General features: G+C 43.7%; 1 protein-coding gene across 7 annotated transcripts; it reads left to right on the top strand.

Annotated features, from left to right (window-relative positions):
* Positions 1-44,842: 44,842 nt before the first annotated feature.
* Positions 44,843-456,193, top strand: MSRB3 (methionine sulfoxide reductase B3). Of its 7 annotated transcripts, none has more exons than XR_013215776.1 (8): positions 44,846-45,150; positions 171,749-171,876; positions 281,837-281,945; positions 353,438-353,515; positions 405,399-405,427; positions 452,759-452,856; positions 453,934-455,474; positions 455,913-456,193. XR_013215776.1 is itself a non-coding variant. In XM_077265193.1 (8 exons), exons 3-8 carry the CDS (start codon positions 171,801-171,803, stop codon positions 454,087-454,089), a joined length of 546 nt encoding a protein of 181 aa, XP_077121308.1. In that variant the 5' UTR covers positions 45,014-45,150; positions 142,313-142,476; positions 171,749-171,800; the 3' UTR covers positions 454,090-456,193. The 7 variants fall into 7 exon arrangements, 5 of the variants coding, with proteins under 5 accessions (XP_077121310.1, XP_077121308.1, XP_077121307.1 ...); XM_077265193.1 differs by adding an exon at positions 142,313-142,476 and having other exon boundaries at positions 45,014-45,150; positions 453,934-456,193; XM_077265192.1 differs by adding an exon at positions 58,471-58,504 and having other exon boundaries at positions 45,017-45,150; positions 453,934-456,193.
* The last annotated feature ends 20,295 nt before the right edge of the window (positions 456,194-476,488 follow it).

The following is a 476,488-nucleotide window of genomic DNA, read 5'->3' as shown; positions in this document are numbered from 1 at the left end:
CCTGCCCCCCATACACTGGGCAGTCAATAGCTCTGACATACCGCCAGGACCTGCCTCTTAAGGGGGGGGGGGGGGGTGTGTGTGTGTGTGTAAAAGAGCTCTTTTACTGTTAATGCCACTGTCAGAGATTGACAACGGCATATAACACCACACCAGCATGGGGTCGCACCATTCGTGTGACCTCCGAGGCACTGATGGGTTACAGGCAGCCAGGGGTCCACTGAAGACCTCCATACTGGTCGTCATGGAGCTACTTTGAACCCTGGCCTGTGGGATTATTGCTATATACAGTACAAGCAGTCAGAACTTGAACCTGCAATCATCTAAGGGGACTCATAAATACAAGTGTGAAACCTTGTTCCCCCCCCCCCAATCAAAATACACGTCCATAAAAGTCTGAGCTATTAGACCCAATTTTTTCGGATTAGAAGACTCCCTTTTTTTCCCTAAAAAACTTGGAAAATGGGTATATCTTATAATTGAAATGTAGCTTGCTGTGGTATAGCTGGGTTACAAAAGGCAGCTTCACTGACAGGAGTGGGGTGATGAGAGCCCTGGGCAGGGAGGAGGAAGTGTCCCTGGCACTGCAGGTCCTGGGCTGTTGGAAAATGTCGAGAGGGAGCGGATTTCCAGCACTTCACATCCTTTCCACTGTCGTGGACTTTGGGGGGAAAATGGCTGCTGTGGGCAGCATGTGCACAGATTGACGTCTCTGCTCCCGAGATCTCAATCTGCGCATGCGCTGCCTCCCATGGCCATTTTCTGCAGGGAAATCAATGGAAAGTATGGGGATGCAGCTCATTGTCGACATTTTCTGACAGCCCAGGACCTGCAGTGCCAGGGCTCGCAGCATTGCCCCACTCCTGCTGCCGCCAGCTTTCTCCATCAGCGACCTGGCCTCCTGCCCCTCCCTCCACCCCCCAATAAGCTTCTGTAAAATCTGACTAGAAGACTCGCCACCATTTCAGTCTATAAAAATAATCTCATTGGTAAAACTAAAATTGTAGGGTTTTTGTCATTGTAACACCGCATTTTGGGAAAGATGAGACATTTTGCTCCCTCCTTAAGCACTTTTTCCAGGACGTCCCCCTGACAGCATATTGGAGGACGTCCTCCTCCTTGCAGGGACAGGAAATACAACACGAGAGGTTAAAAGGTCCCACTCCGCCCGACTCACCTGTCCGGAGGGCTCGGAGGATCGTGCGGCTAGGCCAATATCCTTCCCCTGCAGTATTAAGCCCCAGGCAGAAACTTCCCGGTGGGGAGTCCCTCTGCCCAGAGACCAGTCGAGCGGACGGGCTCCTGGGTTGAACCGCTTCCTCCCGGGGGTCTCGGTTCGGGGGCCAGGAGAAGAGGCGCCGCATGGAAAAGAATCCAGCGCCAGCATCAGGCGCAGCGTGCGTTCCAGAGTGTGGAACGTGGGGATAAGATCCATATACCGGACAGTGCTTCCGGTATCAGCGCAGGTAAGGTGACGTCATATCCGGGGGGCGGCATCTCGGCGTGCGTTCCACCTGGTGGAACGCGGAAGTAAGCGTCCTTAAAGGCGCAAAGGCACAGAGCGCCTGCAGAGCTTCATCCAGCGCTCCTTCCGGTGTAAGGAAGCGCCAGATTTGAATCCCTGGAAAGCATTTTGAGCACAGTATTTCGTGGGGTCTGTGCTAGCCAGGCTGCTGCAAATGCCGGAGACTAAGGGTGAGTGCAGCAGAAGCTGCTATATCCCTCATTTTGTTTGAGATCACATATTTATACTGGGCATCTCTCAACAGAAAATGTGGAGGACAGAAATGAGGAGACGGGGGTAAGTGCGCAGAGTACATACATACGCCCGCACGCACACTGAGCCGTTCTTATTCTTATTTTTAGGATAAAGAGGCCACTCAGACTCCCCTCCCTCAGATTTTGATAACACTTTTCCAGACTTTTTTGTCTAAGAGGTGCTCCATATGTAATGTGAAGCTTTCACAAGCATACAAGAAAGCTCTCTGCAGTTCTTGTATTACTAAGGTTGTCAGAGATGAACAACCAGCAATGCTATCTGAGATGAGGAGTCTAATCCGAGAGGAGGTCCAAAATTCTTTGGCCTCAATGTCTCAACGGGATATGTACAGTCCGAGTCCGGCTCGTAAGAGACCAAGAAGGAATCCAGAACAGGAAGACCAGGATGGTTCTTCAGAAGCTGAATCTGAATACAGAGATTTTGACCAGGAAGAAGAATTACCATTGGAAGAACAAGAGCAGGGAAGAAGGTATTACTTTCCTGTAGAAGACACAGAAGAGCTGGTTCAAGCGGTCAGAAGTACTGTGCAGATAAAGGAAGATCCACGTCCAAGATCTAGACAAGATCAGATGTTTGGAGGTCTCACATATCAGGAACGGACAGTGTTCCCAGTGAGCGATCATATTCGTCAAATGATATCACAGGAATGGAAAGATGTGGAACTTAGATTGGTGATGTCTAGAGAGTTTAAAAACCGTCTTCCATTCGATCCAGAAGAGATCAAGACGTGGGAAGAAATTCCTAAAGTAGATGTCCAGATAGCCAAGGTGGCAAAGAAGACATCCATACCTTTTGAGGATTCATCTAGCCTCAAGGATGCAATGGACCGCAAGGCGGATATCCTTTTACGTCGAGCCTTGGAGACCTCAGCAGCTTTAATAAAGACTTAACATCGCAGCCACGTCAGTAGCAAGATTCATGTTCCTGTGGATGGAACAATTGGAAGAACATTTAATTAATAAAACCCCACGGGCTGATATAATTTCTTCCCTACCTATCATAAAGTCAGCCACAGCCTTCATGGCAGACACTTCGGCTGAATCCGTTAGATTTGCGGCTAGAAATAGCTCTTTGTCAAATGCAACCCGAAGGGTTGGCTTAGATCTTGGTCGGGGGATAATGCATCCAAAAATAAATTGTGTGCCATTCCATTCACAGGCTCTAGAATATTTGGTCAGGCTTTAGATGACATTCTAGAATCAGCAGCTGACAGTAAAAAAGGGTTCCCCGAGGATAAACCTAGGAGATTTCAGCCCTTTCGGAGAAGACCACTCCCCCTCACCCCACCCCCCTCCCCCCCGCAGACAACTGGAGTATAGAGAACAGTGGAGATCAGGCAGAGGAACCTTCAAGGGTTCTTACGCCCAGATCAGAAGGGGAAGATCTTCCCTTTTTGGTTCAAGCTATAGACCAAGGAAACAATGACGCCATAGGTATAGGCGGGAGACTAAGCTTCTTTTTAAGTCACTGGAGCCAGATCTCAGTCAACAGTTATGTTCTCAAAATAATCTCAGACGGTTACAAAATAGAGCTGATTTCCCGCGTACCACAAAGGTGTATTGCACCAACAGTGGTAGCTACAAATTCCCCTATGTTCTCAGACCTGCAAAATCTGTTCAACTCCCGGGTCATAGTTCGGGTTCCCTCTCCGGAATTAGGCACAGGTCACTATTCCTCTCTATTTTCAATTCCAAAAGCGTCGGGAGAATCCCGTACAATAATAAATTTGAAACGTCTGAATGTATACGTCAGGTACAAAAGATTCAGAATGGAATCAATCAGGTCAACTATTCACCTTATAAACAAGGATTCGGTAATGTGCACTCTCGATCTGAAGAGTGCGTATTATCAGGTTCCGATACACCCCTCATCTCGGGAGCTACTGAGATTCTCGGACCAAACCTGCCACTTCCAATTTCAATGCCTCCCATTCAGTCTAGCATCTGCTCCAAGAATTTTCACGAAATTGGTAGCCGAAGTGGTGGCATTCCTAAGAAACCAAGAAATAACAATAATTCCGTACTTGGACGATTTCCTCATTGTAGCACAAACAAAGGGCATTCTGCTGCAACACAGAGATCGGGTTATAGCAGTATTGGAACAACTAGGATGGGTGGTAAACCGAAAAAAGTCTCATCTAAGGCCAGAAACCCGGAAAATCTTTCTGGGAGTACTCTTGGATTCCACAACCAGACAAACCTTCTTGCCAAGGGACAAACGAATCTCAATAAAGATGATTCTACAGTTCCAAAAAAGTCCAGTTACGATAAGAATGGCCATGGAAGTCTTGGGGAAGATGACAGCTTGCATCCCTTGTGTCAGATGGGCTCAGGCTCACTCAAGACCATTACAAGAACAAGTACTCATGGTATGGGATCGTTCCCGTGCATCATTAGACAGGAAGATACACCTATCAATGAAAGTAAGAAGATCACTACGATGGTGGACCCAGGACTACAATCTAAGAATGGGCGTCCCTTGGATATCATCCCCTTGTGTGGTAATCACCACGAACGCAAGTCAGTGGGGATGGGGAGCACACTTGGGAGGAAGATTCTTTCAGGGCAAGTGGCCCGAAGAGATCAGTCAGATGTCGTCAAATTACAGAGGGCTGTACGCAGCTTGGGAAGCTCTCAGAAGAAACTATTCATGCCTAAAGGACAAACACGTAAAGATCCTATCAGACAACGTGACAGCAGTATCCTTTTTGAGACATCAAGGAGGTTCCAGACACAGGGCGCTTCAAATTCTAGCCTCAAAGAATATTTGCCTGGGCAGAGAACGTGGTCCTATCAATAACAGCAGTGCATCTAGAAGGATCCCAAAACATGCTAGCCGACTATCTAAGCAGAAAGAAAGTTTGTCCAACCGAATGGGAATTAAATCAAGAAATGTTTCAAATACTATGCCACCGTTGGGGAACTCCCAGGATAGATTTATTCGCCACAAGAAAAAATTCAAAGGTGTCCAGATTTTATTCCCTCAACCCTTCAGACATGCCGGAAGCAGTCGACGCCTTAAGTCAAACATGGAACGAACCTCTGTCTTACGCGTTCTCCCCAATAGCACTTATTCCAGTAGTGCTCAGGAAGATTCAAGAGGACCAGGCAACAGTGCTGACGATTGTACCATTTTGGCCAAAGAGAAGTTGGTTCTCATTGTTGGGAGCCATGACAGTGGAAGATCCTATCAAACTCCCGTTATCATTCATCAAGGGCCGGTTTTACACCAGGACCCGGAGAGATTACATCTATCAGCATGGATCCTGAAAGGGACATCTTGAAATCCAGAGGTCTTTCGGATGAAGTAATTACAACCATCCAGGCTAGTAGGAAGCCTGTGACCACAGCCATCTACCACAAGATCTGGAGGAAATTTTGTTTGGAAAGTGGCAGGTCGGCCGTGATACCGGGGGCCTTGGATGTTCCTAGAGTCTTAAATTTTTTACAGACTGGCTTTAACTTGGGGCTCAGGCCGAGTACAATTAAAGTCCAGATCTCGGCCCTCAGTACCTTCTTGGATTATCCGTTGGCCTCCCACCCCTGGATAATTAGATTTGTTAAGGCTATCCAGAGATTACGGCCTACCTTAAGACAACTAGCTCCTACTTGGGACTTAAATCTGGTCCTCAGGGCTCTATGTAAAAATCCTTATACTCTAGAGGAGGACATGCCCATTTCAATACGTACCTGGAAAACGGCCTTTTTAGTAGCGATTACAACTACTAAACGCGTAGGTGAAATTCAGGCTCTATCAATCAAAGATCCATACCTCCAGGTTCGAGAGGACCATATAATTCTAAAATTAGGTCCGGCTTTTATCCCTAAAATAGCCTCAGTTAAAAACCGAGACCAGGAGATAAATTTACCTTCCTTTTGTGAGAACCCTTCTAACGAAAAAGAACAGGCTTAAGGGTATGTGCACACGTCCGGATTTCTTGCAGAAATTTCCTGAAGAAAACCGGAAATTTTCTGCAAGAAATCCGCATTTTTTTTTTTTGCGCTTTTTTTCGCTTTTTTTTAGCATTCTGCAAACGTAATTAGCTTGCAGAATGCTAGTTTTCCAAGCGATCTGTAGCATCGCTTGGAAAACTGACTGACAGGTTGGTCACACTTGTCAAACATACTGTTTGACAAGTGTGACCAACTTTTTACTATAGATGCTGCTTATGCAGCATCTATAGTAAAAGATAGAATGTTTAAAAATAATAATGATCAAAAAAAAAAAAAAGCTTATACTCACCTGCAGACCTCAGCGGCGTCCGTTCCGTATAGATGGTGTGTGTGCGCAGGACCTTCCATGACGTCGCGGTCACGTGAGCGGTCACATGACCGGTCTCGACCAATCACAGGACCGTGACGTCATCGCAGGTACTTCACCGCACACCAGCTACAGGAACCGAAGCGGCAGCATGCAACTGAGAGGCGGGAAGACATCAAAGGTGAGTATATGACTATTTTTTATTTTAATTCTTTTTTTTTTTACCACTTATATGGTGCCCAGTCCGTGGAGGAGAGTCTCCTCTCCTCCACCCTGGGTACCAACCGCACATAATCTGCTTACTTCCCGCATGGTGTGCACAGCCCCGTGCGGGAAGTAAGCAGATCAATGGACTCCTAGGTGTGTGGAATCCCCGCAATTCCGCATTTTTAATGAACATGTTGCTTTTTTCTCCGCGATGCGATTTTTTCGCGGAAAAAATCGCAACATTTGCACTAAAAATGCGGAATACACTGTAAATAATAGGAGGCATAGGTTAGCGTTTTTTTCGCGTTTTTATCACGTTTTTATAGCGAAAAACGCGAAAAATCCTGAACGTGTGGACATGGCCTTACACTCCCTTGATGTTAGGCGGGCGGTATTAAACTATCTAGAGGCCACTAGCTCCTGGAGAAAAGATCCTAATCTTTTTATTCTTTTTGGGGGTAAGAATAAGGGTAAGAAAGCTTCCAAGGCTTCAATAGCTAGATGGATCACGACTATAATTTCAAAAGCCTACTCATCAGAAGGGATAGCTTGCCCAACAGGGATTAAAGCTCACTCTACTAGGGCTGTTTCAGCATCATGGGCTGAGCGAGCAGGAGCGTCCCTAGATCAGATTTGCAAGGCCGCAACTTGGGCCAGGGTAAACGCATTTTGTAAACATTATAAATTAGATGTAATGGCAGCCCAGCAAACGTCATATGGGAGAAAAGTTCTCCAAGCAGTTGTCCCACCCTAAAGGAGGTTTTCTTTGGTATTCTTCAATGTGCTGTCAGGGGGACGTCCTGGAAAATGGGTATTATACCTACCGATAATTCGGTTTCCAGGAGTCCATCCTGACAGCACCGTTATTTCCCCCCCTATGCATACCAGTTCATATGCTGTAATATGTTTGGTTAATAAAGTTTTCAAAGTATATCTATCCATGGCGTGGTACTTGTCAAAACACTGAGGGAAAGGGGGCGGAGTGGGACCTTTTAACCTCTCGTGTTGTATTTCCTGTCCCTGCAAGGAGGAGGACGTCGTCCTCCAATGTGCTGTCAGGATGGACTCCTGGAAACTGAATTATCGGTAGGTATAATACCCATTATTGTGATCAATAAAAACACTGCCTCGCAAAAAGTTTTTTCAGTTCAGTTGGCTGGAAAAAAAAATGGGGCTTGGAAAATAACGACTTTTTTTTTTTTATTACAAATTTAATTTTTCCTCCTCCCCACCGCTAAAATAATTTGGGCATTGTCCTAATCATACTGATCATATTACCAGATCATTTTATCCACACAATGCATGTTAAAATGTACCGTAATTGATTTTTAGTGCACTTGGAGTTGTTTTCCAAGACTGTACATCAGTGGTAAAATTACTGTAATGGTATAATTCAAAAGTACAACACTCCTTGCAAAGAAAAGCTCCAACTCTAATATGTGAAAAAACAAAAAAATGCAAAAACTGAAATTGGCCATGTCTATAAGGGGTTAAGTCAAAGATTTAACCTCCAATAAGAGAAAAAAGGATGCATGAGTACCTCCCTTTTACACAGATGGAAATTGATGCGACTGTATCCTAACGATAGTCACACATCCTTGTTTTATTTTTTTAGCCAGGAAAAAGAAGCTAAAGGAAGTTTTTGAATGATGACTGCCTATGAAATGAGATCAAGCTGTCTGACAGTAATGTGCTAGACAGACAATCTACAAATCGCTTTAATTTAAGTGTTTTTCTTTGTGCTGTTCTGCACTGTGATTGGTCACCAGCAGCAGTGTCACTGACTGATTTATAGCAAGTGGGGATTGGTCTGTGCTTCCCCACTCTCAACTGAATACTTTGTGAATGTTGGGATGTGAGGAAATAGGTGCTGAAACGGTCATTGCTGGTAGAATGTTAAAGCACCCACTTAAAAAAAAAAAAATCAGTTTTTGCTATTTAAATGGAACCTGTCAGCAGGATTGTGCACGGTAACCTACAGTGTCAGGTTGGTGCCGTTGTACTGATTACAATGATACCTGGTAATGAAATCCATCTTGTGGTTGTTGTTTAATCGTAATTTTCAGTTAATGATCTGCTCGTGCTTTGGGGCGGCCTGTGGGGGGGTGGGGTCTTTGTGGTGGTCTGATTCATAATGAGGATTGCTGAAAGGTCATACTGCTCCCTCAGTGACCAGATATATACTGTATTTACTGAGTGTGTTGGGGAATACTCGCTTGGCACGGGATTCAGTAACACAGGCACGGGTTTCTCACACACAGTCCATGCAGTTTATTTTATGCAGCATAAACCAGGTCATGTACAGTTCATAATAAACGGCTTCAACTCGGTCACTAAACATGCCGGACTTCTCGCTTGCCATGAGTCCAGTTACCATGGGTAACCGGACTACGCCAAACAGTTCATCAATGTCCATGGAACACAACAAGCACCAACAGTCTGTTCCACTGGCAGATACTTCTCTGCTGTTATGATAGCCCCCTTCCCGGGTGTTACCTTTCTGGAGCTCCTGCTCCACACGCTGACCTCCTAATTGCTGTGGTTTTTTTTTGTTTGTTTTTTTGTTCATTCGGCCTCCACAAAAATCAGAATAGAGAGCGATCAAAAAGTCATGTGCCTGAAAATGGTACCAATAAAGTCAACTTGTCCTGCAAAAAAACAAGCCCTCGCATGACTGTCAGCCGAAATATGGAAAAATTATAGCTCTCAAAATATGGTGCTGCAAAAACTTCTTGCAAAAAAGCGTTTTTTAGTGTGACAGCAGCCAAACATAAAAAAATATAAATCTGGTATTGCTTTAATCGCACAGACCCAAAGAATAAAGTTGCCTAATCACTTATACTGCACGAGGAATGATGTAAAAAATAAAACCAATTCATCACCTGCTGTGGATTTGTTCATTCTGCCTCCCAAATATCGCAGTAATGCTCGACGCACATTTTATCCTGTGCTCTACACTGAGGGCTAACACCGGGGTTTCCATGTACACCTCTGAAATATGTGATTCAGACAGAACTGCCGGCAGAAGATTCCCTATGAGGCAGATGGAGGCACTGTGGATGCTGTCTGACCTGTGATCTGGCAGTGTCTAAATTTTTAGGCGTGCATAAAAATGCCGTCCACCATCGTTTTGTGCACCTCTGGCCTCTGTTCAGAATTGTCCTTCCTTTCAGACGGAGTCCAGAGTAACGCTGCTGCCTGATTATAGTGACTGGATCCCTCTGGGGTTTCATCTGTCACATCACTTGGAGATTTAGATATAAACCCCAAAGTAAGTGCTCAGGATAAAAGCTTCAACTCGATCCACTAAAAAAGTCCCACTCGGATATGTCACCTGCTAACAGAAATATAGGGGGCTTCCACATTACTGATGGCACAAAGGCTCTGGAAAAGGGAAAATGGCTTATTACCCCCAAAAAGAATGTGAATTATGCGCTCCCAAATTCAAATGCCCACATCCCTTCTGAGCCCCAGTGTGCATAAACCACCTTTAGCATTCACATTTGGCAGGGGTATAATTTCCAAAATGGGATCACTTGAGGGGGGATTTTGCTCAGTCTCTACCAAGACTCTCGAATGGCCAAGCAATACTGCACAGCCACCTATGGGGTATTTTTATATTCAGCAGAAATTGTGGAACAAATTCTGATGCCAATTTTACCCACTACTTTGTGTGAAAATATAAAATCTGGGGCTAAAACAAAATTTTTGTGGTTAAAACTGTTTTCTTCACTGCCCAATGGTATGAAATTCTGTAACCCAACGATGGTGTCAAAATGATCACTGCACGCCTAGATTAATTAAAGAGGTGTATTTTGTAAAATAGGGTCACTTAGGAGTCCTGCTGTTCTGGCACCTTAGGGGCTCTCCCAGTGGGTCATGGCACCCTCAAACCATAATAGTTAAATCTGCACTATAATATGGCACTCCTTCCCTTTTGAGCTTTGCACTGTGCCTCAAAAGTAGTTTTTACCCACACATGGGGTTTCGGCATACTCAATTTTTGGGGTCCATTTTCTCCTGCAACCTTTAATTAAAATAAAAAATTTCATGGTAAAAAATGTGTTTTGTGGAAACAAATTTGATTTTATATTTTTATTTTCAGGGCTCTACATTATGAAGTTACGTGAAGCACTTGGGGGTTCAGGGTGCTCAAGACACATCTAGATATGTCCCTTTAGGGGTCTAGTTTCCAAAATGGGGTCACTTGTGGGTGCTTTCCATTGTTCATGCACATCAGGGGCTCTCCAAACGCGACATGGCATCCTCTCTCGATTCCAGCGAATTTTACATTCAAAACCTCAAATGGTGCTCCTTCCCTTCCGAGCCTTGCTGTGCACCTAAAGAATGGTCTTCTTCCACACATGGGTTACCAGCATACTCAAGAGAAATTTTACAACAAATATTGTGGTTCATTTTCTCCTGAAACCCTTAAGAAAATAAAATAAATTGTGTCTGAAGTAAAAATTTTGTGAAGGGGGAAAAAAAGTTCATGTTTTTTCCTTCCACATTGCTTCAGTTCTTTGTGAAGCACCTGAAGGGTTAATAAACTTCTTTAATGTGGTTTTGAACTCATTGAGGGGTGCAATTTTTAGACTCACTTTTTGGTATTTTCTGTTATAGTCCCCCAAAGTCACTACAAATGTGAGGTGGTTCTTACAAAACTTTTTTTTTTTTTTTTTTTTAAATTTTGTTGGAAAAATTAGAAATCGCTGGTCAACTTTTAACCCTTATAACTTCCTAACAAAAGAATTGTTTCCAAAATTGTGCTGATGTAGACGTGGGAAGTAGCTTTCGGACTATAAGATGCCCCCCAAATTTGGGGTGAAAATTGTAGAAACATTTTTTTTATAAGATGGGGGTCCGTCTTGTCCGAATTTACAGTATCTTACCTGAGGGCTGGCGGTGGCAGAGCAGGGTTACAGGAGGCATGGTGTCGGCAGAGGTGGGGTGTTGCGGTACGGCGTGCACCTGGGCAGGGTCCCTTCCTGCTTAGGTGGGTGACGCCACGACTTGGTGTCTATGGGAGGGTTGCAGCAGTGGTGTGGTGACGGCAGAGGTGCGGGGATAATGAGCGGTATGGTGTGAGCAGGGTCCCTTCCACAGGTGAGGTGATGTAGCGAGCCGGGTTAATACAGGCTTAACGGCAGAGGTGCGGGGATGGAGGCGGCTCAGTGAGCGGTATGGCATGAGCGGGGTCCCTTTCATAGGTGAGGTGATGCTGCAGCCCGGTAAGCAGCAGAGCCGGGTGAATCATGTTATCGGTGGTGGCGGCGGCCATCTTCCTGAGGCCGCACGTGCGCAGATGGAGTGCTCTGCTTCCCGGGGCTTCAGGAAAATGGCCACGGGAGGCCGCGCGTGCGCAGATGGAGATCGCGGCGGCCATTTTCCTGAAGCCAAGATCTAAATCTGCAAACTCTGCTTCAGGAAAATGGCCACCGCGATCTCAATCTGCGCACGCGCGGCCTCCTGCGGCTATTTTCCTGAAGCCCGGGAAGCGGAGCCCTCCATTTGCGCACGCACGGCCTCAGGAAGATGGCCACCACCACCGATAACATGATTTACCCGGCTCTGCTGCTTACTGGGCTGCTGCATCACCTCTCCTACGAAAAGGACCCCTCTCACGCCATACCGCTCACTGCGCCGCCTCCATCCCCGCACCTCTGCTGCTGCCGCCACCCCACTGTGGGTAAGCCTGCATTACGAGTATTAGACGCACCCCCTATTTTCCCCCCTTTTTTTGGGGGGGAAAAGTGCGTCTTGTAGTCCAAAAAATACTTTTTTGTGTAACTTAATTTTTATGCCCCTAAATCAAAGCGTTAAGTTTGAAAAATGTGAAATTCTCAATTTTTGCCAAATTTATTTTTTTTTCCCCCTCACAAATAACGCAAGTCCTCTCTAGCAAATTTTACCACTAACCCAATACAATGTTTTGAAAAAACAATCTCAATCACCGGGATCCGTTGAAGTGTTAGTTATAACCACATAAAGTGATAGTGGTCAGATTGTAGATTAATGACAAAGCCTTAATTTTGAAAAGTGGCTTGGTCCTTAAGGAGTTATATGTATATGTATATGTATATACACTCTGCTCCAAAAAATAAAGGGAACAATATAATCCCACATCCTAGATATCACTGAATGAAACATTCCAGTTGTAAATATTCATTACATAGTGGAATGTGTTGAGAACAATAAAACCTAAAAATGATCAACATAAATCACAACTAATATCCCACAAAGGTCTAGACTTGGAATGATGCTCAAAATCAAAGTGGAAAATGAAATTACAGGCTGATCCAACTTCAGTGGAAATGCCTCAAGACAAGAAAATGATGTTCAGTAGTGTGTGTGGCCTCCATGTGCCTGTATAATCTCCCTACAATGCTTGGGCATGCTCCTGAGGCGGCGGATGGTCTCCTGAGGGATCTCCTCCCAGACCTGGACTAAAACATCCGCCAACTCCTGGACAATCTGTGGTGCAACGTGACATTGGTGGATGGTGCGAAACATGATGTGCCAGATGTGTTCAATAGAATTCAGGTCTGGGGAACGGGTGGGCCAGTCCATAGCTTCAATGCCTTCATCTTGCAGGAACTGCTGACACACTCCAGCAACGAGGTCTGGCATTGTACTGCATTAGGAGGAACCCAGGTCCAACCGCACCAGCATAAGGTCTCACAAGGGTTCTGAGGATCTCATCTCGGTACCTAATGGCAGTTAGGCTACCTCTGGCGAGCACATGGAGAGCTATGCAGCCCTCCAAAGAAATGCTATCCCACACCATTACTGACCCACTGCCAAACCGGTCCTGCTGAAGGATGTTGCAGGCAGAAGATCGCTCTCCACGGTGTCTCCAGACTCTCACATGTGCTCCGTGTGAACCTGCTTTCATCTGTGAAGAGCACAAGACGCCAGTGGCGAATTAGCCAATCCTGGTGTTCTGTGGCAAATGCCAAGCATCCTGCACGGTGTTGGGCTGTGAACACAACCCCCATCTGTGGACATCGGGCACTCAGACCATCCTCATGGAGTCGGTTTCTAACCGTTTGTGCAGACACATGCATATTTGTGGCCTGCTGGAGGTCATTTTGCAGGGCTCTGGCAGTGCTCCTCCTGTTCCTTCTTGCACAATAGCTGAGGTAGCTGTCTTGCTGCTGGGTTGTTGCCCTCCTACGGCCCCCTCCACGTGTACTGGCCTGTCTCCTGGTAGTGCCTCCAGCCTCTGGACACTACGCTGACAGACACAGCAAACCTTCTTGCCACAGCTCGCACTGATGTGCCATCCTGGATGAGCTGCACTACCTGAGCCACTTGTGTGGGTTGTAGAGTCCATCTCGTGCTACCACAAGTGTGAAAGCACAACCAACATTCAAAAGTGAAAAAACATCAGCCAGAAAGCATTGGTACTGACACGTGGTTTATGGTACCCACCTGCAGAACCACTCCTTTGTGTCTTGATAATTGCCAATTATTTCCATCTGTTGTCTATTCCATTTGCACAACAGCATGTGAAAATGATTGTCAAACAGTGTTGCTTTCAAGTGGACAGTTTGATTTCACAGAAGTTTGATTTACTTGGAGTTATATTCTGTTGTTTAAGTGTTCCCTTTATTTTTTTTTTGAGCAGTATATATGTTTTATCTAAAATACAAAGTAAATGTGTCATACTTAAGTTTAGGTCTTTTAGAGATCATTTAATATTCAATTTGTTTAACTGTTCACAATAATAGTAATTTTAACCAGGGGTACCGAAACGTTTAAATGCCAATGTATGTTGCCAACAAGGTTTTAACACAATTCATAAAAAAGTCCCCACTAAGGTCCGTCATCTGTCAAATGGAAAAATCATTAACCCCTTCATGACCCAGCCTATTTTGGCCTTAATGACCTTGCCGTTTTTTGCAATTCTGACCAGTGTCCCTTTATGAGGTAATAACTCAGGAACGCTTCAACGGATCCTAGCGATTCTGAGATTTTTTCGTGACATATTGGGCTTCATGTTAGTGGTAAATTTAGGTCGATAATTTCTGAGTTTATTTGTGGAAAAAAAACTGAAATTTGGCGAAAATTTTGAAAATTTCGCAATTTTCACATTTTGAATTTTTATTCTGTTAAACCAGAGAGTTATGTGACACAAAATAGTTAATAAATAACATTTCCCACATGTCTACTTTACATCAGCACAATTTTGGAAACACATTTTTTTTTTTTGCTAGGAAGTTAAGGGTTAAAATTTGACCAGTGATTTCTCATTTTTACAACAAAATTTACAAAACCATTTTTTTTTTAGGGACCACCTCACATTTGAAGTCAGTTTGAGGGTTCTATATGGCTGAAAATACCCACAAGTGACACCATTCTAAAAACTGCACCCCTCAAGGTGCTCAAAACCACATTCAAGAAGTTTATTAACCCTTCAGGTGTTTCACAGCAGCAGAAGCAACATGGAAGTAAAAAATGAACATTTAACTTTTTAGTCACAAAAATGATCTTTTAGCAACAATTTTTTTATTTTTCCAAGGGTAAAAGGAGAAACTAGACCACGAACGTTATTGTCCAATTTGTCCTGAGTACGCTGATACCTCATATGTGGGGGTAAACCACTGTTTGGGCGCACGGCAGGGCTCGGAAGGGAAGGAGCGCCATTTGACTTTTTGAATGAAAAATTGGCTCCAATCTTTAGCGGACACCATGTCGCGTTTGGAGAGCCCCCGTGTGCCTAAACATTGGAGCTCCCCCACAAGTGACCCCAATTTGGAAACTAGACCCCCCCCAAGGAACTTATCTAGAAGCATAGTGAGCACTTTAAACCCCCAGGTGCTTCACAAATTGACCCGTAAAAATGAAACAGTACTTTTTTTTTCACAAAAAAATTATTTTAGCCTCAATTTTTTCATTTTGACATGGGCAACAGGATAAAATGGATCCTAAAATTCGTTGGACAATTTCTCCTGAGTACACCGATACCTCACATGTGGGGGTAAACCACTGTTTGGGCACATGGTAAGGCTCGGAAGGGAAGGAGCGCCATTTGACTTTTTGAATGAAAATATCTCCATCGCTAGAGGACACCATGTCACGTTTGGAGAGCCCCTGTGTGCCTAAACATTGGAGCTCCCCCACAAGTGACCCCATTTTGGAAACTAGACCTCCCAAGGAACTAATCTAGATGTGTGGTGAGCACTTTCAACCCCCAAGTGCTTCACAGAAATTTATAACGCAGAGCCATGAAAATAAAAAATAATTTTTCTTTTCTCAAAAATGATTTTTTAGCCCACAATTTTTTATTTTCCCAAGGGTAACAGGAGAAATTGGACCCCAAAAGTTGTTGTCCAGTTTCTCCTGAGTACGCTGATACCCCATATGTGGGGGTAAACCACTGTTTTGGCACACGTCAGGGCTCGGAAGGGAAGTAGTGACATTTGAAATGCAGACTTTGATGGAATGGTCTGCGGGCGTCACGTTGCATTTGCAGAGCCCCTGATGTGCCTAAACAGTAGAAACACCCCACAAGTGACCCCATTTTGGAAACTAGACCCCCCAAGGAACTTATCTAGATGTGTGGTGAGCACTTTCAACCCCCAAGTGCTTCACAGAAGTTTATAACGCAGAGCCGTGAAAATAAAAAATTACTTGCTAAAAAATAATTTTTGAGGAAAGAACAATTATTTTTTATTTTTGCAAGGGTAACAGGAGAAATTGGACCCCAACAGTTGTTGCCCAGTTTGTCCTGAGTACGCTGGTACCCCATATGTGGGGGTAAACCACTGTTTGGGCGCACGTCGGGGCTTGGAAGGGAGGGAGCACCATTTGACTTTTTGAACGCAAGATTGGCTGGAATCAATGGTGGCGCCATGTTGCGTTTGGAGACCCCTGATGTGCCTAAACAGTGGAAACCCCTCAATTCTAACTTCAACACTAACCCCAACACACCCCTAATCCTAATCCCAACTGTAGCCATAACCCTAATCACAACCCTAACCCCAACACACCCCTAACCACAACCCTAACCCCAACACACCCGTAACCCTAATTCCAACCCTAATCCTAAACCCAACCCTAACCCTAATCCCAACCCTAACCACAACTGTAACCCCAACACACCCCTAACCCTATCCGTAACCCTAACCACAAGCCTAATCTTAACCCTATTTCCAACCCTAGCCCTAATTCCAACCCTAACCCTAAGGCTATGTGCCCATGTTGCGGATTCGTGTGAGACTTTTCCGCACGATTTTTGAAAAATCTGCAGGTAAAAGGCACTGCGTTTTACCTGCGGATTTACAGCGGATTTACAGTGTTTTTTTGTGCGGATTTCACCTGTGGATTCCTATTGAGGAACAGGTGTAAAACGCTGCGGAATCCGCACAAAGAATTGACATGCTGCGGAAAATACAACGCAGCGTTTCTGCACGGAATTTTCCGCACCATGGGCACAGCGGATTTGGTTTTCCATAGGTGTACATGGTACTGTAAACCTGATGGAAAACTGCTACGAATTCACAGCGGCCAATCCGCTGCGGATCCGCCCTGTGTGCACATGCCATAACCCTACCCCTAGTTCTAACCCTAGTTCTAACCCGAACCCAGGTGGAAAAAGAAAAAAAAATATTTTCTTTATTTTATTATTGTCCCTACCTATGGGGGTGATAAAGGAGGGGGTTTATTTATTATTTTTTTATTTTGATCGCTGTGATAGGTTCTATCACAGCGATAAAAATGTACTTGTAACGAATCTGCCGGCCGGCAGATTCGGCGGGCGCACTGCGCATGCGCCCGCCATTTTGGAAGATGGCGGCGCCCATGGAGAAGACGGAAAGACACTGGGAGCCTCGGTAAGTATAAGGGGGTGGAGATCGGGGCACGGGGGGGGGGGGGGCGTCGGAGCACGGGGGGTGGCATAGGAGCACGGGGGAGCGGACAGGAGGACGGGGGAGCGGAGCACAAGACGGAGGGGAGCGAAGCACAGATCGGTGGCTTGGGGGGGCGATCGGTGGGGGGGGGGGGTCACAAGTGTTTCCAGCCATGGCCGATGATATTGCAGCATCGGCCATGGCTGGATTGTAATATTTCACCAGTTTTTTAGGTGAAATATTACAAATCGCTCTGATTGGCTGTTTCACTTTCAACAGCCAATCAGAGCGATCGTAGCCACGGGGGGGTGAAGCCACCCCCCCTGGGCTGAAGTACCACTCCCCCTGTCCCTGCAGATCGGGTGAAATTGGAGTTAACCCTTTCACCCGATCTGCAGGGACGCGATCATTCTGTGACACAGCATATGCGTCACAGGTCGGATTGGCACCGACTTTCATGACGCATACGCTGTGTCACAGGTCGGGAAGGGGTTAAGGAAGGTGAAGAGTTCTTTGAATTTCTTCTCTTTCTGTAACATGAAGAGAATTCTACTCTAAGTGCACCTGAAGAAATAGAGGAATGGAAGCATGTGACCCAGAGAAGCAGGAGGATCAAGAGGCAGTCAGCACCCACACTGCTCAGGAACCAGTACCGGGTTCTTACACAGGAGAACGACGAAGAAATACATGAAGATAATATTTTGCCCACGAAGAACAACCTTGGACGTCCTCAGAGTCCTCCTGGATGGAGAAAGAAAAAAAAATGTTGTGAAGAAGAAACGGAGAATTGTGGTCATGGGGGATTCCCTGTTGAGAGTAAGGGTATGTGCACACGTCCGGAAAGTATGCAGAAATTTCCTGAGAAAATCCCGAGGTTTTCCTCAGGAATTCTCCATGCATTTTTGTCACGTTTTTATTGCGTGTTTTGTGCGAATTTTTCGCGTTTTTTTCCGGAGGTTCCCAATGCAATAATATAGTGGGAAATCTGCTTAAAATCCGCAAAATGAATGAACATGCTGCGTATTTTTCCGCATGTGTTTTTTTTTTTGCGGAAAAATACGCAACATGTGCACAAAAATTGCGGAAACCATTATAAATGATGGGATGCATATGTATGCGTTTTTTAAGCGTTTTGGTTGCGAAAAAACGCGAAAAATCTGGAACGTGTGCACACAGCATAACAGAGGCTGCAATCTGCAGACTGGATATAACCTCAAAAGAAATGTGCTGTCTTCCTGGTGCAAAATTAAAGATGTGTCTGACAGGATATCAGGACTCTTCAGACCTACAGATGACTACCCATTCCTGCTAATACATGTGGGGACAAATGACACAGCAAGAAACAACCTGGAAACTATCTGCAAACTGAAAACTTAGGTAAGAAAGTGAAAGAACTGGGAGCGCAGGTGATCTTCTCTTCCATCTTTCCAGTGGATGGTGATGGAACAAGGAGGTGGAATAAGATTCTGCAGGTGAACAACTGGCTACTTCGATGGGCCGTTAGCAAGGATTTGGATTTCTGGATCACGGAGTGAATTACCTATACGATGGGCTACTTGCTAGAGATGGGGTGCACCTTACGAAGACTGGAAAACATGTACCGTATATACTCGAGTATAAGCCGACCCCCCTAATTTTGCCACAAAAAAATGGGAAAACGTATTGACTCGAGTATAAGCCTAGGGGGGGAAATGCAGCAGCTACCGGTAAATGTCAAAAGTAATAATAGATACCAATAAAAGTAAAATTAATTGAGACATCAGTAGGTTAAGTGTCTTTGAATATCCATATTGAATCAGGAGCCCCATATAATGCTCCATACTGTTCATTATGGCCCCATAAGATGTTCCATATTAAAATATGCCCCATATAATCCTGCATAAAGGTTAATAAAGGCCCCATAAGATGCTCCATAGACACATTTGCCCAATATAATGCTGCACAAATGCTGATTATGGCCCCATAAGATGCTCTATAATATTTGCCCCTTGTAGTGCTGCACAAATGTTATGGCCCTATAAGATGCTCCATACAGACACTTGCCCCATATGCCGTAGTGCCCTACAAACGTTAATTATGGCCCCATACAGACACTTGCCCCATATAGTGCTGCACAAACATGCCCTTATATAGTGCTGCAGAAACGTTATGGCCCCATATAGTGCTGCACAAACATTATGGCCCCATATAGTGCTGCAGAAACGTTATGACCCCATATAGTGCTGCAGGAATGTTATGGCCCCATATAGTGCTGCAGGAATGTTATGGCCCCATATAGTGCTGCAGGAATGTTATGGCCCCATATAGTGCTGCAGGAACGTTATGGCCCCATATAGTGCTGCAGGAACGTTATGGCCCCCATATAGTGCTGCAGGAATGTTATGGCCCCATATAGTGCTGCAGGAATGTTATGGCCCCATATAGTGCTGCAGGAATGTTATGGCCCCATATAGTGCTGCAGGAATGTTATGGCACCCATATAGTGCTGCAGGAATGTTATGGCCCCATATAGTGCTCCAGGAACGTTATGGCCCCATATAGTGCTGCAGGAACGTTATGGCCCCATAGATGCTCCATACAGACACTTGCCCCATTTGCTGCGATAAAAAAAATAAATCACATACTCACCTCTCCGTCGCTCAGGCCCCCGGCACTTTCAATAGCCACCTGCTCCTCGTTCCGGCGCCGATCTGTCTCCAGCACTGACGTTCAGCAGAGGGCGCGCACTGACCACGTCACCGCGCCCTCTGACCTGAGCGTCACTGCTGGAGACAGATCGGCGCCCGGAACGAGGAGCAGGTGACTATCTGGCAGCGCTGCGCTCCCCTCCCCGTATACTCACCTGGTCCTGCCGCTGTGTAGATCCTGCTTCCCCCGACGCCGCAGCGCTTCATCCTGTACTCAGCGGTCACATGGTCCCGCTGATTACAGTAATGAATAGGCGGCTCCACCCCTATGGGAGGTGGAGCCGAATATTCATTTACTGTAATGAGCGGGACCATGTGACCGCTGAGTACAGGAAGAAGCTAAAGCTGCCGGCGCCGGGGAAGCAGGGACCGCGCCTGGACTAGGTGAGTATTTTTAGACAGCTCCCCCTCCCCTGCCGACCCCCGGTATGACTCGAGTATAAGCCGAGAGGGGCAATTTCAGCCCAAAAAAGTGGGCTGAAAATCTCGGCTTATACTCCAGTATATACGGTATTTGGAAGTCGCCTTGCTACACTCATCAGGAGAGCTTTAAATTAGAACAATAGATACCAGTAAAATTAATTGAGACATCAGTAGGTAAAGTGTTTTTGAATATCCATATTGAATCAGGAGCCCCATATAATGCTCCATACAGTTCATGATGGGCCTCATAAGATGCTCTATATTAAAATATGCCCCATGTAATGCTGCACAAAGGTTAATAATGGCCCCATAAGATGCTCCATAGATACATTTGCCCCAAACAATGCTGTATAAAGGTTGATAGGCCCCATAAAATTCTCCATAGATTATGCCCCATAAAATGCTCCATAGATTATGCCCCATATGCTGCGATTAAAATAAAAAAAAAATCACATGCCTCTTGTCGCTCACGCCCCTGGCACTTGCGATATCTTATAAAATTCTCCATGGATAATGCCCCATAAAATGCTCCATAGATTATGCCCCGTATGCTGCGATTAAAATAAAAAAAAAAAAAAATCACATACCTCTTGTTGCTCACGCCCCCGCCACTTGTGATATTCACCTTCCCCATTCCACCGCTGCGCGCCGCTCTGTCTTCCGGCTCTCTGACCGTTCAGGCAGAGGGTGCACACTAAACACGTCATCGTACCCTCTGATATGAACAGTCACAGGCAGAGGACGCGGAAGACGGAGCGGCGCTCGGCGGTGGAATGGGGTCAGGTGAATATCGCGCAATGCTCACCCTCCCCCGTTATACTCACCTGCTCCCGGCGCAGTCCCTGGCAGCTTCTCACTGTCATATGGTCTCCGGGATCTTCTTCCCATGTTCAGCGGTCATTACTTTAATGAGCGGTACCACGTGACCGCTGAACACAGGAAGAGCTGCCCGGAGACCATCGGACATGCAGGGACCATGCCAGGATCAGGCGAGTATGTGACAGTCACCGCTCCCCCGCTGACCCCCCATGGGACAATGACTCGAGTATAAGCCGAGAGGGGCACTTTCAGCCTAAAAAAAAAAAGGGCTGAAAAATCTCGGCTTATACTCGAGTATATACGGTAAAACACATATAAGTTGATTTAAAAAATAGCCATGAGGTGAAGCAATGGTCAGTCCTAAAGTAATCTTTATATGCACAAAATTGTTGAAAAATAACAATTTCATGGCTGCAAGTCCATCTCCATAGATCTTTATATTCCTTTGTCCACGGTGCACAACATAAACAAAAAGTTTACAACCCATGGAACTGTAGCTAATGTCCATGGACGCAACAAAAATTCGTTATCCCACTATCTCATAGAATGTAAATCCGCAAGTACAGGGTCCTCTCCCCTCTGTACCAGTCTGTCACTGTAAACGTGTTTACTGTAAACTATATCTGTAACTCTGTATGTAACCCCTTTCTCATGTACAGCACCATGGAACTAGTGGTGCTATATAAATTAATAATAATAATAAAAGGTTGCAACGGAGGATAGTCCAGATGGTGAATAAACAGCCCCAATTAAGTTCCAAAGAAATTCAAGCTGTCCTGCAGCTTAGGGTGCATCAGTGTCAGCGTACACTATACTTCAACATTTAAATGAAATGAAACGCTACAGCAGGAGACCCATGAGGACCCTACTGCTGACAGAGACATAAAAAAGCTAGACTCCAGTTTTCCAAAATGTACTTGAGTAAGCCAAAATCATTGTGGGAAAGCGTCTTGTAGACAGATGAGACAAAGCTTTTTGGAACAGCACATCATTCTACTGTTTACTGAAAATGGAATGAAGCCTAAAAAGAACATAATACCTACAGTTAAATATGGTGGGGCTTCAACTATGTATTGGGGTTGTTTTACTACCTCTGGCACTGGGTGTATAGACTGTTCAAGGCATCATGAAATCTGAAGATAACCAACAGATATTGGGTTGCAATGTAGTGCCCAGTGTCAGACAGCTGGGTTTGCATCCTAGGTCATGGGTCTTCCAGGAGGAAAATGACCCCAAACATACTTCAAGAAGCACCCAAAAATGGATAGAAGTGCTGGAGAGTTCTGAAATGGTCAGCAATGAGTCTGGATCTAAATCCCATTAAATACCTGTGGAAAGATCTTAAAATTGCTGTTGGGACAAGGAAATCTTCCAATGTGAGAGAACTGGAACAGTTTACAAAAGAACAGTGGTCCATAATTCCAGTTGAGAGGTGTAAGAAGCTTATTGATGGTTATAGGGACAGATTGACTGCAGTTATTTATTCTACGGAGTGTGCAACAAAATATTAAGGCTCATACTTATGTGAGAAAAAAACTGAAGCTGTGAGAACAGCTTCAGTGAATAGAGGTGATGTCACTGATCCTGTGCTCCTTCACAGCCTGACCCACACTGAACTCTTGAGCATGGGAAAATCAGCTGGCAGGCTGTGAGGGAGCGACATCAGCGCTAGTCACTGAAGCTGTGCCGACAGCATTTCATTCATTCCCCAGTAGTTTACAGCCGGGATGGTCACATTAGTACTGCTCCCAGTTGTAAACTGTATATACCCCAGATATGGATTTCGGCGTGGGACTGACTGAATGTCGGACAGGTATGGTATATAGTAATGAGCGAATATACTAGTTACTCGAGATTTCCCGAGCACGCTCGAGTGTCCTTCGAGTATTTTTTAGTGCTCCTAGATTTAGTTTTCATCGCCTCAGCTGAATGATTTACAGCTATTAGCCAGGCTAAGTACATGTGGGGGTTGCCTGGTTGCTAGGAAATCCCCACATGTAATCAAGCTGGCTAGTAGCTGTAAATCATCCAGCTGCGGCGAAAAAACAAAATCTCCGAGCACTAAAAAATTCTCTGAGGACACCTGAGCGTGCTCTGGAAATCTCGAGTAACGAGTATATTCGCTCATCACTAATGGTATATTGTTGGCTTTTTCTTTTTTACAGGAGATCGAGGGCGTCGCATGGATTAGCAGTAACAGTAAAATGGTCAAACTGTGTTTACTGTTTTATTTTATTAAAAGTCTTTTTCTGGCTGTGTCTTTTTAACCCATTAACAACTATAGGATTAGTAATGGATAGGTGTTGACACCTCTCCATTACTAAGCTGGCTTGATGTCACCTTACAATACAAAGGTGACATCAGCCCCACTACTATTACCCCACTTGCCACCGCTACAGGTCAAGTGGGAAGAGCGAGGCTAAGTGACGGAATTGGCGCATCTTACAGATGCGTCTTTTCTAGGGTGGCTGAGTGCAGATGTTTTTAGCCAGGGGGGGCCAATATCCATGGTCCCTTTCTAGGCTATTATTATCAGCCCGCAGCTGTCTGCATAGCCTTTGCTGGTTATTAATTATGGGGGAACCCCACGTCATTTTTTTGGGGGGTCCCCCATTTTAATAGCCAGTAAATGCTAAGTATACAGCTGTGAGCTGATATAAATAGCCTGGGAAGCTGCATGGGTATTACCTCCTGCCCAGGCTATAAACATCTGCCCCCAGTCGCTAGCTTTCCCTCTGCTGGTTTTGAAAATTGCGCGGGAGCCCACGCCATTTTTTTCGTAAAATATTTTATTAATTACATATCCCCTAAGTTGCACAAACTGCATAAATTGTATTTGTCACTGACATCTATATATCTACCTATTCTATATGTATTTACAGTATGTAATCCATCTCTTCTATCCCATCTCTTCAGCTCCTGCAGTGAATTTACAGAATCCAGCAAATTAATTACCGGCTATTCTTCTATCTCTCTATGTAATATAAATACAGATATATGTGTGTTACTGACGTGTGTGTATGTGTATATATATATATATATATATATATATATATATATATATATATATATATATATATATATATATATATATATATATATATATATATATATTTATTTTTTTTTCTATATATAATGTATATATCTATTCTATCTTTTCTATTATAACCTCTCAGTGTGATTTATACAGTAGCCGCATATGAATTGACGACTTTTCAAAGGACACCGATGCGTAAATGGTGCGAGTGCTGTGTTTTTTTTCTCGCATCCATTGACTTGCATTGGCGAGTCTCGTCCGAGATACGCAACATGCTGCAATTTTTTTTTTCAGTCCGATTTCAGCTGAGAAAAAAAATCGCAGATGAGATATCACCCATTGAATTATATTATATCGTAATAATATTGTATATGAGCTGCGGCCACCGGCATCAGGGGCTTATCTACAGCATTCTGTAATGCTGTAGATAAGCCCCCGATGTATCCTGAAAGATGAGAAATAAAGGTTATATTATAATCACCCAGGGGCGGTCCCGCTGCGATTCGGGTCCGATGGGCTTAGCGGCCTCCTATCTTCATCAGATGACGTCCTCGTCTTGTTGCGGCTTCGGCGTACTTTGCCTTGTTGAGGGCAGAACAAAGTACTGCAGTCTGCAGGCGCCGGGATAGGTCAGAGAGGCCCGACGCCTGCGCACTGCAATACTTTGCTCTGCCCTCAACAGGGCAAAGTATGCCTGCGCCGGAGCCGCGACAGGAAGAGGACGTCATCGTATGAAGATAGGAGGCGCCGGACCACAGCGGGACCGCCCCAGGGTGAGTATAATATCATCTGTTTTTCTTATCTTTCAGGTTGCATCGGGGGCTTATCTACAGCATTCTGTAATGCTGTAGATAAGCCCCAGAAGGGGTGGCCGAAGCTTATATACGATTTTGGGGTGACAGATTCCCTTTAAGTTGATGGTGGCAACAATTTTGTCCGGCTCATTTTTGGCGCTTAATGTGATATCATGTCAAATTTGCCTTTTTTCTCTGTTTTTTTTATTGTGTTACTCCAAGACACACAAAGGAAATAAACATTTGCATCACAAAACATGTGTAATTGCAATAATTTTCTGGGAGAAATGCTTCATTTCCTGGAACAATTTCAAGGATGCCAACACTTTCGGCAATGAATGTCTGTGTGTGTGTGTATGTATGTATGTATGTATGTATGTGTGTGTGTATATGTATATATATATATATATATATATATATATATATATATATATATATATATATATATACACACACACACCGTATTTTCTGGTGTATAAGACGACCCCCAAGTTTTCCATATAAAATATGGAATTTGGGATATGCCCGCCGTATAAGATGGGGGTCATCTTATACGCCCAGTCATCTTATACGGCGTGTGGTTCCCAGGGTCTGGAGGAGAGGAAACTCTCCTTCAGGCCCTGGGATCCATATTCATGTAAAAAATAAAGAATAAAAATAAAAAATATGGATATACTCACCCTTGGACGGCCCCTGGACCTCACCGCTGCAAGCGTCTGCCTCCGTTCCTAAGAATGCAGTGAGTGTAGGACTTGCGATGACGTCGCGGCTTGTGATTGGTCGCGTGAGCGGTCATGCGACCAATCACAAGCCGCGACGTCATGGAAGGTCCTTCACTCTCTGCATTCTTAGGAACGGAGGCAGACGCTTGCAGCGGTGAGGTCCAGGGGCCGTCGGAGGGGTGAATATATCCATATTTTTTATTCTTTATTTTTTACATGAATATGGATCCCAGGGCCTGAAGGAGAGTCTCCTCTCCTTCAGACCCTGGGAACATCCAGGATCGCTCCCTGCACACGCTGTACCCAGGTGTATAAGACGACCCTCGACTTTTGGGACAATTTTTAGGGGTTAAAAAGTCGTCATACGCCGGAAAATACGGTATATACAGGGTGGAGCGCGGTAATTTGCTTTTTTGCACTGCATGCTGTGGCGGCACTGTCGGTCGAAGAGAGGGGAGAGTGGGTGTGGCTTACAGTGGCTGATGGGAGATTTGTATTCCTCCGCCTTTCAGTTGCCATCATGCAGTGGACACGTGAGGAGAGGTCATTTTGTGTTGAAGCGTATTTTTCAAATGCCCACTCGATCATTGCAGTGCAGCGTGCTTTTCGTTTACAATTCGCTGTTCCTCCACGCGGACGTGTTCCTGGACTGCAATCAATTGTAAATTGGGTGAATGCATTCAGAACAGCAGGGAATGTGTCATGTGTACGAAGGGGACCTGAGAGAAGGATTACAACACCACAAAACATCGAGAGAGTTAGAGCAGCAGTACTGCAATCTCCGAAACGCTCTGCTCGGAAGCAATCATTTGCTCTTGGCATTTCAAGACGTTCTCTCCACCGGATTCTTCATGATGAACTGAATTTTCACCCGTATAAAATGTGCGTGGTCCAACAATTGTCAGCACGGGACTATTTGACACGGCGGACCTCTTGTGAAGACATGTTAGCAACGATACCCCGTGACGCAATTGTGTTTTTTTCTGATGAGGCACATTTTCACCTCAGTGGGTGTGTAAACAAACAAAATATGCGTTACTGGAGTGAAACAAACCCCAGAGAAGTTCACGAGAGACCTCTGCATTCGGACCGCGTCACTGTGTGGTGCGCCATATCACGAGTAGGCATCATTGGTCTTTACTTTTTTCAGGATAACGGTCGTGCCATAACTGTGAACTCCGAACGGTACTTGTCTGTGATACAGGATTATTTTCAGCCGGCTCTTGAGGCAATGGAACTAGAGGATACATGGTTCCAACAGGATGGTGCCACTGCACACACAGCGAGGGTTACCATGAATTGTTTGAGGCAAATGTTTCCTGGACGGCTTATCTCTTTGAGGGGAGATGTGAACTGGCCAGCACGCTCACCAGATTTAGCCCCATGCGATTTTTTCCTTTGGGGTTACCTGAAGTCTAAGGTGTATATCAACCGTCCCAACACCTTGGAAGACCGAAGGAACAATACTGAAGCTGAAATTGGCAGAATACCAGTGGACATGCTTGTTAGAGTTCATGAAAACTTCAGAAAACGTATGCAGCAGTGTGTGGATAGCGAAGGTCGACATTTGCCAGATACACTATTTAAAACCATGTAATTTAAAAATTCCATTACTGTTCAGTATAAATAAAATATAAAATACATTTTTCTAATGATCATAATTTTTTTATTTCATTCCCAAATCAGCAAATTACCGCGCTCCACCCTGTATATTTTTTTTCCATTTGTTTTAACATACTTTAATTTTAACATTTCATACACTTAAATAATCAAAATAAAATAAGTAAATACATATTAACATTTCATCAGTATATCATCAGTAGACAAATCACACTATGCACATTTTCAAAACATTAATTTTATTTGTATATATTTACTTCCTAATAAAGTATAATTTCTTTTAATTCATGACACATTATTCATTAGATAAAGATTTGTACATTGTACAATCAATAATTCTCTCCATGCAGATGTGCTGTATTGGATCCATTTCCTTTGAATCCAAGGAAATATTTTGATCGGCAGGCTGTTAGGCTATATAACAGGCATGTCAAACACGCGTCACCCGGGCCGCATGCGGCCCTTTACAGGCATATCTGCGGCCCGCACAAAAGTCTCAAACTTTGTCTAAACACAAATAGGCTGAGCCGCAGATGCTCAAAACTTCACGATCAGCACTTCCGGCTCTTCATTCATTGGCCCATATCCCTGCATATGACTTGTTTACGTGATCAGCTGCTGAGAGGCGCTGGCCGCCGCTGGCACTTCCGTATCAGGGAAGCGCCAGCAGCGGCTGACGTCACTGAGCGTGTGACAGGCTGCTTCAGTTCATTCGTCGTCACTCACGGTCGTTGCGCCGCAGCGACGGTGACTCGTCGTCACTGTCTCACTCGCACTCGCTGTGTGTTCAGTTTGTGGTTGGAGAGTCCAGGTGACGTCGTCGGTGCCGGTGGTAAGTGGCGTGCTCCAGACCGCGGCCACGGGGACCGGGTGGAGCTGAAGTCTGACTCTGAAACCTGCCTGCTGCATAGGGGGAGGGTGTGTAGGACTGGAGGAGCAGATCCTTGTACTATGGGGGTGTCTGTGTCAGACTGGAGGAGCAGATCCTCTTGTATTATGGGGGTCCCTATATTTCTGGAGGTGGAAGTACCAGGATCTGATCCTCCACCTCCAGAAATATAGGGACCCCCATAATACAAGAGGATCTGCTCCTCCAGTCTGACAGACACCCCCATAGTACCAGGATCTGATCCATGGGGCCCTGTGACAATGGAAAAGCAGAGCCTTGTATTATAGGGGTCCTGTGTATGCGGAGAAGTAGATCCCTGTATTATGGGGGTCCTTGTGTCTCTGGAGGATCAGATCCTTATGGGGATTATTGTTTTTCTGGAGGACAAGATCCTTACATCATGGGGGTCTCTGGAAGAGCAAACCCGTATATGAGGGTCCTGATCTTTGGAGAGCAGATTCTTGTATTATAGGGGTCCGCAATCTCTGGAGGAACAGATCTTGGTATTATGTGGTCCCCTGCATCTCTGGTGGAGCATATGACTATATTATGGGGGTCTTGTATATCTGGAAGAGAGAGCGGATCCTTGTATTAGGGGGGCCCTGGGTCTTTGGAGGAGCAGATCCTTATATTTTCGGGATCCACTGTGTCTGGATGACGGCATGACTGCTGTTACAATACGTGTGTGACATTAGCTGCTGTGTGCGGCCCTCGCAACAACCTCTTGTTACTCATGTGGCCCTCGGGGTACCCTGAGTTTGACATGCCTGCTATATAAGGTAACCATTGTTAAAGGGATTGTCCAGCCTAAGGGTATTTGCACACGCTGCTGATCCGCAGCGTTTCCACAGCTGCAGGTCCGCAGCAGTTTCCCATGAGTTTATAGTTCAATGTAAACCTATGGGAAACAAAAAACGCTGTGCACATGCTGCGGAAAAAAACGCGAGGAAACGCAGCGGTTTACATTCCGCAGCATGTCACTTCTTTCTGCGGATTCCGCAGCTGCTCCAATAGAAAACTGCAGTTGTGAAATCCGCAGAAAAACTGCTGTAAATCTGCAATAAATCCGCAGTGGTTTTGCACTGCGGATTTATCAAATCCGCTGCGGAAAAATCCGCAGTGGACCAGAATAGGTGTGCACATAGAGTGACTGCACACTTGTAGTTTTAGGCTATGTGATGTGGGCCGGGAGAGGAGGGTGTGTGATCGCATTTGCAATTTGCATAAATGTTGTTACAATGAGCAAGGCCTGATACAGTCCAGTCAGTATGTAAGTGTATTGAACAAGGCCAGATATAGACTGCAGATCTGTAGTTTTAGACTAGACAACCCCTTTAACCCATTATCTACTAATGTCCTTTTTTTGGGACGCCTAATCTTTAGCTTCTAGCAGCTAAGATTTTATAATTAGGTCCAATTTTTTGTGTTGTGTTAGTAAAATGAATGTTTTCAAAATAGGAAATCATGTCATTGTCATTTTTAATTGAATATTGGGACGCCCTTTTCTGAAAAATCCGTATTTGAAAAAAATTTGCAAATTATGTTTCTGATTCATTAGGGTATGTGTCCACGTTCAGGATTGCATCAGGATTTGGCCAGGATTTTCCATCAGTATTTGTAAGCCAAAACCAGGAGTGGAACAATTAGAGGAAAAGTATAATAGAAACGTATGCACCACTTCTGCATTTATCACCCACTCCTGGTTTTGGCTTACAAATACTGATGGAAAATCCTGACCAAATCCTGATGCAATCCTGAACGTGGACACATACCCTTAGGACCCAAATCATTAACAATCTGTCATTAAAAAAAAAATAATAATGAAAATTGCTAATTTGACAAGTAATGGGTTAAGCAGTAGCTAGACCCTGAGGAAGAAGTACGCATTCTTAAAAACGTGTTGGCTTTTTGGCTTTTACAGGATACTGTGCTCAGCAGCCAGTGATGTCACACGCCTGCTCATGATCTGCTCATGTGGTTACAAGAATGCTACCGACTGGAGCGCCCTTGTTTTAATCACCAATGCCACACAGAGGCTATCAGAGGATTTAGTTACTGTGCATAGGACACCGTGGATCCCCTCACATTGGACCTTTCTGTACTGACAGGATTGCTTTACACCTCAGTTACAGGACATTATTCCTAGTAATTGAACCCTTCTGTGGCCCTTTACTAAAGACATTAATATGCAATCTAAAATCAGCGTGACACCATCGCATTGTATGGTTTCTTAGGCTACTTTCACACTAGCATTTTTTTTAATCCGTCGCAATCTGACATTTTGGGCAAAAAACGGATCCTGCAAATGTGCCCGCAGGATGCGTTTTTTGCCCATAGACTTGTATTAGCGACAGATTGCGACGGATGGCCACACGTCATGTCCGTCGTGCAACGGATCCATTGTGTTTTGGCGGACCGTCGGCACGAAAAAAACGTTCAAGTGAACGTTTTTTGTCCGTTGCGTCCGCCATTTTCTACTGCGCATGCGCGGCCGAAACTCCGCCCCCTTCTCCCCGGACTGCAGAATGGGCAGCGGATGCGTTGAAAAAACTGCATCCGCTGCCCACGTCTGCACAAATTTCACAACGTACGTCGGCCCGACTCATTTCGACGGACCCGTACTGACGCAATTGTGAAAGTAGCCTTATGTGTTCTACTAATTAAGCCATCATTTTGTATGTTAAGCACTGCAGTACCGCACACATTGTTCTGTATTTGAAATCAGGGTTTGGTCTGCCAGCAGCTGTTGTAGTGTTTCATCAATCTCTGACTCAGTGGTCGCTAAAGTCTCTGCAAAGAAGACTTATAATTCATATTTTAACCCCTTACCAACATCTACCGCACATATACGGCGTAAGTTGGTAGATGGTGTATGCAAGGCCAGATCCAGGTTTTCGTGGGCTCCAGGTGAGAGTCTCAGTGGGCCCCTTTAACACATACCACAATTCATGATGCACAGATAAGAAATATAGGTATAGTACAATGCCAAAGATTTCACTTACTTCTTAGATTATATGAGTGATATCTATTGTAAATTCTACAGTAGTCCAGAATCATTGCAGCGCACAGTGCTTACCCTGGGGGATTCAGTTTTCATTTTAGACCAGACAGTATAGTTTTCATTACAGTATTATGGGCACCACATAGTCCTCCATACAGTATTATGAGCACCACATAGTCCTCCATACACTATAATGAGCCCCATATATTGCTCCATACAGTATAATGGGCCTCATATAATGCTCCATGCAGAATAATGGGCCTCATATAATGCTCCATTGGGAATAATGAACCCCATATCATTATGCTCCATACAGAATAATGGACCCCATTTAATGCTTCATACAGAATAATGGACCTCATATAATGCTCCATATAGAATAATGGACACCATATAATGCTCCATATAGAATAATGGACACCATATAATGCTCCATACAGTATAAGTGACTCCATACAATGCTCCATACAGAACAATGGGCCCCATATATTGCTCCATCTACTATATAATTGTCTAAGGGTCACTTCCGTCCTTCTGTCTGTCTGTCACGTATATTCATTGGTCGCGGCCTCTGTCTGTCATGGGATCCAAGTCGCTGATTGGTCGTGGCAAAACGCCCACGACCATTGCCACGACCAATCAGCGACGGCCACAGTTCGGTGGCAATATGGCCGCTCTTTCCTCCCCGCAGTCAGTGCTCGCTCCATACTCCCATCCAATCAGCCCTCACACAGGGTTAATGCCAGCATTACCGGAGCGCGGTGTAACGCACTCCGGTTACGCAGCTATTAACCCTGTGTGACCAAGTTTTTACTATTGATGCTGTGTATGCTGCATCAATAGTAAAACGATCTAATGTTACAAATAATAATAATAAAAAAAAACACCTTATTCTCACCCTCCGACGTCGCGTCCTGTCCGCCGGCAGGTTCCGGTGCTAAGGGAGAAGGACCTGCCATGAAGTCACGGTCATGTGACTGCGACGTCATCACAGGTACTGCGCGCCTGTGCGAGAAGGACCTGCCATGACGTCACGGTCATGTGACCGCGACGCGACGTCATCACAGGTCCTGCGCTCATATTCATACCAACCCTGGGACCGGAAGCTGCCGAGTGCACCGTACACAGGAGCCAGGACTAAGGTGAGTATATGTTTATTTTTTATTTTATGTCACTGGCCAATATACTACATTACTGGGCAATATACTACGTGGCTGACCAATATACTACATACTACGTGGCTGGGCAATATACTACATACTACTTGGCTAACCAATATACTACATACTACGTGGCTGGGCAATATACTACGTGGCTGGGCAATATACTACGTGGCTGACCAATATACTACATACTACGTGGCTGTGCAACATACTACGTGGCTGTGCAATATACTACGTGGCTGGGCAATATACTACGTAGCTGACCAATATACTATGTAACTGGGCAATATACGTGGCTGACCAATATACTACATACTACGTGGCTGTGCAATATACTACGTTGCTGGGCAATATACTACGTTGCTGGGCAATATACTACGTGGCTGACCAATATACTACGTAACTGGGCAATATACTACGTGGCTGACCAATATACTACATACTACGTGGCTGTGCAATATACTACGTGGCTGACCAATATACTACGTAACTGGGCAATATACTATGTAACTGACCAATATACTACCTGGCTGTGCAATATATTACGTGGCTGGGAAATATACTACGTAACTGGGCAATATACTACGTGGCTGGGCAAATACTACATGGCTGGGCAATATACTACGTGGCTGGGCAATATATTATGTCACTGGGCAATATACTACGTTGATGGGCAATATACTACATTGCTGGGCAATATGCTACGTGGCTGGGCAATATACTACGGTACTGGGCAATATACTATGTGGGCTGTGCTATATACTACGTGAACATGCATATTCTAGAATACCCGATGTGTTAGAATCGGGCCACCATCTAGTATAGAATAATGGGCCCTGTTATGATGACCTGGTGGTTAGGAGCACTAGGAATGACCTGATGAGCAAACTAGTAATACAGGACAAGCTCTGGGAAGTGGGAGCTCTGCTGACCGCAACCCCTAATCCTATCACAACAACTAGAAATAGCCGTGGAGCGTACCTGACTCTGCCTAGACGCCTCTTCACAGCCTAAGAGCTAACTACCCCTAAAGATAGAAAATAAAGCCTACCTTGCCTCAGAGAAACTCCCCAAAGAAAAAGGCAGCCCCCCACACATACTGACTGTGAGTTAAGATGGAAGTCACAAACACAGGAATGAAATAGGTTTCAGCAAAGGAGGCCAGACTTAACTAAACAGACTGAAGATAGAAAAGGTATCTTTGCGGTCAGCATAAAAACTACCAAAAAACCACGCAGAGTGTGCAAAAGAGACCCCGCACCGACTCACGGCGCGGAGGTGCCACTCTGCATCCCAGAGCTTCCAGCTAGCAAGGCAAAATCATGATAGCAAGCTGGACAAGAAAACAGTGGTAAACAAAAAAGCTAGCAGGGACTTAGCTTTTGCTGGAGTAGACAGGTCATCTGAAAGATCCAAAAGAGAACTGAACCAGTACTAGGACATTGACAGCTGGCATCAAGTAACGATCTGAGTGGAGTTAAATAGAGCAGCCAGCCTGGGACTAAACGAGGTCAGCTCAGGAAGGAACCTCAGAACCAGCAGCTCCACTCACAGCCTCCAGAGGGAGTCCATGGACAGAACTCACCGAAGTACCATTCATCACCACAGGAGGGAGTTCGAGAACAGAATTCACAACAGTACCCCCCCCTGAGGAGGGGTCACCGAACCCTCACCAGAGCCCCCAGGCCGATCAGGACGAGCCAAATGAAAGGCACGAACAAGATCGGCAGCATGAACATCAGAGGCAACCACCCAGGAATTATCCTCCTGACCATAACCTTTCCACTTGACTAGGTACTGAAGTTTCCGTCTCGAAATACGAGAATCTAAAATCTTCTCCACCACATACTCCAACTCCCCCTCAACCAACACCGGGGCAGGAGGGTCAACGGAGGGAACCATAGGAGCCACATATCTCCGCAATAACGACCTATGGAACACATTATGGATGGCGAAAGAAGCTGGAAGGTCCAAACGAAATGACACAGGATTAAGAATTTCAGAAATCTTATAAGGACCAATGAAACGAGGCTTAAACTTAGGAGACGAAACCTTCATAGGAACATAACGAGACGACAACCAAACCATATCCCCAACACAAAGTCAGGGACCAACACAGCGACGGCGGTTAGCGAAACGTTGAGCCTTCTCCTGGGACAATGTCAAATTGTCCACCACGTGAGTCCAAATTTGTTGCAACCTGTCCACCACAGAATCCACACCAGGACAGTCAGAAGGCTCAACCTGCCCTGAAGAAAAACGAGGGTGGAAACCAGAATTACTGAAAAAAGGCGAAACCAAAGTGGCCGAGCTGGCCCGATTATTAAGGGCGAACTCAGCCAAAGGCAAGAAGGACACCCAATCATCCTGATCAGCAGAAACAAAGCATCTCAGATATGTTTCCAAAGTCTGATTGGTTCGTTCGGTTTGGCCATTTGTCTGAGGATGGAAAGGTGAAGAAAAAGACAAATCAATGCCCATCTTAGCACAAAAGGACCGCCAAAACCTTGAAACAAACTGGGAACCTCTGTCCGACACGATGTTCTCCGGAATGCCATGTAAACGAACCATGTGCTGGAAAAATAATGGAACCAAATCAGAGGAGGAAGGCAATTTAGGCAAAGGTACCAAATGGACCATCTTAGAGAAGCGATCACAAACCACCCAGATAACTGACATCCTTTGAGAGACCGGGAGATCTGAAATAAAATCCATGGAAATATGCGTCCAGGGCCTTTTCAGGACCGGCAAGGGCAAAAGCAACCCACTGGCACGAGAACAGCAGGGCTTAGCCTGAGCACAAGTCCCACAGGACTGCACAAAAGAACGCACATCCCGTGACAAGGAAGGCCACCAAAAGGATCTAGCCACCGAATCTCTGGTACCAAAGATTCCAGGATGACCAGCCAACACCGAACAATGAACCTCAGAGATAACTCTACTAGTCCATCTATCAGGGACAAACAGACCTGACCGTTGCCCAGCAGAGAAACTATCAGCCTGAAACTCCTGCAGCACCCGCCGCAAATCAGGGGAGATGGCAGACAAAATTACCCCCTCTTTGAGAATACCAGCCGGCTCAGGAACTCCCGGAGAATCAGGCACAAAACTCCTTGAAAGGGCATCAGCCTTCACATTCTTAGAACCCGGAAGATACGAAACCACAAAATCGAAGCGGGAGAAAAACAGCGACCATCGAGCCTGTCTAGGATTCAACCGCTTGGCAGACTCGAGATAAGTCAGATTCTTGTGATCAGTCAAGACCACCACGCGATGCTTGGCTCCTTCAAGCCAATGTCGCCACTCCTCGAACGCCCACTTCATAGCCAACAACTCTCGATTGCCCACATCATAATTGCGCTCAGCAGGCGAAAACTTTCTAGAAAAGAAAGCACATGGTTTCATCACCGAGCCATCAGAACTTCTTTGAGATAGAACAGCCCCTGCTCCAATCTCAGAAGCATCCACCTCGACCTGAAACGGGAGCGAAACATCTGGCTGACACAACACAGGGGCAGAAGAAAAACGACGCTTCAACTCCTGAAAAGCCTCAACGGCCGCAGAGGACCAATTGACCACATCCGCACCTTTCTTGGTTAAATCAGTCAATGGTTTAACAACACTAGAAAAATTAGCAATGAAGCGACGGTAAAAATTAGCAAAGCCCAGGAATTTCTGAAGGCTCTTCACAGAAGTAGGCTGAGTCCAATCATAAATAGCCTGAACTTTAACAGGGTCCATCTCGATAGTAGAAGGGGAAAAAATGAAGCCCAAAAATGAAACCTTCTGAACTCCAAAGAGACATTTAGACCCCTTCACAAACAAGGAATTAGCACGAAGGACCTGGAACACCATTGTGACCTGCTTCACATGAGACTCCCAATCGTCCGAAAAGACCAAAATATCATCCAAATATACAATCATGAATCTATCCAGGTACTTTCGGAAGATGTCATGCATAAAGGACTGAAACACAGATGGAGCATTAGAAAGCCCGAATGGCATCACCAGGTACTCAAAATGGCCCTCGGGCGTATTAAATGCTGTTTTCCATTCGTCGCCCTGTTTAATACGCACAAGATTATACGCCCCTCGAAGATCTATCTTGGTGAACCAGCTAGCCGCCTTAATCCGAGCAAACAAATCAGACAGTAGCGGCAAAGGGTACTGAAATTTGACGGTGATTTCATTGAGAAGGCGGTAATCTATACAAGGTCTCATGGAACCATCCTTCTTGGCCACAAAAAAGAACCCTGCTCCCAACGGTGACGACGACGGGCGAATATGCCCTTTCTCCAAGGACTCCTTTATATAACTCCGCATAGCGGCGTGTTCTGGCACAGATAAATTGAACAGTCGGCCCTTCGGAAACTTACTACCAGGAATCAAATTAATAGCACAATCGCAATCCCTATGAGGAGGTAGGGCACTGGATTTGGGCTCATCAAATACATCCCGGTAATCCGACAAGAACTCAGGGACTTCAGAAGGATGGGGAGACGAAATTGACAACAATGGGACATCTTCATGTACCCCTTGACAACCCCAACCGGATACAGACATTGATTTCCAATCCAATACTGGATTATGGACCTGTAGCCATGGCAAACCCAAAACGACCACATCAAGCAGATTATGCAACACCAAAAAGCGAATATCTTCCTGATGTGCAGGAGCCATGCACATGGTCAATTGAGTCCAGTACTGAGGCTTATTCTTGGCCAAAGGCGTAGCATCAATTTCTCTCAATGGAATAGGATACTGTAAGGGCTCCAAGAAAAAAACACAGCGCCTGGCAAACTCCAAGTCCATCAAATTCAGGGCAGCGCCTGAATCCACAAATGCCATAACAGAATAGGACGACAAAGAGCAAATCAGAGTAACGGACAAAAGAAATTTTGGCTGTACAGTACCAATGGTGGCAGACCTAGCGAACCGCTTGGTGCGCTTAGGACAATCAGAGATAGCATGAGTGGAGTCACCACAGTAAAAACACAGCCCATTCTGACGTCTGTATTCTTGCCGTTCAGCTCTGGTCAAGGTCCTATCACATTGCATAGGCTCAGGCCTCTGCTCAGAAGATACCGCCAAATGGTGCACAGTTTTGCGCTCACGTAAGCGTCGATCGATCTGAATGGCCAAGGACATAGACTCATTCAGACCAGCAGGCGTGGGGAATCCCACCATAACATCCTTAAGGGCTTCAGAAAGACCCTTTCTGAAAATTGCCGCTAGGGCACACTCATTCCACTGAGTAAGCACAGACCACTTTCTAAACTTCTGACAATATACCTCCGCTTCATCCTGACCCTGACACAAAGCCAGCAAGATTTTCTCTGCCTGATCCACTGAATCTGGTTCATCATAAAGCAATCCAAGCGCCAGAAAAAACGCATCTACATTACGCAATGCAGGATCTCCTGGCGCAAGGGAAAATGCCCAGTCTTGAGGGTCGCTACGTAGCAAAGAAATAATGATTTTTACGTGCTGAATGGGGTCACCAGAGGAGCGGGGTTTCAAAGCCAAAAAACAGTCTACAATTATTTTTGAAATTCAGGAACTTAGATCTATTTCCAGAAAACAAATCAGGAATTGGAATTCTGGGTTCTAACATCGGGTTCTGAACTACATAATCTTGAATGCTTTGTACCCTTGCAGTGAGTTGATCCACACAAGAGGACAGACCTTGAATGTTCATATCTACACCTGTGTCCTGAACCACCCAGAGATTTAGGGGAAAAGAAAAACAAAACACGCTGCAGAGGAAAAAAAAAATGGTCTCAGAACTTCTCTTATCCCTCTATTGAGATGCATTAACACTTTACGGGCCAGCTGTACTGTTATGATGACCTGGTGGTTAGGAGCACTAGGAATGACCTGATGAGCAAACTAGTAATACAGGACAAGCTCTGGGAAGTGGGAGCTCTGCTGACTGCAACCCCTAATCCTATCACAACAACTAGAAATAGCCGTGGAGCGTACCTGACTCTGCCTAGACGCCTCTTCACAGCCTAAGAGCTAACTACCACTAAAGATAGAAAATAAAGCCTACCTTGCCTCAGAGAAATTCCCCAAAGAAAAAGGCAGCCCCCCACACATATTGACTGTGAGTTAAGATGGAAGTCACAAACACAGGAATGAAATAGGTTTCAGCAAAGGAGGCCAGACTTAACTAAACAGACTGAAGATAGAAAAGGTATCTTTGCGGTCAGCATAAAAACTACCAAAAAACCACGCAGAGTGTGCAAAAGAGACCCCGCACCGACTCACGGCGCGGAGGTGCCACTCTGCATCCCAGAGCTTCCAGCTAGCAAGGCAAAATCATGATAGCAAGCTGGACAAGAAAACAGTGGTAAACAAAAAAGCTAGCAGGGACTTAGCTTTTGCTGGAGTAGACAGGTCATCTGAAAGATCCAAAAGAGAACTGAACCAGTACTAGGACATTGACAGCTGGCATCAAGTAACGATCTGAGTGGAGTTAAATAGAGCAGCCAGCCTAGGACTAAACGAGGTCAGCTGAGGAAGGAACCTCAGAACCAGCAGCTCCACTCACAGCCACCAGAGGGAGTCCATGGACAGAACTCGCCGAAGTACCATTCATCACCACAGGAGGGAGTTCGAGAACAGAATTCACAACAGGGCCCCATGTATTGCTCCATACAGAACACTGGGTCCCATTTAATGCTCCACACAGTATAATGGGCCCCATATATTGCTCCATACATAATGGGCCCCATATAATGCTCCATACATAATGGGTCCCATATAATGCTCCATACAGTAAATAGGTCTCATATACTTCTCCATACTGTATGGGCCACATATATTACTCCACACATAAAAAAAATAATAAAAACACACCTCTTCGCTGGCTGTAGTTCCGAACTCCTCAGCGTCGCCATCTTCCGGCTCTCTGCACTGTGACCGCTCAGAGCAGAGGGCGCACAGTAGTGACATCATTGCGCCCTCTGCCCTGAGACGTCACAGTCAGCAACCGCAGAAGACACCGGAGCTGTGGAGGAACAGGGAGAGGCAAGTATTAGAGGTGCCACCTGAGGAAGCGAGAGGCCCACTTGCGGGCGCTGGCACTTGGCTCCCGACTCGCAGGCGCCATAGCGTGCTGGACCTCGGCACTTGCCTGCGTGGCTCAGCTGGTGATGCCGGCCTTGGTTAAGCTCGCCCCGTACCCGGCAGGTAAAGGCTGTGTTGTGGCTCATTCTGCCTTCAGTTTTTTCACGAACAAGAGTTTCATCAGTGATTTCCGTGAGAGATTTCTCAGAGTGTGGTCCAACTAGCATCAGTCTTTCTCGTAAGTGAAAAAGTAAAAGTTTCTCCACCTCCTAAGGGTATGTGTCCACGTTCAGGAAACGCTGCGTTTTTGACGCAGCGCTGAGCCGCAGCGTCAAAAACGCAGCGTCCAGATGTTACAGCATAGTGGAGAGGATTTAATGAAATCCCGTCTCCACTGTGCAGTAAAAAACGCATGCGTTTTTCCCGCGAAAACGCACATGCGGTGCGTTTTTTCAGAACGCAGCATGTTGCTACAATGAGCAAAACACGCAGGTGACCTGCCGGTGACCTCAGGTGCATTTTTGGTCAGGATTTTACCTGCATAAAATCCTGACCAAAGCCTGAAGCAAACCTGAACGTGGACACATACCCTAAGGGTATGTGTCCACGGTCAGTAAACGCTGCTTGTTTGACGCTGCGCAGAGCTGCAGCGTCAAACACGCAGCGTCCAGATGTTCCAGCATAGTGGAGGGGATTTTATGAAATCCCGTGTCCACTATGCGTGGAAACACGCATTCGACTTCCCTGCGACTCCGGACATGCTGTGCGTCTTTTCAGATCGCAGCATGTCCGTGCTACCTGCGGCGACGCAGTAATATCACAGGGCGCTATGCGAGGGTGCGATGATCCCGGATGTGTACAGTTAACACATCCGGCATCATCGCGTCCCAGAAAGGGGGCGGGGCTTAGCCGCTCCGGCGATACCGCCGGCCATCCTGACCGTGGACACATACCCTAACAGTCCAGGAAAATTGGACAATAGCTGGATGGCATCCGAGTGCAGTGTGATTTTTTCACAGACCCATAGACGTGCATTGCTGATTTTGATCTGACACTTGGATCAATAGCAGACAGGGGCGTAACTACCGCGGTCGCAGGGGTCGCAATTGCGACGGGGCCCGCAGTGCTTAGGGGCCCACCCAGTCCAGCAGACTGGGCGGGCTCCTAAGAACTCTAAGCTACAAAATGGGCCGACGGCCCTTTAAATAATTCTTCCTTACAGGCCCTGCTGCGCGTGCACTCGCGATCACGGGTGGGACTGCACTTGACCCGCAGCAGAGCCCCTCCACCGCAGAGAGCCGCACACCACTACTATAGCTGCCACTGCTCTGTGCGCACAGGACCTGTGATGAGGTCACAGGAGGGGAGGAGTTGGAGTCACATGATCAAGGGCTTCCGTGTAGTGCAGGACAGTAGTGCAGTGCTGTTTGTCATCATGCCGGAGGAGGGTAAGCTTTTGTGTGAGGTCAGGAGGGGTTTGGGTGGATGTAGCAGAGCAGTGTGTGTATGAGGTGTACAGAGCGGAGCCGTGTGTGTATGAGGTGTACGGAGCGGAGCCGGGTGTGTATGAGGTGTACGGAGCGGAGCTGGGTGTGCATGAGGTGTACGGAGCAGAGCTGGGTGTGCATGAGGTGTACGGAGCGGAGCCGGGTGTGTATGAGGTGTACGGAGCGGAGCCGGGTGTGTATGAGGTGTACGGAGCGGAGCCGGGTGTGTATGAGGTGTACGGAGCAGAGCCGGGTGTGTATGAGGTGTACGGAGCAGAGCCGGGTGTGTATGAGGTGTACGGAGCAGAGCCGGGTGTGTATGAGGTGTACGGAGCAGAGCCGGGTGTGCATGAGGTGTACGGAGCAGAGCCGGGTGTGCATGAGGTGTACGGAGCAGAGCCGGGTGTGCATGAGGTGTACGGAGCAGAGCCGGGTGTGCATGAGGTGTACGGAGCAGAGCCGGGTGTGTATGAGGTGTACGGAGCAGAGCCGGGTGTGCATGAGGTGTACGGAGCAGAGCCGGGTGTGCACGAGGTGTACGGAGCAGAGCCGGGTGTGCACGAGGTGTACGGAGCGGAGCCGGGTGTGCACGAGGTGTACGGAGCGGAGCCGGGTGTGCACGAGGTGTACGGAGCGGAGCCGGGTGTGCACGAGGTGTACGGAGCGGAGCCGGGTGTGCACGAGGTGTACGGAGCGGAGCCGGGTGTGTACGAGGTGTACGGAGCGGAGCCGGGTGTGTACGAGGTGTACGGAGCGGAGCCGGGTGTGTACGAGGTGTACGGAGCGGAGCCGGGTGTGTACGAGGTGTACGGAGCGGAGCCGGGTGTGTACGAGGTGTACGGAGCGGAGCCGGGTGTGTACGAGGTGTACGGAGCGGAGCCGGGTGTGTACGAGGTGTACGGAGCGGAGCCGTGTGTGTACGAGGTGTACGGAGCGGAGCCGTGTGTGTACGAGGTGTACGGAGCGGAGCCGTGTGTGTACGAGGTGTACGGAGCGGAGCCGTGTGTGTACGAGGTGTACGGAGCGGAGCCGTGTGTGTACGAGGTGTACGGAGCGGAGCCGTGTGTGTACGAGGTGTACGGAGCGGAGCCGTGTGTGTACGAGGTGTACGGAGCGGAGCCGTGTGTGTACGAGGTGTCGCATCTCTGCTTCAGGAAAATGGCCGCCGCGATCTCCATCTGGGCACGCGCGGCATCCTGCGGCCATTTTCCTGAAGCCGCGGCCAGCAGAGCGCCGCTTCTGCGCACGCGCGGCCAAAGGAAGATGGCCGCCCCACCGATCACCAATGAAATGTCGCACATCACGCTATTTTCACACCCCTGTGCAGTGGATTCTGGACTTGAGCATGCGCACACCACTACGCCACCAACGGAAAACTAAGCAAGATCTGGGGGAAGACACCACGCCCATCTGACCAGACCAGCCTGATTGACAGGCGAAAACGACTACTTTGGTAACGTATTTCGGCAGCATAGGTGGGGAATCGGGGTCCACAAAATACACTATTGCAATGCACAGCTCAGGCCCTATTTAACAGTATTTTTATCTCATACGGAAAAAACGGGGTGACAGGTTCCCTTTAAGAGAAAGCCAAAATAACCCCGGGACAGAAGGCGAGAGCAGGGGGGAGGTGCGGGACAGAGCCGCTTTAGGCTAGTTTCACACTAGCGTTAACTGCAATACGTCGCAAATGCGTCGTTTTGCCGAAAATACGCATTCCAGCAAAAGTTCTTGCTGGATACGTTTTTTCGTCATAGACTAACATTAGCGATGCATTTGCGACGCATTGCCAAACGTCGCGTCCGTTTTGCGACGCTTGGGCGTGTGGTAGTGGACCGTCGGGAGAAAAAAACCTTACATGTAACGTTTTTTGCTCCCGACGGTCCACTTTTTCCGACCGCGCATGCGCGGCCGGAACTCCGCCCCCACCTCCCCGCACTTCCCCGCACCTCACAATGGGGCAGCGGATGCGTGGGAAAAATGCATCCGCTGCCCCCGTTGTGCGGCGGAGACCACACTAGCGTCGGGAACGTCGGCCCGACGCACAGCGACGGGTTGTTCCCGACGCTAGTGTGAAACTAGCCTTAGTCAGGAGAAGCTGAGGAGCTGCAGCCGGTTTACATCAGCCACCCCTGTACCAGAGAGGAGATTGTGAGTTGTGTATATGAGCTGGTATCTCTGGTGTGTGTGTGTGATATCTGTAGTATGATGTGTGTGTGTGTGATATCTGTAGTGTGTGTGTGTGTGTGTGTGTGTGTGTGTGTGTGTGTGTGTGTGTGATATCTGTAGTGTGTGTGTGTGTGTGTTATCTGTAGTGTGTGTGTGTGTGTGTTATCTGTAGTGTGTGTGTGTGTGTGTGTGTGTGTGATATCTGTAGTATGATGTGTGTGTGTGTGATATCTGTAGTATGTCTGTGTGTGTGATATCTGTAGTGTGTGTGTGTGATAACTGTAGTATGTGTGTGATATCTGTAATATGATGTGTGTGTGATATCTGTAGTGTGTGTAATAACTGATGTGTGTGTGTGTGATATCTGTAGTATGATGTGTGTGTGTGATATCTGTAGTGTGTGTGTGATATCTGTAGTATGTGTGTGTGTGAGGCAGCGGCGTAACTACTACGGTCGCAGCTGCAAGCGGCTCTGGCAGGTCAGGGGGCCGTGAGTCCCCTTGAGCCTGTCTCCCTTATGCTTGTGTCCCCATGTGCCAGTCTCCCTTGCCCATTAGTCCCTGTGTGTCCCCATGTGCCTGTCTCCCTTGTCCTCTTATGCTTGTGTCCCTTGTCCCCGTGTGCCAGTCTCCCTTGCCCATTAGTCCCTGTGTGTCCCCTTGAGCCTGTCTCCCTTATGCTTGTGTCCCCGTGTGCCAGTCTCCCTTGCCCATTAGTCCCTGTGTGTCCCCATGTGCCTGTCTCCTATGTCCCCTTGTGCTTCTGTCAGTCTCCTTTGTCCCCTTGTGCTTGTGTCAGTCTCCTTTGCCCACTAGTCCCTGTGTGTCAGTCTCCCTTTCCCACTTGTCCCTGTGTGTCCCCTTGTGCTTGTATCCCTTGTCCCCTTGTGTCAGTCTCTTGCTCACTAGTCCCTATGTGTCCCCTTGTGCCTGTCTCCCTTGTCCCCTTGTGCTTGTCCCTTGTCCCCGTGTGTCAGTCTCCATTGCCCACTAGTCCCCTTGTATCAGTCTCCCTTGCCCACTATTCCCCGTGTGTCAGTCTCCCTTGCCCACTAGTCCGTGTCCCCGTGTGCCAGTCTCTCTTGTCCACTAGTCCCCGTGTGCCCTTTGTGTCAGTCTCCCTTGCCCACTTGTGTCAGTCTCCCTTGCCCACTAGACCCCTTGTATCCTTCTCCCCTGCCTCCTAGCCCCCATGTGTCCCCTAGTGCCTGTCTTCCTTGCCCCCTTGTTCCCTCTCCTCTGCCCCCTCGTCACCATTTGCTCGTGTCTTTGTCACTGCCCCTGTATGGAGGGGCTGCATTATACTATGAGGGGGGCTGCATTGTATTCTATGGGGCTTACATTGAATTTTATGGCGGGGGGGGCCCCATTTGGAAGTTCGCACCGGGGCCCATAACTTTGTAGTTACGCCACTGATAGCAGACATGTTTCTGCGATTGAGCACGGACCACTCGTCTGCGGAAAATCACCGACATCTGACTGACCCCATTCACTGTAATAGATAGCAATGCTATGTGGGTAAACACGCATGTGTAAATGCGGCCTAACAGCCAGGGCCTACATCTACCCGCACAACACTGCTCCTTTGATGAAAAATAAAAAAGTTATGTCTTTTTTTTATTTTTTAACAAAGTTGATTTTTTTTTAAGATACTAAAACAGTAAAAACCGCACAGTATGCAAGTTTGGTATCGAGTTTTCCAGGTCCATTCATCCCTCATTGGAGGGGTCTAACCGTTAGCCCCCCACAGATCCCAAAGGCAGGGTGGCAGGACCCCCATCCCTGGGCTAGTCCTCCTTAGTGAAGCTGCCCCTTCTCTGTCCTCCACGCACTGTCATCGCACCGTCCGCCCCATTCTCCTGTGCTGGCAATGGAAGAGGTGGGCACCGGCCAAAAATGAAAAGCCCCAGTGTTGCCGCTTCCAAGCTTCATTCCATGCTCATATTTGGTGCTGGCTGCACTGGAATTTCCCGGCATCCCCCACACGCATGTCTGTCACCCTGGCTTGACATTAGAGACAGCACAAGGGGAGGGGAGAGGCAGCAAAGTAAAGGTGGAGGAGCCCGATACTTCACAGCTCTCCCGGGAGACAGCGAGGTGCTGCCGGCCGGTATCCGACACCCATGCGCCTCCCGCTCTGCGTCCTCCTCGCTGTCTGTATAGCAGGTAAGCATCATCCTATGGCCGCTCTCCAGCATATGCGCGTCCTGTGTGGTGACTCAGCTCCCGTCTGCACTGAGGGCCTGGACGTGGATGCCGTGTATGTGGAGTGCAGGTGCCTGCAGTGAAGTTGTGCAGGGCATCAGTCAGCCATGACACGTTATGTGGAGAAGTTGTGCAGCCTGGGCACCAGTCAGCCATGGCACATTATGTGGAGAAGTTGTGCTGGGCACCAGTCAGACATGACACATTATGTGGAGAAGTTGTGCTGGGCACCAGTCAGCCATGACACATTATGTGAAGAAGTTGTGCTGGGCACCAGTCAGACATGACACATTATGTGAAGAAGTTGTGCTGGGCACCAGTCAGACATGACACATTATGTGGAGAAGTTGTGCAGCCTGGGCACCAGTCAGCCATGACACATTATGTGGAGAAGCTGTGCTGGGCACCAGTCAGCCATGACACATTATTTGAAGAAGTTGTGCTGGGCACCAGTCAGCCATGACACATTATGTGGAGAAGTTGTGCTGGGCACCAGTCAGCCATGACACATTATGTGGAGAAGTTGTGCTGGGCACCAGTCAGCCATGACACATTATGTGAAGAAGTTGTGCTGGGCACCAGTCAGCCATGACACATTATGTGGAGAAGTTGTGCTGGGCACCAGTCAGTCATGACACATTATGTGGAGAAGCTGTGCTGGGCACCAGTCAGCCATGACACATTATTATTATTATTATTATTATTTATTGTTATAGCGCCATTTATTCCATGGCGCTTTACAAGTGAATATGTGGAGAAGTTGTGCTGGGGACCAGTCAGCCATGACACATTACGTGAAGAAGTTGTGCAGGGCACCAGTCAGCCATGACACATTACGTGAAGAAGTTGTGCAGGGCACCAGTCAGCCGTGACACATTATGTGGAGAGGTTGTACTGGGCACCAGTTAGCCATGACACGTTATGTGGAGAAGTTGTGCAGGACACCAGTCAGCCATGACACATTATGTGGAGAAGTTGTGCTGGGGACCAGTCAGCCATGACACATTACGTGAAGAAGTTGTGCAGGGCACCAGTCAACCATGACACATTATGTGGAGAGGTTGTACTGGGCACCAGTCAGCCGTGACACATTATGTGGAGAAGCTGTGCTGGGCACCAGTCAGCCATGACACATTATGTGCAGAAGTTGTGCTGGGCACCAGTCAGCCATGACACATGTGCAGAAGTTGTGCTGGGCACCAGTCAGCCATGACACATTATGTGCAGAAGTTGTGCTGGGCACCAGTCAGCCATGACACATTATGTGGAGAATTTGCACCTGCACCACTCAGCCATGACACATTATGTGCAGAAGATGTGCTGGGCACCAGTTAGCCATGACACATTATGTGAAGAAGTTGTGCTGGGTACCAGTCAGCCATGACACATTATGTGGGGAGGTTGTACTGGGCACCAGTCAGCCATGACACATTATATAAAGAAGTTGTGCTGGGCACCAGTCAGACATGACACATTATGTGGAGAAGTTGTACTGGGCACCTGTCAGACATGACACATTATGTGAAGAAGTTGTGTTAGGTTGAACAATTAATAAATGTTCACTCGTTGCCTACTCCTGGCCTAATGGACATTGATCAGGTGCGCACCAAAGAAATAAACATATGACAACACACAGTCAGATGTAAACTCTCCTTGATCAATCTATGGCTCAGCTCCAAGGCCTTTATTCAGTCAGGACACAAGTTTATATATCCCCTGTAAGGGGGGCTCGGTTAGCTTTAAAATGGGAGTGATCGAATGCATTCCATTGGTTAGTGGGTTGGGCAATGAGCAAGTCCATGGGCGGATCCATGAGGTCATCAGGGTGGGTTGGTCCATGAGGTCATCAAGGTGGGCGTCACTGTGGGTGGATCCATGAGGTCATCAGGGTGGGCGTTATCTTGGATATCAGCACATGGCCTGCTGATACAGGAAATGGCAGCCATCTTTAGGGTCTCACTTTGATCTGAGAAAGCTTAAGTAAGGTTAAACAATACATGTTATGGGTCACTTCTCTCAACCTCTTATGTCTTGAGGTTAATTAAGTATTTGATCTTATGGCTCTCCTCAACAGTCCCCCCTAAATACTTTAATAACCCTTTTTCTTTTCTTGATCCCACCGTGGTTCCCTAACCCACCAGTGTTAAGTGTCACTATGACATCAGAGGCTTCATGACAATTCGGATGCTATAGAGACCAGAGAATGTGTGACCAATTATGGGTATACCGAGGAGGTATATCGGAGCGTGTTACCCATGTCCTTGGGACTTTCCTACCTGCTGGATCTATTACTCTCCAATCTCCCATCTCCATGGTTACATAAAATACACATGTGACTCACACTGATGTACACATCCTAGATCTGACCGTCTCGCCCGGGAAGGGGGAATTGGCGTTTTCACCAGTTTGAGACAAGTTTTCCCTTGTGGAAAGCCTCCCTTTGTAGCTGGACTTTGACAAGCAGGTCAGATCCTACTCTGTCCCTAACTGTCTAACAAGTTTATAATGTGAGAGATGGATCCAGGAGGCGATCAGCAACCCTGACCGAAGTAGGAGTAGTCAGGAGCAGTTGGTAGGGACCCTCAAATCTCAACTCCAGGGAGGTCTTTCTGATGAACTTCTTTACGAGCACGTAGTCACCAGGTTGGAAAGTATGGGTACCTTCACTGGAATCTGGATCTGGAATGGATGATAAAACTTGTACATGTGTTACTGACAGTTCTTTAGTAAGGACAATTACATAATTTACAAGAGTATCACTTTCTAAGGCTAGCTGTTGTGGAAAATATTGACCCAACCTTGGAGGCCCCTCAAAAAGAATCTCGAATGGTGTGAGTTTAGTGGAACCCCTTGGAGTGTTTCTGACTGAGCATAAGGCAACGGGCAAAATGTCTGTCCAAGTTTGACCTCCTAACTGGCTTTCAGTATTTTATTTTTGAAGGTGCCATTCAGTGTTTCTACTTTCCCACTGCTCTGTGGGTGATATGGAGTATGTAAACCCAAATCAGCTCCCACCAATGTCCATAGTTCCTTAGTCAGTGCTGCAATGAATGCGGGTACTTGGTCACTCTCAATTACCTCTGGGACCCCATATCTGCATACTACTTCAGTCATCAGTCTCTTAACAGTCACTCTGGCAGTCATGTTGGTTACTGGATAGGCTTCGGACCATCCTGAGAACATGTCAGTCACTACCAGTACATTTTTGTACTTCCCTACTTTTGGCATTTGAATGTGATCAATCTGAATCCTCTGAAAGGGATAGAGTGGTTTAGCCAAATGTTTCTGAGTAACATTCTGAGGCGGTGCTGGATTGCATGCTGCACACACAAGGCAGGACTTGAAATATTTTTGGGTGACAGTAGAGATCCCAGGTGCCATGTAAGTCTTCCAAATCAGGTCATTCATCCGATTCTTGCCTCTGTGGGTGATACCGTCTGCCGATTCTGTCACCGAGGGGTACAGATTACGGGGTAGACAGAGCTTTTTGTTCACCCTCCAGACTCCATCTTCATCCTTTTTTAGCTCCTCCTTCTTGCCATGACTTCTTTTCATCATCTGATGTCTTGATGTAGATGGATAATCTTCATAAGAGAGCCTTTAGTCCCTTCAGTGTCTTGTGACACGTACACCGCTGCTTTCTCTTTCCCAAATGGATCCGCAGCATAGGTTTTTGCTGTTTTGTCAGCAAAGAAGTTCCCCCTTGCTTCTGGAGAATCCAATCTCCCGTGAGCTTTGATCTTGATCACTGCAACCTCCAAAGGTAGATCTAGAGCGGCTTGAACAGTAAAAAATATGTTTCAGCTCACCCCCATCAGCAAATCCATGAGAGTCCACAGGAACATCCGAGCAAGGAAAACGCCACCGCCCAACGTCCTCTGCTGAGTAAGTAAGAAAAAAAAAAAAATCCAGCTCCGGAGTAAAAGTCATCAATTTTATTTCCACATATTTAAAATTCGGAAAAAGCTGCTTGCAAGTAACTGCACAACTATTTCAGAAAAGAAGCCATAAGTTAGCTGAATGCATTTCGAGCACGCATGGTGCTCTTTGTCCACAGCATAAGCTTGAATAGCCCAACAAGACATATAAAAACAAATTTGACAGGTGAATAGCCATGAGAATAATTAACTCCACCCCGACAAATCCCATTGGACATCCAGAACACACAGTCATTAGGACAAGTACAAAAAAAAAACAAGAATCATTAAGCACATATTATATACACATACCACAAATACTGCACAGCCAGGTGTGATTATCCCCCTAAAAAATAAAGAGAAAAAAAACCAAAACACAATAATAACATGTTAATAGTGTAACATCATCTCTTTTCTGAGGTTTAACCCTGTGGGCACTCTGGTGTTCAATAGATAAATCCAAAAAGCCTCTCTATCGCGTAATTTACTTTCTCTATCACCGCCTCGTATATTTTTGTAAATTTGTTCTATCGCATAAACCTTTAAGTGATTTGTGTGTCTGTCATGTTTATTAATGAAATGGCTTGATGCATTTGACACATGACGTAATGTTGGTTGAACAATATCCAATAAATGTTCCCTAAATCTGTCTTTTAGTTTCCTTATTGTTGATCCAACATATAGGAGTCTGCATTCCAGACATTCAATAATGTAAACTACATAGTCCGAATTGCAGTTTAACCCCTTAACGACCGCCGATACGCCTTTTAATGGCGGCCGCTAAGGGTACTTAAACCACAGCGCCGTTAATTAACGGCGCTGTGGAAAAAGTGAATAGCGCCCCCCAGAGTCGGATTTTCTCTGGGGTCTCGGTTGCCGAGGGTAGCCGAGACCCCAGAGAACATGATTCGGGGTTTTTTTACCAACCCCCGAGTTGCGATCGCCGGTAATTAACCGTTTACCGGCGGTCGCAACAAAAAAAAAAAAACGCGATTTGCCATTTAATTTCTCTGTCCTCCGATGTGATCGCACATCGGAGGACAGAGAAATGTGGTCCCCGATAGCCCCCGATAGCCCCCCAATACTCACCTACCTCCCCCGGTGCTCCTCGTGGCTCCTGATGGGCGCCGCCATCTTTTTCCGGGGAAATAATGGCGGGCGCATGCGCAGTGCGCCCGCCGCCCGGCACCCGGATGTTCTTTGGGGTCTCGGCTGCCGGGGGTAGCCAAGACCCCAAAGAACATGATCGGGGTCGGTTTTTACCGACCCCTGTTTTGCGATCGCCGGTAATTCACTGTTTACCGGCGACCGCAAAAAAAAAAAAAAAAAAAAGCGATGTCATTCTCTGTCCTCTGATGTGATCGCACATCAGAGGACAGAGAAATAGGGGGATTCGGGGACCCTGTTATACTTACCGGTGTCCCTGGGTCCTCCTGCTTCTTCTGCTGGCCGCCGGCTTCTTGCTCCGGTAAGAAAATGGCGGGCGCATGCGCAGTGCGCCCGCCATGATGTGCCGGCCGGCAGAAGAAAATTCTTCCTCTTTTTTTATTTTGGTCACTGTGAGATCCTATCACAGTGATCAAAATAAAAAAAATAGTAAATAACCCTACCCTTTATCACCCCCTTAGTAAGAAAAAAATAATAAAATAAAAAAAAGTATGAATTTCTATTTTCCAAATAGGGGTAGGGGTAGGGTTAGGGGTAGGGTTAGGATATGTGCACACATAGAATGGTTCTCTGCGGATTTTTCCGCAGCGGATTTGATAAATCTGCAGGACCAAAACGCTGCGTTTTTCCTGCGGATTTATCGCGGATGTACCGCGGTTTTTGTGCGGATTCCACTGCGGTTTTACACCTGCGGTTTTCTATTATGGAGCAGGTGTAAAACCGCTGCGGAATCAGCAGAAAGAATTGACATGCTGCGGAATGTAAACCGCTGCGTTTCCATGTGGTTTTTTCCGCAGCATGGGCACAGCGTTTTATGTTTCCCATAGGTTTACATTGTACTGTAAACTCATGGGAAACTGCTGCGGACCCACAGCTGCGGAAACGCTGCGGATCCGCAGCAAAATCCGCAACATAATCCGCAATATGTGCACATAGCCTTAGGGTTAGGGCTTGGGTTAGGGTTAGAGCTAGGATTAGGGTTAGAGCTAGGGTTAGGGCTAGGGTTGGGGCTAAAGTTAGGGTTAGGGTTGGGGCTAGGTTTAGGGCTAAAGTTAGGGTTTGGGCTAAAGTTAGGGTTAGGGCTAGGGTTGGGGCTAAAGTTAGGGTTAGAGTTGGGATTAGGATTTGGATTAGGGTTGGCATTAGGGTTACATTTGGGATTAGGGTTAGGTTTGGGATTAGGGTTAAGGCTAGGGTTGGGATTAAGGATAGGGGTGTATTGGGATTAGGGTTAGGTTTTGAGGTTAGGGTTGAGATTAGGATTAGGGGGGTGTTGGGTTTAGGGTTTTGATTAGGGTTATGGTTAGCTTTGGGATTAGGGTTAGGGGTGTTTTGGGGGTTAGGGTTGTGATTAGGATTATGGATCGGGTTGGGATTAGGGTTAGGGGTGTGTTGGGGTTAGGGTTGAAGTTAGAATTGGGGGGTTTCCACTGTTTAGGTACATCAGGGGGTCTCTAAACGCCACAGCCAATTTTGTGCTCAAAAAGTAAAATGGTGCTCCCTACCTTCTGAGCTCTGCCGTGCGCCCAAACAGTGGTTTACCCCCACATATGGGGCATCAGCGTACTCGGGATAAATTTGACAACAACTTTTGGGGTCCAATTTCTCCTGATACTCTTGTGAAAATAAAGAGTGGGGGCTAAAAAATCTTTTTTTGTGGAAAAAAAAAATATTTTTTATTTTCACGACTCTGCATTATAAACTTCTGTGAAGCACTTGGGCATTCAAAGTTCTCACCACACATCTAGATAAGTTCCTTGGGGGGTCTAGTTTCCAAAATGAGGTCACTTGTGGGGGGTTTCTACTGTTTAGGTACATCGGGGGCTCTGCAAACGCAACATAATGCCTGCAGACCATTCTATCAAAGTCTGCATTCCAAAACGGCACTCCTTCCCTTCCGAGCTCAGCCATGCGCCCAAACAGTGGTCCCCCCCACACATGGGGTATCAGTGTACTCAGGACAAATTGGACAACAACTTTTGGGGTCCAATTTCTCTTGTTACCCTTGTGAAAATAAAAATTGGGGGGCTAAAAAAATCTTTTTTGTGAAAAAAATATTTTTTTTTGTTTTCACGACTGCATTATAAACTTCTGTGAAGCACTTGGGCATTCAAAGTTCTCACAACACATCTAGATAAGTTCCTTGGGGGGTCTAGTTTCCAAAATGAGGTCACTTGTGGGGGGTTTCTACTGTTTAGGTACATCGGGGGCTCTGCAAACGCAACATAATGCCTGCAGACCATTCTATCAAAGTCTGCATTCCAAAACGGCGCTCCTTCCCTTCCAAGCTCTGCCATGCGCCCAAACAGTGGTTTATCCCCCACATATGGGGTATCAGCCTACTCAGCATAAATTGCACAATAAATTTTGGGGTCCAATTTCTCCTGTTACCCTTGTGAAAGTAAAAATTTGGGGGTGAAAAGATCATTTTTGTGGAAAAAATACGATTTTTTTTTATTTTCATGGCTCTACATTATAAACTTCTGGGAAGCAGTTGGGGGTTCCGAGTGCTCACCACACATCTAGATAAGCTCTTTGGGGGGTCTAGTTTCCAAAATGGAGTCACTTGTGGGGGGTTTCTACTGTTTAGGTACATCAGGATCTCTGCAAATGCAACATGACACCTGCAGACCATCCCATCAAAGTCTGCATTCCAAGCGGCGCTCCTTCCCTTCCGAGCCCTGATGGGTGCCCAAACAGTGCCCTCCCCCCACATATGGGGTATCAGCATACTCAGGACAAACTGGTCAACAGATTTTGTGGTCCAATGTCTCCTGTTACCCTTGATAAAATAAAAAATTGCAGGCTAAAAAATCATTTTTGAGTGAAAAAAAAGGATTTTTTATTTTCACGGCTCTACGTTATAAACTTCCGTGAAGCACCTGGGGGTTTAAAGTGCTCACCACACATCTAGATAAGTTCCTTAAGGGGTCTAGTTTCCAAAATGGTGTCATTTGTGGGGGGTTTCCACTGTTTAGGCACATCAGGGGCTCTCCAAACGCGACATGGCATCCGATCTCAATTCCAGCCAATTCTACATTGAAAAAGTAAAACGGCACTCCTTCTCTTCCAAGCTCTGCAGTGCGCCCAAACAGTGGTTTACCCCCACATATGGGGTATCGACGTACTCAGGAGAGGTTGCACAACAACATTTGTTGTCTAATTTCTCCTGTTACCCTTGTGAAAATAAAAATTTGGGGGCAAAAAGATCATTTTTGTAGAAAAAATGTGATTTTTTATTTTCACGGCTCTACGTTATAAACTTCCGTGAAGCACCTGGGGGATCAAAGTGCTCACCACACATCTAGTTAAGTTCCTTATGGGGTCTAGTTTCCAAAATGGTGTCACTTGTGGGGGGTTTCCACTGTTTAGGCACATCAGGGGCGTCCGATCTCAATTCCAGCCAATTCTACATTGAAAAAGTAAAACGGCACTCCTTCTCTTCCAAGTTCTGCGGTGCGCCCAAACAGTGGTTTACCCCCACATATGGGGTATTGACGTACTCAGGAGAAATTGCACAACAACTTTTGTGGTCTAATTTCTCCTGTTACCCTTGTGAAAATAAGAATTTGTGGGCGAAAATATCATTTTTGTGTAAACAAATGCGATTTTTTATTTTCACGGCTGTACGTTATAAACTTCTGTGAAGCACTTGGGGGCTCAAAGTGCTCACCACACATCTAGTTAAGTTCCTTATGGGGTCTAGTTTCCAAAATGGTGTCACTTGTGGGGGGTTTCCACTGTTTAGGCACATCAGGGGCTCTCCAAACGTGACATGGCGTCCGATCTCAATTCCAGCTAATTCTGCATTGAAAAAGTCAAACGGCGCTCCTTCTCTTCCAAGCTCTGCGGTGCGCCCAAACAGTGGTTTACCCCCACATATGGGGTATCAGCCTATTCAGGAGAAATTGCACAACAAAATGTATGGTTAAATTTCTCTTTTTACACTTGTGAAAATAAAAAAATATGGTTCTGAATTAAAGTGTTTGCAAAAAAAGTTAAATGTTCATTTTTTCCTTCCACATTGTTTGAGTTCCTGTGAAGCACATAAAGGGTTAATAAACTTCTTGAATGTGGTTTTAAGTACCTTGAGGGGTGCAGTTTTTAGAATGGTGTCACACTTGGTTATTTTGTATCATATAGACCCCTCAAAATGACTTCAAATGTGATGTGGTCCCTAAAAAAAATGGTGTTGTAAAAATGAGAAATTGCTGGTCAAATTTTAACCCTTATAACTCCCTAACAAAAAAAAATTTTGTTTCCAAAATTGTGCTGATGTAAAGTAGACATGTCGGAAATGTTATTTATTAACTATTTTGTGTGACATATCTCTCTGATTTAAGGGCATAAAAATACAAAATTTGAAAATTGCAAAATTTTAAAAATTTTCACCATATTTCCATTTTTTTCATAAATAATCGCAAGTAATATCGAAGAATTGTTACCACTAGCATGAAGTACAACATGTCACGAAAAAACAATCTCAGAATCAAAAGGATCCGTTAAAGCGTTCCAGAGTTATAACCTCATAAAATGACAGTGGTCAGAATTGTAAAAATTGGCTCGGTCATTAAGTACCAAATTGGCTCTGTCACTAAGGGGTTAAGAAACTTTTTATCGGAAAATTTTTTTGATTACTAGAACAATGAAAACCTACAGTTTTTTTGGTATACGAGCAAGTCTTACATGGGTGTGAACCACATCTGAAAAAACCTTTTGTTGATAGCCAGTGGGTGGGAGTTTTTGGTTTAGTTTGATTCAGAAAACTGGGCAATCACAAGTGCAATCTTGGTGGGTTCCCATATCCTCACTCATGGAGTCCTTAATAGATCCCTCAAGAAGGGAACGTGCAGCATTGGTCTTTCAGTCAACTAATAGAAGAATTACCTAATGTGGGTGCGCGTCTAGAGACTATTTTGATACCATTCTGTAAGATTATGTCCATGGTTTGATCATCTCTCAGCAAATTTAAATTCCGCAGTACAATTTCTGAGATGGATTTGAAATGTGTGCTATATGTGAGTATTAACACTGGCTGTTCAACAGGCAATTCTGATTTTTTATGTTCATCATGGACATTAGTAGTTTATATAAGATCTGATCTTGTTTTGTTATCTGCAATAGAAAAGGCACGATCTATAGTCCAATTAGGGTATGCTCTATTGTTGAGACGTTTTTTAATAATGTTTTTTTCCCGGGTGAAAGCTGGTTCATTATTACAGTTTCTTTTGGCTCGTAATACCTCTCCTACTGGAATTGAATGAATGGTGTGGGGAGGATGAAAACTACGTGCGTGTAATATAGTATTGCCAGCAGTTTGCTTGCGATATGTTTTACTTTGAATGATGGTATCAGGGAAGCCCTGAAGACATAAATCCAAAAAATTTATAGTGAATTTATCAAACATATCAGTGAATTTTAAATTGAATGGATTGTTATTTATATAAAAAATAAATTGCTCCAAGCAGTTCTGATTGCCCTTCCAAACCATTAATAAATCATCAATATATCTTAAATACCTTTCAATGTCCTGAAAAAAAGGGTTATTATCACTGAAAATGTACATTTCCTCCCACCAAGCCATTACTAGATTTGCTACTGAGGGTGAGAATTTAGCCCCCATGGAAACTCCCTTACTTTGAATGAAAAATGTATTATCAAATAGGAAATAATTATGAGATAATAAAAAAGATAAAACTGTTCCAATGAATATTTGTAAGTCATAGGTTAAATTACTGTACTTATTTAGATGAAATTGTACAGCCACTAAAGCAATTCTGTGCGGGATGGATGTATAAAGTGCAACTACATCGCAGGTGAGCCATGTCCAGTGTGAATTCCAGATTACATTATCTAGCATACTTAGAACATCTCTGGAGTCTTTCAGATATCCTGGGACTCTTTGTGCTAGTGGTTGGAAAATGGTATCCAACCACTCCCCTAAACGCTTACTATAAGAGCCAATACCCGAAATTATGGGGCGCATGGGAGGTGGATAAACATCTTTATGCGTTGTTGGTAAAGCATGCATGAATGGTATTTTTGGACTAACGACGTACAAAAATTCAGCCTGTCCTTTAGAAAAAAAACCCTGTTGTAAACCATCCTCTATGATACTTTTACATTGTGACAAAAACTCAGCAGTGGGATCAGAATCCAATTGAATATAAGTGTCATTTTCAGAAAGCATTTTGTGAATAGATTCAAAATAGTCAGATCTATTGATAACGACAACAGATTCCCCTTTGTCCGACATTTTTATGACTAGATCATTTTTATTTTTCATCTCTTCCAAAGTGTCTCGTTCTTTTCTAGTTAGGTTGAGTTTAGGGGAACTGGTGGAAGAGTTCGGGAGGAGATTGCGAATATCCCTTTCCACATTATCTTGGAAGCGATCCATAGATTCTGTTCTGGTGTGAACTGGATAAAAAGAAGGATTTTTGGTTTTAAAGGAAGAAATCATATTAATGTCCTGTGATAATGTGTTTTCCGTATCTAAGTCCATAAGGCATAGAAGTCCATTTTGTTCAGAAAAATTTTTATTCATGAATTTATTAGTATGGACTAGTACTGGCAGAGGTGGCGTGTCTTTTTCCATGAAAAAATGTTTTTTTACTGTCAAGTTTCTGACAAATTTATTTATGTCTTTCAAGGTAGAGAAAACATCCAAGTTGGTATTGGTGGGCACAAAGTTTAATCCTCGAGATAATAATTTTCTTTCACTGTCCGTGAGAGTATGGGAGGATAAATTTATAACATCTAACGAAACATCCTGTTGTAGCTCCTCAATCGATTCCGAAATACCGAGGGAGCATTTGTGATGTTTTCTGCCGCTCCTTCTGGTACGTTTTTTGAAACGTTTTTTGATTGTCCTGAAACATTTCTTTTAGATTTACGGTAATAACTAGACTGATTGGTAGTTACTTGTTGTGTGGTGTTGTCTTGACTGCACGATTCCACAGAAACATCAGACGACTCTGGATCAGACGATGAAAAAGTCACCTGATTGCGATTGAACGGAGTGCGATTTCGTTTTTTCAGGATGGATCTGGGTGTAGCTGGAAATCTCTCCCATCTCCCCCACTCATAGACCTGATTATTAGTGAAATCAAATACATCCCTGTTAAATTTACGTTTTTTTAAGGTGATGATAGAATCTTCCAGGGCATGTAATTTAGATTTCAGGTCTTTTTGGAAGTCCTCAAAATCATTGTTATTCACTGCAGACTTGAGTAAAGTAAAATTTTTATCCAAGTCGGTCTTAATAGCAGATAATTCTTCACTCTCATATTTTACAATAAGCTGCATAAGGTGTTTAGAACAGGTAGAAAGTATAGAGTTCCATTCATTTACAAATTCGTCATTATAGACTGTTGTGGGAACTTTTTTTTATACGTAATCCTCGAGGGATAATATCCTGTTCCAAATAATGTTCCAATGTGGTTTGATCCCACCAAATTCGCGTCTCATTTAAGGAAGATTTTTCTATTACTTCCATAATATTCAAAATATCTGGTGAAGTGTCTGCAATTCTTCTATTAGTTGACTGAAAGACCAATGCTGCACGTTCCCTTCTTGAGGGATCTATTAAGGACTCCATGAGTGAGGATATGGGAACCCACCAAGATTGCACTTGTGATTGCCCAGTTTTCTGAATCAAACTAAACCAAAACTCCCACCCACTGGCTATCAACAAAAGTTTTTTTCAGATGTGGTTCACACCCATGTAAGACTTGCTCGTATACCAAAAAAACTGTAGATTTTCATTGTTCTAGTAATCAAAAAAAATTTCCGATAATAAGTTTCTTAAACTGCAATTCGGACTATGTAGTTTACATTATTGAATGTCTGGAATGCAGACTCCTATATGTTGGATCGACAATAAGGAAACTAAAAGACAGATTTAGGGAACGTTTATTGGATATTGTTCAACCAACATTACGTCATGTGTCAAATGCATCAAGCCATTTCATTAATAAACATGACAGACACACAAATCACTTAAAGGTTTATGCGATAGAACAAATTTACAAAAATATACGAGGCGGTGATAAAGTAAATTACGCGATAGAGAGGCTTTTTGGATTTATCTATTGAACACCAGAGTGCCCACAGGGTTAAACCTCAGAAAAGAGATGATGTTACACTATTAACATGTTATTATTGTGTTTTGTTTTTTTTTCTCTTTATTTTTTAGGGGGATAATCACACCTGGCTGTGCAGTATTTGTGGTATGTGTATATAATATGTGCTTAATGATTCTTGGGTTTTTTTGTACCTGTCCTAATGACTGTGTGTTCTGGATGTCCAATGGGATTTGTCGGGGTGGAGTTAATTATTCTCATGGCTATTCACCTGTCAAATTTGTTTTTATATGTCTTGTTGGGCTATTCAAGCTTATGCTGTGGACAAAGAGCACCATGCGTGCTCGAAATGCGTTCAGCTAACTTATGGCTTCTTTTCTGAAATAGTTGTGCAGTTACTTGCAAGCAGCTTTTTACGAATTTTAAATATGTGGAAATAAAATTGATGACTTTTACTCCGGAGCTGGATTTTTTTTCTTCTTACTTAGATCTAGAGCGGCCACAAGTTCTTGTATGGTAGCAGCATGTTTTACAGGAGTTCCACTGGATGTTAGGTATCCTCTGGCTGCCCAGATACTGCCGAAGTCATGAGCCACTCCGAAAGCGTATATTGAATCCGTGTAGATGTTGACCACCTTCTCCGTTGCTTCCAGACAAGCCAACGTCAAAGCTTTAAGTTCCGCTTCTTGTGCAGACATGTGCGGTGGTAGTGATCCAGCAGAGATGACCTGGTCATGTGTAACCACGGCATATCCTGTATGGAACCTTCCTGTTTCATCTACAAATCTGGAACCATCAGTGAAGAACGTCAGGTCAGCATGTGGGAATGGGTCTTCAGACACGTTTTTCTTGGAGGCTGCTTCATCCTGCATTTGTTCGAGACAGTCATGATCCTCTGAGCGTGTAGAGGCATCTTCACCGAGACCATCAGCATCATCATCCACATCCCCCCTGGAAAGAGGAAGCAGCGTGGATGGGTTAAGGATGGTGCAGTGGACAAGAGTGACATTATCCGGACCAAGAGGGAACATTGGAGTCTCACATGACACTGTAGCGACAGGTGTTTAGGTTGAGTCTGGGCTAGAATAGCTTTTATGTCGTGTGGAGGCATTAGGAGAACTGGATGTCTTAAGATGATATCAGAATTTGGGAATTGGGATTCCAAGAGCTGCTGCAGACTGTATGGCCGGTTTGAGAGCGTAGAAAGCTTCCACGGATTTGGTACATAGTGGAAATGCTGACATCTTGAGGTCATCGTACAATGGCTGCATTAGCTTGGAGGCATCTGGAATCCATTGGCGACAATATGTGATAGGTCAGCCAACTCATCAGAGGCCCATGTCTTAAGTTGTTCGCAGAACTGAACACCAGAGTCCCATGTAGTGTCACTGGCAAGCGAGGCATCATTGAAAGCGATCTCCATAATAGGCCAATATGCATCGCCTGCTTTAAGATTTGCCAGGGAAATTAGATCTTGCCACGTGGCTGGGTAAGTACTTTGGATTTGAAGCATGCTTCTGTAGAAAGGCATCGGCTGTTTTTCTGGATCTAGAACTTCGTTCAACAGAGTAGCAGCTTGCTGGGGTGTAAACTTGACATAGAGGGTAGGCTCCTCAGACATGAGCATTGGCACTGTTAGTGGTGACACCTGAGGCGGGAGTAGAGATGGCACCGGGAGTACAGATGTAATCCCTTGTGTATGAGGAGCAGGAGGAGGTAACAGTCCTGGAATGAGGGGCTCTATTTGGGCAGCTCCAGTATCATGGTGTGGGGTCCAGGTGACGCAGGCAGTCTTAAAAGCTTTAACAGTCCTGTCCTCATTACTAATTAACCTGATTTCAGAGTGGCAGCAAATGCTTGGGGGGCTACATTTGTTTATTATAATTCCAACGATTTCCCTTGTACATGCATGAACAGGGAAACCGAAAATGCCAACACCAATGGCAGGAATTGTCAAGGTCTTAATCTGCTCACTAATATTCGCATACTCCAAAATGCGAGTTATTGCTGCATGAAGTTGTTGAGCACTAACGTCTGGATGAATAGGGTCAAAAGTAGGGGTCACAGTGTGAATGATGATTCTACACGGAAGATTGCCAGATTAAGTCACCGCTATGTCCCCAACAGCTATCTGACCACGTGACTCAACAATGATTTGACTGTCGGCTTGAATAGTCCCCCCTCCTGATTCCACTATAGCTCTAGCTACACCTCCATTGTGCTCTAACCGAGAATTGGCAGCATTAACAATTATCGTCCGTTTCCATTGTTGTTATGTCACCCTTTCCCACCACTAACAAGGGCCCCTCAGGAAGTTCTTTTTCAAAAATAGGTTGCCAACATTCCCTCCCCTTTGTGCTTCCTGTGCTATTGGTATCCCTTTCCCAGATTGAGCCCCCCCCTTGTTACAGTTGCCACCGTCCCATACAGGTGTGCGCTTGGCTGCGAGAGAGCCTGTGAGGTACCGGGTATAGGGTTAGGTAGACTGCGTGAGAGTGCTGTTGTAGTGGAAGCGTTGGGAGGAGAGGCCGTTGCTTGGAGCATCTCGTGTGGGTGTGCGGCTAAATTGGTAGTGGAAGTGACAGTAGAAAGGGTCGGTGCCGGGGACGATCCAGGTGGGAGTATTGCTGGATTCACGACAGGAATGATAGGGGAAAGGGTCGGTGCCCCATTGGAAACCACTGAGACAGGAAACATGGGTAAAGCCTGTTCACTTCCTGAAGGAATATAGTATTGGCCGTTAGTGGTCATTACTGGGTAACAAGGATTTAGTGATGTGGTGTGTAGCCTTAGTCTGAGATGTTCACCACCTGGAGCAGCATATTTGCCATCCACAAAACGGCCGCCGCCAGAATTACATTTGCCATCCACAAAATGGCCGCCGTCAGAATTAACACATGGCCCATCAAAAAAATGGCCGCCGTCAGAGCTAGCACTTTTGCCATCCACAAAATGGCTGCTGCCAGAATTACATTTGCCATCCACAAAATGGCCGCCGTCAGAATTAACACATGGCCCATCCACAAAATGGCTGCCGTTAGAATTAACACTTTTGCCATCCACAAAATAGCTGCTGCCATCAGAATAAGCACATGACCCATCCACAAAATGGCTGCTGCCAGCATTAACACATTTGCCATCCACAAAATGGCTGCTGCCATCAGAATAAGCACATGGCCCATCCACAAAATGGCTGCTGCCAGCATTAACACATTTGTCATCCACAAAATGGCTACCATTAGAATTAGCACATTCGCCATCCACAAAATGGCTGCTACCAGAATTACATTTGCCATCCACAAAATGGCTGCTATTAGAATTAGCACTTTTGCCATCCACAAAATGGCTGTTTTTAGAATTAGCACTTTTGCCATCCACAAAATGGCTGCTGCCAGAATTACATTTGCCATCCACAAAATAGCTGCTAGTAGAATTAGCACTTTTGCCATCCACAAAATGGCCGCCGTCAGAATTAACATATTTACCATCCACAGAATGGCTGCTGCCATCAGCATAAGCACATGGTCCATTCACAAAATGGCTGCTGTCAGCATTAACACATTTGCCATCCACAAAATGGCTGTTATTAAAATTAGCACTTTTGCCATCCACAAAATGGCTGCCGCCAGAATTACATTTGCCATCCACAGAATGGCTGCTATTAGAATTAACACAGTTGACATCCACAAAATGGCTGCTATTAGAATTAGCACTTTTGCCATCCACAAAATGGCTGTTATTAAAATTAGCACTTTTGCCATCCACAAAATGGCTGCCGCCAGAATTACATTTGCCATCCACAGAATGGCTGCTATTAGAATTAGCACTTTTGCCATCCACAAAATGGCTACTATTAGAATTAGCACTTTTGCCATCCACAAAATGGCTGCCGCCAGAATTACATTTGCCATCCACAAAATAGCTGCTATTAGAATTAGCACTTTTGCCATCCACAAAATGGCCGCCGTCAGAATTAACACATTTGCCATCCACAAAATGGCTGCTGCCATCAGCATAAGCACATTGACCAACCACAAAATGGCTGCTGCCAGAATTAACACATTTGCGATCCACAAAATGGCTGCTGCCAGCATTAACACATTTGCCAACCACAAAATGGCTGCTGCTATCAGAATAAGCACATGGTTCTGGGCCACCATTATACGGTGGTGTCCGCTCACAGGATATATTTTTATAATACACATAACTCAAAACTCTACCCTTTTTATTCCTTTTCTCTTCTACCCAATTCTCTGTATACAAACTTTCAGAGACTCTTTCCCATGCCCTAGCAGTAGACAACAATCCATTATCTTCTAGGATACCTTTTCTTTCTTTCAAGACAATCTTCCACTCCAGGGGCTGTAACCTCCCCCCTTCTGGCATTCCACATAACTTCATAAGCTTTTTACATTGTTTAACATGACTCTTCCCTTCACGAGTCGCTACTAATGTACACGGGTCTAACTTGCCATCTGAATTTGGCTTAGTGCCAATACGGCAGAACTGCATTAATGTCTCCATCTTTCTATAGATATACAGTATATATATCTATCAAGATAACAAACACCAAACAAACAATTAGACGGGGGAGATGACTCAAACCTGAGATTCTAAAGAGAACTGAGTCTGCAGCACTCAGTTCCTATTCTTCTTGTCATGTTGTCCCTGTCTGACTTCCGTGTTCCGTACTTTACAAACCAATTATTCCCTACTTAATCAAATTGCTCCCTAAATTACCAGGCCCCATGCTGAGTCAATTCACTCGAAGTCACAAGGCAAAACTAAATTTAATTGGCTCGAACTGAGTCATCTCACTCGAAGTTTAACGGGCCGCTACACAATTTATTAGGCGCTGAACTGAGTCATCTCACTCCAAGTTAACGGGCCCCTCCTAGGCTGAGTCAATTCACTCCAGGTCCTAGTCTCTCCTATACAGAACTGAAAATCGTATCACAGGCGACAACCGTGTACTGTAACACAGACAAAATTTTTATATTTTTTTTAAATGCTGAAAAATCCGCTTGCTCTCTTAACTACCAGTCATCTCCCCTCTTCACAACACGTAACAGGCAGTAGGCAACTAAAACATGACGGTTCTTGCAATTAAATGACCAGCAGCGGAGAGACCCTTCTGCCATCTTACAGATACCAAGAAAACCGGACACGGTCAGGCAATCTGCACAGGATACCCCGAAGGACACAGGTAAAGACTACAGATTATAAAAATCAGCAGACTTACCGTGTTCTGATAAGGAGGTGATCAGTCTCCAGGTTCGGGGTATTCAGCGCGTCCTGCTGTTCCACTCACCGGTCCTCAGGGTTCAGGGCTCTTCCTATGCTGGCCCCAGTTTGGGCAGCCAAATATGTTAGGTTGAACAATTAATAAATGTTCACTCGTTGCCTACTCCTGGCCTAATGGACATTGATCAGGTGTGCACCAAAGAAATAAACATATGACAACACACAGTCAGATGTAAACTCTCCTTGATCAATCTATGGCTCAGCTCCAAGGCCTTTATTCAGTCAGGACACAAGTTTATATATCCCCTGTAAGGGGGGCTCGGTTAGCTTTAAAATGGGAGTGATCGGATGCATTCCATTGGTTAGTGGGTTGGGCAATTAGCAAGTCCATGGGCGGATCCATGAGGTCAGGGTGGGTTGGTCCATGAGGTCATCAAGGTGGGCGTCACTGTGGGTGGATCCATGAGGTCATCAGGGTGGACGTTATCTTGGATATCAGCACATGGTCTGCTGATACAGGAAATGGCAACCATCTTTAGGGTCTCACTTTGATCTGAGAAAGCTTAACCCCTTCCCGACCTTTGACGCCACGTAGGCGTCATGAAAACCCGTGCCAATCCGACCCATGACGCCTATGTGGCGTCATGGAATGATCGCGTCCCTGCAGATCGGGTGAAAGGGATAACTCCAATTTCACCCGATCTGCAGGGACAGGGGGAGTGGTACTTCAGCCCAGGGGGGTGGCTTCACCCCCCCGTGGCTACGATCGCTCTGATTGGCAGTTTCACTTTCAACAGCCAATCGGAGCGATTTGTAATATTTCACCTAAAAAACTGGTGAAATATTACAATCCAGCCATGGCCGATGCTGCAATATCATCGACCATGGCTGGAAACACTGATGTGAGCCCCCCCACCCCACCGATCGCCCCCCCAAGCCACCGATCTGTGGTCCGCTCCCCTCCGTCTTGTGCTCCGCTCCCCCGTCCTCCTGTCCGCTCCCCCCGTGCTCCTATGCCACCCCCCCGTGCTCCGACGCCCCCCCCCCCGTGCCCCGATCTCCACCCCCTTGTACTTACCGAGGCTCCCGGTGTCCATCCGTCTTCTCCATGGGCGCCGGCATCTTCCAAAATGGCGGGCGCATGCGCAGTGCGCCCGCCGAATCTGCCGGCAGATTCGTTCCAGATATAATTTGGTCACTGTGATAAAACCTATCACAGTGATCAAAATAAAAAAAATAGTAAATGACCCCCCCTTTATCACCCCCATAGGTAGGGACAATAATAAAAAAAAGAAAATATTTTTTTTTCTTTTTCCACTAGGGTTAGGGTTAGAACTAGGGTTAGAACTAGGGGTAGGGTTAGGGGTAGGGTTAGGGTTAGGGCATGTGCATACAGTGCGGATTTGGCTGCGGATCCGCAGCGGATTGGCCACGGATCCGCAGCGGATTGGCCGCGGATCCGCAGCGGATTGGCCGCGGATCCGCAGTGGATTGGCCGCGGATCCGCAGCGGATTGGCCGCTGCGAATTCGTAGCAGTTTTCCATCAGGTTTACAGTACCATGTACACCTATGGAAAACCAAATCCGCTGTGCCCATGGTGCGGAAAATTCCGTGCGGAAATGCTGCGTTGTATTTTCCGCAGCATGTCAATTCTTTGTGCGGATTCCGCAGCGTTTTACACCTGTTCCTCAATAGGAATCCGCAGGTGAAATCCGCACAAAAAAACACTGGAAATCCGCTGTAAATCTGCAGGTAAAACGCAGTGCCTTTTACCTGCAGATTTTTCAAAAATCGTGCGGAAAAATCTCACACGAATCCGCAACGTGGGCACATAGCCTTAGGGTTAGGGTTGGAATTAGAGTTAGGGTTGGAATTAGGGCTAGGGTTGGAAATAGGGTTAAGATTAGGCTTGTGGTTAGGGTTACGGATAGGGTTAGGAGTGTGTTGGGGTTACAGTTGTGGTTAGGGTTGGGATTAGGGTTAGTGTTGGGATTAGGGTTAGGATTAGGGTTAGGGTTGGGATTAGGGTTACGGGTGTGTTGGGGTTAGGGGTGTGTTGGGGTTAGGGTTGTGATTAGGGTTAGGGCTACAGTTGGGATTAGGGTTAGGAGTGTGTTGGGGTTAGTGTTGAAGTTAGAATTGAGGGGTTTCCACTGTTTGGGCACATCAGGGGTCTCCAAACGCAACATGGCACCACCATTGATTCCAGCCAATCTTGCGTTCAAAAAGTCAAATGGTGCTCCCTCCCTTCCAAGCCCCAACGTGCGCCCAAACAGTGGTTTACCCCCACATATGGGGTACCAGCGTACTCAGGACAAACTGGGCAACAACTGTTGGGGTCCAATTTCCCCTGTTACCCTTGCAAAAATAAAAAATTACTTGCTAAAACATAATTTTTGAGGAAAGAACAATTATTTTTTATTTTCACGGCTCTGCGTTATAAACTGCTGTGAAGCACTTGGGGGTTCAAAGTGCTCACCACACTTCTAGATAAGTTCCTTGGGGGGTCTAGTTTCCAAAATGGGGTCAGTTGTTGGGTGTTTCTACTGTTTAGGCACATCAGGGGCTCTGCAAATGCAACGTGATGCCCGCAGACCATTCCATCAAAGTCTGCATTTCAAATGTCACTACTTCCCTTCTGAGCCCTGACGTGCGCCCAAACAGTGGTTTACCCCCACATATGGGGTACCAGCATACTCACAACAAACTGGGCAACAAATATTGGGGTCCAATTTCTCCTGTTATTCTTGTGAAAATAAAAAATTGCTTGCTAAAACATCTTTTTTGAGGAAAGAAAAATGATTTTTTATTTTCACGGCTCTGCGTTGTAAATTTCTGTGAAGCACTTGGGGGTTGAACGTGCTCACCACACATCTAGATAAGTTCCTTGGGGCGTCTAGTTTCCAAAATGGGGTCACTTGTGGGGTGTTTCTACTGTTTAGGCACATCAGGGGCTCTGCAAATGCAACGTGACGCCCGCAGACCATTCCATCAAAGTCTGCATTTCAAATGTCACTACTTCCCTTCCGAGCCCTGACGTGCGCCCAAACAGTGGTTTACCCCCACATATGGGGTATCAGCGTACTCACAACAAACTGGGCAACAAATATTGGGATCCAATTTCTCCTGTTACCCTTGTGAAAATAAAAAAATTGCTTGCTAAAACATCTTTTTTGAGGAAAGAAAAATTATTTTTTATTTTCACGGCTCTGCGTTGTAAACTTCTGTGAAGCACTTGGGGGTTGAACGTGCTCACCACACATCTAGATAAGTTCCTTGGGGGGTCTAGTTTCCAAAATGGGGTCAATTGTGGGGGGTTTCTACTGTTTAGGCACATCAGGGGCTCTGCAAACGTAACATGATGCCTGCAGACCAATCCATCAAAGTCTGCATTCCAAAACGTCACTACTTCCCTTCCGAGCCCCGGCATCTGCCCAAACAGTGGTTTACCCCCACAATTGGGGTATCAGCATACTCAGGAGAAACTGGTCAACAACGTTTGGGGTCAAATTTCTCCTGTTACCCTTGGGAAAATTAAAAAATTCTGGGCTAAAAAAATATTTTTGAGGAAAGGAAACACATTTATTATTTTCACGGCTCTGCGTTATAAACTTCTGTGAAGCACTTGGGGGTTCAAAGTGCTCACCACACATCTAGATAAGTTCCCTTGGGGGTCTAGTTTCCAAAATAGGGTCACTTGGGAGTTCCTACTGTTTAGGCACATCAGGGGCTCTGCAAATGCAACCTGACACCCGCAGAGCATTCCATCAAAGTCTGCATTTCAAAACGTCACTACTCACCTTCCGAACCCCGACGTGTGCCAAAACAGTGGTTTACCCCCACATATGGGGTATCAGCGTACTCAGGAGAAACTGGACAACAACTTTTGGGGTCCAATTTCTCCTGTTACCCTTGGGAAAATAAAAAATTGTGGGCTAAAAAATCATTTTTGAGAAAAGAAAAATTATTTTTTATTTTCATAGCCCTGCGTTATAAACTTCTGTGAAGCACTTGGGGGTTCAAAGAGCTCATCACACATCTAGATTAGTTCCTTGGGAGTTCTAGTTTCCAAAATGGGGTCACTTGTGGGGGAGCTCCAATGTTTAGGCACACAGGGGCTCTCCAAACGCGACATGGTGTCCGCTAATGATTGGAGCTAATTTTCCATTCAAAAAGCCAAATGGCGTGCCTTCCCTTCCGAGCCCTGCCGTGCGCCCAAACAGTGGTTTACCCCCACATATGGGGTATCATCGTACTAAGAACAAACTGGACAACAACATTTGGGGTCCAATTTCTCCTATTACCCTTGGGAAAATAAAAAATTCCGGGCTAAAAATCATTTTTGAGGAAAGAAAAATTATTTTTTATTTTCACGGCTCTGCGTTGTAAACTTCTGTGAAGCACCTGGGGGTTTTAAGTGCTCACTATGCATCTAGATAAGTTCCTTGTGGGGTCTAGTTTCCAAAATGGGGTCACTTGTAGGGGAGCTCCAATGTTTAGGCACACAGGGGCTCTCCAAAACGCGACATGGTGTCCGCTAACGATTGGAGCTAATTTTCCATTCAAAAAGTCAAATGGCGCGCCTCCCCTTCCGAGCCTTGCCGTGCACCCAAACAGTGGTTTACCCCCACATATGAGGTATCGGCGTACTCAGGAGAAATTGCCCAACAAATTTTAGGATCCATTTTATCCTGTTGCCCATGTGAAAATGAAAAAATTGAGGCTAAAGGAAATTTTGTGTGAAAAAAAAGTACTTTTTCATTTTTACGGATCAATTTGTGAAGCACCTGAGGGTTTAAAGTGCTCACTATGCTTCTAGATAAGTTCCTTGGGGGGTCTAGTTTCCAAAATGGGGTCACTTGTGGGGGAGCTCCAATGTTTAGGCACACAGGGGCTCTCCAAACGTGACATGGTGTCCGCTAGCGATGGAGATAATTTTTCATTCAAAAAGTCAAATGGCGATCCTTCCCTTCCGAGCTTACATGTGCCCAAACAGTGGTTTACCCACACATGTGAGGTATCGGTATACTCAGGAGAAATTGTCCAACAAATTTTAGGATCCATTTTATCCTGTTGCCCATGTGAAAATGAAAAAAATAAGGCTAAAATCATTTTTTGGGGAAAAAAAAGTACTTTTTCATTTTTACGGATCAATTTGTGAAGCACCTGGGGGTTTAAAGTGCTCACTATGCATCTAGATAAGTTCCTTGGGGGGTCTAGTTTCCAAAATGGGGTCACTTGTGGGGGAGCTCCAATGTTTAGGCACACGGGGTCTCTCCAAACGCGACATGGTGTCCGCTAAAGATTGGAGCCAATTTTTCATTCAAAAAGTCCAATGGCGCTCCTTCCCTTCCGAGCCCTGCCGTGCGCCCAAACAGTGGTTTACCTCCACATATGAGGTATCAGCATACTCAGGACAAATTGGACAACAACGTTCGTGGTCCAGTTTCTCCTTTTACCCTTGGGAAAATAAAAAATTTTTTGCTAAAAGATCATTTTTGTGACTAAAAAGTTAAATGTTCATTTTTTACTTCCATGTTGCTTCTGCTGCTGTGAAACACCTGAAGAGTTAATAAACTTCTTAAATGTGGTTTTGAGCACCTTGAGGGGTGCAGTTTTTAGAATGGTGTCACTTTTGGGTATTTTCAGCCATATAGAACCCTCAAAATGACTTCAAATGTGAGGTGGTCCCTAAAAAAAATGGTTTTGTAAATTTTGTTGTAAAAATGAGAAATCACTGTTCAAATTTGAACCCTTATAACTTCCTAGCAAAAAAAAAAATTGTTTCCAAAATTGTGCTGATGTAAAGTAGACATGTGGGAAATGTTATTTATTAACTATTTTGTGTCACATAACACTCTGGTTTAACAGAATAAAAATTCAAAATGTGAAAATTGCTAAATTTTCTAAATTTTCGCCAAATTTCCGTTTTTTTCACAAATAAACTCAGAAATTATCGACCTAAATTTACCTCTAACATGAAGCCCAATATGTCACGAAAAAACAATCTCAGAATCGCTAGGATCCGTTGAAGCGTTCCTGAGTTATTACCTCATAAAGGGACACTGGTCAGAATTGCAAAAAACGGCCAGGTCATTAAGGCCAAAATAGGCTGTGTCATGAAGGGGTTAAGTAAGGTTAAAGGGAACCTGTCACCTGAATTTGGCGGGACCAGTTTTGGGTCATATGGGCGGGGGTTTCTGGTGTTTGATTCACCCTTTCCTTACCCGCTGGCTGCATGCTGGCTGCAATATTGGATTGAAGTTCATTCTCTGTCCTCCGGAGTACACGCCAGCGCAAGGCAAGATTGCCTTGCGCAGGTGTGTACTCCTGAGGACAGAGAATAAACTTCAATCCAATATTGCGGCAAGCATGCAGCCAACGGGTAAGGAAAGGGTGAATCAAACACCCGAAAACCCCGCCCATATGACCCAAAACTGGTCCCGCCAAATTCAGGTGACAGGTTCCCTTTAAACAATACACGTTATGGGTCACTTCTCTCAACCTCTTATGTCTTGAGGTTAATTAAGTATTTGATCTTATGGCTCTCCTCAACAGTTGTGCTGGGCACCAGTCAGCCATGACACATTATGTGAAGAAGTTGTGCTGGGCACCAGTCAGCCATGACACATTATGTGGAGAAGTTGTGCTGGGTACCAGTCAGCCATGACACATTATATGAAGAAGTTGTGCTGGGCACCAGTCAGACATGACACATTATGTGGAGAAGTTGTACTGGGCACCTGTCAGACATGACACATTATGTGAAGAAGTTGTGCTGGGCACCAGTCAGCCATGACACATTATGTGAAGAAGTTGTGCTGGGCACCAGTCAGCCATGACACATTATGTGAAGAAGTTGTGCAGCGCACCAGTCAGCCATGGCACATTATGTGAAAAGTTGTGCAGGGCACCAGTCAGCCATGACACATTATGTGGAGAAGTTGTGCAGGGCACCAGTCAGCCATGGCACATTATGTGAAGAAGTTGTGCAGGGCACCAGTCAGCCATGGCACATTATGTGAAAAAGTTGTGCAGGGCATCAGTCAGTCATGACACATTATGTGAAAAAGTTGTGCAGGGCATCAGTCAGTCATGACACATCATGTTAAGAAGTTGTGTAGGGCACCAGTCAGCCATGACACATTATGTGGAGAAGTAGTGCAGGGCACCAGTCAGCCATGGCACATTATGTGGAGAAGTAGTGCAGGGCACCAGTCAGCCATGGCACATTATGTTGAGAAGTAGTGCAGGGTACCAGTCAGCCATGGCACATTATGTGGAGAAGTAGTGCAGGGCACCAGTCAGCCATGGCACATTACACTCACTCCATTAATAATTCATGCCCTTCTGCTGCATTTTCGGTACCATCTATCATATATTTCATTATTATGTGGAGCACATTTATTTAAAGGAGTTGTCCACTACTTGGATAACCCCTTTTTAATTGAAGTAGTCCCCCTCATGGAATAAATAGAACAGAAACCTCCCGTACCAGCGGCGTTCTAGCAATGTCGGCACTGGGAATCGTGTGATGCTGTTATGTCTCATTAACCCTGCAGCTGATCAGTGGCTGGTATTGGGTTTACTTTTACTTGTCCGACCTATGTCCTCAGAAAAAGTGCCGCCTAATTGTCTTGTGAATCCTGGTAAGCCTGATATCTCTGGGACAGTACCAGTGCTAAAGGTGAGCACCTGTTCTTTTTATTTCACAGGGAGGAACAACTTCATTTAAAGAGGCGTTGTCCAAGTAGTAAATAACTCATTTTATTTGGTGTCAAAAACGCAGACAATCTGCAGAGAAAACCGCAATGAAAACCGCACCAAAACCTGAGTTTTCTGCCAAGAGCTGCGGATTTAGTGCAGAAAAATCCGCAGGCAAATCTGCAACGTGTGCACATACCCTAACAACCCCTGGCAAAAATTATGGAATCACTCACAGGACTTGGAGGATGTTTATTCAGTTGTTTAATTTTGTAGAAAAAAAGCTGATCGCAGACATGGCACAAAACTAAAGTCATTTCAAATGGCAACTTTCTGGCTTTAACCCCTTCAAGACGCGGCTCTTTTTCGTTTTTGCGTTTTCTTTTTCGCTCCCCTCCTTCTCAGAGCCATAACTTTTTTATTTTTCTGTCAATATGGTCATGTGAGGGCTTTTTTTTTGCGGGACGCGTTGTACTTTTGAACGACACCATTGGTTTTACCATGTCTTGTACTAGAAAACGGGAAAAAATTCCAAGTTTGGTGAAATTGCAAAAAAAGTGCAATCCCACACTTGTTTTTTGTTTGGCTTTTTTGCTAGGTTCACTAAATGCTAAAACTCACCAGCCATTGTGATTCTCTAGGTCATTACGAGTTCATAGACACCAAACATGTCTAGGTTATTTTTTATCTAAGTGGTGAAAAAAAATTCAAAACTTTGCTAAAAAAAAAAAAATTGCGCCATTTTCCGTTACACGTAGTGTCTCCATTTTTCGTGATCTGGGGTCGGGTGAGGGCTTAATTTTTGCGTGCCGAGCTGACGTTTTTAATGATACCACTTTTGTGCAGGTACGTTCTTTTGATCGCCCGTTATTGCATTTTAATGCAATGTCGCGGCGACCAAAAAATCAATTCTGGCATTTCAATTTTTTTTCTCGCTACGCTGTTTAGCGATCAGGTTAATGCTTTTTTTATTGATAGATTGGGCGATTCTGAATGCGGCAATACCAAATATGTGTATGTTTGATTTTTTTTTATTGTTTTATTTTGGATGGGACAAAAGGGGGGGTGACTTAAACTTTTTATTTTTTTTATTTTTTTCAGATTTTATGAAACATTTTTTTGTAACTTTTGCCATGCCTCAATAGTCTCATGGGAGGCTAGAAGCTGGCATAGCCTGATCGGCTCTGCTACATAGCAGCGATCATCAGATCGCTCCTATGTAGCTGAAAGCAGGCTTGCTATGAGCGCCGACCACAGGGTGGCGCTCACAGCAAGCTGCCATCAGTAACTATAGAGGTCTCAAGGAGACCTCTGGTTTCTATGCCGACGCATCGCTGACCCCCGATCATGTGACGGGGTCGGCTATTCACGCATTTCTGGCTGCGCGGCCGGAAACGGTTGTTAAACGCCGCTGTCAGCTGGTTAATAGCGGCAGGTTGATCTTGATTCCACCTGCCGCTATTTCGCGCACATGTCAGCTGTACATAACAGCTGACAAGTCGCGACTTTGATGTGGGCTCAGCGCCGGAGCCCACATCAAAGGGGGAGACACGACATGTGCAGTACTAGTACCGGGCATGTCGTGAAGGGGTTAAAAAACACTAAACGAAATCAAGAGCAAAAAAAGTGGTAGTCAGTAATGGCTACTTTTTTAACCAAGCATAGGGGAAAAATTATGGAATAACTCAGTTCTGAGGAAAAAATTATGGAATCATGAAAAACAAACAAACAAAAAAACACTCCAAAACATCACTAGTATTTTGTTGCACCACCTCTGGATTTTATAACAGCTTGCAGTCTCTGAGGCATGAACTGAGGCTACTTTCACACTAGCGTCGTTTGGCCTCCGTCGCAATGCGTCGTTTTGGAGAAAAAACGCATCCTGCAAAAGTGCTTGCAGGATGCGTTTTTTCTCCATTGACTTGCATTAGCGACGCATTGCGACGGATTGCCACATGTCGCATCCGTCGTGCGACGGATGCATCGTGTTTTGGCGGACCGTCGGCACCAAAAAACCCTACATGTAACTTTTTTTGTGTGTCGTGTCCGCCATTTCCGACCGCGCATGCGCGGCCGGAACTCCGCCCCCTCCTCCCCGGACCTTACAATGGGGCAGCGGATGCGTTGAAAAACTGCATCCGCTGCCCCCGTTGTGCGGCGCTTTCAACGCTAGTGTCGTTGCGTCGGCACGTCGCTAGTGTGAAAGTAGCCTCAATGAGTGTCAAACAGCACTCTTCATCAATCTGGCTCCAACTTTCTCTGCTGTTGCCAGATCAGCTTTGCAGGTTGGAGCCTTGTCATGGACCATTTTCTTCAACTTCCACCAAAGATTTTCTATTGGATTGAGATCCGGACTATTTGCAGGCCATGACATTGACCTTATGTGTCTTTTTTCTAGGAATGTTTTCACAATTTTTGCTCTATGGCAGAATGCATTATCATCTTGAAAAAATATTTCATCATCCCCAAACATCCTTTCAATTGATGGGATAAGAAAAGTGTCCAAAATATCTACATAAACTTGTGTATTTATTGAAGATGTAATGACCGCCATCTCCCCCGTGCCTTTACCTGACATGCAGTCCCATATCATCAATAACTGTGGAAATTTGCATGTTCTCTTCAGGCAGTCATCTTTATAAATCTCATTGGAACGGCACCAAACAAAGTTCCAGCATCATCACCTTGCCCAATGCAGATTCACGATTCATCACTGAATGACTTTCATCCAGTCATCCACAGTCCACGATTGCTTTTCCTTAGCCCATTGTAACCTTGTTTTTTTCTGTTTAGGTGTTAATGATGGCTTTCGTTTAGCTTTTCTGTATGTAAATCTAATTTCCTTTTTTTACAGTTCGGTCACAGACGTTGACTCAAATTTCCACTCATTCGTTCCTCATTTGTTTTATTGTGCATTTCATGTTTTGGAGACATATAGCTTTAAGTTTCCAGTATTAACGCTTTGATGTCTTCCTTGGTCTACCAGTATGTTTGCCTTTAGCAACCTTCCCATGTTGTTTTTATTTGGTCCAGATTTTAGACACAGCTGACTGTGAACAACCAACATCTTTAAGCATATCATTAACTCAAAACTGAAAACAAAGATTAAACAGCAATCACAAGACAGATTTTATTATAACGGCGCTGACCTGACACTGTACATTTTTTTACTGTGCACAATCCTGCTGATAGGTTCCCTTTAAAGGGGCTCACCGAGTTTCTTTTTTTGGGGGCCCACGAAAATCTGGAGCCAGCCCTGGCCAGAGGTCATAACATTTAGGGTATGTGCACACGTCAGGATTTCTAGCAGAAATTTTTCTGACAAAAAACGGACATTTCTGCCAGAAATCCGCATGCGTTTTTTTCGCGGTTTTCATGCGTTTTTGACCTTTTTTTTGTGCGTTTTTTGTGCGTTTTTTTCCAAATGCATAGAATTGCGGGAAAAACGCTGAAAATCCGCAAAATTAATGAACATGCTGCTTTTTTTACCGCGATGCGTTTTTTTTCACGGAGAAAAACGCACCATGTGCACAAAACATGCAGAATGCATTCTAAATGATAGGATGCATAATGTATGCATTTTTAATTAGTTTTTTTAGCGTTTTTATTGTGAAAAAACGCGAAAAAACCTGAACGTGTGCACATAGCCTTACAGTCCACTGCGCTGGAGGATCCCTTCCTCTTCCTTAGGTAGCCATATCACTACTGCTTCTATAAATTAATGTAAAAAACACTTAGGCTAAGTACACATTTGCATGTGGATGGTCTGCGTATGGCTGCGTACATCCACCGTTAAGCTCTGCCTACGCTCCGCCTACTTCCGCATGCGTCCTGCGTCGTCTTGCATACCTATCGGAGCTTAACGGAGGATGTACGCAGCCATACGCAGACCAGCCAAATGCAAGTGTGAAACCAGCCTCATTAATACTTTTGTAGCAATCTTCATACTTTTTTTTTTTGCTCTGAATTGTAGTAAATGTACCAATAACTTTGTTTTTGGTAACTTGCATGATGACTCATTACAGTTTCATGAGTTGAGCACCAGTATGCCCATCATGACCTGATCTTTGTTTCAGCCTCTTTCAGAAGTTTGATTTTTGCGTACGAGTGCTATCTGTGGTTTTCACAGATAACACTCATAATTGTGATAGACTATGGGGCCTTTCACATGTCCCGATGATTATTCTCGGATCTATCTGTCCATAAAATTCACGATGAAATGTCCGATTTTGATCTGAGTGTCAGCTGAAAATAGGCAATGCAAGTCTATGAGTCCATGGAAAAAATTGGACTGCAGTTGGATGTCATCCAAGTGTGGTCCAATTTTCACGGACTGTCATATAGGAGAAGATAGAGAACGTTTTTCCCCCATATACGAGAAAAATTACGCTCAAACCACACTCTGAGCAAACTCTGATCAAAGCCTGATAAAAATAATTGGTTCCTTTTTTTTATGTGACAAAAATGGACATCTGAATGAGGCCTAAATAATAAAGCTTCACACCGTGAGCAATTTATACACGGTGGGGGAATATATCAAGATTGTACAGAAGTTTTCTGCAATCAAAAAAGTCTAAAATTTTGTCTTAGGCTAAATTCACACTGGGTGTTTTTGCAGCGTTTTTTTTAATGTGTTAGTCTCACAGTACATGTAAAGCTTGCTATGAGTAAGGCCCTATAGTATCCAAAACGCGTCAGAGCTATACCTCCATTAGTGGTATTCTTAACGGGAACCTGTCAGCATAATAGTGCACAGTAACCTACAGACAGTGTTAGGTCGGCGCCGTTATACTGATTAAAATGATACTTGGGTGATGAAATCCGTCCTGTGGTTGTTTTATCTTTATTTTCATCTTTGAGTTAATGATATGCCCGTACTCTGGGGCGGGGCTGCGGGGGGGTCTTCATGTGGCGATCTGATTAGGTATTCGTGTGTATCGCTTCTTAGAGGTCACTGATACCTCTCTGACCTGCCCCCTAGTTTACTTAATGAATATTATATATATCTTGGAAAAAATCTCTTCTGCAGGCAGGCAGGCAGGCACCAGAGGTGGCACTTGCACTGCAGCCTGTTCGCATATGTACCAAAAAAATGTCCTTCTTCAAGATGGCGCTGCCGTTGCTTGCGCAATAGCAGCTATCGGCAATCGCAAATAGCTGCTACTGCGCTGGCGCCATCTTGGAGGAGGAAATTTTTTTTTTCTCCAGCAGGATGGCGCCTTCGCAGTAGCAGCGGCAAGCGCGCCCTGCACCATTTTCAAACTGATTTTTTTTTTAGGAATATCAGGAGAACAGCAAAGAAATTAATTATAAACACATTACATAGGCGATCAGGCTGCAGCACAGGTGCCATCGCCGGCATCTGCCTGCAGAAGTTTTTTTTTTCCCAATTTATATAATACTAGCTGTACTACCCGGCTTCGCCCGGGTTAATGACTGCTGTTAGCAAAATAGAATGTGTTAACAAAAATTTATTCTGCACACAAAAACCACAAAACAAATAGATAGAAATGTAATTATTAAAAGGCAAAAACTAAGCAAATAGAAGCATTTCACAACATATATTAGCTTTGTTATACTGAGAATGTCTTTGTTGCCTATATTAACCAATCAGAGCTCAGGTTAATTAACTGTAGCAAAATAGAAGCTGAGCTGTGATTGGTTGCTATTGGCAGCCTGATAAATCCCCAGCCAACAGGAAGCCCTCCCCCCTGGCAGTATATATTAGCTCACACATACACATAATAGACAGGTCATGTGACTGACAGCTGCCGTATTTCCTATATGGTACATTTGTTGCTCTTGTAGTTTGCTTATTAATCAGATTTTTATTTTTGAAGGACAATACCAGACTTGTGTGTGTTTTAGGGCGAGTTTTATGTGTCAAGTTGTGTGTGTTGAGTTGCGTGTGGCGACATGCATGTAGCGACTTTTGTGAGATGAGTTTTGTGTGGCGACATGCGTGTAGCAACATTTTGTGTGTTGAGTTGCATGTGACAGGTTAGTGTAGCAAGTTGTGTGCAGCAAGATTTGTGCATGGCGAGTTTTGCGCGTGGCGAGTTTTATGTGTGGTGCATTTTGAGTATGTGCAAGGTTTGTGTGAGGCAACTTTTGCATGTGGTGCAACTTTTGTACATGTGGCAATTTTTCTGTGTGTGCAAGTTTTGCATGAGGTGAGTTTTCCATGAGGTGAGTTTTGCACGTGTGGCGAGTTTTGCGTGAGCCTAGTTTTGCATATGGCGAGTTTTGCATGTAGCGAGTTTTGAGTGGTGACTTTTGTGTTTCGACTTTTATGTGGCGAGGTTGGTGTGTGTGTGTGGTGAAATGTGTGCTGAGGGTGGTATATGTGTTCAAGCACGTGGTAGTGTGTGGCGCATTTTGTGTTTGTGTTCATATCCCCGTGTGTGGTGAGTATCCCATGTCGGGGCCCCACCTTAGCAACTGTACGGTATATACTCTTTGTCGCCATCGCTCTCATTCTTTAAGTCCTCATTGTTCACATCTGGCAGCTGTCAATTTTCCTCCAACACTTTTCCCTTCACTTTTTCCCCATTATGTAGATAGGAGCAAAATTGTTTGGTGAATTGGAACGCGCGGGGTTAAAATTTCACCTCACAACATAGCCTATGACGCTCTCGGGGTCCAGACGTGTGACTGTGCAAAATTTTGTGGCTGTAGCTGCGACGGTACAGATGCCAATCCCGGACATACACACATACATACATACACACATTCAGCTTTATATATTAGATATACCTGTATGTAATCTCCTGTATATAGTATATACCTGTGTGTCATCTCACCTATATATAGTATATATCTGTGTGTCATCTCCTGTATATAGTATATACCTGTATGTCATCTCCTCCTATACATAGCATATACCTGTGTCATCTCCTCCTGTATATACTATATACCTGTAGGTAATCTGCTCCTGTATATAGTATATACCTGTGTGTCATCTCCTCCTGTATATAGTATATACCTGTATGTCATCTCCTCCTGTATGTAGTATGTACCTGTATGTCATCTCCTCCTCTATATAGTATATACCTGTGTGTCATCTCTCCTGTATATAGTATATATCTGTGTGTCATCTCCTCCTGTATATAGTATATACCTGTGTGTCATCTCCCCTGTAAATAGTATATACCTGTGTGTCATCTCCTGTATATAGTATATAGCTGTATGCCATCTCCTCCTGTATTAGCCCTCGTTCACACGTTATTTGGTCAGTATTTTTACCTCAGTATTTGTAAGCTAAAATGGCAGCCTGATAAATCCCCAGCCAACAGTAAGCCCACCCCCTGGCAGTATATATTAGCTCACACATACACATAATAGACTGGTCATGTGACTGACAGCTGCCGGATTCCTATATGGTACATTTGTTGCTCTTGTAGTTTGTCTGCTTATTAATCAGATTTTTATTTTTGAAGGATACCAGACTTGTGTGTGTTTTAGGGCGAGTTTCGTGTGTCAAGTTGTGTGTGTTGAGTTGCGTGTGGCGACATGCATGTAGGGACTTTTGTGAGATGAGTTTTGTGTGGCGACATGCGTGTAGCAACTTTTTGTGTGTCGAGTTGCATGTGACAGGTTAGTGTAGCAAGTTGTGTGCAGCAAGTTTTGCGCATGGCGAGTTTTGCGCGTGGCGAGTTTTATGTGTGGTGCCTTTTGAGTATGTGCAAGTTTTGTGTGAGGCAACTTTTGCATGTGTTGCAACTTTTGTGCATGTGGCAATTTTTCTGCGTGTGGCAATTTTTCTGCGTGTGCAAGTTTTGCGTGTGGCGAGTTTTGCACGTGTGGCGAGTTTTGCATGTGGAGAGTTTTGCGCGTGGCGAGTTTTGAGCGGCGACTTTTGTGTTTCTACTTTTATGTGGCGAGGTTGGTGTATGTGTGGTGAAATGTGCACTGAGGGTGGTATATGTGTTCGAGCACGTGGTAGTGTGTGGCGCATTTTGTGTGTGTGTTCATATCCCCGTGGTGGTGTGATTATCCCATGTTGGGGCCCCACCTTAGCAACTGTACAGTATATACTCTTTGGTGCCATCGCTGTCATTCTTTAAGTCCCCCTTGTTCACATCTGGCAGCTGTTAATTTGCCTCCAACACTTTTCCTTTCATTTTTTCCCCATTATGTAGATAGGGGCAAAATTGTTTGGTGACTTGGAAAGCGCGGGGTTAAAATTTCACCTCACAATATAGCTTTGACGCTCTCAGGGTCCAGACGTGTGACTGTGCAAAATTTTGTGCCTGTAGCTGCGACGCCTCCAACACTTTTCCTTTCACTTTTTCCCCATTATGTAGATAGGGGCAAAATTGTTTGGTGAATTGGAAAGCGCGGGGTTAAAATTTCACCTCACAATATAGCTTTGACGCTCTCAGGGTCCAGACGTGTGACTGTGCAAAATTTTGTGCCTGTAGCTGCGACGCCTCCAACACTTTTCCTTTCACTTTTTCCCCATTATGTAGATAGGGGCAAAATTGTTTGGTGAATTGGAAAGCGCGGGGTTAAAATTTCACCTCACAACATAGCCTATGACGCTCTCGGGGTCCAGACGTGTGACTGTGCAAAATTTTGTGGCTGTAGCTGCTACGGTTCAGATGCCAATCCCGGACATACATACATACATACATACATACACACACACACACATTCAGCTTTATATATTAGATTCATTATGTAAGCTAGGGGACACGTCACTGAGGGGTCAGTGCCCTGTCAGCAGTCTGCATTATGAATACCTAATCAGAGCACCACATGAAGACCCCTGCCCCCTTCACAGGCCGCCCCTGTGCACAAGCATGTCATTAACTCAAAACTTAAAATAAAAATTAAACAACAACCACAAGACGGATTCCATTAACCAAGGTATCATTGTAATCAGTAAAACGGCGCCGACCTGATACTCTCTGTAGGTTGCTGTGCACAATCCTGCTGACAGGTGCCCTTTAACCCCCTCCTGACATGCCCCATACTAGTACTGCTCTGTGGGAACTGTGTTCCCGCAACAGCAGTACTAGTACAGCGCACTGATCGCGCAGGCCTCACACGGAGCGCCGCTGCGATCAGGTGCGGGTGTCAGCTGTATGTGACAGCTGACACCCTGCAGCAACGCCAATGGTCGGTGCTAGCGCCGATCATGGGCATTTAACCCCTCTGATACTGCTGTCTGTAGTGACAGCGACATAGAGGGGCATCGCACAGGGAGGGGGCTCCCTGCACTCTTCCATCAGGACAACGCGATGTGATGACGTTAACCTGATGGTCTCCATGGAGACCCCCATCCTCAAGATGGCCGTGGGGTCCTTCCGGGTCCTGCAGGGAAGGTGACTCGGACCTGCGACACCCATCGGACCAGGCCGCACTGGACTGCCCCCGGGTGAGTATAATGAAACTTATTTTTCTTATTTTTCAAGTTGGACTGGTGGCTTATCTACAGCATTATAGAATGCTGTAGCTAAGCCCTGAAAGGCAGTGGCCGCATCTTATATCGGCTAAAACAGCTGACAGGTCCCCTTTAAAAGTATAAAAACATTTTTTTACAAATCCCCCCCGAAAAAAGAAGCAAATAATTTTTCAATAGGTACATTTCTTTATGTAAATAAAAAAATAAACAATAAAAGTACAAATATTTGGTATCACTGTGTCCATAGTGACCTGCTCTAAAAAACTATACCACTAGTTCACCCCTTCAGTGAACACTGTAATAAAATAAAAAACGACATCATACAGCTGAACAAAAAGTGCAATAAAACGCTATCAAAAAGCCATACAGCTCTATAAGCAGAAAAATAAAAAAGTTACAGCTCTCAGAATAAAGTGATGCAAAAATAATTATTTTTTCTATAAAATAGTTTTATTGTGTAAAAGCGCCAAAACACAAAAAACAATATAAATTGGGTATCGCTGTAATCGAACTGACCCGAAGAATAAAGCTACCTTACCAATTTTACCACTCATGGAACGGTATAAAAAACAAAAAGCAATTCCTGAATCGCTGGTTTTTGTTCATTCTGTCATGCTGAAATCAGAAAAGAAAGCGATAAAAAAAAAGTCATGTGCCCAAAAATGGTACCAATGAAAACGACAGCTCGTCCCGAAAAAAACAAGCCCTCACATGACTCTGTCAGCTGAAATATAGAAAAAATGATAACTTTCAAAATATGGTGATGCCTAGTTTTTGCAATAAAAAGCGTTTTTTAGTGTGACAGCAGCCAAACATGAAAACCTGATATAAATCTGGTATCACTGTATTCGCAATGACCCGAAGTTGCCTAATCACTTAGGCCGGCGTCACACTTAGTGTAGGGAAATACGGTCTGTTTTTTTACGGCCGTAATACGCAGAAAAGCTCCTGAGCATTGATCCATATTCAATGTGAGGATGCGATTTTTTTCTCCAAAAATTATCCATATGGCATCCGTACGGCGAGATTTTCTCGCCGACTTACAAAATGGACATAGAATGGATCCATGGGCTCAAACATTCGTGAAAACATATATAAAGTCTGTATATATATATATATATCTATCTGTGAGACACACATATATACTGTATATATTTAATACAGCGCTAGATAGCAGTAAAGCCGGTAATTGGATTACCGGCTTTTGCTATCTCCTTCCCAAATCCGACAGGATATGAGACATGGTTTACATACAGTAAACCATTTCATATTCCTTCTTTTTTTACATATTCCTCACTACTAATGTTAGAAGTGTATGTGTGCAAAATTTTGTGGCCCTAGCTGTTAAAATAAAGGGTTAAATAATGGAAAAAATTGGTGTGGGCTCCCGCGCAATTTTCTCCCCCAGAATGGGAAAGCCAGTGACTGAGGGCAGATATTAATAGCCTAGAGAAGGACCATGGATATTGCCCCCCCCCCCGGCTAAAAACATCTGCCCCCAGCCACCCCTGTAGAGGTGGGATATGGGGTAATAAGGGGTTAATGTCACCTTGCTATTGTAAGGTGACATTAAGCCAGGTTAATAATGGAGAGGTGTCATTAAGACACCTATCCATTACACAGGTCTGAGACTAAAAAGCTGTTTGATTATTTTCATCTAATTTCCATGTATTTTGGTGTGCTGAAAATGAAAAAAATATTGAAAAAAATCCTGGAGGTCAGGATTTGCCACAAAATGCAAAAATTCTCTTCAAATTTAGTATATTTTTCTAAATTTTTGGTATTTTTTTTATCTTAGGGTTTTTAAGGTCAAAATTACTATTAATTAATTCACATCAATGCATTGAAGATATACAATGCAAAAAAAATATAACTTTCAAAGAAAAGAACTTTCAGAGTGAGCTAATGAAACCAGCATCAACATGTTGCAAGCTGAACAAGCAGGCTCTGACATGCTCGGGCTTGATTCAATTGTTTTATGTTGGTTCTCGCCTGTTCACACTTTTTCATCTCAGTTCGTGTTAGCTCGTCATATTCAACCTTGTTTCCCAAAATTAGCATTATGGCTCAGCGGAAGTGTATTAATTCGCCTGACAGTTTCTGTTACATTTGTGGTGAATATCCTCAAAAAGAAGGGTGGGTTGCATTTAAAGAGGTTTTTAGCTGGGGGGGGGGGGGGGGCAATATCCATGGTCCCTCTCTAGGCTATTAATATCTGCCCTCAGTCACTGGCTTTCCCACTCTGGCGGAGAAAATTGCGCGGGAGCCCATACCAATTTTTTCCGTGATTTAACCCTTTATTTTAACAGCTAGAGCTACAAAATTTTGCACATATACACTTCTAACATTAGTAGTGAGGAATATGTAAAAAAAGAAGGGGTATGAAATGGTTTACTGTATGTAATCCATGTCTCATATCCTGTCTGTCGGGTTTGGGAAGCAGATAGCAAAAGTCGGCAATTGAATTACCGGCTTTTCTGCTACCTACTGTAGCTCTGTATTAAATATATATATATATATATATATATATATATATATATATATATATATATATATATATGTGTGTCTCAATGACATATACCGTATATACTCGAGTATAAGCCGACCCGAGTATAAGCCGACCCCCCTAATTTTGCAACAAAAAACTGGGAAAACTTATTGACTCGGGTATAAGCCTAGGGTGGAAAATGCAGCAGCTACCGGTCAATGTCAAAAATAAAAATAGATACCAATAAAAGTAAAATTAATTGAGACATCAGTAGGTTAAGTGTTTTTGAATATCCATATTGAATCAGGAGCCCCATGTAATGCTCCATACTGTTCATTATGGCCCCATAAGATGCTCCATACAAAATAGGCCCCATATAATGCTCCATACAGTTCATTATGGCCCCATAAGATGCTCCATATACAAATATGCCCCATATAATGCTCCATGCAGTTCTTTATGGCCCCATAAATGCCCCATATAATGCTCCATGCAGTTCTTTATGGCCCAATAGATGCTCCAAATAATGCTCCATGCAGTTCTTTATGGCCCCATAAATGCAACATATAGTGCTCCATGCAGTTCTTTATGGTCCCATAGATGCTCCATATAATGCTCCATGCAGTTCTTTATGGCCCCATGTAATGCTCCATATAATGCTCCATGCAGTTCATTATGGCCCCATAGATGCCCCACATAATGCTCCATGCAGTTATGTCCCCATAGATGCCCCATATAATGGTCCATGCAGTTCTTTATGGCCCCATAGATGCCTCATATAATGCTCCATGCAGTTATGGCCCCATAGATGCCCCATATAATGCTCCATGCAGTTATGGCCCCATAGATGCCCCATATAATGCTCCATGCAGTTATGGCCCCATAGATGCCCCATATAATGCTCCATGCAGTTATGGCCCCATATAATGCTCCATGCAGTTATGGCCCCATAGATGCCCCATATAATGCTCAATGCAGTTATGTCCCCATAGATGCTCCAAATAATGCTCCATGCAGTTATGGCCCCATTGATGCCCCATATAATGCCCCATATAATGCTCCATGCAGTTATGTCCCCATAGATGCCCCATATAATGCTCCATGCAGTTATGGCCCCATAGATGCCCCATATAATGCTCCATGCAGTTATGGCCCCATAGATGCCCCATATAATGCTTCATGCAGTTATGGCCCCATAGATGCCCCATATAATGCTCCATGCCGTTATGGCCCCATAGATGCTCCATATAATGCTCCATGCAGTTATGGCCCCATAGATGCCCCATATAATGCCCCATATAATGATCCATGCAGTTATGTCCCCATAGATGCCCCATATAATGCTCCATGCAGTTATGTCCCCATAGATGCCCCATATAATGCTCCATGCAGTTATGTCCCCATAGATGCCCCATATAATGCTCCATGCAGTTCTTTGTGGCCCCATAGATGTCCCATATAATGCTCCATGCAGTTATGTCCCCATAGATGCCCCATATAATGCTCCATGCAGTTATGGCCCCATAGATGCCCCATATAATGCTCCATGCCGTTATGGCCCCATAGATGCTCCATATAATGCTCCATGCAGTTATGGCCCCATAGATGCCCCATATAATGATCCATGCAGTTATGTCCCCATAGATGCCCATATAATGCTCCATGCAGTTCTTTATTGCCCCATAAGATGCTCCATATACAAATATGCCCCATATAATGCTCCATGCAGTTCTTTATGGCCCCATAAATGCCCCATATAATGCTCCATGCAGTTCTTTATGGCCCAATAGATGCTCCAAATAATGCTCCATGCAGTTCTTTATGGCCCCATAAATGCAACATATAATGCTCCATGCAGTTCATTATGGCCCCATAGATGCCCCACATAATGCTCCATGCAGTTATGTCCCCATAGATGCCCCATATAATGGTCCATGCAGTTCTTTATGGCCCCATAGATGCCTCATATAATGCTCCATGCAGTTATGGCCCCATAGATGCCCCATATAATGCTCCATGCAGTTATGGCCCCATAGATGCCCCATATATTGCTCCATGCAGTTATGGCCCCATAGATGCCCCATATAATGCTCCATGCAGTTAGGTCCCCATAGATGCCCATATAATGCTCCATGCAGTTATGGCCCCATATAATGCTCCATGCAGTTATGGCCCCATAGATGCCCCATATAATGCTCCATGCAGTTATGTCCCCATAGATGCTCCAAATAATGCTCCATGCAGTTATGGCCCCATTGATGCCCCATATAATGCCCCATATAATGCTCCATGCAGTTATGTCCCCATAGATGCCCCATATAATGCTCCATGCAGTTATGGCCCCATAGATGCCCCATATAATGCTCCATGCAGTTATGGCCCCATATAATGCTCCATGCAGTTATGGCCCCATAGATGCCCCATATAATGCTCCATGCAGTTATGGCCCCATAGATGCCCCATATAATGCTCCATGCCGTTATGGCCCCATAGATGCTCCATATAATGCTCCATGCAGTTATGGCCCCATAGATGCCCCATATAATGCCCCATATAATGATCCATGCAGTTATGTCCCCATAGATGCCCATATAATGCTCTATGCAGTTATGTCCCCATAGATGCCCCATATAATGCTCCATGCAGTTCTTTATGGCCCCATAGATGCCCCATATAATGCTCCATGCAGTTATGTCCCCATAGATGCCCCATATAATGCTCCATGCAGTACTTTATGGCCCCATAGTTGCCCCATATAATGTTCCATGCAGTTATGGCCCCATAGATGCCCCATATAATGCTCCATGTAGTTATGGCCCCATAGATGCTCCATATAATGCTCCATGCAGTTATGGCCCCATAGACGCTCCATATAGCATTGTGCCACATGTAATGCTGCTGCTGCACTAAAAAAAAAAAATGACATACCTCTCGTCGCTGCCCGCTGCTCCTCAGCGTCCCATCTCTCCGCACTGACTGTTCAGACAGAGGGCGGCGCGCACACTAATACGTCATCGCGCTCTCTGACCTGAACAGTCACTGCAGAGGACGCGGAAGACAAGGCGGCGGTGGAACGCGGAAAGGTGAATATGAAATACTCACCTGCTCCTGGCGCGGTCCCTACATGTCCCACGTCTCCGGGAGCGGCAGCTTCCTGTAGTGAGCGGTCACGTGGCCGCTCATTACAGTAATGAATATGCGGCTCCACCCCTATGGGAGTGGAGTCCATATTCATAACTTTAATGAGCTGTACCAGTGACCGCTAAACAGGGGAAGAAGCTGCCGGCTCCCGGAGACGTGGGACATGCGGGGACCGCGTCAGGAGCGCCGGGAGCAGGTGAGTATTTGACAGGCGTCGCTCCCCCTCACCCTCCGACCCCCCCGTCTTCCATGACTCGAGTATAAGCCGAGAGGGGCACTTTCAGCCCATTTTTTTGGGCTGAAAATCTCGGCTTATACTCGAGTATATACGGTGTATATATATATATATATATATATCTATATATATATATATATATATATATATATACAGTATATACCTATACTGTGTGTAGACATTTATTTTACCTATTCTAATCTGTCAGTGTGATTTTACTGTACACCGCGCTGAATTGCCGGCTTTTCTATAGAACACCGGTACATATTTCTCGCAAGTCACACTGATAGTCCGTGTGTAATCCGTATTTTTCTCGCCCCCATAGACTTTCATTGGCGGATTTTTTGCTCAATACGCTGACAAACGCAGCATGCTGCGATTTTCTACGCTCATAAAAAACATCTGAGAAATATACGGCAGATAGGAGCTGGCCCATAGAGGAACATTGGTCCGTGTGCAATGCGTAGTTTTTGCGCCTCTCATACATCTGTAAAACTCTCTAGTGTGACACCGGCCTTACTCTCGAGGAGCGGCATAAAAAATAAAGACAATTCTTCACATGATGTTGATTTTTTCATTCTGCCTCCCAAAGATCGCAGTAAGGCTTGGCGCACATTTATTCTGCCCTCTGCGCTGAGCTCTTACATCTGGGTTTCCGTGGAAATCTCTGACATATGTGATTGAGGCAGAACCCCCAGAGGAAGATTCCCTATAATGAGGCAGATGAAGGCAATGTGGGCACCATAGGACCTGTAATCTAGTGGTGTTCGTCTTTTTAGGATTGCATAAAAGTGTCGTCGGCCACAGTTTTGTACACTTCTGAAAAGGACACCACTGAACAGAGCCCAGACGGAGTCCAGAGAAAGGCAGCTGTCACACTAGCAGTATTTGGTCAGTATTTTACATCAGTATTTGCAAGCCAAAACCAGGAGTGGCTGATAAATGCCGAAGTGGTGCATATGTTTCTATTATACTTTTCCTCTATTTGTTCCACTCCTTGGTTTTGGCTTACAAATACTGATGTAAAATGCTGACCAAATACTGCTAGTGTGACGGCAGCCTAACTCTGCTGCCTCATTATAGTGAATGGATCCATAGAGGTTTCATCTGTCACGTTACTCAGAGATTTAGATGGAAACCCCAAAGTAAGTGCTCAGTGTAGAGCGCCAGATAAATGTGATCATAAATGTTATGTAAAATGTTTCCAATAAAAGCTTCAACTCAATTCACAGAAAAAAAACCCTCACTTATGTCCGTCATCTGTTAACGGAAATATAGGGGGCTTCCACGTTACTGGTAGCACAAAGGCTCTTGAAAAGCTAAATGGCTCCTCGCCACCCAAAAGAAATTCAGCAAATTCCCCGCTCCCAAATCCAAATCTCCATCCCTTCTGAGCCCCAGTGTGCCTAAGGCCGGGATCGCACATACGCGTGATACGGCCGAGTCTCACAGGGGAAATCCCTCCTCTGGCGGCGGCACTTGGGAGCGAAGCGTGCAGCTCCATGTGTTGCTGTGTGGCTGCACGCTCCGCTCCGGAGTGCCGGCGCCAGAGGCGGGATTTCACCTGCGAGACTCGGCCATATCTCGCGTATGTGTGATCCCCGTCTAAACGTCATTTAGAGGCCACATGTTTAGCATTTCTGTAGTGATCAGAGCCTGCCTAATTTACAGGTGCGTGTCTCCAGAAGCACGGGCTGGGCATAATATACTGGTCATTGCAACAGCCGTTTGTAATTTTCACTCAGCAACATCCACTGCTGCTTGTTTCTGGAAAACACCCATGGAGTCAAAATCGTCACTACAAATGTAGATGAATTCCCAAAGGGTTATAATATCCAAAATGGGGTCACTTAAAGGGGGATTCTGCTTTTCTAGCACTTAGGGGCTCTTTAGAATCCGCAAACTGTTCTAGGCAAATAGCGCTCTCTTCCTCCCGAATCTCTCCGTATGGCTAAGTAGTACTGTATATCCACATATGGGGTATTGCCACGTTCAGTAGAATTTGTGGGACAAATTTTGTACCCACTTGTGTGAAAATGGAAAATCTTTGGCTAAAACAACATTTTGGTGGTAAAAATATAGTTGTTTTGTCTTCACTGCTCAATGGCATAAAATTCTGTGACACACCCATGGTGTCCATATGATCACTGCACCCCTAGATGAATTCATTATTATTATTATTATTTATTGTTATAGCGCCATTTATTCCATGGCGCTTTACATGTGAGGAGGGGTATACATAATAAAAACAAGTACAATAATGTTAAACAATACAAGTCATAACTGGTACAGGAGGAGAGAGGACCCTGCCTGCGAAGGCTCACAATCTACAAGGGATGGGTGAGAATACAGTAGGTGAGGTTAGAGCTGGTCATGCAGCGGTTTGGTCGATCGGTGGTTACTGCAGGTTGTAGGCTTGTCGGAAGAGGTGGGTCTTCAGGTTCTTTTTGAAGATTTCGATGGTAGGCGAGAGTCTGATGTGTTGTGGTAGAGGGTTCCAGAGTAGGGGTGATACGTGAGAGAAATCTTGTATACGATTGTGGGAAGAGGAGATAAGAGGGGAGTAGAGAAGGAGATCTTGTGAGGATCGGAGGTTGCGTGTAGGTAAGTACCGGGAGACGAGGTCACAGATGTATGGATGAGACAGGTTGTGGATGTCTTTGTACGTCACGGTTAGGGTTTTGTACTGGAGTCTCTGGGCAATGGGGAGCCAGTGAAGGGATTGACAGAGGGGAGAGGCCGGGGAATAGCGGGGGGACAGGTGGATTAGTCGGGCAGCAGAGTTCAGAATAGATTGGAGGGGTGCGAGAGTGTTCAAGGGGAGGCCACAGAGCAGGAGGTTGCAGTAGTCAAGGCGAGAGATGATGAGGGCATGGACTAGGGTTTTTGCAGATTCTTGGTTGAGGAATGAACGGATTCGTGAAATATTTTTGAGGTGAAGTCGGCAGGAAGTGGAAAGGGCTTGGATATGTGGTTTGAAGGAGAGATCAGCGTCAAGGATTACCCCGAGGCAGTGAGCTTGTGGGACTGGGGAGAGTGGGCAGCCATGCACTGTAATGGATAGGTTCGTTGGGGGGGTCGCGTGAGATGGGGGAAAGATGATGAATTCTGTTTTGTCCATGTTAAGTTTCAGAAATCTAGAAGAAGGATGAAATAGTGGACAGACATTGAGGGTTTCTAGTTAGTAGGGAGGTGATATCTGGTCCAGAGATGTAGATCTGTGTGTCATCAGCATAGAGGTGATACTGAAAGCCATGAGATTCTATGAGCTGTCCCAGGCCAAAGGTGTAAATGGAGAAGAGCAGGGGCCCTAGGACTGAACCCTGTGGGACTCTGACAGATAGGGGGCGAGGTAAGGAGGTGGTGTGTGAGTGGGAGACGCTGAATGTCCGGTCTGTTAGGTATGATGAGATCCAGGATAGGGCCAAGTCTGTGATGCCAAGGGATGAGAGGGTCTGTAATAATAGGGAATGGTCCACTGTGTCAAAGGCAGCCGATAGGTCGAGGAGGAGGAGGACAGAGTAGTGTCGCTTCCTCTTGGCGGTTAAGAGGTCGTTGGTGACCTTAGTTAGGGCAGTTTCAGTGGAATGGTGTGACCGGAAGCCAGATTGTAAGCGGTCAAAGAGGGAGCAAGAAGAGAGATGGGAGGACAGTTCAAGATAAACGTGTTGTTCCAGTAGTTTGGAGGCATAAGGGAGAAGTGATATAGGGCTATAGCTAGATACAGAGGATGGGTCAAGAGAGGGCTTTTTGAGGATAGGTGTGATGGAGGCATAAAAGCTTGAGGGGAAAACACCAGTTGTTAGTGATAGGTTGAAGAGATGGGTTAGGGTTGGGATGAAGACTGTGGTGAGGTTTGGGATGAGATGGGATGGGAGCGGGTCAAGCGCACAGGTGGTGAGATGCGATCGTGAGAGTAGAGTGGAGAGTTGATCTTCTGTAATGGTGGAGAAGTTGGTTTTGGAGGTGGAGGGCTGGTAAGTCGGGAGGAAGGGCTCTGGGGGTTGTTGACCAAAACTGTCACAGGCAGGGCGTCCGCACAGGCGCAGTCAGCTGGACTGCATATGAGGACAGACGGGCAGCGCTCACTGCGCCTGCCCAAGGCAGGAGAAAAGAGCGCAGGCGCCGGATCATTTCAAAACAGCGGTGAGGAGGCGGCGCCCCGGCGCCAAGAGGATTTGAGTGATGGCTGTGTGGCGTCTGCAGCAGGAGGGAAAGGCCTGCCTCCTTGACTGAAGAAAAGGTATTTAGGACAAATTACAAAACTGATTATTTCGGCAGTTACAGCACCCAGAACTAAAAGAGCCACCATTCTGTAGAAGGACGTAGATCTGGGGATTTATTATGATGGAATATAGGCTGAACTGGATGGACAAATGTCTTTTTTTGGCCTTACTAACTATGTTACTATGTTACCTTGTCAGAATGCAGCATTACTGCTGCACAAGGTGGCTCTTTTAGTTAAAAACGCCTGGGGTGGTGGTGATAGGTTCCCTTTAAGAGGTTTAGTTCGTAAAATGCGGTCACGTATGGGAGGTTCGGCTGTTCTGTCACCTCATGGGCTCTCCCAGTGGGTCATAGCACCTGGAAACCATAACAGTAAAATCTGGCGCTACTTGCCTTCTGAGCTTTGCACTGTGCCTGGTGAAAAATATTTCCCTACTACATGTAGGGTATTGGCGCACTTAGGAAAAAATGGACAAATTTCCTATTAGCCCTTAGAAAAATTAAAAACTTGGGTCTAAAACAACATTTTAGTGGTAAAAATGTAATTTATTCTTTCTTCACCGCTTAGTGGTATAAAATTCTGTCAGGCACATGTGATGTAATTATGATTACGGCACCCCTAGATTAATTCATTGGGGAGTGTAGTTAGTAAAATGAGTTCACATATAGGGGGGGTTTCTGTTCTGGCACCTCAGGGGCTCAGCCAATGTGACATGGTACCCTCAAACCATTCCAGCAAAATCTGAACTCCAATATGGCGCCTCTTCCCTTCTGAGTTTTGCACTGTGCCTCAAAAGTAGTATTCCCCTACATATGGGGTATCGGCGTACTCAAGAGAAATTGCACAACAAATTGTATGGTGCAATTTCTCTTGTTACCCTTATGAAAATGCAAAATTTGGAGCTAAAATAACATTTTTGTGAGGAAAATGTGATTTTATTATTTTCACGGCTCAACGTCATAAACTTCTGTGAAGCACCTGGGAGTTCAAAGTGCTCACCACACATGTAGATAAGTTCCTTGGGGGATATAGTTTCCAAAATGGGGTCACTTGTAGGGGATTTTCACTGTTTAGGCACATCAGGGACTCTCCAAACGCGACATGGCGTCCTATCTCAATTCCAGCCAACTGGAAGAGCCCCTGAGGTTATAAAACAGCAGAACCCACCCATAAGTGACCCCATTTTACAAACTACACCTTTCAATAAATTAATCTAAGGGTGCAGTGACCATATTCACACCACAGTTGTGTCACAGAATTTTATACCATTGGGCAGTGAAGAAAAAATAGTTACATTTGTACAACAAAAATTTAGTTTTAGCACCAGATTTTACATTTTCACACGAGGAAATGAGTAAAAATGGCACTGAAGTTTGTCACACAATTACTGCTGAGCGTAGAAATACCCCATATGTGGTTGTACAGTACTACTTACCCATACGGCGAGACAAGATTCAGATAAATCCCCTGAGTGATCCATTCACTATAATAAGGCAGCAGAGTTTTTCTGGACTCTGTTTGTCCTCTGTTCAATGGTGTCCTTTTTTTCACAGTTCCACAAAACTGTAGTTTACTTATGCACGTTTCAAAAGAAGGACACGGTCGGATCATAGGCCGGACTGCCTTCAGAGTGTCTCCATCTACCTCATTATAGGAAATCTTCTGCCGAATGTTTTGTTTGATTCGCGTATTTTAGAAATTTTCACAGAAAACCCTAAGGAACTACTACTGAACACAGTAAAAAATAAAAAAATAATAAATGCCCCCCCAAAAAAGTTCAAATCAACCCCCTTTTGCCCCACTAAAAATAAAACAACAAAAAATACACATATCGTATTTGGTTTTGCTGGGTTCAGAAATGTTCGATCTATCAAAATATAAAGTAAAATAATCTGATCGCTGCAACATTGCAAGATCAAGCCGCAAAAAAATAATCCATCACCCAGCCCCAGATCCTGAATAATGGAAACGCTATGGGTCTTGGAAAATGGCGACAAACACAAAAAGTTTTTTTCATTCAAATTTCAGATTTTTTTCATCACTTACGGTAAATAAATAAGAACCTATACATGTTTGGTATCTTCGTACTCATACTGAATTGGGAAATATAGGATTAATAATGGATAAGTGTCTTATTGACACCTCTGCATTATTAACCAGGCTTAATGTCACCTTACATTAGCAAGGTGACATTATCCCTTTATAGCCAGGGGGGGGGCAATAACCATGGTCCCTCTCTAGGCTATTAATATCTGCCCTCAGTCACTGGCTTTCCCACTCTGGCTGAGAAAATTGTGCGGGAGCCCACGCCAGTTTAATCCGTGATTTAACCCTTTATTTTAACAGCTAGAGCCCCCAAATTTTGCACACACACTCTAATAACATCATTAGAATATGTAAAAAAAAGAAGGGATATGAAATGGTTTACTGTATGTAAACCATGTCTCATATCCTGTCGGGTTTGATAAGGAGATGGCAAAAGCCTGCAACTGAATTACCGGCTGTTATGCTATCTAGCGCTGTATGAAATATAAATATATATATATATATATATATATATATAGACTGTATATATGTTTTCACGAATATTTGAGCCCATGGATCCATTATATGTCCATTTTGCAAGGTTGCGAGAAAAAAACGCAGTACGGATGCCATACGGATTACATACGGAGGTTAACATGTGTAAAATACAGAGACACACCTTGCCTTTGGATGACATACGGAACACTGTTTTAGGATCATTTCTGCGTATTACGCCTGTAAAATACGGACCGTATTTCCCTACGCTGAGTGTGACGCCGGCCATAGGAGTTTTTGAAATGTGGAAGGAAAAAATAAACATTTAAGTTTTTGTCACAAAAATTTTACTTTACACCCGATTTTTTTTATTTTCGCAAGGGTAATAGGAAAAAATGGACCACAAAATGTGTTGTGCAATTTCTCCTGAGCACGCCGATACCCTATATGTAGAAGAAAACCACTGTTTGGGGAAGGGAAGGAGATCCATTTTACTTTTGGAATGCAAAATTTGAGCCCTAAAAATAAAAAAATTACATTTTCCCCACAAAAATGTTTTTTAGCTCCAAGTTTTGCATTTTCACAAGAGTAACGGGGGAAATTTTACCATAAAATTTGTTCTGGAATTTATCCTGAGTAAGTTGATACCCCATATGTGGAGGAACACTACAGCTTGGGTGCACAGCAGGGCTTGGAAGGGAAGGAACACCATTTGACTTGAATACAAAATTTGCTGGAATAATTATCAGATGCCAGGTCGTGTTTGAAGAGCCCCTGATGTGCCTAAACAGTGGAAACCCCCCACATGTGACAACATTTTGGAAACTAGACCCCCTCTGGGAACTTACCTAGATGTGTGATGAGCACCTCCCCTCAGGTGCTTCATAGAAGTTTATAAAGTTGAGCTGTGAAAATAAAAAAATAACAAATGTTTTTTAGCCCAAAATTTTGCTTTTTCACAAGGGGAACAGGAGAAGTTGCGCCATACAATTTATTGTGCAATTTCTCCTGAGTACGCCAATACCCCATTTGTGGGGAAAAACTACTGTTTGGGCTCATAGTAGGGCTTGAAAGAGAGGAAGTGCCAATTGACTTTTTTAATGCAAAATTTGATGGAATAATTATCAGGCGCTAGTTCACGTCTGGAAAGCCGCTGATGTGCCTAAAAAGTGGAAATTCCTCACAAGTGACACCATTTTGGAAACTAGACCCCTCAGGGAACTTATCTAAATGTGTGGCGAGTACCTTGAACCTCAAGGTGTTTCACACAAGTTTAGAACATTGAGCCATGAAAATAAAAAAAAATCATTTTTTTCCCACAAAAATGTTATTTTAGCCCCAATGTTTTTACTTTCACAATGATAGCAGGAAAAATCGAGCCCAATAAATTTTTGTGCAATTTCTTCTGAGTACGCTACCCCATATGTGGTGGTAAACAAATGTTTGGGCTCACAACAGGGCTAAGAAAAGTGGGTGATGTTTTGATAAGCAGACTTCCATTCAATTGTCTGCCGATGTCATGTCTCATTTCGAGAGCCCCTCAAACTTTTGATGGTTAAAATATAGTTATTTTTTCCTTTATTGCCCAATGGTATAACATTTTGTGACACACCTGTGATGTCAATATGATCACTGCACCAATTTGAACTCCAATATGTCGCTTCTTCCCTTCTGAGCTTTGCACTGTTCCTCAAAAGCAGTTTTCGACTACATATGGGGTATCGGATTACTCAGGAAAAATTGCACAATAAATTTTGGGGTCCATTTTCTCCTGATATCCTTGTGGAAAAAATGGGGCTAAAATAACATTTTTGTGGGAAAAATGTGATTTTTTTTTTATAGTTTCAGAGCTCTAGGTTATAAACTTCTGTGAAGCACTTGGAGGTTCAAGGTGCTCACCACACACCTAGATACATTGCATGAAGGGTTTAGCTTCCAAAATGTTGTCACTTAGACCCCTCCTTAGAATTCCGCCTTAAGTGACCCCATTTTGGAAATTTTACCCCTTTGGGAATTTATCTACAGGTGTAGTGACGATTTTGAGTCCATGGGTGTTTTCCAGAAACAAGCAGCAGTGGATGTTGCTGAATAAAAATTGCAAACTGACGTAGTGCCTGTACTTTGTACCCATCTCATGTATCCATAAATTAGGTGGGCTCTCATCGCTGCAGAAATGCCAAACGTAGATACTAACCTCGGTTTAGGCACACTGGAGCCTGGAAGGGAAGGGGGGGCATTTGGATTTGGGAGCACAGAATTTGCTGAATTTCTTTTGGGGGCGAAGACCATTTCACTTTTCCAGAGCCTGTGTGCTACTAGTAATGTGGAAGCCCCCTATATTTCCTTTAACAGACGTGTTAACCTGGACCTGAGTGAGGACTTGCCTTTTTTGTGGATTGAGTTCAAGCTTTTATTGGGAACATTTTACATAACATTTTTGATCACATCTATGGCTACTTTCACACTTCCGTCTTCCAAATCTGCATAGGATCCGTCAAGACGTTGAAATGACGGATCCTGTGCAGATTGTGGAAAACGGGTGCACTGGGCCCGTCTTTCTGACGAACCCGTCGAGGCTATGTGCTCCTGTTGTGTATGTGTTTTCGCAGCGGTTTTCCGCTGCGAAAACGCATACACAACACAAACCAAGTTAAAAAAAATTAAAAATCGCAGTATTCTCACCTACCGGCGTTCCCGCACAGCGATGCTCCCGGCAGCTAGCGTTCCTAGTACTACATTGCGAAATCTTGTGAGATTTCACAATGTATTACTATGAACGCTAGCTGCCGGGAGCATTGCTACGCGGGACTCCGGTAGGTGAGGATAATGCATTTTTTAATTTTTTTTTATTATTTTTCACATTCTATCTTGTTACTATTGATGCTGCATAGGCAGCATCAATAGTAAAAAGAGAAAGAGAGCGAGCGAGAATTTCCCTGACGGGAAATTCTTCCACGCATGCTCTTATTGAAAAGGCGGGACCCGTCGCTGGATTCCTGCTTTTCACAGGCAGCGACGCATCCTGCGCCCATAGGCTATTATTGTAGCCAGTGACGGGCAGCACAGGATGCGTCGCTGACCGATTTTCCGACGTGCAGAAAAAACGTTCCTCTGAACGTTTTCTTTGCCCGACGGACCGTTTTTTAATGCAGGATCCAGTGAAAGACGGATGAAACGGATGGCCATCCGTCACAATCAGTCGCTAATGCAAGTCTATGGGAAAATGCAGGATCCTGCAAATTTTTTTGCAGGATCCTGCATTCTCAAAAATCGACAGATTGTGACGGGAGCTGAAAGACAGAAGTGTGAAAGAGGCCTATCCGGCGCTCAACGATCAGCACTTACATCAGGGTTTCCCTTTAAGTCTTTGAGTGACGTAATTGAGATGAAACCCCAGAGGGATGCACTCACTATAATGAGGCAGCAGAGTTACTCTGGACTTCTTCTGGCCTCTGTTCAGCATTGTCCTTCTTTTCAGAGGTGCCCAAAACTGTGGCCGATGGCATTTTTAATTAAAAAAAAAAGGACACTGCCGAATCATAGGTATGATGGCGTCCACAGTGCCTCCATGTGCCTCATTAAAGAGAATCTTCTACTGAGGGTTCCATCTGAATCACGTATTTCAGAGATTTACACGAAAACCCTGGTGTAAGCGCTCAGCATAGAATGCAGGATAAATGTGCTCCGAGCCATAGGCCTGGGTCACATTTGCGAGTTCAATGCGAGAAACTCACGCATCAAGTCCCTGCCGGCACTCGGGACCGAAGCGTGTGGCTGCATAGAAATACATGCAGCCACAAACTCTGGTCCAGAGTGTCGGTGGCAGTGCTTGGACTTGATGTGAGAAACCTGCGCTAGTTTCTTGCATTGAACTCGCCAGTGCGATCTTTGGGAGGCAGAATGAAAAAAATCAGCAGATGAGGAACTGGTTTTATATTTTTTTACGCCGTTCCTCATGCGTATAAGTGATTAGATGACTTTGTTCTTCGGTCTTTGCAATTACAACGATACCAGATTTATGTCATTGTCTTTATGTTTGGCTGGTGTCACGCACTAAAAGAGGCTTTTTTTCAAAAACTAGTTTTTGCATCACTATATTTTGAAAGCTATAATTTTTCCATATTTCTGCTGACAAATTCATATGAGTGCTTGTGTTTTGCGGGACGAGTTGACATTTTTATTGGTACCATTTTCGGGCTCATGACATTTTTTGATTGCTTTCTATTCTGATTTTTGGGAGACTGGATAAACAAAAACCAACAATGCCATTCCGCGTATAGTAAAATTGATAAGGCAGCTTTATTCTACCGGTCAGTACAATTACAGCAATACCCCATGTATTTCTTTTTTGGCACTTTTACACAATTAAAACTATTTTATAGAAAAAATATTTATTTTTGCATCGCTTTATTCTGAAGTGTATAACTTTTTTATTTTTTGTCTGATGTAGCTGAATGGCAGCTTTTATTTTTTGTGGGACAAGATGACGTTTTTTACCTTTTGTTCGGCGTTATGATGATAAAAGCATATTTTTGCCTGTTTTTTTTTTTTTTTTGCAGTGTTCAGTAAGAGTTACCATATTTTTTGGGCTATAGGACTCACTGGACCATAAGACCCACCTAGGTTTTAGAGGAGGAAATTAGAAAAAAATCATTTCCTGGTATATATGGTCCCCTCATCCCCATCCTGGTATGCATTCCCCCCTCTTCCTTTTCATGGTATGCATGGCCCCCTTATCCCTACCCTAGTATGCATGGCACCCTCATCCCTATGCTGGCATGCATGGCCCTCTCATCCCCATCCTCGTGTGTATGACCCCCTCATCCCTATCCTGGCATGCATGGCCCCCATCCTGGTATACATGGCACCCTCATCCCAATCCTGGTATGCATGGGCCCCCTCATCCTTATCCTGGTATGCATGGCCCTCTCATCCCCATCCTGATATGCATGGCCCCTTTCTTATCCTGGTATGATTGGCCCCCATCCCCATCCTGGTATGCAGGGCCTTCATCTATATCCTGGTATGCATGGCCCAATTCCTTCATCCTGGTATGATTGGCCCCTATCCCCATCCGGGTATGCAGGACCCCATCAGAAAAACATTAAAAAAAAAGACAAAAATTATTACCCTTATCTTCCTGCGCTCCGATGTTCTGATGTCAGCAGGCAACTGCTTTATGCTTGTAAGCAGCTCATGGCAGGGACATCATGCGTTGCTTACTAGCAGAGGACAGCTGCCGTAATACTCACTGCTGTCCACGCCGAAGAGCGTGGAAGGCAGTGAGTATTCATTGCTCTTTAGTAGTGAGCACAGTGTCAGCCGCCGGATTTCTGCAGCTGCCGGGCTTACACGCATGCCGCTTCTAAAAGGAATGAATATTCACTGCATGCCACACCTATGGGAGTGGAGAGCAGTGAATATTCATTCCCGTTAGTAGCGGGGACACTTGAAAGCCAGCCAGCTGCAGGAAGCCGGCGGCTGCGGCTGAGACTGTGCTCGCTACTAAAGAGCAATGAATACTCACTGCCTTCCATTCACATAGTCCTGGCGTGGAGAGCAGTGAGTATTACGGCAACTGACCTCGGCTTGTAAGCAGCGCATGTCGTCTCTGCCGTGCGTTGCTTACAAGCATAAAGCAGCTGCTGGCATCAGTACAAGACGCTGCAAGGGAGCGTGCAGGAAGGTAAGTGTAATTCTGATGGGGCCCTGCATACCAGGATAGGGATGGGGGCTAATCATACCAGGATAAGGATGGGGCCATGCATACCTGGACGGGATGGGGGCCAATCATACCAGGTTAAGGATGGGGCCATGCATAGCAGGACAGGGATGGGGGCAATCATACCTGGGTAAGGATGGGAACATGGGAGTTGGAATGCAGTGAATATTCGTTTCTCTTTAGCAGCGGGCACAAGAGTGACTCGCTGCTCCACTGCTGCCGCTCCCCCTCAGCTCCACCACAGCCAGACCACGTAGATCCAGACTATAAGATGCACACCCGAATTTTCCTCCACATTTTTGAAGGAAAAAAGTGCATCTTATAGTCAGAAAAATATGGTAACTTGTGGGACAGTTTTATAGGTCGGGTCGTTTTGGATGGGGCGATATGTGTACTTTTATTGTTTATTAAAACATTTTATCATAATAATATTTATTTATAGGTACAATATATATATACAGTATATATTTTTTTTATTATTATTATTTTGTGATTTTTGAAAAAATATTTTTACAACTTTTTCCACTTTTATTTTACTTAGTCCCACTATGGGACTTTCACTTTCCGCTGTCTGTTCGCAGTTATAAGGTAGAGCAATGCAGGAGCATTGCTATTCCTTATAACCTGTCAGTGCTGCAGACAGGAATTGGTTAGATCATGCACTGTGCATGCTCTAACTAACTTGCTAGTGCCTGGTGACCCGGATGTCGTCATGAGAACGATCCAGCCTCTATGATGACGGGGGCGCCGATCCAAGGGCAAGGGTCTTTCTTTCCTCTGCATGTTTGCTAAATGCTGCAATTGCAGCATTTAGGGAGTTAATGCACCAGGCGCGGTACCTGCACTGCTCCTGGTACTGAGAGCCAGGTGTTAGCTGTCAGAATCAGCTGACACCTGTCAGCAATTGTGCGCTCACAACCTCTGTCCAGGCCCTTTTGAAGTTCGCTAATGACGATCTTGATGATCCAGAGGAATCATTGGAGAAGGTCATGTGGTCAGACGAGACCAAAATGGAACTTTCTGGTATCAACTCCTCTTGCCATGTTTGAAGGAAGAAAAAGGATGAGTACAACCCCAAGAACACCATCCCAACTGTGAAGCATGGTGGAGGAAGCATCATACGTTGGGGGAGCTTTTCTGCAAAGCGGACAGGAGGACTGAACCATATTGAAGAGAGGATTGATGGGGTCATGAATCTCAAGATTTTGTCCAACAACCTCCTTTACTCAGTAAGAGCATGAAGATGGGTTGTGTCTGGGTTTTCCAGCATGACAATGACACAAAACACGCAGCCATGGCAACTAAGCTGTGGCTTCTTAAGAAGCATTTCAAGGTCCTGGAGTGGCAAAGCCAGTCTCCAGACCTGAACCCAATAGAAATTTTTTAGGGGGAGCTGAAGCACACTATTGCCTATCGACAGTCCTGAAACCTGACAGATCTGGGGAAGATCTGTATGGAGGAGTGGGCAAAATATCTGCTGCTGTGTGTGCAAACTTGGTCAAGAACTACAGGAAACGTCTGACCTCTGTAATTGCAAACAAAGTTTCTGTACCAAATATTAAGTTCTGTTTTTCTTTTGTATCAAATACTTATGTCATGCAATAAAATGCAAAATAATTATGTAAAAATCATACAGTGTGATTTTCTGTTGTTTTTTTTTTATTTTTAGACTCTGTCACAGTTGAAGGGTACATTTGACAAAAATTATAGACCTCTCCATTCTTTGTAGGTGGGAAAACTTGCAAAATCGGCAGTGTGTCAAATACTTATTTTCTCCACTGTACTGTGTAATGGCTGTGTCTGGCCGCATAGGAAAATGGTCTGATCATACCACAGCTCCTGGACAGGGAGGAAGCAAAAGGACTGGACAGCATGGGATCATACCTGATACTTTCTCTGAGATTAAAATATTGTTTTAAAGGGAACCTGTCACCCCAAAATCGAAGGGGAGCTAAGCCCACCACCATCAGGGGCTTATCTATAGCATTCTGGAATGCTGTAGATAAGCCCCCGATGTATCCTAAAAGATGAGAAAAAGAGGTTAGATTATACTCACCCAGGGACGGTCCCGGGCCGGTCCGATGGGTGTCGCGGTACGGTCCGGCTCCTCATGTCTTCATCAGATGACGTTATCTTCTTGTCTTCACGCTGTGGCTTCGGTGCGTACTTTGTCGGGCCTCTCTGACCTTTCCCGGTGCCTGCGCACTGCAGTACTTTGCTCTGCCTTCAACAGGGCAGACAAAGTACGCCTGCGCCGGAGCCGCAGCGTGAAGACAAGAAGAGGACGTCATCGTAAGAAGATGGGAGGCCCCGGACTGGACCGCGACGCCCATCGTACCGGGACCGCCCCTGGGTGAGTATAATCTAACCTCTTTTTCTCTTCTTTTAGGATACATCGGGGGCTTATCTACAGCATTACAGAATGCTGTAGATAAGCCCCTGATTCTGGTGGGCTTAGCTCACCTTCGATTTTGGGGGTGACAGGTTCCCTTTAAAACAGGCAGGGAAATGTTTTACCTCTTAAAAAGAATGGAAAAAATATGAATAATTTCAGCTCACCACTATGACGGCCTTTTCATACGCTTCAGCACGGAAGTAGTTCAGTCCAGACTAAGCACAGCTGTATCCAAGCAAAAAAAGAGGAGTGTATCCTGCGAGCGTAGAAGGAACAGTGATATCACTGTTCTTTCTATGCTTGTTGGATACACACCCTTTTTTGCTTGGTCACAAAAAGAATTAGCTGTGACCCCATGCTGTAATGTCTGTATTCTCTTTTGCATCCTCTTCTGACTAGAAGCAGTTCCACATAGTGGCACATTTATAAGATTATCTCAGCAAAGGAACATTATTTTTAAACACATCCAATTGTGGAACATATTTTTATTCCAAGACCTATTGAAAGAAATACATTTTATTTGTGGGAAAACCCATTTAAACTCTAAAGTCTGCTATATCACTTTTTACTGTGAGCTAAAACAAAAGAATACATCAGCACTTTGGAATCGCTAAGATGTATGCACACATTGACTATATAAAGCTTGAACTGCTTTACTGCTATATTATTATTTATTTATATAGCACCATTGATTCCATGGTGCTGTACATGAGAAGGGGTTACATAAAAATACAAATATCACTTACAGTAAGCAAACTAACAATTACAGACTGATACAGAGGGGCAAGGACCCTGCCCTTGCGAGCTTATATTTTACAGGATGGTGGGGAAGGAGACAATAGGTTGAGGGTTGCAGCGCCTCCAGAGTTAGTGAGGCGATTGCTCCGGTAGTGGTGAGGAGTCAGCGGGGTCAGTGCAGGCTGTAAGCTTTCCTGAAGAGGTGGGTTTTCAAGTTCTGTCTGAAGGATCCGAATGTGGTTGATAGTCGAACGTGTTGGGGCAAAGAATTCCAGAGGATGGGGGTATTCAGGAGAAGTCTTGGAGGCTGTTGGGTGAGGAGCAAATAAGTGTGGAGGAGAGAAGAAGGTCTTGGGAGGACCGGAGATTACGTGAGGGAAGATATCGGGAGATTAGTTCAGAGATATATGGAGGAGACAGGTTATGGATGGCTTTGTAGGTCAGTATAAGTAATTTGAACTGGATACGCTGAGGGAATGGGAGCCAGTGAAGAGATTTGCAGAGGTGGGAAGCGGAGGAGTAGCGAGGAGAGAGATTAATTAGTCGGGCAGCAGCATTAAGGATGGACTTGAGAGGTGCAAGGGTGTTAGCAGGGAGGCCACAGAAAAAGATGTTGCAGTAATCGAGGCGGGAGATGATGAGGGCATGCACAAGCATTTTAGTATATTGAAAAATAGTGAAAACCAGCTCACCTATTAGGCATTTGTTGTGGGGAAGCCCGGATACCGTGCAGTCATCACGTGGAAAGATAAGTTAAAAGGAAAAAGAAATCCAGCTTACAAAAATATCAAAATTTATTGAAGATAAAATCCAAAGTCCAATGACATGGTTCACAGGAGAATGAGTAGCAGCAGGCTGCTACTCATTCTCCTGTGAACCATGTCATTGGACTTTGGATTTTATCTTCAATAAATTTTGATATTTTTGGAAGCTGGATTTCTTTTTCCTTTTAACTTATTTTAGTATATTGACGGTTGAGGAAAGGACTGATTCTGGAGATATTTTTGAGCTGGAGGTGACAGGAGGTGGTAAGAACTTGGATGTGCGGTTTGAAGGACAGGGCAGAGTCAAGGGTTACTCCAAGGCAGCGGACTTCCAGTATGGGGGAAAGCGTGATGTCGTTAATTGCGATAGATGGGTCAGATAAGGAAGATCTATGAGATGGAGGAAAGATGATGAGTTCAGATTTGTCCACATTGAGTTTGAGGAAGTGAGAGGAGAAGAAGGAGGATATGGCTGGACAGCAGAGAGGTGACATCTGGGCCAGAGATGTAGATTTGAGTGTCATTATCATAAACGTGGTACTGGAATCCATGGGACTTTATGAGTTGTCACAGGCCAAGTGTATAGATTGAGAAGAGTAAGGGTCCTAGAACAGAGCCTTGGGGACTCCAACAGAGAGAGGGTGGGATGAGGAAGTAGAGTGGGAGACGCTGAATGTGGGTTTGGAAAGGTATGAGGAGAACCAGGATAGGGTGAGGTCTTTGATGCCAAAGGAGGAGAGGATCTGTAGTAGGAGGCAGTGGTCAACTGTCTTGAAAGCAGGAGGAGTATAGAGTATTGTCCGTTATCTTTGGCTGTAAGTAGGTCATTAGTAATTTTGGTCAGGGCTATCTCAGTTGAGTGATGGGGGCGGAAACCAGATTGTAGATTGTCAAAGAGCAAGTTAGATGATAGGTGGGAGGAAAGTTCAGGGTGGACTTGCTGTTCCTGGAGTTTGGAAGTGAATGGGAGCAGCGATATTGGGCAATAGCTGGACATAGAAGTTGGATCGAGGGTTGGCTTTTTAAGGATAGGCGTGATTATGGCATGTTTGAAAGCAGAAGGGAAAGCAGAGTGGCGGTGAGGTTGGGGAGGACGTGGGATGTGATGGGGTCAAGCGCACAGGTGGTGAGGTGCGATTTGGAAAGGAGACAATTAAGCTCCCCTTCGGTGATGTTGGATAGGGAGGTTATGGAGTTTGGGCATTGGTCTGGTATACAAAGGGGTTGTGGATGAACAGTGAAGACTTGCTTTGTTTGGTCAATCTTATTTTTAAAGTGTGTGGCAAAGTCCTCAGCAGGGATGAGGGAGGTTGGAGGGGGCAGTGGGGGGGCGGAGGAGGGAGTTAAAAGGTTTGAATAACTGTTAGGGGTTGTAGGATAGGAAAGATACGAGGGTTGTGAAGTAGGCCTGTTTAGCAGAGGTGAGAGCAGATTTGAAAACGAGTGTTGTCTGTTTGAATGCAGAGAAGTCGTCTTGCAAATGTGTTTTCTTCCAGCGTCGCTCTGCAATCCTGGACACTTGCCGGAGCTTTTTATGGTGTTATTGTGCCAAGGTTGTCTGTTGATTTGTCGCACTCTGCCATGAACGAGAGGGGAAACAGCCTCAATAGCTCAAGCGAGAGTGGCATTGTAAAAAGCAGTAGCACTGTCTGTGTCGTGGAGTGAGGATATGGATGCCAGTGGTAGAACAGAGTCAGAGAGCATGTGGGTGTCTAGGTGTGCAAAGTTTCTGCGGGGGTACGCATGTTGCTGGACATGGGTGATAGGTGAGGAGGACAGGGATAAGAAAGTGAGTAGATGGTGGTCGGATAGAGGGAGAGGGGAAGTGGTGAAGTTAGATAGAGAGCAGAGACGGGTGAAGACCAGGTCTATTGTATATCCGTCTGTGTGGGTGGCTGAGGAGGACCACTGAGCAAGTCCAAAAGATGAAGTAAGGGACAGAAGTTTGCATTCTGTTGACTGAAGGGTATCAGTGGGGATGTTGAAGTCACCCATGATGATAGTGGGAATGTCACTGGAATGAAAGTGAAGTAGCCAGGTAGAGAATTGGTCAATAAAGGCAGTAGCCGGGCCCGGAGGTCGGTATATGACGGCCACTTGGAGGTTGGAGGGAGAGTAGATGTGGACAGAGTGGACTTCAAAAGAGGGAAGGATAAGGGAGGGTAGAGGTGGAATTGGTTTAAAGGTGCAGTTAGAAGAAAGTAGAAGACCCACTCCACCATGTCTGTTGCCTGGGCGAGAGGTGTGGGTGAAATGGAGGCCACCGTAAGAAAGCGCAGCAGGGGAGGCGGTGTCAGAGGGTGTTAGCCATGTTTCTGTGAGGCCAAGGAAGGCAAGCTTGTGAGAGAGAAAAAGGTCATGAATCACATGAAGCTTATTACAGATTGAGCGGGCGTTCCAGAGTGCTCCAGAAAGAGGGAGCAGGGGGGTGGGCATCCTGACCCCTGCCGTGACTAACTGCCGTTGAAATAACTGCAGCGTCTCGATACTTTAGCTGCCGTGATACTTTTGCTGCAGGGAGACGTGTGCAAAACCCCACACGCGTGCACCCCTTGGAATGCTACTAAATTTATAGGACTAAGTAGAGGATCAGATGAAAGGGATTGTGGGAGCTGATTTGGGATAAATTAGCAATTGGTTAGCACACCAGGGGAGGTTAGATGATCAAAGGCGCTGGGCCTGGCTACATCCATATGCTGTAACACCTTGCACCAGATAACATCTAGAATGACCCCCACCATGGATATACAGCAGTAAGTATGAAATACAATGCAACAAATGAATTTAGCAGACATTCAGCAGGCACTGTTATATACTATTAAAGGGAATGTTACAGGATGATAAGCAGCAGATGACAGCAAGCAGATATTGTGCCCATAAAAGGAATGTTGCAGGATGATAAGCAGCAGGTGACAGCAAGCAGATGTTGTATAGAATATACTTATAAAAATGTAGATACTTCATCAATTGAAAAATTCATGAGAGCCCATCAGCCACAACAAGATGACCTATGTTTGATGGGACCCAAAACTTACCGTATTTTTCGGACTATAAGTGGTTTTTGAAAACCACTGGTGAATGAGATGCTGAGAGCGCAGCATCATTCACCAGCGGTGACCTCATCATGGCTGAGCTGAACTGAGGTGAACTCTGGACTGTGGGAAAAAGCCAGTGATGATGTCACCGCTGGTGAATGATGCTGCATTCTCAGCATGTTATTCACCAGTGGTTTCAGCCGGGTCAGTCACATCTTGGCACCATTCTGGTTGAAAACTATTTAGCCCCCAGACATGGATTACAGCGTGGGACACAGCGACGGACAGTTATGGTATATTGTTGGTTTATTATTTTATTTTTATTACATGAGATTGAGAGCGCCGGGGAACTGGGTGTTGCATTAAGTATGGTTTAATTTAGAGCATTAAAGGAGTCTGTAATTTTTTCAAATAAAGGACTTTATTCTGGCCGTGTCTTTATTTAACATTACAACTATAGAATTGTAATGGATAGGTGTCTTATAGACGCTTCTCCATTACTAAGTCATGGGCTTGATGTCACCTGAAAGGTGACATCAACCCCACAAATATTACCCCACTTGCCACTGGTACAGGACAAGTGGGAAGAGCTGGGCAAAGCGCCAGAATATAATATATTCTGCATTTATATATTATATTCTGGCACTTTGCCCAGCTCATCCCACTTGCCATGTAGCAGTGGCAAGTGGGGTAATATTTGTGGGGTTGCTGTCACCTTTCAGATGACATCAAACCAACGGCTTAGTAATGGAGAGGCGTCTATAAGACACCTATCCATTATTAATCCTATAGTTGTAATGTTAAATAAAGTCACGGCCAGAATAAAGTCCTTTATTTGAAAAAGTTACACAGACTCCTTTAATGCTGTAAATTAAACCATACTTACTGCAACACCTAATTCACCGACGTCCTCGATCTCCTGTAATAAAAATAAAATAATAAACCAACAATATACAATTACCTGTCTGTCGTTGTGTCCCACGCTGTAATCCATGTCTGGGGGCTAAATAATTTTCAGCCAGGATGGTGCCAAGATGCGATCGTCCCAACTGAAAACCATTGGTGAATGAGATGCTGAGAATGCAGCATCATTCACCAGCGGTGACATCATAACCAGCTTTTTCCAAAGTTCACCTCAGTTCAGCCCAGCCGTGATGAGGTCACCGCTGGTGAATGATGCTGTGCTCTCAGCATCTCATTCACCAGTGGTTTTCAAAACCACTTATAGTCCGAAAAATACGGTAAGTTTTGGGTCCCATCAAATAAAGGTCATCTTATGGCTGATGAGCTCTCATGAATTTTTCAATTGATGAGGTATCTTCATTTTTATAAGTATATTCTATATAATCTCTGCTGTCATCTGCTTATCATTCTGCAACATTCCCTTTAATGGTACAATATCTGCTTACTGTCATCTGCTGCTTATCCTGCAACATTCCCTTTAATGGTACAATATCTGCTTGCTGTCATCTGCTGCTTATCATCCTGCAACACTCCCTTTAATGGTACAATATCTGCTTGCTGTCAACTGCTGCTTATCATCCTGCAACTTTCTCTTTAATGGTACAATATCTGCTTGCTGTCATCTGCTGTTTATCATCCTGCAACATTCCCTTCCTTTAATATATACAGTATATATATATATACTGTATATATATAATATAACGCTCATCATTCTCCTCTTCTCACCGGCAGACCAGGGGAGAATGATAACAGCCGGCTTCAGCACCAGCCGCCGGGGAACAGCGCTTACTGTAGCACTTCTTCCCTGGCGGCTATCCATGTCGTACTGATGCGGCACACGGTTGCCACACGTAGTACACACACGGACACGGATATCTTCGGGTACCATTTTTTTCCGGTACCGGAAATAAAGGAACGTGTGAAAGGGGCCTTATAGTGAGTGCTAATTACAGCTTTGTTTTTCATACTGTAGTTTGTTTTCAAATGCATGCATTCATGTGTATGAAGCCTAAATGTGGACAGGCAATATTTTCATGTTGCCGTACAGTGGCCCACCTCAGAATTGATTCTACTGAGGGTCTCTAGGCACCCCCGTCTGACACTGATTAAGATAAATCAGGGATGTCAAACTCAAATATACAGAGAACCAAAATTTAAAACTTTGACAAAGTCACAGGACAACTTTGATATTTATTAAAAAAATCTCTACAATTGAGGAAGTTTTTCCTTATCAAATATGACGATGAACCTTATCATATGGAAACAAACTTAAAAGGGTTGTTCCACGAACAAAGTATATCTTAATTAATAGATCTTAATAGTCAGATCATATGACTGGAGCGTTGCATACTTTCCTCACCGGAAAGGGTGTACATAGAAATCATTGGACCCCATAGCAAAAGTTCTAATTGCCCCCTCAAAAAAACCCTTAATATTCAGTGAGTTCACAGAAAATGAAACCCTACAACTGTACAGCACTTACAAAATAATTTTCCTCCTATTGAGGCCCCTACATTGCCCCCATAAAGTATGCCAACAAAAGTGCCCCCCAAATACAGTATGATACAGCCACAGTGAATTCCTCCGCACGAACGATATGATGACCTTACTGTACTACCCCTCCCCAAGCCTCCTGGCGCAGTACATTGACCCAAACACAGTATGATGCCCCATCTTTGATCCCCACACAGTATAATGGGCCCCACGTAATCCTCACTACAGTATAATGGGTCCCACATAGTCCACCATACAGTATAATGGGCCCCACATAGTGTTCCATACAGTATAATGGGCCCAACATAGTCCGCTGTACTGTATAATGGGCCCCACATAGTCCTCCATACATTATAATGGGCCCCGCACAGTCTTCTGTACAGTATAATGGACCCCTCAAAGTCCTCCATACAGAATAATAGCCTCACATAAGCCTCCATACAGTATAATGGTCCCCACATAGACTTCCATACAGTATAATAGGCCTCACATAGTCCTCCATACAGAATAATGGGCACCATATAGTCCTCTATACAGGGTGCCGATACAGTTAAAAGTGTGATGCCGGGCGGGGGCAGGCATTGCTGATGTCATAAGCCAAATATAATCACCCTGTGGGACATATTTGGTCCACATGCAAGAGTTTCATATATATCCAATAGATATATACCGTATATACTCGAGTATAAGCTGACCCGAGTATAAGCTGACCCCCCTAATTTTGCCACAAAAAACTGGGAAAACTTAATGACTCGAGTATAAGCCTAGGGTGGGAAATGCAGCAGCTACTGCTAAATTTCAAAAATAAAAATAGATACCAATAAAAGTAAAATTAATTGAGACATCAGTAGTTTAAGTGTTTTTGAATATCCATATTGAATCAGGAGCCCCATATAATGCTCCATACAGTTCATGATGGGCCCCATAAGATGCTCTATACATAATGCGCCCCATATAATGCTCCATAAAGTTTATGATGGGCCCCATAAGATGCTCCATATTAAAATATGCCCCATATAATCCTGCATAAAGGTTAATAATGGCCCCATAAGATGCTCCATAGACACATTTGCCCGATATAATGCTGCACAAATGTTGATTATGGCCCCATAAGATGCTCCATAGAGATATTTACCCCATATAGTGCTGCACAAACGTTAATTATGGCCCCATAAGATGCTCCATACAGACACTTGCCCCATATAGTGCTGCACAAATGTTAATTATGGCCCCATAAGATGCTCCATAAAGATATTTGCCCCATATAATCCTGCACAAACGTTAATTATGACCCCATAAGATGCTCCATACAGACACTTGCCCCACATAGTGCTGCACAAACGTTAATTATGGCTCTAAAAGATGCTCCATAAAGATATTTGCCCCATATAATCCTGCACAAACGTTGATTATGGCCCCATAAGATGCTCCATACAGACATTTGGCCCATGTGCTGTTGCTGCGATAAAAAAAATCACATACTCACCTCTCGTCGCTCAGGCCCCCGGCACTTTAAATATTCACCTCTCATCGTTCCGGGTGCCGCTCCATCTTCAGCGTCTTTTGCACTGAAGTTCAGGCAGAGGGCGCGCGCTAACAACGTCACCGCGCCCTCTGACCTGAGCGTCACTGCAGAAGAAGCTGAAGACGGAGCGGCGCTCGGAGCGAGGAGAGGTGAACATCGCACAGCGCTCCCCCTCCCCATTATACTCACCTGCTCCTGGCGCCGTCCCTGCACGTCTGTTCCCCGGCGCCGCAGATTCCTGTATTGAGCGGTCACATGGTACCGCTCATTACAGTAATGAATATGCGGCTCCACCTCTTTGGGAGGTGGAGCCGCATATTCATTACCGTAATGAGCGGTACCATGTGACCGCTCAGTACAGGAAGAAGCTGAGGTGCCAGAAGAACCAGGGACCTACAGGGACCGTGCCAGGAGCAGGTGAGTATTATTAGACAGCTGCCGCTCCCCCTCCCATGCCGACCCCTGGGTATGACTCGAGTATAAGCCGAGAGGGGGACTTTCAGCCCAAAAAAATAGGCTGAAAATTTAGGCTTATACTCAAGTATATACGGTAATTCCAAAGAACAGATAGACTAAATAGTGACTTGGTAGTATGAATGATTTCTTTCACCGGCCATCAGAGGATTGAATTACTGTATTTTTTGTTACTCTCCAGAAAAGCAAAATATATTTGCTTATTTTCCTTTCATTTAGATATGTTTCGGTTGAGTGTACTTTGGGCACACAAAGATGTCCGTATTGTGGATGCAGGTCCTGGCATAATACAGTTCTAAGGATCTCAAGTGACAGCTTTATAGATCCTTATGAAAATACAACTTTGGTTTCTTACACCCATGGTTGGGCTAGGACTTGCAGTCATCATTTTTTGCACAAATGCATTCGTAATATGCTTGTCTCAAACTGGAGTTTCTCTAACATGTTGGTGATTTGTGATTTGCTCATTGTTATTTGAACAGAATTTCTTCCATTGGAGTGTAGATTTGACTTAACTGATGTTGAAAGATTTGGGACACATTTATCCCCTTAGCAGGCAACGTCCCTCACATAATTTCAGCCCCTCTACTTTACAAGGCAATGTTACAAATATTTTGGACTGCGAATCAGTACATCAAATTAGAATATATTTTCGTCTTGTTATCTACAGTCCTCAAAGCTATCCACTGTCCTTTAGGCTTATTAAGTGCCATCTTATTTCTCAGAAAAGTTGAGGTAAGTAGTAAATAGTCATTCACTACTGTTTCTCTCTTTAAACATTACCTTTCTAATTGTAAATGTGTAATATGAGTTTTTTTAATATGAAAATAAAGAAAAAGATACAATTTCCATCTCATCTTTTTGGTAAGTGACCTCAAAAGATAGATGAGAAAAATAGGTGTACCAAGTGTAAATGACAAGAGAAGGAAATAATGAAGGGTTAGTATAAAAAATTAGAATAAATTACAATCACACATAATTTCTAGCGTATGCATTGGCAGGGTCAGACTGGGGTGTCTGGGGCCCACAGGGGGAATGGACTCCAGGGGCCTACCCTACAGCTATATGCAAATACCTTTTAGCCGTTATCCCTATTATAGTAGAAAATCGACTGTAAAACACAGGAGGCTCCTGCACATCTACTGTGCAAACGCCATAACTGGAAGGTACAATTACGGTACTTTGCATTAAAGAGTTCTTTGATGAATACAAGTTATCCACAGGTTAGGTGACAACTTTTTGATTGGTGGAATCCAATCATTGGAAACGATTGGAAGAAAGGGGACCTTTTATCCCTGGCAGGGAACTTTTATCAACATATGAAGTAGCACTCTGTAGCGCTATAGCATGCAAACATAAAATATATGAAATTTGGATTGCATTACAGCTCAAGAAAGTTAGAAAAATTGAGAATACTTAGTGCATAAATTGGCGAATTCATGTGTACCCGACAGCCATGTTAGGTGGTTCTTGTTGCTGGGAACCTGCCTATGTGAATCCTCTCTTGGGCTAAATCCTAAATTTATATGGGAAGGTAGAATCCTGCTGTAAATAAAAACACCTGAGGCTGAGGGGTGGAGTGCTCAGTCAGAGAGCTGTTGTGATTCGGTTCGTGGGCTCCCCCGGTGGTCTCTTGTGGTACTGGTGTCCTGTAAGCTTTGCCTTCTCAGTTCACCTGTTCCTATCAGGATGTGGGAGTATCCTATTTAACCTTGCTCCTCAGTCATTCTAATGCTGGCCATCAATGTATCCAGAGTGATTCTGTTGCATGTTCCTGCTCCCAGTTTTCTGCTCAGCTAAGTTGGACACTTTAGTCCTTAAGTCTATTTTTGTATGTTTTGTCCAGTTTGCACTTATGTTAATCTTTGCAGCTGGAAGCTCTTGTTGGGCTGAAATTACCACTCCAGTGGCATGAGTTGTCACATGAGTTAAGGTAATTTCAGGATGGTGTTTTGAAGGGTTTTGCAGCTGACCGCGAAGTCCTCTGTTGTATCTTTCTGCTATTTAGTTAGCGGGCCTCTCTGTGCTAAATCTGCTTTCATACTACGTGTGTCTTTTCATCTGCTCTCACCGTTATTATATGTGGGGGGCTACTATCTCCTGTGGGGACATTCTCTGGAGGCAAGCCAGGACTGTGTTTTCTTCTACCAGGGGTAGTTAGTTCTCCGGCTGGCGCGCGGCATCTAGAGACAACGCAGGAATGCCCCCTGGCTACTTCTAGTGTGGTGTGTAGGTTTAGCATCGCGGTCAGCTCTAGTTTCCATCACCCGAGAGCTTGTCCGTTGATTCTATGCTTCTGATGTTTCCTTGCCATTGGAAACCATAACAGTATGGCCAGCCCAAATGTTTAATCTATAGGCTGAAGCAGGAGAGAAAAGGAACTGTGTGAAACCTTTTTTTTTTTTTTTTTTTCCCCTTCCTCTGAAGTTGCACTCCAGCTCTAATTGCAGTCTCCTGTTTTCCTCTCCTCTTAACCCCTGAATGGCTCAGACTTTATCTGTTGAAATATGGATCCCCAGAGTCTGGCTACCAATTTGAATTATCTTGCCTCTAAAGTTCAGAATATACAAGATTTTTTGTTACATGCTCCTCGGTCTGAACCTAAAATTCCTATACCGGAGTTTTTTTCTGGAGATCGATCTTGTTTTCTAAATTTTAAATACAATTGTAAATTGTTTCTTTCGCTGAGATCTCATTCTGCTGGAGATCCTGCCCAGCAAGTAAAAATTGTTATTTCTTTACTGCGGGGTGACCCCCAAAATTGGGCATTTTCATTGGCACCAGGGGATCCTGCGTTGCTCAATGTGGATGCGTTTTTTCTGGCTTTGGGGTTGCTTTATGAGGAACCAAATTTGGAGATTCAGGCTGAGAAAGCCCTAATAGCCCTCTCTCAGGGGCAAGATGAAGCCGAAATATATTGCCAAAAATTTCGAAAATGGTCTGTGCTTACTCAGTGGAATGAGTGCGCTCTGGCGGCAATTTTCAGAGAAGGTCTCTCTGATGCTGTAAAAGACGTCATGGTGGGGTTTCCTGCGCCTACTGGTCTGAATGAGTCCATGACAATGGCAATTCAGATTGATCGGCGTTTACGGGAACGCAAACCTGTGCACCAGTTGGCGGTGTCTTCTGAAGAGGCACCACAGAGTATGCAATGTGATAGCTTTCTGTCCAGAAGCGAACGACAGATTTATAGGCGCAAAAATCATTTGTGCTTCTATTGTGGAAATTCTACTCATGTTATATCAGCATGCTCTAAACGAACAAAGAAAGTTGATAAATCCTCTGCTATTGGCACTTTGCAGTCCAAGTTTATTTTGTCTGTAACTCTAATTTGTTCGTTATCTTCTATTGTTGCGGATGCGTATGTGGATTCTGGCGCCGCTTTGAGTCTTATGGATTGGTCCTTTGCCAGGCGCTGTGGGTTTGATCTAGAGCCTCTGGAAGTTCCTATACCTTTAAAGGGTATTGATTCTACACCATTGGCTAGTAATAAACCACAATACTGGACACAGGTGACTATGCGTATGACTCCAGACCATCAAGAGGTGATTCGCTTCCTTGTACTGTATAATCTACATGATGTGTTGGTGCTGGGATTGCCATGGTTGCAAACTCATAACCCAGTCCTTGACTGGAAAACAATGTCTGTACTAAGCTGGGGATGTCAGGGAAATCATGGGGACACATCTTTGGTCTCCATTGCTTCATCTATTCCCTCTGAAATTCCTGAGTTTTTGTCTGATTATCGTGAGGTTTTTGAGGAATCTACTCTTAATTCTCTTCCTCCTCACAGAGATTGCGATTGCGCCATAGATTTGATCCCTGGCAGTAAATTTCCTAAGGGTCGTCTATTCAATCTGTCTGTACCTGAACATGCTGCCATGCGAGAGTATATTAGGGAGTCCTTGGAAAAGGGACATATTCGTCCTTCTTCGTCTCCTCTTGGAGCGGGGTTCTTTTTCGTAGCTAAAAGCGATGGTTCTTTGAGACCTTGTATTGATTATAGACTCTTGAATAAGATCACAGTCAAGTATCAGTATCCTTTGCCATTGCTGACAGATTTATTTGCTCGCATTGAGGGGGCGAAGTGGTTCTCTAAGATTGATCTTCGCGGTGCGTATAATTTGGTGCGAATTAAGCAGGGGGATGAGTGGAAAACCGCATTTAATACGCCCGAGGGCCATTTTGAGTATTTGGTGATGCCTTTTGGTCTGTCAAATGCCCCTTCGGTCTTTCAGTCTTTTATGCACAATATTTTCCGTGAATATCTGGATAAATTTATGATTGTGTATTTGGACGATATCTTGATTTTTTCGGATGACTGGGAATCTCATGTTCAACAAGTTAGGAGGGTTTTTCAGGTTTTGCGGACCAATTCTCTGTTTGTTAAAGGTTCAAAGTGTGTTTTTGGGGTTCAGAAGATTTCTTTTTTGGGGTACATTTTTTCCCCCTCTTCTATTGAGATGGATCCTGTGAAGGTTCGTGCTATTTGTGACTGGACGCAACCGACTTCTCTTAAGGGCCTTCAGAAATTTTTGGGCTTTGCTAACTTTTATCGTCGATTCATAACTGGTTTTTCTAGCGTTGTCAGGCCTTTGACTGATTTGACTAAAAAGGGTGCTGATGTTGCAGATTGGTCTCCTGCTGCTGTGGAGGCCTTTCGGGAGCTTAAGCGCCGTTTTTCTTCTGCTCCGGTGTTGTGCCAGCCAGATGTTTCTCTTCCTTTTCAAGTGGAAGTTGATGCTTCCGAGATCGGAGCGGGGGCGGTTTTGTCGCAGAAAAGTTCAGATTGTTCAGTGATGAGACCTTGTGCGTTCTTTTCTCGAAAATTTTCGCCCGCCGAGCGAAATTATGACGTCGGTAATCGGGAGCTTTTGGCGATGAAGTGGGCATTCGAGGAGTGGCGTCATTGGCTTGAGGGTGCTAAACATCAGGTGGTGGTCTTGACTGATCACAAAAATTTGATTTATCTTGAGTCGGCCAGACGTCTGAATCCTAGACAGGCGCGCTGGTCGTTGTTTTTCTCCCGGTTTAATTTTGTGGTTTCGTATCTGCCAGGTACTAAGAATGTGAAGGCGGATGCCCTTTCTAGGAGTTTTGAACCTGATTCCCCTGGTGATTCTAAACCTACGGGTATACTTAAGGATGGGGTGATATTGTCTGCTGTCTTCCCAGACCTGCGACGTGCTTTACAAGAGTTTCAGGCGGATCGGCCTGATCGTTGTCCGCCTGGTAGATTGTTTGTGCCGGATGAGTGGACCAGTAGAGTCATCTCGGAGGTTCATTCTTCTGCGTTGGCAGGTCATCCGGGAATTTTTGGTACCAGAGATTTGGTGGCTAGGTCCTTCTGGTGGCCTTCCCTGTCTCGGGACGTGCGTACTTTTGTGCAGTCTTGCGATGTTTGTGCTCGGGCCAAGCCTTGTTGTTCTCGGGCTAGTGGGTTGTTGTTGCCCTTGCCTGTTCCTAAGAGGCCTTGGACACACATCTCTATGGATTTTATTTCTGATCTCCCTGTTTCTCAGAAGATGTCCGTCATTTGGGTGGTGTGTGACCGCTTTTCTAAGATGGTTCATTTGGTGCCCTTGCCCAAGCTGCCTTCCTCATCTGAGTTGGTGCCCCTGTTTTTTCAGAATGTGGTTCGGCTGCATGGTATTCCGGAGAATATCGTTTCCGACAGGGGATCCCAGTTTGTGTCCAGATTTTGGCGGGCGTTTTGTGCCAGGATGGGCATTGATTTGTCTTTTTCGTCTGCATTTCATCCCCAGACAAATGGCCAGACGGAACGTACTAATCAGACCTTGGAGACTTATTTGAGGTGTTTCGTGTCTGCTGATCAGGATGACTGGGTCTCCTTTTTGCCGTTGGCTGAGTTTGCCCTTAATAATCGGGCCAGTTCTGCCACTTTGGTCTCCCCTTTCTTTTGCAATTCAGGGTTCCATCCTCGTTTTTCATCTGGTCAGGTGGAGTCTTCGGATTGTCCTGGAGTGGATACCATGGTGGATAGGTTGCATCGTATTTGGGGGCAGGTGGTGGACAATTTGGAGTTGTCCCAGGAGAAGACTCAACGTTTTGCTAATCGCCATCGTCGTGTTGGTCCTCGTCTTCGTGTTGGGGACTTGGTGTGGTTGTCCTCCCGTTTTGTCCCTATGAGGGTCTCTTCTCCTAAGTTTAAGCCTCGGTTCATCGGTCCCTATAAGATTTTGGAAATTCTTAACCCTGTGTCTTTTCGTTTGGACCTCCCAGCATCCTTTGCTATCCATAATGTCTTCCATCGGTCATTATTGCGGAGGTATGAGGTACCACTTGTGCCTTCGGTTGAGCCTCCTGCTCCTGTGCTGGTTGAGGGTGAATTGGAGTACGTGGTGGAGAAAATCTTGGACTCCCGTGTTTCCAGACGGAGACTTCAATATCTGGTGAAATGGAAGGGCTACGGTCAAGAGGATAATTCTTGGGTTACAGCTTCTGATGTTCATGCTTCTGATTTGGTCCGTGCCTTCATAGGGCTCATCCAGATCGCCCTGGTGGTTCTTGTGAGGGTTCGGTGCCCCCTCCTTAAGGGGGGGGTACTGTTGTGATTCGGTTCGTGGGCTCCCCCGGTGGTCTCTTGTGGTACTGGTGTCCTGTAAGCTTTGCCTTCTCAGTTCACCTGTTCCTATCAGGATGTGGGAGTATCCTATTTAACCTTGCTCCTCAGTCATTCTAATGCTGGCCATCAATGTATCCAGAGTGATTCTGTTGCATGTTCCTGCTCCCAGTTTTCTGCTCAGCTAAGTTGGACACTTTAGTCCTTAAGTCTATTTTTGTATGTTTTGTCCAGTTTGCACTTATGTTAATCTTTGCAGCTGGAAGCTCTTGTTGGGCTGAAATTACCACTCCAGTGGCATGAGTTGTCACATGAGTTAAGGTAATTTCAGGATGGTGTTTTGAAGGGTTTTGCAGCTGACCGCGAAGTCCTCTGTTGTATCTTTCTGCTATTTAGTTAGCGGGCCTCTCTGTGCTAAATCTGCTTTCATACTACGTGTGTCTTTTCATCTGCTCTCACCGTTATTATATGTGGGGGGCTACTATCTCCTGTGGGGACATTCTCTGGAGGCAAGCCAGGACTGTGTTTTCTTCTACCAGGGGTAGTTAGTTCTCCGGCTGGCGCGTGGCATCTAGAGACAACGCAGGAATGCCCCCTGGCTACTTCTAGTGTGGTGTGTAGGTTTAGCATCGCGGTCAGCTCTAGTTTCCATCACCCGAGAGCTTGTCCGTTTATTCTATGCTTCTGATGTTTCCTTGCCATTGGAAACCATAACAGAGAGCCTATGTACAGTATACAAATATCAAAAGAGTGACTGGCACATCCAAACAGAAAACAGGTGTGAACAAGTGCTTACTAAAAGGTTGTGGAGACAGAGCCCATTTTGGTGGAGTCGGTGTTATGGAAATTGAGGAGTCAGAGTCGGAGGATTGGCTTACCAACTCCACAGCCCTGGCAGGGCTGTGTAGTTGGAATCGTGGAGTCGGATTCGGAGCCCATTTTGGTGGAGTTGGAGTCGGTGCCGTGGAAATTGAGGAGTCGGAGGTTTGGCTTACCGACTCCATAGCCCTGCTTACTAAGAGTTGCCATCTCCATATATAACCAACAGATAAAGTAGCACTCTATAGTGCTATCGCATGCAAACATGAAATATATGAAATTTGAATTGCATCACTGCTCTAGAAAATTAGAAATGTTGCATATTTGCCACTGTGTAATAGTCACAGGACAGGGAGGGGTTAAACGTCCAAGAATTAAATCTCTATTAGAAATCAATAATCTTACCCTTATTGATATCAGAGAGAACATGTGACCTCAATACATAACACAATCCACTATTCCTAGACCAATAATACCACATGCAAGAAACAAATACCACCACACCGTGACCAGATCACATATTACCACCACATAGTGACCGAATAATACCACATACAGGGGACTGTGAGGCAGTGACCACTGTTATATGCGAGAGTCAGTATGTGTCCCCCAGGATGCACACAGACGCGTATTGAGGCCACAGGAGTGCATTGCAGTCACAGGCATAGCTGTGATTGTAGTGCAAAATAAAAGTAAGAGTTGGTCTTGGGCAAGCTATTTGTGCAAGGCAGATTTAAGAAAACCCGCCATGGGCTTTTATTTTTGAAGCGGACTGCAAGATGGTACTGGTGCGGTCAGTTTCCTCCCAGCCGGGTCTTATAAGTAGCCCATGGCCACAGGTTCCTTGTAAAAACCCTGCAGCAAGGGGTTGGGTGTGTCAGTCTTGTTTTGCAAACCTGCAGAGCAGGAGGCTCTGCAGAACGTCAGCCTGTGTGAAGCAGCATGGAGCCAAGCAGAGCCAAAAGGCCTAGCACCCCTCAGCATACATGGCAGTGCAGTCGTCCACAGCAACCGGTCTCTGATATGGACTGTCTAGTTTGCCCGCTGCGTCTTGGAGGATACCTTGTGCTGTTTATGTTATGAGTTTGGACATTAACCCCTTAACGACCACCAATGACAGCAGTTAAGGGTACTTATGCCTCAATGCCGCTTTTTAAGGGCGCTGAGAAATAAGTGGATGGCGCCCCCTAGAGTCAGAATTTTTCTGAGGTATCGGCCACCGGGGGTAGCTGAGACCCCAGAGAACATGATTCGGGTCAGTTTTTTACAACCCCAGCGTTGCTATCGCCGTTATTAACGGAATAATGGCGACCGCAAAAAAAAGTCATTTCCTATTTAATTTCTATCTCCTCTGATGTGATTGCACATGAGAGGAGGCAGAAATGGGTCCCCTGATCCCCCCTGCACCTCCAGTGTCCCTGCTTCCCCCATGAAGTCCCCCGGGCCGCCGGCATCTTCCGAGAAGAAAATGGCAGGCGCATGCGCAGTGCGCCCACCGAGACCTGCCAGTCAGCACCCGGCAACAAAAATAAATTTTTCCTATTGGTTAATTTTGAACACTGTGTTAGACCCTATCGCAGTTATCAAAATAAAAAAATTGAAAATAAAACTCCCCTTTATCACCCTCTTAATTAGGGAAAAATAATAAAATAACGAAAATATTTATTTCCATTTTTCCATTAGAGTTAGAGTTGGGCTAAAGTTAGAGTTGGGCTAAAGTTAGAGTTTATGTATATACAGTATGTATATGGTCTACAGGTAATATAGTGACCACTGGTGACATTATACACAGGAGCACTGTATATAGTATAGTGTATATTGTCAGTGTACAGGTAGCACACTAACTTACCATTGATGTCTGTAGTTGGTCTTTCATCTTTGCTTTTTTTCTTCATCCAGTGCACCCTGCCATCACTTCTTCCCAATAGGACTCGTCTCTGCAGAAAATAAGACACAGTTATCTATAGCTGATTGCTTCCAGAGCATATTCTCACTTTTTTCCTCAACTTGTACACTATGTCAGAAGAAGAAAAAAAGCGACAGTGTCTTTCTGCACAGTAACAGGAGCCCCCCTTTTGTTGTCTACAAAGGATGGGTGAGGATACAGTAGGTGAGGGTACAGCTGCTTACACAGCGGTATAGTGGAGCGATGCTTAGTGTAGGTTGCAAGCTTGTCGGAAGAGGTATTTTTTCAGGTTCCTTTTGGCGGTTCCCATGTTAGGCGAGAATATGATATGTTGAGGGACACAGTTCCAGAGTAGATGGGATCTACGGGAGACTTGAAGTATGCGATTGTGGGAAGAGGAGATAAAAGAGGGTTAGAGAAGAAGATCTTGTTACGATTGGAGGTTGGGTGCAGGTAAGTAACAGTAGACTAGGTCACAGATGTATGGAGGATCACTTTGCATGCCAAACTTAGTGTTCAGAACCGGAGTCTCTGTGGAATGGGGAGTCAGTGCAGGGATTGACAGAGGGGAAAAGCCAGGGAATAGCTGGGTATCCGGTGGATTAGTCTGGCACCAAAGTGTAGGATAGATTGGATGAGTGCGATAGTGTTAGAAGGGAGGCCACAGAGCAGGAGGTTGCAGTATTGCAGTAGTTGAGGCTGGAGACGATTAGGACATGCTCTAGTGTTTTTGCAGATTCATGGTTGAGAAATCTGCGGATTGGGGAGATATTTTTGAGTTGGAGTCGGCAGGAAGGAGAAAGAACTTGGATCTCAGATTTGAAGGAGAGATTAACGTCAAGCCATTGATTTTGATGCATAGCTCAGTTGAGGAGTTGAATGAAATGATGGAAAAATGATGAATTCAGTTTTATCCATGTTAAGTTTTAGAAACCTAGCATAAAAGAAACATGAAATAGAGGACTTACATTGTGGGATTCTGGTAAGTAAGGAGGTGATATCAGGTCCAAAGAGGTAGATCTGTGTGTCATCAGCATAGAGATGATACTGAAAGCTTTGAGACTCTATGAGCTGTCCAAGGACAAATGTGTAGATGGAGTAGTCAGGAGTCCTAAAACTGAACCTTGGGGGGCACTGACAGGGGTCAAGATGAGAAGGTGGTGTGTGAAAGAGAGACACTGTATGTCCTGTCTGTTAGGTATGAGGAGATCTAAGATAGGGCCAAGTCTGTGATGCCAAGAGATGAGAGTCTCTAGTAAGAGGGAATGGTCCACTGTGTTGAAGGCAGATGACAAGTCCTGGAGAAGGAGGACAAAGCAGTATCTCTTGGATTTGGCAGTTAGTAGGTCATTGTTGACTTTAGTCAGGGCAGTTTCAGTGCAATGGTGCAGTCAGAAGCCAGATTGTAAGCGGTCAAAGAGGGAGCAGGAGGATAGATTTGAGGACAGTTCAAAATGGACATTTTGTTCCACTAGTTTTGAGGCATAGGGAAGACGTGATATAGGGAGATAGCTAAACACAAAGAATGGGACAAGGGAGGACTTTTTGAGGATGCGTGTGATCGAGGTATGTCTGAAGCATGAGGGGATGACAACAGTTAGTGACAGGTTGAAGTGGTCGGTTAGTTTTGGGATGAAGACTTTTGTAAGGTTTGGAATGAGGTGGGATGGAATTGGATCAAGTTCACAGGTGGTGAGATGTGATTTGGAGAGTAAAGAGGAAAGTTGATCTTCCTTGTTGGTGAAGTTGGTTTTGGAGGAGGAGAGTTGAGTAGTTATAGTTAGGGGCTGTGGGGACTTTAGGCAAAAGCTTTGCCTTATGTTGTCAATCTTCTGCTTAAAGAATGAGTCAAAGTCTTCAGCTGAGATGAGTGGATAGGGAGGAGGAGCTGGGAGATGAGAGAATTGAAAGTACCGAATAGCTGTTTAGTATTGTGAGAATGAAATCATATGAGAGGTGAGAAGTAGGTTTGTTTTGCTGCAGTGAGAAATTGTGCAGCGTTTTTACTATTGATGCTGCTTATTATTTTTATGCCTGATTTTTAACCCCTTTAGGCTATGTGCACACGTTGCGGATTAGGCTTAGGAATTTCTGGTGTGGATTCTGCCTCTCCTGGCAGAAAACGCACCTGCGGTTTTTTGTGCGGTTCCGCAGCATTTTTTTGTTGCGGTTTTTTCTGCGGTTTTCTTGCGGATTTGCTGCTTTTTTTACCCCTGCGGTTTTCTATAGTGGAGTGGGTACAAAAACGCTGCAAATTCACAAAAAAGAAGTGACATGCTACTTCTTTTAAACCGCAGCGTTTCCGCAGCGGATTTTCCGCAAAGTGTGCACAGCATTTTTTTTTCTCATTGATTTACATTGTACTGTAAATCAATTGCGGATCTGCAGCGTTTCTACACCTCAAAAAACGCTGCGGATCCACAGCAAATCCGCAACGTGTGCATATACCCTTACCCCCAAGGGTGGTTTGCACGTTAATGACCTGGCCAATTTTTACAACTCTGACCACTGTCCCTTTATGAGGTTATAACTCTGGAACGCTTCAACGGATCCTGGTGATTCTGACATTGTTTTCTCGAGACATATTGTACTTCATGATAGTGGTAAACTTTCTTTGATATTACCTGCGTTTATTTGTGAAAAAAAAAACAGAAATTTGGCGAAAATTTTGAAAATTTCGCAATTTTCCAAATTTGAATTTTTATGCAATTAAATCACAGAGATATGTCACACAAAATACTTAATAAGTAACATTTCCCACATGTCTACTTTACATCAGCACAATTTTGGAACCAAATTTTTTTTTTGTTAGGGAGTTATAAGGGTTAAAACTTGACCAGCAATTTCTCATTTTTACAACACCATTTTTTTTTAGGGACCACATCTCATTTGAAGTCATTTTGAGGGGTCTATATGATAGAAAATAACCAAGTGTGACACCATTCACAGGAATTTTTGGAATGTTTAAATAAGAATGAACATTTAACTTTTTTCCACAAAAAATTTACTTCAGCTCCAATTTGTTTTATTTTACCAAGGATAACAGGAGAAAATGGACCCCAAAAGTTGTTGTACAATTTGTCCTGAGTACGCCGATACCCCATATGTGGGGGTAAACCACTGTTTGGGCGCATAGCAGAGCTCGGAAGGGAAGGAGCGCCATTTGACTTTTCAATGCAAAATTGACTGGAATTGAGATGGGACGCCATGTTGCATTTGGAGAGCCCCTGATGAGCCCCTGATGTGCCTAAACATTGAAACCCCCCACAAGTGACACCATTTTGGAAAGTAGACCCCCTAAGGATCTTATCTAGATGTGTGGTGAGCACTTTGACCCATTAAGTGATTCACAGAAGCTTATAATGCAGAGCCGTAAAAATAAAAAATCATATTTTTTCACAAAAATGATATTTTCGCCCCCAATTTTTTACTTTCCCAAGGGCAACAGAAGAAATTGGACCCCAAAAGTTGTTGTACAATTTGTCCAGAGTACGCTGATACCCCATATGTGGGGGTAAACCACTGTTTGGGCGCATGGGAGAGCTCGGAAGGGAAGGAGCGCCGTTTGACTTTTCAATGCAAAATTGACAGGAATTCAGATGGGACGCCATGTTGCGTTTGGAGAGCCCCTGATGTGCCTAAACATTGAAACCCCCCACAAGTAACACCATTTTGGAAAGTAGACCCCCTAAGGAACTTATCTAGATGTGTGGTGAGCACTTTGACCCATTAAGTGATTCACAGAAGTTTATAATGCAGAGCCGTAAAACTAAAAAATCATATTTTTTCACAAAAATGATTTTTCGCCTCCAATTTTTTATTTTCCCAAGGGTAAGAGAAGAAATTGGACCCCAAAAGTTGTTGCACAATTTGTCCTGGGTACGTTGATACCCCATATGTGGGGGTAAACCACTGTTTGGGGCGCATGGGAGAGCTCGGAAGGGAAGAAGCGCCGTTTGACTTTTCAATGCAAAATTGACAAGAATTGGGATGTTGCATTTGGAGAGCCACTGATGTGCCTAAACATTGAAACCCCCCACAAGTGACACCATTTTGGAAAGTAGACCCCCTAAGAAACTCATCTAGATGTGTTGTGAGAGCTTTGGACCCCCAAGTGTTTCACTACAGTTTATAACGCAGAGCCGTGAAAATAAAAATTCTTTTTTTTTCCACAAAAGTTAATTTAGCGCCCAGTTTTGTATTTTTCCAAGGGTAACAGTTGAAATCGGACCCCAAAAGTTGTTGTCCAATTTGTCCTGAGTACGCTGATACCCCATATGTGCAGGGGAACCACTGTTTGAGCGCATGGCAGAGCTCGGAAGGGAAGGAGCGTCATTTCGAATGCAGACTTAGATGGATTGGTCTGCAGGTGTCACATTGCTTTTGCAGAGCCCCTAATGTACCTAAACAGTAGAAACCCCCCACAAGTGACCCCATATTGGAAACTAGACCCCTCAAGGAACTTATCTAGATGTTTTGTGAGAACTTTGAACCCCCAAGTGTTTCACTACAGTTTATAACGCAGAGCCGTGAAAATAAAAAATCCTTTTTTTTCCACAAAAATTATTTTTTAACCCCCAGTTTTGTATTTTTCCAAGGGTAACAGTTGAAATTGGACCCCAAAAGTTGTTGTCCAGTTTGTCCTGAGTACGCTGATATCCCATATGTGGGGGGAACCACCGTTTGAGCGCATGGCAGAGCTCGGAAGGGAAGGAGCGTCATTTGGAATGCAGACTTAAATGGATTGGTCTGCAGGCGTCACATTGCGTTTGCAGAGCCCCTAATGTACCTAAACAGTAGAAACTCCCCACAAGTGACGCCATATTGGAAACTGGACCCCCCAAGGAACTTATCTAGATGTGTTGTGCGAACTTTGAACACCTAGTGTTTCACTACAGTTTATAACGCAGAGCCGTGAAAATAAAAAATTATTTTTTCCCACAAAAAGGGGTTTTTAGCCCAACCAATTTTTATTTTCCCAAGGGTAACAAGAGAAATTGGACCCCAAAAGTTGTGGTCCAATTTGTCCTGAGTACGCTGATACCCCATGTGTTGGGGTAAACCCCTGTTTGGGTGCACGAGAGAGCTCAGAAGGGAAGGAGCACTGTTTTACTCTTTCAACGCAGAATTGGCTGGAATTGAGATCGGACGCCATGTCGCGTTTGGAGAGCCCTTGATGTGCCTAAACAGTGGAAACCCCCAATTCTAACTGAAACCACAACCCAAACACACCCCTAACCCAAACACACCCCTAACCGTAATCCTAACTCTAACCATAACCCTCACCACACCCCTAACCCGAACATGCCCCTAACCTTAATCCCAACCACACCCCTAACCCAACCACACCCCTAACTCCAACACACCCCTAATCCCAACCCTAACCACACCCTTAAATCCAACACACCCCTAACACTAATCCCAACCATAACCCTAACCACACCCCTAGCCCTGACACATTCCTAATCCCAACCGTAAACGTAATCCAAACCCTAACTTTAGCCCCAACCCTAACCCTAAATTTAGCCCCAACCTTAACCCTAACTTTAGCCCCAACTCTAACTGTAGCCCTAACCCCAACCCTAGCCCCAACCCTTACCCTATCCCTAACTCTAGCCCCAACCCTAGCCCCAACCCTAACCCTAGCCCCTACCCTAGTCCCAACCCTAACCCCAGCCCTAACGCTAATGGGAAAATGGAAATATATACTTTTTTTAATTTTATTATTTTTCCCTAACTAAGGGGGTGATGAAGGGGGTTTGATTTACTATTGATTTTTATTTATAGCGGGTTTTTTAGCGGATTTTTATGATTGGCAGCTGTCACACACCAAAAGACTCTTTATTGCAAAAAATAGTTTTTGCATCTCCACGTTTTGAAAGCTATAATTTTTCCATACTTTGGTCCACAAAGTCATGTGAGGTCTTGTTTTTTGCGGGACGAGTTGACGTTTTTATTGGTACAATTTTTGGGCATGTGACATTTTTTGATCGCTTTTTATTCCGATTTTTGTGAGGCAGAATGACAAAAAAACAGATATTCAAGAATTTTTTTTGGGAGGTGCTTTTATACCGTTCCGCGTTTCGGAAAATTGATAAAGCAGTTTTATTCTTCGGGTTAGTACGATTACAGCAATACCTCATTTATATCATTTTTTTATGTTTTGGCGCTTTTATACCATAAAAACTATTTTATGTAAAAAAGAATTATTTTTGCATCTCTTTATTCTGAGGACTATAACCCTTGCCCTAATGGGAAAATGGAAATAAATACTTTTTTGTAATTTTTAAATTTTTTCGTAACTAAGGGGGTGATGAAGGGGGGTTTGATTTACTTTTATTGCGGGTTTTTTAGCGGATTTTTATGATTGACAGCCGTCACACACTGAAAGATGCTTTTTATGCAAAAAATATTTTTTGCATTACCACATTTTGAGAGCTATTACACTGGTCAACAGCATTTTTGGTGCCAAAGATATTTCATCGAATTTAGGGTATTTTTGGGGTGCTGATTCTGAATATGTCATCAGTTTTGCCAGATTGGCTCAAGTTTTTGAGATTTTTGGTATCTTATTTATAGCACTTGTTGGTAAATGCGACGCATCATCTCATTAATTTCTTTGGATTAGTACTTGAACTGAGCAGTTCTCAATATAGTTTTGTGTTAATTAGTGTTCTAAAAGTTTGTTCATGGCTTGATTTTTGCACTAACTTTATGTTGTTGTCTGTTTTCCAGTGAAAAGCATGAACTCATCAAGAAGAAGTTGTCTTAACGATCCAGACTCATTCTGTTACATTTGTGGTGAATACACACTGCCAAAACATAGAAGAAACATAACAGACTTCGTAAAAAAAGTGTATTTTGCCTATTTTGGGGTTATGCTTGGGGACCAAGACAAGTTTTGGGCACCACACATAGTGTGCAAAGCATGTATCGAATTATTACGAAAATGGAGCAAAGGACAAAGAAAAGCTTCAAATTTGGTGTTCCAATGGTGTGGAGAGAGCCAAAAAATCATCATGATGACTGTTATTTCTGTGCAGTGCAAGTGCAAGGATTCAATAAGCATAAGAAACGAAAATGGGAGTAACATGGAATCTGCAAGAAGGCCTGTCCCTCATTGTGAAGATGTGCCTGTACCTGTGTTTACCATAAATAACAGTCATCATGATGATTTTTTGGCTCTCTCCACACCATTGGAACACCAAATTTGAAGCTTTTTCTTTGTCCTTTGCTCCATTTTCGTAATAATTCGATACATGCTTTGCACACTATGTGTGGTGCCCAAAACTTGTCTTGGTCCCCAAGCATAACCCCAAAATAGGCAAAATACACTTTTTTTACGAAGTCTGTTATGTTTCTTCTATGTTTTGGCAGTGTGTATTCACCACAAATGTAACAGAATGAGTCTGGATCGTTAAGACAACTTCTTCTTGATGAGTTCATGCTTTTCACTGGAAAACAGACAACAACATAAAGTTAGTGCAAAAATCAAGCTATGAACAAACTTTTAGAACACTAATTAACACAAAACTATATTGAGAACTGCTCAGTTCAAGTACTAATCCAAAGAAATTAATGAGATGATGCGTCGCATTTACCAACAAGTGCTATAAATAAGATACCAAAAATGTCAAAAACTTGAGCCAATCTGGCAAAACTGATAGCATATTCAGAATCGGCACCCCAAAAATACCCCAAATTCATTAAAATATTTTGGACACCAGAATAAAAAAAATTTTTTGTTGACCTGTGTTATTTTTCCATATTTTGGTCCACAGAGTCATGTGAGGTCTTGTTTTTTGCTGGACGAGTTGACGTTTTTATTGGTAACATTTTCGGGCACATGACATTTTTTGATCGCTTTTTATTCCGATTTTTGTGAGGCAGAATGACCAAAAACCAGCTATTCATGAATTTCTTTTGGGGGAGGCGTTTATACCATTCCGCGTTTGGTAAAATGGATAAAGCAGTTTTATTCTCCGGGACAGTACGATTACAGCGATACCTCATTTATATCATTTTTTTAATGTTTTGGTGCTTTTATACGATAAAAACTATTTTATAGAAAAAATAATTATTTTTGGATCGCTTTATTCTGAGGACTATAACTTTTTTATCTTTTCTTTGATGACGCTGTATGGCGGCTCGTTTTTTGCGGGACAAGATGACGTTTTTTAGCGGTACCATGGTTATTTATATCCGTCTTTTTGATCGCGCGTTATTCCACTTTTGTTTGGCAGTATGATAATAAAGCGTTGTTTTTTGGCTCGTTTTTTTTTACGGTGTTCACTGAAGGGGTTAACTAGTGGGACAGTTTTATAGGTCAGGTCGTTACGGATGCGGCGATACTAAATATGTGTACTTTTATTGTTTTGTTTTTTTTATTTAGATAAAGAAATGTATTTATAGGAACAATATATATATATTTTTTGGGGGGGGGATTTTTTTAAAATTTTTTTACACATGTGAATAATTTTTTTTTTTACACTATAACATGTTATAGTGTAAGATCGCCGATCTGACACTTTGCTGTGCACTGTGTCAGATCGGCGATCTGAGGTGCACAGATTCAGGCTTCCCGGCGCCTTCTCTGATCAGGCGCTGTGAAGCCACCTCCCTGCAGGACCCGGATGCCGCAGCCATCTTGGATCCGGGCCTGCTGCAGGGAGGAGGTAAGAGACCCTCGCAGCAACGCGATCACATCACGTTGCTCCGGGGGTCTCCGGGAAGCCCGCAGGGAGCCCCCTCCCTGCGCGATGCTTCCCTATATCGCCGGAACACTGCGATCATGTTTGATTGCAGTGTGCCGGGGGTTAATGTGATCCGCTCCTGGCACATAGTGCCGGATGTCAGCTGCGATAGTCAGCTGACACCCGGCCGCGATTGGCCGCGCTCACCCCATGAGCGCGGCTGATCGTGCTGGACGTACTATTCCGTCCTTGGGAAGTAAGTAAGGAAGTAAGGCCCACCCCACATGGACGGAATAGTACGTCCAATGGCAGAAAGGGGTTAAATGGAAATCTGGGCTTTTGATTTTGCCAGTGAAGCACAGGTTTTCTTTTTGCACAGACGATTTGGAGTAGATAATTGGACCTTGTGGCTGCCCCACTATATTAGGCCTAATGATTTTTGCATGCAAATCTGGCCTTATTTGCCACTGAATCACAGTTTTAGCACAAACGATTTGGAGTAGGTTATTGGGCCTCGTGTCTGCATCACTATATTAGGCCTAACGATTTTTAAGTGGAAATCTGGCCTTCTGATTTGCCACTGAAATACAGTTTTATCGCAAACGATTTAGAGTAGCTAATTGGCCCACCAGGCTGCACCCCAATATTAGGCCTAACGATTTTTTGAGTGGACATGTGGCCTTCCTTCTGATTTTTCACTGAAACACAGTTTTACCACAAATGATTTGGAGTAGCAAATGGGGCTTCCGGAGATGCCACATAGCTTTTGCACACTACTTCGATGCTGGAAGATTGATTTCACACAGGACAGGATTCTATCTTTTTCAGTGACAAGTTCACTTTCAGCACTAGCGCAGGAGCGACCTCTCTGCACTGTGACACTGAGCAAATGATGCCAGCAAAACAAGATGTCCGCTTTTTATATGGTCAGAGACATGTAACTTCGGCAGCCAATCACAGAAGACCTTGTGCCATGACGTTGTGGATGGTTTCTGCGCCCTGATTATTTGCCGGAATCAACTCACATACAGATAAGGGGAAAAAAAGCATTTGCCTCTCCTGTGATCTCTTCAGACACTCTAACCTCCCCACACTCCCTACCCTCATCAAACACGTCCCCCTGCTCATCATACAGCACCACTTTCCTAGCCAAGGTAATGCAAAAGCATTAGTTGAAATGCGATGATTTACTGAACTGTGACCTACTTTTGCCGACTGAGTAAAAATGCGCTTGAAAGCGAGCTTGAATCCGAATTTGAGATTGGGGAACGTTTTCCAAACAGTTTGCTCATCTATATTTCTTATTACAAAAAACGGCACAAATTGTGCCATAAGTAAGGCATAATAGCAATAGTAAATGTGGGCAATAATTTTTGGGAGTGATGTTTTGGATTAAAAAAAATATACATGATGTTTTTAGAATTTTCAACTGCATTTTCTCCAAGCATTTTTTACTGTCATTTTTTCTTGTAACACTTCTCGTTTTTAAAATTTACACCCGCTGTCCTCCCTGAAAAATTAAAAACAAACAGTTGTTTTGCTTTGATTTGTATAATTATTATAATGGACTTTAAAGCAATCATATATTAATTATGAATATACATTCCTGATATAAACAGTAATCACTATAATGTCCTCTGTCCTGAAATCGGTGCCCCCTACGTCTCCAAAATGAAAGAGTCATGGGTAGAACTGTGCAAAGTCTCAACCAAACCTCCCTGCTACAGGATTGACACAGCAACATCCATCTGATGTCCCAAGGAAGCGAGCAATACAATCCAGTCTAAGGCATGTGACTGATGTTTGAACAAATCTGACCAAAGCACATAGATCAAGTATGTCATATTAAAAGGAGAGCAGTGTGTATCAAAGTAACATGCACATATGACAATGTTTATTAACCCCTTTACCCCCAAGGGTGGTTTGCACGTTAATGACCGGGCCAATTTTTACAATTCTGACCACTGTCCCTTTATGAGGTTATAACTCTGGAACGCTTCAACGGATCCTGATGATTCTGACATTTTTTTCTCGTCACATTTTGTACTTCATTATAGTGGTAAAATGTCTTTGATATTACCTGCGTTTATTTGTGAAAAAAAACAGAAATTTGGCGAAAATTTTAAACATTTTGCAATTTTCCAACTTTTAATTTTTATGCCCTTAAATCACAGAGATATGTCACGCAAAATACTTAAAGGGGTTGTCCACTACTTTCAGTTAACCCCCCAATGTATCCCCCCGAGGCCCCCAATGAATTCTATAAATACCTTCTGTTGCCGTTTTCGCCTGTGAGAGGCGCTATGGCGGCGGCTGAGTCCGGGTCACGTGACGCCCAGGCTGCAGCCACCACTAATTTCCACCGACGTCACGTCAATTTCCAGACTCTTGTGCCGTGGTGGCGTTCGTTGCGGCGGCCCGTGCGGCTGCCGGTGCCGTGGCGGCGGACAGTGCGTCAGCGGCGGATGGTGCCATTGCGGTGGCCGGTGCATCGGCGGCGGCCGGTGCCGTGGCGTCGGCCGGTGCGTCGGCGGCGGCCGGTTCCGTGGCGGCGGCCGGTGCGTTAGCGTTGGCCGGTGCGTCGGCGGCGGCCGGTGCCGGCCTGTGCGAATTCCTGTGTGACTGCGGGGGTCTGCGCGGTGAAACCGAAGGTGCTGGAGTGTGGCTGTGCGGTGGTGGTGGCATCGTCGTCTCTGTGTGCAGGCATCGTCCGATGGGACTACAAGTCCCATCGGGCTCTGCCTGCTAAAGTGACAGTGACAGATTAGCCAATGATGGGACAGTAGTAGTCCCATCATCCGGCTAATGTGTTGAATGTAAAAAAAAAAACAACACACACATGTACATACATACATAGAACACACATACAGGAAATGCGATGACATGCACCATGCGGTGCCATGCAACATGCGACGACTTGCAGTATGCACCATGCGACGACATGCAGCATGCGACATGTGACAACATGCGCCATGCAACGACATGCACCATGCGACAACATGCGCCATGCGACGACATGAGACGAAATGCGCCATGCGACATTCTACATGTGAAAACATGCGACGACATGCAGCAAGCGACATGTGACAACATGCGACGACATGCAGCATGTGACATGCTACGACATGCGACAACATGCAGCGACATGCGACGACATGCGCCATGCGACGAAATGCGACATGTCACATCATGCGACGACATGCAGCATGCGACGACAAGCGCCATGCGACGACATGCGCCATGCGACGGCATGCGACATGTGACAACATGCGCCATGCGACGACATGCAGCAAGCGACATATGACAACATGTGACGACATGCAGCATGCGACGACATGCGCCATGCGACGACATGCAGCATGTGACATCATGCGACATGCCACATACAGTACATACATACAACATACATATAGACATACAGTACATGTAACATAGAGTACATACTCACCATCACTTGTCACTTTGTTCCCCGAAGCCAGTGTCATCTGTAAAGAATATTAAAATAATAAACAAACAATATACTCCCTGATCCGCAGAAATCCAATTAAAACGAGTGTCCCTCGACGATCTCCCGTGGAGAGCAGGAGCATCTGCTGATGTGACTGCTCTCCAGGGGCTCCAGGAACACAATGATGGAAGGTATCCTTCCACAATGTATTCCTCACAATGTATTCCTACGCCACTGTGAGAAAATAGTCCCTAGTCTCACTTTATGGCATTGCTGTATGAGACATTTTCCCAGGCAGCAATTGCCATAAAGTGAGACCAGTGAACTATAGTAACCTCTCAGTGATGCACTGCAGGAGCCATTGTCTCCTGTCAGTGTGTCACTGAGGGTCCTATAGAGCAGTGACATCACCCGATGTCACTGTTCTATAGGGGAGATCGTCGTGGGACACTCGTTATTAATTGGACTACGGCGGACAGGTAGTATGCGGTTTATTATTTTACGTTTTTTGCAGGCGCTGAAGTATGGTAAGTATGGTGAAATGAAGAATATTAAAATACTTTTTCCTAATGTGTGTGTGTGTGTTTTATTAACCCTTTCTTATTATTGGATTAATAATGGATAGGCGTCTTATTGACGCCTCTCCGTTATTAACCCGGCTTAATGTCACCTTACAATAGCAAGGTGACCTTAACCCCTTATTACCCCATATCCCACTGCTACACGGGAGTGGGAAGAGAGGGGCGGCTGCGGACTGGTATTTGTAGCCAGAGGGGGACCAATATCCATGGCCCCTCTCTAGGCTATGAATATCAGCCTGCAGCTGTCTGCTTAGCCTTTCTGGCTATAAAATATAGGGGGACCCCATGACATTTTTTTTTGGGGGGTCTCCCTATTTTAATAGCCAGTAAAGGCTACGCAGACAGCTGCGGGCTGATATTCATAGCAGGCTACAAATATTGGCCCCCGGCCGTCGGCTTTCCCCCTCTGGTGCAGAAAATTGCGCAGGCGCCCACGCCATTTTTTTATTAAATTAAACGCTCTTAAAGGCCTATTTCACCCTTGCGTCGGTACGGGTCCGTCGCTATGCGTCGGACCTACGTACTGACGCACGTTGTGAAATTTGTGTACGTCGTGGGCAGTGGATGCAGTTTTTCAACGCATCCGCTGCCCATTCTGAAGTCCAGGGAGGAGGGGGAGTAGTTTTGGCCGTGCATGCGCGGTAGAAAATGGCAGACGTGACAGACAAAAAAACTTTCACTTGAACGTTTTTTCGTCCCAACGGGCCGCCAAAACACGACGCATCCGTTGCACGACGGACGCGACGTGTGGCCATCTAGCCGCGATCCATCAATAATACAAGTCTATGGGTAAAAAACGCATCCTGCGAGCTCATTTGCAGGATCCGTTTTTTTCCCAAAAAGAGGGATTGCTAAAAACGCAAGTGTGAAAGTAGCCTTAGGCTGCTTTCACCCTAGCGTTGGTAAGGGGCCGTCGCGCTGCGTCGGCCCGACGTACCGACGCATACTGGTCCAGTCTTAAGACGCTTCAGCTGCCCCATTGCAAGGTCCGGGGAGGAGGGGGCTGCGTTTCACCCGCGCATGCACCGTCGAAAATGGCGGACTAGACGCAACAAAAAACTTTACATGTAACTTTTTTTGTGCCGGCGGTGCGCCAAAACACGGCGCAACCGTCGCAATGCGTCTCTAATAAAAGTCTATGGAGAAAAAACGCATCCTGCGGGCAACTTTGCAGGATGCGTTTTTTCTCCACAACGACGCATTGCGACGTGCGGTGCACGACGCTAGTGTGAAAGTAGCCTTAGAAACATCGGCCATTCTATTATAAATCTATGGATATATCTATCCATAGATATATTTATATATAGATATATCTATAGATACATAGATGTATCTATTCATATATCTGGCTGCTTTCACATCAGCTTTTTGCCGTGAGGCACAATCCGGCGAGTTTTGAAAAAAACGGATCTAATTTTTTCCGCCGGATCCGTTTTTTTCTCATATAGTTGTATTAGCGCCGGATTGCGCCTGATGGCCACACGTTTCATCCGTTTTTTGCCGGATCCATCAAAAAAGCTGTTTCCGCCGGACGGAAAACACATACAGAGGAACGTTTTTTCTGTCCGGCGAAAAAACGCACAGCGACGGATCCGTCTAAAAAACGTATGAAACTGAGATGTGAAATGTTGAATCCGGCCTTGGAATCCGTTTTTTCATGCATGTTTCCATTCAAATCATGCACATTTTCCGTTTATTTATTTCCAAAAACGGCATTAAAACCGCGCATAAACCGCACCAAGAAAAGCATCAAAACTGCACCAAAAACTGCATAAAAACTGCATCAAAACCTGGTGCAGTTTTACAGTTTTAGTGCGGTTTTGATGCAGTTTTTGGTGCGGTTTTGATGCAGTTCTTGGTACGGTTTTGATGCAGTTTTTGGTGCAGTTTTGGTGCGGTTTTTGGTGCAGTTTTGGTGCAGTGTTGATGCAATTTTGGTGCGGTTTTGATGCAGTTTTTGGTGCAGTTTTGATGCGTTTTTTGTGCAGTTTTGATGCGTTTTTTATGCAGTTTTTTGCACGGTTTTGATGCATTTTTTAATTCGCTTTTGGTGCGGTTTTTATGCGTTTTGGAAAGCTAAATAAAGATGTATTATTGAACAAAAAAAAAAAGATTTGTGATGTCATTATTGTCCAACCTCCTCTTTTACATTTGTCCAACCCACACTCCATTACACACACAGATAGACAGATAGATGATAGATGAAATGGATAGACAGATCTACATATAGATAGATCTATAGATGCATACATCTATCTATTCATAAATCTATCTATAGATGTGTCTGGATAGATATATCTATTGATAAATGAATGGATAGCGTAGGGTGTGTGTCCACTGTCCGGATTACATCCGAATGAGCTGCAGATTGGATGCTGTGTACTTGTAGTCCCATCGGATAATGCCTGCACACACACCCCAAAAGACCCCCCCCCCGCACAGCCCCGCACACACCCGAACAGTCCCGCACAGGGCCGCACACACCTGAACAGTCCCGCACACACCCGAAGAGTCCCGCACACACCTGAACAGTCCCGCACAGCGCCGCACACATCCGAACAGCCCGCAGACCCCGCAAGCACACACATACACGCACACAGTCACCGCCCACTTTCCGCCCACACACTTCGCTCCTCCCGAACTGCAGCGTTTCTCGGACCCACATCCGCCTCTAAACTGCAGATCTTTTTTACATCTGCGGTTTTGCTGCGGATGTGCCCAATTCAATGCAAGTCAATGGGTGCAGAAACGCTGCAGTTCGGCACAAAAGAAGTGACATGCTGCGAGAAAAAAAGCTGCGTTTCGGTGCGGCTTTTTCCGCAGCATGTGCACAAGTCTGCGGCTCCCATAGACTTACATTGGTTGTGCACTACACTGCGGATTTGATGCAATTCAGTGCGGCAAAAAATCTGCAATCAAATCCGCAACGTGCGCACACAGCCTTAGCATTTAGGCCATGTGCACACGTTCAGTATTTTTCGCGTTTTTTCGCTATAAAAACGTGATAAAAATGCGAAAAAAACGCTTACATATGCCTCCTATTATTTACAGTGTATTCCGCATTTCTTGTGCAAATGTTGCATTTTTTTCCGCAAAAAAATCGCATCGCGGAAAAAAAAGCAACATGTTCATTAAATTTGCGGAATTGCGGGGATTCCGCACACCTAGGAATGCATTGATCTACTTACTTTCCGCATGTGGCTGTGCACACCATGCGGGAAGTAAGCAGATCATGTGCGGTTGGTACCCAGGGTGGAGGAGAGGAGACTCTCCTCCACGGACTGGGCACCATATAATTAAAATAAAAAATAGTGATATACTCACCTTCGATGGCCCCGGAGTCTTCCCGCCTCTCAGCGGTGCATGCTGCCGCTTCCGTTCCTATAGATGGTGTGTGTGAAGGACCTGCGATGACATCGCGGTCTTGTGATTGGTCGCGTGACCGCTCATGTGACCGCTCACATGACCGCGACGTCATCGAAGGCCCTGCACACACACACCATCTATAGGAACGGACGTCGCTGAGGAGATCGGCTGTCTGCAGGTGAGTATAACCATTTTTTTTATTTTTTTATTATTTTTAAACATTCTATCTTTTACTATTGATGCTGCATAGGCAGCATCTATAGTAAGAAGTTGGTCACACTTGTCAAACAGTATATTTGACATGTGTGAGCAACCTGTCAGTCAGTTTTCCAAGCGATGCTACAGATCGCTTGGAAAACTTTAGCATTCTGCAAGCTAATTTCGCTTGCAAAATGCTAAAAAAAAACGCGAAAAAAACGGGAAAAAAACGCAAAAAAAAAAAATGCGGATTTCTTGCAGAAAATTTCCGGTTTTCTTCAGGAAATTTCTGCAAGAAATCCTGACGTGTGCACATACCCTTAGTGAACCTAGCAAAAAAGCCAAGCAAAAAAACAAGTGTGGGATTTGCACTTTTTTGCAATTTCATTGCACTTTGAATTTTTTTCACATTTTCTGTTACATGACATGGTAAAACCAATGATGTTGTTCAAAAGTAGAACTTGGCCCGCAAAAGACAAGCCCTCACATGGCCATATTGACGGAAAAATTATGGCTCTGGGAAGAAGGGGAGCGGTAAACGAAAACAAAAAAGCTCCAGGGGTGAAGGGGTTTAGAAACATGGATATGGACATATCTATGGAAATAGACATAGATATATAGATATATCTGTATGTATTCATCTATCTATCTATCTATCTATCTTTTTGTTATCTATCTATCCATCTATCTATCTATCTATCTATCTGTGTAATGGAGTGTGGGTTGGACAAATGTAAAAGAGGAGGTTGGACAGAAATGACATCACAAATCTTTTTGAAGATAGAGGGGGGAGAGGAGGGAGGGGTTGGGGTGTGTTTTGGAGTGGGTGTGCCAGGTGCAGAGTTACAGGTGAGTGCAATGCATCATGGAACTTATAGTATTAGAGCACAGTAAGTCAGGAGAAAGGAAGTTGTCGATTAACCCCATGAGAGCTGGATCCAGCAGTAAAGATGTGCTGCTACAGCATGATAAAAGGTAATATTGCTAAAATAAACACAGTAGATGTTTTCAGTGGCACATAATAGCAAGATTTAAAAAAAAAAAAAAAAGTTATAATAGTGGACAACTTCTTTAATAAGTAACATTTCCCACATGTCTACTTTACATCAGCACAATTTTGGAACCAGAATTTTTTTTTGTTAGGGAATCATAAGGGTTAAAAGTTGACCAGCAATTTCTCATTTTTACAACACCATTTGTTTTTAGGGACCACATCACATTTGAAATCATTTTGAGGGGTCTATATGATAGAAACTAACCAAGTGTGACATCATTCTAAAAACTGCACATCTGAAGGTACTCAAAACCACATTCAAGAAGTTTATTAACCCTTCAGGTGTTTCACAGGAATTCTTGGAATGTTTAAAAAAAATTAACATTTAACTTTTTATCACAAAAAATTTACTTCAGCTCCAATTTGTTTTATTCTACCAAGGGTAACAGGAGAAAATGGACCCCTAAAGTTGTTGTACAATTTGTCCTGAGTACGCCGATACCCCATATGTGGGGGTAAACCACTGTTTAGGCGCATGGCATAGCTCGGATAGGAAGGAGCGCCGTTTGACTTTTCAATGCAAAATTGACTGGAATCGCGATGAGATGCCATGTTGCGTTTGGAGAGCCCCTGATGTGCCTAAACATTGAAACCCCCCACAAGTGGCACCATTTTGGAAAGTAGACCCCCTAAAGAACTTATCTAGATGTGTGGTGAGCACTTTTACCCACCAAGTGCTTCACAGAAGTTTATAATGCAGAGCCGTAAAAATAAAAAAATCATATTTTTTCACAAAAATTATCTTTTTGCCCCCAATTTTTTATTTTCCCAAGGGCAACAGAAGAAATTGGACCTCAAAAGTTGTTGTACAATTTGTCCTGAGTACGCCGATACCCCATATGTGGGGGTAAACCATTGTTTGGGCGCATGGCAGAGCTCGGAAGGGAAGGAGCGCCGTTTGACTTTTCAATGCAAAATTTACTGCAAGTGAGATGGGACGCCATGTTGCGTTTGGAGAGCCCCTGATATGCCTAAACATTGAAACCCCCCACAAGTGACACCATTTTGGAAAGTAGACCCCCTAAAGAACTTATCTAGATGTGTGGTGAGCACTTTGACCCACCAAGTGCTTCACAGACGTTTATAATGCAGAGCCGTGAAAATAAAAATTATTTTTTAGCCCCCAGTTTTGTATTTTCCCAAGGGTAACAGGATAAATTGGACCCCAAAAGTTGTTGACCAATTTGTCGTGAGTACGCTGATACCCCACATGTGGGGGGGAACCACCGTTTGGGTGCATGGCAGAGCTTGGAAGGAAAGGAGCGCTGTTTGAAATGCAGACTTAGATGGAATGGTCTGCAGGCATTACATTGCGTTTGCAGAATCCCTAATGTACCTAAACAGTAGAAACCCCTCACAAGTGACCCCATATTGGAAGCTAGACCCCCCAAGGAACTTATATAGATGTGTTGTGAGAGCTTTGAACCCTCTGTTAGGAGTCGAATTTCCTCTGCTGCACAGGGGGAATCTCGATCCGTGCCTGCTGCGGTCTCCCATTCTCCATCGGCCGCAGTGGAGCCTGCTCAGCAGAGACGTCGGTCCCAGCATCTCACTGAGTCTGATTCAGTGCAAAGGGTTATTGCTGCTTCTCCAGGCTCTGCTATTGTACCCTGCACTGATCTACGGCGAACAGGCTTTTCTGGGACTAAGTCCTGCTTTGCACACACTGAGCATGCCCAGGGTAGGATCTCTCACTGGAGATCAAGGGTCACATGTTCAGGTACTGCAGCCAAATCTATTGGTCTTTCTAGGAAGGTCCTGTAGGTACGCAGGCTCTGTAGCAGTTTCTCATTGGTCCTCTTTTGGAAGGTCCTGTACGTGCTGCTGTTATTTAAGGCTCGCATGGCCGCACGGCCATGCGCTAGTATCTTCTAAAGTTACATGCTTTGCGCCACTGTGGTCATATGCGTGAATGTGTTCAGGGACCCGGCTGAAATAAGCCCCTAGAATGCTGGCACCTCCGGCGAGGAGATTGTGTATGAAAGTATTCAGGGACCCGGCTGAAATAAGCCCATAGAATGCTGGCACCTCCGGCGAGGAGTGTTGTGTGCATGCATGACCACTGACTGCTCTCTTCTGGGTAGTTAGCCTGTGTCTCTGTGAGAGTTAACAGGGCACAGAGCTTTGCTCTCTCGGCCGCTCTGTGAAGCTAACAGCTGGTTAATACCGCCATATTGAGCCGCCATTCACTTAGCGGCAGGATATTTCCTGCACGGTGGACCCCGGGTTGCGAACGCACCAATCACATCAATAAATATATTCGGTGCGTTCCGCAAACCCTAACACCCTCAAGTGTTTCACTACACTTTGTAACGCAGAGCCGTGAAAATAAAAATTCTTTTTTTTTCACAAAAATTATTTTTTAGCCCCCAGTTTTGTATTTTCCCAAGGGTAACAGGAGAAATTGGACCCCAAAAGTTGTTGTCCAATGTGTCCTGAGTACGTTGATACCCCATGTATGGTGGGGGGGAACCACCGTTTGGATGCATGGCAGAGCTCGGAAGGGAAGGTGCGCTGTTTGGAATGCAGACTTAGATGGAATGGTCTGCAGGCGTCACATTGTGTTTGCAGACCCCCCAAGGAACTTATCTAGATGTGTTGTGAGAGCTTTGAACCCCCAACTGTTTCACTACAGTTTATAACGCAGAGCCGTGAAAATAAAAATTCCTTTTTTTTTCACAAAAATTTATTTTTAGCCCCCAGTTTTATATTTTCCCAAGGGTAACAGGAGAAACTGGACCACAAAAGTTGTTGTCCTATTTGTCCTGAGTACGCTAATACCCCATATGTGTGGGGGACCACCGTTTGGGCGCATGGCAGAGCTCGGAAGGGAAGGAGCGCCGTTTGGAATGCAGACTTAGATGGATTGGCTTGCAGGTGTCACATTGCATTTGCAGAGCCCCTGATATACCTAAACAGTAGAAACCCCCCACAAGTGACCCCATATTGGAAACTAGACCCCCCAAGGAACTTATCTAGATGTGTTGTGGGAACTTTGAACACCTAGTGTTTCACTACAGTTTATAACGCAGAGCCATGAAAATAAAAAATCATTTTTTCCCACAAAAAGGTTTTTTTTAGCCCCCCCCCCCCCCCCCCCAATTTTTATTTTCCCAAGGATAACAAGAGAAATTGGACCCCAAAAGTTGTGGTCCAATTTGTCCTGAGTACGCTGATACCCCATATGTTGGGGTAAACCCCTGTTTGGGTGCACGAGAGAGCTCGGAAAGGAAGGAGCACTGTTTTACTTTTTCAACGCAGAATTGGCTGGAATTGAGATCGGACGCCATGTCGCGTTTGGAGATCCCTTGATGTGCCTAAACAGTGGAAACCCCCAATCCTAACTGAAACCCCAACCCAATCACACCCCTAACCCAAACACACCCTTAACCATAATCCTAACTCTAACCATAACCCTCACCACACCCCTAACCCGAACATGCCCCTAACCTTAATCCCAACCACACCCCTAACCCCAACCACACCCCTAACTCCAACACACCCCTAATCCCAACCCTAACCACACCCTTAAATCCAACACACCCCTAACACTAATCCCAACCATAACCCTAACCACACCCCTAGCCCTGACACATCCCTAACCCTAATCCCAACCGTAAATGTAATCCAAACCCTAACTTTAGCCCCAACCCTAACCCTAAATTTAGCCCTAACCTTAACCCTAACTTTAGCCCCAACCCTAACTGTAGCCCTAACCCCAACCCTAGCCCCAACCCTTACCCTATCCCTAATTCTAGCCCCAACCCTAACCCTAGCCCCAACTCTAGCCCCAACCCTAACCCTAGCCCCTACCCTAGTCCCAACCCTAACCCCAGCCCTAACCCTAATGGGAAAATGGAAATATATATATTTTTTTATTTTATTATTTTTCCCTAACTAAGGGGGTGATGAAGGGGGTTTTATTTTCTTTTATAGCGGGTTTTTTAGCGGATTTTTATGATTGGCAGCTGTCACACACCAAAAGACTCTTTATTGCAAAAAATAGTTTTTGCGTCTCCACGTTTTGAAAGCTATAATTTTTCCATACTTTGGTCCACAGAGTCATGTGAGGTCTTGTTTTTTGCGGGACGAGTTGACGTTTTTATTGGTACCATTTTTGGGCATGTGACATTTTTTGATCGCTTTTTATTCCGATTTTTGTGAGGCAGAATGACAAAAACCAGCTATTCAAGAATTTTTTTTTGGGGGGGTGCATTTATACTGTTCCGCGTTTCGTAAAATTGATAAAGCAGTTTTATTCTTCGGGTTAGTACGATTACAGCGATACCTCATTTATATCATTTTTTTATGTTTTGGCGCTGTTATACGATAAAAACTATTTTATGTAAAAAAGAATTATTTTTGCATCGCTTTATTCTGAGGACTATAACTTTTTTATTTTTTGCTGATGATGCTGTATGTTTTTTACCTCTTTTTTTTTTTTTTTACGGTGTTCACTGAAGCGGTTAACTAGTGGGACAGTTTTATAGGTCGGGTCGTTATGGACGCAGCAATACTAAATATGTGTACTTTTATTGTTTTTTTTTATTATTTAGATAAAGAAATGTATTTATGGGAACAATATATTTTTTTCTCTTTATTTAGGAGTTTTTTTTAATTTTTTTTTTTACACTTGTGAATATTTTTTTTTTACACCATAACATTGCCCGGGGGGCATCATGTTATAAGGTGGGATCGCTGATCTGACACTTTGCACAGCACTGTGTCAGATCAGCAATCTGACAGGCAGGACTGCAGGCTTCTGAGCAGGCGCTGGGACCCGGAAGCAGCCCCGTGGTCATTTTGGATCCGGGGCCTGCTGGGAGGAGGAAGTAGGAGACCCTCGGAGCAACGCGAGCACATTGCGTTGCTCCAAGGGTCTCAGGGAAGCACGCAGGGAGCCCCTTCCCTGCGCGATGCTTCTCTATACCGTCGGAACACTGCGATCATGTTTGACCATGTTTGATCATGTTTTGTCCGTGACCGCTCCTGGCACATAGTGCCGGATGTCAGCTGCGATAGTCAGCTGACACTTGGCCGCGCTCCCCCCGTGACCGCAGCCGATCGCATATGACGTACTATCCCGTCGGTGGTCATATGGGCCCACCCCACCTCGACGGGATAGTACGTCATATGTCAGAAAGGGGTTAAATACAATTTTTGAGACCAAAGAAAACAAACATCCATACAAGTTACAACCATCTAATAAAATTACATAAATCCACAGGACGACAGACAAACATCACTGTCCATCCCACACCAGTGGAAAGTCGGGAGAATAATAGTTAAGACTTTTCACAGTGCTCCCTACGCCTCTGTATCAGCCATCACGGAGAAGAGAATGGGGCACTGATCTCTGAAAGGAGGACAGAGTGGAGTGGAGCACAATAGGTATTGTGGCTATTCATTAGTAATAAACGGGGTTTAAAGTAACACCTGGCTGCATAAAATAATGTTGTTAAAAACACCACATAAATGCAGCAGAATGCCAAAAAAAACACTGAGGCTGTGTACACATGTTCCGGATTTCTCACATTTTTTTTGTGCGTTTTTTCGATGGTTTTCCGTTGCAAAAATGCTTAAAAAACGCATACATTAGGCATCCCATCAATTTTAATGCATTCCGCAATTTTTGTGCACATGTTGCGTTTTTTTACGTGATAAAAAACGCATTGTGGAAAAAAACGCGAAAAAACGCATTGTGGAAAAAAACGCAGCATGTTCATAAATTTTGCGGATTTTTTGCCGATTTCCCGCTATTTATTGCATTGGGAAGCTCCAGAAAAACACGAGAAAAACGCGAAAAATACGTATACAGATTTATACAGATTTCCTGCGAAAGTAGTCAGGATTTTGCACACTTTCCTGAACGTGGGCACATAGCCTTAATGCGATATTTAGTACAATTAATGAAATCTGCTATATTTACATGGAAAGATCACAGCAGAAGATCCCGTGGTCTGTAGTGTTTATCTCCTACAACTCCACAGTGGCCCATTCCCCATAAGGCTTCCAATCGGTCTAGAATCAGAAAAGAGTGTACAGTAAAGCTGTCTGTCCCTATTGCTGCCAGTGGGGCTGATTTTAACCCCATAGTGACAGAGCCAATTTGGTACTTAATGACCGTGCCAATTTTTACAATACTGACCACTGTCACTATGAGGTTATAACTCTGGAACGCTTTAACGGATCCCGCTGATTCTGAGATTGTTTTTTCGTGACATATTGTACTTCATGTTAGTGGTAACATTTCTTCGATATTACTTGCGATTATTTATGAAAAAAATGGAAATATGGCAAAAAAATTTAAAATTTTGCAATTTTCAAACTTTGAATTTTTATGCCCTTAAATCAGAGAGATATGTCACACAAAATAGTTAATAAATAACATTTCCCACATATCTACTTTACATCAGCACAATTTTGAAAACAAAATTTTTTTTTTAGGAATTTATAAGGGTTAAAATTTGACATGCGATTTCTCATTTTTACAACAAAATGTACAAAACCATTTTTTTTAGGGACCACCTCACATTTAAAGTCATTTTGAGGGGTTTACATGACAGAAAATACCCAATCTTGACACCATTCTAAATCAATCAAAAGGAAATATAGAGTTACATAATAAATTGGCAAGGAGATATATTATACAAAGGGTTGTCAGACACATCCTGGTATACAAGATAGATCACATGAGAAGAATGTGGGGGGGGTGCTTTGCACATGTCTGCGTTTTATGAGATTTTGGCTGAATATTCAGGATTTTTGGGTGGATTCAGACAAAAACAGACACATATCGTTAATCTGGACAAAAACAAGATGTCCCTGGCAATTTCTGGGAATTATTGACCACTGCTATGTGGAATGTCTGGGAAATTGTGCTAGAAGAGACTCAGATGATAACATTGCACAATACTTGTTTTTCTGTTATTTTTCTGATATTAAAAACATGAAGATTAACCATTTCTTTAACAATTCCCCTCTTTTTATCATCTGGTCTACCTTGCCCTAGCTGATCCCTTCCTGTGACTCAGGTCTGCAAGATAACCCTACTTCACAAAATACATGGCTTATCCGGTGTATATCATGGGATACCGACATGCTGTGTGTCCATTCAAATTATACTTGTGGGTCAGACCTTCTGTTCCTTCTAACCCTATTTCTATAAAGGGATTATTATAAGGGGATGATATAGATAAGTTTTTATGACATAGAAATATAGACATTTATATTAATATATTAAAATATGTGTTAGAAAATAAAATATAGTTTTTGTTTGTTAATATAATTCATAGAGTCCATATTGTCAATGAGTATTTGTAAGTTCTCTGTGGGCTTTTTGTCTTTTATCAGACCTTCGGTCTTCTGAAATACAATCCCCAAGTCTACTGAAGTTTGCTTGTTGCAGAATATGCATTCAGGTTGGAGTGCAGTTATTGAGGTAGTCATCACTTGGGTTTGCTTTATTATCAAGGTAGTGATCACTTGAGTCTGCCCTATCTCATAGTCAGTATCGATTTTAGCTTTACGTTTACCTGAAAAACATTTACAATCAGAACTGAGAATTTTCTTTATTGCATAACAAATAAGTTTATCATTACTGCAATGATTAGTATCACTAAAACTGCTTGAATTAGGACATGACTTACACCCGATATCCATCCACCTATTCCTTTGAACAGGTTCACGGGGTTTAACCATAAGAGCCATTCAGGGAGTAATTCTCATTAGTCCGGAAGGATCTATATAGCGGCAACAGGCAGGTCCTGCCACCTGACAGAAGCCTCCTTGAGAGGCTGTGAGATAATTATGTACTATAGAATGATGATTAATAATAACTATAAGCTGTTTCATGTAGGCTGATTTAACATCTTAGAGCATCAAATAAATAATCAGTTATACTATCAAAAATGTCATCTAGTCTATACATACCAACACATTCATAGATGCCTACCTCTGGAAGCTGTATGAAATTAATTTGAAGTAGCTGGAGCAGGTACAGTGGTCAGGCGGTGCACTTTTCCCACATTTAGGCATACACAGACTACGCATCCCTATACGAATATAGCAGCAGCACAATGGAATTCTGGGGTCACCCAATTAGCTTTTACCTAACTTACCATTGCGTCTTTGGACTGATGCGCCAGTCCATGAGAGAGCGTACATCATGGGGAACAGTGCCCTAGGAAGGCAGTACTTACTGTCCGCTCTCCTTAGTCCATCTTCTTCCTTCGCACATGAGTGCCTTTGCCATCCTTCTTTTTCGGTGGAGAGGCCTGATCTTGCAGGCTCTGGAGTAGTTGTAGGTCCGTCCCCCCGGACCCCTGCACCGTGTATATCTCTGCGGGGAGAGGAAGCAAAGCAGCAGCTTTTGCTGCAATGTCAGCTCGTTTATTACCTTCAGCCTCTCTAGTGCCCTCTTTAGTGTGAGCTTGAACCTTGACCATAGCAACTTGAAGTTGAGCCACCAAGTCTACATTTTTAACAGGTTTACCAGAAGAACCAATAAACTTCCTGCTCTTCCATATGGGGCCGCAATCATGGAAAGTGCCAAATGCGTGGCACTATAGGTGAATGCTCTGCCATTATACATGCCTCAGCGAGTGCTTTCAATTCAGCTTCCCGAGCAGACATCCTAAAAGGTATAGCTTCACTTTTTACCACCTCATGTTGATCAACTATTGCACAACCTCTATGAGGTGCTATATCTTTGGGAAAAAAAAACTGACCAATTTACATAAAGCTCTAGATTTACGTTAGAGATTGGTGTCTCTTGCATATTGGCAAGTATTTGTGTTAAAACCGTACACCCATAACATGTCCCCCCGGATTTATGACAGTACAAAGGAAAGGGAGGTCATAACTTGGGATTCCTAGTGCTGGGGCTGAGAGAATGGCTTCCTTCCGGTCAATAAACCCCTCTTTTGCTTCTGTGGTCAGTTGGTATGGCTGACCCTCGTTTCACATTGATAACACATCAAATAGAGGGTGCATGATTTGTGATGCAGAGGGAATCCATTCTCTACAGTAGCCGATCAGCCCTAAGAATGTTCTCAGTGTACTTATGGAAGTGGGCACAATTGCTTAGCTTATGGCCTTTTACCCTTTCTGGTGTTATGTGTTTCAACTGAGGTGAAATGCAGCGACGTAAGAAAACAACTTTTTCCCCTTGCGCATTTGCTGAATGTCCTCATGTTTGTCAATTTACAGTTTTTTGTCATCTAGCTAGATGACGAAATCCAGAAGATATGTGCCAGGGAGCCCACCGAAACTGAACACCTCCAGCATAGAGGAGAGAAAGTTAAACCCATGTGGAATAATATTTCGGGGGTTCTATACCAGCGTGATAGAATTTTAAAGGAGTTTTCTTGTAGTGAGATACATCTTGAGAAGCCGTGGGAGTTACTCAGAATCTGGTTCGATTCTTGGGGGGACAAAGACAGCTTTAGTTCTGATTCCCATGACGATAAATAGAGGGGTGTGAACTGTATGGGTGGAAAATGAGGTTAGCGTAAATTTTGGAAATGAGTTTGGAGGGAGGGTAGCTAAGGCCTACAAGAAATTCTAGCCATAGCCAGTCAGAGTTATTTTTTTGTAATGATTTAAGTTTGGAGAGTATAAAAGTTACATGGTGCTTTTGTAGAAGGTTGTGGGGACGTCTCTTGGCGTCCCTTAGCCAAGCGTCTATGCTGGGGATTTGGTTGGAAAGGAGGTGTGAGATTGGTAAGTTAGGTAACGAGTCCCACAGACCAAAAGTATCAATGTAATTGGGATCAGTAGGCCAAGGGATGATCTTCAATGGAAAGTTATCTAAAAAGTAACAGTGAGGTACCTTATTAGGGATTAAAGAGCATCGAATGGCTAAGGTGTTGTGAGTAATAACATCGAGTGAGTGAGAGGGGGGGTACAGGAGGACCAGAGAAAGATATCTGCTTTATTACCCAACAGAGTGATTTCGAAGTTAGGAGTTTTAGGGTCTAGGTTAGACTTAACCAGACGTAACCATCTAGCGAGGTGGATTGCGTGGTAGTAAGTCTTAAAGTTAGGGAGGCCAAGTTCACCTTTATTTTTAGGTAGAGAAAGAATTTTAGGGGGAAGTCTGGCTCTTTTAGATCTCCAAACATAATTTGCAACCAATTTCTTCACGGAGGTAAAGAAAGAATTAGGGAGAGGAATGGGGACCATATTCATTACATAAAAATTTTTGGGGAGAATATAAGATTTAATAACATTAACTCTCCCCATCCAGGAAAGGTAAGGTAAGTCATAAGATTTGAGCAAAGATTGTAAATAAATGTAAAAGACTGGGGAATGCTGTTTTAGGGTTCGAGATCAGAAGCAAAAGATCATCAGCAAACGCAGCTGTCTTGAATTCATATTGGCCCACTCTTAAGCCTCTGATATCTGGGTCTTGCCTAATTTTCTGGATCAAGGTCTCCATCACTAACACAAAAAGGGAAGGGGAGAGAGGGCAGCCCTGTCTAGTGCCGTTTCTAATCATGAATGAATTTGAAAATAAGCCATTCACTTAGCAGTTGGAGTCGTGTAGAGGGTCATGATAACCTCTATGAACGGAGGAGGAAACTCAAATTTTTGTAAGGTGCAAATCAAATAGTGCCAGCTGATTCTATCAAAGGCCTTCTCGGCGTCTGTCGACAGAATGGCAAGAGGGATGCCAGAGCGCTTAGCATGAGAAATAGCCAGAAGGCTTTTAATAGAGTTGTCCTTACCCTCTCTTCCTCTAACGAAGCCAACTTGGTCAGGGTGTATTAGAGTTTCTAGAACACCATTAATTCTGGCAGCTATAATTTTTGCCCATAATTTGAGATCGGTATTGAGCAAGGAGATAGGCCTGTAGTTACTGCAGAGGACGCCATGTCTACCCTCCTTGGGGATAACGGTAATATGTGCCTCTAGGGATTGACTAGGAGGACCTTTCCCTTTCAGAAATGAGTTGAATAGGTCAACTAGGTGGGGGAGAAGAATATTTAGATCTTCTTTTAATCCTGTCAGGAACATATTTTTAAGGAACCTAACTTCCCTTCGATTTTTCAGGTCATAATCATGATCTGTGAACACTGCTGTACATCTAGCATAAAATCTGTCAATAGGCTCCTCTGAACCCTGAAATACTTCTGGTGATTCTGAAGCTAAGTCCTCTGTCTGCTTTTTGGCAACCACAAGTAAGGCCTCTTTCACACTAGCGTCGTGCACTACACGTCGCTAGGCGTCGTTTTGCAGAAAAAACGCATCCTGCAAAAGTGCTTGCAGGATGCGTTTTTTCTACATAGACTTTTATTAGCGACGCAGTGCAACGCATTGCCACACGTCGCAACCGTCGTGCGACGGTTGCGTCGTGTTGCGCCGGACCGTCGCCACCAAAAAACGTTGCTTGTAACTTTTTTTGGCGAGTCATCTGCAGCTGCCTCCCCGCACCTCACAATGGGGCAGCGGATGCGTTGAAAAACAGCATCCGCTGCCCCCGTTGTGCGGCGCTTTCACAGCTAGCGTCGGTGCGCCGCAACGTCGCATAGCGATGTGCAGTGCACGACGCTAGTGTGAAAGTAGCCTAACCTGGCTAGAAATTGCTGTCCCGACTACCTAGTTTTCTTGTCTGCTGGTATCTCCTGTATTATGGCATTCACCTGAACTGCTTTTATTTTCTCAACTAGCGGCACAATGGCAGAGATGCAGCATAATGGTTCCATATCATTCCATGCAGCATCATAGCTATCAGCTGTACCCTTCATGGCTTTATAAAACTTTAGGGGATTTTTATACGGGTCTGGGAAGCTATTTGCCATGGCAAGTTGCTCAGATCGGCTTCATGGGTTATACTAATCAGTGGTATCTATCTTTGCGTTTTCCCCCCCAATCTCCTGTGGTCTGCTGGTCATTTGTGTTATTACAGGGAGGGTTATTGCAGTGTCACCCCTCTCAGTCATAACACAGAAGTCACATTGGGTTTTTCCTTTATCTTGTGGCTTGTTACATTTATTACAGATCCAGGTAGTGGATCCCATGGCTCTTTTATCCCTCTGCCTGTCCTGTTGATTGCCTGCGTGCACTGGGGGTTGTGGGTGTGTGGGACTACTTTCTGTAGCCGCCACCAACTCTTCACTGGACTGGTCATCTCCTATACACCTCCATTCGCTGTCTACTCTGCTAAGGACCAACTTTTTTCCCTGCTTTATTGTCACCTGGAGGAGGTGTAGGGGTAGTCTGTAAGTGAAACCTGTCCTCACTTCCTTAGGTAAGGGCTTCCTGCTGCTGTCGGGTACTGTTTACTGGGGTAGATAAACTATCCGGGGACCCCTTGGAGGAGAGGAATCGTATGCTGGGAAGCCTGGCTGCATTTGCATTGTGACTGACGCTGGAATCAACCTTCCTTTTCACATGCAGCCTCACTCTTTACTGGGCTGCTGCTGGAAGGGGGGTGATCTCATCCCCCCTGTTACAGGGGCGGAGGGAGCTGCGAAGACACTGTCTCAGTAAGGGGGGCTGTGTTGTGAATTCCGTTCTTGGGCTCCATCCTGTGGTTGCGAATGGTATTTTTGGGAGTTCTGCTCTTGGGCTCCCTCTGGTGGTTTCAAGTGGAACTTAGCAGCTGCATTCACTAATCGGTTTCCTGGCCTTGTTATTTAACTGGGCTTTTGGCTTTAGTGGATGGCAGCTGTCAATGTATTTCCTGTGGATTCAGTCCTTTCCTGGAAGTTCTTTGTTGGCCAGTCCATTTTCAGCTTAAGATAAGTCTGCTACTTTTTGGGTGTTTCCCTGCTTATGACCTTCTGTTCAGTTCAATTTATGTCTCTCTTGTCCAGCTTGTCATTATGAAATATTCCGGCTAGTTGGAAGCTCTGGGGTCGCAGATTTGCCCCTCCACACCGTGAGTCGGTGTTGGGGTTATTTTTGAAAACTCTGTGTGGACTTTTAGTTTTTATACTGACCGCACAGCAACCTATCGTATCTCTGTCTATTTAGATAGTATTGGCCTCCTTTGCTAAAAAATCTAGTTTCATTTCTGAGTTTGTCATTTCCCTCTCCACTCACCGTCAATATTTGTGGGGGGCTATCTTCCTTTGGGGGTTTCTCTGAGGCGAGATAGCTTTCCGTTTCCATCTTTAGGGGTAGCTAGTTCTTAGGCTGTGCAGAGGCGTCTAGGCAGAGTTAGGTACGCTCCACGGCTATTTCTAGTGTTGGTGTTAGGAGTAGGGATTGCGGTCAGTAAAGTTACCACCTCCTCAGAGCTAGTCCTATTTTTGTTTTACCCACCAGGTCATTTCAGTGCTGCTCCATAGTGAGTCCATGATTGGTTTTGCCCACCAGGTCATCTCAGTACCGCTCCGTACCCACCAGGTCATAACAGTACAGCTGGCCAAAAATGTGTTAAATGCATCTCAAAAGAGGGAAGAGAAAGTTCTGAGTCATTTTTTTTGTGTTGCTTGTTTTGTCCTTTTTTTTCCCCTTGATTTTTGGATGGTGCAGGAGCTTGGTGCTGATATGGAGGTTCAGGGTCTGTCTGCGCGTGTTGATCATCTCGCTGCAAGGGTACAGAGTATCCAAGACTATGTTGTTCAAACTCCTGTTTCTGAGCCTAGAATTCCTATCCCTGATTTGTTTTCTGGGGATAGATCTAGGTTTTTGAATTTTAAAAATAATTGCAGATTATTTTTTGCTCTGAGACCCCGTTCCTCTGGTGACCCCATTCAGCAGGTGAAGATTGTTATTTCTCTGTTGCGTGGCGACCCGCAGGACTGGGCATTCTCCCTTGAGCCAGGGAATCCTGCATTGCTCAATATAGATTCGTTTTTTCAAGCACTTGGACTGCTTTATGACGAACCCAATTCTGTGGATCAGGCAGAAAAAAATTTGCTGGCTCTGTGTCAGGGTCAGGAAGCAGTAGAGATATATTGTCAGAAATTTAGAAAGTGGTCTGTGCTTACAAAATGGAATGAGGATGCCCTGGCGGCTATTTTCAGAAAGGGTCTTTCTGAAGCTCTTAAAGATGTTATGGTGGGGTTTCCCACGCCTGCTGGTTTGAACAAATTAATGTCTCTGGCCATTCAGATTGATCGGCGCTTACGTGAACGTAAGGAGGTGCACCATATGGCGGTGTCCTCTGGGCAGAGTTCTGAGCCTATGCAATGCGATAGAGTTTTGACGAGAGCAGAATGGCAGGAGTTCAGACATCAGAATGGGCTGTGTTTTTACTGTGGTGACGCTACTCATGCTATCTCTGACTGCCCGAAGCGAACTAAGAGGGTTGCTAGGTCGGTTACCATCAGTACTTTAAAGCCTAAATTTCTCTTGTCTGTTACCCTGATTTCCTCATTGTCGTCCTTTTCTGTAATGGCATTTGTGGATTCTGGCGCTGCCCTGAACTTAATGGACCTGAATTTGCCAAGCGCTGTGGTTTTTCCTTGGAGCCGTTGCAGAGTCCTATTCCCTTGAGGGGGATTGATGCTACGCCATTGGCCAAGAATAAACCTCAGTACTGGACACAGTTAGCCATGAACATGGCTCCAGCACATCAGGAAAATATTCGCTTTTTGGTGTTGCATAATTTGCATGATGTGGTTGTGCTGGGGTTTCCATGGTTACAGGTACATAATCCAGTGCTGGATTGGAAATCCATGTCCGTGACTAGTTGGGGTTGTCAGGGGATACATAGTGACATTCCTCTGATGTCAATTTCCTCGTCCCCTTCTTCTGAGGTTCCTGAGTTTTTGTCAGATTTCCAGGATATATTTGAGGAGCCTAAATCCAGTCCTCTGCCTCCTCATAGGGACTGTGATTGCGCTATTAATTTGATTCCTGGCTGTAAGTTCCCTAAGGGTCGACTTTTCAATCTGTCTGTGCCAGAGCATACCGCTATGCGGACTTATGTAAAAGAGTCCTTGGAGAAGGGGCATATTCGCCCGTCTTCGTCACCGTTGGGAGCGGGGTTCATTTTTGTTGCCAAGAAGGATGGCTCCTTGAGGCCCTGTATAGATTATCGCCTTCTCAATAAGATCACGGTCAAATTCCAGTACCCTTTGCCTTTGCTTTCTGATTTGTTTGCTCGGATTAAAGGGGCTAGCTGGTTTACCAAGATTGACCTTCGAGGGGCGTATAATCTGGTTCGCATCAAACAGGGTGATGAATGGAAAACAGCATTTAATACGCCCGAAGGCCATTTTGAATATCTTGTGATGCCTTTCGGGCTCTCTAATGCTCCATCTGTGTTTCAGTCCTTTATGCATGATATTTTCCGGGAGTATTTGGATAAATTTATGATTGTATATTTGGATGATATTTTGTTTTTTTCCGATGATTGGGAGACTCATGTGAAGCAGGTCAGGATGGTATTTCAGATTCTTCGTGCTAATACACTGTTTGTGAAGGGGTCTAAGTGCCTTTTTGGAGTTCAGAAGGTTTCTTTTCTGGGGTTCATTTTTTCTCCCTCGGCTATTGAAATGGACCCTGTTAAGGTCCAGGCTATTTATGATTGGACTCAGCCCACATCTGTGAAGAGCCTTCAGAAATTTTTGGGCTTTGCTAATTTTTATCGCCGCTTCATTGCTAATTTTTCTACTGTGGTTAAACCTCTGACCGATTTGACCAAGAAAGGTGCAGATGTGGTGAATTGGTCCTCTGCGGCTGTGGAGGCCTTTCAGGAGCTTAAGCGTCGTTTTACTTCTGCCCCTGTGTTGCATCAGCCAGATGTTTCTCTCCCTTTTTTAGGTTGAGGTTGACGCTTCTGAGATTGGGGCAGAAGCTGTTCTGTCTCAGAGAAGCTCTGATGGCTCTGTGTTGAAGCCGTGTGCTTTCTTCTCCAGAAAGTTTTCGCCTGCTGAGCGTAATTATGATGTCGGCAATCGGGAGTTGTTGGCTATGAAGTGGGCATTCGAGGAGTGGCGACATTGGCTTGAGGGAGCCAAGCATCGTGTTGTGGTCTTGACCGACCATAAGAATCTGATTTACCTTGAGTCGGCCAAGCGCTTGAATCCTAGACAGGCTCGGTGGTCTTTGTTTTTCTCCCGTTTTGATTTTGTGGTCTCGTATCTTCCGGGATCTAAGAATGTGAAAGCTGATGCCTTGTCTAGGAGTTTTTTGCCTGATTCTCCTGGAGTCCGTGAGCCGGCTGGTATTCTCAAAGAGGGGGTGATTCTTTCTGCTATCTCCCCTGATTTGCGGCGGGTGCTTCAGGAGTTTCAGGCTGATAGACCTGACCGCTGTCCTGTGGGGAAATTGTTTGTTCCTGATAGATGGACTAATAAGGTGATTTCTGAGATCCATTGTTCGGTGTTGGCTGGTCATCCTGGGATCTTTGGAACCAGAGATTTGGTTGCCAGGTCCTTTTGGTGGCCTTCTTTGTCACGGGATGTGCGTTCCTTCGTGCAGTCCTGTGGAATTTGTGCTCGGGCTAAGCCCTGCTGTTCTCATGCTAGTGGGTTGCTTTTGCCCTTGCCTATCCCTGAGAGGCCCTGGACGCATATTTCCATGGATTTTATTTCCGATCTTCCTGTGTCTCAGAAGATGTCTGTCATCTGGGTGGTTTGTGACCGGTTTTCTAAAATGGTCCATTTGGTACCTTTGCCTAAGTTGCCTTCCTCCTCTGATTTGGTTCCTTTGTTTTTCCAGCATGTGGTTCGTTTGCATGGTATTCCGGAGAATATTGTGTCTGACAGAGGTACCCAGTTTGTTTCTAGGTTTTGGCGATCCTTTTGTGGTAGAATGGGCATTAATTTGTCTTTTTCTTCGGCATTTCACCCTCAGACAAATAGACAGACGGAGCGAACCAATCAGACCTTGGAAACCTACTTGAGATGCTTTGTGTCTGCTGATCAGGATGATTGGGTTACCTTCTTGCCGTTGGCCGAGTTTGCCCTTAATAATCGGGTGTTATGACCCCAATGGCGAGGGTCTCAGAGATATCAGCAAGTCTGCAAAGTACAAAAATCCAGCTCATAGGGCAGTGGTAACTGGATTGACCATATATCTACTCCTAACGCCAACACTAGAAGTAGCCGAGGAACATGCCTACGTTGGTCGCTAGATGTCTCGCGCCAGCCGGAGGACTAACTACCCCTAGAAGAGGAAAACAAAGACCTCTCTTGCCTCCAGAGAATAGACCCCAAAAGTTGGATACAAGCCCCCCACAAATAATAACGGTGAGGTAAGAGGAAATGACAAACACAGAGATGAACTAGGTTTAGCAAAGAGAGGCCCACTCACTAATAGCAGAATGTAGTAAGATAACTTATATGGTCAACAAAAACCCTAACAAAAATCCACACTGGAGATTCAAGAACCCCCGAACCGTCTAACGGCCCAGGGGGAGAACTCCAGCCTCCCTAGAGCTTCCAGCAAGGATAGGATACAGATTATGTACAAGCTGGACAAAAATGCAAAACAAAAGCAATAGCAAAAAGCAAGAAAGCAGACTTAGCTTAATCAAGCAGGAACCAGGATCAGTAGTCAAGAGCACTACAGATTAGCTCTGATATCAACATTGCCAGGCATTGAACTGAAGGTCCAGGGAGCTAATATAGCAACACCCCTGACCTAACGACCCAGGTGAGCATACAAGGGATGATAGACATACCCAGAGTAAAAACAGTAGTAGCCACTAGAGGGAGCCAAAAGGTAAATTCACAACAGTACCCCCCCCTTAGTGAGGGGTCACCGAACCCTCACCAAGACCACCAGGGCGATCAGGATGAGCGGCGTGAAAGGCGCGAACTAAATCGGCCGCATGCACATCAGAGGCGACCACCCAGGAATTATCCTCCTGACCATAGCCCTTCCACTTGACCAGGTACTGAAGCCTCCGCCTGGAGAGACGAGAATCTAAGATCTTCTCCACCACGTACTCCAACTCGCCCTCAACCAACACCGGAGCAGGAGGCTCAGCAGAAGGAACCACAGGCACAACGTACCGCCGCAACAAGGACCTATGAAATACGTTGTGAATGGCAAACGACACCGGAAGATCCAGGCGAAAGGATACAGGATTAAGGATCTCCAATATCTTGTAAGGACCAATGAATCGAGGCTTAAATTTCGGAGAGGAGACCTTCATAGGAACAAATCGAGAAGACAGCCATACCAAATCCCCAACACGAAGTCGGGGACCTACACCGCGGCGGCGATTGGCAAAACGCTGAGCCTTCTCCTGTGACAACTTCAAGTTGTCCACCACATGATTCCAGATCCGCTGCAACCTATCCACCACAGAATCCACTCCAGGACAGTCAGAAGGCTCCACATGTCCCGAGGAAAAACGAGGATGGAAACCGGTGTCCAAAACTGCGGTTTATTTTTTGCCAATGGCGTAGAATCAATACTCCTAAGAGGGATAGGATTTTCCAATGGCTCAAGAACAAATCCGCAGCGCTTGGCAAATGACAGATCCATAAGGCTCAGGGCAGCACCTGAGTCCACAAACGCCATGACAGGATACGATGACAGTGAGCAAATCAAAGTTACAGATAGAATAAATTTAGGTTGCAAATTACCAATGACGACCGGACTAACAACCTTAGTAAGACGTTTAGAGCATGCTGAGATAACATGTGTAGAATCACCACAGTAGTAACACAAGCCATTCTGGCGTCTATGAATTTTCCGCTCATTTCTAGTCAGGATTCTATCACATTGCATTAATTCAGGTGCCTGTTCAGACAACACCATGAGGGAATTTGCGGTTTTGCGCTCCCGCAACCGCCGGTCGATTTGAATAGCCAGGGCCATAGAATCATTCAGACCTGTGGGAATGGGAAAACCCACCATCACATTCTTAATGGCTTCAGAAAGACCATTTCTAAAATTTGCAGCCAATGCACACTCGTTCCACTGGGTCAGCACGGACCATTTCCGAAATTTTTGGCAATACACTTCAGCCTCGTCCTGGCCCTGAGACATAGCCAGCAAGGCTTTTTCTGCCTGAATCTCAAGATTGGGTTCCTCATAAAGCAAACCGAGCGCCAGAAAAAACGCATCAATATCAGCCAATGCCGGATCTCCTGGCGCCAGCGAGAAAGCCCAATCCTGAGGGTCGCCCCGTAAAAAAGAAATAACAATTTTCACTTGCTGAGCGGAGTCTCCAGAGGAACAGGGTCTCAGGGACAAAAACAATTTACAATTATTCCTGAAATTTCTAAACTTAAATCGGTCTCCGGAAAACAGTTCAGGAATCGGTATCTTAGGTTCTGACATAGGATTTCTGGTAACATAATCTTGTATGCCCTGCACACGAGCAGCAAGCTGGTCCACACCTGTAATCAAGGTCTGGACATTCATGTCTGCAGCAATCACAAGCCACTCAGAGGTAAAGGGGAAAAGAAAAAAAATGAGAGAGAGAAAAAAAAAACTCAGAACTTTCTTTCTTATAATCCCGCTTCTGCAATGCATTTAACATTTAATACTGGCCTGGCAAACTGTTATGACCCCAATGGCGAGGGTCTCAGAGATATCAGCAAGTCTGCAAAGTACAAAAATCCAGCTCATAGGGCAGTGGTAACTGGATTGACCATATATCTACTCCTAACGCCAACACTAGAAGTAGCCGGGGAACATGCCTACGTTGGTCGCTAGATGTCTCGCGCCAGCCGGAGGACTAACTACCCCTAGAAGAGGAAAACAAAGACCTCTCTTGCCTCCAGAGAATAGACCCCAAAAGTTGGATACAAGCCCCCCACAAATAATAACGGTGAGGTAAGAGGAAATGACAAACACAGAGATGAACTAGGTTTAGCAAAGAGAGGCCCACTCACTAATAGCAGAATGTAGTAAGATAACTTATATGGTCAACAAAAACCCTAACAAAAATCCACACTGGAGATTCAAGAACCCCCGAACCGTCTAACGGCGCAGGGGGAGAACTCCAGCCTCCCTAGAGCTTCCAGCAAGGATAGGATACAGATTATGTACAAGCTGGACAAAAATGCAAAACAAAAGCAATAGCAAAGAGCAAGAAAGAAGACTTAGCTTAATCAAGCAGGAACCAGGATCAGTAGTCAAGAGCACTACAGATTAGCTCTGATATCAACATTGCCAGGCATTGAACTGAAGGTCCAGGGAGCTAATATAGCAACACCCCTGACCTAACGACCCAGGTGAGCATACAAGGGATGATAGACATACCCAGAGTAAAAACACTAGTAGCCACTAGAGGGAGCCAAAAGGTAAATTCACAACATCGGGCTAGTTCGGCTACTTTGGTTTCGCCTTTTTTTTGCAATTTCGGTTTTCATCCTCTTTTTTCTTCAGGGCAAGTTGAGTCTTCGGACTGTCCTGGGGTGGATTCTGTGGTGGACAGGTTGCAGCGGATTTGGACTCATGTGGTGGACAATTTAACATTGTATCAGGAAAAGGCTCAACGTTTTGCTGACCGCCGTCAGTGCGTTGGTCCCCGGCTTCGGGTTGGGGATTTGGTCTGGTTGTCTTCTCGTCATGTTCCTATGAAGGTCTCTTCCCCTAAGTTCAAACCTCGTTTTATTCGTCCTTATAGGATTTCAGAAATTATCAATCCGGTGTCTTTTCGTTTGGCCCTTCCAGCTTCGTTTTCCATTCATAATGTGTTCCATAGATCGTTGTTGTGGAGATATGTGGTGCCCGTGGTTCCCTCCGTTGACCCTCCTGCTCCGGTGTTGGTTGAGGGGGAGCTGGAATATGTGGTGGAGAAGATTTTGGATTCTCGTTTTTCAAGGCGGAAACTTCAGTATTTGGTCAAGTGGAAGGGTTATGGCCAGGAGGATAACTCTTGGGTTTTTGCCTCCGATGTCCATGCTGCCGATTTGGTACGTGCTTTTCATTTGGCTCGTCCCGATCGGTCTGGGGGCTCTGGTGAGGGTTCGGTGACCCCTCCTCAAGGGCTGGGTACTGTTGTGAATTCCGTTCTTGGGCTCCATCCTGTGGTTGCGAATGGTATTTTTGGGAGTTCTGCTCTTGGGCTCCCTCTGGTGGTTTCAAGTGGAACTTAGCAGCTGCATTCACTAATCGGTTTCCTGGCCTTGTTATTTAACTGGGCTTTTGGCTTTAGTGGATGCCAGCTGTCAATGTATTTCCTGTGGATTCAGTCCTTTCCTGGAAGTTCTTTGTTGGCCAGTCCATTTTCAGCTTAAGATAAGTCTGCTACTTTTTGGGTGTTTCCCTGCTTATGACCTTCTGTTCAGTTCAATTTATGTCTCTTTTGTCCAGCTTGTCATTATGAAATATTCCGGCTAGTTGGAAGCTCTGGGGTCGCAGATTTGCCCCTCCACACCGTGAGTCGTTGTGGGGGTTATTTTTGTAAACTCTGCATGGACTTTTAGTATTTATACTGACCGCACAGCAACCTATCCTATCTCTGTCTATTTAGATAGTATTGGCCTCCTTTGCTAAAAAATCTAGTTTCATTTCTGAGTTTGTCATTTCCCTCTCCACTCACCGTCAATATTTGTGGGGGGCTATCTTCCTTTGGGGGTTTCTCTGAGGCGAGATAGCTTTCAGTTTCCATCTTTAGGGGTAGCTAGTTCTTAGGCTGTGCAGAGGCGTCTAGGCAGAGTTAGGTACGCTCCACGGCTATTTCTAGTGATGGTGTTAGGAGTAGGGATTGCGGTCAGTAAAGTTACCACCTCCTCAGAGCTAGTCCTATTTTTGTTTTACCCACCAGGTCATTTCAGTGCTGCTCCATAGTGAGTCCATGATTGGTTTTGCCCACCAGGTCATCTCAGTACCGCTCCGTACCCACCAGGTCATAACAGGGCTGCTTGTGCCTGTGGGGGTGTTATGATCTGGTGGCCTAGGAGCAGCATGAGACGTACTCTGGAGAAGGTGGTACCTGTACTGACCGCAGACCCTGAGCTTAACACCGCAACTAGAAGTAGCCGTGGAATGTACCTAACACTCCCTGGACATCTCGATACAGCCGGAGGACTAAATACCCCGAGTTAGAAAAGGGAAAACTATCTTGCCTCAGAGAAAATCCCCAAAGGACAGACAGACCCCCACAAATATTGACTGTGAGAGGAGAGAGAAATAACATACGCAGACTGAAATCAGGATTTAGCAAAGGAGGCCACTCTAGCTAAATAGAAAGGATAGGACAGAGTACTATGCGGTCAGTATTAAAACACTAGAAAATATCCACCACAGAAAATACAAAATCTCCACATCTAACTAAAGATATGGAGGGTATATCTGCATCTCCAGAGATACCAGCTTGGCTGAACAAATCCTTATGCAGACCAAGCTGGACAAGACAAAAACATGGAAAAGAACTGAACAATAAAGCCCACAGCATGTTTACCGCAAAAAACAAAGCCAGAACTTATCTTTGTTGAAATGAACAGCAAAGCAGGAGAGACCAGGCAGAGATGTGAATCCTCCAGGAACAATGGACAAATGGCACTGACTAAAGGGTCAAGCAAGACTAAATAGCCCAGTCAGAATTGCACTAAGTGGACACACCTGATGAATACAGCGATCCAAAGACAGCAGCGCTACCACTTATAACCACCAGAGGGAGCCCAAAAGCAGAATTCACAACAGTACCCCCCCTTGAGGAGGGGTCACCGAACCCTCACCAGAGCCCCCAGGCCGTTCAGGACGAGCCAAATGAAAGGCACGAACCAAATCATCAGCATGAACATCGGAGGCAACAACCCAAGAATTATCCTCCTGGCCATAACCCTTCCATTTGACAATTTGAGCCCAAGAGCAGAATTCACAACAGGGGCATGATGCATGCAACATCAGGTGTGTCCACTTAGTGCAATTCTGACTGGGCTATTTAGTCTTGCTTGACCCTTTAGTCAGTGCCATTTGTCCGTAACCGCAACTCTCTGTTCTGTCCTAATGCTGATGCACACTCCTGAAAAAGTGGATCACTATGAACAACGCAGTTCCAACCACAAGCTCTCTATACTCCTCATACATCTGGATCTGAGGCCTCACTAGACACTGAATATGCAAGGTCTATTCCTGAATCCACTCCGGCTTCAATAAGATAATATTCATGCGTGACATTATCTTTCCACCTTGGCATATACCATCTAGAGTCCAATATATCTACCCAGCTTCTGATCAATCCATGAAGATGAGTTACTCTATGACAAGAGTACTCTCTGCACCTAAACTGGTGAACTGAACATATACACTTTTCACAGAGCATGTGGTGCACACATGGGAAGCATTTGTCTGATATTTCAATCACATCCATACACACATTACTTCCTCGCTCCTCACATTTTATCAAAATGCTCTAGTGCCAATGGAAAAAAATATAAATCACATCTATTTGCGGAATCTCTTACTTGGTTCACTATATCCTCTAATTCATTTCCTATCTGAGTACGGGGGTTGCATACAAAAATGAGCATTTATGTTCACATAGATTGTCTTCACGTGCTCTTTGCCACTTCACTACAAACTCCTACCTGGGACCTTCCTGTAAGATTTTCAAGTAGCAACTAACCGGAGAGTTTTATCTTACTGACTGCTTTTAATGAGAAGGCTATTTATATACTGAGCACACATCATTTAGTCTCCATACATCATGAGCTCTGCTCTGTACCCCACAACACAGATTCAGCAATGTATCAGGAACGCAGTATAATCAGAACAATTCAGCACAGCTCTATCAGTACTACTTATCAATTAACTGACAAGGCACCAATAAACTCAACTAATATAATTAACTAACCAAAAGCAGAATAAGAGTAATAAAGAAGGAAAGAAACAATAGAACAAACATAGTACAAGTATAGCAGAGCAGGATCAAGACACTTCTATTACAATATTTACAGTATCAACGAACATTGACATAGTTGCAAACAGACAGACAGGAACCCTTATTATAGGTACAGACAAAACAAATGATTTAAAATCATTGTACTTCATAATGAAACAAAAATAATTGTTAACAGCACTTAAACAAACAACATACAAAACAGACAAGCAAGAGACAACAAAGAACAGATACTTTCTTTTACATGAGGGTTTTCCCGTTAGAAATCCCCAAAGACTGACTCTAGAAAGCCTCCTTTCCCAGAGAGAAAACTGTGAGTAATAAATCTACTCACTTACTCGGGATCTGGTTTTCTGTTGAGGTGTGAGGCAGTTAATTGTTCAGTCTAAGATGAAAGTCGAAGGAGAAATTATATTATCTCGCTGGGGCCTCCAAGTTGCTAGAGAAGGGATTTCTAACCTACTCACGTGTTCTGTGTTTTAGGTACCTAAGCGATGAAGCAATAATCAGAGAGACACACGCTCTTTGTCTGTCCAAATAGTCTCTGGTCTTTATTTTCAGGGCTGGGCTTTTAAAGCCCCAAGATCAAAAGGAAATATAGAGTTACATAATAAATTGGCAAGGAGATATATTATACAATGGGTTGTCAGACACATCCTGGTATACAACATAGATCACATGAGAAGAATGTGGGGGGATTCTTTGCACATGTCTGCGTTTTATGAGATTTTGGCTGAATATTCAGGATTTTTGGGTGGATTCAGACAAAAACACATATATCTTTAATCTGGACAAAAACAACAAGATGTCCTTGGCAATTTCTGGGAATTATTGACCACTGCTATGTGGAATGTATGGGAAATCGTGCTATAAGAGACTCAGATGATAACATTGCACAATACTTGTTTTTCTGTTATTTTGTGATATTAAAAAGATGAAGATTAACCATTTCTTTAACAATTCCGTTTGACTTTTTCAATGCAGAATTGGCTGGAATTGAGATCGGACGCCATGTCGCGTTTTGAGAGCCCCTGATGTGCCTAAACAGTGGAAACCCCCCACAAGTGACCCGATTTTGGAAACTAGGCCCTTTAAGGAACTTGTCTAGATGTGTATTGAGCACTTTAAACCCCCAGGTGCTTCACAGAAGTTTATAACGTAGAGCCTTGAAAATAAAAAATTGAATTTTTTCTACAAAAAAATGATCTTTTCGCCCCCAAATCTTTATTTTCACAAGAGTAACAGGAGAAATTAGACCTGAAAAGTTGGTGTGCAATTTGTCCTGAGTACGCCGATACCCCATATGTGGGGTAAACCACAGTTTGGGCGCATGGCAGAGCTTGGAAGAGAAGGAGTTCCGTTTGACTTTTTCAATGCAGAATTGGCTGGAATTGAAATCGGACTCCATGTCGCATTTGGAGAGCCCCTGATGTGACTAAACAGTGGAAACCCCCCACAAGTGACCCCATTTTGGAAACTAAACCCATTAAGGAACTTATCTAGATGTGTGGTGAGCACTTTGAACCCCCAAGTGCTTCACAGAAATTTATAACGTAGAGACGTGAAAATAAAATATCCTTTTTTTTCCCTCAAAAATGATTTTTTAGCTCATAATATTTTATTTTCTCAAGGGTAACAGTAGAAATTGGACCCCAAAATTTGTTGTCCAGTTTCTCCTGAGTATGCTGATACCCCATATGTGGGGGGAGACCACTGTTTGGGCACACATCGGGGCTCGGAAGGGAAGTAGTGACATTTTAAAATGCAGACTTTGAATGGAATGGTCTGCGGGCGTCATGTTGCATTTGCAGAGCTCCTGATGTACCTAAACAGTAGAAACCCCCCACAAGTGACCTCATTTTGGAAACTAGACCCCCAAAGAGCTTATCTAGATGTGTGGTGAGCACTATGAACCCCCAACTGCTTCACAAAAGTTTATAATGTAGAGCCATGAAAATAAAAACATATTTTTTTCCACAAAAATGATCTTTTCACCCCCAGATTTTTTACTTTCACAAGGGTAACAGGAGAAATTGAACCCCAAAATTTATTGTGCAATTTATCCTGAGTACGCTGATAACTCATATGTGGGGGGGGGACCACTGTTTGGACGCATGGCAGAGCTCGGAAGGGAATGCAGACTTTGATAGAATGGTCTGCGGGCGTTATATTGGGTCTGCAGAGCCGCTGATGTACCTAAACAGTAGAAACCCCCCACAAGTGACACCATTTTGGAAACTAGACCCCCCAAGGAACTTATCTAGATGTGTGGTGAGCACTTTGAAGTGCTTCACATAAGTTTATAATGCAGAGTCTTGAATATATATATTTTTTCCCACAAAAATGATTTTTTTATCCCAAAATTTTTTATTTTCCCAAGGGTAACAGGAGAAATTGGACCCCAAAATTTGTTGTCCAATTTGTTCTGAGTACGCTGATACCCCATATGTGGGGGGGAACCACTGTTTGGGCACACATCGGGGCTTGGAAGGGAAGTAGTGACGTTTTAAAATGCAGACTTTGATGGAATGGTCTGCGGGTGTCATGTTGCATTTTCAGAGCCCCTGATGTACCGAAACAGTAGAAACCCCCCACAAGTGACCCTATTTTGAAACTAGACCCCCAAGGAACATATCTAGATATGTGGTGAGCATTTTGAATGCCCAAGTGCTTCACAAAAATTTGACGCTGAGCCATGAAAATAAAAAACCTTTTTTTCTCCACAAAAATGATTTTTTTAGCCCAAATTTTTTTTTTATTTTCGCAAGGGTAACAGGATAAACTGGACCCCATAAGTTGTTGTCCAATCAGTTCTGAGTACGCTGATACCCCATATGTGGGGGTAAACCACTGTTTGGGCGCACGGCAGAGCTCAGAAGGGAGGGAGCACCAATTGACTTTTGAACGCAAAATTGGCTGTCGCGTTTGTAGACCCCCTGATGTACCTTAAGAGTGTAAACCGTTATGGATCCTGGTGGCAAGGATCACAAAACTGACCTGATAGGTAAACGGAATATAGGACAAGCTCTGGGGATGTAAGAACTATACTGACCGCAACACTGATCCTATCCAAACACACTAAAGGCAGCCGTGGAGCGTTACCTAAAATCCTAGACGCCTCTTCACAGCCTGAGAAACTAGCTACCCCTAGAGAGAAAGCAAGCCTCACTTGCCTCAGAGAAATATCCCCAAAGTTTAGACAGCCCCCCACAAATAACAACGGTGAGTTAAGGGGAAAGCACAAACAGAGAAATGAAAACAGGTTTTAGCAAAATGAGGCCCGCCAATACTAAATAGTCAGAAGATAGCAAGGGATCTGTGCGGTCAGTAAAAAACACTATCAAAAACTATCCACGCAGAGAATACAAGAACCCCCACACCGACTCACGATGTGAGGGGCGCACTCCGCACCCCAGAGCTACCAGCAAGCGAGAAAAACACATATAAGCAAGCTGGACTGAACTCATCAGATAGTGAGAAACATTTTCAATGAAACAATGAGCAAATGAACTAGCAAGACTTAGCTTCTCAAGGGGAAGACAGGTCACAAGAGAAGTCCAGGAGAGATCAGAACCAGTACTGAATACAACGACAGCAGGCAACCAGTAAAGGTCCAGGTGAATTAAATAGGAACCAGAATAGCAGGAAACGAGACAGCTGAGCCACATACAGACCAGCCGTAACGCTAAAGGCCACAAGAGGGAGCCCAAGAACAGAACTCACACAGTACCACTCATGATCACAGGAGGGAGCCTGAGAACGGAATTCACAACAGTACCCCCCCCCTTGAGGAGGGGTCACCGAACCCTCACCAGAGCCCCCAGGCCCATCAGGACGAGCCAAATGAAAGGCACGAACCAAATCGGCCGCATGGACATCAGAGGCGACAACCCAAGAATTATCCTCCTGACCATAGCCCATCCATTTGACTAAGTACTGAAGCTTCCGTCTTGAAACACGAGAATCCAAGATCTTCTCCACCACATACTCCAATTCTCCCTTGACCAATACCGGAGCAGGAGGATCAACAGAAGGAACCACTGGCACCACATACCTCCGCAACAAAGACCTATGGAACACATGAATGGCAAACGATGCTGGGAGGTCCAAACGAAATGACACAGGGTTGAGGATTTCGAGAATCTTATAAGGGCCGATGAACCGAGGCTTGAACTTAGGAGAGGAAACCTTCATAGGAACATAACGAGAAGACAACCATACCAAATCCCCCACACGAAGTCGGGGACCCACACAGCGACGGCGGTTGGCAAAGCGCTGAGCCTTCTCCTGTGACAGCATCAAATTGTCCACCACGTGGTCCCAAATCCGCTGCAACCTATCCACCACAGAATCCACCCCAGGACAGTCAGAAGGCTCAACCTGACCTGAGGAAAAACGAGGATGAAAACCAGAATTGCAAAAAAGGTGAAACCAAAGTAGCAGAACTAGCCCGATTATTGAGGGCGAACTCAGCCAAAGGCAAAAAAGTCACCCAATCATCCTGATCAGCAGAAACAAAACATCTCAGATAAGTTTCCAAGGTCTGATTAGTTCGTTCGGTTTGGCCATTCGTCTGAGGATGGAAGGCTGACGAAAAAGATAATTCAATGCCCATCTTAGCACAAAAGGACCGCCAAAATCTGGACACAAACTGGGATCCTCTGTCAGACACAATGTTCTCCGGAATACCATGCAAACGAACCACATTCTGAAAAAACAGTGGAACCAAATCGGAGGAGGAAGGCAGCTTAGGCAAGGGCACCAAATGGACCATTTTAGAAAAACGATCACAAACTACCCAGATGACAGACATTCTCTGAGAGACTGGAAGATCCGAAATAAAATCCATGGAAATATGCGTCCAGGGCCTCTTCGGGACAGGCAAGGGCAAAAGCAATCCACTGGCACGAGAACAGCAAGGCTTGGCCCGAGCACAATTCCCACAGGACTGCACAAAGGAACGCACATCCCGCGACAAAGAAGGCCACCAAAGGGACCTAGCCACCAAATCCCTGGTGCCAAAAATCCCAGGATGACCCGCCAACACTGAAGAATGAACCTCGGAAATGACTCTACTGGTCCATCCATCCGGGACAAACAGTCTCTCCGGTGGACAACGGTCATGTCTATTGGCCTGAAATTCCTGCAGCACCCGTCGCAAATCAGGGGAGATGGCAGACAAAATCACCCTCTCTCTGAGGATACCAGCCGGTTCCGAAACTCCCGGAGAGTCAGGCACAAAACTCCTAGAAAGGGCATCAGCCTTCATGTTCTTTGAACCCGGAAGGTACGAAACCACGAAATCGAAACGGGAGAAAAACAGCGACCAACGAGCCTGTCTAGGATTTAGCCGCTTGGCAGACTCGAGATAAGTCAAATTCTTGTGATCCGTCAAGACCACCACTCGATGTTTGGCTCCCTCAAGCCAATGTCGCCACTCCTCAAATGCCCACTTCATTGCCAACAACTCCCGATTACCAACATCATAATTCCGCTCGGCAGGCAAAAACTTTCTTGAAAAGAAAGCACATGGTCTCATCACAGAGCCATCAGAGCTTCTCTGCGACAAGACCGCCCCTGCTCCAATCTCAGAAGCATCAACCTCGACCTGGAAGGGAAGAGAGACATCCGGCTGACGCAAAACAGGAGCCGAAGAAAACCGACGTTTCAGCTCCTGAAAGGCCTCCACGGCCGCAGGAGACCAATTCGTCACATCAGAACCCTTCTTAGTCAAATCCGTCAAAGGCTTAACCACACTGGAAAAATTAGTGATGAAGCGACGGTAAAAATTAGCAAAACCCAAGAACTTCTGAAGACTCTTCACCGATGTAGGTTGAGTCCAGTCATGAATAGCCTGGACCTTGACTGGATCCATCTCAATAGTAGAAGGAGAAAAAATAAAGCCCAAAAAGGAAACCTTCTGGACTCCAAAGAGACATTTAGAGCCCTTCACAAACAAGGCATTGGCTCGCAGGACCTGAAATACCATCCTGACCTGCTTCACATGAGATTCCCAGTCATCAGAAAAGACCAAAATATCATCCAGGTACACAATCATAAATCTATCCAGATACTCTCGGAAGATGTCGTGCATGAAGGACTGGAACACAGAAGGGGCATTAGAAAGCCCAAAAGGTATCACCAAGTACTCAAAATGGCCTTCGTTCGTATTAAATGCTGTTTTCCATTCATCGCCCTGCTTAATACGCACAAGATTATACGCTCCACGAAGATCTATCTTGGTGAACCAACTGGACCCCTTAATCCGAGCAAACAGATCAGACAATAGAGGCAAAGGGTACTGAAATTTGACCGTGATGTTATTTAGAAGGCGATAATCTATACAGGGTCTCAGAGAACCATCCTTCTTGGCCACAAAAAAGAACCCCGCACCCAAAGGGGACGAGGACAGGCGAATATGCCCCTTCTCCAAAGACTCCTTTATATAACTCCGCATAGCGGCATGTTCTGGTACAGATAAATTAAAAAGTCGTCCCTTAGGGAACTTACTACTAGGAATCAAATTTATAGCGCAATCACAATCCCTATGAGGAGGTATGGCACTGGATTTGGGCTCATCAAATACATCCTGGTAGTCCGACAAAAATTCAGGGACTTCAGAAGGAGTAGAAGAAGCAATTGACACCAAAGGAGCATCGCCATGAATCCCCTGGCAACCCCAACTTGACACAGACATTGCTTTCCAATCCAGGACTGGATTATGAGCCTGCAGCCATGGCAGACCCAACACGACAACGTCATGCAACACAAGAAAGCGAATCACCTCCTGATGTGCAGGAGTCATGCACATGGTCACTTGAGTCCAGTACTGAGGTTTATTCTTGGCCAATGGAGTAGCATCAATTCCCTTTAGTGGGATAGGGAATTGTAAAGGCTCCAAGATAAAACCACAGCGCCTGGCAAAAGACAAATCCATCAAATTCAGGGCAGCACCTGAATCCACAAAAGCCATAACTGAGTAGGATGACAGAGAGCAAATCAAAGTAACAGACAAAATGAATTTAGGCTGTACAGTACCAATGGAGACAGACTTAGCGAAGTTTTTTGTGCGCTTAGAGCATGCTGAGATAACATGAGCAGAATCACCACAGTAAAAGCACACCCCATTCTGACGTCTGTGATTTTGCCGTTCAATTCTGGTCAGAATCCTGTCACATTGCATAGACTCAGGCTTCTGTTCAGAAAATACCGCCAGATGGTGCACAGGTTTGCGCTCCCGTAAACGCCGATCAACCTGAATGGCCAAAGACATTGACTCATTCAGACCCGCAGGCGTGGGGAACCCCACCATAACATCCTTAAGGGCTTCAGAAAGACCCTTTCTGAAAATCGCTGCCAGGGCACACTCATTCCACTGACTGAGCACAGACCACTTTCTAAACTTCTGACAATAAACCTCTGCTTCATCCTGACCCTGAGAAAGAGTCAGCAAAACCTTTTCTGCTTGGTCTACCAGATTAGGTTCCTCATAGAGCAATCCGAGCTCCAGAAAAAACGCATCCACATTTAGCAATGCAGGATCTCCTGGCGCCAGAGAGAATGCCCAATCTTGAGGGTCACCACGTAACAAAGAAATAATAATTTTAACTTGCTGAACAGGGTCACCAGAGGAACGAGGTCTCAGAGAAAGAAATAACTTACAATTATTCTTAAAGTTCAAAAACCTAGATCGATCTCCAAAGAATAACTCAGGAATTGGTATTTTAGGCTCGGACATAGGACTGTGAACTACATAGTCCTGAATGCTTTGTACCCTTGCAAAGAGATGATCCACACTAGAGGACAGACTCTGAATGTCCATATCTGCAGCTGAATTCTGAACCACCCAGAGATTAAGGGGAGGAGAGAAGCAAAACACACTGCAGATAAAAAAAAATGAACTCAGGATTTCTTTTATCCCTCTTCTGAGATGCATTAACACTTTAAGGCCTGCTGTACTGTTATGGATCCTGGTGGCAAGGATCACAAAACTGACCTGATAGGTAAACGGAATATAGGACAAGCTCTGGGGATGTGGGAACTATACTGACCGCAACACTGATCCTATCCAAACACACTAAAGGCAGCCGTGGAGCGTTACCTAAAATCCTAGACGCCTCTTCACAGCCTGAGAAACTAGCTACCCCTAGAGAGAAAGCAAGCCTCACTTGCCTCAGAGAAATATCCCCAAAGTTTAGACAGCCCCCCACAAATAACAACGGTGAGTTAAGGGGGAAGCACAAACATAGAAATGAAAACAGGTTTTAGCAAAATGAGGCCCGCCAATACTAAATAGTCAGAAGATAGCAAGGGATCTGTGCGGTCAGTAAAAAACACTATCAAAAACTATCCACGCAGAGAATACAAGAACCCCCACACCGACTCACGATGTGAGGGGCGCACTCCGCACCCCAGAGCTACCAGCAAGCGAGAAAAACACATATAAGCAAGCTGGACTGAACTCATCAGATAGTGAGAAACATTTTCAATGAAACAATGAGCAAATGAACTAGCAAGACTTAGCTTCTCAAGGGGAAGACAGGTCACAAGAGAAGTCCAGGAGAGATCAGAACCAGTACTGAATACAACGACAGCAGGCAACCAGTAAAGGTCCAGGTGAATTAAATAGGAACCAGAATAGTAGGAAATGAGACAGCTGAGCCACATACAGACCAGCCGTAACGCTAAAGGCCACAAGAGGGAGCCCAAGAACAGAAGTCACACAGTACCACTCATGACCACAGGAGGGAGCCTGAGAAAGGAACTCACAACAAAACCCCCAATTCTAACTCCAACCATAACCCCAACACACCCCTAACGTTAATCCCAACCCAATCCATAACCCTAATCAGAACCCTAACCCCAAAACACCCCTAATCCCAACCCTAACCATAACGGATAGGGTTGTGATTAGGGTTAGGGGTGTTTTGGCATTAGGGTTGTGATTAGGGTTATGGCATAACCCTAATCACAACCGTAACGCCAAAACACCCCTAACCCTAATCAAATCCCTAAGCCCAACACACCCCTAATCATAATCTCAACCCTAACCTCAAACCTAACCCTAACCTTAACCCTAATCCCAAACCTAACCCTAATCCCAAATGTAACCCTAATGCCAACCTTAGCCCTAATACAAACCCTAATCCCAACCCTAACTCTAATCCCAACTCTAACCGTAACTTTAGCCCCAACCCTAGCCCTAACTTTAGCCCCAACCCTAACTTTAGCCCTAACCCTAACTTTAGCCCCAACCCTAGCCCTAACCCTAACTTTAGCACCAACTCTAACCCTAACTTTATCCCTAACCATTACTTTAGCCCTAACTTTATCCCTAACCATTACTTTAGCCCTAACTTTAGCACCAACCCTAGCCCTAACCCTAACTTTAGCACCAACCCTAACCCTAACTTTAGCCCCAACTCTAACCCTAACTTTAGCCCCAACCCTAACTTTACCCCTAACCCTAACTTTAGCCCCAACCCTAACTTTAGCACCAGCCCTAACCCTAACTTTAGCCCCAACCCTAACCCTAACTTTAGCCCTAACCCTAATTGGAAAATTGAAATACATACTTTTTTTATTTTATCATTTTTTCGTAACTAAAGGGGCGATAAAGGGGGGGTTTATTTACTATTTTTTTATTTTGATCACTATGATAGGATCTCACAGTGACCAAAATAAAACAAGAGGAAGAATCTTCCTCTGCCAGCCAGCACATCACGGGGCGGAGGAAGAAGCCGGTGGCCAGTAGGGGATGCAGGAGGACCCAGGGACACTGGTAAGTATAACAGGGTCCCCGAATCCCCCTATTTCTCTGTCCCCTGATGTGCGATCACATCAGAGGACACAGAATGACATGCCGCTTTTTTTTGCATTCGCCAGTAAACGGTTAATTACCGGCGATCGCAAAACAGGGGTCGGTAAAAACCAACCCCGCTCATGTTCTTTGGGGTCTCAGCTACCCCCGGCAGCCGAGACCCCAAAGATCTGCCGGGTGTCGGCCGGCGGGCGCACTGCGCATGCACCCGCCATTTTTCCCCCGGAAAAGATGGCGGCGCCCATCTGGAGCCACGAGGAGCATTGGGGGAAATGAGTGAATATCGGGGACCCGATTTCTCTGTCCTCTGATGTGAGGTCACATCGGAGGACAGAGAAATTAAATGGGAAATCGCGGGTTTTTTTGCGGTCGCAACCCGGGGGTCGGTAAAAACCCCCCAAATCATGTTCTCTGGGGTCTCGGCTACCCTAGGCAACCGAGACCCCAGAGGAAATCCGACTCTGGGGGGGCGCTATTTCCTTTTTCCACAGCGCCGTTAATTAACGGCGCTGTGGTTTAAGTACCCTTAACTGATGCCGGTAAAAGTCGTATCGGCGGTCGTTAAGCGGTTAAGTAAGTTTATGACTCCGTTAATAAGGTCTGTTATGTATTTTTAATGTTTTTTCATTATCTCCACTACATTCATGATTTTATGTAATAAGATTGCAGTTTTCATCAGTTTGACACAGTATTTTGTATATTGTTACGCTTTATGCAGACTGAGTATGATTTCTATTAGCTGTTTTCTGTTATTAATGCATCCCTGCGGATAACCTTATTTAATGTGACTGTGTGTTTAATGCTCGAAGACAGTGGTGGGCAGTCATTTGCAATCATCTCTATTACATCGCTGTATATTGTAACAAAGGCATATTCTTAATTACATTTCCTGTGGCCAAATTAATTTTTGTGACTAGAATTTCTATGTAAAACATTCATACAGTTTGTACCTTATATGTGGGGACCAAGTGAGAATAACGTTTAGCGTTTAATCTTCTGCTTGAATACATGATACTTGAGCATCTGTTTATTGCCCACCACTGCTGTAAAATAAGTCATGATCATCTTGTCTCCGTATTGTTTGTATCATTCGTCATGCTGATATTAATCTTTCTTTTTCTCCCATTCAGCTGTTGTCCCTGTTCTTTGCCCCTTCGTTTTGTTGGTGAGGATATCACAGTGATGTCTGCATTCAACCTGCTCCATTTGGTGACAAAGAGCCAGCCAGTGGCCCTGCGGGCCTGTGGGCTTCCCTCAGGTTGACTGGTTGCTACTTGTTGTGTGATGCTTATTGGGAGCCCTTAACAACTCCAACTCTGCTGCAGTAAAGAACCAGTTAAAATTAGTATAATAAAATTGGGAAATGCATTACATATAAATTATACATGACTTTCTAAAGACTAATCTAAGGCTACAGTAATAAATGTTATTGTTACAGTAGTTGTAAAAATAAATGTTACCTTATCTATATGATCATCATTTATATTCCTGCTGACAGGCCTTTCTTTACCACTAAACGGAGTCTGTCAGCAGCTCTGCCTCCCACACTACTTCCTATGAAGCTGCTGACAGGATTACATAAGAGAGGTAGAAATCTTTAAACATCCATTTTGTACTGCTTTAATAAGAATATAAAAATTAAAGAGTAACTGTTTAATAAATTCATAGTACACATGGAAATAAGCAACTTTCTAACATTTTATCAGATACATTTGCTTCTTTCTCCTCCTAGACTGATCTTTCACTCTCAAGTCATGGGTAAAATCTGTCTTCATTGAAGACAGATTTTCCCATTAGTGAGATAGGACATGGCAGTTGGTGCTTTTAACATTTTGTGGAGAGGAGTGGAAGAGCTGGAAGCAGACACAGACATGGTAATGCAAGTTCTCCTGAAATAACAGTAAGGGTATGTGCACACGTTGCGGATTTGCCTGCGGATCCGCAGCGGATTGGCCGCTGCGGATTCGCAGCAGTTTTCCATCAAGTTTACAGTACCATGTAAACCTATGGAAAACCAAATCTGCTGTGCCCATGGTTCAAAAAATACCGCGCGGAAACGCTGCCTTGTATTTTCCGCAGCATGGCAATTCTTTGTGCGGATTCCACAGCGTTTTACACCTGCTCCTCAATAGGAATCCGCAGGTGTAAAACCGCAGGTGAAATCCGCACAAAAAACGCACTAAATCCGCAGGGCGTTTTACCTGCGAATTTTTCAAAAACGGTGCAGAAAAATCTGCACACGAATCCGCAACGTGGGCACATAGCCTTACAGTTCTCCATAGAATTTCATTCTCCATAGAATTTACACCAACCAGCATCCCCAATCTCAGTAATGGGAATTTCTGTGTTCACTGAAGGCAGACTATACCCAGTAAATTGAGAATTTTGAGAATGGAGAAAGTATATTTTTCTAAAAATATATATTAGATAATTTATTATTTTCACATGTTCTATTAATTTCTAAAAAAACAAAAATGATATTCCGGTCCCTGTTCATGCCTCTCTCCCTCTCCTATTTAGTCAGCAGGTTTCAAGCAGCTGACAAAGTTTGTGCAGCATTAAACAACTTGTTTGCCGGTTGTCAGTCATGCAGTAGCCTGTTTACACAGGGAGTCAGTGAACATCAGATGCACACAACAATCTCTCAGGCTATGTTCCCAGGAGTATTTGGTGAGTTTTTGATGTTGCAGTTTGCCTGCACTTTTCTGCACCTATTAAGTTATAGGTTACTTGCGTTTTTTTCGAAAATTTGCAACATCAAAAACACACTAAATACTCATCGTGAGAGCATAGCCTAATAGGTTGTTCAGTGTGCTTAGGCTGGCATTGTTCTCGACAGAGCAGGCAATGTTCACACAGGATGAGGTGCAGTTGAGAACTATGAACTTTTACACAAGCCGAAACCTCATTTAACTAATTGAACGAGTGTTTTGCTTATTTGTCAGGTGATTGGCAGCCTGTTTAGTCTGCACTATTATTGTGAAAGAAGTGTTTCTAGGAACGCTCGTTCATGATAATCATACAATATAAATGCACCTTTGGTTAGTGCTTGGAACATTTTTTTTAATGAAATGTAATTATTTGGCTACAATATCACATACAGTTAGGTCCATATATATTTGGACAGAGACAACATTTTTCTCATTTTGGTTATAGACATTACCACAATGAATTTTAAACAAAACAATTCAGATGCAGTTGAAGTTCAGACTTTCAGCTTTCATTTGAGGGTATCCACATTAAAATTGGATGAAGGGTTTAGGAGTTTCAGCTCCTTAACATGTGCCACCCTGTTTTTAAAGGGACCAAAAGTAATTGGACAGATTCAATAATTTTAAATAAAATGTTCATTTCTAGTACTTGGTTGAAAACCCTTTGTTGGCAATGACTGCCTGAAGTCTTGAACTCATGGACATCACCAGACTCTGTGTTTCCTCCTTTTTGATGCTCTGCCAGGCCTTCACTGCAGTGGTTTTCAGTTGCTGTTTGTTTGTGGGCCTTTCTGTCTGAAGTTTAGTCTTTAACAAGTGAAATGCATGCTCAATTGGGTTGAGATCAGGTGACTGACTTGGCCATTCAAGAATATTCCACTTCTTTGCTTTAATAGACTCCTGGGTTGCTTTGGCTTCATGTTTTGGGTCATTGTCCATCTGTAGTATGAAACGACGACCAATCAGTTTTGCTGCATTTGGCTGGATCTGAGCACACAGTATGGCTCTGAATACCTCAGAATTCATTTGGCTGCTTCTGTCCTGTGTCACATCATCAATAAACACTAGTGACCCAGTGCCACTGGCAGCCATGCATGCCCAAGCCATCACACTGCCTCCGCCGTGTTTTACAGATGATGTGGTATGCTTTGGATCATGAGCTGTACCAAGCCTTCGCCATACTTTTCTCTTTCCATCATTCTGGTAGAGGTTGATCTTGGTTTCATCTGTCCAAAGAATGTTTTTCCTGAACTGTGCTGGCTTTTTTAGATGTTTTTTAGCAAAGTCCAGTCTAGCCTTTTTATTCTTGACACTTATGAGTGGCTTGCACCGTGCAGTGAACCCTCTGTATTTACTTTCATGCAGTCTTCTCTTTATGATAGATTTCGATATTGATACGCCGACCTCCGGGAGAGTGTTGGTCACTTGGTTGGCTGTTGTGAAGGGGTTTCTCTTCACCATGGAGATTATTCTGCGATCATCCACCACTGTTGTCTTCCGTGAGCGCCCAGGTCTTTTTGCATTGATGAGATCACCAGTGCTTTCTTTCCTTCTCAGGATGTACCAAACTGTACATTTTGCCACTCCTAATATTGTAGCAATTTCTCAGATGGGTTTTTTCTCTGTTTTCACAGCTTAACCCCTTCATGACCCAGCCTATTTTGGCCTTAATGACCTTGCCATTTTTTGCAATTCTGACCAGTGTCCCTTTATGAGGTAATAACTCAGGAACGCTTCAACGGATCCTTGCGGTTCTGAGATTGTTTTTTCGTGACATATTGGGCTTCATGTTAGTGGTAAATTTAGGTCGATAATTTCTGAGTTTATTTGTGAAAAAAACAGAAATTTGGCGAAAATTTTGAAAATTTTGCAAATTTCACATTTTGAATTTTTATTCTGTTAAACCAGAGAGTTATGTGACACAAAATAGTTAATAAATAACATTTCCCACATGTCTACTTTACATCAGCACAATTTTGGAAAGAAATTTTTTTTTTGCTAGGAAGTTATAAGGGTTAAAATTTGACCAGTGATTTCTCATTTTTACAACAAAATTTACAAAACCATTTTTTTTAGGGACCACCTCACATTTGAAGTCAGTTTGAGGGTTCTATATGGCTGAAAATACCCAAAAGTGACACCATTCTAAAAACTGCACCCCTCAAGGTGCTCAAAACCACATTCAAGAGGTTTATTAACCCTTCAGGTGTTTCACAGCAGCAGAAGCAACAAATAGGGGAAAAATTAACATTTAACTTTTTAGTCACAAAAATGATCTTTTCGCAACAATTTTTTTATTTTCCCAAGGGTAAAAGGAGAATCTGGACCACGAATGTTGTTGTCCAATTTGTCCTGAGTACGCTGATGCCTCATATGTGGGGGTAAACCACTGTTTGGGCGCACGGCAGGGCTCGGAAGGGAAGGAGCGCCATTTGACTTTTTGAATGAAAAATTGGCTCCAATCTTTAGCGGACACCATGTCGCGTTTGGAGAGCTCCCGTGTGCCTAAACATTGGAGCTCCCCCACAAGTGACCCCATTTTGGAAACTAGACCCCCCAAGGAACTTATCTAGAAGCATAGTGAGCACTTTAAACCCCCAGGTGCTTCACAAATTAATCCGTAAAAATGAAAAAGTACTTTTTTTTCACACAAATTTTCTTTTAGCCTCAATTTTTTCATTTTCACATGGGCAACAGAATAAAATGGATCCTAAAATTTGTTGGGCAATTTCTCCTGAGTACGCCAATACCTCATATGTGGGGGTAAACTACTGTTTGGGCACATGGTAAGGCTCGGAAGGGAAGGAGCGCCATTTGACTTTTTGAATGAAAAATTATCTCCATCGTTAGCGGACACCATGTCAGGTTTGGAGAGCCCCTGTGTGCCTAAACATTGGAGCTCCCCCACAAGTGACCCCATTTTGGAAACTAGACCCCCCAAGGAACTTATCTAGATGCATAGTGAGCACTTTAAACCCTCAGGTGCTTCACAAATTGATCCGTAAAAATGAAAAAGTACTTTTTTTTCACACAAAATTTTTTTTAGCCTCAATTATTTCATTTTCACATGGGCAACAGGATAAAATGGATCCTAAAATTTGTTGGGCAATTTCTCCTGAGTATGCCGATACCTCATATGTGGGGGTAAACCACTGTTTGGGTGCACGGCAAGGCTTGGAAGGGAAGGCGCGCCATTTGACTTTTTCAATGGAAAATTAGCTCCAATCGTTAGTGGACACCATGTTGCGTTCGGAGAGCCCCTGTGTGCCTAAACATTGGAGCTCCCCTACAAGTGACCCCATTTTGGAAACTAGACCCCCCAAGGAACTAATCTAGATGTATAGTGAGCACTTAAAACCCCCAGGTGCTTCACAGAAGTTTATAACGCAGAGCCATGAAAATAAAAAAATATTTTTCTTTCCTCAAAAATGATTTTTAGCCCGGAGTTTTTTATTTTCCCAAGGATAATAGGAGAAATTGGACCCCAAATGTTGTTGTCCAGTTTGTCCTGAGTACGATGATACCCCATATGTGGGGGTAAACCACTGTTTGGGCGCACGGCAGGGCTCGGAAGGGAAGGCACGCCATTTGGCTTTTTGAATGGAAAATTAGCTTCAATCATTAGCGGACACCATGTCGCGTTTGGAGAGCCCCTGTGTGCCTAAACATTGGAGCTCCCGCACAAGTGACCCCATTTTGGAAATTAGACCTCCCAAGGAACTAATCTAGATGTGTGGTGAGCACTTTGAACCCTCAAGTGCTTCACAGAAGTTTATAACGCAGAGCCATGAAAATAAAAAATTATTTTTCTTTCCTCAAAAATGATATTTTAACCCACAATTTTTTATTTTCCCAAGGGTAACAGGAGAAATTGGACCCCAAAAGTTGTTGTGAAGTTTCTCCTGAGTACGCTGATACCCCATATGTGGGGGTAAACCACTGTTTTGGCACACGTCGGGGAGCGGAAGGGAAGTAGTGACGTTTTGAAATGCAGACTTTAATGGAATGCTCTGCGGGCGTCACGTTGCGTTTGCAGAGCCCCTGATGTGCCTAAACAGTAGGAACTCCCCACAATTGACCCCACTTTGGAAACTAGACCCCCAAGGGAACTTATCTAGATGTGTGGTGAGCACTTTGAACCCCCAAGTGCTTCACAGAAGTTTATAACGCAGAGCCGTGAAAATAAAAAATGTGTTTTCTTTCCTCGAAAATATTTTTTTAGCCCAGAATTTTTTAATTTTCCCAAGGGTAACAGGAAAAATTTGACCCCAAAAGTTGTTGTCCAGTTTCTCCTGAGTACGCTGATACCCCATATGTGGGGGTAAACCACTGTTTGGGCACATGGCGGGGCTCGGAAGGGAAGTAGTGACGATTTGGAATGCAGACTTTGATGGAATGGTCTGCGGGAATCATGTTACGTTTGCAGAGCCCCTGATGTGCCTAAACAGTAGAAACCCCCCACAAGTGACCCCATTTTGGAAACTAGACCCCCCAAGGAACTTATCTAGATGTGTGGTGAGCACGTTCAACCCCCAAGTGCTTCACAGAAGTTTACAACGCAGAGCCGTGAAAATAAAAAATAATTTTTCTTTCCTCAAAAAAGATGTTTTAGCAAGCAATTGTTTATTTTCACAAGGGTAACAGGAGAAATTGGACCCCAATATTTGTTGCCCAGTTTGTTGTGAGTACGCTGATACCTCATATGTGGGGGTAAACCACTGTTTGGGCGCACGTCAGGGCTCGGAAGGGAAGTAGTGACATTTGAAATGCAGACTTTGATGGAATGGTCTGCGGGCGTCACGTTGCATTTGCAGAGCCCCTGATGTGCCTAAACAGTAGAAACACCCCACAAGTGACCCCATTTTGGAAACTAGACCCCAAAAGGATCTTATCTAGATGTGTGGTGAGCACTTTCAACCCCCAAGTTTTTCACATAAGTTTATAACGTAGAGCCGTGAAAATAAAAAATAATTGTTCTTTCCTCAAAATTATGTTTTAGCAAGTAATTTTTTATTTTTGCAAGGGTAACAGGAGAAATTGGACCCCAATAGTTGTTGCCCAGTTTGTCCTGAGTACGCTGGTATCCCATATGTGGGGGTAAACCACTGTTTGGGCGCACGTCGGGGCTTGGAAGGGAGGGCGCACCATTTGACTTTTTGAACGCAAGATTGGCTGGAATCAATGGTGGCGCCATGTTGCGTTTGGAGACCCCTTATGTGCCTAAACAGTGGAAACCCCTCAATTCTAACTTCAACACTAACCCCAACACACCCCTAACCCTAATCCCAACTGTAGCCATAACCCTAATCACAACCCTAACCCCAACACACCCCTAACCACAACCCTAACCCCAACACACCCGTAACCCTAATTCCAACCCTAATCCTAACCCTAATCCCAACCCTACCCACAACTGTAACCCCAACACAACCCTAACCCTATCCTTAACCCTAACCACAAGCCTAATCTTAACCCTATTTCCAACCCTAGCCCTAATTCCAACCCTAAGGGTACCGTCTCACATAACGATTTACCAACGATCACGACCAGCGATACGACCTGGCCGTGATCGTTGGAAAGTCATTGTGTGGTCGCTGGGGAGCTGTCACACAGACCGCTCTCCAGCGACCAACGATGCCAAGGTCCCGGGTAACCAGGGTAAACATCGGGTTACTAAGCGCAGGGCCGCGCTTAGTAACCCGATGTTTACCGTGGTTACCAGCGTAAAAGTAAAAAAAAAAAAACGTACATACTCACATTTCGGTGTCCTTCAGGTCCCTTGCCGTCTGCTTCCCGCTCTGACTGAGTGCCGCCGTACAGTGAGAGCAGAGCGCAGCGGTGACGTCACTGCTGTGCTGTGCTCTCACTTTCCGGCCGGCAGACAGTCAGAGCGGGAAGCAGACGGCAAGGGACCTGAAGGACACCGAAATGTGAGTATGTAAGTTTTTTTTTTTTTTTTTACTTTTACGCTGGTAACCACGGTAAACATCGGGTTACTAAGCGCGGCCCTGCGCTTAGTAACCCGATGTTTACCCTGGTTACAAGTGAACGCATCGCTGGATAGCTGTCACACACAACGATCCAGCGATGACAGCGGGAGATCCAGCGACGAAAGAAAGTTCCAAACGATCTGCTACGACGTACGATTCTCAGCAGGGTCCCTGATCGCTGCTGCGTGTCAGACACAGCGATATTGTATGGATATCGCTGGAACGTCACGGATCGTACCGTCGTAGCGATCAAAGTGCCACTGTGAGACGGTACCCTAACTCTAATTCCAACCCTAACCCTAAGGCTATGTGCCCACTTTGCGGATTCGTGTGAGATTTTTCCGCACCATTTTTGAAAAATCCGCAGGTAAAAGGCACTGCGTTTTACCTACGGATTTACAGCGGATTTCCAGTGTTTTTTTGTGCGGATTTCACCTGCGGATTTCTATTGAGGAACAGGTGTAAAACGCTGCGGAATCCGCACAAAATTGACATGCTGCGGAAAATACACAGCGTTTCCGCACGGTATTTTCCGCACCATGGGCACAGCGGATTTGGTTTTCCATAGGTGTACATGGTACTGTAAACCTGATGGAAAACTGCTACGAATTTGCAGCGGCCAATCCGCTGCGGATCCGCGGCCAATCCGCTGCGGATCCGCGGCCAATCCGCTGCGGATCCGCGGCAATCCGCTGCGGATTCGCAGCCAAATCCGCACTGTGTGCACATGCCCTAACCCTACCCCTAACCCTAACCCTACCCCTAATTCTAACCCTAATTCTAACCCTAGTTCTAACCCTAACCCTAGCAGAAAAAAAAAAACATATGTTTTATTTTTATTATTGTCCCTATGGGGGTGATAAAGGGGGGTCATTTACTTTTTTTTATTTTGATCACTGTGATAGGCTATATCGCAGTGATCAAAATACATCTGGAACGAATCTGCCAGCTGGCAGATTCTGCGGGCGCAGTGCGCATGCGCCCGCCATATTGGAAGATGGCGGCGCCCATGCAGAAGCCGGACGGACACCGGGAGGCCCGGTAAGTATGAAGGGGGGGTGATCGGATCACGGGGGGGGGGGACCGGAGCACAGGGAGGGGGCACCGGAGCACGGGGGAGCGGACAGGAGGACGGAGGAGCGGACAGGAGGACTTAGGGGGGCGGACCACGTAACGGAGCACTGTGGGGGCGATCGGTGGGGTGGGGTGGGGGCAGATTAGGTTTTCCAGCCATGGCCGATGATATTGCAGCATCGGCCATGGCTGGATTGTAATATTTCACCGTTTTTTGGGGTGAAATATTACAAATCGCTCTGATTGGCAGTTTCACTTTCAACAGCCAATCAGAGCGATCGTAGCCACGAGGGGGTGAAGCCACCCCCCCTGGGCTGAAGTACCACTCCCCCTGTTCCTGGAGATCGGGTGAAATTGGAGTTAACCCTTTCACCCGATCTGCAGGAGCGCTATCCCTCCATGACGCATACGCTGCGTCACAGGTCGGATTGGCACCGACTTTCATGACGCAGCGTATGCGTCAAAGGTCGGGAAGGGGTTAAGAATGGCTTGTTTCACCTTCATGGAGAGCACTTTTGACCGCATGTTTACTTCATAGGAAAACCTTCCAAATGCAAGCACCACACCTCAAATCAACTCCAGGCCTTTTATCTGCTTAGTTGAGAATGACATAATGAAGGGATTGCCCACACCTGTCCATGAAATAGCCTTGGAGTCAATTGTCCAATTACTTTTGGTCCCTTTAAAAAACAGGGTGGCACAGGTTAAGGAGCTGAAACTCCTAAACTCTTCATCCAATTTTAATATGGATACCCTCAAATGAAAGCTAAAAGTCTGAACTTCAACTGCATCTGAATTGTTTTGTTTAAAATTAAATTGTGGTAATGTCTATAACCAAAATGAGAAAAATGTTGTCTCTGTCCAAATATATATGGACCTAACTGTATCTTGACCAATGTCAGTAAAGAGCACTGTTCCTTAGAATTTGGTAAATTTGTTAGTATTTGAAATATTAACTTTTTTGGAAGAGTCTAATTGTAACAACCTTTTACCATGATCTACACAGACATTTTTATATTGCACAAAAAGTGCTGGTGGTGAAGCACTTTACAAAATCTTCAAATCCTCATCATTACATGTGCACACATAAATTGCCAATCTCTTCCTCCATGTAGGAAAGGAGCTTTGTAGGGTTCTCTAGTTGCCAGCATTGCCCTATTAGCTTTTCAACAGTCAGCATTGCTATGTATACTCGGACATGTGAGTATTTAGGTTTGTTTGACTTAACCTCCGTCATTAATTATTATCATATCAGAGTGGTCCAAAAGGCTGAGCTTTTTTAAAGTTTTTGTCCTCACTGCTGGGGAGCTTCTTTACCTGCTATGTTGCAAGCAGAGCCATTATAAATGAATTGAGGTGATCTTCAATACTTAGGTAAATAATGTCTTTATTTGCTTTTTTTAATACTGTAGATTAACTTTTTTTGTTAGTAAGGGAAATAAATTTAACAGTGGCCTATTTCCTTCCACGTCAGGTTTCTAGGCGCAGAATAAGGAGGCTGCAAAAATCATTGTAAATTACAGTCTTCCTGGGTATTGAATAATTTGCCTTTGCTTTGCCTGTTATATATTTTATAATTTGCTCTGACTCTTATATCTTATACTGATAACATATCTTCAAGATATGTCATCAATAAAAGATCGGTTGGGCTTTGACACCCATCACCCCCCACCAATGCCACCACCATACAGCAGCTGCGGTATCCCATCATACATAAAAATGTTTTCCTCACTATGTGGCCATATTTGTATGCCACATAAAACGTTATGCATATTATTGAGAAAGGAATTGGTTTCACCTAAGTGTTACAACAGCATTGTTTAGTTTGTTTTTGTTTTGAGAAAGCACATATTTACTAAAACACTTGTAAGGAGTGCTGATGGATCCTCTAACATTGTAGATCAAGAGCTGCTTTCCAGTAGATGGCAGTATATACTTATTTTTGTCCATACTTTTTGACCTACACCTTGCTGGGCAATTGTATGTATGTATTGTGCACAACGCCAGTAAACTAAGAGTTAATGTGTCACACACACAAATTTTTCTCACAAATAGACTATTTCCTGAGATATCACAGACCTGTTCCAGCATTAGAAACAATGAAAATGGCTTAGCAGATCTTTAATGCATTCCAGATATCAGAATAAAGCAAGGAATTCCTCCAGCTATGCTGAACCACAAAAACATGGAGTGAACTGGAAATACCCCGTTTGTGATTCCGTAAAACATATTTCTTTATAAATAATTAGAAGTCACATTCAAAGCTTAGAGTTTGTAAGACATAACGTTTCATCTCTTATTTCTTCCTGTATGTCTCAAAATCTATTGAATAGTGCTTCTACTGACGTCTTCAGGTACATTTGCTGCAGCAGACCACCCAGGCTTTGGAGACCTATTATAAAGAGTTATTTACTTATTTCTGTTTGTTAGGGGCTCTCACCTACCATGTGTTTTTCTGCTTTCACATTGATTGTTGCCTGCATCACCTGTACGTTGCATGTATTGTTGTTATTTGCAGTGAGTTTGCGTGTGCTATCGGTCGTAAGCATAGGATGTAAGAACGTTCACAGGTGTAAAAGGATCTTCATTTGATCATTACTGAGTGCCTTATGTTATCTGTGGTTAGAAAAATGATATGTTAAAAAGAAAACTTACATTTATTGCTGCTAATGTGGACATACTTCATCAAGGACTGCATTGTAAAATTCCATTATCAGAACTGCGATATACTGAGTATAGTAATCTGACGATAATGACACTAAAGACACAAATGAGTGTTCCCCCTGCTACATAGATCTGTCTGGATACAATTCACAAAGCTATTGGTGAGCAACCTAAGAAATGCTGCCCCAGTAAAATATAATAACACATAAAAAGTATGTGTTAGTGGTTTCCATTTTATTATTTGAGAAAAATAAATTAAGTGAATAAAACAGAAACCTAAATCAAATCAATATTTGGTGGTGCCCCAAACTACCAAGGAACTTCCACTGCTTAACTGTTGCCTGCAGGCAATCATTATAGTACAGATTTCTAGCACTTTGCCAAATAAACTGCTTTATCTTATAGCTAAAGACATAATATGCTTACATCCCTTCAAAATTTGAAGATTTCCAGCAGTGGCACCAGCTCAGAACTGGCAACAACCAGTGGGAACCAGTTACATTCATTGACTGTTCAGTGATGTTTGGCCAGAAGTGATCTTCATGGAATAATTGCAGCCAACAACCATAACTCTGACATGGAAACAAAGCCAAGTGACTCAGCTTTGATGCAAAAAATAGAAACTGAGGTGCCTACAGTTCTCAATGTTCCCATTTTTTTGGTCAGCATCCTCAATGATGAGAAATACAGGCAGATGCATCATTCAAGAAAATGTATTCTGCAGCGGAAAACAACCCCAAACATACAGCCAATGTCATTTTTAATGATCTTCAGCATACAGAAGAGCAAGGAGTTCTCAAAGTAATGATATGGCCTTCACACAGTACTAATCTCAGCATCATCAAGTCAGTGTGGGATTGCATAAAGAGACAGAAGGATTTATGCAAGCCTACATCCACAGAAGACCTATGGCTAGTTCCCCAAGATGTTTGGCACAACTTCTCTGCCCATTTCCTTTAAAAATCATTGTACAAGTGCATCTAGAAGAATAGATGCATTCATGCAGTTAACGGGGTGATCAAACCAAATATTAATTTGTTTAAAATGTCTACTTTGCTCATTAACTTTGCATTATGTTAAAGGGAACCTGCCATTGCATTTCAAGCATCTAAACTGTCCCCAGTACGTTGTTAGTAATGTAATGTGCTTCATTTTCTGTTCAGCCACGGGGGTCGCCGCCCTCTCAATTTGATTGATTTCCCTTGTTGCACCAACGTCGCTGGAATCCCAAGCTTGTGCATTATGGCCCTTGGAGCCGCTTTTACACAGTGGTGAGCGGGCAGCCGTGCTTACGCAGTGTGTAGCGTGAAGCTGACCACACTTATGCAGTGTTAAGCGGGGAGCCAAACTTGCGTAGTGTTGAACGGGGAGCCGTGCATGCACCGTCAACACTGCGCAAGTGCTGCTGGCCCCACGCTCGACACTGCGCAAGTGCGTCTCCAAGCGCCACACTTCACAAACATGGGATTCCAGTGACTTCGACACCATGGAATTAAATCAAATTGAGTGGGCGGCGACGCCCATGACTGAATAGAATATTATAAACATAAGGGTGAATGACCTCGGGGAGATCAAAACATCCAACACCGCAGAGACACCATCACGTGTTTCTCAACGCAGTGATCCAGAACACTGCCCCCATCCCTAATGGGAAATATGCAAATGCATGTAGAAAAGCAGCGGAGGTCATTCACCCTTATGTTTATAGTCTTTTTACCAGGCACTGCTCCTAATAGCCAGTTTCCTACTCCACACTGATGAGGGGCAAATACCCCGAAACAGCTGTCTGTGGATGGATACCATGTTTTGGCATGGGTGTTTTTCCTTTATTGGATGCTACCCTTCCCGTGGTTGTTCCTTCCTGGTGAAAGACCTGGCTATTCATTGCATGCGTTGAGAAACACGTGATGGTGTCTCCGCGGCATTTCTATATACATTTGCATATTTCCCATTAGGGATGGGGGCAGTATTCTGGATCACTGCGTTGAGAAACACATGATGGTGTCTCCGCATTGTTGGATGTTTTGATCTCCCCGAGGTCATTCACCCTTTTGTTTATAGTCTTTTTACCAGGCACTGCTCCTAATAGCCAGTTTCCTACTCCACACTGATAAGGGGCAAATACCCCGAAACAGCTGTCTGTGGATGGATACCATGTTTTGGCATAGGTGGTTTTCCTTTATTGGATGCTGCCCTTCCCGTGGTTGTTCCTTCCCGGTGAAAGACCTGGCTATTCATTGCTTGCGTTGAGAAACACGTGATGGTGTCTCTGCGGCTTTTCTACATGCATTTGAATAGAATATTAGGAACTCCCCTATGACTAATTGAGCAGTTACGATCTAACTATATAAAATGCTTTTTTTCACATGACCAAACTGCCGTTTTTAATGAAAAAAATTATTTATGATGCACATTGCATCACTAACAATACACTGGGGACCGTTAAGATGCTTGAAATTAAAAAAAAAAAATTATTTAGGCTAAGTGCACATGTTGCAGAATTGCCGCGACAATTTCCACGACAATTCCGCAACTCCTGCCGCGGGTATATCGCATGCGGAATTGGCATGCGTATTCCCGCTAAACACTAGCGTTTTACAAGCATAATTAGCTTGCAGAATGCTAGCATTTTCCAAGCGATCTGTAGCATCGCTTGGAAAACTGATTGACAGGTTGGTCACACTTGTCAAACATAGTGTTTGACAAGTGTGACCAACTTTTTACTATTGATGCTGCCTATGTAGCATCAATAGTAAAAAAGATAGAATGTTAAAAATAATTAAAAAAATAATAAATCATGATATTCTCACCTTCCGGCATCCCCGGCAGCCTTTCCCGCTCCTCACGATGCTCCGGTCCCAGTAATGCTTTGCGGCATGACCCCAGATGACGTAGCGGTCTCGTGAGACCGCACGTCATCACAGGTCATTTTTGCAAAGCATTATTGAGAACGGGACCGTCGCGAGGAGTGGGAAAGCTGCGCGGGTCGCCGGAAGGTGAGAATATCACTATTTTTTATTTTAATTCTTTTTTATTAACAATTATATGGTTCCCATGGTCTGGAGGAGAGTCTCTTCTCCTCCACCCTGGGTACCAACCGCACATGATCCGCTTACTTCCCGCATGGTGGGCATAGCTCCATGCGGGAAGTAAGCGGATCAATGCATTCCTATGTGTGCGGAACCGCCGCGATTCCGCACTTTAATGAACGTCCTGCGTTTTTTTCCAGAATGCGATTCCGCTGTGGAAAAAAACGCGCCATGTGCACAAAAAATGCGGAATACATTCTAAAAATTGGATGCTTAATGTATGCTTTTTTGTCGCGATTTTCCACAACTGCCTAAAATGTTTGCACACTCTATATGTGTTGCTTAATATGTTTAATTCAAATTGTTTTTATTTATCATTTTAAATGTATATTTCATTCTAAATTTCTAAGTATAGTGGAGACTCATGGTACAATATTTAACCCCTTCATAACCTTGGGATTTTCAGTTTTTGTCTTTTAGTTTTGTGCTTCCCTTCTTCCCAGGACCATAACTTTTTTTATTTTGCCATCAATATGGCCATGTGAGGGCTTGTTTCTTGCTGAACGAGTTGTACTTTTGAACTACACAACTGATTTTACCATATATACTAGAAAATGGGAAAAAAAAGTCTGATGAAATTACAAAAAAAGTGCAATTTCACAATTGTGTTTTTTTTCCAAGTTCCCTAAATGCTAAAACTGACCTGCCATTATAATTCTCCAAATTTCCTTGATATGACTTGCGTTTATGTATGAAAAAAACTACCGCTGGCGTCACTGAGCATGCTCAGACTCACAGCCTGACCTGAGGTGAACTCGGCAGCATGGGAAAAGTTCAGAAACTGTGCAGGCAGCTTTTCATTCATTACACAGTGGTTTACACCGGGGTGGTAGCATTAGCAACGCTCCCAGTTGTAAACTATTTAACCCCTTGAGATGGATTGCAACTTGGGACTTGACTGTACAGCAGACAGGTATGGGATATTGTTGGTTTTTTATTTTGGATTTTTTCCAGAGAACGAGGGCTTCATTTGTATTGGGAGTGTAATAAAGATGGAAAACCTGTGTGTTTAATTATTTCATAAAAAGACTTTATTCTTAATGTGTGTGTATTTTTGTTAACCCTTTCATACTATTGGATTAATAATGGATAGGTGTCTTATTGACACTTCTCCATTATTAACCGGGCTTAATGTCACCTTACAATAGCAAGGTGACATTAACCTCTTATTACCCCATATCCCACCACTACAGGGCAATGGGAAGAGAGAGGCTAAGTGCCAGAATTGGCGCATCTTGCGCCTTTTCTGGGGCGGCTAGGTGCTGGTATTTTTAGCTAGGGGGGTCAATATCCATGGCCCCTTCCTAGGCTATGAATATCAGACCACAGCTGTCTGCGTAGCCTTTGTGGCTATTAATTATAGGGGGACCCCACATCATTTTTTGGGGGGTCCCCTATTAGAATAGCCAGTAAAGGCTAAATATACATCTGCGGGCTGATATTCATAGACTGGGAAGATCCATGGGTATTAACCCCTTCCCAGGCTTTCCCTCTCTGGCAAAGAAAATTGCGCGGGAGACCACAGAATTTTTTCGCTTGTAGGATGGAACTTGTGGAGCCAATAAATAGGCTTCCACATTATTTATTCATGATTTTCTGGGCCGGGATCCAATATATGTCCATTTTGCAAGTCGGCGAGAAAATCTTGCCATACTAATGTCACACGGATGCTTAGATGCGAGAAAATTGCATCCTTGCATTACACACGGATGACATACAGATCACTGTTGAGGGAACATTTCTGAGATTCTCGGCCGTGAAATACGGACCGATTTTTTTATACGGTATGTGTGACTCCAACCTAACCGTACATTTTGAACTAAACTATATGAGTTAATATCTCCACAACAAAGATAAAGTAAAAAAGATATCTTATTCAGCTTTACAGCCCGAATTCTGCAATATGGACAGTTTAACATGCTGACATTGCTAAAAAGTTCTCTTTAAATTAGTATTGTTGAATATATTAGTGTAATATGAATACTGTTGCTAAATAAGATTAATAATAATAATTAGTTACAATTCATTGTGTTTAAATATCAGTAATCACTGAACAGTAGTTACTAATGGTGACTGCTGCCATCATTGAGCAAATGAAGACTGGAACTTATTTATTAGAACTCACAGTTTGAAAATACAAATGGTAAAACAATTTTTAGTGTTCTAATATTTATTACTGGCTACAGAAAATACAGTCAATTTCTGAATGTATTTTAAGTATAGTATATTAGGTATCATTTTTGTGTTGTGTAAAGTAGAGACATTCAGTGTTGTTAACCTAAAAATTCTAAAACCATGACCAACTTAGTATACAACATGTGCACTGTAAAATAATGCTTCAAGCAGAAGGTGGAATAATCCCTTCTCATCATTTCTTCTCAAACATACATTTACATTAGGGAAGAAACAAAGAATGTTTTGTGTTTCTTGTTTTACATGTGTGGCAGGGTTCCAAGCACAGTCTTGTACGCTTGAGTAATTACTCTCTAAAGCCAAGGTTACCTGATAAATGTCAGTACATTCTCCAGATAAAAATATGTTATTACAAGCTGTAGGGCTAAATTTGCTTTGAAATGAGGAAAAAAATAAATTTACTTTCATGGGAGGATTTGGTTAACCTAAAAACACCTTTAAAAATGAAAACAAAACTCGGAGAGTAATGCTGTACGTACCTTATTTCTTTGCAGCAACCCAGAAACTCCCATTCATGGCAGTTTGACTGGCTGCTTAGGAATATATTAAGCTACACCACTGAAGATGTATTCTGAATGAAAAACTCAGCCAGTACATTTGACATTGCTTTCTTGGAAAAGATTTAATGTTCATTCTGTGTGCCAAATAAAAAAGAATAAGTTTTGAAATGATCTTGACCAGTATTTGCTCTCTGATAGGTGTAGAATGTTATTTACAGCCTAGATAATAATATATTTATTTTGAGTATATCCATATAAAGAAATGTGTTTCTTATTTGCATTTTTAATGGAATATGTACATGTATAGATATCTACTTCCTCCTGTTTTCTTCTAAAGAGAACATGTCATCTTAATTATGCTGTTGTCACTGAAGACCACTAACAGTATTGATCTACATGTTTATTTTAGTAGTTTATCGCTAAGTTATGTAGTTTTGTAGTATGAATTGAACTCTTTAATAGAGCGCTACCGTAGAAGTGGCACACTTATTTTTATCCAGCCAATCCCTGCCTACCCTCTGATTGAAAATTTTCCTTTTAGGGCAGTGTTTCCAAAACATTTTCACGTTGGGCCACCCCTACAAAATAATTTTTTGAAATGACTAAAAATATGGAACATACAGTATTTATAAAAAGTGTCTAAGTTTGCACTTCCAGTCTTAGTTTTAAACATATCTATGATTCTAGCACACACCTTCATAAATTTTTTCTAAAAGTAAAGAATTGGTTTACTTTGGGCAAAAAATGTTTTTTTTTCTTTTGTAAGATTTGCTTCAACTTTTGTATTGTTTGACAAAATCAATAATTTAAATTCACCAAGAACTGTGGGGAAAAAAGTGAACAAGGCTCATAAAATTAACTTATGCAGATGGTGAAAATATTGAAACCAAATTTTCTAAACGTCTCGGTTTATACAGTATCAAGTGTGAGCACCATGAGCAGATATACACACACTTAACACATTGTAACATGCTATTAATGAGGCTATTTATGACTCCTGAAGAATGTCTTGCCTTAGTCAGTGCACTAAGCACACAAATCACAAAGATCTATTGCCAGCTCTTTTTGCAATGGTAGCACATGTAGTCTACACAGACTGCTCAAGTAATCAAAAAATTGGTCAATAGTCGCTGTTGAAGGGCGAACAATGACACATCACACAATGCACAAAAATAAATTGATATAATAATATTTTATTAATAATCACAAGATGAAACACATACAATTATATTAAAAAGAATTACCTCCAATGTGAGGAACACAGATTACCCAGAATATCAAAAAACAACACCTGTATGAATCATAGGTTTCACTAGACAAAGTGCACATTGAGCTTATAGCACAAGGCAAGGCAACACTCCTTTGCCTAAACTATCTCATTAAAGGTGCCAAATGCTAGGTTGCATAAATAAACTATCTGCTGTTAATAAACATGCACAATTCATAAATAAATCTCACACCCACATAAAGGCACCCCAAGGCTAAAGCTCTTCCCTATATATAGAGAAATAGATCACTTACATAGTGTATGATATCTGCGTGCTCGTTCCTGTACCCCGACACGCGTTTTGTCCACACTTCCTCAGGTTGACGCCCCCTTTAGATCCCAAGCCTTATCTGCCTCTGCGGTCTCCCATTCAGGATTGGCCGCTGCAGGTGCTGTTGAGCATAGACATCGGTCCCAACGTCTTGCTCAGGCTCATGGTGTTCATTTGGTTACTGCTGGCTCTCCAGACAAATCTATAGTAACCAGCGATAGGCAGCGGTGACCTGACGCTCTAGAGTCTAAGTCCAGAAATCACCTTACTGAGCATGTCCGTGATGTGGCGTCACTATATATGTTTTTTCCGGAATCCTAAATCTGGATATGATTTCCTTTAAGAGGACCTTCGCTATCGTTAATGCATCATGGCGGACAGTTGGAAAATCTTCAATCCACCTGCTGAAAGCATCTATAATAACTAGGCAGTACTTTTTCCCTTCACACTTGTTCAGTTCAATAAAATCCCTGCAAATATGTTGAAATTAGTATTTAGGGTGTGGAAATTGGCCTCTCTTTGGTCTCGGGTTCCCTTGGGAATTGTGTTTTGCACAAGTAATGCAGGTTAAACAAGATTTTTTTGGAATAGTAAGTAAAGCCATATGTCATAAATACCTTAGATATGATTTCTACCGTCCTTCCTGTTGAGACATGGCTGATGCCATGGCTCAATACTGTGGCATATCTGAAGAGGTTACTGGGCAATATATATTTATTTCCTGTAGCTACATATAGACTATCTTTTAAAATATCCCTTTTGTTACCCATTTAGTTTGTTCAGGTTTTGGTGATGTTTGTTGCATTTCTTTGAGGATTTGTAAGATGATGATTTCTAGACTTACTTTTGTAATGTCAGTATATTTGTGGTAGCCGCTTGTTTTGCCGCCTTACCTGCCTTTTAATTTCCCTTGGAAATGGGGTCATCTTTACGTGTATGTGCTGCACATTTACATATAGCTATTTTCTTGAGACGTATTGCCTCTAACAGGTTTAAAATGAGATTTTTATTAGTTATCCTCTGAATTTTTTCTGTTTTTGAGACAAGTTCGCCCTTTTTATCAATTTCACATCTGCAGGTCCTGTGGACCACAAAAATTGTGGTCAACTCTTCCTCTTGTTGTGGGGAGAGGATGAACATTTCTCAACTGGTTACCCCTGCCTTGCTACAGGTGGACACAGGGTTTAACAAAACCAAATTACCTTACGTACAATAGATAACTGATAAAATATCACAATTTATTTAAATTCAAATTTCAAGGCCTCCTGATGATCCGGTTTTGGTGAAACGCGTTGAGGCGCATGAAACATCATTTGATAAGTATCGGTCCTACCCTCTGTTTATCATGACTACTTTTTCAGTATATGCCTTCTTCGGTTGAAGATTGACAAATCTGTGCTGGTTCTAATTGGGCCCTGCCTTCTGCATACATCTTATTCTGCATACAATTTATTATGTTATTATGCTAATATGCACTTAGATCCCTAGTTATATACTAGTATCAGGGTTTTCTAGGGACAGTCTTCGGTGAGTGGGGGCGCCATATCCGCTGTCAAGTAGGGTGCCAACCCCTACAGCCAGGCAGGGCGCATACCAGTAGGGTACAGAGGTAGCATTTTAATGCACGAGCACTTTCTTGTTTTGCACATTGTTGTCTTTTGTCCGTGTATCTCACCCTGCCACTTACAAAGCCTGCATAATTCAAACCTGCCTATCTTGTTAGGTTCCTGTCTGGTATCAATGAGGTCTAAATGTGACACCTATGTCAAGGTTGTAACAGGAGACATAGGGTCAGCCGGCGGTGAGTGGGGGCGCCAATCTCGTATTTATGTTTAGGGTGCCAACCTCCACTGCTAGGTAGGAGTTTGTAATAGGACTATGACTGGCAGGGTTATCTAGAGTGCACGGTTGTGTGTTCTATGTGGTTATTTGGTTGTAGTTGTGGCTTGGTTTTTAATTGCATTTAAATAAATTGTGATATTTTATCAGTTATCTATTGTACGTAAGGTAATTTGGTTTTGTTAAATTAGGTGTTCTTACCTTTTTGCTGAGTATCAGCTCTAGAAAATTTAATGGACACAGGGTTTAGAAATGGTGTTCCAATTCAGTACTTTTGAATATGCCTGTAGTCTGGCATTGTAAAATGAGCCATCACCCAAATCCTTCTATTGTTTACTTTCCATACATTCTTCCACAAAATCACCAAGGAATTTTCATGATTTACCTTTACATCTGGTGATAGAAACGTGGCATGGTCCGTCTAAAAAGCACTTTCATGTCCTCTGACTCTTTACAACTGGTGGCACAGTTCCCTTTCTGATCTCAGTATAGGGTGTCCAAGAACAGCCTAGAGCATGGTTCATGGAAAACCTATTTTCATATTCTCAATCAGGACCCCTAAAATGCCTGTAGTACATAATTCAGTGTAGTCCTGGTGTGTGAAAAGCTACACGTGGGTACCCTTTCTCTCTTGCTTCCTTGATTAAGGACTCAGTAATTGAGTATGGTTCTGCATTTATTAGATCTAGACTTTGATAGTATCTGGGTTCCCAATACCCTTGGACCACCATTATCTCAACCATGGATTTTACTTGAAGTCCTGCAGCAGTAGGCATTATTCTCAAGCTCAGGGCTTGCATCATATCCCTCCCAAACAGATTACAGGGACGCACAGTTGATAATATAATTTGTGTAATTGCACTTTTACCTGTCCCGGGGACCCGTATCTCCACTGGTGTAGACAAAGGTTGTCTGGGTACCTTACCATTTGCTCCTTTTACTATTATGCATGCAGCACACAGTCCAATAGTGGGTATCTCTTCTAGTTGTACTAACGTTCTAGTGGCTTCTGAAAGAAAAATGACCTCACAGTTTCCCACAAGGAGGATTACTTCTGGAATTGAACTGTTTTGTAAATGCATTTCTATTTCTTCTAAATTAAATATTTTATTAAAGTAAGTTTGCCATCAAATCCAAATCTTTTATGCCATGTATCAAGGTTCTTCACACATTCAGGGTCTATTTTATGCATGTACTTCATACCTCCTTCTAGTGATCCCTTCACTGGAACATCACAGACAACAACACTCCACACTTTTGCATGAAACATTTCCCATGTTCACAGCTTATATCTCAATGTCAAGACTGTTTGTTCGGATCTGGTGGTACGTTCTTCTGGTTCTAGATTAAAGGGACCCCTGAATGGTTTATTTTTAGGAATATACAATTTTTCACTCTATTTGTGTAAGAGTTAGGACTATAAGTTTATGACCAATAAGGGCACAATGTACATTTAATCTGAAGACTGTTATTTCCGGGTACCATGATGACAAAGAACTGTATCTGGTTTCATTCAGGGAATATGCTCTTCGTACAGTCTTAATATCTTTCCAGCCGTCAGATGAAATGGCCAATAACAATCCTATCTTACAATGAGGACAAGACATTAGAATATAGCTGTGGGTCTTTGTCCCGTAAGGATGTTACATGAAATTCTCATACACAAGAAGAAGACAACCAATAAGATGAGGACTATACACAATGTAGCTCCTTGAGCACAATGAATTTCTACCCACTTGTAAAAAGTCTGACAAATGTCAGTGGAATTCATATGTCATCAAAAAGATAAGAAACCAGCAACAATTATTCAATTACTTTTACTAATATCCAGGATCTAAATAATCCTCACTGATAACACTATGTTCTAGGTATTTACCGACTTGAATCTCTATATCCTTCCACCTCTCTCCAATGAAGGCATGTGAAGGACGAATGTTACAACAATGTAATAAATAAGGGTCTCGGAATGGGGTCGTGATGGTAAATGTGGTCACTGATATGAAAGAGATAGATATGCTCACAAGGACTTTTGACTAGAGTAACAGTACAAATACAATTCACAACAACTTCCACAGTTAGGGACTGGACATACACAAAGACACATTTTGTCAATAATATATAACAGACAAGAAAAACGTATAAGAGATTAAAGTTCCCTCGTACTCCTAGACCTGAAGTGCTGAGATAAAGTCTATTGACACTGCCTCTTTATTTTCAGAGACATTCCCGTTCTTAAAATCAAGTATTCAAAGCACCACCAGTGCGGGCTTCCTTCTCAGTGATTGTGATAAGGTCTTATTCGACCATCACAAATCTGACTTTGTTTTAACACGAGGAGGGTTCATCCACTGAAAACACATGTAACAATACAACAGGGAATATTCTCTATTTGGGAATCAAGTGGCGTGTACCTAGGTGTTTTAAACTGTCATAATCTATGATTTGTCTCGAGTCCACACATGACTGTCGACCACACATAACTGGACTAGTTATTATACTCAGGATTTAATATTTCAATACGTATCCATTCAGTTAAGAGATCGTTCAAGGATCTCATGTGTAACATAAAACATATATTTACGGCTTTTTAGTAATACAAATTTAAAAGACAGACAAATGAAAACAGCAAACAAAATTCAACAAAGTACATAAGGCAAAAATTTATCTTATTTTGAGTTATCTTATTTTTGGTTAATCCAGCGGATTCCTCAATCTCTGAGGGTCCTTATCCCTCTCCATCTAGATAAGTTTAATGTGCACACAGAGTTTTCTTTATTTCAGTAGCATTCTTACATTAGCTTTGAACTCATTCTACATAATTTTTACAATAACTAACTCCAAATACATCTATGGAGCTTCGCAATTTATAGCCGCTTACAACCCCATATGCGTTTGAACAACTTCCAACTTATAGTAGTCTACAACTTCCAATTGCAAATGCTCACAATTACAGTCCCCAAATCAATTCAAGTTACCAAATATAATAAATATTATGATAAAATGGTCTTACCTGTATTCAGATATAGACGATTATCCATGAGGTCATAATTGTGACACTTATGTCAGGGTTCATGTCAGGAGACATAGGGTCAGCTGACGGTGAGTGGGGGCGCCATTCTCGTAGATATGTTTAGGGTGCCAACCTCCACTGATAGGTAGGCAGTTTCAACAGGGTTTGTTTGGCAGGGTCATCTAGAGTGCACGGTTGTGTGTTCTATGTGGTTATCTGGTTGTGGTATGGTTTTAATTGGATTTAAATAAATTTTGATATTTTTATCTGTTATCATAAAGATTTAAGGTAATTTTGGTTTTCATATATTGTTTTTCTGGCCTTTATTTGGCTGCTTATCAGCCCAAGAATACTGATATAGACGATTCCCAGATATCCTTGGACTATATACAAATCTGTCACTCTCCCTCAGTCCGAGATAACTGATAATGCCTCTGTTGATGCCTAATTTTAACCATTTAACGACCGCCAATACGCCTTTTAACGGCGGCAGTTAAGGGTACCTAAGCCACAGAGATGCTTTTTAATGGCATTGAGGTTTAAGTGTATAGTGCCCCCTAGCATCGGAAATTCTTAGGGATAGTTGAGACCCCAGAGAACATAATTCGGGTAATCTTTTACTGACCCCGGTGTTGCGATCTCCGTTATTAACGGTATAACCGCAACTGCAAAAAAAAGTCAGATTGTCCATTTAATTTCTCCTCGGATGTGATCGCACATCAGAGGAGAGAGAAATAGGGTCTCCAGATCACCCCCGGTACCTCTGATGTCCAGGCACCCCCCAATGATGTTCCCTGGGCCGCCAGCATCTTATGGGAGAAAATGGTGGGCGCATGTGCAGTGCGCCCACCGGGATCTGCCGGCCGGCAAAATAGAAAATATTTCCTATTGGTTCATTTTGATCACTGTGATAGACCCTATCATAGTGATCAAAATATAAAAAATAGTAAATAAAACCCCCCTTTATCACCCCCTTGGGGAACAATAATTAAAAAAAATATTTCCATTAGGTTTAGAGTTGGGCTAAAGTGTGTTGGGCTAGGGTTAGGATTACAGTTAGGCTTGGGATTAGGGTTAGGGGTGTGTTATGGTTAGGTTTGTGGTTATGGTTAGAGTTGGGATTAGGGTTAGGGGTGTGTTGAGGTTAGGATTGAAATTAGAATTGGGGGGTTCCCACTGTTTAGGTACATCAGGGGGTCTCCAAACACCATATTGCGCCAGCATTGATTACAGCCAATTTTGTGTTCAAAAAGTCAAACGGTGCTCCCTCCCTTCTGAGCCCTGCCATGCACCAAAACAGTGACTTTTCCTGACATACGGGGTATCGGCGTACTCACGAGAAATTGCACAACAAATTTTGTAGTCCATTTTCTCCTAATACCCTTGTGAAAATAAAAAAAAATTGGTTCCAAAGTAAAATTTTTGTTAAAAAATAAAAATTTGCATTTTTTCCTTCCACATTGCTTTAGTTTTTGTGAAGCACCTGAAGGGTTAACAAACTTCTTGAATGTGGTTTTGCACTCCTTGAGAGGTGCAGTTTTTAGAATGGTGTCACTTTTGGGTATTTTCTGTTATATTGACCCCTAAACTCACTTCAAATGCGAAGTGGTCCCGAAAAAAAATGGTTTTGTAAATTTTGTTGAAAAAAATGAGAAATCGCTGGTCAAATTTTAACCCTTATAGCTTCCTAACAAAAAAGATTGTTTCCAAAATTGTGCTGATGTAAAGTAGACATGTGGTAAATGTTATTTATTAAGTATTTTTTGTGACACCGCTCTGTGATTTAAAGGCATAAAAATTCAAAGTTTGAAAATTTTAAAATTTTTGCCATATTTGTTTTTTTCATAAATAAGCGCAAGTCTTATCGAAGAAATGTTGCCACTAACATGTAGTACAATATCTCACGAAAAAACAATCTCAGAATCAGTGAGATCCATTAAAGCGTTCCAGAGTTGTAACCACATAAAGTGACAGTGGATAAAACAGAAAAAAGATGTGACAATAAATAAAATATGAGTAATAAATATAATATGGAATTAAAAATATATAATACAAATATGAAATGTAAAAATATACACTAGAAAATGTAAGTGTTTACATCTAAAAGTTTTGAATGGCAAACCATTCAGAACAGTAACTAACAAGAGAAACCTCAGGACATGTGAGAAATTAAAAGAACAAGGGAAAAATTATGATAAAAGAGCCTTTATTGAAGTAAATGGCAATAATATAATAACAAGAGTGTCCGCACTAAATAAGATTATGTAAAACCATGACACCAAAGGAAAAAAAAAAAAAATGACGAAAAAATAAAAAAAATAATAAGTAGGGGTGTCCGCCACAAAATATAATAAATAAAAAATAGGAAACAGTGTCAAAATGGGTACAAAATAATAAATATAAAAATAACTGAATAATATATATATATATATATATATATATATATATATATACATAAGAATATAAATACCACTTATGAACCAGTGCAAATATCAAAGAGACGGAATTATAATATCAAGTGTAAAATCAATCCCAATATGCATAATGTGTCATATTAAATACATAATTCAAGGGAACATAGGCAAGAGCTGCACACAACTGCAGTATAGTGTAGTCTGTTATGACCTGGTGGTTACGGAGTGGTACTGAGATGACCTGGTGGGTAAAACCAATCATGGACAAGCTCAGAGGAGGTAGCAGCTCTACAGACAGTAATCACCTATATGACCTAGTGATTACGGAGCAGCACTGAAATGACCTAGTGGGTAAAACAAATAATGTACTAGCTCTGAGGTGGTAACTTTACTGACCGCAATCCCTACTCCTAACACCAACACTAGAAATAGCCGTGGAGCGTTCCTATCTCTGCCTAGACGCCTCTTCACAGCCTAAGAACTAGCTACCCCTGAAGATGGAAACGGAAAACTATCTCGCCTCAGAGAAACCCCCAAAGGAAAGATAGCCCCCCACAAATATTGACGGTGAGTGAAGAGGGAAATGACAAACTCAGAAATGAAACTAGATTTTAGCAAAGGAGGCCACTACTATCTAAATAGACAGAGAAAGAAAAGGCTACTGTGCGGTCAGTATAAAAACTAAATGTCCACGCAGAGTTTACAAAAATAACCTCCACAATGACTCACGGTGTGGAGGGGCAAATCTGCAACCCCAGAGCTTCCAACTAGCCGGAATATTTCATGATGACAAGCTGGACAAAAGAGACATAACTTAAACTGAACAAAAGGTCATAGGCAGGGAAACACCCAAAAACTAGCAGAACTTATCTTAAGCTGAAATGGACTGGCCAACAGAGAACTTCCAGGAAAGGACTGAATCCACAGAAAGGAACATTGACAGCTGGCATCAACTACAGCCTAAAGCCCAGTTAAATAACAAGGCCAGGGCACCGATTAGTGAAAGCAGCTGCTAAGTTCCACTCGAAACCACCAGAGGGAGCCCAAGAGCAGAACTCCCAAAAATACCATTCATGACCACAGGATGGAGCCCAAGAACGGAATTCACAACAGTACCCCCCCCCTTGAGGAGGGGTCACCGAACCCTCACCAAAGCCCCCAGGCCGATCAGGACGAGCCAAATGAAAAGCACGCACCAAATTGGCAGCATGGACATCGGATGCAAAAACCCAAGAGTTATCCTCCTGGCCATAACCCTTCCACTTGACCAGATACTGAAGTTTCCGCCTTGAAAGACGAGAATCCAAAATCTTCTCCACCACATACTCCAGCTCCCCCCAACCAACACCGGAGCAGGAGGGTCAACGGAGGGAACCACGGGCACCACATATCTCCGCAACAAAGATCTATGGAACACATTATGAATGGAAAAGGAAGCTGGAATGGCCAAACGAAAAGACACCGGATTGATAATTTCCAAAATCCTATAAGGACCAATAAAACGAGGTTTGAACTTAGGGGAAGAGACCTTCATAGGAACATGACGAGAAGACAACCAGACCAAATCCCCAACCCGAAGCCGGGGACCAACGCACCGACGGCGGTTAGCAAAACGTTGAGCCTTTTCCTGAGACAATGTCAAATTGTCCACCACATGAGTCCAAATCCGCTGCAACCTGTCCACCACAGAATCTACCCCAGGACAGTCCGAAGGCTCAACCTGCCCTGAAGAAAAGTGAGGATGAAAACCAAAATGACAAAAAAAAGGCGAAACCAAGGTAGCAGAACTAGCCCGATTATTAAGGGCAAACTCGGCCAACGGCAAGAAGGTAACCTGTTGTGAATTTGGATTCTGGGCTCCCCCGGTGGCTACTGGTGGAATTGAACTGGTGTTTTCATCTTCTCTGTTCACCTGTTCCCATCAAGATGTGGGAGTCGCTATATAACCTTGCTGCTCTGTTAGTTGCTTGCCGGTCAACAATGTTATCAGAAGCCTCTCTGTGCTTGTTCCTGCTCCTAGACAACTACTAGATAAGTTGGACTCTTGTCCATGTTTGTTTTTGCATTTTTGTTCCAGTTCACAGCTGTGGTTTCGTTACTGTGTCTGGAAAGCTCTTGTGAACAGGAATTGCCACTCTGGTGTTATGAGTTAATGCCAGAGTTTTAAAGTAATTTCTGGATGGTGTTTTGATAGGGTTTTCAGCTGACCATGAAAGTGCCCTTTCTGTCTTCTGCTATGTAGTAAGTGGACCTCAAATTTGCTAAACCTATTTTCATACTACGTTTGTTATTTCATCTTGATTCACCGCCAATACATGTGGGGGGCCTCTGTCTCCTTTCGGGGTATTTCTCTAGAGGTGAGCTAGGACTAATATTTCCCTCTGCTAGCATTATTTAGTCCTCCGGCTGGTGCTGGGCATCTAGAATCAACGTAGGCATGCTACCCGGCCACTGCTAGTTGTGTGTTAGGTTTAGTTCATGGTCAGCTCAGTTCCCATCTTCCAAGAGCTAGTTCCTATATATGCTGATGCTATGTTCTCTTGCCATTGAGAACATGACAGTTTGACCGGCCCACTAAAGGGTTAAAATCCTTGGCTGAGAAAGGAGAGAAATAAGAAGTCTGCTGAGAATTTTTTTTTTTTTTTTCTCCTTCTAATCTTTGAATGGCTCTGTGTCCACCTGTTTGTAATGGATCTTCAGAGTGTAACTGCAGGTTTGAATAATCTCGCCACGAAGGTACAAAATTTGCAAGACTTGGTTTGTCATGCACCTATATCTGAGCCGAGAATTCCTTTGCCGGAATTTTTCTCGGGGAATAGATCTGGGTTTCAGAATTTTCGAAATAATTGCAAATTATTTTTGTCCCTGAAATTTCGCTCTGCCGGAGACCCTGCACAGCAGGTCAGGATTGTGATTTCCTTGCTCCGGGGCGACCCTCAAGACTGGGCTTTTTCATTGACACCAGGGGATCCTGCGTTGCTCAATGTGGATGCGTTTTTTCTGGCCTTGGGGTTGCTTTATGACGAACCTCATTTGGAGCTTCAGGCAGAAAAAACTTTGATGTCCCTATCTCAGGGGCAAGATGAAGCGGAAATTTACTGCCAAAGATTCCGTAAATGGTCTGTGCTTACTCAGTGGAATGAGTGCGCCCTGGCGGCGACTTTCAGAGAGGGTCTCTCTGATGCCATTAAGGATGTTATGGTGGGGTTCCCTGTGCCTGCGGGTCTGAATGAGTCCATGACAATGGCTATTCAGATCGATAGGCGTTTGCGGGAGCGCAAACCAGTGCACCATCTGGCGGTGTCCACTGAGAAGTCGCCAGAGAGTATGCAGTGTGATAGAATTCTGTCCCGAAGCGAGCGGCAGAATTTTAGACGGAAAAATGGGTTGTGTTTCTATTGTGGTGATTCTACTCATGTTATATCAGCATGCTCTAAGCGCACTAAAAAGCTTGATAAATCTGTTTCCATTTGCACCTTACCGTCTAAGTTTATTCTATCTGTGACCCTGATTTGCTCTTTGTCATCTATTACCACGGACGCATATGTCGACTCTGGCGCCGCTTTGAGTCTTATGGATTGGTCCTTTGCCAAACGTTGTGGGTATGATTTAGAGCCTTTGGAGACTCTTATTCCTCTGAAGGGGATTGACTCCACCCCATTGGCTAATAATAAACCACAATACTGGACACAAGTAACTATGCGTATTAATCCGGATCACCAGGAGATTATTCGCTTTCTGGTGCTGTATAATCTACATGATGATTTGGTGCTAGGATTGCCTTGGCTGCAATCTCACAACCCAGTCCTCGACTGGAGAGCTATGTCTGTGTTGAGCTGGGGATGTAAGGGGGCTCATGGGGATGTACCTGTGGTTTCCATTTCATCATCTATTCCCTCTGAAATTCCTGAGTTCCTGTCTGACTATCGTGACGTCTTTGAAGAATCCAAGCTTGGTTCATTACCTCCGCACCGAGAGTGCGATTGTGCCATAGATTTAATCCCGGGTAGTAAATACCCAAAGGGTCGTTTATTTAATCTGTCTGTGCCTGAACATGCTGCCATGCGAGAATATATAAAGGAGTCCTTGGAAAAGGGACATATTCGTCCATCGTCATCTCCCTTAGGAGCCGGTTTTTTCTTTGTGTCAAAAAAGGACGACTCTTTGAGACCATGTATCGATTATCGGCTTTTGAATAAAATCACTGTAAAATATCAATACCCATTGCCGTTGCTGACTGATTTGTTTGCTCGCATAAAGGGGGCCAAGTGGTTCTCTAAGATTGACCTTCGTGGGGCGTATAATTTGGTGCGAATCAGGCAGGGGGATGAGTGGAAAACCGCATTTAATATGCCCGAGGGCCACTTTGAGTATTTAGTGATGCCTTTTGGTCTTTCAAGTGCTCCGTCAGTTTTCCAGTCCTTTATGCATGATATTTTTCGCGATTATTTGGATGAATTTATGATTGTGTATCTGGATGATATTCTGATTTTTTCGGATGACTGGGACTCTCATGTCCAGCAAGTCAGGAGGGTTTTCCAGGTTTTGCGGTCTAATTCTTTGTGTGTGAAGGGTTCTAAGTGTGTTTTTGGGGTACAGAGGATTTCCTTTTTGGGATATATTTTTTCTCCCTCTTCCATTGAAATGGATCCTGTCAAGGTTCAAGCTATTTGTGATTGGACGCAGCCCTCTTCTCTTAAGAGTCTTCAGAAATTTTTGGGCTTTGCTAACTTTTATCGTCGATTTATTGCTGGTTTTTCGGATATTGCTAAGCCATTGACCGATTTGACTAAGAAGGGTGCTGATGTTGCTGATTGGTCCCCTGACGCTGTGGAGGCCTTTCGGGAGCTTAAGCGCCGTTTTTCCTCTGCCCCTGTGTTGCGTCAGCCTGATGTTGCTCTACCTTTCCAGGTTGAGGTCGACGCTTCTGAGATCGGAGCTGGGGCAGTGTTGTCGCAGAAAAGTTCTGACTGCTCCGTGATGAGGCCTTGTGCCTTCTTTTCCCGTAAATTTTCGCCCGCTGAGCGGAATTATGATGTTGGGAATCGGGAGCTTTTGGCCATGAAGTGGGCTTTTGAGGAGTGGCGCCATTGGCTTGAGGGGGCCAGACATCAGGTGGTGGTATTGACTGACCACAAAAACTTGATTTATCTTGAGACCGCCAGGCGCCTGAATCCTAGACAGGCGCGCTGGTCATTATTTTTCTCTCGGTTTAATTTTGTGGTGTCATACCTACCGGGTTCTAAGAATGTTAAGGCGGATGCCCTTTCTAGGAGTTTTGAGCCTGACTCGCCTGGTAACTCTGAGCCCACAGGTATCCTTAAGGATGGAGTGGTATTGTCAGCCGTTTCTCCAGACCTGCGGCGGGCCTTGCAGGAGTTTCAGGCGGATAGACCGGATCGTTGCCCACCTGATAAACTGTTTGTTCCTGATGATTGGACCAGTAGAGTCATCTCTGAGGTTCATTCTTCTGCGTTGGCAGGTCATCCTGGCATTTTTGGTACCAGGGATTTGGTGGCAAGGTCCTTCTGGTGGCCTTCCCTGTCACGAGATGTGCGAGGTTTTGTGCAGTCTTGTGACGTTTGTGCTCGGGCCAAGCCTTGTTGCTCTCGGGCTAGTGGATTATTGTTGCCCTTGCCTATTCCTAAGAGGCCTTGGATGCACATCTCGATGGATTTTATTTCAGATCTGCCTGTTTCTCAGAAGATGTCTGTCATCTGGGTGGTGTGTGACCGTTTCTCTAAGATGGTCCATTTGGTTCCTCTGCCCAAGTTGCCTTCTTCTTCCGAGTTGGTTCCTCTGTTTTTTCAAAATGTTGTTCGTTTGCATGGTATTCCTGAGAATATCATTTCTGACAGAGGGACCCAATTCGTGTCTAGATTTTGGCGGGCATTCTGTGCTAGGATGGGCATAGATTTGTCTTTTTCGTCCGCTTTCCATCCTCAGACGAATGGCCAGACCGAGCGGACTAATCAGACCCTGGAGACATATCTGAGGTGTTTTGTGTCTGCTGACCAGGATGATTGGGTTGCTTTTTTGCCATTGGCAGAGTTCGCTCTCAATAATCGGGCCAGCTCTGCCACTTTGGTGTCCCCATTTTTCTGTAATTCGGGGTTTCATCCTCGATTTTCCTCTGGTCAGGTGGAATCTTCGGATTGTCCTGGAGTGGATGCTGTGGTGGAGAGATTGCATCAGATCTGGGGGCAGGTGGTGGACAATTTGAGGTTGTCCCAGGAGAAGACTCAGCTTTTTGCCAACCGCCACCGTCGTGTTGGTCCTCGGCTTTGTGTTGGGGATTTGGTGTGGTTGTCTTCTCGTTTTGTCCCTATGAGGGTCTCTTCTCCTAAGTTTAAGCCTCGGTTCATCGGCCCGTATAAGATATTGGAGATTCTTAACCCTGTTTCCTTCCGTTTGGACCTCCCTGCATCCTTTTCTATTCATAACGTTTTTCATCGGTCATTATTGCGCAGGTATGAGGTACCGGTTGTGCCTTCCGTTGAGCCTCCTGCTCCGGTGTTGGTTGAGGGTGAGTTGGAGTACGTTGTGGAGAAAATCTTAGACTCTCGTGTTTCCAGACGGAGACTCCAGTATCTGGTCAAGTGGAAGGGATACGGCCAGGAGGATAATTCTTGGGTGAATGCATCTGATGTTCATGCCTCTGATCTGGTTCGTGCCTTTCATAGGGCCCATCCTGATCGCCCTGGTGGTTCTGGTGAGGGTTCGGTGCCCCCTCCTTGAGGGGGGGGTACTGTTGTGAATTTGGATTCTGGGCTCCCCCGGTGGCTACTGGTGGAATTGAACTGGTGTTTTCATCTTCTCTGTTCACCTGTTCCCATCAAGATGTGGGAGTCGCTATATAACCTTGCTGCTCTGTTAGTTGCTTGCCGGTCAACAATGTTATCAGAAGCCTCTCTGTGCTTGTTCCTGCTCCTAGACAACTACTAGATAAGTTGGACTCTTGTCCATGTTTGTTTTTGCATTTTTGTTCCAGTTCACAGCTGTGGTTTCGTTACTGTGTCTGGAAAGCTCTTGTGAACAGGAATTGCCACTCTGGTGTTATGAGTTAATGCCAGAGTTTTAAAGTAATTTCTGGATGGTGTTTTGATAGGGTTTTCAGCTGACCATGAAAGTGCCCTTTCTGTCTTCTGCTATGTAGTAAGTGGACCTCAAATTTGCTAAACCTATTTTCATACTACGTTTGTTATTTCATCTTGATTCACCGCCAATACATGTGGGGGGGCCTCTGTCTCCTTTCGGGGTATTTCTCTAGAGGTGAGCTAGGACTAATATTTCCCTCTGCTAGCATTATTTAGTCCTCCGGCTGGTGCTGGGCATCTAGAATCAACGTAGGCATGCTACCCGGCCACTGCTAGTTGTGTGTTAGGTTTAGTTCATGGTCAGCTCAGTTCCCATCTTCCAAGAGCTAGTTCCTATATATGCTGATGCTATGTTCTCTTGCCATTGAGAACATGACAGTAACCCAATCATCCTGATCAGCCGACACAAAGCATCTCAAATAGGTTTCCAAGGTCTGATTGGTTCGCTCCGTCTGTCCATTTGTCTGAGGGTGAAACGCCGAAGAAAAAGACAAATTAATGCCCATTCTACCACAAAAGGACCGCCAAAACCTAGAAACAAACTGGGTACCTCTGTCAGACACAATATTCTCCGGAATACCATGCAAACGAACCACATGCTGGAAAAACAAAGGAACCAAATCAGAGGAGGAAGGCAACTTAGGCAAAGGTACCAAATGGACCATTTTAGAAAAACGGTCACAAACCACCCAGATGACAGACATCTTCTGAGAAACAGGAAGATCAGAAATAAAATCCATGGAAATATGTGTCCAGGGCCTCTCAGGGATAGGCAAAGGCAAAAGCAACCCACTAGCACGAGAACAGCAGGGCTTAGCCCGGGCACAGATCCCACAGGACTGCACAAAGGAACGTACATCCTGTGACAAAGAAGGCCACCAAAAGGACCTGGCAACCAAATCTCTGGTACCAAAGATCCCAGGATGACCAGCCAACACTGAACAAAGAATCTCAGAAATCACCTTACTAGTCCATCTATCAGGAACAAACAATTTCCCCACAGGACAGCGGTCGGGTCTATCAGCCTGAAACTCCCGAAGCACCCGCCGTAAATAAGGGGAGATAGCAGAAAGAAGCACCCCCTCCTTGAGAATACCAGCCGGCTCACGGACTCCAGGAGAATCAGGCAAAAAACTCCTAGACAGGGCATCAGCCTTCACATTCTTAGATCCCGGAAGATACGAGACCACAAAATCAAAACGGGAGAAAAACAAAGACCACCGAGCCTGTCTAGGATTCAACCGCTTGGCTGATTCAAGGTAAATCAGATTCTTATGATCGGTCAAGACCACAACACGATGCTTGGCTCCCTCAAGCCAATGTCGCCACTCCTCGAATGCCCACTTCATAGCCAACAACTCCCGATTGCCGACATCATAATTACGCCCAGCAGGCGAAAACTTTCTGGAGAAGAAAGCACACGGTTTCAACACAGAGCCATCAGAACTTCTCTGAGACAGAACAGCTCCTGCCCCAATCTCAGAAGCGTCAACCTCAACCTGAAAAGGGAGAGAGACATCTGGCTGACGCAACACAGGGGCAGAAGTAAAATGACGCTTAAGCTCCTGAAAGGCCTCCACAGCCGCAGAGGACCAATTCACCACATCTGCACCTTTCTTGGTCAAATCGGTCAGAGGTTTAACCACAGTAGAAAAATTAGCAATGAAGCGGCGATAAAAATTAGCAAAGCCCAAAAACTTCTGAAGACTCTTCACAGATGTGGGCTGCGTCCAATCATAAATAGCCTGGACCTTAACAGGGTCCATTTCAATAGCCGAGGGAGAAAAAATGAACCCCAGAAAAGAAACCTAAACTCCAAAGAGGCACTTAGACCCCTTCACAAACAGTGTATTAGCACGAAGAATCTGAAATACCATCCTGACCTGCTTCACATGAGACTCCCAATCATCGGAAAAAAACAAAATATCGTCCAAATATACAATCATAAATTTATCCAGATACTGCCGAAAAACATCATGCATAAAGGACTGAAACACAGATGGAGCATTAGAGAGCCCGAAAGGCATCACAAGATATTCAAAATGGCCTTCGGGCGTATTAAATGCTTTTTTCCATTCATCACCCTGTTTGATGCGGACCAGATTATACGCCCCTCGAAGGTCAATCTTGGTAAACCAGCTAGCCCCTTTAATCCGAGCAAACAAATCAGAAAGCAAAGGCAAAGGGTACTGGAATTTGACCGTGATCTTATTGAGAAGGCGATAATCTATACAGGGCCTCAATGAGCCATCCTTCTTGGCAACAAAAAAAAATCCCGCTCCCAACGGTGACGAAGACAGGTGAATATGCCCCTTCTCCAAGGACTCCTTTACATAAGTCCGCATAGCGGCATGCTCTGGCACAGACAGATTGAAAAGTCGACCCTTAGGGAACTTACAGCCAGGAATCAAATTAATAGCGCAATCACAGTCCCTATGAGGAGGCAGAGGACTGGATTTAGGCTCCTCAAATATATCCTGGAAATCCGACAAAAACTCAGGAACTTCAGAAGAAGGGGACGAGGAAATTGACATCAGAGCAATGTCACTATGGATCCCCTGACAACCCCAACTAGTCACAGACATAGATTTCCAATCCAGTACTGGATTATGTACCTGTAACCATGGAAACCCCTGCACAACCACATCATGCAAATTATGCAACACCAAAAAACGAATATTTTCCTGATGTGCTGGAGCCATGTTCATGGCTAACTGTGTCCAGTACTGAGGTTTATTCTTGGCCAATGGCGTAGCATCAATCCCCCTTAAGGGAATAGGACTCTGCAAAGGCTCCAAGGAAAAACCACAGCGCTTGGCAAATTCTAGGTCCATTAAGTTCAGTGCAGCGCCAGAATCCACAAATGCCATTACAGAAAAGGACGACAATGAGCAAATCAGAGTAATAGACAAGAGAAATTTAGGCTGTACAGTACTGATGGTAACCGAACTAGCAACCCTCATAGTTCGCTTCGGGCAATCAGAGATAGCATGAGTAGCGTCACCACAGTAAAAACACAGCCCATTCTGATGTCGGAACTCCTGCCGTTCTGCTCTTGTCAAAACTCTATCACATTGCATTGGCTCAGAACTCTGTCCAGAGGACACCGCCATATGGTGCACAACCTTACGTTCACATAGGCGCCGATCAATCTGAATGGCCAGAGACATTGATTCGTTCAAACCAGCTGGTGTGGGAAACCCCACCATAACATGTTTAAGAGCTTCAGAAAGACCCTTTCTGAAAATAGCCGCCAGGGCATCCTCATTCCATTTTGTAAGCACAGACCACTTCCTAAATTTCTGACAATATATCTCTGCCGCTTTCTGACCCTGACACAGAGCCAGCAAAAATTTTTCTGCCTGATCCACAGAATTGGGTTCGTCATAAAGCAATCCAAGTGCTTGAAAAAATGAATCTACATTGAGCAATGCAGGATTCCCTGGCTCAAGGGAGAATGCCCAATCCTGCGGGTCGCCACGCAGCAGAGAAATAACAATCTTCACCTGCTGAATGGGGTCACCAGAGGAACGGGGTCTCAGAGCAAAAAACAATCTGCAATTATTTTTAAAATTCAAAAACCTAGATCTATCCCCAGAAAACAAATCAGGGATAGGAATTCTAGGCTCAGAAACAGGAGTTTGAACAACATAATCTTGGATACTCTGTACCCTTGCAGCGAGATGATCAACACGCGCAGACAGACCCTGAACCTCCATATCAGTACCAAGCTCCTGCACCATCCAAAAATCAAGGGGAAAAAAAAAGACGAAACAAGCAACAAGAAAAAAAAAACTGACTCAGAACTTTCTCTTCCCTCTTTTGAGATGCATTTAACACTTTGTGGGCCAGCTGTACTGTTATGACCTGGTGGTTACGGAGTGGTACTGAGATGACCTGGTGGGTAAAACCAATCATGGACAAGCTCAGAGGAGGTGGCAGCTCTACAGACAGTAATCACCTATATGACCTAGTGATTACGGAGCAGCACTAAAATGACCTAGTGGGTAAAACAAATAATGTACAAGCTCTGAGGAGGTGGTAACTTTACTGACCGCAATCCCTACTCCTAACACCAACACTAGAAATAGCCGTGGAGCGTTCCTATCTCTGCCTAGACGCCTCTTCACAGCCTAAGAACTAGCTACCCCTGAAGATGGAAACGGAAAACTATCTCGCCTCAGAGAAACCCCCAAAGGAAAGATAGCCCCCCACAAATATTGACGGTGAGTGAAGAGGGAAATTACAAACTCAGAAATGAAACTAGATTTTAGCAAAGGAGGCCACTACTATCTAAATAGACAAAGAAAAGGCTACTGTGCGGTCAGTGTAAAAACTAAATGTCCACACAGAGTTTACAAAAATAACCTCCACACCAACTCACGGTGTGGAGGGGCAAATCTGCAACCCCAGAGCTTCCAACTAGCCGGAATATTTCATGATGACAAGCTGGACAAAAGAGACATAACTTAAACTGAACAAAAGGTCATAGGCAGGGAAACACCCAAAAACTAGCAGAACTTATCTTAAGCTGAAATGGACTGGCCAACAGAGAACTTCCAGGAAAGGACTGAATCCACAGAAAGGAACATTGACAGCTGGCATCAACTACAGCCTAAAGCCCAGTTAAATAACAAGGCCAGGGCACCGATTAGTGAAAGCAGCTGCTAAGTTCCACTCGAAACCACCAGAGGGAGCCCAAGAGCAGAACTCCCAAAAATACCATTCATGACCACAGGATGGAGCCCAAGAACGGAATTCACAACAGTAGTCCATGAGTGACTGTCTGTAAGCTGAGTCCTTTGTCAGGGTAATGAAACTGCAGTATAGTGTAGTCCATGAGTGACTATGTCTGTAAGCTGAGTCCTTCGTCAGGGTAATGAAACGGGTGTCAGGGTGTGCTCCGCACCATGCACTGGGTACCGCCACATTCACTTCCAGGTATTAACTCCTCATTATTTTCCTTTTTTCACTCACGGACTACACTATACTGCAGTTGTGTGCAGCTCTTGCCCCCAGCATTGGAAAAGTCCCCTGAGAACATAATTTGAGTCTGGTTTTACTGTCCCCAGTGCTGCGATCGCCTTTATTCACGGAATAACGGCAACCGCAAAAAAAGTCAGATTTCTCATTTCTTTCTCCTCTGTTATTATCTAGCACATCAGAGGAGAGAGAAATTGGGTCCCCTGAGCCCCCCCAGTATCTCTGGTGTCCCTCCGGCTTTGTCCCCTGGCTCTCAGCGGCTTCTTCCAGGAAGAAAATGGTGAGAACATTCACAGTGCGCCCTCCGAGATCTGCTGTCCGGCACCTGGCAAGAATATGAAATTTTTCCTATTGGTTCATTTTGATCACTGTGATAGACACTATCACAGTGATCAAGATAAAAAAAATAGTAAATCAAACCCCCCTTTATCACCGCCTTAGGTAAAAATGGTAAAATAAAAAAATGTAATCTTTTCCATTAGGATTGGGGTTAGAGCAAGGGTTGGGGTTAGGGTGTTGTTGGGGTTAGGCTTATGGTTAGGGCTGAGTTAGGATTGGAGTTAGAATGGGGGGCTTTCTTCTGTTTACATTAGTGGGTCTCAGAGCGCGACATGGCTCCCGCCATTGATTCCAGCCAATTTTGCATTCAAAAAGTCAAACAGTGCTCCCACCCTTCTGAGTCCTGCCATGCTCCCAAACAGTTGCTTTTGCCCACATACAGGGTATCGGTATACTCAGGAGAAATTGCATGGCAAATTTTGAGGTCCATTTTCTCCTGATACTCTTGTGAAAATAAAAAAGTTTGGTTCCAAAGTAAATTTTTTGTGAAAAAAGTGAATTGTTCATTTTTTCCTTCCACTTTGCCTTAGTTCTCGTGAAGCACCTGAAGGGTTAATTAACCTTTTGAATGTGGTTTTGTGCACCTTGAGGAGTGCAATTTTTAGAATGGTGTCACTTTTGGGTATTCTGTTATATTGACCCCCCTAAACTCACTTCAAATGTGAGGTGGTCCCTAAAAAGAATGGTTTGTAAATTTTGGTGGAAATATGAGAAATTGCTGGTCAACTTTAGACCCTTATAACATCCTAACAAAAAAAAATTATGTTTCAAAAATTGTGCTGATGTAAATTACAGATATGTGAAATGTTATTTATTAACTATTTTGTGCGATATGACTCTCTGATTTAAGGGCATAAAAATCAAAAGTTTGAAAATTGCAACATTTTCACCAAATTTCCATTTTTTTTAATAAATAAACGCAAGTCATATAAAAGAAAATTTACCACTAACATGAAGTACAATATGCTATGAAAAGACATTCTCAGAATCAGTGAGATCCGTTTTTGCATTCCAGAGCTATAACCTCATAAAATAATAGTGGTCAGAATTGTAAAAATTGCCTTGGTCGTTAAGTACAAAATTGGCTCTGTCACTAAGGGGTTAAATGTCATGCTATAGCTAATAAGATATTTGTGAATACATGCAATTTCATATAAAAAAGAAAGGACATTATTACAATTATTATGACAACGACCCATCTTTAATGCTCTTACTGAGGGATGGAGGTATTTGACCAAAATCTTGCAATACATGACTCCATCCATCCTACCTTCAATATGGTGCGGTCATCCTGTCTTCTTTGCAGAAAAGAACACCCAAAGTATGATGTTTCCCCCACCATGTTTCACGGTTGGGACTGTGTTCTTGGGATTGTACTCATCCTTCTTCCTCCAAACACGGTGAGTGCAGTTTATGCCAAAAAGTTCTATTTTGGTCTCATCTGACCACATGACCTTCTCCCATGCCTCCTCTGGATCATCAAGATAGTCATTGGTAAACTTCAAAATGGACTGGATATGTGCTGGCGTGAGCAGTGGGACCTTGTGTCCTGCAAGATTTTATTCCATGACAGCGTAGTGTGTTACTAATTATAATGTTTGAGACTATGGTTTCAGCTCTCCTCAGGTCATTGACCATGTCCTCCCGTGTAGTTCTGGGCTGATTCCTGACCTTTCTCAGAATCATCCTTACTCCTCGAGGCAAGATCTTGCATGGAGCCCCAGACCGAGGAAGATTAACAGTCATTTTATGTTTCCTCTTTTTACTAATAATTGCGCTAACCATTGTTGCCTTCTCACGAAGCTGCCTATCTATGGTCCTGTAGCCCTTCCCAGCCTTGTGCAGGCCTCCGATTTCATCCTTGGTGTCCTTAGACAGCTTTTTGGTGTGTGCCATGGTGGAGAGGTTGGAGTGTGTTTGACCGTGTGGACAGTTGCCTTTTATACAGGTAACGAGTACAAGCAGGTGCAATTAATACAGGTAATAAGTGCAGATTAGGAGGGATTTTTAAAGAAAAACTCACAGGTCTGTGAGAGCCAGAATATTTGGTGGTTGGTAGGTGATCAAATACTTAATTCATGCAAAAAAAAATGCAATTTAATTATTTAAAAATGATGCATTCTGATTTTATGGGTTTTTTTTATTTATTTTTAGATTCTGCCTCTCACAGTTAAAGTGTACAAACGATAAAAATTACACACCTCTCTATTCATTGTAGGTGGGAAAATTTGCAAAATCGGTAGTGTGTCAAATACTTATTTTCCCAACTTTGTGTGTATGTATGTATATATATATATATATATATATATATATATATATATACTGCTCAAAAAAATAAAGAGAACTCTAAAATCCCACATCCTAGATATCACTGAATGAATTATTCCAGTTGTAAATCTTTATTTATTACATAGTGAAATGTGTTGAGAACAATAAAACCTAAAAATGCTCAACGTAAATCACAACTAATATCCCACGGAGGTCTGGAGTCGGAATGATGCTCAAAATCAAAGTGGAAAATAAAGTTTCAGGCTGATCCAACTTCAGTGGAAATGCCTCAAGACAAGGAAATGATGCTCAGTAGTGTGTGTGGCCTCCAGGTGCCTGTATGACCTCCCTACAACTCCTGGGCATGCTCCTGATGAGGCGGCGGATGGTCTGCTGTGGGATCTCCTCCCAGACCTGGACCAAAGCATCCGCCACCTCCTGAACAGTCTGGTGCAACGTGACGGTGGATGATGTGAGACATGATGTCCCAGATGTGTTCTATCGGATTCAGGTCTGGGGAACGGGCGGGCCAGTCTACAGCTTCAATGCCTTCATCTCACAGGAACTGCTGACACACTCCAGCCAAATGAGGTCTGGCATTGTCCTGCATTAGGAGGAACCCAGGGCCAACCGCACCAGCATATGGTCTCACAAGGGGTCTGAGGATCTCATCTCGGTACCTAATGGCAGTCAGTGCTCCTGTTCCTCCTAGCACAAAGGCTGTGGTAGCAGTCCTGCTGCTGGGTTGTTCTCCTACGGCCCCTTCCATGTCTCCTGGTGTACTGGCCTGTCTCCTGGTAGTGCCTCCAGCCTCTGGACACTACGCTGACAGACACAGCAAACCTTGCCACAGTTCGCATTGATGTGCCATCCTGGATGAGCTGCACTACCTGAGCCACTTATGCAGGTTGTAGAGTCCGTCTCATGCTACCACAAGTGTGAAATCACAACCAACATTCAAAAGTGACCAAAACATCAGCCAGAAAGCATTGGTACTGAGATGTGGTCTGTGGTCCTCACCTGCAGAACCACTCCTTTATTGAGTGTTTCTTGATAATTGCCAATAATTTCCATCTGTTGTCTATTCCATTTGCACAACAGCATGTGAAATTGATTGTCAAACAGTGTTGCTTCCTAAGTGGACAGTTTGATTTCACAGTTATATTCTGTTGTTTAAGTGTACCTTTATGTTTTTTTAGTAGTGTATATTTACAGTACTGTGCAGGCAGATCTGTAAAAATCGCATTCTGTGGGAATGCTTTAAAAAATAGGTGTGCCAATAATTTATTTTTAGCAATTAACAAAATGCAGAGTGAATGAACAAAAGGGGAATATAAATCAAATCAATAAATGATGTGACCACCATTTACCTTTATAACGGCATCAATTGCATAAAGTTTTTAAAGGAATTCTGCAAGGAAGTTGTTCCAAACATCTTGGAGAACTAACCACAGATGTCCTGTGGACGTAGACTTTTACAAATCCTTCTGTCTCTTCATGTAATCCCAGACAGACTCCATGCTGTTGAGATCAGAGCTCTGTGGGGGCCATATCATTACTTCCAAGACCCCTTGTTCTTTGGCTGTATGTCTTAGGCTACTTTCACACATCAGGTTTTCAGTGTCAGGCTAAATGCGGCAAATGTTGGAAAAACTGGATCCGGCGCAGATTGTGAAAAACTAATGCGACCGATCCGGTTTTTTTGACGGATCCGGCTAGCATATCTAGATTATTGGATAAAAAAAAATTGGAGCATGCTCAGTTTCAAAAACTGGATCAGGCCGCCGGATCCGCCTTTTTCCGGATCCGGCACCTTCCGGCTCCCATAGGCTTCCATTCTAGCAAACAGCCGGAAGCGCCGGATCCGGCGTTCCAGGCTTTTTCGCCGGAGACAAAAAACGTTGCTATGGACGTTTTTTCAAGAAACTAGAAGCAGCAGATTTGCCGGATCCGGGGAAAATCGGACGAAACGCAATGTCATCCGGTGCAATCCGGCACTAATACAAGTCTATGGGAAAAAAACCTGATCCGGCGGCAACATTCGCCTGATCCGGTTTTTTTAAAATTAGCCGGATTTAGCCTGACACTGAAAACCTGATGTGTGAAAGTAGACTTATTTTATTATTCATGGACACAATATGTTAACTTTCTGCTGTACCTATTTTTCTTAGAAAAACAAATGAAAAATATGTAAAATATAATTTATTTGAGTGCTTTAAAGACAAAAATAGCATTAGGCCTACACTTTTTGATTACTACCACGCTCTTAATTATAGCATTCAAATAAATGATGTTTTTAATAATATTTTACACATGTTTTTGCGGTAGCTGGACTTTTTGTGATGTCACCGAAGCAGCCAAGCAACTTACATAGTTACATAGTTATTAAGGTTGAAGGAAGACTTTAAGTCCATCTAGTTCAACCCATAGCCTAACCTAACATGCCCTAACATGTTGATGCAGAGGAAGGCAAAAAAAAAACATGTGGCAAAGAGTGAGCTCCACATTGGGGAAAATAATTCCTTCCCGACTCCACATACGGCAATCAGACTAGTTCCGTGGATCAACGCCCTATCAAGGAATCTAGTGTATATACCCTGTAATCTAGTGTATATACCCTGTAAATCTAGTGTATATACCCTGTATACTGCTGGAAAGTGCCTGAGATACAGCGCTGGATCCAGTAAAAATAAAGTGTGAATTGTTTTGTTTTTTTTTGCAATGAATGGAGCCAGCATCTCAAAAGTGTTCTTAAAGGGTACAACTCTTTAAGATACTATATGAAGGTAAAATTAAGGTACTGTGATAACTGATAATTAGCCCCTTCACGACTGTAGGTTTTTTTGTTTTTGCGTTTTAGTTTTTTGCTCCCTTCCCAGAGCCACAACTTTTTTATTTTTCAGTCAATATGGCCATGTGAGGGCTTGATTTTGCAGTATGATTTGTAGGTTTGAAATACACCATTGGTTTTAACATTTTGTGTACTTGAAAACAGGAAAAAAATTCTAAGTGTGGTGAAATTGCAAAAAAAGAGCAAGTCCATTGATGTTTTTTGTTTTGCTTTTTTACTATGTTCACTAAATGCTGAAACTGCCTGTGATTCTCCAGGTCATTACGAGAGCATAGGCACCAAACATGTCTAGGTTATTATTTATCTGGTGGACAAAAAAACCCCGTAATTCTGGCATTTTGACTTTTTTCTCGCTACGGCATTTAGCTATCAGGTTAATCCTTTTTTTTGTTGATAGATTAGGCGATTCTGAACACGGCGATACCAAATATGTGTATGTTTGACTTTTTTTATTGTTTTATTTTGAAAGGGGGGTGATTAGAACTATTATTTTTTTATTTTTAACCCCTTCCCGACCCATGACGCCTATGCGGCGTCATGGAATGATCGCATCCCTGCAGATCGGGTGAAAGGGTTAATTCCTATTTTACCCGATCTGCAGGGAGAGGGGGAGTTGTACTTCAGCCTAGGGGGGGTGGCTTTGCCCCCACGTGGCTACGATCGCTCTGATTGGCTGTTGAAAGTGCAACAGCCAATCAGAGCAATTTGCAATATTTCACCTATGAAAATGGTGAAATATTGCAATCCAGCCATGGCCGATGCTGCAATAGCATCTGCCATGGCTGGAAATCATGTACTGGCCCCCCCCACCGCCCCCGATCTCCTCCCCAGTCGTCCGTTATGTGGCCCGGTCCTCTCCGTCCCCCTGTTCGCTCCCCCGTGCTCCTGTCCGCTCCCCCGTGCTCCTGTCCGCTCCCCCCGTCCTCCGATCCCCCCCCCCTGTGCTCCGATCCACCCCCCCACCACCCCCTCATACTTACCGATCCTCCCGGTGTCCGGCCGTCTCCTCGCTGGGCGCCGCCATCTTGGAAAATGGCGGGCGCATGCTCAGTACGCCCGCCGAATCTGCAGGCTGGCAGATTCGTTACAGGTACATTTTGATCGCTGTGGTAGGTTCTACCACAGCGATCAAAATAAAAAAATAATAAATAACCCCCCCCCTTTATCACCCCCATAGGTAGGGACAATAATAAAATAAAGAAAATATTTTTTTTTCTTTTACCACTAGGGTTAGGGTTAGAACTAGGGGTAGGGTTAGGGGTAGGGTTAGGGTTACGGGTAGGGTTAGGGTTAGGGGTAGGGTTATGGCATGTGCACACAGAGCGGATCGGCCGCGGATCCGCAGCGGATCGGCCGCGGATCCGCAGCGGATCGGCCGCGGATCGCAGCGGATCGGCCGCGGATCCGCAGCGGATCGGCCGCGGATCCGCAGCGGATCGGCCGCGGATCCGCAGTGGATCCGCAGCGGATTGGCCGCGGATCGGCCGCGGATCCGCAGCGGATCGGCCGCGGATCCGCAGCGGATCCGCAGCAGATTGGCCGCGGATCTGCAGCGGATTGGCCGCGGATCCGCAGCGGATCGGCAGCGGATTGGCCGCGGATCCGCAGCGGATTGGCCGCGGATCGGCAGCGGATTGGCCGCGGATCCGCAGCGGATTGGCCGCGGATCCGCAGCGGATTGGCCGCTGCGAATTCGAAGCAGTTTTCCATCAGGTTTACAGTACCATGTACACCTAAGGAAAACCAAATCTGCTGTGCCCATAGTGCGGAAAATTCCGTGCAGAAACGCTGCATTGTATTTTCCGCAGCATGTCAATTCTTTGTGCGGATTCCGCAGCGGTTTACACCTGTTCCTCAATAGGAATCCGCAGGTGAAATCCGCACAAAAAAACACTGGAAATCTGCTGTAAATCCGCAGGCAAAACGCAGTGCCTTTTACCTGCAGATTTTTCAAAAATCGTGCGGAAAAATCTCACACGAATCCGCAACGTGGGCACATACCCTTAGGGTTAGGGTTGGAATTAGGGCTAGGGTTGGAAATAGGGTTAAAAATAGGCTTGTGGTTAGGGTTACGGATAGGGTTAGGGGTGTGTTGGGGTTACAGTTGTGGTTAGTCAACAACAGAAAAATGCGGCAGCACTCACCCAATTGTGGTCCAGTTCTTTATTTAGAACATGAGTAAATACAGCTTTTCGGTCCGATGGAGTGCAGTTGGATGGGAGGTGAGCAGGTGAATGACGACAGCTGTTTCGCGCTGATCCAAGCGCTTCTACAGGTCCCAGACCTGTAGAAGCGCTTGGATCAGCGCGAAACAGCTGTCGTCATTCACCTGCTCACCTCCCATCCAACTGCACTCCATCGGACCGAAAAGCTGTATTTACTCATGTTCTAAATAAAGAACTGGACCACAATTGGGTGAGTGCTGCCGCATTTTTCTGTTGTTGATTTTCTGGATTGCTTCTATTTTCTCATGCGAGCACCTCCTATATTTCATTCAGCTTGTCACCACTCACCGCTGTCGACCTTCGGTCTGCACACACAGGCTGTGCAGCTTACTTTTTTATTTTTGTATCGGACAGTTGTGGTTAGGGTTGGGATTAGGGTTACGGTTGGGATTAGGGTTAGGATTAGGGTTGGAATTAGGGTTACGGTTGTGTTGCGGTTAGGGTTGTGGTTAGGGGTGTGTTGGGGTTAGGGTTGTGATTAGGGTTATGGCTACAGTTGGGATTAGGATTAGGGGTGTGTTGGGGTAAGTGTTGAAGTTAGAATTGAGGGGTTTCCACTGTTTTAGGCACATCAGGGGTCTCCAAACGCAACATGGCGCCACCATTGATTCCAGCCAATCTTGCGTTCAAAAAGTCAAATGGTGCTCCCGCCCTTCCAAGCCCCGACGTGCGCCCAAACAGTGGTTTACCCCCACATTTGGGGTACCAGCGTACTCAGGACAAACTGGGCAACAACTGTTGGGGTCCAATTTCTCCTGTTACCCTTGCAAAAATAAAAAATTACTTGCTAAAACATAATTTTTGAGGAAAGAACAATTATTTTTTATTTTCACGGCTCTGCGTTATAAACTTCTGTGAAGCACTTGGGGGTTGAAAGTGCTCACCACACATCTAGATAAGTTCCTTCGGGGGTCTAGTTTCCAAAATGGGGTCACTTGTGGGGTGTTTCTACTGTTTAGGCACATCAGGGGCTCTGCAAATGCAATGTGACGCCCGCAGACCATTCCATCAAAGTCTGCATTTCAAATGTCACTACTTCCCTTCCGAGCCCTGACGTGTGCCCAAACAGTGGTTTACCCCCACATATGGGGTATCAGCGTACTCACAACAAACTGGGCAACAAATATTGGGGTCCAAATTCTCCTGTTACCCTTGTGAACATAAAAAAATTGCTTGCTAAAACATCTTTTTTGAGGAAAGAAAAATGATTTTTTATTTTCACGGCTCTGCGTTGTAAACTTCTGTGAAGCACTTGGGGGTTGAACGTGCTCACCACACATCTAGATAAGTTCCTTGGGGGGTCTAGTTTCCAAAATGGGGTCACTTGTGGGGGGTTTCTACTGTTTAGGCATATCAGGGGCTCTGCAAACGCAACCTGACGCCCGCAGACCATTCCATCAAAGTCTGCATTTCAAAACGTTACTACTTCCCTTCCGAACCCCGACGTGTGCCAAAACAGTGGTTTACCCCCACATATGGGGTATCATCGTACTCAGGAGAAACTGGAAAACAACTTTTGGGGTCCAATTTCTCCTATTACCCTTGGGAAAATAAAAAATTGTGGGCTAAAAAATCATTTTTGAGAAAAGAAAAATTATTTTTTATTTTCATGGCTCTGCGTTATAAACTTCTGTGAAGCACTTGGGGGTTCAAAGTGCTCACCACACATCTAGATTAGTTCCTTGGGAGGTCTAGTTTCCAAAATGGGGCCACTTGTGCGGGAGCTCCAATGTTTAGGCACACAGGGGCTCTCCAAACGCGACATGGTGTCCGCTAATGATTGGAGCTAATTTTCCATTCAAAAAGCCAAATGGCGTGCCTTCCCTTCCGAGCCCTGCCGTGCGCCCAAACAGTGGTTTACCCCCACATATGGGGTATCATCGTACTCAGGACAAACTGGACAACAACATTTGGGGTCCAATTTCTCCTATTACCCTTGGGAAAATAAAAAATTCTGGGCTAAAAATCATTTTTGAGGAAAGAAAAATTATTTTTTTATTTTCACGGCTCTGCGTTATAAACTTCTGTGAAGCACCTGGGGGTTATAAGTGTTTACTATGCATCTAGATAAGTTCCTTGGGGGGTCTAGTTTCCAAAATGGGGTCACTTGTAGGGGAGCTCCAATGTTTAGGCACACAGGGGCTCTCCAAACGCGACATGGTGTCCGCTAACGATTGGAGCTAATTTTCCATTCAAAAAGTCAAATGGCACGCCTCCCCTTCCGAGCCTTGCCGTGCACCCAAACAGTGGTTTACCCCCACATATGAGGTATCGGCATACTCAGGAGAAATTGCCCAACAAATTTTAGGATCCATTTTATCCTGTTGCCCATGTGAAAATGAAAGAATTGAGGCTAAAAGAAATTTTGTGTGAAAAAAAAGTACTTTTTCATTTTTGCGGATCAATTTGTGAAGCACCTGGGGGTTTAAAGTGCTCACTATGCCTCTAGATGAGTTCCTTGGGGGGTCTACTTTCCAAAATGGGGTCACTTGTGGAGGAGCTCCAATGTTTAGGCACACAGGGGCTTTCCAAACGCGACATGGTGTCCGCTAACGATGGAGATAATTTTTCATTCAAAAAGTCAAATGGCGCTCCTTCCCTTCCGAGCCTTACCATGTGCCCAAACAGTGGTTTACCCCCACATGTGAGGTATTGGTGTACTCAGGAGAAATTGCCCAACAAAATTTAGGATCCATTTTATCCTGTTGCCCATGTGAAAATGAAAAAATTGAGGCTAAAATAATTTTTTCGTGAAAAAAAAGTACTTTTTCATTTTTACGGATCAATTTGTGAAGCACCTGGGGGTTTAAAGTGCTCACTATGCTTCTAGATAAGTTCCTTGGGGGGTCTAGTTTCCAAAATGGGGTCACTTGTGGGGGAGCTCCAATGTTTAGGCACACGGGGGCTCTCCAAACGCGACATGGTGTCCGCTAAAGATTGGAGCCAATTTTTCATTGAAAAAGTCAAATGGCGCTCCTTCCCTTCCGAGCCCTGCCGTGCGCCCAAACAGTGGTTTACCCCCACATATGAGGTATCAGCGTACTCAGGACAAATTGGACAACAACGTCCGTGGTCCAGTTTCTCCTTTTACCCTTGGGAAAATAAAAAATTTTTTGCTAAAATATCATTTTTGTGACTAAAAAGTTAAATGTTCATTTTTTACTTCCATGTTGCTTCTGCTGCTGTGAAACACCTGAAGGGTTAATAAACTTCTTGAATGTGGTTTTGAGCACCTTGAGGGGTGCAGTTTTTAGAATGGTGTCACTTTTGGGTATTTTCAGCCATATAGAACCCTCAAACTGACTTCAAATGTGAGGTGATCCCTAAAAAAAATGGTTTTGTAAATTTTGTTGTAAAAATGAGAAATCACTGGTCAAATTTTAACCCTTATAACTTCCTAGCAAAAAAAAAATTTGTTTCCAAAATTGTGCTGATGTAAAGTAGACATGTGGGAAATGTTATTTATTAACTATTTTCTGTCACATAACTCTCTGGTTTAACAGAATAAAAATTCAAAATGTGAAAATTGCGAAATTTTCAAAATTTTTGCCAAATTTCCGTTTTTTTCACAAATAAACTCAGAAATTATCGACCTAAATTTACCACTAACATGAAGCCCAATATGTCACGAAAAAACAATCAGAATCGCTAGGATCCGTTGAAGCGTTCCTGAGTTATTACCTCATAAAGGGACACTGGTCAGAATTGCAAAAAACGGCAAGGTCATGAAGGGGTTAAAATATTTTGAAAAACTTTTTTTTTTACTTTTTGCATGCTTTAATAGTCTCCATGGGAGATTAGAAGCTGCCATAACCCAATTGGCTCTGTTACATACAGGCGATGATCAGATCGCCTGTATGTACCAGAATTACTCACTTGCTATGAGCGCCGACCACCGGGCGATGCTCATAGCAATCCAGCAGTGGCTACCATAGAGGTCTGCAGGAGACCTCTGCTTGTCATGCCAACCCATCAGTGACCTGCGATCACGTGACGGTGGTCACGATGGGCAGCTTTCTTGGTGTGCTTGCCAGAAGCACATGTTAAATCCTGCTGTCAGAGTTTGACAGCGGCTTTTAATGGGTTAACAGCCGCCTGAAGATCGCAGTTCCTCCCGCAGCTGTTAGCAGCACATGTCAGCTGTTCTAAATAGCTGACGTGCCGGAAAAGATGTGGGCTCACCGCTTGAGCCCACATTAAAGGGAGTGTGTCCATCATCGGTGTATTATAACGCCCAATGTCGGAAGGGGGTTAAGCTACCTTTGCCCATTGATGAATATAAAATTAAGGTACTGTGCCCTTGGGAACAAGAAAAAACCCACTCACCAACCATGCCATTCTCTGGTTCTGTGTTCAGTCATATGCTCATTTTAACGACGCAGATACAATTAACTACAGTATGTTCGCTATGCTGCAGCAGGAAGCTATATTCTGCATGCATTGCACCCTGTGCTATGGATACATCCTTGCCTTTTTTTCTTTTGCTGCCATCTTCAGGCACCATTTTTAACAAACATATCGTGGCTCTTCAGTTGAGAAATGCTGCCATAGGGGCTTTTCCTAGAAAGAAAACTTTATCCTATAAGTGGAAAAAGTCTTTGTAAGCTATTAGTATAGCAGAACAGACTATGCAAAACGATTTTACTTATGTAAATATCACAGAACACCTTATGTACACATCAAATGCTGTATGGAGGGAGGCACTTGAAATAGCCTGCAGCTATGTATCTATAGACCATCCTTGCGCCATCTTATAATCCTGTGCATGATGTCCGATTACAGGATCACTTTTCCTTAGAAGTATTGCTGAGTGATAGGTTTATAATTTCCATTTATCCTTTTTTTGTTAGAATTTTTCAAAAGTTAAAAAAATGATGACGATATAAAGACTAGTGTTGAGCATAAGTGCTCGCTACTGAAGTTTGTCTCAGGTGCTTGTGTATCGCGGGTGCTTGAGTGACATGCTTGAGTCTCTGCCCCGCATGTTTTGCGGCTGTTAGCCAAATATGCTGCCATACAGCCGCACAGTGTCTAACAGCTGCAAAACATGCGGGATGGAGACTTGAGCATGCCTCTCCATCACGAACGATACTCGTTGCATACCCAAGCTCCCGATGCAAAAGTGAACAGCGAGCACTTGCGGTCAACACTAATGATGACCTAATGTTATCAAATTCTGTGTAGTACCTATGCATTAAAAATTCTCACTATACCCCTGGATAAAATCCTTGAGGTATGTAGTTTCAAAATGGGGTCAATTGTGGCAGGTTTCTGCTGTTTGGGCATCCTGCAAATGTGACGTTACCCACAATCTATTTCAGCCAATTTGTGTTCCAAAATTAAAATATTGCTCTTTGTATTCTAAGCCCAGCCGTTTGTCCGAACAGAGCTTTTTGACTACGTGGGGTATGGCTGCACTCATAAGAAAGTGAACTCTCTCCTCCGCCCATCACTGCCACCTCTAACTCCCCTCATCTCTTCCGAGAACTTTGCCACCTACAGTACTTCAAACATAAGATCGACCAAACAAGGCAAACCCTTACTGTCCCGCCACCACTCCACATACCAGACCTCTGCCCTTCCCTAATTATCTCCTTCCAACATCACTGAAGGAGAGCTTACTCACCTCCTTTCCAAATCACACCTCCCCTACCTCACTAACACGCTCATTCCAGCCGTAACCCAGCTCTTCAACCTATCACTGTCTTCTGGTATCTTCCCCTCTGCCTTCAAATATGCCACCATCACACCCATCCTCAAAAAAACAAACCTTGACCCAACTGCTATGCCCAGTTATCGCCCCCATATCACTGCTCCCGTTTGCTTCAAAACTTCTTGAGCAGCATGTCCATGCTCAACTTTCCCCCCACCTCTCAGCTAACTCTCCTTGACAACCTTCAATCTGGTTTCCGCCCCCACCACTCCACCGAAACTGCCCTGACCAAAATTACTAATGACTTACAGCCAAAGACAACAGACAGTTCTCCATCCTCCTTATTCTCGACCTGTCTTCTGCCTTCGACACAGTCGACCACTGCCTACTGCTACAGTTTCTTTCTTCCCTTGGCATCAAAGACCTTGCCCTGTCCTTGATTGCCTCATACCTTTCCGACCGCACATTTAGCATTTCCCACTCCCACACTACCTCCTCATTCCGCACTCTCTCTGTTGGTGTCCCTCAAGGCTCTCCTGGGGCCCCTTCTTTTTTCCATCTATACGCTTCACCTAGGACAACTCATAAAGTCCTATGGTTTCCAGTACCACCTGTATGCAGACGACACTCAGATCTACCTATCTGGCCCAGATGTCACCTCTGCTGTCCAGAATCCCGGAGTGTCTATCAGCCATATCCTCCTTTTTCACTTCTCGCTTCCTAAAACTCAACGTAGACAAAACTGAACTCATCATCTTTCCTCTGTTAGAATCTGTTTAGTTTGCGACTATCCACCATTTTCTTGTGGAGTTCTGGCTGCTGATCTTTTTCCTCTGGTGCTGGGTTTGTCTTGGGTCAGGTGTTTGTATCACTCTTTATTAACCAGCACCTGTCTCCCAGTCCCAGTGTTGCTGGACAACAGTGTTAATCTGCTTGAGCTCTAGCTTGGTGCTTTGCTTTGTGTTATTTGTGCAGTGCTGGTACTTCTGGTTCTGCTAGCCTTAGTTTCTGTTTTCTATTGGTTTCTGCATCCTTCTTTGTGTTTTCTATTAGGAGGTGACCCATTTTTGTACCCAGTCCTTAGTTCCTTTAGGGAACCCCTTCCCCTTATCTATAGGTCTTTGTTTGAGATTAACCTAGGATCGTCAGTGGGTGTATTCACAAGGAATGGGTCGCCCACTCCATCGTAGGGTTTCAGCCTAGTTATAGTCAGTTTTCCCCCCTCTACCTTAGTCCTGTGTTGCAGATCCATAACAGTTTGTCCAGCCAGAAAGAAGTATATAAAAAAAAAACCCTCCCGGATTTCTGCAATATGAACAGCGTTCAAGATCTTGCTCACCGTCTGCAAGGGTTAACGTTGGAAGTTGCCAGCTTACAACAGCACGTGCGTAATTGCCCTGGAATTCGCTCTGAAGAACCTAAGGTGGGTTTGCCTGAATGTTTTTCTGGTAAACGGCAGGAATTTTTTTCGTTTAAAATGCATGTTTACTTTTTCGGCTTAGACCCAGGTCTTCAGGGGCTGAATTACAGCATGTGGGGATTATTATGTCGTTATTGCGAGGTGGGCCGCAAGTTTGGGCATTTTCATTACGTCCAGATGACCCTTGTTTGATGTCAGTAGAAGTGGGGTTTTTTTGCTATGGGGGTATTATATGATGATCCTCATCGGTTCACTACAGCCGAGGTAGAACTGAGGCGGCTGAAACAGGGTTCTGGCGATGCTGAGAGATATTGTACTCATTTCAGACGATGGTCTGCAGAGGTCAGCTGGAATGATCGAGCACTCGAGTCAGTTTTTCTCAGGTTTGAATGACAGGGTTAAAGATTTGCTCATTGCATAGCCTGCACCTGCTACGTTTGAGGCTGCTATGCCACTAGCTATCCAGGTAGATAGAAGATTGAGAGGTAGACAGAATGAGGAGATAGTTTCAATTTTGCTGGAGAGCCCCGTTGACTGTGGGGAGCCGATGCAACTTGGGGCGATGTCCTCTCGTTCCCAGGAAAGGCAGAGAAGATTCTCTGAGGGGCTATACCTTTTTTGTGGTAAGGCTGACCATTTTATTAAGCAATGTGAAGGACGCATAAACAAGGAAAAGAAAAAAAAAGGTCAATCAGAATAACCCTCTCTTTCGCATTGCATTTTACGGTCGGCAGGAGTTTCTTTTTCTGGTAGTTCTACCTGTTGTGGTCATTTGATTGATTCTCAAGTGATGGTGGACTGTGTTTCTGCACTTAATTTGATTGATCAACAATTTCTAGACAAGTATAAGATTGATTCTGTACCTTTATCATGCCCTATACCTGTAGTGGCAATTGATAACACTCCTCTAGAGCATGGTGGTGCGTTTCTCGAAAGGTCATCGGGTTTCCACTCACTGTGAATATGGAACACCAGGAATCTTTAGATTTGTTTGTACTTGATAAATTGCCTTTTCCAATTGTCCTGGGGTTACACTGGTTAAAAATGCACAATCCTGTACTGGACTGGTCGTCAAGTACGATAAGATCCTGGGGTCAGGAGTGTTATGGGAAATGTTGTGATGTACACATTGCTGCTGTTGTGAAAAATGAGCTACCTGAAGCCATTCTGGAAAGTATTTTCAGAAGTGGAGTCACAAGCGCTACCACCTCATAGAAATTATGATTGCGCTATTGAGTTCATCCCAGGTGCTACTCTCCCTAAGAGTCGTTTATTTAATCTGATGATTCTCGAGAGGGAGGCCTTAAAGGAATACCTGTAGACTAGTCTTGCTGCAGGTCATATAAGACCCTCTAAATTCCCTGTGGCTGTGGGATTCTTTTTTGTAAAAAAAAAAAGATGGGGGTCTTAGGGTACCGTCACACAGTGCAATTTTGATCGCTACGACGGTACGATTCGTGACGTTCTAGCGATATCGTTACGATATCGCAGTGTCTGACATGCAGCAGCGATCAGGGATCCTGCTGAGAATCGTACGTCGTAGCAGATCGTTTGGAACTTTCTTTCGTCGCTTGATCACCCGCTGACATCGCTGGATCGTTGTGTGTGACAGCGATCCAGCGATGCGTTCGCTGGTAACCAGGGTAAACATCGGGTAACTAAGCGCAGGGCCGCGCTTAGTAACCCGATGTTTACCGTGGTTACCAGCGTAAAAGTTAAAAAAAACAAACCGTACATGCTCACCATCTGATGTCCGTCCGGTCCCTTGCCGTCCGCTTCCCGCTCTGACTGTCTGCCGGCCGGAAAGTGAGAGCAGATCACAGCGGTGACGTCACCGCTGCACTCTGCTCTCACTGTACGGCCGGATCTGTCAGAGCAGGAAGCGGACGGCAAGGGACCGGACGGACATCAGATGGTGAGCATGTACGGTTTGTTTTTTTTTACTTTTACGCTGGTAACCACGGTAAACATCGGGTTACTAAGCGCGGCCCTGCGCTTAGTAACCCGATGTTTACCCTGGTTACCCGGGGACTTTGGCATCGCTCCAGCGCCGTGATTGCAACGTGTGACCGCAGTCTACGACGCTGGAGCGATAATCATACGATCGCTGCGACGTCACGGATCGTGCCGTCGTAGCGATCAAAATTGCACTGTGTGACGGTACCCTTAGGCCGTGTCTGGATTTCAGGGAGATTAATAAGATCACTGTGCGCAATCCTTACCCCTTGCCGCTAATTCCGGGTTTGTTTAACCAATTAGTTGGAGCCAAGTGGTTCTCTAAGATCGATCTCTGTAGGGCATATAAATTGCTGTGGGTTAAAGAAGGCGATGAATGGAAGACAGTCTTTAATACCCCGGAAGGTCATTTTGAGTGTCTAGTTATGCCTTTCAGCCTTACAAATGCTCCGGCGTTCTTTCAAAATTTAATTAACGACATCCTGAGGCTGTTGATCGGTAGGAGTGTGATTGTTTATTTGGATGATATTTTGATCTATTCTCCCGATCTGGAGTTGCATTGGCAGAGAGTACGTGAGGTTCTGCAGATTCTGAGAGAAAACACACTCTTTGCTAAACTGGAGATCTGCAAGTTTACGGTACAGAAAATTATTTTTTTGGGGTACTTTGTTTCCAGTGATGGTTTTGAGATGATCCGGTGAAGGTTCAGGCAGTATTGGAGTGGCCTAGACCTGAATGCTTGAAGTCGATTCAGAGATTTTTGGGGTTTGCTAATTATTATAGAAAATTCATAAAGAATTTTTCTGTTATCGCAAAACCCCTTACTGATCTTACTAAGAAGGGTTCCAATACTGTCCAATGGTCCCCTGAGGCTGTTAAGGCTTTTGAGCATCTCAAGGAGAGGTTTAGCTCTTCTCCTGTTTTGATCCAGACAGATGAGACTAAGCCCTTTCTCATAGAGGTGGACGCCTCATCAGTAGGAGTGGGGGCTGTTCTGTCCCAGGAGGGAGAGGGTGGGGTGCATCCCTGTGCTTTCTTTTCTAAGAAATTTTCAGAGGTGGAGCTCAACTATGATATTGGGAACCGAGAATTGCTGGCTATTAAGCTTGCGTTTGAGCATGGCGACATTTTTTGGAGGGCACTAGACATCATATACAAGTCTTTATTGATCATAAGAACCTGATCTATCTGGATGCTGCTAAATGTTTGAATGCCCGTAAAGCTAGGTGGGCTTTGTTTTTTGCCCGATTCCATTTCTCTGTGACATATATCCCTGGGACAAAAAATGTTAAAGCTGATGCTTTGTCTCGAAGTTTCTCCCCATCAGTTTATACTGAAAAGGAAGAATCTATTCATCTATTCTGCAGAGAGGGGTGGTGGTGGCAGCATTAGGTTCAGAGTTGGAAAATAGCATTCTTAAAGCCCAGGATGTGGCACCAACTAACACTCCGTATGGGAAATTATTTGTGCCTAAAGCCCTGAGGAGAGCTTTGTTTATGGAATGTCATGAGTCTTGTTTGGCGGGTCATCCAGGGGTTGCCGAAACAAGAAAGTCGATCGGTCGGAGTTTCTGGTGGCCGGGGTGGCTAAGAGAAATTGTCAAGTGGGTGCATCAGTGTACCGTGTGCGCTAGGTCTAAGGCTTCTCATGCTCCGGCGGCAGGGTTGCTTTGCCCGTTAGAGGTTCCTAGTTCTCCATGGACGCATCTTGCAATGGATTTTATCACCGATCTGCTGGTCTCTGAGGGTTTTTCTGTTATCTGGGTTGTGGACCGGTTAGTAAGATGTGTCATCTGGTCACCTTCAATAAATTACCCTGCGCTAAGACACTTGCCAGGGCATTTGTGAAAGAGATTGTCAGACTCCATGGTGTTCCCACCGACATTGTCTCCGATAGGGGATCACAGTTTGTGGCTCACTTTTGGCTTGCCTTTTGTGACAGACTTAAGGTTCATTTGTCATTTTCATCGGGCTATCATCCGTAGTGCAATGGACAGACTGAGAGGAAGAACCAGGACGTTGAGCAGTTTTTGAGATGTTTTGTGGCGGACAATCAGGAGATGTGGTCGAAATATCTACCATTAGCTGAGTTTGCTCTCAATAAAATCATACGTCTTCTTCGGCTGGGTGTTCTCCTTTTGTTGTACTGGGAAGAATCCATCTTTCAGTCCTTTTTCTAGGATTGGAGTTTTTCTGGAAATTTGGAAAGGGTTTGGACTAGTGTGCGCCATAATCTTAAACAGGCTAATAGGAGGTCTAAGAAATATTTTGACAAAAGAAGAAGGGAGGCGAGGTTTGTTGTTGGGGACATGGTTAGGTTGCCCTCTTGGAATCTGCATTTGAAGATCCCTTCTAAAAAGTTCGGGCAGAAGTTTGTAGGACCTTTCAAAGTGGTTCACATTGTCAACTCGGCAGCGGTGAGATTAGACATTCCTTCGTCTTGGATAATTAATTCAGTTTTTCATGTATCTTTGCTGAAGAAGGTTGACACGCCGTCTGCTCCTCCAGTTGATGAGGACAGCGAGTTTGAGATTTCACACATTCTTGATTCCAGGTGGCATAGAGGAGGGTTACAGTATCTTGTGTCCTGGAAGGGTTTCGGTCCCGAGGACAAGTCCTGGGTGAAAGCTGTGGATGTCTCAGCCTCAAGGTTAATTAAGGCTTTTCACAGGAGATTTCCGAATAAGCCCCGGCCTAGAGGATCCGGGGGATGCTCGTTAAATGGGAGGTACTGTTAGAATCTGTTTAGTTTGTGACTATCTGCCATTTTCTTGTGTTGTTCTGACTGCTGGTCTTTTTCCTCTGGTGCTGGCACCTGCCTCCCCGTCCTTGCTGGACAACAGTGTTAATTTGCTTGAGCTCTAGCTTGGTGCTTTGCTTTGTGTTATTTGTGCAGTGCTGGTACCTCTGGTTCTGCTAGCCTTAGTTTCTGTTTTCTATTGGTTTCTGCATCCTTCTCTGTGTTTTCTATTAGGAGGTGACCCGTTTTTGTACCCAATCCTTAGTTCTTTTAGGGAATCCTTTCCCCTTATCTATAGATCTTTGAGATTAACCTAGGATCGTCGGTGGGTCTATTCGCAAGGAATGGGTCTCCCACTCCATCGAAGGGTTTGAGCCTAGTCATTGTGCAGGGTCAGTTTTCCCCCTTCTACCTTAGTCCTGTGTTGCAGATCCGTAACATCCTCCATCTTGTGTATCTTCCCTACCCAATCTATCTATTATGGTAAACGGCATCACGCTCTCTCCCGCACCTGTAATCCCCTGCCTCAGAGTAACTCTCCACTCTGCCCTGTCCTTCAAACCGCACGTCCAAACTCTTGCCATCTCCTGTCACCTCCAACTCAAAAATATTGCCAGAATCCGTCCCTTCCTCAGCCCTTAATCTACTAAAACTCTTGTGCATGCCCTCATCATCTCCCGCCTCAACTACTGCAACACCCTCCTCTGTGGCCTCCCCGCTAACTCTCTTGCACCACTCCAGTCTGTCCTCAACTCTGCTGCTCACCTAATCCACCTCTCTCTAAGCTGCTTCTCCCCTCTGGAAATCCCTCCACTGGCTCCAAATTCTCCAACGAATCCAGTTCAAACTACTAACACTATACTACGAATCCACAACCTGTCCCCTCCCTATATCTCTGAACTAATCTCCCAATATCTTCCCTCACGCAATCTTCGATCCTCCCAAGACCTCCTACTCTCCACCCCACTTATTTGTTCCTCACACAACCGCATCCAAGATTTGTCCCGAATATGCCCATCCTCTTGAATTCCACGCCTCAACACGTCCGATTATCCACCACCCTCGGATCCTTCAGATGGAACCTGAAAACCCATTTCTTCAGGAAAGCCTACAGCCTGCATTAACCTTTATGCTACCTCACCGCCACCCCTTTCTCATGTATGGCACCATGGAATTAGTGGAGCTATATAAATAAATAATAATAACAACAACAAACTGTTGGGTCAACTGTTTGGTGTTATCTCTTGCAAAAGTGAGGATTTGGGTGTTAAAGCAAGATTTTTGTGAAAAAAATTAACTTTTTCAATATGGCGACCTAATGTTATCAAATTTTGAGTCATAGCAGTGGGTTCAAAATGCTCAATATAGCCCTAGATAAAATCCTTGCGAGGTGTAGTTTCCAAAATGTGGTGAGTTGTAGGGGGTTTCCACTGTTTAAGCACATCAGGGGCTCTCCAAATGTGAGATGGCATCTGTTCTCGATTCCAGCTATTTTTTCGTTCTAAAAGTCAAGGGTTACAGAAGAAAATTAACTCCAAAAATTTGTTGCGCAATTTCTCCTGATTACTCCGATACCCTATGTGTGGAGTAAGGCTACGTTCACATTTGCGGTCTGCGCCGCAGCGTCGGGCGCCGCAGCGTCGCCGCATGCGTCATGCGCCCCTATATTTAACATGGGGGAGCATGGACATGCGTCGCACTTGCTGTTTGCGCCGCATGCGTCCCTGCGGCGCCCGCATCCGGGCGCAGAGGACACAGCAAGTTGCATTTTTGCTGCGTCCAAAATCAATGAAAAAAAGGACGCATGCGGCGCAAAACGCAGCGTTGTGCATGCGTTTTGCTGCGTTTTTGTTTGCGTTGTGCGTTGCGGCGCCGACGCTGCGGCGCACAACGCAAATGTGAACGTAGCCTATGACCACTGTTTGGACACACAATAAGGCTCAGAAAGGAAGGAGCACCTTTTGACATTTTGAATATAGAATTGTCTGGAATCGAGAGCGGATGCCATATCGCGTTCTGAGAGCCCCTGATGTACCTAAACAGTGAAAACCCCCTACAAGTCACCACATTTTGGAAACTATGCCTCTCCAGGATTTTATCCAGGGGTATAGTGAGCATTTTGAACCCATTGGTATGACTTTTTGAACACAAAATTGTCTGGAATTGGTAGCGGATGCCATGTCACATTTGGAGGGCCCCTGATGTTCCTAAGCAGTGTTAACCCCCACAATTGACATCATTTTGTAAACTAGACCCTTCAAGAAACTTCTAGAAGCTTCGCAGAAGTTTCTAATACTGTATAGAGCTAAGAAATTTTTTTTAAAATCACATTTTTCCCGCAATATGTTCCTTTTGTCCCCAAACTTTTTAATTTTCTCAAGGATAACAGAAGAAAGTGGACACTACGATTTGTTGTGCAATGTCTTCTGAGTGTGTCTATACCCCATGTGTGGGTGAAAACTACTTTTGAGGCACAGTGCAAAATTGAGAAAGAACGAAAGAAATACCATATTGGAATTCAGATTTTGCCTGAATGGTTTGAGTGTGCCATATCACATTGGCAGAGCCCTTGAGGTGCCAGAACAACAGACTCCCCCGCATTAGTGTCGTCATTTTACAAACTACTCCTCTTAATGAATTCATTTAAGGGTGCAGTGATCATATTGACGCCACTTCTGCCACACAGAAATGTATACTATTGGGCAGCAAAGAAAGAATAATTACATTTCTTCCAATAAAATGTTGTTTTAGCTCCAAATTGTAAATTTTTATAAGGGCTAATAGGGAAATAATGGACATCGCAATTGAATGTGCAAAATCCCTACATGTAATCGGGAACTACTTTTGAGGAATAGTGCAAACCTCAAAAGGGAAAGAGCACCATATTATTGTGCAGATTTTACTATTATGGTTTGATGATGCAGAATTCCTCATAAGTGACCCCATTTTACAAAATACACCACTTGATGAATTAATCTAGGGGTGCAGTGATCATATTGACACCACAAAAGTGTCACCGAATTTGATACCATTGGGCAGTGAAAGAAAAATAATTACATTTTCACCACAAAAATTTTGTTTTAGCCCCAGATTTACATTTTCACATGGAAAAATAGGTAAAAATGGCACCAGAATTTGTCCCACAATTTCTGCTGAATGTAGAAATACCCCCTATGTTGCTGTTCAGTACTGCTTAGCCACACAGCAAGACTCAAGAGGGACAGAGCACTATTTGCTTCTTTGAGCACCGATTTTCCTAAAAAAAAATTGCAGACTCCATTTACACAGCCCCTATGTGATAAAAAAAGCAGAATGCCCTTTCAAGTGACCCCATTTTGGAAATTCCCCGCTGAATTTTGGAAATTATGCCATCCCCGCTGAATTTCTTTTGATGGGGTGAGGAGATGTTTTGCTTTTCCAGAGCCTTTGTGCTACCAGTAACATGGAAGCCCCTTATATTTCTGTTAACAGATGATAGGCCAGAGTGGGGACTTGCTTTTTTTGTGGCTTGAGTTGAAGCTTTTATTGAGAGCATTTTACATAATGCTTGGGATCACATTTATCCATCACTCTACTCTGAGCACTTATATGGGGGTTTACATCTAAATCTCCAAGTGACATGATTCAGATGAGATCCCCCAGGAATCTAATCACTATAATGTGGCAGAAAAGTTACTCTGGACTCCGTCTGGTCTCTGTTCAGCAGTGTCCTTCCTTTCAGAGGTGTATAAAACTGTGGCCGCCAGCACTTTTATGCACGCCTAAAAAGATGGACACCGCTGGATCATAGGCCTGACAACATCTACAGTACCTCCATCTGCCTCATTATAGGGGATCTTCTGCCTGGGGTTCCATCTAAATCACGTATTTCAGAGATTTACACAGAAGTCCCAGTATAAGCACTCTGCTCAGAGCACAAGATAAATATGAGCCTTGCATTATTGTAATCTTCCGGGAGGCAGAATGAATAAATCAACAGCAGGTGAAGAATTGGTTTTAGTTTTCACCCTGTTCCTCATGCGGTATAAATGATTAGATTACTTTATTCTTCTGGTCAGTGCGATTACAGCGATACCAGATTTATAGCTTTTTTTTATGTTTGGCTGCTGTCACACACTAAATGACGCTTTTTATTCCAAAAATGGGGCATCCCCATATTTTGAGAGCTATAATTTTTCAATATTTCAGCCCACAGTCATGTGACAGATTATTTTTTTCACAGGAAGAGTGATGTTTTTATTGGTACCATTTTCGCTCACATTACTTTTTTGATCGTTTTCTATTCTGATTTTTCTGAAGGCAGAATGAACAAAAACCAGCAATTCAGGAATTGTTCTCTTTTTTCCCTTATTCTGCGTGTGCTAAAATTGATAAGGCAGCTTTATTCTTCTGGTCAGTATGAGTACAGATATACCACATTTATATTGTTTTTATGTTTTGGTGGTTTTACAAAATGAAAACTTCCATGTGGTACTGATGCGGCACAAGGATGCCACACGGGTGCCGCAAGTATTACACAGACGGATACTAATATCTCTGGTAGCGGAAATGTCATGACGTGTGAAAGAGACCTTGTAGCCGGTTTTTATGTTTGGCTGCTGTCACACACTAAAAAACACTTTTTATTGCAAAAAATATTTTTTGCATCACCACATTTTGAGAGCTATAATTTTTCCATATTTTGGCCGACAGTGTCATGTGATGGCTTGTTTTTTGTGGGACAAGTTGACATTTTTATTGGTACCATTTTCAAGCACATAACATTTTTTAATCGCTTTGTACTACGATTTTTGTGAGGCTGAATGAACAAAAACCAGCAATTCAGGAATTTTTTTTCTTTTGAAGGGGAGGGCGGTTTATTCCGTTCCGCGTGTGGTAAAATTGATAAGGCAGTTTTATTCTTCATGTCAGTACGATTACAGCAACACCTCATTTATATCATTTTTTATGTATTGGCGCTTTTATACCTTAAAAACTATTTTATAGAAAAAAATATTATTTTTGCATCGCTTTGTTCTGAGAGCTATAACTTTTTTATTTTTCCCCTGGCTGAGCTGTGTGGCGGCTTTTAATGTGGATCAAGATGACATTTTCAGCGGTACCATTTTTATTTACATTTGTCTTTTTGATCGCGTTTTATTCCACTTTTTCTAAGCGGTATGATATTAAAGCATCGTTTACTACTTTTTTTTACGGCGTTCACTGAAGGGGTTAACTAGTATGACACTTTTGTAGATCAGATTGTTCTGGACTTGGCAATACCAAACGTGCACTTTTTTTGTTTATTTATTTTTTACATAAAAATGTGTATTTATTAGTGTAATATTTATTATTATTATTATGGATATTTTTTTACATATTTTTGTATTTTTTTACTTTTTTACCTAGTCCCTTTATGGGACTTTCACTCTTTTTACTTTGATATAATGCATTGCACTGCATTTTACCTGTACCGGAAGCTTCTGACACCATGCTGTGAACATGGTCTGAGAAACTTTTCGTAGCATGATGACCCGGGGGTCTTCATGGCAAGAATATTGCAACTTCATTACGGGGGCGCCGATCTGAAGGCAGAGGGAGCTCCTGTCCCTCTGCCTGCCTCCTGAATGTTGCAATCACACTCGATCACAGCTTTTAGGGGGTTAACAGTCTGGGGCGGCGCTGACACCACTCCTGGCTGTTTGTGCAGACACTTTGCCACTGGCAGAGCTGAGCTGCTGCACTGATCAGGCAGGAAGTGCTGATATTTCAGCATCTCCCGCGCAATCATGCTGTGATTTGTCAGTCAGATTGACTGACCGATCACAGCGATCTGGGTGCGGGGAACGACGTCATAGGTCCCCCACATCTCTTCCTGTGACTGTCAGCTGTCTGTTTACACACAGTGACAGTTTAAATGCATGACGGGCATAGTACGTCCTGGTGCGGGAACTGACATCCTGCCATGACGGGCTATGTCTGTCATTGGACGTTAAGCACATACAAATTTAAAGTTTGAAAATTGCGTTCCAGAGTTTTTACCACATAATGTGACACTGGTCAGATTTAAAAAATTTGGCCTGGTTATGAAGGTCAAAATTAGCTCCGTCACTAAACAGTTAAATCATAGACTAATCACATGATCTGCATCACATAGGATACATCATAACATCACATGTAGTGGAACCCAGTGTTCTGTGCAGAACAATTCCAGGGCCACATGTAATGTCATATTCTCTTTATGACTGTAACCATGTGTCAAAATTATAGGCATTTTATTTAATTGTTCTTATAATCAGTACTTGTAGATTCCTATAATCCAGGTATAGTAAGAAAAGAGTTAGAACTCCATAGATAACCTTGACTGTACACATATTAATTTCCATGTAACTTCTTACCGCTGCTGGTTTTCACAAGTGGCATATGTGAATACTAGATGGTGGCCCGATTCTAACGCATCGGGTATTCTAGAATATGTATGTATGTATATATATATAGCAGCCACATAGTATATAGCACAGGCCACGTAGTATATAGGAGCCATGTAGTATATAGCAGGCAAATACTATGTGGCCTGTGCTATATACTATGTGGCTGCTATATACATACATACATATTGTAGAATACCCGATGCATTAATACAGGCCACGCAGTATATAACAGTGGCCACGCAGTATATAACACAGCCCAAACAGTATATAACACAGCCCACGTTATGGACTGGTAATTTAGGAGCGACATGCGACTAGCTCTGAGCAGGTGGTAACTATACAGACCGCAGTTCCTGATCTTAACACAACACTAGCAGTAGCCGTGGGATGTTCCTGTCACTCCCTGGACACCTCGTCACAGCCGGAGAACTAGCTACCCCTAAAGGTAGAAATAGGAAAGCTATCTTGCCTCAGAAAATCCCCAAAGGATAGGACAGCCCCCCACAAATAATGACTGTGAGAGGAGAAGGAAATGACATACGTAGTATGAAACAAGATTTAGCAAAGGAGGCCACTTCTAGATAGATAGATAGTACAGGAAAGAACACTGTGCGGTCAGTAATAAAAACTAGAAAAAGTCCACCGCAGAGATATGCAAAAATCTCCACACCTGACTAAAGATAGAATGTGCTGAACAATAAAGTCCACAACAAGTGGACTGCAAAAGGACAAGCAAGGACTTATCTTTGCTGAACTGGACAGAGTGTCAGGGAAATCCAAAAGAGCAGTGACTCCAAGCAGGAAAAATTGACAACTGGCATTGATTGAGGGATAAGGCCAGACTAAAATAGCCGAGCCAGAAAGATGATCAGTGGAAGCAGCTGCTGATGCTAAATCCAAAAAGCAGCTATACCACTCAAAACCACAGGAGGGAGCCCAAGAACAGAATTCACAAAAGTGCTACTTACAACCACCGGAGGGAGCCCAAGAGCGGAATTCACAACACCACGTACTATATAACACAGCCCACGCAGTATACAGCAGCCACGCAGTATATAACACAGGCGACGTAGTATATAACACAGGCCACACAGTGTATAACACAGGGCATGTAGTATATACAGTAGCACAGCCCACGCAGTATATCACACAGCCCACGCAGTATATAACACTGCCCATGTAGTATATAGCAGCCACGCAGTATATAACAGCCCACGCAGTATTTATCAGTACGGGCACCATATCCCTGTTAAAAAAAATAATTAAAATAAAAAATAGTTATATACTCACCCGCCGGGATCCAGCGAAGCTCTGGCAATGAGCGCACAACTGCCGCCTTTTACCGTTCCCAGGATGCATTGCGAAATTACCCAGAAGACTTAGCGGTCTCGCGAGACCGCTACGTCTTCTGGGTAATTTCGCAATGCATCTCTGGGAATGGAAGATGGCGGCAGGCGCGAGCGCATCGTCGGACGACGGAAGGTGAGAATAGCAGGTTTTTTAAAAAATTATTTTTAACATTACATCTTTTTACTATTGATGCTGCATAGGCAGCATCAATAGTAAAAAGTTGGGGACACACAGGGTTAATAGCAAATAATATCAAGAAAACAGAAACCATAATGAGCCAAACCCGGGGAAAAAAGCACAAGTGTGATAATTAATAATTACCCGGGCGCTTAAATCATTGCTCCAGAAACATTATATAGACAGGAGAAACAAGGAGCCAGAAGTACAAATGTACAAAATTCGTTTATTATTAAAAAATAAGGACATAAAACAGAAACAAAATGCTGGAGATATGACAACAACATATAAAGGGGAAATGGGGGACCCCCTCTACCTGTCAACCCCCCCCAAAAAAGCACCAAATAGGATGACTGTGAACAGGCACAGATAAAAGATACACAATAATAAAGTGCCAATACGGTGCAGAGTGGTGAAAGGATGGGAAGCATGAAGCACAGAATAAAGCAAAGTTGCCGTGCGGTCATACAGGAAGGGAATCAAAGGGCAAGTGCCCTGTATATTTATACAACGTCCCGCCACACAGCAATATCCAGAAAGAGTGCCATGCTTACCGAAGTAGAGGGAGGGAGATAGTGCCCCTTCCACCGGTGGGACCCTCGCCTATCTCCCTCCCTCTACTTCGGTAAGCATGGCACTCTTTCTGGATATTGCTGTGTGGCGGGACGTTGTATAAATATACAGGGCACTTGCCCTTTGATTCCCTTCCTGTATGACCGCACGGCAACTTTGCTTTATTCTGTGCTTCATGCTTCCCATCCTTTCACCACTCTGCACCGTATTGGCACTTTATTATTGTGTATCTTTTATCTGTGCCTGTTCACAGTCATCCTATTTGGTGCTTTTTTTGGGGGGGTTGACAGGTAGAGGGGGTCCCCCATTTCCCCTTTATATGTTGTTGTCATATCTCCAGCATTTTGTTTCTGTTTTATGTCCTTATTTTTTAATAATAAACGAATTTTGTACATTTGTACTTCTGGCTCCTTGTTTCTCCTGTCTATATAGGGTTAATAGCAGCAGTAACGGAGTGCGTTACCCGCGGCATAACGCAGTCCGTTACCGCTGGCATTAACCCTGTGTGAGTGGTGACTGGAGGGGAGTATGGAGCGGGCACTGACTGCAGGGGGAGTAGGGAGGGACTAATCGGACTGTGCCCATCGCTGATTGGTCGCGGCAGCCATGACAGGCAGCTGGCGAGACCAATCAGCGACACGGGATTGCCGTGACGGAAGTTGCAGACAGAAAGACGGAAGTACCCCTTAGACAATTATATATATAGATAGGGTGTTTTGAAAAGATGTAGGCTAAAAGAGAACACCACAAAGAATGCATTTCACATATGGAAAGTTCTACATCATTACTAATTTGGTAGAAAGTGTGAGCAGGTGCGTGATGGACACAAGGTAGAGCAAGGGTTAAACAATTTTACTAACCAGTGGGATTCTCCACGCAGGGAGGCAAAGGGTTAAACAGGGTAAAAACAGTACAGTTAGCAAAGGATATGACAGGGTGAAGAAATAGCGGCAGTCCTGATGAAAATCAGTGGTTCCTAAGTCCACGAAGTGAATAGAGTCGGCAACAGCTGGCGTGGTGTCTTTTCCAATGCGGTCCTGTGGGCAACAATATCCTGTCTTCTGGTGGCAGTGGTCGGTCTCCGGTACCTTCCACTGGGCCGAGTCCATATACTGCAGTGGCTAACAAGGGTACGGGCCACAGTTCTATACGAGCCCAACATGGCTCTGCAAATATACACTGATGCAGTCAGGACACAAGTGTCAGTCCCGTATGCGGTCCCTCTTATGTGGCACATGTGCTGTACTCAAGGATACTGAGCGTACGGCGCCTTTCTCTGGTAGTCACCGACATACTGCACCTTCTCTCTGTAGTCACCAGGCACACACTGCACGTTCCTCTTCCTCTCTGGTCCCCACTGCTGGTGGCGGGCGATGACGGGTGCTGGCCTGCACGATGCTGGTGCTCCCAGCACGGAGCACTTCTCTCCCTAGCTGCTGCTGCTCACACCAGGCTCTGCAGTCTTTGCAATGGTCCCTCTTCCTGGACTGCTGTCGTATTCCTGACTCTCCTCAGTGCAGCGGTCCCTCTGCAGACATTGGGAGACCCTGTCAATGCAGCCTGTCGCGGCGGCGGTGCACTGTGGTGGGACAGGGGAAGCAGAGCACGCCGCTCACTCCTCTGCACGCTGCTCTGCGTTCGCACCCAACTGACCTGTTTTGCGCTCTTTTCTCTTTTATCCCCCGCTGCTGCGCGTGCTTTTCTCCTCTCACTCCCTGCCCTCCTGGGACAGCAGGAAAGTCCGCCTCGCTAGCATTTCCCCCAGGCAACAGGGGAAAGTGCGACTCACTGAGGCTTCCAACGGGAACAGAGGATGCAGCCCTTTCAGTTCCGGACCCGGCATGTCTGGTCTTCCCCCTTACAAAATGTGACTCATCTGCCAAAAATTGCTTGTTTAGAAGTATCTAAGTCACCCCATTGCACCTTCCTTATTTCTCCAGTATACTATTTTCATGCCATCATAACACAGCTTTAGATCTGAGTGTGCTGCAGACCATTTTGTGATAATAAATCACGACTAGCCAGTAAGGTATGTCCAACTTCCCTTCTGACTACAGTGGCAGCAAAGCATAAAATAAAAACAATCAATGAAAGGCAGAGGAATGTAAACAAAAGCTCCATCACTTATAACAAATAAAAACAGATCCTGCAGATACGTGTTTACGTTCCTTGAGACATATTTAGTCTTGAATTTGATTTGTTGCTGTCTTGACCTTAGAAGGATTTAGGTGTTTCTTCTGAGCTTAAGTATCTTTAGGACCTGTTTTTCTCAGTGGCAGAACTGTAAATGTTCTACCATAAATAAATACACTAATTCTGCTCTGAGCATTACATTTAAGTGTAAAGAGTATATTTATAGATCAGTTTTATTATGTGGTATTGAAAATAAAAGCATATTTAATGTTACCTTTTCAATTAGCATAGTACATTTATTAACGTGCTTCAAACCTTGTATACTAATTTGTGCTACTACTTCTGCCTAACTAGCTTGTGTTATATGTTTATACTTGGCATTTATTCCTGTATGGAAGAAATATAAATAGGAAAAGGTGTTTGCGTAACCCTTTCGCAACCATATACATTTAATTTAAAGGTTGTCCCTTTTCATAAAACTTTTTCCTCCCAGCTCAGTTCGTTGTAAGAAATAAAGCTTTTCTTAAAACTAAGTACTGGACTAAATGGTTTCTCAACACAACAGCAGTGTCATACATGTGGATGTGTACTGCATTTTGTGCACACTGTCTGAAATACAGTAGCCGTATACATTGTTTAGTGGCCACTGTCGAGAACTATACTTTCATGAATTTGAGATAAAACGCAATACTTGGCACTGTTACAATGTACAGGGCTGCTGTGTTCTGTTCTTTACATCGATTAATCTGGCAGGATATAGGCAGAGGGGGATGATGAAGTCTGATCTGAGCATGCCTGCTCAGACTGCTGTCACTCACTGAGAAATAGTATAATATATAGTATAATATGTACGTATGGTGTGATAGGCTCCCACAGCCAGCATCCCCACTATAATATCCCCACAACCCATTTTGTGATGACCCCCATTCATTAGTTAAATAATGTGAGAAAAATAAAAAATAATCTCACCTAATCCCGGCTCGCCGTCATCACAGCTGCCGTCTACTCTTCTATAAAGTTCAGCAGTTCTACTTGAGTTGCGGTGGAGCTCCTCTGCTTCTATACAGAGCAGCTTCAGCATCAATTGTATTTACGTCTGATAGCAATAAATACAATTGGGTGCAGGGTGGGAGCGATGGCCGGGGTGCAATGACTAACACTGCTCCCCTGTGTGCCCGTTCCACGGCTCTTATTGTGCTGAATGCTTTTGGAAGGTGCTGGGTGGCCGGAGGCATTCAGCAATGTCAGATGGTATTTTTCTCCCAAAGTGTGCCCCCCTTAGGGAGGAAGGAGATAGCGTCCTAGGCAGTTGCCTACCCCTGTTCCTGTGTAAAACTAGATTTTCTGTCTATCACATAGCAAAGTATAAAAAAAAGTGTTTACAAAATTATAAAAATTAAAAATGTGTGTGCAAAAACATAAATAGCACTTTTCTCTTTTTCTGTATTTTATTATTGGAAAACAAAACTACACATATTTGGTATCTCTGCGCCCTTAGTAACCCAAACGATAAAAGCAATTCATCACTGAATGTCATAAAAAGCAAGAATTGCTGTTTCTTTTGTCATTTCACCTAAAAAAATGAATAAAAAGCCATCAAAAAGACACTAGCTATATTATACCAACCAAAATTACAGGTTGTCCTGCAAAAACAAGTCGTCAAACAACCTCTTTCTCTGAACAAAACAAACACAAATTTAACATTTTCATTATAATTTAATTTTATTCTGCAAAAGTAATAAATATAATACATAAGTATAAATATATAAACTATACCTGTGTGGTATCACCTTGTTTGTTATGGGCTATCCTGGTGAGCTGGATTCTAAGCCATATGTCAGGGGGAGCAACACTGAAGGCGACCACAGAGTGGACAGGATTTGCTGGACAGCATAGGAATCAGCGCACATAAGGACAAATGTGTATGAAGGATGGTAGGCAGACAAGTGGAGCAGGAGACACTTGAAGACACAGAGCCAGGAGTGTAGCTATACACAAATATTTTCAGCACACAAAAGTTAACTGCCTATCTAAGCCAGAAAGTAAATGGAATTAGATGATGAACAAGCAGAAGTTTGCTAAAAAGATGAATAACCAACTGAGAGAAATAGAAGTTGAGTCAAAATTCAGAAATACACATGGTAACTTAATATAAGTTTATTGAATACTCAGACTGATGTCTGGGTCAACCTTAAAGGGAACCTGTCAGCAGGATTGTGCACAGTAACCTACACAGTGTCCAGTCGGCGCCTTTATACTGATTAAAATGATACCTGGGTGATGAAATCCATCTTGTGGTTTAATCTTTATTTTCAGTTTTCATTTAATGAGATTCTCGTGCTTCGGGGCGGCCTGTGGGGGGTCTTTATGTGGTGCTTTGATTACATATTCATCTGTATGGGCTTATGATAGGTCACAGGTCACATATACTCCAAAATAGTACCAATTGATAACTACTATTGGCTTTCAACAAATAAGTCCTTACATTGCTCTGTCAACACAAAAATAAAAAGGTTATGTCTCCTAGAATAAAGCAACACAAAATATTTGTTTTATACTAAGTATTTTTAATGTACAAACATAGGAAAACATAAATAAAACAAAGGAAATTGGTATATCCTTAATCATTTGACCCACAGAATAAATGTGTTATTTATACTCCATATTTAACAATGAAAGAAAAAATGAAATTGTGAAGAAAAATTCATTTTTCACTTTTTGTTATCTACGTCACATTATTTTCTTGAAAACACTTTTGGGATCAGAATGATCACTTAGCACAAAAATGAGGTTAGCAATTGTAATATAGTGACAGTAAAGCATTCAGCAAAATGTAAGCTCCAAATGGCGTTCCTTGCTTTCTAAGCCATACCATGCATGCACCCATGCAGCAGTATTTCCATACTGAGGAGAAATTCCATGAAAAAATGTGGGGTGTTCATTCTCCTACTACTCCTTTGAAAATGAAAAAATTGTGGCTAAAATTTTGTTCTCATGCCATTTTTACCCAGCTCCAGCAAAGTGGGCAGAGCTGGGATGTGGGCGTGGCAACCGAAGCTCGTCAAAGTCATGACAAGCAGCGGCATTCGCTACTCCACAAATCTTACTCCAGCAGGGACTCAGGTGTACATCATGTGTGTGATGCTCCATATTCGTGAAGAGACATGCGTCTCTTCATGAACCAGAAACATCTGACTCCTGCACATCTCATCAAGGTCAGTGTGTGAATAATGCCGGTCTTGATGTATTGAGTCCCTAGGTAGATGACCACTTACCTTATTTTTTCAGGTTATAAGACGCACTTTTATGATCCCCAAAATTAGGGGGAAAATGGTGGTGCGTCTTATAAACCGAACACTGTTCTTACCAATGCTGCAGGCCCGGAGCTGGGGGTGTTGCTGTGGTGGTGCGGTAGTCCTGCAGTGTGCGGTGGTAGTACGGCAGAAAGCGGTGGTCCTGTGGTGGTGGTACGGTGGTGAGCAGTGGTGGTACAATGGTGAGCAGTGGCCCTGCGACAGCGGCATATGCCGGCCGCCATTCTTCTTCCATGGTCCGGCGTCCAGCTTCTCAGTCGGCGCAGGTGCAGATAGAGGAAAGCCGAGATCTCCATCCACATCAGCCTCTACATGATGTCTCCAGGAAAATGTCCGCAGATGCGGCTTAGGTGCAGATGGAGATCTTGGCCTGGCCTCAATGATGTCACCACTGGTGAATGATGCTGTATTCACATCAGCTCATTCACCAGTAGTTTTCAGCCTGAACAGTCGCATCTTGGCACTGTCCAGGTTCAAAACTAATTATCCCCCAGACGTGGATTATGAGACAGAACAATGGACAGGTATGGTATATTGTTGTTTTTTTATTTCACTTTTATTACAGGAGAATGAGGGTGTCGGTGGAACTAGGCCAGGTCGTAAGTATGGTTTAATTGAGATTATTGAAGGAGTCCGTGTAATTTTTTCAATTGAAGGGCTTTATTCTGGCTGTGTCTTTCTTTACAATGCAACTATAGGATTAGTAATGGATAGGTGTCTTATAAACGCCTCTTCATTACTAAGCCGTGGACTTGATGTCACCTGACAATACAAAGGTGACATCAACCCCTCAAATATGAACTCCACTTGCCACTGCTACAGGGCAAGTGGTAAGATCCTGGCAAAGCGCCAGAATTAGCGCATCTAATAAATGCGTCTTTTCTGGGCAGCTGCAGGCTGCTATTTTTAGGCAGAGGGGCCAATGTCCATGGCCCCTTACCAGCCTGAGAATACCAGCCCCCAGCTGTGAGCTTTAGCACGGCTGGTTGCCAAAAATGGGGGGGACCCCACGCCATTTTTTTAAATTATTTAAATAATTAAAAATAAGGCATGGGGACCCCTCTATTCTTGATAACCAAGTTTGCTGAAGCTGACAGCTGAGGGTTATAGAAAATACTGGGGAACCCACACCGGGATTTTCATTCATGTAGTTATATCGCAGGCGGTGGGTGAGGAATACCCCCATCATCTGCTCCTGCTGTCACTGTTATTAGCAGCAGCAGGTGTAGGTTGATGGGAGTAATATTCCAAAAAGCCCCCACCTGCTGTCATTGTTCTGAAAGTTTTGCCGCCCGTGCAATTTAATGTTGCAACTACGGTACTCACAAGTCCCAGATCCTTTTAGGAAAGGTTAGCAAACAACCCCCATCATCCTTCAGAATATACTGTATCAATGGGTATATTCTGAAGGATGATGGGGGTTCTAGCCATATTTAATGTAAATATACACTGTAATGTAGTGTCCAAAGTGTTTATTGCAAATGTGACTACCACTTCCGTTATCTTTCAGAATACATCCATGTATACAGTAAGTGGGTATATTCCTGATGATGAGGGGGGTGGTAGTCACAATATACAGTACTGCAGGCACTGTACTGTAATTCACAGATCCCCCATAACAGAGCATTATCCACAGATAATATTTTTGTATTTTATTAAAGGTTTTTGCACACTATTTGGCTCAAAATATTTTTTTCTTATTTTCCTCTCTAAAATCTAGGTGTGTCTTATAAACAGGTGCGTCTTATAAAGCAAAAAAATACGGTACTTTACAGATGTAGAACATAGGTAGAGTAAGATGTGATGTGCAGACTACTGTCACATTTTTTAATATAAACAGATTCATAAAAGTGCATATGCTTTTGATATTCGTGAAGTTGGGTAGATTTTTTATGTACAATTCTATGAAATATACAGTATGTATTAATAAATTGTTGAATAGCAGCAGCCATATATATCACTAACAACTAGAGACGTTTAACAGAGGTATCAACAAAAATTCATAGAAAAATAATCTCATAAATGTAACATTTTTAATTACATATCTGAGAAATATTATGCTTTCATTAGCATAATACTCCCGCCTGGATTACTGTAACGCTCTATTAATTGACCTCCCCGTTACTCGACTTTCCCCTCTTCAGTCTATCCTTAATGCAGGGTCATCTACCTGGCTAACTGGTATTCAGATGCAGCCGCTCTTCGTCAGTCATTACACTGGCTACCCATTCATTATAGGATCCAATTCAAAGTACTTGTTCTCAACCACAAAGCTCTTCACAGTGCAGCACCCCCTTACATCTCCTCCCTTATTTCTGTCTTTCGGTCTAGCTGACCGCTGCGCTCTGCAAATTATTTTTGACTAACCTCTGCACCAATCCGTACCTCCCACTTCCATCTCTAAGACTTCTCCCGCGCTGCACCAATCCTCTGGAATGCTCTACCCCAAGAAACCAAGAAATTAGGACCATTCACAATTTGCATAGTTTTAGGCACACACTCAAAACATATTTGTTCAGAGCGGCCTATCACGTTCCTTAATAAAAGTCAATTTATGTGTAAGGGCTCATGTATAACCCAATTCACTATCTCCATCTATCCCCCACCCCCTGAAGATGACTGGACCATCATTGTAAATACATCATTGTAAATACACACCTGTACTTTGTATCTCCCCCACCTCATTGTAGATTGTAAGCTCTCACGAGCAGGGTCGTCTTATTTTGCTTTAATTATTGTATTGTTAACGTTGTTACTTATGACTTGCGTTTGAAACTGTTAAACTGTAAAGGGCTGCGGAATATGTTGGCACTATATAAATAAAGATTATTATTATTAGCCATATATACGGATATGGACAAAATTGTTGGTACCCTTCCCGTAAAGCTAAAGAAAACACAATGGTCACTGAAATAATTTGAAACCAATAGAAGTAATTTTCAAGTAAAATGTACTGAATATCAACTAATGAAAATCAGACATTGCTTTTGACTTGTGGTTCAATAGTAAAAAAAAAAACTAATGAACATGGTTTGGACAAAAATCATGGTACCCTTTTCTTAATATTTTATTGTTCAACCAATAGAAGTAATCAGTGTAAACAAATGTTTCTGTAACTTTCCTGACGACAGGTATTTTAGCCCATTACTCGTAAGCAAACTGCTCCAGCTGTCTCAGGTATGATGGGTATATTCCACTCTGCATGTTTCAGCTCCTTCCACAGATGTTCAATAGGATTTAGATTGAGGCTCATAGACGGCCACTTCAGAAAAGCCCACTGGTTTGTTGCTAGCCATTCTCGGATATGTATAGCTGTGTGTTTTTGGTCATTGTTCTTTTGGAAACCATTGACTTGCGGCTCACAACCAAGCTTACTGACATGGGACAGCACAGTTGAGAGTCTTGAGATTTCCTTGTACCCTGCACAGATTTAAGACACCCTGTGCTAGATGCCGCAAAGAGTACCAAAACATAATTGAGTCTCCTCTTTCACAGTAAGTGCAAAATTCAGTTATTTGTATGCTTCATTATTGTGACTGGAAACATAGAGCTGATGTGACTTACCAAAAAGCTCCAGTTTTGTGTTATCTGCCCAAAGGATATTCTCCCAAGTCTTTGAGGCTTGTCAATATGCATTTTGGCAAATTCCAATCTCACTTTTTATTACTTTGTGTTCAATAGCAGTTTCCTTCTTGGTCGTCTTTCAAGAAATCCATTATAGCCAAGACAGTGACAAATGGTGTGATCTGACACTGATGTAACTTGACCTTTGAGTTCACCTCTATTTTCTTTGGAAGTTGTTCTGGGCTCTTTGATTACCATTTTTATTATCCGTTTCTTCAATTTTATCATTAGTTTTCCTGTTGTGGCCATGTCCAGTGAAGTTTGCTACAGTCGCATAGAGCTGAAACTTCTGAATAATATGTGCAACTGTAGTAACAGGAAAAGCCTTTACCTTTAACATGCTTGTCTCTCATTTTCTTTCTATTTTCTTGAGACAACTCTCTTTAACTTTCTCTGTTACCATGTTCAGTGTGGTACACACCATGATACCGAACAGAACAGTGACTACTTTACACCTTTGAAATAGGCAGACTGACTGATTACACATTTGTAGTCACCTGTCATCCTAATTACTGGACTCATCTTAGTTTAACATGTCCTTTGAGTTAAATTATTTTTCATCTTTTCTAGGGGCATCGCTATTTTTGTCCATTTTCATTATTTTATTGTAATTCAAAAACAATGCCTGATTTTCATCAGTTGATTTTAAATTTATAAATAGCAAATTTAAATTAAAAATTACTTCTGTCCGTTTCAAGTTATTTCAGTAACATTGTGGGTATTTCTTATTTTACCAGTGTCTAGCTGAGCTTTTCTGACTAACAGACTGAATGGATCATAAAGTAAACCTATAGATGCTTAGTGCAGCGTGATTTGGAACTTACAAGAATTAATAAAGACAATCTAAGAATTCTAATAATTCTGCTTGTAACATGGACCCCTCACTGTTAATATACTTTGATTACTTACCATGTTGCCTAATGCTATACTAACTTTTTTGTGTTACACACACATTTCCTTTAACAGTTTTCAATACTTGCAATGGCTTATTAGTTTAAGAACTTAGTATACCCTGAAAATGAAAGCCTCCAAAGTTTGACAACTTTAAATAAGCAATTGAGCTTTAAAAAGTCCAAACCTCACTTGCAATTAGAGAAACAATATTTATACTTTAGGTTGAAAAGACAGGATGTTGGGAAATTTAACTAATTTGGATAGTGACCTTTAAATGCACCAAAACCAAATAGTTTGTGGGCTATGACACAGGGCACATTCCAGAAAAAATTGTCAGAAAGCAATTAATAATAGTTCTTAAAACCTGGTGTGAGTCTCAGGTATTAAAAACAAAAAGATGCATAAATATAATAGTAAGAAAAAGTAACTATTTCATATAATTGTTATTAATGATACAAATTATGCCTCTTTGGAATAGTCTATAAACTATATAGTGGTCCACCAGGAAATATATCCAAAATGAATCAAATACAAATACATACAAAAATGAACTGTATAAAGTAATCTATCAATATTTGCATGTATGTAATAATCACAATAATTACACGGTGTGTATATCATGTAAATCTTATTTTCTGTTATGATCAGCAGCTAAAAATCTAATGTGTTATTTTCAAATGTTAATAATGACAGAGTATGTAGAAAATAAAATAGAAAGAGAAAAATGGTAAAAGTTTGTAAATGTTAGGAAATTGCAACCCGAGACCATGTAATTTAAACCTGAAGTCCCTTTTTGTATACTAAATGACATACAGATGGCCAGCCTTCTTCTTGAAGCTTTGGAAACACAATTGGCCTTTTTATAGTTTCTCACACACACACTGGCCATGCCATATTTGTGTCAGGACTATTTATTTCTAATTGTATGTAGTTCACTTCTACTATTAATTATGGAACCTGGTACTTTGTCAAGATAGATTAGCAAATATGCAAGACCATTTGAAAAACAAAAATAAGTTGAATGAGATTGCCGTTACACTTGTAGTCGTTACTCCTGTTACAACATGCTTCTTTGTTTTTAGCACACATTATGTATTAAATAATATTTTGCTAGACCTTTTTACCATTAGGCCATTATAGTAAAACTAGATGGTGGCCCGATTCTATCGGGTATTCTAGAATATGTATGCATAGTATATTGCGCCGCTCACGCAGTACATTGCGCAGCCCATGCAGTACATTGCGCAGCCCACGCAGTACATTGCGCAGCCCACGCAGTACATTGTGCAGCCCACGCAGTAGATTGTGCAGCCCACGTCGTACATTGCGCAGCCCACGCAGTACATTGCGCAGCCCACGCAGTACATTGCGCAACCCACATAGTACATTGCGCAGCGCACGTAGTACATTGCGCAGCCCACGTAGTACATTGCGCAGCCCACGTAGTACATTGCGCAGCCCACGTAGTACATTGCGCAGCCCACGTAGTACATTGCGCAGGCCACATATATTGCCCAGCCACGTAGTATATAGCACAGCCCATGTAGTATATTGCCTAGCCAGATCGTTTTACTATTCATGCCGCATAGGCAGCATGAATAGTAAAAAGTTGGTCACACAGGGTTAATAGCAGCGGCAACGGAGTGCATTACACTGCGGCATAACGCGGTCCGTTACCGCAGCCATTAACCCTGTGTGAGGGCAGACTGGAGGGGTGTATGCGGGCGCTGGGCAGTGAGTGAGGGCACTATGGGGAGTAAGGAGCGGCCATTTTCTTCCGGACTGTGCGCGTCGCTGATTGGTCACGGCAGCCATGACAGGCAGCTGCCGAGACCAATCAGCGAACGAATAACCGTTACAGACAGACGGAAGTGACCCTTAGACAATTATATAGTAGATTCATTGTGTTTACATGAAGATGTTGCAATTCCCTGATATATTTCTGTTCTAATGATTGCTTCTTTAATAGGTAGGATGGTCCACTTATATACAGTAGTTACAGACATTTTCTCTTTATGCAATTCCCTAATCTAATACTTTAGTTTATGTAAATGAACCTTCTCTGTAATGGCTATACTTGCTAAATCAAAAAATAGCACTACAGTATGACTTTATAGAGTGTAAAGATAAAGGTCAGGTCATCCATCAGCTCCCCCACATATATATGACTAATCCAGAGTGTTCATATGTTTTCACTGGTGGGTGGGAGAAAGCTTTAGCCAGACTCATCTGACAGCATCTTATCTTTCCACAAAACAAAATTATTTGGAAATTGCTATTTCAATTGCTCAATTCTTAAGCTACATCCACACATCCTTGTGCTACGTCCATGTGGTGTCTGTTTTTTTTCTCGGATGGCACACTGACCCGTGGAGTTTCAAGTATTTATACAGGGTTCCAAAGGGTATTGTTTCTCCTTGCGGAGAGTGAGATGTCAAGTATGCCAAGATGAGGAGACTTTCAAGCCACAATGCTCCCCTGGGAAATATGCAAATTGTCTCTTCAAAGCGGAAGAGGACTAGAACTCTAGTGTCACCTATAGGCCCTCATCAGAGGCGCCTCTCACACTGAAAACCAGATCTCACACTTTGCACTGACGAGGATCAGTCCCCGAAACAGTGACTGCAAATTGAGATTCTGATTTTGCTTTTTATCCTAATATCTTAAGTAATGTGACAAGGCTCATTAAAGGTTTGACATTGACTTCTAGGATTGCTACTTCATATAGTTGGCACTAGAGTTCTAGTCCTCTTCCTCTCTGAACAGATGCGTGAGACTAAGAGCATGTCTATTTCTGATCTGTATTTGAGGATCAGAATCGGCCATTCAGCTATATGGGGATCTGTTAATTACGGACGCAAATCGGTAAGCTTCCTATTTGCTTCTATTTTATAGTTGTGACTCATGGACATGGATCTGTTGATTTGTGATAAATTTGAATACAAATGTGACTTGCCAGTGGTCTTTTTATTGGCTTAGGAACAGACATTTCTTCAGTGAAAAAAAACGAATACAACACAGAGGCAATATGCATGACACATAAGAAAAAAGGTGCAATTCACAAATAAGTAAATGTAAAAAATCATTAAAAATTTTCACTGTGGATGGTTTGTCATCCATCTAAAAATTCCTGGACAGTCCGGAAAATTAGGGCACTATTTTCCCCGTCCGTAAAAATATTTTTTTTTTTCCGTGATTTTTTTGAAGCTGGAGAAACTCAGACAGATTATTATGATTGTAATTTTCATTATTTTACACTTATCACCTTCACCCCCAAGCCTGTTTTCACCTTTCTGTCCGGGCCATATTTTACATTTCTGACCAGTGTAACTTTATGTGGTAATAACTCTGGAACATTTCAACTAACCCCATTAATTCTGAGATTATTTTTTGTGACACATTGTACTGTAGGTTAGTGGTAAATTTAGGTTGAATTTTTTTGCAGTTATTTGTGAAAATACTGAAAATTTGGTGAAAATTTAGAAAAGTTAACAAATTTCAAACTTTCAATGTTTACATCCTGTAAAAATAATTTATAAAAGTAACATTTCCCACACATCTACTATACATTTGCATCATTTTTTAAACATAAATAACACCTGAGCAATGCATGCGGCTAGTTTCTCCATACAGGAGGCATCTTGAAGCTGTCATCACCAATAGTGGCTTTTGTACGAAGTATTAATTCATTTCAGTAACCATGTTCAATAGTTTTCCAGGGTCAGCAAAACCTTTCAGATGCATGATTTTGCTTGTGATACCATAGTGTTATCAAAAAACTGCATTGAAAACATAATTTTGCACATCAAGCCCGGTATCAAAGAAGCACTCCAATCAAAGTTTTTATCCTCTTAATATATATATCAGTCATCATATTCTATAGCAGTGTGTACCGTATATACTCGAGTATAAGCCGACCCCCCCTAATTTTGCCACAAAAAACTGGGAAAACTTATTGACTCGAGTATAAGTCCAGGGTGGAAAATGCAGCAGCTACCGGTCAATTTCAAAAATAAAAATAGATGCTCCATACCGTTCAATATTGCCCCATAAGATGCTCCATATAAAGCTGTGCCACATGTAATGCTCCATACATTTCATTATGGCCCCATAGATGCTCCATATAAAACTGTGCCACATATAATGCTCCATACATTTCATTATTGCCCCATAGATGCTCCACATAAAACTGCCACATATAATGCTCCATACTGTTCATTATTGCCCCATAAGATGCTCCATATAAAGCTGTGCCATATATAATGCTCTGCACCGTTCATTATGGCCCCATAGATGCTCCATATAAAGCTGTGCCATATATAATGCTCCATACCGTTGATTATTGCCCCATAGATGCTCCATATAAAACTGTGCCATATAGAATGCTCTGCACCGTTCATTATTGCCCCATAGATGCTCCTTATAAAGCTGTGCCATATAGAATGCTCTGCACCGTTCATTATTGCCCCATAGATGCTCCTTATAAAGCTGTGCCATACAGAATGCTCTGCACCGTTCATTATTGCCCCATAGATACTCCTTATAAAGCTGTGCAATATATAATGCTGCTGCTGCAATAAAAAAAAATGACATACCTCTCTTGCTGCCCGCAGCTCCTCAGCGTCCCGTCTTGGCGTCTCTCCGCACTGACTGTTCAGGCAGAGGGTGGCGCGCAGATTAGTACATCATCGCGCCCTCTGACCTGAACAGTCAGAGCAAGAGGACGGGAAGACGGAGCGGCGCCCGGCGGGTGGAACATGGACAGGTAAATATGTAATACTCACCTGCTCCTGGCTCCTTATCCCGGACAGATGGTCTCCGGGTGCCGCAGCCTCTTCCTCTGTCAGCGGTCACCGTTACCGCTCATTAGAGGAATGAATATGCGGCTCCACCCCTATGGGAGTGGAGTCCATATTCATAACTTTAATGAGCGGTCCCACGTGACCGCTGAACAGGGGAAGAGCTGCGGCACCCAAAGACCATGGGACAGGCAGGGGGAGCGCCAGGAGCCCCGGAAGCAGGTGAGTATATGACAGACCTCTCTCCCCCTCACCCGCCGACCCTGCCGCCGTCAGTGACTCGAGTATAAGCCGAGAGGGGCACTTTCATCCCAAAAATTTGGGCTGAAAATCTTGGCTTATACTCGAGTATATACGGTACTTACAATTGCTAATTTTGCATTTGTACCCAGCTAATTCTTCTGTTTGCTCTATGTAGAAACAGGAATTCTCTTGTCCCTGCATTTATCATTCCCCCTTCAAATTCTGACCCAGCTTCTCCTCTCTTCCCCCCAGACAGGAATGCTTGCAGCGACTCTTGACTCATAGAGAGAAAATTGACCTCCTGTTTCTACATAGAGCTTAGAAGGATTCAGCTAGTCAGTTTTTAATCATGCAATGTCATAGCACTAATGGAAATGAGAATAATTAGCTGGGTAGAAGGCAAAATGAGCAATTGTAAGCTCACATAGCTATATAATATGATGACTGCAATATACAACCCCTGACAAAAATTATGGAATCACCGGCCTTGTAGGATGTTCATTCAGTTGTTTAATTTTGTAGAAAAAAAGCAGATCACAGACAAGGTACAAAACTAAAGTCATTTCAAATGCCAACTTTCTGGCTTTAAGAAAGTGTTTCAAGAACAAAAAATGTTGTAGTCAGTAATTGTTAGTTTTTTTTATCCAAGCATAGAGGAAAAATTATGGAATCACTCAATTCTGAGGAAAAAATTATGGAATCACCCTGTAAATTTTCATTCCCAAAAATAACACCTGCATCAAAATAGATCTGCTCGTTAGTCTGCATCTAAAAAGGAGTGATCACACCTTGGAGAGCTGTTGCACCAAGTGGACTGACATAAATCATGGCTCCAACACGAGAGATGTCAATTGAGACAAAGGAGAGGATTATCAAACTCTTAAGAGGGTAAATTATCAGGCAATGTTGCAAAAGATGTTGGTTGTTCACAGTCAGCTGTGTCTAAAATCTGGACCAAATACAAACAATGTGGGAAGGTTGTTAAAAGGAAACATACTGGTAGACCAAGGAAGACATCAAAGCGTCAAGACCGGAAACTTAAAGCAATATGTCTCCAAAACAGGAAATGCACAACAAAACAAATGAGAAACGAATGGGTGGAAACTGGAGTCAACGTCTGTGACCGAACTGTAAGAAACTGCCCAAAGGACATGGGATTTACACACAGAAAAGCTAAACGAAAGCCATCATAAACACATAAACAGAAAAAAACAAGGTTACAATGAGCTAAGGAAAAGCAATCGTGGACTGTGGATGACTGGATGAAAGTCATGTTCAGTGGCGAATCGCGAATCTGCATTGGGCAAGGTGATGATGCTGAAACTTTTGTTTGGTGCCATTCCAATGAGATTTATAAAGATGACTGCCTGAAGAGAACATGCAAATTTCCACAGTCATTGATGATATGGGGCTGCATGTCAGGTAAAGGCACTGGGGTGATGGCTGTCATTACATCTTCAATAAATGCACAAGTTTATGTTGATATTTTGGACACTTTTCTTATCCCATCAATTGAAAGGATGTTTGGGGATGATGAAATAATTTTTCAAGATGATAATGCATCCTGCCATAGAGCAAAAACTGTGCAAACATTCCTTGAAAAAAGACACATAAGGTCAATGTCATGGCCTGCAAATAGTCCGGATCTCAATCCAATAGAAAATCTTTGGTGGAAGTTGAAGAAAATGGTCCATGACAAGGCTCCAACCTGCAAAGCTGATCTGGCAACAGCAATCAGAGAAAGTTGGAGCCAGATTGATGAAGAGTATTGTTTGACACTCATTAAGTCCATGCCTCAGAGACTGCAAGCTGTTATAAAAGCCAGAGGTGGTACAATAAAATACTAATGTTTTGGAGTGTTTTTTGTTTGTTTGTTTTTCATGATTCCATAATTTTTTCCTCAGAATTGAGTGATTCCGTAATTTTTCCCCTATGCTTGGATAAAAAAGTAACCATTACTGACTACCACATTTTTTGTTCTTGATTTCTTTTAGTGTTTCTAAAAGCCAGAAAGTTGCCATTTGAAATGACTTTAGTTTTGTGCCATGGTTAGGGCCATTGTGTTGAACAGGCATTGTTCAATTTCACACATTGGTTGGGCATTGTTTACTTTTACAGTTTGGTAGAGCATTCTGTTATTAGGGAATTATTCACTTTCACACATCAGTAGTGCATAGTTTACTTCCTCACATTGATAGGGCATTAAGTTGGTCAATAGGGCATTTTAATATATCACTAATTTAATTAAACTGTAGTAATACTAACATACATGCTCATGTGATGATATATTATCAGTTAAACTTGGGAAAATGACAAAATTAAATGGGTTTCAAATCCTGCTGTACTAGTGTTTTTGTCAGCAAAACACTGCAAAAACTAATGTCAAAATTGTTGCTGCTTTTGCACTTACTCATTGCTTTCTATGGGTGAAAACAATACTGCAAAAATGGGGAAAGAATTGACTTAATGCAGTTTTAAAAAATGCATCAGTTTTGCAATTTAGTCTGAAAAAAAACAATCATTTACATAAGATTTCTGAAATTTCATAGTTTTTGCTGTTACTGTAAAAAGCAGCTTTTATTTTGCATTAAAACCATTAAGACATAGCCAAAAAATAATGCAACAAAAATGCAACGTGTGAACTTAGTAAAAAAGCATCAGTTTTTTTGTTTATTCTGTTAAATTGGCAGCATAAAAATAATAATAATAATAATTATTGCTTTTGCTCAGTTTCATTGAAGACGATAACGATGGTAGTTAGATGGATGTATTCCTGTTTCGCAGAACTCACTGCAGTAAATTGGAAGCAGCTGTAAGGCTACATACCCAGGATGAGCTTTTGGTGAGCTTCTTATGTTGCATATTCAGTTCTATTTGCAAAATTAGGTTATTTGCATTTTCTTCATTGTGTTTTTGAGTGTGGTTTTTTTTCTTGTATTTTCGTGTTTTTGACATTGCGGTTTTTGTCTCTTGTTGTTATGTCATGTTTTAAAGGGAACCTGTCAGGCCCCCGTTCCCACAGACCACCGGCGGTTGCATCTACATATATAAATTCAATGTCTCTGTATTACATTATGCACATAAACAGATCTTTCGAAAAAGTATTCCTAAAGATCAGTTATGATATGTAAATGAGGACTTTGACAAGTGGTTGAGGTGAAAGGGTATGTGTTCACTGTTAGGAGTCGAGTTCCCGCTGCTGCACAGGGGGAATCCCGAGCCGTGTCGGCTGCGGTCTCCCATTCTGCATCGGCCGCAGTGGAGCCTGCTCAGCGGAGACGTCGGTCCCAGCGTCTCACTGAGTCTGATACTGTGCAAAGGGTTACTGCTATCTCTCCAGGCTCTGCTATTGTACCCTGCACTGATCTGCGGCGAGCAGGCTTTTCTGGGACTAAGTCCTGCTTTGCACACACTGAGCATGCCCAGGGTAAGATCTCTCAGTGGAGATCAAGGGTCACATGCTCAGGTACTGCAGCAACTTCCATTGGTCCTCCAGGAAGGTCCTGTACCTGATCAAGTTCTGTGGCAGCCTTCCATTGGTCCTTCTTGGAAGGTCCTGTAGGTGCTGCAGCTATTTAAGGTTGTCATGACCGCACTGCGCTAGTGTCAAATATGTACGAGCTCAGCGCCAGTGTGGTCGTGTGTGTGGTCAGGGACCCGGCTGAAATAAGCCCCTAGAATGCTGGCACCTCTGGCGAGGAGTTTTGTGTATGCAGTCAGGGACCCGGCTGAAATAAGCCCCTAGAATGCTGGCACCGGCAAGGAGTTTATGTGTGAATTCAGGGCTGGCTAATAGCCGATAGAATATAAGGTTCTCATGACCGCACGGCCATGCGCTAGTGTCAAATATGTACGAGCTCAGCACCAGTGTGGTCATGTGTGTGGTAAGGGACCCGGCTGAAATAAGCCCCTAGAATGCTGGCACCTCCGGCGAGGATGTGTGAATTCAGGGCTGGCTAATAGCCGATAGAATTCCGGCTCCACCGGAGAGGAGCTGCGTGTTGGTTGGACTGCATGACCACTGTCGCCTCTACACAATAGCTGTGTCCCCTGTGAGCTAAACAGGGCACAGCGTTCTCATTACTATGGGCTCTGTGAAGTAACAGAGTTCGTTTATTCTAATTTGCTTCGCCGCCTTACTTAGCAGCAGGTTCTTTCCTGCACGGTGGATCCCGGGTTGCGAACACACCTATCCCATCTAATAAATATATTCGGTGCGTTCCGCCAACCCTAACAGTACACTAGCGCCAGGATCTGGCTAAGTAATGGCGGATGAACAGCGATTGCAGGAGTACATCCAGCTGCTGGAGGGCCGGTTGGCGTCTCTTGAGCATGCAACCTCGGCGGTGGATTTTACCGCAATAGCTGTTCAGGCTGCTAGCGTGGCTGCAGCAGCTTTACCCAATGCCACCTCTGTTCCGACTTTATCTCACCTCCCATTGCCTGAGAGATACTCTGGGGACAGTAAATCCTGTAGGGGTTTCGTGAGCCAGTGTGGTATACACCTCGAGCTCCTGGCTGCACGTTTTCCCACAGAGCGGGCAAAGGTGGGATTCATAATCTCTCTCCTGTCGGACAGAGCGTTGGAGTGGGCTACGCCGCTGTGGGAGCGCAACGATGATGTGGTGCGGAGTGTTCCTCGATTTCTGGACACTCTGAAACAGGTCTTTGTAGGACCTCAAGTCACCCATGATACAGCGCTCCAACTGCAGGCTTTGACTCAGGGTTCAACCATGGTCAGCTATTTTGCCGTTATCTTCCGGACATTAGCGTCTGTGTTGGAATGGCCAGATAAAACCCTCATTCCCGTATTTTGGAGGATGCTGGCTGACCATGTGAAGGACGCTTTGGCCACTAGGGAGATTCCCGCCACACTGTAGGAACTCATAGCTGTATCAACTCACATAGACCTTCGTTTTCATGAGCGAAGGTTGGAGCGAGCCCAGTGTAGGCAGAGGTTTCGGCTGGCTCCCACCTTCGCCAGACCTTAGGAATCTCCAGTCCAGGTGTCCGAGTCACATGAGGCCATAGAGGTGACACCAGCGGGATCCAAGTCCCAGTCCGCTCATGCATTTAAGGTCTGTCATGTTTGCCGGCAGTCAGGACATCTTGCCTCCAAGTATCCTCAGCGGTCGGGGAAACGTCAGCGTCTAGGCAGTTGGAGGAGGTACACTAGACACGGCGACGTTTGCCTCTAAGTTGTCCTTCAAGGGGACAATAACCATAGGCCTATCCACTCTTATGGTAGAGCTATGCATGGACTCTGGGGCGGAGGGTAATTTTATGTCATCTGCTTTCGCCCAGCGTCATGCAATACCCCTGGTGATGCTCGCCAGACCAGTAACCGTTCGAGTGGTAAATGGGTCGACACTACCCTCACAGATTTCCCACCAAACCATTCCTTTCACTCTTTCTGTGTCTCCATCACATCAGGAGATTATCTCCCTATTAGTCATTCCTGAGGGAATTGATGAGGTCCTGTTGGGGATACCATGGCTACGCTATCATTCTCCTCATATAGAGTGGTCCTCAGGGAGAATTTTGGGATGGAGTAAATCCTGTGAGGGTAGATGTCAGAGGGAGTGCATTCAGGTTGCTACTACAGAGGTACCCGCAGATCTTTCCTCTCTCCCCAAGCACTATTGGCCCTATGCGGACGTGTTCTCCAAAAGGGCTGCGGAGACCCTTCCGCCTCACCGCCCCTATGACTGTCCTATTGACCTCTTGCCTGGTGCTGAGCCTCCCCGGGGTTGAGTCTATCCGTTATCTCTCCCGGAGACGGAGGCAATGTCTCAGTACATCCAAGAGAATCTGGCAAGAGGATTCATTAGGAAGTCAGTGTCACCTGCAGGGGCTGGGTTCTTCGTACAGAAGAAGAGTGGAGACTTACGTCCATGCATAGACTACAGGGGTCTTAACGCCATCACCGTTAAGAACAAGTACCCATTACCCCTGATATCTGAGCTTTTTGATAGGCTATGGGGAGCAAGGGTATTTACAAAATTAGATCTGCGGGGTGCTTACAACCTGATTCGCATCCGTGAGGGGGATGAATGGAAGACGACTTTTAACACCAGGGATGGGCACTATGAATATCTGGTGATGCCCTTCGGGCTCTGTAATGCCCCAGCCGTTTTCCAAAACTTGTGATCGACATCTTCCGGGATATGCTCACCACCTCAGTCGTAGCCTATCTGGATGATATTGTCATCTACTCTCCAGATATTGACTCCCATTGGAGAGATGTTCGCAAAGTCTTCGACCTCTTACGGGCAAACTCCCTCTACGCCAAGTTGGAGAAGCGTGTTTTTGAGAAGGAGTCCTTGCCTTTCCTTTGTTATATCATCTCTGCCCAGGGTTTGGCTATGGATCCTGCCAAGCTACAGGCTGTGATGGACTGGCAGGAACCCCATTCACTTAAAGCGGTGCAGCGCTTTATGGGGTTCATTAATTACTATCGTCAGTTCATCCCACACTTCTCAACTTTGGTAGCTCCCTTGGTTGCCCTCACCAAGAAGGGAGCAAATCCCAAGTTGTGGTCAGAGGATGTCTCCAAGGCCTTCCTCTCGGTTAAGTCACACTTCGCTAGCACTCCCATTCTACATCGCCCCGATGTAGATAAGCCATTTATCATGGAGGTGGATGCCTCATCCGTTGGTGCTGGAGCAGTCCTTTTCCAAAAGGATGCTTAAGGTCGGAAGCATCCATGCTTCTTCTTCTCCAAGACCTTCACACCGGCGGAGAGGAATTATTCCATCGGGGACAGGGAGTTGCTAGCCATGAAGTTGGCTTTCTCAGAGTGGAGACATCTCTTTGAGGGAGCTCGCTTTCCCTTCCAGGTTTTCACTGACCACAAAAACTTGGTATATCTACAGACGGCCCAGCGGCTGAATTCTCGCCAGGCTAGATGGTCCCTGTTCTTCTCCCGGTTTCATTTTACTCTTCATTTTCTCTCCGGGGAGAAGAACATTCGCGCCGACGCTCTCTCCCATTCCGTAGTGTCATCTGAGGAGGAGGAGCCTTGGCTTATTGTCCCTTCTGAGAGCCTGAGAACTGTAGCTCCGGTTTCGCTAGAGTCTGTGCCCCCGGGCAAGACTTTCGTGCCAGCGAATTTGCGACCGGAGGTTCTCTCTTGGGCTCACTCGTCCAGAGTGGGTGGGCATTTTGGGACCAAAAGGACATCCGAGCTTTTGGCGAGAACGTACTGGTGGCCTCATATGGCCCGTGATGTCGAGGACTATATTCGGGCGTGCGTTTCCTGCACCCAGAATCGGTTTCCTCTGCAACGGCCTGCTGGGTTGCTTTACCCCCTACCGGTGGCAGACAGGCCTTGGGAAATGGTCGGGATGGGCTTCGTGGTGGGCTTACCCAAGTCGCATAGCTGCACCGTTATCTGGCTTGTCACCGATCATTTCTCTAAGATGGTGCTCTTGGTGCCGCTTCCACGGTTACCTTCTGCACGGGCCTTGGCGGCGTTATTCATAAAGCACATTTTCCGTTTACATGGAATGCCTGATAAAATTGTCAGTGACCGGGGTCCCCAGTTCGCGTCTCGGTTTTGGAGAGAGCTCTGCCGTTTACTCAGCATAGAGTTGAATCTCTCCTCTGCATACCATCCCGAGACGAGTGGGTTGGTAGAGAGGACCAACCAGACTCTGGTGACATACTTGCGACATTTTGTCTCTGCTAGGCAGGATGATTGGGCATCTTTGCTACCTTGGGCGGAATTTGCCTTGAACAATGCCGTAGCTGATTCCACTGGGCAGACTCCTTTTCTCCTTAATTACGGCCAGCATCCGCGTGTCCCTGTGCCCATGCCCGTGTCATCCACCGATTCTAGGGTGGCAGACTGGGCGGTGGAGGCACGTGACATCTGGGACCGCACACAGGATGCCATCCAGGCCTCCAAGGAGAGAATGAGGGTTTCTGCTGATACACACCGGTGCCCCGCTCCGACCTTTGCTCCTGGCGACTTTGTGTTGCTCTCCGCCCATAACATCAGGCTGCGAGTTGAGTCCACTAAGTTTGCGCCTTGCTACACTGGCCCGTTCAAGGTTCTGGAACAAGTCAACCCTGTGGTCTACCATTTGGCTGTGCCTCCACGCCTTGGTATCACCGACACTTTTCCCGTTTCCCTCTTAAAGCCCGTTCATTTGTCCCAGTTTTCTGAGTCATCTGCCGGGACATCGGGTTCATCCTCGGATGAGTTTGAGGTGAATGCTATCGTGGGGTGCAAGGTGGTACGTGGCAAGAAATTTTATCTGGTGGACTGGAAGGGTCACGGTCCAGAAGATAGAACCTGGGAACCTGTGGAGCACATTCGGGCTCCGCTGCTCATTGCAGCTTTTGAGCGTAGCGAGGCTCAAGGAGGGGGGCCCAATGAGGGGGGGTAATGTTAGGAGTCAAGTTCCCGCTGCTGCACAGGGGGAATCTCGAGCCGTGTCTGCTGCGGTCTCCCATTCTGCATCAGCCGCAGTGGAGCCTGCTCAGCGGAGACGTCAGTCCCAGCGTCTCACTGAGTCTGATACGGTGCAAAGGGTTACTGCTGTCTCTCCAGGCTCTGCTATTGTACCCTGCACTGATCTGCGGCGAGCAGGCTTTTCTGGGTCTAAATCCTGCTTTGCACACACTGAGCATGCCCAGGGTAAGATCTCTCAGTGGAGATCAAGGGTCACATGCTCAGGTACTGCAGCAACTTCCATTGGTCCTCCAGGAAGGTCCTGTACCTGATCAAGTTCTGTGGCAGCCTTCCATTGATCCTTCTTGCAAGGTCCTGTAGGTGCTGCAGCTATATAAGGTTCTCATGACCGCACGGCCATGCGCTAGTGTCAAATATGTACGAGCTCAGCACCAGTGTGGTCATGTGTGTGGTCAGGGACCCGGCTGAAATAAGCCCCTAGAATGCTGGCACCTCTGGCGAGGATGTGTGAATTCAGGGCTGGCTAATAGCCGATAGAATTCTGGCTCCACCAGAGAGGAGCTGCGTGTTGGTTGGACTGCATGACCACTGTCGGCTCTACACAAATAGCTGTGTCCCCTGTGAGCTAAACAGGGCACAGCGTTCTCTTTACTACGGGCTCTGTGAAGTAACAGAGTTCGTTTATTCTAATTTGCTTCGCCGCCTTACTTAGCAGCAGGCTCTTTCCTGCACGGTGGATCCCGGGTTGCGAACGCACCTATCCCATCTAATAAATATATTCGGTGCGTTCCGCCAACCCTAACATCCATCTTCAGGATGGCCGGTGGTATGGACAGAGCGACAAACCCGCTCCGCCCTAAGCCTCGCCCCCTTCTGTGACGCGATGATGCCGGATGTGTTCATTGCACACATCCGGCATCATCGCACTCCACACATAGGGCCCTGTGATATACCTTGCGGCGGCACAGCGGCGCCGCAAAGTATACAGACATGCTGCGATCTAAAAAGACGCGCAGCATGTCCAGAATCGCAGGGCCGCCGGGTGCGTGTTACCACGCATAGTTGAGACGGGATTTGATAAAATCCCCTCCACTATGCTGTAACATCTGGACGCTGTGTGTTTGACGCTGCGGCTCTGCACAGCGTCAAACGCAGCGTTTCCTGAACGTGGAAACATACCCTTAGTGCCCCCAGACCAGTCGGCCCACTTAGCATATTATCTCACCCATGTGGGCATGATAACTTATAAGCGCCGTCGTCATCACTAACGCTACACTTACCTCACTTATGTGCGCGGCTTCTTTCCCTCACTATATTCATCCTCTGAACCCGGGTGTACGTGCAGTGCTTCAGAGAGAAGCACTGCACATAATCGAAAATGCAGAAGACTTCCAGTCATGCACAGTGTGCCTAACTGAAGCCGACACACGTACACTGGCTTCAGAGGATGAATGCAGTGAGATAAAGAAGCCGTGCAAATGCGTGAGGTAAGTATAGCGCTAGCGATGACACCAGTGCTTGTAAATTATGTTATCACGCCCTCAGGGGTGTGGTAATATGCTAAGTGGGTTGACTAGTCTAGGGACACTAACGCCCCATTCACTAGTCAAAGTCCTCATTTACATATCATAACTGGACTTTAGAAATACTTTTCTGTGTATATGCGTAATGTAATACAGAGACTGTTAAGCAGGGAGTTTATATACAGGTCCTTCTCAAAAAATTAGCATATAGTGTTAAATTTCATTATTTACCATAATGTAATGATTACAATTAAACTTTCATATATTATAGATTCATTATCCACCAACTGAAATTTGTCAGGTCTTTTATTGTTTTAATACTGATGATTTTGGCATACAACTCCTGATAACCCGAAAAACCTGTCTCAATAAATTAGCATATCAAGAAAAGGTTCTCTAAACGACCTATTACCCTAATCTTCTGAATCAACTAATTAACTCTAAACACATGCAAAAGATACCTGAGGCTATTAAAAACTCCCTGCCTGGTTCATTACTCAAAACCCCCATCATGGGTAAGACTAGCGACCTGACAGATGTCAAGAAGGCCATCATTGACACCCTCAAGCAAGAGGGTAAGACCCAGAAAGAAATTTCTAAACAAATAGGCTGTTCCCAGAGTGCTGTATCAAGGCACCTCAATGGTAAGTCTGTTGGAAGGCAAAAATGTGGCAGAAAACGCTGTACAACGAGAAGAGGTGACCGGACCCTGAGGAAGATTGTGGAGAAGGACCGATTCCAGACCTTGGGGAACCTGAGGAAGCAGTGGACTGAGTCTGGTGTGGAAGGAAATGGGCTACAGGTGCCGCATTCCCCAGGTAAAGCCACTTTTGAACCATAAACAGCGGCAGAAGCGCCTGACCTGGGCTACAGAGAAGCAGCACTGGACTGTTGCTAAGTGGTCCCAAGTACTTTTTTCTGATGAAAGCAAATTTTGCATGTCATTCAGAAATCAAGGTGCCAGAGTCTGGAGGAAGACTGGGGAGAAGGAAATGCCAAAATGCCTGAAGTCCAGTGTCAAGTACCCACAGTCAGTGATGGTGTGGGGTGCCATGTCAGCTGCTGGTGTTGGTCCACTGTGTTTCATCAAGGGCAGGGTCAATGCAGCTAGCTATCAGGAGATTTTGGAGCACTTCATGCTTCCATCGGCTGAAATGCTTTATGGAGATGAAGATTTCATTTTTCAGCACGACCTGGCACCTGCTCACAGTGCCAAAACCACTGGTAAATGGTTTACTGACCATGGTATTACTGTGCTCAATTGGCCTGCCAACTCTCCTGACCTGAACCCCATAGAGAATCTGTGGGATATTGTGAAGAGAAAGTTGAGAGACGCAAGACCCAACACTCTGGATGAGCTTAAGGCCCCTATTGAAGCATCCTGGGCCTCCAAAACATCTCAGCAGTGTCACAGGCTGATTGCCTCCATGCCACGCCGCATTGAAGCAGTCATTTCTGCCAAAGGATTCCCGACCAAGTATTGAGTGCATAACTGAACATTATTATTTGATGGTTTTTTTGTTTGTTATTAAAAAACACTTTTATTTGATTGGACGGGTGGAATATGCTAATTTATTGAGACAGGTTTTTTGGGTTATCAGGAGTTGTATGCCAAAATCATCAGTATTAAAACAATAAAAGACCTGACAAATTTCAGTTGGTGGATAATGAATCTATAATATATGAAAGTTTAATTGTAATCATTACATTATGGTAAATAATGAAATTTAACACTATATGCTAATTTTTTGAGAAGGACCTGTATGTAGACGCAACTGCTGGTGGTTCTGGGTGCACGGGGATCTGACAGGTTCCCTTTAAATTAAGCTGCTTTGTTTTTGATACCTCTTGGTGTATGACAGTAACAAAACTTTATTGGTACAGTTATGTGCAGATTACATGCATTTTTAATTCATTTCCGCCGTGGAAATACACCAAAAGTGGATATGTTATTTTTACCTGCTCATTTGCCATACCTAAGGGTACTGTCACACAGTACCATTTTGATCGCTACGACGGCACGATCCGTGACGTCGCAGCGATCGTATGATTATCGCTCCAGCGTCGTAGACTGCGGTCACACGTTGCAATCACGGCGCTGGAGCGATGCCGAAGTCCCCGGTAACCAGGGTAAACATCGGGTAACTAAGCGCAGGGCCGCGCTTAGTAACCCGATGTTTACCGTGGTTACCAGCGTAAACGTAAAAAAAACAAACAGTACATACTTACATTCCGGTGTCTGTCCCCGGCGCTGTGCTTCTCTGCACTGTGTAAGCGCCATAGCCGGAAAGCAGAGCGGTGACGTCAGACGTCACCGCTGTGCTCGCTTTCTGGCTGGCAGACGCTCACACAGTGGAGAGAAGCTGAGACGCTGGAGGACAGACACCGGAATGTAAGTATGTACTGTTTGTTTTTTTACGTTTACGCTGGTAACCACGGTAAACATCGGGTTACTAAGCGCGGCCCTGCGCTTAGTTACCCGATGTTTACCCTGGTTACAAGCGAACACATCGCTGGATCGCTGTCACACACAACGATCCAGCGATGTCAGCGGGTGATCAAGCGACGAAAGAAAGTTCCACACGATCTGCTACGACGTACGATTCTCAGCAGGATCCCTGATCGCTGCTGCGTGTCAGACACTGCGATATCGTAACGATATCGCTAGAACGTCACGAATCGTACCGTCGTAGCGATCAAAATGGTACTGTGTGACAGTACCCTTATGCAATTTGATGGGGAAAATCCGTAAATAAAAACTCAGTGTAGTCGCAAGAGAAATTGACATGTTGTGGATTTCAAACACAGCAGGCCAGTTTACACCACGTAAAAAACCACAGTAAGGCCGGGGCCACACTAGCTATGAAAACGGACAAGTACTATGCGAAAAAACATTGAATAGCACTCGGGCCAGTATTCATCTATGGAGCAGCTTACTTCAGCGGTTTTTTCTCGTCCATTTTCAACATGCGAGTGAAATCGCAGCTATGCCTATAAGCCTATGGGTGCAAGTGAGACAACACACATGACTCAGATATCATCCAAGTGATGTGCGGTATACGATGACCCTGGAAATGAAGGAGATGTAGAAAAGTCATTTCTCCGCCTACTCCACAGCTGTGCTCCAATCCGCTCTGTGCGAGAGGCTCGGAGCACAAACGCATGACACTCGGCTCCCGCTCGCAGCAGAGCAGGAGCCGAGGGTCTTTACCATATTGCATCCGATGCTATTGCATCCGATGCTCTTGCATCGGATGCCATACGCTAGTCTGACCCCGGCCTAAGAATGAGATTTCTATTTCACATACACTTTGCTGGAACTATCATGCGTTGTGTTTTTTGCACATTGAAAATACACAGCATCAAAAATTCATCATGGGAAATTATCTTTAAAGAACATTTACCTGTATCTGCTTGACATTTTTCTGTACAATTGGCTAGGTATACATTCTAGGACACCCTTTCCTGACACTGGGAGGTGGAAGTAATGCAGTTCACTTGAAACAATAATTTGTAAATCTTCACTTTTTATTTCAGATTTGTTGTTTTTTTGCTTCTCGGTGTTGATTCCTTTCACCATTAGGTGTCAGCATTGCCTACAAATGCTTGCAGCTAAGTGCAGTGTCAAGTCAACCTTTGTCCTGATGTAAATAAGCTACATAGCAAGTATGACATTTATTAAATGTGGTTATGTGGCTTTATGACACTTTTCTGTAAGACTTAATTCACATGGCATATTAATAATACTCTCATAGAAAATTATTTGCCTCTACTGTACTTCTGTATGCCTTTTTCTGTCTTCTTACAGGAAAAAATTGGGGAATACTGCATTACATGTTGCACGGAAACATTGCTTGTAGTGGAGAAAATCTCCGTAAATATAGTAAATACAGTACTACAAAGATCCTGTTCTTATTGTTACATTTCTAATATGACAACTGCATGACAGTTTTGTGATAGCTGTATAGTCAGCTACAATAATACTTTTGGTTTCAATAGCCTGATTATAGCTCATTTGCCAAATTCCTTTGACAAGAGACCATTCACACCAATACTTGGAGACAAGAGTGAGTAAAAAATGGTTGTGTTTTATTTTTGAAGGAGAGGGAAAACCTTTAGGCTATGTTCATACTTGGCATTTTTGTTGCTTTGTTATGCCAATTTTCAGCTGCTTTTTACAATACCAGCAAAACCAGATTTCAGCAATCGCATGCACACATTGTTTTTTTTGTCATCAGTATTTTGTTCTTTGCATGCTGATTTTTTGGAAGCAGAGAAGTCAAAGACAGCAGGATGTGAACTTACAGTCTGCTACTGCTGCATCTAGATGGCAGGCTGCATAGTCGCATGATGCAACCATACAGCCTGTCATCCAGTAGAGACACTGAGCACCGTCTGCTACTGCTGCTCAGTGTCTCACAGTGAACTCCTACAACCTTCCTGACAGCATCGTGAGCTTGAGAACTTTCTCATGCTCACGGTGACGTCAGACAGGTTATAGGTAGAGATTGGCGGACACCTGGATGTTCGGGTCCGGCAGGTTCGGCCGGACAGTTAAAAAAGTTCAGGTAGCAAAACAGTACCTGATGACGAACCCCAATCACTTGAATAGTGGACCCGAACATCCAGTATTTGCCATGCTGTCATGTGCGGTCAGATAGTGTGAATGCACAGGTATAAAGTTTACTTCCGGTCACTGGTGTCAGCTAATGGGACTACTGCTCCCATCAGCTGGCCCCTGCTGCCGCTAATAACAGTGAGTGCAGAAGCGGCTGATAAGAGTATTCATCAGCCGCAGCCTGCACTGTAAATAAATAATTTTAAAAAAACCTGCATGGGTTCCTCTGTATTTTTGAAAAATATTTAGAATTGAGAGTCCTCAGTGGTTGATACCTTTTAATGACTAACTGAAAAGATGGTAACAAACTGCAAGCTTTCGAGACTACTTAGGCCTCTTCATCAGACAAAAGCAGTGAAGTATATCGTGGCACAGCTGTGTTGGTGCACAAATAGGTTCCCCAAACCAGTGAACATACAATATAATAATTTGGCACTCAACTTATTAGCGTCAGATGCAAAAGAAAGATTTATTGTTGCAGTTCAAAATAAACATTTCGGTCTGCACTAGACCTTCTTCAGTAAACTGCATTAACCCCTTACTGACCTCGGACGGGATAGTACGTCCGAGGTCAGCTCCACTGCTTTGATGCAGGGCTCCGCGGTGAGCCCGCATCAAAGCCGGGACATGTCAGCTGTTTTGAACAGCTGACATGTGCCCACAATAGCAGCGGGTGAAATCGCGATTCACCCGCCGCTATTAACTAGTTAAATGCCGCTGTCAAACGCAGACAGCGGCATTTAACTACCGCATCCGGCCGGGCGGCCGGAAATGATGACGTCGCCGATCCCCGTGACATGATCGGAGGTCGGCAATGCTTCTCCATTGTAACCATAGAGGTCCTTGAGACCTCTATGGTTACTGATCCCCGGCAGCTGTGAGCGCCACCCTGTGGTCGGCACTCACATTACACCTGATTTTCTGCTACATAGCAGCGAACAGCAGATCGCTGCTATGTAGCACAGGCGATCGTGCTGTGCCTGCTTCTAGCCTCCCATGGAGGCTATTGAAGCATGGCAAAAGTTAAAAAAAATGTGAAAAAAATAAATAAAATATAAAAGTTTAAATCACCCCCCTTTCGACCCCAATCAAAATAAATCAATAAAAAAAATCAAACCTACACATATTTGGTATCGCCACGTTCAGAATTGCCCGATCTATCAATAAAGAAAAAGCATTAACCTGATCGCAAAACATCGTAACGAGAAAAAAAAACGAAACTCCAGAATTACGTTTTTTTGGTCGCCGTGACATTGCATTAAAATGCAATAACAGGCGATCAAAAGAACGTATCTGCACCGAATTGGAATCATTAAAAACGCCAGCTCGGCACGCAAAAAATAAGCCCTCAACCGACCCCAGATCATGAAAAATGGAGACGCTACGAGTATCGGAAAATGGCGCAATTTTTTTTTTTTTTTTTTTTAGCAAACTTTGGATTTTTTTTCACCACTTAGGTAAAAAATAACCTAGTCATGTTAGGTGTCTATGAACTCGTAGTGACCTGGAGAATCATAATGGCAGGTCAGTTTTAGCATTTATTGAACCTAGCAAAAAAGCCAAGCAAAAAACAAGTGTGGGATTGCACTTTTTTTGCAATTTCACTGCGCTTGGAATTTTTTTCCCGTTTTCTTGTACACGACATGGTAAAACCAATGATGTTGTACAAAAGTACAACTCGTCCCGCAAAAAATAAGCCCTCACATGGCCAAATTGACGGAAAAATAAAAAAGTTATGGCTCTGGGAAGGAGGGGAGTGAAAAACGAACACGGAAAAATGAAAAATCCCAAGGTCATGAAGGGGTTAAATATTATACAAAAAGGAACAATAATCAGGAAATATAACAGTGTATAGAGAAAAAATTAATTACAAAAACAATCAAGTAAATCTCATTTCGACGGGTGCATGGTGGTGGAAGTGAAGGTAGGGAAAATGAGGTAGGGAGAGAGAAAATTAATTACATACCCGACTGCTCTTGTAATATGCCTAGTAGGTATAGCTGTACATCAAAATTGGCCAATAGATATGTGGGGGCACGCTCAAAAAGATGGGGGAGAGTAATCTCCCTGGGGAAAGGAATGAGTAAAAGAAATCGGTACCCGGATGGAAACATATAGGATGTTCTGATCAAATTAGTATACTGACCAAGTATAACCATATATCCAGTGTGGTCGTTAGGAGGTATCTTATGTGAATCCCACTATACATAGAAAAAAAGCAGAGTCTGTATGGGCATATGTATCTATAACATAGATAATACATATATATTAGATATACATATATGTCTATATAACATAGGTAGTATATCAGGACACTAGGGAAAAAATAGTATCCCACCTGTGATTCAGCGCTGATATGTTAGAAGAGACATAGATCAAATACAAAAGTGTATACATATACTGAGGTGAATGTCAACTGTTATATGGATTAAAAGCATAGGTGCACAATGCTGCTCACCTAATATATGGACCAAAGGTACTGCGATGGGCTCAAACGTAGCCCTGCCATATGCAAACAGCTATATGGCCCTTTTTGAGGAGGAAGTCGTATACCCGGATCCATTATTCCAGGCCCATTGTCCCATCTGGAAACGCTACATCGATGACGTGTTTTGCATATGGACAGGCACACTACAGACACTGGATCTCTTCTTCCATAGCCTAAATACAGCATGGCCTGGTCTTACTTTTACTATTACCAGTAGTACCCAACAAGTCAATTTCCTAGACACTTTAGTCATTAAGGATGCATCAGGAGCTCTGAAAACGGATTTATACACGAAGCCTACCGACAGAAACAGTCTTTTGCATTTTCAGAGTCTCCACCCTATTGCTACAAAAGAATCCATTCCTAGGTCCCAATTTAAAAGGGTACAAAGGATAGTGACAGAACCTACTCTCATTCAAACTAGAACAGACGAGATGTATAACAGGTTTAGAGAGTGCGGTTACCCCCTTAACCTACTATCTGATGCCATCAATCCACCTATTTCACCTCGCCCATCAGTAAATAAGAGAATTCCATTTGTCCACATATACCATCCATACGTACATTCTCTACATCATACAATTAGACGACATTGGAATTTGCTACGCACAGCTCACCCCGGCATTCCCGAGTTTCAGGAGCTTTTCCTGCCATGTTACAAACGACCTCCTAATGTTCAGGATTCACTTGTCAGGGCTGACCTTGATGGTAGGAGTTTTGACACTACACAATGTTTTCTTAGCAAACCTAAGTACAGCACTTTCCCGTGCCTGCACTGTAACCAGTGTAATAATGTGATCAAGGGTGACTCTTTTTGCCACCCACACTCTGGCAAAAAATATAAGATCAAATGTTTTTCGACTTGTGACACTACATTTGTCAAATGCCCTTGCGGTCTCCTCTATATTGGAGAAACGACTCAATCTATTAAGGACCGCATCTCCAAACACAAATCGACGATCTGTTGTAAAAACATGCTGAAATGAAGTGGTAGGGACAATCCCCCATTTCGATGTGATGCCATCACATCGAAATGGGGGATTGTCCCTACCACTTCATATCATCTAATCCAATCACCTTGGGCTCATATTTGCAGCAATGAGATAAGTACCCTGGTTATATCCTCCTCCTGATGAACCTCGGCAGAGGGGAAACGCGTCGAGTAATTGATTTCAACCTGGTACATGAATCAATGGGCTATGAGTAATTGATCTCAACCTGGTACATGAGTCAATGGGCTATATGATTTGGAAGTCGGTATCTGACTCGAGTAATTGAATTTAACTTGATATATGGCCGAATGGCCACATGAATTATGATATATCTTACTGCTTTTAGGGTGTTGGTTTTTTTCTTTTCGTTTGGTTTTCTATAATTTAATTTTTCTGGCCAATATATGTGCAATAGTCCTCTTGTGGCTTTAATCTATTGTTTGTCCATACTGCAGCCATATGTGGATAGAATTTAGGATATTAATTATCTAGCGTTATATCCTGTATATGACCACGCATCTATACTAATAGGGGCCATATTTTTTGTTTATTTGCACATAGAGGGTATAGGAGGGTGTGCAGTGTATTTTCTTTGGTATAGACTCTGTATACACTATTCAGGCCTAGATTGGTGAGGGCGCAGAAAAGTATCTTTTCTATATATAAATTTTGTTGTAAGACATACTTGACTATATCATAATATCTAGGTGAATATTCTCAGTCACATATATATGTAATCTTTAGAGAGATACTGGCAATATCTAATGTAACTAAGGGCAGCTTTAATTATAGCCTGTGTCAGTATTACCAGAGTATTTAGCTAGCTAACGAGCCAAGGAGAACTGTTCCAGCTGCTTTTACAGAAGTAAAGATCTACAGTACAGACCAAAAGTTTGGACACACCTTCTCATTTAAAGATTTTTCTGTATTTTCATGACTATGAAAATTGTACATTCACACTGAAGGCATCAAAACAATGAATTAACACATGTGGAATTATATACTTACATTTTAGGTTCTTCAAAGTAGCCACCCTTTGCTTTGATGACTGCTTTGCACACTCTTGGCATTCTCTTGATGAGCTTCAAGAGGTAGTCACCGGGAATGGCTTTCACTTCACAGGTGTGCCCTGTCAGGTTTAATAAGTGGGATTTCTTGCCTTATAAATGGGGTTGGGACCATCAGTTGTGTTGTGCAGAAGTCTGTTGGATACACAGCTGATAGTCCTACTGAATAGACTCTTAGAATTTGTATTATGGCAAGAAAAAAGCAGCTAAGTAAAGAAAAACGAGTGGCCATCATTACTTTAAGAGATGAAAGTCAGTCAGCCTGAAAAATTGGGAAAACTTTGAAAGTGTCCCCAAGTGCAGTGGCAAAAACCATCAAGCGCTACAAAGAAACTGGCTCACATGAGGACCGCCCCAGGAAATGAAGACCAAGAGTCACCTCTGCTTCTGAGGATAAGTTTATCCGAGTCACCAGCCTCAGAAATCGCAGGTTAACAGCATCTCAGATTAGAGACCTGCTCAATGCCACACAGAGTTCTAGCAGCAGACACATCTCTACAACAACTGTTAAGAGGAGACTTTGTGCAGCAGGCCTTCATGGTAAAATAGCTGCTAGGAAACCACTGCTAAGGACAGGCAACAAGCAGAAGAGACTGTTTTGGGCTAAAGAACACAAGGAATGGACATTAGACCAGTGGAAATCTGTGCTTTGGTCTGATGAGTCCAAATTTGAGATCTTTGATTCCAACCACCGTGTCTTTGTGCGATGCAGAAAAGGTGAACAGATGGATTCTACATGCCTGGTTCCCACCGTGAATCATGGAGGAGGAGGTGTGATGGTGTGGGGGTGCTTTGCTGGTGACACTGTTTGAGATTTATTCAAAACTGAAGGCATACTGAACCAGCATGGCTTCCACAGCATCTTGCAGCGGCTTGCTATTCCATCCAGTTTGCGTTTAGTTGGACCATCATTTATTTTTCAACAGGGCAATGACCCCAAACACACCTCCAGGCTGTTTAAGGGCTATTTGACCTAGAAGGAGAGTGATGGGGGGCTACGCCAGATGACCTGGCCTCCACAGTCACCAGACCTGAACCCCATCGAGATGGTTTGGGGTGAGCTGGACCGCAGAGTGAAGGCAAAAGGGCCAACAAGTGCTAATCATCTCTGGAAACTCCTTGAAGATTGTTGGAAGATCATTCCAGGTGACTACCTCTTGAAACTCGTCAAGAGAATCCCAAGAGTGTGCAAAGCAGTCATCAAAGCAAAAGGTGGCTACTTTGAAGAACCTAGAATATAAGACATAATTTCAGTTGTTTCACACTTTTTTGTTAAGTATATAATTCCACATGTGTTAATTCATAGTTTTGATGCCTTCAGTGTGAAGTCATGAAAATACAGAAAAATCTTTAAATGAGAAGGTGTGTCCAAACTTTTGGTCTGTACTTTATATTACTGCACACACACCTCTTTTTCTTTCTCACCTACCTATTCACCATCTTTCTCACTCCCTGCCACTACAGGGCCCAGCAGGGTGAGCAGGGAGAGCCATAGAGGAGCGGGGGCGCCACTGCGCAGGTCTAGGGTGCCAACCTTCGCAAGTAGGTAGGTTGAGATAGGCCAGTTTAGGGGTAGGCACCCCCCCAGTTGTTTTTTTTCCTGTGGTGTTGGTGTTATGTCAATTATTTAATATATTAAGGTTTTCTTTTTAATTAAGATTTAATAAAGAGTTTAAAGTTTTTTTTAAAAAAGGGGAGGATATCTGTGAGTAAAGTACGAGTAATCCCTCTGATATATTTACGCAGAAGCTGTAAAAAGATTCACAAGACTGCGGTTACATACAGTGACTGAAGACTTGTAGCCTAAAGGTACCTTCACACTAAGCGACTTTGCAACGATAACGATCCGTGACGTTGCAGCGTCCTGGATAGCGATATCGTTGTGTTTGACATGCAGCAGCGATCAGGATCCTGCTGTGATATCGCTGGTCGTTGCTGAAAGTTCAGAACTTTATTTGGTCGTCAGATCGGCGTGTATCGTCATGTTTGACAGCAAAAGCAACGATGCCAGCAATGTTTTACAATGGTAACCAGGGTAAATATCGGGTTACTAAGCGCAGGGCCGCGCTTAGTAACCCGATGTTTACCCTGGTTACCATTGTAAATGTAAAAAAAAACAAACAGTACATACTCACATTCCAGTGTCTGTCACACGTCCCCCGCCGTCCGCTTCCCGCACTGACTGTGAGTCCCGCCCGCAAAGTAAAAGCAGAGCGCAGCAGTGACGTCACCGCTGTGCTGTGCCTTACGGCCGGCGCTCACAGTTAGTGCAGGAAGCAGACGGCGAGGGACGTGTGACAGACACCGGAATGTGAGTATGTACTGTTTGTTTTTTTTTACATTTACAATGGTAACAAGGGAAACATCGGGTTACTAAGCGCGGCCCTGCGCTTAGTAACCCGATGTTTACCCTGGTTACCCGGGGACTTCGGCATCGTTGGTCGCTGGAGAGCTGTCTGTGTGACAGCTCTCCAGCGACCACACAGCGACGCTGCAGCGATCGGCATCGTTGTCGATATCGCTGCAGCGTCGTTTAATGTCAAGGTACCTTAAGGCCAAAACATCTCTTAGGGTTCAATGTGCACAAAGATTGCTCACCACAGGAGTAATGAACACAGTGAATTTCCAATTTTGGAGCATTAAAGGGAATATTTCAGGCTATTCATGCTGCCCAAACCGTGGGCAGCATGAATCACTGCCTGACTGCATGATTGCTGTCAGGTACATTACTCAATAGCCGAACACCAGACTAGTCTGGATCTTCCCAGTGCTGTTGCAGCTGAGTTACAGGCTTCTTCCTAACGTGTACGTAGGGAAAGATCTATCAATCACTTGCAGCAGCGCTATGGAGAGACAGTTGAGTGCGGAGCCTAGCTAGTCTGGTCTCCAACTATGTATCTCAGCCAGATCTTGAAGCAATATTTTCTCTGAAACACTCTAGCATTTCAGAAAATAATATACCTGGCTGTAATCATGCAGCCCGTGGTTTAGGCTGCTTGAATTACCTGACTGGTTCTCTTTAAATACAGTTATATGACAGTACAGGTTTAATAAACATATTGACATACCAATACAAAGATACAAATAGATAATGAACACTTATGGAAAGGTACAGCTCTGGTTAAAATTAAGAGACCACTGCAAAATATTCAGTTTGTCTAAATTTTCTCTTTATATGTATATTTTTGAGTAAAATGTATTTTTTCTTTTATTCTATAAACTTGTGGCAACTTGTCTCTTTCCAGGCAATAAAGTTTGTGTTTTTTTTCGAAAAAGGAGAAATGTTCAAAATTAAAAAAAAAACAGTGCTTTCAGACATAAAATACTGCAAAGAAAACAAGTTCATATTTATTTAGAAACAATGCTAATGTTTGAACTCAGGAAGAGCTCAGAAATAAATATTTTGTAGAATATCCATGATTTTTAATCACAGCTTTCATATGTCTTGGCATGCTTTCTACCAGTCTTTCACACTGCTCCTGGCCCAAAAATTTAAGCAGTTCTTCTTTGCTTGATGGCTTGTGACTATCCATCATCCTCTTGTTTACAGAGGTTTTCAATGGGGTGCAAGTGTAGAAATTGCAGGAACGCAGGATGTCGTCACAGACAGGAGGAAGATCAAGAGTTAACCGTTTTATTTAACAATATTCACACTCCATGCAGGAAGTGATAGATGGCAGGGTAGTGATAGGGAATAGGGCAGAACTGGGAGAGTGACAGGTTAGGACAGGGACGAACGATAGTTCAGTAACTAGAGAGGTGAAATTTATCAGACTGTAGTCTTCTTGTGTGCGGCGTCTCAGGGTTCCAACTATGGCACCGACAGCAGCGGCACGTGATGTCTCAATGAAGTCTGTGACGAACGGGGATCCAGCAGTGGCACCAACAACAGCGGAGCGTGGCGTCTTGACGTAGTCTTTGGGGAGAGAGCAACTTTCCTGTGCCAACGTGTTTCTGACACGGTACTCAGTCCAACATATAAAAAACGCCGAAACGAGACTTCGCTCCGCAGTGTTCACTGATCCTGGGTTCATGAGCATGAGCCTAGACACCGGTCTCTCATGGTGTCCCACACCCGGTGCAGTGTCCGGCGTCAAGTCTGAGTCACCTCCAGGCTTGGAGGATGGCGGGGGATTGCCGGTTAGTTGTCCACCAGCGGTGGACCTGTATGCTTGGAAACTGCCGAGTTGGTCTGTACATACGGATCGCTCTACCTTGTCAGCGGACACAGCACCCGACTCACCGCTCAGCTTTCCCGCCTGGGCTCTGTCTTCTCTCCAGCACGCAGTGTTATTTATCTCAGCCCCACCTACTACAGTCACATGCAAGGGTTCGTCCTGGAATGACTGTCTTCACCCCTGCAACGTGGGTGACAACCCCGGCAATTTCGGACCCGGCGTGAGAAAGGTACCCCCGTACTGGTTCTTCCTCTAACACTGGTCGGGAGACTGGGCTGCCCATGACAGGGTTTTGATGTGGTGGTCTCTTAATTTTTGCCAGAGCTGTAATTGCATACAGTGCACAGTGGACACAGAACAGGGATAATAAATATTTTGCTATTATAGTTAATGGGATAGGGCCACAGATATGTCACAGTGACTCACAGCACAAAGATCATTGTGTCAGAATTATAGTACAGACATAATAACAGCGATATAATAATGCAGAGAGCAAACTCCTGGATTCTGATATTGCAACTTGTTTGCAATTGAAGTAGTTGTACACAGTCAAGAAGGTGGAAACACCGCTGAGTCAAGTCACAAATGCTGTCTTGTGAAGTGACTACGCCTTATCCCTGCTAAATATGACATGATTGACATCTCTGAGCACAAGCTACGGTATTTCCTATCCTCAGAGACATCAGGCAAGCCACATGGGGTGAGAATAAGGTGTGGACAGCTTAAATCAGCAGTGCCTAAAACTGTGCAACTTATTCGCCTACATAGTCCATGAGCCAAGAACCAAATTTGACGATATCGGTACCAAGCGGAGTGACTAATTCTCTTTGGTATTTTTAGGTAGATGCATGTCTGTAGTTTATTTTTTGATATGATAGCCCTTACATATACGTAGCTTATTAACCCCTTCAGCCCTAGGCCTATTTGTACCCAAGTGCCTAAGCCAATCTGACCTGTGCCACTTCATGGGCTAATAACTTTGGAACGCTTTCACCTATCCAAGCCATTCTGAGATTGTTTTCTCGTGACATATTGTACTTCACGTCAGTGCTAAATGGGAGTCAATATATTTTACCTTTCTATATAAAAAAATGCTAAATATTCGGAAATTTTGGAAAAATCGGCAATTTTTTAACTTTGAAATTCTCTGCTTTTTACAAAAATACTGATACCCCCCATAATAGTTATTAATTTACACTCCCCACATGTTTACTTCATATTGGCATCATTTTGAAAATGAAACCTTATTGTTTTACGACGTAATAGGGCTTATAGTTTTATGCGCAATTTTTCACATTTACAGCAAAACCCACTTTTCAAAGGACCAAGTCACTTCTGAAGTCACTTTAAGGGGCTTACATAACAGAAACCACCCATAAATTACCCCATTTTGCAAACTACACCCCTCAAGCTGTTCAAAACTCATTTTTAAAAACTGTTAACCCTTTAGGTGTTCCACAGGAATTTTAGCAGAATGAAGGCGAAATTTCAAAATTTCATTTTTTTTCCAGATATTACATTGTAATCCAATTTTACCTGCAACCTAGCAAGGGTTAACGGCAAACCCAAACTTGGTTACCCTAATTCTGCAGTTTATAGAAACACCCCACATGTACTCGTAAACTAAAGTATGGGCACACAGCACAGCTCAACACGGAAGGAGCGCTATGTGGTTTTTGGGTGGCGGATTCACTGGAAGAAATCTAGGGGGCCATGTCACATTTGAAGGCTGCCTGAGGTACCCCCACAGTGGAAACCCCAAAAAGTGACCCTATTTTGGAAACTACACCCCCAAGGAATCTTTTAGGGGGTATAGTGACCACTTTGACCCAACCAGTGTTTCACAGTAGTTGGAAACACTTGGTTGAGAAAATGGAAAAAGTGCATTTTTTACATGAAGGCCTGTAGGTCTAGTGCAGCTGAAAATCAGGTCGAAAGCGAGGAAGTACGCTACGAAGAGGCAGAGAAAGAGGCCCTTGAAGAACTCTTCTTGTATATAAGGACTAAATTGTTCCCAAACCCAGAAGTACTGCCTATGATAAACCTCACATCTAGGCTTGAGAGATTAATGATATCCCGTGGTATCATCCAACTGAAACCATCGACAAAGAAACATGTTCGACGAAAACTTGAAACAGAGATTGGGGAATCACTCCGCTTTCTCTCAGATGAGAAAGGTAAGCTTCTAGTCTATCCATGTAGCCTATCAATGGACGACCTTGTCCGGCAAGTACACAGCATGACAAAAGATCTGCAAGAAGCAAGAGCTGCTAACTCTGGAGATATCGTAACCAAAGCAGCAATGCAGCTAAGGAATGAGATCAAGAAGCAAGATGTGAGTCAGCCATGGCCTCCCAATACAGATCAGAATGTCGTTCCTGCATTAGTCACTCAATTCCTGCAAACCCTGCTTACAGGAGATTGTGAGTGCCAAACTACCTGTGAAAGAGCTCAACGTCTTGCCACATCCTTCGGCAGTGACTTGGTTTTTGCTGTTACCAATGGAAAGACAAAGCCACCAAAGCACGTACTGCTATCCTTTGCAGTTAAGTCTTTGACCGGCAATACAGAACTGATTCGAACTCTGAATCGTCTTGGCCACTGTGTGTCATATTCAATGGCTGAGGAGATCGATACAGCCCTTTGTATCCAGAAGTTGGAATGTTCAAAGGATGACATCCCAATGCCAGCAAGTATCTACCCAGGTGTGTTCACAACCCTGGCCTGGGATAACATTGACAGACTTGAGGAGACACTAAGTGGAGCAGGTACATCTCATAGAGTCAATGGCATTGCTGTTCAGTCCAATGTTGCATGCTCTGTGACAAAGAAAGTCCTGCCAGATGTAACCAAGTCGAAGAAAAGAAGCATAACTCTGACAGAATTAATGCTACCGATATACAATGTTGGGCAGCGGGGAGAGCCACCCAGGATTGAGACTTCGAATGTTAACACTACCAAGGAGGTCCAGGATTCAAAAACCAAAAACCATATCTGGCTTCTGGCTAGAATGTCAGACCATGAGGATCAGACCACCAGCAGTTGGACTGGGTTCAACATAAAAATCCGCAGCGACATTGTAGTGGCCCAGGACACTGTAAGCTACCTGCCCACTATCAATGCTCCTGCAACAGCCATGTCCACTGTGAATGAAGTCTTGGAGCAAACACATGCCATCATGCAGACCCTGAAGCTTAACAGAATTGTGTGTGTGTTTGATCAAGCACTCTATGCCAAAGCTGCCGAGGTTATCTGGAAACAGGAGAAGTTCAAGAACATTATAATTAGAATGGGTGTCCCATTTTGACATCCATCAAAGATACAGAAAGAGTCAACAGATATGAAGGCACAGGGATCCATTTCAAGAACATTCAACATGGGCACAACATCCAGCAGTGGAAAAAGCTTCTAAGTAGTTCCTCCAACAAGGCAAGTCTCATAAAGTTTCTGGTAGAAGAATGGAAGGCGAAACACCACAGGGAGAAGCTTGAGGAGAAGGAGCTGTATGTCACATGTGAGCAGCTCTGCTTTAAGATCACCAAAGAACAGTGGGAAGAGGCTGCTGACCTTAAGTCAAATCAAGAAGAAGCAGACACACGCCTCCTTCTCCATGCTCTTCATGCAGCAGAATCTGGTTACAAGTCGGTCATCATCACTTCGGAGGATACTGATGTCATGGTCCTGTGTCTGGGCATGTGCCACAAAATCCCATCCCACCTGTTCCAGAAATGCGGTACACAGAACCGGACAAGATTCCTGGATATCACCACTCTGAGCCGAACATTGGGAGGCAGCGTATGTGATTCATTGATTGGTATGCATGCATTTACAGGCTGTGACACCGTCAGTGCATTCGCTGGCCGTGGGAAGATGACGACACTCAAGCAGTTGAAGATGAACAAGACATACCAGGATGCCTTTCAGGAAGTTGGTCGTTCATGGGAAGTGTCTACCGAACTTTTTGAGAAGTTACAGGAAATCACCTGCCACATGTACCTGCCAACTACCCAAACAACTGAGGTAAACAGGCTCCGTTATCAGCTGTTCTGTGCCAGACGTGGAGTGGTAGAGTCAAGTCAACTCCCTCCTTGCCAGGACTGCCTTTTCATGCATGCACTGCGTGCAAACTACCAGGCTGCGATCTGGAGGAGAAGTCTGCAGAGCCAGCCATGGGTTGCAAACCCAACAGACTGCGGTTGGATGATAGATAACGACGGAAAGCTTGTTGTCAAGTGGATGCAAGGGGCACCAGCACCAGAAGCTATTATACAGCTACTGTCCTGCAAGTGTGTGCGGTCATGTGAACTTCCTCAGTGTACTTGCCTCAGCAATGGCCTGAAGTGCACAGACATGTGCAGATTACAGACATGCCAGAACAAGGGTACTGAAGACGAGCCAGTAGAACAACAGTCAGATTCAGAGTCCGATGTTGAAGATATTATGGAGTAACATATATATATATATATATATATATATATATATATATATATATATATATATATATATATATATATATATATATATATATATATATATATATATATATATGCACATGACATGTTCAGTGTGTATTTACATAACTTGGATTAAATTTTGTTACAAATACTACATCTAGTCACTCCGGGTGGTACCGATATCGTCATATTTGGTTCTTGGCTCATGCTAAAATTCCTGTGGAACACCTAAAGGGTTAACAGTTTTTAAAAATGAGTTTTGAACAGCTTGAGGGGTGTAGTTTGCAAAATGGGGTAATTTATGGGTGGTTTCTGTTATGTAAGCCCCTTAAAGTGACTTCAGAAGTGACTTGGTCCTTTGAAAAGTGGGTTTTGCTGTAAATGTGAAAAATTGCGCATAAAACTATAAGCCCTATTACGTCGTAAAACAATAAGGTTTCATTTTCAAAATGATGCCAATATGAAGTAAACATGTGGGGAGTGTAAATTAATAACTATTATGGGGGGTATCAGTATTTTTGTAAAAAGCAGAGAATTTCAAAGTTAAAAAATTGCTGATTTTTCCAAAATTTCCGAATATTTAGCATTTTTTTATATAGAAAGGTAAAATATATTGACTCCCATTTAGCACTGACGTGAAGTACAATATGTCACGAGAAAACAATCTCAGAATGGCTTGGATAGGTGAAAGCGTTCCAAAGTTATTAGCCCATGAAGTGGCACAGGTCAGATTGGCTTAGGCACTTGGGTACAAATAGGCCTAGGGCTGAAGGGGTTAATAAGCTACGTATATGTAAGGGCTATCATATCAAAAAATAAACTACAGACATGCATCTACCTAAAAATACCAAAGAGAATTAGTCACTCCGGGTGGTACCGATATCTGGCCCGGCTCATGGACTAACAGTGATAGTGGCCATTAATCATTTTCTTCAAAATCACACATTAAATTGGACTATTAAGGACACCATTTGGAGACTTCAAAAACTGTGATTCTGTGGGTGATTTTATGCATAGTAATTTAACAATTCTTTGGATGAATTAATATGTATATTGCCATTTATAACATTAAAGCTCTTGTATTTTTAGTGTATGAATGTTGTGGGCTCAGGATACCCTTGTCAGCAAAGCTGTGCTATTAGCTTGTTCTATATTGTTTTATGGGAAGTTTGTGGTTGGAGCGTTCGCTATTTCAGAATGACTTTGAAGTTTTTACTGTAGCATCGGAAAGGCTTTGGCTGCTGCATCGCGTCCTTGCTGCAGTACAATTCCTTGGCTAAGCTGTACTGTAATTGTAGAAACAGGTTAAGTATGTGACTAACTAATGCAGAAGCTGTGAAGTTACTAAACGCCAAGGTAATCATTCTGCAATTAATAATCAACTCCTCTTTTTTTTTTGTTATTTCCAGGAACTCGAAAGGAAAAAAAGACTTGCAAGGTGGTTTTCACTGAGCAAGAATTAAGGAAACGACTAACTCCAAAGCAGTATCATGTCACCCAAGAAAAGGGGACAGAAAGGTGAGATAGATCACATGAACTTAGCATTTGCTGAAATGTAAGCAAGATGGGGTAGATTTATCAATACTAAAATACTGTCTTAGGCTGGTTTCACACCTCCTGATATTTCCAGTACTGGAAAATCCGGTACCGGAGATATCCGCGTCTGTGTGCCCTTGTGACACATCCGTGTGGCACACGTGTGGCAGCTGTGTGCCGCATCAGGACCACATGGACGGCCGCCGGGAAGCAGTGCTACAATAAGCGCTGTCCCCCTGCGTGTGGTGCTGAAGCCGGCTGTTAATGAAAGAAAGAAACGATGTGGGGTCCCCCCTATATTTTACAACCAACCCAGCAAAACTCAGGTGCGGGCTGCTATTCTCAGGCTGGTAAGGGGCAATGGATATGGACCCCCCCAGCCTAAAAAAAGCAGCCCGCAGCTGCCCAGAAAAGGCGCATCTATTAGATGCGCCAATTCTGGAGCTTTGCCCGGTTGTTCCCACTGCCCTGTTGTGGTGGTATATGGGGTAATGAGGGGTTAATGTCACCTTCCTATTGTATAGTGACATTAAGCCATCTTAGTAATGGAGAGGTGTCAATAAGACACCTATCCATTACTAATCCTACAGTTGTTAAAGGGTTAATAAAACACAGTAAGAAAAAAGCCTTTTAATGAAATAAAACAATACACACACTTTTTCCATCTTTATTGTTCTGCCATTCCAAGCGAAGCCATTGTTCTCCTGGCGGCATGAACTCAAATTAACTCTTCAGCGTGGGAAAATCATTTGAGTTCATGCCGCCAGGGGGCGCAGCTTTGGTGATGTCACCGCTAGCCACCGAAGCTCTGCTCCAATCATTTCATTCATTCCCCAGTCGTTTACAGCCGGGAGCGGTCGCATTAGCAGCGCTTCCGGTTGTAAAATGTAAATGCCTCCAGATATGGATTACTGCATGGGACTTGACTGTACGGCGGACAGGTATGGGTATATTGTTGTTTTTTAATTTTATGATTTATTACAGGAGAACGATGGCTTCGCTTGGAATGGCGGAACAATAAAGGTGGAAAAAGTGTGTGTATTGTTTTATTTAATTAAAAGACTTTTCTCTTACTGTGTGTGTGTGTTTTATTAACCCTTTAACAACTGTAGGATTAGTAATTTAGATGTGTCTGGGCAGCTGCAGATGCTTTTTTTTAGGCTGGGGGGGCCTATATCAATGGCCCCTTTCCAGCCTGAGAATAGCAGCCCGCACCTGTGAGTTTTGCTGGGTTGGTTGTCAAATATAGAGGAGAACCCACGCCATTTTTTTTCTTTCATTCATTGTCCCCTGCTCACCAGCAGAGCAGGGTACAGTGGATGAAAGCCGGCTTCAGCACCACACGCAGGGGAACAGCTGCTTACAGTAGCGCTGCTTCCCCTGCGGCCATCCGTGTGCAAGGAGGACAGTGTACACTGTTCTCCGTGTGCATGTGTGGCACGTTTTGTGGGCCGTGTGTCCGGATGAAAACGGACATGTCTGCATGTTATGCACACGGACTCACAGTCCGTGAAAACACGCTGACATCTGCATAGACCCATTCATTTTAATGGGTCTACCTGTGTCATTGTCTCCGGCACATGAGAAAACTGTCACTACACGTATCGGAGGCACTGACGTGTGAAACAGGCCTTAGACAGTGCAATGTTTATCACATTGATTGATGCTGTTTGATTACTTTCGCACATCTGTAGACTGTTTAGTGTACATTTTCATTTCCTATTAGTTTACTTTGATCAAGAAATCTGAATCAAAATTTTGGTGTATTTTTGGTGCACGGAGTTTGTACGATAAGGCACATAAAGTGTCTTAAAAGCATAAAATGGTGCAAATCATGGAAAACACTTTTTTGGTGAAAATTTTGCCAGAAATCTGATTTTTGTAGCTTGAGAAATATCCCCCAGTTGTGAAGAGATAGGGAGAAAATTGGAGAGAATTTAATACTGTTTTACAAAGGAAAGTAGCCGGATTAATTCATGCTATAAATTGTCTATTAAAGGGAACCTGTCACCCCCCTGCCAGGCGTTTGAAACTAAAAGAGCCACCTTGTGCAGCAGTAATGCTGCATGCTGACAAGGTGGCTCTTTTAGTTATTGGTGCTGTAACTGCAGAAATAATCCGTTTTGTAATTTGTCCCAAATACCTTTCTTCAGTCAAGGAGGCAGGCCTTTCCCCCCCTGCTGCAGACGCCACACAGCCGTCACTCAAATCCTCTTGGCGCCGGGCACCGCCTCCTCATCTCTGTTTTGAAATGAGCCCTGCCTGTGAATCCCCGCCCCGCAGTGAGAATAAATCAGAAGACACTGCGGGCGGGGATTCACAGGCAGGGCGGCTGCACAGGCGCCGTCAGCTAGACTGCATATGAGCACAGAGGACGGGCAGCGCTCACTGCGCCTGCCCAAGGCAGGAGAAAAGAGCGCAGGCGCCGGCTCATTTCAAAACAGCGATGAGGAGGCGGCGCCCGGCACCAAGAGGATTTGAGTGACGGCTGTGTGGCGTCTGCAGCAGGGGGAAAGGCCTGCCTCCTTGACTGTAGAAAGGTATTTTGGACAAATGACAAAACGGATGATTTCTGCAGTTACAGCACCAATAACTAAAAGAGCCACCTTGTCAGAATGCAGCATTACTGCTGCACAAGGTGGCTCTTTTAGTTTCAAACGCCTGGGGGGGGGGTGACAGGTTCCCTTTAAGCTCTCGTATATACTCGAGTATAAGCTGACCCGAGTATAAGCCGACCCCCCTAATTTTGCAACAAAAAGCTGGGAAAACTTATTGACTCGAGTATAAGCCTAGGGTGGAAAATGCAGCAGCTACCGGTAAATGTCAAAAGTAAAAATAGATACCAATAAAAGTAAAATTAATTGAGACATCAGTAGGTTAAGTGTTTTTGAATATCCATATTGAATCAGGAGCCCCATATAATGCTCCATGCAGTTCATTATGGCCCCTTAAGATGCTCCATATTAAAATATGTCCCATATAATGCTCCATACAGTTCTTTATGGCCCAATAAGATGCTCCATATACAAATATGCCCCATATAATGTTCCATGCAGTTCTTTATGGCCCAATAGATGTCCCATATAATGCTCCATGCAGTTATTTATGGCCCCATAGATGCCCCATATAATGCTCCATGCAGTTCTTTATGGCCCCATAGATGCCACATATAATGCTCCATGCAGTTCTTTATGGCCCCATATAATGCTCCATGCGGTTCTTTATGGCCCCATAGATGCCCCATATAATGCTCCATGCAGTTCTTTATGGCCCCATAGATGCCCCATATAATGCTCCATGCAGTTCTTTATGGCCCCATAGATGCCCCATATAATGCTTCATGCAGTTTTTTATGGCCCCATAGATGCCCCACATAATGCTCCATGCAGTTCTTTATGGCCCCATAGATGCCCCATATAATGCTCCATGCATTTCTTTATGGCCCAATAAATGCCCCATATAATGCTCCATGCAGTTCTCTATGGCCCCATAGATGCCCCATATAATGCTCCATGCAGTTCTTTATGGCCCCATAGATGCCCCATATAATACTCCATGCAGTTCATTATGGCCCCATAGTTGCCCCATATAATGCTCCATGCAGTTCTTTATGGCCCCATATAATGCTCATTGCAGTTCATTATGGCCCCATAGATGCCCCATATAATGCTCCATGCAGTTCATTATGGCCCCATAGATGCCCCATGTAATGCTCCATGCAGTTCATTATGGCCCCATTGATGCCCCATATAATACTCCATGCAGTTCTTTATGGCCCCATAGATGCCCCATATAATGCTCCATGCAGTTCATTATGGCCCCATAGATGCCCCATATAATGCTCCATGCAGTTCATTATGGCCCCATAGATGCCCCATATAATGCTCCATGCAGTTCATTAAGGCACCATAGATGCCCCATATAATGCTCCATGCAGTTATTTATGGCCCAATAGATGCCCCATATAATGCTCCATGCAGTTCTTTATGGCCCCATAGATGCCCCATATAATGCTCCATGCAGTTCATTATGGCCCCATAGATGCTCCATATAATGCTCCATGCAGTTCATTAAGGCACCATAGATGCCCCATATAATGCTCCATGCAGTTCTTTATGGCCCCATAGATGCCCCATATAATGCTCCATGCAGTTCATTATGGTCCCATAGATGCCCCATATAATGCTTCATGCAGTTCATTATGGCCCCATAGATGCTCCATATAATGCTCCATGCAGTTCATTATGGCACCATAGATGCCCCATATAACATTGTGCCACATGTAATGCTGCTGCACTAAAAAAAAAAAAATGACATACTCACCTCTTGTTGCTGCTCCTCAGCGTCCCGTCTCTCCGCACTGACTGTTCAGGCAGAGGGCGGCGCGCACACTAATACGTCATCGCGCCCTCTGACCTGAACAGTCACTGCAAAGGACGCGGAAGACGGAGCATCGGTTGAACGCGGAAAGGTGAATATGAAATACTCACCTGCTCCCGGCGCTCCTGATGCGGTCCCTGCATGTCACACGGTCTCCAGGCTCGGCAGCTTCTTCCTGTAGTGAGCGGTCACATGGTACCGCTCATTACAGTAATGAATATGCGGCTCCACCCCTATGGGAGTGGAGTCCATATTCATTACTTTAATGAGCAGTACCAGTGACCACTGAACAGGGGAAGAAGCTGCCGGTGCCCGGAGACCGTGGGTGTTGTGGATTCTGTTTGCGGGCTCCCTCTGGTGGTTACTGCTGGTACTGGGTGACTTTGGTGGGTTGCGGCCTTTGGTTTCCATCTGTCCATCAGAGGCTGGGTGTTTCCTATTTTACCTGGCCTCTCTGTCATTTCCCTTGCCGGCTATCAATGTGTTCAGATGTGCTCTGTTTGGTTCCTGCCTACCTGCTCCCAGATCTTTCAGGATAAGCTAAGTGCTGATTTTCAGTTGTTTGGTTTTTTTGTCCAGCTTGCTTAGAATGTCTCTTTGTTAGCTGGTTGCTCTAGTGGACTGAGGTTCTCCCCATGTGCCATGAGTTGGCACATGGGTTCTTGTAATCTCAGGATGGTTTTTTTGATTAGGGTTTTTTGCTGACCGCTCAGTCCCCTTTTGTGTCATTCTGCTTTCTAGTTTTCAGCGGGCCTCTATTTGCTAAAGCTATATACATCATCTCTATGTGTGTGCCTTCCTCTCATTTCACCGTCAATACATGTGGGGGGCAACTATATCTTTGGGGTTAATTCCTCTGGAGGCAAGTGAGGTCTTTGTTTTCTCTGCAGTACTAGTTAGCTCTTAGGCTGGTGCGTGGCGTCTAGAACCAACGTAGGCACGCTCCCTGGCTATCTCTAGTTGCGTTTGTCAGGCGTAGGGCAGCGGTCAGCCCAGGTTCCATCACCCTAGAGCTCGTCCGATATTTATTATACTTTGCTCATCCTGTGCTATCCCTAGCCATTGGGGATTCATGACAGTATAGCCGGCCCACAAAGTGTTAATTGTTTGGGCTGAAGCAGGAGAAAAAGAGGTGTTCAAGGAAAATTTTTTTTTTTTTTTTTTTTCCTTCAGAGTTTTGCTGCCTAGCCCTTAATTGCTGTCTAGCTGCTTCTTACCTCCTCTTAACCCTTGAATGGCTCTGATCTTAGCTGTTTATCATGGATGTCCAGAGTTTGGCTTCCAGCCTGAGTAATCTCGCGGCAAAGGTTCAAAACATACAGGATTTCGTTGTTCACACTCCCATGTCTGAACCTAGAATTCCTATTCCAGAGTTTTTTTCTGGAGATAGATCTACCTTCCTGAATTTCAGGAACAATTGTAAATTGTTTCTCTCTTTGAAATCTCGCTCCTCTGGAGACCCTGCTCAACAGGTCAAGATTGTTATATCGTTCCTACGGGGCGACCCTCAGAATTGGGCATTTGCATTGGCACCAGGGGATCCTGCATTGCTCAGTGTGGATGCGTTTTTTCTGGCATTGGGATTGCTCTATGAGGAACCTAACCTAGAGATTCAGGCTGAAAAGGCTTTATTAGCCCTCTCTCAGGGGCATGATGAAGCGGAAATATATTGTCAGAAATTTCGGAAATGGTCGGTGCTTACTCAGTGGAATGAGTGCGCCCTGGCTGCAAACTTCAGAAATGGTCTTTCTGAGGCCATTAAGGATATTATGGTGGGGTTCCCTGCGCCTACAGGTCTGAATGAGTCTATGGCTATGGCCATTCAGATTGATCGGCGTTTTCGGGAGCGCAAACCCGTGCACCAGTTGGCGGTGTCTTCTGAACAGGCACCTGAGACTATGCAATGTGATAGAATTCAGTCCAGAAGTGAACGGCAAAATTATAGGCGGAAAAATGGTTTGTGTTTTTATTGTGGTGATTCAGCTCATGTTATATCAGCATGCTCTAAACGCACAAAAAGGGTTGATAAATCTTTTGCCATTGATACTCTGCAGTCTAAGTTCATTTTGTCTGTGACTCTGATTTTTTCACTGTCTTCCATTTCCGTCGATGCCTATGTGGATTCAGGCGCTGCCCTGAGTCTTATGGATTGGTCATTTGCTAAACGCTGCGGTTTTAGTCTAGAGCCTCTGGAAGTTCCTATTCCTCTGAAAGGAATTGATTCTACACCATTGGCTATGAATAAACCGCAGTATTGGACACAAGTGACCATGCGCATGACTCCCGTTCATCAGGAGGTGATTCGCTTCCTTGTACTGTATAATTTACATGATGTACTAGTGCTTGGTCTGCCATGGTTACAAACTCATAATCCTGTCCTGGACTGGAAAACAATGTCTGTGCTAAGCTGGGGATGTCACGGGGTTCATGATGATGCACCTCCGATTTCTATAGCTTCATCTACTCCTTCGGAGATCCCTGCATTTTTGTCGGATTATAGGGATGTTTTTGAGGAGCCTAAGCTCAATTCGCTCCCTCCCCATAGAGAGTGTGACTGTGCTATAGAATTGATTCCTGGCAGTAAGTTCCCTAAGGGTCGTTTATTTAATCTGTCACTGCCAGAGCATACTGCTATGCGGAATTATATTAAGGAGTCCTTGGAAAAGGGACATATTCGTCCATCTTCGTCCCCTCTGGGAGCAGGTTTTTTTTTCGTGGCAAAAAAAGATGGTTCCCTGAGGCCTTGTATAGATTATCGCCTTCTGAATAAGATTACAGTCAAATACCAGTATCCATTGCCATTATTTACTGATTTGTTTGCTCGCATTAAGGGGGCTAGGTGGTTCACTAAAATAGATCTTCGTGGTGCGTATAATCTGGTGCGGATAAAACAGGGTGATGAGTGGAAAACCGCATTTAATACGCCTGAGGGCCATTTTGAGTATTTGGTAATGCCTTTTGGACTCTCCAATGCTTCGTCAGTCTTTCAGTCCTTTATGCACAATATTTTCCGTGAATATCTGGATACGTTTATGATTGTGTATTTGGATGATATTTTGGTGTTTTCTGATGACTGGGAGTCTCATGTTCTACAGGTCAGGAAGGTGTTTCAAGTTTTGCGGGCCAATTCTCTGTTTGTGAAGGGCTCAAAGTGTCTCTTCGGAGTCCAGAAGATTTCTTTTTTGGGGTACATTTTTTCTCCTTCTACTATTGAGATGGATCCCGTTAAGGTTCAGGCTATTTGTGACTGGACACAACCTACATCTGTTAAGAGCCTTCAGAAGTTCTTGGGGTTTGCTAATTTTTATCGTCGGTTCATTGCTAATTTTTCCAGTATTGTTAAACCTTTGACTGATTTGACTAAAAAGGGTGCTGATGTTGCTGATTGGTCTCCTGCGGCTGTGGAGGCCTTTCGGGAACTTAAGCGCCGGTTTTCTTCTGCTCCTGTGTTGTGTCAACCAGATGTTTCACTTCCTTTCCAGGTGGAGGTTGATGCTTCCGAGATTGGAGCGGGGGCGGTTTTGTCACAGAGAAGTTCTAATGGCTCGGTGATGAAGCCATGTGCTTTCTTCTCTAGAAAATTCTCGCCCGCCGAGCGCAATTATGATGTGGGTAATCGGGAGCTTTTGGCCATGAAGTGGGCATTTGAGGAGTGGCGTCATTGGCTTGAGGGTGCTAAACATCGCGTGGTGGTCTTGACTGATCACAAGAATCTCACTTACCTTGAGTCTGCCAGGCGTTTGAATCCTAGACAGGCTCGTTGGTCGTTATTTTTTTCTCGTTTCAATTTCGTGGTTTCATACCTGCCAGGTTCAAAGAATGTGAAGGCAGATGCTCTTTCCTGGAGTTTTGTGCCTGACTCCCCTGGAGACACTGGGCCTGCTGGTATCCTTAGGGATGGGGTAATATTGTCCGCCGTATCCCCAGACTTGCGACGCGCATTGCAGGAGTTTCAGGTGGATAAACCGGATCGATGTCCACCAGAAAGACTGTTTGTTCCGGATGATTGGACCAGTAGAGTCATCTCCGAGGTCCATTCTTCTGTGTTGGCTGGTCATCCTGGAATATTTGGTACAAGAGACTTGGTGGCCAGGTCTTTTTGGTGGCCTTCCTTGTCTAGGGATGTGCGTACCTTTGTGCAGTCTTGTGAAGTGTGTGCTCGAGCTAAGCCTTGCTGTTCACGGGCTAGTGGATTGTTGTTATCCTTGCCCATCCCGAAGAGGCCTTGGACGCACATTTCCATGGATTTTATTTCTGATCTCCCGGTTTCACAGAAAATGTCCGTTATCTGGGTTGTGTGTGACCGCTTTTCTAAGATGGTTCATTTGGTGCCCTTGCCTAAGTTGCCCTCCTCCTCTGAGTTGGTTCCTTTATTTTTTCAGAACGTGGTTCGTTTGCATGGGATTCCGGAGAATATCGTTTCTGACAGGGGATCCCAGTTTGTGTCTAGATTTTGGCGGACGTTTTGTGCCAAGATGGGCATTGATTTGTCTTTCTCGTCTACATTCCATCCTCAGACGAATGGCCAGACGGAGCGAACTAATCAGACCTTGGAAGCTTATTTGAGGTGTTTTGTTTCTGCTGATCAGGATGACTGGGTTGCTTTTTTGCCACTGGCCGAATTTGCTCTTAATAATCGGGCTAGTTCGGCCACGTTGGTCTCTCCTTTTTTTTGTAATTCGGGGTTTCATCCTCGTTTTTCCTCTGGTCAGGTGGAGTCTTCGGATTGTCCTGGAGTGGACGTGGTGGTGGACAGGCTACATCACATTTGGAATCAGGTGGTGGACAATTTGAAGTTATCTCAGGAGAAGACTCAGCAGTTTGCTAATCGCCGTCGCCGCGTGGGTCCCCGACTTCTTGTTGGGGACTTGGTGTGGTTGTCTTCTCGTTTTGTCCCTATGAAGGTCTCTTCTCCTAAGTTCAAGCCTCGGTTCATCGGTCCTTATAGGATCTCGGAGATTCTTAACCCTGTATCTTTCCGTTTGGATCTCCCAGCATCGTTCGCTATTCATAATGTGTTCCATCGGTCGTTGTTGCGGAGGTATGAGGTGCCTGTTGTTCCTTCGGTCGAGCCTCCTGCTCCGGTGCTGGTGGAGGGAGAATTGGAGTATGTTGTTGAAAAGATCTTGGATTCTCGTGTTTCCAGACGTAAACTCCAGTATTTGGTTAAGTGGAAGGGTTATGGTCAGGAGGACAATTCCTGGGTGGTCGCCTCCGATGTTCATGCGACTGATTTGGTCCGCGCCTTCCATAGAGCTCACCCTGATCGCCCTGGGGGTTCTCGTGAGGGTTCGGTGACCCCTCCTCAAGGGGGGGTACTGTTGTGGATTCTGTTTGCGGGCTCCCTCTGGTGGTTACTGCTGGTACTGGTTGACTTTGGTGGGTTGCGGCCTTTGGTTTCCATCTGTCCATGAGAGGCTGGGTGTTTCCTATTTTACCTGGCCTCTCTGTCATTTCCCTTGCCGGCTATCAATGTGTTCAGATGTGCTCTGTTTGGTTCCTGCCTACCTGCTCCCAGATCTTTCAGGATAAGCTAAGTGCTGATTTTCAGTTGTTTGGTTTTTTTGTCCAGCTTGCTTAGAATGTCTCTTTGTTAGCTGGTTGCTCTAGTGGACTGAGGTTCTCCCCATGTGCCATGAGTTGGCACATGGGTTCTTGTAATCTCAGGATGGTTTTTTTGATTAGGGTTTTTTGCTGACCGCTCAGTCCCCTTTTGTGTCATTCTGCTTTCTAGTTTTCAGCGGGCCTCTATTTGCTAAAGCTATATACATCATCTCTATGTGTGTGCCTTCCTCTCATTTCACCGTCAATACATGTGGGGGGCAACTATATCTTTGGGGTTAATTCCTTTGGAGGCAAGTGAGGTCTTTGTTTTCTCTGCAGTACTAGTTAACTCTTAGGCTGGTGCGTGGCGTCTAGAACCAACGTAGGCACGCTCCCTGGCTATCTCTAGTTGCGTTTGTCAGGCGTAGGGCAGCGGTCAGCCCAGGTTCCATCACCCTAGAGCTCGTCCGATATTTATTATACTTTGCTCATCCTGTGCTATCCCTAGCCATTGGGGATTCATGACACGTGGGACATGCAGGGACCGCGTCAGGAGCAGGTGAGTATTTGACAGTCATCGCTCCCCCTCACCCACCGCCGACCATGACTCGAGTATAAGCCGAGAGGGGCACTTTCAGCCCATTTTTTGGGCTGGAAATCTCGGCTTATACTCGAGTATATACGGTAATTACAATTAATTACAAAACACATAAAATGCAGTTTAATTTTGTCCTATTTTGTGGGGACATTCAGGTATCAGGAGTGGAACAATCAGAGGAAAAGTATAATAGAAACATGTCACCACTCCTGTCTTTATCATCCACTCCTAGTTTTGGCTTACAAATACTGAGGTAAAAGCTCCCCAAATACTCAACATGTGCACATGGCCTAAGGGCCTTGGTCCTAAAATTGTAAGACCATGTGCAAACGTTGAGTATTTCACCTCAATATTTGTAAGCCAAAATCAGTAGTGGAACAATCAGAGGAAAAGTATAATAGAAACATGTCACCAATTGTGTATTTTTCACCCACTTCACTCCCACTATTTTAGCTTACAAATACTGAGGTAAAAACTCAAATACTCAATGTGTGCACATGGAGGTGCACGCCACTTTTCTGATGCTTCTGATTTATTAAAGGGGTTTCCAGTCTAAAACAACAAGTCTGCAGTCACTCTGTGACTGCAGACTTGTGAACCCTCATAGTGCATATGCTGCATGCTGTGAAGATTCCCCGGTGTCAGCGCCAGCAATGGCACTCACGTGACTGCAGATATGCGATATGCATAATCATGGCAAGAGTCCAAGCAGAGTGTTTCCAGACTCGAGCTATACACTTGCATTGAGCACGTCGGAAACAGTCTAGCAGTCTAGTCGGATTCTTTCTGATAGGATAGGATACTTGTGGTCACGTGACCGCCACTCCTGGTGCTGTCATCGGAGAATACTCACAGTGTGCAGTGTGTGAACTATGAGGATACACAAGTCTGCAGTCACATAGAGGGACTGCAGACTTGTTGTTTTAGACCGGATAATGCCTTTAAGAGGCATGTGCCCCTCTCCATCCCACCCCCTCATCATAATAAGAGTGAGAAGTGCCAGTTTTGGTGTATCAGAGCTCCGATTTATTAAACTGTCTGCATTTTGTGACATACCAGTAGGACCAGCAAAAGGCATATTAAATTACCCTCATTATTGCAACCCATTGTCAAAAGCCAAACACTGCACTCCACCAAAAATATGCAGTTTCCACCACAAATTACAGAGGTGACATCATAATGCAGTGGTAATACTTCTCTGTAGCTGATAAGGTATGCTCACTCCATCTTTTTCCAATATTTTTTGTTTAGAGAATGCCACAAAAAGCAATGAATGTAATAATTTCTATGCAAAAATAAAGATTTGTGGCCCCAGTTTGGATGAATAGGGGCTAAAGTGCGTGGTTCATGGACATCTGAATTCGATCTTAAAGGAAATCTGTCAACCCAAACTGACAGTATAAACTAAGCCAATTAACTTGTAGAGGGTATAGTCCTGTAGTTTAATAAAATCGTTTAAAAAGGCTGTTCAGTGCACCCTTGGTGTAACAACTCCTAGAGTGGACTCTCTGTGTCATGATACCAAAACTCCCCTGAGTGAGCTGACCTAGTGAGACCGACCCCTATACAGGGAGCGTCAGGGGCAGACCCAGGGGAGTCAATACCACATCAGCCTGTACCAAGGGGGGTGGCTCGTAGGAGGGAAAAGGCACTAAGAGTAGCACGGGGGAGACAGAGAGGACTGGGGGAAGCAAAGAGTCAGGGAGTAGAGCAGGTAGAGGTGCAGGATCCAGAGGAAAAAGGCAGGGAGAGGGAGACAGGATCCAAAGACCAGAGGATGAGGAGATTGAATGGGACCCAAGACCTCCAGGGACTTTAGTGAGGACTTGTCCTAAAATACAGCACAGGCAGAGCAAGGTTAGCCTAAGCTACAGACAGGGGCACCAGATACACAGACAGCACAGGCAGAGCAAAGTAAGCCCAAGTTACAGACAGGGATACTAGATGCACAGGGGACCTGAGTTAACACCAGCACCAGGGCTGGCGCTAGAGCAATAATCAGGTGCTTCCTCTAGGAGGAAGCAGCCTGATATACCCAGCACCCGACCGCTGTTAGGAGGGCGACACTTCCGGGTCAGGAACTTGCAGCTGCATAAAGCTCTGGGGAAGAGCGTGGCCGTGACCTAAGGTGTGCAGGGAGTATGTGCGGACAGTGAGAATCCCGAGGCAGCTGCGAGACCGAAAGTATTGAGATGCCACGGCCAGATCCCATCCACCAGCATGCAGGGACCCAGGAGAGCGGGGAGTATGAGGTGAGGTGAGTATAGTGGGACCGGGTGGCCACAGCGGTGACAGTACCCCCTCCCTTACATCCCTCCTTCCTAAGACCGGAAAGCCTCCCAAGAATACAGGGTGTATGGATGTTCTCCCGGGGCTCCCACGATCTCTCCTCAGGACCAAAACCTTTCCAATCAATCAAGAAAAAAGTTCTCCCTCTAACCTCCTTCATGGTAAGTGCATCCCTCACCTCAAAGACATTTTCGGTGTTAATGGGTTGAGGGGTGTGACTGAGGAAAGCATGGAAGCAGTTAAGTACCATTGGATTTAAGGAGGGACACATGGAAGGTGTTGGGAACCCGGAGCGAGGCAGGCAACTTCACCTTGTAGGTAATGTTATTAACTCGTCTCATGATTTCAAAGGGTCCAACGTAGCGGGGACCCAATTTGTAGGATGGAATCTTGAGTCTGATATACTTGGATGAGAGCCAAACCTTCTCACCAGGAAGATAAGGGGGAGAGACCAAGCGCACTTTTCATCTGCATGCCTCTTCATCCTGCTGGAAGCTTTTTCAAACGCACTCTTGGTCTCCTCCCAGATCTGAGAACATTCCATGGACATAGAGTCGGCTTCAGATACACCCGAGACAAGAGGGACCGGGAGAGGCATATTGGGATGTTGCCCAGAGACAATGTAGAAAGGAGACTTGGTAGAAGACTCGCTGGGGTGATTGTGATATGTGAACTCCACCCAAGGAAGAAGGGTAGCCCAATCATCCTGATTTGCATTACAAAAGTGCCGAAGATAGGAAGTTAGGACCTGGTTAATTCGTTCTATCTGGCCATTGGTCTGGGGATGATAGGCAGAGGAAAAGTCCAGAGTTACATTCATGAGTCTGCAAAGTGTTCTTCAGAACTGAGAGATAAATTGCACTCCTCTATCAGACTCGATGTGTTGAGGGATTTCATGGAGTCTGAAGATATGACTAATGAAGATCTTTGCCAACTCAGGAGCAGATGGTAAGCCAGGTAAAGGAACAAAGTGAGCCATTTTAGAAAAACGATCCACGACCACTGGAATAACAGTGCAATCTGAGGAACGTGGCAGGTCAGTAATAAAATCCATGGCTATATGCTGCCAGGGAGCTGAAGGTACCGGAAGAGGGTGCAAGAGCCCAGAGGGACGTTGCATTGGAATCTTGTTCTTGGCGAAGTGAGAGTAAAAAGCCGTAAAATCTTTAACGTCTTGGCGAATAGAGGGTCACGAATAATAGCAAGAGATAAGGGATGTAGTCTTCTTGGTTCCAGCATGACCGGCAAATTTAGAAGAATGTTCCCAATGTAATACCCTTACTCTGTCGTCCTCTGCAACGAATGTCTTACCTGGTGGTAGGGTAGCTAAACTTAAGGGAGCCACGGTAATAATGCTGGAAGGATAGATGAAGTGTGAGGGTTTCTCCTCTGCATTTGCCGACTGGAAGGACCTGGACAGAGCGTCTGCCTTAGCATTCTTATTGCCCAGCGGAAGTGAAGTTCAAAGTCAAACTGGGTGAAAAACAGAGACCATCTGGCTTGCCGAGGATTGAGCCTTTGAGCAGACTGAATGTATGCCAGATTTTTATGGTCAGTGTAGATGATGAAAGGATGTATAGTTCCCTCGAGTAGGTGCCGCCATTCCTCCAATGCCAATTTTATGGCCAACAGCTCCCTGTCTCCGATAGTTGCGTTCGGATGTAGAAAACGCCTTGGAGAAAAAAACGCAGGGGACTAACAGACCGGAAGAAGACTTCTGGAAGAGTACAGCAGCGGCTCCCGTGGACGAGGCGTCTACCTCGAGAATGAATGGTCTACTGGCCTCTGGACGATGTAGCACTGGAGCTTCTGCAAAGGCCTGCTTCAGGGTTAGAAAGGCATTCTCAGCCTCCGAAGACCAAACATTGGGATTAGTTCTTTTGCAGATAAGAGACAAGATAGGCCTGGATAACGAAAAAAAATGAGGAATGAATTGTCTGTAATAGTTTGCGAAGCAAAGGAAAAGTTGGATGGCCTTAACCCCGAGAGGTCTTGGCCAGCTGAGGATGGCAGACACTTTCTCAGGATCCATCTTTAGGCCGGAATCAGAGATAATATACCCCAAAAAAGGTGGGGATGTCTGTTCAAAGGTACACTTCTCGAACTTGGCATAGAGATGATTCTCTCTTAATTGTAGCATGACTTGGCGAATGGCTCCTTCTGTGAGAAGGCAGATCCGGGAAAAAAATGAGGATGTCATCCAAGTAAACCACAATGCAGGTGTATAAGAGATCACGGAAGATGTCATTGACAAACTCCTGAAATACCGCGGGAGCATTGGAGAGGCTGACGGGCATGACCAAATATTTGTAATGCCTGTCCCGGGTGTTACACACGGTCTTCCACTCGTCCCCGGGGCGAATACGGACCAGGTTGTAGGCTCCGCTAAAATCAAGTTTAGTGAAGATCCGTGCCCCTCGTTAACGATCATAAAGCTCCGGGATAAGCGGCAGAGGGTACCTGTTCTTGACTGTGATATCATTAAGACCTCTAAAGACGATACGAGGATGAAGAGAGCCGTCATTTTTTTGGCAAAGAAGAATCCCACGCCCACGGGAGTGGAGGACTTCCAGATAAACCTTTTGGCCAGATTCTCCTTCATATAATCTGACATGGCCTGGGTCTCAGCTAGAGACAGTGGATAGATTCTACCCCTGGGGGGGATAGATCCAGGAGTGAGCTCAATTGGACTGTCATACGGCCGATGTGGAGGAAGACTCTCCGCCTCCTTGTTGAAGACATCCGCGAAAGACCAATATGCGGCTGGTAACCCAGCAGGAGCAGAAGAGGGCTGTGAATAACTAACTGGATGAACTGACAACAGGCACCATTCCTGGCAGAACTGTGCCCAACGAAGAATGTCCCCAGTACGCCAGTCAAGGATTGGCTCATGCGCACTTAGCCAGGGAAGACCGAGAAGAATTGCGTGAGACAGATTAGACAACAAGTAGAATGCTATCTTCTCTCAATGCAGGGCTCCCACCTGCAACTCCACCTCTTCGCTAACTTTAGTAACTGTCTCCTGCAAGGGCCTGCCATCCACCGAAGTGATCAGCCGAGGAGTCTCCAGGGTCTTGACTGGAATCCGATACTTATTAACTTCCTCAAGCCCAATGAAGTTCCCTGCCATGCCTGTATCCACATAAGCCACCTCCGAGTATCGTTTAGGACCCAAGATCATGTGGACCGACAAGGATAGGGGTAGAGAAGAGTCACACGCACCTAGAGAGGCCTCTCTTACCTGTCCTAGGTGGAGAAGTTCCCCGGCCACTCAGGACAGGAACGGAGTAAATGCGGAGCACTACCACAGTAGAAACAAAAGCCTTGTGCGAGTCTCTCTTTTCGATGCTGTTCCACCATTTTGACTCTATCCACTTGCATAGGTTCAGGTGCTGAAGCAGAGGAAGACACCGTTGGCCGCGGACTGAGTGTCCTATGAATGGAAGGAGATGGGTGATTAGATCTTCTCTCTTGAGCAGATTCAAGAGAACGCTCCTGGAAACGTAGGTCAGTACCTGTGGCAAGAGAGATTAGATCATCAAGAGAAGTTGGATTATCCCGGCCTGCAAGTTCATCCTTAATTCTGCCCGACAGCCCTCACCAGGAAGCTCCGACCAGCGCCTCGTTATTTCACCCCATCTCAGAGGACAAGGTTTGGAAATGAATGGCATATTGACCAACCGTAAGAGAACCTGATTGAAGATTGCAGAGGGACTCTGTTGTACAAGCCAGTCGACCCAGCTCATCAAACACTCTACGAAAGGTCTCCAGCAATATTGGCAGCTGAGAAACTGGGGAATCATCTCGCTTCCACAGCGGATTTACCCAAGCCAGGGCCCCCCCTCCAAGTGTGAGACCACGAATGCTACTTTAGCCCGGTCAGTGGGATATTGCTGAGGCAGAAGTTCGCAGTGGAGAGAACACTGATTCAAGAAGCCTCTGCAGAGCTTGGGATCGCCATTATACCTGGGTGACTTTCCCAGGGGATGTGGTGCGGAAACAGATTCCGGATCTCAGGATAAGGCTTGCGCCAAGGCCGTGGCAGCGGACTGAAGATTGTATAAACGATCGTCCACTAAAGCCATATAACTCAGCATGCGAGACTGCGTGCCATGCTGCTGAAAAAGTTCCTGCTGGAGACTTGCAAGCTGAGTTGCATTTACCGGGTCAGAGGCCTGCAGGTAAGTCAGACGAGACTCCATGGTTTGCATAAAGGACATAATGCAATTTTGATTTTCACACAGAAATGCCAACTCCTTTTGAGCAGAAAAAGAGGCACCAGCGGGGTCCATGGCCCGTTTATCTGTAACAACTCCTAGAGTGGACCCTCTGGGTCGTGATACCAAAACTCCCCTGAGCGAGCTGACCTAGTGAGACCGACCCCTATACAGGGAGCATCAGGGGCAGGTTCAGGGGAGTCGATACCACAACAGCCAGTACCAATGGGTCTTTATTCATTTTTGGAAGACACAGTTTGCTATGAAAGTGTCCCATTTTCCTAAACAGAACACTTCCCTCCATAAAGATAAAATTCAATCTTGTGACATTAGGTTTAGTACATTTCTTTTGTTATCCCTTTTTATTTTATGTAATTGTATTTGCTGTATTGTTTTGTTCACATTTTGGAACATTTTTTGTATATTTTTTATAAACACTGCCTACATACAGATTAAATATATAAAATGTAATAGTTCATTCCTTTTGCCCTATAAACCACATCTCTGAATCTATGGCACACACAGACACACAATGCAAATATTGAGTCAACTTCTCCCCTTTTTAACTGATTTTGGGTGTGATTTTCATGTTGCCCACACCTGTTATTGCCACAGGTGAGTTTGAACGAGCATCACATGCTTGAAACAAAGTTGTTTACCCACATTTTTTGAAAAGTTCCAACAATTGTGTCTGACCTATTTTTGGGGTTTAGTGTGAAATTATGTCCAATTTGCCTTTTTTTCTGTGTTTTTTTTGTATTGTTCCAATACACACAAAGGAAATAAACATGTGTATAACAAAACATGTGTAATTGCAGTAATTTTCTGGGTTAAATATTTCATTTTCTAGCACAATTTCAAGGATGCCAACACTTTTGGCCATGACTGTATGTATACATATATATTCCATTCATTGGAATCTGATGTGTATATACTATACTCACACTGTGAGTTCCCTAATATCCAGGCCTCGTCCATCAATCGCCAGCCAATTACATAATTATCTTGACTCTTGGAGGAGATGGAGTGTTGGTTAGTGATGACCTAGAAACAGCAATGGTGTATCTGTGGGATTCCCTGACTGTTCTCCTTGACAACTGGTGGCAGTGATGGGATTTCTGCAGGATTTCTTGGCTATTCTCTTGACAGTAACGTAAAGGAAACCTGTCACTCAACTCATGCTGCCCAAACACTGGGCAGCATAAATCAGAGCCTAGCTGTGCGATTGCAACAGGTGTGTTTAGTCCAGCCTTTCAGATAAAGCATTGTTAGAAGAAGTGGCTGGGGACTATAAGAAGAGACAATATGAGTCTGATGTGGTCTCTGGCTGGATTTTCCCCGACCTGCTTCATTAATTGACAGGGCTCTCCCTATGTACACACACGGGAGTGGGCCAGGTAGAATCCGTCCGATCATCACATCGGACTCTTTCTGTCTTTCCATATTGTCCCTGGAAGGCTCTGCAAACTGTTTTCTCTGAAATGCCATGGTTTGGGCAGCATGAATGGAGTAAGAGGTTACCTTTAAATCTCAGATGCAGCCTCTATAAAAGTGCTAAATATTTTCCTCTCATAATCCAAACGCTCTTATTGCTTTGTTCCACTGATTAAAAGTTAGTTAGCAGCTGCTTAGACATGACTTCTCCATGAGCTAAACTCAGTACACAAGAGCAAAAGGGAAATGAACAGTCTTTACTGGTCCATTACCACCCTTTTGGGATTTTCTTTTAATTGGTTGGGAGACAGGTTTACTCTAAACCAATATAAAAAAAGAACGATATAAAGAGAATATTTGATTTGATAAGAGATCTTTTAAGAATGTTTTTTCATTTTAGAGACAAATAATTTATTAGGTATAATACATTATGCAGTAAATCTTGTTTTACTACTATTTATCTCCACTTTTTATATGGTCCTACTACCCGCGTCCATCCATCCTCTTCATCTTGCCAATATTTATTTAGAAGGTTAGAAAGAAGTACTGTATAGTACAGATGAAGCGTATGATTCCAGGTTCAATCTACACGTTATCATTACAGTCTACTACCATAGAAAGCAAAGGTGCTGTTGAGCAAAGAAACCATTTGCAAAGCATTCTTCATTGTAGATCTGTTAGAGCAATAAAAAATGGGTTGAAAGATCAAAAATAACCCTGTGCATATACTCCTGTGGAAATCATCTTTGCTGCAGAAAGAGTATCTAGAACTGGGACTACAGAGAGTCTTAGGGCTAATTCCTACTTGCGATGAAATCGGACGAATGCAATCCGATAAAAAAATCGGATTGCATTCGGACCAATGTTATTCTATCACTGTGCGTTCATCTGCATTTTTTTCCCAGCTCGTATCGGATCACGATCGGACTGGAAAAAAGTCGTAGCATGCTGCGATTTTAATCGGAAATCGGATCACATCCCGCAATAAAAGTCAATGGGTGCGAGAAAAAAATCACACAGCACTCAGACCATGCGAGTGATGTCTGATTTTTACACACCGATCGCATTTAAAAAGCCAGAAATTCATGTGCCACGTACAGTAATATCACACTGACAGTTTAGAATAGAATAGATATAATAGATATATACACATATAATACATAGATATATAGATGTCAGTGCCACACACATTTGTTTATGTATATACAGTATTTTAGGTAGATAGATAGATAGATAGATAGATAGATAGATAGATAGATAGATAGATAGATAGATAGATAGATTCAAAAAAAGGAAAGCAGCACAAAAAAGTTTGAAAAAATAAAGTGGACTTTAATGCCTGAATGGCGTGGCAACGTTTCGGATGTGATATCCTTTCTCAAGCAGTGAATACATGAGTGAAGCAGCTTTTTATGTGAAACACATACAAATCTCATTAAACAAACTCATTAAGTGCAATATTATAAAAAATCATATGTAATACATAGATCGATCATCAATATAAAAGTGCATCAGTGCAGATTAAGTTACCCCTTAAATCTTAATATTAATAGGTACTGTATATTATATCCTGCGTGATAGTGATTAAAAATGACTAAATAGTCAATTACTAATAAAAAAGAATCAGGTGTCCCTGTCCCAGAAATCGTAATTAAATTACACTTACAGGTAAGTTTTAATCTTGCACTCCGCGATCCCCAGCGTCCTCATGCACACACTGCGCATGTCCGTGACGTCCATGTCAACAACCCACAATGCTAAGCACCGCAGTTGCGCAGAGTCACTGGAGGAGCGCGGCGCCATCTTGTTCAAGGGAATATTGCCCAAAGGAATAACGAACCCAAAAATAATAACTATCCAAATAAATTATAATTAATTAAATTCCCCTGAACCTTGCATCTCTGAGTTTAATTAAAAAGAGAGTCTTTATTATAGGTAAGCTTAAAAAGGAAGCGCCATACTCAGGTCGCGATTGCACATACAGCGCTCTCTATGGGGGAGAAAAAAGATGTGCCACCGAATATAAAGGGCCAGGACACAAGTCCAAAGCGCGTCACCAGGACTAGGGCACCCTCCCCATTTAAGTGGGGCACCCCACTCCTAAGTATGGACAAGGAGACCTTTGGGGGCGGATTCCCCCCACGTTTCTCCTAACCATAACAACGCGACCTGAAATAGCCCAATCTTTGGCTACATCATATATGTCCCTAGAGAGATTTATTCAATACAACGACCAAGAAAAGGTTGCTTCCCATGCTAATTATTACATTTTATTTTTTTCTTTTCTTTAAGCACATATCACTCAATAAATCAGAGAATGCAGAAATCAGTGGATATACTGAAAAAATAATAAATAAACAAAAAACACTATAGGTCCATCATCAGTTGGGAAAGACCCCGGTAAATACAAAATTCCTTGCTTCATAGGATGGGACACCTGAAAAAAAGAAAAAAATCTTTACAAATCTATTAGTCCTTATACTAAAAGGACAATAAAATTAAAACACTATAGGTCATAAGAGAGAATAAAGCCATCATTATACTTTACATAATAGAATTTAATTTAAAATCCACATTCAGGCCATGGGGTTTTAAAGTGTTAAGCTTCATTATCCTAGTCAATGGGTGTGAGAAAAAAATCACACCGCACTCGGACCATGCGAGTGATGTCTGATTTTTAGACACCGATCGCATTTAAAAAGCGAGAAATTCATGTGCCACGTACAGTAATATCACACTGACAGTTTAGAATAGAATAGATATAATAGATATATACACATAGAATACGTAGATATATAGATGTCAGTGCCACACACATTTGTTTATGTATATACAGTATTTTAGATAGATGGATAGATAGATAGATAGATAGATAGATAGATAGATAGATAGATAGATAGATAGATAAATGGTAAAAAGGGGAACAGCACACTGGTTAACTTATCTCTGGGTGCAGAGCCTCCAGGCAACCCGTCCACTGGTCGTCCACATTCAATATAGATCAAAAAAATCACTAAGAACCCTAGTCCTTATGTGACGTAGGTAGTGTTGGTAAACATAAAATAAACATGGTACCTAATAGTTTTGTGGTATTATAACAAGTGGTGCCATAAGTATGTCCACCTACATAATTCTAATAGACTTGGAAGCATATATATATTTTTTTTCGTCGGTTCTTGTATGCTTGGAGCTCTAGAGATTATGCCTACAAGAAAATGGCGGTATTTAGCGCTACTGCGCATGCGCCGAGTTTGTTCACCTGCTTTGCAGTTCAACCAAGCTTAGTAAAATAATAGACATGCGCAATGGAGATCTAGGAACGCCGACAAAGACAATGGCGTCCTCCATGAATAACTGTCTCCAGCAGCGGTAAGAATGGCTGATGATATCTACATGTATAAACGCACAAATGCACAGATGCACTTTATTTAAAGTATTTACATATAATTGAACACGAATGGCTGTAATTAAGGTTGTTAGAACACTATATATAAGTACTAAGGAACCTGTATCCACTGCTTGAGAAAAGCTCAATAGAGCTGAAACGTCGCACTGACATGTGGATTTGAATAAATCCTGCACCTTTTTTGAAAAATGGAGTGCTGCCTCTTTTCTTGATCTATAGATAGATAGATAGATAGATAGAAGAAAAGCCGGCAATAATCTGCCGTGTACTGTAAAATCACTGCAGTAGCCAGGATAGAAGAGATGAATTACATACAGTAAATACAAATAGAATAGGTAGATATACTCATGTACAGCACCATGGAAAATCAATGGTGCTATATAAATAAATAATAATAATATACAGTGGGTATGTAAAGTATTCAGACCCTTTTAAAGTTTTCATTCTTTGTTTCATTGCAGCCATTTGGTAAATTCCAAAAAGTTCATTTTTTCACATTAATGTGCACTCAGCATCCCATCTTGACTGAAAAAAAACAGAAATGTAGACATTTTTGCAAATTTAATAAAAAACAAAAACTGAAATATCACATGGTCATAAGTATGCAGACCGTTTACTCAGACACTCATATTTAAGTCACATGCTGTCCATTTCCTTGTAATCATCCTTGAGATGGTTCTACAACCCCTGGCAAAAATTATGGAATCAACGGCCATGGGGGATGTTCATTCAGTTGTTTAATTTTGTAGAAAAAAAGCAGATCACAGACATTATACTTTACATAATAGAATTTAATTTAAAATCCACATTCAGGCCATGGGGTTTTAAAGTGTTAAGCTTCATTATCCTAGTCAATGGGTGTGAGAAAAAAATCACACCGCACTCGGACCATGCGAGTGATGTCTGATTTTTACACACCGATCGCATTTAAAAAGCCAGAAATTCATGTGCCACGTACAGTAATATCACACTGACAGTTTAGAATAGAATAGATATAATAGATATATACACATAGAATACGTAGATACAGTTATATGATATAAGGTTTAATCTTAAGCTTAATGTTTTATAATTTTTTTTTTTTTTTTGCAACAGCTATTTCAGTTTCATATATCTAATAACTGTTGGACACAGTAATGTTTCTGCCTTGAAATGAGGTTTATTGTACTAACAGAAAATGTGCAATCTGCATTCAAACAAAATTTGACAGGTGCATAAGTATGGGCACCCTTATCATTTTCTTGTTTTAAATACTCCTACCTACTTTTTACTGACTTACTAAAGCACTTTTTTTGGTTTTGTAACCTCATTGAGCTTTGAACTTCATAGCCAGGTGTATGCAATCATGAGAAAAGCTACTTAAAGTGGCCACTTGCAAGTTGTTCTCCTGTTTGAATCTCCTCTGAAGAGCGGCATCATGGGCTCCTCAAAACAACTGTCAAATGATCTGAAAACAAAGATTATTCAACATACCGTGTTTCCCCGAAAGTAGGACCCCCCCGAAAGTAAGACAGGGTGGGGGTTACGGGGGGGTCCTTCAATGTAAGGCCTCCCCCGAATGTAAGGCAGGGTTGGGGGGCCGCTGTGAAATATAAGGCCCTTACCTTTGGGCCCCCGCTATCCCCCAAATCCTCTGCCAGGGGATTGAAAATTGCAGCGATGTCCGTTATTCCTTCGGTGGTCGGTGGGCGCGGCCATCTTGCTTTGGCCGCGCGTGCGCAGAAGCGGCGCTCTGCTGGCCGCGGCTTCAGGAAAATGGCCGCCGCGACAGCCATCTGCGCATGCGCGGATGCCCGCGGCCATTTTCCTGAAGCCGCGGCCAGCAGAGCGCCGCTTCTGCGCACGCGCGGCCAAAGCAAGATGGCCGCGCCCACCGACCACCGAAGGAATAACGGACATCGCTGCAATTTTCAATCCCCTGGCAGAGGATTTGGGACCTTGGACATGCGCACACCACTACGCCACCAACGGAAAACTACGCAAGATCTGGGGGAGGACACCACACGTTGGTAACGTATTTCTGCAGCTAATGTAAGACCTCCCCCGAAAGTAAGACAGGGTGGGACTTTTTGGGGTAAAATTAATGTAAGACAGGGTCTTACTTTCGGGGAAACACGGTAGTTGTTCAGGGGAAGGATACAAAAAGCTGTCTCAGAGATTTAACCTGTCAATTTCCACTGTGAGGAACATAGTAAGGAAATGGAAGAACACAGGTACAGTTCTTGTTAAGGCCAGAAGTGGCAGGCCAAGAAAAACATCAGAAAGGCAGAGAAGAAGAATGGTGAGATCAGTCAAGGACAATCCTCAGACCACCTCCAGAGAGCTGCAGCAACAACTTGCTGCAGATGGTGTCACTGTGCATCAGTCAACTATACAACGCACTTTGCACAAGGAGAAGCTGTATGGGAGAGTGATGCGAAAGAAGCCGTTTCTGCAAGCACGCCACAAACAGAGTCGGCTGAGGTATGCAAAAGCACATTTGGAGAAGCCAATTTCTTTTTGGAAGAAGGTCCTGTGGACTGATGAAACCAAGATTGAGTTGTTTGGTAATACAAAAAGGCGTTATGCATGGTGGCAAAAAAACACAGTGCGTTATATAGTTGACCGATGCACAGTGACACCATCTGCAGCAAGTTGATGCTGCAGTTCTCTGGAGGTGGTCTGAGGATTACAAAACCAAAAAAAGTGCTTTAGTAAGTCAATAAAAAGTAGGTAGGAGTATTTAACCCCTTAACGACCGCCGATACGCCTTTTAACGGCGGCCGCTAAGGGTACTTAAACCACAGCGCCGTTAATTAACGGCGCTGTGGAAAAAGTGAATAGCGCCCCCCAGAGTCGGATTTTCTCTGGGGTCTCGGTTGCCGAGGGTAGCCGAGACCCCAGAGAACATGATTCGGGGGGGTTTTACCTACCCCCGAGTTGCGATCGCCGGTAATTAACCGTTTACCGGCGGTCGCAAAAAAAAAAAATGCGATTTGCCATTTAATTTCTCTGTCCTCCGATGTGATCGCACATCGGAGGACAGAGAAATAGGGTCCCCGATGGCCCCCGATAGCCCCCCAATACTCACCTATCTCCCCCCGGTGCTCCTCGTGACTCCCGATGGGCGCCGCCATCTTTTTCCAGGGAAAAAATGGCAGGCGCATGCGCAGTGCACCCGCCGCCCGGCCCCCGGAAGATCTTTGGGGTCTCGGCTGCCGGGGGTAGCCGAGACCCCAAAGAACATGATCAGGGTCGGTTTTTACCGACCCCTGTTTTGCGATCGCCGGTAATTAACTGTTTACCGGCGACCGCAAAAAAAAAAAAAGCGATCTGTAATTCTCTGTCCTCATCAGAGAGCACATCAGAGGACAGAGAAATAGGGGGATTTGGGGACCCTATCATACTTACCGGTGTCCCTGGGTCCTCCTGTGTCTCCTCCTGCCGGCCGGCTTCTTCCTCAGGAAAGAAAATGGCGGGCACATGCGCAGTGCGCCCGCCATCTGCTGCCATCTGCCGGCCGGCAGGAGAGACGAGTTGGGGCTAAAATTAGGGTTAGGGTTAGGTCTAGGGTTAGGGTTAGGGTTGGGGCTAAATTTAGGGTTAGGGTTGGGGCTAAATTTAGGGTTAGGGCTAGGGTTAGGGCTAGGGTTAGGCTACTTTCACACTAGCGTTTTTTTGGCTTCCATCGCAATCCGCCGTTTTGGAGAAAAAACGTATCCTGCAAAAGTGCTTGCAGGATGCGTTTTTTCTCCATTGACACATTGTGACGGATTGCCACACGTCGCATCCGTCGTGCGACGGATGCGTCATGCTTTGGCGGACCGTCGGCACAAAAAAAGCTACATGTAACGTTTTTTTGTGCGACGTGTCCGCCATTTCCGACTGCGCATGCGCGGCCGGAATGCCGCCCCCGCCTCCCCGCACCTCACAATGGGGCAGCGGATGCGTTGAAAAACAGCATCCGCTGCACCCGTTGTGCGGCGCTTACAACGCTAGCGTCGGTACATCGGCGGGCCGAGTACGACGCTAGTGTGAAAGTAGCCTTAGGCTTCTTTCACAATTGCGTTGGTACGGGGCGGTCGCAATGCGTCGTGAAAATTGTGCACAACGTGGGCAGCGGATGCAGTTTTTCAACGCATCCGCTGCCCAGTCTATGTCCTGGGGAGGAGGGGGCAGAGTTACGGCCACACATGCGTGGAAATGGTGGACGCGACGTACACAAAAGAGGTTACATTGAACTTTTTTTGTGACGACGGTCCGCCAAAACACAACGGATCCAGTGCACGATGGACGCGACATGTGACCATCCGTCGGCAATACAAGTCTATGGGCAAAAAAGGCATCCTGTGGGCACATTTGCTGGATCCGTTTTTTGTCCAAAACAATGGATTGCGACGGATGCCACACGACGCAAGTGTGAAAGTAGCCTTAGGGTTAGGGTTGGGGCTAAAGTTAGGGCTAGGGTTAGGGTTAAATTTAGGGTTAGGGTTGGGGCTAAATTTAGGGTTAGGGCTAAAGTTAGGGTTAGGGCTAGGGTTGGGGCTAAAATTAGGGTTAGGGTTGGGGCTAAAGTTAGGGTTAAGGTACCGTCACACTAAACGATATCGCTAGCGATCCGTGACGTTGCAGCGTCCTGGCTAGCGATATCGTTGTGTTTGACACACAGCAGCGATCAGGATCCTGCTGTGATATCGCTGGTCGTTGATTAAAGTTCAGAACTTTATTTGGTCGTCAGATCGCCGTGTATCGTTGTGTTTGACAGCAAAAGCAATGATACCAGCGATGTTTTACAATGGTAACCAGGGTAAATATCGGGTTACTAAGCGCAGGGCCGCGCTTAGTAACCCGATGTTTACCCTGGTTACCAGTGTAAAATGTAAAAAAACAAACAGTACATACTCACCCTCTGATGTCTGTCACACTTCCCTCGCCGTCCACTTCCTGCACTGACTGTGAGCTCCGGCCGGCCGCAAAGTGAAAGCACAGCACAGCGGTGACGTCACCGCTCTGCTGTTAGGGCCGGCGCTCAGTCAGTGCAGGAAGCGGACGCAGGGGGACGCGAAGGTGAGTATGTAGTGTTTGTTTTTTTTACATTTTACACTGGTAACCAGGGTAAACATCGGGTTACTAAGCACGGCCCTGCGCTTAGCAACCCGATGTTTACCCTGGTTACCCGGGGACCTCGGCATCGTTGGTCGCTGGAGAGCGGTCTGTGTGAAAGCTCTCCAGCGACCAAACAGTGACGCTGCAGCGATCGGCATCGTTGTCTGTATCGCTGCAGCGTCGCTTAATGTGACAATACCTTTAGGGTTGGGGCTAAAGTTAGGGTTAGGGTTGGGGCTAAAGTTAGGGTTAGAGTTGGGATTAGGGTTAGGGTTTGGATTAGGGTTGCTATTAGGGTTACGTTTGGGATTAGGGTGGGGATTAGGGTTACTGTTGTGAATTCTGTTTGTGGGCTCCCTCTGGTGGCTACTGGTGGTACTGGTTGACTTCTGTCTTCTATCTCCAGTGCACCTGTTCCCATCAGGAAATGGGAGTTTCCTATATAGTCTGGCTTCTCACTCATTTACTTGCCGGCTATCAATGTTACCAGAGCTCCTCTGTTACTTGCTACCTGCTCCAAGTCTGCTGAGTCAGATAAGTTTGATCATTTGTACCTTTTGTCCAGCGTGCATTTATATGAATCTTGCTGCTGGAAGCTCTAGTGAACTGAAATGACCACTCCGGTGTCATGAGTTGATACCGGAGTTTAAAGTCATTTCAGGATGGTATTTTGTAGGGTTTTTAGTTGACCGCGAAGTCCACTTTTCTATTTTCTGCTATCTAGTTAGTGGGCCTCTCTTTGCTGAACCTGTATTCATACTGCGTATGTGTTTTCTTCTTAACTAACCGTCATTATATGTTGGGGGCTACTATTACTTTGGGGTTTTCTCTGGAGGCAAGCCAGGTCTGTGTTTCCTCTATTAGGGGTAGCTAGATCTCCGGCTGGTGCGAGACGTCTAGGGATAAAACGCAGGTACGTTCCCCGGCCACTGGTAGTTGTGCGTTAGGTTCAGCATCGCGGTCAGCTTAGAATCCATCTTCCTAGAGCTAGTCCTGTTTTTGCCCATGTCCCTGCCATTGGGAATCATGACAGTATAGCCGGCCCGATGTGTTAAGTATTGGCTGAAGAAGGAGAGAAAAGAAGTCTCTGACACCTTTTTTTTTTTTTTTTACTCTGAAGTCTGTTTAGCCATAATTGCAGTCTGCTTCTTTCCCCTCCTCTTAATCCCTGAATGGCTCAGATCTCAGCTGCTGAGAAATGGATATCCAGAGTTTAGCTTCAAATCTGAATAATCTTGCTTCTAAGGTTCAAAATATACAAGATTTCGTCATACATGCTCCTATGTCTGAACCTAAAATTCCTATACCAGAGTTTTTTTCTGGAGATAGATCTCGTTTTTTGGATTTTAAGCACAATTGTAAATTGTATCTTTCTCTGAGACCTCACTCCGCTGGAAACCCTGCTCAACAGGTTAAGATTGTTATTTCCTTGCTGCGGGGTGACCCCCAGAATTGGGCATTTGCATTGGCGCCAGGGGATCCTGCGCTGCTCAATGTGGATGCGTTTTTTCTGGCGCTGGGGTTGCTCTATGAGGAACCAAATTTGGAGATTCAAGCTGAAAAGGCCTTGATAGCCCTCTCTCAAGGGCATGATGAAGCTGAAATATATTGTCAAAAGTTTCGTAAATGGTCTGTGCTTACTCAGTGGAATGAGTGCGCCCTGGCGGCGAATTTCAGAGAGGGTCTCTCTGACGCCGTTAAATATGTCATGGTGGGGTTTCCTACGCCCACAGGTCTGAATGAGTCCATGACAATGGCTATTCAGATTGACCGGCGTTTGCGGGAGCGCAAACCTGTGCACCATTTGGCGGTGTCTTCTGAGCAGGCATCGGAGAATATGCAATGTGATAGAATTCTGTCCAGAAGTGAACGGCAGAATTATAGGCGTAAAAATGGGTTGTGTTTCTATTGTGGCGATTCTGCTCATGTTATATCAGCATGCTCTAAACGCACTAAAAGGGTTGATAAGTCTTTTGCAGTTAGCAACTTGCAGTCTAAGTTTCTTTTGTCTGTAACTTTGATTTGTTCATTATCATCTATTAATGTGAATGCCTATGTGGACTCTGGCGCCGCCCTGAGTCTTATGGATTGGTCCTTTGCCAGGCGCTGTGGGTTTAGTCTAGAGTCTCTGGAAGTCCCTATTCCTTTGAAGGGTATCGACTCCACACCATTGGCTAGGAATAAACCTCAATACTGGACACAAGTGACTATGTGTATGACTCCAGACCATCAGGAGGTGATTCGATCCCTTGTGTTGCATAATTTGCATGATGTCTTAGTGCTTGGATTGCCATGGTTACAAACTCACAACCCAGTTCTTGACTGGAAAACAATGTCCGTATTAAGCTGGGGATGTCAGGGGGTTCATGGGGGAGTACCTTTGGTTTCCATTGCTTCATCTACTCCCTCTGAGGTTCCGGCATTTTTGTCTGACTATTGTGATGTTTTTGAGGAGCCTAAACTTAGTTCGCTCCCTCCTCACAGGGATTGCGATTGTGCTATAGATTTGATTCCTGGCAGCAAATTTCCTAAAGGTCGTTTGTTCAATCTGTCTGTGCCAGAGCATGCTGCTATGCGAGAGTATATTAAGGAGTCCTTGGAAAAGGGACATATTCGTCCATCCTCATCCCCTTTAGGAGCAGGTTTTTTTTCGTGGGTAAAAAAGATGGTTCCCTGAGGCCTTGTATTGATTATCGGCTGTTGAATAAGATTACAGTCAAATATCAGTATCCTTTGCCACTTTTGACTGATTTGTTTGCTCGTATTAAGGGGGCAAGGTGGTTCTCTAAGATTGACCTTCGGGGTGCGTATAATTTGGTGCGGATTAAGCAGGGAGATGAGTGGAAAACTGCATTTAATACGCCCGAGGGCCATTTTGAGTATCTGGTAATGCCTTTTGGTCTTTCTAATGCCCCTTCAGTCTTTCAGTCCTTTATGCACAATATTTTCCGTGAATATCTGGATAAATTTATGATTGTGTATCTAGATGATATTTTGATTTTTTCCGATGATTGGGAGTCGCATGTTCAACAGGTCAGGAAGGTTTTTCAGGTTTTGCGGGCCAATTCTTTGTTTGTAAAGGGTTCAAAGTGTATTTTTGGGGTTCAGAAGATCTCTTTTTTGGGGTATATTTTTTCCCCTTCTTCTATTGAGATGGATCCTGTCAAGGTTCGGGCTATTTGTGATTGGACGCAACCGACTTCCCTTAAGAGCCTTCAGAAATTCTTGGGCTTTGCTAATTTCTATCATCGATTTATAACTGGTTTTTCAAGTGTCGTTAAGCCTCTAACGGATTTGACTAAGAAGGGTGCTGATGTTTCCAATTGGTCCTCGGCGGCTGTGGAGGCCTTTCGGGAGCTTAAGCACCGCTTTTCTTCTGCTCCTGTGTTGCGCCAACCTGATGTTTCACTTCCTTTTCAGGTCGAAGTTGATGCTTCAGAGATCGGAGCGGGGGCGGTTTTGTCGCAGAGAAGTTCCGATTGCTCGGTGATGAGACCATGTGCGTTCTTTTCTCGAAAATTTTCGCCCGCCGAGCGAAATTATGATGTTGGTAATCGGGAACTCTTGGCTATGAAGTGGGCCTTTGAGGAGTGGCGTCATTGGCTTGAGGGTGCTAGGCATCAGGTGGTGGTCTTGACTGATCACAAGAATCTGATTTACCTTGAGTCAGCCAGGCGTCTGAATCCTAGACAGGCGCGCTGGTCGTTATTTTTCTCCCGGTTTAATTTTGTGGTCTCATATCTACCAGGTTCAAAAAATGTGAAGGCAGATGCCCTTTCTAGGAGTTTTGAGCCTGACTCCCCTGGTGATTCTGAGCCTACGGGTATCCTTAAGGATGGGGTGATATTGTCTGCTGTCTCTCCAGACTTGCGACGTGCTTTGCAGGAGTTTCAAGTGGATAGGCCTGATCGTTGTCCGCCTGGGAGACTGTTTGTTCCAGATGAGTGGACCAGTAGAGTCATCTTGGAAGTTCATTCTTCTGTGTTGGCAGGCCACCCTGGAATCTTTGGTACCAGAGATTTGGTGGCCAGGTCCTTCTGGTGGCCTTCCTTGTCTCGGGATGTGCGTACTTTTGTACAGTCTTGTGATGTTTGTGCTCGGGCCAAGCCTTGTTGTTCTCGGGCTAGTGGATTGTTGTTGCCCTTGCCTATTCCGAAGGGGCCTTGGACGCACATCTCTATGGACTTTATTTCGGATCTCCCGGTTTCTCAGAAAATGACCGTCATCTGGGTGGTATGTGACCGTTTTTCTAAAATGGTTCATTTGGTACCCTTGCCCAAGTTGCCTTCTTCATCGGAGTTGGTTCCTCTATTTTTTCAGAATGTGGTTCGTCTACATGGTATCCCGGAAAACATCGTTTCTGACAGGGGATCCCAATTTGTGTCTAGATTTTGGCGGGCGTTCTGTGCCAGGATGGGCATTGATTTGTCTTTTTCGTCTGCTTTCCATCCTCAGACGAATGGCCAGACGGAGCGAACTAATCAGACCTTGGAGACTTATTTGAGGTGTTTTGTGTCTGCTGATCAGGATGACTGGGTCGCCTTTTTGCCGTTGGCGGAGTTTGCCCTTAATAATCGGGCTAGTTCTACCACTCTGGTTTCTCCTTTCTTCTGCAATTCGGGGTTTCACCCTCGTTTTTCATCTGGTCAGGTGGAATCTTCGGATTGTCCTGGAGTGGACACTATGGTGGATAGATTGCACCAGATTTGGAGTCATGTGGTGGACAACTTGAAGTTGTCCCAGGAGAAGACTCAGCAGTTTGCTAATCGTCATCGTCGTGCTGGTAATCATCTTCGCGTTGGGGACTTGGTGTGGTTATCTTCTCGTTTTGTCCCTATGAAGGTCTCTTCTCCTAAGTTTAAACCTCGGTTCATAGGTCCTTATAAGATTTTGGAGATTCTTAATCCTGTATCGTTTCGTTTGGACCTACCAGCATCTTTCACTATTCATAATGTCTTCCATCGGTCTTTGTTGCGGAGGTACGAGATACCGGTTGTTCCTTCTGTTGAGCCTCCTGCTCCTGTGCTGTGCAGGGTGAATTGGAGTATGTTGTGGAGAAGATTTTGGACTCTCGCATTTCCAGATGGAGACTTCAATATTTGGTCAAATGGAAGGGATACGGTCAGGAGGATAATTCTTGGGTAACTGCCTCTGATGTTCATGCCTCTGATTTGGTTTGCGCCTTTCATAGGGCTCGTCCAGATCGCCCTGGTGGTTCTCATGAGGGTTCGGTGCCCCCTCCTCAAGGGGGGGGTACTGTTGTGAATTCTGTTTGTGGGCTCCCTCTGGTGGCTACTGGTGGTACTGGTTGACTTCTGTCTTCTATCTCCAGTGCACCTGTTCCCATCAGGAAATGGGAGTTTCCTATATAGTCTGGCTTCTCACTCATTTACTTGCCGGCTATCAATGTTACCAGAGCTCCTCTGTTACTTGCTACCTGCTCCAAGTCTGCTGAGTCAGATAAGTTTGATCATTTGTACCTTTTGTCCAGCGTGCATTTATATGAATCTTGCTGCTGGAAGCTCTAGTGAACTGAAATGACCACTCCGGTGTCATGAGTTGATACCGGAGTTTAAAGTCATTTCAGGATGGTATTTTGTAGGGTTTTTAGTTGACCGCGAAGTCCACTTTTCTATTTTCTGCTATCTAGTTAGTGGGCCTCTCTTTGCTGAACCTGTATTCATACTGCGTATGTGTTTTCTTCTTAACTAACCGTCATTATATGTTGGGGGCTACTATTACTTTGGGGTTTTCTCTGGAGGCAAGCCAGGTCTGTGTTTCCTCTATTAGGGGTAGCTAGATCTCCGGCTGGTGCGAGACGTCTAGGGATAAAACGCAGGTACGTTCCCCGGCCACTGGTAGTTGTGCATTAGGTTCAGCATCGCGGTCAGCTTAGATTCCATCTTCCTAGAGCTAGTCCTGTTTTTGCCCATGTCCCTGCCATTGGGAATCATGACAGGTTACTTTTGGGATTAGGGTTGGGATTAGGGTTAGGGTTGGGATTAGGGTTAAGGTTAAGGTTGGGATTAGGGTTAAGGTTAGGGTTGGGATTAGGGTTAGGGGTGTATTGGGATTAGGGTTAGGTTTGAGGTTAGGGTTGAGATTAGGATTAGGGGTGTGTTGGATTTAGGGTTTTGATTAGGGTTATGGTTAGGGTTGAGATTAGGGCTGTTTTGGGGTTAGGGTTGTGATTATCGTTAGGGTTGTGATTAGGATTATGGATCGGGTTGAGATTAGGGTTAGGGGTGTGTTGGGGTTAGGGTTGGAGTTAGAATTGGGGGGTTTCCACTGTTTAGGTACATCAGGGGGTCTCCAAACACGACAGCCAATTTTGCGCTAAAAAAGTCAAATGGTGCTCCCTCCCTTCTGAGCTCTGCCGTGCGCCCAAACAGTGGTTTACCCCCACATATGGGGCATCAGCGTACTCAGGATAAATTGGACAACAACTTATGGGGTCCAATTTCTCCTGTTACCCTTGTGAAAATAAAAACTTGGGGGCTAAAAATCTTTTTTGTGGAAAAAAAAATATTTTTTATTTTCACTACTCTGCATTATAAACTTCTGTGAAGCACTTGAGCATTCAAAGTTCTCACCACATATCTAGATAAGTTCCTTAGGGGGTCTAGTTTCCAAAATTTGATCACTTGTGGGGGGTTTCTACTGTTTAGGTACATCAGGGGCTCTTTAAACACAACATAACACCCACAGACAATTCTATCAAAGTCTGCATTCCAAAATGGCGCTCCTTCTCTTCCGAGCTCTGCCGTGTGCCCAAACAGTGGTTTACCCCCACATATGGGGTACCAGCATACTTAGGATAAATTGGAGAACAAATATTGGTGTCCAATTTCTCTTGTTACCCTTGTGAAAATAAAAACTTGGGGGCTAAAAAATCTTTTTTGTGGAAAAAAAAAATATTTTCTATTTTCACTACTCTGCATTCTAAACTTCTGTGAAGCACTTGGGCATTCAAAGTTCTCACCACATATCTAGATAAGTTCCTTGGGGGGTCTAGTTTCCAAAATGAGGTCACTTGTGGGGGGTTTCTACTGTTTAGGTACATCAGTGGCTCTGCAAACGCAACATAACGCCCGCAGACCATTCTATCAAAGCCTGCATTCCAAAATGGCGCTCCTTCCCTTCTGAGCTCTGCCGTGCGCCCAAACAGTGGTTTACCCCCACATATGGGGTACCAGCATACTCAGGACAAATTGGACAACAACGTTTGGGGTCCAATTTCTCTTGTTACCCTTGTGAAAATAAAAATTTGGGGGCAAAAAAATCTTTTTTGTGGGAAAAAAATATATTTTTTATTTTCACTACTCTGCATTATAAACTTCTGTGAAGCACATGGGCATTCAAAGTTCTCACCACATATCTAGATAAGTTCCTTGGGGGGTCTATTTTCCAAAATGGGGTCATTTATGGGGGGTTTCTACTGTTTAGGTACATTAGGGGTCTGCAAAAGCAACATAACGCCCACAGACCATTCTATCAAAGTCTGCATTCCAAAACGGCGCTCCTTCCCTTCCGAGCTCAGCCATGCACCCAAACAGTGGTTTACCCCCACATGTGGGGTACCAGCATACTCAGGACAAATTGGACAACAACGTTTGGGGTCCAATTTCTCTTGTTACCCTTGTGAAAATAAAAATTTGGGGGCAAAAAAATCTTTTTTGTGGGAAAAAAATATATTTTTTATTTTCACTACTCTGCATTATAAACTTCTGTGAAGCACATGGGCATTCAAAGTTCTCACCACATATCTAGATAAGTTCCTTGGGGGGTCTAGTTTCCAAAATGGGGTCATTTGTGGGGGGTTTCTACTGTTTAGGTACATTAGGGGTCTGCAAAAGCAACATAACGCCCACAGACAATTCTATCAAAGTCTGCATTCCAAAACGGCGCTCCTTCCCTTCCGAGCTCAGCCATGCGCCCAAACAGTGGTTTACCCCCACATATGGGGTGTCGGCGTACTCAGGACAAATTGTACAACAACTTCTGCGGTCCATTTTCTCCTGTTACCCTTGGTAAAATAAAAATTTGGAGGCAAAAAGATCATTTTTGTAGAAAAAATGCAATTTTTTTATTTTCACGGCTCTACGTTATAAACTTTTGTGAAGCACCTGGGGGTTTAAAGTGCTCAACACACATCTAGATAAGTTCCTTAAGGGGTCTAGTTTCCAAAATGGTGTCACTTGTGGGGTGTTTCCACTGTTTAGGCACATCAGGGGCTCTCCAAACGTGACATGGCGTCCGATCTCAATTCCAGCCAATTCTACATTGAAAAAGTAAAACGACATTCCTTCTCTTCCAAGCTCTGCGGTGCACCCAAACAGTGGTTTACCCCCACATATGGGGTATCAACATACTCAGGAGAAATTGCTCAACAACTTTTGTGGTCTAATTTCTCCTGTTACCCTTGTGAAAACAAAAATTTGTGGGCGAAAAGATCATTTTTGTAGAAAAAATGCGATTTTTTATTTTCACGGCTCTACGTTATAAACTTCTGTGAAGCACTTAGGGGTTCAAAGTGCTCACCACACATCTAGATATGTTCCTTAAGGGGTCTAGTTTCCAAAATGGTGTCACTTGTGGGGGGTTTCCACTGTTTAGGCACATCAGGGGCTCTCCAAACGCGACATGGCGTCCGATCTCAATTCCAGCCAATTCTGCATTGAAAAAGTAAAACGATGCTCCTTCACTTCCAAGCTCTGCGGTGCGCCCAAACAGTGGTTTACCTCCACATATGGGGTATCGGCGTACTCAGGAGAAATTGCACAACAAAATTTGTAGTTAAATGTCTGTTTTTACACTTGTGAAAATTAAAAAAAATGGTTCTGAAGTAAAATGTTTGCAAAAAAAAGTTAAATGTTCATTTTTTTCTTCCACATTGTTTCAGTTCCTGTGAAGCACGTAAAGGGTTAATAAACTTCTTGAATGTGGTTTTGAGCAGCTTGAGGAGTGCAGTTTTTAGAATTGTGTCACACTTGGTTATTTTCTATCATATAGACCCCTCAAAATGACTTCAAAGGTGATGTGGTCCCTAAAAAAAAGATGGTGTTGTAAAAATGAGAAATTGCTGGTTAACTTTTAACCCTTATAACTCCCTAACAAAAAAAAATGTTGTTTCCAAAATTGTGCTGATGTAAAGTAGACATGTGGAAAATGTTATTTATTAACTATTTTTCGTGACATATCTCTCTGATTTAAGGGCATAAAAATACAAATTTGAAAATTGCAAAATTTTAAAAATTATCACCATATTTCCATTTTTTTCATAAATAATCGCAAGTAATATCGAAGAAATGTTACCACTATCATGAAGTACAATACGTAACGAAAAAACAGTCTCAGAATCAGCGGGATCCAATAAAGCGTTCCAGAGTTATAACCTCTTAAAGTGACAGTGGTCAGAATTGTAAAAATTGGCTCGGTCATTAAGTACCAAATTGGCTCTGTCACTAAAGGGTTAAAACAAGAAAATGATAAGGGTGCCCATACTTATGCACCTGTCAAATTTTGTTTGAATGCAGATTGCACATTTTCTGTTAGTACAATAAACCTCATTTCAAGGCAGAAACGTTACTGTGTCCAACAGTTATTAGATATATGAAACTGAAATAGCTGTTGCAAAAAAAACAATTTTTATAAAACATTAAGCTTAAGATTAATAGGGGTGCCCAAACTTTTTCATATAACTGTATATAGATGTCAGTGCCACACATTTGTTTATGTATATACAGTATGATAGATAGATAGATAGATAGATAGATAGATAGATAGATAGATAGATAGATAGATAGAAGAAAAGCCGGCAATTCATCTGCCGTGTACTGTGAAATCACTGCAGTAGCCAGGATAGAAGAGATGAATTACATACAGTAAATACAAATAGAATAGGTAGATATACTCATGTACAGCACCATGGAATCAATGGTGCTATATAAATAAATAGTAATAATAATATACAGTGGGTATGGAAAGTATTCAGACCCTTTTAAAGTTTTCACTCTTTGTTTCATTGCAGCCATTTGGTAAATTCAAAAAAGTTCATTTTTCACATTAATGTGCACTCAGCATCCCATCTTGACTGAAAAAAAACAGAAATGTAGAAATTTTTGCAAATTTAATAAAAAAGAAAAACTGAAATATCACATGGTCATAAGTATGCAGACCGTTTACTCAGACACTCATACTTAATTTATATAATTATGGAATCACCGGCCATGGGGGATGTTCATTCAGTTGTTTAATTTTGTAGAAAAAAAGCAAATCACAAACATGGCACAAAACTAAAGTCATTTCAAATGGCAACTTTCTGGCTTTAAAAAACACTAAAAGAAATCAAGAACGAAAAATGTGGTAGTCAGTAATGGTTACTTTTTTTCACCAAGCATAGGGGAAAAATTATGGAATCACTCAATTCTGAGGAAAAAATTATGGAATCACCCTGTAAATGTTCATACCCAAAAATAACACCTGCATCAAATTAGATCTGCTCATTAGTCTGCATCTAAAAAGGAGTGATCACACCTTGGAGAGCTGTTGCACCAAGTTGACTGACATGAATCATGGCTCCAACATGAGAGATGTCAATTGAAACAAAGGAGAGGATTATCAAACTCTTAAAAGAGGGTAAATCATCATGCAATGTTGCAAAAGATGTTGGTTGTTCACAGTCAGCTGTGTCTAAAATCTGGACCAGATGCAAACAACATGGGAAGGTTGTTAAAGGCAAATATACTGGTAGACCAAGGAAGACATCAAAGGGGGATGTTCATTCAGTTGTTTAATTTTGTAGAAAGAAAGCAGATCACAGACATGGCACAAAACTAAAGTCATTTCAAATGGCAACTTTCTGGCTTTAAAAAACACTAAAAAAAAATCAAGAACGAAAAATGTGGTAGTCAGTAATGGTTACTTTTTTTCACCAAGCATAGGGGAAAAATTATGGAATCACTCAATTCTGAGGAAAAAATTATGGAATCACCCTGTAAATTTTCATACCCAAAAATAACACCTGCATCAAATTAGATCTGCTCGTTAGTCTGCATCTAAAAAGGAGTGATCACACCTTGGAGAGCTGTTGCACCAAGTTGACTGACATGAATCATGGCTCCAACATGAGAGATGTCAATTGAAACAAAGGAGAGGATTATCAAACTCTAAAAAGAGGGTAAATCATCATGCAATGTTGCAAAAGATGTTGGTTGTTCACAGTCAGCTGTGTCTAAAATCTGGACCAAATGCAAACAACATGGGAAGGTTGTTAAAGGCAAATATACTGGTAGACCAAGGAAGACATCAAAGCGTCAATACCGGAAACTTAAAGCAATATGTCTCCAAAACAGGAAATGCACAACAAAACAAATGAGGAACGAATGAGTGGAAACTGGAGTCAACGTCTGTGACGGAACTGTAAGAAACCGCCTAAAGGAAATGGGATTTACATACAGAAAAGCTAAACGAAAGCCATCATTAACCCCTTCCCGACCTGTGACACAGCGTATGCGTCATGAAAGTCGGTGCCAATCCGACCTGTGACGCATATGCTGTGTCACAGAATGATCGCGTCCCTGCAGGCCGTGTGAAAGGGTTAACTCCAATTTCACCCGATCTCCAGGGACAGGGGGAGTGGTACTACAGCCCAGGGGGGGTGGCTTCGCCCCCTCGTGGCTACGATCGCTCTGATTGGCTGTTGAAAGTGAAACAGCCAATCAGAGCAATCTGTAATATTTCACCTATGAAAATTGGTGAAATATTACAATCCAGCCATGGCCGATGCTGCAATAGCATCGGCCATGGCTGGAGACCCCGATCTGGCCCCCCCACCGACTGACAGCGGCGATCTGCAGCCACCGTCATTGTTCCCTGCCCCTCCGTCCTGTCCTAAGTGCCTTCCTCTACTGTTGTGATCCGCTTTTTGGGCTCCCCTAGTGGTGGCTGGTGGTACTGGAGACTTGTGTGTTCTTTTCTGCCTCAGCTCACCTGCTTCCATCAGTTTTGGGAGTTCCCTATTTAGCCTTGCTCTCCAGTCACTTCCTTGCCGGTCATCATTGTAACCTGAGTCTTTCAGTTGCATGTTCCTGCTACCAGTCTGCTGATCAGCTAAGTGGACTCTTGTCCTTTTTGTTTTGTATTTTTTGTCCAGTTTACAGTTTGTCATTTCCTGTTACTGGAAGCTCTTGTGGACTGAAATTGCCACTCCTGTGTCATGAGTTGACACAGGAGTCTTAAAGTAATTTCAGGATGGGTTTTTGAAAGGGTTTTTCAGCTGACCGTGAAGTCCTCTTTTGTATCCTTCCTCTATCTAGTAAGTGGACCTCGCTTTGCTAAATCTACCTTCATACTGTGTATGTCTTTTCCTCTGAACTCACCGTTAATATATGTGGGGGCTACTATCATCTTTGGGGAATTTCACTAGAGGTAAGCCAGGTCTGTTCCTTCCTCTTCCAGGCGTAGTTAGTTCTCCGGCTGGCGCATGGCATCTAGGCAGCCGTAGGAATGCTTCCTGGCTACTGTTAGTTGTGTGGTAGATTTAGGTCACGGTCAGCTTGAGTTTCCATCACCCGAGGGCTAGTCTGTTATTTTGTGTTTCTGATGTTCCCATGCCATTGGGGAATCATGACAGTATGACCGGCCACTGTTAAAGTAATTGGCAGAAGAAAGGAGAGTAAAAGAAGTCTGTAGATTTTTTTTTTTTTTTTTTTTCCTCACATGTTTGCTACTTAGTTGGCTCAGTTGTATTTCTGCTCTATTTACAGCCTTGCCTTTCTCTCCTTCTAATCCTTGAATGGCTCTGATCTCTCCGGTTTAAGGATGGACTCTCAGAGTTTGGCTGCAGGTTTAAATAATCTTGCTACGAAGGTTCAGAATTTACAAGATTATGTTATACGTACTCCTATTTCTGAACCTAAGATTCCTACACCAGAGGTATTTTCCGGAGATAGATCTCGGTTTCTGAATTTCAAATGTAATTGTAAATTATTCCTTTCTCTCAGACCTCACTCCTCTGGAGATCCTGTTCAGCAGGTTAAGATTGTGATTTCTTTGCTGCGAGGTGACCCTCAAAATTGGGCATTTTCACTGACACCAGGGGATCCTGCGTTGCTCAATGTGGATGCGTTTTTTCTGGCTTTAGGGTTGCTGTATGAGGAACCTAATTTGGAGATTCAAGCTGAAAAAGCTTTAATAGCCCTGTCTCAAGGGCAAGATGAAGCTGAGATATACTGCCAAAAATTTCGTAAATGGTCTGTGCTTACTCAGTGGAATGAGTGTGCCCTGGCGGCAATTTTCAGAGAAGGCCTTTCTGATGCCGTTAAGGATGTCATGGTGGGGTTTCCTACGCCCACAGGTCTGAATGAGTCCATCACAATGGCGATTCAGATTGATCGGCGTTTGCGGGAGCGCAAACCCGTGCACCATTTGGCGGTATCTTCTGAAGGGACGCCAGAGAAAATGCAATGTGACAGAATTCTGTCAAGAAGCGAGCGGCAGAATTATAGGCGCAAAAATGGCTTGTGCTTCTACTGTGGTGATTCCGCGCATGTTATATCAGCATGCTCTAAACGTACTAGGAAGGTTGACAAGTCTGTTTCTATTGGCACTTTACAGTCTAAATTTCTTCTGTCTGTAACTCTGATTTGTTCATTATCAGTTATTACCGTGGATGCCTATGTGGACTCCGCTCTGAGTCTCATGGATTGGTCCTTCGCCAGGCGCTGTGGGTTTGATTTGGAGCCTCTGGAAGTTCCTATACCTCTGAAGGGTATTGATTCTACACCTCTGGCTTGTAATAGACCACAGTTCTGGACGCAAGTGACTATGCGTATGACTCCAGACCATCAGGAGATGATTCGCTTCCTCGTGTTGCATAATTTACATGATGTGTTAGTGCTTGGATTACCATGGTTGCAATCTCATAACCCAGTACTGGACTGGAAAACTATGTCTGTGTTAAGCTGGGGATGTCGGGGGGCTCATGGGGACATACCTTTGGTTTCTATCTCGTCATCTATTCCCTCTGAGGTTCCGTCATTTTTGTCGGATTTTGGGGATATTTTTGAAGAGCCTAAAATTGGTTCTCTCCCTCCCCACAGAGAGTGTGATTGCGCCATAGATCTGATTCCAGGCAGTAAATTTCCAAAGGGTCGTTTGTTTAACCTATCTGTACCTGAGCATGCTGCCATGCGAGAGTATGTTAAGGAGTCCCTGGAAAAGGGACATATTCGTCCTTCTTCATCACCTTTAGGAGCTGGGTTTTTCTTTGTCTCTAAAAAGGATGGCTCGCTGAGGCCTTGTATTGATTATCGACTCCTGAATAAAATTACTGTCAAATATCAGTATCCGTTGCCGCTGCTTACTGATTTGTTTGCTCGCATAAGGGGGGCTAAGTGGTTCTCCAAGATTGATCTCCGTGGGGCGTATAATTTGGTGCAAATTAAGCAAGGGGATGAGTGGAAAACCGCATTTAATAAACCTGAGGGCCACTTTGAGTATTTAGTAATGCCTTTCGGCCTTTCTAATGCACCTTCAGTTTTTCAGTCCTTTATGCATGATATTTTCCGTGAATATCTGGATAAATTTATGATTGTGTATTTGGACGATATTTTGATTTTTTCTGAGGACTGGGAGTCTCATGTTCAGCAGGTCAGGAGGGTTTTTCAGGTCTTGCGGGAGAATTCTCTGTGTGTAAAGGGTTCTAAGTGTGTTTTTGGGGTTCAAAAGATTTCCTTTTTGGGGTACATTTTTTCCCCTTCTTCTGTTGAGATGGACCCTGTCAAGGTTCGGGCTATTTGTGACTGGACGCAGCCTACTTCTCTAAAGGGTCTTCAGAAGTTCTTGGGCTTTGCTAATTTTTATCGTCGATTTATAACTGGTTTTTCTGGTGTTGCTAAGCCTCTTACGGATTTGACTAAGAAGGGTGCTGATGTTGCCAATTGGTCCTCTGCCGCTGTGGAGACCTTTCGGGAACTTAAGCACCGCTTTTCGTCTGCCCCTGTGTTGCGCCAGCCTGATGTCTCTCTCCCCTTTCGGGTTGAGGTCGATGCTTCCGAGATCGGAGCGGGGGCGGTTTTGTCGCAGAAAAGTTCCGATTGCTCAGTGATGAGACCTTGTGCGTTCTTTTCTCGAAAATTTTCTGCCGCCGAAAGAAATTATGATGTCGGTAATCGGGAGCTTTTGGCCATGAAGTGGGCATTTGAGGAGTGGCGTCATTGGCTTGAGGGTGCTAGACATCAGGTGGTGGTTTTGACTGATCACAAGAATCTGATTTATCTTGAGTCTGCCAGGCGCCTGAATCCTAGACAGGCGCGCTGGTCGTTGTTTTTCTCTCGGTTTAATTTTGTGGTCTCATATCTACCAGGTTCTAAGAATGTGAAGGCAGATGCCCTTTCTAGGAGTTTTGAGCCTGATTCCCCTGGTGATTCGGAACCTACAGGTATCCTTAAGGATGGGGTGATATTATCCGCTATTTCCCCAGATCTGCGACGTGCTTTGCAAGAGTTTCAGGCGGATAGACCTGATCGCTGTCCACCTGGTAGACTGTTTGTTCCTGATGATTGGACCAGTAGAGTCATCTCGGAGGTTCATTCTTCTACGCTGGCGGGTCATCCTGGAATTTTTGGTACCAGGGATTTGGTGGCTAGATCCTTCTGGTGGCCATCTCTGTCTCGAGATGTGCGTGTTTTTGTGCAGTCTTGTGATGTGTGTGCTCGGGCCAAGCCTTGTTGTTCTAGGGCTAGCGGGTTGTTGTTGCCCTTGCCTATTCCGAAGAGGCCTTGGACGCACATCTCGATGGACTTTATTTCTGATCTTCCTGTCTCTCAGAGGATGTCTGTTATCTGGGTGGTGTGTGACCGTTTTTCTAAGATGGTTCATTTGGTGCCATTGCCGAAGTTGCCTTCCTCGTCTGAGTTGGTTCCTTTGTTTTTTCAAAATGTGGTTCGCTTGCATGGTATTCCTGAAAATATCGTTTCTGATAGGGGTACCCAGTTCGTTTCTAGATTTTGGCGGGCATTCTGTGCCAGGTTGGGCATTGATTTGTCTTTTTCGTCTGCCTTCCATCCTCAGACTAATGGCCAGACGGAGCGAACTAATCAGACTTTGGAGACGTATTTGAGGTGTTTTGTGTCTGCGGATCAGGATGATTGGGTTGCCTTTTTGCCGTTGGCGGAGTTTGCTCTTAATAATCGGGCTAGTTCGGCCACTTTGGTTTCCCCTTTCTTTTGCAATTCGGGGTTTCATCCCCGTTTTTCTTCTGGTCAGGCGGAGTCTTCGGATTGTCCTGGAGTAGATGCTGTGGTGGATCGTTTGTATCGGATTTGGGAACAAGTGGTGGACAATTTGAATTTGTCCCAGGAGAGGACTCAGCGGTTTGCTAACCGCCAGCGTCGGGTTGGTCCTCGCCTTCGTATTGGGGACTTGGTGTGGTTGTCTTCCCGTTTTGTCCCAATGAGGGTTTCTTCTCCTAAATTTAAGCCTCGGTTCATCGGTCCCTATAGGATTTTGGAGATTATTAACCCTGTTTCCTTTCGTTTGGACCTCCCGGCATCTTTCGCTATCCATAATGTGTTCCATCGGTCGTTGTTGCGGAGATACGAGGTGCCGGTGGTTCCTTCTGCTGAGCCTCCTGCTCCTGTGCTGGTTGAGGGTGAATTGGAGTACATTATAGAGAAGATCTTGGACTCCCGTATTTCCAGGCGGAGACTCCAGTATCTGGTTAAATGGAAGGGCTATGGTCAGGAAGATAATTCTTGGGTAACTGCCTCTGATGTTCATGCCTCGGATTTGGTTCGTGCCTTTCATAGGGCTCATCCAGCCATTGGGGAATAATGACACTCTACCCTCCGTCCCTCCCCTCCACCCCCTTCCCTGTCCGATCGCATCCCCCCATACTTACCTAGTCCCGGTGTCCCTCCTGATGTCCTCGGTCTTCTTGCATGGGCGCCGCCATCTTGGAAAATGGCGGGCGCATGCACAGTGCGCCCACCGAATCTGCCGGACGGCAGATTTGTTCCCTGTACATTTTGATAGCTGTGATAGGTTCTATCACAGCGATCAAAATAAAAAAAATAGTAAATAACCCCCCTTTATCACCCCCATAGGTGGGGACAATAATAAAATACAGAAAATATATTTATTTTTGTTTTTCCGTTAGGAGTAGGGTTAGGGGTAGGGTTAGGGGTAGGGGTAGGGTTGCACTTAGGGTTAGGGTTGCACTTAGGGTTGCACTTAGGGATAGGGTTGCACTTAGGGATAGGGTTGCACTTAGGGTTGCACTTAGGGCTAGGGTTGCACTTAGGGCTAGGGTTGCACTTAGGGCTAGGGTTGCACTTAGGGCTGGGGTTTTACTAAGGGCTAGGGTTGCACTTAGGGCTAGGGTTGCACTTAGGGTTAGGGTTGCACTTAGGGTTAGGGTTGCACTTAGGGTTGCACTTAGGGTTAGGGTTGCACTTAGGGTTGCACTTAGGGCTAGGGTTGCACTTAAGGCTAGGGTCGCACTTAGGGTTAGGGCTAGAATTAGGGTTAGGGTTGGAATTAGGGTTAGAATTAGGGTTAGGTTTAGAATTAGGGTTAGGGTTGCAATTAGGGTTAGGGTTACAATTAGGGTTAGGGTTACAATTAGGGTTAGGGTTAGAATTAGGGCTAGGGTTGGAATTAGGGTTAGAATTAGGCTATGTGCACACGATGCGGATTTGGCTGCGGATCCGCAGCGAATTGGTTTTCCATCACGTTTACAGTACCATGTAAACCAATGGAAAACCAAATCCGCTGTGCCCATGGTGCGGAAAATACAGCACGGAAACGCTGCGTTGTATTTTCCACAGCATGTCAATTCTTTGTGCGGATTCCGCAGCGTTTTACACCTGCTCCATAATAGGAATCCGCAGGTGAAATCCACACAAAATACACTGGAAATCCGCGGTAAATCCGCAGGTAAAGCGCAGTGCGTTTTACCTGCAGATTTTTCAAAAACGGTGTGGAAAAATGCGCACACAAATCCGCAACGTGGGCACATAGCCTTAGGGTTAGGGTTGGAGTTAGGGTTAAGAATAGGGTTAGGGGTGTGTTGCGGTTAAGGTTGGGATTAAGGTTAGGGGTGTGTTGGGGTAAGTGTTGGAGTTAGAATTGAGGGGTTTCCACTGTTTAGGCACATCAGGGGGTCTCCAAACGCGACATGGCGCCACCATTGATTCCAGCAAATCTTGCGTTGAAAAAGTCAACTGGTGCTCCCTCCCTTCCGAGCCCCAACGTGCGCCCAAACAGTGGTTTACCCCCACATATTGGGTACCAGCGTACTCAGGAGAAACTGGACAACAACTTTTGGGGTCAAATTTCTCCTGTTACCCTTGGGAAAAAAAAAATTGCGGGCTAAAAAATTATTTTTGAGGAAAGAAAAATGATGTTTCATTTTCACGGCTCTGCGTTATAAACTTCTGTGAAGCACTTGGGGGTTCAAAGTGCTCACCACACATCTAGATAAGTTCCTTTGGGGGTCTAGTTTCCAAAATGGGGTCACTTGTGAGGGGTTTCTACTGTTTAGGCACATCAGGGGCTCTGCAAACGCAACGTGATGCCCGCAGAGCATTCCATCAAAGTCTGCATTTCAAAACATCACTACTTCACTTCCGAGCCCCGGCATGTGCCCAAACAGTGGTTTACCCCCACATATGGGGTATCAGCGTACTCAGGAGAAACTCGACAACAACTTGTGGGGTCAAATTTCTCCTGTTACCCTTGAGAAAATAAAAAATTCTGGGCTAAAAAAGTATTTTTGAGGAAAGAAAACATTATTTTCACGGCTCTGCTTTATAAACTTCTGTGAAGCACTTGGGGGTTCAAAGTGTTCACCACACATCTAGATAAGTTCCTTTGGGGGTCTAGTTTCCAAAATGGGGTCACTTGTGGGGGAGCTCCAATGTTTAGGCACACAGGGGCTCTCCAAACGTGACATGGTGTGTTATGGACCTGGTGGTTAGGAGCACCTGGAATGACCTGATGAGTAAACTCAAAAAACGCAACTAGCTCTGGGGAAGTGGGACCTCTGCTGACCGCAAACTCTACTCCTATCGCACACACTAGAAATAGCCGTGGAGCGTACCTAACTCTCTCTAGACGCCTCTTCACAGCCTAAGAGCTAACTACCCCTAAAGATAGAAATATAAGCCTAACCTTGCCTCAGAGAAATTTCCCCAAAGGTAAAGGCAGCCCCCCACATATATTGACTGTGAGTTAAGAGGAAAGTCACAAACACAGGAATGAAACAGGTTTTAGCATAGGAGGCCAGACTTACTAAATAGTCAGAGGATAGAAAAGAATACTATGCGGTCAGCATAAAAAAACTACAAAACCACGCAGAGTATGCAAAAAGACCCCCGCACCGACTCACGGTGTGGAGGTGCAACACTGCACCCCAGAGCTTCCAGCTAGCAAGGAAACATCATGATAGCAAGCTGGACAAGAATTTAGCAGAGCTAAGAAATAAATTCAGGCAGCAGTAACAACAAATGAACCAGCAGGGACTTAGCTTCTGCTGGAGTAGACAGGTCCTCAGAGAAGTCCAAGAGAGATCTGAACCAATTCTGATACATTGACAGCTGGCATCAGGTAACGATCTGAGTGGAGTTAAATAGGGAAGCAGCATAGCAACATAACGAGAGCAGCTGATAAAGTCAACCTAGTGACCAGCAGTTCCGCTCGAAGCCACCAGAGGGAGCCCAAGAGCAGAACTAACCAAAGTACCATTCATGACCACAGGAGGGAGTCCGAGAACGGAATTCACAACAGTACCCCCCCCTTGAGGAGGGGTCACCGAACCCTCACCAGGGCCCCCAGGCCGATCAGGACGAGCCAAATGAAAGGCACGAACTAAATCGGCAGCATGGACATCGGAGGCAACAACCCAGGAATTATCCTCCTGACCATAGCCCTTCCACTTAACCAGGTACTGAAGCTTCCGTCTCGAAATACGAGAATCCAAAATCTTTTCCACCACATACTCCAACTCCCCCTCAACCAACACCGGAGCAGGAGGATCAACGGAGGGAACCATAGGTGCCACGTACCTCCGCAACAACGACCTATGGAACACATTATGGATGGCAAAAGAAGCTGGAAGGACCAAACGAAATGACACAGGGTTGAGAATCTCAGAAATCTTATAAGGACCAATAAAACGAGGCTTAAACTTAGGAGAAGAAACCTTCATAGGAACATAACGAGAAGACAACCAAACCAAATCCCCAACACGAAGTCGGGGACCAACACAACGACGGCGGTTAGTGAAACGTTGAGCCTTCTCCTGGGACAACGTCAGATTGTCCACTACATGAGTCCAAATTTGCTGCAACCTGTCCACCACAGAATCCACACCAGGACAGTCAGAAGGCTCAACCTGCCCCGAAGAAAAACGAGGATGAAAACCAGAATTGCAAAAAAAAGGCGAAACCAAAGTAGGCGAACTAGCCCGATTATTAAGGGCGAACTCAGCCAATGGCAAGAAGGTCACCCAATCATCCTGATCAGCAGAAACAAAGCATCTCAGATAGGTTTCCAAAGTCTGGTTGTTTCGTTCGGTTTGGCCATTTGTTTGAGAATGGAAAGCCGAAGAAAAAGACAAATCAATGCCCATCTTAGCACAAAAGGACCGCCAAAACCTAGAGACAAACTGGGAACCTCTGTCCGACACAATGTTCTCCGGAATGCCATGCAAACGAACCACATGTTGAAAAAATAATGGCACCAAATCAGAGGAAGAAGGTAATTTAGGCAAGGGTACCAAATGGACCATCTTAGAAAAGCGATCACAAACCACCCAGATGACAGACATCCTTTGAGAGATAGGAAGATCTGAAATAAAATCCATTGAAACATGCGTCCAAGGCCTTTTCGGGACTGGCAAGGGCAAAAGCAACCCACTGGCACGAGAACAGCAGGGATTAGCCCAAGCACAAGTCCCACTGGACTGCACAAAAGAACGCACATCCCGTGACAAGGAAGGCCACCAAAAGGACCTAGCCACCAAATCTCTGGTACCAAAAATCCCAGGATGACCAGCCAACACTGAGCAATGATCCTCAGAAATAACTCTGCTAGTCCATCTATCAGGGACGAACAATTTCTCCGCTGGACAACGGTCAGGTCTATCAGCCTGAAACTCCTGCAGCGCCCGCCGCAAATCAGGGGAGATGGCAGACAGAATTACCCCCTCTTTGAGAATACCAGCCGGCTCAGGGACTCCCGGAGAATCAGGCACAAAACTCCTAGAAAGGGCATCCGCCTTCACATTCTTAGAACCTGGAAGGTATGAGACCACAAAATCGAAACGGGAGAAAAACAACGACCATCGAGCTTGTCTAGGATTCAACCGCTTGGCAGACTCGAGATAAGTCAGATTTTTGTGATCCGTCAAGACCACCACGCGGTGCTTGGCTCCCTCAAGCCAATGTCGCCACTCCTCGAATGCCCACTTCATAGCCAGCAGCTCCCGATTGCCAACATCATAATTACGCTCAGCAGGCGAAAACTTTCTAGAAAAGAAGGCACATGGCTTCATCACAGAGCCATCAGAACTTCTTTGAGACAAAACAGCCCCTGCTCCAATCTCAGAAGCATCAACCTCGACCTGAAAAGGGAGCGAAACATCTGGCTGACGCAACACAGGGGCCGAAGAAAAACGACGTTTCAGCTCCTGAAAAGCCTCAACGGCCGCAGAGGACCAATTCACCACATCAGCACCTTTCTTTGTCAAATCAGTCAAAGGTTTAACCACACTAGAAAAATTAGCGATGAAGCGACGGTAAAAATGAGCAAAGCCCAGGAATTTCTGGAGGCTCTTCACAGATGTAGGTTGAGTCCAATCATAAATGGCCTGAACTTTAACAGGATCCATCTCGATAGTAGAAGGGGAAAAAATGAAGCCCAAAAAGGAAACCTTCTGAACTCCGAAGAGACATATAGACCCCTTCCCAAACAAGGAATTAGCGCGAAGGACCTGGAATACCATTCTGACCTGTTTCACATGAGACTCCCAATCATCCGAAAAGACCAAAATATCATCCAAATATACAATCATGAATCTATCCAGATACTTTCGGAAGATGTCATGCATAAAGGACTGAAACACAGATGGAGCATTTGAAAGCCCGAATGGCATTACCAGGTACTCAAAATGGCCCTCGGGCGTATTAAATGCTGTTTTCCATTCATCGCCCTGTTTTATACGTACAAGGTTATACGCCCCTGGAAGATCTATCTTGGTGAACCAACTAGCCCCCTTAATCCGAGCAAACAAATCAGACAGCAGAGGCAAAGGGTACTGAAATTTGACCGTGATTTTATTGAGAAGGCGGTAATCTATACAGGGTCTCAGAGAACCATCCTTCTTGGCCACAAAAAAGAACCCTGCTCCCAACGGTGATGAAGACGGGTGAATATGCCCTTTCTCCAAGGACTCCTTCATATAAGTCCGCATAGCGGCGTGCTCTGGCACGGATAAATTGAAAAGTCGGCCCTTAGGAAACTTACTACCAGGAATCAAATTAATAGCACAATCACAATCCCTATGAGGGGGTAGGACACTGGATTTGGGCTCATCAAATACATCCTGGTAATCCGACAGAAACTCAGGGACTTCAGAAGGAGTGGAAGCAGAAATTGACACCAATGGAACATCGCCATGTACCCCTTGACAACCCCAACTAGACATTTATTTCCAATCCAATACTGGATTATGAACCTGTAGCCATGGCAAACCCAACACGACCACATCATGCAAATTATGCAACACCAAAAAGCGAACATCTTCCCGATGTGCAGGAGCCATGCACATGGTCAACTGAGTCCAGTACTGAGGTTTATTCTTGGCCAACGGCGTGGCATCAATTCCCCTTAATGGAATAGGATACTGCAAAGGCTCCAAGAAAAAACCACAGCGCCTGGCAAACTCCAAGTCCATCAAATTCAGGGCAGCGCCTGAATCCACAAATGCCATAACCGAGTAGGATGACAAAGAGCAAATCAGAGTAACAGACAAAAGAAATTTAGGCTGTACAGTACCAATGGTGACAGACCTAGCGAACCGCTTAGTGCGCTTAGGACAATCAGAGATAGCATGAGTGGGGTCACCACAGTAAAAACACAGCCTATTCTGACGTCTGTATTCTTGCCGTTCAATTCTGGTCAAAGTTCTATCACATTGCATAAGCTCAGGCCTCTGCTCAGAGGACACCGCCAAACTGTGCACAATTTTGCGCTCGCGCAAACGCCGATCAATTTGGATGGCCAAAGACATTGACTCATTCAGACCAGCAGGTGTGGGGAATCCCACCATAACATCCTTAAGGGCTTCAGAAAGACCCTTTCTAAAAATTGCTGCCAGGGCACACTCATTCCATTGAGTAAGCACAGACCATTTTCTAAACTTCTGACAATATATCTCCGCTTCATCCTGACCCTGACACAAAGCTAGCAAAATTTTCTCTGCCTGATCCACTGAATTCGGTTCGTCATAAAGCAATCCAAGCACCAGAAAAAACGCATCTACATTAAGCAATGCAGGATCTCCTGGCACAAGGGAGAACGCCCAGTCTTGAGGGTCACCACGCAACAAAGAAATAATAATTTTTACTTGCTGAATGGGGTCACCAGAGGAGCGGGGTTTCAAAGCAAGAAACAGTTTACAATTATTTTTGAAATTCAGAAACTTAGATCAATCCCCAGAAAACAACTCAGGAATTGGAATTCTAGGCTCTAACATCGGATTCTGAACTACATAATCTTGAATGCTTTGTACCCTTGCAGTGACATGATCCACACAAGAGGACAGACCTTGAATATCCATATCTACACCTGTGTCCTGAACCACCCAGGGGTTAAGGGGAAAAGAGAGACAAAACACTGCAAAGAAAAAAAAAATGGGTTCAGAACTTCTCTTATCCCTCTTTTGAGATGCATTAACACTTTATGGCCAGCTGTACTGTTATGGACCTGGTGGTTAGGAGCACCTGGAATAACCTGATGAGTAAACTAAAAAAATGGAACTAGCTCTGGGGAAGTGGGAACTCTGCTGACCGCAAACTCTACTCCTATCGCACACACTAGAAATAGCCGTGGAGCGTACCTAACTCTCCCTAGATGCCTCTTCACAGCCTAAGAGCTAACTACCCCTAAAGATAGAAATATAAGCCTAACCTTGCCTCAGAGAAATTTCCCCAAAGGTAAAGGCAGCCCCCCACATATATTGACTGTGAGTTAAGAGGAAAGTCACAAACACAGGAATGAAACAGGTTTTAGCATAGGAGGCCAGACTTACTAAATAGTCAGAGGATAGAAAAGAATACTATGCGGTCAGCATAAAAAAACTACAAAACCACGCAGAGTATGCAAAAAGACCCCCGCACCGACTCACGGTGTGGAGGTGCAACACTGCACCCCAGAGCTTCCAGCTAGCAAGGAAACATCATGATAGCAAGCTGGACAAGAATTTAGCAGAGCTAAGAAATAAATTCAGGCAGCAGTAACAACAAATGAACCAGCAGGGACTTAGCTTCTGCTGGAGTAGACAGGTCCTCAGAGAAGTCCAAGAGAGATCTGAACCAATGCTGATACATTGACAGCTGGCATCAGGTAACGATCTGAGTGGAGTTAAATAGGGAAGCAGCATAGCAACATAACGAGAGCAGCTGATAAAGTCAACCTAGTGACCAGCAGTTCCGCTCGAAGCCACCAGAGGGAGCCCAAGAGCAGAACTAACCAAAGTACCATTCATGACCACAGGAGGGAGTCCGAGAACGGAATTCACAACAATGGTGTCCGCTAATGATTGGAACTAATTTTCCATTCAAAAAGCCAAATGGCGTGCCTTCCCTTCCGAGCCCTGCCGTGCGCCCAAACAGTGGTTTACCCCCACATATGGGGTATCAGCGTACTCAGGACAAACGGGACAAAAACATTTGGGGTACAATTTCTCCTGTTTCCCTCGGGAAAATAAAAAATTGCGGGCTAAAAAATCATTTTTGAGGAAAGAAAAATTATTTTTTATTTTCATGGCTCTGCGTTATAAACTTTTGTGAAGCACCTGGGGGTTTAAAGTGCTTGCTATGCATCTAGATAAGTTCCTTGGTGGGTCTAGTTTCCAAAATGGTGTCACTTGTGGGGGAGCTCCAATGTTTAGGCACACAGGGGCTCTCCAAACGCGACATGAGTGTCCGCTAATGATTGGAGCTAATTTTCCATTGAAAAAGTCAAATGGCGCGCCTTCCCTTCCGAGCCTTGCCGTGCGCCCAAACAGTGGTTTACCCCCACATATGAGGTATCGGCGTACTCAAGAGAAATTGCCCAACAAATTTTAGGATCCATTTTATCCTGTTGCCCATGTGAAAATGAAAATATTGAGGCTTAAAGAATTTTTTTTGTGAAAAAAAAGTACTTTTTCATTTTTACGGATCAATTTGTGAAGCACCTGAGGGTTTAAAGTGCTCACTATTAATCTAGATAAGTTCCTTGGGGGGTCTAGTTTCCAAAATGGGGTCACTTGTGGGGGATCTCCAATGTTTAGGCACACAGGGGCTCTCCAAACATGACATGTGTCCGCTAACGATGGAGATAATTTTTCATTCAAAAAGTCAAATGGCACTCCTTCCCTTCCGAGCCTTACCATGTGCCGAACAGTGGTTTACCCCCACATATGAGGTATCGGTGTACTCAGGAGAATTTTCCCAACAAATTTTAGGATCCATTTTATCCTGTTGCCCATGTGAAAATGAAAAAATTGAGGCTAAAAAAATTTTTTGTGGAAAAAAAACTGCTTTTTCATTTTTACGGATCAATTTGTGAAGCACCTAGGGATTTAAAGTGCTCACTATGCATCAAGATAAGTTCCTTGGGGCATCTAGTTTCCAAAATGGGGTCACTTGTGGGGGAGCTCCAATGTTTAGGCACACGGGGGCTCTCCAAACGCGACATGGTGTCCCCTAAAGATTGGAGCCAAATTTTCATTCAAAAAGTCAAATGGCGCTCCTTCCCTTCCGAGCCCTGCCATGCGCCCAAACAGTGGTTTACCCCCAGATATGAGGTATCAGCATACTCAGGACAAATTGGACAACAACTTTCGTTGTCCAGTTTCTCCTTTTACCCTTGGGAAAATAAAAAAAAGTTGCTAAAAGTTCATTTTTGTGACTAAAAAGTTAAATGTTCATTTTATCCTTCCATGTTGCTTCTGCTGCTGTGAAACACCTGAAGGGTTAACAAACTTATTGAATGTGGTTTTGAGAAGCTTGAGGGGTATAGTTTAGAATGGTGTCACTTTTGGGTATTTTCAGCCATATAGAACCCTCAAACTGACTTCAAATGTGAGGCGGTCCCTAAAAAAAATGGTTTTGTAAATGTTATGGTAAAAATGAGAAATCACTGGTAAAATTTTAACCCTTATAACTACCTAGCAAAAAAAATTTTGTTTCCAAAATTGTGCTGATGTAAAGTAGACATGTGGGAAATGCTATTTATTAACTATTTTGTGTCACATAACTCTCTGATTTAACAGAATAAAAATTCAAAATATGAAAATTGTGAAATTTTCAAAATTTTTGCCAAATTTCCGCTTTTTTCACAAATAAACGCAGAAATTATCGACCTAAATTTACAACGAACATGAAACCCAATATGTCACGAAAAAGCAGTCTCAGAATCGCTAGGATCCGTTGAAGCGTTCCTGAGTTATTACCTCATAAAGGGACACTGGTCAGAATTGCAAAAAATGGCCAGGTCATTAAGGTCAAAATAGGCTGGGTCATGAAGGGGTTAACACCTAAACGAAAAAAAACAAGGTTACAATGGGCTAACGAAAAGCAACCGTGGACTGTGGATGACTGGATGAAAGTCATATTCAGTGATGAATCGCGAATCTGCATTGGGCAAGGTGATGATGCTGGAACTTTTGTTTGGTGCCGTTCCAATGAGATTTATAAAGATGACTGCCTGAAGAGAACATGCAAATTTCCACAGTCGTTGATGATATGAGGATGCATGTCAGGTAAAGGCACTGGGGAGGTGGCTGCCATTACATCTGCAATAAATGCACCAGTTTATGTTGATATTTTGGACAGTTTTCTTATCCCATCAATTGAAAGGATGTTTGGGGATGATGAAATCATTTTTCAAGATGATAATGCATCCTGCCATAGAGCAAAAACTGTGAAAAAATTCCTTGAAAAAAGACACATAAGGTCAATGTCATGGCCTGCAAATAGTCCAGATCTCAATCCAATTGAAAATCTTTGGTGAATGTTGAAGAAAATGGTCCATGACAAGGCTCCAACCTACAAAGCTGATCTGGCAACAGCAATCAGAAAAAGTTGGAGCCAGATTGATGAAGAGTACTGTTTGACACTAATTAAGTCCATGCCTCAGAGACTGCAAGCTGTTATAAAAGCCAGAGGTGGTACAATAAAATACTAGTGATGTTTTGGAGTGTTTTTTTGTTTGTTTTTCATGATTCCACAATTTTTTCCTCAGAATTGAGTGATTCCATAATTTTTTCCCTATGCTTGGTTAAAAAAAATAACCATTACTGACTACCACATTTTTTGTTCTTGAGTTCTTTTAGTGTTTCTTAAAGCCAGAAAGCTGCCATTTGAAATGACTTTAGTTTTGTGCCATGTCTGTGATCTCCTTTTTTTCTACAAAATTAAACAACTGAATGAACATCCTCCAAGGCCGGTGATTCCGTAATTTTTGCCAGGGGTTGTCCAGCTCTGTTAAATTAAACTGATAGGACTTGATTTGGAAAGGCACACACCTGTCTATATAAGACTTCACAGATCACAATGCATGTCAGACCATATGAGAATCATGAGGTCAAGGGAACTGGCCAAGGAGCTCAGAGACAGAATTGTGGCAAGGCACAGATCTGGCCAAGGTTACAACCGAATTTCTGCAGTACTCAAGGTTCCTAAGAGCCCAGTGGCCTCCATAATCCTTAAACGGAAGAAGTTTTGGACCACCAGAAGTCTTCCTAGACCTGGCCGTCCAGCCAAACTGAGCAATTATGGGAGAAGAGCCTTGGTGAGAGAGGTAAAGAAGAACCCCAAGATCACTGTGGCTGAGCTCCAGAGATGCAGTAGGGAGAAGGGAGAAAGTTCTTCAAAGTCAACTATCACTGCAGCCCTCCACCAGTCGGGCCTTTATGGCAGAGTGGCCCAACGGAAGCCTCTCCTCAGTGTAAGACATATGAATGCCCTCACAGAGTTTGCTAAAAAAACACATGAAGGACTACCAGACTATGAGAAATAAGATTCTCTGGTCTGATGAGATGAAGATAGCCCTTTTGGGTGATAATTCTAAGCGGTATGTGTGGAGAAAACCAGGCACTGCTCATCACCTGCCCAATACAATCCCAACAATGAAACATTTCGGTGGCAGCATCATGCTATGTGTTTTTCAGCTGCAGGGACAGGACGACTGGTTGTCATTGAAGGAAACATGAATGCGGCCAAGTACAGAGATATCTTGGATGAATACCTCTTCCAGAGTGCTCTGGACCTTAGACTTGGCCGAAGGTTCACCCAAATGAGCATCTCTGGAGCGACCTGAAAATGGCTGTCCACCAACGCTCACCATCCAACCTGATGGAACTGGAGAGGATCTGCAATGAAAAATGGCAGAGGATCCCCAAATCCAGGTGTGGAAAGCTTGTTGCATCATTCCCAAGAACCTCATGGCTGTAGCTCAAAAGTGTGCTTCTACTCAATACTGAGCAAAGGGTCTAAATACTTATGACCATGTGATATTTCAACTTTTCTTTTTTAATAAATTTGCAAAAATTACCACATTTCTGTTTTTTTCATTCAAGATGGGATGCAGAGTGTACATTAATGAGAAAAAAATGAACTTTTCTGAATTTACCAAATGGCTGCAATGAAATAAAAAATGAAAAATGTAAAGGGGTATGAATTCTTTCCATTCCCACTATACAGATGTCAGTGACAAATACAATTAGTACAGTGTGTGTGCAGCTTATTTTACATGTATTCAGTTAATAAAAGATTATTTCTCTGAACTAAATGGTGTGGGCTTCCACGCAATTTTTGTAACAAGCAGAGGGAAAGCTGACGGCTGGAGGCAGATGTTTATAGCCTGGGAAGGGGGTAATACCCATACCCACTGTATACAGATGTCAGTGACAAGTACAATTAATACAGCGTGTGTGCAGCTTACTGTACATGTATTTAATTAATAAAAGATTATTTCTCTGAAAAAAAAAATGGCGTGGGCTTCCACGCAATTTTTGTAACCAGCAGAGGTAAAGCAGATGGCTGGGGGAAGATGTTTACAGCCTGGGAAGGGAGTAATACCCATGGAGCTTCCCAGGCTATTAATATCTGCTCACAACTGTATACTTAGCTTTTACTGGCTATTTAAACGGGGAACCCTAAAAAAAATGACATAGAGTCCCGCTATAATTAAAAAACCAGCAAAGGCTATGCAGACAGCTGGGGGCTGATATTAATAGCCTGGGAAGAGGCCATGGATACTGCCCCCCCAGGCTAAAAACATCAGCTCTTAGCCGCCCTAGAAAAGGCACATCTATAAGATGTGCCAATTCTGGCACTTAACATCGCTCTTCCCACTTGCCCTGTAGCGGTGGCAAGTAGGGTGATAGTTGGGGGGATTGATGTCACCTTCGTACTGTCAGGTGACAACAAGCCCCGAGGTTAGTAATGGAAAGGAGTCAATATATATATATATGACAGATACAGAAAGATAGATAGTTATAAATATGTGTGTGAGATATACAGTATATTCAGTGCTTTGCGTGTTTAGCTAACTGTACATGTTTTTTTATTGCTAAATAAGTTAATTTGTTAAAGACATTGCGTGTGGTCCACCAAAATGTTATTAACCAGCAGTGGGAAAGTGGACATTTGGGGGCAGATGTTTATAGCCTGGGAAGGGGGTAATATCCATGGAGCTTCCCACATTATTAATATCAGCCCACAGCTGTATACTTAGCCTTTCCTGGTTACTAAAATGGCGGATCCCTCCAAAAAAGTACGTAGGGTCCCCTATAATTGGTAACCAGCAAAGGCTAGGCAGACAGCTTCGGGCTGACGTTAATAGCCTAGGAGTGGGCTATTGATATTGGCCCCCTCCCAGACTAAAGACATCAGCTCTCAGCCACCCCGGAAAAGGTGCATCTATAAGATGACCCAATTCTGGCACTTAGCTTTGCTCTTGCCACTTACCCTGGTGCAGTGGTAAGTGCGGTGATAGAATTGGGGTTGATGTCAACTTCGTATTGTCAGGTGACAATAAGATTCCTCCATTACTAACCCCATAGTCAAATTGCTAAAAATGTAATACCCAGAATGATGTCCTTTATTTATAATAATGACACAGACTCCTTTAATGAACCTAAATTTGCCAAAAACACGTATACTCAACACAATGCCCAATCCACTGAAGCCAATGTCTCCTGTAAAATTAATAAAATAATAAACAGCCATATTCCTCAACTGTCCGACAAGAAGATAATAATCCAATTGTCTTGTGATGCATATAGCTCTGCTACATCTAGAATGCCAGTGTCTCTGTTGGATGGCAAGTGTCTCTGCTGGATGGCAGGCTATATAGTTGCACCATGCAACAATGTAGCCTGCCATCTAGATGTAGCAGAGGTAGACGCGTTGTGGGATAATTGGATTATTATCTTCTTGTTGGACAGGTGAGGAATATGACTAGTTATTATTTTATTATTTAAATTATTTTACAAGAGACATTGGGTTCAGTTGATTGGGCGTTAAGGTGATTATGAGTGTTTGTGGTAAATTTAGATTAATTAGTCTGTGTCATTATTTTAAGTAAAGGAGTTTATTCTGGGTGTTACTTTTTTGACTATGGGATCAGTAATGTAGTCGTCTTATAGACGCCTCTCCATTACTAACCTCTGGGCTTGATGTCACCTGACAATACAAAGGTGACCTCAACCACAATACCATCACCCTACTTGCCACCACACTAAGGCAAGTGGGAAGGGCGTGGCTAATCACCAAATTTGGCGCATCTCATGGATGTACCATTTCTGGGGCGGCTGAGAGCTGATGATTTTAGTCTCCGACAGGGCCAATATCTATGGCCCCTTTCTAGGCTATTAATGTCAGACGACAGCTGTCCACCTAGCATTTGCTGGTTGTTAATTATAGAGGGACCCTATGTAATTTTTTTGTGATCCCCTGTGAAGAATATTCCATGTCAATCGTCTGTATACTAATTGGCATGACATTATAAAAAAATGCTTAAGCATATGCTGTGGTACCATGACACCTGGCCAGCTCAGACAACGGATACACACCCCCACCTAGCTAGCTGGTATGCAACCTTCTACAAAAAAGACCCCCTGTGGATCCAAGCCATGCTGCCTGAGTCCTTTGTTTAGCCAGCTAGTTTTTCATAAAGGAGTAATGGAAATACTAAACCTCCTAACTGTTGATTGTACATATTTCCGAGATCCCCAGACCAGGGCAAGCGCCTCTCTGGGTCTCGAGTCATTCTAACAAGCACGGGAAGGGAGATATATAGAACAGCCACTGGCAGCTAGGTAGCAAAATTGGGCTTAGTCTCTGAGTAGCAGGGGCCCGGTCAGATCCAGTGGCGCCAGAACCGCTGCCCTAGGACCTATCTTTCATAGGTTTTGGGAGACTTATCTCCAAACCTCCAGAGGAGGAGATTTAGGTTCAGCCCAGAGGACAGGAAGGGGGTTAAATGCTCGTGTGCAGCATTTCCAATTGCTTTTTCTCTGGGAGATTACGACGAGGACATCGTGTGCGGACAATTCACACACCGAGGGAAACGCAAGCCTCCCATATGGCATCCCCCTCCCACCGCAGGCCAGGCCTTTCTTCTGACTGGTAACTGACTATATGTTCTGTTTAATCCCTTTGTCCTACCACTATTATATAATGGTCAGATATGAAAATACATGTATAACCCTTGTGTATATATAGTGTATTGTCAAGTGTGCTCTTAAAGGGAACCTGTTACCCCCAAAATCGAAGGTGAGCTAAGCCCACCAGCATCAGGGGCTTATCTACAGCATTCGGACCAGAACCAGACCGGGACCGCACCTGGGTGAGTATAATCTAACCTCTTTTTCTCATCTTTCAGGATACATCAGGGGCTTTTCTACAGCATTACAGAATGCTGGTGGGCTTCGCTCACCTTCGATTTTGGGGGTGACAGGTTCCCTTTAAGCCGATTAAATATATAATTTAACTTTGGGCTGCTCTTTTATCTCGATTCACGAATCCACACATCCGTTTCTCGGCCTAATCTCACACGCTACTGGGGCGGGTCTCTGGCTCGATATAACCCTGTTAAAAGACCTGGTGCTGGTGTATATAGAACGAGGAACTGGTGGTAGTCCTACTGTGGTGATAAGGTTCTATTTCACGCTCTCGGAAGAAGCTAGGGCGAAACATGCATTGGGAGGTGAGGGGGGTCTCTCCGTTGGCTCAAGCAGTGGTTCCTGTCTTTAGGTACTCGCTGTTAATCACTCTGACTGCAGGTAATGTTCTTTCTTGATTTATTCACCTATATCCACCTTTATTTTTTAACTAAGCCTATTAAGGTAAAATACCTTGGCTTTATGGGACATTTGCTGCACTCTTTATATGATATAATTTAAATTTAAGAGCTTGATATAAAGATTACATATGCTGAGAATATTTTTTCATAGGGACCAGTATTTAGGTCACTTTTGCTCTGTATATTTTCGAATATAATCTGCTTACTACATTGCATACTTTAATTAAGATAAATATTTATTTTGTACTTTGATTCCATTCTATAGTGTTATTGAACATTGGAATTGTAAATTTACCATCTTCCTTATATGACTTTGTATATGCCGTAGTGAGCCCCCCCCCCCCCCCCCACTGGACACTTTTGTTCTCTTTACTGGTCTTTCTTATTTTAATGGATGTTTTAATAGATTTAAAATAAAGATGAGAGTTTTTAACATATTTATGGTTCGCTTCTTTGGATTACTTGTGATGTAAGTCTGTTGATAGTAATCTATTTCACTGGTGCTTGTGAAAGGGGCCTCAGGCTATATCAGGGTTGAGGGCAAGTGTGGTGCCACGTTAGTGACTGCGTGGGCCACCCTCTCTCATTCCCCGTGCCTCCCTGGGCCCATGTGGACAGGGGGATGTCTATGTAAAACTGCCACGCTGACTTTACGTGTCCCAGGTGGTGAGGAGCGTCATATTGGTGCAAGTGGGGAGATCTTTCGACGTGATTCCACTGACGTAATATTGACGTCAGACAGGGAGGTGAAGTGTGGCTCATTCATGTTTCCGTTACTTGATTTTAATAACCAGTAAAGGCTATATATACAGATGTGAGTTGTGTTGTGAATTTGGATTCTGGGCTCCCCCGGTGGCTACTGGTGGAATTGAACTTGTGACATCATCTTCCCTGTTCACCTGTTCTGATTAGATCTGGGTGTCGCTATATAACCTGGCTTCTCTGTTAGATGCTTGCCGGTCAACAATGTTATCAGAAGCCTCTCTGTGCTTGTTCCTGCTCCCAGACATCTACTAGATAAGTTGGACATTCGTCCATGTTTTGTTTTTGTATTTTGGTTCCAGTTCACAGCTGCAGTTTCGTTACTGTGTCTGGAAAGCTCTTGTTGATCAGGAATTGCCACTCTGGTATTATGAGTTAATGCCAGAGTCCTAAAGTAATTTCTGGATGTGTTTTGTTAGGGTTTTCTACTGACCATGAAAGTATGCTTTCTGTCTTCTGCTATCTAGAAAGCGGACCTCAAATTTGCTAAAACTATTTTCCTGCTGCGTTTGTTATTTCTTCTAAAATCACCGCCAATATATGTGGGGGGCCTCTGTCTCCTTTTTTTGGGCATTTCTCTAGAGGTGAGTCAGGTCTTATATTTCCCTCTGCTAGCATTATTTAGTTCTCCGGCCGGCGCTGGGCATATAGGGATAAAAAGTAGGACATGCTACCTGGCTACTTCTAGATGATGCGGTAGGTTTAGTTCATGGTCAGTATAGTTACATCTTCCAAGAGCTTGTTCCTATAGAGGCTTATGCTAGTTCTCTGGCCATGGAGATCATGACAGTTTGACCGGCCCACTAAAGGGTTAAAATCCTTGGCTGAGAAAGGAGAGAAATAAGAAGTCTGCTGAGAGTTTTTTTTTTTTTTTTTTTTTTCTCTGTGCTCTTAATTGGATCACTTGCCAGTCTGTCTATGCTGCAGTCTTTCTTTTTTTTCTCTCTCCTTATAATCTTTGAATGGCTTTGTGTTCACCTGTTAATAATGGATCTTCAGAGTGTAACTGCAGGTTTGAATAATCTCACCACGAAAGTACAAAATTTGCAAGATTTTATTATTCATGCTCCGGTATCTGAGCCGAGAATTCCTTTGCCGGAATTCTTCTCAGGGAATAGATCTAGCTTTCAGAATTTTAGAAATAATTGTAAGCTATTTTTGTCCCTGAAATCTCGTTCTGCTGGAGACCCTGCACAGCAGGTTGGGATTGTGATTTCCTTGCTCCGCGGCGACCCTCAAGACTGGGCTTTTGCATTGGCACCAGGGGATCCTGCGTTGCGCAATGTGGATGCGTTTTTTTTGGCCTTGGGCTTGCTGTATGAGGAACCTCATTTGGAACTTCAGGCAGAAAAAACTTTGATGTCCCTATCGCAGGGGCAAGATGAAGCTGAAATTTACTGCCAAAGATTCCGTAAATGGTCTGTGCTTACTCAGTGGAATGAGTGTGCCTTGGCGGCTACCTTCAGAGAGGGTCTCTCTGATGCCATTAAGGATGTTATGGTGGGGTTCCCTGTGCCTGCGGGTCTGAATGAGTCCATGACAATGGCCATTCAGATCGATAGGCGTCTGCGGGAGCGCAAACCAGTGCACCATCTGGCGGTGTCCACTGAGAAGACGCCAGAAAGCATGCAGTGTGATAGAATTCTGTCCAGAAGCGAGCGGCAGAATTTTAGACGGAAAAATGGGTTGTGTTTCTATTGTGGGGATTCTACTCATGTTATATCAGCATGCTCTAAGCGTACTAAAAAGCTTGATAAATCCGTTTCCATTGGCACTTTACAGTCTAAATTTATTTTGTCTGTGACCCTGATTTGCTCTTTGTCATCTATTACTACTGACGCCTATATCGACTCTGGCGCCGCTTTGAGTCTTATGGATTGGTCCTTTGCCAATCGTTGTGGGTATGATTTAGAGCCTTTGGAAACTCTTATTCCTCTGAAGGGGATTGACTCCACCCCATTGGCTAATAATAAACCACAATACTGGACACAAGTGACTATGTGTATTAATCCGGATCACCAGGAGACTATTCGTTTTCTAGTGCTGTATAATCTACATGAGGATTTGGTGCTGGGATTGCCATGGCTGCAGTCTCACAACCCAGTCCTTGACTGGAGAGCTATGTCTGTGTTGAGCTGGGGATGTAAGGGGACTCATGGGGACGTACCTTTGGTGTCCATTTCATCATCTATTCCCTCTGAAATCCCTGAGTTCCTGTCTGATTATCGTGACGTCTTTGAAGAACCCAAGCTGGGTTCACTACCTCCGCACCGTGAGTGCGATTGTGCTATAGATTTAATTCCGGGTAGTAAATACCCAAAGGGTCGTTTATTTAATCTGTCTGTGCCTGAACATACTGCTATGCGAGAATATATAAAGGAGTCCTTGGAAAAGGGACATATTCGTCCATCGTCATCTCCCTTAGGAGCCGGTTTTTTCTTTGTGTCAAAAAAAGACGGCTCTTTGAGACCATGTATTGATTATCGGCTTTTGAATAAAATCACGGTTAAATATCAATACCCATTGCCGTTGCTGACTGATTTGTTTGCTCGCATAAAGGGGGCCAAGTGGTTCTCTAAGATTGATCTCCGTGGGGCGTATAATTTGGTGCGGATCAGGCAGGGGGATGAGTGGAAAACCGCATTTAATACGCCCGAGGGCCACTTTGAGTATTTGGTGATGCCTTTTGGTCTTTCTAATGCCCCTTCAGTCTTCCAGTCCTTTATGCATGATATTTTCCGCGATTTTTTGGATAAATTTATGATAGTGTATCTGGATGATATTCTGATTTTTTCGGATGACTGGGACTCTCATGTCCGGCAAGTTAAGAGGGTTTTTCAGGTTTTGCGGTCTAATTCTCTGTGTGTCAAGGGTTCTAAGTGCGTTTTTGGGGTTCAGAGAATTTCCTTTTTGGGATATATTTTTTCTCCCTCTTCCATTGAGATGGATCCTGTCAAGGTTCAAGCTATTTGTGATTGGACGCAGCCCTCTTCTCTTAAAAGTCTTCAGAAATTTTTGGGCTTTGCCAACTTTTATCGTCGATTTATTTCTGGTTTTTCGGATGTCGTTAAGCCATTGACCGATTTGACTAGACAGGGTGCTGATGTTGCTAATTGGTCCCCTGATGCTGTGGAGGCCTTTCAGGAGCTTAAGCGCTGTTTTTCTTCTGCCCCTGTGTTGCGTCAGCCTGATGTGACTCTTCCTTTTCAGGTTGAGGTCGACGCTTCTGAGATCGGAGCTGGGGCAGTGTTGTCGCAGAAAAGTTCTGACTGCGCCGTGATGAGGCCTTGTGCCTTCTTTTCCCGTAAATTTTCGCCCGCTGAGCGGAATTATGATGTTGGGAATCGGGAGCTTTTGGCCATGAAGTGGGCGTTTGAGGAGTGGCGCCATTGGCTCGAGGGGGCCAGACATCAGGTGGTGGTATTGACTGACCACAAAAATTTGATTTATCTTGAGACCGCCAGGCGCCTGAATCCTAGACAGGCGCGCTGGTCATTATTTTTTTCTCGGTTTAATTTTGTGGTATCATACCTACCAGGTTCTAAGAATGTTAAGGCGGATGCCCTTTCTAGGAGTTTTGAGCCTGATTCACCTGGCAACTCTGACCCCACAGGTATTCTTAAGGAGGGAGTTATCTTGTCAGCCGTTTCTCCAGACCTGCGGCGGGCCTTGCAGGAGTTTCAGGCGGATAGACCGGATCGTTGTCCGCCTGATAGGCTGTTTGTTCCTGATGATTGGACCAGTAAAGTCATCTCTGAGGTGCATTCTTCTGCGTTGGCAGGTCATCCTGGAATTTTTGGTACCAGGGATTTGGTGGCAAGATCCTTCTGGTGGCCTTCCCTGTCACGAGATGTGCGAGGCTTTGTGCAGTCTTGTGACGTTTGTGCTCGGGCCAAGCCTTGTTGTTCTCGGGCTAGTGGATTATTGTTGCCCTTGCCTATTCCTAAGAGGCCTTGGACACACATCTCGATGGATTTTATTTCAGATCTGCCTGTTTCTCAGAAGATGTCTGTCATCTGGGTGGTGTGTGACCGTTTTTCTAAGATGGTTCATTTGGTTCCCCTGCCCAAATTGCCTTCTTCTTCCGAGTTGGTGCCCCTGTTTTTTCAAAATGTTGTTCGTTTGCATGGTATTCCTGAGAATATCGTTTCTGACAGAGGAACCCAATTTGTGTCTAGATTTTGGCGGGCATTTTGTGCTAGGATGGGCATAGATTTGTCTTTTTCGTCTGCTTTTCACCCTCAGACTAATGGCCAGACCGAGCGGACTAATCAGACCCTGGAGACATATCTGAGGTGTTTTGTGTCTGCTGACCAGGATGATTGGGTTGCTTTTTTGCCATTGGCGGAGTTCGCCCTCAATAATCGGGCCAGCTCTGCCACCTTGGTTTCCCCGTTTTTCTGTAATTCGGGGTTCCATCCTCGATTTTCCTCCGGTCAGATGGAATCCTCGGATTGTCCTGGAGTGGATGCGGTGGTGGAGAGATTGCATCATATCTGGGGGCAGGTGATGGACAATTTAAAGTTGTCCCAGGAGAAGACTCAGCTTTTTGCCAACCGTCACCGTCGTGTTGGTCCTCGGCTTTGTGTTGGAGATTTGGTGTGGTTGTCTTCTCGTTTTGTCCCTATGAGGGTCTCATCTCCTAAGTTTAAGCCTCGGTTCATCGGTCCGTATAAAATATTGGAGATTCTTAACCCTGTTTCCTTCCGTTTGGACCTCCCTGCATCCTTTTCTATTCATAACGTTTTTCATCGGTCGTTATTGCGCAGGTATGAGGCACCGGTTGTGCCTTCCGTTGAGCCTCCTGCTCCGGTGTTGGTTGAGGGTGAGTTGGAGTACGTTGTGGAAAAAATCCTAGACTCCCGTGTTTCCAGACGGAGACTCCAGTATCTGGTCAAGTGGAAGGGATATGGCCAGGAGGATAATTCTTGGGTCACTGCATCTGATGTTCATGCCTCTGATCTGGTTCGTGCCTTTCATAGGGCCCATCCTGATCGCCCTGGTGGTTCTGGTGAGGGTTCGGTGCCCCCTCCTTGAGGGGGGGGTACTGTTGTGAATTTGGATTCTGGGCTCCCCCGGTGGCTACTGGTGGAATTGAACTTGTGACATCATCTTCCCTGTTCACCTGTTCTGATTAGATCTGGGTGTCGCTATATAACCTGGCTTCTCTGTTAGATGCTTGCCGGTCAACAATGTTATCAGAAGCCTCTCTGTGCTTGTTCCTGCTCCCAGACATCTACTAGATAAGTTGGACATTCGTCCATGTTTTGTTTTTGTATTTTGGTTCCAGTTCACAGCTGCAGTTTCGTTACTGTGTCTGGAAAGCTCTTGTTGATCAGGAATTGCCACTCTGGTATTATGAGTTAATGCCAGAGTCCTAAAGTAATTTCTGGATGTGTTTTGTTAGGGTTTTCTACTGACCATGAAAGTATGCTTTCTGTCTTCTGCTATCTAGAAAGCGGACCTCAAATTTGCTAAAACTATTTTCCTGCTGCGTTTGTTATTTCTTCTAAAATCACCGCCAATATATGTGGGGGGCCTCTGTCTCCTTTTTTTGGGCATTTCTCTAGAGGTGAGTCAGGTCTTATATTTCCCTCTGCTAGCATTATTTAGTTCTCCGGCCGGCGCTGGGCATATAGGGATAAAAAGTAGGACATGCTACCTGGCTACTTCTAGATGATGCGGTAGGTTTAGTTCATGGTCAGTATAGTTACATCTTCCAAGAGCTTGTTCCTATAGAGGCTTATGCTAGTTCTCTGGCCATGGAGATCATGACAGAGTTGCTATTAATAGCCTGGGAAGCACCATGGGTATTATCCCCTTCCCAGGCTATAAACATCTGCCCCCGTCTGTCCGCTTTCCCTTTGGTGGTTAATATAATGCCGTGAGATCCCCATCCATTTTTTTTTCAGAAAATTATTTAGTAAAAATATTCATGCACAATAAGCTACCCAAGCACTGTACTAATTATGTATGCCACTGACATCTTTATATCTATTCTATGTGTATACAGTGGGAAAAAAAGGATTTAGTCAGGGAGGGAGTTGAAAGTTTGTGTTGCCCAGAGGCAAGCCCAAAACATCACTGCTCTAGAGGAGATCTGCATGGAGGAATGGGCCAACATACCACCAACAGTGTGTGCCAACCTTGTGGAGACTGACAGAAAATGTTTGACTTCTGTCATTGCCAACAAAGGATATATAACAAAATATTGAGATGAACTTTCATTAATGACCAAGTACTTATTTTCCACCATAATTTACAAAAGAAATCTTGCTAAATCAGACAAGGTAATTATCTGGATTTGTTTCTCATTTTGACTCTCATAGTTGTGATCTACCTATGATGTCAATTACAGCTCTCTCTCATCTTTTTAAGTGGGGGAACTTGCACAATTGGTGGCTGACTAAATACTTTTTCCCCCACTGTATATCTTTTCTGTTTTGTTGGGTCACCCTGTGATTTTGCTGAATGCAGTTGCTGAAATGTCAGGTTTTCAAGGACATGGGTTTGTAAAAATCAGACGGCACACGCATGGCCCGAGTGCTGTGCGATTTTTTTCTTGCACTCATTGACCTCTATTGGTGAACGCGATCCCCTTTTCACGTATCATCGCAACATGCTGTGATTTTTTTCCAGTCCGATCGTGATCAATCAGAGCTGGAAAAAAAATTGCAGATGAACACACAATCATAGAATAACATTGGTCCGAATGCATTCCGATATTTAATCGGATTGCATTCATCCAAATTAATTGCAAGTGAGAGCGAGCCCTTACTTTCTTCTTTCATGGCTTGTTCCCACTTTGCAGCTTTTCCCGTTCGTTTTTCTATGAAAAAAGCAATACGTTTTGCAGTTTCAGCAAAGTGAATGAGATTTCTGAACATGTCTGTAAAACCTAAGCTAGTTCCTGCTTTGGCCGCATGCCTTTGATGCGGTGATGCTTGACAGTATCAATCCTGTTCTGTTCTTGGGAAATTTGGTGCCATGAGATCAGGGAAGTAATCTCCGACCTAATATGCCGATATCTTCCTACATGCCAACCTCTGGTCTTCCCAATATCTTTTTCTCGTCTATACTCATACATTTCTCACCTAGTCGCCTCCAAAATTTTTCCTTAGTATCCCCATCCTCTTGATTTCTGTGCCGCAGTACATCTTATTATCTGCTACACTCAGCACCTTCTGACAGAACTTGAAAACCCATCTCTTATCAACACTGAAACTGCAACCTCCCAACCTATTTTCGCTTTACACATTATCCTATAGACTCTAAGTCCACAAAGGCAAGGTCCTCTCCTTTCTGTACCAGTCTGTCATTGTTAGTTTATTCACTGTAATTTATATTAGAATTTTTTATGTAACCTCTTACGTACAGCACCATGGAATCAATGGTGCTCTAATAATAAATAATAATGACTATTGGGTTAATTATCCGGTTTTGATTGCCCCTTTCTTAGAGCACTGGATGGGACTGCCTGCTTTTGAGTCAGTGGCCCCCCCTCCAGTCTCTGACATCCACTGCCAGTGAGTTAGTTTTCCTTCTTGGATTGTGCTAGTTATTTCTTGTGTTAGTTTCCTGATTCCTCCTGTTTTCTGACCCTAGCATGAATTTTGGCTATCCTCTTGTTTTACAATTCTGTTCTTGACCTCTTGGCATTGACCCTGCTTGGCGCCCCTTCCTGCCTCTGGTTCACTCTTCCGGAAGGTAGCCCTTCCGTGCAAGCAATCACCTGGACCCCATTGTAAGACCAGATCCCTGTACAGGGCTTAAATGGTGATGGTCTGGGCTCCTCTGGAATCTGTCAGAAGGAGTTGCTTGTGTCAAGTCTGTCCGATTTAGCCTTTTTGCTGCCTCTGAAAGTCGAAAGAATCCCATGCTCATGCTACTTATTTTTTTCCTTACAGATTTGAACCTTTAAAGCATTTTTTCAAATCTGCAGCATATCAAATTTTTATCGTTTTTTTTCCATCATTTTGCACCAATTAAAATTAATGAGAAAAAAACACAAGTAAAAATGCAGCAAAAACAACATATTTTAAACAGCATTTTTCCTGCCAACACTCTTGTTTTTGCAGCAGAAAAATCTGCATCAAATACTGACCATGTGCACATATCATAAGGGTTCTAAAAAAGACTGGTAAAGGAGGTTAGCTTGCCTCAAACCCATTTTCACATCTAGGTTTGTCTTTCTGCCAGATAAGCTATGTGTTGAAAGTAGGAGGCTAATACATATTCATGTGAAAATGTCAGTTTATATGGATGTTTTAGTTGGTTCATTTAATTGGTACATGTACCTAATTTCACTTTTAATCTTTAGAAATATATACTAAGCATATTATTTTTCCTCTAATCTATTTTGCCCGATAGTCCCAGACCATATGAAATTGATGTCTGTGAATTTATTGACTTCAGTGTAGATTTTTTGGCCTGGATAATTAGAAAAAAAACACCACCAAAAATGTTTAAAAATATATTTTACATAAAAGCTTTAGCTAAACAATAGGTAATTTTCTAAGTATGCCTTTCTTGTCTAAATGGAATGCAGAAGAGAAACTTTTTTTCGCCAGGTTAGATTACTTTTGGAAATTTCTGCTTAAAAATTTGACATAACATGATTGTAAAAATGTGGTAAAAACATTTTAAAAGTGTGCTAACCTGTGGGATTATAGACATGCTGCAGTGGCATGTAAAAGTTTGGGCACCCCTGGTCAAAATTACTGTTATTACCTACTGTATCCTCACCCATCCCTTGTAGATTGTGAGCCCTCGCGGGCAGGGTCCTCTCTCCTCCTGTACCAGTTGTGACTTGTATTGTTCAAGATTATTGTACTTGTTTTTATTATGTATACCCCTCCTCACATGTAAAGCGCCATGGAATAAATGGCGCTATAATAATAAATAATAATAATAATTGTGAACAGTTAAGCAAGCTGAAGATGAAATTAAATCTGAAAGGCCTAAAGTTAAAAATGACACATTTCCTTTGTATTTTAAGAAAAAAAAAATTCCCATTTTTTACATTTTAAAAATTACAAAAAGGAAAATGGGCTGTTGCAAAAAATTGGGTACCTTTAGAGATTTATGTGTTCTGATAACTTTGACCATGGTTTCAGACCTTAGTTAGCCTGTTAGGGTTATGACTTGTTTACTATCATCGTTAGGAAAGGCCAGATGATGCAAATTTCCCAACTTTATACAAAACCAACCTCCTCCAACCTTGTGCCAAAAAACAGCATCCATGGGTTCTTCTAAGCAGCTGCATAGCACTCTGAAAATGAAAGTGGTGGCGGCCCCCCAAAAAGGAGAAGGCTATAAGAAGATAGCAAAGCATTTTCAAGTCACCCTTTACACAGTTCGAAATATAATTAAGAAATAGCAGTTAACAGGAACAGGTCAAGATAAAAATTTCAGTGAAAGATGCTCGCAGGATTGCTAGAGAGGCAAATCAGAACAGCCGCTTGACTGCAGAAGACCTTCAGAAAGACTTAACAGATTCTGGAGTTGTGGTACATTGTTCTACTGTTCAGAGACACCTGCACATATATAGCCTTCATGAAAGAGTCATCAGAAGAAAACCTCTGCTGCATCCTCACCATAAAATTCAGCGTCAGAAGTTTGCAAAAGAACATCTAAAAAAGCCTGATGTATTTTGGAGACAAGTCCTGTGGACCGTTGAGTTTTAAATAGAACTCTTTGGCCACATTGATCAAAGGTATGTGTGGAGAAAAAAGGGCCTAGAATTTAGCCAAGCATGGGGGTAAATCAATCATGCTTTGGGGTTGTGTTGCAACCAATGGCATGAGGAACATTTCACTGGTAGAGGGAAGAGTGGATTCAATGAAATTTTAATAAATTATTGATGCACACAACACTTTATGTAAAAAAGCTGAAGTTGAAAATAGGATGGCTTCTACAAATGGATAATGATTACTTTCTGTAATAAAATGTTTTTATCAGGAAACACACACAATACAAGATTTCCAGCACAATTAAGTCCAAGAGACCAAGTGTCAAAGCCGCATGAAACACAGTACCAGAACCTCCTCCAAAAGCTTAATGAACTGTACCTGCTTTCAAAAGCCGGCAGCGCTTTGGACGCAGTGAACGTGTGCTGCGTCCAATGTACTGCCGATTACTGACCACGTGCACATACCCTTATAGGTCTCATGTTGGAACAAGCTTGTTTATGTCAGTTTCTTAAATATTGCTTGTATTTTATCCTCTTAAAAGGACATGTTTGCCAGAATGTACATGGAGCGATGTAATAGTAATTGCTTTCTATTTCGTCAATGAACATCCTAATGCAGCATGCAAGATCTGTTTTACCTTACTGCAGAATGTGTGGAAGTGAGAAGAGTTTGGGCACATATTTCTGAAAAGCAGAACCAAGCACACAGTGGCCATGTGCCAGAAAGGCTTGATTCTGAAGGTGGTCATTGTAAGCATAGACGTTTTGGCTGGGTGAGAAGGTAGCATAATTTAGTTCCTTTCCACTCCAATTTCTTTTTGAAGCACATGTGGAGAAAATATTTATTGGCTCATTTGTGGTTGGAATGTCAAAAATGTTCAATAACTGCCCTCACATGGCTTTAGTCCTTGGCCGCAAGCCCTGTGTCCTGAAAAAAAAAAGAGTTCCCTTCCAAAACTGTTTTTAGTGAATAAAGTCTGTCTCAGCTGATTCCAGTATGAAGCGTAGCTTGCCAAGGACTAACCATTTTGTTGTCTAATTTATACCATGCAGCTTGGCAGAAAGCCCTGGCTTACCTCTGATCCAAATGTATTAATGATGTAACTGCGTGTTTCCATTCATGACCTGAAAAGGCTCTTTACCACACATGGGGTCTCACTTAATAGGTAGTGCTCTCTTCTTTAGATAGCAGACAATTTGCAAAATGTGAATCACTGGCAATACAGCCCTTCAAGAGTTGGCAGCAGATCATACCTTTGGCTCAGAAGATTTACCATCCAGCTCACTTACTAGCAAAATGATATAGTGCATGCCAGGAGTGAGAGATTAGGTCATTCGTAAAATCTCATGTAAAATAAGAATATTAACTAGGTCCTGAAAAGCAGACTGTACTGAAGATGCTCACTTCCACTAGACATATTTCTCTTTATTAATGTTATGTTGAACCCTTTCCAGCTCTCATGTTTGTAAACTCTTGTATTGTAGTGCCTTTGCCGGGGAATACACGCACAACACAGCAACTGGGACATACAAATGTGTTGTCTGCGGAGCAATTCTTTTCAGGTAAATCAGTACTCCGAATTATCAATGCATCTATTCTTGAGATTTAAATGGAATCTGTCACCAGGTTTTTGTAGTATTATCTGAGAGCAGAATAAAGTAAAGGTAGAGACCCTGATTGCAGTGTTGCATCACTTACTAGACTGCTTGTTGCAGTTTTGATAAAATCATTGTTTTCTTTGCTGCAGATCACTAATTGCTGAGCTCTGTATAACCCTGTCTACATCACTGATTGGTAACTTTTTGTGTAGGCAGAGTGCTAATCAGTGGTGGTGACGGGAGTTACACAGAGCAGGAGGACTACATGGCATGAAACAACTAGTCCTCTAACAATAATCTCCTGCTGATAAAACACTGATTTTATTAAAACTGTGGCAAGCATCCCTGGACTTAAGCTCTCTCTCCCTGCATCATGATGCTCTCAAACTACATATCAAAAACCTGCTGACAGATTCCCTTTAAGTCTAATGTGACATAACTGCTAGCTGTCCTTTTTATCATTTACTTTTTATTTCTCCATTTAAAGGGACTCTGTCACCTGAATTTGGCAGGCTATGTAAATGCCCTGTGTCCGGTCCAATGGGCGGTGTTTCCCCTTCTTTCATTCACCCCTTCCTTTCCCGCTGGCCGCAATATTTTCTTGAATTTCAGTAGGTTTTCTCCGTAGTTCACGTAGCCCAACTGCGGGCAAAGCCGAAAAGCATTAGTGCGCATGCGCCGCCGCATTATGTCCCGGAACACAGCGAAATACTTCCCGGACATAGTGCGCCGGCGCATGCGCACTAATGCTTTTCAGCTTTGCCCGCAGTTGGGGAAAGCATACTGCGCTTGCGAAAGGCAAGATTGCATTGCGTACGCGTGAACTACGGAGAAAACCTACTGAAATTCAAGAAAATATTGCGGCCAGCGGGAAAGGAAGGGGTGAATGAAAGAAGAGGAAACACCGCCCATCGGACCGGACACAGGGCATTTACATAGCCCGTCAAATTCAGGTGACAGAGTCCCTTTAAGGCACATTGACAACAAATTTATTGCAGCGTTTTAAGTTATAGAGCTGAACATTATAGATTTTGAGTCACATTTGCTTTTACATCTGACTGTAGCATATTCTAATACATATGTACTTCTTGCAGTGTAAATTTTTGTCAAATTTACTGAAATTTACAAAATTTGTGAATCATGTTCATTGAAATATTTTTGCACATTTTCTGTCTATAGTCACAATGCAGCTTCATGACTTTTATGTGACTGGTTTTCTTACTTTACGTACACAACATTAGTATGTCCTATTTTCCACCAGACCTAAGCTTTCCAGAAAATGTACTGTTTTATAAACAGCAGTATAATATTAATATATTAAAATAGTATAATGTATTAAAATAATATCATCTACTGTATATGCAATAATATAATAAATAAACTTTCCCATACTTGTATTTTATGTGGCTGCAGTGGTCACATGCCTTGCATACAGGTCAGGTATGGTCATTGCATTAGCAAGGGTTTTAACCCCTTCACTACCCAGCGATTTTCCTTTTTTTTTTTTGTTTAGTTTTTTTCTCCCCTTCTGTCAAGAGAGATAACTTTTTCCTTTTCTGGCCATGTAGCCATCTGAGGGCTTGTTTTTTTGCGGGACAAATTTTACTTTTGGCAACAGCATTCATTTTACCATATTGTGTACTGGAAAATGAGAAAAAAATCCAAGTGTGTTGAAATTGCCCAAAAAGTTGCAATTCCACAATTGTTTTTTAAGTTTTTAATTTGCTATGTTCACTATTTGGTAAAACTGAGCTGGTAATATGATTCCCCAGGTCAGTATGAGTATGTAAATATTTTATTTAAGTGGTGAAAAATAATTTGGAAATTTGTAAAAAAGAAAAAAAATTGTTTTTGTCACCATTTTCCGAGACCTGTAACATTTTAATTTTTTTGGATGTGGGCCTGTGTGAGGATTTATTTTTGTGCCCTGACCTGACAGTTTTATTCATACCATTTTGGAGTAGATATGATGTTTTGATCACATTTGAGATGGGTGAAACCCTGGATTTTCGGGTCCGGTGGGTTCGGCCGAACAGTTAAAAAAAGTTCGGGTTCGGGTACTGTTGTGGATTCTGTTTGTGGGCTCCCTCTGGTGGTTACTGCTGGTACTGGGTGACTTTGGTGGGTTGCGGCCTTTGGTTTCCACCTGTCCATCAGTGGCTGGGTGTTTCCTATTTTACCTGGCCTTTCTGTCATTTCCCTTGCCGGCTATCAATGTATTCAGATGTGCTCTGTTTGGTTCCTGCCTACCTGCTCCCAGATCTTTCAGGATAAGCTAAGTGCTGATTTTCAGTTGTTTGGTTTTTTTGTCCAGCTTGCTTATTATGTCTCTATGCTAGCTGGTAGCTCTAGTGGACTGAGGTTCTCCCCATGTGCCATGAGTTGGCACATGGGTTCTTGTAATCTCAGGATGGTTTTTTTGATTAGGGTTTTTTGCTGACCGCTCAGTCCCCTTTTGTATCGTTCTGCTTTCTAGTTTACAGCGGGCCTCAATTTGCTAAAACTATATATATCATCTCTATGTGTGTGCCTTCCTCTCATTTCACCGTCAATACATGTGGGGGGCAACTATATCTTTTGGGGTTCATTCCGCTGGAGGCAAGTGAGGTCTTTATTTTCTCTGCAGTGCTAGTTAGCTCTTAGGCTGGTGCGTGGCGTCTAGAACCAACGTAGGCACGCTCCCTGGCTATCTCTAGTTGCGTTTGTCAGGCGTAGGGCAGCGGTCAGCCCAGGTTCCATCACCCTAGAGCTCGTCCGTAATATATTTGTACTTTGCTTGTCCTGTGCTATCCCTAGCCATTGGGATTCATGACAGTATAGCCGGCCCACAAAGTGTTAATTGTTTGGGCTGAAGCAGGAGAAAGAGAAGTGTTTAAGGGAAATTTTTATTTTTTTTTTCCCTTCAGAGTTTTGCTGCCTATCCCTTAATTGCTGTCTAGCTGCTTCTTACCTCCTCTTAACCCTTGAATGGCTCTGATCTTAGCTGTTTAACATGGATGTCCAGAGTTTGGCTTCCAGCCTGAGTAATCTCGCGGCAAAAGTTCAAAACATACAGGATTTTGTTGTTCACACTCCCATGTCTGAACCTAGAATTCCTATTCCTCTGAAGGGAATTGACTCTACACCATTGGCTATGAATAAACCGCAGTATTGGACACAAGTGACCATGCGCATGACTCCCGTTCATCAGGAGGTGATTCGCTTCCTTGTACTTTATAATTTACATGATGTACTAGTGCTTGGTCTGCCATGGTTACAAACTCATAATCCTGTCCTGGACTGGAAAACAATGTCTGTGTTAAGCTGGGGATGTCAGGGGGTTCATGATGATGCACCTCCGATTTCAATCGCTTCATCTACTCCTTCTGAGATCCCTGCGTTTTTGTCTGACTATAGGGATGTTTTTGAGGAGCCTAAGCTCAATTCGCTCCCTCCGCATAGAGATTGTGACTGTGCTATAGAATTGATTCCTGGCAGTAAGTTCCCTAAGGGTCGTTTATTTAATCTGTCACTGCCAGAGCATACTGCTATGCGGAATTATATTAAGGAGTCCTTGGAAAAGGGACATATTCGTCCATCTTCGTCCCCTCTGGGAGCAGGTTTTTTTTTTGTGGCAAAAAAAGATGGTTCCCTGAGGCCTTGTATAGATTATCGCCTTCTGAATAAGATTACAGTCAAGTATCAGTATCCATTGCCATTATTGACTGATTTGTTTGCTCGCATTAAGGGGGCTAGGTGGTTCACTAAGATAGATCTTCGCGGTGCGTATAATCTGGTGCGGATAAAACAGGGTGATGAGTGGAAAATCGCATTTAATACGCCTGAGGGCCATTTTGAGTATTTGGTAATGCCTTTTGGACTCTCCAATGCTCCGTCAGTCTTTCAGTCCTTTATGCACAATATTTTCCGTGAATATCTGGATAAGTTTATGATTGTGTATTTGGATGATATTTTGGTGTTTTCTGATGACTGGGAGTCTCATGTTCTACAGGTCAGGAAGGTGTTTCAGGTTCTGCGGGCCAATTCTCTGTTTGTGAAGGGCTCAAAGTGTCTCTTCGGAGTCCAGAAGATTTCTTTTTTGGGGTACGTTTTTTCTCCTTCTACTATTGAGATGGATCCCATCAAGGTTCAGGCGATTTGTGACTGGACACAACCTACATCTGTTAAGAGCCTTCAGAAGTTCTTGGGGTTTGCTAATTTTTATCGTCGGTTCATTGCTAATTTTTCCAGTATTGTTAAACCTTTGACTGATTTGACCAAAAAGGGTGCTGATGTTGCTGATTGGTCTCCTGCGGCCGTGGAGGCCTTTCAGGAACTTAAGCGCCGGTTTTCTTCTGCTCCTGTGTTGTGTCAACCAGATGTTTCACTTCCTTTTCAGGTTGAGGTTGATGCTTCCGAGATTGGAGCGGGGGCGGTTTTGTCACAGAGAAGTTCTAATGGCTCGGTGATGAAGCCATGTGCATTCTTCTCTAGAAAATTCTCGCCCGCCGAGCGCAATTATGATGTGGGTAATCGGGAGCTTTTGGCCATGAAGTGGGCATTTGAGGAGTGGCGTCATTGGCTTGAGGGTGCTAAACATCGTGTGGTGGTCTTGACTGATCACAAGAATCTCATTTACCTTGAGTCTGCCAGGCGTTTGAATCCTAGACAGGCTCGTTGGTCGTTGTTTTTTTCTCGTTTCAATTTCGTGGTTTCATACCTGCCAGGTTCAAAGAATGTGAAGGCAGATGCTCTTTCCAGGAGTTTTGTGCCTGATTCTCCTGGAGACTCTGGGCCTACTGGTATCCTTAGGGATGGGGTAATATTGTCCGCCGTATCCCCAGACTTGCGACGTGCATTGCAGGAGTTTCAGGTGGATAAACCGGATCGTTGTCCACCAGAAAGACTGTTTGTCCCGGATGATTGGACCAGTAGAGTCATCTCCGAGGTCCATTCTTCTGTGTTGGCTGGTCATCCTGGAATATTTGGTACTAGAGACTTGGTGGCCAGGTCTTTTTGGTGGCCTTCCTTGTCTAGGGATGTGCGTACCTTTGTGCAGTCTTGTGAAGTGTGTGCTCGAGCTAAGCCTTGCTGTTCTCGGGCCAGTGGGTTGTTGTTATCCTTGCCCATCCCAAAGAGGCCTTGGACGCACATTTCCATGGATTTTATTTCTGATCTCCCGGTTTCACAGAAAATGTCCGTTATCTGGGTTGTGTGTGACCGCTTTTCTAAGATGGTTCATTTGGTGCCCTTGCCTAAGTTGCCTTCCTCCTCTGAGTTGGTCCCTTTATTTTTTCAGAACGTGGTTCGTTTGCATGGGATTCCGGAGAATATCGTTTCTGACAGGGGATCCCAGTTTGTGTCTAGATTTTGGCGGACGTTTTGTGCCAAGATGGGCATTGATTTGTCTTTCTCGTCTGCATTCCATCCTCAGACGAATGGCCAGACGGAGCGAACTAATCAGACCTTGGAAACTTATTTGAGGTGTTTTGTTTCTGCTGATCAAGATGACTGGGTTGCTTTTTTGCCACTGGCCGAATTTGCTCTTAATAATCGGGCTAGTTCGGCCACGTTGGTCTCTCCTTTTTTTTGTAATTCGGGGTTTCATCCTCGTTTTTCCTCTGGTCAGGTGGAGTCTTCGGATTGTCCTGGAGTGGACGTGGTGGTGGACAGGCTACATCAGATTTGGAATCAGGTGGTGGACAATTTGAAGTTATCTCAGGAGAAGACTCAGCAGTTTGCTAATCGCCGTCGCCGCGTGGGTCCCCGACTTCTTGTTGGGGATTTGGTGTGGTTGTCTTCTCGTTTTGTCCCTATGAAGGTCTCTTCTCCTAAGTTCAAGCCTCGGTTCATCGGTCCTTATAGGATCTCGGAGATTCTTAACCCTGTATCTTTTCGTTTGGATCTCCCAGCATCGTTTGCTATTCATAATGTGTTCCATCGGTCGTTGTTGCGGAGGTATGAGGTGCCCGTTGTTCCTTCGGTTGAGCCTCCTGCTCCGGTGCTGGTGGAGGGAGAATTGGAGTATGTTGTTGAGAAGATCTTGGATTCTCGTGTTTCCAGACGCAAACTCCAGTATTTGGTTAAGTGGAAGGGTTATGGTCAGGAGGATAATTCCTGGGTGGTCGCCTCCGATGTTCATGCGACTGATTTGGTCCGCGCCTTCCATAGAGCTCACCCTGATCGCCCTGGGGGTTCTCGTGAGGGTTCGGTGACCCCTCCTCAAGGGGGGGGTACTGTTGTGGATTCTGTTTGTGGGCTCCCTCTGGTGGTTACTGCTGGTACTGGGTGACTTTGGTGGGTTGCGGCCTTTGGTTTCCACCTGTCCATCAGTGGCTGGGTGTTTCCTATTTTACCTGGCCTTTCTGTCATTTCCCTTGCCGGCTATCAATGTATTCAGATGTGCTCTGTTTGGTTCCTGCCTACCTGCTCCCAGATCTTTCAGGATAAGCTAAGTGCTGATTTTCAGTTGTTTGGTTTTTTTGTCCAGCTTGCTTATTATGTCTCTATGCTAGCTGGTAGCTCTAGTGGACTGAGGTTCTCCCCATGTGCCATGAGTTGGCACATGGGTTCTTGTAATCTCAGGATGGTTTTTTTGAGTAGGGTTTTTTGCTGACCGCTCAGTCCCCTTTTGTATCGTTCTGCTTTCTAGTTTACAGCGGGCCTCAATTTGCTAAAACTATATATATCATCTCTATGTGTGTGCCTTCCTCTCATTTCACCGTCAATACATGTGGGGGGCAACTATATCTTTTGGGGTTCATTCCGCTGGAGGCAAGTGAGGTCTTTATTTTCTCTGCAGTGCTAGTTAGCTCTTAGGCTGGTGCGTGGCGTCTAGAACCAACGTAGGCACGCTCCCTGGCTATCTCTAGTTGCGTTTGTCAGGCGTAGGGCAGCGGTCAGCCCAGGTTCCATCACCCTAGAGCTCGTCCGTAATATATTTGTACTTTGCTTGTCCTGTGCTATCCCTAGCCATTGGGATTCATGACAGGGTACCAGAACTGTACCCGGACGTGAACCTAGACCCCATTCACTTGAATGGGGGCCCAAACATTCAGTATTTGCCACACTATCATGTGCACGACAGGACGCCAAACACTGCTTTTGATCGGCAGTATAATCATTAACACTGGTCAGACAGATAGTTTTGCTAACCAGCCAGGCAAAACTGACAGCTGGGGGCTGCAACTCTCAGCTGTCAGCTTTAACAAGGTTGGTTTTCAAGAATAGAGGAGTCCCCACGTTTTTTTTTAATTATTTAAATATAAAATTTAAAAAAACGGCAGGGAACCCCCGTATATGACAACCAGCCTTGCTAAAGCAGACAGCTGGGAATGATTTTCTCAGGCTGGTAAGGGGCCATGTGTGTTGGCCCCCTCACCTAAAAATAGCAGCCTGCAGCCTCCCAGAAAGAGTACATCTATTAGATGTGCCAATTCTGGCACTTTGCATAGCTGTTCCCACTTGCCCTTTAGCGACACCTTTGAATTGACCGGTGACATCAAGCCTACGGATTAGTAATACAGACTCATCTATAAGACACCTATCCATTACTAATCCTATAGTTATATGGTAAATAAAGACAAAGCAAGTATAAAGTCTTTCATTTGAAATAAAAACAACACACTTTCCTTTTTTTATTTAAAAATAATAAACAGTTATGCTCAACTAACGCCCCTTCCATTGAATCCCTCATCTGCTGTAATAAAGCAAAAATAAAAAGCAACAATATTCCTCATCTGTCCAATGTTCTGTCCCACGCTGTACTCCATGTCTGGGGATTAAAAGTTTTCAAGCTGGACGGTGATAAGATGTGACCGTTCGGGCTGAGAGCCTCTAATGAATGCGTTGCTGCGAGTGCAGCATCAGTGAACAGCGGTGATTTCAATGTCATTGAGGCGGCATTCCCAGCTGGGCCAATGAACTGCGGTGACCTCCCTCCAGTGAGATCTGTGAGACTGTCTTCAATAGTCCCGTTAGGAGACTTGAAGCTGCTATTGTCTGATCGTCTGTGCTATACATAGAAGAGTTTTAGCACTGCTATGTGTAGCAGGAATCACAATCTCCTATGAACGCCGGTCATGAGCCGGTGTTCACAGGAGGCTATTAAAGACAGGCATGGGTGACATCAGAATTACCATAATTATTAATATTTGCCAAATGCCAGAATAATGAAAGACAGAGAATATTTTATGCCATTTTTATTACTTACTGCAAAGTCAAAAGTTTACATACATTTCATTAGTATTTGGTACCATTGCCCTTAAACTGAATGACTTGGGTCAAACATTTGGGATATCTTTCCACAAACTTCTCACAATAGTTGGTTGGAATTTGGGCCTATTCCTCCCGACAAAACTGTTGTAACTTATCCAGGTTTGTAGGTCGCCTTGCTCGCACCTGCCTTTTCAGCTTTGCCCATAAAGTTTCAATAGGATTGAGATCTTTGTGATGGCCACTCCAAAACATTGACTTTGTTATCCTTAAGCCACTTTGTTACCATTTTGGCAATATACTTCTGGTTATTGTCCATTTGGAAGACCCATTTCCGCCAAAGCTTTAACTTCATGGATGATGTCTTGAGATGTTGCTTCAGTATTGCCACATAATCTTCTTTTCTCATGATGCCATCTATTTTGTGAAGTGCACCAGTCACTCCTGTTGCAAAACAACCCCACAACTAGATGCTGCCACCTCCGTGTTTCACAGTTGGTATGGTGTTCTTAGGCTTCCAAGCGTCTCCCTTTTTGCTATAAACGTAATGATGGTCGTTATGCCCAAAAAGTTAAATTTTAGTTTCATCAGACTATAGGACATGTCTCCAAAGATTAAGGTCTTTGTTCCTGTGTGCAATTGCAAACATTAATGTGGCTTTTTTATGTTTCCTTTGGAGTAATGGCTTCTTACTGGCAGAGTGGCCTTTCAGCCCATGTTGATACAGTACTCGTTGCACTGTGGATATTGATGCAATCTTACCAGTTTCTGCCATCATCTTCACAAGGTCCTTTGCTTTTGTCCTTGGGTTAATATTCATATGTCAGACCAAAGCACGTTCATCTCTGGGACACAGAACCCATCTCCTTCCTGAGAGGTATGATAGCTGGACATTCCCATCTTGTCTGTTCTTACGTATAATTGTTTGTAGAGATAAACGAGGCATCTTCAGGTGTCTTGAAATTGTATCCAAGCATGAGCCAGACTTGTGCACATCTCTCTTCCTGATATCTTGGCTGATTTCTTGAGACTTTCCCGTGATGCTACACAGAGAAGCAGTGTGTTTCAGGTGGACATTAAAATACATCCACAGGTGTGTCTCTAATTAACTCAGATGTTTCCAAAAAATCTATCAGAAGCTTCCAAACACATGACACCTTAATATGGGCAGTTCAAACTTGTTTAAAGGCATAGTAACCTTAGTGTGTGTAAACTTTTGACTTTGCAGTAAGTAATAAAATGACTTAAAGCATGTTCTCTCTTATTATTCTGGTATTTGGCAAATATTAATAATTATGGTAATTCTAAGTGACCTAAAATGGGAAAGGTTTATTCTTATTTCATGTCAGATATTGAGAAAAACATGCATAAGTGTATTTTTATATAGTGTATGTAAACTTCTGGTTTCAGCTGTATCTGGCATTAGACCTTCATATGTATACAGGCCAATGAAGATCCAGTTTTCCACTGGTCTTCCCTTGAGACACTACAATAGGTCTTGAACAAAATCCAGCTATTTCTGCCTTTTTTTGGTGGGGAGTATTCACCATGCATGGTTAAAAATCATGTTATGTTAGATAGTTTGGTTCATTATGGTTCTGGCTTTAAAAATTGTGTTCACTTTCTTAAATGTACATTTTTTTTCTAAAAACAAAGCTTTGTTTTTTACTTTCTTTACATACTGTATTGAACTTCTTTTAGTCTTAAAATGGGACTTGGACACTTGAGTATTGTATTGCACTTTGTAAAAACCTAATAAACTAAGATACATGAAATAACAGGGTACTACATTAGGTTTTGGCAACCAGTCAGCACCCAGCGATCACATTGTGGGTCTGCAGATGGAATGACTGATGGAGCCCTTAACATTAGATGATGCAGTCGCTATTGAGATCTCTGATTCCCATCATTGCCATGGTGTGACAGCTGTCAGTTATAGCCTCTGCTGACGATCTGGGTATAACAATTACATCAGCATAAATTTACTGCACTGGGTGATAATTAGAGATGAGCGGTGTTCGAGTCGAATTGTTCGACAATTTCAAATTCAAGCTGTTTTGGACGGTGTTCGAGTCGTTCGACGAACCCGAACAATTTGCTTAAAATTCAGCTGTTCGAGTCTCTGTTCGATAACTGTTTGTACACCAAAAGCCCAGCTTGATTTGCACAACAACTGTTTATCATTGTTAATGGACTGCTTCAGTGTATAGTGGGCGAGGGGGGGGGGCGGGGGATAGATCTGTGCTGAAATAACACCGATCTCCATTTTTTTTTCTTTCCCGCATTTACAGAGGGGCGGTGCAGTCTCTCAGCCTATCAGCAGTGTACACACACACAGCAATGTGCATGTGATGCACACAAGGAAGGGCATGTGTCATTGGCTGTGTATGTCACATGTCCTTGCCCTATAAGAACCAGCCATTTGCCCCGTCGCCACCATTTCCTCACTGCTGCAGCTTAGTGTTAGACGGCACCGCTGCTGCTGTGGGCGCTATACAGTCAAAGAGTCTTTTTTTGCCTGCGAATTTTCTGAGAGATAGGTTTAGGGAGTCGGGAGGAGTTGGGACTAGTTGTAATATCAGCCCTTTTCAGGGTAGGTTACAGCAGTTCATAGCACTGTTTGCCAGGCAGGTCTGAGCCAGTGCTGTGCAAGTGTTAGTCACAGCATTTGGTGTAATCTAGCTCAGCCAATCCTTTTGGGCTAGTAGCATTGTCTGATAGTCATCTGAGTAGCCTGCCTGTGAAGCTAGCTACACCGCCTGTGTATCTCAATTTTTACTGCATCTAACCCAGTAAATCGTTTTGGGGTTTTGGGCTTAGTAGCAGTGTTTGCACATCAGCAGAGTAGCCCGTGTTGTGAATTCCGTTCTCGGGCTCCCTCCTGTGGTCATGAGTGGTACTTTGTGAGTTCTGTTCTTGGGCTCCCTCTGGTGGCTTTGAGTGTTACGGCTGGTCTGTAGCTGGACTCCAGCTGCCTCGTTTCCTGCTAGGCTTGCTGCCTATTTAATTCCACCTGGACCTTTACTTGTTGCCTGCTGTCGTTGTATTCAGTACTGGTTCAGATCTCTCTGGGACTTCCCTTGTGACCTGTCTCCTCGTGGAGAAGCTAAGTTCATGCTAGTCTATTTTTGCTCATTGCTATTTGAAAATGTTTCTGAGTATATGATGAGTTCAGTTCAGCTTGCTTATATGCTATTTGATTGCTAGCTGGAAAGCTCTGGGGTGTGGAGTTGCGCCCCTCACATCGTGAGTCGATGTGGGGGTCTTTTTGTATTCTCTACGTGGATAATTTTTGTAGTGTTTTATACTGACCACACAAATTCCTTGCTATCTTCTGACTATTTAGTTATTAGCGGGCCTCATTTGCTAAAACCTATTTTCATTTCTATGTTTGTGTTTTCCTCTTAACTCACCATCATTATTTGTGGGGGCTGCTCTCACTTTGGGGAAAATTTCTCTGAGGCAAGTGAGGCTTTGTTTCTCTCTAGGGGTAGCTAGTTTCTCAGGCTGTGCAGAGGCGTCTAGGCCGAGTTAGGAACGCTCCATGGCTGCCTATAGTGTGTATTGATAGGATCAGGATTGCGGTCAGTAAAGTTCCCACATCCCCAGAGCTTGTTCTATTTTTTGGTTTACCTATCAGGTCAGTTCATGTGTTCTTACCACCAGGACCATAACAAGCCCGCCTGTGAAGCAAACTATACCGCCTGTGTATCTCAATTTTTACTGCATCTAATCCAGTTAATAGTTTTGGGCCTAGGAGCAGTGTCTGCACTGTCCGACGAGCCCTGGTGCAATACGTTATGACGTATAGCCTGGGCCAACGAGATCAAGAGGTGGGGCAAATCACGCAGGAGTGGTCTCAGATCAGGGACCTATGCACCCTTCTGCACAGTTTTGAAATAGCAACGAAGATGTTTAGTGCTGATGATGCCATTATCAGCATGACCATTCTGGTGATTTACATGCTGGAGCACACCTTACACAGTGTCCGGAGTCAGGTGGTGGAACAAGAGGAGGAGGAGCAGGAGGAGTCGTATGCGGAAGGGATCATATCTCCAAGGTCAAGAAGGTTGGCAGCACCAAGGCGGCTGGCATTGGAAGCTGGGGGAGAGGGATTACCGAGGGCGCATGGTAGCAGCCAAACTGTTGAGGAAGGTGCAGGAGGCGAGGAAGAAGTGGAGGACGAACTGGCACTGGGCATGGAAGACTCATCAGATGAGGGAGACCTTGATCAAATTTCTGTTGTGTGAGGTTGGGGAGGAGAGGGCAGACGAAGGAAGCATGATTCTCACCTCGCCACCACCAATACAACAAGGACTTGGTCCTCCTGGATGCGCAAGACACATGAGTGCCTTCTTGCTGCACTACCTGCAACATGACCCTCGGATTGTCAAAATCCAAAGTAATGCCGACTACTGGGTTGCCACACTCTTAGATCCCCGGTACAAAAGCAAATTTGGCGAAATAATTCTTGCCATAGAAAGGGATTCATGCATGCAGGAGTATCAGCAGAGACTGTTACAGAATCTAACATCTGCTTTTCCACAAAACACCAGTGGTGCATGTAGTGAATCTCTGAGTTCTAACTTGCCAACCGTGGAACTATCGGGTCATCACTTTAACCGTAACAGTAACATCGTATCTGGTGGTAACATCAATTTTTTCCAATCATTTCAAGATTTTTTTAGACCATCCTTTGCAAGGCCACAGGAGACAAGAAGTCTGACGCACAGCCAACGCCTAGAGAGGATGGTACAAGAGTATCTCCAAGTTAACATCGATGCCATGACTGTGGAACTGGACCCTTGCTCATTTTGGGCTTCCAATCTTGAAAAATGGCCTGAGCTCGTCACTCACACCTTGGAGATGTTGTCATGCCCCGCAGTGTTGTGAATTCTGTTTGTGGGCTTCCTCTGGTGGCTACTGGTGGTACTGGTTGACTTCTGTCTTTTATCTCCAGTGCACCTGTTCCCATCAGGAAATGGGAGTTTCCTATATAGTCTGGCTTCTCAGTCATTTACTTGCCGGCTATCAATGTTACCAGAGCTCCTCTGTTACTTGCTACCTGCTCCAAGTCTGCTGATTCAGATAAGTTGGATCATCTGTACCTTTTGTGAAAGTTTTGTCCAGCGTCCATTTGGATCAGTTGTACCTTTTGTCCAGCGTGCATTTATATGAATCTTGCTGCTGGAAGCTCTAGTGAACTGAAATGACCACTCCGGTGTCATGAGTTGATACCGGAGTTTAAAGTCATTTAGTCATTTCAGGATGGTATTTTGTAGGGTTTTGAGTTGACCGCGAAGTCCACTTTTGTATTTTCTGCTATCTAGTTAGTGGGCCTCTCTTTGCTGAACCTGTATTCATCCTGCGTATGTGTTTTCCTCTTAACTAACCGTCATTATATGTTGGGGGCTACTATCACTTTGGGATTTTCTCTGGAGGCAAGCCAGGTCTGTGTTTCCTCTATTAGGGGTAGCTAGATCTCCGGCTGGTGCGAGACGTCTAGGGATAAAACGCAGGTACGTTCCCCGGCCACTGGTAGTTGTGCGTGAGGTTCAGCATCGCGGTCAGCTTAGATTCCATCTTCCTAGAGCTAGTCCTGTTTTTGCCTATGTCCCTGCCATTGGGAACCATGACAGTATAGCCGGCCCTAACAGTGTTAAGTATTGGCTGAAGAAGGAGAGAAAAGAAGTCTTTGACACCTTTTTTTTTTTTTTTTTTACTCTGAAGTCTGTCTAGCCATAATTGCAGTCTGCTGCTTTTCCCTCCTCTTAATCCCTGAATGGCTCAGATCTCAGCTGCTGAGAAATGGATATCCAGAGTTTAGCTTCAAATCTGAATAATCTCGCTTCTAGGGTTCAGAATTTACAAGACTTTGTCATACATGCTCCTATGTCTGAACCTAAAATTCCTATACCAGAGTTTTTTTCTGGAGATAGATCTCGTTTTTTGAATTTTAAGTACAATTGTAAATTGTATCTTTCTCTGAGATCTTACTCCGCTGGAGACCCCGCTCAGCAGGTTAAGATTGTTATTTCCTTGCTGCGGGGTGACCCCCAGAATTGGGCATTTGCTTTGGCGCCAGGGGACCCTGCGCTGCTCAATGTGGATGCATTTTTTCTGGCGTTGGGGTTGCTCTATGAGGAACCTAATTTGGAGATTCAGGCTGAAAAAGCCTTGATAGCCCTCTCTCAAGGGCATGATGAGGCTGAGATATATTGTCAAAAATTTCGAAAATGGTCTGTGCTTACTCAGTGGAATGAGTGCGCCCTGGCGGCGAATTTCAGAGAGGGTCTCTCTGACGCCGTTAAAGATGTCATGGTGGGGTTTCCTACGCCCACAGGTCTGAATGAGTCCATGACAATGGCTATTCAGATTGACCGGCGTTTACGGGAGCGCAAACCTGTGCACCATTTGGCGGTGTCTTTTGAGCAGGCACCGGAGAATATGCAATGTGATAGAATTCTGTCCAGAAGTGAACGGCAGAATTATAGGCGTAAAAATGGGTTGTGCTTCTGTTGTGGCGATTCTGCTCATGTTATATCAGCATGCTCTAAACGCACAAAAAGGGTTGATAAGTCTTTTGCAGTTAGCACTTTGCAGTCTAAGTTTATTTTGTCTGTGACTTTGATTTGTTCGTTATCATCTATTACCGCGAATGCCTATGTGGATTCTGGCGCCGCCCTGAGTCTTATGGATTGGTCCTTTGCCAGGCGCTGTGGGTTTAGTCTAGAGTCTCTGGAAGTCCCTAACCCTTTGAAGGGTATTGACTCCACACCATTGGCTAGGAATAAACCTCAATACTGGACACAAGTGACTATGTGTATGACTCCAGACCATCAGGAGGTGATTCGATTCCTTGTGTTGCATAATTTGCATAATGTTTTTGAGGAGCCTAAACTTAGTTCGCTCCCTCCTCACAGGGATTGCGATTGTGCTATAGAGTTGATTCCTGGCAGCAAGTTTCCTAAAGGTCGTTTGTTCAATCTGTCTGTGCCAGAGCATGCTGCTATGCGAGAGTATATTAAGGAGTACTTGGAAAAAGGACATATCCGTCCATCCTCATCCCCTTTAGGAGCAGGTTTTTTTTTCGTGGGTAAAAAGGATGGTTCCCTGAGGCCTTGTATTGATTATCGGCTGTTGAATAAGATTACGGTCAAATATCAGTATCCTTTGCCACTGTTGACTGATTTGTTTGCTCGTATTAAGGGGGCAAGATGGTTCTCTAAGATTGACCTTCGGGGTGCGTATAATTTGGTGCGGATTAAGCAGGGAGATGAGTGGAAAACTGCATTTAATACGCCCGAGGGCCATTTTGAGTATCTGGTGATGCCTTTTGGTCTTTCTAATGCCCCTTCAGTCTTTCAGTCCTTTATGCACAATATTTTCCGTGAATATCTGGATAAATTTATGATTGTGTATTTGGATGATATTTTGATTTTTTCTGATGACTGGGAGTCGCATGTTCAACAGGTCAGGAAGGTTTTTCAGGTTTTGCGGGCCAATTCTTTGTTTGTAAAGGGTTCAAAGTGTACTTTTGGGGTTCAGAAGATCTCTTTTTTGGGGTACATTTTTTCCCCTTCTTCTATTGAGATGGATCCTGTCAAGGTTCGGGCTATTTGTGATTGGACGCAACCTACGTCCCTTAAGAGTCTTCAGAAATTCTTGGGCTTTGCTAATTTCTATCGTCGATTTATAACTGGTTTTTCAAGTGTTGTTAAGCCTCTAACGGATTTGACTAAGAAGGATGCTGATGTTGCCAATTGGTCCTCGGCGGCTGTGGAGGCCTTTCGGGAGCTTAAGCGCCGCTTTTCTTCTGCTCCTGTGTTGCGCCAGCCTGATGTTTCACTTCCTTTTCAGGTCGAAGTTGATGCTTCCGAGATCGGAGCGGGGGCGGTTTTGTCGCAGAGAAGTTCCGATTGCTCGGTGATGAGACCATGTGCGTTCTTTTCTCGAAAATTTTCGCCCGCCGAGCGAAATTATGATGTTGGTAATCGGGAGCTTTTGGCTATGAAGTGGGCCTTTGAGGAGTGGCGTCATTGGCTTGAGGGTGCTAGGCATCAGGTGGTGGTCTTGACGGATCACAAGAATCTGATTTACCTTGAGTCTGCCAGGCGTCTGAATCCTAGACAGGCGCGCTGGTCGTTGTTTTTCTCCCGGTTTAATTTCGTGGTCTCATATCTACCAGGTTCAAAAAATGTGAAGGCAGATGCCCTTTCTAGGAGTTTTGAGCCTGACTCCCCTGGTGATTCTGAGCCTACGGGTATCCTTAAGGATGGGGTGATATTGTCGGCTGTCTCTCCAGACTTGCGACGTGCTTTGCAGGAGTTTCAGGCGGATAGGCCTGATCGTTGTCCGCCTGGGAGACTGTTTGTTCCAGATGAGTGGACCAGTAGAGTCATCTTGGAAGTTCATTCTTCTGTGTTGGCAGGCCACCCTGGAATCTTTGGTACCAGAGATTTGGTGGCCAGGTCCTTCTGGTGGCCTTCCCTGTCTCGGGATGTGCGGACTTTTGTGCAGTCTTGTGATGTTTGTGCTCGGGCCAAGCCTTGCTGTTCTCGGGCTAGTGGATTGTTGTTGCCCTTGCCTATTCCGAAGAGGCCTTGGACGCACATCTCTATGGACTTTATTTCGGATCTTCCGGTTTTTCAGAAAATGACCGTCATCTGGGTGGTGTGTGACCGTTTTTCTAAAATGGTTCATTTGGTACCCTTGCCCAAGTTGCCTTCTGCATCTGAGTTGGTTCCTCTATTTTTTCAGAATGTGGTTCGTTTACATGGTATCCCGGAAAACATCGTTTCTGACAGGGGATCCCAATTTGTGTCTAGATTTTGGCGGGCGTTCTGTGCCAGGATGGGCATTGATTTGTCTTTTTCGTCTGCATTCCACCCTCAGACGAATGGCCAAACGGAGCGAACTAATCAGACCTTGGAGACTTATTTGAGGTGTTTTGTGTCTGCTGATCAGGATGACTGGGTCGCCTTTTTGCCGTTGGCAGAGTTTGCCCTCAATAATCGGGCTAGTTCTGCCACTCTGGTTTCTCCTTTCTTTTGCAATTCGGGGTTTCACCCTCGTTTTTCATCTGGCCAGGTGGAATCTTCGGATTGCCCTGGAGTAGACACGATGGTGGATAGACTGCACCGGATTTGGAGTCATGTGGTGGACAACTTGAAGTTGTCCCAGGAGAAGACTCAGCAGTTTGCTAATCGTCGTCGTCGTGCTGGTAATCGTCTTCATGTTGGGGACTTGGTGTGGTTATCTTCTCGTTTTGTCCCTATGAAGGTCTCTTCTCCTAAGTTTAAACCTTGGTTCATAGGTCCTTATAAGATTTTGGAGATTCTTAATCCTGTATCGTTTCGTTTGGACCTACCAGCATCTTTCACTATTCATAATGTCGTCCATCGGTCTTTGTTGCGGAGGTACGAGGTACCGGTGGTTCCTTCTGTTGAGCCTCCTGCCCCTGTGCTGGTGCAGGGTGAATTGGAGTATGTTGTGGAGAAGATTTTGGACTCTCGCATTTCCAGACGGAGACTTCAATATTTGGTTAAATGGAAGGGATACGGTCAGGAAGATAATTCTTGGGTGACTGCCTCTGATGTTCATGCCTCTGATTTGGTTCGCGCCTTTCATAGGGCTCATCCAGATCGCCCTGGTGGTTCTCATGAGGGTTCGGTGCCCCCTCCTCAAGGGGGGGGTACTGTTGTGAATTCTGTTTGTGGGCTTCCTCTGGTGGCTACTGGTGGTACTGGTTGACTTCTGTCTTTTATCTCCAGTGCACCTGTTCCCATCAGGAAATGGGAGTTTCCTATATAGTCTGGCTTCTCAGTCATTTACTTGCCGGCTATCAATGTTACCAGAGCTCCTCTGTTACTTGCTACCTGCTCCAAGTCTGCTGATTCAGATAAGTTGGATCATCTGTACCTTTTGTGAAAGTTTTGTCCAGCGTCCATTTGGATCAGTTGTACCTTTTGTCCAGCGTGCATTTATATGAATCTTGCTGCTGGAAGCTCTAGTGAACTGAAATGACCACTCCGGTGTCATGAGTTGATACCGGAGTTTAAAGTAATTTCAGGATGGTATTTTGTAGGGTTTTGAGTTGACCGCGAAGTCCACTTTTGTATTTTCTGCTATCTAGTTAGTGGGCCTCTCTTTGCTGAACCTGTATTCATACTGCGTATGTGTTTTCCTCTTAACTAACCGTCATTATATGTTGGGGGCTACTATCACTTTGGGGTTTTCTCTGGAGGCAAGCCAGGTCTGTGTTTCCTCTATTAGGGGTAGCTAGATCTCCGGCTGGTGCGAGACGTCTAGGGATAAAACGCAGGTACGTTCCCCGGCCACTGGTAGTTGTGCGTGAGGTTCAGCATCGCGGTCAGCTTAGATTCCATCTTCCTAGAGCTAGTCCTGTTTTTGCCTATGTCCCTGCCATTGGGAACCATGACACCGCAGCCAGCATTCTCTCTGAACGTGTGTTCAGCGCTGCTGGTGGTGTGCTGACAGATAAGCGCACGCAGCTGTCCAGTGACAATGTAGACAGACTAACGTTCATCAAGATGAACAAATCCTGGATCCGCAAGGACTTTTCTACCCCTGTGTCATCTTGGGGAGACTAAAAGCTTGATGATTTTTGAAAATCACCTCATCAACCGTTTTAAAAAACTGGCGAAATTGATGCCACTTAAGTGGTGTCTGTGGCCGAATTTTTTTGAAAAAATGGAGACTCTTTTATTTAGTCCCCTTGCTGAGTTTTACATGACGTTGCCATCGTCAATTCCAGGTGGGTGGGGTTGTCTGCAGAGTTGTTTACTCATACTATGGCCTGGGATTCAGAGGTCTGCTCCAAAGCTTCAGTGTCTGCTAGTTAGCAGAGAAGCCCAGCCACCCACCGCCTGTTTACCTAAGTACTATTTTTAACGGCATCTGGCCCAGGAAATCGTTTTGGGCCTAGTAGAATTTGGTGCTACTCAGCAGTGTACCCCACCCATGAAGCAAGCTACACCGCCTGTTTACCTAACTACTATTTTGTAGCGGCATCTAGCCTGGGAAATCCTTTTGGGCCTAGTAGAATTTAGTGCTACTCAGCAGCGTACCCCACCCATGAAGCAAGCTACACCGCCTGTTTACCTAAGTACTATTTTTTAACGGCATCTAGCCCAGGAAATCCTTTTGGGCCTAGTAGAATTTAGTGCTACTCAGCAGCGTACCCCACCCATGAAGCAAGCTACACCACCTGTTTACCTAAGTACTATTTTGTAACGGCATTTAGCCCTGGAAATCCTTTTGGGCCTAGTAGAATTTAGTGCTACTCAGCAGCGTACCCCACCCATGAAGCAAGCTACACCGCCTGTTTACCTAAGGCTAGTTTCACATTTGCGTTTAAATCCGCAGCGTTTAAAACGCATCCGCAAGTGGTGGAAAAAACGCATATAAACGCGTACAAACACGGCGTTTTTTAGACGCATGCGGTATCGCATGCGGTTAAAAAAAGAACGCGTTTGTACGCGTTTATATGCGGTTTTTCCTGCGTTTGCGTTTTTGGTGCTCATGATGTGAAATTTCACAAGAGAAAAATCTAGACAACCAGACACCGCCAATGGGACTACAGAGGGCGTGTATTATGGAATCTCTATATATAGACCCTTGAACAGCTGAAATGTTCACATTTTGCTCCTGTATGCTGTGTCATAATGGATCGTCGCATGGAGAGCTTTTATTTCAACCTGGATTTAAGCATCAAGCTGTTTCTTGCCTGTGCGTTTGCTTGGGAGTAAGACAGAAATCGCGAAAGATGGAGAAGGAGACAACGTAGGCGTGAAGATGCAAGGATGTCGCAAGACTCGTTCCGGGATTTGCTTGCTCGTGTCCAAGGAGCCATACGGAGTCAGGACACCCAGCTCCGTAGAGCGATTCCACCGGAGGATCGTCTGCTGGTTACATTAAGGTTCGTTCCAAATCAAAACCAATGACATTCCAAATTTAGTGTTTTCTGACATGTATGTTTTTGGTATTTTCCTTTCTTTCTTTAGCGTAACTGTTGTGAAATCTGTTCTCGAACTCCCTCCTGTGGTCATGAATGGTACTTCGGCGAGTTCTGTCCATGGACTCCCTCTGGTGGCTGTGAGTGGAGCTGCTGGTTCTGAGGTTCCTTCTCCAGCTGACCTCATTTAGTTCTAGGCTGGCTGCTCTATTTAACTCCACCAGATCGTTACTTGATGCCAGCTGTCAATGTTCTAGTACTGGTTCAGTTCTCTCTTGGATCTTGCAGATGACCTGTCTACTCCAGCAAAAGCTAAGTCCCTGCTAGTTAAATTGTTTATCTCTGTTTTCTGTCCAGCTTGCTATCATGATTTTGCCAAGCTAGCTGGAAGCTCTGGGATGCAGAGTGGCACCTCTGCACCGTGAGTCGGTGCGGGGGTCTCTTTTGCACACTCTGCGTGGTTTTTATAGTTTTTTGTGCTGACCGCAAAGTTGCCTTTTCTATCCTCAGTCTGTTTAGTTAAGTCTGGCCTCCTTTGCTGAAACCTATTTCATTCCTGTGTTTGTGACTTCCATCTTAACTCACAGTTAATATTTGTGGGGGGCTGCCTGTTTTCTTTGGGGAATTTCTCTGAGGCAAGGTAGGCTTTATTTTCTATCTTTAGGGGTAGTTAGCTCTTAGGCTGTGAAGAGGCGTCTAGGCAGAGTCAGGTACGCTCCACAGCTATTTCTAGTTGTTGTGATAGGATTAGGGGTTGCGGTCAGCAGAGCTCCCACTTCCCAGAGCTGGTCCTGTATTACTAGTTTGCTCATCAGGTCATTCCTAGTGCTCCTAACCACCAGGTCACCATAACACGTAACCACACCATAAATAGAATAGATTGTAATTTTTTGGGGGTTTGTTTTTCTTACAGATTTCTGGCAACCGGAGAGAGTTTATCATCCCTCCACTTCCAATACCGGCTTGGAATATCCACCCTGTCCGGAATAGTTGCGGACACCTGCCGGGCTTTGTAGAATGTACTCCGGGATGACTTTATACCCCTACCCACCTTGGACATGTGGCTTGAAATTGCGGAAACATTTTGGAGTGTGTGTGATTTCCCCAACTGTTTAGGAGTGGTGGATGGAAAGCACATCCGCATTATCAAACCTGCCAGAACAGGATCGGAGTATTTCAACTACAAAAAATATTTTTCTGTAGTACTCATGGCAATAGCCGATGCGAAGTGTCGCTTCATCGCTGTGGACATTGGAGCTTTTGGCCGTGGTAACGATTCCCAGACTTTCAAGAACTCGAATATGGGCCGCCGTGTGTATGGAAAAAATTTCAATTTTCAGGCGCCACAACCTCTCCCCAACACTCAAGGTCCACCGATGCCATTTGTTATGGTTGGGGATGAGGCCTTTGAGATGTGTGAAAACCTACTGAAGCCCTATTCCAGTCGGGACTTGAACCACACTACAAGGATCTTTAACTGCAGACTGACCAGGGCCCGAAGAACAGTAGAGTGTACCTTTGGCATTCTGGTCTCTAAATGGCGCATTCTTGCATCAGCCATAAATCTAAAAGTGGAAACAGTCGACGACGTGGTCAAAGCCTGTGTGGTTCTACACAATTATATAATGGCTAAGGATCAACCCAACATTGAACTGGATGAACCAGTTGTACACCCACTGCCCGATTTCCAGCATCACCCGCTGCGGTTAACTGCAGCAGTTGGTCACATGCGGGACCAATTTGCTGCTTTTTTTGATTCAGATATTAGACGTGTGTCATGGCAGGACAATGTTGTGTAAATGTCCTGTTGTAATTCGATCTGTACCAGTAATTTTCTGCAATGATAATAATATTTCTCATTAATAAACTTTATTTTTGATTGTGTTTACCGTGTCTCCTATGTATTTCCTCTACAAACCAAGGCTGTCCTAAAACTAGCAGTATTTGGTCTGTATTTAATATCAGTATTTGTAATCCAAAACCAGGAGTGGGTGGTAAAGGCAGAGGTGATAGTTATTCTATTAATATCATAATTTACTTCTAATTGTTCCACTCCTTGTTTTGGCTTACAAATACTGATATCAAACAGTGGCCACATACTGCTAGTGTGGCAGCCATGTTGCTTTATTGGTAAGCTTGTTGACGTCATTGCGTCCTGATTCTATTCAGCTTTATCCATTGGACGCAGACTGAAGAGACAATGACTGTCACACTAAAGAGATCTATACTCATCAAGTCAGGTGTCAGAAATAATGAATTCATGATGCACATATAAGCTTCATGAATTCACTACTTCTGACACCTGTGCAGGTGAGCATAGATATGCAGTGTGTGACCACCATTGTCCCTTCAATTTGTGTGTAATAGATTATGTACAAAGAAGACAAAATGGTGGTTATACAAGGCAGTTCTATACTCACCAGGTCAGGTGTCCCAACTAATGAGTGTTTTGACACCTGACCTGTTCAGTAGAGGTCTGCACTGTATTTCCACCATTTTCTCTTCAGACTGCCACACTAGTCACAGACTAAGCAGAAAGAAGAGATTATGGAGATAATACATCTAATATTTTTGGGCCCACCTAATATCTGTATACTAAAGACACACAAAGCTGCAGTCTTTTTTTTTATAACTACTGGAGATATGATGTGGCCCAAAAAGTAAGTGTGGCGAAGTTTCTTAGTTGGCGCATGGTGTGTGTTGCCGGCGGCGATAGACACAATAAACCAAACCTAATTTGGGCAAATCAAATTGTATTTATTTTTTAACAACCAAAAAACTTTATTTAACTGCGCCGGCTTGGGGTAGAGGGATGTAAACGTGGAGTGTAAAGCACTGAGGCCTGGCTAACCGTGGATGACGCAGAGGTGGCAGGAGAAAGGGCAATGATACTACTGGGGTCTGGTAGTTTGGGGATGGGGTTTGACACATGAGAGGCTTGAGACGCACTGGAAGGGTGAGACAAACCTAACATTACAGACACATTGGGAGGTGAAGGGGGAGGAATGCTAAGAGTCCTCTGGTTTTTTTTGTGTGTTTTTTTTTGTTTGCCTGGTTGTGGGAGGTCTTGGTGGGCTCATATGGCGTGGCATGGTGGTGGGTGACCTGTCGGGGTAAGGCTGCACTGTGTCAGAGTCCATTGTGCTCGTAGATCGTGCAGCCATGCCAGAGTCCATAGTGCTCGTAGAGCGTGCAGCCATGCCAGAGTCCATAGTGCTCATAGAGTGTGCAGCCATGCCAGAGTCCATAGCGCTCGTAGAGCGTGCAGCCATGCCAGAGTCCATAGTGCTCGTAGAGTGTGCAGCCATGCCAGAGTCCATAGCGCTCTTAGAGCGGAAGGCCATGCCAGAGTCCATAGCGCTTGTAGAGCGGAAGGCCATGCCAGGGTCCTGCTGCATCGTGGTGGTGGTGGTACGGAAGGCCATGCCAGGGTCCTGCTGCATCGTGGTGGTGGCGGTACGGAAGGCCATGCCAGGGTCCTGCTGCATCGTAGTGGTAGCGGGACTCAAACAAGGAATATGCACCACCAAGAACCATAGATTAAAAAGTATACAACTTTATTAAGAAATAAATATGTAAAATTACAAGGGATGTAACAGGGGTTAGCCAAAAACAAGGTGGAGAAACACAGAGAGACCAGGCAAAGAGCAGGTATGTATCTTTACAGATTAATGAAATTGTTCCATAGTGTGTCAATTCATAATTATATAACCCAGAATATAGGTGCACACCACAGAACAAACAAGGGCAACAAAGGGGCTGTAAACCTCCTCTGAGATCACCACCAAAAAGTTTAAAGTTAGAATCAACCGGTCATACTGTATTACCTGAATTAGCCTGGAGCCCTGTGGAGCCCACCGTCCCCTACGCGCGTTTCGGCGCTCAAGCCCTCTTCCGGGGGAGTGGCTTCCAGATAGAATGAGCTGTCTTAAAAAGGGCAGGCTGGCCAATCAGAAACCAACCCTAGTATCCTGCTTTAAGCGGCGCATGGAGCGCCGACATATCAGGGAGTCAGCGTCACCGAGGACATCAGCAGGCCAGGCGGACCGAACCCTAGGCTCCGCCAACGTATTACGTCAGCGTACACCCAGGACCCGGACATCACCCAGACCAAAGAGACATCGTCGGCGGCGCCGAACACCCTGGAGTCAGTACGCATGCGCACAAGCAGGAGGGACCACATATAGTATAGATACCATAACAATATAGTGACGTGAATTATAAGGGGAAGAATATTAAACCTGCCTATTAGGTCAACAATATATAAAGTGCATAGACAGTATGCAAGCAAATATAATATAAAGTGCCAAGTGAACAGTCATAATTAGTAGATACACTGCCGGAAAAAGGCAGATACAAACATATATATCATATTAAAATTACAGTGACATTAATATAACAATGTGAAAAGTAGCAATAAGGAGTGAAAAATGTCCAGTGTAATGGTATTCATCAATCCAACAAGGAAATCCGTGTTCATAACGATGTGTCCCAAGAATCACAGTTACAATAGGAGGAGGGAAGAGACCGGCCCAACGTACATAGATAATATAAACCTAAAATATATATAAAAATAAAAATACAACATAAATAACCAACACATAATAATTGGAAGAACACAATAATTAAAAAACACAGGCAAAGGTGATGTTCATAAAAAGGGGACAAAACTTAGAATTTCATTAAGGCCATGAGGGTGTAAGGTGCGAAGTTTCCATATCCAAAAAGCCTCCCTTTGTGCCAACAGGCGGCCCAGATTGCCCCCACGAGCGTTTAAAACGATACAGTCAATACCTCTGACCTTAAAACCTGCTGGGTCGCAGGCATGAAAGGCCTTCAAATGGCGTGGAATAGTCTTAAGGGACTCTACATTGTCCTCCTCAGCGGCCGCTATAATGCCCCGAACGTGCTCACGCGTGCGGATTTTCATGGCCCGTGTGGTGAGACCCACATATGCCTTATCACAAGGACACGAAGCATAATACACTACCATAGTAGTTGAACATGTGATGGTTTGTGTGATGGTAAATTTGCGACCATCTGAGGAGAGGAAGTCCCTAGCATGAATGATATTAGGGCACGCCACACACTTGCCACAAGGCTTGCACCCCCAAGGCACAATGTGAGGTGGCCGTCCAGATGAAAACAAAGGGAGAGGAGCCTGAGGTGTAAAGTAGCTTCTAACCAGGTGATCACCTAAATTACGTGATCGCCTAGCTGTCACCGAGGGTCGATTAGGTAAGTATTGCTTCAACACAGGGTCAGCAAGGAGTACTGGCCAATATTTGGCCAACACATCCTGCATACTGTTCCATTGTGAGTGGTATTGCATAATCAATCTTACCTGATAATTATCCTTAACCTTCATTGTTGAATAAAGAAGCTGATGTCTTTTGGTGTTCCTGGCCCGATTATATGCTCTTTTCAAGGACCTTTTACTATAACCTCTGTTCAAAAAGCGATTTGTCATGTCCTTAGCTTGGGCCTCAAAGTCTTCATCTGATGAGCAGATCCTTCTAATTCTAAGAAACTGGCCAGTTGGAACAGAATTAATTACATGGGGGGGATGGGATGATGATGCATGTAAGACAGAATTAACTGCCGTGTCCTTACGGAAGGCATCGGTAATCAAAATTCCGTCCACGCCTCTCCTCACGGTGACATCTAGAAAATCAATCATATTCAAATCAAATTTAAATGTCAAACGTATATTTAAATCATTTTTGTTCAATTCTGCAACAAAATTTTGTAACTCAAGTGGTGACCCCCGCCAGATCAGGAATATGTCATCAATGTAGCGGGCCCAAAAAATGACCCGCTCCATTGATGTACCCCGATCTGACGAGAATAGGTCCCTCTCCAAAAGCCCCAGGAAGAGATTTGCGTAGGCGGGCGCACAGGCCGCGCCCATCGCAGTCCCCTGGAGCTGCAGGTAGAAGAACCCATTAAATAAAAAGAAATTATGTGTCAACAAAAATTGCAGCAGAACAAGAAGGAAATCATTGTCACCTGAGGAGAAGCCAGTCATGGACAGAAAGTGAGATACCGCTCTCAAGCCATCCTGGTGGCGGATACTAGTATATAAAGACTCAACGTCACAAGTAACAAGGATCATGTCTTCATCAATATGGACGGAGTCGATTTTTTTGAGAAAATCTGAAGTATCCCTCAAGTAGGAGGGGATAGTCTCCACCAGGGGCTTGAGAAACGAATCAATATATCGACCAATGCCCTCCGTAAGCCCACCCACCCCAGAGATTATTGGCCTACCTGGAGGATTGTGTGTATTTTTGTGGACCTTTGGGAGGAGATACAATGTAGCGATACATGGATTTTTGACAATCAGCACATCCCGCACCTTCGGGGTTATAACACCGTCATTAACCGCTCTTTGCATGATTTTAGTCAATTCATCCTTATAAGAAATAAGAGGGTTATATGTTAATTTTTTATAACATAAAGGGTCCCTAAGTTGGCGATATGCCTCAGCAAGATATAACTTTGATGGCCAAATTACAATGTTCCCGCCCTTGTCAGCAGGTTTAAACACCACGTCCTTGAGTCCTTTCAATCTCTTAAGACCCAAAGATTCAGCCCTAGAAAGGTTGTTATAATGTGTTGACAAGGATATTCTATCAAATTCATGGGAGACCAGTTTAACAAAGATCTCCACATTGGGACATAATGACAAGGGCGGGAACTTAGTGGACCTAGGACGAAGTGACGGTGGTAACCTACCTAAAGTAGGATTAGAGTGCTCGTGGTGGTAGCGGTACGGAAGGCCATGCCAGGGTCCTGCTGCATCGTGGTGGCGGTACGGAAGGCCATGCCAGGGTCCTGCTGCATCGTGGTGTCAGTGGAGGAGGTCCAAGCAGGAGCAGCGGTTGTTATGGTGGTGGCGGTGGGATGTCCAACTGCACTCGGCATGGTGGTGGTGCTGTAGTGGTGTCCGGCTGTGGAAGGAATTGAGGTGGCCGTGCAGTGGTATGCAGCAGAGGTCGGCATTGAGGACAATCGTGACAGTGAAGGCACAGGTGGATATGCCGACACTGTCTGCTGGAAATACCGACTCTGCTGCATAGCCAGCACGTAAGCAGCATTGCAGGCCTGCATGACACTCAGCTGGAGATCAGGAGTAAGGTGTTCCGACATGCCCTGCTCAATTTGGTTAAAAAAATGATGTGCTGGCCTCTGGAGGTCGGCTTTCACTTGGTCAAGGCTTTTTCTGACCTCCTGGATACGTGCATTCAAGAGGCTATGTGAAACATCCATTCGGTCACCCAAAGCCTTGATTGCTCCATGTAAAACCAAGCTCAAGTGCAAAAACTCGGGCATGAGTGACCTGTCCGAAGCCCTCTGCCGCTGTCGGGAGGAGACCAAAAAAAAGGGGCAGTGGAAGAGGACTGCGAAAGGGGAAGACCTGATGGACCAGCTCCCTGGTCTCCAGTTAGTGTGGAAGGCCCACTTGCTGCTGCGTTGCTGGATGGCTGGGACGGGTCCTTGGCTGTCGGATGAAGGACCGCTCAAGAACCTGGGCCAACAGTAGTGCTGTATGTGCTGTGAAAAAAGGAAAAAGAAAATTAATACCAAATATTAACCAGACGCAAAATCCTGTGGAATATAAAAATACAGATTATGGCAATACAATACAACCTAATGCACGTGATAAATACTTACGTTCTCTGGGCAAGGACCGGTCTTAAAAATGCCAGAACTCGATGGTATTTGTATCTTCTGATCCTTGCTCCTGAACAACTGGGAACACGGCTCTCTTGACGCAGGTCCTTGTTGAAGTGGTCCTTCATCAAACGCCAACATGTTTTGACTTTGGCCACTGTTAAAAAAAAATTGTGGTCAGAAAAAGGACTTTTGGCCGTGCTCACACAACTGTGTGTAATGACAGAAACTCCTGAGAGTTTCTTTCATCACACACAGTCGAGTGAGCACGGCCAAGGTCTCTGCTGCTTCACACTGCAGTGCAATACTTACCAAATGCATTTTGGACCCGTGTCGGGGCATTGTCCCAGCCATCCCACATCTCTTTGGCCACCTCATTCCATAAGCGCCAGATCGTGACGTTGTTTGAGTGCAGTGGATCCCGGGTGTCCCACAACGCGACTCGCTCCTGGACCAGGGAGATGAGGAGGTCATTCTCAATAAGATCATCCTCCCATTGTGAAACCTAAAAGTTAAATAAAGTCATTAAAGTTTGCTCAATTAACATAAGGAAAAGAAAGAAAAAAGATGCTGAGAAATGGCATGAATAGGAAAGTCAACATACAAAAGGATTCCAGAAGAAAAAAGTAAAGAAATACGAATGGAAAGAAAGGAAGATTCAAGATAACAGTCAGCCTTGTATACGTACCCGCTGCCGTCTTTCCACCGGACCTTGACTCCTCTGCTCCTGCCCTGTCTCTTCCGCAGTAGAAGAAGATCTCTAAAAAAAAGAAAAATTCAAATTGTCACATGTGTAGATGTGACAGTGAATACTTACCAATCTGACGAGGCAAGTACTCACCTCACTGACATGCTCGACTTCAGACGGCCCAGGAAGAAACTCCTCATGAGAAGAATCTGAAGAAGACATTCTGATGCATGTAGAAAGAAAGAAATGGCAGAAATTAGGACATGTAGAGAAAGAAATTAGAAAATAAACTCATTGGCTAGGATATACTCACATTGTTCAGAGGCTTGTTTGCTCCAAGGTGCTGTGGTCTGTCTGCTCTGCTTGGCTGTCTGCTGAGAAGTGACCTGCAACTGTCCACACCCTCCCTTTATCACCTTGTATGTGGGGGGTGGCTTATCAGTGTCTAGACTAGACATGTTTTTCTCTTGTGGAACGCATGCGTTCATGAACGCAACCAAACGCATGTGCTTGTAAACGCATGCGTTCATATAGACAGCAATGCGTTTTTTTGTCGCAATCCTTGCGCAATCGACCGCATGCGTTTCTAGGCGGCAAATTGACGCCTCTAAAAATTACTACATGTTGCATTTCCGCGCCAAGCCGCAAACGACGAAACGACGCATGCATCGTCAAACGCGGCAAAACGCGAAAAAGCAAAAACGCATGCGTCCCTAATGTTAAATATAGTAATACAAAACGCATGCGGATATATGCGGTACAAACACTGCGGACACAACCGCAAATGTGAAACCAGCCTAAATACTATTTTGTAACGGCATCTAGCCCTGGAAATCCTTTTGGGCCTAGTAGAATTTAGTGCTACTCAGCAGCGTCCCCCACCCATGAAGCAAGCTACACCGCCTGTTTACCTAAGTACTATTTTTTAACGGCATCTAGCCCAGGAAATCCTTTTGGGCCTAGTAGAATTTAGTGCTACTTAGCAGTGTACCCCACCCATGAAGCAAGCTACACCGCCTGTTTACCTAACTACTATTTTGTAGCGGCATCTAGCCTGTGAAATCCTTTTGGGCCTAGTAGAATTTAGTGCTACTCAGCAGAGTACCCCACCCATGAAGCAAGCTACACCGCCTTCTTTCTTTCTCAATCTAACCCCTCGGCTCTGGGGTGTCCACTCTCCCTCCAGCTCTCTCCTTCTCACAGGTGGACTACTGCGTGTTTTCACACTGGCGAATCTTTTGGGCCCAGGCATAAGAAGTCGCTGAGGTAATGGATGATATGTGCCGCCTTACAAACGTCCATGACGACACATTCGAGAAAGCAACTAAACTCCTCAAATAGTGAGCAGGATGTGGAGCACCCCATGGGCAAACAGCGATCTATGTAGTATTCTCCTTCACAGAAGCAGCCCAATGGGAGGACACTATTCGGAGTCACAGGTAGTAACCGGAACGCCCCCTCAATGTCTGTTTTGGCCATTAGGGTGCCCCTTCCCAACTTCTTGACCCGCCTGATTGCCTCGTCAAAGGAGGTACAGTAAATAGTACTGTACTTGGTTCCGCATCGATGTTGTCATTTACTGACCTGCCCCTTGGATATGACAAATGGTGGATTAGTCTGAATGTATTGGGTTCATTTTTTGGCACTACTCCCAACGGGGGTACCACTACGTCTTCTAAGGAAAGTGTTCTGAATGGACCTGCCGCCATTCTACCTAAAGATATTTATTTTTTTTAAAAAATTTGTCAAGACGTCTGGGTGTTGGTAGAGTGAGTTTAGATTTTTACTCCAGTCTTTCTTGATTTTAGAAGGGCATGACATGCCTATATCTGTGTCTCCTCCTCCTTTTACTCCTCCACCTCTTTTCTTTTCGCATGACTATATGTAGTTGTGACTTTTCCATGTGTTTGTTGTGTCTTCTGAGCAGTTGGTCAGCGTTTGGACACCTTTTAAGGTGTTTTCTATGTGTTTTCCATGTGTGTGTTTGTGTTTGCCTGCCATTGGTTTCAATGGGGTTCGACGAACAGTTCGTCGAACATCTCCCTGTTCGACGAACCGAACCCGAACACTAGAGAGGTGGCTCATCTCTAGTGATAATATCTAGCTTCCATTGCTATTTATGGTGGATTTTACTAAAGGGTTAATGTCATATAATACACTTCTCAACATTGAAATTTCAACACCATAACATAGTAATGTCATGCCACATGTTGATCATGCTACTTTGAGCAGCCTGCATTGTCTAAAGATCTCCTGCTCGCGGTGCCATCAGACAAGTCCTGTGAGTTCACAGCCATTGAACTCACTTTACCTTTCTGACATCAATGCGAGCACCAGGGAAAAATTTCCCACCACGCTCGCTCTGACATCAGATAGGTGAAGTGAGTTCACTGGCTGTGAACTCGCAGGACATGTCTGACGGCACCACGAGCAGGAGAACTTTCTCATGCTCGCAGTGCCCTCAGACAGGGAATAGGAGTTCACAGGGAGACATTGAGCACACGGTGCTCAGTGTCTGCTGGATGACAGGCTGTATGGCCGCATCATGCAACCATGCAGCCTGCTATCTAGATGTAGCAGAGCTTGACCCATCATGGGGCAAATGGATTAACAGCATCTCTGTGGAAAGGTGAGGAATATTGTTGTTTTTTATTTTTAACTCTTGCAATTGAAAAGGGCGTCTTTGGAATGGGCAAGGTCATAAGTATGATTTAATTAAGATTCATTAAAGGAGTCTGTCATTTTTTTCAATTAAAAGACTTTATTCTGGGTGTCTGTTTTCATACAATGTGACTATGGGGTTAGTAATGGGGACTTCGTATTGACATCTCTCCATTACTAACCTCGGGGCTTGATGTCACCTGACAGTACAAAGGTGACATCAACCCCCCCAACTGTCACCCCCACTTACCGCCACTACAGGGCAAGTGGAAAGAGCTAGGCTAAGTGCCAGAATTGGCACATCTTATAGATGTGCCTTTTCTGGGGTGGCTGAGAGCTGATATTTTTAGCCTGAGAGGGTGGCAGTATCCATAGCCCCTTCCTAAGATATTAATATCATCCCGCAGCTGTCTGCATAACCTTTGCTGGTTATTAATTATAGTGGACCCTACATCATTTTTTTTTTAGGGTTCCCCATTTTAATAGCCAGTTAAGGCTAAGTATACAGTTGTGAGCTAATATTAATAGCCTGGGAAGCTCCATGGGTATTACCCCCTTCCCAGGTTATAAACATCTGCCCCCAGCCTTCGGCTTTAGCTCTGCTGGTTACGAAAATTGAGCCCAAGCCATTTTTTCAGAAAAATAATCTTTTATTAATTAAATACATGTACAGTACAGCTGCACACATGTTGTACTAATAGTATATGTCACTGACATCTGTATATCTACCTATTCTATTTGTATTTACTGTATGTAATCCATCTCTTCTATCTTATCAGCTCCTGCTGTGATTTTGTACTACGCGGCTGCTGAATTGAGGGTTTTCATCTATCTATCTATCTATCTATCTATCTATCTATCTATCTATCTATCTATCTATCTATCTAGCTAGCTAGCTATCTAGCTATATATCTATTTATGTAATATATATACATATAAAGTGAAGGAGATAATTATTTGACCCCTTGCTCATTTTGTAAGTTTGTCCACTGACAAAGACGTGAACTGTCTATAATTTTAAGGGTAGGTTAATTTTAACATTGAGAGACAGAATATCAAAAATAAAATCCAGAAAATTACATTGTATAAATTATATAAATGTATTTGCATTTTGCAGTGAGAAATAAATACTTGATTCCTCAGGCAAACAAGACATACTACTTGGTGGCAAAATCCTTGTTGGCAAGCACAGTAGTCAGACTTTTTTGTAGTTGATGATGAGGTTTGCGCTCACGTCAGGAGGAATTTTGGTCTACTCCTCTTTGCAGATCACCTCTAAATTATTAAGATTTTGAGGCTGTCATTTGGAAACTCCGAGCTTCAACTCCCTCCATAAGTTCTCTATGGGATTAAGGTCTGGAGACTGGCTAGACCACTCCATGACCTTAATGTGCTTCTTTTTGAGCCATTCCTTTGTTGCCTTGGCTATATGTTTTAGGTCATTGACTTGCTAGAAGACCCAGCCACGACCCATTTTTAATGTCTTGGAGGAGGGAAGGATGTTGTCACTAAGTATTTTACTGTACATGACTCATCCATTCTCCCATTGATGCGGTGAAGTAGTCCTGTGCCCATAGCAGAGAAACATCCTCTAAATATAATGTTTCCACCTCCATGCTTGACAGTGGGGATGGTGTTCTTTGGGTCATAGGCAGCATTTCTCTCCTCCAAACATGATGAGTTGAGTTTATGCCGAAGACCTCAATTTTTGTCTCATCTGACTACAGCACCTTCTCCCAATCACTCACAGAATCATCCAGGTGTTCATTGGAAAACTTGAGATGGGCCTGCACATGTGCCTTCTTGAGCAGTGGGACCTTGCCAGCACTGCAGGATTTTAAACTTTTACGATGTAATGTGTTGGCAATGGTTTTCTTGATGACTGTGGTCCCAGCTGCCTTGAGATCATTAACAAGTTCCCCCCGTGTAGTTTTAGGCTGATCTCTTACCTTCCTTGTGATCAAGGATACCCCACGAGGTGAGATTTTGCATATTGCCCAGATTGATGTCGATTGACAGTCATTTTGTATTTCTTCAATTTTCTTACTATTGCACCAACCGTTGTCTCCTTCTCCCCCAGCGTCTTACGTATTGTTTTGTAGCCCATTTCAGCTTTTTGCAGGTCTATGATCTTGTCTCTGACATTGTTAGAAAGCTCTTTGGTCTTTCCCATGATTAATTGAATCTGTGGACAGGAGTCTTTTATAAAGGTGACTATGTAAGACAGCTGTCTTTAATGCAGGTAACAAGTTGATTAGTAGCGTCTAACTGGTCTGTAGGAGCCAGAACGCTTAATGGTTGGTAGGGGATTAAATACTTATTTCTCACTGCAAAATTCAAATACATTTATATAATTTATACAATGTTATTTTCTAGATTTTATTTTTGATATTCTATCTCTCAATATTAAAATTAACCTACCCTTAAAATTATGGACTGTTCATGTCTTTGTCAGTGGGCAAACTTATAAAATCAGCAAGAGATCAAATAATTATTTCCCGCACTGTATATATGGGTGTGTCACTGACATCAATAAATCCATATATTCTATGTGTATTTATGGGGTAAGGTTTCTCCTTATGGAGAGTGACATACCAGCTCTGGCTTGTCAAGGTAAGGAGGCTTATTCGCCGTGCAATGCTCCTCTGGGAAATGTAATATGCAAATTGCCTCTTCAGAGAAAAAGAGGACTTAAACTCTATAGCGCCACCTGTTGGAAGTAGAGATGCTACAAATCAAATCCTACAAGTCACAATCAACCCTTTAATGAGTCGTGCAATATGACTTGGGATAAAAGCCAAATCAGAGTCTCAATTCGCAGACACAGTGTTTCGGGCTGTTGGCCCTCGTCAGTGCGAAGCATGAGAACTAATTTGGCTAGGTGAGAGGAGGAGCATTGCACGGTGAATAAGCCTCTTTACCTTGACAAGCCAGAGCTGGTATGTCACTCTCCATAAGGAGAAACTTTGCCCCTTAGACCCCAATCCAGAGGCTCTCACCTAGCCAAATTAGTTCTCTCTCATGCTTTGCACTGACGAGGGCCAACAGCCCGAAACAGTGTCTGCGAATTGAGATTCTGATTTGGCTTTTATCCCAGGTCATATTGCACGACTCGTTAAAGGGTTGATTGTGACTTGTAGAATCAAAGATGGTCTAAAAAAATCTTTTCGATTGGAAAAAATTGCTGTTACCACCAGATACAATGTTACTGTTACGGTTAGAGTGATGACTCGATAGTCCCACGGTGGCAAGTTAGAACTCAGAGATTGACTTCGTGCACCACCGGTGTTTTGTGGAAAAGCAGATGATAGATTCTGTAACAGTCTTTGCTGATACTCCTGCATGCGTGAATCCCTTTTTATGGCAGGAATTATTTCGCCAAATTTGCTTTTGTACCAGGGATCTAAGAGTGTGGCAACCCAGTAGTCGGCATTACTTCGGATTCTGACAATCCGAGGGTCATGTTGCAGGTAGTGCAGCAAGAAGGCACTCATGTGTCTTGCACATCCAGGAGGACCAAGTCCTTGTTGTCTTGGTGGTGGCAAGGTGAGAATCATGCTTCCTTCGTCTGCCCTCTCCCCCCAACCTCGCACAACAGAAATTTGATCAAGGTCTCCCTCATCTGATGAGTCTTCCATGCCCAGTGCCAGTTCGTCCTCCACTTCTTCCTCGTCTCCTGCACCTTCCTCAACAGTTTGGCTGCTACCATTCGCCCTCGGTAATCCCTCTCCCCAAGCCCCCAATGCCAGCCGCCTTGGTGCTGCCAACCTTCTTGACCTTGGAGATATGATCCCTTCCGCATACGACTCCTCCTGTTCCTCCTCCTCCTCCTCTTGTTCCACCACCTGACTCCGAACACTGTGTAAGGTGTGCTCCAGCATGTAAATCACCGGAATGGTCATGCTGATAATGGCATCGTCAGCACTAAACATCTTCGTTGCTATTTCAAAACTGTGCAGAAGGGTGCATAGGTCCCTGATCTGAGACCACTCCTGCAACGTGATTTGCCCCACCTCTTGAGCTCGTTGGCCCAGGCTATATGTCATAACGTATTGCACCAGGGCTTGTCGGACAGTGCAGACACTGCTTCTAGGCCCAAACTATTAACTGGATTAGATGCAGTAAAAATAGAGATACACAGGTGGTATAGTTAGTTTCACAGGCGGGCTACTCTGCTGACGTGCAGACACTGCTCCTAGGCCCAAAACTATTAACTGGATTAGATGCAGTAAAAATTGAGATACACAGGCGGTATACTTTGTTTCACAGGCTGGCTACTCTGCTGATGTGCAGACACTGCTCCTAGGCCCAAAACTATTAACTGGATTAGATGCAGTAAAAATTGAGATACACAGGCGGTATAGTTTGTTTCAAAGGCGGGCTACTCTGCTGACGTGCAGACACTGCTCCTAGGCCCAAAACTATTAACTGGATTAGATGCAGTAAAAATTGAGATACACAGGCGGCATAGTTTGTTTCACAGGCGGTCTACTCTGCTGACGTGCAGACACTGCTCCTAGGCCCTAAACTATTAACTGGATTAGATGGTGTGAAAATAGAGATACACAGGCGGTGTAGTTAGTTTCACAGGCAGGCTACTCTGCTGACGTGCAGACACTGCTACTAAGCCCAAAACCCCAAAACGATTTACTGGGTTAGATGCAGTAAAAATTGACATACACAGGCGGTGTAGCTAGCTTCACAGGCGGGCTACTCAGATGACTATCAGACAATGCTACTAGCCCAAAATGATTGGCTGAGCTAGATTACACCAAATGCTGTGACGAACACTTGCACAGCACTGGCTCAGACCTGCCTGGCAAACAGTGCTATGAACTGCATTAACCTATCCTAAAAAGGGCTGATATTACAACTAGTCCTGACTCCTCCCGACTCCCTAAACCTATCTCTCTGACAATTCGCTCCAAAAAAACCTCTTAGTCTGTATAGTGCCCACAGCAGCAGTGGTGCCATCTAACACTAAGCTGCAGCCGTGAGGAAATGGTGGCGACGGGGCAAATGGCTGGTTCTTATAGGGCAAGGACATGTGACATACACAGCCAATGACACATGCCCTTGCTTGTGTGCATCACATGCACATTGCTGTGTGTGTGTGCACTGCTGATAGGCTGAGAGACTGCACCGCCCCTCTGTAAATGCGGGAAAAAAAAAAAAGGAGATCGGCGTTATTTCAGCACAGATCTATCCCCCGCCCAGTATACACTGAAACAGTCTATTAACAATGGTAAACAGTTTTAATGTGCAAATCAAGCTGGGCTTTTGGTGAACGAACAGTTATCGAACAGAAACTCGAACAGCCGAATTTTAAGCAAATTGTTCGGGTTCGTCGAACGACTCGAACACCGCCCAAAACAGCTCGAATTTGAAATTGTCGAACAGTTCGACTCGAACACCGCTCATCTCTAATTCTAACCTTTCACTCTGTGATTTTACTGTATGCCGGCTTTTCGAAGGACACCAGTGCGTAAACATCGGACATCACTCGCATAGTCCGAGTGCTATGCGATTTTCTTTCTCGCACCCATAGCCTTGCATTTGCGAGTCTCGGCCGAGTCTCCCTGACAATTGCAGCATGCTGCAATCTTACTTGCTCATCGAATACGCCTGAGAAAATAAACGATTATGTGAGCTGTCCCACAGATTAACACTTGGGCCGAGTGCTATGCAATGTTTTCTCGCATAGCACTCAGCCGTATTCTACGGTAGTGTGACGCCAGCCTTACTTGGAAACACAGATCATCTTATATTTTATTTTTATGAATGAAATATCAATCATTTCATAAACTTTATTTTTATTTGCAATCATTTTAACAATCTTAATTTTTTTGTCACACATTTTTTGCTTTTCACCTGCTCTGGAAACATGTTGCTAAAGAGTCATTTTACGAAGCATTCCATGAGCAAAGCCTCAAGCGTATGCACTAATTGATTTGAAAGCTGTTTGAAGACAATACATCCACACAGAGGTTAGAGTAGATAGACCCATGCATTGGTTTAATTCTGCATGACAGCACATCAGCAACATCTTGAGAGTAATTATCAATGTAGAGTTTTCCCACAGCATCAAAGGCTTCTGAATTTACAAGTATTAACCTATATTTGAAACATGACATTCCCACAAGGGCTGAGTTTCTCCCCCACCAATATGTTATAAAATAAGTAAACTCTTAGAGTAATTTACTAGCTAAGCCTTGATAGGTGTCTGCTGATAAAGGTAACAATCTTCTTTTATATATTCATTGGTAAATGATGTTATACATGTTTTTCCTACTTCTGCTACTTTTAATAGTAATTCGTACAATAATGAAAGGTTTTGTCCACTGTTTGTAAATTGTTAAAAATATAACATTCTTTTAAAAACAAGAAACTTTGCTATTTATTTCACATTAAAACTCTTTCTGATCTCAAGTACAGAGAGATTTTTAGTTTTCCTATTTGTAGCTCTTGTGTGTTACTGACCTCCTCTGCAGTGAGGATGCAGAGAATCATAGAATGTGTCCAACCCCCCCGCTCAATGTAGGATTCTCTAAACCATCTCAAACAAATGTCAGTTTCTGTTTGAAGACTTCCATTGAAGGAGAACTCACCACTTCTCGTGGCAGCTTGTTCTACTCATTGATCACCCTCATTGTCAAAAAGTTTTTTCTAATATCTAATCTGTATCTTCTCCATTTCAGTTTTATTCCATTGCTTTTCATATTTCCATGTGCAAATGAGAATAAGGATGATCCCTCTACAGTGTGACATCTCTTCACACATTTGTAGACAGCTATTAAGTCTCCTCTTTGCCTTCTTTTTTGAAAGATAAACATTCCTAGATTTTTTAACTGTTCCTCGCACGACATGGTTTGCAGTTCACTCACCATCTTTGTAGCTCTTCTCTGAACTTGCTAGTTTTTCGATCTCTCTTTTAAAATTTGGTGCCCAGAACTGGACACGGTATTCCAGATAAGGTCTGACCAAGGAGGAGTAGAGAAGGATAGTTGCTTCATGTAATCTAGACTCTATGCTTCTCTTAATACATCCCCAAACCATGTTTGCCTTTTTTACTGCTGAAGCACACTGATATGCAGTCTGTGATCTATCAGTACACCCAAGTCTTGTTCACACAGGCTGTTGCTTAGTTCTGAAACTCCCATTCTGTAGATGTTTCCTTTGTTTTTCTTGCCCAGATGTAGAGTTGTAGAATCATGCATTTCTTCCTGTTAAATACTATTTTATTAGTCGTTGCCCATTATTCAAGCTTATCTAGATTCTTCTCAATCTTTTCTCTGTCATCTCTAGTGTTAGCTATCCCTCCTAGCTTGGCATTGTCTACAAATTTGATTAGTTCAACCTCAGTTCCCCTATTTAGATAATTTATAAAATGTTGAACAACACTGAGGCCAAGACAGAGCCTTGTGGTACCTTACTTGAAACACTCGTCTAATTGGCTGTGCAACCATTTATTACCATTCTTTGAGTATGATCACTGAGCCAGTTATGAATCCACCTAACTGTAACCTTGTCAATTCCATACTTGGTCATTTTTTTCAATAAGGATAGTGTGAGATACTTTCTCAAATGCTTTGCTGAAGTCGAGATATACAATATCTACCGCATATCCCTGATCAACCCAGTCAGTGATTGTCATTACACAGCTGTCGGGTGACACGGGATCAGGGGCTCCTTCCCTGTCCTCAACACTGGGGGACGCCCTAGCTGGCCCTGCTCCCCAGGATACTCCAGATGGCGAAGTTGCCTTATCTCCTGAGTTAGCTCTCCGTCTGTTCTCTTCCCCACCCACGGAAGAGGGGCACTACTTTGCACCGCAGTACACCAACCCGACAAACAAGGAAACACAAACAAGGGTTAACAGAAGACTCCAGACATACAAAATATTCTCTCACATATAACAGAGGAATGCATCAGGGTTTGAAGGTAAGGGAATAAACCAAAACAGAGAAGGATAGGAAGTTACCACACATACAAACCAAACAACAGTCACTAATAACTCCTTCAACTCTTTCCTTAAACACGTCTTCTCATACAAACCCCTCTCCTCCTTTAGCCATGCAGCAATAAAGCTAGCTCTGACAAGGCTTAGTATTAGAGCCCAGATTGTAAAGAGCAAAGGAGTTGCTAACCGAGCACAGCTGTGAGCACAGGGATTTCCAACATAGCCGATTAACCCCTGTTCTGCCAGAAGAAGTAAACACTTCTAAAATGAAGGAGAAGTGCTTCTTCTCAGTGGCAGGGTAGGAGCAATTAGAAGCTGCGGTCTTCTGGCTCCCCACTGTTGCGGTAACCCTGTGACAGTGATTCCATCATAGAAGAAAATTATATTAGTCTGGCATGACTTGTTTGCTACAAATCCATGTTAGCTCTGGTTAATTACTGTATTTGCCCATGTCAAATTGTTTGTATAGGTATGCTAATGCAACCTTGACCCTAGTTACAAAAAACAATATCTACTTTCAAGAGTCAAAAAATCTTAATTAAACTACTTTTAACATATCAGCTGCTGAGTCCAAATTACAGTGTCTTGAAAAAGTATTCATACTTCGTGAACTTTTCCATATTTTTTCATTTCATGTTACAAATACAAACTTTAATGTATTTTATTGGTATTTTTTTGTGTTTTGTGATATACCAAAACAATGGAGCGATAATTTGTGAAATGTAAAGGAAATGATACATGGTTTTCTAAATATTTTAAAAATATAAATCTGAATATTATAATCTTCAGAAAGGGAATGGCACTAGGTGCGCATGAATCACAACACGAAAACTTTCAATTACATCACTCCATGTGGGTGCAGTCAGCGTGGAGCAACTGGGTTTATGGTGCTCAGCTATGCTCAAGTGTTGCAATACGACATTTCACAGAGTTAGTTTTTAGAAAATAGCGGCACTCACCAGTTTGCTGATCCAAAGTGTTTAATCCATGTGCAGATTAATACAAACACATCTTGGAGGGTGCGGGGAGTGCAGGAGGACGACGGCCGTTTCGTGCGATTAGCACTTCTACGGGACCCGTAGAAGTGCTAATCGCACGAAACGGCCGTCGTCCTCCTGCACTCCCCGCACCCTCCGCACTTTCCAAGATGTGTTTGTATTAATCTGCACGTGGATTAAACACTTTGGATCAGCAAACTGGTGAGTGACGCTATTTTGTAAAATCTGAATATTATGACATGCATTGTATTATTGTATTCATCCCCCTGTAGTCTGATACTTTTTAGGATCCCTTTCACTGCAATTACGGCTGCAAGTCTTTTAGGCTATGTGCACACATTGCGGATTTTCATGCGTTTCCGCAGCATTTTTGGAGGAGCGGAATTGCATCAAATCCACAGTGTAGTGCACAAGCAATCTTAGTTAATGGGAAATTGACAATTAGTGTGCACATGCTGTGGAAAAAAACGCGGATTTGCAGCATTTTATTTTCCACAGCATGTCAATTTTTTTTGCGGATCTGCAGCGTTTCTGCACCCATTGACTTCCATTGATTCAGTCAAATCCGCAACAAAACCGCAGGTTTAAAAAGATCTGCGGTTTTGCTGCGGAGTTGGGTGCGAGAAATGCTGCAGATCGGGAGGATGAAGAGTGTGTAGGTGGAGACTATATGTCTGCGGAGAAGATGTGTGCGGGTGTTTGTGTGTATCTGTGTCTGTGTGTGTGTTCGGGGGTCTGCGGGTGTGTACGGGGCTGTGTGTGTGGGTCTGTATGTAGGCAGGCATCGTCCGATGGGACTACTAGTCCCATACGGCTATGCCTGCTACAGGGACAGCTAGCCAATGATTGAACAGCAGTAGTCCCATCATCCGGCTACTGTGTTCAAGTGTAAAAAAAAAACACATACACACATATACAGTACATACATATAGAGAAACAGTACAAACATATACATATACAGTACATACTCACCATACCGCTAATCTCCGATGCCCTCGATCACTTGTAAAAAAAAAATAAACCAACAGTATACTCCCTGTTCCGATGTAATTTATTTAATGAGTGTCCCACAACGATCTCCCGTGGAGAGCTGTCACATTGGCAGATGTGACCGCTCTCCAGGGGCTCCGGTGATACAATGATGGCAGGTATCCTCCTGCACTGTGTCACTCCACCATCAGAGGTCGCTGTCACTTGCGGCACCGAAGCATGGGAAAATTCTCAAGCAGCGTTTCTGTAAAGAGAGCCTGAACTCAGGTAACCTCTTCAGCGATGCACTGCAGGAGCCATTACCTTCTGTCAGTGCATCGCGGGAGGCCTATAGAGCAGTCACATCTCCTGATGTGACTGCTCTATAGCGGAGTTCATCGTGGGACACTCGTTATTAAATGGACTACATCGGACCAGAGAGTATTTGTGTTGGTTTATTATTTTAATTTTTTTGCAGGAGATCAAGGATGTCGCAGGAATTAGGCGTACAATAAAGATGGGAAAAATGTGTAGTGTTTTGTTTCATTAAAATACTTTATTCTGGCTGTGTGTTTATTTAACCCTTTAATACCTATAGGATTAGTAATGGATAGGCATCTTATTGACGCCTCTCCATTACTAAGCTGGCTTGATGTCACCTTACAATTCAAAGGTGACATCAACCCCACAAATATTACTCCACATGCCACCGCTACAGGGCAGTGGGAAGAGAGAGGTTAAAGGGAACCTGTCACCACGTTTTTGGAAGATGGGATAAAAATAGCGTTAAATAGGGGCAGAGGTGGGCGTTACATTAGTGTGTGTGTTATGCGTTTATTACCCACCTAAGTTGCCGAAATAACTTTGCAAAGTCTCCGTTTTCGCCTGTCAATCAGGCTGGTCAGGTCACATGGGCGTGGTGTCTTCACCCAGATTTGGCGTAGTTTTCCGTTGGTGGCGTAGTGGTGTGCGCATGCCCAAAGTCCGGAATCCTCTTCCAGGGGATTTAAAATAGCGCGGTGTTCGTTATTGCATTGGTGATCGGTGGGCGCGGCCATCTTCCTTTGGCCGCGCGTGCGCAGAAGCGGCGCTCTGCTGGCCGCGGCTTCAGGAAAATGGCCGCGGGATGCCGCGCGTGCGCAGATGGATATCGCGGCGGCCATTTTCCTGAAGCCGCGGCCAGCAGAGCGCCGCTTCTGCGCACGCGCGGCCAAAGGAAGATGGCCGCGCCCACCGATCACCAATGCAATAACGAACACCGCGCTATTTTAAATCCCCTGGAAGAGGATTCCGGACTTTGGGCATGCGCACACCACTACGCCACCAATGGAAAACTACGCCAAATCTGGGGGAAGACAACGCCCATGCGACCTGACCAGCCTGATTGACAGGCGAAAACGGAGACTTTGCAAAGTTATTTCGGCAACTTAGGTGGGTAATAAACGCATAACAAACACACTAATGTAATGCCCACCTCTGCCCCTATTTAACGCTATTTTTATCCCATCTTCCAAAAACGTGGTGACAGGTTCCCTTTAAGTGCTGGAATTAGCGCATCTTAAAGATGCGCCATTTCTGGGGCGGCTGAGAGCTGGTGTTTGTAGCCGGGGGGGGAATATCCATGGCCCCTTCCTAGGCTATGAATATCAGCACGCAGCTGTCTGCATAGCCTTTTCTGGCTATTAATTATAGTCTTTATTTAACTCTTTATGTACCATTTTATTATGTTTATTACTAAACATCGGGCTTGGTATTATCTATCTCTATAGATATATCTATCCATCTATCTATAGATATATCTATCTATCCATCTATCTATAGATATATCTATCCATCTATCTATAGATATATTTACCTATATATCTATCTATAGATATATCTATCCATCTATCTATCGATAGATATATTTATCTATACATCTATCTATCTATAGATAGATATATCGATACATAGATAGATCGATAGATATATCGATAGATAGATGGATAGATAGATCTATAGATAGATCTATAGATAGATAGACCTGCGTTTTCTGAAAAGAGATGCAGAATCTGCACAGAAAATTCCACAGGCAAATCTGCAACGTATGCACATACCCTTAGGGTATGTCTCTACCAGCTTTGCACATTTAGAGGCTGAAACTTTTATCCAATCTTATTTGCAAACTAGCTCTAGCTCAAAGAGGTTGGATGGAGAGCGTGAACAGAAATTTTGAAGTCTTGCCAAAGGTTCTCAATGCGATTTAGGTCTGGACTTTGATTGAGCCATTCAAACACATGAATATACTGTGATCTCCACCATTTCATTGTAGCTCTGGCAGTCTGTTTAGAGTCAGTGTCCTGCTGGATATTGAACCTACGCCCCAGTCTCAAGTTTTTTGCAGTCTTTAACAGGTTTTCTTCCAGGATTGCCTAGTATTTAGCTCCATCTATGTTCCCATCAACTGTGACAAGCTACCTTATCCCAGCTGAAGAAAAGTATCCCGACAGCATGATGCTGCCACCACCTTGTTTGACGGTGGGGGTGATTTTTTTTATGGTGATGTGCAGTGTTAATTTTCCACTACAAAAAACATTTTGAATTTAGCACCAAAAGTTATTTTTTAGTCTCATCTGACTAGAGCACCATCTTCCACATCCTTTCTGTGTCCCCTACATGGCATACGGAATAAGTTGCTTTGGTCAGATGAGACAAAATTAGAACTTTTTCGGCTAAATTCAAAACACTATGTGTTGCGGAAAACTAACACTGCACATCATGCTGTGGGGATGCTTTTCTTCAGCAGGGACAGGGAGCTGGTCATTGAAGAAAATGTGTTGGAAACTGCAAAAGACTTGAGAAAGGGGCTTAGGTTCACCATCCAGCAATATACCGAGCCTAAACATACTGCCAATGGAATAATTTGGATCAAAACATATTCATGTGTTTGAATGGCCCAGTCAAGTTCCAGACCTAATCCCATTGAGAATCTGTGCAAGACTTGAAAATTGCTGTTCACAGACACTCTGCATCCAATCTCACTGAGCTAGAGCTATTTTTCAAAGACGAATGAGCACAAATTTCAGCCTCTAAATGTGCAAAGATGGTAGAGACATACCCCAAAAGACTTGCAGCAGAAATTGCAGCGAAAGGTGGTCCTTAGTGTTGAGCATTCCGATACCGCAAGTATCGGGTATCGGCCGATACTTGCGGGTATCGGAATTCCGATACCGAGATCCGATACTGGTATCGGGAATCGGTATCGGGATTAATATCAATGTGTAAAAGAAAGAATTAAAATAAAAAATAGGGATAAACTCACGTCTCCGACGCAGCCTGGACTTTACCGCCGTAACCGGGAGCCGTTGTACCTAAAAATGCGCGCTTGAAGGGCCTTAGATGACGTCACGGCGCTCTGATTGGTCCTTAGCGGTCGCGTGACCGCTACGCGACCAATCACAAAGCAGTGACATCACCTAAGGTCTTTCAAGCGCTTGAAAGACCTTAGGTGACGTCACTGCTTTGTGATTGGTCGCATAGCGGTCACGCGACCGCTACGCGACCAATCAGAAGCTGCGGACGTCTTCTAAGGTATTTCAAGCGCTTGAAAGACCTTAGGTGACGTCACTGCTTTGTGATTGGTCGCGTAGCGGTCACGCGACTGCTACGGACCAATCAGAGCGCCGTGACGTCATCTAAGGCCCTTCAAGCGCGCATTCTTAGGTACAACGGCTCCCGGTTACGGCGGTAAAGTCCAGGCTGCGTCGGAGAGGTGAGTATATCCCTATTTTTTATTTTAATTCTTTCTTTTACACATTGATATGGATCCCAGGGCCTGAAGGAGAGTTTCCACTCCTTCAGACCCTGGGAACCATACAGGATACCGTCCGATACTTGGTGTCCCATTGACTTGTATTGGTATCGGGTATCGGTATCGGATTAGATCCGATACTTTGCCGGTATCGGCCGATACTTTCCGATACCGATACTTTCAAGTATCGGACGGTATCGCTCAACACTAGTGGTCCTACAAAGTATTGCACATTGCAATTTTCTGATTTATTTTTAAAAATATTATTAATATTAATATTATTAATATTTAGAAAACTATGCATCATTCTCTTTACATTCCACAAATACTTGCTAGTGTACTTGTACTTGGTTGGTATATCGCAAAACATACCAGTAAAAATACATTTAAGTTTGTGGGTGTAAAGTTAAAAAATGTGTTAAAGTCCATGGGGTATGAATACTTTTTCAAAGCACTGTATCAAGTAAAAAGTAATTCAAAGTAAATCCCCCTTTAAGCAGCTGGGGTATCAGACCTCTATTCAGTTCGACAAAGATGGACCAGTTGTTATTTGTGATTGAGAGACAAGCTGGCTGCTTAAGACTGGAACAGCTGGTGACGTAAGTGGTTTCAGTGTGCTCTGAAACCATTTTTTACAGTTATTCATATCATGTTATTATTGATTTTGAAAGATGCGCACATCTTGAAATCTTGAATTTTGTCCATATCTCCCGTATGTTGCCAATAGAAGACTATTGTTTACTGAGTGCCTCTTATAATTACTGTATTGACAGTTGCCCTTTTGAGGGTAACAGATGACTTAGCTTAATAACTCTTATTAATAATGACTAAAAATTGATGTATCACAATCCCTATCTCTCAAGGTTGCAATTTAAAATTCCTAAGAGTGGGTATCCTCATTCATATAATTCAAAATGTGCTGAAACTACTGTACTGCAGTAATAATGAGCAAAATCAGCCATGGTATGCAGTCTTTCTGCACCGCTATTTACTGTAAATTCAGGTCAATGATAATTAAAAAGATGATACAGTGCCTTGAAAAAAGTATTCATACTCCATGAACTTTTTTTCATTTTTTAACTTTACACCCACACACTTAAATGTATTTTACTTTGATTTTGCACTGGGTATAGAAATTATTTAGACCCCTTTAAATTTTTCACTCTTTGTTTCAATGCAAGCATTTGCTAAATTCAAAAAAGTTAATTTTTTTCTCATTAATATGTACACTCTGCACCCCATCTTGACTGAAAAAAGCAGAAATGTAATTTTTACAAATGTATTAAAAAATAACAACTGAAATATCACATGGTCATAAGTAGTGTTGAGCGACACCGTCCGATACTTGAAAGTATCGGTATCGGAAAGTATCGGCCGATACCGGCAAAGTATCGGATCTAATCCGATACCGATACCAATACAAGTCAATGGGACTCATGTATCGGACGGTATCCCTGATGGTTCCCAGGGTCTGAAGGAGAGGAAACTCTCCTTCAGGCCCTGGGAACCATATTAATGTGTAAAATAAAGAATTAAAATAAAAAATATTGCTATACTCACCTCTCCGACGCAGCCTGGACCTCAGCGAGGGAACCGGCAGCGTTGTTTACTTAAAATTTGCGCGTTTATTTCCTTACTTGAAGTCCCGGCTTGTGATTGGTCGCGTGCCGCCCATGTGGCCGCGACGCGACCAATCACAGCAAGCCGTGACGTAATTTTAGGTCCTTCAGTATTTTAAAATTACGTTCCGGCTTTGTGATTGGTCGCGTCGCCCATGTGACCGCGACGCGACCAATCACAAGCCGTGACGTAATTTTAAAATACTGAAGGACCTAAAATTACGTCACGGCTTGCTGTGATTGGTCGCGTCGCGGCCACATGGGCGGCACGCGACCAATCACAAGCCGGGACTTCAAGTAAGGAAATAAACGCGCGAATTTTAAGCAAACAACGCTGCCGGTTCCCTCGCTGAGGTCCAGGCTGCGTCGGAGAGGTGAGTACAGCAATATTTTTTATTTTAATTCTTTCTTTTACACATTATTACATTAATGTTGTTTCGATACCGATACCCGATACCACAAAAGTATCGGATCTCGGTATCGGAATTCCGATACCCGCAAGTATCGGCCGATACCCGATACTTGCGGTATCGGAATGCTCAACACTAGTCATAAGTATTCAGACCCTTTGCTCAGTATTGATTAGAAGCACCCTTTTGAGCTAGTACAGCCATGAGTCTTCTTGGGAATGATGCATTTTCACACCTGGATTTGGGGATCCTCTGCCATTCTTCCTTGCAGATCCTCTCAAGTTCTGTCAGGTTGGATGGTGAACGTTGGTATACAGCCAGTGCGATTACTGTAGACACTGGCAATGGAGGAGATGGAGAAATTACATTCTCCATCTCCTTCGCACATGTGCTGCAATTCTGTCATGCAGTAGGATTGCAATGCAGTAGCATGACACTTGGCTCATGCTCACAGCAGAGCTGGAGTTTAGTGTCATTAGCATATCACATCCGATTCTCTCTCATCAGATGCTACACACTAATGTGACTCTGGCCTTACTGCTATACAGCAGTTTCGGCACATTTTGAATTATATGAATGTGGATTCCCTCTCTTAGTGATTGTAATGTGCATGTTGTTAATCAGTATTGTGTATGTTGTTTGGTAATCTGTTGCTTCCAAAAGGCATTGGAGTCTTTTGTGAAAATCCACATTTTTATGTTTAGAAATATAAAAGTGTGAATATTTACAAATAATTGTGATTGAACCCATTCGTACTATTCTTTTCAATATCACTATGCCACTTTACACAACTGTACTTTTTAAAGCTGTTGTCCACTTCTTGGACAACTCCTTTTCAAACTGTATATTTATCTACAGTAAAATAATAACACTTAGGCCGTGGTCACAGTTGCAAGTGTAATGCGAGAAACACACACAAGTCTCTCGCATCAATACCCTGCACTGCCACCGGCGCTTCGGATTGGAGTGTTTCGCTGCATAGAAATATGTGCAGCAGCAAACTCCGGTCCCGAGTGCCAGCGGCCGTGCCGGGTATTGATGCTAGAGACTCGCGCAAGTTTCTCACCTTACATTCGCAAGTGTGACCACGGCCTTATACTCAATTCCGGTGCCTGCGCCGTTCCAGCAGTGTCGGCACTGGCTTTCCCGGGGATTGCATGATGTTGTTACGTTACATGGTCTCTGCAGACAATTAGCACTGGCATCAATCTCCCCGCCTTTGGATGAATCATGTACATCAAAAGCAAGTGAAAGAGCAGCAGCTCTCACTTCCTTCAAATGTATGTGATTTGTCTGAAGGTGGGAAGATTGAAGCTCCTCTTCACCCATTTTATCAAAGCTGCTCCCGAGTGGCATAAAAATGGCAAAAATCACAGCATTTTTTGCTCTCCTCTACATAATGCAAAAATTGTTGGAGTTGTCATTTTTTTGGCAAAAAAATGCTTGGCTTGATCGCCCCCTAAGGTTTGGGTTTGAAACACCTCATTAAACATCTGCACCAAAAGTATAACTACAGTGGGTACGGAAAGTATTCAGACCCCTTTACATTTTTCACTCTTTGTTTAATTGCAGCCTTTTGGTAAATTCAAAAAAAGTTAATTTTTTTCTCATTAATCTACACTCTGCACCCCATCTTGACTGAATAAAAACAGAAATGTAGAAATTTTTGCAAATTTATAAAAAAACAAAAACTGAAAAATCACATGGTCATAAGTATTCAGGTGCAAGATGGGGTGCAGAGTGTACATTAATGAGAAAAAAAAAATAACTTTTTTGAATTTACCAAATGGCTGCAAATGAAACAAAGAGTGAAAAATGTGTAGTGGTGTGAATACTTTCCTTACTACGGACTTCAATGATCGGTGGAATCAGATTAGGAATGTCCTAACATCCCATTGGGACATTCTCACTACTGATACACAAACCTCCTCCTTGGTCACCTCCCGTCCTGCCTTAACAGCTAAGAGGGCCCCCAATCTTGGTGACATCTTGACTAGAAGCCATTTTTTACGCCCCACCACTCACTTGAACCGTGGCATACGTTTGAGGGGATCATTCCCCTGTGGGGGATGTAGCGTCTGTCAGCATGTCCCAGCCACCAAAGATTACTTTACTAATCCATTGGATTCAAAATCATATCGACTAATGTCGTATATCAATTGCCGTACGGTCAATGTGATTTATGCCATCATCTGCCCTTGCAAGAAGGTGTATGTGGGCCAGACCTCCCAGGAACTTAGAAAGAGGGCCCAGAAACACCTGTCCACAATACACCTGGCGGCATCCGACACAAAAAAAGGCAGGATGCTATCCCCAATTGCTTCACATTTTCTAACTGTCCATGGCGGTTCCTCTGCTCATATCTCATTTTTTGGTTTGCAGAAAATCTTTCCCAGTACTAGGGGTGGCGACCATAAGAAACGGTTACTCCAAATCGAATCCCGATGGATCTTCAACCTACGGAGCCTTTCCCCCACCGGGCTAAATGAAGAATTGTTATTTTCAAGTTTTCTGGGATAATACTCCACTGGACTCACATATCTGACTTTGGGTCATATTGGATGAAGCAGAGACACCATGGGTGCTCTCGGAACATATACAACGACATTGCCTTTTTTGGACATTATACATTCTTTATTTATTTATATTTCTTGGGTTTGTGTTTACTCCCTCATGGGGTTGACACCAGACCTGATTACTTATATTTTTGAACTTACCCCCAGGACTATACCTGATTGGTATGGTTTTCACCTGAGGTTACAACTTTGGGGGTCTTTTGGCCTTGGATATCACCCGCGACGGCTTTTAGTCTGGCCCTAATGTGGATGCTTAAGTAAAAAATTATCATTTGTGCATATTTGTTATGTCACTATTAAAGCATTGTAAATTACTGTGAAGCATGCTATATTATCTTGCCCTTTCCCACTGGACTGGGTAACTACTAGCCATTTTTGTGGTGCTTATTCTTCGCACTACATTACTACACTGGGACACCATAGCTTTATTTATCCTTTGGTTGAGAATCAATTGTCAACTATCTAGCCTTATTGGCATTTTCTCTCTCTTGTTCCCCTCTGATTGTTTCCTTTTATCGGCGTTATATCAGGGCGCAGCAATTGTTGGGCTCTTGCCTCTCCTTAATTGGTGGTGCAGTTGTGCTGTATATACGCACTATTTACGCTTGTCTTCTGTCTGCGGGCTGATTCAGCCCGGCACACGTCACATTAGCTTTATTCCGGGCGGTGTTTAGTGCGCACGCGCCGCCTTGCTGCTAGGGACTGGATATTGCGCGCATGCGCGTACTTTCGTTTTCGTTTTCATCTGCGATCATACATCTTCTATGCAGGTGGATGCACACAGCGCTTCTACCGGCGCTACTTATGGTATGTATCCGGGCGTTCCTCGCCCACCTGCTGGTAATCTTCTTATTAACCTACCGCTATTTAAGATTCTAAGACCTATTACCCTGCACTTCCCCTGACGAAGCTGCGGTTAGCAGCGATACGCGTGGGGCCTCCCCCACACCGCTTGGATCCCAGGATCATTTTCTCCCATTGCTGACTGCTGACGGCCGACGGCCCACACCACGCACAGGACGACCTACTGGGTGACTTACCCTCTGCCCCCCTTCTCTTCCCTGTCTACCTTGTGCCATATACTTTCATCTTCTTGGCACCTCTATTTTGGTGAGGCGGTTTTGTTTCTTTTTGCCACTCCTTTTTTTTTTTTTTTTTTTTTTTTTTTTTTTTGGCTTATTGGGGCCGTACTGGTGGCCTATTATTTCCAACAGTATAAGGGTATTTTATTTTTACCTTATGGTTGTCTGGGGACGCCCAGACTTGCTATATTTACTCATATCTACATTGCCATCTGTTGGTCATTTAATTAGGGGGCATACCATGCCTATATATACATAGCATGCATGGCTTTTCACCCTTCACACTGTAGGCTTTCCTCACATAATGTATAAAATTTAAAGAGCATATTGGTGGTGTATTTTTTGCCTCTGTTATTTACCATCTGCATTTGGGCCGTCTTCTTATTTAACATCTACTATGGGACCAGTGGTGTGTTTGTTGTTCTTTTAATATGTTTTTATCCTTGTGCACTTGTCTCTATGTTCAATAAATTATTGTTATATTTTTCTATTTAGATTGTATTTTCTTTGAGTGTGCGCTCCGTTTGCATGGCTTCTTTTCTTGTTTTTTCGTACAATACTTTCCTTACCCACTGTATATGTCTTCCATTGACTCCAATGTAAATAATTGTACACCACACTATACTTTTTGCCGAAAGTTGTAATAAAAGGCATAGTTGACTATGGGTCCACTTGTATCTGCAAATAATATGCTCATAGTGAGTGCTGATCGACAATCTGTTATGTGGCTAGATTAGTTGTTGCTCTTCCAGTTACATGCAGCCATTATCAGATTGTGCAAACTCTGTGCAGACATACAAATATTATTAAGAACATTTGTCATTTGTCCCCATACAATTTTCTTTATTATTACGTCTCCTGCTTACACAAAGAAATGTGCCAATAACCAACAATGATTTTTAGGCTCGCATTAAAGATGTTTACTTGAGTTAAAATCTTTCCTCTTGGCTATGGTTGCTACATTTTTATACATATAGAATATTGTTGGAAAGCTTACCTGACTGAATCAGTTGTGATTTCACAGCATTTACCTGATGTAATAAGTCAGTTGAAGCAAAAAGTCAGCAAGGTCTCGGTCAGATAAAACCACAATACCTGGTTATATCAGGAGACCTGCTTGGATCTTAAATAATGTGCCCTCTTTACGGATTCAGTTGGCATCTGTACGCACTATGCATGGAGTTAAAATATACCATTTATTTCCAGTTTTTAACACTTAAACTCTTTTTTTGTTTCTTTTTACCCAGGTCTGAAAAAAAATTTGACTCCAACTCAGGTATGATTGACTGTTTAAGTACTCTTGCATTAACTACATAGGAGTCATTGTGGTACTAACCCATGAAGCTTGTCAAAAAGCTAACCTGGTAATTCTTTTCAGATGACAGGGACTTATCAATAAGCATACAGAATGTATCTATGGACAAACCACTGTAACCAAGTCTGAATGGGTTACATGTAGATTATGTCATTAATGTCTGTAATTAATCTGCAGCATGCTTTCAAATAATGCAAATTACTTTGATGGACCATGCGTATGAGTTTTTACTGGCTATATACATATTTCAGCTGACAGCTATCTCTTCCGGTTGCTCCAAACACACACTGCTCACAAAAAGTTAGGGATATTTGACTTTTGGGCAAAATTTCTTGATGAACCTAAAATGCACCTTAAGCTTTTCAGTTGAACTTAATGTGACGTTGTTTAAACATGTCTAACTGTTCAGTGTTTCAGTATGTTTTGCACAACTTGCTGTTCTTTAACAAGGACCTTAATGGCAATGATGGGGGTAGTGGGGGAGAAGGCAATGATGGTAGTGGTGGAAAAAACAATGATTGTGGTGGTGGAAAGGGCAATGATGGGTGGTGGGGGCGGAGGCAACGATGGAGGTGGTGGAATGGGCAATGATGGGGGTGGGGGGAGCAATGATAGAGGTGGTGGAATGGGCAATGATGGGGTGGTGGAGGGGAAGCAATGATAGAGGTGGTGGAAAGAGCAATGATGGGAGTGGTGGGAGAGAAAACAATGATAGAGGTGGTAGAAAGGGCAATGATGGAGGTGGTGGGGGGAGAAGGCAATGATGGAGGTGGTGGAAAGGGCAATAATGGTAGTCGGGGGAGAACAATGATGGAGGTGATGGGGGAGGGCAATGATTGGGATGGTGGAGAGGGCAATGATGGAGGTGGTGGAGAGGGCAATGATGGTGGTGGGGAGGGAAATGATTTGGGTGGTGGAGAGGAAAATGGAGGTGGTGGAGAGGGCAATGTTGGGGTGGTGGAGAATTCATTGATGGAGGTGATGGACAGGACAATGATGGGATGTGGGGGAGGACAATGAAGGATATGGGGGATTTGGATGGGGAGGGGGGACTTATAATTGACTTATGAACAGGAGGAAGGGGAGGAGGACATTATATATGGATGTAAAATGAATTGGGTGGTGGATGAGGGCACTAAGCCCCTGATAGTGAACTCTCCCATCTCACAATTCATTGGGATGCTATCGGGGACTTAAAATTTATTGGGGAGTGGGAGAGGAGGCGGTAAGGTGCATAGGACACTTTATAATGAACTGAAAGGTGGGAGAAGACCCTGTCAGGGACATGTAATGAGTGGGAGGTGGCAGAGGATGCTCAGTATGTGATAATGTCTTCTCCCACTTCCAAATTCATTATGATGCTATCAAGGACTTAAACACAAGACAGGGACTAAGGCTATGTGCACACGTTCAGGATTTGCAGGAGAAAATTTTGCTGCATGTCCTAATGTGTTGGCAGGAAGAAAGTTGCGTAAAATACATTAATTTTTTTCACACTTTTGCCATGCTTTTGATACGTATTTTCCCCCATTAGTATGGGTGAAATACGCTGCAAGAATTGACATTATGCAGATTTTAATCTGCTGCAAAACTGCAAGGAAAAAATAAGTAGCGTGTGCATGACACTTTAGGGGTCTCATTCACTTTGCGTGTGCTGTAAAACCTTGCATACTTTCCGTGTGCACATAGCCTACAGTTAATTGGGGAGACTCACAGACTGAATAATTTATATTATTGGGAGGCAGAGATTATAGTTAATGGGGGACACAGTGCTGCTTATCACTTTATATTTTTAATGGTGGGCTACATATCTGTATTTGGGGGAGACACATGTAAGTATACAATGTATGTGACCTTTTTATTTTCATGGCTGCGCGACGATCATCGTAAACAAGACGAGTCATGGCTGGGAGATGTCGACATGAAGGTCTGACCAGATGGAGATGAAACAGGAGAAAGCAGCTCTAATCAGAAGAGAAGTCAGCGGTAAGTGCCTGGATGTAAATATTATTCTGTTTCTCTTGTTTTGTTGAATTATTCTGTATCTGCACTGTGTGACGTGGAGTGATAATGTTTTTCTGTAAAATCCCTTATTCTACATTCTTACATTTGTGTGAAATGTCCGTGTGCTTCCAGGTTTTTTTATCTAATGGCACACGGACTCATAGAGTTTTGTAGGTCCATTCACATATACATGTGTTGTGAATTAGACTTTTTTGTCTCCCTCTTGTGGTCACTAGTGATATGACTCTGGGATTGTCTTTCCTCAGTTTGGCACCCACCTGGGTCGTTAGTCCAGGGGTGTTGCTATATGAACTCCCTGAATTCTCAGTCTGGTGCCTGGCATCGTTGTAATCAGTCCTTTCTGTTTGCTCCTGTCTGCTGGTCCTGGTTCGTGCAAAATTAAGCTAAGTCCTGCTTCCTTGTTTTTTGGTTATTTGTATTGCTCTTATTTTTTGTCCAGCTTGTACTAAATGTGATTCCTGATTTTGCTGGAAGCTCTAGGGGGCTGGTATTCTCCCCCCGGGCCGTTAGACGGTTCGGGGGTTCTTGAATATCCAGCGTGGAAATTTTGATAGGGTTTTTGCTGACCGTATAAGTCATCTTACTATATTCTGCTATTAGTCAGTGGGCCTCTCTTTGCTAAATACCTAGTTCATTTTTACGTTTGTCTTTTCTTCTTACCTCACCGTTATTATTTGTTGGGGGCTTGTATCCAACTTTTGGGGTCTTTTCTCTGGAGGCAAGAAAGGTCTATCTTTTCCCTTCTAGGGTTAGTTAGTTCTCCGGCTGGCGCGAGACGTCTAGAACCAACGTAGGCACGTTCCCCGGCTGCTGCTATTTGTGGTGCTAGGATTAGATATACGGTCAGCCCAGTTACCACTGCCCTATGAGCTGGTTTTTTGTGTTTGCAGACTTAGTATTTATTTCTCAGACCCTCTGCCATTGGGGTCAGAACAGTATGCCAGGCCAAAGTTGAATGTTTAATGCATTGCAGAAGTGGGATTATAAGAAAGGAAATTCTGAGTTTTTTTTTTTTTTCTTTCTTCCTCCCCTTTACCTTTGAGTGGCTTGAGCTTGCTGCAGACATGAATGTCCAGACCTTGATTACAAGTGTGGACCAGCTTGCTGCTCGTGTGCAGGGCATACAAGATTTTGTTACCAGTAGTCCTATGTCTGAACCTAAAATACCTATTCCTGAACTGTTCTCTGGAGACCGATTTAAGTTTAGGAATTTCAGGAATAATTGTAAATTGTTTCTATCTCTGAGACCCCGTTCATCTGGAGACTCAGCTCAGCAAGTAAAAATTGTTATCTCTTTCTTACGGGGCGACCCTCAGGATTGGGCCTTCTCGCTAGCGCCAGGAGATCCGGCATTGGCAAATATTGATGCGTTTTTTCTGGCGCTCGGATTGCTTTACGAGGAACCCAATCTTGAAATTCAGGCAGAAAAAGCCTTGCTGGCTATTTCTCAGGGCCAGGATGAAGCTGAAGTGTATTGCCAAAAATTTCGGAAATGGTCCGTGCTTACTCAGTGGAATGAGTGTGCTCTGGCCGCAAATTTCAGAAATGGCCTTTCTGAAGCCATTAAGAATGTGATGGTGGGTTTCTCCATTCCTACAAGTCTGAATGATTCCATGGCGCTGGCTATTCAAATTGACCGGCGGTTGCGGGAGCGCAAAGCCGCTAATCCTCTTGTGGTGTTGTCTGAACAAACACCTGATTTAATGCAATGTGGTAGAATTCAGACTAGAAATGAACGGAAAAATCATAGACGTCAGAATGGATTGTGTTTTTACTGTGGTGATTCTACACATGTTATATCAGCATGCTCTAAACGCCTAACAAGGGTTGTTAGTCCTGTCGCCATTGGTAATTTGCAACCTAAATTTATTTTGTCTGTGACTTTAATTTGCTCATTGTCTTCCTACCCTGTTATGGCGTTTGTGGATTCAGGTGCTGCCCTGAGTCTTATGGATCTGTCATTTGCCAAGTGCTGTGGTTTTGTTCTTGAGCCGTTGGTAAATCCTATCCCTCTTAGAGGTATTGATGCTACGCCATTGGCGGAAAATAAACCGCAGTTTTGGACACAGGTAACCATGTGCATGACTCCTGAACATCGGGAGGTGATTCGTTTTCTTGTTCTGCATAAAATGCATGATTTGGTCGTTTTGGGGCTGCCATGGTTACAGACCCATAATCCAGTCTTGGATTGGAAGGCAATGTCTGTGTCAAGTTGGGGCTGTCAGGGAATTCATGGTGATTCCCCGCCGGTGTCTATTGCTTCCTCTACTCCTTCGGAAGTTCCTGAGTATTTGTCTGATTTTCAGGATGTATTCAGCGAGTCCAGGTCCAGTGCTCTGCCTCCTCATAGGGACTGTGACTGCGCTATAGATTTGATTCCAGGCAGTAAATTTCCTAAGGGAAGACTATTTAATCTGTCTGTACCTGAGCATACCGCAATGTGTTCGTATATCAAGGAATCTCTGGAGAAGGGGCATATCCGTCCATCCTCTTCCCCTCTTGGTGCTGGATTCTTTTTTGTGGCCAAGAAAGACGGATCTTTGAGACCTTGTATTGACTATCGGCTTCTGAATAAAATCACTGTTAAATTTCAGTATCCTTTGCCTCTGTTGTCGGACTTGTTTGCCTGGATTAAAGGTGCCAAGTGGTTCACCAAAATAGATCTTCGTGGTGTGTACAACCTTGTGCGCATTAAGCAAGGAGATGAATGGAAAACTGCATTTAATACGCCCGAAGGTCATTTTGAGTACTTGGTGATGCCTTTTGGGCTCTCTAATGCTCCTTCAGTGTTTCAGTCCTTTATGCATGATATTTTCCGGAAGTATCTGGATAAATTTATGATTGTTTATCTGGATGATATTCTGTTTTTTTTCTGATGATTGGGACTCGCATGTAGAGCAGGTCAGGATGGTGTTTCAGGTTTTGCGTGAGAATGCTTTGTTTGTTAAGGGCTCAAAGTGTCTCTTTGGAGTACAGAAGGTTCCCTTTTTGGGTTTTATTTTTTCCCCTTCTGCGGTGGAGATGGACCCAGTCAAGGTCCGAGCTATTCATGATTGGACTCAACCCACGTCAGTTAAGAGTCTTCAGAAGTTCTTGGGTTTTGCTAACTTCTACCGTCGTTTTATCGCTAATTTTTCTAGCGTTGTTAAACCTTTGACGGATATGACCAAGAAAGGTTCTGATGTTGCTAACTGGGCTCCTGCAGCCGTGGAAGCTTTCCAAGAGTTGAAGCGCCGGTTTACTTCAGCGCCTGTTTTGTGCCAGCCTGATGTCTCACTTCCCTTTCAGGTTGAAGTGGATGCTTCTGAGATTGGGGCAGGGGCCGTTTTGTCGCAGAGAGGCCCTGGTTGCTCTGTAATGAGAGCATGTGCTTTTTTCTCTAGGAAGTTTTCGCCTGCTGAGCGGAATTATGATGTTGGCAATCGGGAGTTGCTGGCCATGAAGTGGGCATTTGAGGAGTGGCGTCATTGGCTCGAGGGTGCTAAGCATCGTGTGGTGGTCTTGACTGATCACAAAAATCTAATGTATCTCGAGTCTGCTAAACGCCTGAATCCTAGACAGGCCCGTTGGTCATTGTTTTTCTCCCGTTTTGACTTTGTGGTCTCGTATTTACCAGGTTCAAAGAATGTGAAGGCTGATGCTCTTTCAAGGAGCTTTGTGCCTGACTCTCCTGGAGTCGCTGAACCAGTTGGTATTCTTAAAGAGGGAGTAATCTTGTCAGCCATTTCCCTGGATTTGCGACGTGTGTTGCAGAGATTTCAGGCTGGTAGACCTGACTCTTGTCCACCTGACAGACTGTTTGTTCCTGATAAGTGGACCAGCAGAGTCATTTCCGAGGTTCATTCCTCGGTGTTGGCAGGGCATCCGGGAATTTTTGGCACCAGAGATTTGGTGGCTAGGTCCTTTTGGTGGCCTTCCTTGTCACGGGATGTGCGGTCATTTGTGCAGTCCTGTGGGACTTGTGCTCGAGCTAAGCCTTGCTGTTCTCGTGCCAGCAGGTTGCTCTTGCCCTTGCCTGTCCCGAAGAGGCCTTGGACACACATTTCCATGGATTTCATTTCAGATCTTCCGGTGTCTCAGGGCATGTCTGTCATCTGGGTGGTATGTGATCGCTTTTCCAAGATGGTCCATTTGGTATCTTTGCCTAAGCTGCCTTCCTCTTCCGATCTGGTTCCTCTGTTCTTTCAGAATGTGGTTCGTTTACACGGCATTCCTGAGAATATCGTGTCTGACAGAGGATCCCAGTTTGTTTCCAGGTTCTGGCGATCCTTTTGTGCTAAGATGGGCATTGACTTGTCGTTTTCGTCTGCCTTTCATCCTCAGACTAATGGACAAACGGAGCGAACTAATCAGACTCTGGAGGCTTATTTGAGGTGTTTTGTTTCTGCAGATCAGGATGATTGGGTGACCTTCTTGCCGTTGGCTGAGTTTGCCCTTAATAATCGGGCTAGTTCCGCTACTTTGGTTTCGCCATTTTTCTGCAACTCTGGTTTCCATCCTCGTTTTTCCTCAGGACATGTGGAGCCTTCTGACTGTCCTGGGGTAGATTCTGTGGTGGATAGGTTGCAGCAGATTTGGAATCATGTGGTGGACAACTTAAAGTTGTCACAGGAGAAGGCTCAGCGTTTTGCCAACCGCCGCCGCGGTGTGGGTCCCCGACTTCGTGTTGGGGATTTGGTATGGCTGTCTTCTCGATTTGTTCCTATGAAGGTCTCCTCTCCTAAATTTAAGCCTCGCTTCATCGGTCCTTACAAGATATTGGAAATCCTTAATCCTGTGTCCTTTCGCTTGGATCTTCCGGTGTCGTTTGCCATTCACAACGTGTTCCATAGGTCTTTGTTGCGGCGGTACGTTGTACCTGTGGTCCCTTCTGTTGAGCCTCCTGCTCCGGTGTTGGTTGAGGGCGAGTTGGAGTACGTGGTGGAGAAGATCTTGGATTTTCGTCTCTCCAGGCGGAGGCTTCAGTATCTGGTCAAGTGGAAGGGCTATGGTCAGGAGGATAATTCCTGGGTGGTTGCCTCTGATGTGCATGCGGCCGATTTAGTTCGTGCCTTTCACGCTGCTCATCCTGATCGCCCTGGTGGTCTTGGTGAGGGTTCGGTGACCCCTCCTTAAAGGGGGGGTACTGTTGTGAATTAGACTTTTTTGGCTCCCTCTTGTGGTCACTAGTGATATGACTCTGGGATTGTCTTTCCTCAGTTTGGCACCCACCTGGGTCGTTAGTCCAGGGGTGTTGCTATATGAACTCCCTGAATTCTCAGTCTGGTGCCTGGCATCGTTGTAATCAGTCCTTTCTGTTTGCTCCTGTCTGCTGGTCCTGGTTCGTGCAAAATTAAGCTAAGTCCTGCTTCCTTGTTTTTTGGTTATTTGTATTGCTCTTATTTTTTGTCCAGCTTGTACTAAATGTGATTCCTGATTTTGCTGGAAGCTCTAGGGGGCTGGTATTCTCCCCCCGGGCCGTTAGACGGTTCGGGGGTTCTTGAATATCCAGCGTGGAAATTTTGATAGGGTTTTTGCTGACCGTATAAGTCATCTTACTATATTCTGCTATTAGTCAGTGGGCCTCTCTTTGCTAAATACCTAGTTCATTCTTACGTTTGTCTTTTCTTCTTACCTCACCGTTATTATTTGTTGGGGGCTTGTATCCAACTTTTGGGGTCTTTTCTCTGGAGGCAAGAAAGGTCTATCTTTTCCCTTCTAGGGTTAGTTAGTTCTCCGGCTGGCGCGAGACGTCTAGAACCAACGTAGGCACGTTCCCCGGCTGCTGCTATTTGTGGTGCTAGGATTAGATATACGGTCAGCCCAGTTACCACTGCCCTATGAGCTGTTTTTTTGTGTTTGCAGACTTAGTATTTATTTCTCAGACCCTCTGCCATTGGGGTCAGAACATACATGAAAATCACGGATCTGAGAATGAGATCCATGAGTGTCAGAAAATGTTCTGTTCCGATTTTGAGGATCAGAATTGTACATGCTCAATGCGTCTGTAAAAGCGGGCAGCACACCAACACTGCACACGGATACAGAAATGTAGCCTTATTATGTATCGCACAGTCTCTTAGTATATAGTGTACTCATTTATTATGTATAGCACAGTCCCTTAGTATATAGTGTACTCACATTATTTATAGCACAGTGCCTTAGTATATAGTGTACTCACTTATTATGTGTAGCACAGTCCCTTAGTATATAGTGTACTCAATTATTATGTATAGCACAGTCCCTTTTATATAGTATACTCACTTATTATGTATAACACTGTCGAGAGTTACATAGTTTCCTCTTTTATTATGTAGAACACCTTCCCTTTTTACATACCATCCTCTCTAGTTATACATGGTGACATCTCTTATTATATAGCTTCCTCTACTGTTATGTACAGCACTGTCTCTTACATAGTGTATTCTTGTTATTTTTGTTATTCACAGTGCCCTTTTTTGTTACATAGTCACCTCTCTTGTTAGATATAAAATCACTGCCGATGATAGAGCTGGTGACCAGACGACTAGTCCATCAGCTCCTCCATTAGAAAAGAAGCTTTCCCATGCTCCTTCAGCCATCATTGCATTATACATCTAACAACAGAGGGTGGTATGTAATAAAAAACAAGGCTCTATATAATCCGATATGTAAGGGAAGGTGCTGTACATAATAAGAGAGGACACTGTGTAATAAAGAACGCAATATTCATAATAAAGGAGACTATGTAATAAGTATACATGTATGTGTGTGGCTGTATATATATATATATATATATATATATTTATTTATTTTATATATATATATATATATATATATATATATATTTATTTATTTTATATATATATATATATATATATATATATATATATATATATATATATATATATATATATACATACAGTGGGTACGGAAAGTATTCATACCCATTTAAATTTTTAACTCTTTGTTTCATTGCAGCCATTTGGTAAATTCATAAAAGTTCATTTCTTTCTCATTAATGTACACTCTGCACCCTATCTTGACTGAATAAAAACAGAAATGTAGTAATTTTTGCAAATGTAATAAAAAAGAAAAACTGAAATATATCAATATAAGTATTGAGACACTTTTGCTCAGACACTCATATTTAAGTCGCATGCTGTCCATTTCGTTGTGACCCTCCTTGAGATGGTTCTACTCCTTCATTGGAGTCCAGCTATGTTTAATTAAACTGATAGGACTTGATATGGAAAGGCACACATCTGTCTATATAAGACCTCACAGCTCACAGTACATGTCAGACCAAATGTGCCAAGAAGCTCAGAGACAGAATTGTGGCAAGGCACAGATCTGGCCAAGGTTACAACAGAATTTCTGCAGTACTCAAGGTTCCTAAGTAGTGTTGAGCATTCCGATACCGCAAGTATCGGGTATCGGCCGATATTTGCTGTATCGGAATTCCGATACCGAGATCCGATACTTTTGTGGTATCGGGTATCGGTATCGAAACAACATTAATGTGTAAAATAAAGAATTAAAATAAAAAATATTGCTATACTCACCTCTCCGACGCAGCCTGGACCTCACCGAGGGAACCGGCAGCGTTGTTTGCTTAAAATTCGCGCTTTAACTTCCTTACGTGAAGTCCCGGCTTGTGATTGGTCGCGTGCCGCCCATGTGGCCGCGACGCGACCAATCACAGCAAGCCGTGACGTAATTTCAGGTCCTTCAGGATTTTAAAATTACGTTCCGGCTTTGTGATTGGTCGCGTCGTGGTCACATGGGCGACGCGACCAATCACAAGCCGTGACGTCACGGGAGGCTGGACACGCGCGCATTTTAAAATGCGCGCGTGTCCTGCCTCCCGTGACGTCCCGGCTTGTGATTGGTCGCGTCGCCCATGTGGCCGCGACGCGACCAATCACAGCAAGCCGTGACGTAATTTTAGGTCCTTCAGGATTTTAAAATTACGTTCTGGCTTGTGATTGGTCGCGTCGCGGTCACATGGGCGACGCGACCAATCACAAGCCGTGACGTCACGGGAGGCAGGACACGCGCGCATTTTAAAATGCGCGCGTGTCCAGCCTCCCGTGACGTCACGGCTTGTGATTGGTCGCGTCGCCCATGTGACCGCGACGCGACCAATCACAAAGCCGGAACGTAATTTTAAAATCCTGAAGGACCTGAAATTACGTCACGGCTTGCTGTGATTGATCGCGTCGCGGCCACATGGGCGGCACGCGACCAATCACAAGCCGGGACTTCACGTAAGGAAGTTAAAGCGCGAATTTTAAGCAAACAACGCTGCCGGTTCCCTCGCTGAGGTCCAGGCTGCGTCGGAGAGGTGAGTATAGCAATATTTTTTATTTTAATTCTTTATTTTACACATTAATATGGTTCCCAGGGCCTGAAGGAGAGTTTCCTCTCCTTCAGACCCTGGGAACCATCAGGAATACCGTCCGATACATGAGTCCCATTGACTTGTATTGGTATTGGGTATCGGTATCGGATTAGATCCGATACTTTGCCGGTATCGGCCGATACTTTCCGATACTTTCAAGTATCGGACGGTATCGCTCAACACTATTCCTAAGAGCACAGTGGCCTCCATAATCCTTAAATGGAAGCATTTGGGGACCTCCAGAAGTCTTCCTAGACCTGGCTGTCCAGCCAAACTGAGCTCTTGTGGGAGAAGAGCCTTGGTGAGAGGGGGTAAAGAAGAACCCCAAGATCACTGTCGCTGAGCTGCAGAGGTGCAGTAGGGAGATGCGAGAAAGTCCCCCAAAGTCAACTATCACTGCAGCCCTCCACCAGTCGGGTCTTTATGGCAGAGTGACCCAACGGAAGCCTCTCCTCAGTGCAAGACGTATGAAAACCCACATAACGTTTGCTAAAAAACACATGAAGGACTCCCAGACTGTGAGAAATAAGATTCTCTGGTCTGATGAGATGAAGATAGCCCTTTTGGGTGATAATTCTAAGCGGTATGTGTGGAGAAAACCAGGCACTGCTCATGTTTGACCAATAATGCGGCCAAGTACAGAGATATCCTGGATGAAAACCTCTTCCAGAGTGCTGTAGACCTCAGACTTAGCCGAAGGTTCACCTTCCAACAAGATAATGACCCTACGCACACAGCTAAATTAACAAAGGAGCGGCTTCAGAACACCCCTGTGACCATTGTTGACTGGCCTAGCTAGAGCCCTACCTAAACCCAATTGAGCATCTCTGTAGAGACCTGAAAATGGCTATCCACCAATGTTCACCATCTAACCTGACGGAACTGGAGACGATCTGCAAGGAAGAATGGCAGAGGATCCCCAAATCCAGGTGTGAAAAACTTGTTGCATCATTCCCAAGAAGACTCATGGCTTTACTAGCTCAAAAGTGTGCATCTACTCAATACTGAGCAAAGGGTCTGAATACTTATGACCATGTGATATTTAATTTTTTCTTTTTTAATAAATTTGCAAAAAATAACAATTGTTTTTTTCATTCAAGATGGGGTGCAGAGTGTACATTAATGAGAAAGAAATGAACTTTTTTGAATTTACCAAATGGCTGCAATGAAACAAAGAGTGAAAAATTTAAAGGGGTCTGAATACTTTCCGCACCCTCTGTATATATATATATATATACAGTATATATATATATATATATATATATATATCTATCTAAACATACAGTATATGTGCATTTCTTGCACAGGGGTCCCAAACTGTCAGTGTCCGCCCCTGTGTCTGCATATGCGCGTATGGATTTCACAGTCATTCACGAGAAGTTACTCATAGATGAGCAGTTAAGACTTGAACATATCTTGTGGTTGTGAGCAAAATCATTTTGCTTTATGTTATCAGGTGAGAGAACAGAATTTGTGATTAATATATTAAAGCAAGTGTGGTATTTTCCTGATCCCTGCACTTTAAATTACTTAAGTCCACATAAAGTCACCAAACGCTTTGAAGGAGTTTCTTTTTACTTTTTAACAAAATAGAGCCAATGGGAAGAAGTTGCGTAAGATATTACAATACACAATACTTACCTGATAAATATTTGCCTTCCTAGCTTCGCTCCTCTGTTGCACCTTTACTCAACTATAACATCAATGATCACGCACATGACCGCTGTAGCCCGTCACTGGCCTCAGCATCCCTGTTGTTCTAGAGCAATGAAGGAGATTATCATTTAAAGGGCCACTGTCACCCCCCTCCAGCCGTTATAAACTAAAAGAGCCACCTTGTGCAGCAGTAATGCTGCATTCTAACAAGGTGGCTCTTTTAGTTTTAGGTTCAAGTATACCCCCAAAAAAGCGATTTGATACTTAGCCACCATTGCTGTCTCTAGCCAGGGAGGCTGCTTCTCACTCCCCAGCTCGAAACGCTCCTCTGCCGTCACTCACATCTTCTTGGTCTTTCTGCGCCGCCCCCTCGGCGCTGTTTATGTTTTCAAACCGGCGCCTGCGCTGTGTAGTACTGTTCTGCGCAGGCAAGAAGCAACTGTGGAAACTTGCCTGCTAGGTGGTGTGTGTTGTGTCTAGGTGTGTTATTTATGTGTCTGGATCTGTTAATAAATTGTGGGTGAGCTTTACCCACCTAGCAGGCAAGTTTCCACAGTTGCTTCTTGCCCGGCGATTGCTAGGAGGAGGAGGCACGATCAGCTGTATACTGTATCCAGACGCAGTAAGGCGGGGGACCGGGCTGACAGGGTGAAACACGCCATGCGCATGCCCAGGAATCCCAGCCCCGCACTGTGCATAATGCATAACACAGTGCGGGGCTGGGATTCCAAAGGTGGGTGGCCGCACTGCCGCGCAGGCGCAGTGTGCAAGCCTGGCTTGGACGGCAGACGGCCACAGCTTACTGCGCCTGCGCAGAACAGTACTACACAGCGCAGGCGCCGGTTTGAAAACGTAAACAGCGCTGAGGGGGCGGCGCAGAAAGACCAAGAAGATGTGAGTGACGGCAGAGGAGCGTTTCGAGCTGGGGAGTGAGGAGCCGCCTCCTTGGCTAGAGACAGCAATGGTGGCTAAGTATCAAATCGCTTTTTTTGGGGTATACTTGAACCTAAAACTAAAAGAGCCACCTTGTTAGAATGCAGCATTACTGCTGCACAAGGTAGCTCTTTTAGTTTATAACGGCTGGAGGGGGGTGACAGTGGCCCTTTAAATCCCTGGTGTTTTAAGGTAATAGAGAGATTTATAGAAAAAGGCCCGGTGGTCTAGCTTCATATCCCTGTTGGTCTTGTAGTAAAAAGGTTAGTACTCTTATTCCTGCTGATGTAGGACAGTAGAGCACATTGTTGTAAATGTCCAAGTGGTCTATAGCTGTCAAGAAATTATTCACCTTTCTAGGCTACAGCTACAGGTGCTTCTCACAAAATTAGAATATCATCACAAATTTAATTTATTTCAGTTCTTCAATGCAAAAAGTGAAACTCATATATAGAATTATTACAAACAGAGTGATGTATTTCAAGTGTTTATTTCTGTTAATTTTGCTGATTATAACTTACAGCCAATGAAAACCCAAAAGTGATTATGTCAGTAAATTAGAATATTTAACAAAAAAAACACCAGCAAAGGCCCCCTAAGCATTTAAAAAGGTTCCTTAGTCTGTTTCAGTAGGCTCCACAATCATGGGGAAGACTGCTGACTTGACAGATCTCCAGAAGGCAGTCATTGACACAATCCACAAGGACTGTAAGCCACAAAAGGTCATTGCTAAAGAAGCTGACTGTTCACAGAGTGCTGTATCCAAACATAATAATGGAAGATTGAGTGCCAGGAAAACGTGTGGTAGGAAAAGGTGCACAAGCAACCGGGATAACCGCAGCTTTGAAAGCATTGTTAAGAAAAGGCCATTCAAAAATGTGAGGGAGATTCACAAGGAGTGGACTGCTGCTGGAGTCATTGCTTCAAGTGCCACCACACACAGATGTATCCAGGATATGGGCTACAAGTGTTGCATTCCTTATGTCAAGCGACTCATGACCAATAGACAATGCCAGAAGTGTCTTACCTGGGCCAAGGAGAAAAAGAACTGGACTGTTGCTCGGTGGTCCAAGGTGTTGTTTTCAGATGAAAGTAAATTTTGCATTTCATTTGGAAATCAAGGTCCCAGAGTCTGGAGGAAAAGTGGAGAGGTACACAATCCAAGCTGCTTGAGGTCTAGTGTGAAATTTCCACAATCAGTGATGGTTTGGGGGGCCATGTCATCTGCTGGTGTAGGTCCACTAAGTTTTATCAAGACCAAAGTCAGCGCAGTTGTCTACCAGGAAATTTTAGATCACTTCATGCTTCACTCAGCCGATAATCTTTCTGGAGATAAAAATTTCATTCTCCAGCAGGACTTGGCACCTGTCCACACTGCCAAAAGTACCAATACCTGGTTTAAAAACAATAGTTTCACTGTGCTTGATTGGCCAGCAAACATACCTGACCTTAACCCCATAGAGAATCTATTGGATATTGTCAAGAGGAAGATGAGAGACACCAGACCCAACAATGCAGATGAGCTGAAGGGTGCTATCAAAGCAACCTGGGCTTCCATAACACCTCAGCAGTGCCACAGGCTGATCGCCTCCATGCCATGCTGCATTGATGCAGTAATTGATGCAAAAGGAGCCCCAACCAAGTATTGAGTGCATTTACTGAAGGCCAATATTTCGGATTTTAAAATAATTTTTCAAGCTGGTTTTATAAAGTATTCTAAATTAGTGAGATAATGACTTTTAGGTTTTCATTGGCAGTAAGTCATAATCATCAACATTAATATAAATAAACACATTAAATAGGCAAATTGCCTCTTCTGAGAAAAAGAGGACTTAACTCTATAGCGCCACCTGTTGGAAGTAGCGATCCTACAAGTCACAATCAACCCTCTAACGAGTCGTGCAATATGACTTAGGATAAAAGCCAAATCAGTATCTCAATTTGCAGACATGGTGTTTTGGGCTGTTGGCCCTCGTCAGTGCGAAGCATGAGAACTGATTTGGCTAGGTGAGAGGCTCTGGACTGGGGTCTAAGGGGTATCGTTTCTCCTTATGGAGAGTGACATACCAGCTCTGGCTTGTCAAGGTAAGGAGGCTTATTTGCCGTACAATGCTCCTCTGGGAAATTAAATGTGCAAATTGCCTCTTCGGAGAAAAAGAGGACTTATCTCTATAGCGCCACCTGTTGGAAGTAGCGATCCTACAAGTCACAATCAACCCACACATTAAATAGATTAAATAGATCACTCTGTTTGTAATGACTCTATATAATATATGAGTTTCACTTTTTGTATTGAAGAACTGAAATAAATTAACTTTTTGATGATATTCTAATTTTGTGCCATGCACCTGTATGTATGTCTCAGACTGGAAGTGTTCTGTTCCATCTTCTTGCTGTGTACTGAGAACACTGATTAGATTATACATCCAGAGATTCTTTGTGGTTGCTTTACCCAGTTTATAAAGCCGACATGTGAGACTTCTTTTTGATACTAATTGTCAATGTTCACTGGAGAAATGCACAAAACCAATTATTTTATTTCATTATTAGTGCATGTTCACACACAGCGATTTTGCTGCAGATTTTTCTCCACCAAAAAGTGTTGGCAGGAAATATGTGTGCAGTTCAGACATTTGTGGCTCAGCAGCACGGTAGCTCAGTGGTTAGCACTGTAGCCTAGCAGCGCTGGAGTCTTGGGTTCAAATCCCACCAAGGACAACATGTGCAAGGAGTTTGTATGTTCTACCCGTGTTTGCATGGGTTTCCTCTGGGTTCTCCGGTTTCCTCCCACATTCCAAAGACATACTGATACGGAATTTAGATTGTGAGCCCCATCGGGGACAGTGATGGTAATGTGTGTAAAGTGCTGCCGTATTATGTTAGCACTATATAAAGATTATTATTATTATTTGTGACATTTTTTGTGTGTTTTCGTAGCAGTTTTTCCCATTCATTTGAAAAACGGTGAGAAAACAATGCAAAAACCCTAAAAGAATTGACGTGCTGCAGATTTCCAAAAGCACTCAGCAGCTCAAAAAATGCAAGGAAAAAATATTCAGTGTGTGAATGAGATTTTTAAAAAATCTCATTTACTTTACTGGTACTGTAAAACGCAGAATTTTTCAACAATAAAACTGCAAAAAGTACTGCAAAAATGCCACATGTGAACATACCCTTAGGCATAATAATTTAGTCCAATGCTATCAGCATCTAGATTTTTAATTGTTTTACTATGCTGTTCTGGGGCCTAGCAACAGATTACCATTGGTTCATGTACAAAGTCCACATTTCCACTGGACTGTGAGCTTTCTGAGTACACATCAACTTTTCTTTAACACGCAGGAAGTGTGTTATGTTTGGATGCTTTCCCATGTATAAAATGCTGGCAAACTTTGCCCAATGTTAATTGTTGCACCTCATATAAACCAGTAATGTAGGTGGCCACTCTTAACTTCCCCAATGCCTAGTTTGCCCTCTTAGTAGGATTAACACCTATTGTTTGATGTGTTTTTATACTTCTTTCCTAAAAATTCTATAATAATTGCCATTTAATAATGCCATAGTAATTGTGTTCTTTTCCAAGATTTCTTTCTGCTGCATAGATTCAATATTTATGTGCAGTGTTATATTAAATAGTATGTATGTCATATTGCTAGGCCAAGTCCGGGCTTAGTTTTTAGACATGCAAGGTGGGTGCACAATATTGTAAAATGATGTGCACGTGGTAACCATAGTGTATTTTAGTATGTTTTATATCACTAAAATACCGTAAGCAGGAAAAAATCTAAACCGTTATTAAGCCCTGAAAGAATAAAATATATAGTGGCACTTCGTAACTTACATGCTCTTGACTGTATCTAATAAATTTGGACTAATGAGAAATTATAGGAGAGAGGTGACATCCAAAATCCACCAGGTGCATAGCCTTCATTAACAAGTCTGAGCCGCAACCTGCTACCATGAAATCATAAGGAAAATTTAGGGGCCGGGATTTAATTGACCTCCATGTGCATCTACACAAAAAAACAAATTTTATAGAATCACATTCAGCTTTCTAAGCGTTACAGCTTACAAGAGTTGGTTACATTTAATTGTTAATGAACAATGCAGAAAAGCATAAGACAAGGTCAGCAACCATAGTGTTAAATTAATGAGCAGGTGCACGTTTGCTATAGTCAATATATAGACATCTACATACATTGTCACATGAAAGTTTGTGAACCCCTTAGAATTTTCCATATTTAAGCATTCATTTGATTTAAAACTACCATTTATACTCGTGTATAAGTCGACCTGAGTATAAGCTGAGGCACCTAATTTTGCCTCGAAAAACCGGGAAAATGTATTGACTTGAGTATAAGCCGGGTATGCATTGGCTCCTCATCCCCATCTGTGTATGCATGGCTCCTTATTCCCATCCTTGTATGCATGGCTCCTTATTCCCATCCTTGTATGCATGACTCCTTATTCCCATCCTTGTATGCATAGTTCCTTATTCCCATCTGTGTATGCATGGCTCCTTATTCTCATCCTTGTATGCATGGTTCCTTATTCCCATTCTTGTATGCATAGCTCCTTATTCCCATCCTTCTCTGCATGGATCCTCATCCCCATCCTTGTCTGCATGGATCCTCATCCCCATCCTTGTCTGCATGGCTCCTTATTCCCATCCTTGTCTGCATGGATCCTCATCCCCATCCTTGTGTGCATGGTTCCTTATTCCCATTCTTGTATGCATAGCTCCTTATTCCCATCCTTGTCTGCATGGCTCCTTATTCCCATCCTTGTATACATGGCTCTTTATTCCCATCCTTGTCTGCATGGATCCTCATCCCCATCTTTGTATGTATGGCCCCTATGTGAAAAGCATAAAAAAATCCTTGCAGCACCTCGTTCCGGTGCCTACAACTCCTGTGGCCGAGCGATTATGTGTCCCCGCACATTAAGACATTGAATATTCACCTCTCTTCACACCTATGGTAGTGGAGAGAGGTCAATATTCATTACCTTAATGAGCGGACACCCATGAGAGCCCGGCAGCTGCTGGCAGCAGGCGGCTGTAACTGCACATCCTATAAGAGTAATGAATAGTCATTGCCAGTGCAGTGAATTTCATTTATCTTTAGCAGCGGACACAGTCTTTAGCCGCAGTCGCCGGTTTCTGCCTCCTGTGGCCCGCTGCTCCGCCGCTCCCCCTCCCCCGCCGTCTTCTGAGACAATGACTTGTGTATAAGTCGAGGGGGGCATTTTCAGCACAAAAAATGTGTTGAAAAACTCAACTTATAAACGAGTAAATATGGTACAACAGATTTTTACACATGTCTTAAAAGTGGAAATAGAACCAAATAAAACCAATGAGTCAAAAATGTTACATTTTGTCATGTTTTAAATGAGGAGAATTATCCACATGTCTGGGAGTGGCACAAGTATGTGAACCTTTGCTTTCAGTATTTGGTGTGACCCCCTTTTGCAGCAATAACTACATCTAAACATTTCTGGTAACTGTTGATTAGTCCTGCACTTTGGCTTGAAGGAATCTTAGCTCATTTCTCTCTATAAAACAGCTTCAACAATGTTATATTGCTGTGTTTTCTTCCATGAGCTGCTTGCTTCAGGTCATTCCCCAACATTTCTATAGGATTACGGTCAATGGCGGAATTGATTTTATCCCATTTGGATTTTTTTTCCAGTATATTGTATCGTTAAATGGATGATGTCATTAAAATCAACAACTCCTCCCCCAAAAACAAGCCCTCTTACAGCTTTGTTGATGGAAAAATATAACAGCTATCGCTCTAAGAATGGGAGGGAAAAATGCAAATGTAAAAACGAAAAATTTACTCCTAAGGCAATTGGTTAAGTGGACTTTTATTGTCCCCAGAGTTTACTGTAAAGAAAAACCCAATCATTCTCTATTTATTCTCCATAGGTTATATTCTCCCTGGGTTAAAACCCTTTAACAGATCTGAGTAATGTGGGTTCTTGTAACCATTCTATTCCAATAGTTTTTGTTTTTGTCTGTTGTTTAGTGTTTTACTGTAGATGGACTGGGTCTGGCACTATCTGCACATTTCAGCGGCCACTCGATAGAATGTATAAGGAAGAAATAATGTGTGGCCCTCCAGGACAGAAACTGGGTTTGGAGAACCATACTGTGAAAATACATCATCTGTTCACAGTGCTGACCACTAATCTTAGGGAAAATAAATTATTTAAAAAAAATAACAATGCAAAAAAAACATAACCTCTGTATTGGTATCATGATAACATTTCTGTCATTGCTCATGTCCACTAATGGCCACGTTAGCTGACAACCATCCGCTACTTATGACAGACCTAGGCAGGATTGGGCCATGATAGTTTGTGGAATCCTGGAATAGTTTTTGCATCTGGGCCCAGGATCTTCTAGTTGCACCTGTACACTTCACTCATTCTGTGTCTTTTTATTTTAGGAATAATTTTCCTGTTATTGCTATCATATGGTATATACTGTAATTAGAAGACTACTTTATTCTCACAGAAATTACCTTGGGCATAAACAGTTAATTACAATATTTAAATAGCTGATAATTTCATGTACAAGGTAAGTGTCCTGGCTCAGGGTGAATTCCAGTAGCAGCTGTGATTGTTCACAACATTCATGACAGCAGAAGTAGATCTCACATTCTCATGTCCTCATAACATAAACACTTACTTTTTAAAATGGATTTCCAAATTAAGCTTAAAACGGAATACAGGTACATAGTGCATTAAACAGGCAACAGATAACATATTCATATACTGTATTCAACGCCAACATATCTGCTTTACAAACTTAACATTTCATCCTCAGTTACTGGCACTCTAATTCTAAAAAGAGTATTATACGGCAGCAGAATCTATTGGAAGTTTTGTGTAGACTGATTATGACAGTAAAACCTTTAGGTTGTCTAAACATAGAAGATGACAAGCCTCTCTTACATGGTAATTGTCTACTTGAACTTGTTATTTTGTAACAATTTTCTAATATTATTTTACTTCTGCTACAGTGATCACTAGTGATGTTATGGTGTTATGTTCTCTTTTCATTATATTATTTTTTATAAGGAATCACTGCTTTAATCTTCTTAGTATTGAGGAAAATTGAACATACACATTAGGTTAAAGGGAATCTGTTAATTTTTATAATTTATCTTATTAGAGAAATCTGCTTCTTTATCCTCCTGGACTGATCAAGTAAGGCCGTACTGGTCCCTTACAGTGGTAAGAAACCCCCTCCTACCCTCACTTATTTGGGTTCTGAGTTTTCATGGGGGTGTAGGTTGTATTTATCTCAAGTTCTGTGGAGTATTGGAGATCAAGGCATTTTGGAGTGATTGGGGTGTTTTTCTTTATTAATAATAAGAATAATATGTATGTCATGGCAGTATGGCATGGCGGTGAGGTCCTCGAAGTTGGTGGAGTTGGTGAATGGTGGAGTGGGGATTTCAAGCGGTCCTGGGTGGATTCAAGTGGGCTGATGTTTAAATAATCCCGCGGAAGGGATTATTGGGGACCCATGGTTAATGGTGCTGGGTATTGGCCAGGTTAGTTGATAGGTGCCTCTGAGCTGGTGCATAGCCGCTAGAGGTAAGACTCGACCTGGGGCCAAGGCGGGATTATTAAACCTGCGGCTTTTAGTTTATTGGGGCATCGAGGACCACCCCTTTTTCAGAGGTTGTTGTTTAAAATTGTATTGTATTAAATGTTAATAAAAGGCTGCTGTGGCCAATTAGTCCAATTTAAGTGTGGAGTGTTTAATGGGTCCTTTGTTATAAAGGATGAGGTTGGGATTAAGAGGTTAGGAGGTTAACAATATTGAATCTCACATGAGTCACGAATACCCAGTCGTCATGCATTCTCAAAATCAATTTTGAGGTAAAATCTGTATTCGGTGAAAAAAGACTTTCCCATTACTGAGATAGGAGATGGTAGTTGCTACTAATAAAATTCTTTGTAGATGGAAGGGAGGAAAACTGCCTTCTAGCTCCATCATCTGCCTGCCTTTTACATAAAAATTGTCTCTTCAGAGAGGTAGAGGACTAGAACTCTAGTGCCACCTATTGGAAGTAGCAACCCTACAGTCAATGCTTAACATGTCACTCTCCGAAAGGAGAAACGATACTTCTTGGATGCCTTTAACATAGAACTTTATGAGGACCAACTGACATCTTCTAACTCATAATAGAAAAATCTGTCTTTGCTGAATACAGAGTGTACTCGTGAATTGAGAATTTTGAGAATTAATGATCAGTCCTGGCAGAGAAAGACACAGATTTCTCTGATAAGATGCACTGGAAAAAAAATTATCTTTCACATGTATTATTGTTACATCAAATACAAATTAAAACAACAGTTGCTCTTTAAGGCACTGTGTTACAAAGCAGGGGGAGCTGATAGGATTGATGTAAAGATTAGTGATAAAAGATTTAGTATAACCTGGGTTTTCATCATTTAAACCTCTGCTCTTTCACGGATTTACAGTCCAGTGGGCTGTCCTATTAGTGACTGACTGATTTCTATGTAAAATTGTCAATAGACAGTTGTCAATCACTGGACCCAAAATCCCAGAAAGATCAGAGGTTTAATTAAGTCCCGGCACTGCTGCCAGCAGTGTGACCCCGGCCTAAAGCAGGTTATACTGAATTGTTTCTCAAAAAACTATATATCAGTCTACTCAGCTCCCCCCTGTTCTATAACATGATGCCTGCAGATTGGCCTAAGTTTTCCTGTTGACAGATTCTCTTTAATACAGATTTTTTTATTCTGTGGTACCTGCACTCCGTGGCTTACTATGCAGCCTTAGTTAGCGGTGTGCCCTGTGATTGAGAAACAAAATCCAGGCCTGCTTAGTTAGCGGTGTGCCCTGTGATTGAGAAACAAAATCCAGGCCTGCTTACTCTAGCCTCTAGTTGTGTTCCATTGCTGACTGATAGGGTTAGGCCTAGGCGATATGCAATTTGGGTCCCTGGTGAGTCTTTTGCTCAGCTGATTTGTGAAATTGGTCTTTGACAGAAACTCTTTCCTACTGCAGCATTTTGAAGGTGCTAAAGAGGTGCATTGGTTCTTTGGTGTCTAGTTCACCTACTTGTATATATTGTGCAGCATATTGCTGGAGCAGACCAGGCTGAGAAAGGTGGAGAGTATGTTGCATGGTACAACAACTGGAGTCTTTGGACCAGAAAACCCTGTTTTGTTGGTTTGAGGAGAGATTGAGCAGAGGGCCAAATGCTCCCAGTCTGGAGGAATAATACAGATGCTAGAGAGCAGAGCCAGGAGTAAGAGGAGTTATCCTGGCCCTTCACTGACTCTATAGTATTGCCTATCAGAGCAGAAAGGAACACCAATCTATGGACAGTATTATATAAATGGGGTGCCACGACTCTGTTGTTGGATGTCCCGGGACCAGGGGAACCTTCCACGTCCCTAACACTTGTGGTGCCCCAGCTCACCCTGTTCCCTGATTAATTCTGATGGTGAAGACACCGGGACCACGTACCATGCCTTATCTCTTGAATCCACCCTCAGTCTGTACACTTTCCCGACCCAGGGAAGAGGGGAGAAGTTGTTTAACGTAATACACCAACCAGACTAACAAGGTAATACAAACAGGGATAAAGGAAAATACCAATCATACAAATATACTCACAGAAACAACAGAAATAAACACCGGGGAGTTGAAGATGGGGTAAAAACAAAGTAGGAGAAGGAGGGGGATTAGCACACGCCCAAAACCTAGCAACAGTCTCAGATAAATCCACCAAACACCTTCTCAAACAACAACCACAAGCCACCATCTCCTAACCATGCAGCATGAAGCTATCTCTAGCAATGAGTGCTTACCAGGGCCTAGATTATATAGGACATGGGAGTGACTAACATTGAACAGCTGAGAGCCTTAGGGTATATGCACACATTGAAGGCTTGCCTGTGGAATTTTCTGCGCAGATTCTGCATCTCTTGGCAGAAAACACAGGTAAAAATCCACGCAGATTTGATGCGTTTTTGATACGGATTTTCATGTCTTTTTTTCATGCGGATTTGTATGCGTTTTTGTAAGCTAAATAAAGATCTATTATTTAACGAAAAAAAAAGAATTGTGATGTAATTTCTTGTCCAACCTCTTCACTTACATACTCCATTGAAGAATAATGTTTACACACAGATAGATAGATAGATAGATAGATAGATAGATAGATAATGAAAAAAAGAGGGGAAACAGCACAGCAGACTTCCAAAAAAGTGATGTTTAATGCCCAAATGGCGTGGCGACGTTTCGGATACAATCCTTTCGGATTCGGGGGGGTCGGCAGGTGAGGGGGAGTGACGCCTGTCAAATACTCACCTGCTCCCAGCGCTCCTGGCGTGGTCCCTGCATGTCCCACGGTCTTCGGGCACGGCAGCTTCTTCCCCTGTTCTGCGGTCACTGGTACTGCTCATTAAAGTTATGAATATGGACTCCACTCCCATAGGGGTGGAGCCACATATTCATTACTGTAATGAGCGGTACCATGTGACCGCTCACTACAGGAAGAAGCTGCAGCTCCCGGAGACGTGGGACATGCAGGGACCGCGCCAGGAGCGCCGGGAGCAGGTGAGTATGTCATATTGACCTTTCTGCGTTCCACCGCTGCCTCGTCTTCCGCGTCCTCTGCAGTGACTGTTCAGGTTAGAGGGCGCGATGACGTATTAGTGTGCGCACCGCCCTCTGCCTGAACAGTCAGTGCGGAGAGACGGGACGCTGAGGAGCAGCGGACAGCGACGAGAGGTGAGTATGTCATTTTTTTTTTTAGTGCAGCAGCAGCAACAGCATTACTTGTGGCACAATGCTATATGGATCGCCTATGGGGCCATAAAGAACTGCATGGAGCATTATATGGGGCATCTATGGGGCCATAACTGCATGGAGCATTATATGGGGCATCTATGGGGCCATAACTGCATGGAGCATTATATGGGGCATCTATGGGGCCATAACTGCATGGGGCATTCTATGGGGCCATAAAGTACTGCATGGAGCATTATATGGAGCATCTATAGGGCCATAACTGCATGGAGCATTATATGGAGCATCTTTGGGGACATAACTGCATGGAGCATTATATGGGGTATCTATGGGGCCATAACTGCATGGAGCATTATATGGGGCATCTATGGGGCCATAAAGAACTGCATGGAGCATTATATGGGGCATTTATGGGGCCATAAAGAACTGCATGGAGCATTATATGGGGCATCTTGTGAAAGTGCCATCACTGTTTTCTGCTGAACCTGCTTGTTACTCATCCTGGTGTATCAGTGTAGCTAGTAGATGCAGCAGAGAGGTGTGTGTGCATTCTCCTGTTCCTGAACTATTAGGGTGTGGGTGCATAAAGATTCTGTTCAGTCAAGCGAGCGTTGTCAATGGAGATATAGGGTAGGGACTACGTTTATGCTAATTCAGGGGGTGGAATAATCCACTGAACTCTGGGCTACACCAAGGATGCATTGAGCACCCACATTTGCAAATTGATTAAACAGTGTTTTTTGGACACCAAAGGCCATACACTAAAGGAATTCTTTTCATAGGGGATAAATCATGTATATGACTGTGTACTTAGGGTACTGTCACACTAAACGATTTACCAACGATCACGACCAGTGATACGACCTGGCTGTGATCGTTGGTAAGTGGTTGTGTGGTCGCTGGGGAGCTGTCACAGTCAGCTCTCCAGCGACCAACGATGCCGAAGGCCCCGGGTAACCAGGGTAAACATCGGGTTACTAAGCGCAGGGCCGCGCTTAGTAACCCGATGTTTACCGTGGTTACCAGCGTAAAAGTAAAAAAAAACAAACAGTACATACTTACATTCCGGTGTCTGTCCCCCGGCGTTCTGCTTCTCTCCACTGTGTCTGCGCCAGCCGGAAAGCACAGCGGTGATGTCACCGCTGTGCTCGCTTTCCGGCTGGCCGGCGCTCACAGTGCCGAGAAGCAGAACGCCGGGGGACAGACACCGGAATGTAAGTATGTACTGTTTGGTTTTTTTTACTTTTACGCTGGTAACCACGGTAAACATCGGGTTACTAAGCGCGGCCCTGAGCTTAGTAACCCGATGTTTACCCTGGTTACAAGCGAACGCATCGCTGGATCGCTGTCACACACAACGATCCAGCGATGACAGCGGGAGATCCAGCGACGAAAGAAAGTTCCAAACGATCTGCTACGACGTACGATTCTCAGCAGGGTCCCTGATCGCTGCTGCGTGTCAGACACAGCGATATCGTATGGATATCGCTGGAACGTCACGGATCGTACCGTCGTAGCGTCAAAAGTGCCACTGTGTGACAGTACCCTTAGTTTATTTTGTGTTTGAAGGTCATAGACTACCTTCAAAGGGAATCTGTCACTCGGATCAACCCTTATAAGGCCCCTTTCACACATTAGTTTTTTGCCAACAGTCGCAATCCGTTGAATTTTGAAAAAAACTAATCTGTTTTTTGTCTCATAGACTTGTATTAGCGACGGATTGCGACGGATGGCCTCATGTTTCATCCATTGTTTGCCGGATGGCCGGAGACAACGGACAAAGGAACCTTTTATTGTGTACGTTGAAAAAGCGGACAGCGACATATCCGTCGCCATCCATCATTTGCTCGAATGTAAGCCTATGGGCGCCGCATCCATCAAATGACGGAATCCGGCGACGGATTCAGTTTTTTTTAACTGAGCATGTTCCGATTTATTTAGCCAGATCCGCTAGTCGGATCCATTGAAAAACGAATCCGTCGCATCAGTTTTTCACAATCTGCGACTGATCCATCGATCTGTCAAGCCAAAGGATTGTGACTGATGGCAAAAAACTGATGTGTGAAAGGGGCCTAAGCCATCTATATGGGCATGTAAGTCATACACAGCTGAATAAAATGATGTCTTGATATCTGTGATCTGATGTCTTATTCCAGAAAAATCCATGTTTGTCTTATATGTAAATGAGCTATTCAGGGCTATGCGCAAAGCATTGATCTGCATGAGAATCTGCCTCCAGAAATTATAAATAAAAGGGAGAATTATCAGTTTGAGACATGTAACTAATACAGCACAGTATAACTGAATTTTGTGTTCTTACAAACACATTTGTCGCAACTCTCACAGCTCTGCTATCACACACAGCTCTGTAGTGAGATCAGGACAGCAGAGAGTGGCCTTTACACATCACACTGGTAATTCCCCTTTTTCATGTAAAATAACTCCTGTTGGCAGATTCTCATGCAAATTAGTATCCGGCCCATAGATCTTAACACATTTACATATATTAAAAGATGTGGATATCTTTGGGATAAGACATCGGATTGCCGCTATAAAGGTATAATATTATCATTTTATTCAATTCATATGACCTGCATGCTCATATAGATGGCTTATGACGGTTGATTCCACCCACAGATTCCCTTTAAGACCTCATTCGCATGTTTGTGTGAAAATGGTGCCCGTGTCAATCAGTGTTAGAACATGTACATGCAGCACACTGACGTGTGAATAAGACCTAATATAGTGTCATGTTTTAGAGATGTCACTTTGCATACATACTTTGCATACAGATGTCATCATGACTTACCTAACATAGTAGAGTAAGTATATTAACCATTCTGGTATCTGTCCAGACCTCCTTTATTTACAGGAACCACTCATGCGCATAAGGGCAATTTATTTACTTCCAATAGTCGCTGTTGTGGAAGCAAACCTGTTGTCAGTGTTAAATATTTATTTCTGTTGGTGATGTGAAACATCCTGGTAGTTCTTGCATTTGAGTAGCCTTGTATAACCTTTCCAGCAGAGCCGTCTGCACAAGCCGCCTAACTTTCCTTTTTGCATCCTATTATGAAATCTGACCTAACTTTCCAGATGTTTTAAAAAAATAAATAAAAATAAAAAAAATCTTAAAAGCCTTGTTTAAAATACCGAGTGTTTATGCAAATGCTGACAGCAGGTTAAGCTAGTTTAATACACGTAAAATGTGCAAACCTCTGTGTTGATTTCTTCTTTCCCATTTTTCATGTCTCCTACATTTTTATTTTATAGGATAAATATTTACATTTACATTTTTAAAGTTAATATGATTATAGTAATTTTGACGTAATGTTAGTCTCTCGTAAAATGTGCAGCATTAAAATATAAAGCATTTAAAACAAAAAATACTGGATTCATTGTCCCCTAAATTGAATGATAAAGTTCTATGTGCCGTTGTGGATCAGCCCAGTCGTGGCGGTCGACCTTCAGTGCATTTGTCTTTTGAGTGTTACTGGGGATTTTCAAGCAATGAGTCATAGAATTCCTCTATTCCCTTAGGATTTGCTTCACTGGAGTTCCTTGTCTTTGTAGTTTTAGCTGGCTTCTTGAACCAGTTACTGTGCTGTGCAAATGGATGTTTTTGTATGACTGTGTGTAAAATACCTAGGGAGAAAGGTCACAGATTGACTCCTGTTTTTCAAGGAAATTGATCTCTTTCATTTTAGCTAGAGTAATTTCATTCAGAAACTTTCTTCGACTTTTTAACCTTTTCATTACATATTCACAAGCTGCTGCCTATTTGGATTTTAGAATCCTCAGTCCTTCCTATTGGATTTGTTTGTGACTAATCCTATGAATTACTTCTATAGTTCACCATTAGTTTTTAGTTTACAGGCTTCTATCCATCAGGTTTTCATCAGTGCCTTGAAGTAAGGAAAGCAGTCTAGAATTTCACATATATTGGACCATTTGGCCATTCAAAAGAAAAACCACTGGATATCCTTTTACCATCTTTGTGTTTAAAATGAGGTGAAATTCAGGTTAAAACAGAAAAGTGGAAAACATCAGCGCAGTGTTCTTTTATAACAATTCCGATGGCTTTATTTTAGGATATTTTAACATAGGCAGTACCTTAGAGCAGTGCTACCCTAATAAACTGCATATGGTTATATACAGTTTTTTTTAGGGTGTTTTATTCATTTCTTTGTTTCATAAGGAGCCCTTGCGGGCAGGGTCCTCTCTCTTGCACCAGTCGCGTCTCGTTTTGTTCAAGATTATTGTACTTGTTTTTTGTTATGTATACCCATTTAAGCATGGAATAAATTGCACTATAATAGGAATAATAATGAGGTCGTTTTGTGGTATTTTACTTCTTCCTCCTAAAAGGGTTTTTATTAATTTTATGCATTGAAGACATATGCCTGTGTAATGCTGTCGCTGGTCCCTCCAATTATTATGAGAACTAAAGGCCCGATTAATCATTTGACATTTACTGAAGTCACATTACTTTTTTTTGTCTTGTGGTATTCACTGATGTTTTTTGCTCCACGTTCTTCAAAATGGTGAGTGCGGTTCATGAATTTGGCACAAAATCAAAAATGCTCTTTGGCCCTGATTAATCATTGCTGTTTTTCCAGTTTTCAGGTGTAATTTGCTCCATTTTAGTTGTTTTATGTTTTGTGTCTTCTTTTCTATATGTTTTGTGCTACTGTTTCAGTTGACATTCTTTTTCATCTTTATTAATTGACCTCAACAGCTTTACTTATCCAGATGTTTGAGACAGATTTGTGAAATGTGACTTTTACCAAATGTGACATTTTTTTTATTGCCTCTCATTTGAGTCCTTGCCTGGAGTTTGGTTTATTTGGGAGTTTTTAATTTGGCACATTTCTATAACTTGTTAAATGATTTGTGACTTTTGCAGGGCCGCCATCAGGGCTTTCCTGCCCTTACTGGCTTATGAGGCCCATAGAGCAGAAGCGAGGAGGGGGGCCTGCACCAGGCCCCAAGGGCAGGATCCTGCCAATTCAGGAAAATTTTATGGCCGCCCCTCACAATGACACTCTCGGTGATGCTGACATCTGTTGTATGTTGGCTTTACATGAGCTAACCCCGAGCAGTATAACATCCATTTGTAACATTACACTTTCACTCATTGGCTCTCAGTAACTATTTAAGACTGGTGTATCATAGCGATGCCACTGCCCCAGAAGAAGGCACTTTGGCCTAAAAGTGCATTGCGGTGGTGGCACCGCAACCTTAAGGTAATTATGTTCTATGCAGGACTGCTCTGCAATTACTAAATTATATTTTTCTTACTACACATATCTCGGGATATCAGAGTGTTCATGGTTCCTTTTTTTGGACAAATGGGTACTGTCTGTTACTTGCATCAATATGAAAAACTAGCCTCACTCTGAACTATTGAGCTACTAGTACTATTGCAGTATGTTTGTTTAATACTTTACTTCTTTTTTGAGGTGCCACAATTTGGTCATTTCCTGTCATCACCATAGTTATACAACTTTTATATACGGTATATACCAATCTTTTAATTAAATTAATAAAGTTATATCTATTTTTGGTACTTTGGTTCTTGTGTGCATCTTTTCTGTATTGTAGTTTTCTGTCACTAATATGTTATGGTAATATGTGATGCTGACAAAGTACACTTATGGTCAATATGATTTATGAGCCATTTTGTTTGGTATACCATAGTTATCTATTATAAGGTAATAACAATCCAAAGTTTGAAACTTGCTAATTTTTCAAAATTTTCACCAAATTTCCAATAATTTCATAAATAAATGTTGATTTTATTGAACTATATTTACAACTTACAAAGTACCACATGTTGTGAAAGAAACAATCTCAGAATCATTGCTATATTATAAAAGCATTCCAGAGAAATTAACACATAAAGTGACACGTGAAAATTGAAAAATATGGCCCGGTCACAAAGCCCAAAAGTGGCTTAGTCCTTAAGGGTTTATTAAATGTGAAAGACAGCCATGTAATTCTGATTATTTGTCCACCAATATTGCCCAATATCGACAAACAAATGAAAAAGAAAGGATGAAAACAGCATAAAAATTAGGCCCCATATATCATTTAAAAAATGCAAAATTATTTGAATATGCGAGCAAGAATATTTTATTACTGCTCTTTAAACTATATTTCCAAAAAAAAACAACAAATGTGCTGGTCAGAAACGGGGGAAAATGGCCTGGTCTCAGACCATGTGCACACGTTCAGGATTTTTCGCGTTTTTTTTTCGCGTTTTTTCGCTATAAAAACGTGATAAAAACTTGAAAAAAACGCTAACATATGCCTCCTATTATTTACAGGGTATTCCGCATTTTTTGTGCAAATGTTGCATTTTTTTCCGCGAAAAAATCGCATTGCGGAAAAAAAAGCAACATGTTCATTAAAAATGCGGAATTGCGGGGATTCCGCACACCTAGGAGTGCATTGATCTGCTTACTTCCCGCACAGGGCTATGCCCACCATGCGGGAAGTAAGCAGATTATGTGCAGTTGGTACCCAGGGTGGAGGAGAGGAGACTCTCCTCCACGGACTGGGAACCATATAATTGGTAAAAAAAAAGAATTAAAATAAAAAATAGTGATATACTCACCCTCTGATGGCCCCCAAAGTGTTCCCGCCTCTCCGGTGCATGCTTTCTCTTCCGTTCCTATAGATGCCGATGTGGTTCAGGACCTGTGATGACGTCGCTGTCTTGTGATTGGCCGCGTGACCGCTCATGTGACTCACGCGACCAATCACAAGCCGCGACGTCATCGAAGGTCCTCAACCACACCGGCATCTATAGGAACAGACGCCGCTGAGATCGGCTGTCTGCAGAGGGTGAGTATAACCATTTTTTTATTTTTTTTATTATTTTTAAACATTCTATCTTTTACTATAGATGCTGCATAAGCAGCATCTATAGTAAAAAGTTGGTCACACTTGTCAAACAGTATGTTTGACAAGTGTGAAACTTGTCAGTCAGTTTTCCAAGCGATGCTACAGATCGCTTGGAAAACTTTAGCATTCTGCAAGCTAATTACGCTTGCAGAATGCTAAAAAAACCGTGAAAAAAACGGAAAAAAAACGCAAAAAAAAAAATGCGGATTTCTTGCAGAAAATTTCCGGTTTTCTTCAGGAAATTTCTGCAAGAAATCCGGACGTGTGCACATACCCTCAAACTGTTTAAACGGTCAATATTTACTTTTAGGTTTTCTACTTCCAATAAGTGGCACTAAAGTTCAAGTCCTCTTTATCTCTGAACAGGTTATTGCATATTTAACCCCTTCACCCCCAAGGGTGGTTTGCACGTTAATGACCGGGCCAATTTTTACAATTCTGACCACTGTCCCTTTATGAGGTTATAACTCTGGAACGCTTCAACGGATCTTGGCGATTCTGACACTGTTTTCTCGTGACATATTGTACTTCATGATAGTGGTAAAATTTCTTTGATATAACTTGCGTTTATTTGTAAAAAAAACGAATATTTGGTGAAAATTTTGAAAATTTTGCAATTTTCCAACTTTGAATTTTTATGCCCTTAAATCACAGACATATGTCATGCAAAATACTTAATAAGTAACATTTCCCTCATGTCTACTTTACATCAGCACAATTTTGGAACCAAATTTTTTTTTTGTGACAGAGTTATAAGGGTTAAAAGTTGACCAGCAATTTCTCATTTTTACAACACCATTTTGTTTTAGGGACCATATCTCATTTGAAGTCATTTTGAGGGGTCTAAATGATAGAAAATACCCAAGTGTGACACCATTCTAAAAACTGCACCCCTCAAGGTACTCAAAACCACTTTCAAGAAGTTTATTAACCCTTCAGGTGTTTCACAGGAATTTTTGGAATGTTTAAATAAAAATAAACATTTAACTTTTTTTCACACAAAATTTATTTCAGCTCCAATTTGTTTTATTTTACCAAGGGTAACAGGAGAAAATAGACCCCAAAATTTGTTGTACAATTTGTCCTGAGTACGCTGATACCCCATATGTGGGGGTAAACCACTGTTTGGGCGCATGGCAGAGCTCGGAAGGAAAGGAGCGCCATTTGACTTTTCAATGCAAAATTGACTGGAATTGAGATGGGACGCCATGTTGCATTTGGAGAGCCCCTGATGTGCCTAAACATTGAAACCCCCCACAAGTGACACCATTTTGGAAAGTAGACCCCCTAAGGAACCTATCTAGATGTGTGGTGAGCACTTTGACCCAACAAGTGCTTCACAGAAGTTTATAATGCAGAGCCGTAAAAATAAAAAATAATATTTTTTCACAAAAATGATCTTTTCGCCCCCAATTTTTTATTTTCCCAAGGGTAAGAGAAGAAATTGGACCCCAAAAATTGTTGTGCAATTTGTCCTGAGTACGCTGATACCCCATATGTGGGTGTAAACCATTGCTTGGGCGCAGGGCAGAGCTCGGAAGGGAAGGAGCGCCATTTGACTTTTCAATGCAAAATTGACTGGAATTGAGATGGGACGCCATGTTGCGTTTGGAGAGCCCCTGATGTGCCTAAACATTGAAACCCCCCACAAGTGACACCATTTTGGAAAGTAGACCCCTTAAGGAACTTATCTAGATGTGTGTTGAGCACTTTGACCCAACAAGTGCTTCACAGAAGTTTATAATGCAGAGCCGTAAAAATACAAAATCATATTTTTTCACAAAAATGATCTTTTCGCCCCCATTTTTTTATTTCCCCAAGGGTAAGAGAAGAAATTAGACCACAAAAGTTGTTGTGCAATTTGTCCTGAGTACGACGATACCCCATATGTGGGGGTAAAGCACTGTTTGGGCGCATAGCAGAGCTCGGAAGGGAAGGAGCGCTATTTTACTTTTCAATGCAAAATTGACTGGAATTAAGATCGGATGCCATGTTGCGTTTGGAGAGCCCCTGATGTGCCTAAACATTAAAAACCCCCACAAGTGACACCATTTTGGAAAGTAGACCCCCTAAGAAACTTATCTAGATGTGTTGTGAGAGCTTTGAACCCCCAAGTGTTTCACTACAGTTTATAACGCAGAGCCGTGAAAATAAAAATTCTTTTTTTTTTCACAAAAATGATTTTTTAGCCCCCAGTTTTGTATTTTCACAAGGGTATCAGGATAAATTGGACCCCAAAAGTTGTTGTCCAATTTGTCCTGAGTACGCTGATACCCCATATGTGGGGGGGAACCACTGTTTGGGCGCATGACAGCTCGGAAGGGAAGGAGCGCCATTTGGAGTGCAGACTTAAATGGATTGGTCTGCAGGCGTCACGTTGCATTTGCAGAGCCCCTGATGTACCCAAACAGTACAAACCCCCCACAAGTGACCCCATATTGGAAACTAGACCCCCCAAGGAACTTATCTAGATGTGTTGTGAGAACTTTGAACCCCCAAGTGTTTCACTACAGTTTACAATGCAGAGCCGTGAAAATAAAAAATCCTTTTTTTCCCACAAAACTTATTTTTTGGCCCCCAGTTTTGTATTTTCCCAAGGGTAGCAGGAGAAATTGGACCCCAAAAGATGATGTCCAATTTGTCCTGAGTACGCTGATACCCCATATGTTGGGGTAAACCCCTGTTTGGGCACACGGGAGAGCTCTGAAGGGAAGGAGCACTGTTTTCCTTTTTCAACGCAGAATTGGCTGGAATTCAGATCGGATGCCATGTCCCGTTTGGAGAGCCCCTGATGTGCCTAAACAGTGGAAACCCCCCAATTATAACTGAAACCCTAATCCAAACACACCCCTTACCCTAATCCCAACAGTAACCCTAACCACTCCTCTAACCCAGACACACCCCACCCTATTCCCAACCGTAAATGTAATCCAAACCCTAACCCTATCTTTAGCCCCAACCCTAACTGTAGCCCCAACCCTAGCCCCAACCCTAGCCCCAACCCTAGCCCTAACCCTAGCCCTAACCCTAGCAATAACCCTAGCCCTATCACTAGCCCTAACACTAGCCGTAACACTAGCCCTAACCCTAGCCCTAACCCTAGCCCCAACCCTAGCCCTAACCCTAGCCCTAACCCTAGCAATAACCCTAGCCCTATCACTAGCCCTAACACTAGCCGTAACACTAGCCCTATCACTAGCCCTAACACTAGCCGAAACACTAGCCCTAACCCTAGCCCTAACCCTAGCCCCAACCCTAGCCCTAACCCTAGCCCTAACCCTAACCCTAACCCTAGCCCCAACCCTAGCCCTAACCCTAACCCTAGCCCCAACCCTAGCCCTAACCCTAACCCTTGCCCTAACCCTAACCATAGCCCTAACTCTAGTCCTAACTCTAGCCCTAACCCTAACCCTAATGGGAAAATGGAAATAAATACATTTTTTAATTTTTTTATTTTTCCCTAACTAAGGGGGTGATGAAGGGGGGTTTGATTTACTTTTATAGCGGGTTTTTTAGCTGGTTTTTATGATTGGCAGCCGTCACACACTGAAAGACGCTTTTCATTGCAAAAAATATTTTTTGCGTTACCACATTTTGAGAGCTGGAATTTTTCCATTTTTGAGTCCACAGAGTCATGTGAGATCTTGTTTTTTGCGGGACGAGTTGACGTTTTTATTGGTAACATTTTCGGACACATGACATTTTTTGGTCGCTTTTTATTCCGATTTTTGTGAGGCAGAGTGATCAAAAACCAGCTATTCATTAATTTCTTTTGGGGGAGGCGTTTATACCGTTCCGCGTTTGGTAAAATTGATTAAGCAGTTTTATTCATCGGGTCAGTACGATTACAGCGATATCTCATTTATATCTTTTTTTTATGTTTTGGCGCTTTTATACGATAAAAACTATTTTATAGAAAAAATAATTATTTTGGTATCGCTTTATTCTCAGGACTATAACTTTTTTATTTTTTTGCTGATGATGCTGTGTGGCGGCTCGTTTTTTGCAGGACAAGATGACGTTTTCAGCGGTACCATGGTTATTTATATCAGTCTTTTTGATCGCGTGTTATTCCACTTTTTGTTCGGCGGTATGATAATAAAGCGTTGTTTTTTGCCTCGTTTTTTTTTTTTTTCTTACGGTGTTTACTGAAGGGGTTAACTAGTGGGGCAGTTTTATAGGTTGGGTCGTTACGGACGCGGCGATACTAAATATGTGTACTTTTATTGTTTTTTTTATTTTATTTAGCTAAAGAAATGCATTTATGGGAATAATATATATATATTTTTTCTTTATTTAGGATATTTTTTTTATTTATTTTTTTACACACATGTGGGGAATTTTTTTTTTTACTTTTTTACTTTGTCCCAGGGGGGGACATTACAGATCATTGATCTGACAGTGTGCACAGCACTCTGTCAGATCGACGATCTGCTGTGCAGGGCTGCAGGCTTACCAAGCATCTGCTCTGAGCAGACACTCGGTAAGCCACCTCCCTCCCTGCAGGACCCGGATGCCGCGGCCATCTTGGATCCGGGACCTGCGGCGAGGAGGGAGGTAGGAGACCCTCGGAGCAACGCGATCACATCGTGTTGCTCCGGGGTAGTCTCAGGGAAGCCCGCAGGGAGCCCCCTCCCTGCGCGATGCTTCCTTATACCGCCGGTACACCGCGATCATGTTTGATCGCGGTGTGCCGGGGGTTAATGTGCCGGGGGCGGTCCGTGACCGCTCCTGGCACATAGTGCCGGATGTCAGCTGCGATATGCAGCTGACACCCGGCCGCGATCGGCCGCGCTCCCCCCGTGAGGGTACTATCCCGTCGAGGGTCAGATAGGCCCAGGTCACCTCGACGGGATAGTACGTCTAAGGTCACAGAGGGGTTAAGCTCCCAGGGAAGAATTGCATGGCTTATAAGTTTTTACATTGATTTGGTGCTCCATACAATGAAAAAATTGTATCCCTTAGGCCCCCTATGAGGGGCCTCTCACCCAGCCAGATCAATTTTCCTGCTTTGTACTGATGAGGGGCAAACACCTCAAAACATGTCTATAAATGGAGTTTCTGGTTTGGCTTCTTATCCTAATTTGTGCGGCTGTAACACAGATAAACGGATGCAGTGACACAGAAGCACAGAGCAGGGGTTAATAATTACTTATTTTATCAATACAGGAATTATCTCCTTGCAGGGAGCAACAGGAAATAAATGAATAAAGGATAAGGGGAGAACCAGGGGAGTCACACTAGCGTTGAATCTGGACGAGTGCTATGCGAGCAAAAATCGCATAGAACTCGGACTGCTGATCTATGGGGCAGCTTACATCACCATTTTTTTCTCGGGCGTATTCTACGTGCGAGTGAAATCGCAGCGTGCTGCGGTTTTACACATATATCAGCCGAGTTTCACCAATGCAAGTCTATGTGTGCGAGAAAAAAACGCACAGCACTCGCAGCATGCGAGTCCTGTGTGTTTTTTACGCACCAGTGTCCTTTGAAAAGCTGGCAATTCATGTGCGGTATATAGTAAAATCACACTGACAGGTTAGAATAGAAGAATAGAATAGATAGAATAGAAATCTGGACATAGTATATACAGTATATATACAGTACAGAGCAAAAGTTTGGACACACCTTCTCATTTAAAGATTTTTCTGTATTTTCATGACTATGAAAATTGTACATTCACACTGATGGCATCAAAACTATGAATTAACACATGTGGAATTATATACTTAACAAAAAAGTGTGAAACAACTGAAAATATGTCTTATATTCTAGGTTCTTCAAAGTAGCCACCTTTTGCTTTGATGACTGCTTTGCACACTCTTGGTATTCTCTTGATGAGCTTCAAGAGGTAGTCACCGGTAATGGTTTTCACTTTACAGGTGTGCCCTGTCAGGTTTAATAAGTAGATTGTAAGCTCTCACGAGCAGGGTCGTCTTATTTTGCTTTAATGATTGTATTGTTAACATTATTACTTATGACTGTTGTGTTTGAAATTGTTAAACTGTAAAGCGCTGCGGAATATGTTAGCGCTATATAAATAAAGATTATTATTATTATTTCTTGCCTTATAAATGGGGTTGGAACCATCAGTTGTGTTGTGCAGAAGTCTGGTGGATACACAGCTGATAGTCCTACTGAATAGACTGTTAGAATTTGTATTATGGCAAGAAAAAAGCAGCTAAGTAAAGAAAAACGAGTGGCCATCATTACTTTAAGAAATGAAGGTCAGTCAGTTCGAAAAATTGGGAAAATTTTGAAAGTGTCCCCAAGTGCAGCTGCAAAAACCATCAAGCACTACAAAGAAACTGGCTCACATGAGGACCGCCCCAGGAAAGGAAGACCAAGAGTCACCTCTGCTTCTGAGGATAAGTTTATCCAAGTCACCAGCCTCAGAAATCGCAGGTTAACAGCAGCTCAGATTAGAGACCAGGTCAATGCCACACAGAGTTCTAGCAGCAGACACATCTCTACAAAAACTGTTAAGAGGAGACTTTGTGCAGCAGGCCTTCACGGTAAAATAGATACTAGGAAACCACTGCTAAGGACAGGCTACAAGCAGAAGAGACTTGTTTGGAAATCTGTGGAAACAGTGGAAATCTGTGCTTTGGTCCGATGAGTAAAATTTGAGATCTTTGGTTCCAACCACCGTGTCTTTGTGCGACGCAGAAAAGATGAACGGATGGACTCTACATGCCTGGTTCCCACCGTGAAACATGGAGGGGGAGGTGTGATGGTGTGGAGGTGCTTTGCTGGTGACACTGTTGTGAATTTATTCAAAATTGAAGGCATACTGAACCAGCATGGCTACCACAGCATCTTGCAGCAGCATGCTATCCCATCCGGTTTGCATTTAGTTGGACCATCATTTATTTTTCAACAGGACAATGACCCCAAACACACCTCCAGGCTGTGTAAGGGCTATTTGACCAAGAAGGAGCGTGATAGGGTGCAACGCCAGATGACCTGGCCTCCACAGTCACCAGACCTGAACCCAATCGAGATGGTTTGGGGTGAGCTGGACCGCAGAGTGAAGGCAAAAGAGCCAACAAGTGCTAAGCATCTCCGGGAACGCCTTCAAGATTGTTGGAATACTATTTCCGTTGACTACCTCTTGAAGCTCATCAAGAGAATGCCAAGAGTGTGCAAAGCAGTCATCAAAGCAAAAGGTGGCTACTTTGAAGAACCTAGAATATAAGACATATTTTCAGTTGTTTCACACTTTTTTGCTAAATATATAATTCCACATGTGTTCATTCATAGTTTTGATGCCTTCAGTGTGAATTTACAATTTTCATAGTCATGAAAATACAAAAAAATCTTTAAATGAGAAGTTGTGTCCAAACTTTTGCTCTGTATGTATATACATGTCAGTAACATGTGTGTGTATATATACAGTGCCTACAAGTAGTATTCAACCCCCTGCAGATTTAGCAGGATTACACATTTGGAATTAACTTGGCATTGTGACATTTGGACTGTAGATCAGCCTGGAAGTGTGAAATGCACTGCAGCAAAAAAGAATGTTATTTCTTTGGTTATTTTTTTTTTTAATTGTGAAAAGTCTTTTCAGAGGGTCATTTATTATTCAACCCCTCAACCCACCAGAATTCTGTTTGGTTCCCCTAAAGTATTAAGAAGTAGTTCAGGCACAAAGAACAATGAGCTTCACATGTTTGGATTAATTATCTCTTTTTCCAGCCTTTTCTGACTATTTAAGACCCTCCCCAAACTTGTGAACAGTACTCAAACATGGTCAACATGGGAAAGACAAAGGAGCATTCCAAGGCCATCAGAGACAAGATCGTGGAGGGTCACAAGGCTGGCAAGGGGTACAAAACCCTTTCCAAGGAGTTGGGCCTACCTGTCTCCACTGTTGGGAGCATCATCCGGAAGTGGAAGGCTTATGGAACTACTGTTAGCCTTCCACGGCCTGGACAGCCTTTGAAAGTTTCCTCCCGTGCCGAGGCCAGGCTTGTCCGAAGAGTCAAGGCTAACCCAAGGACAACAAGGAAGGAGCTCCGGGAAGATCTCATGGCAGTGGGGACATTGGTTTCAGTCAATACCATAAGTAACGTACTCCACCGCAATGGTCTCCGTTCCAGACGAGCCCGTAAGGTACCTTTACTTTCAAAGCGTCATGTCAAGGCTCGTCTACAGTTTGCTCATGATCACTTGGAGGACTCTGAGACTGACTGGTTCAAGGTTCTCTGGTCTGATGAGACCAAGATCGAGATCTTTGGTGCCAACCACACACGTGACGTTTGGAGACTGGATGGCACTGCATACGACCCCAAGAATACCATCCCTACAGTCAAGCATGGTGGTGGCAGCATCATGCTGTGGGGCTGTTTCTCAGCCAAGGGGCCTGGCCATCTGGTCCGCATCCATGGGAAGATGGATAGCACGGCCTACCTGGAGATTTTGGCCAAGAACCTCCGCTCCTCCATCAAGGATCTTAAGATGGGTCGTTGTTTCATCTTCCAACAAGACAACGACCCAAAGCACACAGCCAAGAAAACCAAGGCCTGGTTCAAGAGGCAAAAAATCAAGGTGTTGCAGTGGCCTAGTTAGTCTCCTGACCTTAACACAATTGAAACTTGTGGAAGGAGCTCAAGATTAAAGTCCACATGAGACACCCAAAGAACCTAGATAACTTGGAGAAGATCTGCATGGAGGAGTGGGCCAAGATAACTCCAGAGACCTGTGCCGGCCTGATCAGGTCTTATAAAAGACGATTATTAGCTGTAATTGCAAACAAAGGTTATTCCACAAAATATTAAACCTAGGGGTTGAATAATAATTGACCCACACTTTTATGTTTAAAATTTATAAAAATTTAACTGAGCAACAAAACTTTTTGGTTTGTAAGATTTATGCATCTGTTAATAAATTCTGCTCTTGTTTGAAGTTTGAAGGCTCTAACTTATTTGCATCTTATTAAACCTGCTAAATCTGCAGGGGGTTGAATACTACTTGTAGGCACTGTATATATATATATATATGTATTTATTTTGCACAGAAAAATAGACAGAAGAAATTCATCTGCTGGCTTTTGTAAAATCACTGCAGGAGCCGACAGGATAAAAGAGATGGATTACATACAGTAAATACATATAGAATAGGTAGATATATAGATATCAATGACAAATACAATTAGTATAGTGTGTGCAAATTACTGGACATATATTTAATTAATAAAAGATTATTTTACGGAAAAAAAAGGGCATGGACACCCGTACAATTTTCGCAACTAGCAGAGGGAAAGCCAGTGACTTGGGGCAGATATTTATAGCCTGGGAAGGGGGAAAAACCCATGGAGCTTCCCAGGCTATTAATATTAGCTCACAACTTTTTTTCTTAGCCTTTACTGGCTATTAAAATAGGGGACCCCCCAAAAAAGAAGTGGGGTCCCCCTAGAATTAATAACCAGCAAAGGCTATGCAGACAGCTGCGGACTGATAGTAATAGCCTAGGGAGGGGCCATGGATATTGTCCCCCCCTGACTAAAAGCATCAGCACTCAGCCACCCCAGAAAAGGTGCATCTCTAAGATGCACCAATTTTGGCACTTAGCCTCGCTCTTCCCACTTCCCACTTCCCCCTGTAATGGTGGCAAGTGAGGTAATAGTTGTGGGGATTGATGTCACCTTTGTGACATCAAGCTCCGAGGTTAGTAATGGAGAGGCATTAATAAGATGCCCCCATTGCTAACCCCATAGTCAAATTGTTAAGAAAACCCAGATACCCAGTAAAAAATCCTTTAATTGAAATAAAGACACAGACTCCTTTAATGTTCTAAATTACTTACTGCCACACCTGATTCCCCGACGCCCTCGATCTCCTGTAATAAAAGTAAAATAATAAACCAACAATATACTCATACCTGTCCGTCGTTGTGTTCCACGTAGTAATCTATATCTGGGAAATATACAGTTTTCAACAGAACGGTGCCAAGATGCGACTGTCACTGAAGCTGCGCTCCCTCACAGCCTGAACTGCACTCAACTCTGCAGCGTGGGAAAATGAACTGGCATTTTCCCACATTCCAGAGTTCAGCGCAGGTTAGGCTGTGAGGCAGCGCAGCATCAGTGATGGCACCACTAGTCACTGATTTCATTACTAATTCGTGGGCTTGATGTCACCTTACAATACAAAGGTGACATCAACCCGACAACTGTTACCCCACTTGCCACCGCTACAGGGCAAGTGGGATGAGCAAGGCTACATGCCAGAATTGGCGCATCTTAGAGATGTGCCTTTTCTGGGGTGGCTGGGAGCTGATGTTTTTAGCTGGGGGGGCAATAACCATGGTCCCTTCTTAGGCTAATAATATCAGCCCCCAGGCGCTGACTTTCCCTCTGCTGGTTAAAAAATTCTGCGGGAGCCCACGCCATTTTTTTTCCCGAAAAATAATCTTTTATTAATTACATATTACATACATGACCCATAATTTGCGCACACACTACAAATTGGATTGGTCACTGATATTCAAAGTACTTGTTCTCACCCACAAAGTGCAGCATCCCCTTACATCTCCTCCCTCATTTCTGTCTATCGACCTAACTGACCGCTGCGCTCTGCAAACGACTTTCGACTAACCTCTGCTCTAATCTGTACCTCCCACTCCCGACTCCAAGACTTCTCCCGTGCTGCACCAATGCTCTACCCCAAGATATTAGGACCAGCCACAATTTGCACAGTTTTAGGCACTCCCTCAAAACACATTTGTTCAGAGCGGCCTATCACGTTCCCTAATCAAAGTCATTTTATGTTTGTGTGTGTGTAGCCCATTCACTATCTCCATCTATCCCCCACCCCCTGAAGATGGCTGGACCATCATTGTAAATACATCTTTGTAAATACACACCTGTACTTTGTATCTCCCCCACCTCATTGTAGATTGTAAGCTCTCACGAGCAGGCTCGTCTTATTTGCTTTAATTATTATATTGTTAACATTGTTACTTATGACTGTTATGTTTCAAATTGTTAAACTGTAAAGCGCTGCGGAATATGTTAGCACTATATAAATAAAGATTATTATTATTATTATCTTTATATCTACCTATTCTGCATCTCTTTACTGTATGTAAACCATGTCTTCCATCCTGTCGGCTCCTGCAGTGATTTTACAGAAGCTGGCAGATGAATCTATCTATCTTTCTGTGTAAAATAAATACATATATATGTGTATCTTACTGACATGTCTCTTCTACCCTGTCACTCTATGATTATACTGTATGCTGCAGATCATTTGCCGGCTTTTAATCTGTTTATCTATCTAATATATACAGTATATATATATATATATATATATATATATATATATACCGTATATATGTGTGTGTGTGTGTGTGTGTTTTAAAGAATATTACTTTTTAAAACGATGTGTAAATGACAGAGCACTGCTGTATGTAAAAGCTCATGTTAAAATCGCATTGCATACGGATTGCATACAGATGTCATACGGATACTACATGCGAGGAAATCGCATCATCACATTGCAAACGGATTACACACGGATCACCATACAGAGAACACTCGTGCGACTCTCGGCCGAGAGAATCAGACAGAATTTTAATATGTTAAGTTTCCTCCTGACTCAAATGGTTAGTCAGCTGCTGGCTGAGGCCGGTGCTGAGTTCTTCCGGCTTCCCTGCCTAACGAGCTGTCCTCACTTCTGGCGGCAGCGGGTGACCACTGGTTTTACCCACTGAGCCCCTAGTCCATTATGCTGCAGCTCCGCAAAGGGATATTGACCACAATCCTTCCTCCACACGCCTGCCGAAACCTGGACGCCCTCACTGTGCCTTACCATGATCGCTGCTATGCGGCCTATCCTTCCCCACAGCTCAGCGCTCCTCTCTCTGGCTGGAAACCCCTTTCTTTTCCCGCACAAACCCTTGTATACCTTCCTGGCTCGCCACGCCCCTTCTGCCCGGGTTCAAGGTTTGCGCCGTTCTCAGTCTCCTTCCCCCCTGCACCAGCAGGTTCAGCCCCAGCAGTTCCGGACCCGGTGCCCTGTCAGCACCCACAGCCCGGTCTTCTTTCCTACATGGCGGCAAAGTCCTTTGAAGGTTTGATATTGACTTTTAGGAATGCTACTTCCAATAAGTTGCTCTCCAGTTCCAGTCCTTTTATCTCTGAAGAGGCTATTTGCATGTTTAATTGTTTAATGCTCAGAGGAGCATTACATTGCCTATAAGTCTTTCTACGCCAATTTAGCAATCTTCACAAGAAGAAACTTTACCCTTAGACCAACAATTTTAGGTGCTCTCCTAAACATTTAGTTATTTCTCCTGATTCCAACATAAACATATACGCCCAACTAAACATACATCTTTATTTCCTTATCTCCTGTAAGAAAAAAAGGAATTGGACATGTTGGAATCCAGCATTGGCAAACCTTCTTTCTCATAATATCTGTTCTCACAGAAAAGTTGGGTAGCCCACATACATGTACTCATCATCTGAGAAAGTGCGGCATTGACTTGCCATCAGGTGTATACAGGCAATATTATGCAGAATGCAGAAAACGTTATCATTGCAAAATCTATATGATGTTTACAGTAAACTGAAATGTAAGAACCACGGGAAAGGAATACAGTCAGTTGTGTTTAGAGTTAATGCTTAACAGAGGAAGTTATTGGACAATGTTTATTGGAGGGGAATGATATCCACTGTCAGATAGCATGTACTACTTCCTAGAAAGAGTTCTATCTTGTGTATATCACAAATGTTGCTTCCAAGCACAAAGGTTTTGTCACACTTTCTAAACATAGATAGGAAGAGATCTTTCAATCACAGGTAGCAAAATGGGGAGAATGGAGGGGAGCCACCCATCAGATATTTGTTCTAGATCCTGGTGTTTTACATAAAGCCTGGGATGACTGAACACAAAGCTCCATGAAAAAAATGTCTTTGTGTCTAACTTCAATATTCCTATTACTAAATTGCTAACAAGTTAAATTTAAAGGGAATCTGTCAGCATGTTTTTGCTATGTAATCTATGGACAGCATGAGGTAGGGGATAAAACACTGAATAGAGCGAGGTGTCACTTATTAGGCTGCGTACTGCTGTTTACTTACAATGAAGGTTTTATCATTAGGATATTATCATTGCTGGGACTAGCTGCCTCGTGTTAAGTCATCTGACCATGCCCCCACATCAAATAAGCAACGTACTGTCAATAGACAATGTACATAGAGAGCTGTGGTGTGGGTTGAGTTAGCTTTCTGAGCTCTGCCACATCTAAGATCTCTGTTTGTGTCACAACTGCTGTACCCAGTAAACTAAGTGATACATCGTTGGAATCAAGATCTATTTTCCTACATTTTTCTGCTCTCCGATGAGAGCCCGATGACTGGTAATTTAAATGATTAAGTTATGTCTGCCCACAGTCATCACTAAAGGCAGCTACATTCACTTTTATGAATATCATGAAAAGTCTCCTATCAAACATTTTGGTAATTTATGTATATGTATGCACATAGGGCATTTTCATTCACATTGGTGAAGTTGGCATTGTACTAAATATTACTTTTATGAATCTACATTCACTTGGCTCTGCCTGAGTAGACTGAAGGCACAAAGACAAGTTTTTGGCTTTGTACTCCCTGCTCTTGAGGTGTGGTTTCTGGGTACTGTCAAACCTACCTCAGGTGGTCTGCGCAATCTGCCATTCTATGTGGCTCATGTATGTTTTTTGGCAGATAAAAAAGGAGAGATATGTATTGCAAGAGTATGGACCTATAAGTACTAATGGTACAGTGTGTCCATCGCTGGGATCCCCATAATGAGGCAGAATGAGGCCTCCTAACTCTTATGTGTCTCTTCATGAAAAAGTGGATGAGGTCATACATGAATGTTGCTCTCTTCATTTAGTTTATGGCAAGTGTAAAAAAAAAACTTTAATGTGTAATTAACTCCAATTGCCTACAACGGAGAGAGCAACGGGCATGTGTGGTTCCATCCTTTCCACAGATCAAAAAGGGGAAAGGTGACTCCCATTCTTATGATGCGTTAGAGTGGTGGACGTGGCACTGGAACCTAAGTTTGCAATATCCCTTTAAGTTTAATTGCAGCCATTGGAATTGGTGTAGTTTTAACAATGTTGTCCCTTAGACAACTAAAAGGTTATGTACCCGTTTATGACAATACAAACTCCTTGGCACTCCAAACACCCCCACACTAAGTACTAATAGGCCTTTTAACCCATACTTGTTAAGGGTACCCATCATGTTGTCCGTCTTCTAAAACTGACATTGCTGAAAAAGCCAGAATTTATGCCCCGCACTGCCTATAGATCCCGAGTTTTCTAGCTTATTGGTACACTACTTGTCAGCCTATAATACGGGCATGGCTGAAAGTGTTGGCAGCCTTGAAATTGTTCCAACAATTATGAAGTATTTCTCCCAGAAAATAACTGCAATTACAAATGTTTTGTTATACACATGTTTATTTTCTTTATGTATATTGGAAAAACACAAAAAAAAAGCATGAAAAAAGGTAAATTTTACATAAGTTCACACAAAACAGTTAAAATTGTTAACATCTTTCCAAAATTGTGGGTAAACAACTTTGGTTCAAGCATATGATGCTTGTTCAAGCTCACCAATGGCAAGTAGGATGTGTTGGCAATATGAAAATTACACCAGAAAACAGATAAAAAGGGGAGAAGTTGACTCAATTTTAGGATTGTGTGTCTGTGTGTGCCACACTAAGTGTGGAGAACAGAAAAAAGAGGAGAGAACTGTCTGAGGACTTGAGAACCAAAATTGTTGAAAAATAAAAACAATCTCAAGGTTACAAGTGCATCTCCAGAGATCTTGATGTTCCTTTGTCCACAGAGTGCAACATAATCAAGACATTTACAATCCGTGGCACTGTAGCTAATCTCCCTGTACATGGACAGCAGAAAAAAATTGATGAAAGGTTGCAACGTAGGATAGTCCAGATGGTGGATAAATAGCCCCAATCAAGTTCCAAAGAAGTTCAAGATGTCCTGCAGGCTCAGGGTGCATCAGTGTCAGCTCAAACTATCCGTTGTCCTTTGAAATAAATGAAACACTATGGCTGGAGACTCAAGTGGACCCCATTGCTGACACAGAAACATAAAATAATTTAGACTGAAGTTTACCAAAAGTGTTTGTGCTTTAGCCTGTGGCACTGCTGAGGTGCTACGGAAGCCCAGGTTGCTTTGATAGCAGCCTTCGGCTCGTCTGCATTGTTGGGTCTGGTGTTGCTCATCTCCCTCTTGACAATGCCCCATAGATTCTCTATGGGGTTAAGGTCAAGAAAGTTTGCTGGCCAATCAAGCGCAGTAATACTGTTGTTTTTAAACCAGGTATTGGTACTTTTGGCAGTGTGGACAGGTGCCAAGTCCTGCTGGAGAAGGAAATTTCCATCTCCAAAAAGCTTGTCGGCAGAGGGAAGCATGAAGTGTCTAAAATTTCTTGGTAGACAGCTGCACTGACTTTGGTCTTGATAAAGGACAGTGGACCTACACCAGCAGATGACATGGCTCCCCAAACCATCACTGATTGTGGAAACTTCACAGTAGACCTCAAGCAGCTTGGATTGTGTGCCTTTCCACTCTTTCTCCAGACCTTAATTTCCACATGAAATGCAATATGTACTTACTTTCATCTGAAAACAACACCTTGGACCACTGAGCAACAGTCCAATTCTTTTTCTCCTTGGCCCAGAAAAGACGCTTCTGACGTTGTCTATTGGTCATGAGTGGCTTGGCACAAGGAATGCGACACTTGTAGCCCATGTCCTGGATACCTCTGTGTGTGGTGGCTCTTGCAGCAATGACTCCAGCAGCAGTCCACTTCTTGTGAATGTCCCCCCAAATTTTTGAACGGCCTTTTCTTAACAATCATTTCAAGGCTGTGGTTATCCCGGTTGCTTGTGCACCTTTTTCTGCCACCTTTTTTCCTTCAACTCAGCTTTTTAATAATATACTTGGATACAGCTCTCTGTGAACCGCCAGCCTCTTTAGCAATGACCTTTTGTGGCTTACCCTCCTTATGGAGTGTGCCAATGACTGCCTTCTGGACATCTGTCAAGTCAGCAGTCTTCCCCATAATTGCGGAGCCTACTGAACCAGACCCATACTAAGGGACCTTTTTAAACGCGTAGGAAGCCTATGCAGGTGTTTTTTGTTAATTTTAATTTACTGAGATAATGACTTTTGGGTTTTCATTGGCTGTAAGCCCTAAATATCAACATTAACAGAAGTAAAAACTTGAAATAGATCACTCTGTTTGTAATGACTCTATATAAAATTTAACTTTTTGTATTAAAGAACTGAAATAAATTAACCTTTTTATTTTCTAATTTTGTGAGAAGCACCTGTATATCTGTAGGAATTGTGGGAAAAACAAGCATGTGGCTACTACCCTACAACTACCCATTTTCTGACCTATTTTATTTTTTTTACAGTGCTTTTAATTGAGTTACATTTTATGGCTTTGCTCAATCAGTATTGTTCTTACGTTTTGGCCTGTTGAAAAATGAAAAGATGATGATAAATATAGATGTTTATTATATATTATTTCATGTGTCATATAAGAGTTCTTATTATTTGTGTGCAGGATGGCCGTCATTTTTTGATGTTGTCAATCCAGAAGCCATAATGCTTACTGATGATTTTTCATTTGGGATGCACAGAGTAGAAACGAGTTGTAGTCAGGTCAGTATCTTTCTATTACATAATTAGTGCTACTAACTATTATATTTAGCTCATATTAAACTTGAACTACAATTTGTAACACAAATTTTTGTTCCCAGCTACTATGTGGCATTTACTAGTACTTATGTTTAAAAAATTTAGACTATTGCTATTGATACCCTAAATGTTCCTTTTGTGACACATACATAGCTATTTAAAAATGTCCTTATTTTTTAATGAGAAAACTGGTAAAATTGCTTCTTTTAAGTTGCATAAAATTCATAAAAAAAGAACAGTCACAGTTTCAACTGTCATGGCAGTCACATGATGCAGTATATTGATTAGAGTTAGTAGTGCACTCCTTAAAGTGTTAGTGGTGCTTTAAGAGGAAAAAAAAAAGTCCAAAAATGATTAATAAGTAACCTCAAGCACTTAACATGATGATTTTGATGAGAAAAATATCTTAGCAGAAATTTTTCTCATCAAAATCATCATGTTGAGTGCTTGAGGTTACTTATTAATAGTCACATGATGCAGTTTGGCAACTTTCTTGGCCTAGAGACCACTATCAATGAGCTGGATGCTGCTGTTTCTCTTTTCTTGGGAAATCTTCATGGCTGCTTCTCGATTTGACCCAGGGACCTTTTGCTTGGAAATCAACCTAATAATACACTGAGCTATCACGAAATGTGAGAACAGGTTGTAATTTATAGTATACAAGAGGAAAAAGATTTTATCACCACCTGGAGCAAAACAGTAGCAATGCAGTGACATGACAATAATCTGCATAACTAATCATATGCTAAATAGTTGCAAGTCAAATTTATGTATGAGATAGTCAAGATGATTGTCTATAAAATGATGGTAGTCTCAAGTTCGAAACAGTAGTGGATGGCGAGATGTGGAGCCTGAAAAGCAAAAGTTCAAAAGATTGTTACTATTTTGCTCATCAGTGTAAATCAATAAAATACACATTATTAATTATTTTAGTGTAGTACCCTGGAGGTTATGTGGTGACTGGAATGTTATATGTTTTAAGTCTAGTATAGATGTTCATTAATTTATAAAGAATTAACTTTTTACATTTTCTCATTGTAGTGCGGTGCTCATCTCGGTCACATATTTGATGATGGTCCACGTCCAACTGGTAAAAGATACTGCATAAACTCTGCATCCATGAACTTCATACCAGAAGAGTCAAGTGGCGCTGAGGGAAGAAGTTCCTTGGAATTACCTGGAAAAACTGAATTGTAAAAAGTGTACTTACCAGAGTGTAGGGCTTCACAGGCATTTTCTGGACTGACCATTTTCTGAATAGTTCCCAGAATATCATACTCACTGTAAATTCACAAGTTCCAGTTATGTTTTATGCTTCTCCAAAGAATGTGTCTTACAACTTATATCTACTTTCCAGGCAATCATTCATATGTACACAAGAGAGGGACTTCAACAAAAATCATTTGTGACACACTTCTCTTTACAATAACCAAGGGCCAAAGTAAAACAAGAATACAATTAATATTCCTAAATATAAAAACCTACATGTATTATTCATATGCTATATTTAGTCTTCTTTCCTTATGTCAACAATGTTAACACATAGGAGCCGATTCATTAAGGCCAGCATCGTAAATGCTAATGTCAATAAATGGGCTCGCTGGACTACGATGAATATAATTCATTAAGAGGTGCATCTGTTACTTGGCGTGCGCATCCACTAGAAATGTAGTCTAGTCTGAAATTAGAATTTGATGGACAGTTATAGCCCCATGCCTTTCTGACCATGCTATGGCCATATTGGTGTTGCCAAAAAAAATGCCAAAAGTGGCAATATTTTTGCACAACTTACAAGTTGCTCCAAAATATTGCCACTTATTAAGGTGTTTTATGCCATAGAGTTTTGGTATTTGACAGTACAAAATATACATTTAAAAGACAATGAAAGACCAATGAAATAGTGGAAGGATGGAAATGAAAGCTGAACTATTTGACTGGGTTAAATCCTCAATATTTATTTCTAGAGAATTTACAAAAATGAAACTCAAGCTGTAAGATTTAGAAATTCTGTGCAAACTTTGCAGGGTGTCACTACAGTTTTAGTTTACAACTATGAAGTGCCCTTTACTGTCATCAGTATATCAATGCACAATCAATATTTTATTTCTTAAATATATTATATTAACTTTCTCATTAAGCTAAAGCTTCGCTGTTATAAATATTTTTTCATAAATCAGTAGTACTAATAAATACCTGAAAAATATATTGCTAGGAGAAAGTAATGTATTCCTTATCTACCGAGGCTCTGTAGTTGCCTTATCCTTATTTGCTGATTCTGTGTAAATGTTTAAAAACCTAGAATAATATACTTAATAGTAGATGATAGGAAGGTTGCAGCTGTAGATTCTCTGTCTCTCTGTGTCTCTTTGTATTTTTGGGAAAGCATGATGCTATATTGGGAGACAACTCATTGGCACAGAATGCTGCTCAGCCGAAATAAGGATATCAGAAAAAAAAGGGTAAACATTATACCATTTTGTGCCTGCACAAAAAGAATGCAAAAGTAGTACATGTACAGGAGTCATGCAAAATGAAAACCTCTGCCTGCACTGTATCTAATATATTTGAATAATGAAAGGTCTGCCTTATTTTGTCGCAAACACTAAGGCTACTTTCACACTAGCGTCGTGTGACGTACGTCGCAATCCGTCGTTTTGTGAAAAAACAGATCCTGCAAATGTGCTTGCAGGATGCATTTTTTCCCATACACTTGTATTAGCGACGGATCGCGATGGATTGCCACATGTCGCATCCGTCGTGCGATGGATGCGTCGTGTTTTGGCGGACCGTCGGCACAAAAAAGTTACATGTAACGTTTTTTTGTGCGTCGTGTCCGCCATTTCCGACCGCGCATGCACGGCCGGAACCCCGCCCCCTCCTCCCCAGACATTACAATGGGGCAGAGGATGTGTTGAAAAACTGCATCCGCTGCCTCCGTTGTGCTTTTATTTTACAGTATGCGTCGGTACATCGGCCCAACGCACTGCGACGGACCCGTACCGACGCTAGTGTGAAAGTAGCCTTAGTTTAACTAGCGTCTCTACAAAGTCAGTGGTAAGACTACTTGCTTAAGTATAAATACACAAACACATTTCTGTATTACAGTAATTTGTAGTCTGTTGAGTTGCGTAGATCTCATTTATATAACAGGACAGCATGTAAGTAAAGGTTATGAAAATTGTAATTTTATATGAGACATTTCCTACAGTCTTTCAATGTACAGTTACAAAATAGTAACAGTATGATATGCTTTTGCAATTATATATTTCTTAGAATTGTAAAAATAAAGTTTGAACCTTCACCATCTTTTGTGTTCCATGATATATATATACAGTATATGTAGAATTTAAATGTATTGACGACAAAGTGTCATGTTGGAAATCTATTGTATTTGTATGGGTGGTTGATTTCACTGCTAGTCAAAGACACAGCTTCTACCAAAATGAATATTGGACATAATAATATCCATATACCTCTATAGATAATAAATAGTTGGGAGACCATCAACATTTAATGTATTTTGCTATCTTAACCCCTTAGTGACAGAGCCAATTTGGTAGTTAATGACCGAGCCAATTTTTACAATTCTGACCACTGTCACTTTATGAGGTTATAACTCTGGAATGCTTTAACAGATCCTGTTGATTCTGAGAATGTTTTTTTGTGACATATTGTACTTCATGTTAGTGGTAACATTTCTTCGATATTACTTGCGATTATTTATGAAAAAAACGGAAATATGGCGAAAATTTTTACAATTTTGCGATTTTCAAACCTTGTATTTTTATTCCCATAAATCAGAGAGATATGTCACAAAAAATAGTTAATAAATAACATTTCCCACATGTCTACTTTACATCAGCACAATTTTGTTAGGGAGTTATAAGGGTTAAAAGTTGACCAGCAATTTCTCATTTTTACAACACCATTTTTTTTTTAGGGACCACATCACATTTGAAGTCATTTTGAGGGGTCTATATGATAGAAAATAACCAAGTGTGACACCATTCTAAAAACTGCACCCCTCAAGGTGCTCAAAACCACATTCAAGAAGTTTATTAACCCTTTACGTGCTTCACAGGATCTGAAACAATGTGGAAGGAAAAATTGAACATTTAACTTTTTTTTGCAAACATTTTACTTCAGAACCATTTTTTTTTATTTTCACAAGTGTAAAAACAGAAATTTAACCATAAATTTTGTTGTGCAATTTCTCCTGAATACGCTGATACCCCATATGTGGGAGTAAACCACTGTTTGGGCGCACCGCAGAGCTTGGAAGAGAAGGAGCGCCGTTTGACTTTTTCAATGCAGAATTGGCTGGAATTGAGATCGGATGCCATGTCGCGTTTGAAGAGTTACATTTTATGGCTTTGCCCAATCAGTACTGTTCTTACGTTTTGGCCTGTTGAAAAATGAAAAGATGATGATAAATATAGATGTTTATTATATATTATTTCATGTGTCATATAAGAGTTCTTATTATTTGTGTGCAGGATGGCCATCATTTTTTGATGTTGTCAATCAAGAAGCCATAATGCTTACTGATGATTTTTCATTTGGGATACATAGAGTAGATGTGTCTAAACAGTGGACACCCCCACAAGTGACACCATTTTGGAAACTAGACCCCTTAAGGAACTTATCTAGATGTGTGGTGAGCACTTAGAGCTTCCAAGTGCTTCACAGAAGTCTATAAAGTAGAGCCGTGAAAATAAAATCAAAAATGATGTTTTCGCCCACAAATTCTTATTTTCACAAGGGTAACAGGAGAAATTAGACGGCAAAAGTTGTTGTGCAATTTCTCCTGAGTACGTCAATACCCCATATGTGGGGGTAAACCACTGTTTGCGCGCACCGCAGAGCTTGGAAGGGAAGGAGTGCCGTTTTACTTTTTCAATGTAGAATTGGCTGGAATTGAGATCGGACGCCATGTCGCGTTTGGAGAGCCCCTGATGTGCCTAAACAGTAGAAACCCCCCACAAGTGACACCATTTTGGAAATTAGACCCCTTAAGGAACTTATCTAGATGTGTGGAGAGCACTTTAAACCCCCAGGTGCTTCACGGAAGTTTATAACGTAGAGCCGTGAAAATAAAAAATCGCATTTTTTCTAAAAATAGGATCATTTTGCCCCCAAATTTTTATTTTGACAAGGGTAACAGGAGAAATTAGACCACAAAAGTTGTTGTGCAATTTCTTCTGAGTATGTCGATACCCCATATGTGGGGGTAAAAAACTGTTTGGGCGCACCGCAGAGCTTGGAAGTGAAGGAGTGCCGTTTTACTTTTTTTTTCCTCAAAAATGATTTTTTTAGCCTGCAATTTTTTATTTTCTCAAGGGTAACAGGAGACATTGGACCTCAAAATCTGTTGACCAGTTTGTCGACTGTTTGTTGACTGTTTGGGCACCCATCGGGGCTCGGAAGGGAAGGAGCGCTGCTTGGAATGCAGACTTTGATGGGATGGTCTGCGGGCGTCATATTGCATTTGCAGAGCTCCTGATGTACCTAAACAGTAGAACCCCCCCCACAAGTGACACCATTTTGGAAACTAGACCCCCCAAAGAGCTTATCTAGATGTGTGGTGAGCACTATGAACCCCCAACTGCTTCACAGAAGTTTATAATGTAGAGCCATGAAAATAAAAAAAATCATATTTTTTCCACAAAAATGATCTTTTCACCCCAAAATTTTTACTTTCACAAGGGTAACAGGAGAAATTGGACCCCAAAATTTATTGTGCAATTTATGCTGAGTAGGCTGATACCCCATATGTGGGGGTAAACCACTTTTTGGGTGCATGGCAGAGCTCGGAAGGGAAGGAGCGCCGTTTTGGAAACTTTTTTTTTTTCCTCAAAAATGATTTTTTTAGCCTGCAATTTTTTATTTTATCAAGGGTAACAGGAGACATTGGACCTCAAAATCTGTTGACCAGTTTGTCGACTGTTTGCTGACTGTTTGGGCACCCATCGGGGCTCGGAAGGGAAGGAGCGCTGCTTGGAATGCAGACTTTGAAAGAATGGTCTGCGGGCATTATGTTGCGTTTGCAGAGCCCCTGATGTACCTAAACAGTAGAAACCCCCCACAAGTGACCCCATTTTGGAAACTAGACCCCCCAAGGAACTTATTTAGATGTGTGGTGAGAACTTTGAATGCCCAAGTGCTTCACAGAAGTTTATAATGCAGAGTCTTGAAAATAAAATATATTTTTTTCCACCAAAAAGATTTTTTAGCCCCCAAGTTTTTATTTTCACAAGAGCAACAAGAGAAATTGGACCCCAAAAGTTGTTGTCCAATTTGTCCTGAGTACACTGATACCCCATGTGTGGGGGGGACCACTGTTTGGGTGCACGGAAGAGCTCAGAAGGGAAGGAGCGCCGTTTTGGAGTGCAGACTTTGATAGAATGGTCTGCGGGCGTTATGTTGCGTTTGCAGAGCCCCTGATGTACCTAAACAGTAGAAACCCCCCACAAGTGACCCCATTTTAGAAACTAGACCCCCCAAGGAACTTATCTAGATGTGTTGTGAGAACTTTGAATGCCCAAGTGCTTCACAGAAGTTTATAACGTTGAGCCGTGAAAATAAATAAAATAATATTTTCCCACAAAAATATTATTTTAGCTCCAAATTTTTATATTTTCACAAGGGTAACAGGAGAAAATGGAACTGAAAATTTGTTGTGCAATTTCTCCAAAGTACACTGATACCCCATATGTGGTTAAAAACTACATTTGACTGACAGTGCAAATCTCAAAAGGGAAGAAGCTTCATATTGGAGTTCACATTTTGATGGACTGGTTTGAGGGTGCCATATCAAATTAGCAGAGCCAGGACAGCAGAACCCCCCATAAGAGACCCCATTTTACAAATTAGACCGCTCAATGAGTTCATCTAGAGGTGCAGTCATCATATTGACACCACAGGTGGGTCACAGGATTTTATATCATTGGGCATTGCGCAGAAAAGGGCATATCATTGGGCAGAAAAGATAAAATAATTACATTTTTACCACCAAAATTAAATTGTAGCCCCACATTTAATATTTTCACACTGGGAAATGAGTAAAAATGGCACATTTGTCCCACAATTTCTGTTATAATTTTTCACATTTCGGCTGACAGAGTCATGCTTATATTTTGCGGGACAAGTTGACATTTTTACTGATACGATTTTGTGCGACATTAAATTTTTTGATCGCTTTCTATTCTGATTTTTGCAAGGTAGAATGAACAAAAATCATTAATTCAAGAATTGTTTTTCATGTATTTTTTTAAGTAATTCCGCTTGTGGTAAAATTTATGAGGCAGCTGTATTCTTGGGGTCAGTACGATTACAGTGATACCATATTTATAGAGTTTTTTTTATGTTTTGGCGCTTTTACACATAAATGAAAACTATTTTATAGAAAAAATAATTATTTTTACATTGCTTTATCCTGAGAGCTTTAACTTTTTCTGCTGGATCTTTTAGATCCATTTTTATTCCACTTTTTGTTGGGAAGTATGATGATAAAGCATTGTTTTTTGCCTCCTTTTTTAATTTTTTGCGGCTTTCACTACAGGGGTCAACTAGTGGCACAGTTTCATAGGTTGGGTCGTTCCGGACATGGCGGTACCAAATATATGCATTTTTTTAAATAAAAATATTTATGTATGCGTACAATATATATATATATATATATATATATATATATATATATATATATATATATATATATATATACAGTATACAGCTCTGGCAAAAATTAGGAGGTCACCACATCAAAACCCCGTCATGGACAGCCCAATCTCCAGACCTGAACCCCATTGAAAACCTCTGGAATGTAATCAAGAGGGTGGTGGATAATCAGAAGCCATCAAACTAAGAAGAGCTACTTATATTTTTGCACCAGAAGCAGTGCAAGGCCGGCGTCACACTAGCAAATTTTACGGACGTATGAGAGGCGCAGAAAATACGCATTGCAAACGGTACAATGATTCTCTATGGCCCAGCTCCTATCTGGCGTATTTTACGCATCCGTATTTTACGGTCTTGTACGGCCGTAGAAAATCGCAGCATGCTGCGTTTGTCAGCGTATTGCGCAAAAAATCTGCCAATGAAAGTCAATGGGGTGAGAAAAATACGGATTACACACGGACAAGCAGTGTGACTTGCGAGAAATACGCAGCGGTGTTCTATAGAAAAGCCGGCAATTCAGCACGGTGTACAGTAAAATCACACTGACAGGTTAGAATAGAATAACTAAAATAAATGTCTACACATAGTATAGGGGTATATATATATATATATATATATATATATATATATATATGTCAGTGGGACACACATATATATTTACATTTCATACAGTGCTAGATAGCTGGCATAACCTTGGATGAACTCGAGCGTGGGACTTTTTCTGATTATTTTCTCACGCTCGAGTTCATCTTAGGTTATACCAGCAGGGGGCGCAGCACCGCAAGTCTAGGTAGCTAAGTTCCCCTGCTTCCCATTCATTCCCCAGATTTTACAGTCAGGAGCACAGCTGCATTAGCAGAGCTCCTGCTTGTAAAATTATTTAGCCCCTTCAGATGGATTTACAGCGTGGGACAAGACTGAACGACGGAAGGTATGGGATATTGTTGATTTTTTATTTTAACTTTGTTTCAGGTGACAAGGGTCTTCAATTGGATTGAGAGTATAATAAACTATTACAACACCCTGTGTCTTTATTTCAATAAAATACTTTTTTCCTAATGTGTGTGTGCTTTATTAACCATTTACTACTATTGGATTAATAATGGAAAGGTGTCGTATTGACACCTCTCCATTATTAACCTGGCTTAATATCACCTTACAATAGCAAGGTGACATTAACCCTTTATTACCCCATATCCCACCGCTACACGGGAGTGGGAAGAGAGAGTCTAAGTGCCAGAATAGGCGCATCTTACAGATGTGCCTTTTCTGGGGTGGCTGGGGGCAGATGTTTTTAGTCAGGGGGGGTCCTATAACCATGGTACCTCTCTAGGCTATTAATATCTTCCCTCAGTCACTGGCTTTCCCACTCTGGCGGAGAAAATTGCGCAGGAGCCCACGCCAATATTTTCAGTGATTTAACCCTTTATTTTAAGAGCTAGAGCCCCCAAATTTTGCACAGACACTTGGAACATTACTAATGAGATGAGGAATATGTAAAAAATAAGGGATATGAAATGGTTTACTGTATGTAAACCATGTCTCATATCCTGTCGGATTTTGGAAGGAGATAGCAAAAGCCGGCAATTGAATTACTGGCTTTTAAGCTATCTAGCGCTGTATTAAATATAAATATATATATATGTTTCTCACTGACATATATATATATATATATATATATAGACTGTATATATGTTTTCATGAATATATGAGCCCATGGATCCATTGTATGTCCGTTTTGCAAGCCGGCGAGAAAATTTCGCTGTACGGATTACATACGGAGGTTTACATGTTCAAAATACGCTGCCACACCCTGCCTACGGATGACATACAGATCACTATTTTGGGAATATTTTTGCGCATTATGCATGTAAAATACAGACCGTATTTCCGTACGCTGAGTGTGACGCCGGCCTGAAAGACTGGTAGAAAGCATGCCAAGATGCATGAAAGCTGTGATTAAAAATCATGGTTATTCAACAAAATATTGATTTCTGAACTCTTCCTGAGTTAAAACATTAGTATTGTTGTTTCTAAATGATTATGAACTTGCTTTCTTTGCATTATTTGAGGTCTGAAAGCACTGTTTTTGACTGTTTTTAAAGATTTTTCTGTATTTTCATGACTATGAAAATTGTAAATTCACACTGAAGGCATCAAAGCTATGAATTAACACATGTGGAATTATATACTTAACAAAAAAAGTGTGAAACAACTGGCAATATGTCTTATATTCTAGGTTCTTCAAAGTAGCCACCTTTTGCTTTGATGACTGATTTGCACACTCTTGGCATTCTCTTGATGAGCTTCAAGAGGTAGTCACCGGAAATGGTCTTCCAACAATCTTGAAGGAGTTCCCAGAGATGCTTAGCACTTGTTGGCCCTTTTGCCTTCACTCTGCGGTCCAGCCTACCCCAAACCATCAGGTCATCTGGCGTAGCACCCCATCACTCTCCTTCTTGGTCAAATAGCCCTTACACAGCCTGGAGGTATGTTTGGGGTCATTGTCCTGTTGAAAAATAAATGATGGTCCAACTAAACGCAAACCAGATGGAATAGCATGCCGCTGCAAGATGCAGATTTGAATAAATCCCCAACGGTGTCACCAGCAAAGCACCCCCACACCATCACACCCCCTCCTCCATGCTTCACGGTGGGAACCAGGCATGTAGAGTCTATCCAGTTACCTTTTCTGCGTCACACAAATACACGGTGGTTGGAACCAAAGATCTCAAATTTGGACTCATCAGACCAAAGCACAGATTTCCACTGGTCTATTGTCCATTCCTTGTGTTCTTTAGCCCAAAAAAGTCTCTTCTGCTTGTTGCCTGTCCTTAGCAGTGGTTTCCTAGCAGCTATTTTACCATGAAGGCCTTCTGCTAGAACTCTGTGTGGCATTGACCTGGTCTCTAATCTGAGCTGCTGTTAACCTGCGATTTCTGAGGCTGGTGACTCGGATAAACTTATCCTCAGAAGCAGAGGTGACTCTTGGTCTTCCTTTCCTGGGGCAGTCCTCATGTGAGCCAGTTTCTTTGTAGTGCTTGATGGTTTTTGCCACTGCACTTGGAGACACTTTCAAAGTGTTCCCAATTTTTCGGACTGACTGACCTTTATTTCTTAAATTAATGATGGCCATTCGTTTTTACTTAGCTGCTTTTTTCTTGCCATAATACAAATTCTAACAGTCTATTCAGTAGGACTATCAGCTGTGTATCCACCAGACTTCTGCTCAACACAACTGATGGTCCCAACCCCATTTATAAGGCAAGAAATCCCACTTATTAAACCTGACAGGGCACACCTGTCAAGTGGAAACCATTTCTGGTGACTGCCTCTTGAAGCTCATCAAGAGAATGCCAAGAGTGTGCAAAGCAGTCATCAAAATAAAAGGTGGCTACTTTGAAGAACCTAGAAAATAAGACATATTTTCAGTTGTTTCACACTTTTTTGTTAAGTATATAATTCCACATGTGTTAATTCATAGTTTTGATGCCTTCAGTGTGAATTTACAATTTTCATAGTCATGAAAATACCGAGAAATCTTTAAATGAGAAGGTGTGTCCAAACTTTTGGTTTGTACTGTATATACACTGCTCAAAAAAATAAAGGGAACACTAAAATCCCACATCCTAGATATCACTGAATGAAATATTCCAGTTGTAAATCTTTATTCATTACATAGTGGAATGTGTTGAGAACAGTAAAACCTAAAAATGATCAATGTAAATCACAACTAATATCCCACGGAGGTCTGGAGTTGGAATGATGCTCAAAATCAAAGTGGAAAATGAAGTTACAGGCTGAACCAACTTCAGTGGAAATGCCTCACGACAAGGAAATGATGTTCATTAGTGTGTGTGGCCTCTACATGCCTGTATGACCTCCCTACAATGCCTGGGCATGCTCCTGATGAGGCGGCGGATGGTCTCCTGAGGGATCTCCTCCCAGACCTGAACTAAAGCATCCACCAACTTCTGGACAGTCTGTGGTGCAACGTGACGTTGGTGGATGGTGCAAGACATGATGTCCCAGATGTGTTCAATCAGATTCAGATCTGGGGAACGGGCGGGCCAGTCCATAGCTTCAATGCCTTCTTCTTGCAGGAACTACTGACACACTCCAGCCACATGAGGTCTGGCATTGTCCTGCATTAGGAGGAACCCAGAGCCACCCGCACCAGCATATGATCTCACAAGGGTCTGAGGATCTCATCTCGGTACCTAATGACAGTCAGGCTACCTCTGGCAAGCACATGGAGGGCTGTGCAGCCCTCCAAAGAAATGCCACCCCACACCATTACTGACCCACTGCCAAACTGGTCATGCTGAAGGATGTTGTAGGCAGCAGATCGTTCTCCATGGCATCTCCAGACCCTGTCACGTCTGTCACATGTGCTCAGTGTGGTGTGAACCTGCTTTCATCTGTGAAGAGCACAGGGCGCCAGTGGCGCATTTGGGCTGTGAGCACAACCCTTATCTGTGGACGTTGGGCACTCAGACCATTCTCATGGAGTCGGTTTCTAACCGTTTGTGCAGACACATGCACATTTGTGGCTTGCTGGAGGTCATTTTGCAGGGATCTGGCAGTGCTCCTCCTGTTCCTCCTTGCACAAAGGCTGAGGTAGCGGTCCTGCTGCTGGGTTGTTGCCCTCTTACGGCCCCCTCCATGTCTCCTGGTGTACTAGCCTATCTCCTGGTAGCACCTCCAGCCTCTGTACACTACGCTGACAGACACAGAAAACCTTCTTGCCACAGCTTGCATTGATGTGCCATCCTGGATGAGCTGCACTACCTGAGCCACTTGTGTGGGTTGTAGAGTCCGTCTTATGCCACCATGAGTGTGAAAGCACAACCAACATTCAAAAGTGAGCAAAACATCAACCAGAAAGCATTGGTACTGAGATGTTGTCTGTGGTCCCCACCTGCAGAACCACTCCTTTATTGAGTGTGTTTTGATAATTGCCAATAATTTCCATCTGTTGTCTATTCCATTTGCACAACAGCATGTTAAATTGATTGTCAAAGTGTTGCTTCCTAAGTGGACAGTTTGATTTCACAGAAGTTTGATTACTTGGAGTTATATTCTGTTGTTTAACTGTTCCCTTTATTTTTTTGAGCAGTGTATACTATATATATGAAAAAACGAAAATGGGATGTGGCATGGAAGGTTTAACATACAGCAAGTGTTACAGTGGCATGTAAAAGTTTGGGCACCCAATGTCAAAATTACTGTTATTGTGTACAGTTAAGCAAGTTTAAATGATGTCTAAATGGGCTAAAGTTAAACCTGACACTTTCTTTTTTCCCTTATTTTAGACAAAAAAATGTTTTTTACATTTAAAAAAATTTCAAATAGGAAAATGGGCCCATGCAAAAGTTTGGACCCTTAAAAATTTGTGTGCTCAGATAACTTTAACCAAGGTTTCAGACGTTAACTAGCCTGTTAGGGTATATGCACACGTTGCAGATTTGCCTGCAGAATTTTCTGCACAGGATCTGCATCTCTTGCCAGAAAACGCATGTAAAAATCTTCGCAGATTTGATGCGGATTTTCATGTGTTTTTTCATGCGGATTTGTATGCGTTTTTGTAAGCTAAATAAAGATCTAATATTTAACAAAAAAAAGTATTGTGATGTCATTTCTTGTCTAACCTCTTCATTTACATACTCCATTGAACAATAATGTTTACACACAGAAAAATAGATAGATAAATAGATAGATAGATGATCGATACAATGCTGTGCAAATTAATTGGGACAAAGCAAAAAAACACATATTTTTGAATATTTAATAATAAAATGTTATAATGCACTGTTACATACTAATTTTAGTAAGAAATATGTCCTCATTAGCAGATATGAGATTTTCAATGCGTTTTGGTATTGATTCTACCAAGTTTTTGCATAAATTCTTCAATTCTTCATCATGGAACCACACTTGTATGGCACTGTTTATCATGCGTTCTTTGGTTGTACAGTCCATTTTGCCAAGACATCTCTTCACAATGCTCCACAAATTTTCTATAGGATTTAAGTTTGGTGAATTGCCAGGCCAGTCCAGCACTTTTACTTTATTTTCTTCCAGGAATTTCTTCACAGGCTTGGAATTGTGGCATGGAGCCAAATCTTGTTGGAATGTCCCTTCAAATTTACGCATGAATGGCACAATAAAACGTTTTAAAACGTCTATGTATTTTGATTAATTCATCATACCATCAACAAGAAATAAGCTCCCTGTACCATTAGCTGTAAAAAAAGCCCCAAAACATGTTTTTGAGGGTGTTTTACAGTTGTAATAATTATAGGGGATAACTCAAGAGACTCTTTGCGTGGAACAAGACATCTACAGGACAGTTTTATAAGTGGTAAAGTCTATATTATCACACGGTGATTCAAACAGGTGCAGAGAGAAACTCAAGTCCACAACACTTGGAGTAAATATTAAATGCAGCTTAGCAGTCTATAGGAAACTTCAGAGGAAAATGCAATCACGCAGAAAGTCTATGAAGCACAATTATTCTTGAGGATACTTGACACGAATAAGTCCTTGCTTAGTCCAAAACACAGATAGATATGCTTATAAGGCAGTTCAAATAATATCTTAGCTCAACCAGGGAGGCCTGGGTAATAGTCTCAGGTTCTTGCAGAGCAGCAACAGCTTACATGTCCAGCAAATGCAGATGGAAGTAAACACGAGCAGCAGATGAAGGAAGATTACTGGAACTGGTGTATGCAGCAGGAACTCAGAGCAGAGTAGCAGGATAACCCCACAGGTTGACAGGAGCAGGTATATAGCCAGGGAGTAACCAGAGGTCAGGAGCTGGATGCAAGGCAGAATACTCTAGCACAGACTGAAGGCTGGGGTGGAGTTTTATAGCAGGAAGACACAGTGCACATGAGATCAAAGACGCCATCTTGGAAAAGGGCAGTTTAAAAAATGATATGGTGTCCCACTATAATTAATAGCCAGAAAAGGCTATGTAGACAGCTGCGGGCTGATATTCATAGCCTAGAAAGGGACCATAGATATTGCTCCCCCAGCTACAAACCAGCACTCGGCCACCCCAGAAATGGCACATCTGTAAGATGCACCAATTCCGGCACTTATCCTCACTCTCCCCACTGTCCTGTAGCGGTGGCATATGGGATAATAGGGGGTTAATGTCATCTTTGAATTGTAAGGTGACATCAAGCCAGCTTAGTAATGGAGAGGCATCAATAAGACACCTATCCATTACTAATCCTATAGTTGTTAATGGGTTGTGACAGCTCTATAGGCCTCCAGTGACACACTGACAAGAAACAATGGTTCCTCAGGGTTATCACTGAGGGTTCAATGGCGTCTCACTTTACGGCACTGCTGCGTGAGGATTTTCCCACGCAGTGGTGCCGCAAGTGACAGTATGAACTATACTGTACTCACAGCGGCGGAGGGATACAGTTCAGAAGGATACTGTACCTTCCGTCATTGTATCCCGGAGCCCCTGGAGAGCGGTTGCATCTGCCAATGTGATAGCTCTCCATGGGAGATCATCATGGGACACTCATTATTACATGGATTACATCGGATCAGGAAGTATAATGTTGGCTTATTATTTTTAATTTTTTTTCCAGGTGATCGAGTGCTTCGTGGACTAGGTGTATGGTATGTACTGTATATTGTATGTACTGTGTGTCTACATGTGTGTATGTGTTTTTTTACACTTGAACACAGTAGCTGGATTATTATTATTATTATTATTATACATTTTTATAGCGCCATTTATTCCATGGAGCTTTACATGTGAAAAAGGTGGCAAATATAGACAAGTACAATAAACATGAGTAAAAAACAAGGCACACAGGTACATAAGAAGGGAGGACCCTGCCCACGAGGGCTCACAGTCTGCAGGGGATGGGTAAGGATACACAAGGAGAGGGTAGAGCTGGTTGTGTGGTGGTTCAGTAGATTGAGGATCACTGCAGGCTGCAGGCTTGTCAGAAGAGGTGAGTCTTCAGGTTCTTTTTCAAGGTTTCAATGGTAGGTGAGAGTCTGATGTGTTGGCGTAGAGAGTTCCAGAGTATGGGGGAAGCACGGGAGAAGTCTTGGATGCGGTCGTGGGAAGAAAAGATGAGAGGGGAGTATAGAAGGAGATCTTGAGAGGATCGGAGGTTGTGTGCAGGTAAGTACTGGGTCTGGGAGACAAGGTCAAAGATATATGGAGGAGACAGGTTGTGGATGGCTTTGTATGTCATTGTAAGGGTTTTGAACTGCAGTCTCTGGGAGATAGGAAGCCAGTGAAGGGCTTGGCATAGGGGAGAGGCTGGGGAATAGCGGGGAGACAGGTAGGTTAGTGGGGCAGCAGAGTGTAGGATGGATTTGAGTGGTGCCAGAGTGCTAGAGGGGAGGCCAGAGAGTAGGAGGTTGCAGTAGTCAAAGCGGGAGATGATAAGGGTATGCACTAGTGTTTTTGTGGTGTCGCGTTCAAGGAATGCGCAGATCCGGGAAATATTTTTGAGTTTGAGACGGCAGGAGGAGGCAAGGGCTTGGATATGTGGCTTGGATATGTGGCTTGAAAGAGAGGGCAGAGTCGAGGATCACTCCAAGGCACTGGGCGTGTGGAACTAAGGAAAGTGAGCAACCATGGACATTGATGGATAGGTCTGGTACAGAGGTAGAGTGAGATGGGGGAAAGATGATGAATTCTGTTTTGTCCATGTTCAGTTTTAGAAAGTGAGAAGAAAAGAAGGCCGAGATAGCACACAGACAGTGTGGGATTTTGTTAAGTAAGGAGGTGAGGTCAGGTCCGGATAGGTAAAGATGGATGTGTTGTTCCAATAATTTTGAGGCATAAGGGAGAAGAGATATTGGGCGATAGCTAGACACAGAGGATGGGTCGAGGGAGGGCTTTTTGAGGATGGGTGTGATCTTGGCCTGTTTGAAGGCAGAGGGGAAGACACCTGTTGTGAGTGAGAGGTTGAAGAGGTGTGTTAGAGTTGGGATGAAGACCGTGGCAAGGTTAGGGATGAGGTGGGATGGGAGCGGGTCAAGCATGCAGGTGGTGAGGTGTGATCTTGACAGGAGGGTGGAGAGCTAATCTTCTGCCATGGTGGAGAAGCTGGTTTTGGAGGAACAGGGTTGAGCAGCTAAGAGGGGCGTTGGGCGCTGTGGCCCAAAACTTTCTCTGATCGTATTGATCTTCTGTTTAAAGAAGGAGGCTAAGTCTTCAGCAGAAATGAGAGGGGAGGGAGGGGGTGCAGGGGGACGGAGTACAGAATTGAAAGTGTTGAAAAGCTGTTTAGGGTTGTGAGATGGAGGATATGAGAGATGAGAAGTAAGATTGTTTTGCGGCAGTGAGCGTGGACTTGAAGCTGGAGAGGGACTGCTTGTATGCAGTGAAGTGGTTGGCAGAGCGGGATCGCTTCCATCTCCGCTCAGCGATCCTGGAAGCCCTTCTCAGTTCTTTGGTCAGGCTGGTCAGCCAGGGCTGCCTGTTGAGTGTACGAGTTTTGCTATGCATGAGCGGGGCAGCCGAATCAAGTGTTTCTGTTATTGTGGTGTTAAAAAAAGTGGCAGCAGCATCTGTGTCATGAAGGGAGGCTATGTCTGTAAGAGGGAGAAGGGACTCAGAGAGTGATTGTAAGTTAACGTGTTTGAGATTTCTGCGAGGGTGAGTGAGTTTGTGGAGCGGGGGTTGCACACTAGGAGAGGAGAGGGAAGAGAATGTCAGTAGGTTGTGGATGATGGGACTACTACTGTCCCATCATCCGGCTACCTGTTACTGTAGCATGCATAACTGGATGGGACTAGTAGTCCCATTGGATGATGCCTACCTACACACAGTCTTAAACCTACCTACCAGCGGAGGTTGGCACCCTAGAATTCGATATGGCGCCCCCGCTCACCGTCGACTGTCCCTTCTCACCCTAGTAGGGTCCTACTTGCTACCCACACCCAGGTACCCACAGACATACACACACAAATTGACCAATAGGTCACACTAACCAAAAAACGTGAAAAAGTGAAAAAAGAAAAAAGTGAACGAAAAATTCTAAAAACACTGCAGACATTGCTGCATAATTACACTAAATAGCATGTACCCCACAGTTACCTCAAAAAAGTTTTTTGAGAAAAAAAGAAAAAAATTTTTTTGGATAGTGCAGAGTTATGGGGTACAGCGGGGCACAGTTGGAGTGTGCTTAGTTAAATATTCAGAGGTCATGAGTAGTGAAGCCTCTAATAGATGTAACAGTAGGTCACTGTCTTAGTTAGTGGTTGATGACCTGAAAATCATAGACAGACCAATAAGACTAATGTACAGAGTGGATCCCTAGGCAAGATAGCACCCCTCCGAAAAGGTTAGCAGATATATGAGTACACTCAATGGATGTAAGTATTTTGTTGGGTGATATAGATATTACACCCTAAATTGTCCAAAAAATAAAACAAAATATTAAAATAATAAAATATTTATCTTGCCTAGGGATCCACTCTGTACATTAGTCTTATTGGTCTGTCTATGATTTTCAGGTCATCAACCACTAACTAAGACAGTGACCTACTGTTACATCTATTAGAGGCTTCACTACTCATGACCTCTGAATATTTAACTAAGCACACTCCAACTGTGCCCCGCTGTACCCCATAACTCTGCACTATCCAAAAAAATTTTTTTCTTTTTTTCTCAAAAAACTTTTTTGAGGTAACTGTGGGGTACATGCTATTTAGTGTAATTATGCAGCAATGTCTGCAGTGTTTTTAGAATTTTTCGTTCACTTTTTTCTTTTTTCACTTTTTCACGTTTTTTGGTTAGTGTGACCTATTGGTCAATTTGTGTGTGTATGTCTGTGGGTACCTGGGTGTGGGTAGCAAGTAGGACCCTACTAGGGTGAGAAGGGACAGTCGACGGTGAGCGGGGGCGCCATATCGAATTCTAGGGTGCCAACCTCCGCTGGTAGGTAGGTTTAAGACACTTTAGGGCCACCTACAGGGACTGTGTCAGGCATATTTGCTAATTTCTCCCTATTTTTCTAGCTTACCCAACCCAGTTGGCTGATGTTGATTGCATACAATTGAGTTTTATTTATTGGAATTTTAGATAAGTTAATAGTAATAAAATATCGTTTTAAAGGATAGTACGTTTTTTCTGGTTATTCAATTTAATATATCCTTTCAATATTCTAGCTGGTTTTCTACCTACACACAGACCCACACGCACACACACAGCCCCGCATACACACATACAGCCCCGCACAGACACACAAAAACACCCACACACAGCCCAGCACATCTTCTCCGCACACACACAGTCTCCACCAACACACACAGTATCTGCCCACACTCCACCCCTACACTCTTTCTCCTCCCAATCTGCAGCATTTCTTACACCCAACTCCACAGCAAATCTGCAGATCTTTTTTAAACCTGTGGTTTTGCTGCGAATTGGCCTGACACAATGGAAGTCAATGGGTGCAGAAACACTGCAGATCTGCAAAAAGAATTGACATGCTGTGGAAAAAAAACGCGAATACGGGCATTTTTTTCTGCAGCATGTGCACACCAAATGTCAATTTCACATAGACTAACATTGCTTGTGCACTACACAGTGGATTTGATGCAATTCCGCGCTTCCAAAAACGCTGTGGATCCGCATCAAAATCCGCAACAGACTCTTAAGGTTATGGCCTGTTCACTATCATCATTAGGAATGGCTAGGTGATGCAGATTTCCCAGCTTTATGAAAACCCAGCCTCCTCTAAGCCTTTGCCAAAAAACAGCAGCCATGGGTTCTTCTAAGCAGCTGTCTAGCACTCTGAAAATGAAAATGGTGGAGGCCCACAAAGCAGAAAAAGTCTATAAGAAGATATCAAAGTGTTTTCAAGTAGCCTTTTCCTCAGCTGGAAATGCAATTAAGAAATGGCAATTAACATGAATAGTGGAGGCCAAGATAAGATCAAGTAGACCAAGCAAAATTTTAGAGAGAACTGCTCCTAGGAGCAGAGAGGCAAACCAGAACCCATGCTTGACAGCAAAAGATCTTCAGAAAGATTTAACAGACACTGGAGTTGTGATTCATTGTTCTACTGCTCAGCAACACCTACTCAATTATGGTCTTCATGGAAGAATCATCAGAAGAAAACATCGCCTGTGTCATCACCATAAAAATCAGCATCAGAAGTATGCAAAAGAACATCTAAACAAGCCTTATGCATTTTGGAAACAAGTTCTGTGTAGACATGAGTGAACATCGTCGGCTCCCTCCTTATTCGGTAAGCTATAGCGCTTATCGAAGAAATGGCAACGGGAACCCGGATAACTGGAGCACTCCCGATAATCAGGTGTCCGGCATTGCAGCTGCAAATGTCGTGGCTGTGTGACAGTCACAACACATGCATGGAGAGTACATTTGCAATACATATACGTCATGATCAGGAGGAGTTCCCGACAAATGCAGTACATGTACATCATAGTGATCGCCCGCGCACAGGTGGCTGTGTGCCGGCGATCGCCGTCAGTTGATTCTGACAGCTGACACCCGGCTCTCAGAGCCAGGATCTGTGCCTGCAGCGCTTCTGGCACATTAACCCCCTAAATGCTGCAATTGGTACAAGCATTTAAAGAGCATGCAGAGGGAAGAAAGCCACTCTGCCTTTGGATCAGAGACGATGCAACGTCATTACGGGGTCCTAATTGTTGCCATGGTGACCCGATGTCATCATGACAACATCCGGGTCACCAGGCACTAGTAAGTTAGTTAGATCATGCGCAGTGCATGACCTAACTAACTTGTGTCTGCAGCACTGACAGATTATAAGGTATAGCAATGCTATACCATCTGTCTGTAACGGTTATTCGTTCGCTGATTGGTCTCGGCAGCTGCCTGTCATGGCTGCCGCGACCAATCAGTGACGCGCACAGTCCGGAAGAAAATGGCCGTTCCTTACTCCCCGCACTCACTGCCCGGCGCCCGCATACACCCCTCCGCTCACCGCTCACAAAGGGTTAATGCCGGCGGTAACGGACGGTGTTATGCCGCGGGTAACGCACTCCGTTACCACCGCTATTATCCCTGTGTGACCAAGTTTTTTACTATTGACGCTGCCTATGCAGCGCCAATAGTAAAAACATCTAATGTTAAAAATAATAAAAAAAATAAAAAGTGATTATATACTCACCTACGCCGCCTTTCCCGCTCCTCACGATGCAACCGGCACGTTCCGGTGCACGGATGGTCTGGCAAAAGGACCTGCCATGACGTCACGGTCATGTGACCGCGACGTCATCACAAGTCCTGCGCGCCTGCACTGAAAGGACCTGCAGTGACGTCACGGTCATGTGACCACGACACGATCACAGCCTGGGACCGGAAGCGGCCGGCTGCACCCAACACAAGCGACACAGCTACAACGCGCCAGCGGAAGGTGAGTATGTTTATTTTTTATTTTTTTAACCTGTGTCATACGTGGCTGGGCAATATACTGCATAGCTGGGTAATATACTACATGGGCTGTGCAATATACTACGTGGCTCTGTGCTGTATACTACGTCACTGGGCAATATACTGTACAATGGAACTGGGCAATATACTACGTCACTGGGCAATATGCTACGTCACTGGGCAATATACTATGTGGTTCTGTGCTGTATACTACGTCACTGGGCAATATACTACGTGGCTCTGTGCTGTATACTACTTGGGCTGGGCAATATACTACGTAGCTGGGCAATATACTACGTGGCTGGGCAATATACTACGTAGCTGGGCAATATACTACGTGGCTGGGCAATATACTATGTGGACATACATATTCTAGAATACCCGATGCGTTAGAATCGGGCCACCATCTAATACCTTATAACTGCGATCAGACTGCAGAACGTAAAAGTCCCATAGTGGGACTAAGTAAAAAAGTTTAAAACTAGTGAAAAAAAGTTGTAAAAATATTTTTTTAATAACCACAAAATGATATTAATAAAAAAATATATTGTACCCATAAATAAATATAATTATGAAAAAAAATAACAAAAAACAATAAAAGTCCACATACTGTATTTGGTATCGCAGCTTCTGGAATGACTCGACCTATAAAACTGCCCTACTAGTTAACCCCTTTAGTAAACACCATAAAAAAAAATGATGCAAAAAAGGATGCTTTATCTTCATACCACAGATACCAATTTGTTTGGCAGCAGATTGTTCGAGAGATGGAGGAATGTCAACGCTTACTGCAAGAACTCTCGCCCGTGGAATGGCAAGCTAAAGGAGAGGGGAAGTGTAAGGAGGAAGACCGGACTGCAGGTACCTATCCTGTGCCGGGTCCGGAACTGTCTGGGCTGTCTCCTTTGTTGTCCAGGGGAAAGAATAAAGGACCAAACAAATTTCCTTATCTGGAAGCAGGGGGCGTGGCTAAGCCGCAGCACGCACGGAAGCAGTTAGTTTCGGCGCGAACAGGCAGCAAGCGGCAGGCGAAGGAGTGTGCTGCATCTCTTGAGCACCGGCGCTGCGAAGGGACTCATGCGCCGACTCCCACTGCCACTTGCGGGATCCTTGAGAAGAGAGGTGCTGAGCGTTCCAGTACCGTGAGCACAGCGGATGTACAGAGTAGAGGCGGCTATGTATCGGTGAAATATCTGGGCCATCCTTGTCACCTTGTCAGTGAACCTCGGCAGGTGCACCCAGGATCTCAGAGACGCTGTGGCCCTTGTGACAAAACACTCCAGGATCGCCTTTGCTGGGGTCAAAGGTCACGTGGTTTGTGCATTGAACTCTGAGGCGACAGCAGGTTTCCAAGTTAACTGACCTCAGGTCAGGTTTATTAAAGTGAAAGCAAATACAGAAAACAAAACATAAAAATAAATCCTAGCCTGTCCGGCACTAACTAAACAAATACGTTGCTATCTAACAACTGGGGGGGCTTCTCCCTCCCAGCTAACATTACACAGATCATGAGCACAGTTCTCACTCACGTTTGTCTCACACAGACAGGCATTCTGTGTGCCCCAGGCTGACACCTGACACCTCCAGCTGGTCAGCCTTTATTCCTGCACTTATTAACCCCTGAGTATCCTGAAAATACTGAGCGGCCTAATTCACATAGGACAAGTATCTGGGCGAGATATACCTGCCCCCGACTACCAGACCGACATGACTCTTACATATACTCTTACATATCCTCCCCCCCTGCTCAGACCACTCAGGTCGAGCAAGAATACTCTCTAAACAGTGTACTCGGGACAGGGCATCAGCGTTCCCCATCTGCACCCCGGGGCGGTGCTCCACCGTGAAAGAGTAAGCCTGCAGGGCAAGGAACCACCGGGTTACCCGACTATTACGGTCCTTGTGGAGGTGCATCCATTTGAGAGGGGCATGGTCCGTGACCAGCCTAAACTTCCTACCTGCCAGGTAATATTTGAGGGAGTCGAGAGCCCATTTGATGGCTAGGCACTCTTTTTCAACCACGGCATACCTCTGCTCATGTACATTCAGTTTCCGACTGAGGTAGAGGACCGGGTGTTCGACTCCGTCCCTTACCTGGGAAAGTACAGCTCCGACACCAGTATCAGAAGCATCAGTTTGCACCACAAACTCGCTGCTGAAATCAGGAGTCACTAGTACGGGCTGAGAGCACAAAGCCCGTTTCAGACTGTGGAAGGCCTCTTCAGCCGCTGAGGTCCATTTTACCATGACGGAATCCCTCCCTTTGGTAAGATCCGTCAAGGGGGTAGCCATGGCCGCAAAGTTGGGTATGAACCGGCGATAATAGCCGGCAATGCCCAGGAAAGCTTGAACTTGTTTCTTGTTCACTGGTTGCGGCCAGCCCTGAATTGCCTGTATTTTGTCGATCTGGGGTTTAACCACTCCTCTGCCAATCACGTAGCCCAAGTATCGGGCTTCTTCAAGGCCGATGTGACATTTCTTGGGATTCTGTTGTGAAATTGG

Source organism: Ranitomeya variabilis, chromosome 5 (genome assembly GCF_051348905.1).
Source record: "Ranitomeya variabilis isolate aRanVar5 chromosome 5, aRanVar5.hap1, whole genome shotgun sequence".
NCBI lineage: Eukaryota > Metazoa > Chordata > Amphibia > Anura > Dendrobatidae > Ranitomeya > Ranitomeya variabilis.
Note: the sequence above shows the minus strand (reverse complement) of the source record. Positions and strands in the feature narration are given on the sequence as shown.

Bases quoted from the DNA above. Each gene is read 5' to 3' on its own strand.
- MSRB3 (XM_077265193.1), top strand. From the start codon at position 171,801: ATGTCTGCATTCAACCTGCTCCATTTGGTGACAAAGAGCCAGCCAGTG. The intron at 171,877-281,836 runs GTTGACTGGTTG...TGTTATTTCCAG, and splicing joins GGCCTGTGGGCTTCCCTCAG to GAACTCGAAAGGAAAAAAAG. The intron at 452,857-453,933 runs GTCAGTATCTTT...TTCTCATTGTAG, and splicing joins TAGAAACGAGTTGTAGTCAG to TGCGGTGCTCATCTCGGTCA.